The sequence below is a fragment of the Notolabrus celidotus genome, chromosome 13 (assembly GCF_009762535.1).
Source record: "Notolabrus celidotus isolate fNotCel1 chromosome 13, fNotCel1.pri, whole genome shotgun sequence".
NCBI lineage: Eukaryota > Metazoa > Chordata > Actinopteri > Labriformes > Labridae > Notolabrus > Notolabrus celidotus.
The window spans coordinates 24,126,865-24,667,577 of record NC_048284.1 but is presented as its reverse complement, the minus strand read 5'-3'; the positions used below and the strand labels follow the sequence as shown (position 1 = coordinate 24,667,577).

General features: G+C 40.3%; 11 protein-coding genes across 15 annotated transcripts; 5 read left to right on the top strand and 6 right to left on the bottom strand.

Moving 5' to 3' along the window:
* The first annotated feature begins 7,768 nt into the window (after positions 1 to 7,768).
* Positions 7,769 to 17,131, top strand: enpp5 (ectonucleotide pyrophosphatase/phosphodiesterase 5). The gene is made up of 4 exons (XM_034699998.1): positions 7,769 to 8,065; positions 9,893 to 10,780; positions 11,462 to 11,638; positions 13,660 to 17,131. The coding sequence occupies exons 2-4, from the start codon at positions 9,910 to 9,912 to the stop codon at positions 14,061 to 14,063; spliced, it is 1,452 nt and encodes a 483-aa protein (XP_034555889.1). The 5' UTR covers positions 7,769 to 8,065; positions 9,893 to 9,909; the 3' UTR covers positions 14,064 to 17,131.
* Positions 17,132 to 18,822: 1,691 nt separating this feature from the next.
* On the top strand, positions 18,823 to 32,879 carry clic5b (chloride intracellular channel 5b). The gene is made up of 6 exons (XM_034698936.1): positions 18,823 to 19,551; positions 28,017 to 28,126; positions 28,217 to 28,342; positions 28,831 to 28,937; positions 29,177 to 29,358; positions 31,437 to 32,879. Exons 1-6 carry the CDS (start codon positions 19,018 to 19,020, stop codon positions 31,599 to 31,601), a joined length of 1,224 nt encoding a protein of 407 aa, XP_034554827.1. The 5' UTR covers positions 18,823 to 19,017; the 3' UTR covers positions 31,602 to 32,879.
* An 8,317-nt stretch (positions 32,880 to 41,196) lies between these two features.
* On the bottom strand, positions 41,197 to 64,970 carry runx2b (RUNX family transcription factor 2b). 2 transcript variants are annotated; one of them, XM_034698928.1, is made up of 6 exons: positions 64,692 to 64,970; positions 63,031 to 63,187; positions 61,068 to 61,172; positions 50,407 to 50,574; positions 47,081 to 47,242; positions 41,197 to 44,482 (listed from the first exon to the last, which is right to left on the bottom strand). In XM_034698928.1, exons 1-6 carry the CDS (start codon positions 64,968 to 64,970, stop codon positions 44,004 to 44,006), a joined length of 1,350 nt encoding a protein of 449 aa, XP_034554819.1. In that variant the 3' UTR covers positions 41,197 to 44,003. The 2 variants fall into 2 exon arrangements, with proteins under 2 accessions (XP_034554819.1, XP_034554820.1); XM_034698929.1 differs by lacking the exon at positions 47,081 to 47,242.
* A 154,444-nt stretch (positions 64,971 to 219,414) lies between these two features.
* Positions 219,415 to 226,165, top strand: LOC117824368 (opsin-5-like). The gene is made up of 3 exons (XM_034699840.1): positions 219,415 to 219,703; positions 223,662 to 223,990; positions 225,127 to 226,165. Exons 1-3 carry the CDS (start codon positions 219,448 to 219,450, stop codon positions 225,469 to 225,471), a joined length of 930 nt encoding a protein of 309 aa, XP_034555731.1. The 5' UTR covers positions 219,415 to 219,447; the 3' UTR covers positions 225,472 to 226,165.
* A 9,817-nt stretch (positions 226,166 to 235,982) lies between these two features.
* mut (methylmalonyl CoA mutase) lies at positions 235,983 to 263,979 on the bottom strand. 2 transcript variants are annotated; one of them, XM_034699677.1, is made up of 13 exons: positions 263,923 to 263,979; positions 261,791 to 262,223; positions 260,806 to 261,173; positions 260,556 to 260,713; positions 250,459 to 250,630; positions 249,422 to 249,670; positions 249,218 to 249,329; positions 244,054 to 244,169; positions 240,281 to 240,396; positions 239,405 to 239,536; positions 239,149 to 239,296; positions 237,703 to 237,870; positions 235,985 to 236,604 (listed from the first exon to the last, which is right to left on the bottom strand). In XM_034699677.1, exons 2-13 carry the CDS (start codon positions 262,185 to 262,187, stop codon positions 236,476 to 236,478), a joined length of 2,265 nt encoding a protein of 754 aa, XP_034555568.1. In that variant the 5' UTR covers positions 262,188 to 262,223; positions 263,923 to 263,979; the 3' UTR covers positions 235,985 to 236,475. The 2 variants fall into 2 exon arrangements, with proteins under 2 accessions (XP_034555567.1, XP_034555568.1); XM_034699676.1 differs by lacking the exon at positions 263,923 to 263,979 and having other exon boundaries at positions 235,983 to 236,604; positions 261,791 to 262,187.
* Positions 263,980 to 264,946: 967 nt separating this feature from the next.
* On the bottom strand, positions 264,947 to 274,510 carry fkbp1b (FKBP prolyl isomerase 1B). Its single transcript, XM_034700246.1, has 4 exons — positions 274,131 to 274,510; positions 273,445 to 273,492; positions 266,143 to 266,255; positions 264,947 to 265,741 (listed from the first exon to the last, which is right to left on the bottom strand). Exons 1-4 carry the CDS (start codon positions 274,165 to 274,167, stop codon positions 265,613 to 265,615), a joined length of 327 nt encoding a protein of 108 aa, XP_034556137.1. The 5' UTR covers positions 274,168 to 274,510; the 3' UTR covers positions 264,947 to 265,612.
* Positions 274,511 to 275,697: 1,187 nt separating this feature from the next.
* wdcp (WD repeat and coiled coil containing) lies at positions 275,698 to 280,524 on the top strand. Its single transcript, XM_034699495.1, has 4 exons — positions 275,698 to 275,826; positions 276,626 to 278,562; positions 278,823 to 278,943; positions 279,667 to 280,524. The coding sequence occupies exons 2-4, from the start codon at positions 276,649 to 276,651 to the stop codon at positions 279,849 to 279,851; spliced, it is 2,220 nt and encodes a 739-aa protein (XP_034555386.1). The 5' UTR covers positions 275,698 to 275,826; positions 276,626 to 276,648; the 3' UTR covers positions 279,852 to 280,524.
* A 58-nt stretch (positions 280,525 to 280,582) lies between these two features.
* mfsd2b (major facilitator superfamily domain containing 2B) lies at positions 280,583 to 301,871 on the bottom strand. The gene is made up of 15 exons (XM_034699496.1): positions 301,663 to 301,871; positions 300,684 to 301,047; positions 296,251 to 296,376; positions 296,041 to 296,165; positions 292,708 to 292,831; positions 290,539 to 290,617; positions 290,200 to 290,381; positions 288,766 to 288,856; positions 287,638 to 287,759; positions 285,450 to 285,533; positions 285,031 to 285,114; positions 284,765 to 284,874; positions 283,213 to 283,356; positions 282,450 to 282,626; positions 280,583 to 280,948 (listed from the first exon to the last, which is right to left on the bottom strand). The coding sequence occupies exons 2-15, from the start codon at positions 301,026 to 301,028 to the stop codon at positions 280,900 to 280,902; spliced, it is 1,842 nt and encodes a 613-aa protein (XP_034555387.1). The 5' UTR covers positions 301,029 to 301,047; positions 301,663 to 301,871; the 3' UTR covers positions 280,583 to 280,899.
* Positions 301,872 to 304,810: 2,939 nt separating this feature from the next.
* Positions 304,811 to 310,437, bottom strand: ubxn2a (UBX domain protein 2A). Its single transcript, XM_034700064.1, has 7 exons — positions 310,303 to 310,437; positions 309,860 to 309,922; positions 309,370 to 309,472; positions 308,853 to 308,962; positions 307,029 to 307,166; positions 306,436 to 306,597; positions 304,811 to 305,743 (listed from the first exon to the last, which is right to left on the bottom strand). Exons 2-7 carry the CDS (start codon positions 309,901 to 309,903, stop codon positions 305,560 to 305,562), a joined length of 741 nt encoding a protein of 246 aa, XP_034555955.1. The 5' UTR covers positions 309,904 to 309,922; positions 310,303 to 310,437; the 3' UTR covers positions 304,811 to 305,559.
* Positions 310,438 to 313,096: 2,659 nt separating this feature from the next.
* Positions 313,097 to 380,006, top strand: atad2b (ATPase family AAA domain containing 2B). Of its 3 annotated transcripts, none has more exons than XM_034699329.1 (28): positions 313,097 to 313,515; positions 316,676 to 316,842; positions 317,176 to 317,207; positions 317,325 to 317,460; positions 317,971 to 318,070; positions 318,178 to 318,307; positions 318,502 to 318,651; positions 318,826 to 318,901; positions 319,058 to 319,159; positions 319,381 to 319,492; positions 319,602 to 319,717; positions 319,921 to 320,095; positions 320,333 to 320,421; positions 321,829 to 321,988; positions 324,220 to 324,310; positions 324,817 to 325,128; positions 325,721 to 325,871; positions 327,180 to 327,366; positions 327,507 to 327,692; positions 333,906 to 334,041; positions 335,234 to 335,427; positions 335,509 to 335,668; positions 338,269 to 338,391; positions 341,247 to 341,378; positions 358,219 to 358,944; positions 360,052 to 360,182; positions 373,204 to 373,332; positions 376,568 to 380,006. In XM_034699329.1, exons 1-28 carry the CDS (start codon positions 313,417 to 313,419, stop codon positions 376,607 to 376,609), a joined length of 4,344 nt encoding a protein of 1,447 aa, XP_034555220.1. In that variant the 5' UTR covers positions 313,097 to 313,416; the 3' UTR covers positions 376,610 to 380,006. The 3 variants fall into 3 exon arrangements, with proteins under 3 accessions (XP_034555220.1, XP_034555221.1, XP_034555219.1); XM_034699330.1 differs by having other exon boundaries at positions 313,291 to 313,515; positions 341,250 to 341,378; XM_034699328.1 differs by having other exon boundaries at positions 313,291 to 313,515; positions 338,269 to 338,403.
* Positions 380,007 to 380,184: 178 nt separating this feature from the next.
* Positions 380,185 to 519,984, bottom strand: LOC117824471 (kelch-like protein 29). The gene is made up of 15 exons (XM_034699956.1): positions 519,593 to 519,984; positions 511,588 to 511,656; positions 473,780 to 474,074; positions 448,270 to 448,417; positions 444,835 to 445,359; positions 428,112 to 428,250; positions 424,511 to 424,707; positions 422,602 to 422,714; positions 422,318 to 422,464; positions 414,254 to 414,452; positions 407,541 to 407,723; positions 405,810 to 405,990; positions 388,948 to 389,141; positions 382,919 to 383,063; positions 380,185 to 381,556 (listed from the first exon to the last, which is right to left on the bottom strand). Exons 3-15 carry the CDS (start codon positions 474,047 to 474,049, stop codon positions 381,373 to 381,375), a joined length of 2,625 nt encoding a protein of 874 aa, XP_034555847.1. The 5' UTR covers positions 474,050 to 474,074; positions 511,588 to 511,656; positions 519,593 to 519,984; the 3' UTR covers positions 380,185 to 381,372.
* Positions 519,985 to 540,713: the final 20,729 nt, after the last annotated feature.

The following is a 540,713-nucleotide window of genomic DNA, read 5'->3' as shown; positions in this document are numbered from 1 at the left end:
TATAGAGTTTGTTTCTCTTCTTTTTCTCAAGAGGATATGTCTCTGTCTTGGCCCATTTATGCCCAAATCTTAATGGTTTATGTACATAATCATGTGAATTGAGTTTCACATGAAAATGTTCTGCATTTATTTCCTCCAATTTCAGCTCCTGTTCGAGAAAATCTCATTTGAATAAACGGCACTTATATTGCATCTACCATTGTAGTAGGACAATTGAATTAGACTACAATAAATTAGAATATTATTCAAAGATATTTTTTTCCAACAGAGTTATCTCAATATAAAACACTTTTTATTTTATTGAAAAAAAGTGTGAGAACAAGATTACAACATTTTAGAAGAATGAACAAACTTCAACAAATTAATTTGTTTAATGGGTGACTATTGTACATCACATGAAATGTTGACTGACAACTGTCTCAATTAAAAACGTAAATTAAAGAAATAAAAAAATAATTAACAATACACTGCAGAAACAACCTTTCCTTACAGTATCCACAGTTAAGATTCCCAATGAGTGATACAGACAGCAGAATATGTTTTGTTAAAGAGCATCACTTGCACATGTATAGAACAAGACCAACAAAGATGTCATATGAGCTGGATAAGCTTTAAACAGACAATATGTAAGAGCTTCACAATGACTGAAGAGAGTAAGGAGTCAAATTGTTACTGATCTACCGGTTGGGTTAGATGCTTGATTCTGATTGGTCAATGGTTATTAACGTTCGCTAATATGAGAACGCCAGAGGCAAACGGATGACACATCATGTTAAATCAATCTGTAGAAAAGAGTTCTGGCACATCTTGCCTCTGCTTGTTGACATCATAGACCAGCCATTCTCACCCTGGGGTCCCGACCCCAATGGGGGTCGCGAGATGATTTCTGGGGGTCGCCAAATAATTTTCGAAAAATATATCTAATATTCTATTACAGAATTTCAGTCAGGGAGCTGTTCTAGTTGCGATGACAAGAGCATTGCATGGAGAGAAAATATGGTGGGGGGCCGGGGGGGGGGTCGCGGACACCAGTGCATGTTAAATTTGGGGTCGCGACTGAAAAAGGTTGAGAATCGCTGTCATAGACCATAAGGTGAGGTAACACAATTAGATTCCAGTAGCATCATATTTGTAAACAATGTTGCTAAAGGTTTGTCAACCACAGAGCTCAGAGAAGGAGAGCTGAATGAGGACAGTTCATGTAATCGACCCCAACAGGGACAAGAATACATCGCCATGGAACGCTAAATGCTGTGGAGTCACTGGTACTATAAAAAAACAAACTGTTTACATAAATCACTTTAAATTATAATCCTGTTTTTATTATAAGTTATTAGCCGAGTAATAAGCGGACAATGTATGGTTAGCAGGTAGTTATGGGAAATAAAATTATTTGCGAACAATACATTATCCCTTGCTTGTTACCCAGTGATTGTTAACTTTCACTAACATGGAGCAGCACCGAAGGCAAACTGATTACACATCATGTCAACTCAATCTCCAAGAGTTCTGCTTGTTGACATCATAGACCATAAGGTAAGGTAATATCGTTCATTTTTAATTCACATCAAACTATGTGGCTAAAATGTTAGTTTTGGTTAGCATGCTAATGCAGCAGGCTAAACAACATGGATATTTACCATAGACTGTATAAATAATGGACGTATTATCCGTCACCCATCTGTTGCTGAGCGCTGTTTTGAAGCCAGTCGGCGGCGGCAACCCTATTGGAATGCAGAACCTCAACCAGGCATAGTGTGACGTAAAGAGGCAGAGTTTGAGCCTCGTAGCCAACAGCTATGTGTTCCCATCTGGGAGTCAAGTCAGTCATGTCCTTGTTTGGGAAAAAACTTGTATCTTAATATCTTCTGAACCGTCACATTAGAAAAAAATTCACCCCCTGTACAGTGTGTGCCGATAGAGAAATTGACTACATAGAGCCAAGCCGTTTTTTGAACCAGGCTGTAAACATGTTTATTAATGCTGCAAAGATCGTCTTTTTGAATTGGTGTCTATGTGGTTTCTGCAGCCAGCCTCAAGCGGATGCTCAATGATTGCAGTTTATAACACTTACGCATGGGCTTTATAGTTTGAGACCAGAGGTTGCCGCTTGACATTTACATACAATCTTAGAAACGAGCGGAGCAGGTGAGAGCATCATTAAGTCGCCACAAAGAACTTAAATCGTGAGTGGGTGATGATGATCTCAGCATTGTTAAAAGTTGCGAAATTTGCCTCCTTAATTTGAAAGGTGTGTCAATCGCAGAGCTTGGAGAAAAAGAAGAACCGAATGAGGACAGATAATGATAAATCAGCCGTAATACGCAGATAATAATCCATATGATGGAACGCTAACTGCCATGGAATCACAGAGAATAATATATTTAAACTATATACATCAATTATTTTAAATATTAAACAATATTTAATCAAGGTTTTTTTTGCCAACGTGTTTATATTTTAAGTTAATAGCCAGGTAATAAGCAAGATAATGTATGGTTAGCAGGTAGTTATGGCAAATATAATTCCTTCAGAGTGGTGGAGACTTGTCTCACCCTGTCGGGATTCTATTCCCCATAACCACTGCTAACCATACATTATCCCCTACATAACAGCCCTTATGATGGTCATGGCATTTTAAAAACAGTTTTTGAAAGCACTATGCTGAAATATGTTACCACTCATTCTATGACTGTTTTTATCTCAAGTAAAGGAATCTCTTATCTTATGACAAAACTCCAAACTATCAATAGAGTCTTAATGTAATGCAGCAACTTAGAGTAATTAGCTTTATTGGTTATCTTTACTGATTACTCACTTCTTTTTGAATAAATAAATTGGTTGACTTCGTAAAAGGATTTCAAAAACCAAAATGGTAATCACACGGGAATGATTTTAAAGTAAATGTTGTCAATTACTCAAAAACATTATGTCAGAAAGAAAGAAAGCTATTATTTATTTTCCTATCCATTACCTATCCATTGTCCTTCAAATCACCAATACATTAATAGTTAGATGGACATTTTTGTTATTGGTGAAGGTCATTTTAAAGTGAAAATAATCAGGGTTTGTGTATATTTCTTATGATATTAGACACAATTATTCCACAATATTCTTATTTTTATTTCAAAGCTCTAAACACACATGTAGCTGTTTAAAAATGGAGGAACTTTGTGCAGGCTCTCAACAGAATTTGTGATAATCAGAGCATCCAGTGGTACAGACATTTTACCATCCAATCTAACAGTAAGGATCCAGTGGGTCTTTACTAAAATATAGACTTATTCTCCAGTGTTTCAGTGCACACGTCACAACAAACGTCACACCATTTTAAAAACACAAAGCCAAAAACATTCTACAAAGAAATCAACAAAAGCAGCCTGGACATTCTTGTGAAACATCACAATAGACACAAATGCACAGAGAGAGACGGAGAGCGACAAATCAGACAATAGACAGAGCTTTCCTGCCCAAACAAACAAAAGCCTCCATCACTACATGGATGTGAATACACAACTGTTCAACAAGTCAACCAGAACACACAGGAGCAGGTTAGCTTGACGGCTGCTCCACTGTGCCCACATGGATTTACACAGTCAGCTGAATGGAGGGAAAAACAATGAGGAACATGTACAGCACATACAGGCATAAAAAAAGACAGGAAAGGGAAAAAGGAGAGTTCAAACGCTCATTTCATCTTGACATTACTTGGGAATAGATTCACCATTACTTATTTGTTTTTTAAATTCTCGAAATACATAAAATTTACTTCATTATGAGAAAATAACGTAGTAAAATGACTCAATGTTGAATTTAGAAATAAAATATTCTGGTATTAGGTTCAAATCAGTACAGAGTTATGCTTCCAGTGAGGCTGTACTTTGAGTACAGTGATAGTTGGAGTTAAATGCTAACATTAAACATACAACTGTAATGCTTACATGCAAATGTTTAACAAGTTGCTATAATGATTATGTTCATCATCTTAGCTAAGCATGTTTGCATGTTTACATTGGTCAGTTAGCTCAGTGTATGTACTTATGTGAGAATTGAGCCTAAACTTGAGCCCTTTGATTGTTGTGGTGAAGAAGAGTATTTGTGAGTGATAATCTAAGTACAGTTTTGTAACCCTTCTTTCTTTCTTTCTTTCTTTCTTTCTTTCTTTCTTTCTTTCTTGCTTTCTTTCTTTCTTCTTTCTTTCTTTCTTTCTTTCTTTCTTTCTTTCTTTCTTTCTTTCTATTTTTTTTTATATTTGACTTAAAACCTTTAATGTCACCCTGCTGGTGTAGTAATTGAAAAGTAACAGTATCACATAAAGGAGTACAAGGTTTATTACTGAAGACCAATGATATCTGAACTAAGTTTTATTGCAAGCATGTTGATGTTTAAGGTTGCAGTGGCTCGACCGACCGAATGACCAGCTGGACATTATTGCCACATAAATAAATTGCTCACTAATTAAATATTCACACATGCAATATCAATGTGTATATAAAAAAACCAATGAATCCAGTAATGTTTAAAATACGTTTAACTTTTTAGAGTACTTGTGTGTTTTGGTATAATACAGTCCCTGACAAAAGTCTTGTCACTTATCCAAGTTGTAGGAACAACAAATAACAACTTTACTTGTAATTGATCAATTGGAATCAGAAATGGCTCATATGAAAGGCAAAGCAAACAAAATTATTTTTATTTTACCGAAATAAAGTTTTGATATCATTCATTGAGTTTTTTCATTTAATTAGGACAGAAAGGTCAGATTTTATTTGGACAAAAAGTCTTGTCGCATACTAAAATAATGTAGAAATTAAATTTTGTCTTTACTTTGAATACACAAACATTCTACCATAACATCAGAACATAAAGTCATGGTTAGGGATGCACTGATCCCATTTTTAAGGGTCCCGATACTGATATCAATACCTGGGCTTTGGTATCTGCGATACTAATACTAACTAATCCGATCCCGGTATTGATTTTGACAATCTCCATTCCTTAATGTGAGGAATCATGTTTTGGCAACTTCAGGCTTTTCTGACTTTGTCGGAACAATTCGATCCAATAACCTGTCCATTTCTGACATAAACTTCTTCCTTTGGGCTCCCATTATATTTTTCAGCGCGACTTCCATCCGTCGAAACATTAGCATTGCACATGTTGCAAGTTTCTGGCGGAGTTGTTAGCAAAAGAAGTATGACATGCACCTAAACTGCGGAGTCTCTGTAGTTATCTTCCAACATGCTCCACCAGGCAAAAATGCACAGACCGGCCGGCACTGATGACGTAGGAGACGCACATTGCTATGGTAAACACAGAAAAGCATAGAACTGAGATTAATGGATCTGCCGTATGGAATCGGCACTATATATCGGCAGCTTTGGGACTCACCGATATCCAATCTAGCTTTTTGAGTCCGATCTAGCCGATATCCGATACCAAGATCGGATCGGTGTATCCCTAGTCATGGTGCCTTGGAAAAAATAATTAATACCTTGTATGACTCCCATGAGCTTGGAGGACTGCATCCATATGTCTTGGCATTGACTCAAATAACTTATCAACAAAGTCCTCTGTAATGGCATTGAAAGCAGTCTTACAGGAATCCCAGAGTTCATCAATATTCTTAGGTTTCATCTTCCAAACCTCCTCCTTCATCTTACCCCTCAATAATGTTTATGTCTGGGGTTCATGTCAGCACCTTGACCTTCTTCGCTTTCAGGAACTTCAATGTGGAGGCTGAAGTATGAGAAGGAGCACCATCCTGCTGCAGAATTTGCCCTCTCTTGTGGTTTGAAATGTAATGGGCAGCAAGAATTTCTTGATATTTCAGGCTGTTGATGTTGCCATCCACTCTGCAGATCTCTCACACACCCCATACTGAATTTAGCCCCGAACCATAATTTTTTCCATTTTTCCAACCAAACTTGACTGTTTTCTGGGTGAATCCTAGGTCCATGCGGGTTCCAACGGGTCTTTTGCAGTATTTGCGGCGATCGGGATGCAGTTCAGTGGATGATTCATCAGAAAAATCAACCTTCTACCACTGTTTCCACTATATCCTTATGTGACAAGACTTTTGTCAAGCAATGTACAGTGGTGAGAGCAATGACATTCAATTTATGAAAAATTGATAAACTTGACATTTTGTGTAGAAAAAAAAAACTTGCAGTAAGATAAAGTGTCATTAACTCACTCTGGGGGCCCTCAGTGCAAGGGCTCTCCTCATTAATGATAGAACTTTTTATGAATCTTGGATAATGGTCAATTCAACTAGATTCCTGCAATGTAATGTTATCCAGTCTATCTGAAAATTTACCATAATGAATGCAGGATTTGTGGACACACTACTATAACCAAAAGAAGGGAGTATAATCCTGCTTTACAGCCAGAGAATGCATATAGATTTTCAGCGATTCAGAGCGTGTTATGCTAATTTATAGCTGATACATGTTGCTGTTTATCATACAGACATGATTACATGAAGAATAGAGAGGAGGAGATGAAATACACGGCCAATGTGTGGCCGACGTCCGGGATACTGGAAGTGTTGTAAATGAGGGAAAACACAATGCTGCCGAGCGGACCAATCACAGGGCTTGGGGTCCGCGTCGATTCTACAGGTAGTTACATTTATGAGGAGGTGCATATCCTGTGACATGATATATATATATATATATATATAGAGAGAGAGAGAGAGAGAGAGAGAGAGAGAGAGAGAGAGAGAGAGAGAGAGAGAGAGAGATGTTCATGTCTGAAGCTCCTGTGAAGAACTTTCTGTTTGTTTTGATTCTGGTGCACCCTGTGGACATAGTGATATCTCTAAAAGGGGTTCCTTTTTGTCTGCTAGCCATCCACAGGAAAAAGAAATGAAAATACAATTAGGATATTGTCAATCTTTATGCTAATGGGCTTGTTTGCTTATGTAGCTCATAAAGAGACATCCCTGTTACTTTCAGCCTGTTCCAGAAGAAGTTAAATAATCTTCACAGGAGCTTTAATCCTCTGTGTTTCACGTTTGAACCTCTGAGTAAATTAAAATGAGTTTGTTCATTTGAGAGTTTTTCTTTGAAGTTAAGTGACATGAAATTGTTATTCAAAGTCATATGCATCTTCAAATTTTACCACATTGTCGATCAGCAAATAAAATAACCCTACTGGCTGTAAGAGAGTTATGGTAGGCCTTTTCAGTTTCTATCACTCCCCATGGAAGGTGTCACATTCTCACACCCAAGGAAATATAATCTTGATTCCTGAATTTTCAAATATTAAAGAAAAACATGTGAACAAAAGCAAGCTAATGGCTCTCTCTTTCACCATCATTTTCACCATGCAGCGTCATTATTGAGACGACATCTTTGTTTTACAAAGAAAAGGCCCTGAATTATTTTGGAAAGGGCTGGACTGACACCTACTGGCCCCTGTGTGTTATTACTGTTGCAGCACGTCTTTTGCATATCAATTTTTAGAATTTTCAAAAAAATAGAAAATAAAATGTCGTTGACAGAATTAGGGCAACGGTGTCTTTGGATGTCACTATTTATAGTGCAGAGCATTATTTGATTATATATCGTATTTTGGAGCAGGTTTCTCTTGTCTTAAAACTCAAATGGAACATCCTCTTACATTTAAATTAATTATCAGACAATTTATTGTTTTTTTCTTTTTAAAGCTCAACATATAAGCTGACAGACACCAAGGTGTCTATCAATAAAAGTAGACTCCCTTCTCTCCCCCTCCTTCCACCTCTCCCTCCCACCCTCACCCTGCATTACGTCATGGGAGGACCGGTGCACTTGCACTGATCGCAGTGGATCTGTCTTGGTGGATTCTTAAGGTTTGCAGTGCTACACGAAGAGAAGCATGCACTCACAGAGAGCAGCGTGCAGCCTTTTGTCTTCAGATGGTCTGGTTTGGTTTCTCATCTGTCAGTAAACCCGACAGAAATAAAGTGAATCGCACAGAGCAGGGTGAAAGGCGGGACTTCCTTCGGACATAAACGGGTCCCGGCTGTTTATCTCTGCGTACAGCTTGAAGAAGAGCCAGTGCAGGATCAGATATCGAGGTGAGCTTGTTGACACTGTTTGATTTTGTGTTTCTTTTTCGCATTTGATTAATGTAATGTCAGTGTATACACTCATACAGCTTTGTGTCTTTGTTGTATTGTTGAGGGCAGAAGTGCGTGTTACAGCTGTTAGCTCTGCAGCTTCATGCTAATCTCTGTGTTTCATCTGTAATGTGTCAGACTGTTTATAGCAGGCTTTCATTCAGTATTTGAACTTGTGTGCCTCTAATAGATGCATTCCAGACAGCGTATCTACAGTCTACTTAATTTCCAATGACATCATTGATCACTTGACCTGCAATGTCTTTAGTGCTAATGCCTTGTTATATGACCAGAGACAGTTTTGTCCAAATAATATCAAGATCAGGGGACATGTCCTGTTATTGCTTGGAATTAGGGGTGTCTGATAAGACATCATGACAAGACAGGGTTTTTAAAAAGCAATATCCGATTTGATATTGTTATTGCAAAAATGTTATAATAAAACAGATTAATTGAATTACCACAGCAATAATAGGAAACGTAAAGCCAAACAACATGTCAACAGCCTTATTGAAACCTAAACACAGGCGTATGTTTTAAAGAAGTGGGACAAAGTTAACGTGACAGTGTCAGTCCAAGAAAAAAATCCATGTATTGAACAGCTATCACAATCTCTCCTATTCTCTAGACCTACAGTACTGACAATATTGTTTACACATTTTTCTTAACAGAGGTAAGTCTGTGCTTTGCTTGAGATTCATGTTTCTCCTGTCCCACAAATCCACTCCACTATTAGTTTCACTGTCTTCATTATTTGAGCAAAGAGTTTCTTAAGGTTTAGATGTCCCTTTGGATTATAACCCCTTCTCTTGTGAAAATCAATTTATATAATATAACTTTGAAGTAATGCATGCCTTGATCCTGATCCATACATATAGACAGAATATATTTTATGTTTACTTCTTACTAAAAAAAAAAGCTGCAGCTAATTTCTTTAATTATGTATAAACTTTGTGCTCTAAAACATTGATCAATAATCTAATTTACAAAATGTCTGAAAAATAAGCCATCACATTTTCCCACAGCCGGGGGTGACATCTAAATTTGCTTTTTTAAACCTACAAATTGTTCATTACCCAAAGCCATGTAATTAACAGTGTGATTAACCTTGAAAATAGAAAGATTTGAAAATTATTAATATTTTTGGGCATTTCCCCACAAAATGGGATTAGATGAGTTATTACTGCTCAAAATTAGAAGTCATTTTACACTGCTTATCAATTATTCAAATATTTGCCTCACCCAAATCCAAACCAGTGGTCATTCTTGCATGCAGTATAAAAATGACTATTAGTGCAATTTGATTCAGAAGCACTTGGCTTCTATATCAATATTTAACTTTCAACAATCCCAAATGAATATCATTGGCATAATGAGCGTTATGACAATTTGTGGTTGTTGGGTGTCTATTTTTAGCATTACTTTTTCAGCTGCATGCTTGGAAAATATGCTTGTAGGACAAAGAACTAGAAAACTGTCGCCACAGAGATAAGATACAGCTGAGCTGTCAGATCACAAGCTTGTGGGAAAAAGATTTATCAGACTATGCTGACAAAAGAATGAAGATGTCTTTGTATAACATGACAGATATTTTCTGACATTAAGTAGATGGAGTTATTTAGATAGATTTATGAGGAAAATAAGCAAGTTCTGGTTCTATACTGGTGATCTTCTGTCCAACAGCACAGTTTACGGATTGCTTTCTGATTTCCCTGAACTAGCAAACAGGCCTTAATTGCTCTGCCTCCCTGAGGTCTTCTAATGTGGTTTTTTGTGTGTTCTTAGGCTCTTATTTCTGCACAATGCTGCACCGCCTGCTGCGAGTAGGCTATAGCCCTCTTCTCTGCGTTTGGGTCCTGCTGCTCCCTCTGGTTTCCCTGAACGAACATGGCCATGAGAACCATAATGTGAGAGACCGCCCCAAGCTGCTTCTCGTCTCCTTTGATGGATTTCGCTGGGATTATATCGACCGGGTCCCGACGCCTAACTTCCACAAACTCATTGAGGAAGGGGTGAACGTGGATCAGGTGGAGAACGCGTACATCACCAAGACCTTCCCTAATCATTACAGCTTGGTGACGGGGCTGTACGCTGAGACGCATGGCATCGTGGCCAATGAGATGTACGACCCTGCTTTAAACCGCTCCTTCTCCATGGAGACGGACAGCATTTATGAATCACAGTGGTGGGAGGAAGCCGTGCCTCTCTGGGTGACCATCCAGAAAGCTGGAGGGCGGAGCGGGGCAGCAATGTGGCCAGGGTCTGATGTAAAGATCCATGGCATATTCCCAAACCAGTACCTCCATTATAACGCTTCAGTCTCCTTTGAAACCAGAGTGAAGCACATCATTGAGTGGTTTTCTGCGCCCAAAGGAGAAGCTGTGGATTTTGGGGTTCTGTACTGGGAGGAGCCGGATGAGAGCGGGCACAAACTGGGACCGCAGAGTCCCCAAATGGATGTTGTCATCTACGGGATCGATCAGAAGCTTGGATTCCTCATAGACGAGCTGACGAGGGCAGGGCTGTATGAGAAAATGAATCTGATAGTCACCAGTGATCACGGGATGGCGCAGCTTTCCCCTGATAACATCATAGAGCTGGATCAGTATGTGAGCAGAGACCTGTACACCTGGGTGGATAAGAGTCCAGTGGTGGGAATACTGCCCAAAGAAGGTATCACTGTAAAACATCTGTCACATTTCATGCTGTTAGTGTCTTAATAAGAGGAGAACAACTGCAGTTTGCTCTCTGAAGGATTGATTCAATTTTGTATCAGTAAAATTAAACTAAATACTAAATCAGTTCAGAAAAAAAACTTTACAAACTTGGCAAACTAATTTGGCATTGTTTATCCGCAGACTCTGAGATCATGTGGTTAGCCAGTTAAATGATTAGAAAATCAGTCACATCAGAGCATCTCTGATAATACAATATTATAATAGTCTTCTCATCTAACTCTTGACAAGAAAGCAAAACATTTCATCCTGAAGTTTATATGATAAATTGAATGTTTACATGATGAAATGTAAGAAAAAAATGTGTGTGGTCTGTACAGAGAAAGTCTGAAATAATCACAGGAAATCTCATCAAGTAAAGAATTTAAAAGTTTTGTAAAGTTTAATTTCATCATCACTCATTTGGATTATTGCTGTTCTCCAATTATGTATGTATATTTTAGATATATAGCGATTTAACCTAGTATCAAATACTTTTACTCAGTTTTTACTTCTGCTTTGACATTTCAGGATTTTCTATAAACAGTTTTAGTAAACTGTCTTATCTTCTCCCTTATCTTGAAATATAAACTTTGTATTAGTAAACATATGTTGTCATTCTTTGTCATTCGTCTTGAAGGAAAGCTTGAGGAAGTTTATGGAAAGCTTGAGGATGCAAACCCGAACATGGTTGTGTTCAAGAAGGAAAACATTCCCCAGCACTTCCACTATCAGCACAACATCAGGATCATGCCCATCATCATCGAGGCCAAAGAAGGCTGGACCGTGGTGCAGAACAGGAGCAGCCCCTTCATGAGTACGTATTCAAACCTCTTAACAAAGCTGTGTTGAGACAATATTCAGGTTGATGCTGCACACATGAAATAGGGTTTTTTTTTCAGATTCTTGCAACAGCCTTTTCTTTCTGCTCTATGAATAGCTTCACAGGAGATTTTTTCTTCCAGCCTTAATTAACAAAGAAAGCTAGATTTGTTTTCCCTTAGAGACAGCAGGAGTATGTGTGTGGGCTTCTCTTTCACTGCATACAAGTGCAGTTATTTTTTTCTAATCTTGCTCAAATCAGGAAGTTTTTTTGTTAATGCCACCGTTTTCGCCAAGAGGTCTCAATCTCACAAAAGGAGGAGTCTTCTTCACTGCAGTTGCATCTACTGATCGTACTGCTTACTTTCTCTTCTGCTGTAAAAGTCTTGTTAATCAGAAGAATGACTGGGTGGAGTGTGTGGCTGGAAGGAAAACCTGCTGACTCTCTGTCCTTCCTTCTACTTTTTACAATACTGAAGCGCATCAAACAGGCATAGATTGATGTGGATTAAACCATAGCTGTGCCAGTGGCATCTGCATTACAAGGAAGGCACTGATGTATATCAGTGTAGCTCTAGTCTTTATGAATCACATCAATGCTCACTTATTAATTATTACTATTAGTTTTTGAAGATAGAACCTGTACTTCCTGGTGCTTGAAGTTTATAATATTACAGATCAGAAATGTGAACATTAACTCTACCCCCTGTTTGGTTGTAATGTATGCAGTGTGTTAAAAAGTATACCTATAAGATCCATACACATTCATAGGCAGAATCTGTAAACCAGCCATCATTGAAAAAAAGAGCTGCACAAGAATACAATCATCTACACCAACATGTAAAGTTTGTAGGACCCATTCAGAAGCCCACCACGAGGTTCAGGTATTTCCCCAGCTTTCTGATGTAGGTATCTGCTCTTCCAAGTTGTACAAATAATACTTTTTCCAATGCTGATACTCTCCCCATTCTTGCACTGAAAGAACCCCCTTGGTCCTCCACCCACCTATAAGAATCTGCCTGCCCATCATAATACTAATTTAGACCCAACTTCTAGTGTGTGTATCCCCACATTAAAACCGATAGATCACCCAATAATCTAGGTCTGAATGGAATTTGGCTCTCTGAAACCTCACAGAGATTACCAGAAATTCTGGCCCAGAATTGTTGGACTTTGTCACAGGAACATTAAACATGGATTAAATGAACTTCCTCAGATTTGCATTACCAGCTATTTGACGTGTCTGTTAATCCTAATCTAAGCAAACTGGAGCAGTCATGTTAAAGAGATGCTGAATCTTGAATTGGATGAGGTGACCAGTGCATCCCTTGACACTGGTTTAGCATTCTTACATATTCTGTCCCACTTCTCATCATCCAATGTCTAGTTCAGATCTCTCTCTCTGTTTATAAATATGTAATCCCTTCTGATAATCTGTGGAATAGCACAAACCCTAAAGTAGAGGCATGTGACAGGTAACTGTGTTGCATGGCTGGCATGTCAGGAAAGAAACAAAATGTTAGAGCTGCTTGCAGTAAATAAAGACAAAAAAACTCAGCAGGGTGCGTTCAAAGTAGGATAAGTCGGATCTACTGCACCTGATTTGATAGAAGTTAAGCTCACTCATGCTGCTTTCACAGGAAGTACTAATTAACTGTATTGATTTGTCACAGCACAAAAAGCAAACCTTGTCAGTTCTACAGAAGTACAATAACACAGAGTCTTGGAGCAGTAGTCATACAGTCTAAGCTCTCATCAAGGCTCTTTCATTTTCAGTTTGCCTGTGCATCTCTGTGATTGATTTAGCAGTAACCAGTCTGTTTGGACAAACATTGATGGTAGTAAAATCATCTGACAGAGCAGCAGTGCCAGATTCCATAAATCTCCACACAAAATGTGCTGCCTGAGATTCATGGGAATAGGGAACTGGAAAGTCATATTTTAATAATGAAAGAATAATTAAAATCAAAGTGTTTAATCTCTTCATGCAAATATGTGTGTTTTCTTTTTCCACAGTGGGAAACCATGGCTATGACAACACTTTACGCAGCATGCAGCCAGTGTTTGTCGCCCGTGGGCCAGCCTTTCGCCAGAACTACATCAAGACCTCCATGCGCTCCGTCGACCTTTACCCTCTCATGTGCCAGATCCTGTCCATCAAGCCTCTCCCAAACAATGGCTCCCTCTTAAACGTTATAGACCTGCTCTCCCCAGACACGACTCCATCCACGCCCAGCACCCCTCCCAGGGTCACCGGGCACTCCTATGCCCCCGTCGTTGGTTCTCTCCTGGGTGTGGTGATGGTGCTGGGCTTTCTGGTGGTCTACATTAGACAAGTGACGCTCAAACAGCTGCCCTCGCTCAAACACAGACGCAGGGAGATGTCTCAGCCCTTACTGCAAGAGGACTTGCACCTGTAGCTGAAGAGGAAGAATGGAAGACATAAAAGAAGAGGAGATATTGCTCCCCAAGGTAGTCTGCTCTGCACAGAAGCATCCCCCGAACGCTTCCCTTATAACGACTTAATGCCAGTGTGATTCTCTTTTTATTAGACGGAGATCAAGGGAATTTAATCTAACCTCCTAATCATGTATAGAGGTGAGGTAAACCCTGTTTGCTTGTTTGTAAGGGAAATGTCAAGGGTTTGCTTCTGGTGCAGGCTTAATCAAGATAATAAACCTTTACATGGGCTTTATAGTGGCTTTGCTTTGATTGTCAATTCTGCCTACTATCATCTCGTCATCTTCATTGTCATTTAAGAGTTTAAAATAAGAGTGGAATTTCAACCTGTGAATCCAGGTCGGAAGCATCATCAGCCAACACCATGATAAGGTATCATAAAGGTGTCAGTACGCTTTGACAGGGGGAGAGAAACAGTACAAGTTGAAATGTGATAAATGCAAACACTTTAAGACAATCGTTACTTGATGGCATTCATAGTGTTGCACTTGTTATATTAAGGAAACAGAATTAGCTTGAGTAAGAAGCTCAGACTTTGCTTACTTTTCTCCCGTCTAAACATCTGACCTGTAGCTGAGCTGAGTGTACAAGATGTCAAATAGTCCACTTTGAAAGGTTACATACATTTTCAGACTAAGCCCAAGGGTGGGCTAGGTGACACAACAGTTGGTAGAGGACTGATTGACTCTTGATAGAGGATTTCAGTGCAGTGTGGGTAGACTACAATGATAGATTTTGGACATTTTTACTCAATATGCAGTTTTTTTGCTTGAATGTAATGTACACACTGGTGTACAAATGTGTCCCTCACTCCAAAGCATTGTTTTAGCTGCTGAGACCCAAACACTTTGTCTCCTTAACAATGGACAGAAAACAAGCAGAAAGAGGGTCACCAAAAAAAAAACTGTGTAAGTGAATCCAGTGACGGTAACGTTATGCTAAGTATAAGATCAGAAGTGACAGATCACCTAGCAGCCCCCTCACCAGACATGCTGTGCCCAGTACAAAAGTGAGGTTTGGAGATTGTTTATTTTATCCCCAATTCTGTATTAGAATGTTTTATGGATTTGGTCTATTTGTCTTAGAGAGTAGGTAACCTCTGCAGTGTCTTAGCTCACGTCAAAAACCCTGAACTGTGAAAAAAAGAACACTGAAAGAATCCTAATGTACAAACTTACAAAGACCTGAGCTACGTTAACTAGTGAAACTTTTGGTTTCTTTAGGCTCCCTTCATTCCAACTATACTCCTCATCTGGCAGAAATATCAAAATATTGTGACAAATTGGGCGGGAATCCCAGAGTGACTCAAAGTTTGATATGATTCGATATCATACCATGCCACACTTGATGCATTACCGATGATATCGGTTACATCACGATTCAGTCATTCTGAGATAACTGATTCAATTGCAAGACAATCACATATTGATACATCATGATATCTGATTGACTTTGAAATTAAGAAACTCTTCTTAAAGGTAGACTACAGGATAAAGATCATTAGCGCTACTTTAAGAAGTCATAAAGTCCAAATGGAAGGTATATTTGATTGGAGTGCTGTATTACTTATAATTAGAATATTGATACAACAATTGTATCCCCCAGATCAGGACTGATGCCTAGTCCTCCCTACCAACATATATTGTTATTAGTAATTCTAGAAAACCTATCATGATAATATTTGTGCCATATTGCCCAGCTCTACCCAATTCCCACCACCAACATCAGTTTAGTATAAATAGAAGAGGTCTCAGATGCCATTATCCATTTAAAAAGCAGTTCTTTTGAAGCATACTGACACCTTTATTACCCGACAGTAAATGGGCATTTTCAAATCTATGCAAAGAGATTTGTATGTCATAAGGTACAGAAGGAAAAGGCCTTGCCAGGTTTTTGACACTAATTGTTCTACTTGTAGTCTGAGCACTGAATCAGCTGCTCCTTTGAAATAAACTGTGATGAATCAGAAAAGTATTCAATAACCAAACAGTTCCAGGAGGTCAGCAGGAGTCAGCACTAATTTTGAATATTATACTTGGAAGCAAATGTTACTCCAGAGTCTCACTCCATGTGCCAGACTACTGCTCATACATGTAGGTCATTCCATGATTGCTCTTTAATAGTCAGTAACCATTTGCCTTTGAAATAACAGAGACATCTCTCTAATGTGTGCAGTCGTTTGTGTGTCAGTCTGTTTTTTTGTAGCATTTGTGTCTGGAGGACATTTTTCTGTATAGATGACCGTGTACTGCCCTCCTGTTCAAACATGGACTGTCATAACCATGGCCATTTGTTGTTGAAGTGTGAAGTGCAATTGCTATTGGTCAGTATTTCGTCTTAGGGATTTTTAAGGGTTTTGTTGTTGCTCGGTTGAGAAGACTATTTTGGCATGACTTGCGAGAACTGTTCCCCTGATTTGCACTATAGGATAGAAATGAAACAGAAGGAAGGGGCAGTCGTTCGATGCTTTGTAGGTCATGTTTAATTTGCACTTGTTGTTTGTAGTAGCTATTTGAAACATTAAAAAAAAGTGAGGTGTCTCTTGCCAAAAAGCTTTTTAACAAGTGTAGTAATAGAAAGTCAAGTAGAATCCAAATCTTCAATTAAGAACTCTAATATTTTTTCAGCATCATTTGAGAAGCAATTGGTTCTATTTCTGTCTTCTGCTTTTAGATGCACTGACTAATACCTGTGGCCCAAAAATGACAGACATCACTGTGATATATAGTTTTTACTAAATTTTAAATTCATAAATTGAAAGAATTTATATGGAAATTGTTAATTTTCTGATAATTGTTGTTTTATGAAAGAGGTGTCTGATAATTTTCCCCTGAATTTTTGAAAGATTAAAGAAATATATCAAGAATATATTTAAATAATTATGTGGAAATTATTTGAAAGAATGGATATTAGATCAGGTTTATCTCAGTGGATTATTAACTGGATTAGAATTATGGATATTTAATATGATTAACAAATTAACTATCTTTGCCATGTTGATGCAATTAAAGAGTCTTCTGAAACTAAAGAGATCTGTGTGAAAGAATGTGTTTTTTCTCTGTGTGTAATTTACTTGTGTGAGATGACTATAAGTGATGATGACACAACCTTCACATGTTTTCGTGCTTCTATTTGTTTTCAATTTAAGGAACACTGACAAACCCCTAAAAAGTGTCACGAACGAGGATTATAAAATTTTTGCATTTGGGGACTTCATGGATATCACTGGGCTCGAGATGGGGCTTAAACCTAATGTGGGTTTATAGGTTATCAGGTGCTACCAAATGCAAGGCCCACTGAAGTGTTAAAAAAATGTGATCTGTTCACACTCCTCTTAAAACCTTCGCCCATATACTGTATCTCCAAAAGGTGGATATAAAATAAAATAAAAGCAGATATAGTAATTATATTAGTATTCAAGCTGTTTTAGGGGCATCGGCGAAAAGGGGCACCAGCTATCTGCCATGGGGCACCAGCTATCTGCCATGGGGCACCAGCGCACGTAAAGATGTATATTATAAAAGCATCTCCAGCACAGTTTTGTAGACCATTTAATAATCTCTTCAGTTTTCTGTCTGTCCTTGGCAGTCTGGAAACATAAGGTAGTAGCACAGGTTTAACTGTAGCCTGGCAAAAATAAGAGCAGGCTGGTACGAATTTAAGTGGACAGGTAACCTGGAGATAACAGAATTGAAATATGTATTTAAGCCTCTGACAAGAGACATTAATAATAATGTCTGTCTGTTAAATAACTTGTTAGAAACTGCTCACATGAGCTCTAACTTAGAAACCTTACATAACAGCCAACATGATTAGATTACACTAGCGGACAAACTATCAAGTTTCAGCCCTCCAAAAGACTGCCAAAAGGTGAAGTTTTATCTACTACTAAGGTTATTCCACTTAGTATGTCTGAAAGTAGTATTTTCACAAATTGCACATGCAGCTTTGTGGCTGCTGATGGACTTACAATAATATCTTGTTACCAAATAATGTAGAAAAAAAGATAGGCTTTCTAAAATCGGATGTCCCTTTGGTATTTGAATCATAAATTACTACAGTAAAGATTTAGGTTTAGGTTTACAGGTAACCTTGCTAACTGTGTCAGGAACATGAAGTAGTGGATGTAGCAAATCTAACTAGTAGAATCAAGAATCAAGACATCTTTATTGCCAAGTAAGCTTGCACACAAGGAATTTGACGTGGTGAATGGAACACTGGTACTTAACAACAAGACAGTAAGGGCAAAACAAGACAGTAAGGACAATAAATATAGAAACCTAAAAACTAACTTTAAAAATTCTAAATAAAAATAAAAATGCCAACTGTACAAAGAAAGGTATATAAGTACTTTTACGATATAAATAAATGAATAAGCCTAAGCCAGAGTGCAAATTTAGTGGATGAATATAATAATAAAATGTGTTATAGAATAAATATTGCACGTGGTTGTTGAGATATTGCACTGGAAATCAAGGATTGATAGAAATGTAAAATGTAGCTATTTGGATGGTATTTTTTTAACAGGGGTAACAAACTTAAAGGAAAAATGAAGGTTAAGTTTGAATTGTGATTAAATATGTGAATTGTTTAAGCGTTTTTAAAGAAGTGGACTGAAATTTTCGTTAAAAATAAAATACAGAACATTAGTGTGTTTCTGTCCGCTTCACTCAGGATAATATCACTTTAACTGACGTCCCTCACTGTCAAACTGTCCTTGAAGGTCCATGTCTCAGTTTTTGCATAAATCACTTGTTAACTTGGAGGATCAAAGGTCTTTTATGAGTTATCGCTGGAATTTGCCCGGACGCTCAGACAGTCAGAGGCAGGCGGTCTGTGAGCTTCCACTTGGACCACTTCAAGGCTCCTTCACCTCTAACCCGGGTCTGTCCAAAAACACCTAAACCGTCCAACATGGAAAACTTGTATGAAACAGTGGAGGAGAGAAGTGTGCATGACTCCAGCAGTGATCGATCTGACAGCCCGGCCGGAGAGCACAAATATGAAAACACAGGTGAGGCCGTAGAGCCGCTTTACAGCGAGGTGGACGTGCACGCATCCGCGGGGCCAGAGCTCGGATCGCCGGACTACATGGAAATCAGGGAGGAGGACAAACACAGCAGCTCGTCCTCTTCCTCCAGTGAGGATGAAGAGGAGAAGGCCGAGGAAGTAGCAGAGGAAATCGAGGAAGTGAAAGCTGAGGTGGAGCCCGAGTCCGAGCCGGAGCCAGAACCAGTGGTGAAGGTAGAGGTGAACGGTGATGTGCACGACGGATCCAGGCGCTCCTCGTCTTCCTCATCATCCTCTTCCTCAGCCGGAGATCCATGTGATGACCCGCCGATTCAGACAGTGGAGGAAAGCTTGTCAACTCTGGAGAGTGTGACTTTGGATGAGAGCAGTGCTGCTCCGGCTGACCCCGGTCACCCTGAGATCTCTCTGTTTGTCAAGGTAAGAAGCATGAAGGCCTGAAAAAGGCCCAGACACTATATCTTACTCTGCAGAGTAAAGCATCAGTTTGCTTCAGCCTCATCTCATCAGCACTTTTTTTTTTTGTACTGACAGCAGATTAACTCAGCACTTGCCATAAGGCTCTACAGTCTCAATCCCTTATTTCCTTCCCTTCTCTTTTGTCTTGTTGTAATGGTTAGCTACTGAAGAAAACCAAACCCTTAACTTCAGATCACACATTGATATCACTCAGCAAGGTGTCAACCAATGAAGAAATGCCACATTTTGTGGATAGTCACTTGATTTCATTTATAAATCAGGACAATATCTGGAATATATTTAAGAAAAAGGTGAGCACAAATAATAAACACCATCCAAATATTTTGCACAACAAATCTGTGTCTGTGTGTGTATCTGAGCCCAAAACATGACTAATAACTACAAAAGGCGGCTCTGAAACAAAGATACGATGAGAACCATAAAAAGATAGTTAAAAGCATTGACAGAACTGGTACATGTGATTGTTGCAGTGGCTTTAATCTGGACGTGGTCCAAAGTAATAATTAACCTGTTTACTGTGCGGCCATAAAAACCAGGGGTGAACTCCATGCCTGAGCAAATCCGCCTGTGTTCTGCTGCTTGTCAGATAGGGCTGCTCTGTGAGGTGTGCTATCAGTACACACAGGGACACACTGCTGATTGGGCAACTGAGATTTAAAGTCTGACTATGCTCAGCAAAGGTTTTACAAAGGGGAATGATCGATTTGTTTTGGGCTGAATCTTAAAGTTTCTTTGCAGTGTATTGAAAAAGGTTGTTTTTTTAGATATAAAACAGAAAGATGCAATCCATCAAGTTGTTGTTTTAAGTTATTGCACAATAAAATGACCTTGAAGATTTATTCAAATGATACAAAATTCCTCCTGAAGTTAGGACAAGAACTGGGGCTGAAAAAAGATATAGCATGGGTCTTAAACTGTGCCAAAGGCTAGCAATATAGACAATACTACTTTGCTTTTTAGGCTGTCTTTACACCCAACAAACATATTAACTTTGTCATTAAAAGGACAAATGTGTGGCATTTGGGATTTTATATGAAATACTGACACATTTAAGCTCACGTGAGGAACTTTTGGTTTGACAAATTTAGTAATGCCGTCAAACAAAGTGGTATATCTGTTTTCTGAAGAAGAATCACACCCTGTGATCTTTGAACAGTAAAAGTATCCCTGGGAATCTGTTTCAGGGAAAATGTAAACAAAGGACCTTCTGGTCTGAGTGTTATAGATCACTTTGACACCAACCAGTTGACAATGATCAAAGCTTCAAAGATAACTGCATTCATTTGATAAATCATGTTCTTTGTGATCTCATTTGTTTTTGTATCTCATATGGAGGCATCAGTGTTGATCTCAGCCAGTTTGAAAACTCCTCACTGCAGGTTTAAAGTACCAAGGGACTCGTGTTTTACATATTGAGATATACTATCTTTATGTTGTTATATCAGAATTATGATAAACATGGACCATAGTTCACTAGTTCACCATCAAAGTGCTAACAATTTTCTGCCCAGCATATCACCCCACCCTGCATCCTATACTGCCTGTGGCTGGATTTCCCAACAGTTTAATCTTCAACGATCACCATAACCATAAACTGATCTGGGCTATAAAAGTAGGAAGGAGGGGAAGGGGATCATTGTTCAGTGCCTCTAAGCTGACGTGGCTCCTCCCCTGTGATAAAGCAGGGCACAGGCCTTTACTATCTCTGCTACTATCTTTAGGCATTTATCACATTATTATGATCTTATTTTAATCTTGGGCTGTTGGATAGAACACCACAGGATCATATTGAATGTAAAACTTACAAGATACTTTAATAGTTTCTTTTAAATTTTAGGGATCACAGTATCATGAGCGTGAGTCCCCCCTTCATCTTGGCTCCACGAGCTGTCTGTTACTGTTTGATGTTCTGATGAATCATTAGCTCAATAAGTCAGTCATTTGAACTTCTTTGTCTCAAGAGGACACCAAGGCCAGGTTTTAACCCTTAATGTTAACATGATCATAAAGCATCATTTCGAAATCCTTTGAAGAACAGCGATTTTGTGATGTAGGTTATTGCTGGTTTTACTGACAGTTCATGCAGCTAGCTGGTGGCTAGTTAGCTTAGCATAACACCAGAGAGAAAGGTTAACAGCCAGAACCCTGGCACTATTAGGTAACAAAATCCACCAATCACTATCTAATCACCTTATGTTGCCTTCGCTACATCTTTTTAACCTGCATGAAAAATGAGGTGCTAAAGCAATTTAAGCAAACTGGCTTCTGAAAAAACTTGATATTTAGTCAACGAAATCACACACACTGATTACACACATGGTGCATACATCTAATGACCCACTTAGACACATCATCAGTGACAGTACCAAGGGTCACGCATAAGGGGATTCAACTTCAGACCCCCTCACCGTGGCCTAAGACCACAGCTTGTCCCTCTTGAATCACAGCCAACCTGATGCTTCCTCTGCAGCCTCTAAAACTTTGCTGATCGCTAGTCTTTTGCGCACTATCCCCCATCTGTGGCACTTATATTACCCCTTTTGCTGCTCACTGGCCTCCTTTATTCCCTCCAGGGCACTGTGAGCTCCAGCATGACCAGTTGTTGATGATGTCTTTGGGGAATCTGAGTTGTTTCCCCAGGTCCACCATCATCTGCCAGTCATGTGCTGTTCCAGAGAGGCTGGCAGTCTGGGTATTCAGTCTCCTGCTCTAATAAATGCGATGTTGCGTCTTGTTGGTTGGAGATGTTTGACCTGATCGACGGTCCTTCAGATGGATTCAGTTACTACCTCCAGTACTTGGTCAAGATGCCAATGGTAGAAACCCCCCCCTGGTGCATTAGAACAGCTGCTGAGGATGTGTTCCAGTGTTCCTCTTCCTTGAAACAAAGGACTCTATAGGGTTTCAACCTTGTCCCAACAGAAGAGGTTCAATCAAAAAGAATCAGAACATCATATACCAACTGGATGAGGAACTTAGCGTGGAAGGAGTCAGCCTTTCAGAGGTCAGGCCCTGCATCTTCTGATTCATTGCTTGTTCCCATTTGGTCCATGTACCTTATGCTGCAGCCCCACCATTTGGCTTCCGTCTGGACCAGGTTCTGCCCTGTTTCAAGTCGTAATGCTTAGTTAGCTCAGCCAACTGGTTGCAGGCTATAGCTGTATCACAGTTTCCTAATTGCAGGGGTTTCTTAGATCTGCTGCTAGAAATGTAAAGATTGCAGTGTTGAATTTCAAGAAAATGTTGCGGTATTGGGTAAAAGCTGCCAAATTAGGTAGCTGAAAGTCTGTATAATTAGCTCTAAATCTGAAAAGACTCTCAGCTCAGCTCATGATCATCCATTGTTTCAGTATGTGGTGCTGTGAAGCCCTCTGAGACTGTACAGATAAAAACCTGAAATCATACATTTAGAAACTTTACAACATTCTTCCTCGCAAACACAGGGATAATGAACTTCCTATGTACAGGCTCAGTAATTGGTGCTGCATGTTGGTGTGTCAGCCAGGAGAGGGGGCTGCTCTATAAATAGAAACAGATTAGAAAATTAATTCTAGCTGCTCTATGTTACCCTTTCTCTGCTGTCATATGACTCGAGCATCTCATGCAAAAAACGATTCATTCTTGGTAGATAGAGTTCTATGCATATTTAAATGAACCAAATACTGAATGCCAATCAATTACTTCTGTGTGCACTTCAAAGTTTTTGCGGTTAGACCTGGTTTTATTTTTGTTGCCATATAGAAAAGTGAATGCAAACTCATGCCTTATAAATAAAGCCAAGTTTGAATAATTCAGGGATCATTTTCAGGTGTCCCCCTGGTGATCAAATATAACCTGACAGAGTCAAATATAGCATAAATACAGCAGCCAAAGCACCCAGAAATCCCATTTTTTTAAAAACTATTTGATATTTGGGATGACTCAAGAGCATTAGATATACTTTTTGACAGTTTGAGATGTATCTATAAATATATTTAACCTGATCTGAATCCTGGAAGCAAAGAGGAAAAGAGAAAAACAAGAGTATAATGAGGTTACAGGTTCAGGAGTGACGACGCAGTTAAGAGAGGAGGTGGTGGTAGAGATGTGTGTGAGAGGGGAGGGTGAGGGATGCGGCTCCACCCACTGCCATAGACTGACTGACACCTGTTTTCTACTTTGTGTCAGTGAGAGCTCACTCTGCTCTCCATCTGTGTCCAAATCAGAGCACAGGGCTGTCTGCCTGCCACCTGGACCGACTCTCAGCCTCACCTGCAGGACCCAGATAAGGGAGAAGAAAACCATTTTCAAGACCACAAGGTGGATTGAGGGACGAGAAACTAAACACAGCTTCTTAAGTTGATCAGTGTCAGCCGAGAGAGAAGATATCTAGTTCTTTTTACATCTTCTGTTAGAGGATGTAGACCTCCAGGGATACCTAAAGGACTGTAGATTTCAAAATAAAAGAATCAAGTTGACAGCCAGAGCCAGGCACCATGTCCACTAACGGTCCAGACAGAGACCCTGAAATTGAACTTTTTGTCAAGGTAAGACAGATACAGAGATATGGAGACAGTATTTTCTTTTTAAATTTAACTTTGGATGTAAGATAGAGACAGTACATCAAAGATATTTTTAGTGTAGCAGCAATGTGTGTTGTGGAAAGCTGATGTAACTTAATAGCAGAGGTAGAGTTACTGCAGCACTGGCACACTGTGCTCCATGTTGACCTGGGATTGTTGTGACAGTGACACTGAAGCTGCTTGTGGATGGTGGGAGGCAGCATTATCCAAACTCACAAATTAAAAGGCAGCTTTACTGTTAGATTGTATTCAGAAGTACTTTATGGGATAACCCTCTTTAATCACAGTCCATTGAATCAGTCTTTTATGTTTCCTTGTTGCATCTTTCTGTGCACGCATCAATAGATGCTCAAAAATATCACCCAGAAAATAACAAACCTGATCACAGTTTCAGTGTTAGTAGATACAGTAGTGTTGTTTTGTTATAATGCACTCAAAACCCTGTGGGAAATGTTAGAGGTACATGACTATACCTGAGGCAGGTAGGATGCAAGCAGGTGGAAGAGCTCATTGCTGATGTGCTGTTTAGATGCACTGACCCAATTAGCCGCTGTGGAGGCTGCTTTTAGCCATTCCATCTCCTTGGAAACCGGTCAGCTAGGTAACTGAAAGTTCACTGCCACGCGGTGTAGGTCATCACCCTTTTATAAGCCATACTTTATGCATCATTATCAGCTGCTTTAGGTTGTGACACTCATATAAAGCATAGATCATAATCTTTAGGTAAGTTAATGTTGTCCTTGTTAAACCAAACTCTCCCTTTTTGCTCTTTATGTGTAAATCAGAGTCTGATGCACAAGTACTCAAAGATGAGAGCATTTTTCTCTCATGCTGCCATCTAAGATGTGCAGGGACAGTGAACTATCCTTCATGGCTGAGGATCTTTTTATACCCTCAGTCCTTTAGAAACATTAGTTTATCAGTTTGTGTTATATATGAATATGCTGTGACCACCAGCTATTCAAGTTAATAGGCCCACTGTCTGCATCTACTGTGGCTTATTTAAATACTTAAACAGAGGATGAGTATCTCAATATTTAGAGAAACCCTCCATGTGTAGCAGACTTCAACATGATGCAGCCTTTGCAGAAACCTCATAGCTCTAGAGGTTGTTATCCTCAGATAAGTCCGAACGACTATATGAATGTCTGACAGAAATCCATACAAACATGGACCTTGGGCACACTGTGATGCTTGGTTACACCAAAGCATTGATAGATGGAGCATTTTTTGTCTTGACCAATAATCAAAACCTCCCCTGCCGGGATGATCTCATGTTAGTCCCTTTCTTTTGAGTCCTTCAGGCTTAAATGAGTGTATTAGTAGTGATCTCTGGAGAGATTTTCCTTTGAACATCTTTAACCAGCAGAATTGTACCCTCATTATTCATAGAAATGGATGAAAAGAATAATTGCATCATAGTTATACTCAAATTGTCTACACTGTAAAGAAGAAGCCAGCACAAAGGAAATGTTATTACTCCATAAAGTGCCTGAAATGATCCCCTTGAGCCTGGATATCTGATCTTTCACGTGAGCTAAAAGATTTAATGGCTAAATACTATATGTTACAGTGTAGTATTCATGTATGTGTTGGATCATATGAGGTAACATTGCCGTCAGTGGACCCCTCTCATCCTCACATCACTCAGCGGCTCGCTCCTTGTGCCCACAGGCTCGGCTGTGTGTGTGACAGCTTTTGTCCTCCATGTTCTAGATGTTGATTGGCTATTATTATCATCCTCTGTGTGTATTGTGTTACCGCCCCGCTGCTGAGCCCAGCCACAACAATGCACAGACTGAAGCATCACATGCACCCAGGCTGCATGAGAGCACCCGGCATCAATGGCTGGCTCAGCTACTTTTTAGACTGACAGCTCTGTTTTCTGGTCTTTGCTGGGAGCAGTGAACTGTGGGAAACGTGTGCTGAATGCAAAATATTTCACATTTTTGTGAAGTATCCTTTCGTGTGACTTGATCGCTGGTTCTGCATCCAATAATATAATTTCATCTTTTTGGTTTAATGTGTGCAACAATAATGGCAAAATTACAAGTCACTACAATCCTCTAATGCCTTAATCAAACATGTCAGAAACTGAACAAAATCTCTGCGGTCAAAGCTCAGCTGACCTTGAGGTCATTGCTCTTATTTCACTGTGTGTAGTGGGCCTCTATGTGACAGTGGGTCTGCAGGTCTGACCCCTTAACTCTGTGCCTTGCTGGTCAGTGAACCAGCTGATGGAATCCCTATCCATAATTCAGCTGGACCAGAGGCTCAGGTGTCACAGCTGATTCACTGCTGTGAGTCCATACATGCCGACACATGAGCTCACTACATGTGCAGAAGAGTACAGCAGAGAGGAAGTCAGTGTATCAGGTGTTTGCTGTCAGGATAGACTTGAAACTCTTAAGTGTTTTTGTTTGTGTTTGTGAATTATAATCTACATGTTTCTTAACTGGTACTTCAGCTTAAAGGGATGGCTCACTTTTAAAGTGTGATTGTGTGTGGTACTTGTCAATAGTAATTGTATTACCCACAGGGGATGCCGATCAGCTCGGCCCCTTTGTTGAGAAAATGGCAGGGGAGCCAGAACTGAAGCTGGGCTATTGACAGACAGGGGTCAACAGGGTCAACTCTGCAACATACATTTTGGGACCCCGTCTAAAATGAGATGGCACATCTCAAGGGGTTTATCCCAATAAAGACATTTCTTCTCACATAATTTAGCTAATTCCAAGAAACGCTGATGTACCATCAGAAAACCCATTCCTTTTTGCATTATTTGTTGACACATACGCACATACATATACTAAGCAAGACTTGTTTGGAACAAAGATATAACATTTCTTACCAACACAACATTTTCTCTTGTGTTTTAGTTTATCGAGGGTTAAGATCTCAGGTGTATTACACAAGGCTGGATTATCAATTTATCTGTAAAAAAAAAAGCTTTTTAAAATTGTTTGAATCTTGATTTTGTCTCAGTTTTTTTTTAGATGAAGATATTTTGGATTTATTTTCATTATTATTTTAGCTTTAAGGCTTTGCTGGATTTCTCTCTTAAGGAGTTTTGCTGTAGTTCAGGTTAAGTAATTTATAACCTTTCAAGATATGCTTTCAATGTAGCTCCACCAATACTGCTTATTTACATGCTATATTCCTTATCCACACATTATCTAGTCCACCCTTTGGGGTAATTTTGGTTAAACATGTTCCTTTTCATTGATTCACATAAGGGATTCAGGGTGACGTGTGTTTTTCATACTTTTTACATTTATACATGCTATAACTCTTCTCTGAACATCCTAACTAGTCAAATAAAAGTCAAATATGATAATTATAAGTTCAAAATATACTTAATTGTAAGTTGGAACTTTGCTGGTTTCACAGACAGACACCTTTATGACTATTCCCCTCTGCAATTCTGGATATAGAGCAGATTATATGCTGGGACCTCCCTCTTAAAAAGCAAACATGTGAGAGTGTTGTTGTGCACAGTGCTGCAGGATCAACCTGCAAAGAAATCTGAATAACCTGTAAAAAACATTAAAGACATCACATGCCTTATGCATTTGTGAAACTCTTTCGAGCTGCAACTGTCAAAATGTACTCAGTTGTTTGATATAACTATTTTGACGTTTAAACATGTGGTTGTATGCACATCAGAAAACAATGGAAACACTCATAAAGGTTACTGAAGCTTTCTGGATCCTTGAAAGAAACTCTTGTTCTGTCCAACCAATGTCATATATTTCCCAGTTAATCCATCTACTGCCATTATAATTTACTCTTTGTCACATTTCATCCCTCTAACTTGTTCTCTGACATTTTGTTTGCGTGCAGGCCGGCAACGATGGAGAAAGCATCGGTAACTGTCCCTTCTCTCAGCGTCTTTTCATGATCCTCTGGCTCAAAGGGGTCGTCTTTAACGTCACCACTGTTGACCTCAAAAGGTTAGAACACAGAAACACAAGCTTACGACAAACAGCTCATGCACTCCCTGGCATCCTCATGAATTATTGTTTTCTCTGTGACCTCTTTAGAAAACCAGCAGATCTGCACAATCTGGCTCCGGGAACACACCCACCTTTCCTCACCTTCAACGGAGATGTGAAGACCGATATCAACAAGATCGAGGAGTTTCTGGAGGATATGCTGTGTCCTCCAAAGTAAGAACATTGGGAGGTTTTGTGATGTACTTAAGGACTGGTGTTTACAGATTCTTATTGTTTACGATTGTTGTAACCCTTTTGAGAATGACACATTTTTTCACTTTTAATACTTGAGATCAAAAACCTGAACTCTATGTTATTCAGTGATAACAGACACCACTTTATAACATCAGGAAAATCTAGACAAGTTTATCATTTTCTCTATTTCACTCTCGAATGAACAAAAAAGTGTGGCCTGTGTTTGAGCAGTTGCAGAGAAAAATGTCAGATTAACTAAATCAGTCTTTTATTGCCTGCAAAGTTTTTTACATTATAAATGGACCTTAGTTTGAGGGAGCTTAAAGGGGCGAGCAGCCAACTCAGTGTGAGTGTGTAACATGTTTTCAGTCTAAGCCGAGCTCCAGTCCAGGTGTTAATGCTATCCAGATGCTTTTTTTCTCTGACTGCGTCTCCTGCCTCTGTCCCCCCCTCTCTCGTCTGCTCAGGTATCCCAAACTTGCCGCCAAGCATAGAGAGTCGAACACAGCTGGAAACGACATCTTCGCCAAGTTCTCAGCCTACATCAAGAACACCAAACCAGAGGCCAACGCCGGTGGGCTGCTCGTTTTATGCCGTTTACACACACAGACGCACACACCCTCACACACAAACAGAGCAAAAATGAAAAAGACATTATTCTGTTTCTCCACTAGGTAGTAGCAGAGTCCAGTGTTTGAGGCTTTTCTCTCACTCCTATGTATTGCTGTGCTGCCCCCTCGTGGGGTTATCAAGAAACAGGTCAAATGTCCCATTGGATAGGTAACATTTATCCATATGTCTGTGTGTGTTCAGTTCTGGAGAAAGGTTTGACCAAGGCTCTGAGCAAGCTGGATGACTACATGAACTCCCCTCTGACTGATGAGATCGATGCAGACAGCATGGAGGAGGAGAAGGGATCAAACCGACTCTTCCTAGATGGAAACCTGCTGACTCTTGCTGACTGCAACCTGCTGCCTAAACTGCACATAGTCAAGGTAAAGAAAGGGAGGTAGATGGAGGATGTATTCTTTGAACTTACTGTCTGTTAAGGCAACTTGGGTACAGCCTTACTTACCCATGTGAGTTTTATCTTGGAAATCAAGTACACATGAGTTAGGCTGTTTTAAATCAAATCTCGTACATACCATTTATCTATAAATAGCAATAATAAAAGATGGCGTGTCTTTTTTATACACTGATAACATGTTACCAGATGAGAACACGTAATAATTGTAACAAAAATTTTATTTGTAGAGCACTTTTCAAAAACCAAGATACAAAGTGCTTCACATGGGCAGTAAAAAAAAACAAAACAGGCATTACATAAAATCACACAAGCCAAGATAAAGAAATAAAACATTAAATACATACAATTCCCCTAAATGAACACTAAATGAATACAATTATTTTCAAATATATTTCTTGAAACAGTTAAAATCAAATAAAATAAAATGAAATTCAGATAAAATCAGGAAACGCTCTACGATAAAAGTATGTTCTCAGAAGAGATTTAAAAGAGCTCACTGACTCAGCAGACCTGATCTCCTCTAGCAGATCATTCCAGAGTGTCAGACCCCTCACTGCAAATGTCTTGTCCCCTTTAGTTTTCATTTTTGTATTTGGAATGCACAATAAACCCGTCCGAGGATGTCAATACACGCGTCGGCTCGTAAGGTACTTGTAGGTCTGCTATATAGTTAAGGTCCATGAAGAGCTTTAAAAGTAATCAGTACAATTGTAAAATCAATTCTAAAACTTACAGGGAGCCAGTGCAAAGATGCTAAAACCGGAGAGATATGGTCACATTTTTTGTTTCTGGTTAAAACCCTGGTAGCTGAGTCTTGTACAGTTTGGAGACGATGAAGGGATTTGTTGTGCAGGCAGCTAAAAGGACTGTTACAGTAGTCGAGGCGTGATGAGGTAAAAGCATGTAAAATCATCTCTGTGTGTTTAGTGTAGTGTATGTTTATGATGCTTACCTCAGATCTGAAAAGTATTTTTTTATCTTAAAGCAAAAGGCCTGCAGAAAACTAATCAAGGGTTGAAATGCTCCAAATGTTTTAAGTCTACTTAAAATAGAACTGGTATTAAATAATACACTTAACTCAAGTCTTGCACTTATTCTATGTTCATTCAAATCACTCTGCCACTGCTGTGGCAAAGCCATTATTATGGCCTAGGGTTGGCAATGTCAGTATGACCGCTTGAGGTTGGCTGAAAAACCCAAACACATACTGTTAGTGTCCATGTTAAATTGTCAAGTTTTACAGCAGAATTCAACATGTTTACATTTCGGGTCTCGATACCTCATTCCTTTATTTGTGACATTTGCAAAGGGGGGATGTTTTTTTTGCAGCTCATCTATTTTGATGTTAATGAGGCCAAGAGTTGTGCCTGATTAGACATAAATAGAGGTGAGGCTGATTTGGCTGACTGGTGGGGCTGTTGTAGCTGTTTGCCAAGTTGCTAGGCTATGATCTCAACTCCACCTCTTTGCCTGTTTCTACATTGGCCTAAAGTAAGTTGGAGTCAGCTTTTCCAACATGGCGACGGCTTTAAGGGCTTCATTATTCCTCTTCAAAAAGGCAACATCTAAAGTTTATGAAAAAACATCTGAGGTTAACTTCTCTTTCAGCCACTTGGCAAATGTTAGCATGCTAAAACACTTAATTTAAGTCATGAACATGGCACAGCTTGTTAGCAATGTAATTTTTTACATTGCAGGCAAACAGTAGCAACAGCATCCTCATAATGCTGCCAGTGGTGTTAGACTTTTGTTGTTTGAGTTAAATTCAATCAGCAGCTCTCAGCATTTATTTCATACAGTTCCTTATTACCACTCAGACACATACACAGCATTGAAAATAACAGTGAGGCTATTCACTTTTCCAGTTTTCACAGAGGGTTGAGGGAAATAAGGATTGGAAAACAGACAATGAAATCATTGAAGTGGCACCTACCAAAAAGTGAAAAACAGTAACAAGGCTTCTCTTGGTTGATAATAAAATGTCAGATGAATCAAGTTATTTTTCCTCACTTCAAGTTAAATGTGCTGATCTGTCTTCTTTTCTAGGTTGTTGCTAAGAAGTACCGCAGCTACGACATCCCCTCCCACTTGATGGGCGTGTGGCGGTATCTGAAGAACGCCTACACACGTGATGAATTCACAAACACCTGTGCGGCTGACACCGAGATCGAGAACGCCTACAAAGACGTGGCGAGGAGACTGGCCAAGTAACTCGCCAAGTGACCAGAGCTCAAACAAAATAAACTAGTAACACAACACAAAATACCATCTTATTTTTAGAATACATGTGGCTGTCCTTTTCAGCGTGTTTAGGGGCATTTCTTGAAGGAAAACTTAATTCACAGGCTTCAAACAGAGTCAACTTTTACTCAAACGTGATTGTGACTGTCTATATTTATTCCTCATAACACAAAGCTCTCTTTCATATGCTTTCCTCTGGTCCACACGACCAAACACTTCACTAGCCGCTGATGTCAGGGCGGGTTACTTTATTTATTCCTGAGCCCACAGAAGTCTAGTCTGCCTCCAGTGTTTATGAGCAAGCTTTGGCTCCAGTGGAGACACCTCAATTCATCTATGACTGATGATTTATGCTAATTGTTTGCTGAACATATGACTGTTAAAATCTGCAGATTCATTATGATTGTCATTCATTACTGTAGGTATTGCTGTAGTTTTTTTGTTCCCTGGAGCTTCTACATATCTTGAGATTCACTCCTGCTTCTGAAAGATTGATTTTTAAGAATGATTGATTTTTATAATAACTTTATAATGTTTTCTTGAGAGAACAAAACTCACCTGGCGAAGGCATTAATAGCTTGGAACAAAGCTTTTCTCTGATTTGTTTGCTTGCATAAATCTGTTTTAAATTGCAATATCTAAATCTGATATTAGATCTGCTTTTTGAATATAAAAAGCCTCAGCTATGTGCCTTTATTTTGAAGAGACATAAGTCCATGCCAATGCCACTGATGGATTCATTCTAAAAAATGTATTGCAGCCAGAGCCGAGCCATTTGTTCTGCCTCTAGCTATTAGTGTTCAGTCGAGGTATTGATTTTGTCTTGAGTTACATGATATTATGAATGGAGAGAGTATTTATTTAGCAGCCCCAATCAGGCCTGATTAGGTAGAGCCATTAGTGCTGCGATGAAAAGCGTCTTCCAGGCCAGGTCCACAATGGTCAGAAACCCTGCCCTCCAGCCCTTCATCAAAGAGACATTTCCTCCGCTCTGAGGAGTCCGTCAACATCCCCAGCCTAAAGTTCAAGTTCAAAAGTTTCATTGTCCGCGCAAGAGAGGAGGATGGAAATTTGTCTTGGGGCTTATCGTCTTTGGCGTGGTGTCAGCCTGCAACTTTAGCGAGACTTCCTTGCAGAACCATAAGGCTCTTGTGTGGTTTGGACAAACATGTGATATGAAATTGGAGCATGATGACTGAGAGCCTTGCTCATTGCAAAGCTCTACAAATAAAATAATATTTTCACAGATCGGCTTCTGCCTTTTCTTTTCTTTCCTTGCTAGGTGATCAATCAAAATCGATACTTTCGAGGTTGTCATGTTGAGGAGGCAATATCAATGACAGGAAAGGTGCTGGTGGAAGCTGGATCCTGAAAAGGGTTAAGTGTGGCTGACTGAGTTGATCAAATCCAGTGGTGCAGGTCTGTTTCTCCATCCATAACAGAAAAGGGGAGAGAGAAGGAGAGAGAGAGAGAGAGTGATGACCGTTGACAGGCTTAAATAGAGGCTTCCATGCCAGGGATCAAACGCCATCCCTCTTCTCCACTCTCTCATTAAGACGGAAAACCCGAGCGCCGCCATCCGATCTGTCTCCATTTTTCCTCAAAGGAGTCTAACTTGAAAGATCTGCGCCTGTCGGATTTACAATGGTGGGCGAGCGGTGTTTACTGAGACGCGGCCTTGCCAGAAACAACAGTCAAAGAAAATAAATGGAGCCTGCCGAGTGTTTCCACAGGAGTAAGGAAATATGGAGCGAGACTTGTGCCTTGCTGTTTGGTAATTAGTACCTAAACATCCCTGTCCTTGGATCCCATCGCTCACATCCAACATTTCTGCAGGCTGGATAATATACAGTGGAGCATTAACGTCAAACACGTCTAGTCACGGGGCCTGGCACGCCACATTAATCTGTTATTACGCTCCCAGTGGATCCACCAGTCGCTGGCCTTGGCTGGGCCACCATAGCATAGGGAGTCCATATAGGCTGACAGGGACTCGCACACGGCGCACTTTTATAGCCAGGTTCAGTAAACCTTTGCAGCTCGGGCATAAATTGTCTAAATTGAGACTTGCTCTGAGACATGAGCTGATTAAAACAAACTGGTGTGTTTGACGTGTGAGGACCCACCAGGAACAGACCTATGATCCAATTAAAGACCAGACCTATAGTCTAAGAAATACTACCAGAAAGACCTCAGTGCACTTCTAGCTGCTGCTTGCCTTACATATTGTACCCGTGAGACGGACACGTATGTTTCAGCCTGAGGTGAAACCCTGCACCATCCTGTCCTGTAATAGCAGCAGCAGTGTTGGGAAAACTACCCCAGTACATGTGAGCTACCAGTTATTTCACCATAGAAGAAGAACTATATACCATAGAGAAGAACTTTCTGTGGAAGAAATCTTGTTTAGTTGACTAATGCTGCATCTAATAGAGTTAAACTACTTTGAGGAGGGAAAAGAAAATAATTGACATATGATATGACGTCATGACAAAATATGATATGCAAAATTATTTCCAACCAGACATGATAATATGATATAACACAGCTTTTATTAATATATAATATTATATTATTAATAATATCTTCCACAAATTCCCTCATTTAGAATAAACTGTGGCCAAATATTTTTTACAAGCTAATAAACCAGTTTACTGAAATGCACTGTAGTGGTTCATCTGTTGTGATCCAAAATTGTTCTTTGAAAGTTAAAGCTCCAGTAAGGGAGTTTTGATATCAATGGATATCGTTAAGTTTAACTTTAAAAGGTGAAGTTTAATTTTAATATATATCCACTGTACTGGAGGTTTTTCCAGAATCCTACAACAGCATTAATCCCTGTGATAAAACATATTCCATCTGCCACGCACGCACGCACGCACGCACGCACGCACGCACGCACGCACGCACGCACGCACGCACGCACGCACGCACGCACGCACGCACGCACGCACGCACGCACGCTTTATAGTTTACTGTAAAGGACATTTGTTGTAAACAAAATACCTAAATTAAAAAGTATTTTCATTCAATATAAAACCATGCTTTCATTTTTTTTCAAGCCATTCCAAGGGGATCATATGGTAAGTATTTTCTTTAAAAGTTAAAGGAAGGACTGCAGCAAACAAAATAACCCGTAGCAAGTCAAGAGGAGTGGCCAGGGGTGGCATGGCCCCTCTAAAATGTGATTAGCCGCTTCAGGTGCCACCCACAAAATCTGTAACTATGGTTGGCTATTTGCCTGATCAGAGGCAGGACTTCTGTTAAAATTAACTATTTGGGCTGTATTGTAATACACTGACAACACAATTCTCAGCATGTATATGAAGCACATTTTCTCTTGTTGACATTTTAAATTGATATATTATACTTTACACTTCTATTTCACAAGACAGGTGTGTAGGAGAGGCATAAATAAAAGTGCTTTTTGACAGCAAGAACTTTCCCCAGGAACGAGGGACCTTTTGAGGAACTTTTTGCTTTTTGATAGTAGGATGGTCTTCATTTAATTAGGGGGTTGTTGATCTATCCCTTGAAAAATCCCTCCGAATCTTTCTAAGGGTTCAGGAACTTTAGGGGCAGGGAATGCATTTCTGAACATTTCTGACTGGTAAAGCAGCCACAGTGTTTATTTCACCTACTGTCCACAATAACGTACCCACAATTATGATTCACTTGATTTAATAACTCTTTAACGTTCGTCCTCTTTAAGCCTGGTAGTGCAAATGTGTCTCTGTTAGCTCCTGGTGTTACAGTTTGAAGAGTGACCCTATAACTGGAAACCCTCAGCTGAAAAAGTCAGTGGTTGTCAAGTTTACTACAGCTGTTGAAACACAGACGAAGCATGCATGTATCCTACTTTAGTTATTTATTAAATGTCCACATATACTCATCCAATATGTATGTTGTGATAATCTAAAGATGTTATTTAGGGAACCATCTTGCAAAAAGTTGCCAGTTAACAGGGCCGCTCTTTCAACCAGATCACTGGTTGATCTCTGCCATACATTTTTAAATTTTTCAAATCTGTCTTCTCACTTTAAAATGAGTATTTCAGGCATTTGGAATCTGCTTTGTCCCTAACACTTGTCTCATCCCAAGTGATTCAACAAATCCATTTGCAATTCCATAAAGCATGATCAAAACAGTACAAGTTGAATCTCCTCCATGCTAAAAGGCTAACTGTCTTACATGACAATGCTGGACTGTCTGTTCCCTTCTATTTCCTATATTTGTCGTATGGTCTCTTTCCAACTATCTTCTACTGGTCTGGTAGTGTGGTGCAATTACTTGTATTACTTCTTTACAATGTCACTGGCCTGATTGACATAATCTTAACAGGACGTCAGGCCACAGCAGAAACGCAGACAACACTGGGCAACAAGAACCATTTAGTTGGTGAAGAGAAGTTCCTGGAACCTAAAGTTCCTGGTATTTCTGGTTGAAAAGCACCTTAAGTGTCATACATATATGTCTTTAATATATATTGTATGTACTTTAAAATTGTGACTTTGGACTAACATCTTTTTGAGTCCTTAAAAAAATAAGCTTAGAAGATGTATATGTTGCCACTCTGCTGTTACTTTTCAAAAATTGATATGCAGGAATGTAACTGTGTGATAATGAAATGTTGTATTTAAAATTGATGTTTAGTTGAGACAGAATGGGTAAGTAGATGTAATTTATTCATGGGTGTGTGTGTGCCCATATTTAATGGCCCCCCTGAGTCAGTATCCGCGTTTAGCCACCCCAGTCAAGAAAGTCTGGACAAGCCCTGTTACTACACAGTTGAAGTGGATTGTTTTGTTTTACAAAGATGCCTTTTTCTTTTTATCAAAATTCTTCCTTTTTGAATCTCACAACATATGCCAGTACAAGTTATCTTCAAACACAGTTGTTCTTGGCTTCCTAATTATCTTCTATGCTGATGACATTGTCTTGTATTGTTGGATTAGCTTAAACTCTCAGAAGAATGGGCAGAATATTTTTCTCATTCAGATGCTAACAAAAGAGATTTACTAGTCGGGACAAACAGCTGTTAGTAGTTTTTTCTGTGTTTCTTTTAGGAACACAGATGCTGAGCTGTGTGACCTTAATGTAGCAAAACAGGTAAAAATTAGATTTAAGCTGTTTGACCTCTCTCTTCAGACTAAACTACAACTCCCTATACCTGATTTTTGTATTTCCTGATTTTGGGAAATGACTGACATATGACATTAACATCAACCCTCTTGAAGTTGAAGGCTGAGGTCCCTCAGGCCAAAGAAGGAAGTGTCCAATCAGTGCAGGGCTGACGTCGACAGAACCCATGTCATAACAGGAGATCATGTTCAAAAGCGAGACAGAGCTGTGGAAGACAAGTCCTCATCTCTTCCACTGTGAGACAGAGAGCATCCAACAGAGTATCAAGTTTTCAGCAGGTCCCCCCACCCTCCTCCGCTCGCCTGCCCTCAGATGCTTTGAGTGACTTGTGGTGGAGCTTGATGGGGATTATTGATCTGCCTGGCGCGCGCCTGCGGTTTCGGCGTAAGACTGACGACCTCACCAGAGAGAGCTCTTGGCACACACCGGCCCCTGTCTTAGATCAGGGCCGTGTGGAGGCCAGGACAAGCCTGTCGTGGCCTGAAAACGTGGACTGTTTGAGCTTGGAGCCAGGTGATCAAGACATTTCTCTGAGTATTTAAATAATCAGCCTCAAATTATGGCAGAAGATAACAATAAACATATCTGATTGGCCTCTTGGAGAGGAGTTGTAAAAATGAGTAGCCGTGTCTGCAGACAGCAGGGCCCGGGGGTATTTATGCTCTTGGTTAGCTTTTACTGGTTAGGGTTTCAGTTCCAGTTGTGGACCACATGAAATAATCCATGGCCACTGGAGAAGGATGTGGACACTGTGCTAATTATGTGAGATGATGATGTCAGGTAAAGATACTTTCTCCTGAGCCAGGGCTTTTTTTCCCCTCTAATGTCGTGTTCCAATGTATATAACCGCGCTGTGGCGACCACACTCGCTATACGACCACACTCACATCCACATGTCGGACATGTCTGGATCCTCAGCAGCCCTCACACATCCGCACTGTCAGCCGGCCGCTCACTTTATCATTCAGAGTTGTAAATCATCGCTTCGCCTGCAGGAAACACACAGCATTTTATTTTCCAGTCATAAACCATAAAACCTGCCTCTAACACGAGTTATGATCCTTGGAGACCAAGAGGATGAATGTCTAAAGCAGAACCAGACACGATGGCGGGCATCCTTCATCCCTCCCCCCACCTTTTTTTTTTTCTGCCTGGCATAGTGGATTTTCCAAAAAGCCCCAACATGATCCAAATGTCACCATGGTAGTCCGTCATTCAGCAGTGAACTGGAAATCTCTGACTGCTCTGAATTACCAGTCCATTAGTTCTCAATTAACACTTGCCTGATAAAGTTTTAACGGCCCTTCATCTGACAGGAAGAGCACATTGAGCTCCTTCATGCTCCGTTTCAGGCAGAGATGGGGCCTCTGCCCAAATTTTTGAAATTTTATTGCCTGGCTGGAACCTATGGAAAAAGGCTGTTTTGCATGAATATTTGGCACCGACTGGACGTTTATCCTGTCTTATGTTATGTACACTCAGTGTGCTGCAACAGCTTGCCACTTTTTGACAGCTGAGATGGTGTATAATTTAAAACACTGACATGAAGCGGGGACCATGGATGGACAAAGAGGCCTTTTGTTTGTGTATTTGGTTGCTGTCCATGGTCCTGACACTTTCATTTTCACTGTAATTTTCTCTTTAAAAAAAGTGTTGCAAGTATCAGGTTGCATAATCAGGACTGGCACATGTCATTAAATGTAGGCCTTTTATTTCATAAATGCACTTTCCTCTGAGTCCCCTTTAATGGTTTCAAGGAATCAAATGTTTCCAGAGCAGGCTGAAGATGCAGGCGAGCTTTAATCTAGTGATGAATGGACTCTGGTGCAGGATGTCAGGCTCTCTTACAACCAGCCATGTCTGTGAGGTTCTGGGTTGCTGTTGGCCTGCCAATTGATCATTTCTTTTATTACAGGTCAAAAGACAAATCATGGTTTACAATCCCCACTCTGTAAGGCCGAGGAACTTTTCAAATCTGACGATCATTTACAGAGAAAAGCTTTTGGAGTCCAGAGAGAGAAAACGTGGGGTGTTGGAACTTCACTAGGAGTAAGACTAACATAATAAGCGCTAGTTTGGCCACATCCAGTCTGACTGACTGCCTGCTTGCCTGCCTGCCTGCATGGAACACTGTATGGGTGGGCCCCTCACACTGGTCCCTATGGTTAAATAAAAAGCCACTAGAGTGCGCCAAAGTACACAGTTATTGTTGACTCGGTTTGAAATCCTCCTGGAGTCGAGAGGGGGGTTTGTTCAATTACAATCAGATCAAATTAAGATCAGTCCTGTGTGTTTTACATGGGTTATGGGCTGGACTCAAGGATGGTTTCCCTCTGAGATATTAAGACGGATGGACGCCATTGATCAAACTCAGATTACATCAGATTACAGAGGTTCAAGGAGGTCAGGGCTTCATGCTGATCTGACAGGCAAGGCCCACACTGGAGAGCCCCCTGCTCTGAGTTTATCTGGGGTCTAAATGAGAAATCAAGATGCAAAGGTCCCTGTTTGAGGGCAGACAACTTACACACACTCAACTCTGTTTGCAGAAATGGATGCACAGAGATTTACAGCTCTGAGTAGTATGAGACCCTTGAGGTACACTTCCCGCCTGAGCATTCCCACTGAAATGTTTGCAGAGGTCAAGTAAACATTCATATCATGCTGTCAGTTGTGTGTTTGTGAAAGTGTGTGTGCACAGACTTCTAAATAAAGTGGTTTTGTCTTTTCATAAACTGCTCTTTCAGTCTCTCTCTGTTGATTGCATAACATACAAGAGTGCTCTTCCTTGGGCTGCTGCTGCTTCTTAGAACCTGGTATAAAAATCAAAGGCACATCATTGCTGGCATCATGTTCAACCACCAGATTTGAACAGGGACAAAAACTCCATACCATCCCCTCTTTAAATGAGCCTGTCTCTCTCGTGCATGCAGGACATTATGCTAATTTTGCTGGGTGTCTGGGTCCCGTTTGAGTTCATTATTATAATTGCTAGACATGGCTGAGAATGTTGCGAATGTGAACCTGAAACCAGCAGGAGCTTTTTTTCCATGCAATCTATATTCAGGGAAATCCCGAGAACGTTCCCAATCTGAACCTTAAGAAAACACATGGGATGTTGAAGCTCGCCCTCTCTCCTCTCCTCTCCTCTCTCTCTGTGTTTCAGCATGTGTGTGCGCTCACTTAGATTGGCTCTATTATGTCTCGGAATAATGTAAAACAGCTTCTCCCCTGCTTCTCCATGTCTCTGTTCCTGTCTCCGTCTCTCTGGTTTCTCAGTGTACCTTTGAAATGAAGCCATGGCAGTGGCAGTGGCAGTAGTTCTCTGGCTGAGCGTCCGCCTTCGTCCCCGTCCAAAGACAATGTTGCTGCAGACGGAGCGGCAGACCAGAGATGACACCCTTAGATGTGCTTCCTACGCGCAAAAAACCCCACGGAGACCTGCTTGTTAACTGTTTTAGGACAACTTTAGAGAAGTGATGACACTTCTGAATATTTGTGGAGAATCAGTGAGTTGGAATGGTGGAAGTGGTGGAATTTATATTTACATGGAAATTCAGGAAAAAGTGATGGATGAGCTGTTGACTGATATATAATCCTTAAAAATCTAAAATCTTCTTGGAAAAGATCAAATAACCTACTTAAAGTCTTATCAGTCATTGAAAATATGAAACTGTGCATGGAAAAAGACAGTTTTTTAATTTTTTTTTTATCAAAGCCAGCACTCATTGTTAACTGTAGGCTTACACTTTCCATATTTACTTGTTTTGCTTGCATATTGAGCAATGATGGGTTTACCAAGAAGTTTTGATGTCACAACAAATTCCCTCCTTTACACTCAGCCTAAATTCGCCAGGGAACAAAAAAATGTCCCACGTCAAACACTTAATTGTTGAAGCTCTTGTGAGTAACTTTCGGATGGTGCCAATTTTGACTCCACCTGGAGGACAAAAATATTTTATTTCTGATCTCACACAGGTAATCTGTGTCTGGCAAAATATCTCACTCTACTTTTTTTCATAGTAAAATGTATCTATCAATGAGAATCTTTGCTGTGAAAATATGAAAAAAAGTCTGTTTCTGCAGTGTGCAGTTCATCTCATCATCTGACACCTACCCCCTGACAGCAGTTATACGCTTTAAAAATAAGAAGCTTATAGTGTTGCTGATGGTCATGTTTGCTGTGGTAACTCATTAAGAGGCATCAGAATTCATTTCAGTCTGTTTCATAACCAGTTAAAAAACCCTTATAGTAGCTTTAAAATAGTATTCAAATTGTATGTTCTGCACATTGAGGAACAAAAGCTAAACTTCTAAAGTGAAACAAAAAAAAATTGAATACACAACAAACATGACAAACTATGTTCCCTTTTTAAAGTAAAAAAAAAACAGTATTTCAGAAAGAGGAGATAGAGCATGAACATTAAGTTACAAAATTCCTATTTTATTCTTAAAATAGACAAATGTACAATCACAATGCCAATTTCACTCACTGTTGTCAGGTCTGTGTCCCTTTGAAAAAAAAACTTGTTTTTTATGAAACGTACCAGCAAAATCTAACAGAGGCTCCATTAGATTCAATTTCCTGACAAGTTTTTATGAGATAAAGAATAAAAATAGACATAAGAAGTAAACTTTACATGAGAGCAGGGTCAGGTACAGCTCTTGGGTATGATACATGTGGATCATTAAATAATAATAATACAAGGTTTTGGATGACAGCAACATTAAACAAAGCAAAGAAAAAAGGTTGAACCTCATGTTTTCTTGAGAAAAAAAAAGAAAAACACAACACAAACAAAAGCAAAGGAAGACAGGACGGGATGTCAGTGCTGCGCTGATGTGTAAACAGTTTTTAAACGACCATTTCCTGTTCGAAACTTGGAAAGAAAGAAAGACGCAGATTAAATTAAGTCCAACAGATGTGCATAGTTACTGTGGACACATTTAATAAATCTGTAATCGGAAGAAAGCTTTAAAATCATGATGATCTAAAAGGTTTTATTCGCTTTCTTTTGTTCCTCTGTAACAGCATGAAGACTTTCTGTGTGGGCTGAAGCAGTCGGGGAAATGTAGTGCGACATGTTCACTTCTACTAAGTGAGCTCAGAACATCCTCTGCAGAGACGGAGAGAGAGGCACTGCGTGCAAACCTTCAATGAAAGCCTGAAGTCTGATCCTTGGACAGGGCTGTGTTTTTCTCAGCTTTTTCAAATTGAGTTATTATATTACCTACATGCACTGAATATCATATTGTACCAAAAATGCTTTTTTCAAACAAATACCAACTGCCTTGTGAGATCAGATTCAACTGCAATGAAAATGGCTTGTTTGGCCAAGTGTTATCCATTCTGTATGTGTGTGCGGCTATATATGTGAGTGTGTGTGTGGGTGTGTGGGGGGGGGGTATATGTGTGTGTGTGCGCGGGTATATGTGTGTGTGTGTGTGACTTCAGTGGCGTTATATTGACGCTGAAGACCAAAACCACGAGCCCTGCTGGCAGCAAGCCGCAAGTGCTGCTAGAAATAAAACAAGAAATAAGTGCTTTATGAAACAAACATACACAAGTCTCCCATACTTTTTGGTTACCAGTTTTGCTGCCAGCAGCTGCATCCAATCACCTCGCTTTTTGCACTTTTTTTCCTTCCCCTCCAACACTTCTCACATCAAAATATCAGACCTCCCCGCCACACTGGTGCCACAGAGCCGTTTTAGACTGTAACACTGAAAAGAAGATGATACAAATCTATTTGGAAAAGCATGTCAACAAGAGCCAAAAATGGAAAATAAATAAAGGTCTGAAGGAATGTCACAGTCTGCTTTGTCTTTTACTGTGAGGCTTCCTTTCCAATCTCTGAGACTGAAAGAGAAAATGCAAACAAAAGTACCCGTGTGTGTCACACACAAAGACACACTTTTTCAAAGCTATCTTTTGCACATGATATGAAAGTTATAATAGACTTGGCATTTATTCCCTATAATCCAGACAGAACACTGAGAGAGACTGGGGATTTAAAAAAGACGCACTGATATGAAAAATCTGTGGATTTAAGATCATCCAGGGACTATTTCAGGCCTGAGGAGTACACGAGTTGTAAAATAACTGAACCCTTAAGTCTGACCTGCTGCTTTGGAGAGTGCTTAGAGCACAAATAGGCATGGCTACATCTTAATAATCTTTGGGCTGCGTGTCAGTTCATGAATAAACGTAGGTTAGCTTAATTTGAAAAAAAAACACACAACTGTATCTGTGTGCATGTCAGACGAGACAAACTGAAGAAAAAAAGCAGAATTTCCCCGACGGATAATTATTTTCCCCCAATGAAGCTCTCTTTCATGGTATGTTGCCAAGAGGCACAATACGAGTTATTGCTCAATAAATACCAAAGGTTTAATTCCCAGCCAAATGTGTGTCAACGCCTAGCGAGGATGTTGAGCTCTTAACGTGCGGAGCAGTTTAACTGAAAGTTACACCAGAAGAAACATGTTGCAATACTCTTTGGAAATTACATTTCATATTCAAAACCATTTCAATCTTTGGGTACAACAAAAAAATTAAACTTCTCACTCTCTTAAATTACCTATCAAAAAACAAAAACCATTTTAACTTATAGATGCATCAAAAATATTCAGATTACACTTCTTTGACTCAAGTTTCAAATACAATACATAATTTATGGCTTTATAAGTTAAAACTAAGAGAAACGCCTCGTTCTACTGAAACGTTTCACCCACAATATACAAGTTAAATTAATTGTTTCAAAGCAAATTTACTGTCCATACCACTTATAGTAACATATGTGTTACTCTCATCACTTGCTACTCAGTGCCTAACTTGCATCTTGATATTGTCGTAGTACAAAAACATGCTCTGCAAAAAGCCTTATGGAAATACAAACACGATACAAAAGAGGCAGTCTTTTACAAATATTGTTGAAGCATCCCTTAGCTTGTGGATTAAAATAAAATGAAATAATGTCTCATCCACATGAGCCTTGTAAAAGTGTCTCTCATTATTGCTGTGAGAATCGCTCCCTTTGTAGTGCCTTGGTCAAAACACATTCCAGGAAGACAAGTCTGTACGAGTCCAGCCTTTTTTTATCATCTCAACTTTAATTTCCAACAAAAGGTAGAGATAGCTGATGAGAGCTCAAAAATCCCCTTTTATTTATTGATAAAAGGTCTTGTGCTTTCAAACCATGACATCTAGTCTCCGCCCACATGTCGTCCTCAATATGGCCTCCAGACGGCTTCATCCATGCGGCCTCCGGGGTTGAGAACAGTCGGGGAGTTACTGTGACTCCCGTCGCCGTCCACTCCTCCCTCCGTCTGGCTGGGCAGGTTGGGGTTCACCAGGGATGTGCCCGTGGAGGCGCTAGTGCAAGGCGGGATCATCCGGGATGGCGAGCGGTCCCCGCCGGGAACCATTGAGAACTGGTACGAGCCGGATGAGGCACCGTAGTAGAGATAGGGCGTGCTGCTGGTCTGGAAGGGTCCACTCTGGCTCTGGGTGGAGCCCGGGTAAGGTGGGGGAAGGTAGGTGTGGTAGTGGGCACTGCCGAGCGACATGGCGGAGGTGACAGGCGGGGTGTAGGTAAAGGTGGCCGGGTAGTGCATGCGAGGGCTGGAGAAACGCGTCTCTGTGAGAGAGGAGAGGCCTGGGAACTGACGCTCAAACTGACCCGGGAATGGACTCAGGTCAGACGAACCTACGGACACAGACACATAAAAACATGAATTTCTTTCAAGTCCTCTGAAAATTGCACTTCGTCCCAACACTTGTTCTGATTCCAGGAAATGTGGTTTTATTTGGACTCTCAAACTCTTTAGCACTCGTTCTTGCTGAGTAATTGAATTAAACAAATACATCCCCTGAGAAATGAAACAGTAGTAAACTGAATTGTATGTAATCAAATGTTTCGAGCCAGATATGTGTGTTAGCTCATTAAGAACAGACTCTTGCTAACGGTTATTGTGGGCACAGGCATGGAGCGGCATTATTCTATAAATATTGTTATATCCATCAACTCCATTCAGAGCTGTTTTTCACTTTGGTTTTGATAAAGTTAACAAACACATCAGTGCAGTCCCACACAGCAATATGTTTACGCCTCTGCATATTTATGTTTCTGTGTGTGTGTGTGTGTGTGTTGGCACACATTCATGTGTATCTGTATAACTGTTTATGAATATGTGTGTGCATACGATGTGTGGGTGGGTGTATGTGTGTTAATACTGTATGCACATAAAAAAGCAGTTGGGATGAATCAGGAGCTGCACATGTGGAAACACTTTGAGCAGAAACAGTTTCCATGAGATCCATAATGAGGCAGGGCTGAGCTCTGATGTGGCTCCTCTCCTCGCCTCCCATCGGCTCCAGCGTGTGTGTGTACGTGTGTGTCCCGTGTGCGCGCGCGCCCCGGCAAGTGAGAGAGAGCGCCGAGAAGGAGCTGCTCCATCTCACCCTTCGTTCCTCTCTTCGCTTCATCCCTTAAAAAATACCCAAAAACCACTAACTGGCTGCGGCGAGCTTTGCGCTGGGCGCAGAGTTTAAGGAGAATAGGAGGTCCCCCCCCCCCTCCTGTCTCCTCTCAGTGGTTTAGTCCAGCCATGGCGCTCTTATCATAAATCACCAGGCGTCTTCCGTGTCACCATGTCTGCTGTGAAAGGACAGGGGGTGGCGGGGAAGAGGAGGGGGGGAACGCAGTGTTTATGTGCAGGGAGGAATTGCGAAGCCGGATTGTCGCTAGCGTCAGATAGCATATGCTGCCAATTAAGGCCTTTAAACTTCCTCTTTCCACAAGATCCGTTTGACTCTAATAGAAATAGTAGGTGATTGTCTCTGCTGTGGAGGAGCAGTGTGATCTCAGACATGACCAGCGCTGTTCAATAAACTCCTGACTCCTGCTTTTAACATTTGGACCTATTTTAGTTCTCAAAGGGGCCCTGTGATGATGAGCCAGGTCGAGCTTTATTAGTTTAAATGAAACCAGAGTGGAACTTTGTCTAAATATTTAGAGGGGTCCTACAAACTTTGGAGCATCACTTCAGAATTAGGTGTCTGACTTGACTGATGAACTTTTGCAGCAATTCTTAGCAACTGCAAAAGTTCATCACAACATTTCAACACATGAGCCAGTTTGTGTGAAGGTGTGAGTAAATGTTGGGGCGCAGGGATGGTGCCGAGTTTGCACTCCAGCATCCATATCAGCTTCTGCTTGTACTTGTCGGTATGTTCTGCGGCTGGATACTGTTACAGCGCAGCCTGGCGAGGTGTCAACATGATCTCCAGAGATCTGAGAGCCTTAGTCACATCACTTAGGAGGCATTAAATGCTCGAGGTGTGCATGTGGGTAAAGAACAGGGGGTGAGCACGTTTGGGCCTGTGTTTATGCTCGTGAGCGAGCTCGCACATGCACGTGTGTCACTTTGAGAACAAAGCCTAACGCTCGGGAGATGAAAGCTGAAGGGAAAGACCAAGCTAATCAAAGTTGACAAGGCAGCTGGCTGGATTTTAAACCCTTTCTAATGCAGAGTCACACGGCCCGCGACGAGTAATCACTCACCCTCGCTTGGGGCACACACACACGCACACACACACACACACACACACACACACACACACACACACACACACACACACACACACACACACAGACACACACACACACACACACACACACACAGACACCCACACACACACACATACACAGAGAGAGAAGGGTGCAGCACAGGCAAACAGAAGGGAGAAAAAAGCAGGTAGAGAAAAAAAACTCATGGCAGAGAGTCAAACAGGTGTACGGGGGAGAAACTTGTCTGGCGGCATGTTGGGAGTTTAAAGGAGCTTTCATATAGGGGAGGGGGAAACAGAGACAAATTGGAACACAGATGCTGCCGTTATGGCAAACAGACTGGCTAATGCAGTTACCCAGAATTCCTTGTGAGAGTGGCCTATCGCTATAAAGACACTTTATTTGTCAGTCACGAGCCTGTTATTATCCCTGGGCCTGTTATTACCCTTAGTCCTCTGGGATCAAAGGAAACAATTGTTTTTCCTACACTGTCATCCACGCCATCCAAACCGCTCCTCGAGGAAACAGTCGGACAACATGCCTCGTTCCTCACGTTCATGTGAGAGTGACTACTACTAGTGCTGCATTCTGGTAAATAATAACACGTTCAGCAGTCATTCTTTATGTTGCTCGGAGACTGAGTTTGTTTTGCGGAAGTCTATCTTTATCTCTCCCTTCCCGTCAATCGATTGCATAAGAAAATGTTCATCTGGATTAACTGAATAGTTGCTCTACCTGGCAATCGTCGAGGCACGTCACTGATGGCAGGCAGTCCCGTGCCTCGGCTGGAGGAGAGGGGGGTGGTGGAGTGGACTGAGGGGGACGCCATGGGACTCAGGTAGGACGGGTACGTCTGTTCATACGACCAGGGAGGAGAGGACTGGGACTGACGAGGGTCTGATGGGAAGAAAAGGAATCGAGGCAAGAAAGAGAGAAAGAAGAAAAACAGGCCAGAAAAACAAGGAAAGAGGAAAAACAGACAGGAAAATAAAGAAAAATTACAAAAGGCCCATCAGCTGCTTCAAATGACCCACTTTTTTTCCTTTTTTGTTTTTGCTAAAAAAGGCAGTAAGTTCACAAAAATATTCACAACAACTGTAGACATTATTAGTGTGTCTGTTTCTCTGTGTTTGTGTTTAGAGGTAAGTATCAGTTGGGCGCGTTATGCAACATCCTCCGTAATGACACATCTAATGTTTACCTTCGAAGAGAAGATCTTCCTGTTTGCCTTATAAAACATTGTGCTCACAGCTGAGGCACAGAGAGCCTTGCTGGCACACAACCAGGGTGTAAACACAACAGCACACAACCAGGAAAATAACTGCCGTACACACTTTAATGTGTGTGTGTGTCAGTTGTGACACTACTAGAGAGCCCGAAAGTTATTCAATGCTGCAATCTTAGCAACCAAATCATATTGTTTGGATTTTTTCTAATTATTGTGTACTGATTTAGAATCTCTCACATTATTTCCTATAATAGGAGGAGGCCTGCAGCAGCCAGAGTTTTAGTGAGAACATGCAGAGTTCTTGCATATTGAGTAATTCTGAAGTGTTTTGATAAAAGGATTAAAATAACTAGTTGAGAATCCAGCGGATAGACCTACACAGCTTAAAAATGGATAAAGGTTAAAACAGATAGCTTCAATTAAGAGTCAGTTACACGGATAAGAGAAGAACCAGGGAGCTAAATAAATGCTTAACAAACAAAAATGTTTAAAACTCCAGTGAGGAACTTTTGGTTTGTGTTGATTTTGGCGCCCCCTGTGAACAAAGCATCACATGTTATCTCTGTGCTGATCTTGTTCTGTTCATGTGAGAGTGCTGTTTTAACAGAGAATCTCATCCTGCTGTATTTCTATACTCAAATGTATTAATCCTAAAGAGTTATAGTCGTGGAAATTACAAAAGGCTGTTTCTTCTAAGCGCTGTGAATCACTTCTGACATGAAACACACAGCCTGAGTTTTTAGGCATTTAAAATGACTACACAGATATTATGGACCTTTTGCATCTCATAACAAGGCATATATATTTCTTTCACTGTGTTTCATAACCAGAAACCTCCTCACAGGAGCTTTAAGTAAGCTTAAAAGAATGGATGAACTGTTTGTGTAGAAAAGTAAATAATGCAACTGTTTGCTTAAAGTACCAAATATATGGTCAAAGTGGCTAAAACTAAATGATTAAAAAAGAATATATCTAACTATATTCTAAAGCAGCGGTTCTAAACCTGTGTGAGTTATGACCCAACAATAATATGGTAGGTGTTTTCGGCCCCATCACTGTGCCGTCGCAGCACAGCCAGTGTGTGAATAACATGGCAGTGCCAGCCAGAGTCATGCAGCGAACATTCAGCCAGTCTAAAACATCACTCAAAGTCCACAGGTAGAGGCACTGTAATGCTAACACTATTACCAAAAAATATAGATATTAAAAGTTATTTCATTTTAGAATGTCTTTTAACTGGCGACCCCCAGAAATGATCTTGTAATGCACCATTGCAGGTCAGGACCCCAAGGTTGACAATTCCTGTTTTATGGAGGAAAAGTTGAAACAGCTAGCTAAGAGTAATATTGGACAAACTGTCAGAGTAGCTAAAAGTGCTAATGGACACACAGTTGAAACAGTTAGCTTAAAGTAATGGAAAACACTTGACATAGTTAGAATGAAGGACAAATGGATAAACAGCTGACGTGGTTTGCTAAAATATGCCAATGATGATTCTTAGCCAAAAATAAAAACAGAACAACAGTCAAAGTAGTTAGCTAAAAAATAGATGAAGAGTAGGACTAGTTAGCTAAAAGTACTTTTGAACAAACAGTAATGGATTAACAGAAAATGCAGTTAGCCTTATGGACACTAATGAATCAAAGTACTAAATGATAAATGACTGTAATAGTTAGCTATAATATGCTTGTGGTAGAGTAATGAAAATCAAAAAGTAGAGTAGTATAAAGGGATGAAATAGTTATGTGTAGTGTTTGATTGTATAGTTTCTCCTATTTAAGTAGAGATTACAAACTTGACCAAATCAAACAGGTGACTGACATTTCAATAGTATAAAAACAATAAAGCTTGTTTTATGTTATCATTAGTGTTTAATGATTTATAGTTACAAACCATTTAACCCCAGATGGTGTACATAAGACTACTTGGGTGTTTCTTGACAGGGCTGTGTGGGTTTGTCTTGAATTCCTGTTCCAATCAAAGCTAACTTTTACATGAAGATAAAACCTCACCTAAAATGTTTTATACTTGAAAAGCAGTTCTCATATGTAACTAATCTTCAACCAAGTTCTCTCCCCTTGCTGCCTTACTGTTTAACCATCCCTCAAATGATGCAAAGCGAAACAGGACAAAGCCAAGCCATAGAGTAACTAAGAGCTAGATGACGGTCTGCTACGAGCCTCCAGAGGTGTGGGTGATCAGGTAGCAGCCATCCCGAGCCGTGAGAGATGGTGTTACCTTCTAAGGTGGAGATTGATAGAGTGACGGAGCAGAGAGAGGGACAGATGATCTCAGTGTTAATGTAATATACAGCACTGAGCGTTTCGTGGTCCTATCAGGATGTGCACATGGCTCCAGTTGGGGGTTTGATATTTCACCTCACATACTGTAAATGCTGCTTAGTTTGTGACTCAGGCTGCTGGCCTGTTCGATGATACCATTTAGGACCTAGTCCAGAAAAAATGTGGCACACTTCATCCATGCATGCCTTAACTACGCAATACGTTTTTTTTGGCAGTTAAAGAGTGCAGAAAAACACATATCCATGTTAAGTGCTCTATAATAATGAATTAGATGGTCTTATCTTTGAATGCAACAGGCGTTAAAACAGGATTTTTTAGACGAAACATAATATCTAAAAAATCTAAAGCCTGAAATTATTCTAGTTCTGGAAAATACAGACTTCATTGTTCAGCATCAGGTGATAAGCTATTGGTATAACCTTATAGTAAAGCCTTTGTCGGATGATGCATGATTTGTAAATCCTATTTGTTGGGTGTTTGCTTCCACTATTGTCTGAGTCTAATATAAAAGATGAGATTCTGGTGCTCACCTGTTATCTGTGTCTGTCCCTGCGGGTTGAAGGAGTTGGCTGCTGTGTTGAGATTCGGCCGGGGGCCTTGAGTGGGCACAGCCACCCTTACCCTCATCCTCTCAAGCTCACTGAGACGGTCTGAAAAAAGACCAGCTTTTGGAGGGTCTTCGAGTTTCTGTCGATGCCCTGAGGACACACGAAAACAGATTTTATTGGTAAGGAGTCGCAGCAATTATTAATGGCTTCCAGGCTGCATTCAACAGAATTTTATTTGATAATAATATTTAATGGTGCCGTGATGTTGCATGCAAACAATATTTTTGTCAGTCGCTGAATGAATCTCTAACTGTGCCCTTCCATATGATTGATCTTCTCCATTTGTTTGCTGTTCTCTTGGCGTACAGTTTGTCAGTTCTTCTTTATAATGGACATTTAATGACTCAGTTCCTCTGTATGCCATGCCTTTCTTGGTAAACACAGCATGTGCTCCAAAACAAAGAGGAGGTACGGAGGCTCTTGGGAATGGGATGCTACATCCTGCTAATTAGGAACGCCAATTATATCGAATCACCTGGCATGAGAGAGAGAGAGAGTTCAGACAGGGTGATTCTGAGACGGAGAAGTTGCTTGTATGTTTAGTTTTGACTTGAGGCTTCTTCCTCAGGTAAACACATGCTCTCACGCCATTGCCCAATTATCTCCACAGGAATCCAAACCTATGCCAAATATGTTATACCTGTTCTTTTCCTGCATTCCTCTACTTATAATGTTACACACTTAACAACTTAACATTCCCTGTTGTGTTCACATCACTTTTCCAGGCTTGTAACTCTCTAGTCTTCAACAGTGAACGCACATCAACTGTGAACACAAAAACCTGAAACCCATCACTTTCTCAGCAGTCCTATCTGCTCTGTACTGGGCACCACAAACAAACCAAGCCAGACACCCAGGTGTAGTGTACTGTAATTTGGCAAATGTGGGGTAGAAAGAAAGGCCTGTGCACGCACACACACACACAGTCTTTTTTTTTGCCACTGACACAGCTCTGTATCAGTGCGTCTGTCTGGTCTTGCACTGGTTCCCCTGTAAAGGCGGTAAAGTAAATATCAAACAGAGGAGAGTAGAAGCTCCTGCTGTGCTTGGCAGCACTCCAGTTGGCTCAGACAGAAACAGAGAGCTGCTTCAGAATCCTGCCCAACCTGCCTGCTGCCTGCGCTGCATGGGAACAAAGGCCTGGCACTACATGTATAGCACTCCATGGTTGTTACTGAGCAAAAGATAAGAGATCTTTTACATAATCATCTCTTGTGTGACTGCATCGTCATTAAAAAGACCAAAGAAAACTTCTTCACAGGGGGTCTTTGTGGACAAATAGTCAAACATGTGTTCTAAAGACCCATTTAATGAGCTCTAATGCAAATTTCCACATTCATCTACCTCTGCCGGTTTTATGACGCATACAAAGCATCAAATAAATGCAAGATGATGACAAAATACTCTAATTTTAAACAACTCAACCACTCTGTAGTATTTTTCCACTATTGCAAATATGAAAAAAGGACTCTTTAAACCATCTGACTCTTTCACAACAACTTAATTTATCTTTGAACAACTGTTTGGGGTTCAGCTATGCAATAATTCTAAATGAAAATTCAGCCAGTGACAGTCAGACGGACCATGATTTTTTATTACAGTGACGTTACTCGACTGGCATCAAGGAGTTTAAAATGATCAGACAATCTCATCATCCGCTTCTGTGCATAGTAGCTTTGGAACATAGCTAATATCGGCTACTTAGGAACCTAAGCCTATTGAAGTTTTTGGTTTTATAACATAATTCATGGCCGTATTTCATTAATAATATTGCTCCATCGTTCCTGAGGATAATTTGTGCCTCTCGCTGGCATTCCTCATCTCTCTGTGCAAGCTGTGCCCAGTCAATCATAGCGTTTCCATTTTCAACAGACCGAATTTCTATTCTAAAAAAGCCTCGGGACACAGTGCGGGCTTTGTGCACAGCCCGTCTCCTAGTGATGGGAATAAATAGCAATGGGAGACCGGGAGGGAGATGAGGGGAGACAGAGTGGGACAGACTCGAGGGGGGAGGAGGTGCGTGGAGAGGAAGAGACCCTGATGACCAGTAAATTAAGAGCTCTGGATGGGTCTGAACCAGTCAGGAGACTCAGGCTGTTTAAAGAGTGCTGAGTACAGAGAAGAGAAGATGGTGAAATAGTTAGTGAGGGTTTCAAATAACGCAAGTTTTTAGGAAGATCCAAAAATACAGATGAATGTATATACTGTGTATTTACGCATATATTTCAGGAGATAAAGACGCTTCTGATCTGCATGGCACCGCCACTGGTGGCTTAAATTTGTCCAGTATTTGAGCCTTATATAATGTCAAACACCTATGGATGCAACTCAGTTTACAGGAAGCCAATGTATTTTTCCTTGGACAGGGATGCAGCATTTCAACCACCACATAAAGGTCCAATTTACACTCCAAACAGCTAGACCTCAAGTCCATTAGTTTAGCCGGCTTTGACAGTAAATACAGTTTTTCATGAGTTAATTACACCTTTTAGAAGACAACTGTTGCCAAACACAAGACGTCTCAGCTGTTTTATCGGAACCCTAGCTGGGCGGAGGAATGAGCCGGGGGTATTTAAAGGAGCGGGAAAGGCGGATGATTTCACTGCCGTAGGGAAAGTCCCTGAGATTCCCATCATCCCTGTGAAAACAGCGGAGATTTTCGATAGCGCCTGCCACTTCCCTGCCCAGCCAGCGGCCGGAAACATGGACAGATTCAGACCAGATGTGAGCAACTTGCACACACACACGGAAACACACACAGAAACCGACACATGCATAAATGGACGTATGGAAGCACACGTCTGCACATGCAATCATGTACATTTGCACATATGCATCATGCATACACTGTTTCGGTTGCACATGCAGCACAACTTAACACATGCACACACACACACACGAAAAAAGATTAGTATGATTAGATAACGCCTCTATAGATAGTATCTCTAATCACGCAGTTGCACACTGATCCTAGAATAGTATTATTTCAGCCGTCCAAGAGACATAAGTCTGGATTCAACTTGCCCCTGCTGATCTGATAACAGTTAGTAAGAGCAAGTAGGCAAACAGAATATAAGTCCTCTGTAATTAATGGCAGCATTAGATTGGATCTGAGCCTGAGCACAGAGATCTTTGACGGATGGTGAGCTGTTCCCTCATATGTACAGGATGAAAATATTCCTGGACTACCCAAATCAAAGCTATGCACTGGTTAGAAGTTTGATCTTTTTCATGATAAGGGCAAGAATTGGATTTCAAAAACTGAGATAAAAGTAGTTAAAAGTTTAAAGGACTTCTACTTTGGAAATATCCTCATTTGCTGAAAGTTAGATGTGAACAAGATACCACTTTCCTGTCTGTATCCTAAATATGAAGCCACGGCTTAGCTTGGTACAAAGACTGGAAACAGATAGAAACAATTAGCCTAGCTCTAAAAGTTAGCCTTACAGGTTAAAAGATTTTGTTACGTTTGAACAAAGACAGGCAGGCTTCTTTTGTTTTCCAGTGTTCATGCTAATCTAAGCTAACATCTTCTGGCTTTAGCTTCAACATCACTGTACAGACTTGAGAGTGGAGTAGACTCTCATGTCTCAAAAATGTGATTTATTCCATCAAAGAACCTCCTCCCCTCACAAACACATCAAGTTACAGCTATCACTAAACACTCATCAGTTGGAAGTTCTCCTGCCTGCTGGCTGACTAAGTAACATGTGAGGAAAAAGTGCAGCGCCAGAAAATCCTGAATAAATGGGATAATTTATAAATTTGGTGTCACGTCATGCCCTTGAAGCCCTTCAGTCTGGTTTATGATCACTGGGTGAGATTGGATGAATGTATCTTTTGGGCTGATTCAGAAAACCCCCTCATGCTCGTGGAGCCTGGGTTGAATCAGCCAGTCTGTGTTTGTGAGTGTGTATGAGTGTGTCAGTCATCTCTGAGTGGAACGGCCAGTAAAGTCGATGAATGAATACACTGGGTCCATATTTCACTTTTTTATTTGGAGCCCTCACAGTGGCCATGTTGTTTTTGTGAGCGGTCAGAAACAATGAATTATTTCAGGTGGCAATCTGAAACTGGCAGAGCGTGGCCCGAGAGGAAAAGCGCTGAGTGGGTGACAGCCAGACGCCCGTCTACCATGGGGGTCTGGTGTAAATGCAAGAAGGAGGGAGGGAGGAGAGAAAGAGAAGAGGGGAGATAATAAAAACAGAATTGGGAAAAAAGGAGAGAAAAGAGGAAAAAGAGAGAAAAGGAGGAGGAGGTGTGGGAGATGAGGCGGCGAGCGAAGGAGAGAAGGAGACGGAGAGAAAAAAGGGGGAGCCAGGCTGTCGTGGAGGGCTGCCAGCCGTCTGTGTGGTCCATGCGTTCCAGCCTGGAGGAAGCAAGCCAGGCAAGGGAAGGGCACACACACACACACACACACACACACACACATACACGCTTACATATACACACACAGACATACACAATAATTCCCAATGGCGAAACATTTATTGAACACAAAAACACATTATATACACACTCGTGCCATATTGTACAAGGTTTAAAGAGCACAGAAACTCACACAAACACAAAGAGTTTGGCATGTGTGTGGTTTCCAGTCTGACTCCCTTTGCACCTCAACCCTCACACTGAAGTGTTTTGACCAGAAAATGGGAAAAATCTCTGGATGTTTTTTACAACAGTGCAGGGCCAACAAACTCACGACAGTCTCTCTTAATCTTAGTCTCTTCAAATAATTCCCACTCTGCCTCTCTTTTCTCTCGCTCCATTCTCTCTGTCTTGCTCTGTGTTCCTCCCTCCCGCTGAATGATTTTGTGTTTTGCGTTGTAAAGGACTTGGCCCCTCTTCAAGGAACTTCATAAGACATGCAACTGACTGACTGCCTCTGAAAAAGCCTACAGTCTTTTTTTTCTCATCTGCCCTCCCTCCTCCCTCTTTTCATTCCTCCTGATGTTTGGGTGAGTTTTATTTGTCCGGCTCCCATTGTTAAAAGCTACTCCGAATAAAAGACGACCGCAAAAAGGTGTGGGTGTGTATCTGTCTGTGGAAGAGAGGAGAGTTTTGAGTCTTCTGAATTCCTCTTTAATTATCTGGCATCTATTCAAGTTATATTCTTTCTTTGAAAATGATGCTTGATGCAAGCCTCAAAAGGCATGGTAATGTGGAAACATATCACTTTACATGATATAATGGACAATAAAAGCTGATCGAAATAATGCGGTACAATCTATGATGACAGGGATCACAGCATTTAGCACCGAGTATAAATTTTTGCTGTAAGAAACAAAGCCCAAGTCTTATAGCAGGTAATAATACCCTCCATATGCTTGTAACGGCATGTGTGTGTGATGACACAGTTTGGAAACCTCTTGATGTCATCATGACCAAATTATCAACAAAAGCACCTCACTAACTCATACTGTTTCAGCCCATCCCTGAAAATGTCAGACTATTATTAAGAGTTATAAAGGTAGCTTAGCAGCCACTTCAACACATTTGTTAGTTTAATGGTTGTTTATCTGAGATATTCATTATAGCCTAATTTACCCGTGGTGTGCCACAGGGTTCTGTCTTGGGTCCACTATTGTTTACTGTCAGCATGCTTCCTTTTGTAGAAATTATTTGAAATAATTATATTTAGTATTTAATTATTTGTAGATGACCCTTAGTGGTACATATGAATTACAAGGAGCATTTCCAGAGGGGTGGCCAGCGGTGGTGTGAGGCCCCCTTCCCAATCTAGTTGGCCTCCACTAGTGCAATCTCAAAATCCTAAACTCTGATTGGCTACTTGGCTTGTCACAGGTGGTGCATGATGCAACATTTGGTGTATAAGATGCAATATAAATATCTTTTTTTGTCATCTAAAAATAGGACCAATACGATGAGGATGGCACTTGAAAAAGCAATGTCAATGCACATAGAATGCTGATACGAGGCGGACAGGTCACTGATATCCCTGATTTTACAGTATATAATGAAATCAGCTTTCTGGGCTGCTAGCAGCTTCCGTTGCACCTAAATGATCACATTTCCTCTTGTTGCTCTTGGGACATTCAACCATACATCTTCTTTTGGTGTCCAAAAGGACTGAAGCTGAAGTTATATGTTGCCACACTGTTGTTTAACTTCCCAAAGGTAAAAGTATGATACATGAATGTGAGTAATCAAAGTAGATCTGATTAGAGATGAAAGAAGAGAAAGTTAAGTGCATCCACTAACTGCAAGAACTTCACGCCTCCTCTACATAATTCAACACCCTTGTATGGCCACCCAGTTGAAAGAGTCTGGACTCCCCTCTATCAGTTTCACCTGGCCACAAAGGCAACAAAGTTAGTTTTCTTAACTGCTTTAACAAGATTAAGCGCTAGATGTCCTAAAATTTCATGCTGCAAATTACAGACAAATCAGAGGTTATTCCATTCTGCTCTCACAACTTTATCCTGCTCATATTTTTCATCCATGGCAGTCTGTCAGTACATGTTAAACCTGTGGGTAGAAATCTGGGAGGTTTTGCTCTTGATACTAGAGTGAAAGCAGTTGAATAGTGCCGCTTTGTTTGTCTTAATTTAATATCAAGAATGAGATCTATCCAATTTTCCTCTGACCTGAACCGGAGAAAGTTATCCATTGCTTTTATTAAATCACATTTGGACTACTATTATTCACTTTATTGATGTCCAAGCCAAAGTCCCAACCTCTTCATGGGCAGTTGTCCCTGAATTATTGGCCTCCCTTTAACACTTCTCAATTTCTTTCACATTTGCTGGTTTTATTCACCAATAAGTTAGCTCTACCTTGAAATACATATGTTGACTCCTGGACCCCTGGGATCTGGACCACAGACTGAAGTCTTCCAACAACTCTACCCTGAGTCCAGGTTAGTATCTAGAGGGGCAAGGGGTTTTGCTGTAAGGCCTTTGTAACTTTAGAATTCCTTATCAAGAGAAACTTAAGTTTTCTACTTCTGAGTAGCTCAAGATTTTCTGCCTGCTTTAGTATCATCTCGTGTGATTTTACATTTTATTTCTTTTTTGTGTACGTTGGCTATATGAGATATCCACAAGAAACCTACTTTAATGTTTGCTATGCAAACCCTATCCTGGACACTATTGAAGCATTTACAGTGAATGTACACAGACGCATATCTCCAAGTATTATATGTGAGTATAAGCATGTGTGTTTCACAGGAGGAGTTTGGCTTGGCAGACAGGTCCCTCGAACCACTAATATTGTCTGCAGGCCTGTAAGTAACGAGGGCCTTTTCCCTACACTTGTTAACACCCTGACCAAAATCGAACCAAAACACGACCCTGTCCCTGAGCCCAGATACCCCAGACCCAGCAAACTTAAACACCAGAGAGCAGCGCCTGACCGCCAACCTCCACCACTGACACACAACACACACCCGTCACTAACACTTGGTTATGCACAATAACCACTGTAATATGCCACAGCAAGACACCGTTTGTGTGACGCCACAATGGTTTTTGTCACCTCCTATGTTTGTCTGTCATCAATTAAGTATAATGAGAACAGTGGGTTTGGATAGAAAGCCTTGTATATTGTGTTATTATGACTCGGCTATTATCACTCAGGAAGTTTGTCTCAGCTGGCCGCAGCCACCGTCAGGAGCAGCTGAAAGGAGACAGAACCACCTATAAAAGCATATTGGTTTAAACCGCCACTCCCTGTCTATTAGCTCGAAATGACATTTAATGAGGCCTATTAGCTCTGCTCCAAATCAGCACTGCTGCTACACCAGAGTAATGACACCAATAACACACACTCTGCACAAAACATGCCATGTGGGTGCACATTTGCAGACGCTAGAGGACAGGCATGTATTTAAAATCCTACATTAGCAAACAGACATGCACATGCCTGTATGCATGAACACACTTTGACACATACATGTGCACACACACTTGCTGAGTTGCTGGTACAGTGGCAAACCACAGAGTAACCAAGAGCTGTCAAGCGATTAAGTACAATGCGAGCCACAGAAACCAAGTTAGCCTCCCGCTAATAACACAGTGGCCAGAGGGACCTGACTAACCACTTACCATACCCACACATACACAGTGTAAACCTCTGAGTAAAATCATACCGCAGATCTTTAAAGTAGGCCCTACTGATATTCGTCACTCCAACCACGCAATTAATTAGCTGAAGCTCAGCACCACAGTTCAGAGATATGAGCTCTGCTTATTCATGGGTGGTCCAACCTTATCCCACTACTGATATTAGAAGAGGAACCGCTGGGGAAATCAAACTCCCGCAGGAAGACTCATATGGCTACCATAAGGCTCATCAAACACTCCAACACAAAATGTTCTTCCTGAGTGAGACACCACAAGCAGGCAAGTCATTAACAGGGAGCAAAAGCTGCCACAAACATCAAGAAAAAGTCTAAACAAATCTATAAAAGTAAGAAGAATGGTTGTTAATTTCAACTTCTCAGGCTTCGCAACTAGCTCATGTTGAAATCTAGTGTTATTGTCAGCCCTTTTTTTCCAATAACAACTCTCTTTTCAAAGACAGAGGCTACAGAGTGCCAGTGTATGTCAAGTTCAACACAGCTCACTGTTCTTTCTCCATGTGTCTCTGTGTGGACCCCTCCCAGTAGGGGCCCAGAGTACCACAGGCCCCCTAATTACCCACTCGTTTAACACAAAATAGAGCTGTAATGGCCCCCCCATGTGTCAATGAAGCGTTCACAGATAGAATCACAGCTTTGGAGACAGCCGAGGCCCTCAGCTCTGAGTCTCTCCATGCTGAAAAACCTGGAGGAGGGGAGGTATGGTTGAGAGGGCACATGTGTGTTTTGCCACCCTCCGACCTCAGCTTAATGACCCCTGAGAGGGAGACGTGTTCTGGCTGTAGTTTCTGGGTAAATTACACCGGCTGCAATTCTGACCACTTAACAGCAAAGTAAAGAAGTTCAGGGGTTACGTATGATGACATACTCTTTATTGCTTAAATTATTGTCCTGAGACTTGAGTTAGAACGTGCAGGATTTAACTCTAAAATATGTGTTTCTGACCACAAATTGGTCTGAGACAAAGAGCAGAATAACAAATGAAAGTGCCAGAATCCCTCACCTGATGTAAGGTGGTGTTTACTTTTTCTAGTCTATTGACTCAATCTCCCTTCACATACTTCCAGGAAGGCTTTCAGCTCTTTGACTGTGACTTTGTTGAGATCAAGCTGGGTCTTTTCTAAACAAAATTTTACCCTGACTCCCATCTGCTCACCACCGACTAACAGGACTTGTTTGAAAGTCATCTGACGGGGGACAGCAGATGCACAGGAAATGCTTTTGATCAAACAAAAAGGCTTGAGTGTGAGGAAAGGAAGAAGGGGGAAAAAGTATGTGTGATTGTGAGTACATGTGTGCATGACGACTAGCATGTGCCTTTGTTTCCTTGTGTGTGATGATGAACACTGGATGTCGACTTTCTGATCCCTCTTTTGGCACCCTGGCAGGTTTCCTACAACGGAGACTGATGCTGGTGCTAATCCTACTGTCTCCTGGCTCCGCTGTGTCTCCGAGCGTCCTGGTGCCATATGTGGCAGCGCAGGCGGCGAGTGGGTTGTTTGTGATGTGATATTGTTCATTGAGACGCCATGAGATGAGAATATGGTTTTTTTTATGAATAGGGAGGAGGGTTGGGGAAACAGCTGCATGCCAGACCAGTTGGCACTGATGGCTATAGTAAAGTTTTTTTTTCCTCCTCAGTTGTTTTTATATGGCCCATTAAAAGGAGCTGATGCTAGCATTCTGCTACCCAGTGTACCCTCTAAGGAATACTCTGCCTCACTTTTTATTTCCCTTCTTTCATTCAGACTGTCACAGGGGTGCTGAGATTCTTTCTGACAGGTCGACTTTGTATTTTATACAAAACCTGTTGATTGCTGATGAAACAATCAAACTTTTTGCCGGTAAACTTTTTGGGTCTAACTTAATACATTTTAATGCCTGGGCTTTTTTTAGCTGCCACTGACTGGCTGCACATTTAGCCACACCCACAGTTTTTTAAAGAGGCGCTCGACAAAGTTTTCAGTTTAATTAACCAATCACTAGGAGTATTTGTCTGCTTGTAAAAACGGTTCACAGTGTACTGATTGTGTTGTTATGGAGGAAACTTTATGAAGTATGACATGATGTCATCAGGGTTATCTAAAATTGGGCTTGAGACATCGAACTAAAGCTTAAAAACTGGAGGTACAGCTTGAGACAAAAGTTTGCTTTTTATGGGTTAGGTAGTGCTAGATGAAAGATTCCATTGTGTTGCATTCTGTGAATTGTAGGAGCTGGTGTTTTTGAGTCACTTCAGCATTAAAAGTGAGGATGTTTTATCCTTTTTTACTTTAATTTTAATCACGTTTGAACCATTTGTAAATCCCCCATATTTTTAAAGAACAGCCCGACAATAACTTTAGAATACAGAACTTTAAAGGCATGAAACAGCTGATTTGCCTCTTCAAATGCAAACTCATGCTATGAATATGTTGTGTGCTGCGTTGTGTGTGTCAGTGTGCTCCTGTACTGTGCTGTATGTGCGTGCCTTTGTACTCACTCCTGGGCTCACGTGGTCCGTCCACGGTGACCTTTATGGCTCGGTGGTAAGTGGCCACTTGTGGTGGGTTGGTGAATACTGTGATTGTCAGCGTGAAGCTCTTGCCTGTGGTGACATCAAACAACATCAAATGACACACCATCCTCACGGACAATGACATGCATTCATCGCTAAACCATCCTCAAGTCACAAGTGTGGTTGTGATCACATAATGGCCAATGCAAACTAGGATTAACGACAGACATGATTGCCTCTTTCAGTGGGTCTATTTAGGTTCTTTGGCAGAGCCTAAATGGAAGATTGACTGGAGGAGCCAGTGTCTCGTTATCCAGACTTTCTCCCCCGTCTAACGCAGTGTGAGTGGGCGAGAGGCATTTTAATAGTCACTTCCTTTCTCGATAATCCCCAGCAGTTGCTGCCTTGGGGTTTGTGTGTGTGCATGTGTGTGCGTGAGGAACACTATGAATCAGAGTGCAACAGCCAAGTCAGCAGCAGCGCTAAAGGCTGAGGTATGCAGATGCGTCGTGTAACCATGGCTACACAAAGGAAACAGGAAGGTGGGGGGCAGGTTTCTGCAGCAGCTGTCCATTCAGACGCAGACACCAACCCGTGCATGTCCTCTCTTCTAGTCACTCCAGCTCTGTGTAAACATGCCTTTCAAGGAAGCGATAAGATGATCAGGGGAGATAACAGATCCCAGATGCAACAGGTGTTCCACATACCTGATTTGAGGTGCATGCGGGTGAACCAGAGCTAGGGATCTGTGATAACACCCAGTGCGTCACCTCCCTGCTTCCCTGTTTCTAATTCGGGCTCACTGTCAAAGCAATCCTGTATACTACTATAACATTAACTCTAATGATGCTATCACAGGTGTCTGATTACTCTCTGAATCACCTGTCCCTTCCATCCTCTCTGTCATTGCATGCTGGCACTGTTTCAGCCTTGAACTATCAATCTTTGTCTATCTCAGAGGCTTCCCCTGTCTCTGTGTGCATGACTGTTAGCTATCTAACATCCTATCAGTTTGCTCTGCTTGTACTTATCTCTGTCACTACCCGGTGTTCATTTCAGACACAGTAGTCCGATCTCCTCAGGCTCCTATGTCACTTCCTGTGACTAGATTCTGTGTCACAGCAGAGGGCTGCATGCAAGATCTGTGTGACGACAAGCCTGGCCACCATACCTCTACTGCTCTTTTTTTAAATCTTCATCCTCACTGCTTCTGCTTCCTCCCTTTTTTATAACAGAGGGAAACTGAGAGGAAAAGTCACTGATGAATGTGCTGACAGCGCTTATCACCATCAACTTATGGCAGGCAACCGCTGTTCTGTGAGACTTGTAGAAAATAAAAATGTCAAAGGGAATATTTCCACTCAGTTCGTTGAGGGTGAGAGCACATCCATGGTGCCAAATCTCTAACCGTAAATAAGACGCCTTAGTGACAAGGCAGTTAATGATGCAAAGAGTCGCGCCTTGGCCATGCCAAATATTCTGGGAATGCTTTTTGACCCAATAGGAGGGCGCTTCTTCCTTGCTGCTTGACAGCCTGAGGATGTGTGCAGAGTGATCAGCAGCGAGGCTGCAGCACCACCCATCATGTAAATAAGCCTGAACTGAGCAGGGTCATGTCAGGTGAACGTTACGGAAAGGAAAGTAAAAATGACTTCAATCAACACTTGCTCACAGCTGTCTTTGTCTAAAGCCATGTTTGAAGGTCTGTACGATTTTTAAAAAGCTTTTCTGTCTCAGAACAAATAAATCAAGGACCCTCATTTTTAAGGTGCAACGCGACTTCATTCAGCCCTGAGGTTTGAGGAGATGATGTTGGGATTTGAGCTCAGAGTTAGAGATCATTATGTGGTTGCCATGAAGGGAGTGTGACCACTAATCCACACCACTGAACCTAATAGCTCCTGCTGAGCTGTACAGTGAACGCAGCTCTGAGTGTTTCAGGCCTCACCTCGACCACTGCGGCCCACGAAGCGCAGGTCGTTGAAGCGTGCCACTTGGTTCTTCATCACACCTGAGGCGTTCCGCAGCTCGGCCGAGTAGTTCTCATCGTTGCCCGCCATTACCGTGACGACTGTCCCATCCGGTATGTCTCCAAGGGCAACCACCTGTGGGGTACAAAGGGAAGAAATTCAGAAACTACATGAAACAAAACTCTTAGGGAACATAAATGGGACAAAGGTAAAAATAACTTCCATCTGTGAAATGCTGCAACATGTTTTCTTCCTCTGTTTACGATTAAATACATTATTATAGAAAAAAAAAAACAACAATTAAGGAATTCCTTTAGTTTAAAGCCAAAAGCTGGGTGACATCAATTCTTGAATAATTTCAAATTTTTCTGGAAAAATAATAAATGGAGCTTAAGTAAAAGGCTTGCTTAACATCACACCATCCTCCCTAAAATGCTGTTGACATATGGGTTTTAATTCAGTTTCACTTTGTCATTAGAAAAACAAAAGCAGCAGGGCCTTGTTATGTTATCATTTTGATCCCTGGATGACGATAAAAGAGCATGAGTAGGCCTACAGAGCTGCAATAATTACAGAGCCCTGGTAATAAGAACGGTTAAATAACACATATATTTTAAAATGTGTCACATTTGATTTGGAGCCAGAGCTTTAGCCGCAAATTTCCACTTTGGTGTTTCTTTGATCCATCCTTTGAATCAAATCTGTCAAGTAATTAATAGGGCCTTTCCTGTGAATTATCATGGGAGCAGAACAGTGTCAGGGCTTCAGAGACGTTCAGAGGCCTACAGTGTAATTAGTCTTTGCTTTTTTTTATTTTGCTTTTTTGATGTCTACAGATCTTTTTTCTTTCCTCTGTTTTCAGTAAAACTCCAAAATTGAAGACTAAATTAATTAAGCATAAGCATCAATCATTTAGGATAATAAGCCACAATATTTTGTAACATATATTTAACATGTGAGTTTTTCTTGTTTGTATAAATCCTCAACATATGTAATTAATTTCTGAATACGCAGAACTGTAAATAATAACCATGAAAAAAAAGCTGTTAGTGTAGAATTATTGTCTAAGTGGGAGGTCTCTTTAGATACCAGAGATAATTATTGTAATTTACAATGTTCAATAATTGTAAGTAAATAAAATGCAGTTTTTGTTTGTTTATAAAATGTGAAAAAAGCATTCATAAACACGTGACTCCGTATTAATCTGGTTTATATTTTCAGGCCCTTTCCTACATCACATCTTTGATGCTGCTCTATTGTAAAAAAGCTATTTTTTGTAATATTTTTGAAGTAACTTTAAAAACGCTTGAGGCTTTTTAAAGCAGGCACATTTCACAACAGATGTGATTATATTAAAAAGAAACCTAATATTCTCAGAAAACACGCTAAATCTAAGTGAGGATTAACAGAGGGACAAGAAGAAAAACACACAAAAAACACAAAAAACACAAACTCTCGGTATTTAAGAGTTTAAAATTAAAAAAATGGAAAAGGAGGGATCCCTCTATTTTAATAGAAGAATATACTCAGAGTAAAGCAGTCTACATTTGACTTAATTTGGTGGTTGTTTGTGTTACATGGGACACCGACTCACTCTGCGGTCTCTAACTCAGCAGCACATGACAGAGACGGCACTCACCTTAAAGGCGACGGGCAGCGTCTTGTTGCACCGCCAGTGGGAGGGCAGGACTGAGCACAAAAAGTTGGGGCTGTCGGTCCGGACCAGCTCGGCCGGGTGGTCGGCGATGATCTCGGCCATGCTGCGGTTTTCGTGGGGACGCAGTCTTGGCACCGCCGCCGCAGCGTCCGGCTGCCCGCCCGGAGAGCTCACATCGTTCATCTTCCCTGGGACCGGCTGGAGGCTGTTGGACGGCGGACTGAACCTCCGACTGGCGCTGGGATCTACGGGAATTCGCATCACAACAGCGTGGATTATCAGAAAAGGCACCAAAGTCTCTCCAGCTCCTCTCTTATGTCTTTCCTTCTCTCACTGAGAAACTCGCAGTGTGCGGCGCTGCTCGCTGAACCTCAGCTCGGCTGCCAACGGAAAATGGGACTTCGCGAGCGCACACCGCGTTTCAAAACCCTCTCCACTACAAACTTTAGTGGGCGCCTTCAAACGAAATAAAATATACTTCCCCGACAAGAAAAACAACCCTCAAAAAACTTGATGATGTTTTAAATGACAAGCTCTTTTTTCAAACTTCTCTGGCGGAGCGTCCATGCGCCATAACGCAGGCGTAGTTGCTCATGTGCAGATAAAAATAACATGAAATAAATGTCCGAGCGCGTAACAGGCTATACTATTACAAAAAAAGCAGGTCCAAAATTGAACAGCCGACCCAGATGCTCAAAAAAGTTTTTGTCTGTCTTCCTTTAGTGAGGAGTCAAAGCGCTGCTCCAGGTGCGTCATTGAAGTCTTTGTGCCAAACTGAAAGGCTTTCTGAAAGCCCGCAGGCTATGTACACACAAAAAAGTTTCAAAGTCAAAGGAATACGCTTTAACAATACTTAATAGAGCTATTTATAACCCAGAGACGCCTGAAAACTCTACACGTTTTCCGTATAGACTCTCGGTCGCCCCGCAGGTTTTGTGTTTAGGGTTAAAAAGGTTGATGAAGTCGGGGGAAAAAAATCATCACCGGTGAGATGAAGGAGGCGCAAAATAGATCCCGTTTTTGTAGCCGTAAATGTGGTTAGTGTTTGGAGGTCGGGGTTTCCCGTGCGCAGGCTTTTTGTGGTTTATATAGCTCGAGCGCCCAGCAATTATTGCGCTGATGCGACTCCAACACGTGGTGTCTGGAGTCAGATCCATTCCCTCTGCCATAATCTATCACGCCTGTATAGACGAGCGGACAGGTCTCCGTGTCAGGTCTGTACCTTCATGAAACACACATGGAGCTATGTTTAACGCCTCTCTCCTTGTCGTTACACTGAGTCTCCCACAGCCCGCTGTACATACCCACATAATACCGCTCCCCTGGACCCTCCACGCGCTCCTAACTCTGCCGGGGACGGTCATGTCCAGTCGGTAACTCCATCCGTCCGTCAGTCCGCGTTATGTTACAACTATGTCTTGACAATGTGCGCGTCTGAAGAGCGTTCAGAGAGCCGAGCCTGGGTGAGAAGTGAGCTACACTCCATAAGGTAAAGGAGTGAGTGAGTCACCGGAGAGCGGTGAGTCAGGTAGAGGTGCTGGAGTAGAGTTTCACTCGGTCGCAGGGGAGAGCTGTTGTGCAGGTGTACAGGTATTCTACTTTACACCGACTATAATTTATGTTCCACCGCACATGTGGCCGCTGCTTGTGCGCTGATGGCAGTTTTTATAACGCCAGTTATTTGAATTTATATTTTTAGTGCTTCATACAGCTTGTAAAACACTCACATGGCAACAGTTTAATTACTTGTATGAAACATAACAGCGCCAAAAGATGAGTCTCTCTGTTTTTGAAGATGCGTAATTCAAAACTTAATATGCATATCTCAAACAAACAGGAAAGCAACGGAAAACTGTGTTGAGGAATAAACTGTAATGCTTCCTCAGACTTCATCACATTTTAAATAAATGCTGCAGTTTATACTCCATTGAATGTCCTTGGTTACTATAATTACTTTGCAGAAAAAATACTTTTCAGCAAGAAGCTTGTGAGCTTACAAAATATAATGTCGTTCTTATGTTAAAGCAGCTTGACATTTTATAACGTGTCAAAAATGATGTTTCCTCCACCAAATAAAACAGACAAACAGAATTTACACAACAATGCATCAACAATAATTCTCCAATAACATGCAAAATAATTGTTGAACACTCACAGTCAGTGTTTGTAAGCCTTTGGTAGAAATTCTAAAAAATAATCAAGGCGTCCTTTTATTTAAAAAATGTAATATTGCATGGTGTATTTTCCCAGTGAGGGACCTTTCTTTAAAGGATCTGATTACATTTTACCCCATACACATTAAAAAGGAGACTATAGTATTGCAAATGACACACTTTCCAAAGAAATGCAAAAATAACAAACACAGAAATTCACACATTTTTAGCAAATCTAACATTTTCTCTCCACCGAGAATAACACCCTTTCACTGTGAGCTTAACCTTGTTCAAATAAAAAGGATTTAATGTATTCATTGAAGTCCTGACATGTTTAAAATATCTTGTTTTTGTGAAGGCTTCTGTGAATGCAAGCAGTGAGCAGGCCTGTATCGTCCTCCCCTCATGTGTCTACTGTAGAGGGCATCATCTACCCTCTGACAGACTCCATATCTCAGCCGGCTCTCATCACCCACCCTCCGCCCTCCGCCCTCCACCCCGATTACCCATCAGTCTCCCAATGAGTCTGTTTTTGAGTGCCACATCACACAGCAGCTACTCTGTGTTCCTTTTCCGTTGCTCCCAAACAGTCTTTTATTGGTGCTTGACTTAAAGACAAAGGCCTTTGATACTTCTGGCTTGTTTCTAAATAAAAAGGGACTACTGGGAGGCACAGCTGTCAGGTTATTTGGGTCCTGTCTGTTTTTATCGCAGCTTGTTTTGATGCCATAAACTTCGACATGGTGTTGTACTTTTTAACAAAAAGATTTCTGTGTTGAAAAAAAAGAATTTAAGCCCAAAAGTGACTTGAAATAACCTGACTTTGTGTGTTTCATAAGTATGACAGTACATGGGTGTGCACATGAGTGCATGTCTGTTAGCGCTGGTCTATATGAGTGTGTGAGGATGTGGGAGGGATATATATAAAGTCTAAAAGCACTGACACGCATCTGGCACCTCGTCATGTGGACGGGGAGGAGGAGAAAAAAAAGAGTGATTGAGTTACACTTCCCCTCTGTGTGCCCCAAACAGTAGAAATATGGTTCACATTGTCCAACATTCTCAAAGATCAACTAACAATTCATGGATGGATAAATGTGAATAGTAGTAATTAAATCTGTAATAGTGATAAACATGGCCTTGCAGGGACCGTGGAGCCGGTTATTCCAACAGAGTTAAGTTTCAGCTCCGATAATATCACTTTTTCACCGCTGAATACATTTGCTGTAATGTGGAAAACATCCTTAATGTTGTAGAGGAATTTAATTTAGGAAATGTTACGGCTGAAATAATAACAACCTCTGAGTCCATTTCAGTCCATCAATTTAATCAGGCTAATTAATTTAAACGCATATGTGTTCTACATTATTTTGAATGAAATTTGAGCTGGAATTTAATTTTGGGAACTATTTTTTTGTAGAACAGTCGTAAATTTTAGACTCTCTGCACTCGGTGGCTCATCAGAGGGAAAGGCAGGAAGAGTCTCATGATTCCCCCTGTCTGATTCAAGGCCTCAAAGCGCACCCCCTCAGCTCCTCACCCCTGTGTAGTCGTGACAAAAACCCCGACAACTCAGCTCATCAAAGAGTGTTTGTCCCATCTGACTCCGCTTTGCCTCCCCGCTGTACGTCCAGCATCTGTCTTCCAGCTCCCTACAGGATACGCCCGCATTCACTCAGTACGGCCTGCTGTCTGGCTCTCTGTCAGTCAGAGGTAGGGCAACCTCTGAGTTTAAAATCTATCGTTTGATGTCCCGGAGATGTGAAGGAGACACCAGAGAAGGCGTTAATGTGCCAGAATACACAGTTCAATCGAAAAATACCACTTCCCTGCTTGAGTGTCCTGGATTAAACCCCGTCTAAAATCAACCTTTGATTAAATGTGATCGCTGGAACTCTCATGCACTGTTGGACTTTTTGAAAACCTGACCTATCCGGCTCAGTATTAACAGATTTAATGTTGTGAAGTAATGAATGGAGCATAAAGCTGCTGGTTCAGTGTGGCGGCTGCTCGCCTGGTGCACAGCTGGATCGCCTCCCTCAGCTCTGGTATTATTCATCTACTGTGTTACACTGGCTTGGAGTCATTGCACAGTAGGAGAAGTCGCTAACAGTGAAGAACCACAGTATACCACAGTGAGCAGGATGTGCGCTTTATGATTTATGGTAATATTGTATTTCTGCCGCTCAGTTTCAATTATTTGTCTCCAATAAAAATTAAACTCAGCTGACATCTCTTTGACTAATTTTCCTGTCGAGATATCAAGCATGTAATAAAAGTTTCTGTTCCCAGTCCCACTTGGGACGACAAAGGCTGTGTGAACCACTAATATGTGCACACACACTCTACACAAAGTCTAACTTCCCTCGTCCTTATATAACTGTCAGCTTTATTACATCTTTCTTGACACGTAAGAACACACGTTTAGAAACCCATCTATCCGTACTATTAACACCTCATTAGGAAAGATTACAGGGGGTGTAAAAGTTAAGTGTTTATGCTAAAATGTGCAACAAAGTCAGGTGCAACAGTTTGCATTCACATGTTTACACTTCTTTTGAAGATGACCATGTATTTGACTCCTCCACAAAGAAAAATAATGAAAATAAAAGGGATATGCTGCTTTTTCTCCTTTGCAAAAAGCAAACACTCTCATCCTTCAAGAGGAAAAGTACAGCCACTTTAGACGCAGGATTAAGGCTACATTTCACAGTGCTGCATTTTTCAAGACGCTTAATTATAGCCTTCTAGAGGAGCACTGTGACGAGGCCCAGGCTGTTTCAACTCTAACGGGATGTTTCCATGTTTGGCAGACCACCAGCCGACCGGTCCTGCCAGCTAACCAATCAGCGAGCCCACCAGGCTAGGCAGCAAAGGAGCCAAAGATCCAGTCTACCAGCCAATCAACCAAGCCTACCAGGAGAGCAGAGAGAAGCCACAAAACTAGACTGACGGTCAGCTAGTTAGACTCGGGCTGGTAGCCGGCCAATATGGCACATAATTACTGAACAAGCTAGCCGACAGAGGAGGATGATGACGACAGGAGAAACTTTACTCCTTGTGACCTCATCCACGCAACCTCACATCCACGCACTGATCCTAGATCACAGCAAAGCCCTTAATGACTGTTTGTCACAGAGCCCGTGACATCACCGTGAACTGTTAGGAAGAGGACGGCACGTTTTGTGGTGTGTGTGCATATTACCCAACAACCGTTTTCACTGAGTGTAATCCAAGTTTGTATCAGTCTATAAGGTGAAGAGCCTTTATAGTTCAGTGTATATAGTTCTGCTCAAGAAACAGAGATGCAGAGTTTTCTTTCATATTTCACTCTGCTTTAAAAATGGCACAGAGCAGCATGGAAAGAGATGGAGACATGGAGGGGGCGGCTGCTCGATGCTTGTGGCAGGAGGGTAGTGAAGGAGGGAGGGAGGAGGGGAGGAGGGGGTATAAAGACAATTTCCTCTCTGCTCTTATTGCTCTGACTGTCTGCCGCCTACCGCCTTCATGGAGGTCCCTAATTGAGATCACTTGTACTTAAAAATAGGAACAAAAAAGGAACTTCTGTGGGCAGGGAGATGGAGAGGAGAAAATAAAGCAGTAATATGTGACGAAGGCTGCCATTAAAGAGACCCAATGATAGATCTGAGCCACGGGGGGAGCAGAGCTGAGAACTCTTTCTCTGTGAGCCAGAGAGCTTTCAGATGTTGACGTGTCACACACCACCTGCTGTCACAGCATGCGTAACAGTGTGTTTGTAGGTTTTCTGTTTGTGGCTCTTTGATGAGGTAGGGTGACAGTGCCCAGGGTTGATGCCAGAAAATGGGGGAGTTCAGTTTTTCCAAAGGCTAGTGTGTATGTTACAGTTTGTCTCTGCAGATCTGCAACAAAATATCGTTAACGCCATCAGGCGTTTTCTGGCTGCCCCTGTCTGTGCAGCTTTTGTGCCATTAGCTATGCTATTATTAGCCCTTCACTTTAATTCAGCCGTTCCACCCATCAAACCCTTCAGCGAGCCGTCTTTCCCAGACTCAGTCGCCCTGGAGTGTCCCTTAAGGCGTGCTGGTTTTCCCTTCAAACCATCTATCACTCAATCAGGTCCGATTGTGCTATTAATCACACAATGAGCCCCCCTCCTCTGAGACCAGTTTGAAGGATTTGCTTGAAGGAAACGCAGCGTATCCAGGAGTGGTACCGGACCGCGGCTGGGAACAGGAACCCTGTAAAGAGCGTTTTTCTTGGACCAAGACCTTCTGTAGGTGCTAAAGACAATACAGACACCCAGGCTAGGCCAACATTCCACTTTACACTTTTCCCTTCCTCTGTGTATTTCACCGGTCTACTTCCCCTCTGCAAACTAGCCGGCTAGTATCAAAATATTTATAGTACATCTGCAAGACATGCTGTTCTCATGTATCCGGGGCCGTTTAGCCCCTGTGTTCATTATGCGAGGTAAAACTAATACCAGATTTATAGGGGGAGATTTCTCTCTGTTCTCCCTGTATGTGTTGTAGGATTGAGGATGATTTATTTGAGGTGGAGGAGGAACGGGCGATACAGATAGAGTGACTGCCCGGCGAGAGGCAAAACAGCGGCCCAGACGAGCACTCGCAGGGGGGCTATCGGCTATCACTCGCCTGTTTCCACTGCTCCCGTTTGGAGACTGGAGGAAGGTAAGGCGGGATGGACAGTGGCTGGAGGGAGGGAGGGAGGGAGGGAAAGGAAGGAGACAGAAGGTAAGATTGTTTGCATGTATATGGCTAGAGGCAGGATGGAGGAAAGTCCAGGTGCATTAGGTCTAAATTGATATAAAGAAGTGTGGAAAAGAGCCAGATCGAGGGGGAAAGAGTCAGTTATGGATGCTCAATTGAACACAGACATAAACATAGACTCTGTGAACCCACACCTTGAAATGTACCATATATATATTTTTTGTCTTGGAGCATTAAAATATATCAAATATACTATTTGTTTCTCTTGGATACCTAAACGGACCTTGTATGATGAATTTCACTGACGGAAAATGAACCTTTATTGTAAACCTTCCAGATGAATCATGCCATTTCTTTGCCGTTACTTCTAGGGGGCAATCAGTGTCAAATCTGTCAGTCTGTCAGTCAGCATGCCCCAAACTGGCTCAACAGCCAATCAGATAAACAGGAAATAAAACAACAGTGGTGGGCAGGAACAGCGTGCAGCCGCAGCACTGGGCGTTCATGAAGCAGCAGGGCTCAACTTCCGAGGGTTTGGATCTCGCTTTCCTTTCTCTTTTTCCTGATCTCTTCCTGATCTCAGTCCAGCTCGGAGCTGCTCCAAAACCCTGAGTCTGAACTCTGCAACCTGGAGCCACACAAACTAGATCCAATTCCAAACCATCAAAACGGCCCCTACGAAGTCTTGGTTTGTGAAATTTCAAGGTCTTACTTGATGCGTCTGATGCTGTGTGTGCTGAATGAGTTAACAAACCAAGTGGAGAGTGTCACCGCTGATGCAGCACACTCAGATGGGCCTTTGCTGAGAACCTTAGCCTGTAATTAGACTGGGCCTATTAGGCTACTGGTCAGAGATGACTCACAACAAGGTGGGGGTGTAAAGGAGGATAAAAAAGGAGGTTGGAGGGAGTTCACTTTCAGAGCTTCAAGCCTTAGATGTCCTCAGACAAAATCAGTTCCAGCAATCTTTGGAAAACAGGGTTCAACGAAAGGAAACATGAACGTTTTGGGGAAAACATGATTTCCCGAAAGATAAATGCCTATTGTCTGATTGTGTGACCCATGACCCTGTATTTTCCACATTTTTACTCAGAACTTGCTGGTTTTTCCAGGATGGGGCGCTTTCATGTCATGTCTGCCCTGCCCCTCACTGAGCCTCGGATGTCGCCAGAGTTATAGCGCCTGAATGGAGTCCTGATCGGGGAGACTCCTCGACTGCTTGGTCCCACGGGTAACATCAGTTATGTTGTGAAACGCTGTCCTTCAAACACAATCTACTTTGTGGTGTTGCATGATAGCTAAGCTGAGAATTTGAACATCACGCACATATAAAATCTCTCTGGCAACGGGCTTGTTGGGATGTGGTCTCTAGCTGACAATTAAATCGCCCGCTCGGAATATACTGTCACCCTGGAAGCACGAGATTTACGGCGAATAATTTTGCGAGAACTGATCGCCTTAAATGTTTTAACTGGATTTAATGGCGTCATAGATCACTCTGGTATGTTCTTCGGTCCTCCAGAGACTGAAAAGTGTCCCCAGTAGTTGCAGAACTCATTTATTGACAATTAAAGAAGCTCTTAACAATCCAGCCTCTTCTTGCTAAAGTAGTGTATTCCACCACACTGGTGCTTCTTTAAGCAGTTTTCCTGCAAAATAAAACACTGTTTAAACCACACTTCCACAAAGCTCCCTGATCCATCTATCAGGCTGAGAAAGTCAGCCTCTACTGGTCCAGAAACCTTAAAGTCCTAATACGTTGTATACAGGGTTAAAGGCTGTAAACATTAAAGCTGTGTTTACATGGCCACAGATTCTTTTTCATCAGTAATTGCCTCACACTGTGAGCTTGATGATTGGGTAATATTTATGATCGGCCCTCAGGGTCTGCTTCCCTCTCAGCCTCTCTTGTGTCTATAAAATCTTTTACCCTTGGCTCAACTGCAGCGCAGACAAAGTCCCATTAGAACCTGATTGTGTATGTGCTTTTAAAGTGTGCCTCTATAGTGCCTTTAATGTGCACTGCTCATGTGTGCGTATGCATGTGATGTGGGTGTGTACGCACAGTGTGTATGTGTGTGTGTGTGTGTGTGTGTGTGTGTGTAGCAGTAAAGGGGCTGGCTCTGAGACTTTGGTTAACCGGGCTATAATTTGGAGGCCCATGAAGACTCCCAGCAGCCTCTCACTGTTTGTTTACCAGAGAGACCAACTCGACTGTTTCTGCTGCATCTGCAGGGTCCTGCAGGAAAAGGGCGTGTGTATCTGTCTGGCTGAGTGTGCATGTCTGTGTGTGTATGTGTGGGTGTAATCGTGTGTGTAATGCAGTATTTATGTGAAAGTGACATTTTTTAGAAATGCAAAGATAAAGTTGTGCGTGGGCATTGTAAAGACAATTTTGACGACACCTTTTCCTAAATGAACATATCTCCAGATTAAATTATTTTTATCAAGGAGCCTGAGCTTCCAATTAAACCAAAACACTCTGTCATTTCCTTATTATACTCACACACCTTCAGGCTGCAGTAAACCAAAGCTACAATGCACATACACAACCTCCTCTCTCCTGAAATGGTAGCTTTGTCATAAATAGGTCAACAGAAAGAGCCCAACTTCACACAGAAACACCCTCACATTAAAAAGTGTTTGTCAGCAGAAAATGACTGCTATTTTTGTTTGTGCCGAGAGTAATTCTCCTGAGACTAAACTGCTCGCTTTCTGTCCCAATTGGGCTTTCTTTTTCATTTTCACCAATCCTCCTCCCGAGCAGGAATGAAAAGAAAACAATGCAATTCAAACGAGCGGAGCCTCGCAGCCTGTCATTTAGCTGTAACTTTGAATTGTCTTTGCTCTGCGTGAGCTGTTTTCTTGCACACACACACAATCAGACAGAAATGTTGCAGCATCCTAAAATTCCGTCACGAGAGAGGAAGAAAGACAGAGAGGGAGAAGAACTTTCAAAATATCACTGTAATAAAATATTCCCGCTCCTTTGGGATCCTCCTTTGCTCATTCAGCACGAGGAGAAGTGAAGTGGAAAAGGCCTGTTATTGGTCGCTATCCAAAAGGAGAAAAGAGAGAGAGACCTATTTCCTTTGGGGAGAGACAGAAAATAGAATGAAGAGCGCAACAGTTGACGGAAAACTTTAAACTGCAACAACAAAATGAACTACAGACGACTGTAAGCGGGCAGCTGTCTGAGTGAGTGACAGGATTCAACTCTAGACTGAAAGTGTGCTCGGGCGAGGATCAGACAGTATGTATGTGTGCAGACTTTGATCACACAGAGCTGCGTGTCGCAGCAGTATGATTGGATTGACAATGTGTAAACTGGAACAGCGCAGAGATCGACAAAAAACACAGCAGCTACAAGTTCTCCAAAGATGCCAGCCTCAGTCACAGGAGAGAGCTTTGAAAACAACCTGAAATGTAATGTAGGGGATTTTGCAGTTTTGTAACAGTGCTGTACCAGCAGAAATGGCTTGAAACTTTCTTTTTTTTCACCGCTGGAGTTAGACAGACCTCTGAACATGAGACATAAAGTTGTTGGACAGAAAACCTAACTGGTAACTTTTTATTTCAACCCATTTTTAAGAAGTTTATTAACACTTATGGAACAATATAAAAGGTAGGTGTAGTTTGTAACATAGGAGGACATTTTTAAAGCCCAGTGAGGAATTTCTAACTGGTTATGAATCTGAATACAATTAAAGATGATGCCCCTTTATGACCTACCAAACCAAACAAGACTATCAACATAACGACTTACTTGTACTGTGCAGTTATTTGTGCTGTCTAAAGCTGTTGGCGGGGGTAGTGTACCAACTGAACACCACCAAAACTGCCTCCCCCCTCCGACATATTCCATGACAAAGATTTCTGATGAATGCTAAAATAAAGAAGGGGGAGTTTTTCTGTTTTTTTTTAAAACAAACAACTAATGTCACCCCTACAGGACTAAATCATTAGTGAAGAGATACTGCCTTGTCCACAGGGGGCGCCAAAATTAACACAACCTGAAAGTTCCTCACAGGAGCTTTACATTTTGTTTAGTGTGACTCTTTACTCAGAGATTGGAGAAGAGTACAAAACAGAGTTTTAATCATCTAAGACAAATATTTCTTTAATGAAATTTGTGTCAACAGGTTAACAATTCAGTTACTTATTACTGTTATTCATCATGTATTCATTTATCTTCCATCTACTCAAGTTAAGTAGTGCTTGAGCCTTTCTGAATTAAGATGCAAGTTGATCTGAATAACTAATATATCTCTACGACAACAGTGAAAACAGTGTGAACATCTGCCATCAAAATGCTGGTGAGCGCACCAGAAGAAAATTAATGATTATATAATATATTGTAATGGCAAATTAATATTGAATTATGAGTTCTTAAGAGTTCTAAGTAAAAAAAAGAACTTTTGGGCTCGACAGCATTCATTTGCAATACTTTTAAAGCCACATGTGGATAATTAACAGTTAATCTATGCCTTATTTAAACACTGTAATTATGTATGATTAAATATGATTACAGCTGCTTTGTCAATATTCATTAACCAACTATACAACATTTCATAGAAAGAGTTATCATTGGTAACAAATACATTAATATACACTTTAAATTTCCTGATACTTGCAACACACAGACGCTTAAAAAGGCAGTTATACTTCAATACAAGTGTTACCTCCAAAGCTTTAAGTTCTTGATCTCTGTTGTCTGCATTGTTGTTTCACTTCTTTCTTTCTTTCTTTTTTTTCTTTCTTTCTTTCCCTCCCTCTCTCTAAGCCACTTTACAAATGAGATCTCCTCCCTAGAGACTTGTCAATATCAAAGTTCAAAGACCAGCATCCCACTGCACACACCTACACACACTCCCCTGGCCCCTTTTGTGTCTCTGGGGCATATTTCATTTCAGTGTCCGTGCACCGACTTGAATATATCTCCATGCATACACGCACATGTTTCAGTGTGTGTGTGTGTGAATGTTTGTCACAGGTGGTGCTGGTGCTGATGACTCTGTTCTGATTGCTGTGGTGACCAAAGCATCGCCGCCTCGTCACATTTGTCATCGCCTTTTTCCTGGAAGCGTGGGTGGGAGGGGAAGGATGGAGGGAGGACATAAGGGGGAAGGAGGAGAGGGAAGGAAAGGGAAGAAGAGGAGGGTGGATGATGGTAAATGGCCACCCCCGCGGTGCCATATGGGAGGTGGTTTGAAAGAGTTAGTCTCCTACTGGATGCCTCAAGAGTGCAAGCTGATCCTACCTTTTGTGTCATATCTCTGACTCTGTATCACTCACTCTTTTCTCTTTTTCTCTCCTTTTAATGTTTCTCTCTTTCTCTGTAATTTCCTTACACTTTACCCCTCACTCTCACATAAAAGATCAAACTTGGACCCCCTTTCGTCCACACAGGCCCTCAGCTGTCAGACCACCATAAAAGGCCTGTGTGGGCGTTGCCGAGTGGGTGGGCACTTTGATTTTCAGGTGTATTTGATCTGCTGTGTTCACACCACGGCGCTGGCAGGGGGCCCGATGTGTGGGCAGGTAATTTGAGCAAATTAGGAGATGGGGCCTGTGTGTTATTAATGACACCCCATACCCTCCACTGCACGTCCATCTATTGTTCTCTCCACTGCGCACACCTTTCTTTTCTTCTGCTCCGAGTCCTCTGGTCCCATCTGCGCCTTCTGCTCGACACCCACACTCAGCCCCTCTAAAGGCACAGTGTAAGGAATGCACACACACACACACACACACACACACACACACACACACACACACACACACACACACACACACACATGCACATGACATGGGGGCGGCAGGAGAGGGGGGGTTGGTTCCAGGTGCCAGTTTGAGTGAGAGCATTAATCAAGCGGACAGATCTTCCTGTCACAGACACCTTTACACACTTATACACACACTGTACATGTATACCCTCTTTATTGTACTCTACCTGCACTAAAGCAACTAAAAACCTGACTGTGATTATTCTGTTTTCCATACAGAGCTCTTCTTTAAAATGACCAAATGTTTCTTGCAGTGTTTTTTAAAAGTTTGCTGAGTGACAAACGTACCATATATGACTGGTGAGAAAGTGAATGTCTGGAAACACGTTGTAACAGGGAGCACTTATCCCCTCAGAGAGCTCCTCTGAGCTGCTGCCAAGCTATTGATCACACTCACAGCACACTTTAACTCTTTAATGCACATTCACTCATCTTGTTGCACCTTCTCCTCATACTTTCTGCCCTTTTATGTTCACACTCAGGCGATTTACAGTTTGTGTTACCTCATATAAATAATCAGAATCGCCTTAAAAAATATGGCTAACACGTCCAACCCTTGCTGCTCTTTTCCTGACCTGCTGTTAAGTAGGTTTATGTATTCAGGAGTTTGGCCTGAGTCAGAGGGGATACCGCATTCCTTTAAGATTAAACTAACAAGGGGAAAAACCTGCCCTTTTCTTTAGGGTGGGGGCTGAACAGGTAAGGCCTTGTGTAGGTGCCGTGGCTGCGCTCTCACTCACGTCGTTACGGGTTGAACCCAAACATCCAGGAGCCTTGACACTCCATATTTCCCCCCTTGTAGAAACATGAAGAGACGCTGTATCGGAGGAAAGCAAGGGCTAAACAATGCTGTTCAGGTTTCTCGTGGATTGCTGCATCAGCTCTGTAGAAAGCCAACTTTGGACTTAAATAACGAAAAGGAAATACAAGTGAGTGATGGAGGAGAGGGAAGAGAGGACAGGAAAAGAGGGAAAGAGGTATATGAATCAGGGTTACAATACTGGTGTTCTGTTTCATTAGGGTGAACCGCTTCCAAGATAGACCAATTTTCTAAGTGTTAGGTAGTTACTTCCTCTCTGAGGGCTTATATCGGATAACGGTAATTCGCCCAGCATGATGCAACTCAAATGGATGAAGGGATCTTGTTAAGTGTGAAAACAGCACAGCACCGCATTAAAAGCTTCACCGGCCAACGCAACAGCATTAAGCTACCTGGTAATTATGGTGCGTTCAAGAATCAAAGATATGCGTACTGCGGCATGAGTGTGCAGCGCCGTCCAAAAAATACACACCAATTTGGCATGCGTGTAGAGTAAACACGGCAAAGATACGAGACAAATTTTGCATTGATTTATGAGGGGAGAGTGCAGGGATGTTAGTGCTCATAGTGTTAAACATACAAGATGATTGTTCTTGAGTCTATTATCAACACTGTAAGTAGGCAGAAACCTGGAGTAAGCACAGTCAATTGGCAGGTTGCCTTATCATAACAGTGTAATTAGCCCCCTAGCTACTAAATAAAGGGATAAAAGACGGGACAATACACACAGTGCCTTGTGAGTGTTTGCACTGAACTCTCCGTTTGTTGTTGCAGTCTCCGTGTTACAGGAGTGAACGTAATCTTGCACTGCAGTCCTTTTCTGCCATGTTTAGATAACTTCTAACTGCTACAACTGGATGGAGGAGAGGCAGAAATTGTACTGGAGTTGTTGAGAATGAGATAATGTCACATCACGGAGAAAAGGTAGCTCTGAAATCAGAATTTTTCTTGGTTTCTGATATAATGCTGTACTCATTTTCATTTATTGATTGATTCACTGGATTTTTTGGCATCAGTTTAGAAACTATGGCTAATAAAGTGCTCTATGACCCTGGAATAACTCTACAAATTCAAAGAAAACACAGACAACTTTCCCCTCATCTTTCACATTAGGGACCGAGTGGGAAAGACGTATTTCAGACCTTTGAAATCACAGGTTATAGTGTTCCCATGACACTCTCATTTGGACCGTAATAACTGCCTACAGCCTCTTTCAGGCCATAATCAACCAGCCATTCACTGTTAGTGCATAAGAATGAAAACACAGACCAATTAATCTCTCTTTAATTAAACAGTGATCACTTTAACACAGCGCCTCCAATGATTACCTCCAGGAATTATGTAGACTAATGTGAACCTCAAGCACTAATAAGTCCTAATAGCCAGCGTGGGGCAAAAGCACACATAACACCGCTTTACTCCATCAGTATGACCCTGCTGGGATTAAATAACATGTTTGCCTCAGAGGTACAATTAAGCATCGCTAAATAGAGTTCCTTTGAGCTGTGAGTTAAGGGGAAGAGTCTTCTCTGCACAGTAGCAGCCAGTGAAGCGCTCACATTTTCCCCCCCGGGCTTTTTCAAATTACCTATTGATGAGTGGGCTACACGTCTCTCCCTGGCCATGGGGGGGGAGGAGGGTGGGATGTCTGGTTCACTTTTAAGATGTCTCCAAGAAGGAGGCCTGTGGTTAGATCTAAGGCAACACTTATGCAACAGAAGCTGCCTTTCTCGAATACATATACGGTTTCCCCTGCAAATTATCAGAGATTTTCTTTTGGGGAAAGTTTTCCGCCCGGAGTCTTTAGATATTTACCCACGTTGCCCTGTTTGCTCTTTTGATCGTGTTGATTTAGATCAGTCCGTTTCAGCAATTTTTTTCCCTCTTTACTACCACTGAACGATAATTGCTCCCATGACTTAATTGTCTATATGTAATTAAGTTTGTAATAGAGAAAAGAGGCCTTTAAATGTTCCCCAGAGAGGCATGGTGGTTGAGTGGGTGCCACACATGTTGAGGATTACTCTACCCTCCCCATCTGATCTGCCAGTCTGAGGAGGAGTTATAAAAAAATGTATTTGAGGCAATTAAATGAAACTGCTTGATGTAAATGCCAAGACAAATTTTAATGAGACCCTTTTTTTCAATTTAGAATATGTGCCCACTCCCACAAGTCGGCTCAATTTATCACTGGGGATGAAACGCTCAGGCTAAATTAAAAATGTCCTTAAATACAAGCTGACGGACAGGATGGAGTAATGTGGCTTTCTAACTAACACAACAATATTTTGTAACTTGTGTTCACAGGGAAAACTGGCTGACGCCGGACAAAATGATCCAGGAGAAACATAGGAGCAGGAGAAGTTAGAGAAAAAATATAAAATCAACAGAAAGGAAAGACCAGAGCTGAATTTTTGTTCTCCGACCTGATTGAGGTTGTCAGGACTAGACAAATTATCTTTAAATCAAGTTTAATGGAAATAAAAGAATGTTTTAAAAGGTGAAATCTACATTTTCAACTGAATAAGAAACGTTGCCCTTATTCAGTTGAATGATTATTTTAAAGTAACCCAACATCAGTCAAACTCAACTCTCCCTTTGTGTCAGAGAAAAGAAAATGTTTACAAGCGTAATCCTAATTTTTGCCAGTTCTGATAATTTACAGTACACTACATTTATTTGTGTCAAATTTTAAATACAACAGAAATCACTGGTGGTCTTGCAAATTCTCATTGCGCTGTCAGGGGGACTTTTTGTGGTTGTACTGACAGATTTACAGCCCAGATAATCATTAACAGGAGCAACTTCAATGGGCGGCAGCACAATATCGAGCAAAAATACCTTTTAAGAGAATCTATCAGCGATTATCTTTTCTGTGAGTCACTCCACCTGAACATCTGTACACATCTGATCCTCTCTGCCTTTCCTCGTCTACTGCAGCATGCTTTCAATTTCCTGCAGAGCTGCTCCTCTTCTCTCGTCTCCCCTGCGCTGCGACCCCAGAGACACACCAAGAGGTCAGGGGTTAACGTGGTAATAGGTGGTGGTGATTGGTTGAGGACGCTCGCTCTCTCTCCAGCTTTCACAGCGCATTAGGAGCCACCCTGCTTCTGTGCGGAGCCGGAGCCCAGAACAGCTGTGTCTGACCACGGAGCGACTTCTTAAAAACATCTTTTAAACATTTGATTTGGACAGAGGAGTGCAGGCTATGGAGCGGAGCGAAGAGGAGGAGGAGGAGAGGGAGGAGGGGAGGCAGCTATTAAACTCAGTCTTTTTCTTATGTCGCATGGGAGAGGAATTGTTTGTTGAAATGATAAAATTCATCTGGTAAAACTAAAGATTATTTATATTGTAGATTAAATTAGTTTGTGTAAGGAATATGTCACAATACAATACAGCTAACCCAAAACAGAGGCCGCAAACTGGAGCATGAGAGTTGGCCTTCACAGGTAATTGAAAACCATAAAGTTGACTCTGCTACTGTTCACAGGTCTTATTTCCTAAAGATGCACTTTGGGATCCAAGCAGCAGTATGACACAATGACTGCACCAATAAAATGTTACAAACATACAGAGAAAAATGAATTTACATGTGTATTAGTGCGATTCTTAAGAGAACGAATAATAAAGGTGAAATAAATCCAATTTTATATCCAATATGTCTGCGTTAATTGATTGCGTAGTGTTCCTATTGTTATTTATTCCTCTTCAGATTACAAGTTCCTCTGATGGAAGTCGACATGGAGTCACTTCTTGTTCAGAGTGGATTTATGTCAGTCGATTAAAGGCTCCCTTGAGGCTGCAGAAATCAACGCTGATTAATTAATGACAGCAGCGCAACTGAACAATTTCAGGAAGCGATTACAGACCTTTCTTGGCAAACTAATCAATACTTCTTCCCTACGCACAATGTAGACACCCAACACACTCACAATCCGGTAATCCCCACATCTTGTTTCAATGCCCGACTGTAAACTCTCTTGTGCAGCGTCTGTTTACGTTTGTCAAAAATATCACCCATACTTTTGTTTTTGGTTCCGCAATGGCATCGCTTTGTAAATCTGAGGGTATGTTGCACAAACATGTCATCTCCCTCTTTCAGAAATATTTATAAACACCACGTCGAGTAAATACTGGATTCGCTAAATGCAGAGAGGGGTTTTTTAGTTTTTTTTGTGTTTGCACACCACAAAAAGCCTTGATGAGTGTTGGGTCTTTCCTCCACCTCAAAAAGCTTGGACATGGATAGCCAGGTCTTCGATGACCTCAGCTGATCCCCTCCACTCATCTGGACCCAAATCCTTCAATCCCATCCAAGAAACTTACCCCCTTTACCCAAACCTTCTTAATTCCCCAATCCAAAACCTCAACACCTGACCCCGAGTCCTCCCCATGACCCGATCCCCCAACCCAACTCCAGACACAACAGCACCAACAGAGCAGTACTCACCCCAGAAGAAGTTCTGTTGACATGGTGTCACTGTGCTGAAAAGGCTGTTAGATGCCATAGCTGCCTCTGGTCGCAGCAAGCCCCACTTTTGTTCCTCTGTGGTTTCCGTGACCCTTGACTCGTCCTAAACCAAGAGCGAGCAGCGTGTCATGAAGAAAAAAATGGAAAAAGCCATCCACAAGACATGCTTTTTACGTATCAACTATTCAGATGACCACAAGTAACAACCAGGTCTGGTTTTATAGAGAAAAAAATTGCAGAGGCAAATATCGCCTTTGCGGATAGATCAGATGGTGTCGGACTTGCTTGCTTGGCGAGTGTGGTTGGAACGTACTTACTCGCTTAGCGCCGTCCTGTGACTGGTGCTGGCCCGCGACGATTAACCATTTACACTCCGGGTCGCCCTCAAACACCAACCCCGAGCCGCACGTCTGTGGTTCTGTGGTTGTTTGGGAGGCGAGTAGAGCCCTCACACAACCCAAAAGGCACCAGCTTTAAAACTCGTCTCTTTCCTGCCCTCCATGTGCCGTCACTGGAGAAGCCTGGGTCACATGACCTCTGACGTCATCACGGCACAGCAGTCGAGTGGGACAGCCTACCGTTGTGGCTTTCTTCCCTCTCCTCTCCTCCTCTCTTTTTTCTCTCCTCTCTGGCTCCCCTCCTGCTGTCTCTCTCTCTCTCTCTCTCTCTCTCTCTCTCTCTCTCTTACGCGTGGTTCGGCAGCGTTTCCAGGCTCTCTGGGGGATCAGGCTCTGACTCTGTCATGAGTCAGGAGGGCTTCAGTGGGGGCAGCTTGTTCAACCGCCCATGCCTCCTCTCCTCAGCATATGGGGAGCAGCTCTCTCTCTGCTCTCCTCTCCCTCCCTCACTCTCTTTCTCTCTTCCTCTCTCTCTCTCTCTCTCTTCCTCTGCTCCTTCCCTAAACCCCTCTCACAGGCTGCTGTGCTGCTCCTGTCTGCCTCTGAGCAGGGAGAGCTGAGTTTGGTAAGATTTGAGGGTGTGAGTGAGGAGCGAAAGGCTGGCTGGCTGACTCGCGGTGTGAGACTGGGTGTGTAAGTGTGTGTGTGTGTTTGTCTGTGTTTGCATGTGCAGCAGAGAGAAAGAGAGAGACATAACGGCTGGGTGACTGTGTATGTGTGTGTGGAGAAAGCGGAGGTGGTGTGAAACTGCTTATTTACAGAGGAGTGTGCTGCTTCAGTGTCACTTCTGCAGACTGGAGTTTTTCTTCTCCTCTGCGAGTGTATTCCTCCCATTTCACACTCGCTGTGTCAAAATAAAACAGTATTCTTGTTAGTGTCAGAGTTATTACTAGAGATGTTGTAATGATGATTTATCCTTCCCAGTGCCAATGTTGACACACACAATTTAGTTTTGGTGGATACAGAGAGCCTTTTTGGGACTAGAGCAATTGAAAAATCACCCCAAAGTAAAGCACTGACTTTTGTCATTTTGCTAGCTTTGGTTAACACTACAACCTCTGCTAGCACTGCACTCTTGCTGTTTGCTATTGTCACGTTATACAGGACCTGAAATTAATGTTTTTTCTTAAGGTCTTATAAATTATACTGCTAAAGGATGACTCAAAGGTAAACCTTTTAAATAATTAAAGTGCGTACATTGTTGAGGCATTGTCCTATGGACCTTAACACAAACTTTTATTTGTTTCTGCATCCCTGACTTCATGACCACACTGTGACAATGCAGGCATTTTAATTGTTTTAAAAAGTAGCACCTCAGAGGTTTCTTGTGACGAATGACCACAAATATCCAAATATCCATTTTTGGCTCTAAAAAAGGTCAAACAATTCTCAAAACAACGTTTACACAATCACCTTTGAGGTTTAATTGGCTTCCATAGAAGCAACAAAGGGTGTTGATTCTTGTAAGAGGCAGTAAATTATGGTAACCTGTCTTCTCTGTGACAGAGATGCCTCACTAACAATTGGAGACGCATGCACAAAAAACAGAAACTCCCTGCAAGAATGACCTGGCAACGTGAAGAGCAGTGCAGTCAGCTCACGACAACCTAACGTGAATCATCACACATGCACAGATTCCCATACACGCACGCAGCACACGCCCTCACACATCACGGCTCGTCTTTGATCAGCCATCGGAGGTGTTTGTTTCAACAGATCAAAAACACAGACGGGTTGTTCGTACAGAAGACGGGGAATGTGTGGAATGAAGCGGGGAGTTCAGTCAGGTTGGAAAGTGTTTGAGTATCGTAGTCAGCTTGACACTGGCCACTGGGCAAGTATGACTAAGCAGCAGAGAGAATAGAAAGTGCCTCGGGTTGGCTTCTCATGATTAACTGCTACCAATCAAAACTACCTTTTAATCAGTTATACAACTCTCACTGATTAATTAACAGCTATATTTAAAGTGGGCGGTCGGTTTGAATTCAAACACATTCTCCTGCTGACATTTGGGTGTTTCAAACCCTGCAACTAGTTTTGTTTGTATATTCAATGACTTCATCTTCAACACAACAAAGCTGAAAATAATTTTGTTTCTGTAGCTTAAAGCATCAAACATGTCTACTCATTCTTAGAGGTAATCCACAGACATACTCTTTTTTTTTTTTTTTTTAGCTATTTTTCCAAAGAAATGACTGTACACACTGTGGTTTTAGGCAGACATCTCAGAGTATATTTCTTTGTTTGGGGAATTTTAATGATTTCATTTTGGGGATAGGACAGTAGAAAAGTAAAAAACTGTAAAGGAAGTAAGGTTTTCAAGGTTTTTCAAAACTTTATTTTTCACATGAAATTTTAGCAAAAGTGCCACAGCTCCTAAAAAACAAACATATAGCTTTATTTATAACTAAAGCAGCCGTTGGCGCAAGAGAGAGAAAGCAACAGTGGTCAAGTTACATAGAGAGAAAGTAAAGGGAGTGAGCACTGCTAATGACAACAAAGCAATAAAAAAGAAAATGAGATGTTTTTTACATTTATGTCAATGTTGGTGTCTGTTCAATGACTTTGTGTACTAGTACTGTTTGCAGAACCGAATGTAGAAATGAAAGATAACCAACTGTGGGAGCCCAGGAATTATCTGTGGTAACAAAACAGACATCATTGCAGTTTTTGCAATTTTTATTGGTATCTTAATGAAGTTTAAATTCTGGTTAGAGACAACTCTAGAAGAAAGAGTGGGGGATGACATGATTATTTGAACCCACATTATTTGCCTGTTGGGAGAAATGTGGCCTCTGCACAACTGGTGAGGGTTTTTTATAAAGTTAAACTTGCACACAAAAAATGTCAGCGATATATATATCAGAAAAATTAAATACCTCAGGAAAAAAAGAAGTAAGACAATATTTTCTTTTACAGTTAAATGCTCACCTGATACATTAAAAAGAGGCAGTAAAATGATTTTGGTGTATTGAGGGCAGGAATAAGGCATTGCTTAAAGAAGCATGTGCTCATAGAGTTCTTGTAATAACACAGTTTTTCTAGTGGAAAATTTAATGATGAAGCAACCAGTATGTCATTTTTACAGATTTGGTTTTTCGTCCCTGGACAAATCATATATAATTAATGCACAAATATTATGTCAATTTTTAAACTTCTTTTTGAGTAATTATATGATGCTAAACAATAACTACATCTGTCCTGATAATAAAACTAAATAATGCTATTGCTATTCTGCAATGACTATTCACCCTTTTAATGTATTTTAAATTTAAATTTGTTATTCATGGTTTATATAGAGAAAAAAAAGTGAATACAAATGTCAAACATGAAATACAAACAATCCCCAAATTCCACAGCACAACAGCATTTCCACAAGACTTTGCTACCTACCTTATTTTTGTGCAGCGAGACATTTTCCTTGGCTCGCTGCTTTGTAAATATTTGCTGTCTAAAACAAGAACATGCCTCTTGAGTTTCAGCGCATGTTACAGAATCCTTAGGGAGAGGCTATTCAGATGCTGCAAACACACCGAATATCACAGCACACATGAACTATTGCCGTTCATACTTTAATTTAATCATCCGTGTCTCAGATAAAGTTACCTCAACCTTTTCCATTATAGTCTTCCTTAATAATTGTTTGACTATTTGTTTTGTATCCACGATTGCAAAGACCGAATGAACATACAGATTAGTTTGGTACCTGATACTGAAGTGAAGCATAATATTTAAGGTCATGTATAAACATTTTGAAAGTTATTGCGAATGGAAGCCTTGCTGTCAGAAACATTAAACTTTAGGACAGAGTGCAGCACCGCAGTGTGTTCAGCTGAGATGCAGTAAATTACACACAGTTTGATGGGGATATAATTTGCACATCGTGACTGAATCTAAAATACTGAATGAAAAAATAAAGCACGGATGTCAAACCCCATGCATATGGCAGGAGACATAACTTCTTGGGTGGCACAGTATGTGATAAACAACCTTGATGGTGAAAATCTGAGTTATGATGATGTTGTAGTCTCGGATATCTCTGCGTGAATTGCAGAAGAAGAACTGGAGAGAGAAGAAATACACGAGATGCATGATTTTTTCCAAAGATATGGTCCCAGAGTTTAGTTGAAGCCGTCCAAATACTCTTTTACTTTCCCAGTTTTTGGTCAGGACAGCAACTCAACCACCTTAAGAAGACCAAACAAACCTTTTCTATCACTGGAACCTCAACCACAATCACTGCTTGAGGCTATAAATTATTCTGAAAATTTAATTTAACTCACCACAGATCTAGTCCAGAAAAAGATACAGCTATGCAAGATTTGAAATAGTTATTTTTACAGCTTGTAAACTGTTTTTTAAAAAGTTATGTACTTCATTTTTCTTGACCAGACTGGAAGGATGTAAGAAATTAAATCAAAGGTTAATATTTGCAACATTTGAAACAGTGCTGTGATTGATTAAAGACATTACTGTGTTTATATAAAAGCGATGCATGGAGTGCTTTATAACATGAAAAGGAATATTTGTACTGGAAGTACTGCCAGCTTAGACGGGTCTTCATTTTGCTGCACAGACAATTTTGTAATATATGTATTCCTTGCTGTCAAAAACATGCTTTTATATGAAGGTAATAATGTTTAACGCTGGAATATGATGTGGAATATAATATTTCATTCATTACTGCTTCTCCACCGGTGGCCGTACACTACACTTTGCACTGCTTGTGTGTGTGTGGAGCTGAAGAGCCTGGCCATAAGCTGAGCTCTGGCCAAGGTCTGCCCTGAGGACTGTGGTTCGATGGCCCACCCTGCCAGACACTTTCTCTCTCCTACCACACAGGACCACACACCTTCAAATGGACTTGCTTTGTTATCTCAAGCTCTCACAGAAACATAATAGAGGTATCATGTGTTAGAACATGCTTAAAGTTACACATGCTATTAACATGGTGTGTGTGCGTGTGTATGTGTGTGTGCTGCAGGATTCAGCAAGCTGTTTCCTTGCTTTGTCGCAGCACATGAACTTGGATGTGGGTGTTTTTTGGAAATGCATTTCTTGCAGAAAAAGCATTTCTGGAGATATTTTGGGCATAATGACACCTAAGATGAGTTAAAATTAACTCAGACTGAGGCTGTCTGTATTCGTCTCTCTGCGAAGGCTAAAAATGACGTGACATAATTAGCCCAGTGCAGACATTACACACGTGGAGGTATTACAGTATTAGAAAACGAAGGGCTTATTAATAGCCCTTTTGGCTCGTGTTGTGTACTCTTCCTGGCGAAGCATCAGAACGGCCCGGCCGGGGCAAACAGGCAGGTACAGTGATTCACTTTAACAGGCGACATCTGTAAAATGCCAAGGTAGTTTACACTGCGGCCGAGCCCGAATTAACGTGCTTTCATTGGAAACAAGCACCACTTGCAATCAGCTTCTGTTGGCGGCTGCAGCACTGGTGTGAACGTAAATATCTCCTTACAGTGCTGCTGAAGCAGGACGATGACCTGCGGCCGCAGAACCAAGCAAGAGTCATGGAGGGCTTTACTTCAACACGGTCCAAAACTCATGGAAGTGTTGAAACACAATCTACACCGCTAAATTGCCAAGAGGATGTTGATGTTCTATGTGAATTGTTTGGTGAAGCACGGTACGGTATAGTCTTAATGAAAAGTAGATATTTTTCTTTTGGAGTCCAGCGGTGGTATCTACATCTTCCAGTGACTTCAGGCTTCTTTCTTGTGGTGTCTGGACAGCTGTTTTTGGAGTCACAGCTTTGAGGGAAAATAATGTCAGCCTTTAAGTAATAAGGGGAAATGTTTAATATTGAATGGCGTGTGCACAACCTAAACACACATTAAAAATAGCTCTTGGAGTTGTGATTACATAAGATTGCAAAAAAAAAAAAACGGGATCATTGGTGAAGGCCGTGATGAGGAGGCTGTGGCTGACCACTGAGAGACTGAGCTGAGCCATGTCTTTTTTTTCCTCCATTCCTCATTTTAATCAAGCGGCCGGTCCAGGATAAACAGTGCCTACCTACACTGCAGTTCAAACAGCGAGGCCCGCAGAGACCCAAGCGATGATTTCTAAATGTTCACTGACAAGTTGGTTTAATTTGTGTGCTAAGTAGATGGAGGTGGACTTCTATATATCTTTCAAGCTTGGCGTGCATACCACTCTCCCGCTGTTTCTCCACCTCTGTGAAACTTTATGGCACTTCTATGCATTAAAAGCAGACTGGACGTCTACAAGTTCCTGCTGTCTGGTTTATGTATGCCATGCTGAGTTAAAGGTGAGGACAGGTCCCTGCCGCTGAGACTTTTAGTGGCTTCTTCATACTGAATGCTAGCTGACCCTGACTGAGGACCTTGTGAAGCTTCTGATTCTTCTTCTCTGGTTCTCTCTGCAGCATGTGTCTCATGAAGTTGGTACAGTATAGCTGCAGAGACTAGAAACCCTGTCATTGTGTGGTCAGTTGTCAACAGCTGAGAGATTTTACAATAGCAGCTAGGCCGAGGTCAAAGGAGTTCAAGCCACTCAACTGCTAAGTCAGCTTTATAATTACAATGCACTGATGATACAATTCCACTACGAGGTCACATGACGCCCCCAGTCACATGATGCCGTCACTCTACGCAAATGTCAATAACAGAAATGACAGTGTGCAGAGAGTGTGAGGAGGAATACGTTAACTCTGCGCTGGCCATGACTCAAATCTTCGGGTCACGACAGCCAATCACAACCTGAATGAGCTTACACATAAGCTGCCCATTATGTGTCTCAGAAACTCAGCTTTACTCTCTGCTGAGAACAAAGTCTGCCTGATAAAGGCTCGCTGGAGGGACAAGCCATTATGAGGAGGAGTTCGACACTGTGTCACTGACAATGGAGCAAACAAAAGGCTCTGTTGTCTCCTCCAGCCGGTGGGTTATTTTTTTCTTCTTCTGTGGGGCTTTTGTGATGGATAATTGCCCTCCTCACATGATTTCATAATGCTGTGACTCGTCTTTCAGTCGCTGTGTAACACAATAACAAGATAAAAAAAAAAGGAGAAGGGATCTAAATCTGAATTTTTGACATTGTTTAGAAGTGGCCGCTTTTCTTCGTTGTGGTGTATAATTTTAGAAAGATGTACGAGCAGGACGCTGACTTGAACCAGTCATGATACAGCCTGGAGCGCAGGCGGGCAGGCCAGCTCCAACAGTTCACTGGCTGTATTGTCTTAGGATAATTTTTGAAAGAGCTCACAGTATGGTTCCACAGTTTATGGATTTAAATCTTACTCCTGCCTGAATATCAAATTCAAATCAGACGGGAATACTCCAAATCAACCCAGACTTACAAAGACTACAAAAGTTACCACAGTGTTCACACTGCACATCTATATCACATCTGACATTTATGTCTAAATCACACTAATATTCTAACACCAAGATTACAATAAAGCTGCATTTATGAGCATCTTTAAGCCAATGTTTTTCACCTGAACCTCTTTAATGATTTTCTTTTTTGCTGACAGCACTTTACTACAGTTTGCAGAAAGAACAAGTCTAAATGAGAGTGTGTGTTGCTTTGACATGGGCTGGGTTAAAATTATTCTGAGCACAAAGGCGTCTGCACATGTACTAAATGTGCTCAGAAGTAACCCCCAGGGCATTGTCTGTTAGATGCTCAGCAGGTATGTAATCTTTTTTCTGAGTCAGCAGAGATCAATCCGGGACAAGCCAGACAAGGAATGTATTTACTCCTCCTGGAAAAAAACCCCATAAAAAAACACTTGCTGTAACTTCAAACAGAGGGCACAGATCACATTATAATCTATGCTGGAATTTGATTTTCCCAGCAGCATATTGGCACATAGGAATGCATACATTACAGTGTAGCTGAAGTAGCACAGCACTGACTTGTGAACACATTCTTTAAATGAACCAACATTCCAGCGAGTGCCATTAAGACAGACATGCAGATTAAATATGCAAGTAAAAAAAGTGAAGATTATAATGCTTGTGGGAGTAGTTTAAATGTGAAAGCTGGCAATTAATGAATCTGTTTAAACAGAAATGGATGTTATATGTAAAATGTGATTCAGGACAAGAAACCTTGGTTCACATGAAGTATTGTAGTTATTCAGATCAAGGGCTCATAAAAGCTTTGATTATGTTCTCCAATAAAAGTACCCAAGCGTCATTACAAGTAAATGTGACACAAAACGCTGACATATTCACAGTAAAAATGAACATTTAGTATCAAAAATAAAACTCTCACTGAGCAGAGATGGGCTTTGTGGTTGACATGTTATTTGATTTTTTATTACAGAATACATTCATGTTTGGTGGGTAGCAATTAACAGTTGTAGTTGGTGCAGATGAGGAATTTTTATTGCTCAATTTATCGTTGGATTTGTTAATACACCATATTTTAGCGGCAGACTACATTTTCATTTGAAATCTATCAAGTAATATTTTTTTTAATCAAATATGACATAAAAAGTACATATTTGCCTCTCAAATTTAACAAAATAAACGATTATGGTGGTGCAAAATTAAACAATCAAAGTACCTCCAGTCTTCAGTTGAGTACTGAGCTTGTATGAATGTACTCAGTTCAATAAGGTTTCATTTCTTTTCACCTTATCTTTGTCCAGGTACCCTCTATTTCTGCTATTTGTTACCTCATGTCAGCAAAAGAGTGACAGAAATGCTCAATAGAATACAAGTAATCTCCAGGTCATCACTTCAAAATTGCAGTATTCTTTCATTCAATGAAGAATCTATTTCATGGACCGCAGTGATTTGTGGGGGTTTTATATCACAAGGTACTCATAAAATTTGGTAATAAAATAATTATCCATCAAGGTGAATTAGCGTCATTTTGTTGGCTGTTCTGTACCTTAAACTAATAAACTCTAAAGAGGACATTTACAAGCGTATTTCCAATAACTAAACGTTAGAATTAAAAGATGAATCACATTCAGTAATATAATTGGTACACATGTTCAATGTGGAAAGTTGGACTTTTTTTTATGAATGAGGGTTTAGTGAAGAGTGCCATATGGCAGCAAAACATTTAATGCAGCAGGAAAAATCTTTCATGTCCTAATTTAGCAGAAAGACTTGAACGCAGCTGCAGTTGATGGTGACTTCCAGCAGCACGCCTCCCTTCACCAGGAGCACAGTCTTTTATTAATGAACAGAATTAGACATTCTTGTGCCCTTTTAATCCAAACAGTCAAGAACTGTGCCTAAAATTAAAAAGAGTACAGCTGTACTCAAGTAAAGTCTTCTTTTTTAACAGCATGCTCTTATAGCTGCCTCTCTGCAATGTTATTTTACAGATGGTGGTTTCTGGATGTGTATCTGTGAATTACAATGACTCCTTTTTTTACTCTCAAAACATTCCAGCAGCCTGCAAGATGAAATGCTGGAATCTGAGGCATGATGCTAATTTGAGGACTAGAAGGAGAATAAATCTATAAATCTGACTTAGTCTCTCGCCCCGGGGATATACAGCCACGATAATTACAGGTTAACTTTACAGACATGCAGACATCTCTCATCTGTATCACTAATAGTATAACCAGCAGGCTGCTTCGTGCTTACTCAACGTCTAGCATTAGGGGTGAGGAGAGGTAAACTGTAACAATGATATCTTTATAAAGTCGAAATCATTTGCCTCAAATTGTGTGTTGTTGTGACAAAGATTTACTGTAGTTTTGAGATCATTCTCTGTTTGATGTTACACTCGGAGTCATATTTAGAGTAAACTGTGAACTATCATTCATGAATTATTCTTAGATCAGAAATTTAAATAGCATTTGCAAAATAACAAAAACAGATGTTCAGTCTGTGCCATGGCATATGCTGGCAGCCAGAATTATAACATATTTGTGAGTGTACTTTGCATCCTTTGATTGTCCCATGCTAACAAACAAACAGGCATCCTCCTCCACTGGCTGCATGACTATCTAAAGAAGATCTAACACAAAGCATAATGGATGATCTGGGAGGACAGTGCTGCATCTGGTTGTAGTTAAATCCTTGTTTTTCTGTGTCCTTCAGACTTGGTGCCACAGGCCCAACAAGCTCAAGCAAGTAGAGTTCATATGGACACAAAACCAACATTTGGTGCCGTGAAGACTCCCCACTAAGGTCAGCTCCGGGACTCACCGGCCCAGGAGACAATAGATCAGGAACGAGGAGGACTGGATCTTTGGTGCAGGCCATGAAATGAACACTGAAGAGGCTCAAGATTTTAAATGGACCAACGGCGATGTGGGGAGCTTTATGGAGCTAGAATTGTAGAAACAAGGCAAAATGTAGGACTGCTCAGATTTACGCAGTTAAAAAATGTTTCTGTTTCCTGTTTCTCTTTTTATTTCTCCACGAAGTTTTGAATTTGCACAGCTCACTGTGTGGGCTGGATGAGGTCCACACTGGAGACAAATCAGAACAGGTGAGTCTCCCATTCGAACCAATAAAACCCTCATATTCCGTAAGACGTGACGAATTTCAATATGCAATACTAACATGCCCTTCCCTCTGGCGTCTGATCCACCCAGCGTTGGTCGGCCTCTCTGCCTCTGCATTCGCAGGAGTTCATCAGAGGCAGTTATATTGTTTTTGCATGGTCAGACTTTTCCGGGTATTTTTGCGGCCTCCTGTTTGCACACCTGGCGGAATTGTGAAAGTTTGTCTTGGGTCATGTGTGTTTACCCACCCCAGGGCCCCAGAGGTGACCCCATCACGCCACCGCCAGCGAGGCCAGCACTTGCGTGTGGCGATTTCCAAAGTGGCCAGGCTTGGAGGAGGGCCACACTGCCTGTGCTGCCTTTCAGCAGTTCTGGCCCCACTCTGGCTGCGCTTGGGGGAGGGAGGTGGAGTGGGGTGGGGGAAACTTATTGGCAGGGCCATGCAATGTTTTCAGAAGCACAGACTTCTGGCAGCATCGCTCGATATGATGGAGAAAAATGCCTGCTGCTAATGAAAGCCAGCAGTGTCTCTTGAATTGGACGACAACCCGAAAGGCATTATGTAACTGAGATACTGTAAACATTTCAAATTTGTCTCTCAACAAATTATCAGTGTTTATTTTTTCCACATTATATCTGATATTTTTGAAACAGCTTGTAATTGAAGGAACGACTCTGGATGTAGACTAGGTTTCTTTTGAAACCGAGGATATTTTGCCTGTAATTATGTTTTTATATCATTATCAAAAGGTCTAACAGATTTCATGAGGGCAAGTATGGGGCATAGTCATTGGGTGTCTAGATGCTGATACCTAATTTGTATCAATAAATAATCAAAATATTAAGATGGGCTTTTTGGCTTTAGGTTAATGTTCCATGTTATATTAAGGATGTGAAATTGGAATTCAATCACTGTGACAAATCAAGATCCGGCCTTATCACGTGCAAACGCTGTGTCTAATGAATGCTCCTCTTTCATTCGTGTTATGATATTGGTGTTCTTGGCCCAAGCTCAGCGCTGCACCTTCAGCGTGTATTAGTCAAATATTTATCTTGTTCAAAAATACACAGCTATATTGAGATGGGAATAGGGCAAGATGATTTAATGGGCACACCAGAGGGCCTACTTGGGTGCCAAAGTTTTGCAATATTGGTGGTCCTCTCTTGGAGATCAGACACCGGGAGGGTCGTTTAGGAGACCACGAGCCGCCATGATTCAAGACCCACTGAGGGGACATGAAAGTGTGCAGAAGATGGAAGGGTCCGGATGGCAATTACTGATCATCAAGGCAAATTTCAAAGGGTGACTAAATTGTCGAGAGTCTTGCATATGATAGATTTACAGTTTTTCCACTTGGTGTCTTCCCTTAAGAGTCGGGGCGGGGAGACAAGTTTTTATGTCTGCACAGACATCATCACTGCTCAATAAACTATGAGCTCTTCTTCACTGCAGGAGTTTTTTTGTAAGTGTGTGAAGTTAAAAACTTACATTAGAAATTTAAAAGCATTCCAGTCTGTCCAACTTACATATTTGCTGTTCTGTTTACTGACTGCCTCTCAAGCAAAGCACAGTATAACCATTTAATCCCACTGAAATAACAGAGAGGAGACTTTAAAGAGAAGATCTGTCTCGGTCTTTATTTGGAATTCTAAATCTTCCTCGCTTTGACTTTTCATGCTGCAGACCAGCATAGAAAATGTGATTTTCCAGTATATTTAATAAACCAACTCTCACTCAAAATAGATTGAAGAAACATTTCATCCTTCAAGCCGTTTCCTCTGGAAGATTCCAAGCTGTATTTGAGACCTGAAGAAGTTTCTAACTTACACATTACACTTCATATATCACTGTTAATGTCAAGTGTCATAAACTTTAAAATAACATTAGTCCTGTTGTATTTTCTCTGTGTCATGAAATTTGATGAAATGTTCTTAGGTGTCTTTGTGTTGCCGTCTGGATCACCAGACACACGATTTGATACTTCCAGAAGGTATTTCTAAAGTTACAGCATGAGGGGAATGAATCAACACAAAACTTCTGTTTTTCCACTTTGAAATACAGCAACACTGAATGACTATACGACTCTACGTATCAAAGCTTTTAAAGTACTTGTAAATTCCTTCTTTAAAGACAAGTTATCCATTTAATAGTAAAGCAGAGTTCATATTTGGTAAAGCATTGACAGAAACATCTTGGGACTCTGAAGTTTAAGCTTTTAAGCAAGAAAAATGCAGAAAACAAGACTAAGATTAAAATGTGTTAATACAAACTCAAGTTAAGAACACAGTGTGTTGTTTGAAGAAAAGAGGTGAAATGGGTCCTTTAATCATTTTCCTGTGAACTATTTCACCATCAAGATGGAAAAAAGAAATTCCTTTAGAACAATGCAGCTGTCAAATATTTCAAATTAATATTGAAATTACATGAAATGTGATATTTGGCCCTTCCTGGACGCTTCATTGTTAGTTGTCCCAATACAAATTCTTGAAATCCTGGCTGCATACGTCATCGATTATTTGTTTTCAGTACTGTCTTTCTATCTACTTTTCCTCTAGGTCTTGGTGTTTGCCTCAAGGGTCAGGTTGGGGAGACTCAATTATACTATGTCTTCACTCTTATCATCACTGTACAATTTAACCAAATGATTAGAAACTATTACAAGCACACTTTGATTAAATTAATCAAAGGTTTTAGCATGGGCAAATGAAAACCCATTAAAATATGGGCAGGATCCTGATCTGATGCAAAACCCAGAAAAAAAAAAAAAATTTAGCTCACAAAAAAAAGTTGAATATGAGATGCATTTGGAACAAGAGATCCCAGGTCTTTTGGCCCCCAGAACTACTTTCCCAGGAACTAAAAAGTTCCTGGCCCCCCATTGTTGTCTGCGTTTTCAACCGTGAGCTGAAGTCCTGGGTAGATTGTACAAATAAGCCAGTGACATATGGAGGGAAAAAAGGAAATTCACTACACCACTAGACCAGTAGAGGGCAATAAAACAAAGACGAATGCCAATAATCACAGATGACACCATAGAAGCAGACGGACAGACAGATATCATTATGAGCAACACAACATTTAGCCTGTTAGCATGGAAGAGACTCAGCTCGCGCTGTTTTAGATCGTGCCATATTTCATCACAGGTTTGCCTGTATAAAAATACGAGCAAACTTGATAGCGCGCGCAAAGCAGATGTACTAACCAGGTGCACCGAGGATTGCGTCTGTCAAATGAGCAAAATAGCACTTAGCATTTAGCGTGTTTGCCTTCATGAATATGCAGAATACATGTAGATCCTCAGAACGCGCAAAATACTGGGAGGAGGAGATGCAAATGTAATCATTTAACACAGGCAATGTGATTTATCAAACCTGAAGCAGATAGCGAGCAGTGTTTTTGCGTTTATATTTAACACGTTTGAAAGGCAGGTGCAAACTGGAACAGCATTACCCACACATGGCTGCGGTCACTGTAAAGCTCATCATAACATCGCTTTACAACATACCCTCAACAGAGGGGCTTACAAGCATTACTACATTTTTTAGTCAATCAAACAAAGAGAACAAAATAATAATAATAATAATAAAAATAATAAAACAACACAAATTCAAAGCAGTTCAGCACCACGAATAGCGGCCGCATCATTCTGGCACCCACTTTAACTTTTTCAATAATGAGAGCGCAGGAGGCCACTGTACAACAGATATAAAGTTCAGTAAAATTGGCACAGCGGCCCACATGTTCACATACAAACAAAAAATCAATATGAAGTACTCAGCCTACTCACCACTATTTGGACGAACCTTAAGCTCTGCGGACTTGTCCATGATGCGCTGTATGTCCATTTTCTTTGATCTGTCATTCTCAATAGATAACATGACATGTCCTCAAACATGTTCACAGTTCCATTTAAGTTGTTGAATCTTTGGGACAGTTGCTGGATGATGATATCAGGCATTAAAAACGTTCACCCGAAAGTTGCTCTCTGCGTCAGTGAGGCGACTGTCTTCGTCAAAGTGATGCCTAACTTTTGTGGCCCTGGCTGTTTCAAACTGTGATCGACTTCCCAGTTAAGTAGCTAGAGCAAGAGTGGCAGACTTAGCCTCATCAAATTGCTCTCTAAACTCCATCAAAACACTGATTGCGTTTTGGAGTAGAGTAGATGCGTTTATTTCATCGGCAGATCTTCTGTTTTTTCTCACATCATTCACTTTTTCACATGGCCTCCCAAATCGCGTTTCTAACGCTGAGATGTCTCTGCTGGAGTTCATCGATGTGTTTATTTCCCTCCTCCACAAAGCTCTCCAACTCCATGGCTTCAAACTTCATTTATCGCTTAAGGCCACTCTGTCCTCTCAAACTCTCCATGGTGACAGCCCATAGCACACGCAAAATCCTCATTAAAGGGCGGTCCACAACACTTTTGCACCTGTTATCATTTGCGCACGCAGTCTTAGTAGATCACCCGCAACACGCCCAGAAATAACACGTGCAAAATAATTATTTACACACGCAAATTAGCGCTTGTTATTTGGGATCTTAGTAGATCCGGCCCTTAACGTAGTTACATTCAACCTTGTTTGATGAAAACAGACTGGAGTGGCATTTGAAGGAAACAGGCAATGGAGAAAGTTATTAGTTTGGTCATCAATAGAATACAACTCCTGATGATCAAACATTACACCAAGTGAACTTATAAACTGGACCACTTTTGTTTCAATCCTTTGGAAAAAAAAAAAAAGAGATTTAGTGAAAGGTATATTATCTGGATACTCTAAATTACTTATTTTTTGTCCTGATAAGATCTGGATGAGCAGAGATGATCAGCAGACTGAAAAAAAACCCTGTATAACTTTGATGCTCCAAAGACATGGCATTGAAATAAGTAACCAAATTATTATTATCCAGGGACATTATCTGTGAGTAAGATCTCTGGCTGACTAAAAAGTACAGGGAAGCTTGTACAACTGTGTTTATATAGTTATAGACCTTTATGTTGCTGTTCTTTTGATGGCAAGATGAAACTATTTATTCCATGGTTTTCCAATGTCAAACTGATATATTTGATACACTGATATATTTTTGTTGTTAGGTTGTCATTGTCCTTATAATGCAATCTAACTCATAACCAAGCCAATGAAGTTGAGAATATTTCCTAGGATACTGGCAATGACAGTAATAAGTAGGGATGTTCTGAACCAACTAAATTCCCAGTCACTTAAAAATAAATACAAATTACTATTTACTCACAAGTCTGAAGGTGAGAGTCATTAACGATAGCTTAACTCTGACAAGTAGTGGTGGTTGTGCTAAACACAACATATGACCAGCATTTTGGGTTAACAAATCAAATCATTAATAATTTGTTAAACCGACTAGTAATTCTGCTGCCAACTAGCCAGGGTTACCACGTTTAATCGGCACACATCCCTAATAATAAGTATGTTTGATTTTCCTGCTGCATTTTAAATTACTGGGCCTGAATTTAACTGCACCCGTAGTGACAGCTCTGATTTTTCAGGATTGATTAGTTTGGAAGGGTAAAACTTAAACTTATATGTCGTAACCCCAGTTTAGACACCTGCTCCAAAAAAGCCACTATTGCTTCCTATATTAGGAAATGTGCTATTTAATTCTCTTTAATACATCTGCCCGTACCATGCTGTTGCTTGTGTATTTGGTCAAGAAAAGAATGCATACGCAACATTTTGATAATTCTCTGTAAAAGTTCCCAAAGGTTAAACAGCATGAATAAACCTGGGTGGCCATGATAAATGACATTTGACATTTAGAACTGCTTGCATTCATAACAGTCATTACATCAGTGTTCCCTAGTGGCTGCTCTTATTTTAATGGGCAGGATTATATGAAAGGCCGTAACGTTTATATTAAATCTGTTGCACCTAATTAGAGGGGACTGGTGGATGGAGGGGTCTGCATATTCACAGGCACAAACCAGCCTTATGGTTTCACAAATATTCTCTCCTCTAATGCAACCGCAATGCGCTTTTGTTGTTTCAGGTACAATATCATCACATCTCATTAATTTCAGCAAACCTCAAATTAAATAAAGGAATGCATGTCATATTATTCAAATGTAGAGTCAGATTAATCAAGTCATGTATCCTTTCTCAGATGCTTTAATTTTGCATAAAATGGTAAGACTCTGAGTAGCTTCAGTATTGTGGTAACAGAGGTAAGATAATTAACATTAACCTTTTTTTTTAAAGCTTAAAAGCCAAAGGGGATCTATCTGAAGCCCAGTGGGAACTACTGCTACTAAGACTTAAGCAGTAGTTATCTGCCTTGACCTTCTCTTATGACCAGGGCCAGGTTTCCCCAAAGCATCTCTGCATTACAGTCGCTGAGTTAAATTTCACCGTAAGCTAATGTGTCCACATGATGTCAGAGCAAAGTACTTTCAAGAGACTGCACAGGTCGCAGTGTCTTTCTACAGTTGGTGCAACGACATCAAACACAGCTGAATGGTTTACAGAGAAAATATACGAACCATAGCTATTGCTTTACAAAACACTTTTTCATCAGAGAGCAAAAACAGGCCTCAAGAGAGTCGGCTAAATTGTCCCACCCACTCATTTTCTCAGCTGGAGAGGACAGAAAGACGAACTATCACAGATGCTCTGTGTGTAATATAACTGCATGAATGTGCCTCTATGATATACAAGTGACTCATTCCTTTCTAACAAATGCCTTCATTTTAATTTCAATTTATTGTCATGACAGCTGTGAGATAAAGTATCACCAATGTAGATATCACCACGTGCAAGCCAGTATCAGAAGACACGATGACTACACACCTATTGAAGGCATGACTGAATCTCAGTGCTGCTGCCAAGGGAGGGAGATCCCCTGCTAAACAATATGATATCACTTAATCCGGCTCCTATTCCCCGAGCAGCCGAGCCCACATAGGTTTTCCACTCAGCAGTGATGACTGGGCTCTCTGCTGATGAAAGAGAGCAGGGGCCCATTAAACCTTCGACTCATCGGCTCATCTGAGTAATCTGGAACAGGCACAGAGAAGAGGGAGCGGGTGAAGGAGACAGAAAAATTATACAGCTAAACAACTGCAAAACAGTGGAGGGTTTTTACATTTTTCTGTCTGGTTACATTTTTAAAGATAGAAATAAAAATGTTTTCAAAGGAATTTAAATACTTAGAACAGTAAGCCACAAATCGCTAAATTGACTAAAACAAATTTGTTCAGTACAGTTTAAAGAACTGTCCCAGATTATGTTGGATTTATGTAATCTGTGTAAAACTGTGTCAGTCTCAAAGAAATCAGATTCAGCACAATCCTTCTCTCCAGCCTTAAATAATGGTACATGTTTTTGAAAATGTTATATTTTCTTTCAGTTATTAAAAGATAGGAAGGAGTCGGGTTCAGTACGTGTGTTTGTTTTACAGAATCTGACAGTCAAAAAAAAAGTGTTAGTTATAGATGGAGCTGTTCAGCTATTAAAAAGGAATCCAATAAACTATATGCTTTGTGATTAATTTATCAGAATTCATCACATGTATGTATGAGTGAGCCACAATGCAGGTAGACTTATTGCTTAGCCTTAACTCTACATTGTTAATACGAGGGATTTTCTTTCTATTGACTAATTTCCTATTGCAGGTAAAAGGTAGACAGCGGCGATTTGGTTTGGTTTGACTGTATAATACATGGCATTTCCTGTGTGATGTCCGCGGTTGCCACATTGGAAACTCTGACAACCTAACTTTTCGTCGACCTAGCATGACGCAAAGAGGGAGCAGAGGCAGACCATTAGCCTCCTAGCTAACAGCTACAGTGTGCCCGCCTGTCAGTGAAGTCAGTTTTGCTTCTAATTTACCATCCATCCATCCATCCATCCATCCATCCATCCATCCATTTTCTTCTGCTTATCCGGGGTTGGGTCGCGGAGGTAGCCGTCCATGCAAATTGAACCAGACATCCCTCTCCCCAGCAACACTTTCCAGCTCCTCTTGAATCCCGAGGCGATCCCAGAGCAGGTGGGATATATAATCCCTCCATCGAGTTCTGGGTCTTCCCCGGGGCCTTCTCCCAGTTGGACGTGCCGGGAACACCTCTAAAGGGAGGCGTCCGGGAGGCATCCTTATCAGATGCCCAAACCACCTCAGCTGACTCCTTTCGATGTGAAGGAGCAGCGGCTCTACTCAGAGCTCCCTCCGGATGTCTGAGCTTCTGACCCTATCTCGAAGGCTGAGCCCAGACACCCTTCTGAGGGAACTAATTTCAGCCGCTTGTAAGTGAGGGTTGGAATGCTTCTAATTTTACAAAATCATAATCTTAATATCTTCTCAACTACTGACTTATAGATCAGCTTTTATCTATGAGTGTATGTGGTTTCCAGTATTTTTGGAGCCAGCCTCAAGTGGGCACTCTAGGAACTGCAGTTTTTAGCACTTCCGCATCGGCTTCATTTCCCATGTTGGTGAAGCTAACGCCATCAGCTTGCAGGTTAACTTTCCCATGCCTGTGCTCATTGCCCTGGTAGAGATAACACATCCTACGTACAACTTGATCTTCATTTAGTAGAATTAAATACCGCCAAACCGTGCTGTGCTACAAGATGCTATCTGCCATCTGTTTGTTTACATCTGGGTTTGGTTGACTAAACATGCACATACCTAGGTACTTATAAATTCCACATTTCAGTTTTACTCTATTCTTCACCTTATGTAGTGAGGATTTTTGTTGATGATATCAATATAACTTAAAATAATGAGGTTCTGAATTACATAACTTTTGTTTATCCAGCTGCTATGGACAGTTGTATTTAATCAGTGACACGTGATGTAAGGGTATGATTAGTCTGCATTAATTTTTTAAGGCGTTACTATGTCTGTTTTTAATTAACTCAAATTAAGGCGTTGTTCTGACAGCTCTAGTTTTAGAGCAAGCAAACTCACAACAGCCTTCATGACATGGCAGAAGGTTTAACATGATATGTTTGAGTGAGAACAACACCAGCAGCTAACCAGCCTGACCTGACATTTGGGGATAAGTGTACATGCCGAAGAAAAACTGCTAACAGGCAAAATTATGTTAGTTGTGATGATTGATGATTGTTTGATTGCTCGCTTGACAAACTTAAGTGAGGGGAAAGAAGATAGTGTTTGAGAGTTGGATATGGTGGAGATTTAAGCTGGAAAAGCTAACGTTGGTTGTTGTTTGGACTCAGCAACTGCTAATAGAACAGGCTGTGACTTGGCCCAGTTTGGCATCTGCTCTGCTTGTGATAAAATGCTTTGATGTTGTTGCTTTACCTAAAATCTGAATGTCCAAAACCCCCCAAAAGCTGCATAGTCTAGTGATTTCTTCACTACCTATACAAGTTAGTATGTTGTACAAGTGGCTAAATGACAATTACAAGTTCTGACGGTCGAGAGGTAATCCATTACTCTGTTTTGACCGGTGAAAGATTTCTCATCCTAGCAGACCCCCAGACTTTGCACGATGTGGGATGACCACAAGATTTGTTACAAATTCACAGACGTATCAACAGCTATTTTCAGGTCTCATCTTATATCTGTTGCAGGAAGAATAGTTGTATAAGTGAGAAGTGAATCACAGTCACTGAAGAACAAATTTAATGTGTGAAAATAAAGTATTTGCAAAAACAAGTGAAGTTGGATTACATCTCATGAGCCAATTAACCTTGTGACTGAAGCAGATGACAACACATGTTGTTAAGTAAACAGAACAATCGCTGGTTTACGGGAACCAGTTAGCGTAAGAACCAGTTGGGCCGTATAAGTAGGGCGATATCAAAGCTCTTTGCAAGTTTCTCTACATACCTCTGGTTTGTGAGCGCCATCATACAAGGTCACTTATCATTTGTGTAAAGTGAGCTAATTATATGATGTTACTTATGTAGTATCTACCAAGATGCAACGTAGCCTAAAGTCAACTCTGTTACTTCCGCTGTCCACTGTAGTGAGCAATTCAGTCCTTGTCTTCTGTCTACCTTTCCCATCCAAAACCCTTCAACAGCCCCACAGCTTATACTGAGGAGTATATTAGTTGTAGTCAAGTTTCAGTTGCATTGTAAATTACTTTTCACACTTTTTACTGAATTCGATGGCCACGTCTTTTTACACTGCTTGTGAAATCACACATCTTTGCTGCTGCCTTGTATCAGCTTTATTAAAATTCCAAATGTGCAGCACAGAGCATCCACTGTGGCTCATTTAAAAGTTGAAAGACTTGTTTCAGGCTGCAATTTCTCCAACTTCCGGAGTATATAGGTCAGGGAAACCTGCCAAAAGGCTTCCTGCATATTGGGCACACGTGTTATGCCACACATCACTGACTGACATTTAATGTTTTCAACCTCTCCACTTCCACTCTCCTCATGCCTTCCCTCTTTTTTCTCTCTCTTGGCTCCTCTCACCTCTCTGTTCTGCTTCCCTCTACTCTATACTTTCCTCTCCTCGTCTCCTCCTCCCTTGGATAGTGATTGTGATGGAGAGGTTAATCCGGCCGGCATATGGTTGCCATCGGTGGCAGATCTCCCCATAATGGTGGATGGACAGTGCAGGCTAATCACGATCTTTGATCCTTCATGAAACCCTCAGCTCGCGTGGCTCTGATTTCCCCGCATCGCTGCCTCGCTGAAATGAGGAGGCCCTGCCGCTCTGGAAGTCATTTTGGGCTTATTACTTAAGCCTCAGCGTATCCCCATTGTCTTTGCAAGCATTGGAAATGACTGGAGGCTGTGCTTCTGTGCAGTCAGCGGTGTGGGTATTTCCTTTAACCGTGCAGCTTTGTTGGCCAACATTGTGCCTTCTCGCCCTCTTTCCACGGCAGCCAACTTTTGATGAGAGCTTTAATTTGATGTTGTTAGGGTTATATGGTTTCAACTTTGCCATTTCTTTGGCTTATAATAGTCAATTTTTTTCCCCATGCGAACTCACAGCCTGTTGGGCGACGTCCTAAAATGGCCTCCAGATTTATTGGTGAGTTTTTTTCCCAACCAGAGCCAAAGCAAGAACATTACTCAGCAGCAATTACTACAGCAGTTGACAGGGTTGCTGCTCACTCCAACCTACGCACATCCAAACATCAAGGTGTATAGTGATTGACTAATGCATTGCTTTTGAAAATTCACAATTACAGCTTATGGACTGGGGTTTTGTGACAGTGTCTTCTTGGCAGGGCTGAAACTGCACACCGGCAAGCTCAGGATTGTCACTAGGGCGATCAGGAACACCTCAATGGTAATTAGAGTAAGACTTAGGGAGGGCATCAGTCACATCCCTGCTCCACTGACTCATGACCCCCTTAGTAGAGCACACGCTTACACACTGAAACCACACAGACACACACCTCAGTGCCGCCTGCACACACGTGGAACCAGTCAGTGGACACTGAGCCCAGGCCGGTCTTAAGTAAAACGTAGAGGCTTTAAATGGATGATCTGTTTACAGGCAGAAGAAAGGCGGGATATCACGTTGCCAGATCTGGAACACATTGATGTTGATGCTACTCCCATTGTCAGATGAAACTGTGGATCTATTTGATATACAACAGATGATTCACAGGATATGTACGAGCACTCTGACAGGCTTGAAGCAGATTCAGATCTGTGAAATGAGTATAGGGTTGAATCTTCAGAGCCTGAATCCACACGCTCAGTCTTCTGATTCTGCTACAGTTTCTTTCAAGCCGGCACAGCTAATTGAAGGAGCAATTTTAAATTGTTACTCGTACTGATCTTGTTTCCTATTGTCTAGATCTTTGGTCATGTTGTTCTTGTTCTCGCATGTACGTCGGTTTTGATAAAAGCGTCTGCTAAATGACATTGTAACATTGTAAATCAACATTTAGACCATCAATTCTGCAACAAATAAAACCTCAGTAAAAATCCAATCCTGCATTGTTATTTTTTTTAAACAATGTGTAATTTTCCTTAAGATTAAATAAAAAAATCTGGTAGCTGTGGTCCAAGTCCCTGCTCTTTTTCATCCAACGTCCTCCCTGAAAGGCCAACATCAACTGGCAGATGATCACTTAAACCAGAGAATGGGAAACACAAGAGATGTATGAAGCTGCCAGCGTGCCTTCATGTGTCAGCTTTTCTAATTCAGCTTGGTTCAAGGCACACCTTTGTGTCTCTTTGTGAAGTAAATGGATATTCTCTTCAAGGAAACCCACGTGTGCTCACCAGGAACGTTCGGTGCGTGGTTGGACGACAGATCTTTGCAGACAGATCTCTGGTTTAGCTCTGCCGTCTCCCTCTGATTCTAGCCAAAGTTATGCCTATGAAAGATTGGAGTGTAAGAAAGTGATTAAGAGTAGAACAGCATGAATAGTTTAGGCTTGCCATATTCCTCCTGCTGGGTGGTAACCTAATGGCCAAATTAACATTAATTCAATTTTCTCTCTGTCTGTCTTTTCAGAGAGGCGCTTCATTAGAGCAGGGACATTCCTGATTTTTACAACATGAGAGTGGGAAAACAGCAGACTGCACAGCTAGAGAGGAAAACGTGAAAGTGCTACAGCGACACAGCAAAGTTTCCCAGGAAATGGGCGGCTGCTCTGTGACTCTTTGTCTTTTCTTTTTTTATCAAACAGAAGCTGCGTTTTATTTTAAAGAGCTGTTTGTGCACATTTTCAAAATGAGAAACGCAGACCATATCCTGTTATTGAAGGCCGGGGTGTCTTTATTGCCTGGTGAGGCAGCGGCACATGGCAGCGTCCTTCTCTGCATATCAGAGCAGCTTGGTGAAGGGGCAGCATGTTTAGTCATACATTAGGGCGAAGGACACTTAAGTGCTACCTGATGTTAGCGGGAGTGCATGTGGACACAGCAGGGTTTTTTAGGCGTGCCTCAGAAAGTATGCACAATAATTTTGCCATTTACTGCGGTCTTGTGATGGTGCACTGCCGCTGTTATATTGGTTTGGAATGTACCATTCTATTTCTGAGCGGGCCCATTCGGTGGGTTGTGGGCCACTACGTCCACTGGCCCACTCATGACTTTAACAACAAAGCCAGATGATTGGGTGTAAACCACCCCGGGGAAGCTGCCTTTTTGACGCAGGACATTTTTGAGGTGATTGTGTCAACATTTATGCACTGCAACATCCTTTATAAAGAAAAATGACTGACGGAGCGGACATTGAATTTCACCACAGTGTTTTCCCAAGCCCTATCCAACAAATTGCCCTGTTGGGATTTCCAAGGTTTCCAGTTCAATCCTTATAAAGCAAGAAGTGATTGATACAAATGTGATGAGGAAAAATATCTCTTTTCATCCTGACTGCAATCTGACCACAATTTGTTTTAAATCTCAGGAAAGAGCAATCCTTGTTCTTTGTCTGTGTCATTCATCTGCCTGAACGCAGCTTGTAATTACAGTTCAGAGCCGATGTGTTAAAATGGCAATATAGTTGGCAGTTTTTCACATAAGCTGTCAGAAGTTTAGATCTGAAATGAGGCAAAATAAGCAACATTTCTTTGCAGGGCCCTTGCCAATGGCCCGAACAAAATAACAACTCTTCATCCAGGCCAACTGCTGTGGCTCCCCGGTTTATTTTTGTGGACGGAGTTCATCGATGGAATTTCAGAATTAACTGACAGACTTGAAAATATTTATTGAAAGGGCACCATAGCAAAAAAGGACATCACAGGAAAAAAAATCAGAATCAAAAAGCATCCATCATCGCTGTTAGGGGAGTATAGGAGCTTGGTATAGCTGTCATATCATTTCCACTCATGCTAGATTAAATAAATCTCTGCACTCTGTAGACTGCAGCCCTCTGGCACTCTGTTGACTCTGTCTGACTGACCTCTTGTCAAACTGAGAATGAAAAAGTGTAATTATGATTCTCCACATGACTACGAGTAGTTGTTAATGAAAAAATGAAAACATAAAAGTAAACATTTTCATAGAAAACTGGAGCCTGATTAGTTTGAAAACACAAACACATCATTGATATTAAAGTTACTAGTTGCTGTAAGATTACTTTGCCTTTTAATTCTTTGCAGTTGGATGCTTGCATGAATATCGATCCATCATGCAGAGTTAGTAATAGTAGCTGCAGTAGTTGCACTGGTGGTATAGTTAAGCTTTAAACCTCAAAAACATTTCATATGTGAGCTGGCTTTGATTTGGAGCTTGAATGGGGAAATAATGGGAGGCAGACAAGCAGGGGAGTGCAGCCACACAAAGGCACAGTGCACTCTCTGAGGGGTCTGGCTGCTCGGCTGTCTCAGGGCTCCGGGCTGAAGTTCAGACTGAGGCTGAAGCTATGAGGTTGGGGTTTCACGGAAGACAGAGCTGCATGGGGATAAGTAATGAAAGGCCCTGGATGGATGAGGAGAGTCAGAAGCGTGTCATCCTCTCCTGCAGCCTGACCCTCACCCTCAGAGATTAGTTAATCACAGAGGAGTATCAGAGGAGCTTTGGGAGCGCAGGAGTGGGGGCTTGAGTATGTGGGAGGGTGAAGCAGTAGGTATAGACGGAGGTAGTGTGGGGACGTGAATGGGACAAGGGTAGGGTGGGGTAGCTTTGGGTTGTGGCAGCTACTTTGTAAACAGTGCTTCTAAAATTAGCATCTAGTCGTGACAGAATGAAAGAGTTTTCTTCTTTACACAACTGCTGCAAAGTAAATCCTCTATACAAAGTTAGAAACTGGTTAATAATTAAAAACTTAGCACCAGAATAACAGTATAATGAACTAGCTGTTGTTGAAATAGCATTTGTGAAGGCCCAAACAGAGGCTCTAATAAAGAAATAATAGAATATCTGCAGTATGTGCAGAGAGATGACGCAGCCTAATACAGCTGCAATAAAGTTAGAACGTCAGCTATGGCTGATTTATTTGAAGTCGAGGGGAAGTGTTTAATATGAGACACATGTTTTCAATAGATAGCAGAAGTTCTTGCCATGAACTGCGAGAAGATGTAAAACGGACTGAACAGGAACTGGTCAGTGATAAGTACATGATATAAGACAGACACAGAGGGATGCCATGTGAGATCATCCTGAAACTGATTTTTACTTTAAGTTCTAGAACAGTAAAATTCCACAGAAGAATCTGATTTGGTCCATTTCCCATATAGTATACTTTATCTCTCTTGGTTATATCAGCAGAGACAGACAGGTGCAAACAAATACACTCCACAATCTGCTCCAGGGCCTCTACTGTACACAAGCGTGGATGTCAAAATATACCAAGTCCCACACCAAATCTACTTATGCACTCTTTGTTCAACGTCTTGCACTAACACTGGGTGCCTGCGTTGCCAGAAAAATAAACACTATCACTCAAGAGTCAGACACGAATCCGAAATAGCGTCTGGCGCAGAGCAGCTGGGCGGCATACCAATGTGAAATTTAAACATTATGGAGACAAGATTTTGAATCCTATAGCAGATAAATCACACACGGTGAAGAGACAGACAAAAATACTGAATATTTGGGAAGAGTCTGTCTTATGTTAAACCAACTTCAGGTGTTTGTTGTTTTCCTAAAAATATGTTAATAATGATTTACTTTTAGACCAATGTTTTTACAATAATTCAAAGGTTTTTTTTTTTATCAGATTTTTGTCAACAACACCCTTAACAAAAACATGTATCTTATTGGTTTTTAGTTTAAACATTACTTAACCATGCTGATACAAATTCAGACATACAGGTATAGAAAATGAATCCTTTGTTAGCATACAAACATATCATGACTTCCTTATAGCCAGTTAGTGACGTTTAGAGACAAATCTATTTCTGTGTAAAATTAAAGCTGTCACCATCATTGATATTAAAGTAAACATTGCTGCAGGTATTGTTACTTTCAGTAATTACACTTAATTTGTAAATATAAATATCTGTGTCACCAAATCTCACGCTGTTAACTTTACGTCTTCTTGTTCATTCTAAATTTTGCAACCATCAGTCCTTTCTCCTATCAAAGTTATGAAGTCATTCAGGGGCTGAAATGCTGTTAGTTGTCAAAGCTCCTATGGAAAGTTTTACACTGGTTATAAAACAAACTGGAATTAATACTGATGCATCAAAGTGACCTACAAAAGCAAACAAGCCCATCATGGAAAAGTTTGAGTATTTCTGTGTTTAAATTTTTGATGACTAAAATCCATGACGGAGTAGGTTACAGCATAGCGCTGATACCGGCTTTATTTATATTTCAAAGCATAAATACTCAGTGAGTGATACATTATCCTGTTAAAAGAAAGGAGGATGAGACATTTGTCAGAAAAAACATTTTACACGTGTACAGGTCAAGATAAGGAAATAGGTACTGCTTTGTCCACAGGGGACGCCAAGCTCAACGCAAAGTGAAAGTTTGTGACCGGAGCTCTATGCTTAAAGTGATAAAGTTGAACCCAAACTGTAAATTTAGCAAACAATTGGGTGTATATTAAAAAAGAAATGACCTTATTTTTGGACAGCAGACAATTATCTTTTCTGAATTCCTCAAGATAAACAAGAAAAAGGAACATTTATGTTACATCCCCTCCTTTTCTTACTCATTCACGTTAGCTTACTTCCTTACAAGTGTTTACACGCAGGCAAGCACAGTTGACGACGTTTTTAATGCTGTATGAGGTCTTACTTATTGCGCAATTGAATGGCAAAAATCGTTACACCTGAGACATGATTGTCAGTATTGTTAGCTTTGTATTTTTGCTTCAATGCAGGCAGCTTCAACAACTTTTGTGGTTTGACACATTTTAATAGAAAGGTATTCATATATTTACTCATCTTCCACAACATTATTTTTTAGCCTTGTTGCCCCAAAATGTTAATTACTTCTATGATGTAGTTAAAATGAGTATTGTCTTATTTTAGTCTAATTTCCATAAACTTATAAAGGTGGGAAAACAGCATACAGAACTTTTTGGTCATTGCTTTCAGAGGGGGAAATTAACACGGCTCTTAAACCTTTATTTTTCCAACAAAAGTCAACCAAGCAAACACGCTCTTTTCAGCAACACCCGGCTTCACATTTATATAGTTACACACATTCACACCTGGTAGCTGCACAAATATCCATAGTCATCAACTACTGGCCACAAAGCAGCTCTGCTGGAGCGGACGAGGGTGAAATACCTTGTGGAAGGCAGCCTGACAGCTTGTCCAACGTTTCAACAACTTCCACAAGTCAGCTTCTCTAACCTTTAGTCTGCAGCTTACAGTTTAAATGTCCAGCTCTCTCTGTCTGCATGCAGCCCAGCTGCTGAATCAAGCATGTCTTTCCTACTGCCAGCGCTTTGTTATGGTGCTGAGGCTTTATTTCTCAGACTTTTAATGGATGTTTTTTTCGGCTTGTTTATAAGCGTGTGTGTGTATGTGTGTGTGTTTATTTTCTTTCCTCTTCCACAAGTTTTGAGAGGAGAATAAAAAAAGAAGGAAGGGAGTTACTTAGAGATCTGTGTGAAAGAGAGTGGGAGTCTTGAGATGAAAAGCTGACACGGAGTTTCCTCATTGTGCAGAAACGGCCCGTGAGTTTCGGAGGCGTTGTTGAGACTACAGAGAAACGCTTTCCTCGTTTTAGCTTCGGAGGATCTGACTGATCCCCGGCCAGTCTGCTCGCTTTCGAAAGACAGTTGTCTCTGTAGTTTCCTGATCCGGACCAAAGCTCTTTGTGACTAAACAAATGGAATAAATTACCCAACTGGAGTGAATTATAGATTTTCCCTCTAGAAGTCGCTGGCATTTATTACATTACAAATGCCTTTATGTTAGGAACAGAAATTAAATGGGGAAGTCGTAAAACTGAACTCCCAGACTCATGGCAACAGTCTCCATTATTCTGTGAAACAGAAACGCTCCAATGGAAGGGTCCAGCGATTATTCGTCTGTATATGTTTATATCATTCAAAGATCCCGGTTATTAGTTCAACCTGGTGACCCCTCAGACGCTTTGCTTTCTGTCAGAGACGACATTTCCTACAGTGTCAAATGGGCTCCAGGCGTAAGCCTTTGAGCTCTGCTGCTACATCTGCTCTACATATTCATCCCAGGGCCTCTTTAATTTTTACCCTGCGCCCACACTCGCCCGCACACACACAAAAAGGAAACACACATAGCTACACACATATGCACTGTAATGTGCACAGGAGAGAGCACAACTATAAACATGTTCTGTGATTAAAGAAATGAAAGAAATAAACAATTTATTTATTCTGTCAAGCTTGAAGAGGACCAAGATTTAGCAATCTTCCTTTCAAACAAGCAAGAAGGTCTTAATAAGCTGTGACTAGCTTAGTGTAGAGGAGCTAAAAATACAACTTTACTTTAAACATTCCTGACTGTGGAAAGTAGGATCAATGACCATAACTAAAACTATTGACTGATTAAAAGCTGAAGATGATGCAATGCAAACAGCAATATTTAGAAGCTTTTTTCAGTATAATTGCCAGAGAAAAATCAACATTGCCAAAATGTTCAACAAATCATCTTCTATTTTCTTTTGTTATATTTGTGATGTTCTACTTGATTTTTCGAGTGCTGCTTTAGATTAAAAACAGCTGATGAGATAAAAGGGTGAATTCTCTGCAATAACTTTTTGTGATCAGCAATGACACATATCAGTAACAGAGCCTCTGGTTGGTCAACAGATTCCAAACCAAGACACGTTGTTTAAACTTTGTTGACACAAATCAACAAGTTGGTTCTCTATTTCTGACATCCATCTAACTTTATGCTTCACATTTAATATTGTCGGCATGATTGCATTTGTTATGCTTCCAGATTGGCTATTGTTATATTTCATGTGACAATCCCTTGAGTGCGTGCTCGGCTGTCAACAGCTTTTTCCTACACGACAGGATTGCTGATTGAAAATATTAAACATGTTTAAGATTTACAATTTCAAATCAGGGAGGCCTTGGTCATCTTCAGAGCAGATCAGGTAAAGTGAAATCACCTTTAACAACCCCACGCCACAGGAAAATCTGACAAGATACATTTAAGAACCATCGGATAACTTGTCATTTTCCGACTTTTGCTAGAGTGATGAATCCCGTAGTATGTACCCCACTTGGACGTCTGACAACTTTAAACACAGAAACATGAATCCCTAGAAGACAGGAATGAATCTAATTTGTTTTCAAGAATATACTGTAAAAAGATGTCTCTAAAGAGACTTTGGAGTGGCACAGCTGTTTCCTCAGCAAAATTTAGTCCTTCACATCTAGTGCTACCAGAATTAGAACTCATGACATTGCAGACACAAAGGGATTATAATTTCTCATAACAAGGAAAGACACATTGTGCAGGACACCAAAGTGGCAGCGGGGGATCTAACAGAGCTGACTCAACATCAGTGTAAATGGAAAACTATCGAAGTTTTAGAATTTGTTATGTCTGCAGCCCAACAGCAGTTAACAGATCATTTGAAGAAGAAGAAGAAGAAGAAGAAGAAGGAGCAGAATAAGAATAAGAATAAGAAGAAGAAGAAGAAGAAGAAGAAGAAGAAGAGGAAGAAGAAGAAGAAGAAGAAGAAGTGAGCAGATAAAGAATAACAGGGCTTTGTGTCACTTTGGATGAGCATGCTGTTTTATTAGACGGGATCCTGAGTTTTTTCTTTGGTTCAGAGTGAAAAGCTGACATAATGAGAGGCCTTCTTCTTAGCTCATTGCAGGGGTAGAGGATTTTCTGGTGTAGCAAACATTTGAGTAATGACTTTCTAAACTCTGAAGAGTTGTGTATGGAGGGAAGGAATCTGTATGGAGGAATCCTCTGGAAGCTAACACTCACTTTATTTGTACTCAGTATGTACGACATGTAAACAGTGGAAGTATACATTCATAATATGTTCCCATAAATGAACATGCCATCCATGTCAGATGACACTGAACTGAGCTAAGGCAAAAGTTCAGCCAGATCATTCTGTCGGACTGGACGTCTCTGTGTTTATTTTTCCTGAGTCCTTTACATTGGAACTTCAAGCCAACATGGTGGACCTTAAAAAATTTAAGTGGGGTAGTTTTCCATTTCTTTAAAAGTATTGAGGCTATGTCTACACCAATACATTTCATTTTACAACTCCTAAATCTGTTCAAACACTTTTGACAACTTTCTAGACTGCACAGATTTCAGAGCCCCTTAAAACTCAGCCGTTTGTAAGATCCTCCAAGCATTAGTTGTAAAATATCTGGGAAGCAATGATGCTCACAGCAACTTTTGCACACTGGCTGGGTGTAACCAGTCAGGCAAGCCCTTCACAAATTCTCCACTTCCCAGTACTACAAATGTGGAGTTGATGGATGCATTCTCTGACAAACGTAAATCAAAAACAGCTGCAGCTTTCCAGTTTAAATTCAGTTTTAAATATAATTTTAAAATGAACAACAGACAACAGAACAGCAAGCCTATGTGTAAGTGGAAGCCTCAGCATATAATAATTAACTTGTATATTAAACCTACAAAACTCATGATGAGGAGTTTTCTCATTTGTAATATCAGATCAAAGTTTGGGTTTAAAATGATTGAAGCTCTGAGAACCACTAGTGAGTTCACACTGAAAAAATGAGCTTGGGAGTATAAATAATTTGAAGTTAGAATAAGGACACTTAAACCAGTAAAGTAAACTGGTTGTCATTTTGAATATCATCCACTATATCCAGTGCTTCCCTGAAATTGAACAGTACAGAGAAAAGACTTTCCCATGAACCCAGTAGCACAGGAAAATAATAACCGTTTTGCAAACCACACTAACCAATAGTCCTCTGCAGCTGAGTCTTCAAAACTTTATATCACACCCTCCTTTCAGCAATCCCATCACATCTGCAGGATTAGATTTAAATACATCTTGTAACTAAAAATCTCCCATATATTCCATTTCAATCAGTCATTCATGACAGACCAGGAGGATGCTCTAAGTTTAGTCTCTGTGCAACTGCTTCTTCACTTTTGGGCCAATGGTGTTTCTCAAGACTGCTTCTCATCCAGTGGTTCTGATGCACAATAGGCAAAAAAAATGACAGGATTTGGCTTTCAGTTATGTTTACAATGTAGAGGCTCTTTAAATGTTTGTAGTGGGATTGAAGTGGGTTTACCTCACACACAGATTTACAGATGTATCTTCCACAATGTAAGTAGACAGGAAATCTTATTTTGGTCAGGCTTCCCTTTTATCAGACGGACCAGAGACTCATTTATAATTATTAAAACTGAAATTACACATCTATGTCAAATTAGCCTCTAAGCACAGAGCACCTATTCACAGTTAGGAGAAACAGATAAACTGGCTCCAAAGATAAAATAAAAACCACCAATATCTATGAATATTGCCAATGATCACCCTGTTGGTAGTTATTAAACCTAAAGAGAGACAATTATGTAAAAACTCAAACAATTTTGAAATATTTTACATTGTTTTCATGCAGTCGCCAGTGGAAATTCAAGGATGTCACTCCTAGTTTGAGGAATCAGGTCAGGGACAGATCAGGGGTCAGGCCTACACGACAGGTAGGCCCTTTAAGAGCAGGAACAAATGAACCACGTTGGGAGACCAGTCCTTGGCCAACTAACCGTAGTAGACCCCAACGACAGGGTCCAAGGAGATGGTATAGCAGGGAACAAGGGGAGCAAAGATTCTGGGGAAATAAGGACGAAGAGTGATCTTATCAGAGCAGAGATGGGTCTGAGTAACATCAGTTAAAAGAGCTTATATTAAACTTTTAGTATAACCAAATAGCTTATGCAGCAAGCAAAATGATAATCATAGTAGTAAAGTTGTACGTTTTAGAGTAAGTTTTAAATCAAAACTGGTATTGCAAAGAAATAAGATTGAGACTTAGGGCCTGATCTACTAAGATCCCAAATAACGAGCGCTAATTTGCGTGTGCAAATAAGTATTCTGCACGTGCTATTTCTGGGCGTGTTGCGGGTGATCTTCTAAGACTGCGTGCGCAAATGATAACGAGTGCAAAAGCGGTGCGGACCGCCCTATTTTACGAGGATTTTGCGTGTGCTATCGGCTGTCACCATGGAGAGCTTGAGAGAACAGAATGGTCTAAAGCGATAAATGAAGTTTGAAGCCATGGAGTTGGAGGTCTTTGTGAAGGAGGGAAATAAACACATAGGTGAACTCCAGCAGAGACATCTCAGCGTTAGAAATGCAATTTGGGAGGCCATCTGTGAAAAGGTGAATGCTGTGAGAAAAAACAGAAGATCTGCCGATGAAATAAACGCATCTACTCTTCTCCAAAACACAATCAGTGTTTTGATGGAGTTTAGAGAGCGATTTGATGAGGCTTAGTCTGCCACTCTTGCTCTAGAAAAGTTAGGCGTCACTTGGATGAACACCATCGCCTCACTGACCCAGGGAGCATCTTTCGGGTGAACGTGTTTAATGCCTGATATCATCTTCCAGCAACTGTCCCAAAGATTCACCAGCTTAAATGGAACTGGGAACCTGTTTGAGTCAATTCACCCCAACACTCTGCGGCAAGCACGAGATGAGGAGTTATGGAGAGCTGCCTGGCGCAGCTCAGTGAGCAATCATTCTCCAAGTTAAAACTAACTAAGAACCCCTTGATGAGCATGATGGGACAGAATAGACTGAGTGGACATGTCATGTTATTTATTAAGAATGACAGATCAAAGAAAATGGACATACAGTGCTACGTGGACAAGTCCGCGGAGCTTAAGGCTCGTCCAAACAGTTGTGAGTAGGCCGAGTACTTCATATTGTTTTTTGTTTGTATGTGAACATGTGGGCTGTGCCAATTTGACTAAACTTTATAGCTGTTGATACAGTGACCTCATGTGCTCTCATTGTATGAAAAGGTTAAAGTGGGTGTCAGAATGATGCCGTTGCTATCCGTGGTGCATTTGTGTTGTTTTATTATTATTATTATCATTATTATTTTGTTCTCTTGGTTTGATTGACTAAAACATGTAGTAATGCTTGTAAGCCCCGCTGTTGCGGGCATATTGTAAAGCGATGTTATGATGAGCTTTACAGTGACCGCAGCCATGTGTGCGTAACGCTGTGCCAGTTTGCACCTGCCTTTCAAACGTGCTAAATATAGACGCAAAGACAGCACGCGCTATCTGCTTCAGGTTTGATAAATCACATTGCGTGTGCTAAATGATTACATTTGCATCTCCTCCTCCCAGTATTTTGCGCCTTCTGATGATCTACATGTATTCTGCATATTCATGAAGGCAAACACGCTAAATGGTTTGCGAGTGCTATTTGCTCATTTGAAAGACGATCCTCGGTGCTCCCGGTTAATACGTCAGCTTTGCGCGCACTATCAAGTTTGCACGTGTTTTTATACACGCAAACCTTTAGTAGATCGGGCCCTTAGTGAGTGAGAATAACAAAGTGCAGAGAGCGTTATGCAGGCCTGCCAGTCACTGTGCACCTGCAATAAGCCTTGCGTAGGTCTGCCCGTAAAAAGGCTCACCTGCAATAGTCTTACGCAAATCTGCCAGTAACCTGCTCACAACAAAAAGGGGAAGTTGGGACAAAAATTTCCTAACTGCCAGTAAGTGGTTAGGACAAGCAGTAGCAAAATAACGAAGTAGTCTAACGACCGTTGGAAGATAACAAAGGTCAGAATATTCATTCATATGCAGATGAAGGCCCACAGTTAGTGTGTGTGTAAGATGATGTAATACTTAGAATGAAAGAGCAGGCCAAAACTGAATTATTAACTGCAAAACTTGTAGGAAACGGTGATAGGATCAAATAAAGAGGAAACTTGAATATGTATAAAATGTGCCTATAAAAGATATAGGGACAAAGCAGAAATAGTTCAGATTCTGGGGCTGCTGTCTTCAAGTAAGATTGACAACCAATCGAGGACCACATCGGGGGATTCAATGCTCTCAAAAAAAGCTGCCCAACTCGCGCCAAGACACAACAGTTTTTTCGAGAGATAGATTTTTGCTTGAACATTTTTGAACTCTTTAAAATTGGACATTTTTGAGTTCTTCTGAGATGGAGTTGGGGAGGAATCGGAGAGACCCTGATCAACCATCCTGTTCAAATCCTTCCACAGCCGCCTTCTGACTCATTTTTCCTCCGGGTGTGGACAGGCTCATCAAAGACTCTTTTTACATTTTTATCCACCGGGTCTGCTTCGTTCCCCACACGTCCGCTCCGGCGGGCGGGCAAAGAGGGTGAGTGCTGATCCCATTCACGCACTACTCTGCTCAGCCAAAGTGAGTAGATTTTCTGCTTATCATTTTTAAAGGTGACATATCATGCAAAATCGACTTTTTAATAGTTCTCTACCTGAAATATGTTTCCCTGGCATGTCTACAGACCCCCTGAGAATGAAAAAAATCCATTCTGCCCCTTTTCTGATTTCTACACCTTTCTGTAAATGTGTGCTGAAACGAGTGGTTTCAGACTTCCGTGTTTTTGTTACGTCACAACAATATCCGGTGACATAGGTGACATATCACGCTTTTTTCATCAATATATATTCGTCCAAGAGGTCCCCAAAACATGTCTTTAAAGTTTATGCTCAAAAAAACACTTTGAAATCAGATTTTGGCATGCCTGAAAAGCCCTCTTCTTCAGCCCTCCTCAGAACGGTCTGTTTTCCCTCTGACCACGCCCCCTCAGGAAGTGGATGTGCCCTTGGCTCTCTGGCACGTTGATTTAATGTTTACATGTTAGCTGAATATACACGGCTGCCCACAGATAGCGTTACTTCAACCCTCTGAATCTTTTCCAGAATCTGATCCTGATGGAGAGGCGCCTGCAGCAGGACCCGTAGCTCCCGTACCTATGCCGAGGCCTACGCACGTAGCTGACGTGCACCTCCTCCAAAATGTAACTCCCCGTAGTGCCGACCCGGACATCGGCCGCACATCGGCCGTGTATTTCATCTCCTCCTCTCTATTCTTCATGTAATCATGTCTGTATGATAAACAGCAACATGTATCAGCTGTAGATTAACATAACACGCTCTGAATTGCTGTGGAAAAGTAAACAGAGATCGTAGCGGGACCGGAAGCAGGCGGCCGGCTATCAGAGAGACCGCACTGCCCTCAGGCATTTCAGCTGAGAATTGCTGCGCGACACGAACACACCGACGCACAAGTATGTGGTGCTCATGTCTGCGTCAGGCCCTGCTGCGTAGGGGAGACGCAGAAGTATAAATCAGCCTTAACCCTTCTTTTATTGTAAGGCCTACAAACTGTTCGGAAACATGACGCCTTATACTACCAAGGCTAATTGACCACACTTTAGGAACACACTGACTACATGACTGTGTCAGTGCAGCATCCTGTATCCCATGTCAATTTAACTGGACTCATTTAACAAACCTATGACTTGTTGATGTATACAAATGTTCACATCAGGGGATGTGTCCTTGAAATTTGCAATATTTAGAAAAAATAATTGAATATGATATCTTGTTGATGTTAGTTGTAGTTAGTTTTGTTTATCAAAACTATTAACAAAAGCTCTGATAATCTATTTAAAAATGAATCAACCATGTTCCTACCACAGCACCTTGTTGTGGGCATTTTAAGTTACTTTCTAAGAAAACTAGTAACTTACTCAAAAGAAAAAATATGACTGATTTGAACCCCTTACAACTCTAAGTTTGGGTCAAGGAAAAAACATCACTCTGTGTTACAAATTGCTCTAAGGGCATAATAAATAACACCTCCTTAACTCAAGCAATCAACTTTCACTGAAGTACACGTTTAACATCAGCATTGCTTGCCAAACATGTCCCTTCTTCTTCCTTGTCTCTACCAAGTCCTTTCTGTCCTCTTTGTCAATCTAGGCCCAGTTACACCCTATGTTCCCACTGAGTCATATTATTTCCATATTTATGTCGACAGCAGCCCCTCGCTTTGATCTCTCAGCTCATTCAGAGGCTGATCCTGTTATGGCTTGTTCCTGTAAATACTTTGAAGTGCTCCAGGATTAGAAGATTGTAGACTCAATGAAAAAACAAACAGCTCTTTACACAAAATCATTTATAAGGCCCCTTAAAACGTACCAAAAAAATCATTTGGTAACAGAAGATGGAAGTTTACTCTATAATTGCTGGTAATTGTCGGGCCACTGTTTATGAGTTCTGACAGTAAGATTCTGAGTGATTGCATTTAGAGTGTGTTTCCGCAAAACATAGCATTTAGCTTTGAAACCCGACGGCAGCTGGGGTTGGCACACTATAACCATCTTTCTGCTGACCATTTGTTCAACAAGGGTAGGTCTAGAATTTTAAGTGAACACTGAGCATGCACGCTCATTTGGGTTTGACAGTAACAAGATTGGACACATAAAAGTACATTCCATATACATACATAAATGACTCAAGATCCCCAGCTTTAGTCGTAGCGCTGTGAAGCTGAACTTCATGGGGCCTATGGTGTTTTAAAGCTACATTCAAAAACAAACATAACAATTACAACAACATCACAATTACAAGGCTAACAATATATATTTTTCTGCAATTATTGTGTTTAGCATTGGTCTGAGTTCAGCGCGTTAGCCTGCTGACATTTTCTAACTTGTTAAACCAAAGTACTGGACAACTGATGTCACCAGATAAAAAGCAGAGGCGATGACTGAAAATCTAGATTATGGTTCGACCCTGGGAAAAAATGAGTGTACCAAAAGATGTTTCATTGGTAGGATGAAAACTTCAAACTTGTCAGTGGAACAGGAAGAGACGCAAGGGGATCAGCAATTAGAATTTCTATTACATATCCCCTGAGGACTCTTAATATGTGAAAAAAATGAATGGCAATGTATTTAATGCTTATGAAGACAAAACTAAAACACAAAGAAAATCAAAGAACCTGCTGTTGAAGCTGGATGGATTGACTGTCATCTCAATTTACATATTCTACATGGAAATTTAAAATAATTTGAGGTTTGTGTATTCAGCATGGACTGTGTTCTGGTTTTAATATGTAATACATTTGTAGTTTGAGTATGGACCAATCAAATTACAGCTAGCTTTGGTGTGTGGAGAGCAAAAGAAGGCGGAAAGCACACAGCTGTAATGACATCCCAGCTCACAATCAGCAGTAATCAGATGTTGATTTATTCATCTCTATAAACAGATATCTAAATGAGAGTGCAGCTAACAAACTGTTCTAAATAAAAAAAATCAACTTGAGCAACAAATCTGCTTCACTTTGTGATAAAAAAGCCAATCAGCAGCTACATTTCCTGACTACCTGGCATGCAACAGAAATTATCAATCTGACCTCTTTTTACAAATAATCATTTGACATTTGTTTCCTTTTCCTGCTGAGGACAGACCTGACAAAGTTGCCATATTTATTTTCTACGAATCTTTATAGTGATGTAATTTCAGCAAACTTGAGACCTGTACATTTTTGGTAAAATACAAGACTATTGTTTTTTTTATTCAGGTTCATACTTGTTTAGTAAGCAAGAGAGAAGCGTCAAAGTCTCTACTGTTGAACTGAGACCTACTATAGTGCTTGAAACAGATGAACAGGTCTGGTATTGAAATGATAATGATCACTGAAACCAATAGGGCTTTCCTCTCAGGGTCATGAATGTACATACAAAATTAAATGGTCATCTACTCAAACTATAAAAAGAGATGTAACTTCAGATCGAAAATCAATAACTTTGCTGTGTCATATTGAGATGATGACTAGGATTGATATATCTTCTGGGGATCATGAATGCCTGTACAAAATTCCCATCTATTATAACAGTAGTTCAGATAGTTCGGCCTATACAGTTTGGCCTAAAGCAGTGGAGTAACTGATCAAATATCAGGCTTACAAAGCTATCCATAGAGCCATGCTGCAATAAACACACACACACGCACGCACACACACACACATACACACATACACACACACACACACACATGTTTACAAGGGGGTAGATCCTGAGAATTGTTTAACGAGATTCTGGCCAGTGGACATGAGTGAGCACAGGTGCTTTCAGATCCCCTGTGTCAGCCCTCTGAATCACCCAATTCTCTCAAAGAAAAAACGTAATTACACCCAACCACGCTCCTTCAGACTATGCTGAGAACAAAGACACCCAGGTCTTTTTAAAGTGACAAAAAGGCAAAAATAAAAATGGAGAGCTAAGTAAAAGAGGAATGTTTAGTGGCGGCTGCTCCACATCCCCTTGTACTTGTCAAGATATGTAAAGTGTTTCTTCTCTTCCTTCTTTTATGAACGCCTGTTAACTGTCGCGCAAGTCGTGACCGCAGCTGTTTCGTGACATTTATTTTCTTGTCGTTTTTTTCCCATCATTCTCTAATTGGCCTCTGTTTGCGTCCTCCTCTCATGTGGTCTCCCTACACTCAGCTTAAATGAATGTAAACTCAAGCTTGGTTGGAGAAGGAAAAAAACAAGTCTTGTATACGGTTTTCATTGGTGGCCGCATAAATGTTGTAGGTCACAGAAATTATTATCTTTAATTTTGAGGCTTCAAGTCTCTTGATTTTTGGTTGCTGCGTGTGGGTGACCTCATCCACTCCACATTGCACATTTCATCGCATATTTCCTGTCCTTTTGCCACTTGGTCTGTGGTCTATCACCCTTCATCGTGTGGTCTCCCTCTGACCAAATCACCGAGCTGTGTAAATTGCATATTGGGGCAGACAAAAGACAAGGGTATAACTTTGACTTCTGTATGCTGTGGCACAGTATCAAATGAATGGAGTACTTTTAACTAGTGTATCGGACGCACATGCTGCCTGAACCCGTTTCTTCTCAATGAAGGTCCTCCAATGTTTTGATACTTTCAAGTGTGTCATTTGGACATTTTTCAAAACACTCTATAATCTCTCTTGTTCCTGGATAACCTACAAATTATGTTTCTAGTTAAAAGGTCTTCATTCTTATTTACACCATTATTGTTGTATACACAACCCCAAATACACATATTATTGGTTTGTTCTAAACTTGTAAAACATAGAACACAGAAGTACTCTCCAAGCATTTCCCACAAAAGGCCACAGAAGCTAACCATTTTTACAAACATGTGAATGAGCCAACTAATGGATCATGTATAGGCCAGAGGTTGCACATAGGAAGTGTAACCAGCCAGCCTTATTGTGTTCTTTGGACATGTGTGACTTTACATTCCTCCTCACAACCCAAAGCTTGTAAAGATAGAATAACGACAAACACAGACAGCGACCGGAATAAAAACAAACCTCCTTAAAGCACACAAACACGCACACATGCACACTTATACACATTTACTGGAAGAGTGACAGAGCATTGCAACGGGAGAGAAAACACGGAGAGAAAAACAAGTGGGCAAAACCACTTGGGGAGAAAAACACCCTATATTATCAGGGGTGGAGATCTGCCACAAGCACATTCCTGATTCAATACTCACTTCATCCCGAGCTATTTCAATATTGGTAAATACTGTAGCGTATCCACAGGCTGGGGACGGTGCTGCACCCGGCAGACATAACACCTCACATGGCGAGACATAATACCGTGGTTATGATGTAAAACAGGAGTCAGTAGAAAAATTCTGATGACTGTTGAAGCTTTTAAATCATCACAATTATCTATCTACTTATCCAACATAGCTTCAGCTTATTTAAACAAAAAGATTACATCCACAGAGATCCATTTGACATCAAAGTTTGTGGCCTTTACTCGGCTCAGAATAATTTAAGATTTTGTTATTTTCTGTTTTCCTGCCAAGGGAGACTAAAAGATTGATACCAAACTTTGTTTAAAATTGAGTCTCAGGCTACAACCTGGAGCCTATGACCTTAGTTCACTATTTAAAGTTAAACCAGTATGTACTGCGTACTGCCTACTTACTTGTCCGTTAGCATGCTGTAAACAGCACTCTAATGTTGGTCCTCTCCGGGTCATATGACGTGACTGTGTATTTCCTGTCTGGGCTATAATGACTAAGCAAGCATGTCAGTTGGGTTTTAGGTAGAATTCAGCAACACTATACAAACATTAGTCACTTATAGAGCTATCGGGCTACTGTGCAAGTACTATATATGGTTTACAAGCTCTGCTATTGTATAGTTTAAAGACTTGCAATGTATTTTTGAGTATGACTAATGAGCTCCTTTCTCATACAAAATGATTCAGGCCAACATGTATCGGGGCATTTCCTGCATAAACAAAATTGAAGGCTTTGAGTTTGAAACATAAATACTCAGTGTGAAACTATGCTTAGTATGAACAGTAAGACAGTTTGTCGTTTTTCTGGGTTTTTTTTAATGCATGTCTTGATTTCATACAATCTGTTCATCTTTTAATGTCACAGATTATATGGTTTATACAAATACCTTGCTCAATAAGAACAGAAGAGGAGAACTCATTAAGACCATGGTAATTTTTCTGAAACATTGTTTCTTCACATGGTCGTATAATGGATGTATGTTATTTCTTTGCAGAAATTCAGCCGCACAGGTTTGGCCCAGAGAGTAAACTCGCACTGCATTGACAAGCTGAGGCTGAACCTTCCACACCATAGCAATACATCAGGACCATCAGCAAGACTTCAAAGCAAACCTTTGGAGTTTGCAAGCCTGGGTCTGTATGCACAACATGTTGCACCAGTGGTGTTCAGTGCAATCATAGCTTAATGCTAACATGAATTATTACGTGAGTGTGAGTAAAGCATTGCTAAAATGGAAGTGGTTGTACTACTGGTATGTTTGCATCAGAAAATGCCACATATTTACATCAAATAAAAAGCCACTTACTGCCACACGGCATCAACTCCCGCTGCTTACACAGCACCTTACTGAGAAGACAGTAGACACAGAGTTTTAATTTATCAATGTGTAGTTTGGATATTGATCTAGCTTACCTATGCCATCCATGGAGATTTACCTAATATTTCATCACTCCTAGTGGTCCTCTTAAGTTTTTAATTTAAGCCCTTGTAGTTCATATCAAATCTCCTGTAGCAGTTTTTTGAGAGCCCCTGGCCAAAAAGCACAATTGGCGTCAATGGTTTCATCCTTTCTTCGGTCTAATTATGCTAAGCTAAGCTAAGCTAAGCTAGCTGAAGCTAAGCTGAATGTGGCATATTCTCATGTTACAATAACTGATATCAAGGATATTAATGAAGTGTGCTTAAAACTTTTTAGTTGTAATGAGGCCACAGTGAAAATACTTTGCATTTAAACAGTTTTTTTTTTTTCTTAAATCATAGAGACCTTTTTTGGGAACATCCTTTGTAATTAAAAACAATGATTCTGAATTTTAAAAAGGAAACCTGGACAGGTTTTTCAAGACATACATATGCATAATAATCTCAGTAAAAGATTTCCCTGACATCTACCATAATCAAGTTATCTTGGTGGAGTCTAATGCAGGGGTTAGACTGCACGTTTTAAGCATGATTATAGCCTGATCAAGCGGAGGTAGGGTTTTGGGACCCATTGGCTCTGATGGTTCATTTCATCCTGTGTAGTGTGTCACAGTAAACAATAATCAAGATTACATCTGGGTAGATAACCTGACAGCCTTCAAACAGAAAGATGTTAGATTTTTCTCTCTGCCTTTTATGATGTGTTCTGTCATGTCAGTGAGGTTGACCAAAGAGAGCACAGAGCACTCTGTATTTGCAAAAGTCACAAGTATAAAAAAAACAAAATTCCAAACTGAAAGAAGAATGATAAGTTAGTGCTATGAGAAGGAACTATGAGCCAGAGGAGAGGTTTGTCAATTTCTGGCAACAACATCCCTGCCTTTATGATGTGTCGTGGACAGACAACCACAACAGATTAAAAAAAAGTGATTGACTGTCCCATGCATTTCTGGCTGTCATCTAGTCCAGCCCCTCCTCCTCCAATGTCATCACATCGGTCGCAATGATTGGTCAGGTACCATCGTGTAGTCTATACTGTCTGTCGGTCAAGTCTTGGCACGGGTCTCTGTGTGATCATCTAGCCAAACACAGTGTACCTCGTAACAGACCAAAACGATTGTGTAGTCTGACCTTGACATGAGTCTTTTAATCTTGATTCGTAATAATAATCTTTGAGTCCCATCTGTAGAGATATTAGAGATGTATTTATCATTTATCTTATCTGTCAACAAAAAAATAATACAAGCAAACATCCCATCATGTCAAACTAATTCTTATAACAGTTATTAATAGGATTTTACATTGATTACCTGCAGACAGATACAATAATCCAGAGACAGGGTGGTTCAGCCAGTTACTACACACTACGGTTAGGAGAAACAAAACACTCTTTGTAACCAATGTTGCTTTTTTAAAGTGTTGTGTTTTTGCAGTTTTCTAAGGCAATGCACGCAGCAATTTTGTCAGGCTGTAGTATGCAGCTTTGGAAGACTGCCTGGCCAAAATCAGCGCTTAAAACATTTTTTGATTACACTGAGAAAAAAACATTAAAGAGAAGCCAAGTCTTAACTTTTGTAGACAACAAGACAGAGCATCATTCAGTATGAGGAAAGAGGTGGGGTGTGTCGGCATGGGTTAATGGTGGCAGAGAAAGGGGGAGGAGGACATAAGAGACAGTGAGTGTAAAGGAAGGATGAATGAGGCAGAAAAAAAAGTCAGAGACTGAATCACTGAGCAGGTGAAAGGTCACAACCCTGACACGTGTAGTTACTTGAACCCTAAACTTTTAGCAGAGGTCACTGCTGGGAGGCTTGGAGGGGAAGCACTTTATTGTTTTGGGTTACGAGCTCCTCACCAGTGCTGTTAAGAGCTCCTAAATCACACAGACACACACACATACACACACACACACACACACACACACACACACACACACACACACACACACACATACATACACACACACACACACACACACACACACACACACACACACACTGTGGGTCATTCGGGGCTGCCTGAGCCAGATACTGGCTGGCCTGAGCAAATTTTTCCCCTGGTAAAGTCTTTATCCTCGACGCCTCGCCAGTCTATTCCTAGAGACTGCTGAAATGGAAAAGACGAGGTGGGTTTTATTTCAGACTTTTTTATGATGAGAACTAATGTATATGAAAAGACATCACCTCATAAACCAATAGGGATCTCTTGCTCATGCACCTACTTAAAACACTGAGCAGGAGGTTTCACTTGAAACATGAGAGCTGCAAAAAGCATTGAGATAATGACCCAACTTTAACATTGAGTGCAGAACATAAGTTTGTGTGATTATATTAGTAGAGTAGAGAAATGAGTAGAAGAATTAATGATAAGGCGAGCCCACTCTAGACAATGTTCGGGCAGATTTTGCATCCAATTTACACTACAATTACAAGAGTGCTCTCAACTGAACAGATTTTTAGGCCATTTCTGCGGTAATGTGAGGGGTTAGCAGACATATTATTATGTTACCCACAGGGGCATGTCCAGATTTCTTCAACTGGAGTGGCCCGGCTGAGGCACTGACTTGTACAGGGTAAGCCAGAGGTATGTGTACGCACAGACATACTTCAAAAGAAGATCTAAGAAAATGCAATACATGATATGCAAATAAAACTATGCAAGCCTGTTGCAACAGCATAGATATGAACGGAGGCTTTGAATAGCCAGTCATATCTTAGGATATTTGCATCACAGGGGTGTCCAATCAGATTCAGAGTCGGAGTAGAAGGTACCCTCAGCCACCCCTCCAGACACGCCAGAAATCAACAGGGTCTGCATTGCTTCTTATTGGTTTGTTGTTTCTCAAGCAAGAGCAACAACAACAGTTTTTATTTTCTGAAATCCTCTTTTTAATATCAGTTCCTGAAATCACCACCCTGAATCCAAGTTTTAATGATAATGATCTTAAAAGTATGTATATAAGATGCACTTGACAACCTGAGGTCTGAGATATTTTTCTCCAACTTTTAATTCCGAAAAAGTAAGTTGTGTTCTGTTTACCAGTGTACCAGTATAAAACACAGAGAGATGTACTGTTTTCTGTTGTGGTGTACTATTTTAACCAGAAGATGTGTTGGAAGAAGCAAGCGATCGCTTTAATGCGCAAAGCAAACAGGCTACATGACGTTGTAGATGAGTCTGTCAGTGACACTTTTTAACACTTTTCTCCCTCATTAACTTGTAATCATGTATTTAAAGAAAAATGTGGTATACTGCTAAGTAAAGAAACATTTATTGAGAGTTGGTTTGATTGAGAAGACTTTTCAATTTAAGACAAGAAGTGTCCACTGGAGGAAGGATGGCATGAGTCTCATATTCATGGGAAGTGAGTCTGTCTGTACCTCACAACCATCAAACTCCTAAAAATTGTGCTCTACTACTGTAGAGGCACTAGAAAGAGTTACATATCTACATAGACACTGCAGGGTACTGAACGAAATGGAAGTCTTCCCACAGGGATATGGTTGAAACCTTCTTCTCTTCAGGAGCCCTCCAAAAACACACTACAACTTATATATCAGTGAAATTCATAATTTTAGATTAAGGTTACAGTTTTTGGTCTTGTATTTTGTCTGAATCAACTGCTGTGTTAATATAAGTTAAATAGTGTAGACTAGTTAAAGCTGTCAATACCTCTATAGTATCTCATTAATAATCAGCTAAGGTTTGAAGAATCCTGTTGTATACCTCTAGGAAAAAGGTGATTCAGTAAAAAATAGAGCACAAATACTTTGATTAATGAAAAATAATTTGAGGGGGGTTTCTCAAGAAAACAAAATTAAACACTTTTATGTTGCAGCCTCTTAAATGTTGTTCTCTTTTTCATAATTATGTCATAATCCATTTAAATATTTATTTTAGAGTTTGGACTATTGCTTTGCAAAATATGCTATTTAAATGATCCAAGAAGTTAACTGAGAGATAAATGACCACATATACATTTTTTAAGTACTTGAACTTTATTAGCTGCATTCCAGTACAGTTTTCATGCACTTAACTAGCATTTGCACTGTATGATACTTTGCAGAGTCACATCCTTTAATTTCACTACTTTTAACATAATCTTCTGCCAGTGCTTCAGTAATTTAAAAAAAAAAATTTAAGTTATATATTTTTTTGCCTTTATTTGACAGGACAGCTGAAGAGAGACAGGAAATGTGGGGAGCAGAGAGCGGGGGAAGACATGCAGGAAATAACCGACCGGCCTGGAATCGAACGGGCGACGAGGACTGTAGCCTCTGTACGTGGGGCGCTTAGATTGCTAGGCCACCAGCACCCCACTTCAGTATTTAAATGCCCAATTTTGAATGCAGAACAATTGAAATAGGTGCTTTGCATTTAATATGAACAAGGAAACATATGAGATGAATTTGAAAGATAAATTTTACAGTTAACATTCAAATGTAGACTCTAAGCTCTTCCAAACAACCCACTAAGATAAACTTTGAAAGCATGCGTGACTAATATAAACCTCTGAAAGCCAGATTGAGGTGCATCTGACCATAATCTGGTCCTGAGCAGGAGGTGTTCCTCATTGAAATATTGTAAACTCTGGTAAGTGTCAGTGTGAGAGGTAGCAGAGAGGAGTGTGATGATGATAACCTCAAATGAATTCTCCTCTCTCCACCCTCCTCCACAGTTTATTAGTTTAGGCCAGAGGCCACTTGTAGCCTTGCAGAGTGGACGGTAATTGTGTGCGTGCTCCTTAAGCACCGACCGCAGCAATAATAGACTGAATTATACAATAAATTCCCTCCAGATGTGCTCCCTCCACTCCCACCCAGCCACTCCAATTTGACAGTTCGCACAGCCACAATCTGCGCAAGGAGGCCTCTGTCCACACACATACACACACTCACTCACCCATATACACGCTTACAAATGTACACACACACACGCGGTGGCTTAGTTGCAGTGTTTGCATTGTCAGATTGTTTCCATACTGGTGTTAGCTTGCTGCGTTTCCTCACTGCTGGTGTAATTACAGGTCGTATTAGCTGATAGTGTTTTGCTAACCTCCTAATAGATGTCCTCCTGCCTCGGAAACCTCACAGAGACTCCATTCAATAATAAGCAGCCTTTCAAACACCACACACATTACACACACACACACACAAAAACGCACGCACGCACGCACGCATGCACACACACACACACACACACACACACACACACGCACAAATACAGGCTGATGTTTGAAGGTAGACACATGTCCTACTTGCTCAAAGACAAAGATGCAGAGCTCACATTTTAATGATGTGGTGTTCCCTATAAATTATTTAAATCAGAATTGTAAATGTATCACATGGAGAAAATGCAGTGAAAGTGCATCCTGATAGAATCACAGAGCTACCCTACACAAGACTGTGCGTCTATTTCTGACTGACGGGGGAGGCAGCAGAAGAGGAGGATAAGGACAAGAGGAAGAAAGTAGAGGAAAAGAGTGGTCAGACTAATTATTATGTTCACTGCTGAAATGTGAGCCGTTTTTCTGGGGGGGTATTTCTTCCAAAATGTTTTCATTCCAGATTTTTGTGTACTTCAGCCTACCGTCATAGAAACAGGGGTTTCATATTTTCTTATGGCTAAATATTGCCCTGCTCTAAACCGGCGATGTGCTGATGCAGGAGGATGGTGAGAGAGAGGACCACCAGCTAGTTTGGCTGCTACACTCCATCTTCAAGCTTTGTGTGTCTGCTGTTGTCAAGGTCTCAGCTCTAGCTTGCACAGTGCCACCCAGTGTTCAACTGAGGGGGTTCATTACGGCAAAAAGATATGACTATTATTTACTTAAGATGATGCACATCACAATACTGTTAAAATTCTCAATTTGAAATATAAATCTGTCCTCTGTGTGAGTATAATAATATAGTGTTGGTTCAACATGAGTAATGTGGATGCAAATGCAAAGAACAAGCATTTCAATACTGGTGTAGTTTCGGAGGACTCAATTTAAACCCTTTTTTCACATAGTGCTGTGTAGCTGACTTTAGAAAACCTCATATTTTTATAATTATGCTTTTAGAGTGTTGATTTATAAAGTAATTAGAACCATATCTGCTGAATATAGTTAAGTAAAAAATTTAATTCTGCCCTCTAAAAGTAAGTGGAGTGGAAATATGCTGTATTCATTATATGGTAATTAACATACTCAAATAAAGTACAGTTACCACAAAATTGTAAAGCAGCACAGAACTTCAGTTTGAACAGTTAGTTTTCTCAGCCTGGAGAAATCCTCCAGGAGTTTTTTTTTAAGATGTCTTATTTTGATTTGCAAAGAAATGAGAGATGAGGGGTTCTCAGAGTGAAAATTAAAATTATTTTTAAAAAAGGAGCTGCAGCAAGGCAATATTTATAATGTTGATGATACAAAAGGTGCACGACCGAAAAAATTCCAATTGTTCTGTAACTGCCTGATTAGTTTAGAAGTTTAAATGTTACCATAAATGTTTTCCTCAGTTGTACTATAACATGGCCGAGACGCTGTGTGAGGATTTGCTGAGAAATAGAAAATGGAGATTTTTCTTCAGCAACACTTTCACTGAATCCAAACAGCCGAATAATGTGCTTAATGTTGTTCCAAATACAGATTAGAGCTTTGGGTAAGAATCCATGTCCTGGCTTTTAACTCTAGTACTTAATCACTGTATTTTTGATTACATAATGTTGGGATTCTACACTTGATATTGTTCATACAAAGCTGCAAAATGTTTTTTTTTTCAAGGATTTAATATGTGTTTCTGAAAGGATTGAATATGTTGCAAACCTGAATATCTATCTAATAAATAAAACTTGTATTACTAATGATAATAAAGATGTTGTCACTGAACAGTACAACTATGTTTCAGAGATTTTAGCTTTGTAACAGAGGTTACACTGTCATATGGTGATATTGTGTTTGCCAGGTGAGAGGCTGGCCCGACTAATCAGTAAAGGCAGAGTAATTTGCCTGCAGACATGTTCCAGAACACAACTCCCCGGTGCTTTGCTCAACCTGCCATCCCAGGTGGCTTCAATGCTTCAATGCCCCTTTTACCTGCTCCAAGCTGCACAGCCAGAAAAAAAAAGAATAATTAAAAAAAACACGTCATAACAGGAAACAGGAACAGGAAAGAGACTTGGCGGACTCTGCAGAGGCCAGGTGCAGAGTTTGGCTTGGCTCCCCCCCTCTCTGCTCTCTGGCTTCATGCAGGCGGGAGGGCGGCTGCTGGTAGCGGAGGCCTTTTCATCGCCAGGCTTCTTTATCAAACCCCTGGGTCTAGTTTGTTCTCCTGTTGCTGCTGCACGGTGGGTTGCCGTTATAAATCAGACTGCAGGAGATGCGGTGAGCTCCCTGATGGATCTCTACCTGACGAACTTTCACATGGAGGGTTGGTAGAAAAACACCAGCAACTTCTTTAATTTTTTCAATCATGAGAAGCTCCTAAAAGCAGCCCCACGAGCATGGTGATACAGTTTTCTTTCATTTCTGTTCCTCTTATCTTGCTTTTCTGTATTTTCCAACTTGCATTACTCAAGCATCCTTAATCATTTTAATGACAATACATAAGGAAAAAGCTGGTTTATGTATCCGCTATTTTAATTTATTTGACCCATCAGCTGAGGCACCCTCATTAGTGACTCCTTAGAAGACAGATCTTCTTCATCCTTTCCAAGCTTAGTTGGAAATTTACTGCTCCAGTTTGAGGTCTGTACAGCAAAGGGAACAAATTAATTTACAGTCATGCTGACCAGTTTAGAACATGATGACGTTTGGGGGAAAGAATTACTTTTAGCTTGCCCCTAAAAGCCACATGTAAAACAGGGTAAAAGAGATGAAATCAGATACTAAAATTGCAAATCCAAATATTGCCGACATCCAGAGCTCAGATATTTTCAGCATGCCTTGCTAAAGATGCATTCATTGAAAATCATAACTTTAAAATAACTGCGCAATTAATTTTCAGCATCTCCAGGAAGAGGGGCTTGTTTCTGTTTATTTTTGTTTGAGTGGTTGTCGACTAAGTTCGTCATTCGGAGCCCTTGTGGCCTCCTGGGTGGCCGTGGCTCGTGCCAAAGATGCCCCCGCCGTGTTTAATCTTTGACTTTTACTTGTTTGCTCTGTGAATGAATATGCAAGCTGGAAAGACTTATTAGTTCTAGTGTGTCCTCATTACAGGGGGCCGTTCATCCCTGCAGACTGTGGTTGGTCAGGCAGCCGCTCGTACAGACCAGAGTCCAGACATCGCCTGGCAACCCAACGTTTAGCGCGAGTCCTTCACTTCTCACCTCCTCACCTCACTTCACCTATCTGGCATCCATAGGCACACCCAAATTAGGCTCAAAGCCATGCTGGCATCACAGCAGTAAATGGATCCCAAAAATAGTTCAGGTTTACATCAATATTTTGAAGATCTAAAAGCTAAACTTTCAAAGAGCCACCCAAATAGGGAGGTGGTTATGATGCTTTTAAATATTGACTTTTTTTATTTGCACATTTGTTGATGCCTCTCATAACAGTTCTAGCCTCAGTGTGCTTGTTTGTGTATGCATATGTGTGTCAGTGTGTGTGTGCTTTATTCGTTCCTCTTCTGTAGCATCCACCCGGCCTCCAAGAGCTGGCCTCACCTCATCTGGCAGCCATTACCTGCACACATGCTCCTGTCTGAAGGTTGATCTGCCGGGTTAAACAAATCCAGGCAGCGCAGCGTGGCCCGCCAGGAATGAGCTCCATATATCAGCTGTGGAACAGCCAACATGACAGGGTTAGAGCCGGCTACTGTTGGCCGAGCACTATCAGTGATCTCCCAACACAGAGTTTGCTCGAAAACAATAAACTTACTTCTTTTCAGGTGCAGGAGTGGCGATCAAATAAAGAAAGATATGTGACCTCTGCTGAGGTTTTGCAGAAGGAAAAGGCTTCTTGGTTGTCTTCTGGAAAGATGTGACACGAATCATTTCTTATGTATGAAGTTCCAAACTAAACAGTAACAGGCATGTAGTCTCGGTAGTGAATGTGGAACCAGGTAATTATCTGCAGCAATATGCTTCATCCAGCGTTTTGGTGTGAGGCAAGGCATAAACGCACAACTGCCTCTCAGCGGGGATGGCACGGAATTGACAATTTGACCAAGTTTGTGGCGTCTGATTCAATTCTGATTCCAAATCAAGAGTGCTTGGGATTCCAGTTATGTTTATTACATTTCCTGTTTCTCACTTCATCACGTCTGAATTGAAACTGACAGGGTAATTATCATTTCATCCTAAATTGATCCCAATCCATGTGGGCTGGCTCCAAACATAGAGACACGAGAGGGGAAAAAGAGAGATGGAGGAGGGAAAAAAGAGAAGCATTTTGGGAGCATTTGGCGATGGTTCAGTCATCTGCGAGACGTATCGCTTGAAGGGTGGAGGGAGAGAAGCGAGGAAGGGAGAGAAATGGGAAGGGGAGACGTTTGCAGATTGCGTTGCGGGTGTTCCCTTGATGTCCCCCTGACAGGAACCAGATTGGGAGCCGCGCGGCGTCGGCGCTTTGGCTTTTTTATTCGTCTGGCTCCTCCGGGTTTTTCCTGGCCAGCGTAGGCCCGGTTCGGAGACGCTGTGGCCCACTCGTGGAGCCAGCCTGAAGTTTAAGTGAGAATAACAAATGCTAGAAAAAATAATAGGCCTACAAAAAGAAAAAGAGAGAAGCAGCACAATCCTGCTATTGTTCATGGTAGCTAGGCAGAAAGCAGTTGAGCCACGTCTTTGGGACATTTTACTGGCTCTAATAAAGAGTGTGTGGTCCCTGTTTTGGAGAGCTCTGCCAGACTGACAGATATGCTCTACAGTAGTATTGGATGGTTCCGTATCATGTATTTTGAGTTGTGTTGCTTGGCACGGCTCAGACGAAGACTGTCATTCATCATGCTTTTGCAAAGCCCAACCTCGGGGTCCGAGTTGCTTTTGATGGCATAGTGTGCAATACTGTGTGTTGAATAAGTAATTGTAAAGGCGCCTTTGGAAAGTGGCGTACAGGGAGATTTTACCTCTGCCTCTAGGAACTTGCACACAAATCCTCCATTTTGACGTGCATGGTTTAACTTAAAGAAATGGTGTATGAACAGAAAAATATTTATACACGTCAGCTAGAAATAAAGTTGCAGATTATTTACTGTAGACTTAGAGAACATGCTCTGAATCAAAGGTTTCATTGATCAAATGTTATATTTAGCTAAGCAGTAGGGGGTATGCAGCCTGACATTAAACATCATTGAGTGGTTATAAGGTTGCAGATTTATATCCGAGTCTGCATTGAGACAAAGTAGAAAGAAAAATCAAAAGAACTTTGAATTTGGATTCCTTTTTATGGACTAAAGCTTTAAATTCTTATATTAAATCAAATGGAAAAACAAAGCAAGTGATACAAGATTTTCTCCATTCTTCAGCTTGTTCGTGTTTAATATTATTCAGCGTTAATTCCTGGACTTGTAGCTCTCACACACACACACACCCATGTCCCCGGCTTTTACTGTGTGGGGTACAGAAACACAGTTCAGTCTGTGCTTAATCAGCTCTGTTTTTAAGTGTTCTCTGCTCGGTTTTCCAGCACAGCCCCTGCGAAAGAAAAACGTCTGGTCGTGGGTGGCTTCGCTGGGTCACTGAGCCCACAGAGTAGAGCATTTCATAAGAAAGAGCCCACTTAATTCTGAACCATACATGGCATTAGCTGATTTACATGTGGACAGCTATCATTTTGTGAGGGGTTTGACATTGATAAATGAGGTGTTTTACCTAATAGGTAATAAAAACAAATTACAGGTCTTAAGAGAAAGGATGTTCTTCATTTGGCTCTGTTTTCTGTCTCTTGGAGGGCAAGGGCCAGATTGTTTCCATATGATTGTAGCCTTAATTTGTTAAGACCATGGACAGAGATTAATAACAGCATTTTCTGATGACTGATCCATACTTCTCCTTGGGGTTATTTCAATATAAAAAATGGTAGGAAAAAGTGGACATTAAGGATAAATGAGTTTCTGTGGGCCTACCTAGAGAGTTCTTAGTTACTTAGCTACGTTGTATTAGTAGCAGAGTGTTGTTTTTTCTCACTCTGTTTCTCATTCTCTGTCTTTAAATAGCCTTTTACACTGTTTGTGCAAATTAAATTTTATTAATTACAGGAAACTAAAATTTATTATGGCCACTATAAAAACCTGAAATGAACACATAACTCGTATTTATATCCCCCTGGCTCTACACTGAGAGCAATAAAAATGTATCTGATTAGCATGGCACAAATAATAGCATGTTAAAAAAAAAACATGCGTTCACTGTACGCCTCTTAATTATAGAGGGTATGAATAACTCAGTGATTATGTGGCTGCTGCCTCTGTCCATGATTCATCAAATACCCTGAATCCAAATTAGTGAAACCATAAACAATCTACTTATGGTCAGTGGGGATTCACAGAGTTTTCACACAGGCTGATACACTGATGTACAATGTGAGATGACAAATGACAGTCCAGAGACGAGAACAAATCAGAGCTCTGACCCAAGGTTTTTTTTCCAAAGAGAAAATATTAGCCCAAACACTACTTAGTAGGTGAGAGTGTGTTATTCTTTACCGGTTTGAATCACTACTGGACTCTGCGGGTCCCACAGAGCTCGTATATAAGCTCTCTCAAGTTTCTCCAGCAAGGCGTGAAAAGGCTTCCCTTCTGGTGTAATGCAAGCTTGACAGAGGACAAGTCTGCCTCTATTCCCCCTCTCAGTGCTGTCAAATACAAGCTGAAGGGATGAGGCAGACACATCCAGGCCATAATTTTCCACAATGTAAATGATCCTTGCGTCGTGACAGTATGATTCCTTACCTGACTTCACATCTACAGGTGTAATTAAATGAGTACAATGCACTGTGGAAGTTTTACTTAAATAGAATAATTCAAATTTTATCTTTAATCAAAACTCCACACATGTACTGTAGGTATGATAACCACCATGTACAGCACATGTTTTCCATGCTGCAAAATGGGAAATCCATCTGTGCATGTTCTGTTTGAGAGGCTGGAGACATTGCTCTTTAACCTTGAAATGAGAGAGTTATGTTTTGTCACAATCCTGCAATCATCATACGGAGAAACAAAGACGATACTTTCCCTGTGAATTGAATTTTACCGTTCCGTCCTGCTTGTAAATGATGCAGGCGTATGTAATGACTGCGCAGTCAGACCAGGGTAATTTCAAGTGCCACATCCAATCAGCACTATCACCACAAAGCATCACAGCTTGGAGTGCAGTCACTCTCTCTGCAGGGCCCTCAGCTGAGGTGATACTCGACCGCTGAAACACTGTAAAAGTTACCGATACGCAGCGTAAAGAAAGAGTGAGGAGAGAGTAGGGGGTGAGAGGGGTCTTGGCTGGAGGGGCTGAGGGAGTCTTGGATCCTGTGGTAAGTGCCAGAGGGACACATTTTGCTGGAACACAGGGTGTGCTGAGTGATGGGAGAACGGCTACGGCAGTGTTTAGAAACACCAGTCGGCCAGTCTATTGCCTAGGAGCCTGGGTGTCTGCGCTGAGATCCCCCCCCCCCCTCCACCGCTCTAAGTAGGATGGTACATGCAGCCTCACTGCATACCGCTCCACACGCCGCTAAAATTAGCCCCCCTGGAACCAGATGGAATTCTAAACAGAATAAACTTTTCTTGACTTGATTATATTGAGCCTTTCCAAGCTCCAACATTAAAAAGAAAGAGAGAAGGCAAAGTACGAGGGGGAACCTTAGAAGCTAATTGCCGTGGGTCTGGCGTGCACATTGGGCATTGTGTTGAGTCGAGACGCTGCAGTAATGCCGGAGCCTTTCCTCAGGCCGTGTCTCCCAAAGGGGGAACTGTCACATCTTCCATGCGTTTGTGGTGGGCTTGCAGCTCCACACGGACTGCATGTGAAGCCGCTAATTAAAAGCAAGTGATCCGTAGCTGTCTGGCTCACCAGGCCGTGCTCATCCATGTGGCCCCTGTTGGCTCCCACACACCCCCTGGTCCCTCAAGGAGGCTCTTTGGGCTGCTCATGGAAGTGATTTTAAGGAAAAAAGCCATGAACCCCTTTTGAAGTCACAGTTACAATAAAACAATATATACATTTAATTCATTATGAAGGTGTTTAGAAAAACTAAACACCTCTTTGTAACCAGAACCTTGTCATAAATAATCAAAATAAAGGGAATAAGATTTGGTACCCAATAAAAGCTTATTCTCTCTTTGTTTTTCTTCAGCTCATGAGAATAATGATGTGCAAGGGTTTATCAGTCTTATCAAGAAAAGCAAACTCTGAATATAGATTGTTTTATTTTTTTACTTTTAGAAGTCGTTTCAGTCCTGGTTGATTTGGTCCCATGCAGAGTTACCTTGGAAATGCTAAGTATGGTATAACACTCTTTTGTATCAATGCAAACTAAGATCGAATTGTCTATATGTTTAAAAAGTAAACTAAGATCGAATTGTCTATGTTTAAAAAGTAAACTAAGATCGAATTGTCTATATGTTTAAAAAGTAAAATGCATAATAAGGAAGACATCAGTCAATGATGATTGAATCAGTCTGATTTCACACTGCACACATGGTGACAGTTTGTCCAAAGGATAACAAGTTAGAGTGTTTACTTTGCTTTGACAAGCCTGTTGCCCTCTGCTCTGTATCTAACAGTTCACTGTGGTGGTGCATTCTAGTTTCATTTATCTGCTAGAGATCTGCTGATAAAGAAATGACAATTATTTACAATAGTATAATTTTATTGCAGCATATTTCTAAGGATTGCAGGGGGTGTTTACCTTAAGACAGAAGACTTTAAATTTCTCTTACTGCTTCAAAATAAAATCTGCCCAATGTTTTAAAAGTAAAATGTTTTAATGTGAAGAGGCATGTGATTTGCACTGGCATGAACTTCTCTGAAAAAATACCCGATTATGATATAATCAGTTAATTCAAATTATACACGCTATACAGAATTGATGTAGTATTTCCTGTTATCTTGCAAGTGTGTGAATTTTAATACAGTGCAAAAACAGTGGATGCCACTAGCATTGAAGATCACCGTGAAGTCCACCTATCACAGGTGAGTAAGACTCCCTGCAAACTTCAGTGCATCTTTCCTCTTAACTCAAGAACTGAAATCTCTCTTCTTTTTGGTTTTTGAAGTGACTAGTGCATCTCTTACTTTACTACTATCTGACATCTTGCTTTCTTCTTCTGGTGTTTTGCAGCTGTCAGCATGCAGCGTGCCGTTGATTGTATCACATAGGTAAAGACGACCATATATTGCTGTATCAATATTTTGTCCCACCCTATCTAGCATCTCGCAAGCTCATGGGTCAGATGGTGGAAGGGATGGCCTTAGTGCCTACATCAGTGAATCAGGGATGTATCAGGCACTGGTTAGACAGCTCTGGGTTTCATCCCGGACTATGGGATGCCAGTGCGTTAAACTTTCCAGCAAGATGTCTGAAGTTGTGTTCTCTTTTGTTTCCCACAAATGGTCTAAATCCTGGAGTCAAAGGTGGCAGTTTTTCCCTGAGTGGCTACTTTATAAACTAATCTGACAGGACAGAGGACTGGTATAAAAACTGAGGTGGTCCCATGAAATAGCTCAACCAGCTAGCAGACTAGAAATGTTGATGCTACACTCTTTGTTGTTGAACCATAAAGTGCTTCATGGCACCGTCATGAACGTACAATAAGCTGGCATGAAAAAAAGAGGAGACCTTGAACACACAAAAAGCCCCAGTTGAATCTGGACCAATACAGTTATTACTTACTATTATTATACATCACAGCCATCTTGCCTATCTGTTACACATATATGAACACTGTGACACAGAACAAAACGAGCATGCAGACATCAGCAAGAGAAGGTGGTCTCCACTCATTTCCAATCAAATCCTGGAGCAGTTTGTTTACAGTGAGAACGCAATCAACCCGGCAAAAAACAGCTGCTTAACTCATCACATGAATAGCAGTAGGCTAGTAGTAACAGATGTAGTAATGTCAATAAGGCATTTGCCCTCCTCACTGATCCAAATCAACTCATGACACATTTTGTTGGTAGGTCAAGCTAACGCCCAGTGCGACCAGTATACATGGCAGTTGTTTACCTACACAATGCAAAAAGGAGATTGCGATGTTATGACTTAAGGAAAGCCCTGCGATAAACTTTGGCCTGCTTCAGCATGAACACACTGCGACCCAAGGGAAAAAATAGAAATAAAGATAATTTTATCATCAGAATCAGAACAAAGCAAACAAGCAATAGGTGTGAGAGCACCCTGACTGTAGCGACCCTTGCCTGCAGATGTGTGTTTGGAGACATTAATTACAGTTAAATCTAGGTTATATGACTGCCAATGGCTTCCAGGATTGCAATCACTGCTAATGCGTTCCACCCTTTTCAGTCTTCGGCTGCACTGTTTCCCTGCACATGGCCAATGTTGAACGCTAGTGGACAATTTTACTTATTCAACAGATAGAATTCAGATACCAAAATCCTGTACCATGCCAACAGATACTGCATTTTTATGCATAGTTAATTGTTTTGTACAGCTTGTATCATCAAAAACTAAAAATACATTAAAAAGAGAAATCCTTTGATGGTCAAAACGCTGTATTTTTCCGTACTTTCTGCACAGTTTTTTCCTTACAAATATTGTGAGCCCCAAACTTAAGGGATCTGTAAAAGAATAAATGTAACTAAGTCAGAAATATCCTTAAACATAACAAAGACTTGTAAACAACAGAACCTAAAAAGCTCTTAGAGTACAATACAAATTATTTAATGCAACAACTCATGGTTGGTAGACAAGACAGAATGGGACTACAAACACTGACTTTGATTTTCAAGATTTGTTTGTTTCCACAAAATGACAGCTAAACCTCAAGTCTTCTCTAAACCAAAGTCTCACAACAATCCAAACTCAGTCGAGTGGTTGGCCACCTACAGAACAGCAAAGATGAAGATGAGGGAAAACCCCCCTTTGTATCAAAGTCTATCTTCTGGTGACTCCCTGGCTCGTGTTTATCGAACGCTGATTTAAATGCTCCTTTTTATCATGCAGATTAGCATTGTTTAGCAATCAGTCAAACCAAGACTTCCCCATGTCCGTGCGAGTGTAAACACTTGTCTTCTCAAAACGGCTTCATTTGGATAAAGAAAGGACAGAAATGTCTGAGAATGTGATGGTATATTTTTCGTATTGTTTGCTAAAGCAGAAGCACATGATGCAATGGAGTGTTTATGGAGAAAGAAGCAGTAATTGCTGTATCAGTCATATATAAGCCATGACACATATGACCACCATGAATCGGCATTCTCTTTGAAATCTGCCCCATCCTAACATGGTTTTTCCACCAATTGCTAGCTTGAGTCTTTGCCACAAATTGTGCAAGATTCTCTTTCCCAATAACCTCAGTTTGCTTTGATTTCTTTAATCATCTTTGAATCAAACCAAATATCAAAGTTTGCGGCTGCTCAATATTGGGCCTTCTTTCTGCAGTCTGTGTGATTGAGGTAAGAAGCACAGCATTGCTGCAGTAGCCGAGGCTTAAGAATTTCCTCGACAGTAGGAAGGAAAACCTGTGGGAGAAGAGGGGGTGGGGGGTAGGGTGGAGGTAAGTGAAGGGAAGCACGAGGGAGCAACCCAGACTGTGACTTGGCTGGGGTCAGGTGTAAACATATGCACAGCTGGCAGACAGATGTGCTCAAATGAAAGCTAGTGACCATGTCTTTGGTTTCTTCCTCTCTGCTCACCTGACGTTCATCTAGCTCAGCAAGGAAAATAAAAAAAACATGCACATTTAAAGTTCTTTGTAGACATCCTTAAAACATACACAAGGGGTCTTGCAATGCAGACAGTATGAAAAATCTAAAAGAGGGGGGCAAAGAAATCAAAAGCTCTGGTTACTCTATAAGTGGTCTCTGCTCCTCTGTTACTCAGCTAGTCAAGTGAGTGTGTGGTCGATGAGAGAGAAAGTATAACATTTCCCATTTTCTTCTTTACTGGAGTGGTCTGAGAGACTCATGGAATGGGATTTCTCAGTGCACTGACGTCCATGAACGCACCATGATTACATTCCTTTTACCCATTGCCTGACTTTTTTTCTGTTTTATACAGTATGTGCCAGGCCTGAAAGCATGGACAATTTTGTGCATTTTTGTGGATTTTCTGAGACCCCTAATCAAACTTTCAAATGATCTCATGATGTAATGGACTGCAGAGATGCAAGCAACAACAAAACAAACTCTCCTCCACTGCAAGAGCAATAAGCTAAAGTTTACACCCAGGCGAAGAGTTTAAATATTTACGTACGTTAGTAAAACAGTCGGGGATTATCCTGTATTGTTGTAACACCGAGAAAAGACTCTCATACTTTCCATATTTTCTGCTGAATCCATGAGGCTGCAAACAAGAAGGGGGATCAGATTAAAATCTCTTTGTACATAAACTACCCATTGACTCACTGTCTTCCTGTCGGAAGGAGCAATTAGCTTCCTGAGACAAAGATCTCAGACATGTTAAATGGCTGAAAATAAATAAATGTGGGTATTGCCGTTAGACTTTAGGCCCTGTTTCAATTAGAGCAGAGGCCGTGCTCTTTGTCTCTCACTGAGCTGCTGGCTCCTCCAATCTTGGCTTCTATTGGGACTTTTTAATTGCTATGTTTTAGCTGAGAGGGAAACAGAGAGGGGAAATGTACTGTATTCATCTTGGCCTCCCACTTTGCTTCACTCATGAAAGCCTGGGGTGATTTGTCTCTTTAACGCAGAGCGCCGTACAGTGTAGTACAGTGCTGCCCAGACAATGCATTCATTCTTCCCATCACGAATGGAGATTTTCTTCCACGCATTTTTTTTCTCCTTTTTCAGAGGATTGATTTATGTGACATAATTTATTATGACCAGCAACTCGAGCTCCTTTAATTTCAGGAGGTAAAATGATCTGGAGATTTGCTAAAATCACAACACCTTCAATATAAAAGCTTTTGACAAAGTCTGCACATGATATTCATCATTAGATTAGTGGTTGGCATCTGTTAAGCCTTATATAACTGATAAAAGTAGTCTGTGGCTCTTATTTTAAGGATTGCATTCCTTTTCAAACATTCCACACAATCTGCTGAAGTTGGTTATACTTTCGTTGGAGCGTAAGATTTCAAACTCCTCAGCCTTTCCTTGCATTTTCCAATATCCAGCTGATGTCAGCCATGTCAACTATCAAATAAGTGGCGTCTGCTTCGAAAGACGACTGATGAACGATGGTAGCCAGATATGTGGGTGCGCTCACTAAACTTCTAGACATGTGGGTCATAGAGAGAGACCAGATACACACCTCCTGATCTCTCTGCCGTCAGATCAACACTTTCTGTCAGCATCTCTCACACTCTCTTTCTATACGGACTATTCTTTGTCCTCAGGCATCCCATCAATCATTCTTCTTCTGAGCTTTCTAACTCCAGATCTCTCTTTTCCTCTGCAGCACGCTGAGATGATAACGTTTAAAGGTCCCTTTGTCCCATTGGAGCCAGAGCATTATGAATTTCCTTCTCAGATGCGATAATATGATGACGGTTACTCCATTTCCAGGGATGCCGCAGTCCCCTTTTTTGTGTCTCTCAACACCCATAATAAGCAGCGTGTGCCTTTCCCGGGCGACGGTTATACCTTTCACCCTTCCCTCTCTCTGCGCGTTGCGTGATTACACACAGACAGATGGTTTGAGTTTGAGTCTTGCTGCCGCACGCTAATATCAGACATGTTTTGAATTTATCTCACATCTTAATGGACGACGGGGTAGACAAGCAGTTTGCAGATGCCTAACCATTCCTCTCACCCTCTGTTTATTACCTTATTTATTTGACTGGATTTTCGGAATGAGGGATATTGCCCCCTGTGAGAAAGAGACACGGAAAGTTAGAGGGGTAAGAGCTACACCATGAGTAGTCATGTATTTGAGTGTTAAGACTGCGGTCATAAGAGCTGTCACATTCGTGTCTGTCCGATAATAAACCTCATAACAGAGTGATACCAAAGCATCAAACCATCCTCCTCTTGGACGTCTTTGGCGTCTTTCAGCTGTACTGAAGTCTCTCTGTCCCTGGAAGATTGAGCACAATTTATCAGGCGTCCAAGCTAATTTCATGATAAATGTCTTTGATCGCCTCCAGGCTGATAATAAAGAACATCCTCACACATCCTCTTGACCTCAAAGGCCACAGGAACACGTTAGGATACTTGTGGTCATTTTTATTTTTATGTCAGACCTCTGCAGTAGTCAGAATATCACATTTCACTACAGTGGCCCACTCACTTACTGAAAGATATACTCTTTTTGTTGATCTTAAGCGGTTTGCTTACGCTTCATCAATTGGACGGTCGGTCAAGCGGCAGTTCTGGGAGGAGAGATGAGGGCGAGCGGCTCGGCAGAAGTGGCCGGCGGAACAAAGACTGGTTTATGGCGTGTGGCCATCAGACAGGCTACATCAACACTGTTCGTCAGAACCCGAGAATAGTGTGGATGGGCTGAGTCAGCCTTGCAGCAGCTACCCGCAGCAAGGGGAAGAGAGGGAGAGATGTGTGTGTACTGGTGAGCTGGCCAGATGCAAAGGGAACAGAGAGGAAGAAGGGGGAGAGAGAAAACAACCCAAGGTTCTTGTTAAAACGAGATTGTTAAGGATTCCTGCTGTGGGATTTACTTTTTTAACATTCACCGTTTGACTGCTAGACTCCACTCTTGACCTCGTAGCACACAAACACAAATGGGGAACTTTGCCACCATAACGGCCCTGTTTACTGGAAATGCTGCTCACCAGGGACAATAAAGACTTATGATGCATACAAGGCTCCTGCCGGCCTTTGCTGTTGTGGCCTAATGTAACTCTCATACCCACACATGCACATGTGTACTGTAGACACGAATAGAAAGAGAAAACATGCTCAACAAAATACATATGTGTCTTATAACTACATAAAGAGAGTGACTCACTTTTAGGTAAACCAAAGTTAAAGATGCAAAACTTAACTGTCCTTTAATGAAGGCAGGAGCAGAAATTTGTTTGAGTTCAAGGGCTCCATAAAAACCCAACTTAATCATTCAGGACCATTAGAGCAGCAGGGTGCAGGGTAAGAGGTTAACCTATTAACAGACAACCGTGCAAACACATAATTTATAGGGCCATTTAGAAGTGAAGAACAGTGTTGTCATCGACCTTACACTTAGGCATTGTGCGGCAGAGAGAAGCAAGCTGTTTATTTTCTGTATCACTTCACTATCATCTGCATATGGTGTGTGTGGTGTGTGTGTGTGTGTGTGTGTGTGTGTGTGTGTGTGTGTGTGTGTGTGTGTGTGTCAGTGAGTGTGCATGTGCATGTGCATTTTCATTTGGAAGTGATCTCTTGTGTTTTTCCTGTTGCAGAGCACAGAAGCGTGTGGTGTGGAAGCTCAAAGCTCTCGCCCACATCAAGAGAAACCATCCGGCCTTACAGCCACAAGCCCTCCCTCCCCCCACCTCTCTCTCAGGCGTAATAACAGAGCCATCAAATAGCCTTATTTATAATCTCTGAGCGGGCCAATTTTAAAGTGGTCAACTCCAGAGGTATAGGAATTGTTGAGAGCAATTTGCGGTTTTCAATCTTAAAGAGGCACCATCCCAGTGGCAAATGAAATAAAGTCAGCATCCTTTTTCATGTTCATTTGTCAATATGAGAGCTGGGTTCAATTAGATCTTTGGCTTTATTCTGATATCACTTCAACATGATTTATTTAAATTGGGCTTGGCACAAATTATTTTATTTGAATTTTGCTCCATGTTTGTGTAACGGAAATTCAAGCATTTACTATTATCCAAAATACAAGATTAGATTGCAACAGCCTGGTACCACATGCTCTGCCATTAATATGAGATGTATATCTTCAGTAGCAAGTACTGTGTGCAGTATTTGTTATCATTTATCTTGACTTTATTTAGGTTAATTTTTTCATTTTTATTTTCAGAGGTGAAAAAGGGAAATTAAATACAAGCAAACAGCATCTGGTTTAGCAACATATTGTGAGCAGAACCAGCAGCAGATCAGCATGCATGAATACATTTCATCTGGTCATTACTGTGCAGTAACCGAGCCAAACACTCCCGCCAGTTTCCAGCCTCCTGTCACTTGCAGCTATCTGACACTGATGAAAAATGCAGTGTGTTACGATCACCGCAACATTACCATTCTGTTTTCTCTATATGTTGAGATCAGATGACTCCCAAATGTTGATTTAGTATGATAAATGTAGTGCTGTGAAATATATAATTCACCCCTTTTTTTATGTTGCGATTTTCTTTCTAAGACGTTATACTCAATGTGTGACAAAGTTCAGTCTCTTCATACTTGTAACCTTTATTAATAAGAAACTATGGGGCTCTGGTGGCCTAGCGGTCTTAGCGCCCCTCATACAGAGGCTATAGTCCTCGTTGCAGAGGTCGCCTGTGCGACTCCCGGACGCGACTATTTCCTGCATGTCTTTCCCCGCCATCTACTCCCCATGTTTCCTGTCACTCTTCAGCTATCCTATCTAATAAAGGCAAAAGTCCAAAAAATATATAAAAAAATAAATAAAGAAACTACTACAATGCTTTTAATCTATAGATTTAAATTGCTCATATAATTGTTGTGATTCAACTCTCAAAGAGGCTAAGTAGTTTGTGTTAATCACCTAACTACACATTATCTTGGGATATAGTTAATGGAGTTATAAAAATAACTTAATTGAATTTGCAAGTGGGGCATAGAGAGAAAGTCACTTATTAGGAGTTATCGCCACTTAGTGAGCTTGAACCTTTTAGAAACACCAAGGTCTGAAGACAGTTAAGTCGCACTGTTGTAGATGCCTCAGCATAACACTTTGCAATGTCATTTCATCAAAGGCTAGACACGCACTAGACAACTTTAAGATCCTCACTGAGACCATGCACATAAGAACAGCTAACAAAATGTTTTAACATTACAGTCCTCTCAGAACACAGACAAGACTACTGCATAAGACCTCTGGACCACATTTTACTTCAAAAAGTGATAAAACACCTTCTAGCTGTCAATTAAACATGTATTGACAATGTTTGGGTTTGATGGGTTGGATTTTGATGGATGTATTCCTCTCCTATTCTAATGAAACTAATGAAATAGGCACATTTTAAGTACGAACAACAGAAAATTTGCCCCATTTAAATACAAAGACATCTACCAGAAGACTGTTCAAAGACAGTCTAAAAAGTTAATCATAATATAAATTCAACCTCTGAGAAGGCAAAAAGCTAATCAGTTTTCAAGGGGAGGCCCTGCCACCCCAGTCTATCCTTCTTGACACACCCCTGTCTGCAGTGCACCAGTGCAGTAAGAGGGGCCTGGGTAATCAGTGGATCCTAGTGCTGCATCCCTTAGCGTGATGTAAGATTTTAAAACTGATTCCAACAGTGTGCATGTTTTTGATTGCTGTGCTATAGTCCAGTTTTTGCCATTTAATTTCTCAAAATGAAGAATTTATTCTGATGTATCAATAGTACTTTGTTTCTCAATAATTGTTTATGATGACACAAAAACAGTTTATTCATTTAGAGTTGTAATTGGTTTGCAATAAATAGAGGCACATGTAAACGTTTCACAATCAGAATTTACTCGTAATTCACTCGTGGTGGTGGCTGCTGCTTCAAATCAAGCTAAGTCTTAATCAGTGGGAAACACTGTTTCAAATCAGCTTCTCTTCATTACAAAGCTATCACTGCAGATACAACAAGTTTTGACTTAATGCCACTAAACAAGAACAGAAAAAAGAAGTGGTCATCTGCAACAACACTAAACCTACATCTAAAAACTCCTATCCAAAACAGAAAGGAGCTGTAGATCTGGAGCCTGTGGCCCATTATTTGTCTTGACTCCACAAATGACTCTACTGCTGAATACTGGAACCATCTTATTAACATTGTTTACGAATGCTGAGTCCTTAAGAACACTGTATGTCTTTGACAAGGTGATATGCAGTGCCAGACCCATAGCTACTGACTCCAACCTCCTTTCATCTCTCCATCCTTTTCTTTCCTCTCTGGTCCTGAAGGGTTGTGCTCACGCATGCCACCATCATAATCAGCCATTCTGATATTCAAATGAGTACAGAAAAGCATTATTCACACATGTGCAGTTGATGGCCAGAATACATCAAGGGACAGCTGCATGGCATGGAAACGGCCTCTCCATTTAACTTTGTAAAAGTGGGGATTAAGATGTATACCAGTGAGGCATAAGGAAGAAATGTTGAAGAAAAGAGGCCAAGCAGAGGGAGCTGTGGAGTTGTTAAAACACCATCAAATTACTCCGCTGTCTGAGCAGGAAGGAAACCGGGCTTTATACACTGCTCAATAACTTCCTGTTAAACATCCGCAAATCACAAACTCACAAAAGAATTACAAAAAGAATATACGGGAGACCTAGTGTCACCTAAACAAAGTCTGTGTATTTATGTGACTTCACTTGTAGGAAGCTGACCACCACCAGGTCCTTCTGAGCATGTGTGAATGTGTGTATGTGTTTGTGCAAGATGGGATGTGTGTTACATATAGAGGAGGATGTTATCAACATAGCAGTGATGAGAGATGAATGGAGTCCCACGAGGTTGGCTTAAGCCCCTGCACATGTGCACAGCACTACCACCCACTAAAAATATGGCTCCTGGATACTTTTCCGACTCCTGGCTCTGTCCATAAATCAGTGGCCGGACAGCAGGGCCTGGACTTGGCAGAGTATCAGACAGGCCTCCAGTGACTTGGCCTGTCCGTCATCCTGCCACTGCCGCCTGGAGCTGCTTAATTAATGTGGCAATTGAAGGCAGCATATCATAATGAACACACAGCCCCCTCTATCTGAGCCTTCCTGGGCTTGTTATTTTTGGTCCCCGTTAAGGATACGTCCCTGTGTATGTTGGGATATTTATAGGTAATGGATCTATTAAAATGCATGAGTAGGAATTAAAAAACAAATACTTGTGAAGTTGCTCAAACGAGCCTGGAATGTTTGGAAAAGGGATTTTCAGTTTGATGTGTTTTCACAGCGTAGCTGTTGAATTTATCACTTTCACTTTTGTTGGTGTTTCTCCATCGCCTCATTTCATCATTAAGAACACACATGCCGCTTTCGCGCCACAGATTTTTCATTTTCACAAGGACACCTACCCGCTGCAGTATAAAATATGCTGAGAAGCTGACATAGAGTTTAGAAACCTGTCCAGCAGCCCCTAAAGAAAAAAGGCCCATCTTGACCGAACAGGTGATGACAGAGCGCTGCATGGAGCCTATTTTCCACCAGTGACTGTAGAAAATCCTACTTTTACGGGTGGTTTTAACTCCTAGAGCTGATTGCTCAGTCTTGACTAGAGGTGTTTCTCTTAGCAAAGGGGGGGAACTGTATCATTTGACAGCCTCAGGTAGAGGTTAATGCCCTTCCATTTGTAGCTCTTTTCTGTGTGTAATGCCACCTACCTAGGTTATAAAGACTTCATAAATCACGCACACAGATTCTCTGCATTTCTCAGGCTGGAGACAGGCTGATTTACGGCTACAGCTTCTAGCAGACTTCTCATCCTTTATCCTCCTTTATGCTCAAGTCTCCCCATGCTGTAGCAACTATTCCCTTAACTCTCTTTTATGCTCCCTTCTCTCCAGGTGTCTGGACTCTGACTTAGCACCACAGCTAGCCAACCAACACACATGCACTGAGGAAAAAGATCTACATCCAGGGAGGGCTAATACAATGTGACAACATTTATGGCTGACTGGGGGTAATGTGTCACATGCCAACTCCCTACGGTGGGATGTTTTTCGTTGAAATTTTTCAAAGCTGTCACAGAGCGGAGTTTAAAATTAACCTGAACTACAAACAAAAATATATCCAACCCAAAGGCCTCTGAGTGTGTGCTCTGTACAGGCTTCATATCTGGCTATTGCTCACACTTGCGGATATCCCACCATCCCAAACTACACATATTGATCACTTTCAGTTTACTCTTGGGCTGGCAAACCAGGCTTGTGAATGACTTAGTCCTTGTGTCCTCTAAATTATGACACATTGCATTTGATGGTGAGTTAGCTTGCATGCACATGATGCACTTTCCAGATCAGCATAAATAAATCAACAGACCGTACTTTAAGTCCTGCACTTTGAGAGCCACTAAGGAGGCTTTCACATGTAAACACCAGGAACCTGCTGAGATTATTAACTTGCTCCACATTTACACAAGCCCATGTACATACATAGATTTCTAGTACATTAACCAGTCACACTTTTAATCACACACTTAGTATGTTTTCTTTTCTCTGGCCATGTGCTATTTCTCAAGCACCGTAGTTCTGTTGTGCTGGGAAGACCTTCAGTGAGAAGGCTTTGAACCCCAATCCAATTTCTCTCAGCAAACTCAAAACCATAAGGAGAGGTTTTTTTAAGAAGTCTTTGTTTCGTTCATTGAAGAAAGGGAACAGTCTTTCTTGGATATGTTTGAACTGAAAATAGAGGATCCTTTGTTTTAAAAGACTTCCATTTGTTATGGCTTCACGTCTTCATTTCTGCAGTGGAGTGGGGTCAAAATTTAGTCTTGGTTAGATTTTGAATGTGCGTGCAATTGGCCTCTCTTTGTACATACGTGAGTCACTGAGGAAGCTATAGGCTTTTAAACCGCTTAGTCGTCGGTACTTAAGAAGAGAAGAGGGCAACCCCAATAATCTTGTTTGACATTCAGGAGCAGGGGCAGCAAGGCGATGGTGTCCCACAATGCAATTATAAAAACAAACAGCATGTGAGTGTCTGTTCACCACATTCTGGAGGAACCTATGTACACATGAATGCATACATACTATACATACTTACATAAACTCCTAACAGGCCTTGCGTGTGTCAAACTTTAACCCAGTCCACTTCACACACGTGTATTATGACAAGCACAACCTCTCTGTATCCTGATTTCTCCCACTTTCTCTCTGTTGTTCTTCCAAAGCGGGCTGAGGGGTTCTAATCCTGTTAAAACCTGTCAGGACTAATACAACAAGAGGTCAAACCACCACCGCTACCCTTCGACAACCAACCCCCAAGATTAGGGGTGTTGACACAGGAGAAGAGAGCGACTGTGTTTGACTCTTTAGTGGTTACTGTCAAACCATCATGAACCAGTCCTGACTATAGAGAGGGAGGGTATGAAGCACCAGGAAGGCCAGTTGTTCTTTATCAAGATGGCATTGTGTGGCAGCAGAGACTTCTTGTATTGCAACAATTAAATGAATCAATCATCTAAATACCATATTGACTCAAATAAAATACATTGGGTTTTTTTTTCCTAAAAACACATTTGTAAAAAGTGGGATTGTCTTATATTCAGGGTTTAGTTATTAAAGGTCAGTGTTACCGCAGTGAATGACAATTGTACCTTTCATGACTGAGGCCAGCTACCACTCACCAGCATGGAGTTGCACAAAAGTAGAAGAAATTAATAAAACAATTGAGACTTTTTTATGAAAACAATTATTAAAGCAGCAGAAATATTTCACAACTGTCACACAACTAAGAATTATGGAATCGCAGAGTGTAATGTCCGAAGATGACAAGCCTGAAAATATCTTAAAATGTTATTGAAAAACGAATCAAAGGTATACCCATTACCAGACCTGCCGCCCAGTAGAATGCATTTTATTTGCACGATTATGGAATTAAAATAGTGATACCACAAGTGCTTTATTTACACATGGAAACATTTTATTTCATTTAAATTTGACAACTGTATTTAAAGACATTTAAAGTGTTTTATCCTTACTGCTAATCAAAATTGTTTTCTCAACAAAAAGAAGATTTGGCATTCAAAGCTTCGAAGGTTTTTCTAAGACTTAGTCTTGAAAAGAGGGGGTCTTCTTATGACAAGGTTATCCTATCTTTGGGTCAATACAGAACTTATGTAGAGAAAATATATTTTGGGTTTGCAGAATATGAAAAGAACACGCCATGCGTGATGAAATTGTTCAACAACATTATCAACAGGCCAAGTAACTGCAGCATCTTACTTTTCTGGGTGCATCCTGGTTCTTTTACATATTTCAATTACAATCTCTTCTTAAAACCCATTTTTACAGACTAGCTTTTATTTGACTTTATCTTTCTAACCGCTTTTACTTCTATTTTATTATTAATATGAGTTTTTATCCAACTAATTAATTGTCTTAAGTTTTATTGGTTATTTTATTTTGTTATTTATTGTTTTAATTGATTGTTATTATTTTTCTTTTATTATTTTAATATTCCTAATTCATCCTTTGGACTTTTTCTGATTTTCCCGATATGATGTCTTCCTTTTACTCTGAAAATCTCTTTTATTGCCCTTTTAATGCTTTTATTTACTTCTCCATTTTTATTTATTTTCATTTATTTATTTATTTATTTTTATCTATTTACCCTGAAAAACCTCTCAACAATGATTTACTGCGCCATTGTCACACCTCTCCATACTGTTTAATTGACGTGTATTCCCTTTAACCTCTTGAGTTGCATTTTATTTTTCTCCTCCCTGTCTGTCAAATTGTTTACTCTGCTATTGAACTATGCTTTGTTTGTCAAGCACTTTGTAAACATTTGTTTTTAAAGGTGCTTTATAAATAAAATTGTTATTATTATTATTATTATTATTATTATTATCATTATTATTTAACATTTTGCACTATTTTTGCTTGCAATTGCTGTAAAATCTTTGAAAGTAAAACACACGATTCATGACACTTCTGTAGTGCCAGTCCCTGCAATATTTTGACTTTTTACAATAGGCAGGGGATGGAGGCTTGTCTAGATGTCATTAAAGTAGTTAGTTTAACCAACATAGATATCTAAGTTGATCTTAGCACATATGCTCCTTTATACAGAGATTCGTGAAAAGAAATTAACTGAATTTCCTTAAACTTTCTGGGTTCATTTAATTTTCCAAAACTTCTCCAGACTTGGAAATTACCAAACATGTCAGGAAAAAAATGTTCTCCCTAGAAACACCTGTGACATAATATCCATAAGTGAACAGTTCTGCTGTTGATTACAAAGTCAAATCACTTACACACTACTTGGGAGGCATGTGCAAACCTCTAAAATATCAGATAACTGTGTTTGCTAATCCACATATTTTTTGCATCAAACCAATACAAACTGCACACACTGACACACCATTAAACAAAACAAAGCTGATATCTGTCTTTTCTATCATATTGTCACCTCCACTAGTAGGACCAAATTATAGGAAAGGACAAGTTGTTATTGAATATAAAAGCTGTAGTACATTAGAGTCACACATGGATTCACACTGTGGATAAATGTGAACCATTTACCAAAGCAAAACTGACAATGGTTTTGAAGCATGACAAAATATATTGGTTTTAAATCATCCCCTAAAAAAAATCAGGATCCAACAAGCCATGACTATGAAATACAAACTTTCTGTCTGCAATGTACAACACCACCTACATCCACTATAATCATTAGGTCCATGTCATGGACCACAGCTTTTATACTGTACATAGGGGACTTAGAGGACTTTTTGGCTGGTCATGAAACAGACATACAACAAACATTTTTACTGATGGCTCTTTATCAGCAACAGGTGCAAACAAATCCATCAGCCAAAGGATAGATGATTAATATATTGTAATTATTGATGTCTGGCTTTAATCAAGATTAACCAAAAGTTCATCACAGGAGCTTTCATAGATTTTTCTTCAAATGCTCCTTTGATTTCAAAGCTCTATGGGCTAAACTTAATGACTCCCCACAGCACAATACTCTGCAAGTACAGAAACTTTTCAACTTTGATTTTGCACTTGCCTCTTTAGTGTTCTGCTTAGTGGTCAAGCTTCACCGCAGTGTGCAGCAGTGGCCTTGTTTGGCCTAACTTAACATACCTCATTATTAGATGAGGGATTCTCTTTATGACGGCTACTTCTAATGGCTCACTTTTTAGAGTGGCTGGACATATAATGCCTTCAACAGCACTATGCATGTGAGCTGTTGAACAGACCCTAACACACAATGTGAGTGTGTGTATGTGCGCTCAGCCATTATTAGATCTGCAGGACATAGTATGTTGACCCATGGGACTGAGGTTCACACCAACGCACACGCTACAACAGACAAACGCACTCTGTGGTTTCTCCTGCGGCCGCTCAGCTCATTCAGGCTTTGACCACCATCGGCAGACCCTCTCCCCCTTTCCTAGCTGGTTCCCCATCCCCAGGGATCACACAGCGTCACTGGGCACTCACATCCTCGACTGTGGGCAGACAGCCAGCATCTTGGGTTTGAGGCTGGGGGATGCATGAAGGGAAGAGGGAGAAATCTGAGAGGAGAGGAGAAAAAAGGGTGCATATGAAGAGGTAAAAGAAAGAGGAAAAAGGTGGAGTGGGGGTTAGTGGGGGTCACCTATCACATAGTTTATCATATACAAAAGTTCCAAGTGTGCCTGTCAGGCTGAGAGCTGAAGAGTAAACGTCTGTGTGCTGATGGAGATGAGGCGATGGTGACATAAGATACACTGCGGCCTTTGTATGAAAGTAAAGGAGGGGTTGGCCTATCTTTACAGTGATCTATCAATGTAAATCAAATATATTCAACATAAGTGAATGTCTGTCAAAAACACAAAAATACTGCGATGCGTATCTTTCCGCTCACAGCTCTATTCTAGCCACAATGAAATGTTCTTTTATTGTAGTGATTCAGCGTTGTCCACTATTGTTCTAGGCTCCCATCAAGGAAAAGAAAAGCTGTGTCATCATGGGGGAGGTAGTGAATGGGAGGATAAAGTAGGAAATCTGGCTTGTTCCCAGGCGTGCCCTCAAGGCCTCTTAATCCCTTTTTTTTCATCAGCACTTTTAGGGTGTGAGAAAAAGAAGAGACTGAGGAAGGGACACATTGAAGGAGGTAAAAGACAGCATTAAGGACAGTCTGTGATGATACTCTAGATGCTGCAACTAGTCTGCTTTCCCCAGCATCCTTCTCACATTTTCAGACCCTGTCAGCTGCACATAAACACAGTGAACCTGTGGAAAGTTTCACTCCTCTCTGGAGGGTCCCCTTCTCTCCTCGCTCCTGTCTATCTGGCCCTCAAAATTTCTTGTCTTGTTTTAGGAAAATTCCGCTGGTGGTAATGGTGTGCGCCCTTGCAGCCCTAAAGTCTACCATGTGACTGTAACTAAGGCACATTTCCAGTTTCAGTTTGTTTTAGGCAAACAGATCAGTCGCCACTTCATCCATCTAGTTTACCTTTATGTCTTGGAAGTGGACGTTCTACGACAAAGTCACATGGGCAAATAAGCTCTAAAAGTTGGCCACACCTCGGGCCAAGAACCCCCCACTCCCACCCTGACCCGTCACCTCCCTCAACTCATTTCCAAACATCATGTGACAAAGTGTTTGATATCAGGCTCAAGTCCAGGAGGGAATAAGAGATGGAGACATGGCGATATTTGCATAGGCTTGTTAAAAGTCACCAATTAGGAAAAAGGCCTCACACATGGAGGCTTTGGCAGTGCTATGGTGCGGTCTCAAATCAGGACAACATCGCCATCTACAGGAGAGCAGCAGGACTGAAACCAGAATGAAAAACTCCTAACAAATCGATATAAATGCTACAAACTACAAGTAATGATCCATTCTTCAAAATCTGCAGGCTCAAGTTGAGTTCCGGTGTGGCAGCATATCAAATAGTCTACCTATATGTCTAACCTCTAATCAAATCTAATCAAGCTTTCTTTGGATAGCACCGTTCATGCAAACTACCACACAGCCAAGTGCTTCTCATAGAACAAACAGAGAGAAAAGCCACTTAATAAAAGTACAAAATACGATTAGGGCCCCTGAATTTTTTTTTGGAGGCCAGGCAACCAAATTATATTTTTTGCTAGGCCTCCTAAGCTACAGGTGGCGCTCTGATTGAATCCTCCTTGTTCATGACTGCGGTAAGAGCTGGATGATGGCCTTGTTTGTTTAACCAACAGTGTTGACGCCCACCCACAGGTGCCAAAGGTATATTGAGTACCGTGCCAGCTGTTTGCAAGCCACAGAAGCCCCTGCACTGCTTGGCTTCACCCTGCCTGACTGCCTGATCTCACAGGAAGAGAGGAAGTGGTTGAGTTACCCAGCAGCAAATTTGAGGTTTTATAAAGGGAGAAGGCCGTAAAAAAAATATCCAAGTGCAGTTTCCTTAAACTCAGCAGCTAGCCAGGGTTAGGTACTTGGTCCCAATCAGTTATTCTGTCATTGCCATTGGTCAGTGTGTGAATCACTCCCAACAAACACTTTGAGATAAGGAACAGTGAACATAAATTGATGCCATATTTATTCATAGGATTAGGGGGTACTTCAATAGGGAGACGAGAGGCAGGCATTTCAATTTCACAGAGGCCAGATTGCCTTGTAAAGTCAGATTCATTACTCCATTAATCTGTTGCTACCTGTGTCCCACCAGGGAACCACCCACAGAGACCACAAATAGGCAACTCATGCCCACTATGAGACCAATAATCAAAAAAATGTGATCAGTCATCGCCCTGGCACTCATACACACAGTCTGACTGTGGGGGGAAATACCTTTTCATTTCTCCTGATAGCATAAAGCTGTGTTTAACTTGAGATTTGAAATCAGTTAGGCATGTCCTGCATTTGGATCTCATGAAAGCTTACCTTACCATGGTCCTGTCTTTGCCAAGAAGTAATGGGGAAGAGGGGGCACAGTGAAGAGAGCTGGCAGCTCAACCTGGCCCTGTTATTGCCTGTACAACGAAGCTCAGTTCACACTCAGCTGTGGCATATTTGGAAAACTTCAAGCAAAGCAGTGAGGAGGAAAAAAACACTTTTAAATCAGTTCCACTCTCCAGTAAATTACAACCCTGCATTTTTAATTTCCTCTCTCCATACAATGTTATTCATTGGCATCCAAGGCAAACATGGGCCCCTGCAGCCTGCATAGCTCTGCTGGACAAACTGTCCTCTCATGCAGTCGCTACCTGTCAGGAGCGGAGGGGCATGACTGAAAAATGCATTCCTTGATGTAGAGCTGAGAGGTGTGTGGGGTGGAAGGAAAACGGAAAAAGAACAAATAGAGGCTAAACCACTGAGTGTAGATTTAATCTACAAAAACGGTTACGAGCCCAGAATTTGGGCCTGTTTACATAGGTGGTTTTAGGTAGTCTCAATCTGATAACTGATAACAGTCATTGGGAATTATCGTAATTTGTTTGTCTAAATGAATGCTGTGGTCAAGTCGTGTGTGCAGCTTCTAAGAGGAACCAGAGGTGCAGCTCAATGAGACTCTAAATTTAAATGCAAGTCACACTATTTTGAAGACAAACTGCTGCCATGTCAAATTCTGAATCTGTGGACTTTGCATAGCAATATTTCATGGCAATAATATCACAATCACACGCTTAGGAGAGAATGTACATACCCAAACATGCTTTGTCCATGCCTGAGGAAACTGTCTAAGCTCCTTTAACCACAAGAAAGAAGCAGACTTGGCTGCTGAAATAACATTAAGAGCTTGCCACTATCATAGCAAAGCCTCATTTGTTAGCATTACATATCTAAATACCATCTGAAAACCATGGCTCATTCTGATTAACAAGGTCCTGTATCAGTGTAACATTTCACACAGCGCTATATCAACTATAGTGTGTAGGCCTCATTAATCTCTTAATTGCTCAAGATAACTTCCATTGTTGAGTTTAAATTCATGTTGCTCTGAGCAGTTATCTTACCAAGTCTTAAACAGGATTTAGTTTATCAAAGCTTAAGTGTAGCGACAGAAGATACTGCATTAGCACTGCGCAGGAACAATCTAATTTAAGGAAGGTCTCTCAGCGTCACAGTGTAGTAGTCTGCTTTTGTAATCAGGTCTGAGTACTGTACGAGTGTTTGACAGAGATGTCGAACAGGTCTCAAACACGAAAGAGGATATGAGATATCCTCTAGAACGCCAGACTGCCAAGACTTGCCAAGATTCTGCTAATTCAGCTGTTTTTGTGCCACACAAGGCGATAGGATAAGGCACCTGGCTTTTGCTTAGACAGGCCTCGCATGTCTCCGTAATCCAGAGAGACAGCGAGGGCAGGGCTTGAACTTCTCGTTAGATTTAGCCCAGAACACAACAACATAATCATGTCGTTACCCTTGGGCCATTCTGCCACATTGTTGTTGCGGGTGGGAGACACCGGATTTGATTTCAGCAGACTTAGCTGACCTCTGCTTCAGGGCCCACCAGAACAGGAGAACTACAGCAGGCCGTCCTCCGTGCTGGCTCTCAGCCTAGCCAAACATTTTAGCTCTCATAGACAAAAACAAAGCCGTTTCGCCTTTTTTCCCCTCCATTTCTCCCAGTTCTTAAATATTTTTTTATAAAGCATTGAAAGGACATGTTTCTACTAACTTTTTGGTCTTGCAATTTTGTGCTGCTGTTGCAAGATTCTGCCAAGATTCCCTCCACACACCCCCTCCGTCTTTCTGCTCCAATGTTGATTATTTTGCTTTTTGTCTTTTCTTTCCTCCTAAATGTGTTATTCATCCTGTTCAGTGTGTCTCCAGGCACACTTCAGAACTGGATATAAAATAAACAGAAGCGTTTTCACCCCAGTCGCTAGGCCTTGACTGCATGTACCTGTAACAATAAACAGCTGGGATTCTGGGCTTTGTTTATACTCATCTCTAGCCGTTTGAGGACAGAGGCACAACAGGAACTAAACTGTGTGTACGGATTTGCTAGGCAGACGCCTACTAGCAGTGCAGGGTTGGTGGATCCTACTAGACCATGATAGAGCGGAGGCTGCTGGCAGGTAGTGTGGACTTGTCTGGCAGAGCAGAGGTTTACCTTGGAGTGACACCAACCATCTGCATGCTATAAGGACTAAATTGCCAGCTTGATGTCCAGCAAGCGAAACAAAACTGTTCCACATACATTTGAGTGTGTGTGTGTGTGTGTGTGTGTGTGTGTGTGTGTGTGTGTGTGTGTGTGTGTGTGTGTGTGTGTGTGTGTGTGTGTGTGTGTGTGTGTGTGTGTGTGATTATACAACTGAACCAGACAGAGAAAAGAAATAAATACAAACACACAGCAGAGACTACAGAACTGGACAGAAGCCATCTCATTCTAAATAGTATATCAGTTTGTTGTGGTCAGTTTTCCATCTAACTTATTTTTTATAACAGCTCCTGTAATCATTATCTTTAAGCTGACAAATGATCAAGTTGCATCATGAAAGAATCACTCTTAATAATGAACCAGAAAATAAATATCAGACTTGACTTAAAGAGGCCTTTCAGCTCATTGTTTTGGTTTAACAGGCCAGCAACTTTCAAATTGAAACCTCTCAACATCATTACTGTCTGCATTACATTTATATGTTAAGTTGTAACTGACATTTAGATGTGGAAACTAATGAATGGAAAGACTTAAAGTTACTTATTAAATATGAAACAGTAGCTTTTTCTTTTCAAGTTATTTTTGAGTATTTTTGCCTTTATTGAGAGGACAGCTGGAGAGAGACGAGAAATGTTGGGAGTAAAGTGAGGAGGATGACATGCAGCAACGGGTCACAGCCGGAAGTTGGACCAGCGACCATGCCTTAAACCTTTATGCCAAACTTGTGCCCAGCAACAACATTTGATATAGTGTTTTAAAGAACTGATAGAGAGGAGACCTCATCAAATGTATCCATGATGAGACAAGTCTTGATGAACAGTAAATCCATAGCTGTCAAAATCTACTGTAACATTAAGTGTATGAGACAAACTTAACCTTAATACCTTTTTCCATCTAAAAAGTAGGCTGTACCAGTGTACCAGTGTGACTAACATTCTGTGTTGTGTAATACCTTTAGATGTTTTTGTCACCAACATCTCTCATGTGACGATTCTTGCCCTGAACTCAGGAACACAGACTCTGGAGCCCAGGTGGTCAGTTCCTATTGTCTTTTCTGTTGTTTCTGATTGCATTAGAAAAGCAGCTGGGTATGTAAAACAATTATTAATTCAAAAGTTCACTGTGGACATACATATAAAAAAGAAACACTGAAACACAGCTTTGAGCTGAAGAAGGAAGGCTACAGTAGGGTGACCTTGAGAATTGTGCAGTCGGTGCTATAAAGTGTCTAGCTGTAGCTAATTCGATAAATCTAGTTGGGATTATGGGTTGGCCCACACACCACCATCATGGTTTAGTCAGGTATGCAGTGAAAGTTTCATAAATAATCTTTCCCAGCGTCTCAAGACACAACACGCCGGACAGACGCCTTTTAATTCGGCTGACAAGAAAATTAAAAGCCGCCATTACCCTAAAGTCATCTAGAGGGAAACAAACTTTAACAGCTCAGACAATCACAGTATGAGTGTCGGTTGGCCAATCCCCAGCCGGCTCTGAGGCTCTGATTGGTTTTCCAGAAGGATGTGGGACTCACAAGTGTGGCAGCTGCTTAAAATAAAGTGACAATTTTTAATGGGGTTTCAAACCTCAGAGAGTCACTGCATCCTGCCAAGCTCCTCGTGATGGCACGCATCCAAACCCCGGTTTTATCGAACAGGACACGGAGGAGTGAGCGTGTTCTCCCAGCTAAGCGCCATTAGGAGGCCTGGATGCACTCAAGCGTTTTCTGGAGTTGCGTTTCACATCAGCAGGAGCTTTTTATATGTGCCTCATGTGCACATACGCCAACACACGTTTCTAAGGTAACTGCTCTCCTGACAATCAATGCCATCAAAAAGTCCTGTAAAGCTGACTCCAACCTAACAGGGTCAAGTCAATTTGTGAGGTCTTGGGAAAGCTGTTTTCATGATGATGATAAATATCCTAATTTAAAACATTCTTTGAAGGTTTCATATGTGACTAGAGTGTAATATGTGCTGTTTCCCTTCATTTCTTTTGACTGTCTCTGCTACAGCCAGTTCAGTCTTACTCTCTGTGATCAAGGGCAGCTGACAGAGGTGTTCAGTCACACACACTCACACACACACACATAGAGCGAGAGGGGGACTCAGAGACTAACAGGAAATGCAATTACTGTCTGTCTGGGCGCAGCATTTCTCTACAGTACGGCCAATTTCACAGCAATTTTAGTGAGTCAACAGGTCGTAAGTAATCATAATGAGCACCTTAATGTTTTCACACGGAGCAGAGCACCCCTTTGTGGTTTTATCCCCTGGCCATTTGATCCTTCTAATCATCCTCTAGCTTTTTAAACTGTACACAGAAGCTGTGGGCTCGTACAAGTCCCCAGAGGAGGCCCACAGCCTCTGTGTTTGTGGAATACTGTCGTTTAAACACTGTGTCAACAGGGATCAGGTTCCTCACATGGTTTCTCTTTTGCTTGAAAGGCTGGCAGCGTACAGTAGAAGTGGACGCTGTGCTGACAGTATGCTGTCAGGGCCTCAGGTAGTACGTAGCTATTTTACGCTGCAGGTCATTATGGCACTGTACTTTTAAGTTCTGTCTGACAGGTTAAGGTTGGACTTTTGTGGGGGAGGTTGCTGCAGATTACATAAAAAACAGCTTTAAAATATGGCTGCAGGGCAGATACTACACCTCTAAAGCGCTCTGTCCTGTCACTTGATCAAACAGACATTCAGAGAAGATGGAATAAGATCTGGGATCAAAGGCTTAAAGGATTTCTGAGACAATTGCAATGGAGCTGCTGCTTTGCAAAGGGTTAACCTAGAAACGCTGTGCAACTAGAGCCTTTTAAAAAAAGACCTGCAGCCAGGAAAACACACGCTGACTTATTTCTTTTAGCACCTACGCTATTTTTAGCCATGTCAGCTGCAGTCATTCAAAATTTAAGGCCTCTGATAGATGGACCCTAAAGCTTTGTTAATACTCTGATTTCTCCTTCTAGTGCCCCAAAGAGGATTGATTTCTTTTCTTTGTTTTTCTTTGTGAAATGTCTTAAAACAATTAAATTGATTTCCATGAAATCTTGAAAAGATATTAATGTCACACTATGTATGAAATATCATGTGTCCAGTGTAAGCAGCAGGTAAACTCCTTAATCTTTCTATTCTTTCTAATACTTTGTCAAAAAATAAAAAATAATAACCCAAATGCAAGACCAACGGAATTGGTCTGTCGGATGCAATTGATCATGCCGATTTTAGACTTAAAGTCCCAATAACTAACTGTGAAAATGTCCCTGTTTTCAACAGTCACAGGATAAACTTGTGTCAGCACTTTATTAGATTATCATGTTTTGTCACACTCCTCATTACCTAACCCAGCGTAAATATATTGTGCCTTGCATTAAACTTAATTACTTTTCATATCAGTCTAGTATTTGTTGTTGTCAAGTCTGTTGCCAGAGCATCAGTAATAGGCAAGGCTATGTCTGGTAACCTTGGGGGTCATGCCCATTACCTATGCTCAGTGGTGGACAAAGTACACAGCTTCATTACTTAAGTAAAAGTATACATACTCCAGGTCAAATATTACTCCAATACAAGTGAAAGTTGCTCTGTCAAATTATTACTGGAGTTAAAATACTGATGTACTTGCTTTTAAAAATGAAAATACAAGGTTTTAGACGTATTCAAAGTACTTCTAAAACGTTGTATTTTCACAATACATAAATGCAGTCAAGAATACATAGGAGTACATTCGGTTACATCATGTTTAGAAAGCACCTCTAAACTACACCATGGAATAAAAACAGCAACTAAGTTACTACAAGCACAGACAACTTAGTTTGAAATGTTCACCTGGAATGAAACAAATGTTACATAGCTCAACACGCTTTCTCAGGTTGGACAGTGAATTTTTGCATGTTTGGGCAGTGGGAAACAGGGAGAACATTTCAAACGATACGCGTCATTCTTCATTTCAAAAACCTCTAACACAGGCTGAAGGTATGGACATGGGTGCTCAGGTGGAGAATTGTAGCCATCATTACCACCTCTAAATGAACTGCCTGATCTGAGTGAAATTTGCTCTGTGTTTGCTCTACGTCCAACCATGGAGAAGCACAATATACAGGTATAACTAAACCACTGAGACAAACAGAACTACACAAACACATTTTACTGTCTAAGGGGTCAGATTTCAGAAAAGAGAAGGAAATTCATGAGCTGACTTCAAACCAAAAGTAGTGAGTAACTAGAGCACTGATAGAAATGTAGTGGAGTAAGAAGTACAATAATTGTCTTCTGAACGTAGTGGAGTAAAAGTAATAAGTATCCCCAAAAAATGATACTCAAGTAAAGTACAGACACTCAAAAAATGTACTTAAGTACAGTACTCAAGTAAATTTACTTTGTTACTGTCCACCACTGCTTATGCTCCAAAGTGACTAATTTCTAAGTTTTTTCAGTGGAAAAATCCACATGCCTGAGCTGGTTAAGCAATGCATGGGTTGAAAGTTACCCTAATTTAATCCGACACTGCCAACGTACAACTTTATCTCAATTTTTTAGATCACAATATTGCCAAAAAGTGCTGCACTACAACATGCCATCTGTCTTCTTCTGTCATTGTTTACATCAGGGTAATAGACCATTATAGCATTATGGCAGTAGCCATTAACTGGAGCTGCAGCCCCAGCTGGTGGCAGGTGGCTGTGATACAGCTTAGACACAACATACGAAGAGCATATCCGGCTTTATAATTCGTTAACCCAACTAGTGATTCTGCTGCGGACTTGGGTGACAGTGTTTAATTGTTCATTCAACAAACATCCCAAAATACTTTAGCTAGATTTATGACTTACCATAGCCTATTAGATCTATGGGGCTTAATGAGAGAAAATAAAAGATAGTTTTAGCCACTTGCATTCAGCAGAGACAAAGTAGAAGCAAGTATACAACTGCATTGAAGGAACACATACATGTTCACAGGCACATACATGTACACTGACACTGCACAAGCACTGGCTATGAGTCCAGGTTGTCTGTGCATACCTCCCGTCAGAGCCAAAATGATTAAACAAATAGCCCCTTTGTGCTCAGCAGCCTTGATTAGGCAGAGTTGTATGAACCCCTCTGAAAAGACGTACAGGAAAGTGCCTTTGGTGGTGCCAAAATTCACTTGCCCTGTTAAAACATTGCTGCTGTCAAAGTTGTTTTTACTTTCTCACATGGAAACAAAATTTATCATACCTCTCCTGAACATTCAGAGTTTTCTTTTTTTAAACAGAATGAGCATGATTATTTATGTGAAAAATAAACATTGAAACTTTATCTGCATTAGCGGTCACAGAATGCTGACACCAATAAATTTCAGCGGGAGGTTTTTTAAGGCACCACTATAGGAGTGGAAAAGGGACTGATGTGAGATCTTTGACATAAAACAAACCCACATATGTGATCTGAGAACTCATTCAGAGAGGAAAAGTATATTAAGATGTTTATAGTGATTATGAATATTTACTACTGAAATCACTACTAAACATCACTTTTAATATCATACGAAGATATGGCCAGTCTCATGAAACTATGAGTGAACAGATGAATCAGGTTTTGACAGCTCTCTTTGTCATTTCCATTAAACTGATTTGTCTGATTAAAAAAGTAGAGTGAAGCAAATTACCATTTAGGTCAATATTTGAATCACAAGTTCTAATCTTTATAATTTTGCAATGTCCTGATGTTAAGCTATACATGTTGTGCTGAGTGAGCAGGATTGATAGGATGAGCAACCCTGCCCTCTAGTGTTCATATTCTGACTAGCATTATTTTAGTCAGTATTTTTTCCTGGACACTGTGGTGAGGGTAACTGCTGATAAACTGTCCATCTTTTACCAATATACAGAGAGTTCAGCAGAAATATTTGCCTTCTCTTTAAGTTTACTTTGGGGCTTTTATGCATTTTGAGACTTGATGGTGGAAAGAGTAGGAGCCTTAGGACAGTGATGACATGCAATAAAGAGCTGTGGGTCAGCATTGAAATTTGTGGTAAAGGCTTTAACCCCTGAGCTAAACTGACACCCTGAGCAGACACAGTTTTGATGATCAGTCAAATGCAGTGTTTCATTTTGTTTTTCAAATCAAAAACCCAGATATTATCTGGAATCAGCTTCTCCAATCTGAATATCTGCTTGGTTTGCCCTTATTTTTGCTCATGTTGAACATCTTTGAGTTAAAACAAAATATGACTCATGTAAAGAGGTAAAAGATCTTAATGTTACCCTGGGATGAGGGACGCTTTTGGGTTTGAAATGATCAGAGACCAAACCAACAACAAAAGTTTTGGTTTATTTATTTGTTCATTTTTACAAAAAATCAAGACAAAATGTAAAAAGAACAGAATAATTTTCTCCAATCAGATCCAATCTTTGAATTCACTGTTACTCTATAACCTGCTTTAACCTTGCAGGTCATTGAGGCCTATATTTCTCTGTGTTGTGCAAAATTGAGAAAAAAATCTTATGCCATATTGTCTTATAGCTACTTTCAAAATGTCTAAATCGTTGCTTTTACCTAAAAAACAACAACTTAGAAACAGGAGATGAGTTTCAGTTTGCAGTTTTTCTCTTATACATTTCATCTGATGCTCGCTACGATGGGATTCTTGACACACTCAGCTCATGCCTTTCTTTAGCATATTGTGTCTCTTTAAGATGGCAGATCACTAAATTATGAATGATCCACCTTTAGAATTCTTTTCATATCACACTGCAACAACTACATACAACTTTTACTCTGCACACAGAGCTATTGAATACATTATGCTGAGGCCTCCTGAAGCAGCTGCATTATTGAAGTGAGGTTTCGTTTGAAAAGCAGTTTCTGCTGCACAAGGAACTTTAACAGAGATGATGGGGCTTTAACCGAGGGACTCCGACAATGAAACGCCAGCTTAAATGTATCATTCATAAGAAATACTTGTAATGAGAGATTTTTCTGCTCTGTCTGTCGTATTGCTTGCTGTTTTTTTCATGGTTACCTGCTGGAACAGAAGAAAAGGCTGCTCCTCATGGGGACTGCATTCCTCATGAATTCTGAGAAGTCTTTTTTCCATTAGAATATGCAGATATACAGTATATCAGTGTGTTTCATCAGCTCTGCTTTGAACACATGAGGGACTCTAGTACTTAAAAGAGGATCTCAGCAACTACAAAACACAGATGTATGCAAAGGTTTGGATATAAAACCTTCCCATTGAGAGTCTCACCTCTTGCATGTTGTTCCATATTTAGATTGTAAAGTAACCCTGGTGTCAACTCTGCTAAAGGGAAAAAAATCATGTAATTATTCAAGCCTCAACATCATAGTCATCAAATGTATTTTGAGGTCATTTACAGATTATTCCACTTCATCACACGCCGAATGATTACTCATTTCTGACTAAATTCTGCCTCTCATGATTTCTGGTGGACCTTGTTTCTGTCCATGTAGGAGCAGGCTATAGAGGCCAGAAAGAGGGCCCTAATTTGATCTTTCCAGTCTGAAAGCCTCTCTTAAAAGTTTGTTTCCTGTAGTGACAAGGCCCAAATGTAATCACCCTGTCCAAGCCCCCTGTGAGTATGTCTGGCATCCTTAGAGCTGCCCTGTTAGTCACAGTGTATCCAGGAAACCAAAGCAGTTAAGGGGCTCTTTTGGGGGTCCATGCCTTAACCTGGGCAATAGAGAGTTCAAAAAGCTGGATGACATGACAGCGTCCCAGAAGAAAAGCCAAATCTTTTTGATCTCTCCCTACTGACAGGTTGCAGTATGGGTCGCTGCATCAGCTGGCACTTCTTGAGGAGTCAGTTGAGTCATCCGGCTGTAGTCCAGCGACAGGTAAATAACCACAGTTCATAGTATATCAATAACCCTGTCACAGAAGAAGAGGGGGAAAGCACAGGAGGAGGGGATGCTAGTTTTGCTAGATTTCAATTTTGCTAGATAAGCTTAGAATAGCATTAAACTGACTAAAAAATATCGGACACAACATATGTCTACAGTGCTGAAAGGTTTGGAATCACAGATAGAAAGGGAGGACATATCACAGCCATATAGGTCTTCACAACGATTAGAAGTTGATAAACTAGTGAAGGAGAGGAGACCATTAAGAAAGCAGTATCAGGACTGCCAGACCATCTTTAGAGGAAGAGAAAGAAAAAGGAAAGAGTCAGAACAGTGTTTTACATGGATCCTTTAGAGTTTGATAGAGGATTGCTTAGCCAAGAAAATGAAGGTTAATTCAAAGTAAGAGGTACAGGATCATCTTTATCAGGCTCACTCAGATCCAGGGTAGGATAGAGGAATGGGCCCTTCTCATGACATGCCTCCATTAGGGGAGATAGAAAAAAGAGGGAGACCCATTGTGCTCAGGGATCACAACCTTTAGTCATACTCTGTCAGGCTGTAAGATTAGGTTGTCGCACGGTCAAGATTCATGACTCCATAATTAGGTTTTAATAAGCTTAGTGGCAGGAATTGAACATAGGAGATGACAGGAGGACTCTGAATGTCATCAGGGAAAGAGAGCAGCCGTTCAGTTTGTCCAGTAAGGAGACAGGTTTAAAGGAGATAGATTTTAAAGGACACCTGACACATGCTATTGATTTGCAGATGCCAATCAGATAGTGCTATGGTTGATCAATTCAGCGGAGAGTTTATAACATTGATCTGACAGTGCCCTGAGGGGACTCAATGGAGGTGGTTTAAGGAAGGAAAAATCTTTGATGAACAGAGCTGGCAGCAGAAACTGAACAGTGAGGATAAAGAGTAAGGGTTTCCATAGCACCATCAGATATCTCATTACTGGGAGGATTTGTGTGCAGATTGAGCAGAGTCGTGTGAATGAGAGGGTAGGGGGAGGTAGATAGACCAAGCGGCAAACTCCAGTCTCAAACGATGAAGCCAATGCGGAAGTGATATAAACTGCAATACATCGAAAATCCGCTTGAGGCTGGCTGCAGAAACACCGGAAACCACATAGATATGAATGGGAAAAAGACGATCTTTGCAGCATTAATAAACATGTTTACAGCCTGGTTCAAAAAACGGCTTGGCCCTACAACGCTAATCTCTCCAATGGCACACACTGTACGGGGGGTGAATTTTTTTCTAACATGACGGTTAAGAAGATATTAAGATTATGAGTTTTGCCCAAATAAGGACATGACTGACGTGACTCCCGGTCGGGAACACACAGCCATTGGCTAAGAGACTCACACTACGTCACACTCTGCCTAGTTGAGTTCCGCATTACCAATATGGCTGCTGCCGTCGATTTGCTTCAAAACAGCTCTCAGGAACAGATGGGTGACGTCACGGATACTACGTCCATATTTTTTACAGTCTATGAGATAGACACAGCCTAACCTGACTGGGGGGCTTCTAGCCCAAACAGGCTTCAGTCCCTGTTGTCCATCAATGTATACAGACAATGGTATCTGCACTTCTGAAACCTCTTAATGTTAGAACTATCAAAATAAAATGTCAATTTCTGTTAATTTCCACATAAGAAAAATTATTATAAAACACGGACTGATTGGACTCTCACCTTTTCCGTCAAAATCCTCCAAAACTCTTGTTAACACGGTTTGAAAACGTGACACAACTTTCCTTGGCTTTTATGTTTCACATAATCTTTGATCTTAATGAGGGGACTATCTCCCCTCGTGCTTCTTAATGAGGAAGGTCTTCAAACACTACTGTTCAGAGAAACACAAGTGTGCAGAGACTTTCTCAGGTACATCCCTTACTGCATTAATTGGGGTGCAACCTTTCCTTTAATCTAAGCTTCCATCTGTTGAAAACTATTGAGCAGGGTAAGTACGTGACTGTCTCATTTTATCCCTGTGCCTTTTTGAATCCCTTAGCTCTTTGGAGCTAGACTGAAACAGGTTTTTATGGTTCGACTACATTTGATGACTCATTCATAAAAAACGATGAATAAGCTATTGTGATTCATGAATCTAGTCTGTAGCTTCTTCATTGTGATGCACAGCACTAGATGGCAGTATCACAGCAGGGCCTGCTGCACTTGTATCTGAATACAGTACCCACATTTGTAGGTTTGATAATCAATCTCAATGAACTAAGTACAAATAGAGTGATAGATAGATTATGTGTCAGTGTGTCTACCACACAATGAGAAAAGATGTTACTTCTTTTTACAACAAGGAAAACCTGACAGCAAATGACAACAATCCATGGATTGATCACTGCATCTTTCCTGTGTTTTGAGATCACTGAGGATTGTCTAATGAATCATCTCGTCTTTGGGATAGGCCCGACAACATCATCCAATTGTGACAATGTATAGCAAGGAGGGCCGTAGTTACGAGCTTTAGTCATCCCTGTTATTGATCCCTCTTCTGATGACAAATGTGTGAAAAGAACAAACTTGAATGAAAGCAGCTTGACATTTTTCACCCCCCTAAACCTTGCTTCACATTCAATCTGACATCTTATTTGTTATTCCCTTTACTCTCTTCCAAGAACTTCAAAAAGTATTTCAAACTTCAGTATTTCTGAAATGTGAACCACATACTGAGAAATTTAAATTCTTCATTATCATAACACAAAGTAAGAAGGTAGTGCATTTTTTCTTTAATGTTTTATGAGTTGAACCTCACATGTGACATGTTGGGTCATATTTGATCTGCTGATCAATGGATAATCATCATGGTGTTAAATAAATGCATTGTCAGCAAATACCCATGTAGAGTCTCAGTGAAAAGAAAAAAGCACTGTTTAATTAAAGCGAGTAGGCGCCATGAAGATCAGCTGTGTCATGTATTTAAGATTGTATCGCTAGTTTTGCACAAACTTTGACACAGATATGGATCATACAGTGTTGATGTTTCATTATCTATGGCTGTTCTGTTTCAAACAGAGCTTCAACTTTTCTTCTCTCACTCTCAATGTGTCTGTGTTTATTTCACAAGTGTCTGGTGGATGCATGTGACAACGATCAGAAGCTTAAAGTAATCTTTTCCCACATTACACTACCTCTGTGAAACAAAACCTGCTATGAAATGATACAACTTTCATATTAAAGACTGTTCCACTCAGGCTTTATAAAAGCACTTTCAAAGCGTAATCTAAATACATTGTGTTTTGTTGTGCCTGTGCACAGTTAAATCACGGAAGCTCTGGGAGAGTAGAAAATTTGAATTATAAAAAACATATCTTTCTTTCCGATCTGAAAAATAATCACCATGATGAGATCTGATCCATGAGATTTGTGATGTGTTGCACTCCAGTAGATCAGTCGTTGAGGTGTTAACCAATCTTGTGTTTAGCTGGAAGATGATTTGTCAATTCACACTATCTCTCTAAACACAGGTTTGTAGCTCACGTTTCCATGCCTACAGCATTTTTCAAAGCTGTGGTTATTTAAGTTGCTGTCTACTCTTCCTGCTCTGTGTACGCTCACATTTCTAATCACGAGTGGGCATATTGCTTATGATTATATTCATAACCACGTTCAGAGCTGGTTTCGCAGCTAACAGACAGACTTGACTGACGTCATTAATGCTCAGTCATGACAGCTGATATTGTTATAATATAATGTTAACAGCATTCATGGTTAAATCATATTGCATGGAATTCCTGAAGAGCATGTTTCATTTCAGTGGAGATGTGTCACCCGAGCACAGCAGATGTCATGAATGTGCTTCAACTCAACTACTCATGTGATATAATTAATTAACACAGCTCTTATTGTTTCTCATGACATTGAAGCACCCTTGTTTGTGCTGCTCCATTGCAAAATTGTCCATCCATTTTGTAATGGTGGGTGAAAATAACATGGCACTCAAAATTATTCATTTATCAAAAATATCAAAAGGTTGTCTGCTTTTTGGACTGCTTTCATTTGTGGATCAAGCAGCATTAACCCTAAATACGTCTATTTGGATTCTAGGTTATGACATGTTGAAATGTGAACAAATATTCAAGGGGAGTGCTTAGTTAGGAAAAGTTCTGTAAAAGAAGTCAAGTTTCAAGCAAAAAAAACTCTGGTTGAGATTTAGAAAAAAACATGACAGGATGCTTGAAATTAGAAAATGAAACGATAGTAACATCACTCAGAAATATCATCAAGATACTTTGAACATCTTGGTTTACAACTATGTCTGACTGTCTATAAGCTTACCAAAAGTATTTTTCATTTCCTTATTTCCAAACATGGGCTCCACAGAGGTGCAGATGTGTAGTGGTCTGGCTGCCATTGTTGACTCATAGCTTGTAGGATCCTGATTTTGAATCCTCAGTCAGGCAGGGACCTTTCTGTGTGGAGTTGGCATGTTCTCCCTGCTCATGGGTGCGTTTCCTCAAGGAACTAAAGCTATCTCCTTAATTCAAAGACATACTTGAAAAGTTAATCAGAGACCAAATTTGCCAGTAGCCAGTCTTGTTGATCAAAGAAAAGCTGTTAATCATAAACTAAATGTAGTGAGTCACAGTCTTTTTGCAGGTAAACAGAATTTTTGCAAGATTGGGCCTTTATATAATGAAACTTCAGTGATGAGAAATGTAACTACGTTTCTGAAAAATGTGCCACACCACTCGAGAAAAAAAGAATGTGATTAGATTTGTGCAAAGCTTTAAAAACAGGGAGTGTCTCTCTAGCCAGTATGAAGAGCAGACATGCTTACAGCAATCAATATATTTTTTAATGTATCCCAGTTATTTGAGACAAAGTCAACTTAAAATCCCTATTCTTCAACAAGGTCTGCAACAAAAATGTACTGATCAACAAAAAACTGTTCTGGTTATTGATCATGTTCATTCTTTTGACACAAAGGCTTACATAAAAGCCCTTTGTGCATAAAGATGGTGCTCAATACATAGAGTACAGGTAAGGAGGACTCCATCCTGGCATGGAGATGGAAAAATATGTTAATGCCAGCCACACACATGCATTCAGTTTTGTTACACAAAGTGCATAAGGCCTGTGGTGTTGTTGAAGGAGTCATACTGTGATATTGATTTGAATGCTGTCAAGGCCTGCAGATGCCTTTATATGTGGCAGAGCAAAGCAGACACCCTCTGTCTGTCTTTGTGGCTCGGCTTTCTCTCTATTGTTGGTGTTACCTTGGCGTTTGCTATACTGACCACCCACCTGTTTATTTTTCTATCTGGTATGTCCTATCTGTCAAACTGCTTTTTTATTGTATGGAGCTGTGTATGGTATTCAAACCCTCCTCAGGATGTATACACATTTTGCATTTGTATTGAGTTCCTTAGTTAAATGCCACACATCATTGATTTGTGCACAGCAAACTAACTTGCACCAAAAAATCAGACATAACAAGCAAATGCAGGTATTAATGAGGGACTCTTAAAGCTCACAAGCTGGAGTCACTTGTCCTGCTGTAATGTGAGATTGGGTCCGACATACTGTATGATTTCATGATACTAATATTACTGTCTGTACCGAGCTGAAATTATTTATTAAAAGGGTATGGATCATATACTTAAGAGTGACTTATCCCTAAATAATTCATGACCAGTGATATATAGTGATATATTAGTCATGACCACCATGATCATCAGTTATTTACAGTCTATGGTCATGACACATGAAATATTGCAGAGGATCATTACTGAAGGAATGTTATATCACAGTTAGTTTATACATGTATAATAGAAGACCAAATGCTGGGTCCCTGCAGTATCAAGAAGACATTTTAGATTCTTGCATGTGACCTGTCTACTTGTAAGCGAGGAGTATGAAGTCTTTAAGAGCAACTAGAAAATGTTTTATTCATCAAACTGTTTGACAGTTGCAAACATCTACATGTTACTGCACGACTAAGCTGTCCTTATAGCCTGTTTTAGATTTCATGTTGAAGTCAGGACTGTTACTTTTCTGTTACACCTCGTCCCCTTTGTACAATGCATTAAGGTGTAATGGTGGAGGGATGTCATTCATCCACTTGTGCCCCTCATGCTTTTGCAATTTCATCACGCAGTGCAACATCACACACTATACGACAACAATATATAACACCATTACAGGGATCAAAGTGAAGGTTTGGGGTTAGGGCTAAGGTTATAGGTGGAGATGCAGGGTTTTGTTGCAGCATTGCGGTGGAGTCTGAATGTGAAAAGATCTCATGTCATGTTTAAGAGCTAGGAGGTCAGATTTCTTGAATTGTATTGAGGAAATACTCGATTCCTCAGGAGTCACACTTACCTGGAGCATCAGATAGGACAATCTTTTTTTGTTTGTTTTTGTTTAAACGCTATTTAAAGTAAATCTGCTACTCTCTCTATCACCAATAATCATTTTGTCGATTAGTTAATTGTGTGGCAGCAAAACTTTTTGCAATAGTTTTTTTTTAACTACATTTGAAACACATAGCTGCCAACTGCATTTGCACTGTTTGTTCATGTATGTGTTTCTCCATTCACTCGAAACATGACACAAGTATATCTTTTTAAAAGAGATACATCCAAAAGCATTACTTTCTCTCACATTATACCCACTCCACTCCATCACTAAGAGTTCACTGCTTTTAACACATCTGTTGGAGAACATTTGCTCAGATGAACAAATTGAACACTTAGTGGTGCAAAGAGAGAGAAATTCCTGGAAGTGCCAACAAACCTGGTCACTGATCATAACCCTGGACACTATGCTCTGTAAAAAGAAAATCCACTGTGAGGATCATACATTCCTTTGCTTTACACTATGAACGCTAATGAGCACTGCAAGTATCAAGAAGAAATGCATCTGTGATGATAAATAACACATGGTGTACATGGTCAGAGCAGTTACTCTCAGAACTATTGAAAGCATTTTTATACCTCACAGGATACAGTGTGAACTGTGATGCATTCACACATAAAGAGGTGCTAAGACCCTGTGGGTGAAAGTGGGAAAGGTGCAAGGTAAAAACATGCTGCAGGCTTTATCAACAAGAGTCAGGGGTTGAGTTATTCCTAATGAAAATGTGAAGGGGATGAGTGTTATGCTGTTTATGTGAAGTGGTCGAAAGTTGGTCCTCTGACTTCTAATTCAGAGTTGTAAATTCAGTGTGAGAAACTTAAAGTACAAGACTAAGAGACAAGTCATTCTACATCAACAACAACATATTCTGATCCTTCTTCAACCCTTTTTGCTTAAATATATACACAAATGTGTAGACACACTAGATACACCCTGATTGTTAACCACAGCTGTCACTTAGCACAATTTGGAGCAGAAAACGCACAAGTGTAGTCAAGCGTTCTGAGTTTGCCTAACTGTTTATAATCAGCAGATACTCCATGCTAAAAAAACGTGTCGAGATTGAGGGCCAAAAGAGCTGACTGAAGCATACCTAAAACACACTGAACAATATCTATGGATAGATAGTATATACTCTCCCTCAGCGCGCGCGCGCGTGTGTGTGTGTGTGTGTGTGTGTGTGTGTGTGTGTGTGTGTGTTTGTGTGTGTGTGTGTGTGTAGCAGTTAGGAGGAAAGCTACTGAGCTGCTCTGAATTGCTCTGCCTGTAAGGTTGAAAAGACAATATGGTTTCAAACCTATATATTTATACAGATGTTTGATGCTGCATTGCTCAAAAAAAATTATGAAACTAAACCTGAGAACCAATCATTATTATTAATATTTTTTAACTGGGAAAGATCCAGTGTCTATTTTTTCCTCTATGTGGACAAACATGGAGGATAAACACTACAGACGTGCGTTAAAATTCACTAAATGATTAAACGCATCACCCTCGCTAGTCAGCACGAGAATTACTAGTGGTTTAACAGGTTATTGATATTTTTATTGTTGCAGTCCCAAAATGCCACACAGGCAAAGTAAACAAACAGCAAAATAAACTGCACACCTGCAAGAAGGACTAAAGGCTGCTCCAGCAGTTAGCCACACTTTGCATCCCAATTTGACATTGTTCAGCGACAGACCCTGTGATCCCATGTTTAGTAGTTCAAACAAAATTGTGTTAATTGTGTGGCTGTTTTGCCTGGCAGTAATTTTAATTCCAACAAACTAAAAAATAAGTAAATTCCAAACATCCCAAATACATGTCCAAACTGACACCTGTCAGTAGTAATGGGAAGTTTACCACTATTATTTTTCTTTGCTGGATCATGTGAACTGTCATAGAAGTATTACACATCACCAATATTAATGTTCTTTATATGAACAATATGTGCTATCACTTTATTTTCTGATTGACTGTGTGTATGAGTTTCAAAACCCATTAATAACTGACAAGAAACAAGCAAGTGCTTGTTTCCTACCCTTCAAGGGAAATTCTTGGTTTGCTTGCCCTCTTTGCTGGAGGTCATAGGAGACCTGATTTTGGCTTCTAACCACATGTTTCAGTATGAGCTTACCATTAGGTGTATGCAATAGAGAGTTTGTTGGTTTTGGATGACCCATAACCCTTTAAAAACTGCATACATAAGCATTGTTGAAGTGGTCTAGTTTGAGCATGTATGTATGTGCAAGATATTAGAATTCCAACAAGCACATAAACTATCTTGAACGCCAGATGGCAAAAGACTTAAATGGAAGCTTTGTATCCCATTCGTTTTGGTTTTGAAAGCAACTTGAGGGCAGAAAGCCTTTCATTTCTTGGCATGCCTATGTTTATATCATGCTGTTTTAAAGGGAAGGAGGTACCCTAGGTTTGTTGTATTTGAGTTAAAATGTTGACTTTGACTTTGTGTGAGCAGTGATGCCCTCGGCAAGAAGGCCCAGGGCTTGTATCCCAGCTCAGGCTGGATCTTTGTGAGTGGGATACCTCTGGGTGCAGAAGTTTCCCCTCTGCTATAAAAGTATGTGAAGTTAATCCTCCTATTAGGATCATAGGCTATGGTTTTACTGCTTCGCACTTTTCAAAGGTACAGTTGGTTAAATGTTGAAAACTATTTCCTTATGCAGATTAAAAAAAGGCTGACCTTACTTGTCATGCACATTATAGGGTTGTATCAGTACACGGATATGAAAAAAAAATTGCTTCAATAATCACCAGTTAAATTCTAAGATTTAAAAGAAAAAAATATATATATTGAAGTTCACAAATAAAATTTTTAAATAATGTTTCGAGTGTTCCTTTTTGTGAGTGAATATGAATTTAATTGTTGTATTGAAGTGACTTTTACTTTGTTTTCATCCAAGACATACTATTTATAGGTATCTGTTTCCTGAAGTGTGGAGGGTAAGCTGGTTACACTGTGAGCAATAACTGCAGTAGTCGAAAAAAAAACCCGGCCACTGTCATATGTCATGGTGTGGCATCATATCAAGAGAAGCGAAATCAAAGGATCAGACAGCCCCACATCAAAACATACTCACTTTAAATGTTAAAGAACCTCAGTTGCTACAGAAATAGGTGGCTGTGATGATGAGGAATCACAGCTGCTTTAAGATTAACAATCAGAAACCTGCATACCATTACGATAATACATACAGGCATACAACAGCCTTTTTTCGTGTTCCACATCTAAGAATATCCTGAAATTGATGGAAATGAACTCAGTGAGAGATACATTACTGTCCTTCAGCTTCAGAGCTGCACACTTTTTGTAAACAATTAGCCAAGTTTATTACCTCCTTTGTTGAAGATACTATTTGTAAGGAACCAGTCACTAAAGGATGTAAGATAACTGTATTATTGTAACTGTGTACCTTCAGGTATGTGCTGTCATTTCACTTCCTCTGCTGCTGGAGTGGCTGAGGATGTATTTTCTGAATGGCACGTATATCACACATCTGTGCCCAGTAGGCTGTGCTGCCATGTCGTCTGGTGTTGTTGTGACAAAAACCACTCAAGGCTATTGTCAGGAGATCTGATAAAACAAAACAAGATATGCTGTCACTCATCAGATTGATGCATCCAAAACTTCCTAATGGCAGAGACATCAATAGAAAGATAAGAAAACCTGCAAAAAAATACTTCTGATGTGAACATTTATCATACTTCATGTTTGAAGTTAATGTGCAGGCCTATTATGCGAAAGTAAATGCTTAAATAACTTTCTGAGCTCTTTTCAGTGCACATATTTTGTTTGGAACAAGTCAAAGACATGATTGTCTATTGTGCCATTTGGAAGCCAATACATTATAATTTTGTCGATTTGATAACAACCTCTTGTGAAAATGTGATTGTTTACATTTATGAGCTACATAAAAAGTGTATTTACTCATATCAGACAATATATTTGTGTTATGCCTTCAACTGTAAAGGAAATTCATTTAATTTCCAACCATTTTTTAATATGCTCCTTGTTATGTTTCTCTTCAGATGCAATACCAACAGCAGCTTGATATTCAAAGGATCACCAAGAGCAATTCCATCTGCATTCATATACCAGAAAAAAAAGCTAAATTTAAACTTAAAATAAAAAAATAGCCAATGCAATGGCTTTCAAAACTTCTGCATAAATCGTATATGAATATCATTAAGACTGATGGAATTTGACCCACACATTGTATCAAAAGCCAACTAGCCTCATCATATTTAACACTCAGTATGCTTTTAGCTTGTCTGTGGATAGTGCAGTCAACTAGTACCGTTAGTATTTGTCAAGCTAACGTGAGCTAGCTAACTAATTACCTCATACCTGAAAACATAGCATTTTGTAGCAAGGACTCCACTCGCACCCACCTCTCTTGTTGACAATACCTGCAGCACATTACCAAGCTCTATACATATGGCAATATCCCCTCATGTGGACAATGAACCATTACAAGCCATACAAAGTTAGAAAAACAGTAGGTCAGACTCTTACAAAACTCTGATAAAATACTACTATTTCCTCTCTTGTGTAAGCAGGAATATTCAGCACTCAAAAAATTGGATTATTCCACCATACACCTGCAACTCATACTACTGATAAAATGACTGAATGCAAGGATGATACAGAGAAAAATTATATACTGAGAGAACAAGACAGAACTGAAAGCAAGGTATAGATACCGCTGTTGCATTCATCCTGGTAAAAAATTATGAGTATCGTCATCTTCTACTCAGTATGATGCAGTCACCATTGGCTAGATTTTATAACAATGCACATTTTGTGTATCTGTGTCTCATCTTCTATATCCAAAAGGGATGAAGAGGAACTGCTGTCGACATGGTATTTGAAACAATAATTACCACTATAACATGTTTATTTAAACTATACAATTACTTTTCATTCCTTTGAATACATTTCTCAATGTGTCTGTAAAATTCATGAACAGATGCTTTTTTAAGTGTTGCCTCTTTTGGTGAATGTTTGTATTACTTTTTGTAATCCTTTTAGATGTTTCATGTGTGTTTTCATACAAGTCATTTGCAGGTTATACTGAAACCTCACACAAGCACCTTTTTTTCCTCATGTTTTAGATTTTTTTGAGATTTCTGACTCTAAAGTTAGCAGGAGGTCAGAAAAATAACTCCAAACTAAAGCTAAAACTTAAGCCATGTGGCTGGTTAGCTTTCATGATGTTGTTATTGTTGTTGTTCCATTGGGGCACAAAAATATCAATCAATGTTAAGTTTTGGCTGGGGAGACTGTCCCAGTCAAAAATCAAAGGACTTGAAGTTGAAGTTCTAGTTTATAATCTCTCTCTTCTGTAGTTTAAAATTGTGCTGAATCATGTCCTATTCTTGATATTTTAAATTTGAGTTGATTGTCGAGACATTATAGAGTATGTTGGGTTAGGGGAGAGTGGAGTGACTTGAGCATTTGGGGAAATTGAGCCACCCCTTCTTTCTAGGGAACCATAGACAAAGTTGGTCATGTGATCACACCCCTCATAAGGGGCAAGTTGATCCTAGAGACAATTTGTTTTGAAGAGTTACAAACCGATTTTCAATTGATTTTTGAACTGAAGTGATTATTCCAGCGATGCACTACATCCTGTGTGTCAATTGTAGTTAGAGACTTAACAATCCCGCCCTTACCTAAAATATGCCTCAAGTAAATTCTGGCTCAAATCCTCCCACTCTCCCCTATAATAGTGCAATATTTTGTGACACTCCCAACAACACAAAACCAGTGTAGTAAAGGGAAATTAGTCAAAGCCAATATGTATTCAATATAGATGAATATTTGTTTAAAACAGTTTGCAAGTCTAGCTTTGCAAAATGCAGTCATTGTTATTCCATCACCATTCCATTGACACCTTAAAATCCTGCTTCTTGTGTGAAATAAGTGGCTCTTCTGTGCTGTTTTTTCCCTCTGTTACAAGGTAATTGAGTTTTGCTCTTGATATCAATCTGGGGACACAGAAGACAGCCGCTGCTTTCATGATTAATGTTCAGTTATAATCCAGCATAGTGTTGGTTCCCATACAAACATGAAAGCCTTTTTTTCTTCCTGCCTGAAGACATTGAAGCGTCTTTGCACGCTTGTGTTTCATAGGAGATCACTCACCACATGATTTGACCCGTCATACTGATATAATAAATGAAGCACAGCAAAAGAGTGGTTATTTGTACAGAGAGAAGAACTCATGCATTTAAGACAAAAAGTCATTCAGACTCAGAAGACATTTTCATACATGGAAGGAACTTACAGAATAGCATCTCAAAGATAAGATCATGCTTTGTCTGTTTCTGTTTTTTTCCTTGAGCCAGCTAGTTTCTTAACAGTTGCAACTTTGGTTTCCACTAACTTTTATCACAAATATCAAGGTTGTACATTTTTCTGTATCATTTAAAAAAAAAATCCCATTATCGACACAGGTGTCTCCAGGCTGTGTTGACTTGGGGTGACCTGTCTTATGCAGGGGTGGCACTGTCTCATATCTAGTTGAACTACTGACATAAGTGCAGTACTCACTAAATGAAATCCAGTTGTATAAGAAGAAATCCACAGGGATAAATTCAGGCACACATGCCAACTAGTTTTGTTCACATTTAGAACACTTCTCTATTCAACTCTCCACCACACTACTATATTTTGACAAAGATGTATGGATTAATTTGCTTGCATAAGTCAGCCTTCAAGCCTACGTGATGATAAAAGTGGTCCTGACCTTTCACTACATCTTGCTTCTACCAAGTCATGCAATGAAAAAGAATCCATGTGGCCAGAACCAGTCAGCATTATTTTAGTTGTTTCCTATTAGACATTTGTGTGATTAATGACTTTTTAAAATATAACTACAGCCTTTGCTTCGCCAGAGCACCTTGCTACTTTTCTCTTGCTATAGCTTCTCATAGTTTAAAACCATGCAATGCCAATCAAATTTAAAGGAGGCCCATGCCACACCTGGCCAAGCGTCAGACTGCTCGTTAGTAGAGAAGCTATGCAATGCAGTCTTCAATTTCAAGCTATTTGGATTTTCAAGAATAATACTTCGCACATGTATTGAAGTAAAGTACCCTGTCGAGGAGAGCCTGCACCTTACCACATTACATGTTATTTTGTCATATGTGGTGGGGTGTTACTTCCAAGATGCAACACAGGTGGTGGTAAGACAGGCGACTTTAAGAGAGAGGAAAATCTGTGAGGTGATGTTTTGATAAACAGAATGACGTAGGATAAAGAAACACAAAGCAGGTTGGGACTAGAAAGTGACCTTGACTCTATGACGTTAGTTTTTTACATCATGGGAGCATAAAGACAGCAGAGCACAATTGTTTTCTTTGCAAAAGCAGGAAGCAGTACATTCATTTCACAGTATTCATTTTTTGTGGGGTCAGAACCTCAGATATTTGAAGTAAAATATAAGACAGAAAAATGTCTTGATGAAAGATAATAAAGCCTGGGAGTATAATCAGCAAAACTGTTCTGCTCTACAAAAGAAAATGAAAGTCTTAAAAAAGAAGGAAGATCTCTCATAGGTTGTCATGAATAGGATTTTCAGTATGCATTCAGTAAAACAAACTGTGGTACAGAAAGCTTATTTGCCACATTGCAAACTTATGCATACGAATGATTTAATTAGCAATTACATCCTCAATTCCTCAGCTAGAAAGGAAACAGAATGGGTTTACTTTGTGAGATATGCAGCTGATGCAAACTGCAAATAACTGTATTTAACTGTATGCAGAATCTGGAGGAAAGAAATTTATGAAATACTCAAACATTGGAATATTCAGTGTAAGATAAAAGATAGAGCGGAAAATTGCATGAATAATTCATATATGACTTAACAATACAGTTGGTCTTTGAGAACTGAATACCACTGTATTTGGTAACCAAAGGCAATCTGTATGTGTATATGTGTGTACAATACAATGTGTGCCAATTAGCTGCTGTTTTCTTGCCCCAGTCCAGACCTTTGAAACAAGCTGCTCTATGTGTTGTTTGAAAATGTCCTTTCAAGCAATACAGTGAATGCCATGGGAACTTGATTATGGAATTAGTGTTTTGGTTGAAACTTTCACAATCATGAAGCTATTCTAAGAATTATCTAATTATTCCTCAGCTTCGCTTGACATCCATCCACCCATCACTCTATTCTTTTATATTGCTTATTCTAGACGCTTATCCTTCAGACATTAGATGAGATCTGGGGATCAACTGATCAAGCAATGTTAATTTATATTGCACAAATTCATAACAAATGTCACCTCAAGACCTTTTACAGAAAAAGCGAATCTGAACCACTCTTTTTTCTATTATCTACAATGACCCAACATCAATATAATACAAGGTTCTTTCTTATCCTATTGAAATCAATTAGCAAAACACTCTCCAGCATTTAACAGTGGCAAGGAAAAACTTCCTTTTAACAGGCTGAAACCTTGATAAGCAGACTCATGTTGAACAGCCAACTGCTGCAACTGTGTTTGGTCTCAGCAGATGGCTGTTGGACTTGCAAAAAGGCAGCAGAGGGGCGTGCATTAAGAACGGACTAGTGGTTACAGCCAATAATGATAGTAAAAGTATGTGTGCTATTGGCAGGTACAGGAGGGAAATGATAATAGACTGATCTTGATATTAATGTCAGTTCAATTCAGCAGGTTTAACACTAGCATTTACAATTATGATGATAACAATAGAGGTATGATAAAGGTGAGACTGGTATCCATAGTGACTGCAGATGTTAAACAGGTTCAGAGCAGTAGGTCTCCTGCAGCAAAGATCCAGAGAAACCGATGAAACAAGGTGGCTCAAGAACTCCCAGGATGACATATAAGTAACTTTTATGGGGCATGAAGATTTAAAGTTAGAAGAGAGAGAGAGAGATGGACAGGAGGACAATGTGCTAGTTCCCATGGCAGTCTAAGCCTAAAACAGCATAACCAAGAGCTGGTCCAAGCCTGAGCCAGCTCTTAGCATAAGCTTTATCAAAAAGGAAAGTTTTATGCACACTCTTAAAAGTAGAGAGGGTGTCTGCTTCCTGGACCCTTGATTGAGATGATTCCAAAAGGAGAATGGCCTGATAACTGAAGGCTCTACCTCCAACTTCAAGACTTCAAGTACCAAAAGCAGACCTTAATTTAGGAAAAACACTGCTCTGGTAGGGTTATAGGGCACCATCAACTATTTATGATAGGATGTGCCTGAACAGCTTTTTAAGGATTTTAAATTCTACTCTAGTTGTTATGAAGACAATGCAAAGTAATGGATGCAATGATTTTGTCCTGTAACCATACATCTGTTGGATTGGGCAATAATTAAGCTTGTGACATGTAGTCTGACTCCACAACATTAGGGCTGCCTGATAAACAAAAATTATAGTAATCCAACCCACAACAAGTTTGTCTGCATCATTCTGATAAAGAATGTGTCTTATCTTATCAACAATGCAGGTGAAAGAAGGCTGTCTTCCTGAGAGATGAAGGACATAAGCAGATCAAAAAAGACTCCCAGATTCCCCACAGTGGTGCTGGATGCCAGATACCACAGTTATATCATTAGAAAGCATCTCTCTCAGCAGCTATGTTTTAGGCCATGAACAATTACTTCCGTCTTTTCTCATTCAAGTAGCAAACAATTTCTGGCTATCCAGGTCTTTGTACCTTTAAGGCATGCTTCTAGTTTAGCTAGCTGATTGCTTTCCTCCGGCTACATTGATAAGCATAATTGAGTGTCATCTGCACAACAGTGAAAATTGATGGAGTGTTTTCTCATGCTACTATCAAGAGGATGCACATATAAATCGGTCTCCAATCAATCACAGGGGTAACAAAGAGACTGTCAAGGTAAATTCAAGACAATTTAGAGTCACCAGTTTGCCACACTTATCCGTTTTTTTTTATCATAAGAGGAAGTGGGAGTACCACAACAATTACTAGGCATGTACTAGGAAAAAACGACAACCTCTGTAAGAAGCTGCTGCTGGCTAAACAATAGATGTAGTATTAATGAAATGGTGCCATATCCAGCTTTTTATGTTGGTCTCTACGGATTGCTTGGGAAGAACTGAACTCTCTGCTCCAAAGAAATTATTTAAAGACTAGGCTATGTTAGAGCGAATTGAAACATGCAGAATTGACTTTACAGTTCTTCAATAAAGCAACCAAAGCTGATAGAAAATGATAAATGAACATGGGTTATAAAAAAAACCAAATCACCAAACATGCATGCAGATTCCTTAAGTCAAGGGTGTTGTAGGAGATACAATTCCATTTAAACTATCCAGGGACAAATAGCTGACATGCTTTTTCAGAGATTGCAAAGACAATTTGAAAAATGATTACATGTCAGCACAATGTTGCATGTTCTTTCAACTAAATGATCACAGGCTTACGTAAGAGTGAGATTTTATGAAGTGCAGGCTGAACCATAGAACACATCAATTTCTCTAATGACAAATATGAGCAGGAGCTATGTGATTAAATACCTGATAGATTTTCTATTTTTAGAACTGCATGCATTGTTAGCATTTTGCAACACAAGGTTAAAGAAAACCATGTCAAATGTGTGACATACATTGACAGCTTAATAAAGATAATATTCATACATTTATGTTACCCAATTTCATCTTGTTTGATGTCACACATGAACAAGACACATGACGTACCCCCATAGGAGTGGGACAGACTGCTGAAAAATGAGGCTTCAGCTATTTCCCACAAGCTGCACATCAGTTTTTGCCTGTCAGAACTTGCTTGATTTATGCTGCCTCAAATCATTTCAGGTGTGCATGAAGAATGCATCACAATTGTTTTGTAAAAAATAATAAGAGTCTCTTGTTTAAATTGAAGTGTAGCTCAACCCTTGCTATTTATTGATAGGATTTCGTAGGGTTTGTTTTCTAACTGTGAGTTTTAAAGAAATCAATCAACAAATGAATAGCTATAATTTTCTTTTTCACACAGAGTTGAATAAGAAGATTGCACGGTCCGCACGGTGAATATGAAGCAATTACTGGTTATACAAGACTCTAAACAGGGTGAATCTACGTTTCTAGCCAGGAAAAAAAAGCCACATCTATAAATCACATGAATTAACACATTTGAAATAAACACAAGGAGCATGTGCTTTAACTGACTGTGAAGATAAAGGGTTTAGAGCTCCTACTGTATTAACCCCGCCTTCTTCATGTTAACAGATAGAACATGGGGGCTGGGCACCTTTATGGTGCATGACAAGATGAATAATGAATAAACTAACTAACTAACTAACTAAACTGCATCAGTATGGTTAGCTAGGCTGCCAGAGAAAGCAGAAAAAAGAAGAGCATGTATGATAAATGGTCCCATTCTCCACATCCCACAAACACTCAACCGTAGTGCTCTATTTTGAGCTCTGCGGGGTCTGGAGTTAACCAGGCATGGTGTGAGAACCAACAAGTCAGTGATCCTTAGGGAGGAGAAAAACCCACAGCAACTTCAGTCAGTGGAATCACAACGATTGTTGAATTTACTGAAGGGAGAGGGGAGGCAGAAAAACAGAAGCAGCAGCTTTGGATAAGAGTACCGTAAGGAATCACACACCAGAGTTTACAGCACATTGGACCTGAAACAGAACACTTGAAGCAGCAAAACATGTGCATGCTCAGATAAATACTGGCTTTATATTTGTGAAAGGGTCAGAAAAAGGAAAGGTATTGCATATCATGCACAAGTAATGAGTGGGATAAAGTTAAGGAATGGAAAGACAAACTATTGTCAGGAATGGAAATGTTTTTAGGTATTAACATTTTCACAAGTGGCTTGTTGACTCTGACTGGGTCTTCGTTACTTTTACTACTTTAAGATACAGGTAAACAGATAGCCATCACTATGTTTAACAGCAGTGAACATACAGTTAAATACAAAGCAAGTGTCCATTCTGAATAAATGGACACCCAGCCGCAGAACAGTAACAGCAAATGTTCTCTGCAGGGATTGTTATATGATAAAGACACTCTGTATTTCCTCACTGTTTTTTCAGAGCAACTCTCTTATCTATCTTGAGAAATGCAATCCCTACTGAAAGCTCAGCTTGGCTGTAATAGACGTTGGCATTTCCCTCTGCCCATTGCTTCATCTTTCAACTACACCTGGATTGAAGGTGACATTTCTTGACTCAGCTACAGCTTGATGGAGCTCCACTGGCTCCCCGTAAAACAGCGCATCCATTTCAAGATCCTGCTCACCACGTACAAATCCCTCAATAACCTGGCCCCCCCATACCTCACTGACCTTCTCCAGTACCACCACCCCTCCCGCCGCCTCTGATCCTCTGACTCCACCTCAACCTCCTCACTCCCATCACTAAATCCAAGCACCGTACCTTGGGGGACCGGGCCTTTGCCATAGCCGCCCCCACCCTCTGGAACTCTCTCCCCCCACACATCCGTGCTTCTGACTCACTTCATTCATTTAAGAAACAGTTAAAAACTTACCTTTTCAAACAGGCATTCCCCTCACATTAATTTTTCCACCTCTTCCCTTGTCGTCTGCTTGTCTTATATGTCTAAATTTGTATTTATTTATTTATTGTCTCTCTTGTAAAGCGTCTTTGAGTTATTTAAAAGCGCTATATAAAACTTAGGTATTATTATTATATTATTATTATGGGCTTTATCCTAAGCGTGACCAGCATCATGACTGTGATAGGGATGGTCAGGTAACTGGCAACACAAGTTCTCCCAAGACAGATAGTGACTGTTCAGGTGAAAATTATACACCAGATAACCTTTAAATGAAAACCAAAGTTATTATTATTTTTTGAAATAATGTAAAAAATAAGCTGTTAATCAAGTCAAAGGTCACAGGGATTTACCCATTGTATTGAATAATGAAGAAAGCCTTTTAATTGTTCTACTATAAGTACTGGTAATTTTTTTTAATTTTAAAGTAAATTAGGGAAGGATTAAAACCAAGGGCTTTTGGGAAGGATCATGCCTCTTTTTATTCTCTCATTATCTTACTTACTGAGGGCTTCATTCCTCAGACAGTTGGATCAATAAGATCCCAAGCTAATTGCACATACAGCATGGTCTGTTGAATAATAGACAAACTGAGCCATTAGTGACTTTAATGGTACAGTATTTAGCGACATTTAGCCAAACAGACTTGGTAGAAACGGAATATAATATTCATAAGTATGTTTAAATTAGTGTTCAATCACCTTTATAATTTTATCTTTTTATGTTAACTAAGGATGAAAGTCTTATATCTACATATAGAATTGTTTTTTCCACATAGGCACCGCCATGTTTCTACAGTAGCACAGAATGGACAAACTAGTAAGTGCCATTTGCATTTTTTTTGTTTAGGGAGTTGCTGCCCAAACTTGAGAGAAGAAAAATAATAAGAAGAGCGGGGAGGTTGTTGTGTGTAAATTAATTAATAGTAAACATTTGACAAATGGAGGATTATACTTCACAGGCATCACAGGAGCTTTTTGTACGGTGTCTTCCCCCATGCCCTGAAAACAGCAGTAATTAAACCCCTCCTGAAGAAGAACAATCTAGATGCATCAGAAATGAACAACTATTGGCCGATATCAAACCTCCCTTTTTTAAGTAAAATTATTGAAAAAGCTGTTTTTCAACAATTATCTAATGATAAATGACTGTTTTGATGTCTTCCAATCAGGATTCCAATCACATCATGGCACAGAGACCACCCTTGTCAAGGTCCTCAATGATATTCATTTAAACACAGACAGTGGCAAAATTTCAGTTTTGGTATCACTTGATCTTAGTGCTGCTTTTGACACGGTTGACCACAAGATACTACTGGACAGACTTCAAAACTGTGTGGGACTCTCTGGTGCAGTACTAAATTGGCTTAAGTCCTATTTAAATGACCAAGACTATTTTGTGTCTAAAGGTAAATACACATCTGAATGGATAAAAATGGTGTGTGGAGTACCTCAGGGATCCATTCTGGGGCCTCTGCTAGGTCAGATAATAAGAAACAACAAAATAAATTAAAATAGCTATGCAGATTACACACACATTTACATCACCATATCACCAGGGGATTATAGTCCCATACAAACGCTGAGTAAATGCATTTAACAAATCAATGACTGGACGAGCCAGAACTTTCTTCAGTTAAACAAAGAAAAACTGAAATGATTGTTTTTGGAGCCAAGGAAGAAAGGTTAAAGGTTACTGCTCAGCTCCAATCTGCAATGATGAAATGTTCAAACTAAGCCAGAAACCTTGGTGTAGTCTTAGACTCAGACCTTAATTTCAGGGGCCACATTAATAGAATTACAAAGTCAGCCTACTATCATCTTAAGAATATATCAAGGATTAAAGGACTTATGTCTAAGCAGGATGCAGAAAAACTGGTCCATGCATCTATCTTTAGCAGACTCCACTACTGTAATGGTGTCTTTACAGGACTCCCTAAAAAGTCCATCAGACGACTGCAGCTCACACAGAATGCTGCTGCTCGAGTCCTAACAAGGACCAAAAAAGTAGATCACATCACTCCAGTTCTTAGATCCCTACACTGGCTTCCTGTCTGTCAGAGAATATAGACTTTAAAATCCTGCTGATGGTTTATAAAGCACTGAATGGTTTAGGCCGAAAATAAATTGCTGACCTGCTGCTACTTTATGAACCATCTCGACCTCTGAGGTCATCAGGTACTGGTCTGCTTTCAGTACTGAGAGTCAGAACGAAACATGGTGAAGCAGCGTTTAGTCATTATGCACCACATATCTGGAACACATCCCCTGAAAGCTGTAGGTCTGCTCCAACTCTCACCTCTTTTAAATCAAAGATTAAGACTTTTTTATTTGCCACTGCCTTCCTATCTTAGCTCATTTTAACTCACTTAAATGCAAATTTTTATTTTATTTTTAACATATTTCTAATTTTCTTTTTCTGTTTTATTATATTTGTCATTTTAATTGTGCTCTTTTATGCCTGTCTGAATGTTTCCAGTGCTTTTAATCTTTTAATGTAAAGCACATTGAGTTACCCTCGTGTATAAAATGCGCTATACAAATAAAGTTACCTTGCATTGCTTTTGAGGCCACCGCCACCTCTGGAATTTCCCCAACAGGAGGGGTGAGCATTTCAATCTAGAATCTGACCCACAAGATATTTCCAAATACTCCCTCCTACACACTGTACCTTTAACTTTGATACTTATTGTTCTTGCCAACGAAGTACTGACATTCTATGCATGGAGTTGTGATTTGTACTGGCAGGGAATACCTTCACTGTCAAAAAAAAGAAGCTGCAGGGAAGTTTTATTTTGTGTTGATTATGGCAGCCCTTCTGAACAAAGAAATATGACTCATCTCTTTGAAGACCCTTTCCTTTACATCATCTTGTTCTATTATGCGTTATACTCCAGCTTCTTATTAACAGACTCACAACTACTTTCTTTGATATACTTGAAAGGAAAGTGTAAACAAAGGCTCCTTTATCCTGCATGATGTAAATTGTTTTCTAATTATCTGTTGTAAGGATATCAAAATAACTTAATAGACATAGTCATCTTGCGATTGATGATCATATGGAGGCATCAGCATTACATTGTTACAGTGTCATTAACAGTGAAAAATTCCTGATGACAGGTTTGTTGGTTTTCATATCTGGTATCTTGTCATGTATTATTGCATAGAGACTGCAGAAGAGTCTCTCATAGAGTTGCGAACCAGGAGAATTGCTGAACAAAAAGTTAATCTTGTAGTCTGTTTGAGAGAATAGGAACTCATGCGGTCAGTTGGTTGCTCATAAGCTAGTTGAGCAACATGCCTAGCCTTTGAGTGTTGATACAGCCGGCCTTCTGTCTATTGCAATGGGAGATATACAAAAGTGTGAGAGGATTTATGACCAAATACACTAAGGCAGGTGCTTTCTACCAATCAGAAGTGTAAAGAGAATCGAGCTTCAAGTGAGACCTGAACCACATGACGGCAAAACAATGCGGACTTCCACCCATGTGCGTTGATTAGAGAAGAGGCGTTTCATAAGTTACGGATCTAACCCACACTAGCACTGAGATTTATACCATGTCTTACACTCCTCTCAAGGTGCTCTGGATGCTTTGAATATTTGATCAATGCATATGTTCATACTCTTGATTGAGGCACACTGCAACAAAAACAACACATAATCTCAAGTAAGCTTCACATTTACCATGTAAGGGATAATGTATTGTGAGCAGGTTGTTATAGCTCATCGGAACCTCAACAGGGTGAGCAGGATCCTGACGCAGAGGTGAGAAGTCTTGTCTCAATCTAACTTTGCTGTTATAATTCACATTAAACTGAACATTATCACTGATGGTGAAGACAAACGAGGTGAACAGGGCCGTGTGAAGCAGCACTGCACCTGACTGAGTTTGTTTGCCTTGTCGCTGTCAGAGTTGATGACATTTTCTTCTCCATTAATTAGTCCTTAAAGCTCCAGTGGGAATTTCTGTTTGCGTTGCTTTTGGCACCACCTGTGGTCAAATTTATACCTTTTCTCTCTTTGCTGATCTTATCCTGTACATGCATTAGTGATGTTTACTCATCCTGTCTTCTGTCAATAGTCTGTATCACCAACTGTGAATATTTGTTCAGGAAAAAGTAAAACGTGTTTTTCTCCAACATGCTGTAAATTGTCTCCTCACAGGACTTACAGGCGTACAAAGCTCTAAAATAGAGATAGTTTTGCTTATTGTTTTGTTTGCTTTCATAACAAGCTCAAAAAATCCTCAAAGGAACTTTAAACAGTGCACCAGTTTGGCCTAGCGGTTTGCACGCCCTATGTGCTGAGGTTGTGGACCTTGGCCTTCAGGCGCTCCTTTGTGCCCACCACCATCAGACAGTTAAACAGTAACGGAGGCCACAGACTGTCATCAAGCTCAGTTTTGTGCAGTTTTTGTGTCTAGAACCTCTCATACCTTTTTCTCTCTGTTTTTATCTATTGTTTTAGTTTAACCTCTGTAAGAAAACTCTTGGTCAAAGTAACTGGACTTCTTGTGGGAGATCGATATGATTATAATCAGTACAGAGTGTGAGAAATAACAGACAGTTCATATTGTGTATTGACCAATAAGAATCATGTATTTAACACACAGCCGTATAATAATGAACTATAAAGTTAAAGGTGACATATCATGTAAAATGAATGATTTTAATGGTTCTCTACCTGAAATATGTGTCCCTGGCATGTCTACAAACCCCCCGAGAAGGAAAAAAAATCCATTCTGCCCCTGTTTTGATTTCTCCACCTTTCTGTAAATGTGTGTGAAACGAGCCGTTTCAGACTTCCGTGTTTTTGTTACGTAACAAAAATATCTGGTCTGTCACGGAGTCAGAACTCGGAGCTTGTTCATCCCATAGAGTGTATAAAATAATACTGAATCCCCCTCCGTTTTTCATTACCTGCACAAATGTGTGCTAACAAGGAGCTTAGGAGGGAGGCATGCTAGTTGTAGGCTGTCTTAATAAACACAAAGGTCGGTTTTACTCCCCACGTCTGCAGATTTGAAGATCTAGTGGATGATTTTTATTTATCATGGATAAGTGCTAGCGCTAGTTAGCATAGCTACATAGCTACATGTCGTAGCTGTAGCTGTGTACCAAGACACACGTCTACATACTGACAAATAAAACAACAAGAAACACAGAATCTGTGACCAATCCTTCAGAAAGGTCCTGCTGCCTTTCTGGCAGGGGTCGGTTTTACTCCACACGTCTGCAGATTTGAAGATCTAATGGATGATTTTTATTTGTCATGGAAAAGTGCTAGCGCTAATTAGCATAGCCACATAGCTACATGTTCATAGCTGTAGCTGTAGCTGTGTACCAAGACACACGTCGACATACTGACAAATAAAACAACAAGAAACACTAAATCTGTGACCAATCCTTCATAAAAGGTCCTGCTGCCTTTCTGTTAGAGGTCGGTTTTACTCCCCACGTCTGCAGATTTGAAGATCTAGTGGATGATTTTTATTTATCATGGATAAGTGCTAGCGCTAGTTAGCATAGCCACATAGCTACATGTTCGTAGCTGTGTACCAAGACACACGTCGACATACTGATAAATAAAACAACAAGAAACACTAAATCTATGACCAATCCTTCAGAAAGGTCCTGCTACAGGCGCCTCTCCGTCAGGATCAGATTCTGGATCAGATTCAGAGGGTTGAAGTAACGCTATCTGTGAGCAGCCGTGTATATTCAGCCAACATGTAAACATAAGATCATCGTGCTGGACAGCCGAGGCACATCCACTTCCGGAGGGGGCGTGGTCAGAGGGAAAACAGAGTGTTCTGATGAGGGCTGAAGAAGAGGGAATTTTCAGGCATGCCAAAATCTGATTTCAAAGTGTTTTTTTGAGCATAAACTTTAAAGACATGTTTTGGGGACCTCTTAGACCAATATATATTGATGAAAAAAGCGTGATATGTCACCTTTAAGACACAACATAAAATATGTACAGGAAATTGTTTTGATGTTGCTCAGCAAAAGTCTAGTTTTAGTAAAGCTACAGAAATGTTAGTTGAGATATGAAATACTGATGATCAACTCTTAAAGCTGTTCACTTCTGCATGTGCCATTCTATATTGACTATCAGCATGTCTGCTTTAATCACAGTGGTCTAATATTTAATACCACAACATTCCCTCCAGTGTTATATTGCTTAAAACAACAGTCAGGAACTTTGTATCAGTCTCTTTAGACAAGGCTGTCCTTTTTATACTTTTTTGCATCTGTAGGTCATCTATAGGTTAAGTAGGCCAATCATTGTTAATTTTATAGCCTATAAAAAACTCCTCACAGTCCTTTGAGTGTGGAGCTCCTGCATCTTCACAGTATGCAATCCGTCCACTCTGGCATAATTTCTCATAAATACAAATAGTTTTGACAAACCACAGTTTTTCTATAATTTGTTTAGCTCTACATTGCGTAACCAATGGAAGAGCAAATTGGTTCAAACGTCTTCACAAATGCCACAGAGCCATGTGATTTATTGTGTTATTATCTTGTTTATGTTTTAAAATGTGTTTGTGTGCAGGTATAAAGTATCAGATTAGAGCTGTCATTATGAACATCCGGTGAGATGCAAGTTTGTGGGCCTCATTTCCTCTGGTAAGCTGGGGCAGCAATATGCTGGTGCCACTCAGACTCACCTTCTCTATCAACTACAAAAGCGATGCAGCAACTCTAAACCATTCCACTTTCATCATGACTCAGTTAGTGCTCTGCACAATTCTCCCCTGCTGGACCAACTTTCTCACCTGCTTCAGTGTTGTCTGGAAGCTGCAAAGACCCTAACAATCCATCCAGAGCAATGATTTTCAATGTGGAATCATTCCGGTTAAAGCATAAAGATGATCAATGCTGCATTGACTCCCACCTTTTTTCTCTTGCTGATTTGAATATTGTCATGAGGGAAGACATCTACATGCCTTCATTTGTGGCATGCAAATGTTGATTTATAAGTCTTACTGCCCTCACAGCACGCTCTGTTCTTCAAAGCTAGAAAAAGTTTGTATCGGGTTTGACCTTTTCATTTAATTGAATAGTTATTCCCTTTAAAGATTTTTTTTTTTGCTTCTGTTTGCAAAACTAATTTATAAAACTGATGATAACATGAACTAGTACACAGATAGTTAGATATGAATATGGGAGTAAATTATAACTAGAGCTGTCAAACGTTTTCTTTTTCATTGTGATTTATTGATGAATTTCAACAGATAGTCAGGAGTAATCGTCTTTTTAATCCCCTAGTAAACGTGTTAACGCTGACAGCCCTAGCATACACATCAAATTATAGCTCGGTAAACCACAATGACCTGTTCACATATGTCACAGTGGCAGATTTCTCTGCTGGAAATCGATGGGAAGGGTGTCATGGGGCTAGGCATGATTTTAAAGGGACACCACAGCTGTGTAATGTTAGAACAAATCCAAGAAAGGGATTGAAGCACCAGGGCATGACAACAATGACAGTTTCTACCTTGTTATCAATGTTGCCTGCTATTGGACTGAGTCACAGTTATAACAAATGAGTGGAAAGGATCTGGCAGGCAAGCAGAAAAGAGTATAAAGCAGCTTCACAAACAAAAGATCACACCAGTCCTGCATTAATTTCATGACATACACATTGTCACCCCTGCTCTGCCACACGTGCTGAATTTCCTGAGTATTTCTCGCTGTATTCACAAATCTGCTATGTATGTCGGTGCATATTCATGAGTGTGTGCATAAAAGCTGGTTAGAGAAGAGGGGCTTCTACATCAAAGGCAAACAGTTTGACATGACATACTAAAGATGGTATTACTTTTTACTGAGTCTTAAAATAAAATAAACAGGGGCTGCTGAAATGCAGGATAGAGCAATCTATGTATAAAACTAAGAAAACAATTACCTTGAAATAGTGATTCAAGATTGAAATTTAAGACAAGTTACTCTGTATTCAGATAAACTTAAACCAGGCTGCACTAAATGACACTGCAAATTGCAAATTGCAGGGAGGTTGATGAAGATCAGAGGAAAAAAGTTTCACTGATGTGCAGGTTGTGCTTGACAGGGCAGACAGGGTCAGTGGCAGGTCGCTTGTTTCACACCTCAGGAGTTTCTGGAAAAAGCACAGATTTGTTCGTGTAGACACTAATGCCCCACAGCTTCAGTTTGTGTCTGAGTGTGTGCATGTTTGTATACCAGTTTCCCCATTTTCACAAATTTTTCGCTCTTGTGTTGTTCTCCTAAGTCACGTTTCCTAACCCAATAGCTCAAATAAAAACGACACCTGTTTAATCTTGATGTTCCGTATCAGAGATTGGGACTTATTCATTCTGTCTGAGTGCTTCACAGTCCACCTTTTTATTAATACAATGAGCTGACCACTTCATTTAAGGACATGGAGGCTTTTTATCCATCTGTTTTACTCCAGACCAGTTTGAACTCTTCAGGCATTTAATGTACTCTTTCAGTTTGCTCTCAGCAGAGTATTTCACAGCCACCACACTGCTCCCTCAATTAAACAGTGTAAGAGCAGACAGAAAGTGATCACATTTAGCTTCAGAAAGCTAACCGGTGTAAGAGATTATACACAAACACATTAGTTATTTTTCATCATATATGAACATACTGCATATATCTACAAATCTGTCAGTGGGAAAGGAGCAGTGCATCGTGGTTAGGATGTAAGTCAAGTGTGTGATGTGAACATTTAGACCAATGAGACATTCCTGTGCTTCTATATCTTTTAATCACTTTAGTTTATTTGACTATAACATGTGAATATTGCTGATACAGAATATTCAAGGGACGGATTTATATCCTAAACTCAACCCACAGGGAATTCTGCACTGTTCAGAGAATCGATGGCAAGGCTGCCTCTTTTCTGCTGGCTAAGCATAACTCACTATTACTTGTCACCGACCCAAATTTTGATGTGACCTCTACAATCTAAATTCAAATTTCCTTGAGATTGCAATATTTTCTCTTAAGAAGATCTGGTCAGTTAGCATGGTAGCAAGTTAGTCCTTACTGAGCACCCAGCTGTGTCAAATACTCGATTCATAATGTTCAATAATTCAGAATAGCGAAAGCCAGCTTACACACATTCGAGAGCAGGAAGGAATCCACAAGTATAAAGTGTGTGATTTCACCTATTGACAATGTGGTAAAAACGTTAGTTTCTGATAGCATTGGTTAACAAAGTAGAAGATATTTTTAATATTTGTCCTAATTTATTTGGAGGGCACAAATCTTTGGATTCTTGCTGCCTGACCAGTCACTAAACATCAGGAAACAGAAAGGGATGTTAAAATGCACAAACAGCTTAGTGATAGAAACTTTGATCAAATTGAAGAAAACAGACACAATGCTAACACTAATAGAAACACAGAATGGGTGTTGGCAGTGTTACAGGACTGGTTGAGTGAGAAGAAAGGCCAACAAGCCATGCTAAAGTTTCAGGAGAAGGACCTTATAGAGGTTCTGCTGTTATTTTTGTATTTTTATTTCTGATTTGATTTTTGATTTTTTTTTAGGTGCATAAATAATTAAATACTCGGTGTCAAATAGATTTTTTTTGTTGGTAGACAGGTAATAAGCATTATAATGTATAGCGATCAGGTCAGAAGTGGACAAGACCCCTCCACTTTGTGTCGGGTCGTTTCTCATCCTGTGGGGTTTCTACTTTGCATAATCCATATTTCACAATATACATTATCCCTTACCTGTATTTTCAGTATGACAGATTATTCCACATCAGTACGAATGCTGCATAAAATCTCCGCAGCAGTACTTCGTTCTGATTGAAATTAGGCTTTATACCAAGCTGTTTTCAAGCCTTACAGTCAGTACTGCTTTGTTTCACGAGTACTTGAAATGACTAAAGGTGTAGCTTTACATTATGTTGATGGTAATCTTGTTTACTTTGTTTTTGAGAACTACTTAGAAAAGCAGATCAATATCACATGTGTAAGGTTAGCTTAGCAATCCCTTAAGTAATGAAAACATGGGCATATTCCTGCATTTTTACAGTTTTTACTCTTAGACTTTTGATCAGATCAACCAAAAGCAGTATATTATGAGAGATAAACCCTCCATAATCAACTCAATCTCATCCCCAAGTCATCAAAAATCAAAGATTCGTCACAGCCTTCGTCTGCACAGCACACACATACAAGGTAACCTCCAGTGCCTGCATCGGATTGAAACTAAGTCTATTCTAACCCATCTGTGGGAAAAATAACATAGGACTTCACCCAGGAGACCAGAGTTCATGTCCGGTGTGAAACCAAAATGCAGTGTTCAGACATTATTTAAACCCATCCTAGTATGTTTTCCTAACCTCAAACTTGTATGTTTGTTTGCCTTAACTGAACTAAACGCACTGTTATTGTTGGATAGAAGAAAATTAGCCCTTCCATTTGAACAGCAATCCAGCTGCCTGTTGAAGCTTTATATTTACCGAACAGCCAACAGTGTTATCAGTCTTCTTATCTAACTCTCAGCATGACACTAAATGAGTGTACTCTCATAAATGTTGAACCATAACTGGAAATGATTTCTCAATCCAGAAGAGTACTGTTGTTGTTACTGTTGTTGTTATTCCCCCTCCTCTTATTGATCCCTCTGGGCTCCAATACTGAAATAATTTCTTCCATATAACTGTATGTTTAATTCCTGTTTTTCCTCCCTGCTTGACTGTGCTCTTTCATCTGCACTTTTTCATTTCAGATGGCAGTGATGATTAGTTCCGGCTTCTTTGTTGCTTGGACCCCCTATGAGGGGAAGGGTATTTCACTCCGAGGAACAGCTCCATGACTACATTTGTCACTGTTACCTTACCGCTTTGCAGAGAGCTCCAATGCGTATAGCACTCTAAAATATTTAATATCTCCCAGCACAAGCCCCTGTACATCCACAGGTTGGGGTTTTGTTGTCCTTATCAGGCCAATTCACCTGCTGAAGGATATAAGGCAAACTGGTCAAAAGGACTGACAGCACCTTTTTTTGAGACTGAGACTAATGAAATCTTGTGTGGGTCCAATGGGAGCTCAAGGCAGTCAGTCTTAGAGTGGGGATAATGACTTTGACTTCACCCGGAAGTGACACAGATGGGAGCGCAAAAAAGAAGGAAGCAGGGGGAGAGTCTCTGCTTAAATACTTTCCCCCAGTTAAATGATTGGCAACCAGTGGCGCTCAATTACTGTAAGTGAAGCAGAACACTGCATAAAGAAATAAATATATTTCTATGCTGCTACAAAAGAAAAACAAATGCAGCCATGGCAACAATAGAAAGAAGCACAAAGTTAGATGGACGTCTGAGATAGAGAACCACTTGTTGATTTGTGGCAACAACACAAGTGTTTTTACAACATGTTGCAAAAAATATGCCACTTTCAAAGTGACCAGGGGAAGATTTGAACAGAAATTTCTACCGCAATCTACCAGATATCTAAGCAGCTGACGACTTTTGGCTTGACAACCATTCTGTCGTCTGCCATGTTTGTTTACTCTTCAGTCATGAACATAAGAACAAAATAGTGAAATGTGTCATTATTTGTCCTTATATGACGACAAACTGGGTTAAGATTTTACATCTTTTTTACTGTGCACCAGTATTAAGGGGATGAAATTTGAATTCTTCAAGGGTCAAAATTTACTTAAAGAGAGTTTGTTTTAATAGGTTGCACATTAGAACTACAAATACTTTACAACCAAATAAAAAAAACAGGAAAGTCTTTCAAATTTGATACAGTATTTAACATTTGTGTGTAGGAGATACAGCCAGATCTTGGTATATACAGGAAGTCAATTATGATACAGCACGGTACTTAATGAGCAGAACAAGTAAGCACATTGGATTGATGGGAGTAATTGCCTCTCACACTGAAGCTGTTTGATCCCTCCTCCATTAAAGCTCCCCTGCTCAATATTGCTCCATGCTCTCTTTAAAGTACTTCACACTGCAGAATAAATCTTTGTATTTCAATTTTAGATTGAACACTTGGTATAAATAAAACACAAGCTTTCCAAGTATGCCCACGGGCAACTTTAGCTCTAAACAAGCATGCCTCAAACTCAAGGTGTGAGCAGAACCAGGGTGAAAGCAAAGTGGGTGATAGGGTCACACTACAACTTTCTCATAAACGTGCCCTGCATGCACCAGCATATGCTTGTTGCTAGATCACGCTCTACAATGCTCACATGCTTAATTCATGAGAAATGTAATATGAAGTTATAGGCAGAAAAAACACCTGAGGTTCATAACAAATATAATTATGATCAATTAAAACATCTCTGTAAGTGGACACAAGCCGTGAAACATGAAGAAAAAAGCACACAACATATGTATTGGCTTTTTTATTGTGATTCCTACACATACACAGTCATGTCAACATGTTCAAGCCACTCCTGTCATTGTACACTTGTTTCTCTGTGACCCTTACCCATTTGTTGAGAAATGTAGGCTTTATGCAATTGATTTGCACTCCACTATGGTGCATGTAGAGAGCAGAGTAAATACCAATCAATCACCCTATCGGAGCCCACCCTAATTCCTCTCCTGTGTGGAATAGAAAAACCTTTCTGCCTGAATTAACCAAACCATCTTCCTCTCACTCTGCCAATCTTCAAGCTTCGTTGATTTAATCAAAAACACACCATTTCAGCAAGCTGTTCCCAAGCTGTAATTAGCACAATCATACAGAAAGAAAACATATATTAATACATTTTCATGCACTAGTGTGCATAACACAGAGTTGTGGATAAATTCACATGTTTGAATATTTTTAAAATGTGACCAAGCTTCTCTGTACTGTGTTGTTTATGTATGTTAGAATGATAGAAGTATGAAAAATTGTACAAGTGAAGGCATCGCATTCACTGAGGCTGCCATGGGAATAAGAAACTCTTGCTTCACTGAAAACACATATTAGGGGCCAGGGGAAGGTCATACTCAGACACAAACAATAATATTCAATTCAGCTACTGTTTTTTTCTGTCCCTCAGTTCTGTTCTTTAAAAGCAACACTTCGTATGTCATGTCACCCCCGTGGTGACGTCTGAGCTTGACATAAAAAAAAACTCCTGAGGATCAATTTTAATATGCAGCACTGAATGAAAATGTCTTAGCAATAGATAAGACTTGGAGAGAATCAATCAACTTTTAATGACTACATTGGATATTTATTAACAGCTAACAGGCGGTTAACTCAGAACCAAGATTAGAAACAGTGGGGGAACAGCCAGCACAATAAAAAACCACCTTACAACAAAAATGTATTATTTTCCCCTTTGGTTTGGTAAAGAAATTTTAAAAGGGAGTTAATTATACATTGGTGCACCTTTAATGCGTAAACAGGTGTTAATTCATATTTTGACAGAATATCAGGGAAAATGTCAGGAGATCCCAGATCATTATTTCTTGGTGTTACAACACCATGGTAAAAAGAAGTGCAAGCAAGATTTCCAGGTGATGTTCTGTCTTGTATTATTTGTCTTTCAAAGTAAAAGCCTCCCCTTCTACAAAAAAACAGTAAAACATAGATTTTCTATAACCTTAGTAAATGCCTTAGCAAATTTAGATAAAGTCATCGTTGCATTATGGCAGCTCCATGCAGTATAGAAAACTGTTTGTTGGTAAATGGGATGTGATAGTGTGGTGTGCCCTTTTGGTCATACCGCTGGGTTCTAAACACTAAGAACAAACAGTTAAGTAAGGGGGTTTCTCACATTTACAACATCTTGTATTGTGGGCCAGCTTGCTTTAAATCATGAGTGTCTTTCCTGTAACTATCAGACCTCTACTGTTACAAGCTGTCACATTAGAATTTAACAAGAAGTACTGAGAGAGCATGGGATTGTAAAACAAATTAAATCTCCTGTGAGGAACTTAAGGTTTGTGTTCACTTTGGCACCTCCAGTGACCTCAGTGGTACCGTTTATATTTGTATTAATCTTGTCCTGTACATGATTAAGTGGTGTTTTCCTATGACAAAGCTCAGCAAAAGAGTGATACTTAGCAAAAACATGTTTTACATTTTCTCAGCAGATAATCACAGTGAGTGGTGTCTTGCCACCGCACACTTTGCCTGACACCTACCCTGCAGCAGAAGTTACAAGCATTGAAAATAACTATAGATATTCATTACAGACATCAATATTAATTAAGCCTGTTTAACAGCCAGCTAAAATCTCCTCACATGAGGTTACATTTGTGAATTACTATATAATTTTCCACTGCATTCATGTCTTGCGTTCTTTGCCGAAGCGATGCTAATGTTTGCATGTAAACTTTTTTGTTGGAATCTTCATCATTGCCGTTTCTAAAAAGCTGTCTAAAAAAGTACAAAAAATGCAATTGCTTTGTTTTGTGCAGAAGAAGCGTCAAGTGATGCTCCTTTTAAAGCTCACAGAAACAGTAAACAGAGACAAGTGACAACCAATTTCTCAGAACTTGTTATCTGTAACCGGAGCAAAAGGTTTGTCAAGCGAGCAAACTCAAAAAAAGCCAGGGTTATACTAAACCTTGTTTAAAGTCATCTGGTTTGCATAAAAAGTCTGATATTAGTTGTAATCTTTTCCCCAACAGATAAAAGATGAAAACCAAGTGAGTGCAGAATTTCCCTTCCACATAAGCCCACTAATGATAGGACAAAAAGCCATGGGAATAAGAGGGACCCTCAGGAAGTTTTACGCTACAGTCAGGTTTCTTTATATTCAATGCCTCTGTATCTCATCAAACTACTTTCATTATAATACATATGGGCTATTTGCTTCCTCATTTCATCTCATTAAACATTAAAAGTGTTTTCTTCTGTGTACAGAAGAAAGCTTAATTGTTCACTTTTTAGTAAACCCATTTCTATCCTCTTTCAACTGCAATTATTTTTCTGTTTATTTAAGTTTCAAGGTTAATAAATTCAAACGGCAAACATACAATGACGTATTTATGACATCAGGATCTGCCCAAATGAATGTGATTAAGTACCACAAGGACAGTAATTCCACCTCATCTGGAGGTGTAGGCAGTGTTGATGTTGTTTTCATGCAGTTATGGTGAAGCTGGTGGGGCTCTGTTCACACACTAACACAAACTAACACACACACGTATCAACACACAGGGAAAGACGAACAGGAAGGCGGACTGCAGGCTAAATGTAAATGTAAAGGTTAAAGGTAAATGTAAAGGCCACATTGTGCCACAAGCACAATAACATTAAATCGATCTCATTCAGTGATCCAAACAGGATTCAATACTCTGACAGCCTTTTTTTCCCCCCTCTGGTTAGAGAATACAAATAAAACAAAAGCTAAGAATGCATCTTTTGCCATTCCACAGAGCTCGTGAGTCACCTGGTATCATTGATGAAAAATGGCAACATAAAAATGGTGAACTGGGTTGAGGATGAAGTATTTAATGAATGTGCTCCTACCAATTTGGCACCCGTTGCGTCAATCGAGAAATAATGTTAGTGGGACTTTATGTAATCAGGCATACAAGGACAAAACAAGACACAATAAAACCTATCCTAGAAGAAAATCCCCAACATAAATATGTCAGGCTAAGTAATTCAAATGAAACTATATGGCTGCTCTGTCTGATGTTCAGGCAACACTTGAATTCTTTGGATCTCACAAACCAAATTCCATTCACGCAGGCAAGGCAAATATTTCAGTATCGTAACAATGTAACCAAGATTATATGCAATTCCACAAAAAGGGCTAGCAAGTAACATAGAAACCTTTTCTCTAGCTGCTTCTAATTTCACAGAAAAAGACACTTGTTCTGACATATAATGCTATTGACCAACATTCACACTGACAAGACTCTCTCACTCTTATTAGCAGCAGTTTTGTAAGGACTGACAGCTTGTCATCACCTTTGAATAACTACAAATACCTTTTCAGTTCCAGAGGGCCACTGAAGGCCAATGCTGTACATATTATAAGACCTCTAGGATGTTGTGTGGAGACAACCTGCTGTTCACAGTGTGAGTCAAAACAAGACTTTCACAACAATAAATGACAATGAAAGCCTTAACACAAAGCAAACAAGGCCGGAAAGATGAGTCAGTTATATGAGTTCACATTTGTCCTGCTTGGTCCCTTTGTCTGTTCCAATTTTTATGAACCAGCTCAGCTATGCCAGAGCATGCACAACAAAGAAAGGAGCCGGGAAGTAGAAGAAGAGAAATATAAAATAAATAATAATTGCTTTGATTTCTAACATGGGAGAGAGAGCAAGAAAGAGTATAATTACTACAATCATTATCATCATTATGACTCCCCTCATATTAGAAACAAAATATTAATGACAGTAATCATTTGTGGAATTGTAACAACAACAGCAGAGAGTGTGTTGCCCAGCCCCCGCTAACCAGCCCAGAATTCACTGCCCGGTCAGTGAGTGCTCACTAATTTATTTGTATTTATTTATGTATTTTGTTTCTTTCATATGATTTTATTGGTTTTTCAAAGATTTGTCTTGCAAATATTCACTTTGAAATTGTCTTTTGCATTTGTGCAAGGTTCTCTATAGAGGGAGACAAAGCTTAATCCCTAAGATTAATAGCTCCCATACCTAGGGGGGGATGGTGTCATAAAGGGATGCAGGTCTTTTTTGGGGGGGAGTGGAGGGGGGGGAGGTTACAAATAAAAAAATAGGTTGGTCCTGCCGCTTTCGCTTATGTCTTCCAACCAAGAATAGCCAGAGGAGGACCTTGTATCTGTTTTTTGCAGCCAAGGTGGGAGCAGCACACAGCCCCGTCTGTTAATGTCCTGACTGAGTTCATCAATGTGTTGTATAGTAGTACTCTTGTGTTTATAACCACTTGATAGGAATGATATGTACGATATGATAATATACGTTTTTTTTGGTCTCCTTTGTAACTCTTTTCCTTGGCTTAAATGTCGTGTGAGCAAAGCTGTCTCCAGATGAAAAAGAAAAAAACTTCAACAACTAAACAGAGAGGAATATACCAATCATATCCACAAACAGCCCTTTCTTTACACATTGGCTGCATCATTGTTAAGTAACAACAGATCCCAAAACCCAGAGACTGTGGCAAACATCAGGCAAACTGAATGTTATTTAATATTATGATCTTATTTTGGCAAAAACACTTTTTGAATGATTCAAGTTTATATTCAGAGCTATGACATTTAGATTCTTAATGTAATATGAGAGGGGGAAGTCAGCGATGTTGACAGCTGTGATCTGGGAGCACAAAGCCTGATGGGTAGATCAACTATTTTCTGATTTTGCAACTCTGAGCACAGAATTGCTGCGGCAGATGACAAAGCCAGTTATTGGGCAACTCCTACATGAATAAACAATTGCATAGCTGTCTCATCTTCGTCAGATGAAGAAGAGGAAACATTTTTTAAGGGAAAAAGAAGCTGCTGGTATTTGGCTACTCCAGACCACAAGCTTTGAACTGTTGTTTTGCTTCACACTGAGCAGGGGACGCAGCTTTCAGTCTCCCCCATGTCTCTTTACCCTCTGCATCACACAGTTATATGCCCTTATTTGGAGCTCCCTTCAACTCTGTTGCTTTGTTATGATTTTACATGCTGGATGGAATGTTCTAAATGTATTGTAATCTTAAACTTGTAGACTCTATCATGCAGTCAAAACCATACTCTGAACACGGTTAACCTGGAGCTGCAAAGTCCTGCATGAATTTTCCACTTCAGTGTATTTCTATTTGCATCAAACAATTTGGCAAAAAAGTTGCCTGATTCAAATTCTTAGACATAGAGCATTTATCATGCATCTTGTACCCTTTCACCTCCTGAGTTTGAATCCAAGATTCAACTAATATATGACTCCCATTCACTCTCTTATCTTTGATAAGAGCTGCATACATTTCTCTAAAACATCCGTCAACAGTCTAGGGTCCTCTTCCTGGTCTTGTCACTGCCTTGGGTAGCAACCATAGACTGTATAAAATATGGACGTAGTATCCGTAACGTCACCCATTTGTTCCTGAGAGCTGTTTTGAAGCCAATCGACGGCGGCAGCCATATTGGAAACGCGGAACTCAACCAGGCAGAGTGTGACGTAGTTTGAGCCTCCAAGCAAACAGCTATGTGTTCCTGACCGGGAGTCACGTCAGTCATGTCCTTATTTGGGTAAAAACTCAGAATCTTAATATCTTCTGAACCGTCACGTTAGAAAAAAATTCACCCCCCGTACAGTGTGTGCTGATAGAGAGATTAGCTTCGTAGGGCCAAGCCGTTTTTTGAATCAGGCTGTAAACATGTTTATTAATGCTGCAAAGATCGTCTTTTTCCTATTCATGTCTATGTGGTTTCCAGTGTTTCTGCAGCCAGCCTCAAGCGGATTTTGATGTATTGCAGTTTATAACACTTCCGCATGGGCTCCATCATTTGAGACCGGAGGTTGCCGCTTGGTAGCAACACAAATAATTTCAGATTAAAAAAGAGATAAAGACTGCAACAATGTGAAAATAATGCACATGACTATGGAGCTATTATTGTTGCAAAACTATTTTTAACTGTGTTAAACAATCCATAAATGCATACAAAGATTCACAACAGTGTACATACATCCACAAATTTGAACACATATCTACAAATGTGAGAGTTGATACACAAAACGTGTACATAGATCTTTAAATGTGTATACTGATCCACAAATGCATACACATATCCACAAATAAATAAATAGTTCTTCAAAAATAGGAAAGATGTACAAATGTGTCCATGAATACGAAAACGTTTACACAGATCTATAAATGCATACATAGATCTGAACTGCAAATATTTAGACCATTTTGCAAGTGCATACTTAGTTATTAATGGCTAAAAAGTCTAAATGTTTTTACTCAATGTTTTTACTATTTACTTTTCCCCCTATTACTGTTAATAACATATCTTTGTGTGTTGTTAACTTGTTGGCACTACCGCAGCATTTTAGTTGTGGTATTACCAGTGGAATTTGCTTTATAACTGACTAAGCACTGTTTTGAGAATGGAACTACTGCGCTACAGACGTGGAGCTGGATTTCACTCGACACTCATCCCGGAGGAGCTATGGGGAGGCAGTCGCCACAGAAAGAAATCTGGTATCAAAGTCAGAGAGAGGATCGAACATTTTCCACCATTATGGGGAACATGAGGTCACCCGCAAACAAAATGGATTATCTGACGGCTTTAGTAAACAGCCAGAGCATCTACAAGGAGTGCAGTTTGCTGTGCTTCATGGAGATATGGCTCCATGGGAATATACAGTCTGTTTGAACTGGTCAGCTTCACACTGGTACGAGCAGATAGTCCAGTTGTTTTCTTTGTTTGGTAAACACCATGAAGGTGTTTACCAAACAGAAACATCACAATGGGCAACTCCCTGCAGCCCACCCCTCCCCCTCTCCCACTTTCACCTCCTGCCAGGTGCAAAAGCAGCTCTCCAGACTCAACATCAACAGAGCCAGTGGGCCAGACAACATCAGCCCCAGGGTCCTCTGGGTGTGTGCCGGTCAGCTTGCAGGTGTCTTTCAGCATCTCTTCAATCTCTCTTTAAGGTTGATGATAGTGCCCCAGCTGTGGAAGACTTCCTGCATCATACCAGTACCAGGAAAGGACGTCCCAGCGCTTTCAATGACGACACACCGGTGGTAATCGCGCCACATGACTTCTGAGAGGCTGGTTCTTCATCACCTGAGGACACAGCTGACTGCTTTCCTGGACCCACTGCAGTTTCCATATCGGCCACATGTTGGTGTGGAAATTGCCATCATCTTTCTGATCCACAAGTCTCTTTCACAGGTGGAGAAGTAGGGAAGCCCTGTGAGAGTCATGTTCTTTGACTTCGCCACTCCTTTCAACACCATTCAGCTCTGACAGTTTGTCAGAGTACCTATGAGGTGGGCTCAAGCAGCACCGGCGTACCCAAGGGGACTGTTCTGGCGCCATTCCTCTTCACCCTCTGCACCTCCTACTGCCGTTTCAACTCTGGTTCCTGCCACCTTCCAAAAAAGGCAACTCCTCCATCGTTGGATGCATCAGGGATAATGATGAAGAGGAGTACAGAGGACTGATGGAGAGCTTCACCACATGGTGCAACAACTATCGCCTGAACCTCAAAATGAGTAAGATCAAGGAGCTGGTTGTACCAGAGAAACAGGAGCCCCCCTGCCCCAGTCCTCATCCAGGGGGAGGAAGGACTCATACAAGTACCTTGGGGGTTCAAATCAATAAAAAAAACTGGACTGGTCCAACAACACTGATGACATCTACAGGGAAGGACAGCGCAGACTGCTTTCCTGAGGAGACTCAGATCCTTCAGTGTCTGCAGCAGCTTCATGAAGACCTTCTATCAGTCTGAGGTGGGCAGTGCACTGTTCTTTGCTGGGGTGTGCTGGGGGTGGGGGCTAGAATCGGTTAGTCTGGAGTCAGTGGCTGAGGGGAGTATGAAGGACAGAATTCAAGCCATCTTGGACAGCCCCTTTCAACCTCTTCATGATGAGCTGTGGTGGATTGGCAGCTCATTCGGCCAACACATCATCACACCCAGGTGCAATATTGAGCGCCTCAGGCACCCCTTTGTGCGCACTGCCACACTGCCATCAACAACAGTAGAAGCCTCAGGCTGTCTTCATACACACTCATTTCTACCTTTACCTCACACTTCACCTTTTACACACCATGACACTTTATCCTATAACTGTCACTTCAACCTGTCACTTCTTCATCACACGTCCAGACCACCCTGGATAATCTTAATTATTTATACCCTTGCGTAACAGCTGTATATGGGTTATTTCTCACTTTTAACTTCTCAGATAAAGAAGCTGCTCGAGCAGTATCATGCTGGGATTTTGCCATATATTACCTTTATGTTAATCTTTTCAACAGAAAAAACGACAATCAAAACGCTAGTCGCCTGAGATCACCTGTCAGAAATAAAACCATTTACCATCACCACAGGAGAGCCTTTTAAACTTTAACAATCTTGAATCATGTTGTGATGTTTTTTCACAATCCCCCACTCCTACACAGCAGTAAAATATCTGTGTTCTGTCCTGCACCTTGCCATTGACAACAGAGGTTATCTCTTTAAGGTGTACTGCACACAGCAGGTCAGAGTTTCCCCTATTCATTCTGAAGTGATGACTCAGAGACTCAATAGATAATATGTTGCCAAATGGAAAAAATCATTACAATTTGTACCAGAAACACCATTTCCCGTTTATTCCCTGGATGAAAGGCTGTTTATTTCCGATGGTGATGGAAATGTGATGATGACCTTCTGCACAAAGTGCTTATACTCATGGCTGAACAGAAAAACAGTTTCCCTGAAGCAGCCTAAGCCTTTGCTGTAACCCTCAGCTTCATGGATGCATGTGATTGGATGGTGACGTATTTTGTCTTGGGCATTGAAATGACTGGATGAGGTAAAGGTTTTCTGCCTTCCAGAAAAACAAAAAGTCTTTTCTTGCTGAATTTAATGCGGAAAAGTCTTTCCAACTGGATATTAGATAATGAACAGGCATGTAGCCATAATTTTTGACAAGGCTATCTAAGTCTCCCTAACCAACCTCCCCAAACAAACAATCTTTTTGAGTACTCAGAGTTTGTTTCATTTTTTTAGTTGTTTTTCCAAGACTGCTCCTAAAACAGTTTTGCTTGGGTGGCTTTATTAAACTTTTTGTTGGTCTAAAAGTGGTAGTGAAATGTGTAAATATTTTCATTATCTTACAAACTAAGATTTTAAGTTTTGATATGTGCCATCAGTATACAGTCAAAACTTCCAAAATTCTGTCAAGATGACCAGTTCTGTGTCTTTGAGCTTATTAACATTACCAATGAATCATAAAGGGGGAAAAAGTTGCACTGAATTAAAACAGAGTCCACGAGGAACTTTCCGTTTCATACATGCAAAATTGAATACACAATTGCCTGCACTGAGACTAAAAAACTATAAGGTCGCAGGAGCATAACAGCGTTTTATTGAGTCAAAGAAGTGATTGAAGAATGATGATTTTTAATTATTTATACACAGCCTACATTATTACTTTGAAAGTATTTTAATATGAAGGGAAAATAAAATGTTTCTTTTTCACTGACTGGTGATTAGGACAGTAGCACATCTCCTGTTCATGATGTAAATCTTCTGTTATAACTCCTGCATGCACTGAGGACCCCTATGCAATCACACGGCAGCATTGGATACGCTGTATAATAGCCCTGCCCTTGTACGCGATCACCCTGGCGACTCTGGCTTCAGGCTTCAGCAGAAGCAAAGGACATTGGCGCGCTGCGCTGTGCCCAGAGGACCTCTTGCGCCTTCCTCCCTACTTGAGGACAGATGGATCTGACACCGAAGCGCATCAGCTGTGGAACATTTTAACGAGATCCCTTTATCTCGGTTCTCTTTTTACCTTTTTCTTTCTGCTTCTGACCTCAGTACCAAATGGATATCTACACCTCCACTTTGTCACCAGCGCTGGACATCTGCGCAGGATGTTATCTGCTGGTTATAGGTGAGAATAAACCGCGCGTTAACGTCAGATTGTGATATAGACTAACTATTAATGTTTTTATCGTTTAACTGAAAATCCTCATGACTGGTAGAACTGCGATTGGAACCACAACAGATTACTTTTTGCGTAATCATTTACGCTCACCGTCGCTTTCATTGGTGCAGATTGGGTTATTTTACTCATTAAATTAAACTAATGGGCGCATCTAACTCTCTCAAACGTGTATTCAATGAGAAACTGGGAGAAACTTGCTGTCCAGTTTCAAACTTTAATACGGCACACTCAAACTCGAAAATGTTGATTTCACGGAGAGGTGACTCGCAGCTTTCATAAACATAATTTTCCCTCTAAGCACCTTACTCATGGGGAAAGCTAGTTGCAGGTTCCAGGGGTGCGAGTGCGCACAGAAACCTGTCAAGAAGCTCACACTATAATGCCCATGTTTCCCATGACATTTTACATGCTTTCTGCTTAAAGATGATATTTAGGTTTCTAGCTTGTAGATACTTTATGTCCATAAATCTTTAGAGGATGAGTGTGAGTTTCTGAAAAATCCTTTGAGTTGAAAGATTGAAAAAATAAAGTCGGAAAAAGAGTCGGTGAGTGTGAGGTATAGCCTACATGTGAGAGTTGAAATCCACCATAATGTATATGGCTTGTATAAACTCCTTTAAATGTTACATTTAAAAAATAAGTAAAGACCCATCATGTTTGTCAGACGTGGGGTTTATTCTCTCAGTGCACTTTAACAGCAGAGTCACAGTCTGCTCATCCCAGGCTGTGAGATATAGAACCTGTAATGCTGTATGTTTGTGTATCTCCATTCATGGCTTTATCAGACAATAAACCCATCCTTCATGTGTAGTACTACCATCCCTGCTGCTCAAATCTAATCACACCCCCTCCTCGACAGTGCTGCTCTCTTCTCACACAGCCAGAAGAAAGTGATCATAAATGGGTTCAGCGGGCAAGAGGACACACTGTTGTTATTTCACACACTATTAGTCTGGAACTTTTTCACAAGGCTGCACATCTACCAAGCAATCACAGGCAGATTTAAGGAGTGTAAAGAAAAGAGGATGATGTGTGTGGTCAAACACAGTGTGTCTGTGAGTGTGTGTGTGTGTGTGTGTGTGTGTGTGTGTGTGTGTGTGTGTGTGTTTGTGTGTGTGCAAGTGTGCAAGTGTGCCACCAAGCAAACAGACAGCTGGTGTTAGATCCGTCATGTGATACAAGTTCACCATGGTAAAGTGATTTGTTTCTGATAATGTAAACATCCAGTTCCAGTGTTTACATTCACTTCACATCTACAGTTTGTCGTTGCTAGTTTATCTGGTATCCACTAGGAGGAGTGTGTGGCTGATTCTATCTTTGCAATAGATTGCAGAAATCTGACTCTACAATCATCTGACTCAACACAGTTGTTAATTAAAACAGATTTTGAATTGATCATAGCTCCATCCTCCAAAATCTTTCTTCTTGTTTTATGGCAATATGACATCAGATCCAACTTAAATAGCAGGAAAGAGCAGTGTAGAGACAAACAAAACACAGAACAGATGTTTACATTACTATTTCATTTTTAGTGAAGTGAAATTAAGCCTATGTATCTAATTGTAAATATGTGAATAGATATTTAATAAGAGAAGCAAAGCTAACTTGTGAAAAGAGAAAATCAAAATTTGTTCTTGAGATTTTTTTCCTCCTATAAATGACTTTAAGGTAAAACAAATATTTTGTTTAACATTCACAATTTCTAATCGTGTGGAAGATTCCTGAGTCGTAATCTTTTTTTCACAAAAGATTGTCCCTTGTTTTGATTACCTCATTTTTATTAGAGGAGAGTGGATTACTGCTATATTGAAATGTTGCTGTAATTGAAAGTAGGGTTTTTAATTTTATCACATAATGCCCAACATATAGAATTAATATGACAGAAAACATCCACATGCTAAAAATCATATTGCAGTAACTTGTACTGTAATACCAGTTTATTCTCTTGTGATGAGCTTTTGAAGCACTTATCCGTGGCATTACAGGATAGTGAAAAAGATGGTGGGGGCTTACATTCATTGTGTATCTCATATCCTCTCAATTCCCTGCTGCACTCTTACAAGTAGTGACTGAAACAGAGTGGGATGTCAGTACATACATGACTGCAGCGATATAATGTTTGTAACTTCTCCGGTGCGTTGATAAAGTTATACGAAAATCAGATATAATTATGAAGGTTATAGGAACATACATTTTCACTGAGTCTAGAGTCTTTGGATATAAAAGTTTAAAAAAAACAGACCAGTAGCCACAATATATATAAGCTACAACAAGATGTTAAAACACTGTTACATGTATGACACTAGAGGAACTTGTTTAATTGTGTATTCAAATATGAACCTTAAGTCTTAGAGGTAGACTCCTCATGCGTTCAAAATTACACATCATCTGTATAACTATAATGACGTGAGAGAGCAGTTGGGCATCTGTGTATGATACACTTTCTCACCATGACTGTTACACATGTATGTTGCCTCAGCGATGTAATACTTCAGTTTCTAAAGAGGTATTATGACTCCAGAATATGGCAGTCACCATTATCAGAAATTATAACTGAACATAACTCTAATCAATCTAGGAACAGGGAGATGAGACAAGCCTTTACCCTCCTGGCTGAAAGCAATAATTGGTCACCTGTCAGTCAACCGAGCAACACCCTTAATTATGTCTAATTTAGCAAAACTCTTAACCTCAATAACTCATCATGGGATTTCCTTGAGTGGATACCCTCCACTTCAAGTTGACAACTGAGAAACTGACGTATTTTGCACATCCACACTGGCTTCCTTTTTCATCAATGAAGTCACTGCTTGGTTCTCACTCAAAACTTTTCAATTTTGGCAGCTTGATCTGTGGCCCTAAGATTCACTGTATGACAGCCTTGGTACTAACTGAGTGAAATATTAGTTTGTGCATGCCAAAAAGTCAAGCTGGGCTTTCTATTCAAACTGCTTTAGCCTGCTTACTCTTGCAGCTTCCACTGCAAACCGCTTTGCAAACCAGCTTTACCCCAGCACCTAGTTTTATTCTGTCTGATTTTATCAGTGTCATATGTATTGTCACTGATGCCGGCTCTGTTTTGTACTCTGAGGGTCTGTGCTGATGCTCTCCTGCCTTGAATTTCCATTTAAGCAAATTGAAGGGGGGGGGGGGGGGGGGGGGGGGGTGCTCTCCCCACTTCTGGCTTTGGCATTCCACATTGGCACATGGAAGGGCAGGGAGCTCCCTGAACAGAGCCATACTATCAAATATAACTATTGCATGCAAATAATTAAATCTCTTTGACAAGAGTTGTCCTGACTGAACTCTGATTGACCGTGAATAAATATTCAAAATCTGATTTGGATTTTAAAATAAAGCAGAAATGATTGTGATAGAAAAATAGAAAGGTCTTTAAAAAAGATTGCCTAATAAAACCATTCAGAATTTCTTAGCTTCCCAGACTGCAACAGTTACTTTTATTACATGCTTAACATGTAGTTGCAAATAGGGTTCTTTTAGCCACTAAAATATATGATTGTGTTTGAAAAAAAGATAATGGTTTGATTTGTAACGCACATTATTTTTAAACAAGCCTTAATTTGACCAATCTATGCAATGCTAATTATGTTATTTTAGTTACTTTAACCAAATCTTTTTTTTTAAATGGGGTGAGCACTATCTATGTTTTATCACATAAATGGCGCATGATTGGACCCATCAGGCGCCCAAAATATCCACAGGCTCTAGCAAACACATTACATTAGGTCACCTGACCTCAATATCACAACAAGCCAACATGCTAAGATTAGGCTTAGGCCATATTTGATGACCTGAGAGAGATAATGGGTGTGCAAATGACAAGCTGGGTTTAGCTTTTCGCTTAACTTGAAGGCTGAAATTCCCCTATAAAATATTGACCTTATTTCTCCATCATACCTGCGTCTGAAAATCCAACCACTGCAGGGCGAAATGTGGAATCATAGTATCCCCTCACAGCAAGCTCCTGCAGATTTAGAGAAAAACATAAATTACTGATAAATGCATTCATGAATAAATCTGGCCAAAATCCAGCCATGATCTGGCCCATGGTCAGGCTGAGCCAGGACAGAGAATAAGACTTTAAGTCACTCATTGAAATAAGGCATCATATGCATCAAATCTCCCATGGCACAAAGTTGCATAAATGTGCATTCACCTCGAAAAAAACATTGAGGGTCTTGCACATGAATGCACAATGCTCTCATGTGGGAGAGCATTGTTTTCGGTTTAGCTGTTAAGAAAAAGCTACATTATGCAAATCTGGAGATTTATTTTGCTCCTCTTAGAGTTTTTAACTGGCTTTAACTCAAGATCAAGATCATTTCTCACTTTAAATGTTCATCACTTGCATATTTGTATAGATAAATTCTAATTAAGAAGAGCCCTGTTCAGATACAGTGAAGGTTATGTACATAACAAGAATGCATTGAATATAAAACGCCACATGTAAACACTCTGTGAGGATTACCGTGAAGAGGGCTTCATTGTCTGTCTGTCTGCCTGCCTGCCTGCCTGCCTGTCTGTCTGTCTGTCTGTCTGTCTGTCTGTCTGTCTGTCTGTCTGTCTGTCTGTCTGTCTGTCTGTCTGCTTATCTATCTATCAAAAATGACTTCCATGTGGCTGACAAATCCTCTCCTAATACATGCTATATAACATTTAAAATACTCTTATATAAATGACAGACAACTGATCTGGGCAGTCATGACACCTCAACACTATGTAGCCAAAGCACCAGATGGTTAGATAATGTTCAATGACTCCTGTTTGTGGCTTACCACTGCTGGGTCTGCTGCTGTAGAGCAAAGCCAATCCTAGGATTTCAAAAAAGAACAGCACGCTTAAAGTAAATTGAGTGTTTACCTTTTCACCATATACACCACATACCCCATATACACCATATTCATCTTATTCATCTTATTCACTTAGCAGACACTTTTCTACAATGTTGCACTCTGGATGTGAAGCTTAAAGACTGTTACAGTGTTGTACTGTTATGTTCTAGTTTTGCTAATCCTAAACAAAGAGAAACTTACAAATAGTTGTCATTTAACCACTCTCAGGTGGATCAGCAACTGCAACATTTCAGAGATATTTCAAGCCATGTTTAAAGTTATAACAACCTATTTGCCCATGCAAATGTGATAGTAAATGTGTAAAATCTAAAGCTAATGGATATCAAACCTAGCTTACTATACTATTGGCTGGAAATCAGTTGGATGCTATTGTACAATGTTTGTACCTAACAGGTTATCACACATGCTGACTCACCTGAGAAACAGATAGTCTGGGACACTTATTCTGATTGAACAAGAGGCATTTCATGAGAAATGTGGAAAAAAATATAACTTAAACTTGTACCATGTGTATCAGTCCACCTGAACTAAAGGTTTTGAATACTGATAAGTGACGCTAGTTTAGATTATAAATGGAAACACGCAATGGAAAGTAAGTGGATTAGTTGGCAAAAGTCCAGTTTCAGTCAAATTGTGGATGTAGATGATTTGTAGAGGCCTCATTAATCATTTCAAACCCGGTTGAAGATTCTTTGACTGGTTTTGAATCAGATTGAACCAACAGTGATGCAAAATGACTTATAAAAATAAATAAGTGTCTACAACAAGATTGATAATTTCAAATTGTAAGTTCTAAATCAACACACAAAGTCCCTTATAGGAGCTTTAGGAAAACTAATAATCTGTTGTTGTTTAACTGCTGCATGAAGGCTGTTGTGTAGCAGAAAAGTCACTCTTGAGTACATGATGTTGTGGCATGCTGTGTGTAAATCATAGCTGTGAACAACAGTCCCTATTGTGTGTTTTTGCTTGGCAATGTTATATACCACTGTTCTGCTTTATTTGTATCAATTTACCTCACAGCTGCTGATCAAATGGTATTGCTTGATCAGCTGATCAAACTCCATGTCAAATTTCCTTTAGCTCTATGGTGTAAAAACCTTGACACCTGCAGCACAACATTATGACTTTGTCTGATATTCCTACCCTGGGTTTTGCATCAAAGGAGCACTGCTTCCATGTGATTATAGTAAATGCACTTTGTGTCAAACTGTTCATGTTTGTCTTACCCAAAACCTTATCATGCATATAATTAGTTTCCGCAAGACTCATTCTGTGTTGGCTCTTGGGATGCAGATGATGCAGCATTAATATTCATAATATTTTCTTGTAACTGTTACTAAAAGTAATCTTAATACATCTGCATCCCTGTACCTCTGTATTATTGTCCATACAGGTATCTAAGACTGACTAACAGACCTAAATAGACAGGGTCACTTTAGGTTTCCCCATTGATTTGTCTTGGTGTTGTGCAAAAATTGATTAGAACTGACTTGGCTGCACTTCCATTAAAAGAGATTATCAGCTTCCTGGAAATTGATTATGTGTCACTTGGATTTTTGTTCAAGCAGTCCCACTGCTGCTCTTGCTGGGCCGACAGGTGATCCAGAGAAAGCAGATAGCTGACAGGTTACAAACTAGAAGAAGTGCACAACGAGATTAGATTTTGCTGCATGAATGAGGGAGGACTTGCAGCTGTTACAAGCTACTGAGTGCTTTATGACAAACCAACTAAATAGCAGTGATCATATCCTTCCAAAACTGCTCTGAAGTGCTACACCTTCAAGAAAGGTATCGTAGATTGACTTCAGCAGATTGTCTCCATTTAGATCAGATTGGTCTCAATTTTTTCTTATTTTGACACTTAAAATAAGTGTGATCTTTTTCTTTGCCATACAACACACTGCACTGAAGATTGTCACTCTCAGTCCAGAAGCTGCTCTTTCAGAAGATATACAAAACTGTACTTACAGACTATGTCATTCTGAACAGGAGTGGATGTGCATTCATTGAATACACAGTTCTACCATGTGCTTTGAACCAGGAAGTACAAAGAGATTCAAATTAGCCTAACAAAGGTTTGAAATGGCAAGCCATGAGGCCCACTTAATGCAAAGCAATATGAGCTCCACCTGGTGGCTGCCAAATAAACTGAGGTTGTTTTCCCCAGACAGAAAGTTGTATGTCACATTAAATGCAGGGTACTCAAAAATGTATCACCAGTTTTATTGATTCACAACTAATACATATTTCAGACTCACAGTGATTATCTTAGTGCCAGAATTGAAGCCAAAACATTAAAAGCTCCCTCTGGTGACTGGTTGAAGTAAAGGTATTAAAGGCTCCTTTGTATCAAATGGGAAACAGGTCAGACTGGAAAATTAAAACAAATCTAATCAACACTGATTTATGTGCATGAGTTGACTTTAAGGAGTTCAGTTTTAATTAGTAATTTGGTGTTAAATAGGGGGTGTGAAGTCATGGTAGACAACTGGACCAGTGAAGGAGAAATGGAGTAGAGAAAACATAATGAACACTAACACAAGGGTCCACTTTCCGTAACCATGAGCATCTGCTTTGGATTGGAGAGATTTCCGCTTTTTTATCGCTAATTTTAAGTGTTTTAGTTAATTGAAGGGGCGTGATGTCAATCCCGTAGTTCTACCAGCCAGATTGCTTCTGTTTTGTTGGAAATGTCAGATAACTGTGGGCATTGGTTACTTTAGAAAAGGTCATCAAAAAATAAACTCTTTGTTGTTATGACCATGAGTCATATATTAAAGTTTCTGGTGTGCTGTATAGTTCTGTCTCCTCCCCTGGAGAGTATCTGTGTGGATGAAACTGAACTCCAGTGGTTCTACTCTGGTGGTCCGCTGGTTGGTTGCTTGATATTTTCCCCTTATTTTTTCTTATAGGGAAGATTAGGACTCATTTAGACAACTTTTGTTTATTTTTTGGCATTTTACTCATCTCCAAAGTTTATTAAAACTGCTACTTTACTCTGAGTTTACCTGTATTAGTGGATTTCTTGGGATTAGGAGGAGTGGAGTCACATATCACGTGGTTTCCCCTAGGCTGCAAACATAACAAAGTCCTATATTAAAAACCAGGTCCTAATTGAAAAATGTTACATAGCTAGAGAAATTTGCAGTCACCTTCTTGCTTTAATATGACCTGCAGGGAAAACCAGTGTCTTAGCAGATTGGTCACATATGGTGTCTCATCTCAAGTGGAGGTTTGAGTCCCCAGGCTCCATCCATTGCTGATGCTTGTGTGGAATGTGGTGTGAAAATATACATACAAATTCAAAGACATAACAAGTTCTTGAGTTCTTTTTCTTGAAATGGACTGACTATGTCCTGCTATACTGTATAAATTGACACTTTTCCTGGATGTAATGTGATATGAGGTCTCCAGAGGAATACATCTCTCTGTGTTGTCATTTGTTATGAATCTGCAGGCTCCCTATGTGAGGTATTGAGACACGGACGTACTTAAGATGTGAGAGCTAGAGTAGAAATTGTGTTGGTGATTGGCCAATATCCAGTTTGAAACAACTTCACAGAGTTGTTCTGATGGCTGATGAGATAATATGGCAAATGTTCTATGCTGATGCTTTCTCTTCTTCTCCTTCAGGTTTTCTTTCCTCTTCATATCCTACTTGTGTCGCCGCCGGGTTGATTAGAAGGTTATACTTAGAGACAGGTTCAGATGGGAGATGAGTTATGATCATGTATTAGACATGGCTTCTCTTCACGATCTTTTAAATATATCTCCTCCCAAATGGTCTAATTCATGGTCTGATTCATTTCGATTTTGGAGAAAATGTTTTGTCACTTTCTATATTGAAGTCAGGTGAAAAGATTATAAATTATTATCTGTCCATAGATTATGGAGCCATAAACCTCTTGTTACTTTCTGGCCAATCTTTTGTTCCTGCAAGTCAATTCCATCTGTCATAAAGCATTACCTTCATTGGTGCTTCTGGGTAAATTAACTTTCAGTTCCCTATATTCTCAAAAATATTTCCATCGGGTACAGTATTTGCTGTTGGCAACTGCATCCTGAATGGTCTCAGTGAAATGATCATTTCTCATTAGCATCTGAAAAAAACAAGCCTCCTTTATGTAGACTGCAAAGGAACAGATATAACTGTAACATGTCTTCATGCATATACTTAAAATTCCCTGAGCCCTCTTTTTTTCTTACTATAATCTCAGCTACCTAATTGGTCCTCTCTGTCTTGTTACAAACATGTCTGATCCACAATGGGTCTGCATCTTATTGTGCTGTAACATTTAACCTGAATTGGCCCTGAGATGACCAGAAAAGATGCTCATTAAATGCTGCCCAAAACAAAAGTATTGAAAGAATAACATGAGACTGATTTGAAAAAAAACCATTTAAATATATGGAGTGCACCACAGAATGAGATTTCTAATATTTTGAGTGGGGCTTTATTACTTGCCTACCACAGTTTTGGCCACACTTTACCCCATGTTGGCATGTTTCCATTGAAAGCACACTGGATATTTAATCCCAAGAGTTTTTTCTTCAGACAACTTGAAAGTCCCTCTAGCCAATTTTTTGTCTTTGTTTCCAGTAAAACAGACACAACTGTAAAAGGGTTCACAAGGGTTGTGTGTCAGGGTGTTGGCAGCTGGGTAAATGAGAAATGTATGGTGCCACCAGAGCCATGGATGAGAGAAAGAAAGAAAAGTATGGGCTGACTGCCTGACTAGATGTTAAATATACCTGGGAGACCTGCCAAGTATTCCCAGGTGTGATGAAACCCAGCCCACCAGTGACCAGCAGGGAGACAAACATAGAGACAGAAAAGGGGTAAACAAAGGGACAGGTCCTGCGTAAACAGGGGGCCCATTATAGTGTAAAATGGACTATCTATCTTCAGGATGTAATGAATGTCTACACTCTGCTTTTTTACGTACTCAAAGCAGTAACTACAAAAGGCAAAGAAATACTGTAGACGGCAATACTGCAAACTGTTATTTGAGGAAAAATATATATCATTATTTTTTTACCTTTTGAAGTGCTTGCAAATACATTTTTTATTACCTGGTTTAGCCAGTCTAGCTGCCCCCTCCTGAATCCACTCTGTATGCTAAGCTTAGCTACACCTGTTGTTGGTGGCAAAGAAGCAACCTCTGATGTTAAAAAAAGAAGCCAATGCAAAAGACTTCTTAATAACACATTCATTTTGGAGATTTAGAGTTTCTAGTTTTACAAGACTTGAATGATAGACAAACACCTTGTATCTGTTGGCCAGGACACCCACCTCAAGTCCACCCCTTCACCTCTTGATAGGTCAAGCCAAGGTTAGATTGAGTAAGCATTTCCAATATGGTGACCGTCGTCATTGGGCCTCAGAACTCTGCTTCATATTCATATGGATGAGGTCACTGAGACTACGTTCATGTTTTATACAGCCTATGGTGGTAACTCCACAATTACCTGACATTATAATAAGCAAATGTTTCACTGAATGTCAGCCCACTCAATTAAATAATTATCTTTATTTAGCTTATTTTAGGATGCTACCATGGAGTAATCGGTTACTAGCTAAACCTGTAACATCTGTTCGGGGGCTTTTCCTCCATAAAATGACTGCATTACTAAGTAGCTGTTCCTCCTTTTAGCTCCCAGGAAACCCCTATTAAGTGTTTGTTTTATACTCTCACTGGCTTTTACACACATTACCCCCAGGGCTGACCTGTTCCTAGTCACACCCCATGGTAATACTTGGTTAATGTGTACCCGCTCTGTATTTATCCTGTCTGCTAGCTCAGGAGAAGCACGTGCAACTGAATTTGGCTGATGCAATAAGTATCCATTAACATAAAATAGAGCTCTGGGGATGTTCTATTAAAGTCCAAACCATGTCCCTCCACTGCCCCTGGAATGTCAGCAGTCTGTCCCACAAGGGAGAAATAACTATGTTTATACAGTGCTGGGAAAAACAGGAACTCCCTTACATCCACTTAAGCCTGTAATATTGTTACAGACATTTCTAGACTTAGTGAATGCTCTGTTGTTTTATGTATGATAATTTGTCCCTTGATTTAGGTCTGTTTTGAGTACGCATTACACAATCTAATTAAAAAGACACTAAGAAAAAAGGTGTGCATTGTAAATCAAAAATTCTGTTAGCTTTAATGAATGGAGATTAAATATACTGAGGTCTATTAAGTCTTTGCGCCGCTGCTTAATTAATCTTTCTTTTTAAACCTGCATATTACAGTGCAATTTCCCACAAGGGATCAATACAGTACCGATCTATCTCTATATGCTAATTTTGTTTGGACTTTCATTGTGACAAAATGCTTTCAAGTGCCCTTCATGTAAATGTAATTCATTTTACATCAAAAATCATTAAAAACAAGGGCTGAACGTACGCTGGATGCATGAATCAAGAGCATCAGCTGCCTGAATATACTGAAGTGCTGTTTAAATCTGTATTTTAATTAGATTTTTGTGTGTATGCACTCTCCTCGAAGGCTGTTAAACACAACCCTTATATAGGTTTAAGTGAATCCACGACGCACACACATTTCCCTTAACATCTGGTTTACATCCAGTAGTGGACTTTAACTCTGTTGATGTAAGCATGCTAATTCTCACCATAATTACAGAACAGTTAAGGTGTCTCTATCTAAACTTTGTGTGACCACTCCAAGCAGTAAAAACTATATGTGTTATATAACTTTATGCGAGATACCTCAACACATCCCGGGTGTAATCAAAACATGGATTTATTTAAAAGCATCATTTGAGTGTGTGTCTTCAGATTTAATTTCCTTTAACCTCTTTGTCATTATCATGACAGTGGAACCTTATTCAGCTTTTATTCTTTTCTCTCCTTCTCTGTTACCTCCTCAGCTGTTCTCTCCATTGTTGGAAACCTGCTTGTCATCATAATGGCAGTCAAAAGGTCATCAAGGATGAAACCACCAGAGCTGCTGAGTGTGAATCTGGCAGTAACCGATTTGGGAGCAGCTATCACCATGTACCCTCTGGCTGTGGCCTCTGCCTGGAGCCACCGCTGGCTTGGAGGAGACACTACCTGTATATATTATGGCCTAGTGGGGTTCTTCTTTGGCATTGCCAGCATCATGAACCTGACTGTGATGGCCATCGTTCGGTTCGTTGTGTCTCTCAATCTGCAGTCTCCTAGTGAGTATCACTGAGCTCTGAAATCAGAAAGTATTTTCCTGGTATTTTAAGATTTATCCTCTGGAGAACATAAGCATGATGCAAATTTTATGCAGACACGTTTAAACCCTGTGAAACCTCATTTTCACATTTACCATGCACCACAAGGTGCCATCATTATTCCTGTGATAGCCCTTACTGTGGCAATGAGATGATTCAGCTTAAGTCATGAAACCTTTACAAGCTAAAACTTAATTTTTGCCTCACCAAACTTGATGCCTGGTGGTTAAACCAATCCATAAGTAGAATCAGTCATGGAGATTTTTTTTTCCTTAATCTCCCTTAAAGCTTTCCCGGAGCTGCAATTAAAAAATATATATATATAATAATTCAACTTTGCATGTGAGACGGCGATCTGAGGATTCTCTAAAACACCTCAAACATGTCATGGGTATGTCAACTGTTTGATTTCTGTTAATGCTTGAAGTAATGAATAATAATTATTATTATTATTATTATGATAATGGGTAATACAGTAGAAGAGTGGTTACTTTGAATGACAGATGGATGCTGCAAAATAAGGAGTAGTGAAATAAAATGATGGTCTGACTGCATGTGTGTTCAAAAGTTTAGGTGTCTCAACAACAAAGACACTGTCACCTCTAGTTTTCAGTCAAGCCCTTAGAACAGCCAACGGAGCACTATCAGATGACCTCAGACAGCATATTGGCTCAATGGGGGATAAAAGCTCAAAAATATATGGAGGGGCTTGTCCATGCTGTGCAGTGAATTTGCTTAAAAGTATCTTAAAATCAATACTAAAATCAACAGGTCACCAATGTAGGGATGCTGGAAGTGGGATGATGTGGGAGTATTTTTTCAGTTCTGGTTAAAAGCCGAGCTGCTACATTTTTAACTGTCTGAAGGTGGTGTATTGAATTTGGATTGAGACAGGTAAATAGTGAATTGCTGTAGTCAAGGCAGAAGGAAACAAAATTATTTTATTTCTGCAAGAAATATATAAAAGTTTGTAATGTTTGATGGGTCACTAGTAGCTCTGATGGAAAGAAAAAGTTAGATGTCATCTGCGTAAAAATGAAAATGCACATTATATGTACTGGTTATATTGCCAAGAGGAATCATGTAAATAGAAAATAGTCTTGGACCCAGAACTGCACCCTGGGGAACCTCATGGAGTCAGTTTGCCATTGATGACATTGAATTTGCTGTTCACCCCACAAAACTACTGTTGTGCAGATACAACATGAACCAATTTACAATCACATCAGTGATCCCTACCCACTACTTCAGTCTGTCAATGAGTAAATTATGGTGCACAGTATCAAACAGTGTTTGTGTTGGGTAGGGAACCAAAGCTAGATTAAAATGTTTCAAATTAATTATTTTCTGTTAAATGAGCTTGAATTTGTTGGATCACATTTTCTTTCTCATACCTTGGGTAAGAACACAAGTTTTATAATTGGTCTGTAATTTTCCAGGGTGGCAAGACTCATTGATTCAGGGACAGGTGCATTAGGAAGACAGATATTATGGATCTGCAATCTAATTTTCTCAACTTTGTCAACAAGGACTACTTTCAGTTGTTCACAGAGATCAGGTGATGAATTTAAGTTGTCATTGGAGGGGGTATCAGTAAAGGGGTTTAAACAAAAATGTGGTTTTGGGGGTGTTTTGAGTGATCAGACTGCCCAAAATGTCAATTTGTTCTTCAAAATGCCAAATGCCTCAGTTCAGCCATGTTGCCAGCCAGGTATTCTCATTAACTTCCTGTGCTCGGACATTTGACCTTTATCTTAGCAACAATGTGATATAAGTTTTGTGCGTGAGGTAAACTGATTGGTTTGAAAATGCAAAGATGTAAGAATTAACAGCATGGACAGCACTGGGCTATTGACTCTGCATCCCGAGAAGTGGTATCAGGTGGATGTAGCCAAGTAGAACAGTCCAATCATACAGAGATGAAAGGCCCACACTATGGTCAATGGCTGATGAAGATTCATATATGCTCACATTTCATCTTATGTGTTCAGAACTGCCTCTCAGAACACACAAAAATAGGCAGGCTTACCCAATATAAACAAACCAGATAGATAGCTAATGAACACACACATACATTATATAAATATCAGTATATTATATATATATATATATATATATATATATATATATATATATATATATATATATATATATATATATATATAATATACTGATATTTATATAATCATCATACCAGAACTAAAATGAGACCATCTAGAGCACAAATAGTCTACAAGCATTCATTAGCATAAGGGACAGCTCCTTCTCATGTAATATCTCAATTTCTAAAAATATCTTAGTGTAGGCTGCAAAATATAGCCTAGAGCTAATCTGTTTTTAAAAAATAATGAAAAAGCAGAAATAATAATAGGTTTTCTCTTTCAAACACTGTCATGCCCACTTTTGTGCTGTAATGAAATCCTATTTTGAGTAGATAGAAAACTAATCACATTTTACTGTAGATCAATTGGATCGATTTTTACATAAGGTAAGCTTGGGATATTAATAAGAACTTGATTTTTTGTCCCTTTAATAACGTATAACTCCTTGAAACAACTTTTTGAGTTCCTGGTTGTTTCCTTATGCATCCCATATAACAAATTTAACTGCCTGCTAGATACACCCCCACCACTTCTCAGTCAGTGAGAGAAAAGTAATCATGTTAGTCTTTGCTCAGCCAGTATTTGCATATACATGGAATTAAGTTTATGCAGATATGTACTGGCAATGTGTTTTCCTATATGCATGTATAGCATGTACAGAAATCTCATTCATTCAAATTTCATTTGAATTTCTGTTTAAAATTTACCCTCCCAGTTCTCAATTTATATTAGTGAAGGGCTTTGACGCTCAAATTACCCTTCAACATCTATTATCCAGAGAGAGATTAACAGTGAAGCTGGATTTTTTTTCTTCAAGCATTTTTTGCATTAACCTTGAATAAAATCAAAGAACATGCTTACACTGAACCACCATAAGGGACAACCTATTTGCAATATGATTATCCATGAAACCACTGTTGAATGTATACAGGCTTTATCGATGAATACTGATGCAACCCTCTTAATGTAACAGCCTACTCAAGACAAGCTCCTTGTCAACACTCCTTTCTGTGTAGGGGAAATTGCCGCCTCTTGCATGTAAGGGCACAAACTAAAACTACAAATTGATGGGGTCATGACTTCACTGTACACGCTTAGACCTTTGCGTTTAAATGACCAACATTTATGAATAAAAAGCTCCTGTTCTAGCTCGTTGTCTGTGTGCACCTAGCCTTGATTATGTACTGATATACCTTCTACCCAGTCAAATTTAAACTTAATACTCCCATGTTTTTATTTTGTTCATTTTTGCAATAACTCTGACCCTAATTTACCAAACCATCAGACATGGTGCTAAAGTGCTATCAATTACTTTCAGCCTGTTTACATTTTGGCACTCACTGTGGGCAAAGATGTACATTGTGTCACTTTGCTTATCTTTTTTTGCACATGGTAGTGTTTCCTAATGATAGTCTGCTGTCCTTTAGCAGTCAAATATGTCACTCATTGTTGCTATTTGATATTTAAAATGTAAAGACAGAATGTCTGTTCAATGTGCTGACAATCATCTGGTCCAAAAACCTACCCATTACAGTGGTTTCTGGTGTTAAATATAGAAATTGTCAGTCTTGTTGCTGATGGTCTTGTTTGCATATGTGGGTTATAAAGAGGCAGCAATGTCAATTTTGATTTATTTCACAACCAGTTAAAAACTCATCACAGGGTCGCTTAGGCATAACCTAAGTTTTCATCTAATCATGGCCTAGCACAGCAAGATTTGTTTATCTCTTATATACAGCCACAGTCACTTTGATCTTCATGCAAATAAAGAATATACTTTTGCATAAATAATCATGGCTTCATATTCTTTTCTGCAGGGGAGAAAATCACTTGGAGGACAGTGAAGGTGCTGTGCATGTGGATCTGGCTGTATGCTCTGATCTGGGCTATGTTTCCCATTATGGGCTGGGGACGGTACGGTCCCGAGCCCTTCGGCCTGTCCTGCTCTCTTGCCTGGGGACAAATGAAACACGAAGGATTCTCTTTCGTCATTTCTATGTTTACTTTGAACCTCGTCACTCCTTCTTTCATCATCATATGCTGCTACTTTGGCATCGCCATCAACCTCTTTTTCACCTACAAAAAGTCAATGAACAACAGCAACAGAATCCCAAATATCATCAAACTCCATCGGAGGCTGTTAGTCGTAAGTTATTCACTTTGATGAAAAAGCTTTGTTATCATATGTTTGTGAACTTCAGGAAAGATAAGACACAAATTTGTATTTGGGGGATTTTCATTGTGTTAAAAGTGGTGTATTATTTGTGTGTGTTAAGTACTTGACTCAGGTCTTCAGAAAGCACCATTTCATGGCAAAAGTGTGTGATATCAGACTAGCTTTGATGAACAGATCTATGCTTGGGATGCACTAATCCCAGACTCTACAGAACGTACTGTTATCACATCAAAGCACACAAAGAAGTCGTTTTAATCTGACGTTGGTTGTTTACTCTGGGAAAACCAAGGCAAGAGATAAAACCAGAGGAGCAAAAGAAAGAAAAGGTCAAAGACTGAAACGGTGGCAGACAGATCCACAGAACTGAAGATCATACACCTGATGTTTAATGGTACAAAGTATAGGATACCACAGTATATAAGGATTTGTAAATGGAAAAGAAAATGTCACAGATAGTAATCTTTCTACCACCAGTCTTCATAAATAAACTCATTAATATACATTACCTTTTAATATTAATACACTTAAGTGTTACATTTAAATATCTATTTGAGTTGGTTTATCGACAGCTATTTATTTGTCCATTACTTTTAGTCATCTGATTTAATGACTTTAACCTTTACCTTTACAAATCTTCTAAGTCATTATCTGTTACTTTGGCCATACATCCATATATTGATTAGGTGAAGCTAACCACTTAGGCCTTTCTCAAAGTCTCTTTAATGTTCACCTCACAAAGGGTTTAAATGTTACCAGTAAGTCAATGTGATGTAATCCACTTCAATCATATACTGTATGTCTTATTTTACAAATCTCTTAATTACAGGACAGTCTTTCTTCAGCTTCTTGGCATAAAATAAAAATAAAATAACCAGTAGAAAATGTCATGTAGCTTTAAAATACAAAAAAATCTTTGGCAATATGAAGTCTTGAGGATATTATAACAATGATAAGATTAAGGTGTTCAGGATATGAAAACGGCTATTGAATTTACTTTGCATACATCTGGGGCGTACATTTTGACATTCAGATGTAAAAGGTCATTCTCTGTGAAACCTGTCATGATTGGGGGTTTTTTCTCACTTTATTCTTCTTATCTTTCACAGATAGCTGTGCTGGTCAGCTTAGGCTTCATGGGCTGCTGGTCACCGTATGGCCTCGTGAGCTTATGGTCAATTTTTCGTGACAGCAGCACCATCCCCCCTGAAGTCAGTCTCCTGCCGTGCATGTTTGCAAAGAGCTCCACTGTATACAATCCTTTGATCTATTACTTCTTCAGCCACAGCTTCAAAAGGGAGGTGAAGCAGATATGCTTGCAGTGCATGGGATCAAATTCATGTCATGTCTCCAACAGCATCAATGACAACAGCATCTATATGGTTACTATGGACATGAAGCACAAAGCAGAAGTTTCGACGGCTCTGCAGAGATCGCTGAGTCAAAGCCAATGACTTTTCCTTTAAAGACTTTTTTGGACAAACTTGGGAATATCTATTTTACTCTTCAACAAAGACTTTGTTGTGTGCTGTGCTGTTAACTGCAGAAAAATGAGCGGCCTCATAATATGTTATTTCACAAACATTATCAGGGTAGATAGTGCTTCTATCACATGACAAGTGGAGTAACACTAGCCTCCTTTGTGTGTGGCACTACGAATCAGACAGTGTGTTTGCACAATATGTTTAATGCTGTGAAGGTTCAGCTAGCTAAGCTTAAGATTAGTGTTAACACTGTTCTAACAGGGTTAAATTCACTTAAAAATTGTGGCTCAGATGTGTGAAAGAGAGAAGGATTAACTGAAATCATGCATTTGTACACATTCTCCAAAGGTCGTACAGCAGAATATGACAAAATGTTTTTTTGAGCACAGACATAAAAAATGTTGTTTACTGAAATGCTTAAGGTTTAAGCTGTGATAGATAATTGTTTGTATGCCGGTTTTCTCTATTTTTGTGTCACCAAGCAGTGTTTAATGGACAAAGAAAAAAATCACTCACTCCTTCTGTTCAGGAGCACCATACCCATTTACTGAATGTGCTAAATATTTTATTTACAACATTGTTTCAAGCTGATTTTTCAGAAGTGCAAAAAGTTTACAAAAATGTAAAATAATGTCCAGGTCTAAAGTAAGAAGCTAGCCTTAAATTGACTCCTTGTTTTTTCCACTTTCGTTTTTGTATGAGATATTATTAGCTGGCTAGCTGGTTTACCCATTTCCAGGCAAAGTGCTACGCTAACTGGCAGCTAGTGGTAGTCTTAAATGTAATATTAGTGTGGGATAAATCCTGTTCAACAGCAAAGCAAATGTGCCTGTATCCCGTCAAAGTAAGTCAAACGTATTTCCTTTTTAGGTCCACGGATACATGAGTGAAAATGAACAAGGCAGTTTTCTGTGTGATGTTGGACACAGCTATTGACAAAAACAATCTCACCTCAAAGTCTGCTTAATCGTCTTTTCTGGAGTTTTCAAGGGAATCACACAGTCCTCATTAGCAGATTGATTTTTTTCAGAAAGCATGGACCATATAGGCAACATGCATTAGAAGTCCTATTCAAATTTTGAAATTTAAAGAATTTTTGACCATTTACAGTTGAATTACGACCTCAAAAAATCTGCTGGTCTGCAAACCTGCTAACAAGAGATAGGTCACGATTTGGTTGGAAGGTAATGGAAAGGAAGTGAATTCATTCTGTCAACAGTGATGGAGTTCTAAGAAACTGCTCTGTTATGCTTTGACGAAATTCAGTATTTATTACCGTATTTCCCTTTATTTGGAGTTTTAAGAGTGAGACAACAAACTTAAAACATATCCTTTATCTGCAACACTGTGAACTCTCATAACTATGAGAATTAAAGCTACACTATAAGTTATAAATGGCATGATGATCGGTTAATGTCCCTTTACACATATCTGATGAAAACAATGCTGTGATTGTGACGCTTGACTCAGGGTTTTAATTTATTTTCTCCCGTAAACCAGCCTTTTACCTTTTCATACGTTTACTTGTATTGAGCTTTGCTTGACTTTTGCTGTCATGTGTGGTTGTTTTTTTGTTAACTGCAGATTGTGATTACCCTCAACAGTGTTGAATTATGTCTTCAATTTGTGAATGTAGCGCTATGAACCGAAAGCATATTTGTGTGCACAATGGATTGGTCATGTTTGAGAATAAACACTGATTAAATACATTAAAGAAGCATTTCATGAATACACACTTTTATTTATGAACAACCACTATTGCAGAAAAGAACCGGCTATGGCTGTTTGTCATGTGGGATCATAAGAATAAGAATAAGACCAACAAATAAAACTAAAAACAATAACATCAGCTATAAATACAAAAGAACAACAAATAGGCATGACTAATATGTACAGGCTAAAATAATATGATAAAGTGCAGTGGTGAGTAGCAGAGGTAGTTTTTACATTATAAAAATAGTAGTTAAATAATACAAAAATAAGAATTATGGAATTCTGCTTGGAGACTTGTTGCATTGTATATTTACATGTATATTTACAGAGTATTTATATGACAGGTATGACACTGTTATGGTTTAGTGTTCATCAGAGTCTGGGGGAAGAAACTGTTCTTATGGCGGGTTGTTTTGGCGCACAGTGATCTGTAGCGCCTGCCAGAGGGGAGGAGTTTGAAGAATTTGTGTCCAGTGTGTGAGGGGTCAGCGGTAATGCTACCTGCCGGTTTCCTGGCCTGGGACAGGTACAAGTCCTGGATGGGGGGAAGGTTGACACCGATGATTCCAACCATGCACACCTGCAGCTGTCACCTTAAGGGTAAGAGAAGGAGATCCTTGAATTTTGTATCACATCTCTGATCACTTAAGTCTCTTTTCAAGACAGACAGAGATCAGGCAGTATGCAAAGTAGGGTGATGTTAATCAGTTAGAGCATAAATATTCAACGATTCAACCCCATTACTAGTGCCAGCATCTGTATTTGCATACATTCGACATTGTAGTTTCTGAAGGATACTGCATGAACACTGAAGATAAGAAGGACATATGTGGATTAAAATGCATTAAACAGTGTTCATATTGTTACATGAGAAGTGAGTATTTGGACAAGCTACACAACACCTTAGCCACCCAAAGCTCAATCTATTTCATCTGTCATCTAAAAAAAAAGGTATCATGATCATCATAATGAGGTTGAACATAAAAGCAGTCCATTTGTACACCTTGTAAGCCTTATCCCTCCTAAGTAGGCACCAACCCAGATTTTATTGTTAAATTTGTTTGAAATCCGAGTTAAATCATGTCTAAACATCCCAGACCTAATTTCAACCGGTTTAAACTAGCTCACATATATACTGTACATATAGTTATGAAATCAACATGTTAGAAAACATGGTTTTGTTTTACTTTGTAATTTGATTCTTTTTTTTTCAGGAGTGACAGGAGAACAGGAATTACTATGCATGGCATTTCTCCGAAGTACTCCAGTCCATGCAAAGTCACACTTCATCAGTATCTTATTGTTCTTCTGAAAACGTATGAGGAACTGAATGACCTGTTTAATATTAAAGACAAGGCTCAGTCTCAGTCTCTCAGTGTCGTTCAGATGCCCTTCCAGTGGATGTAATGTTAAGAAAAGTGGCTTCTTAGTAATTTCAGCTGATTATATATTTTGGTAGTTATTCAACTTTTGTGACTCCAGTGTAATGCTTTACAAAGTTTCTTACCTTTCAATTCTTAATCAGATAACATAAATCTGTCATTTTATTGTCTGTGTGTCACTTTTAAACTTTTCAATCTTACATTAGCTATGAGGAATACACTCTTTTTGAAGTATTACAGGTTTTGTGTTTTCCTTTTACACAATTACATTTCCACAACAAATTTTTGCACAAATATTCAGTGGAATGCAGGGAACAATATGATATGATAAAAATTTCCTGAGGGAGGACCCTCAGACCCCTGCTCCTGTTATTTCTGCCTGATATGTTAAAATTAACCCTACATTGTAGATTTGAAGAACTAATTCAATTCTGGAACCTTTCACCAGCTGTTATCTGGTCTGTGCAACTACCTAATGATTATAGAATGCTGGAGAGCGACAGACGGCTGAAGAGCTTACAAAATGGTCTTCTAATACTTGCAACCGGCAAATCTTTGTTGATTCTAACTTTTCTGTGCATACAGCAGAGAGGCAGCCTACAGCCTTTTTATATTTTTAATCCCTGCCCCTCAAACAGTCTGAATACACAACTGATAACGTGGCCTACATCAACAAGTCTTGATAATTACCATAAACCAGCCAGAGAATACATCAAAATAAATCCCTTAGCTTACACAACCCAAAGGAAACAAAGTTTAATAAACTACCAGTTGAATAAAACTTCCGACAGGAAGTCATGCACTCTGAGTTTTGGTCCAATCAGCTTATCCATGCTTCATCTATCCACTCTTGGACCTCTGGAACTCGTTGTGAACACACAAGTTCTCATACTTAAACATACATGTGTCCAACCTGGGGAATTTTGAGCTGCACTGAGCTCTTTAATACCCGTTTTATGAAAAACCAGAGGACAGAGAGGATTTATAAAAGTATCCAAACTGACTGTGAAAATTCACATTTTAAAAGATTTTATGCAGACATTTAATTCAGAAGTTCAAAATGCCAGAGACAAATATTTTTCTGATCTGATTGAGAAAAAAACACACAACTCAAGAACTCTGTTCTCTGTGTTGAACTATGTCACATAGGCTCCCACAACTGTTTTTAAAGACTTGCCACCTAAGAAATGTGAGGAATTTTAAAACGTTTTTAATAAGGTTTCCAGCATCAGAATGCATATTACCCCCATACCCAAGAAACAACTATCTCTTTTAAAAATGCAGCCTTCCTTGGGTCTTTGACTTAAATTGTTAACAAAATGAAGCCCTCCTCCTTTGCTCTTAATATCCTGCCAGTGAGATTTTTAAAAAAGGTAATTGGACATGACAGAACCTGACAGCTCAATGTAATTTCCTGTTTCTATTACTACTACTCAGCTGACAGCACACATTTCACACAGAGTTGGGAGGAATGGAAGAGGAGATGGAAATAATAAAGGAATATTTTGAGGATGCACGTCTAATGTAGCCTCGTATGGATGTAGCCTACATTTGACAACATCCTCAGGTTTCAGAGTCAGGTGTCAGACCTCAGGTGAAAAAGCATCATGTCTTCACTTTTTAAATGTTTTTTCACCTTGGAAGCAACATTTTTACTTTTTTCCTGTTTCGTTTTTGGCACACATTATCCAGATGGAAATGAAACACTTGTAGTTCAATCTGTGCTTTTGAAGTACAATTTCAAACTGAGGGAATGAAAACACCTACAAAAGAGAGCTCATTCAAGCAGCCCCGTAGTGTTGAAGACAGGCCTGCTACCTTTCATTTTTGGTTGAAATCCCACTAAGGGCTTCTAATGTGAGATGGAAATGATACACTTTCTTCACAATGTGCACAAGCTGTACTTTTATTCAACAATTGTGATGTGAAAAGACCTAAAGAGGCTAAATGTGTAAAGTTAGCCTGTGGTGTAGTGGACAGGGCTGCCACCTTTCAGTGCAAGGGTCCTGGGCTTGATTCCTTGCGGACTGGCCGTGGCAGATGGAAATCAAACACTTTCGGCACACTGGAGTTTGAACTCTGCTTTTGAAGTACAGTATCCAAAATGCGGAATGAAAAGACTTACAAAAGACAGCTCCTCCAAGTTTCCCTGTGGTGTTGAGGATAAACCTGCTTCCTTTTAATCTGATGGTTCTGGGTTCAAATCCAACTAGGGGCTTTCGATGTGAGATGGAGATGAAACACTTTCCTCACAATGTGGTTGTGCAGGGCCAACAAAATGGCAGGATGAAAACAACATAAAAAAGCATGCACTGCCAAGCAGCTCTGTGGTGTAGTGAACACGGCTGCTGTCTCAGTCTGTTAGTTCTGGGTTCAAGACCAGTGTAGGGCCAGTACAATGTTGAGGCAGGAGTATGGAAAGGAGGAGGAGGAAGGGACAGAAGAAGGATGAGGTAGACCAGGAGCAGGACCAAAGCAATGAAGAAAGCAAATCAATGAAAATTATCATAATAAGGCGAAAAGCAATGAGAAAAGTACAGTACAAGGTGATACAAAATAATCTGACTATGTGTAGTTTCATTACTCTGAAAAAATGTATTGATTAAAATGGAAAAAGTTAATTGATTACATGTAAATGTATTGGTGTGATGTGTTTTGTGATATGTTGTGTTTTGCCCTTCAGGGCCACCTGATGATACCCAGTTATACCAGTGTTTTAATCCCAATGATTTTAACCTTTAAACACACTGAACAACTGTGTCCAAGATTTAACATGCTGGATGTCACATATTTTCCTGCTGTTGAATCTTGACAAAACTGAGGTAATGACCATTGGCTCTGCCTCACCAGGAATAATGACACATTTTGACTCTGTCAGACAACATTGCTGCAAAGTGTAAAAATGTTGATGTCATCTTTGACGGGAACCTCAGTCTGAGAGGAGGACACTAGGACAGGAGGGGGATGATTTTGGTTCAATGTAACGGAGTTGTTATTTTGGTATTTGTATAGAGGATGGACCTCTGACATAGCCTATCAACTGCCAGAGTCTTGACGGTCTCCACTATAACCTAAATGTAAAGTTTAGGGTTATGTGAATAAGGTTTGTGCACTGAAAAAGAATGAAGGAGTTACTGTGAACACACACTTTATGTGATAAATGATGTTCAAAATTGTCAGCTTTAGTGAGAAATGACTGTGCCCACACAGCATCCACACAGTAATGACAGCCGAGGTCACATCTTGAAGCACATAACAGTATGTTTCACCTCCATCAGACCAGTGAATGGAGTCCACTGAAACAGAACAATATAAATCAGACACTCAGTTTTGAATTCCTGGGGAGGTTGGTCAAGGTTTGAATTTTTACATTACAGGGGAAAAATGTACCGCCTTACTTTGCTTTCAAGAGACTGCATTACTACTTCATACTAGTCTCTTTTTTCTCTGTTTCTACATTGTGAAGACTTTAAAGCAACTCACACCTCTGACACAAAATATTTACACAACTCTAAGTTAGCATAAAAAATCTTTACTTAAACAACAGACAAGCTTCCTCTGATTTTACAGGTTTTTGAAATATTGAGAAAAAGCTGGTTAACTTGTGTTGAACTAAAAAAACATACTTGTCATATCAATCAATCAATCAATCAATCTTTATTTGTATAGCGCCAAATCACAACAAATGTTATCTCAAGACGCTTTTACAAACATAGGAGGTCTAGACCACTCTATGTCAAATTATAAACAGAGACCCAGCTTCAAGACAGGGTAAGACTCAGTCTGACCCCACCTTAATCCACCATGAGCATTGCACATTGCAGTATTTAGCTAGTTACAGTGGTGAGGAAAAACTTCCTTTTAACAGGCAGAAACCTCAGGCAGAACCAGACTCATGTTAGACAGCCATCATGCCTCGACCGAGTTGGGTCTGGAAAGACAAATAGAGGGGAGTAAGAGAGAGGTGATAGTGATGAGACGAGTCGTAGAAGCTGTTGCCGCTGGAGTCCAGCATGTCCGTATCAGCTGGAGTCAAGATCGTCTGCAGCAGGAGGACGTCTACGGCAGCTCAGAGGAATCTACAAGACAATGGAGCTCAGGGACTCCAGAAAGGTCTATGGTTAGTAACTTTCACTGGGACAGGCAGAGTTAAAGTAAGTGATGGGGGGAAGGGGGTGAGCTAGGATTCCAGTGTGTCAGTGCGCCAGTTCCCCCGGCAGTCTAGGCCTATAGCAGCATAACAAAAGCTGGTCCAAGCCTGAGCCAGCTCTAACTATAGGCTTTATCAAAAAGGAACGTTTTAAGCCTACTCTTAAAAGTGGAGAGGGTGTCTGCCTCCCGGACCCTGACTGGTAGATGATTCCAAAGGAGAGGGGCCTGACTGAAGGTATAACTGAAGGTTCTACTTCCCATACTACTTTTAGAGATTTTAGGTACAACTAGCAAGCCTGCATGTTGGGAGCGTATAGTTCTAGAGGGGTAATAGGGCACTATAAGCTCTTTAAGATATGACGGTGCCTGATTTTTAAGGGCTTTGTAGGTTAAAAGAAGGATTTTAAATTATATTCTACATTTTATTGGGAGCCAGTGTAGAGAAGCTAGAGAGATGTGCTCTCTCTTCCTAGTTCTAGTCAATACTCGAGCTGCAGCGTTTTGAACTAGCTGAAGAGTCTTTGGAGACTTATTGGGGGAGCCTGATAAGAGGGAGTTACAGCAATCTAACCTGGAGGTAACAAATGCATGGACTAGTTTTTCTGCGTCGCTCTGAGATAGGATGTGTAATTTTAGAAATATTGCGCAAGTGAAAATAGGCTGACCTTGAGATTTGCTGAATTTGGGAGTTGAAGGATAAATCTTGATCAAATAGGACTCCTAGATTCCTAGCCGAGGTGCTGGATGCCAGACTAATGCTGTCTAAGGTACTTATATTATTAGAAGAAGTCTCTCTGAGGTGTTTGGGGCCAATAACAATCACTTCAGTTTTTTCTGAGTTTAGCAATAAGACATTTCTGTTCATCCAGGTCTTTATGTCTTTAAGACAAGCTACTAATTTAGATAACTGATTGGTTTCTTCTGGCTTCACTGATAAATATGATTGAGTGTCATCAGCATAACAATGAAAATGAATTGAGTGTTTCCTCATGATGTTACCTAGAGGAAGCATATATAAGGGGAAAATAATTAGTCCTAGCACTGATCCTTGTGGAACTCCCTTACTAACCCTGGTCTGCACTGAGGACTTTTCATTAACATGAACGGATTTAGATCGATCTGTTAGGTACGATTTAAACCAAGCTAAAGCAGTCCCTGTAATGCCAATTAGTTGCTCTAATCTCTGTAACAGGATTTGATGGTCAATCGTATCGAATGCAGCGCTAAGATCTAATAAAACAAGTACGGAGAGAAGACCACTGTCTGAGGCTATTAGTAGATCATGGGTTACTTTTAGCAGCGCAGTCTCTGTGCTATGGTGGGCTCTAAACCCCGGCTGAAAGTCCTCAAACAAACTGTTTCTCCTAAGAAAGTCCCAGAGCTGAACTGACACCACTTTCTCCAGGATTTTAGAGATAAAGGGGAGGTTAGATATCGGTCTATAGTTAGATAAGGTGCCTGAATCAAGAGTGGGCTTTTTAAGGAGAGGTTTAATTACAACTACTTTAAATGATTGAGGTACATAGCCTGTCAGTAAAGACATGTTAATCATACTAAGTAAAGAACTGCCAACTAGTGGAATTACTTATTTTAGTAGCTTAGTTGGGATTGGGTCTAAAAGACAGGTCGATGGTTTAGCCGCAGAAACTGTTGAAACTAGTTCAGGAAGGTCAATGGGTGAAAAACAGTCTAGGTATACAAGCAGCTCCAGCATGCTGCAGGGCCTTCCTATATTTATTAAGACTATCTTTCCAAAGTGAGCAGGTTTCCATTGTTTTATTGGAGCGCCATAATCTTTCTAGTTTTCTAGAGTTTTGTTTTAGTTCACGGGTTTGAGCATTATACCACGGAGCTAGCCTCTGTCGTCTAATAGTCTTCTGTTTAAGTGGAGCGCTTAGGTCTAGTGTAACCTGCCGAGAACCTGTAGTATCATCTACAAACTGATCTAGCTGAGAGGGACTGGAGCTAGTATACAAGCTTTGAGCTAAGGTTGGACAAAATACTGAGTTTAAAGCAGCAGGGATAGCCTCTTTGAACTAAGCTAAAGCACTATCAGACAAATTTCTGGTTATTACGTTTTTATTACCTTGAGTGGAACCTACCAGGTGGAAATCAAATGTTACTAAAAAGTGATCTGATAAAAGCGGATTTTGTGGGAAGACTAATAAGTCCTCAATTTCAAGGCCATAAGCCAGAACAAGATGGAGGGTGTGATTGAAACGGCGAGTAGGTTTGTTAACAACCTGTGAGAAGCCAATTGAGTCCAGCAGGGACATAAATGCAATGCTAAGGCTGTCATTATCAACATCTACATGAATATTAAAGTCACCTACAATGACTATTTTATCTGAGCTGAGGATTAATAAGATAAAACTCTGAAAATTCAGTTAAAAATTCAGAGTACGGGCCAGGAGGGTGGTAAAGTATAACGAATAAAACTGGTCGTACTGTTTTAGAAACTGGTTTGGGAAAGCTGAGAACGAGGCTTTCAAATTCAATAAATCACATTTAATTTTAATATTATTCTGTTCAGCTGCATTCGAGGTTCTAATTTTAATCAGATTGATGTAATTTACTCCTTTAATGTTTGGATTGTTTAACAAAAAGGGTCTCAGTCGGGGGACAGACAGTCTCTATATGATGTAAACAGTGGCTGGGAGACGGCCCCAAAGAAAGCACAGAGGAGCATGTAGGACTGCAGCTCTGCTTCCTGGTCTGCACTCTGAGTTGTCACTTTTCTAAACTAATAAAATCTGCCATGTTCCTCGTTAAACGGACGGCACCATCCGAAGTAGGATGAATGCCATGTCGGCTAATCAGACCAGGTTTGCCCCAAAAGGATCTCCAGTTATCAATGAAACCCACGCCGTTCTGTGGAAACCAACCCGACAGCCAGCGACTGAGTGATGAGGTGCGACTAAACAACCCATCACTGGACTGAGTAGGAAGGGGTCCACAGAAATATCACTAACTTGGGACAAAAGGCAAATGTTAATAACATGCAGCAATGTCATGAATTTAATGAAGAAGTTGGAAATATTGCTGTAGTTCATTGAATTGGTAGAATGTGGTTTTCATCAGGGGAAGATTACCTGTTCAGCTAATTTTGTGACAAAGGAGGGTTGCTGTGATATACCTTAAGAAAGCTATCTCAAGTCTATGTAGCTTGTTGTAAAACCTGTAGAAATTACCTATGAGAAAAGGTGACGCAGTTCAAATAATCTCAGACACAAGTCACATTTCCAAAGTCCTTTATTTAGATCAAACAGCTCTAAATCTGATTAGATTCACAAGTACAAAAATATTTTTCCAGCCATTTCATATATGGTGATCAGTGTTCTGCTCCATCTTCTTCGAGAAAAATCTTGAATTAAATATGATGATTGCAGACAAGAGATCAAGGCAAAAGAAGGCCACTCACAAGATCATCATATCACTCATCATGAAAGAGTTATTGAATCCCACGTGGTTTGCTTCTATGAGAGTTTCTGTCAATCTCAAAAACACAGATACTACTAACACCCTGCTAGATAACTGAAATACACACACATTACTCTAAAGTGTTAAATTAATTCCAAGCAGGATTGTGGTGCTGTGCTGTTTTCTTACATTATCTAATCTCTCTCTTATGTTAGCTTGACATATCCTCATTTTCTGAACAGAGATGTGAGCTCCCACAGATGGATTTGTAGATACAGAACAGATAGACAGAAGGTTGTGAGTATCTTTACATGGCCTGACGGATGTTTTCCAGGCTCTTCTCAATGCTGTCAATTACCTCCACTGCAGCTTGTGGGATCCTGGTTCCCGGGCCAAAGATGGCGCACACACCACTCTGGTACAAGAACTCATAATCCTGCATGCACAAAGAAATAAGACTCAGTTCATTTGATTGACAGCTATGAGAAATTAATCGTCTACTTCAATGAGACAGGGATGTGCACAGTTCCTTCGTGATCTTGCTGTTAATTCTGCATAAGCTGTAGCTGCTTTAAGTAGAAGTATCCTCTCAAGGCAAAGGTTGGGGCGGCTTGCAAAAGAAGTTTCACTTAAAAAACAAGAAGGATGCCAAGAAAAGAAACCTGATTGCAATCAAGACAATCTTATGGTGTGGTTGTGCTAATTATATGAATCAGAGGAATCCTCTTTGTGAAATTGGTTTAGTCTCCACATGAGCAGGATTACATTTTTTGCACTTATCTAAGTGCTTCTTATGTTAAGCTACACGTGAGGCTTTTATGGCTTCCAGGCACCTGCAGTCATGCTTGAGACACTGAGAGCAGTGAGAAAATGTATTTCTGTCTCTGTGGACCCATGGAGTATGAAACACTGCACTGTGTATTATCCACTGCCTCCCTTGTGACACTTCAGGCCTGTAACAGCATAAATGCCAGTCAGATACTTCTCGATATGATGCACGCTAATGTATGAGCTGCTTTTGCATTCATTTCTATATGGTCCTTTTACATTAAACCATTAGTGCTGTTAGTCAAGAAGCAGAGGCACAGGGAGAGGTAGAGTGTGGTAAATGTAGAAGAAAACCAGCAGATTTAAAAGTCTTTCCCAGACCTGAGAAAAGTCTAAATCCTCCTAGTGTGTTTTTTATTGAAAGAAAATGATTAAAACTGTGGGGAAAGCTGATGTTATTACTGACAATATTAATGCCAAACATTAAAGGTATGTTTCCCATCACAGATAAAAACAGACTTGACACGTGTTCCACAAACAAAGGTCAAGTCACACCAGTCTTTTACTGAAGAGACATGAAACCAGAAAATCTCTCACCTACACTTATCTCTCGAAAGTGAAACAAACAAGTATGGGAGGACTAGTTTCTGGCTAGATGGCTTTTTTTTCTACCACTACTGAATGTCATATAAAAACATCATGATGATAGGAAAAAAGGGAATAATTCTGAAGTCATGAAATGTGTCTCGTTAAAGACAAAGCTAACCTGTGGTGGTATGACGCCTCCGCAGATGACCAGGATGTCTGGTCTGTTGAGCTTCCGTAGCTCTTTGATGAGCTCTGGGACCAGGGTCTTGTGGCCTGCAGCAAGTGTGCTGACTCCAACACAGTGAACGTCAGCATCAACCGCCTGCTGGGCAACCTCCATGGGAGTCTGCTCACACAGAAGGGCAACACAGAAAAGAGAGTAAAAACAAAGATAAGGTGTGACAAGTCATAAATAAACCAACCAGTATCTACGCAGTTTAGTGCCGTCATCAGAAAGTAACAACAATTGTGTTGTTTGTCCTTAGCGACAAGTTTTTTCAATTATTATTTCCAATTAGTCCTGCTCACAGGTTTGCATGAACACTAATAAGAGATCCAACACGTCGTAATAATGTCTCACACTTTCCTAAGGCCCTGAGCACTGTGCTGTAAATGACAGCCCTTTGGCACAACACAGTCTTCAGAACAGATACTATTCTAGACATGAACATTGCGCCTTGCAGGTTATTTTTAATTTAACTGACGTAGTGCATCCAGTAGATGAGTATTTATACTCCATCCATTCTTCATGGGACAACTATATCTGATTTTCTTGATTCAAATAAAAATGCCACGAATGCAAAGTACAAGTCTGCATTGCACTTTTCTGACGGTCCCTTAATGCACCTGCAGTTACAGGCACTTTGGGCAGTAAGCTCACGGCACTCTTTGATGCCAAGGAGTTGATCAAAACTTACTAAATGTGTCTGATGTATCACCAAACTGGAATAAATCAAGCTCTAGACGCGGAGCTTTTTACGGTGAGAGCGGCAAAAACAGCAAATGCAAATATTAAACAGACGTCCCCCGGTTGTGTCTTTATCACTTATGCACACTGGGGGTAAAAATCCACAATGAAGAGGAGACTGGTTCACACAGCACACCTGCTGCAGGTAGAGACCAAGCTAACACTGCGCCCCTCAAATAATAACTCAGCCTGTCACAGGAATGCATAGCTTTCAGTTCTAAAGATTAGACGCACAGTGGGGAAAATATGAACTCTTCATGTCCGACAGTCCTACTTAAGTTTAATCTGAGTTTGTATTATTAGTGATGCACTTTAGCTTGTCGTAGTCTCGTTTTCGTCTTGCAAAACCGTGTGTATGTGAGCACGTGTTTGTGTGTCTGTGTGCGCATCGGGGCAGAACTCTGCCATGCGATACAGAGAGCAGATGAGCAGAATGACATCCCGTCATATAAATATGATAAATAACATAAGGATATTTAGTCTGTTTAATAAAAGAACAAGTTTAAGACCTGATCTATAAGAGAGATAATCCTGAATTACCTCTGCTGTGATCTGGTGCTATATGGAGAATAAAATTAACTGAAGTTCCAAGGTGGGCAGGTGCCTAGTCCCCCCAGTATAACGGTAGGGGAAACACTGCCATCTAACCCTACTGACCTGAAACAGTGGTCCAATATCCACATCAAACCCAAGGTCAGCAAACCCTGTGGCAATGACTTTGGCCCCCCTGTCATGACCATCTTGTCCCATCTTTGCCACCAGCAGTCGAGGGTTCCTTCCCTCATGGTTCTTAAATTCTGTCACTCTTTGATAAAAAACATAATGGTGAGGGAAACCTTATATCAGTCAACCAGTCAGGAAAACAATCTGAGAAAAACAAACATGAAGATGCTTCTTAGGGTTTACTTTCTACCTGTTGTGGGTCAAAGCGATCTCTTCGTGCTCCCCGAACTCACTGCGGTAAGCCCCACTGACCATCCTGGTGCTGGCTTTGTGTTCACCAAACACTTTCTTCATGGCATCAGTGATTTCACCAACAGAACATCTACAAGAATAAGAAAAGACAACATCCAACATCATGATTTTGATGCTCCAGAAAATCAATCATGGAAGAAGTAGATAAAACAAAAAAGAAAACTTTTTTTATTTTGATCTTTTTTCAAACAGTATAAAAGCCTGTGTACATATAATTGAGGCTCCCTAAGTTTAAAAAATATATAATGATTTATTTATTTATTGCTTAATCTATTCTGTAAAAAAGAAATCACTGGACCACTCAGAGTTGTCTGGTCAATGATTGTATTGTAATTGTGTGGGATTCTAATTAGTGAAAGTGAAATAAACAAGAGAAAATATCTTTTCCATTTCGTGTTCCCGTCTTTATTGCAGCATGCTTGTTTATCTGTAACATTTGTGGTTGTGCTTCGTTTCGGTCTGTGTCACATGGCAGAAAGATTCCTCAGTTCTATTTTAGACAGTATCCATAGCCACAGTGAGGGTCATGAAATAGCTTTGATCCTCAACCTGAAGTCTAACGTTTAAGACAGCTACGGATGTAGTTTTTCTGATGTGATAGATAACAAATAATAATGATGATAAGGGTACAAAAGATATATAGAAGTAATGCTTCACTTATGTTTGACTCATGCGTAGGAGTGTATAACCTGCAGTGACTGATGAAAACACTGCGTGAGGAACAGCAGCTTCAAACATTGAAACCTGTAGATAGTTTAATTCAAGTCTGGCAGATATAAGAATTTTAATAACAACTAGAGATTTGAGTTAGTACCTGGCTCGTGCTGCCTCCACAGCCAAAGCCAAAAGGTTGCCCTCTCTGGTTCTGGAACACTCCTCGATGGCTGCAAGGCACTTCTGCGCTTCCTCTGCATCACGACTCCCCCTCACCTACAACAGAGAAAAGATGCAACATACCATGAAATGAAGAGTTTGTATCTGCCCTGCAGACAAAATTTGCATTAAAATCAAATTCCTTACAGTGTATGTGTCGACTGATGATTTCATGTGATTTTTCATCCTAATTAGATGTTAATTTTCATTAGTGAACTGAACCATTAATAATTGATTAAAAATTGTAAAATCCCCCCTCTCTTTACCGAGAAGATCTACAGAGACAGAGGGAGATATTATCTGGTATTTCAGCCTTCATGTTAATTTGATGATTTTCATGCAATGTGACGTCTCTGGCTGACCGTAGACCTACTCTTATGACATTTGTAAAAGATTTAAATTGTGTGGTAAGTAGAAACGATACCACAGTGGTTTTCATGATTTTGATAGGGTATGTCAGTAACAATACAACCATACTAAGCTCACTTACTTGTGTAAAATATAGGAAAAGTTCAAATCAGGGCTGAATGAGTCTAAGCATGTGAGTGTGGTTTGATGGAAAGGGAAAACAAAAGCAAAAACAAGGTGCTCAGTGAGGACCAACCCCCTCCAGGCCAGCTCTCATCCCCCATCATACCCACAAGTAAAAGATGAGAACACAAGAGAGAACAGATAATGAGGCTTGGAGAGAGATTTTAGCTGTGATAACAAAGTCTCACAAAAAGACCCTTGTTCATTGGGTTATGTAAAGTAGTACACATTACTGATTATTTGTGGTATTACTGCAGTTCTAATTTTAATTATTTTGTCTTCCTTTAAAATCTCCTCATGTATAAACTGGTCAGTTTTGATCAGTTTGATTCTTGTTTCTTTTTCTTACTTTCTTTTAAGTGATCAGCAAATTAAAACAGCAGAGAGCTGTGGGAGTCTGTGTTGAATTTGCTGTTAAAATAAAAATATAAAACAAATTGCTGCTTTATATATGATAAACGCCACCACATTTTGTAATTCAAATATCCTGCATAAAGTGATAATGTTTATCAAAATAATGTGCAGTCATGGCATTTCAAGACGTAACATTTTCTGCAGATCAGCAAAGAGAGAGTAACATGAAAACAAATCCATAAATAATGATCTGCACCTGCACCAATCATGATGCGTCTTTTGTTAAAAGATTTCCATGGAGGATAAGCTTCCTCTGTCCTCCATCCTCATCTCCTTCAGGCACAATTAATAAATTTGAAGATCTTTCATCTTGGCTGAGGGGAATGTTTATTCGTCTGGCCTTCAGTAAGTGCAAGCTATTCCCTGTGCACCACACGTTTTCTTCCAGATCTATCTGCATCCCCCACTTATTAGCTCCCTTTAGGTGGCCTAACTTATGCTTGCTTAAAAACCCACCTCCTGTACTTTCCTCTGCCTCAGAAATAAATGAAATTTGATTTAAAAAACAGACCAAAAATAAGGTTATGGTGAAAATGTATTTTATATGACATAAATATATTTTCAATGAGCAGATATACCACCACCCCCACAGTTACACATTCAATGGGAAACGCTGTTTTGATGTCTAAGTGCAGGGAAAGCACAAGTGATTCTTTCACAGTTAATGGTCATTATACATCTGTTCCATTTGAGTGTGCTAATGAGCTCTACAATGAGCCAGAATCCTGGATAACACACCTGTATGAAATGCAACCATCGTTAATTAAGTTTATTAGATGCATCTGTGTCTAACACAGCCAAACAAATGCCAGATTTAATTCACTTTACAATGCCAGGAAATACTTTTTTTGTGGTTTCTGACTATTCCTACTAATTCTAAGGTTCACTTTGTATTGATCATATTTTGGGATAAAAGTCAGTAAAAAAAAAACCCATTTAAAATCCCATCACAAATGCTGTTAGATAAGGACATACTGAGGTATGGATTAGGAGCTGTGGTATACCTTAACCTGCATTATAATGAGCTACACAGCTCTCATCTCTGTCAAACAAACCTTAAGCCAACCCCCTCAAAAGCCCTGAGCACTGAGCCCTCGAGACCTTAGCTGATGTCTCCTGCATAATTTGAACAAAATGTTAACATTTCCAGGTTTTTTAATTAAAATGTTTAGCCTTGGAGGAATATGCTTAATGACGTCTGTGCTCATTCGAACACTGTCAAGCAACACAAAAGCAGAGTTCATAAGCTTATTCTCCAGTCAAATAATATGAAGAAACTGCTGATGTTATGTCCTGTCGTTCTTTAGTTATTTTCTGAATTAAAAAAACTCAAGATTATTTCATTGCAAAAATTATATTTGTCAAAATAGTAAAAAGAATAAACAATTACTTGTAAATAAATAGTGCCATTCATCTGACCTTTTTTGAAAATAGAGTACAGGATCCAAATATTGAGCTGACTGGTGATGTGCAGCAACTGTTCTAAAGCAAAATGCTCAACCTGCCCTGAAATGCATTCATCACTTGAAAGAAACAACTCTACTGTGAGTCCAAAGCAGAGACATAGGAGTCTTGAACTCTTTGTTGTTTTCTTCCCCTTCATGTCGCAGAGAGCTTCAAAGTTTTTTTCCAACTTGAAAAATGAACCCCTGGGGCAGACTTGCCCAATCCTGGCCTTGCATTGCTGTGTTTTTTTTTTTTCATTGTTCTGACAGCCACGCTCAAGATGTAATGACATTTCAAAGATGGATGACCTTCGCTCAGATTCAGTGAACCTAACATATTGACAGACAGGGGACTGCAGGAACAGGAAGCCTCTCCTCTCAGCTCACATATAGGATGTCTGATAGGTAAACGTGTCTGATGTGGCTACACAGCCAAACATGGAACCAATTATACTGATCAGCCATATTAAGAGGCTGTTTGGCAAGAACAGCTAGAAAAGAGTTACTAAATGACAACAGTGTGTATTGTTAAGCCCTTTTTTTTTCAGGTAACATCAAATGATGTAACTGTATACATTGTTGTAGCCTTTTGTTTGAATAAGAAGGCAATGAAAAAGAAAATATTTAAGTTATACTTGGTCAATCTGGTCATCAGGGTTTTAAATTGTATTAACAAAATACAGAAAAAGGTGCAGCTTCAAGAACTATTTCACACCATAAACGTGTAAATCAGTACCAGTAGCCACAGTGATATCATCCATTAGGAAAGATTGCGTCACTTTCTTGGTTTATTTTGGTCTCAGAAGTGATCATAATTGGATAACAGAGAAACTTTGCATAACTTCATCTCAGAATTGCAAATGAGAGCCTGAAATCATTGAAAACGTATCTTCTGATGGAATAAATGAAGTTAGAAGCAGGGTCTTTTGCATTAGGTTTATGGGGTTGGGCTGCAGAAGAATGGCTTAATATGGAACTATCATTAATATGTGTAGTTCACTGTCCCCTGTAAAAAGTTGGTGGTTAGAGCTAAAGCGAGGAGTGGACAAATGAAGCTAAGATTCGTAGATATGTTGTGTGAATGTTTGAGAATTATCCTCAAATTGATATGTGAGGACATTGGTTTAATATTTTAAATACTATGATAAAAATGTTAACTTGTGCTTTTTTAATTTAAAATTATTTTTTTAATGCAATGAAAACTAACACAAAGTCTTGAGATTTCTGCACACAGTTAACTGTTTATCAAGCATATAAAAATGGAAAACAGAAAACAGAAGTGTAACACTTAAGGAACTATAGAAACCAAATTCTCAGCACTAACCTTTTTCAGTTTTTCAATCTGTTTCTCACGAACAATGGTGTTATCAATCGCCAAAACCTCCACTGTCTCCTCTTTTTCCAGACGGTACTTGTTCACTCCGACAATGACCTCTGCTCCTATAAAAGGAGAAATTGTATACACTTACTAATACTGCAGCAAGAAAGTACAGCACAGGGGTAAACATATTGACAGAAACACAGAAAATCATCATCCAAGGGTGTCAATGTGAGCAGCCTATTCTAATGATGTTTTCAAGGAGCAGAACCTGGATGATCAAAACAAACATTCTCAGGGAGGCGTTTGGAGACACAAAACAAAATCCAGCAAGTATCCTGAAAGAAAACAGACTGAGGGAGGAGATTACAGGATCCAAACCATCTGGGTTTTGAACCATTATCAAGGAGTGGAAGACAGCTCGGAGCAGGAGAGACTGTGTTATCTCAACTAAGTTAACCCTGAGCCTGTAAAGATCAGATAACAGTAGCGAGCAACTTATTGAAAAACATGGAACCAGTGTCCCTGCTGACCTTATCTCAGTTCACCTCTTCTTCTCATTTAACGGGGGGACTTCTTATCTACATCTATTAAAAACACCAGAGTAACTGCCTTTTAAGTTATCCTCGATCAAAACTTGTGGCCTAAATAAGCTCTCTTTTTTGTTACATTATTCTCCCTAAAAGCAGACACAGGCATTTATTTTATTCTCCAAAGGTCATAAAATACAAACTCAAAGTTTGACCTAAGTGCAGGAATACTAATCCCATTTGAGAGCCTAACATGGTTAATCCTAATTCTGGGCCCATATGAAAAAGTCTGAGGTACAGACGTGCTAACAGGGTGAATAAGGAGGCCAATGAATATCAATGAGCAGGCATCAGAGGGATTATAAAGAAAAGCTAGTCTGCAAAGGTTCTGCCCTGCTCCACTGCAGCAACTTGGGGCATTATAGGATGAAGAGAAAGTCAATTTCCAAAGAAGGAGTCTTGATTTAACTCCAGGTTAATACCTTGCAGGCCGAAACCTTGATCTGGTGTGAGCTGCTTCAACCACTTGAGGCTGCCTCTCCATTCTAGCTTAGAACAGCAATCGTGAAAGGTAAACTTGTGCAGATGTTTCTCAGCTGATGAGGTCAACTTTTGCCTGAAAGCATCAGTATACAATAAGTCAATGTGGTTTAATGTGGTGTAAAGAAAAGGGCCATGAACAACCAGGGAAGACTGGGGCATGCCTAAGGCTGCAACTAATAACTATTCTGATAGTCTGTGATTGTTGAAACTATCACTCAACTAAGTTGATAATTAAATGCACAATAACCTAACGGCAACATTTAAATTGAACATCACTCATTTTTACTCAAAACCTGTCATTACATAACTTAAAGTCTGTCGTGCCTTCTCTTCTATTGCCTCTCTGTTACCGATGTGCACCCATGAGAAACAGGGTCCGCTTTACAAATTTGGCAGATGACCCTTCTTTTAGTGGGCTTGGGAGTAAAATGCTCCCTGACTTAAGAAGCTTTGGAACACAAAGGCCATCGCCATTTTACTATTTTTGTTGACATGTCGCTAGCTTGGCGTTAAATTCTTTGTTAGTAAGGATGCGGGATGGCTCACTGTTCAGCAGTTCAATTCTGGAAAACAAAGTTATGTCTCCTAACAACATGAAAACATATGATGTTATGATGTAACAGATGTACTATCGACAGTTTCATCTACAACTAACTTTTACATTGGCTTTTGTTGACCATGTCCACTCATTGTGTCACCACCTAATCGTGACTGATAAGAACCAATAAGGAAAGGATGTCAGTGTCTGCCTTGTCATGTCAGAAAATCTGTTTCCACAACAGTAGAAAAGGGTGTTATGTACCATAACATTGTTTAATATTGCAATATAAGGATATGGCTACATCAGAATGTTGTGAAAGAATGACCTTTATACCCATGCCTCCATCCAATAGGTAAAATATACGCATGCAAAGTGAGAAAGTATTGCTTGTTTACACTATTCTTTTGCTATTAATCTATTATGACTTTTACAATATTTATATCAAATGTTGATGTAGCAATAACAAGAAAAGTGTGATTTATTTTGCAGCCATAGTTTTTACCTCATGACACTTAAATTCAGTCACACAGATTTCAAATAAAAACGTTGCTGACTGCTTTCAAATGTTTCACGACCGTTTAACCTCCACAGTATGTTAAAGTCCTTCAGTGATTTCCTCTTTCATCTGATGAGGACTTGTGCTCTGATGTCTTCGTATATCACACTGAAGCCCAATCAGTGTCATGAAATATGCTCTGTCAACACATATATGACCTATTGACTTCTTTATTACTATTTTTCACTCTCCCCCTGCTCACCTCAACCCTCCCAACTAATCATTGTTATATATCTAACATAGTGCTCCTATCCAGAACAGACAGAACAAGAAGCCAGTTGTCTTGCATCGACACAGCAGATTGATCAATCATGATCCCTCGCCCCTCTAGCCAGTCAGATTATCCCCAGCCTGGGTTAATCCCAAGCAGCAGCCTCCAGTCTCAAAGTATGAAGCCAATGCAGAAGTGTTATAAACTGCAATTCATCGAGAATCCACTTGAGGCTGGCTGCAGAAACACCGGAAACCACATAGACACCAATTCAAAAAAGACAATCTTTGCAGCATTAATAAACATGTTTACAGCCTGGTTCAAAAAACAGCTTGGCTCTATGTAGCTAATCTCTCCATCAGCACACACTGTACGGGGGGTGATTTTTTTTCTAACGCAACGGTTCAGAAGATATTAAGATTACGAGTTTTTGCCTAAATAAGGACATGACTGACTTGACTCCCGGACGGGAACACATAGCTGTTGGCTAGGAGGCTCAAACTCTGCCTCTGATCTACATATCTATATTATTTTTCAATCAAATACACTTAACCAGTATTACAAAGGTATTTAAAAGCTCTTCTCAGCCTTTAGAATCCATAAACTGATAAATCCCATAACTTAATTTCCTGCCTAATGCCTCCATCTTGAAAAATGTGAGTTTATCATTAACTGTCAATTAATGGTCTCATCCTCAGCTTCAGAAATTGTCATTCAATATAACACAAAAGTAAATAAAAGTAACCTTTCGATCTGATTGCATTAGTGTGCCAGGATCTCACTTAGCATATCATTTAACTTTCATTAGCTCTAGTAATCATCAAGAAGTCATCAAGTAGCTTAAATCCACCACCTGTTCTCCTGACCTCATTCCAATTAATATGTTTCAATGTTTTTTTCTGTCTGGGAGATGATCTTCTGAATATTAAAATCGTTGTCTTTCAGGCTGATGCTTTACACATTTCCATACAGCTTGTTTATGTATTCTACCAGAAAGAGAAGAGAAGAGAAGAGAAGACACGATATAATTACTAAGATAAAGTAGAGTCATGTTTAAGGTAAAACACAGGACTTACATACACTGTGCACACTGTTTATTAATGAGTGGATTGGTCATTGCACTGAGAAATTGCACACAGTATGAACGATAATGATTAAGTGAGTGCTGCAGATTAAACACTACAAAAACAATTAAAACGCTGTAACTGGATGGATTAAGTGATGTGTTCATTAGTGGTGCAATGGATCCTCGTTGATCCATGATCCGTACGGATGCCTCTCCACGGTTCGGCACAGACGTGGTCCGCGGATTGGTTGATGAAAGAAAAAAAAGTTGCACGTGTTCACGTGATGACCACATGTTCAATCCACACACGCTACGCAATTTTTAACTTTCACTTTCGTTTATGGAGCAGTTCGCATATTGGCACTTTGCCAGCTGAAGGACCCTACAATGCACGAAAACGTTGTGTTCCTCTGCTCCTTCACTTGCCATGCCATGAAATGCAGTGAATGAGGCAGGACTGAGCCCACAGATAGGGTGCTTTGCACATGCAGTAAATTTTGAGTTGAATGTTGTTTTTATTTAATGGGCAAAAGTTTACAAGTGTTTTACAAAATAAATGGAGAACAAAGTTGTATTTGTCTTGTCTTCTTTCTTTTTCTCTTTTTTTTTTGATGATCCGAAAAATGATCCGATCCATGACTCAAAACCATGATCCGATCCGAACCGTGAGTTTTTTGATCCGTTGCACCCCTAGTGTTCATATTAAGATTGCCGACAAAGACACATTATGCAAATATATAAATATGTAGAAAATAGAAGTGAGCCAACAATTTGATTATAAGTTGTATAATTATCTCAGGAAGTCTAACCAGGCTCTTACATTCTACCATTTCATCCAAGGGAGAAGTTCCGGTGGCTGGTGTTGAGGCTTCCAGCAGTGTGACTGCCCCCTGGTGGCTGGCTGCAGTATAGGTCAAAAAATCTGTCTTTAAAAAAATCTGTCTTTAAAAAATAAATATATGTTGTACGAATGTTTCTCACATCCGTATGCTGTGGTGATATGTAGTTATTATTTGACTGTTTTGTGTCCAAGGCCTCTTTTTCCTGAAAAGTTTATTTTTCGTTAGTTATTAGAGTTTAAAAAACGGGGTTTTACTTCCGGGTTTCCTTTGATTCACAGCCGCCGTGGAGTGAAACTTCAAAGGACACACAGCGTCTTGTGACGCTACACTGTAGGGTGGACCTTGTTACAGTGGCTTCACAGGCTCTGGCTGCACAATGGCTGCGCCCAGGAGGGGAATTTTTCGGCTTCAGAACCGTACAACGGGAAGAAGCGGAGCAACACTGTCCATTTTTTTTTACAGTCACGGCACAGCACAAGAATCTCTCCTCTGTCTGCTTGTGAAATATTGAACGGATTATAATGACTGCTTGTTTGTTAGATCTTGAGTCTATTTTTCTACAAAGACCTGGGTGCAAAGTCAGTTTGCTTAGAAGTCAGCAGATGTTTTCCTCTCTGATTACCTTTTAGAAACTCCAAGTTTAAAACAGTCAAAGCTTTTCATTATCTTTCTTTGGACTGTTTGGGAAAGACAAGTAACAGAGCTATGCATCCAAGTCTTTAAATGTTGTCTCTGAAAGAGTTCACTTGATGTCCAAACAGGAACATCGATTGGACATTTTCACTTGAGATAATTGAGCACTTGCGGGGTGAATAGAAAGAAAGAAGCTTAAAGAATGACAGGCTTTAAAGGAAATAGCAAATCATTTAATTAGACAGTACCTGAATCAATGCGGGCCTGTCTACGGGCAGCACACTCCTCAATACGAAGTTTTGGTATTCCCTCTGCCACCGCTCTGGCCATGCCTCCCATCTCCTCAATCTCTTTAATAAACTACACAAAGGAAAATGCAGGTAGTAAAAGACTGAAAATATGGATTAAATCATTGTTTATCTTTAAATACAAAACCTTCAGCCATTGCTCACCTTCAAAGCTGTGTTGTAGACATCATCAGTGAGAGACTCCATCATGTGCGAGCCACCCCAGGGATCAGCCACTTTGGGGATGCCTGACTCTTCCTGGATGATGATCTGGGTGTTCCTGGCAATGCGGGCACTCTTCACCGTGGGCAAACCCAAGGCTTCATCAAAAGAGTTGGTGTGGAGTGACTGTGTCCCCCCAAAAACAGCTGCCATGCCTTCAATCACTGTACGGACCACATTGTTGTACGGATCCTGACAAGAGGGTTTAGAGAAGTTATTTGTGTGGAAGTGCTTTGATTTTCAAAAGGTGTGAAGGTGCTGTTTTGTGGGGATAACAGGATTTCATGAGATAGTCAGTGAGTCATAATTCTAATTATTTTATGAGGAAATGCTTCTGAAAATTATGTAGCAAAGCAACCTCTCTGCAGCAGTCCTATTCAAAAACCATAAAAAGACTGTTTTTGCACAACACTTGGATTTGAATTCATCATGTTTTTAATTTTTTTTTACATTCACCGTAACATTTGATGTCATTACTGAGAGTGTTTATTTTACAGCTCCATCTCTAATAATTTAGAGAGTTTAAAAAAAGAACAATATAAAATTTAGGCCGATAAAACCAACAAGGCATGATACAGTGTTATTAATAAATACAAATAAAATAAACAGGAGAGGATAAAGTGAAGTGAAGAGGTGTAATCAAAGTGAATATGGCAGTTTAAAAAGATGTGAGAAACTGAGGAGTTGTCAATGTTAAGTGAGAAATTGTTGAGCTTTGAAGTGGTGGATTTGGTTCCAATGAGGAGAACCTCGGTTTTATCACTGTTTATTTTGAGAAAGTTGAGGGTGGACCAGGATTTGATATCATTCAGACAGTCAGAGAGGGAAGAGGGTGGGAGGGAGGAGGTGGGTTTGGTTGACAGGTAGAGCTTGGTGTCATCCACATAGCAATAGAAAAATGATGTTGAATTTACGGAAGATATTGCCAAGAGGAAGAAGACACACATACTAAAGACTTCTAAACAACAACTCATACTGACCTGTTCAGTGAGGGACCAGCCTGAGGTCTGGCAGTGTGTACGGAGGAGGAGAGACTTGGCATTCTTAGGCTGGAAGTTTTCTTGAATGAGTGTTGCCCATAACTTCCTGGCTGCTCTCAGCTTGGCAATCTCCATGTAGAAATTCATCCCAATACCCCAGAAGAATGATAACCTGACAGCACACACAAAAAAAGTCAAATCAGAGAGACACAATCAGTTGCTGATATTAACTGAAAACTTGAACCAATAAAAAGAAACTGCAACTTGTAAAGGCACCACATAAATGAAATAGATCAACCACAATTTCCAAAAAACAGGATTAAAAATGTGTTTTTATGTCTCATTGTGTTTCAGATTTCAAACAACTACATCAAGTCAATGACTTTACCTTGGCAAGACTGTAAGCAAGCCAAGAACATCATCCCTGAGCCTTAACCAGAGCTAGGTTTCCAATTCTAGGTCCTGCTGACATAACATCACACAGGAGGAATGCAGTTTTGAGGCTGCTCTGGTAAGTTTAAGGCTTAAACACTGATGAGGAACAGCAATAATAATATTAGTAATAATCTTATTTATAGAGCATTTTTTATAAATCTGCATTACAAAGTACTTTACAATGCAGTGCAAAATCAGGAACATTTTAAGGGGATACTCCAGTTAGTGCATGAACATGTCTGCCTTTCCACATGGACTGAATTTAAAGTTTATATACAACACATTCAACAGCAGCTCATGCTAACTAATATGGGCTTCATTGGGAATGCAGATCTTGAGTATTCAAAGTCCAGATAATCTACCTGTCACAGCTGCCTGGGGGTAACTTTTGATGAGTTGCTCTGAAAAGGTTGGTGTAATTGGACTATATAAGCTTTTTCAGATACATGAGTATTGGTGTAAATGCAGCATACATGTACAAATATAAGTTAGAAGTGTTGGGTAGCAATGAAAGAAGTCTTTCTATAAAGTGAGTTTGCAACAGCAATGTCACAAAGCTCTGCCGTCACTACAACTGCTTCTATGATGAATCCTCTACAGTGTAATATTGGTGTCCTTTTGTGTGATTTTATATAGCATGTCATTACGGAAGCACTAGAGGCAGCAACACTGTTCACCCTGTGACATCTCTATTACTACCTCTGAACACCAGCTTGTCATCAGAACAACTCATCCATCATTACATCACATAACAGGGACATTTAAGTCCTGCCTTGAACAGACTGACATATTTGAATTGAAAATGTGCTGCTTAGTTCCTTCCTGCAAGGAAGCATTGCATACTCCATCAACAACCAGGTGAAGAACTTATTTACTTATCTTGGAGTTTAATATTTGGTTATGCTTATTTCTTCCACTTTGAGCGATTTATGCATCTGATTTATCGAGTGTGTTATTATTCTAGTAATTGTTTTCTTTCTTGGTGCTTTGATTAACATCAATAATTGCTCTCTTGGTTGAGGATGGTGCTCGTGTGAACACACATGAATGTGCATTACTCCACCTGATGTTGATGTTTGGGCTGTCTGACTTTGGGACTGGAGAGGATGTAATCCTTTTTCTTTTATATTCAACCTGTCAAAGTAAGATTAATTCTAGCTTTATGTATATTTTGTAGAGTTATTGTACATTTTAAAGACTACATTTAAGGTGTGATGTTTGGAATGTACAATATCTTGGATGTAGTTTTAACCTTGCATGTTGAAATGTGGTTTTAAACAGGAAGTATTTAAAGCTGTTAAATCCACAAAGCCTCAATGCCAGTTGGCTAGAGACGCCTTTTCTGAGAAAGTTTTTCTTTGTTTTGTTATTGTGCCATCTTTGAGCATTCTTTGATGATTGATTTTGTCTTCCAAATCTCCTAGAGCTGCTAGTTGACATCCTGTGTAACATGGTTATAAAATGTATGCCCTAATAGTACCATGATCACAACTCATATAAAAAGCAATTAGACCTTTATGGATGAAGACCCGGCCATCGTGCTGTCTCTTGGAGCCAAGAAGGCATTAGACAGGGTCGAGTGGTCGTATTTTTTGGTCGGATTAGGGTTCTGTACAATACTTCGACGACGTCGGCGGCGGTTTTGACTAATGGGCTAAGATCCGCCAACTTCCCCCTCCACTGCGGGAATAGGCAGGGTGACCCCCTCAGCCCCCTGCTCTTTGATATTGCTATTGAGCCACTGGCCCAAGCAGTAAGGCAAAACACTTTAATTTCTGGTATCTTCATTGGTAATAGGGAACACAAAATTAATTCATATGTGGATGACATTTTGATACATTTGTGGCAACCCAATACCTCTGTTCCACGCCTGATTAAGGTAATTTCGTCATTCAGCGTCTTTTCGGAATATAAAATTAACTTAGCAAAATCCGAGGCTATGCCGAGTTACTTAGGAGTGCATGTAACACCCACTTTTAGTGGAAGTCCAACTCCCCCCCCCCAGCACCCAAGGGCTGAAGAAAATAAGTGATTCACTATCCTTTCAGCAGGTGCAACAGCAATTTGGTCTATTTAACCAAAGGGGACATCTCCGATATTTACAAATTAGAGATTTCATAGTTAAAGGCACCACCTCAATGACTGAGAAGGCACGGTCTCTACAGATTAGTAAGAAGTGTATCACTGTTTTTTACAGAGCCCTGAACTCTAATTCTCCTATTACCTCACAAACCACCAAGCAGGCTTGGGAGAAAGATTTAGGCGTTGCTATAGATTACTGTATGTAACCATACCAAATCCATACAGTTCAGAATTGTACACTGCACGCACATATCACCTGCTGTCAAGAACAAAATGGATGCTAATATCTCCCCGCTCTGCTGGAAATACAATTCTGAGACTGGTTATAGATATTCACTGCCTTTGGTCATGTGTTAAGCTACAGAGGTATTGGTCTAGAACTGTGAATGAACTGACTGCTATCTTTGGTGTCCCAATATGAATAGACCCTATGTGCCTAATCCTTGGGCTCCCGGATGGTCAGATCACTGACCGTAAGCACAGGAGACTTTTCAATATATTGACTTCAGCTGCTAGAAAGAACATTTTACTTTTCTGGACTAAGAATGTTGCTCCAACAAAAAAATCATGGCACAACATTGTTATGGACTGCATTCCTAGTGAATACATCACATGCATGCTTGACTCCAAAATAGATGCTTTCTATAAGGTCTGGGACCCTTACTTGCAGCATATTGGGCCCAAAATGTCATCCTCCTTGCTTCGTGGATTTCCTACATTGGCCTAGCCTGTCTTTATCACTCTGTTTTAAGTGCTCATTACTGATCAAGCACCTTGTGGCCTGCTATGTTTGTATGCTCTGTATAGATGCTCATATGGATACTGCCTTGTCTCTCTGCAGGAGACTGAAAGGGGTGGGAGTTGGATGGGAATTGTGCCTACTGTCAGTTATTTTGATTTCGTAATTATTTTCTATTGTTGTTTTTTTTTTCCTCTGTCGTGTCTGAGCAGTTCTGTGTTGCATGTTTTGAAAAATGACAGGTTGTCAATGTGTCAGTTTAAAGAGAGCAGACCAAAATAATAATGATGCTGTCATTCAGTCAAGATAGAAAATATTAAGTGTGAACACTGAAATTTTTTAAATCAATCAAATCAAAGATGAAAGACTGCTTGAATCAAAGGATGACATATGCAGTCTTGTAAGATATTACAGTTATTACTCTTCTTGTTGTCCTTACAGCAGGTTCAGATAGCACACCGCTGTGGAAATAGAAAGTGCTAAAGGATGACACAAGACTCAAAAATGCAATCAAGTTCCACTTCCTCTACAGAGCCGAAAAAAAAAAAAAAAAAAAAAAAGTAGCTGTGAAAAGATAATAGTTTATGGTGCAAAGCCCTCCATTTCACACAGTTGAGTGACAGCTCTATATTGATAACAAGCGGACTCTGTGAGGGCGGTTTCTGATGTAATTATGGGTCAAAGGGTCAGGCCAAAGTGATTCCTCAGAATGGTCTTCAGATTGCATGCCCATGTCACTCTGCTATTATCAGTAAATGAAAGACTGTGAGGAAAAAATCAGCAAAAGAGCTCATGAGGAGCTGATGGAAATACAATGTGAGGAATAGGGGTCAGACAGAGTGGCAGTCAGGTCAAATTACGCAATTTGTAATCTACTGAAAATAATGTCTGGAGCATATTCTACGTCACAGGACTATCATGGAGACAATTGTTACACAATGGAACAACAATAACACATTTTAAAACACATGTCTTTTTAAACTTCACACTACATCCACTGTCTTAATCTATATAATAGTGAAGAATCTGCCATCAGTGGTGTTCCAGCTGTCTAATCATGTATCAGCAGGCCTGGGAGAAAGATAAAAAAAAACGAAGGTATGGAGAGCAAAAGCAGACAGAATGCCCTGGGTGCAAAACAAATAAATAAAGAGAGAGGACAAGAGAAAGAGAGAGAGTGCCCTACACGTCGCAAGAATGTTTCTCACATCCGTATGCTGTGGTGATATGTATTTATTATTTGACTGTTTTGTGTTCAAGGCCTCTTTTTTCTGAAAAGTTACTTTTTCGTTAGTTATCATAGGTTAAAAAACAGGGTTTTACTACCAGATTTACTTTGATTGACAGCTGCTGTAGAGAGAAACTCCGTAGGAACTCGGGACGGTAAGCTGTAGGGCGGAGCTCGTTACCGTGGAAACACAAATTCTCTACTGTGCAGACTGGCGTTCTGGAACGGGATATTTTGGCTTCAAAGCCTTTCAATGGGAAAAGGCGGAGAGATGCTGTCCATTATATTTACAGTCTATGGTTGTCACTGCAAAAAGTACACTGCAATCTGAAGGCGACAAATTTTAATGACTGGACAGAATTATTGGTGGGGGGGTTATTGGGTACCAAATATTGCTAGGGACATGTCCCTGCCATCCCTATCCAATTCTATGCCCTTGGGCACAGAGGTACTTTCAAGTGAAAAAGCAAGCCCCAGGGACCAGTCTTTGTTTTTCCTCCAGTAAATCAATGCTTTTTTTTTTATGTACATGTGGTTATCATCATTAACTGACAGGACAATAAGCCAATGTCTGAGTGTAACTCTGTTTGTAAGTTTAGACTGACAGATGTTCATACAGTATGTTCCTGCTTTGGAACGAGAGACTAACAGGTCAGACACAACTTCAGCATACCATAGTAGAAGTTTCACAGAAGACATCCAACACATACAAGTTTTTGAGAAATATTGAGTGAAGATTGAAAGAAGAGTCATATTACCCTAATGACACCATCCAGTGATAGTGTTAGTGCTAAGAGCAAAGTCACACCTTAGATGATGGTGTCATGGTTGACATCTTGCTAAAGTTCCAAACTATGCTCCCCCACCGAGATCATGACTTACTACAGATCCCACTTGCAGATCAATGGATCTGAAACAGAACCAAACTTTGAATCTTGGCTCCTGGCATTACTCCATAATTCATCCCTAATTTCCAGGTATCAATTGGATCAATCTTGTTTTATTTCACGTTTTAGCAAAGCAACTGTGGCAGTTAATGAAATATAAACTTTAAGATATTCGACAATTTCAAGAGAAGTATCTTAGTATTGTCTTTTGAAGGGGGTGGGTTAGGTCTACCAGACCCAGAATTATACTTTTAGGCCGCCCAACCAGACCCTTATGTTACTGGTTTAGCAAGGAAACATGTCCTGCGTGGACCCAAAAAGAAAGACATGTATCAAAGATACAAGACCTGTCTTACATTCACTATTGTTTCAAGACTTAAAATATTAAGACATTCACGGCTTATCACATTCTTAGCCACTCAGTGAAGGTATGGGAGGACGTAAATGAATATATGAAACTACCAATCTCCCTCTCACCAAAAACACTTCTCATGCTCAGCAGTACTTCACCATCGGCTCTAAAAGACCATGCCTTTACGATACGGGCACAGAATGGTATTGCAAGGTTCGAAGATTTATACCAAGGGATAGGGATGAGTACCGAATTCGGTACTTTTATAGGTACCGACCGAATTCCGTCGGTACTACTGAGTACCGATTCACGTAAAATCCATTGGTACCATGTTTCGGTACCTAAACACATCCTTGTGACTGTAAGGGAGTGGAAGAGTAGGCGATTTTCCATACTTTCGCCCTGTAATAAAGTTTGAGACTGGTCGGGTGGACGTCTCTGCTCTCTGCTCTCTGCATTTGCGCGGGAGCGCACCAAACGGAGCCTGAAGCTGACGGGCGCGCGCACTCACCGCGAGGCAGAGCTGCAGGAGAATTAAGTTGAAACAGACTCTCTCACTCAGACTACCTGCCCTGTTTATAACCGTTCCTGTGTGCGTGAATGCCCAACAAGTAAGTTGTGTGTCCTGTTATTATAAAGAGATGAAGAACTGAGTTTTTCCCGTCCGCAGGCGTTCAAGTGTGTTAACTGATAAACTCCTGAAAGAGCAATTAGACGCCACGAGCACGTGTCAGCTAATATATCTAATCACCTATATAATCCTGTTTCTGTTCATTTCATATTAAATGAAATAAATGTGTTAATTTAAAATAATTGAGATTTTATTATTAAACAAATTAACATTTTTTACCGCATAAACACACACAAAAGTTCTGAAAATTGGTACCGTTGAGTACCGGTACCGATTTCCAGGTACTGGGTATCGGTACCGTATCAGATCAAATGTTAAAGGTACCCATCCCTACCAAGGGAATACATCTGGGTCATTTGGGGTCTGCTGGATGGCCATCAAATTCCAGCCACACACTTCCGATTTTTACAAATACGACACTTCATACAGTTCAAATGGTGGTTCTTTGGATAAGCCGAAGTACACCCTACTTGAGTCCTTATTATTTAAGGACAATCTGAGTAAACATATATCACAAATATACAGTTTATTATTAGAATATTCAAAGACCAACACAACAGCACTAAAAGACAGATGGGAGAGGGACCTGGGGATCAATATCACAGATGAACAATGGAGCCAGATTAATGAGCAATCACATTAGTGCAGAGAAGTTGCATTAACACCAGATATAGGCTCTGCAACTACAAACTTATACACAGGGCATATTTTACACCTGAGAGACTGACTTACATTAAAACTGATGTGTCCCCTCTCTGCCCACAATGTGAACTGGAAATTGGCACTCTAATACATATGGTGTGGTCCTGCCCTAAGTTGAGACAGTGGTGGCTGGGAGTTGAGAATATTCATGGGAAAGCATTATTGCAGAATATTTCCTTGTCACCTGTGATCGTAGTGCTGGGGGATTGACTGACTTGAAGCTTCCCTCCCAAAGTTTAAAGGGTTTTGTGAGCTGCCAAGAAATGCATTAGGTCTAAGTGGATTAATGGAGACCCTCCAAACACTATTCATTGGATTAAAGAGGATAATTCATGTGCTCCTTTGGAGTAAATAACATATTCCAAGACCTGGGACCTATATAGAATCCAGTCAATACTATATTTAACTTGTAGATACTTGTACTTCATCTGTATTCAAATGTCAGCAAGGTGTAAGGGGAAGATATGTATGTGTAGGTCACATTGCAAATTGTAGGGGCAACTCTTTGTGTCATGGCATGGTTTTGTTCTATGTTTTGTTGTACTCTACTGTGTTTTGTATACTGGTATACATAAGAATACATATATAAGAATAAAGAAAAATCAATAAACAGAATTAAAAAAAAGACATTTACGTTCAAATTAATAGAAGCAGTGAGTTCAAAATATAAAAAATGAAGATAGAAGTCGCTTTCACTCCACTTTAAGTGTATCTGACAGGATCAAAGAGGGTGACATGATAAAAGTATGAATGTGTGAGAAACATTTTGTATGCTTTAATGGTGTTATGTGATGTGGTGGCTAAAACTAAGTGTGAACTAAATGTGTTGTAAGTGCTAAAGGTTCAGACTTGAAGTTTTCAGACTATTGCGAAAAAGTTTGACAGTAAAAGTAAAAGCCTCAGACTGCATTAATTCATGTTTCATCCTTAATACCTCATTCTTTATTCAAATATGAACGAATTTTCTTGATTAATCTAACAAATTAAAAGTATGGGAGATGATTCAAATATTATTGCATTATCAAAGTCAGTATCAAGCCCAATCTGAGATTAATAACCGTGTTAATGAAAACTGGTCACGTTCATATTCATATTCATAATTTGGTTTAAAGTGACAAATGATAGGGATCCTTTTGGGTTGCTATTATTAGTAACTGATAACATGCGCCTGATGGCCATTGCTAATAAAACATTTTTTTGTGTATTTTAAAACATCTAGTTTATGCACCCCTGAGGATAAGAAGGCCAAGATTTAGTGAACAGAAATGCATTTAAATCAATATTCTGTACTTTGCAATTCAGACTGAAATCACTGTCATTTCTCTTCTTCTCATTTTATAATGTGAACTGGAGCACTCCTGTGCATGATATAACATCTCTTTCGTTTTGAAGTTTTCATTAACACACCAAGATGTCAAACTAAGCATGTTCACTAACAACAGAAGTCCAGCTGCCTGTTGCACCAGCTCTGCGTAAGTTGTGTCCTAAGTTAGGGAGTATAGTCCACCCTAAACCAAACGTTAAAACTAATTAGTTTGTAACTAAAGTTGTGTCATTGTTTGGTTTTACCACAGAGACGTAAGATTCATCTTAAAGGGATATTTCCGTTTTTTTGAAGTGGGGTCATATGAGTCACAGTACACTATTGCTCCTCCTAGCCACAATGCGTGCCGGTGAGCTCTTCCCCTTTAATGAGAAAATCCCAGAGGAGCTATTCAGTTTGCCGTCAGAACCCCCCTTTGTTTTAGCACTACTTTCGGACGCACCTCGCAGACCGGTGATCTTCTGATGCATGAGCACGGATACATGCCGATCAGCTGTCCAGTAGTCATGGTCAAACTAATGTAACTGATGTTATTGATCAGACTGTCAATGTGTGTTAAGATCACACCGCACAGAGCAGGTTGGGATACATCTGCAAAAGAGCATCAACTCTGGATATTGTTGAAAAATGACCATTAGCTGGCTAAATCCTTGGTTGTCTATCTTGGAAAAGGTGTGTCATCAGGCGCTGGAAATTCAGTGATTTTAACCTTAATTGCTTAAAGCTCCTGTGAGCAACTTTCTGTTTGTGTTGACTTTGGCGCCCCCCTGTGGACTAAGTGATCTTGCTTATTTTGTCCTGTACATGTGTAAATTATGTTATCTCCTCCCGCTTTCAACCAACAGTCAACTATTTCACTCATTGCGAATATTTACTGCAGAAAAAGGGTTTTTCTTTGATGTGCTGTCATCACCTCATCTGACACCTACCCCCTCACAGCGATTTCAGGCTTAAAAATAACAAAACAGAAATGATCAATTCCTTTTCTAACAATCTTGTTTGCTTTTCTAGATCATAAAAAGCCATCACTGTTAATTTCAGTCCATTTCATGAGCACTTAAAAACTCCTCACAGGAGCTTTAAGGTGGAAAATCTTGTCAGGGACTTACCATTTTATTGTTGTTGATGCTAGCTGTGTTTTTTTCTATATATAAAGTTTGCTCATAAGTTTACATACCCGGGCAGAATTTGTGATTGTTTTGGCCATTTTTCAGAGAATATGAATGATAAGAGCAAATCTTTTTTTTTCACTCATGGTTAGTGGTTGGGTGAAGCCATTTATTGACAACAACTGTGTTTATATCATAATGACAACAGAAACCTAAATCCAAAATTCTGAGCACGACTGTATATTTCTTTGTTTTGACGACATCTTTCCTCAAACTTGCAGGCTTTTTTTTCTCAGAATACCTGTGGCACAGTTTTGGAAGTTATCTTCCTTTGAGGCAGTGATAAACATCCACATGGGTTCACCACTCTCATTAGCTTGGTGTGTCTCACTGAGGTTATGCTTTTTTCTTTTTCTCTACATGCAAGAGCAGATCACATACCGCCCCCTACTGTCAGAATGTGAAGGCTTGTTAATAACTAAATGAAATCAGCTTTTATTGGTTGCTTTTCATTCGATGAAACTGTTTAATCAGAATAGTGAATAATGATATAGGATTCCCTTTATTAGGCTAATAACATATCAGCCTGATATACAGTGCATCCTTACCTTGGGGCAAACTCATCAATGGTTAAGCCTGCTTTGAGGCCTGTGCGGCAGTACTCCAGGCCGTTAGCGATGGTGTAGGCTACTTCCAGGATGGCGTCGGCTCCAGCTTCCTGAAGATGGTAACCACTGATGGATATGGAGTTGAACTTGGGCATGTGCTGGAAACAAGGAGAGGGTATTGTAAATCTACCACATGTGCTACATGAATAGTTTGACAAAGAAAGCCTCATTATTAAAAAGTGTCACACACCTCGGAGGTGTAAGCGAAGATGTCTGCGATGGCGTGCATGGACGGTTCTGGTGGGAAAATGTAGGTGTTGCGAACCATAAACTCCTTCAAAATATCATTTTGAATCGTTCCTGTGAGTTTGGCTTTGGAAACGCCCTGCTCCTCTCCAGTCACGATAAACATCGCCAACACAGGGATCACAGCTCCGTTCATTGTCATTGAAACAGACATCTTCTCCAGTGGGATCCCATCAAAGAGCATCTTCATGTCTTCAACTGTGTCGATGGCGACCCCTGCCATGCCGACATCCCCATGGACTCTGGGGTTGTCTGAGTCATAGCCGCGATGGGTCGGGAGGTCGAAAGCCACAGAGAGACCCTGTTGTCCAGCTGAAATCAGAGAAAAGGAGAGAGTGAATGAGAGCCTGAAGAAGAAATGGAGATATAAAAGTCAGGAAGAAAAAAATGTGTTCAGGCTACCATGAACCCTGTCTAAAATACCACTTAATGAACAACTTTGAGGGAAGAAGACGAATTCTGTTTTCCCTTTCTATTATTTTACTGGAAGAGTTTGAGCTTTAATAACAGCTCAAAAGGACATAAGCAAAGTCATCTCTCTTGAGATGCCTGCACTGCTGCCAACCTCTTAAAGGTACACTCAACAGGTCTTATTCACTAAACACTCATGAGGAGAAATTTGTTCTTGAGCGCCCTTTTAGGATTCCAGCACAGCCTTTTCTAAATGAGTGTAATCATTGCATGTATCTGTTTCTACATCAAGTGTTGGCCCTACTAAATATAATAGATCAGGCTGTTTGTGTTTCACTTCAAACAGCACTACCTCCACCCTGTGTGATTTCTGTGAGCGCACAGGGCCCTGCAGTCTCACACATATATAAGGGGCAAAATGAAAGCTCTGTATATTTAAAAATAAAAGATGTATGTCTGGCCCCTTGTATGCTTTGATGACCAAAAAAAAGGAAGAATAGAAAAGTGAACTCATCAACCTTTAATGTTGTCCCTGTAGAACTTGTTGCTCTCCTCCACAGTACTAAAGCCAGCATATTGTCTGATAGTCCAGGGTCTGTTAGTGTACATGGTGGGATAGGGCCCTCTAGTGTAGGGAAACACTCCTGGCAGCTCATCTGGCCTTCCAGCCGAGTCTGCGTTAGTGTACACGGGCTTGATGTTGATCCCCTCAGGTGTGCGCCAGATCAGATCCTCTGGGTTTTTCCCTTTCAGCTGCTTCTTTGCCAGACTGGCCCACTCAGGATGCAGCTCAACCTGGTCCTGGGATGGTATGGAAGTGTGGATCAGAGAGCGATATGTGTGTGCTGAGGAGACAGAGGCTCTAGCCAGGCGCCGGACAGCCATGGCAGCACACGCCCTTTGTGCAGTCAGCATGATTACTGTCGTCTCAGTCAAACGGACATGGATTGCCTGAGGGGGAAGATAAGGAAAAATATGGTGTGATGAAAAGGACAGAAGCCCTGGACATGCACCCAAACATGTCGTTTACTCTGGTTGTTTTCTGGAGATCTTGACTTATTTTTCTGATTATCTTGGCACAATAATGCTGTTTTCCCCATTATTAGTTTATCTTGTTAACTTGAGATTTGAAAATAGCGTGTTTCTTTATGATAACTGGTACATCATCTGGCATTTTAGAAAACTAAAAAACGAGGTTGGTCACTGTGATTGTGGCCCGGACCACACCATGCACTGCTGTAATTGCTGAAGACGTACTGTATGTGAAGCCTGTTTATATGTGTTTGTTTTAATGACTTTGTAACACTGCATAACTCTGGAGATAAGAGTTATGGCCACCTGATGTTAAGTCAAGATCTTGAGGAAACAACTGAAATCAAGTTAAATATAGGATGTATGTTTTCTAAGGGCTTCAAATACAAACACATGCACTGATTGCACATTTGGTAGGAATAGGGTTGCCAACTGTCCCATATTAGCTGGGACATTCCGTATGTTGGGCTAAATTGGTTTGTTTCATACGGGACCTCAATTGACTATTAACCCTTGTAAATACAGCGGACTGCACTCTACAGATCCCAGATCAAATAAAACGACAGTGGCAGATCATGTGCCAAACACACTGCTTGTCATCCAATCACAGGGCCCCTCACGCACATCAGAGTTGTATACATTGAAATGCGCCATGTCTTGCAAAAAAAGAGTAGAGAGGATTTTCTCTCTGATGGCCATTAAATGGTCAGACTGAAGAAACAGATGCAGCACAGAGCTGATCAAAAATTCAAATATCTGTAAACTGAGACTTGTCATGTAAGGACTTCTCTCTGGCTGTGCAAAAGGACAAAAGACTGCTTGAATCAGTCAAGAGCAGCAAAAAGTATCCATGGAAAAAGTACATTTGGTGAGTCATACTCCTCTTTTGCCGGTTTTTTGATGTAAAGAGCCAAACTGTGGTTTCTTTGAGGTTTATTCATATGAGGTTACATAATGATACAGTAAGGATTAAAGGGAATATATGCATCATGCTGACACCACCATGGCACCGTGCACCTGTCCCTGATTTAGTAGTGAGAAAGTTGGCAACCCTATGTAGGAATGAAACAGCACATATGGACTAAATAGTAATGCATTATGCCATAAAATGTCACCTTAACAAGACAAAGACAGTGCGTCAACATTGCCCTTAAATGTGTCTGAGTGTAGGTGTGTGATTGGCATAGGCTGTATAATATTTAGCTCTGATTCAGAGCTGACAGTAGCCTTACTAGATCAGTCGCTCATTGTAACACGTAAACTTCACATGGCAGCTCCTTTAGGGGGCAACATCTGTACTCTAAAGTGTCGTAACATTTGGCTTTTACGACTTTCGCATTAACGCTGGGTTAGAGTGATGTAAGAGTAAAAGGCATGTCAAAATAAAAAATAAATGCACGAGTTGTAAATAAAGTAAACGTGATAGTTAATGTTGACACAGCTTTAAGTTAGCTGCAGTGTTGCTTAGTACATTAGCTTGTGTCTTATAACACTGCATATTTGATCTATAATCATTCATTCACGAAACTAAACAAGTGCATACTAGACTGAGACATCTTGTAAGCACGTAAATGTCATTAAAGCGCATATTGTAACATATTTTAGATGAATTTCTGACCTTGTCGTCTGTTTTGTTCTTTCAGGTGGACGAAAGGCGTGTGTTCGCCTGTCCAATGAAGTTTCATAACATTAGCATTCAGCCAATCATGAGCCAGCATAGAGGGATGACCTTTTACCTTTGACAGGGGAAGCACATGTGGGATTCAAGATATTTCATAGTGGTAGAGATCAGTAAATTGCGCTACTTTCCCCGCTTTTATTACCTTTTATTTAATATTACAAAATGTTTACATTGTTTATCCATTTATTTTATGTGATGGATGTTATTGGGCACTTTTTATACCTGCTATGCTGTTTAATTCAGGTGCATATGGATAATACGGACTCACTAAGCATAACATTGGGCATAGACTATACTGATATGTGCAGTGGCCCTGAAGTGAAAATCACAACAGCAATTCAGAAAACGCAATGCCAAATTAGAAAACAGTTTTTACTGATTTGCCGTAGTGTTTTCTGAATTGCCACAGTGTTTGCTGAATTTCTGTTGTGTTTTCTGATTTGTTGTCTTGTTTTCTGATTTGTCGTAGTGTTTGCTGAATTGCTGTTGTGTTTTCTGATTTGCTGTAGTGTTTTCTGAATTGCTGTTGTGATTTGCATTCCAGGGCCACCGTAGCTATACAATATTACATGGAACTTACCATGTGCTGTTACATGTTCAGCTTTGAGTGATCTGTTTGCATGGTATTTTTCTGTGGGTATGTGCAGCACTACCTTTCTCACAACTGCAGTTCTGTCAGCAAATGTAGTGTTTGATCATTTATATACAGTGTACTGTGTGCTAATGTCTTCTTTTTTCTTTGCCGCTGCTAGCACAAGACTTTTACCTTTCATGGCTCAAAGAAAGGTTAATATTTTACCATCATGATTAATTTAAAGTTTGCCACTAGGAGGTGATGTTGCTGTAGAGGGCACTGGTTAGCATGGTAGTAAGTTATGTGCTGTCACTGTCAGACACTGCAACTTTTTAAAATGATTTCTCTTTCAATAACCACTCACTCACACATAACACAGAACACTGGTCTCTCAACACAGTACATGCCATTTTTATTCAAGAGTTGGTCGATAAACGGTCGTAGTAGCAATGGCTCTTGTAGAGTTCTGTACAGTATTGGATTGGGTTAGATTGGATAGGGTACACTTGCTGTAGGCCTACATGTTTATGAGGGATATAAAATATACTAAACATAGCAACATCATTCAGAGCATTCAGCAGGACAAACCTTTATCAAAGTGGCAATGCAGACAGTGGTATATATATATATATATTTATAATGCCCGGTTAAGATATAGAGCAGAAGTTATGAACTTTCAACCTTTGAACCCTTCCTCTGTTGCTGAAGCTGTAAGGCAGTATATGTTTTGAATGCAACGTAATGAACGTCCTTTTAATAGATGATTGATTTCCCCATTGTTCAACAAAATGTACAACTTTAAACGAAATTAAACATAACAGCATCTCCGACTACCAGAAATGAAAGACTTTCTTGCATTATGTTTTTAAACAAGGTGGCAATAAAGCAGTATTTTGCATGATTAAACATTGAACTTTAGTAGACTGTATAAATCAAAGAAGAAGAAGAGCAGGTGGATGTTGGGAGGCAGCAGCAGAGTAAGGTCTCCCCTGGAAACAAGTCGTGGCGAACGCAGCCTCATTAAGCCTTAACCTTTGCATTTAACCCGAGGCATCACTCCAGCTTCAGGAGTTCCACATCGAATATCAGTGTAGCGTTGGGGGGGATGACTCCGGGGTGACCTGTCACTCCATACGCCAGGTCTGGTGTGCAGGTGATTTTTGCTCTCTGGCCCAGGCTCATCTGCAGATGATGACATTGCACAAGGATTAAAATGTGTGCTTCTGACTTTAAGAATCTTCTGAGTACAAAATCATCCCTTAAACATTTCAAAGGGTTTTAAATTGTAGCTTCTACAGGAGGAGCATTTGATGCAATGATGCAGCAAAAAAAACATTACAGATATCTAAGATAAGATAAGATAAGATAAGATAAGATAAGATACTCCTTTATTCTGACCATGAAATACAAGCTTACTTTGCTTCTACATTACTAGTTTCAAAATGTTACATTTTAGAAGCCTCCCTCTATAGCACACTCATCATTACTGTTCAAAATAATTACATGTAACTCTTTTACACAAAATAGACAACAATCAGAGTTATTACTATCCTGAAGCAATGTCTTTATTTCCACCCTCTCACCTGTGCTACTCCTTCATCCCAGCCCTTAATGACCTCTGACCGGCCGATCTTGAACTTGAAGGGCTTGTTCCTGTCTCGAGAGGAGTCAAACTTCTTCCCATTCTGCAGCATACCTGGCAAAGACAAAAAAAACATTTATATTAAGAAAGTGAAGCAGCACTTGGCTTAAAACTAACCTAACACATTATGGCTGTATAGTTAACAACTCTCATAAACTCTTTATCCTCATTTATCATGTGACACCAGATCAATGCACACCCTTTCTTCAGTGGCTCAAATCCCGACATGAGGCATTTTAAGATTAAAGGAATAAAGCAGAGCTGGCTCCTGTCTGAGGAACTTTTCTTGTGGGGCTTTCTTATCAGCTTCTTTGGGCCCGTTTCAATTACCCAGATGAACAAAGGGAATGTGAAGTGGGAAGCGTTGGCCTGGTTCAGTGGATTATTTTTGAAGTTAACTAGGCCATTGCTCGCCTGCATCTAGACCACAGGGAGAAATGGGTAACAAAGGCGGAGCGGTGCAGGACTGCGCTCCTTCAGGGCGCTGACCGAGCGTTCGGGCATGATGGGAACATTGGGGCCTTTTAGCTCCACTGAAGGAGTCAGACATGGGCTTCACTCCTTTGGAACTTTAAATAAGGCTTGCCTTTTATACAACTGAAAAGTTACACATTTGACTTTGTCTTCATAAATTACAGTTCATTTTTTGAGACAGATACATGATCTATGAAATACATTTATAACAAGTCGGGTCAAGGAAATTAATTTGGGAGCTACATTTAATCAAAACAAGGTGGTCCATTTTTGTTATCTTACCTATAAACAGTTTTTTTGTTGACTTTGCATCAGTCCCCTCCAGCATGAATGATTAGCTCTTATAATATAGGTAAAGTCTGGCAGTGAGTGCATCTGTGTCCACCCGCATTTTTGAGTTTGCACTCCGACACTCCTTTGATTTATCTTTTCTCTGTCGTAATTGAACAAGTGTAAATTCTTGGCATTTGAAGTTGTGTGCTAACTCAAGTTTACTGATGGGGTCTGGCTCATCTGGTCACATGGATGCTGGTACAGTATTGCTTCTCCCCTTACAAACCTCCTAAACTTAGTAGGTCCATCATTTCCAAGAATCACAACAGCCCCCAGATATCAACAGGCTTGGCTCGGACCTATTGCAGAGTCATCAAGTGCACTCACAGAGACATATACCACCTGCTGCAAGAGCACTGGAGTCGCCACTTTCTTGCATCAGCTGCATTAAAAGCAGGTTCAGTTTCTGGTAGTTTCTGGCAGCAGTGGCTGTAGCCTGCTAGGAAACACTGACTGGCAGAGTTCACAGGTGGGAATCCGTTGAGAGATCATATCCTGGGTGTAACAGTAGTGGGCCACACTGCTTGGTGTGGGTCTCTGTTTAGAGTCCACTGACGTAAAAGGAGGTATTAACACCTGATAACTTAACACTCTATTTGTAAACGCTCCACTGTGTTACACTAAAAGGAGCAGCGAACAACTCCAGCGGTATCTGAGGGGGTTCATTAAGTCTGCAGAGGGGTTAACAACAAGGACAAGGACTGTAGTACAAACGGGCAACAGGCCAAAACCAGTTGAGGAGGAAAATCTACAAAGGAGAAAGCACCACCTGCACTTGTTTCCTGTGGACAAATATATAAAACTGCATTGTTCTGAAGCAAGATACAGAAGAAAACACATAACAGAGTCCCAGCTGAGTGTAAAATAAATGTATGTGTAGTCTTATGTGCTGCATGTAACTCTCCCTGTAACACCAAGAGAAAGGGGTGCTTAAATATTTGCTCATAGCTGTAAAATCATGAAAGAAAGCTAAATAATCCCCTACTACTACTCCCTCATCCCCGTGATATCAGTGTTTCGTTATCACTCTTAAGCATGGGTGGAGTCTCTGCAAAAATACAGCAGGGCCCTAGTCACTTCCTGAGCCCGGCTCCCACACTTTCTCCTCCTGAGAGGTCTTCCACAAAGTGGAGCTCTGGCCGGGTCTGCAGGGAGCTGCTGCACACTGGGGTGGGGTTATTTTTACTCCGTTTACTGTATCCTGTCTCAGCCCCGTCTAGGACGACTGCCAGCACAACAACCCCCCCCTCTGCCCAACTAAGTGTGGATGAAATAAGATGCGTGTAAAGCTATCTGTCCGCGACTGACTTATGTGTGTTGCAGCATTTCACAGCTGCGAGCACGCTTGTCTCAATGGAAAGAATAAAATCTTGCTCATGCTTCATTAATATGCTGAGAGAGATGAAGTGATATATGGTGCAATATGTGATTGGGGGTGTTTTCAGCAAAGTCAATCGATAGCAGGTTTGTTGCTGGAGCACAGATTTGAAAATGTTGTCTTGAAGTTACTCTTAACTCTCTGAACTTTCATTTAGGTGACAAATAAAACTAAATTCTAAAATGAGATGTGAAGTGTCCGGGTTCAAAAGTCAGCCAGCATGGTTTGCTTTTTAAGCCTAACCCATGAAGACTCCTGGTGGTCATAACTCAACCAAACAGCAAAAGCTAACTCAACTCAAACAAAACTAACTCGAAGTTTTAGCTATTTTGTTCTTTATTTAAAACATGACACAAGTGCTTTTCTCCTGCTTTATTAACTCAGCTGTCTCAGCACTGAACACTTCCCACGGCATTCAATCACAACACTCTCACTTTGAATATGAGTTCAGTATCTCCTGACACACAAGCCCGTGTTCCAGTCTCTATTTCTGTGTCACACACGGAGGGTTGTTCAGCCTGCTCTTCAGCACGTTTCACCGTGAAGTGTGGAGCTCAAACATGGTAAGGAATGACGTCCACATTTAGGCATGACATCATATCCACCACGCCTGTTGCCCTCAAAGCTCATACGTCCTGACAGTGGAGACCATTGAAGCTGTTCATCATCACAGTGAGGGGGATGCTGGTTGGCTGATTGGTTTAAGAGTGCGCCTCAAATACAGAGGCTGTAGTCCTGTACTCTCAGTCATGAACCTTTGCTGCATGTCTGCCCCCACTCTCTTAGACACCCAGTGATTACACGATTAAAGGCTCATTCTGTCTAGGGTGATGAAGACCAAAGCGGAGACTGTGTAACAGAAAAAAAATGATGTACCTACCTACATGAATTATGACTCTATTTTATGAACCATTGGTATCCATATCAGGAGATGCTTTTGGGTGCTATAACCGTTTTAGGAGTTGGTCTGATCAGAAAACAATCTTGCTTACATTTAAAACAGGTGCTTAAGTGGGCGTGTCCACTGTGGCAATGCAGGAGATCAAATCTAGCTCCACTGCCATCCTAATAAGAGCCCAACCAATGTTCATCTATTAGCCGATATTATAGTCTATTAGGGCTAATCACAGATCTACTGATATGGGTTTGTTTTTTTCTGATATTAATCATAAGATTTTACTTTCTCAGAACACACGTTGCAGAAACAATGCTTTGTGTGACTTTGGTCAAACACAGCACTCCTACTCCATCACCTCCAAAACATTTGGCACTGATCAAATTTGAAGTCTGTGTATAAATATGTTCAGTTTTCTGTAATAAATGTCTTTTCTTTTTTTAGAAAGCAGCTTTCTGAGCAGCGTGAAAGACTTATTTCACTGAAAGTCCATGTGGAAACTGTCTATTTTCAGGCCATTTCAAGCTTTATGATATCAACTGCCAAATCAGTCTTAAGTACACTTTCCCCTCTTCAGTCTATATTGTGTCAGTCTCAAAACACACATCAGCCACAGACTAGAAAACCCATCTGAGGCCACACCACACCTGTCCACTCACTACTGCTCCGTAATGTACTGCTGATAGAGCCGCAGCGATGCTCAAACACTGTCAGTCAGGCATGACACAAACAAAAAAAGATGTGGGAAAACAGAGGGAGCACTTTTTTCTCTCATTAATATTGCCCTGCTAATTTTGCGCAGTCACAGCCATTACCTGCCTCACACAGCAACGACCCCTCTGCTAATTTAGGCAGCTGCAGCTCTCACCACAGTCAGAGGGGGGGTCACTCACATATCTGCAAGTCTGTGTGCTCTGTGGCATGTGTGTGTGTGTCTGCATGTTTAAAATCCCGCAAGAGAAAGTGAGGATCAAAAAGGCATAGCAGTGAGAGTGTGTGAGAACGAGGCCTCAGTGATGTTGAATACTGGAAACTGAGAGGTTTCAAATCCCCTTATGGATTGGGAAATCACTCTGCCTATAGCCTCACTGTTTATCTTTGCTCTGGAAAGGTAACACCAGCGCAGGGTGCAGCACAGGGTGCAGTGCAGGGTGTAGTCTGCAGCTCTGCACGCTAGCAGCTAGCTGTATGTCCTGAATCTACAGCAATACCTTCATTCCCAGTGCTTATAGTGAACTGGAACTATTCTGCGTTTCTGTATACATATTATTATTAATCCAAATTATATTATTTCATACGTATTTATATCTTATCTCATTCCTTCTTTCTATTAATATTTTGACTTTTTCATACTGTAACAACTGAATTTCCCCCGGGATAAATAAGTATTTCTGACCCTGATTACCTCTCTGACCAGCACTTTCTCTTTCAGGGATCTTGAAATTATCTTCTAATTTAAGCGTTTGAATAAAACTAATATTGATTCTGATGTGAGAAGTTAGCATGCAAACACACATCTTATTTAGTTTGGCATTCGTACTAAATTCTGGAAATACCCAACACACTGGCAGACTCCTAATTAACACGGGTTAACCAAAATGTAAAATTATTCCAATGTTTTTCTAGTTCCACTTTTTGTTTAATGACTCCATAAGTTACATAAAATAAGCAGGGTGGATGAAGTCAAAATAAAATAAAATGTGTGGCATGTTTAGATGTGCATGCATGCCAAACTGTGGGGTGCATGCTACATCTTACACTACAAATACAATTAAAGTTCTCTCATTTCTTCTAGGAAAACAGGTTATTTCATTAATCTCCTGGTTTCAGATCCTATTGTCTCTACCCTTTAACACTGATTCATCCTTTCCTGCTACTACTACTCAATTCTTATGTATTTCCCCAGCAGACACATATTTATAACTCTTTTTGTTCTCCATGGGCACGTGGGTCCTTGCTTTGGCCTAACTGCATTTTGAACCGGTGCCAAAATACCAGGAGCTTAATGGTAAATCCTGTGAGCCAAGAAGGAAAAGCAGAAAGGAGGGGATGACACAGGCCGATTCAGACAATGAGAAACATGAGACGGAGATTGTCCGGAGTGTTTTAAAAGTACAGTCTACACGTCATGGACAGGCTCTTGTGAGCTGTTGTGTTTGTAGTGTGTCATGTAATCATTTTATGATCAATTATAGTAGCATCAGAAAACTACAGTGGCCCTGAAGGACAAAACAAATTTACAAAAGATGAAGCACTTTAACAAAGTTGGAGACAAAGTTGCATTTTGGAAAACATTTTTACATTTTATAGAATAAAATTACATCAGCAAAACACTTTTACCAAGGCCAAAACAAATTTACATTTAAGAAAACAAATTCACAAAATATAAAGCACTTTTACAAAGTTGCAGACAAATTTACAAACGACGGAACACTTTTACCATTTCTGAAACATATTAACATTCCTCTGAATTCTGACACATGATGAAGGTTTTCCAGAGATATGACAGAGCTTTTACAGAGACATGATGCTTTCTCATCTGAGGTCTGACACCTCACTCTGAGACCTGAGGATGTCCTAATATGTAAACAATGTCGCCCTATTTGGTTTCTCTCCATCAAAACAAACTAAATGACCCCTCACTCGATCATTTCCGGATCACTTCTGGTATTTGGTACATTCCCTTTCAGTAAAAATGAAATGTTAATTTGTTTCAGAAATGGTAAAAGTGTTCCATCGTTTGTAAAATTGTCTTCAACTTTGTAAAAGTGTTTCCTCTTTTGTAAATTTGTTTCCTTAAATGTAAATTGGTTTTTGTTCTTGGTAAAAGTGTTTTGCTGATGTGATTTTGTTTCATAAAATTTAAGAATGTTTTCCAAAATGGAAATTTGTCTCCAACTTTGTAAAAGTGTTTCATCTTCTGTAAATTTGTTTTGTCCTTCAGGGCCACCGTAGCAAACAGGCATTAGTAATATGACTGTGACAGAAAAGCACAGAACAAGGCAGGAAAGCAACTATAAGTGTATCCAAAATATATATTAACCAGGATGGATGGAAGCTGGACACAAACAGGAAACAGAACAAGGACCTGTTTTGCCGATTTATGAACCACATAATGATTGGTGAATGTAGACAGAACAACCAGACAAAAGGAGAGACTGCAAAAACTCTCCCTCTGCACGACTGTCCCAGACCGGGATGTTCCATATCTTAATAGAGCAGCCTCACATGAGGAGATGAATCATTTCCAAATATAGCATAATTCATTATGTCTGTCGCTGATCTCTGCAAAGATCGGGCTCAAAGAGATATCTGTTTCATTGTTCCACTATCCTGAAAGTTCAGCACAATATTTCTATTTTTCATTCAGAGTCAGTCTTTGTTGTTGTGACTCTTATAATGTAATACTTACTAAACTGAACTCTAAAGGCGAGTTATTCAAGTCATGGAATACAATCATAAAGGGGAAACTCATGTATCTGCTGCAAGCAAGAACTGGCCGCAGACTTCTGCATGCATGCACACATGTGCATAACAATAACAATACCCAATCTCTTCGGTCAAACCTGTTTTCAGCCAAGCCTAAACCACATAGCCTGCAATAACTTTCATAGCCGTGTAATAACCCTGTTATACTCAGACAGTCAGATGACATGCGAATCAGGCTTTGTTTACTTTCTGTCTGACCTAGATGTCTGGACTGCCAACCCCGGGGGCAGCAAATAACCCAAATTTATTCCCCAAATATCTCAGTGTCTTTCTGCCCCGCATCAGAACTGCTCTATCTGACAGCAAACAAACAGGAAGGAGAAAAACAAAAAGCATGTGTGTGATTATGACACACGGGACAAGCTGAGTGAAGGTTGCAGCCTGTAAAGTGGCGCTGACACCATGAGACACCAATTTTCTCTTTAAAAAAACAATATCATGTTTTCTGGGTGGGGTGGCAGCTCCACCCTCATCTTTGAAACCATAAGTGACACACAGGTGCGTACATGTCTGGCTGAATGTGTGCACTGTGAGAGCTGGGCTGCAAACCGAGCCCTGCTGTGCACCAGAAATTGTCAGGGGAGAAAAACACAACACTCACATAGAGACAAATTTCCTCTCTCGACAAGGAGACAGGAAAGACAAGTCTGGTGTGCAGAGAAAGAGTCTGTTACCTATGTAATGAACAACACATGTCTGGCCCTTCTTTGGAAATGTTCTTCCTGTGAAGAGAAAGAGAAAACAACTGTTATTGTGTGTTTGGACACCTTGCAGGCTGTCAGGTTAATCTAGTGGATTAACAATTACTGGGTTCAGTCTGGAGAGGTGTTCTTGGCAAGAGTGTGGTATCTTTATTTTGCCTGCAGACATACTGAAGTGAGATATGTGTCTGTTAGTCTCATCCTCAAGTTGAAACTTAAGCCTGGGGGCTTCTTTATCCAGGGTGAGGGGCTATCTGATGCCTCTGGGTTAATTACGTTATCAGTGCGTTTGACAGAGAGGAAAAGCCTTGGGGAGCTCTGTAGGTCTACCCTCTTTGCATGCCAAATCTGTGTTACCTTGTGAGCAAATTCCTGTGAAATATAAAGACACTTAACCCATTTTGCAATATCAATATGTGAGGACATCTGGAAAGATCCACAGTAAACATGTAACAGACTCCTATTAATATCCCGATTATTGCTATAGGGTGCTATCTATCTAAGGAGTACATTGCTTAACCTCCTACATCACTGAATGTGGTATTTTACGCGAATTAGGCTAAAATGTGCCAAATGTTAAATGACATTCGGGGTAACTACCGAGCCCCCAACACAATCACCCCGCATCAAAGCACACACAGGCGGATAAATCAACTCACCATCACCGGGAGATACCGTCTGAACTTCCACGCCCATGGTTGTGCTTCTTGAATGCAGCCTATGAAGCCGTTTTGACAGCCAGTGTCTGAGGTTAAGTGGCTACAAGTCGGGCTGGATCAGGAGGAACCATGCATTCACAGACCACCACCGACCGACCCGCAGCTACAGCCAACCAACCCTGAGACAGCAAAGATATTCTCTGCTTTCTGGAGCGACAGCGTGGAGAGCTACAACTACACCCCCGACGTCGTCTTCAGCCTATAGTCTTATATCTGTTTTACACTATGGTTTTACACCGCGGATAGGCTGAAGCGATAAGCCATTTTCATAATACTATTATGACTTTACCTTATTTGATTTGTTAGATATATGAGTTAATTTCTCCTTTATTCAGTCATTTTAAATTGTTCAGTGGTTGGCAAAAAAGAAAATCGCAGCGCCCTCGTGCGGTAAGGTTGGAAAGAGCTAAATACTTTTATTTATTTATTATTTATTCATTTTTCTTCAAATATACAAAAAGCTTTTATTTTCAAATCAGCACTCTTCTAAATTGGTTTAGCAAACAAACATTTGTGCAAACATAGTTTTGAAAGACAGATGTATGGACAGCCATTCCTTGCCAAGTCAAATAAATAATTATGTAGCCTTATTTAACATTTTGAAACTTATTTCATGCTCATTTTAGCCAGGCAGTATGAAATAATGACTCATAATTTAAAACAAATATGGTGCTTTTGTCACAGATGAAAAAAGCAGTTTGTTGCAAACAAAATTTGAATATAAAAACGCCAACATTTATTTGCAGGGTGCACAACAAAAATATAAGTTTTAAACACATATTGACATTTTTCTACCAGGAAACCACATAGTCTTCAGTGAGCAAACAGGCACAAAACAAGAAAAACAACTCACAGTTAAATTTCAAGTCATCTGTTATCTCTGAACACAAACACATCTACTCGATTATTATTATTCTAACCATTAATATTTGCTTTAACATATCTTATTTAATTATTTATTAACTTCTTGTATTCATCTGATCTTGTTAACTCTGCCTTATTTTTAACTTTTCTTTCCACTCTTACTTATTTTATTAATTTTACTGTATTGATTTTATTTTATTTTTAAGTATTTTATTTATAAATACTATTTTTTTATTTATCATGTTTTAATTTTACCATTGCTGTTGTTTTCTGTCTCTATGTGAAGCACTTTAGGCTGCATGTTTTTATATATGAAAGGTGCTATATAAATAAAGTTGAGTTAAGCGGAGTGGAGTGGAGTGGAGTTGAGATGAGTACTCCACGTTTAAATTAAGTTATAAGTGGTAAGCCTATCCCCAGAAAGACATTGTATCTTGTAGTGCACTTCCACTAGTCGTTGGCTGATTTCCTCCAACAAAACAGTTTTGAGATTTAAACCTAAAACATGTTAGATCAGAGTTTCGACGCTACGAATGGCACATAACTGGCCACAGAGGTGTTGGGTAATCGTACAGTATCCCAACAGTTTTATAAGAGCTAAATATGATACCTAAACTTCATATCCCATAATGCACCACAGCGCTCTGTTTTGTTTCCGGGTCAAACATAAATGAACGTTCTGGGAAAATCTGGTAAAACGTGCGTTTCAAATGGGGAATTGTCTTTATCAGTGTTACTGAGAGGACAAACGGGATGCTTGTGTTTTAATAAGGTACGTGTACAGCTTCATTAATCATTTTAGGGATTTGTGTTCTCATTTTTGTGCTAGCTAGCACAGTATTAGTTAGATTGCCACTATTTACCCGGTAAATGACCCGGAAAACGGTGACTACATTTACAAGCTTGTTATTTTAACCTCCCTCTAATTTCACAGTTCATACTGCCTCTTTATACAGCTGCTTTATTCTGATGTAACTACGTATTAATGTAAATGTGCCCCACTTTTAAAGCTGTCATTTGCTGGTGACAATTCTAAATACAATTTAATTCATTTTCTATTTCAACTAAACCCTAATATCAAAGTGTTTTATTGGCACGAAAGCTGCAGAATCAACATTGCCAAGGAAATGACACAATCACAATAATCTGAACATTGATATACTTATGAATGACAATGACAAAAAAAATCTATTTTGGGTAAAGTCGCGACCTAATTGGCCCCCGATGTTCATGGCAGCCTCTGCAGATCTACAAGAGTTAATGGGGTTAGTGTGGAGACGCTCCTACCCTCCTGTATATAGTGCTGTTAATGCCCTGAGAGCCTAACAGGACCTGTGTGTCGTTAAGGTCATTCGGGCGTAAGAAGCTATAAGTGTTCGTCACAACTGCCTCAGCTCAGGCAGAGGGGATTAAGGCATGTACTTGGAAGCAGACACGACAGAGGGTTTTGCTCTTCTTAATCTGCATGGGTAGCACTAGCTACTCCTGTGCAGGACCCTTTCAGATCGGACACAGGTCTCCACGTAAATGTTTACTCTTTGAATAATTTAGTGTCTTTTTTCTCATTGAAGCATCTTCATACCTGCCAGCCAGGATGGATCTTGGTAAGGCAAAGCTGCTCCGGACAGGCCTCAACACTCTACACCAAGCCATCCACCCTGTGCATGGGATAGCGTGGACAGACGGCAAGCAGGTCTGCCTCACATCTCTCTACCTCCAGAATGGGGAGATCAAGTTCGGGGACACCAATGTTATCGGACAGTTTGAGCATGTCTTCGGGCTCTTCTGGGGCCCACTGTGCTGCTCAGACTCTCCTGCGTTACTGGCGGTTCAGCACAAGAAGCACGTTACAGTGTGGCAGCTGCAGCTCAGTGCCCTGGAGCAGAACAAGCTGCTGTGCACGCAGACCTGTGAGATGAGCGAGCCTTTCCCCCTTCTCTCCCAGGGCTGTGTTTGGCATCCGAAACTGGACATCCTGGCCGTGCTGACCAAGAGGGACACTTCTGTGCTGTTTTCTGTGCGGGTGGACAACAGGAGGACCAAAGCAGAAATCAAAAGTAGTGGACTGATCCACTGTGCATGCTGGACAAAGGATGGGACCCGACTGGTTGTGGCTATAGGCAGTGCTCTCCACTCTTACATCTGGAATGACATCCAGAAGAGTCTGGTGGCCTGCTCCTTCTGCCCTGTGTTTGATGTTGGAGGCTACATCTGTGCCATTGAGGCTACAGGGGAAGCTCAGGTAGCTGTGGCTACAGAGCTGCCTCTGGATAAACTCTGCGGGTTAAATGCGGGCATTGCCTTTGACCTACCCTCAGAGACTGAGTCCCACGGCGCACATGTTCCCATGTCAGAGGACGACAACGTCTTTTACTCAAGAAGAAGATCCTCTGAATCTGAGAGGTCTTACTTACCAAGCCCAGGCCCTCTGGATCTCACCCAACTCTTGGCGAGGCACCGGCGCTCTGACCCCAGTCCCCTCATTCACTTGCGTCGTCGGGATACTGTCACTGGCACAGGCCAGGACTCCTCACACCTCATCCTGGTCACATATGAGCGTAAAGTCACCACAACTCGTAAAGTCAGTATCCCTGGGATTTTGGTTCCAGACATTGTTGCATTTGACCCACGTGGTTCTACAGTTGCAGTGGCCTCCAACACCTGCAACATGGTGCTTGTGTACTGCATCACAGCCTCAGCAATGCCCAACATCCAGCAGATCTCTCTGCAGGCAAATGAGAGGCCCAAAGGGGTCTGCTTCCTTAATGACAAGTTACTGCTGTTGATGGTGGGTAGGCAGAAGTGCAATGATCCTGCCTTTCTTCCATCTTCTAACACGGATAAATACATTCTTCATCTCCTAGCCAAAGAGTTAATAAACAATGGAGAGACTCCCATCCCAACATCTCCTTCTCCTCACAATCACGAGTCGACGACTAATTTCATCCCGAGGATTAGGAGGCACTCCGAGAACTTGACAAAGGATGACAGGGAGCGTACAGGGATAAAGGATTTGGTGTTGCCTGGAGGGGGAGTCATTCGTTCGCCAGCAAACAGGCGCAGGCTGGTGGAGGAGGTGAGGAGCAGCGAGCCGAGCCCTGTCACCAGTTCTGTGGATTTCTCTGATCGAGTATCAGACAGAGCCACGTCCAGTGCCTCCTCCATCACGGTGGAGAACTTCGACATGGACCACGTCAACCGCATAAGCAGCTTGGCCTTAGCCGGCCAGGCCAGCAGAGACTCCAGCCGGGCTGCATCACCTCGTCTAGAGCCCTCAGAGAAGTTTCACTCTGATGCGACCTTACCCATGCCTGAAAAGACACCCCAAGTCCCCCCCAGAGACCGCGCTGTGGAGCAGCTCGCCCACAACATGGAGAGGCTTTTTAATCGCTTTGCAGACGTACAGCAATGCCTGACAGACATCAGGGATTACACACAGAATGGGAAGAAGGCCTCAAGCATCTATCCTAATGCCTCTGAACCCCCCTACATCAATGTGACGTGTCAGGTACAGTTTCACTCTTTCTTTCTGTGTATTCTTGCACCGAAAATAAAGAGCCTGAAGAACAGGAGAACCTCTTTCAATTTAATGCCACACAAATCTTTTTAATGAGGAGCTCAGACAACTTAATCTGCTGACACTTTCACTATAAGCATGGACAACTGAACTACCTGCATGCAGACCATGCTGGTTCAGACTTGATTTGATTTATTCCTGTTGTTAGCTTCTTTCCTTCATTGACTTTGTTCTTTTTGGTGCGTTTGCAGAAGCAGTTATCAGAAAATGTGTTCATCGATGAGCGGAGGCCGGTGCTGCTGTGTGATGGGAAGCTGTGTCTGCGTGCCCTCCAGGAACTCTTCAACCTAACCATTGTAGAGATGATGTATGGTAGGTTCAGCCGGTTACCTTCTGACCTTCTGACCTTCTAAAGAAACAAAAGTCTCTTCACCTTTAAGACTTTCAGTTTTGGTGTCATAAGTGTATCTAAACCTTTGAAATTGGTTTTGTCTTAGCTACAAAGAATCATGTAAGCTTCTTTAAACCCTCCACGCCTGTCAGACTAACCATAATGTGATAGAGAGCTTACAGGGTTAATAAATCAAAACCACTTCCAGGAAACTCCACGTAGGCGTCTTAAGGTTGAAAGGTCTCCCCCTGTAAGTATTTTCAGCGAGCTTGTGGGAGTCCCTGATGGGGATGACTGGAAGTCATCCAACACTGAAGGTTGTCCTGGTTAAACTCTCAGAAATGCTCTCTTTAAAGCGCCTTTAAACCTAAACCAGGATGTTTGATCTTATGAAGTGCATCATCATTTTCTAAACAATCCGACACACATGATTCTATCAGTGTTCTTCTGTTAACGTGTGTGACCTATAATTAGACATGATTAACAGCCTAGGTTAGATAACAGGGCTTTAAACAAAAGCAGCTTACTCATATTGACCATGTAGTGTTTTGTTGCTTTAGTGCAGACCATTCATCATAAACTGACACACAGAAGCATATAACAGCTTTTACAAGCCTGACAGGTCATAGGATAATACAATAATAATGACAGATGTAAATAAAAACATTCTGAGCGACTTGTTTGTTTGTTTGTTTATTTTCTAGGTCCTTTGTGGATCGTTCTTGTGGCAGATGCAGACGGCTATGTGCCGCTAACGTTCAAGCCCAAAGAAGAACTCACAGTGCGTAACGGAAAGAGGAAAACCAACATAAGAACTCCAGAGAGTTCCTGCCCACCCAGTCCAGCGCCGGGTCAAAACCCCAACACATCCATCGAGGCCTCCACATAGTGCTTCTTAACACCCAGCTCAGTTAGTGGACTCCTGCAGGGCAATCTGTGCTGCTTCAGTGTATTTGTCTGAATCCTAGAATGCGAGGTAAAGTGGATTTGGCCTGAACGTGTAGAGCAGCATCATCGCAGATCAAGAGATTTATTTTTGTAATGACCAAAAGTCATGTTTTCAAAAGGGCTATCCATCTATGTTGTGTTAGGCCGATACATATTGCTACTTTGTAATGAAGGCTCAACGGAAAGGTTGATGTTTTGTTGAAAAAATGCAGTTAAGTCCTTGCAGACTGATAATAGTGCCATGGCCTGCTAAAAGAAAACTTGGGGTGTGTTAATGTCCCCAGATAATGACATATGAAGTGAATGTTTTGGTCTTTATTAGTTGTAATCTGAAGAGTGTTGATGCTGTGCATGGAATTGAGATTTTGCCCAAGAGCACTTAGCGCGAATGGTCGACACACATAAGCATATCTAAAATGCTGATGAAAGCCCATTAGAGGCACTTTTTCTTCTGCAAGAATGTTAGAAAGTGTAGTAACACAACTGTCCACTAGAGGGGTGACACTCATTGTCATGCAGTGCTGTTCAGAGCTTTACCAAAGACCAAAAACGTGTGTTTGTGTGGAGCGACATCCCTTGGTAGCCTTTTTGAACATTAAAATTTCTGAAAATAATGTGCACTCCATTGTGTTTTTCTCATTTGACTTCAGAAAAAAACACTTCACATCTTTTCGGACCATCAACCAACCTCTACAACATTTATTTCATACCATCAGCCCTCAGGAATAATCATATCATCAATAAATAACAGTGTTGTAGAGCTTCACACAGCAAATAATACATAGTATACATTCATTTATATAAATTAGGTAATCTTATTGTATATTTATATGTCCAAGATGACTGTACAGTACATGTGAGAATAAAACAAAAATGTTTACATTAAAACAATTTAACTATTTATCAGTGTAATATACACTAATGAACAACTTTCCAGCTGTGTCGCTGGAACACGTGGCTTTGTGAGTTCACTCCAGTCAAGATCCAGGTCACACGTTACTCAAGTCCTCCATCGTTCTGGAGCTGATGCTCTGTTTCCTGTGGAGGGCATCAGCATCAATTACATATTACATCAACAGAAGTTTTGTAGAGAAATAAGTATATACTAGCGTAATGTAGCTGTTATAATGCTACATTTCAAAGAGTTTTTTTCTGTTACAGTTATACAAAAGCTTTGGCTTGAGACTGCATGCTAAACATACAGTTAATTCATATTAATGTATTAAATGTACAAAATACTGCGCTTCAAGCATAACTGTCCTCATGACACACTTTATGAAGTGACTTTTTGTGAAGTTTTATGTTTGATACTTTGGATAATTAGAAACTGAAGATCTGTTATATTAAAAAAAGGACCCCTATTTGTTATACACTACTTTTACACTATGAAGTTCCTACTTAAACTTAAAGTTGCTGTTGGTGGTCACGGAGTAAACATCTGTTCAGAGAGAGGGACTTTGAATGTCAACACTACCCCTCCCAACCAGATTTCCTCTTAGCCCGCCAACACAGATCGGCATGTGCGGTCATGATAGTGCCGGACTCATAACCAATTGGAGGATGTAGTAGGGGCCACCCCTTAACCAATCAGGAGATAGGATTGGAGATTAGCTATGATTGGTCCGTCATAACGGGAACGAGGGGAATAATAACATTACTTAATACAAAGGCATTGGAAGACTCAGAGATTTTGCGATAGTCTCAAATGACACCACCTACTGGAGATTACCGATGGGTATTATGACCTTTTCTCCAAACCCAGCAGAAAGTTTTTTACACCATTCCTAACAACATCAGCTTTAAGTAACTTATTTTAAAACCTCTTCCATCACTGATAAACAGTTTGTTAAACTGTTATTGCTTTGCTGGTATAAAAGCACAGCTGAGCATTCTGGCTTTTAATATTTTTTCCAGTCTTCAGATGTTACCGGGAGGGAAGTGATAGAAGATGAGCCCACACACTTGCTCAGTGCCACAAGAAGTTCAGTAAACCATGCTGTTTCAACCTGCTGGCCTTCATCAGGTGACAGCGCTATCACATGACAAAGGACTTGCAGGGTGGGGTTTAGTAAACTGATTGTGGTACTGCATAAAGTGTGCGAACTCCTCTTCCTTGCCTTGCTGACACTTTTTGTTTGCCTTGCCCCTGAGTGATGTGTGTAGAACTACCACTGTCTTTTCAAGGGAAGTGATTGAAACATTGCTCAAAGCATAACTAAGTGGACAATGGGGGAGTGTATGATTCCTATAATGCAGCTCAATGACATGCTTTATTAGACCTGTATTGCCTCTAATGTGCCCACTTCATTCAAACACATTTAAAATCGCATGCTTTCTGTTGAAATGTCTAATGGTCTCTAACTCTAGTCAAACGTTTGAAAAGGTCTCTTTTGAGTCCAAGGAAATAACTCTAATCTGTCTTCAAGGTCCCTTCTCCTCAGTATTTATGGGTGTGTGTTAACAGGCTGAGTAATGCTCACTGTAAAGACTGAATGGCTCACATTTTATTCTGAAATGATTTTTTATGATTTCCACTCACCTTAGCTCATCCAGGCAGACTTTATTCCTGAGCCGCACATCTTCGCTGATCGGGTAGAGGAGCAGGATCATTAACCCCGTAACAATGAAGGCCACCGGGGCAGCACCAATCAGAAGTTTCAAGGTGTACACCACAGGAGCAGGCTGCTTGCAGGCGCCGGTGTCGTACCCTGCAAATCTACACAAAACACACATGGACAGTTCCCATTTAAACGAAGTGTGATGATGCAAATGACCAGCCGGACACATTTTGACATTAAATCATCATGTAGGTTAAATACTTTTTTTTGTATGTATTGTATTGCATTTTGACACACTAAGTAAAAGTACCAAATGTCTGAGTTTGAAAATGAATGGTGCACGTATGATGGTAATTAACCACAATTTTACAGTTGCAGTTTTCCCTTGACATCACACACATGGTTTGAAGCTCAAATACTTTTATTATATAGTATATAATATAATACTTACAATGTTTATGTCAACTAACTTTGCCATTGAAACTGCGTTAGCTGCTGTCTGTATCTAGACTAATGTGTCATCAAATATGTTAGTCTGAACTTGCCCTTCATTCCACTGGATTCATGCTTTTTCAATTCTAAAATGTCTTTAAGTTTCCCTTTAAAGGAGAAGCTATGAAACAAGTTTTGTCTGTAGTCTTTTATATGTGACTAACATAACACAGAAGTTTGAATAGTTTCCCACCCTGTGCATGATATCAGAGGAAAATGGCAACCATGTGAATATATTAAATGCAGACTTACTCCAGGCAGAGTGTGGACACTCCCAGGGAGATGCCAGAAGCAAACTTTGTGAAAAACACATAGAAGGCGTAGAAGATGGCTTCATGACCCTTGGAGTAAGGGTTAGCCAGTCTGAAGTCATCCACCACATCTGGTAGCATTGACCTGAAATGCGCACACACACAGAGAGACAGAGAGACAGACAGACAGAGAGAGAGAGAGAGAGAGAGAGAGAGAGAGTTAGACACAAAACACTGTGCTGTTTTCCTGCAGGATTTGCAACAGAGCATATTGCCTTTGTCTTAATACTCATCATGACACAAAGACTTGATCAACTTTAAGCTGATGTGTGTAAGACCTCACTCACGCACTCACTGAAATCAGCTTATACAACCATTCAAAATGGTTGCTGCTAATAATGATGTGAGGCCTACTTTTAGTGCTCTGATAAATAGTGGCTTAGAGCTAATAACATGATTGGATGATGAGCAGAGGGTGGCACAGTAGACCACGGCCCACAGACAGGATAAACAGTCGCTTCCTTCCAAAATAAACATGCCCCCACAGGAGGCCCCTGTAATTTGGGGTTTGAAGGAGGGGACACGAGACGAGTGAGGAGACGGCAGCCATGGAAACATCTGGAAAACAAGCAGTTAGCGGAAGACTGCTTTATGTCTTGTGATGTATTAGATCTGTGATGGTGGAGTAGATTATACTACACACCGCCTGTAATTCATGAATATGACATCACTAATATGACCGTTACATGACCTGAAGTTAATGGACCAGGCATTCTAGGAACCAAGTCACCACTAACAGCATGTTGGTGCACTACTGTGGTTTAACTAATAACACTTTGCATTACAGCAAAGGGAAATAACACAAACAGCACAGCTCGTACAGATAACAAGACTGCAGCTGAATAAACAATATCACAGGCTTGATGTATTTCAATATTTCATAATATTTCAATTAGAGGGGGCTCTCCAAAAATAAACTTGGTAGCTCTCAGGAAGAAACTTCTGAGCAGTCCCAAACAGGGCTCACACAGACCAACCCTCAGATTCAATTCATAGCCCAAACAGCAACACAGAGTGCCCATTCTACCTAAGGTGTCTGTTTTGAACTGCTGGAGGAAGCTGGAGCACCGCAGAAGAGGAAGGAGAAGAGGTTCTTTATTCGTGATCTTATAATAGATGTTTCCACTTTTAGGGCTGATGATGGCCAGTACTCAAATATTTACACCATTTTCAAACCTGGTGTGGTGCTTTGAGTTCAAACACCAGCAAGTGTTGACCCTATGAGTAATGGAAGTTTTAGAATTTACCTTATGAATACGGATAAAATGATGGAAATGGATGAACACTGATGCAAAAAATCAATCAGCTTTCTTATGTAGATAAATCTGAGAATAATGTGCACAAAAATAAAATTTACCTTGAAATGTATTCCCTGTTTGACTCCAGTACTGACTCCAGCTAAATCTATTGAAATTGTTCATGTAAAATGTGACCATAAAAGAGTTTGTGATGATTCTTTCTCTTGAGTCTAAACTTGTGTTCTTGGGTCTTACCATGGCAGCAGGAGCGAGGCAGCCACACTGAGACCAGAGGAGACAGCCACAACGTAGGCCACCACAACATTGGGAATGAAGACCAGCATCATGGTGAAGGGCATGATCCACTAGAAAGACAGAGTCACAAATGAGTCCCTGTTTCTGACATTTAAATAACGATGATACTATTCTGATTCTGCCCACAAGATGGCACAAACATCAAAGTGTAACAGTCGGCATTTAGAGCTGCTCTGGAAAAACCAAAATAAAAACAGAACACTCACTGTGATGCCGCAAAAAGCTGCCGTCTTTTTCCCAAACCTCTGCAGAAACCATTGCCACAATGGGATGCTTATCACTGCAGACACCTGGGTAAATATGGGAAAAAGAAAATGTATGACGCATATGCACAGGAAAAGGTTTAGCAGTCAATTACATCTTGTAAGTCTGGAAATAAAACTGTTACAGGTACAATGTTGAAGTTTTATGTGTCATATGAGTTTTTTTCCAAATGTGCTGTGAATTCTTTCTTTATTTGAAATGAAAAAAAACAAAAACGTCTCTGTTGTGCTTCAAATAAAAGTCTAAGACGGTCACAGGAGGAAATCTGTCATAGCAATAATGTATGAAGTATCTTACCGACAGCTATATGTGTTGTGTTTGCATAATCTTCAGGTATATCAGTAATAAAAGCCATTCTCACCAGGATAGTCAGCACAATATTCTGGAAGTGATCCCTCAGGTCAGCAGCATAAGTGCAGAAGAGGACAAAGTTGCTCTGAACCAGCTGCAGAAATCAGAGATCAAACATTTAGAGAGTCAGCCTCGTCTTGTCTATTCAGCACGTCGCTCGGCACTCTGCTTGCTGTGCTGAGTGCCAAATGAAGTGACTGGAGAAGCTGCTGACGGCATTTCCCTGTAATTTATTCCCACTATGTCTTCACATGGATGCCAGCTGACACCTCCTCTGAGACGAAATGGTGAAAATACACAGAAATAGATCCTACAAAATGTTGGGATGCATGGAATCATTCAAAGAGCCTACACCGAAAGCGTCAAAAGTTAAACAGTGGCTAAGAAACAGACAGACAAACAGCAGTGATGTGCTGCACTGATATTAATCTCTGCAGAGACTCTAAACATGCTTAAAACCATAAGCTTTCAGTAAGTGCTTTTCTGCATTGATTAAATCAACATTGAGCTGCCATCACTGACAGGATCCAGGCACCATTTACTGTAACGCCTAGTGTCATGTACAGTTGGGCAAAAAAGTATTTAGTCAGCCACTGATTTTGCAAGTTCTCCCACTTAGAAAGATGAGAGATGTCTGTAATTTTCATCAGAGGTACACTTCAACTATGAGAGACAAAACGAGAAAAAAAATCCAGGAAATCACATTGTAGGATTTTTAAAGAATTTATTTGCAAATTATGGTGGAAAATAAGTATTTGGTCAATAACAAAAGTTCAACTCAATACTATGTAACATAACCTTTGTTGGCAATGTCAGAGGTCAAACATTTCCTGTAAGTCTTCACCAGATTTGCACACACTGTAGCTGGTATTTTGGCCCATTCCTCCATGCAGATCTCCTCTGGAGCAGTGATGTTTTGGGGCTGTCGCTGGGCAACACGGACTTTCAACTCCCTCCACAAATTTTCTATGGGGTTGAGGTCTGGAGACTGGCTAGGCCACTCCAGGACCTTGAAATGCTTTTTACGGAGACACTCCTTTGTTGCCCGAGCGGTGTGTTTGGGATCATTGTCATGCTGGAAGACCCAGCCACGTTCCATCTTCAATGCTCTCACTGATGGAAGGAGGTTTTGGCTTAAAATCTCACGATACATGGCCCGTTCATTCTTCCCTTAACACAGATCAGTCTTCCTGTCCCCTTTGCAGAAAAACAGCCCCAACGCATGAGGTTTCCACCCCCATGCTTCACAGTAGGTATGGTGTTCTTGGGATGCAACTCAGCATTCTTCTTCCTCCAAACACGACAAGTTGAGTTTTTACCAAAAAGTTCTATTTTGGTTTCATCTGACCACATGATATTCTCCCAATCCTCTTCTGGATCATCCATATGCTCTCTGGCAAACTTCAGACAGGCCTGGACATGTACTGGCTTAAGCAGGGGGACACACCTGGCGCTGCAGGATTTGAGTCCCTCTCGGCGTAGTGTGTTACTGATGGTAGTCTTTGTTACTTTGGTACCAGCTCTCTGCAGGTCATTCATCAGGTCCCTCCATGTAGTTCTGGGATTTTGCTCACCGTTCTCATGATCATTTTGACCCCACGGGATGAGATCTTGCGTGGGGCCCCAGATCGAGGGAGATTATCAATGGTCTTGTATGTCTTCCATTTTCTTACAATTGCTCCCCAAAGCTGATTTTTTTCACACCAACCAGCTTGTCTATTGTAGATTCACTCTTCCCAGCCTGGTACAGGTCCACATTTTTCTTACTGGTGTCCTTCGACAGCTCTTTGGTCTTGGCCATGGTTGAGTTTGGAGTCTGACTGAGGCTGTGGACAGGTGTCTTTTATATGGATAACGAGTTCAAACAGGTGCCATTAATACAGGTAACGAGTGGAGGACAGAAGAGCTTCTTAAAGAAGAAGTTACAGGTCTGTGAGAGCCAGAAATCTTGCTTATTTGTGGGTGACCAAATACTTATTTTCCACCATAATTTACAAATAAATTCTTTAAAAATCCTACAATGTGATTTCCTGGATTTTTTTTCTCATTTTGTCTCTCATAGTTGAAGTGTACCTCTGATGAAAATTACAGACCTCTCTCATCTTTCTAAGTAGGAGAACTTGCAAAATCAGTGGCTGACTAAATACTTTTTTGCCCCACTGTATGAGAAGTGCTTCGTAAATAAATTTCAAATTCACCTGAATGGCGACAGTGATGAAGAGGAATGCAGCGGTTAGAGTGAGGTAAGGCCCATGTCTCATCACCAGGAGGAAGCCCTGATAGAAGGGGATCTGCTTCTCTGTCCTCGGGGCATATGGATCTGAAATAGTTACATGTAGATTAAATATGAGTGTGCAGCATATCAAATAACATGCAGGAGGAAAAAGGCGATTGACTTGCTCCCTGGGAATCCTGGAACTGCCCCTGCATTGCAGTGGATGCTGCCTGTCGTTTAGAGTGTGATAAGCATGCTGCACAGACAGAACTGAACTGCAGATGTCAATTTCTTTTTTTAAAACTCAAGGAGAACAGCTGGGATTTCTCTCAAGACTGTGTTATTATCAATTTGGGACCTCAAAAAGCAGACATTTTCTACACATGTCAATTAGGTGTAGAATATTTAGAGCCTCTTTCTGTACAAGTATTGCATTTTACTGTGCCAACCTACTTGATAACATGCAACAAGGTCTCTAGTCACTGAAACCCTGCAGACAGTGCAGTTTTTTAGTATGCACCATTAGCTTAATGTGATGCCTGAAGGCTACTCATTACTTCTCTGATTTTAGAGGCTTGAACCCAAAATGTGTTCCTGAAGTGAGGAATTGTTCATTAGAGCTGCAACTTCTGCTCATCCTAAAGCTGATAGATGAGCTCTAAAGAAGAATTATGTGAAGTTCTGCTGCAAAAAGTCCTCCCGCAAGAGATATTTAATTTACAGTGTTTTTTAAAAAAGCAAGAAATACAACAAATTATTAAACTCAAAAGCTAAACCCAGTATTGTGGTTTATAATGATTTAAAGGGATACTTTAGTATTTATATTGTGCATCAGGGAAGTTTGGGGCTCAGAGACACATTTTGATGAAGGAATTGTCAAAATTGACATAGTTGTGTTTTTATACAAGAGTTGTGTCAAAGACTGTAAGTCTAAATATTAATCTAAGAATATATCGTTGACATCTATGGAACCACAGGGAACATTATACAACTGGTAGAAACACTGAGTGTTATTCTTTGATTAGTAAACTGTTTTAAGAATGAAATTAAAGGAGTGCTAATTCCAATTAAATCACCCAATTTTTGACAACTCTTCTTATTTCAGACTCACCCTCTCTCTCTTTGACTCCCAGGAACATCACCACGGTGCAGACCAGAAACACTCCTCCTATAACTCCAGCAGCTATCATGTACACCTCCTTCTGCAGAGAGAAAGAACAAACACGTAGCCTACGTCAATCCATCTCTGTCTTCTTACTCCGCCAGCACAATCCAGTCTATTCTGAGCCTTTCCTTAATCTTTAATTCATAATCTTCTCTAACGCCTAAAATATTGAAGTGCCTCATTTGTACATGCTATATGACCACTGTGGATACAAATGTCAAAGTATGTGCCTGCTTTTCCTCATCCTGTGGGTGTATTCATTCGTTAATTTCACCTTTTCCCATCATGAGCCATCAGAGCATGATTTGTTGTGACTTTCTGTGTTGTTTTCCACATCAGTTTAAATCACAAACCTAGCCATGCATATATCGCTGTGCAAATACAACCATAAACAGGAAGAAACCTCAAGCTAATCTGGGTCCCAAAATACAGCCATAACTGTTTAATGTCCTTCCTCAACAGGAACTGCTCTGGCTTAAACAACCTCTGTTTGTTTGCTATTTTTCCATGCGGCTCCGTCCAGTAGTCCATTATTATTTATGCACATCAAACACATCGTGTTTCCGAGGGCAGACCTTGTTTGGGCAGACAGTGTGCCACCCTCACCATTAACCACAGAGGAATTTAGTGGGTGGCTGCAGAGGGTTTGGGGTGGTGAGTGGGATGCCCGATAGGGTTCACCCAAAATCCATTGGAAAAGATGCATTTGAAGCGCAAATAGTTGTGGTGCAACCAAAATCCGACGTGGGACAGTTTGGACTTTGGCTTGTTTCATCTTCACAGAAAGTCCCATGATGGATTAGCAGCAGCCGCCGAGTTTATTCACAACTCTGCAAACTGAAATGTTGTGTCCTTAATCTTCCTTTTCCCTCGATTTCTGCTAAACTACATTCAGTCTGAACAAATATTTCCAACATATTGAAGCTGAGGTGTGTTCAAATGCTCTGAATAAGATGTAAGTAGCCCTAATGACTTTCAGACTGTGGACCCCTAAATGTGGGGCCACTGTTTGGAGACTGATGTAAGGGAGGAACCCCCTTTGTGGTCATGAGAGGGGAGCTGGCTCAGGATGTGGGGTTCAGATATCAAACAGTGGCGTCTCCCTTCAATCCCGTGGGTTACACCGGTTAAAACATGAAGCCATATTGGATGACGGAACATGTAGCAGCTCTAAAATATGGACCTAATTTGAAACAATCCACCTTTCATTCAGGGCTGCTTGTTTTCAGATATTTAGCAAAGGTCAACCCCCTTAAGCACACACTGTGGCTTTCGTTTAAGTGAGAACGCTGCTGCTGACAGTCCAAGTTATTTTCAAACTAACTTCCCCGGCCCACTTTGAGCACACCTGGGCTCCTCGCTTGGCACGGTGACACTTACCGAGTGTGACAGGTAGTCCTGGGAGCGCACTATTTTCTTGACGATCTCTGCCCCGCTGCTGTTGCCAAGGTAACCAGCGGACATGTTGTGAGTCGGGCAGTGCTTCAGAGTGTGAGCGCTGGCCACAATCTGTCCCTGGATGGCAGCACCCACAAGAGTCCCCATTACCTCCATTGTCATTCCTGGCATCATGTAAGCAAAGATTCAACTATCAGTGCAAGCACTTCAAAGCAGTTCACACATTCTCAGTCTGAACCATCGTGAAAAAGGTGAAAGGCACAGATTAATTCAGTGTTGGAGGCATGAATAAATTCTTTTTTGCATATTAAATCATCTTACGGTAGGCAGTGGCTGAGTCTCTCTCCTTCTGGTCTGTGCTCAGGAACATGGTGAGAGCAGAGTAAGGCACGTGGAAGCACTGCAATAGAGCAAAAAGACACAGATATGGCTCTCGTCCTCAATAAAAGCTGGCACAATAACAGTCATTCAAATGGGACAAGTCTTACAAGCTTTGAAAAATAAAATAATTTCAGAGCTTAGTTCTTCCTTTATTTCCAGCTCTGCCAGCAACAGACAAAAACAGCTTAGCAACCTCTGATGGGTTCAGCATGAAATTTTGTAAAGGCTTTACTGGTTCCATCATTGTGCATTTCAATGACTTTGACCATTCAGGATGATCTGTCTGCAGAATATTTTTTGTTTTCTAATCTTCAGCACATCCACAAAGAGAGCGAGTATTCTTCCATGGAGTCCACCATTTTGCCCCTTCTTATTTCTACAGTAGCCCCAAGTGGACAAACAGAACACTTGTTTTAAAAAGGGCTTCCGTTGCACTTTTCTGACCAAGGTCACCACCATAGGGTCTCCCAAGAGCTTGTAGCAGGAGGAGAGAATATTGTGTGTTATTGCAATCTGCAAGCGACACCATCCTGCACGCTGGGCCTTAAAATTCCATCCAGTGCAGTTAGCAGGACAAAATTTGAAATCTCAATTTGTCTAGTGCTTTATTTGATGATGACACTACCATCAGCCTTAATTCTCTTCACTTGTGACAAGCAAATGTTTGTATGCTTCCCTGTTAAACTTTAGCTCATTTGCACTGCCATTGCAAGCTTGCTAGAATACCTTACAACATTTGTCTCAACATGAGCAAGGTCTCATTGAGCTACATCAATGAAAAACTTCCAGGACTGATAACCTTACCATATGCCACAGCTTCTCTGTCTCTTAAATTAATTAGTACATATAAGTATGCTAACATGCAAGCTAACCCAACAGTATTCCTGTAAAACATTGGCTTGCATTGCAGTTGTGAGTAAATTAGAATTTTGCCAGCAGCTCCCTCAACTTAAGCACAGCCCCAAAGAGCTGCTTGCGTGACTGCATTTTCTCGTAAAGTCTATTTTCCATGAAACATTTCACCCAGAATCAAATGGGAACACCCTAGATATCTTTAGATGTCTTTTATCTACGTGTTCGCTTGTAATCACAAAATATACACTGTGTATATTTATCAAAAGCAATCTCTGCAGTTTCCATGTAGGCCAACCTCAGCTCTCTGTTTTCTCCTTCCTCACCCCCTCTCCCAGAGAATAGTCGAAGAAAACCGAGTCCTGCTTCACTTTGTAATTTACACAAGGGCTCAGTCAGCACTGCGGCCCAACAAGCATGCATAGCCATGATGAAAATAAACACGGCTGTGAAAGGAGGTTTTTTTTCAGCCTCTGGTTCTGTACAGCATGTCATTTACGGGGCCTTCACTGGATGCAAACATTTATAGAAATGATCCAGCTTAACTTTCCGCTACAGATGGACGTGAGAACTGATAAATTGGATGTAAACCGGTTATTAGTTGATTATATAAACAGTTTATATATATTGCATCCTAACCTCTGTTTACAGTCTGTGACCCTCTGAATGATAACAGCTGGCCTCTCCCATCTTACTTCACACAAACAAACATCCACAGACAATGAAGGGCAGGCTAAAAGTGGTAACCAGTATTTACCCAGCGAGAGGTTCCTGGCAGAACTGGCCATATACTTATCAAGTAGTTAGAATGACATGCCATTACAGCTTGCCGCAGTGTGGCCGCAGCGGTCTACAAGTTCTGCAGCACATGTTATATGGGTTACCCCAGAGCACAGCAGGACAGAGAGCGAGAGAGATGAATGGTCTGAACCATAATGACAATAGGCAACCCAAATAACTACACTTCCACTTTGAGCTGAAGTATCTAAGAGCTCTGGGCTCTCATCTTCTGCACATCTTACAAATCAAAGAATAAATCCATCCAGGAGCTGTCAGAGTCTGACATGACATGGCTTTCATCACCTGCACTTTGTTTTCTGCAATTTTTTGCTGCATTTCATATACATACCATGTAACTTGTCATTACTACTTGACATCTCTCCTGCACTGCTTGTGAAATCCTGCCAAGGTTTTTAGAGACAGGCCTTTCAGGTTTCTTAACATCAAATGTACCGCTGAGAGAGCATGCATACTCACGGTAATGAGGGTTTGGTAGAGGCAGTAGAAGCCTAGGTACCAGATGAATCTCCCACTGATGAATGGAGGAACAAACCAGAGGTAGAAGTAGGAAACCACCAGGAATGGAGTGCAGCCCACCATCCTAAAGAACAAAGACAAGGAAATTGTCAAATGAAAGTGCAAACTTGTGTTTTATGAAGAAAAACATGTTTAAAAAGACAGCAACTATACTTTATGCATGATATAATTAGTTTCTAGCAGTTATGGTGGTAATGTAAGCAACCTCTCTCAACCAGCATAATCATTTTAAGCTGGGGGATGGCAGGGATAGTGTTATGTAACTTTTTCACAGCAGTTCAGTGTTAAAATCAGGCCATATTTCTGACAGATTACAGTTAAGGCTTAGCTGACTGCTAAATGATAATGTTCCTGTGAGTATGATAGGAATTTGTCCTGGGAGGGATGGGCAAGTAGGGAAATACCACAATATTGCACATAGCATTTAGAGATCTGCGCACACACGCTGACACACACAAACACACACGCAGTTACATGCCTATGCAATACACACTCCAGCAAATGCAGCAGACAGCAGTTCTGCTGTGTTGTGCTTTTCTCAGAAATTGGAGTGATACAGTATGTGGGCCGTGTAAAATCATATGTAAACAACGTGTCATTATGGTTAAAGCTAACAGCTGTGTGTTTAAAAATGAGGCGGAAAAGGGTGGATTATGGATGATCAACGGTAGGATTTTTCTTCAAAATAACACTAAATCCTCCACCCTTGACTTCATTTCCCTCTGAGAGAATACAGAGTTTTTTTTCAGATGCTTGGACAGCTGTTATACCAGCACACCTACAGGTAGAAAAAGAAATCTACGGGTTTTTGTTGACTCAGACAAAACCTGCAAGGGCTCTGACCAGAGAAAGGTGGAGAAAGAGGTAGAGAAAGGTGGCCTTGAATGGTGATTTCTAGCATCGTCCAGCCCGCCCACCTCTCTCTCCTCCTGATTGTTTGTTTTAACAAAAGGCGCCTAACAACGCTGGTGCTGCAGTATTGACCGCCTGGTCATGGGAGCGATTGAAAGGGCTGTGGGGTCTGTGAATGGGACAGTTAGAATGTTCCTGCAAGATGACTGTGTGTTTAGGGAGAGGTCACACAAAGGCTAAAATGACACTGGCATATCTCTCACGCATCAGGCATGCATGAATGCATATTCACACCTGTCTTGATGATTTGCACAGCCTTAATTAAGCAGGAGCAGGTTGATAGGAGGGTGTCCAGTACATTTTTCCTCTGTCTGACTTATTCAGCATGTTAATTAGAGGATGTGCAGTGGAACAGAGAGGATTTAGAAGAGGTTGGGTGGGTGAGAGTCTTAGTAGTGCTCACTAACTGAAGAGGAGTAAGGACGTAAGTAAATCGAAGGTGGATGTCTTTATAAAAAAGCACTTTTACTTTGGTGCTTCTGCAAAACGTTTTTTCCTAATCCACACATTTATGATCCCTGTTGACATGTCTTTTATTTGTTCTTATTTTTGTTACTGTGTGTTTGTCTAGCTCTGTATTTGTTTGTTTGTCTCTCTCCCTCATACCCACTTCCTCAGCCAACCTGGTTGGATGGCGGTCTACCTATGATTCTGGTCCTGATTGTGGTTTCTGCAAGTTAAAAGAAAGTATTTCCTTCCCTCTGTTGCAAAGTGCTCACTCATGGTGGATTTATGCTGCGTCACTGTGAATAATGTAAAGAAAAATACGGTCTGGACCTGCTTTTTGCTATGCTCCAGGGTTATGTAAATGATACAGGTCTTACGAGCTTCTATGAGAAAAAAAAACTTCTTTCACTTGCCACTGGGCTTGTCTTTTACTACAATCGCAAAATAACAAACAAGGCAGCACCAGAGGGGGGGTGTGTGAGACAAATTACCCCATCCTAAAGATCTCAGGGCAGATATATAAATCACTTCATGGCTGGATGTGACACCCAGAGGAAGAAACAGACTTCCTGCTACATGATGGCAGAGGGGACTTTCCAAACACAGTCAAAGGGGTATTTCAGAACAAATACAGATGAAAGCACATTTAAAATACCAACATACACCACACAAATGAATCAGGCCTGAGAGAACACACACACACACCTACAGATTTGCATGTGTAATCAAAGCTGATTTAACATCCATCAGCATCTGTCTGCTATTGAGTGTCTGGCCACAGTGAACTTGGTCCCCCTCCAGCACCGTCAGCCTGTGTATAATCTATGGTTTTCAATGCAGTACACATTAAATACTGGATTTGTAATTACAGTAAGTGTCATGCTAGCTAGAGTGTTAAAAGAACCTTATACCAAAGCCTATACTCGCACGCAGAGACGCTTTTGAATTCATCTTTGATAACGGGAATATGTGGAGAAGGTGGTGAAAGCTTTACATAATCCACAATTAGAGAGCTACACATTAAAAAATCCCTCCTAGAGAGACTGAGCAAAGCCTGGTGCATGAGGAAAAATAAAACTGGATGATTCCCAAAGAGGTGTAGGGCTAATTGTGATTAAATGTCACCAAGCAGCACATCGGCAGATTGTTTATAAAAGAAAACCACTACAGTTTCTTGCCTATTATTGTCTGGCTACAAAAGACAACAAACAGCCTACGCCCTTGAATAAAGCAGCATGAAAAGCTCATCAGAGGGAGCATCAGGAACAGTGTAATTAAAGCACAATAGATATTTATTCAGCCAATCCTCAGGTGAGAGGAGCAAGTCTGAGAATAATTTCAAAACCATCCAAATCTAGGGCACACAGCCTGTTTTTGTTTCGTTTTTTGCATAAACATTTGTATGATGTAGCTGTCGTAATTATGTCTGAGAGAGTGGGAGCAAAGCAAGATAAGTTTCATAATCTGTCAACAAATTACAGTCCTTAGCCCAGCCTTGTCAACAGCAACACTTTCCCCTGTGCTAATGGGAAAGGAGATTCATTTCTGTCACAACTAACTTTAGATAAGTTGAATAAATAGAGATATTAATTCAATTTTTGCTAGTCAGTTAGATAACTTAACAACATGCCAATACCAGAATATAAATGTTACTGTAATTTGATTTGCATACTTACAATATGTCATCCTATTCTTGTCTTAAAGTTAAAATATTTGTGTGCAATCAGAGTATTGGAAGTTTGTGATAGCACTTTTGAGCCATAGATAAAGTAGAAAAGTAGAAATGCAAGAATAACAAGTAAAGGCGTAAAATAAAACATCCACAGGGATCCAAAACTAAAACACAGTGCTGTGTATGAGAGGTAACAATGATAGAGTGTTGAGTTTCCTTCATAGTTAGAGCGTGGAGCTCACCAGGGCATGAGTCTGCCTATCTTGGTCCATCTGCTCTTTGTAATGAAGAATCCAACAACAGGGTCCGTTACCGCTCCCCAGGCTTTACCAATGAACAGCACCATGGAAGCCTGGAAGGCATTAATCTGTGGAGCAAAGCAGGGACAAACGCGAGTTAATAACACATGCATGCAGAAAAAAGCACATATTTATTGTGCTCACACACATTACCTGAGCGATATCAAGCAGGTAGATTTGCAGGAAGAAGGCCGTTGCGCTGGCTGCCACCTCCTTAGGTGCGCCACCAATGGCGAAACACACCTTACTGCATAATGACAACTTCTGTCCCAACTCAGTCTGTGAGAACAGAGGGTGACAAGGGAGAGAAAATGTAATAAGATAACAGCGCCCTTACAGGTCGGAAAGCTAATGAAAAACTTAACTTTTCTGCAACTCCAAGTTTTCTAATAAAGAAATTAAACACACACTTTAAAGCTGATTAGTGTTCAAGTTTAAACCAACTATGATGCAATTGCAGCATGACCTTGGGAAAATAGTTAGCCAGTCACACAATCATGATGTAAATTACATACAATGTTAGTAATAGCTAATAGTTGTGGTGTGAAACAAGCAAATGAGGAGTATAGATAAAGGATGTGTCATTTTGTCAGCCATAATGTGATTCAGTCTAAATATTAAAAACTGTAGGAGATTGTTACACAATAAACAACTAAATGATATTGCGCAACAGATTAAGTGTGACTTTAAATTCTATTTCAACTTGAACCCGAGCAGAACAACTTGCTTTCTTTGTCTGTTTTCTCTTAGTTCTCAGGTTACTTTTTGTGTGTGTTAACTTTAACATTCCCACCTAAACTCTATACATCCTCCGAGACACACCAACAAAAACAAGGTGTGCCGCTGTAAAATAAATTAGGCCATGAGATCAGACTTATGACTCATAAATACTGAATCCTGTAGTCATTGGCAGACGGAATTCTTACACACTCTATTTCAGGTTCTCCGAAAATAACATTGCTTCATCTTCATTTTGCAACAATTCAATATAATTAAAAATTTTAATTTTAAGTCGTTGCTTAAGTGCTACTATGTCATACAACTATGCTCTGACGTTACTGGAGGGTGTGTCGTACATCTGTTTCCTCATGAATTTCACATAAATCGTCTCCCACTTGCAATCTTAGATCATCAATCCTGCTGTTTCTTTGTCTCCATAAATGACAGGTTCCTGTAGTAGATAAGAAAGATGTTCATGTATAAATCAAGTGCATGTGTGTGAGTGTGTGTGCCGATTAGAGGATCAGAGGCAGACCCCCTGTCGGCTGTTTGCATTGTGGTCTATGTGTGCAGACACTCAGGCACACAGAGGAGCCGGAGAAACCCACCGAGTCATCCACAGCTCTGTTTCCCCTCACTTATACTCTTCTTAAACCATCAGACATGTGACTCTGAAAGTGTGTGTGTTTGTATATATGTGTGTGTGCAGCAAGGGAGGCAAGCTTTCATCTTCACACATGAATAAGACAAGACACCACAGTCTAGGGAGCCCGATATTTACGACCGTCTCCTCGGAGGCTGTGCACACATACACATCAAACTTTGCCTGTTCCTCCCTACTGCATAACCTTTGGTGTCAGACACACACAAATACACACACACACACATAAAACAGTGTCAATCCAAATCCAGTGGCCCAGGCTTTGGCCCACAGCTGCTCCCGTCAGAGCTTCATGAAAGAAGGAAATCACCAAAGTAACCACAACCGCGACCGATACACTGTTATTATCAGGCTCACGTTTTCTCTTCCTCCAGATTTTTTTGCTCCTTCAAAAGATGGAGGGGGTTAGAGAACGACAATTACCAGGAGGGAGGTGTGTAATTATTCAATCCCAAGACAAGCGGGTCAGAGGTAAGTAAAGGCTGCGCGGCGGGTTCTGACTTCAAAACTCTCTCTTCTTCCACTCTCACTGCAATTACCCCTAATTGGAGAGAAAAAATTAAAGTCTTTGGTGTCTGGAGAATGCTGCTTAACTGATGATGTGCAAAAATACTCTGAACTCCCAGCTCCTTCTTCTCTTTCTCACTCTTATTTTTCCCTCCAAAATCTATCTTTCATTAGTGAGTTCTTATCTTCAAAGAGGATAAACAGGATATCCCTTCAACTGTTGTCTAGATTGCACAAACAACACCACACAGCTCAACACACAAACACATACTTACAGAAATAGGGAGAGTAAAGGGAGCATCTGTGAAGTTTAGACCGTCAACAAGCAAGGGACAAGGACAGATAAGACTAATCTCTAAAGTTAATGAATCTTTAACCGTCACAGGGAGGACAATTTAAAATGCCTGAACTGCACTGCAACCAATTTAAATCAGGATTGAGGATAATTGTGCTGCAAATAAACGAGGGAAACAAACTCCCTCTAGAGCCAGCTAAGCTATATTCTCCATGCAAATGGAGTGTTTGCATGCTAAAAGTTAAGCTGCTAAAATGGATCCATAAAGCAGTTTAAATGTTCATTCTGGGAAGGATTTTCTGACGATTCTTGGTAGCACCATTATATTTGTGACTCTAGTCACAGAAGTTTGACAACCACAGCTTTACGCCCTCAAGTCAGATTATGGATTATCCGTATGAAAGGAAAAGTTGATCATGTCAGTGATGGTAGGCAGCAAGCCATGAAAACCTGAGCTGTAGCCTATTGACACTGGATAAACTTGAGGGGAATCAATTCAAACTCTACAGATTACTGTTGTACTAACTTGACACCCATAAAGCCATTTATACATTCTCTTGAAATGATACTACTTTAGAAAATGTATGCTAATGTCAGAGGGACAAAGATCTGTACTTCAGGCTCTTCATGAGCAATTTTCTTTCGTTGTTCACTGACAATTGATCCAGCTTTCATTCACAAAGGGAAGAAATTCCAATATACTATTTTGTCTCCTTTTCGGTATTTACTAGAGTTTGAACCATATATCTGTTGGCTGATATCACCTATACAGATATCCACATAAATGTCTTCTGATACGCCCCATATGTTCTTTTAACATATGGCGTATCAGAAATAAATAAACATATAAAACACCAAACAATGCTTGGGGTTATTTAGTAATGGTATCATTGTTTAATTTGCTCTGCAGTGCGCTCTGATTTAATTTTCAATAACAGTCTCAGCGCTGTCTGCAGCATATGCTGCGCATTACATGCCAGTTTATCTTCATATATATACCCCAATATCATTATTTTACTGAAAACACAGAGCAGAAAAACAACACGTCAGTTGATTCTGAAATTGTTTCATCGTGCAATTGTACCAACACACTGATTACATTTTTAACTATGCCTTGTGCACTGTCTGCAGGAAGCATAACATCACGGATGATTGGGCATTGGGCCCCACTAGGGGTGATTGGAACTGTGTAATATAGTGAACCATTCTTTGATAAAGTTATTTGCTCCAGAAAGCAGCTTTTATAGTTACATATGATCAAAATAGGTTCAAAAGCTACACCAAAAATGATCTTTTTTTATTCATTAAAAAAATGAAGATACCGCCTAACATCATAGTAAACATTGTTTTTAGCCTCTACAATTTGTAGCAGTAGTATCCTCTAAAGCCCCATATCTGTTGGGACCTAATGCTTATTTGATGTGTTTTCTACAGAGAATTCATCGCGTTTTTCAAGTGTCCGTTCATCTCTTAAAACCAAGTACATAAGAAGTCATAATGAAACCAAACAACTGCATATTAGACAGATGAGACAGTTGCAGAACAGGTTAGATGGAATGATGTAATGCTGTTTATTGGGAACCCTGACCTAATGTTGCCTCACAGAAAGTGAGTGACTAACTGCAACAGTATCACAGTATGACTGTATGAAAACCTTGTCTGCTTAAAACAGTTTCTACATTATCAAAGCGGTACAACACTAAGTGAAGGTCTACTTCTCTGTCTATCATTTTCTTTGATTTACAGAGTCCACCGAATCATGAATTGCTGAAACACAGCTTCTCACACTTCTATTGATACACAAATACAAGCACAAGACGTTTGCTTACTTCACAGACCTATCGCCTTCTATTACTCAAATGACAATCACAAATGTAGGTCATCTAGGTAACACAAAGAAGACGGGAATGTAAACAGTGGCTTCTGTGGTTTCCAAAGCTAAAGTAATCATTCATTTCCACTGTCTCTCCTCCTAAAATGTATGTGGTGACAACAGTCTCCATCACCAATGTCCACTGATAGCGTTGTAAGAAAGCATCATCCTGCAGATCATCCCATCATCCTTTCACAAATGAAAACAATCAACTTCCAGTTATTGAACCTACTGTGAGGGGGATTACAGTTCAAAGGAAAACAATGTGGCTGATTAATCAGAAACAGATAAGCCACTAAAGAGATCACACTTTCCATCTTTTCTTATCTCCATCCAATCATGTGAAGTCACTCTCAGCCAAACTGAGCCGATACCAGATGAGATTTAGCATTTCATTCAGATTTAGTGCATGGGAATAATGCAAGTCTCCAAATAAAGGTTCAAGCTGTGTGATTTAAAAATAATATCATTACATCTGATGGCATCTTGTTGAAAAACTCAAAATAAACAGCAAAAACTGTTGAACTTACCTGCTGAGGGGTTTTGGGGAAGAGTGGTTCAGTGGGTTTGATAAGCTTCCCTGCAGATCCCTGCGCACCCTTCTCTCCCTTGGTCATGGCTGAGAGGCTGTGTGTGAGCCGGCAGCCGTACCTCTGTGCCTGTGAGTGTGATGGAGTGTTGAAGTGAGTGTGACTGTGACTCCTTGTGTGTGCGAGTGTGCGAGGAGCCTGCCACTGGGCGGTTGTATGTGTCAGAGGGTGAAACTGGCTGTGGCTCTGACTCCGAGTGTGTGCATGATGCTCTTGAGTGACAGCTCCAGGGGCCGGGAGCTCCTCCTGCTCCTCTGTGACAACTCTGCCGCTTTCTGCCGCCATTCACATGCTGGGCTGTGCTCTGGAATGAGGCCAGGAGGGGAAGGGCAAAGTCAGACAGGCAAAGAACATACATGTATTGGTTCAACACACACACACACACACACACACACACACACACACACACACACACACATACACACTCACATTCAGTGACAAGCATTTATGGGACAAACAAGCACAAAAATGCAAGCACAAAAACATGTGTAGGCTATCTGCACAGACAAAGACTATGGATGTATGCACAAAAACACACATAAAAGAGACAATGCAAAACAGCAGAGATGAATACAGATGCAACAAGAAGGCACACACAAACAAACACACACACTAACAGGTACAAAGGATACTGTATATGAATGCTCATATTCCTCAAGCAACATTAAAAAATATTAATTATATTGCCTCCTAAAAGTGTGCAATAATTTAATTCAGCATTATTTGCTGAATTCGCACAGCTGATGTGGCTACAAAGAGCAAACAGGCGCACAAAATACGTCGATGTCCCGTGCAGGAGTGCTCTGTTTGTCCTCATCTTAATATTACTGTAAAGTGCATCCATAAACAATCACTCTGCTCACCTGATGAGAACTGCAATGTTTAATCATAAATGCAGAAACACATATATTTATCTTACCCCGTGCAGATGAAAAGCAGCAGACGCTGTCAGCGGCGCAGTGGGTCCGTTTGGAAGTAAGTTTTGCTCAGTGCGGGGATCTGCCAGTCAGTCTGCCGGGCAGGATGAGAAGGAGACTGCGGAGGATGGAGAGGGTCTGCGCGTCTCCACTCTCAGTTGTTTTCAGTCTGCAGTGACGGAGCTGCGCCTTGCAGCGGCCGGGACGGTGTACAACACAAGCGCGTACACATGCACAAATGCACACACACTCATTCACTCGCACGCACGAATGCAAACAGAGTGCGTGCAGGTCAATCTAGGCTGTGTATGTCTGGGATGTGTGCATCTGTGAGGAGATTATAGCAGGCAATAGTTTGACGCCAGCAATGCGCTTTTATGATGAATTCCAATTCCAAAGGGAACATAAACATTGTGTTTATTCTTCATTATTTAATATGGCAGAAAGCGTAAAAAAACATTAATGTGATAAATAATTCAATATAAGCTCACTATAGTCCTTCCTCATCTGGTTTACGATAAGCATTGCATAGGCTACTATTTTTTTTCTGTTTTTTTTTTGGCAGCTTCTATTATTGGGTGACACAAAAAAGTGGCCTAATGACTAGGTAGGCAATACATTTGGTAACGGTGTCACCCTTGGACCGGTGGGTGCACCTAAGCCTATAGCCTATTTGTCATGAAATTGGCAGGTGGGATGTCTAACATTCAGTTTGCTTTCATTTAAGTCTTGAAGATTACTGCGCTGCTCTCAGGGTATGTGAAAAATGAATTTAACAAAGCCCTAAAGCATTCAGCAACATATTTCCCAGACGACATCACCATCATCGTGATCATTATCAATCAGCCTCATGATCAACCCTCCTCCTCATCATCATCTTGCACATTACTGCTTTTGTGTGTGTGTTGCTGTGTGTATATTGTCCAATTTAAAGGGATACTGCAGTGAGATTGTATTACACCTACATAAAGTCTTTACACAGACCTTTGAAAATATTTATCAAAATCAAAGCAGCAGGGGTTGATTGATTGTAAATGTTAGACTCAATATTTGGTTTAGCTCAAATTAAATATAAAGGAAAAAGAAAGCTGTATTGCTGAGCACTGAGCACTGAACTTTCCAAGCGTATAGCTACACTTTCAAATAAGCCAGCAGGCCAGCTTCAAAGTGCTGGCCTTTGATGAAACATGGGTTTTTAGAACTGAAGCTAATTGTACAATCTTTTTCACCTTTCACTTTTCTAACAAGTGGAAGGTATGGAAGTGTGGCTTAAACAATCTGTGTATTAACTGTTCTGTTAGTAGCTGGGCTTTTTCACCCTGAATAAAATCTTTATCCAATTAAATTATGTTATCCCCTGGACTATCATTCAATTTCAACAGAGATTAAATGTTGCAAGTACATAGTAAGCTATATGACCTTCAAAGGTATTGTGTTGGTTAGAATGTGTTAGTTACCAAAATGTCTAATGTTAGAATGCTAGCTACAGCAGTTAGCACTGGCAGCTAGTCCTGCCAGTAGTGGCCCAATCCCCACGCTTCCAAATCAAATATTTGATAATATATGCAGATCAATTTAACTGTTTTTATATTGTTAACCAAGTATTTTAATATTTTGCCTCGAAATACCTACTTTCTTGAGACAATGTGTAGGTGAAAGTTAAAATGTTAACTTTCAAGGCTAAGTTGACCCCAAAAACATCAGGGTTGTTTTGTATGGCTTTACTTTGTGTGTTCAAGTGGCTTTCAATGGAGCATTTATTATTTATTACTTAAAACTGCATCATATTACAAGGCTTGTCCGTCAAAATGTTATTGTGATTATCGTTTTGCTTCTTTTAGACCACGGCCAATAACATTAACATTTAAATACCTTTAAGTAGTTCTTCTAAGGCTCATATTTCAGCAGAAAGTAAGCTTTTAGTGCCTGGCTTGGGGAATGAGTTACCTCTGTGCCAAGTGTTACTTTAATAGGCCCTTTATCTTTGATGTATTCTTTCTATTTTTCTCCACTAAATCCTTTCATCCTTCGGTGGAAGATGTTTACTCTCCACGGTAAGCCTGTCCTCAGAGCATGACAACAAACATGTCATGGAGACCTTGGCAGATGAAGCCAGACCTCTTCATAAATTCCAAGCATGCAAACCCCTCTACCAAAACCACATTACTGACAATGAAAAAGGCACCATTGCTCCACAGGGTCAAGCATATGACCTGCATTAGAATGGGTATGTTTCCGATAAAGCGTGAAGAGGAATGTGCAAAATGAAAGGTTGGCTGCGGAGTGAGTAAAAGGGTCATTCTGAAAGGAAATGTGGGAGTTAAAGGGAAAGTAATTCCTTGCATGCTTAGCCTTATTAAATATGTAGCACAAAGGAAATGTGCCCTCTTTTACTCTTTAGCCAGTTCCCCCTCTAGCTGCCAAGCAAGTGATATACAGCTGCATGTCCATGTAAAAGTCCTCAGATGTGATGCATTGGCCTCTCAGAAAGGTTATTCTTTGTATTCAAAAGATTTGGGCTGCTGAGTTTCTTCCCCTGACCTTGACCGCTCCAAGGCTGTCATCTCCTCTTCCTCAGCCCTGAGAAAACACATCCCCTCTCCTGTTCTGCTCTCCTCTCCTTCCCATTGCTTTAAATATTGAAGATGGATAATGGTGTTCGCCTTCTTCCCAAGGCCAAGCCAAAAGCTTGTAGGAGAAGCAAACACACGCTCATGTAAAAGCATGTGTGTCCTTACATATCCCAAGAAACCACCTGATGTCTCTTTTTTGAACGAAACAAGACAGCAAGGATTCAACTTTACCTAACCCTGTTCCATGTGTCTTAGCAGGGACATTCTGAAGGCGTCATTGCTCCAATTCTGACGTCTTCGATGCCCCTAGTGTCTCCGGTTCCTTAATCTAAATCCCAAATAAATCTGTGGTGACAGCACAGATATGGGATTACAGTGGGAAATAAGGTGCTTCTTATTGTCAAGACATAAGTACCATGACATCATAACTAAGAACAAGTGGATTCCCCAATTATCAAATGTTGGCAGCTTCCACAATTGAGCAGTATTGATATGAATTTTAATTCTCAAAGAAAAGAAACACATTCACATTAGCTTGATCATATGACTTCACTTGAAATAATTGAAGTAAGCAGAATTTACAGGAGGATTTTTTTATTGTTCTTTGATCTGTGATATGTCTTGAAAAGATGCATTCAAATTAAATAATACATTCTGAATTAAGGCAAATGCTCACAAAATGTGCAAAGAAAGGCAAACAATGAACAGACCTTTACAGGTATGGCCAACATAAATAACAAGCAGCAGACTTTCCTTTTTTAAATAATAAAAACATGCCAAAAAACAAATTTTCACTTAAATAACTGTAAACATGGTGATGAAAACCCTTATTATGGTACTGTAAATAGTGCAGAACACTGGTAATAGTTTTTTGGGAAGACTATATATTTAGTTGGTGCTGGTGTGTGTGTATGAGGGATGGATAACATGCAGTAGATAACAGATGGACACATATTTTACCATCTGCAGGAACAAGAGAATTGGTTTTCCTTGACAAGTCTTGTCTGGAGTTTGGGGTTTTAGGGAGATGTGTTGGCAGGTAAATACTGTTCTTCAGAAAAGGAGACAAGGGAAGCACTGACAACAGCGCCTTAGTGGCAGCAGCTGCTATTGTAGAGATGTCACACCGACTCAATCAGACCGTAGAGAATACCACACAGAGATTAAAACTTAAAATGGAAATAAAAACCATCAAATGCAGTACGAACTGGAGAAGAAACAAAGGATTATTACGATTTAAAAGGCTTTCGACTGCAATCGGGGTCATTGTGAGGCGACATTGAGGGTTTAAGTGGTGTGGATGCATGAGTTACAGGGCCTTTTTAGTCAGGAGTGTCCAAATGGGGCCTGTGTGTTCAGAGGTCTTTGGACAATGACGGCGTTGGCCAAATCTGCCTCCTCAAGACTTAATTCTTTGTCGTTAAGCTCTCGGAAGGGAAGCGATGTCGTCAGAACGAAAGGTGGGCAGCTTCTCTGGGAGCGTGCAACGAAGTCTTGGACGTCATTGATCCTGGAGAAGAATTAAAGAAAGAATTATAATCTAAATACTATGACAGCAGATAAAAAAATATAATAAAGAAGGGCAGATTAAGAATTATTGTTGCTTCTTTTCAGTGGCAAAGCACAGCCCATCTAAATACTCTACTCTCTCCTGTGGCACATGATTTCTCTCTGGAGCACTACACTAGTAACATAATCTATTATTAATCAGCACCCAGCACATACAAGCTATCCTATGGCTGCTTACACACTAGCTGAAGGTTAGGGGGGTTCAGCCCTCTCTATCCTTTCTACAAACTCTGTTATATAAATGCTGCATCCAAGTTACGCAATCCCTCTCTGGGGATTTTATAGATCCACTCCATTGCTACATCTCAGATTATGTTTTCTGCAGCCCCATGCACTGAGGCAGGGGATATAACATGCACCATGCCTTCAGACTCCAGCAGACTAGAACAAAGCATTACGTAATTGTCAAACAAACCCCCTTCACCAGCTCCAGAGCTAGTACAAACAAAAATCTTTTTCATCATCCCTTGAACTACTTCTGTGCTGCGATACTTGAGATTATGGGATTCAAAAACAGCACAGCAGTGATAGAAAGTGTGAAGATGTTCCTTACACAGGCTAGTCATTCTGTCTTTAGATATCATTCAATGTTGTGTAAGGTTCTGTTTAGGACCTTTACACTTGGATACGCACCGATGGGATAGGTTAAACCTCTGCACCAGTCTCCTGCCGTCGGCCAACCAGATCTGCAGGGAGGTGACAGGAAGGGCGTGGTCTAGTGTTACCATGGGAATAGGAGGAGATTCTCCATCCTCGTGCACAGATGGTGACCTGGCCACAACTCTGGGTGCAACACTGGGAATGGACAGGAATAAATAATAAGATTAAAGCCACATGAGCATATGCAACTTGTATTATTCTCGCTTATCTCTGCAAAGAACCAAAATATTTGTTTGAGAATATTGCAGGAGAGTTTAACATTCATGGAGTGATGTTGTGAAGATGCTGAGGTTCCAGCTCATCAGGCAGACGGTCTGCCTGATCAGATGTGTTTGTTTGTTTTCTAATATCTGGATTTAGAGGGACACCTAGTGGCAAAGAGGAGTATTGTGTGTCATAGACTTTAAACAGACACTGCTGCAGAACAATTAGGCCAACTCAACTGGTACATAAAGGATGATCTGTGTTGTTGTTTTTTAATGTATATGCAAATTATTCTTTGTAAAAATGAACCTATTTTTCAACATAAAATCTTTAATATGGTCACAACAGTAACAGTCTCTCACCTGCCAAGTCGGTATCCTCTGCCGCTGAAGGGATGAAAGGCCTTCTTCCTGGGAACATAATTCTCCTCTGTTAGATCCTCCACGCTGATCTCCAGCTCCTCCTCCTCTGCTCTGCTCTCCCACTCTGCAGGGAGCTCCCTGGAACAAGTTAAAGATCAGGCTTAGAGGCTACAGTCAGATCAATCAGTATGAAAAATGAGCACTAAAGAACATTATGTTTCACACATCTTTTGTCACCTGGTTGGGGTCTATAGGTAGACAGATTAACTGCTCATTTTTGCCTTGGGACATATTGTCCCGCGATCGACCCAAGGACAGACATTAAGTTGCACTCCCATTACATATGGGTCACTGGTCATTCACCACCAAAACCTAACTCAGAATTTTTTTTTTTGTTCAAGATGACCTTCATCTAGCTTGGATACAATTTACTACATGGTCAGTTTTCAGGTCAGACTCTGTTTTTTGCATTTTACTTAAGGCAACAATTAAATGTATATGTACCTAAACAATGAAATACCAGTCTCATATAAATAAAGGAAGAAGGTGAAGAAATAAAGGTGGTGATATTGGACCTTTGCCAATATGCTCACATAAGCATACACACCTTGTATTTCCTCCATACATAACTCCACATCTTTGTGTATTCTTTTCAAATATAGACATTTAGAAATGTGGTAGCTGCCTGCTATAGTCATTAGTTTTAAATTGAAGACTTGGGCTAGGCCTGGGATCGAGCTGATAGATTGATTGTTGCCAATACATTTCCTGAGATGCCCTTGAGCAAGGCAACCCAAAACTGCCCAGGGCTCTCCTCTTAGTGCAAGCCCCCTCACTGCAGCTCTCCATCATTGGTTGTTCACAGGGTCCTGTTTGTGCATGTTTCAGTGTATTTCGGCCAGTGTGTGCTTAGCATTTTTCAACAGAGTAAAATTTGGAATTTCCCCTCCAGGATTAATAAAGTACGTCAAATTCTACCATTAGAAAAAAAGTATTGCGCATCCCTAGAAAGAAATGATAGGAAAAGTGTGATAGAGACAAGTGGATCTTAAGTTTTGAAATGATGTTTGTGGAATTACACTGCAGTTTGTCTTCGAATGGTATTAGATACGAGTAAATATGCATTGAACTGCATGGACTGGTCAGTAGATCAGTGAGTATAAAGCAATGCAATCAAAAAGAAGTTGGTTTATGTGTCTGCAAAGATATTTGTATTTTTTCTTTGTCTGACTCTATATTCCTTTCAAAGAAAATAGACAAAATAAGGAATCTTACAATCTGAAGATTTCAGCTTGTGTACTAGGGCACTGCTCTGTGCATGTTCATTATTGTATGTTTACAGAGGAGGAAACCTGGAGACCTTACTTCGTTACAGTGGTCTCATATGACTTAGTTTTTAAGTTTGAAATTCACTAGACCTGGTCGGTAGCAACAGAGGTTCACTATGATTTAAGAGTGTTCATTACAATCTTTTAATAACATCAGAAATAGTATCATTGAGTCACTGAAATAGGAAACAGTATTTTGTCATGGACAGAGTCAGATTTCTAATACAACCCAAAGCTGACAGAAAGATGTAGTGGTGAGTTATTAAACCACAAGTCATTTGGTTCGATTGCCTGGAGAATGTGTGTTGCAATATCTTTCAACACATAACATTATGAGAGAAACAGATAAGGTTGTTTCAGGCTTGAGGGAGATATCGAAGAAAGTAGAGATGTCTGAACCTGTTTGAGTAATTGTGAAGTAACTATTACCAACCCTACCCGAGGTGAAGATATTAAAATCCTCTTATTCTTTGCTTCTCATGACTATTGCACTCACCCCCTTTTGATAGCATCCAAGAAATCCTGATTCTCTGGTATGGTGTAGCTGCGAAACTCCTGGTCATTTACAGTGAAGCCATCCTTCCATAGCCTCACCACCATCTCCACCTGGAATCAAAGCCGCAAAATGAGCCCAGAACAGTCAATGGCACAATGATCAGTGATACAGAGGCCCTGCTAGCCACGTGTACACACAGTGTAACTGTCATATGATGTGCTTAACAATGTGAGCTCAAATGTACCACCCTGCTAACACAGTAAAAGATGATTCACATAGTACTTATTAATCCAAGACATATAAGTACATGTTTAATAGATTATATTAAAACCTGACTTTAAAATGATGCTTTATTTACTTCTTTATAAACTTGTATGCCATAAGTCAACAGCACAATGTAAATGACAGTTACAATTAAACACGTTAAGCAATCTTATAAGGTGTCTGTGGATAAATTCACATTTTAAGCATTTGCAGAGGTGTGTGCTTGAGAAAAGAGGGGTGATTTTGTTCTGACCTTTGATGCCCCTGAGGCATCGTAACAGATCTTCTCCACCTCATCGAGTAGGTCTTCTACCGAGAAACTACGCCGAATCGGCACCTCCTCTTCATTTTCTTCACTGGAAAACCAATAAGAAATAGACAACAGTTCCATGTGGCCATTATTTATGTTATTGAATTCAGCCTGTAGTGACCAAAACAATGAAATATTGACCTCTCAACCCTCAAGAGATTTGTTAACCAAGCACTGATAGGTTAGTCAACCCCAAAATGTAGCTCTTTGGTAGATTACTGTCATACCAATTTGCCTTCTAAATCTGGATGCTTTCTGCACCATACTAATAGATCATGTGGGTTGGTTGTGCTGCTGTTGTGCCTTTCAGTGAAAATGTTGATTCACAACCACAAGTTCATAGGGATTTGGATAACTCTGGAAAGCAGTTATTTCATGAAACTTAGGGGATTAAAAGAAAAAAAAAAAAAAAAAAAAACTTGTTTTGACTTACCAATTTTCATCTTGCTCCCCATCAACAGTGTCAAAATCTTTCATGACGGTTTGTGTTTTCCATCTGTGTGCATCACAAGCAAATGGAAAGATAAATCGTCAGACTATCATCTGGTATGGCTTTTTATTTCTAGGCAGCCTTTACCAAACGTAAACAGTAATATGCAAATGTACAATTACTGTTAGTGTCAGTGTTACACGACTGAAACGACCCAAAATTGGTCCAAACATGTTTTATCAAGCTGTTTAACCTTATCGATAAACAACCACACAGCCTAGAGCGTTATCTTTAATTATGTAAGTGGGCGTCAGAAAAAAGCATGGACGCTTACAGAGCCACCACAGAGGACCTGTGTATTAGTAATATGGATTATAAACACATATACACTCAACAGATGCACGCATGCATGCTCGTATTAAGGTTAAGGTCAAATGCTGATTTACCAGTCCGTGTTTGGTCGGATAATCCCGGGCCACACATCTGCAGCCACAAGTTTCGTGTAGCGTCTCTTCTGCTGAGCAATATCCGTGACGCAAGAGGAGGGTGCCGTAAATCTACTACTGCTGTCGTAAAACTGTACTGCTGAGCTCAGCAGAGCCATGTAATTGTATTGATGGTGATAATACAGTCTATGGTATTAGTTGACATTGAATGATAGTACTATCTATCTATCTATCTATCTATCTATCTATCTATCTATCTATCTATCTATCTATCTATCTATCTATCTATCTATCTATCTATCTATCTATCTATCATAATGATCATAATAATAATAATAATAATAATAATAATTTCTCTTTTTTTCAGGAGAAGCCAACATAGGCCATCACCTCTGACCTTGTGTAAGTCAGTGTATGTGTCAGTGTACACATTTTATCCTACTAATTTTCCTAAATAATTGAAATGTAAAGACATTACCTGCAGTCCAAGTGGTTAGTGGTAGGTATGCATCTATAGTGGAGTTATATAGTATAATGACAGCCTCTGATTTTTTTTCTCTGTTATATTTTACACTGAAAAAACAGTCCACTGCTTCCATAGGGAACTACATACTGTTTTTACAATAATAAATAACTGGCCTACACTACCCTCCCCTAAATTAACTCTTAGAAGTCTGAGGAATAATGGAGGAATATTTCATTGAACGTTGTCACGTTCAATGAGTTTAAATATGCATGAGAATTTTTTACACTCACAATCAGTAATTTGTTGTCCAAAAAGTCCCGTTTTAAGATTGTGTTCATCTTTTGAATATGTTCTCTTGAGCTCTTGATGGGGATGCAATACCTCCTACCAACCACTAGGAGAAGTAAATCTTACTCTAAATTTATAAATGATACATTAGACATTTAATAGATCGATGCATTACGCATGTACTAAGTATTGAGTGCATATTTGAATGAGTCAATTTATTTTTAATTCACAATGGACAAAAATCCTTCAATGCCTATTCAATTAAATTAAATATAACCATAATATCTAGCATGATTAGCAACTGTTTCCTTTAGGACTGTTATAATTATTCATATTTTATCTACAACATAAGATCCCAAATACAGCATTATTTCTTAAAGACATTTTATGTTGTCTAAAATAGATTCATTTAGCTTATTTATGCTTTGAAAAACAGACCTTGAACCTAAAATATGAAACAGATGGTTAGCACAGTTACACCTCAAGTCAAGCCAGAAACAGCATAGCAACACACATCCAGACACACGCAGGTTTTTGTTTCAGCAGTATTTCCCAAATTGGTTTCAAAATGGGGTTCTAAAAATGATCAAATTCTTTGCTCAGGTTATACATGTGTAAATTAATATATTTAAACTAGATTCTCTTCTTATTCAAAATACAACATTTTCGAGATCAGGAAAAGCACACTGGACAGAGCATTATTTCTCTGAATGGTCTTATTTGTTACAATGTTACAATGTCATTTAGCAGACGCTTTTATCCACAGCGACGTACATACGAGAACAAGAACAACACAAGCAAAGATCTAGAGGAAACAAGATCAGTACGGGTAACAAAGTGCTTCAAGTCAATTTGGGTGCAAAAGTAAATAAAGATTTTTTTTTGTGTGTATGGAGGAAGTTAGCCTACAAGAGTTAGTATAGCTGCATTTAACTTAAAATGTTAGCAAAGCAATACCCACGTTAAATACTTATTTCAAAATAGACAAGACTAACTAACATATGAACAGGAAATGGTTTTCAAAGTATCCCTGTATTGTTGATGCACTTTCATTGTATAGTAATGTGGCAAATTGAATTGCTGAAATTACACAAAGACTGTGTTTAATTGTGGTAGTAGTTTCTGAAAAAAAAAAAAAAAAGTGGTATAGGTTTATTGTATGAGGTGAATCATTGGTTCTGGCTTATGTGTAAATCGGATTCCACACTGGAAAGTAAGGGAAAAGAAAGTTTTTGTACAAGATTCAAAGCATTGTTATACCATGTTTCACGCCGGTACTTTTCTCTTCACCAAAAAAAAAAAAAAGGAATTGAAAAAAGACGACTGGAACACTGTATTCCTCAGAAGAGTACACTGTGTACTCAAGTCTATAAATATGATTTTTCCTGACTTAACTCCTTTAATATTGCTTCAGGGACTTGTGCTTCAGCAGTACTTAGTTGAGTCACCTTATTTCACTGTGTTGGAGTGTTTATTCCTAGAGTTAAATGCCACTATTCCTTCTGTAAAACCCCCTTTGTGAAAACCCACAGCAACACAACACAGTTTGTTCTAATAAGGATGTGGGTCTCCATTACATTTCTATAACACAGATTCAATAACTAGGTTACTGGTTCTTGGGTACTAGCTGTCCAGTTAGCAGAAATGATTGCACCTGCCAACCAGAGAGAGAGAGAGAGAGAGAGAGAGAGAGAGAGAGAGAGAGAGAGAGAGGGAGAGAGAGAGAGAGAGAGAGAGATAGATAGAGAGAGAGAAAGAGAGAGAGAGAGAGAGAGAGAGAGAGAGAGAGAGAGAGAGAGATAGAGAGAGAGAAAGAGAGAGAGAGAGAGAGAGAGAGAGAGAGAGAGAGAGAGAGAGAGAGAGAGAGAGAGAGAGAGAGAGAGAGAGAGAGAGAGAGAGAGAGAGAGAGAGAGAGAGAGAAGCCCACAATCCTGATACATACAGATATGATACTTTAGTTTTTACATTATTATTATCATTATTTTATCTTTTTGGATCAATTAATGATTATAATTATTTATCATTTTTATATATTGTTTTAAACTTTTTGATCTAACTGTAACTGTAGAAACAGAGAGGGGGAGAGAGAGAGAGACAGAAAGAGAGAAACAGAGAGGAGAGAGAAAGAGAGGGAGAGAGAAAGAAACAGAGAAGGAGAGAGAGAGAGAGAGGGAGAGAGAGGGAGAGAGAGAGAGAGAGAGAGAGAGAGAGAGAGAGAGAGAAGAGAGAGAGAGAGAGAGAGAGAGAGAGAGAGAGAGAGAGAGAGAGAGAGAGAAATGGCGCCTCGATGCTGCGCTCACTGAGGCAGTGTTTGGAGCCGGTCAGGGAGATTCAGTGAGGGCAGACACAAGAAACAAACCATGGTGAATACAAGAAAAAGCTCCCGGCAGGGCAGCGGGCCCTTCATCTCGTCTCGGACTCGGTCTTCGTCGAGAATCGAGCGAAACTCTGAAGAACATGTAAGCCGGTTTCCTTTCTTTGCCGGCGAGCTAGCTGGCTCTGCTAGTTGGCTAGGTAGCTGTAGCATTGGCCTCAAGGTGCTCAACATGATGTTTTATTCACCACCAAGTAACAACAGTGATGAACCTGACACCCTCTCAGTCACGCAGACACACAATTAAAGACTCTAATGCCACGATTCCCACGCGTACAGGTGGATTTTAACCCACTGTTCAGCTGTCATTTGGAGAGCTAGCGAGGTTGGCTAGCTCCAAGTTGAGTTCCCTTTGTGTTTGGTGATTTTACCCGGCTGACTTGTTTCACCATTGTGTCCATAAGCCAGCCTTCATATTAAAGACACATGGGAGTTTAACATGCTGCTGTTTGCACTACATTCTGTCTCCACTCTGGACGTGTTAGCCTCATTGATTTCTTCTTTGTGAAGAGATACAGCTTTATTGAAGCTAGCATTTGTAGGTTAAAGCTAGCTCGACAGCTAGTGGGGGGAAGGGAGACCGGGTTCAAAACACTTGGCTGGCTCAGGTCCCGTATTTAGCAAGTCTGAACTTGGTGAACTTTCTGGTTTGACTGCCCTAAGACCCCCGGACAGCCTGTTTGCGCAATTACTGTTTTAAACGGATTAAAACGACGATAGACATTTTTATTTTCGGCTATTATTAAGAAATCTGTGTTAAATTGTGAGCTGTAGTTGATCGACTGACCTACAAGTAGTCTGACAGCCTTTGTCTCAAAATGTAAACACTGGGATTATGCAAGGCAAGAGCTTCTGTCTTTCCGCACTAAGCACGGTTATTGTTGCATTTAACACGGACACAATGTATATTTCACTCATCATATGATTTAAAAACACTCATTCACACATCTTCATGTAAATGGACTCTTCAAAGAGGCTTCACACTTGGTTGATTTCAAGTGGTTGCTGGCCGATGTGCAGTCCTGTAGTTTCAAGCGAGGCTAGCTTAGAATATATGTGTCTCTGATTGAAAATACTGCAGCGTGAATAACCTTAAAGTCTGACAATTTAATCCTCCCCACACTTGTATTATGATTTCCAGACATATTAATAAATATAGACCCCCTCACAACCCAGAAGCAAACTGTTCAAACTTCACAACAGATCCCCTCACACCACAACAAATACTCCAAAGAGACTCTTTGCTCAAGGTGTCACTTTGATCAACTCATAGCTGAGTGTTTTGAACTGTTCATTTATAAGAAACCAAATCAGTATTGCATGTTAAGTTAAAAATAACCCACATTTATTTGTCAAATATTGTATTTAATTATTTCCTGTCCTTGTTTAAATTCACCCTCTTAACCATGTGTAATGTATCACTACATCAAAGCCACATCATATGTCCATACTGTCAATAATTACAACCATCTACATCAGGGGTGTCAAACATACAGCCCGCGGGCCAAAACCGGACCGCCAGAGGTTCCAATCCGACGACTTCCCAAAGTGAAAAAATGACAGAGAAGACATTAACTGCAAATTTTCAATAAAAGTAACTACTATATCAGATTTGTCCTCTCAGGGTCACATAAAATCATAGTGCTGATGGAGCGCAACTGAACGGCGCTCCAGGAGAATATTTGCAGTTTGCCTAACCCGATGGAAATTCATAGATTTTTTAGAGCACTTCAAGATCCAATCAACACTAAAGTTGTAACTTCACATATCGTGAGCATTCTTAACGTACATGTGCGTGCGTCATAGGTGCGCTCCGTAACTACTAGCACTAGCACTAGCACTACACACCTGCATACAACACTGTCCAGTAAGCAAACTGTTCATGCTGGAGCTGGGGGGTCCAAAATAGTCAACTTTACCTTGTTCATTATTGTAATCGATCTGTTCTTTTGCTGTAACCTGTGAGTTTGGTGTGTTTGCAGCAGCTTTCACTCCTTAAAGAATATACTATTCGGCTCCACTATATGAGACTCATCATGGCAAAATATACAGCTGTTTCTCTAAAATGAAAATTTTGAGTTGTCCTTCTCTATAGGTTAATATGTTATGATCTTACAGGTCCGGCCCATTTGAGATCAAATAGGGCTGTATGTGGCCCCTGAACTGAAATGAGTTTGACACCCCTGATCTACATAATAACAATCAGCGACCTGATCCACAACAATATTTACCTCTGTATCTTCCACCGTGCCCTGTTCTACCACCTGTTGCATCCTTGGTTTCTAGAAGTACTTAGTTGACCGTTTTTTAATGTCAATTCGTGTTTCTGTACATTGACAGAAGCGTTTCACTGGAGTCTAATCCCTTGTCTGTGCTGACATACTTGGCCAATAAAGCTGATTCTTATAACGCCTGTGGATTAAGGTGGGGTAAGACTGAGTCTTGAAGTTGGGTCTCGGATCATAATTTGACATAGATTACGGTCTAGACCTCCTATGTTTGTAAAAGCGTCTTGAGATAACGTTTGTTGTGATTTGGCGCTATACAAATAAAGATTGATTGATTGATGTACTCTCAATCTGTTCTTCTCAGTCAGCCGTGTTTAGAACTTGATGTCAAAAACTTTCTGCTTACATTCACACATGAATGAAACGAGGACAGATTTGAAGCTACACCTGTTAGGCTGCAACACTGCATTGGCCTGCTGTTGGTACATCATGCACTCTTCAGTCTGTCTGCATCTAGCTTTCTGTCTCACCAGTCAGACAAACCCCTCTGCAGGCATTGCAGACAGTTGCCTATGACAACAGTGAGATACACTGTCAGATCAGCAGGGAAGTGAAGCTGTGAAGGGCACAAGCATCAAGGGCATATGTCTGCTGCTTGATGCTCTGTTGTGATTCAGAAATACATTGAGGAGTTGGGGACAAGGTGTCTTGTCCCATCACAATAATCTATTCTGGTTTTGCCCCCTGAGGCTCTTGCTGTCGTGTGTCCTAGATGTGTTTTATGTTGTCATGGACTAGATTTTGTACTTTTGCAATTTGGTCATGCATTTGTAGTATTTGCATAATATTGTGGCTGTGTACAATGATTGAGGGGGTGATTTTATAAAATCCAAATATTTGTGTAAGGCTGTTGCAGTTTTATCATTCACACTTTTGGTTACTTGCTTGTTATGAGTTGTTATTTCGCTTCATTTTGCTCTCTGAAATTGTTGTAATGTTTGTTTGTTTGTTGAACAGAAGGAGCACAGTAGTGATGTGAGTAGTCCCAGCAGTCCGCGGTTGGCTCCCCCTTCCAAGCGGACACGCAGGCAGACCGCCTCAGAGCCCAGCTCCAGTGATACCTCTCCGTCCCCTCAGACTAAGGGCCAGAGGGTCAGCTGGGGCATCCCCACCTACCGCACCAGGTCAGCTGGCAGACTTTGTTTGACCCATCATGATTCTATGAATGCAAGAAAGATGGTGTATGATATTGTGATAGAACAGTTTATGACTTTGTTTCTGGCAGAAGTATACCCTGTTTTGAAGTACAGTTATCATTAAAGCCATCAGTTTATTTGTTTGTTTATTCTCTGTTGGAAGATTTAGTTAAAAGAAGCTAGAAAGTTGAATATCATTATGTACATGTTGTAACCAAACAGTGAAAAAGAGACACCTTAACTTGAGTACTCAAGCTGTATTTTGTTTATACCCTGTGCATGTAGAAATATGTATTTTTAAATCTACTGTTTTGTTTTTAGGTTGTCATCTCGCATAATGCAGAATGGGCACGGTAACTCATTTTTTTTCAACTTGTCTTTAAAAAAACAAACAAACAAACATATGTTCAGCATAAGTATTTGGATGACATGGTATAAAAATATTAACTAAGCTTTTGTTGATACTGCAGCCCATATGAATCAGAGCGGAGGGGGAGATCACTCCCACATGAACGGCCATGTGGAGCTGAAGAGGAGCTGCCGGGTGAAGAAGAGCCAATTTGAACACCTCAACCAGAGCCTGCTGTTTGACCAGCTGGTCAACAGGTAGCCAACCCTTGCAGCTTGAAACCTTTCATCACATCATATATTATGTGAAATAAGCAGAGTATTCTTAGCTTGCAACAAGCTAAGAATACTTTGAGAAATCAAGAAAGTACATTTTGATTTGGTTTATTCATTGTCCAGGCTGTCTTCCTTAAAAAAAACTCACTTACATGTATGCACCACACAATTTGATGCAAAAGTTTCAGGCACTAGTGCAGCTGTTTTAACCCCTGTTCCTTCAGCAAAAAGCAGCAAGGAAATTAGAGCTTCATGTCATCCACTCCTATTCTCCGGCTCCTGATGTGCAAAGCGTCAAATCAAGGATGCAAGCCAGCAGTTTGTCACAATAGATATTCTTTTTATTCACATCCCATTCTCATACATTTCCTCTCTCTCTTTTCAGCTGTCGTAACAATTAAAGGCAATGATGCCCAAACATATAACTTTAAAAAAAAAAGGGTCCGTAGACGTTCACATAACTGTCTGATACAAACTTGTGTGTGTTTGTAGCACTGCTGAGGCTGTCCTTCAAGAGATGGACAACATCAGCAGCATCAGGCAAAACCGTGAGGTGGAGCGACTTCGCATGTGGACAGGGGATACTGAGGAGGTAAGTGTTGCCTTCCTGTAAGTCACAACCAAGTAACAAGAGTAACAAGTACCGCTTAGCTATTCAATATGAATACTAGTGAAAGTGTAAAAGCCCTGTCTTCACAGGAAAACATGGACATGTATTCTCGGGTGAAGCGTAGGAAATCAATGCGTAGGAGTACTTTTAGTATGCCTGCGCACCATAAAGCCATGAGTAAAACTGAGCAGGAGGAGGACGAAGAAGAAGGGACGGAAGGTAAGTTTTTCTACGAATGTTTTTCTTCTAAATCAGCGGAGAGAAAGTAAATATTAAAACTAAAGGAACTGAAGTCACCAGATCATAACACATATAGCCAATAACTGAGTGTTTTTTTGGTGTGAATCATTGAAAAGCTTAGGCTTGGTTGAACTCCTATCTGACGATTGAAAAACACGCTAATGAATTTACAGATTCTCACGGGGAGGAAGAGGAGGAGGAAGCAGAAGATGACGATGAAGATGATGAAGGGGATGAAGTGGAAGAGGCAGGAGAGGAAAATGACAGGCCTTACAACTTGAGGCAGAGAAAGACTGTGCAGAGATATGAAGCACCACCTATTGGTAAATTTTGGAATTATTCTTTTATATTTACTCACTTTGTACTTTATAATAACATCGTCTTTGGCTGCTCAAAGAGCATTATTTACTGAATGATGAGCCACCACTTTAATCACATTTGGAACTGTTTTGAGAGCTTGGTGTATAAAAACAGTTTGGCTGTGTTTGCTTTCTCAGAGCCTGTGAACAGAAAACAGAGCAACCCCTCACTGTTTGACACCCATAGATCCCCTGCAAGAAGAAGCCATATAAGGTTGGTTGCAATTTGTGAGAAATCACACTCAGACCTAATGCTAAATGTGTTCCTTCAGTGACTAATAAACTCAGAGCTGTGGTTATAAAAAGGCTTTAGCCCTTCCATCAGCCTCTGCTGGATTTTCACTGAATGTTGATTGTCACACTTCTCCAGAGTGAAGAAACATGCCATTCACAGTAGTGACACCACCTCGTCTTCCGATGAGGAGCGGTTTGAGCGGAGAAAAAGCAAGAGTATGACCCGGGCCAGGAACAGGTGACAGCTTCTACTATCTTTCCTCAGCTGTTTGTCTACCTTTATTCCTCCTCTGTTTTATTTGATTGTAACTTTCAATTTTTTATGGAAGTATAAAAGAAAGCATATCTAGGACCACACACATCAGTACGAGGGCTGTCATAATAACTGTTGTGCTACCCTTAAGTGTTTGCACAATGCAGATGGATATCATAACTTACACAATCCAATTTTTTTTACAGATGTTTGCCCATGAATTTAACCGCAGAAGACCTGGCCAGTGGTGTGCTGCGTGATCGGGCAAAAGTAGGTGCCAGTCTGGCAGATGTGGATCCCATGAACCTTGACACCTCGGTAAGTAAAACACAAAAGAAAACAGGAAGCAGGAAGTGAAGAAAAGCTCTTAGTATGGAAACCTTTAGTGAAGTCTTCACTTTTCTGCATGATTGTGTTTTCTCAACAGGTGAAGTTCGACAGTATTGGTGGCCTCAGTAATCACATTCAGTCACTAAAGGAGATGGTTGTGTTCCCGCTGCTTTACCCTGAGATCTTTGAGAAATTCAAGATTCAACCTCCCAGGTGAGAAAAGCCAACATTAGCAGGTTAAGAGGGTGACTAAATTGGTTGAGTTTTGTAGTATTTATTGTATTTTCTATTTTAACAGATGTACCATCCACTTTCATGGTTTCTTTCTTATGTTAGTGTTAGTCCAATTACAGATGAATACATTTAAAATGTTCATCACGTAATCATCGCTACACCTCTTCTCCCGTCTCCTTCAGGGGGTGTTTGTTCTACGGCCCGCCAGGGACAGGAAAGACGCTGGTAGCTCGGGCACTTGCTAATGAGTGTAGCCACGGAGACAGGAAGGTTTCTTTCTTCATGAGGAAAGGAGCCGACTGTCTCAGCAAGTGGGTCGGTGAATCAGAACGTCAGCTCCGCCTGCTCTTTGACCAGGTGATGAACAGAGGCAGCACTTTGAGATGAAAGACAGTATTTGAATGATATCGTGGTGCACCATAGAACAATATTTTAGGGTTTCTGTGTATGGTTGATAGCTTTTATCGCTTGAATATTAATTTGTTGCTTAGCATTTTTTAAGTAAACGTATGTCTTGTATTTAGGTAAACCTAGTCATTTGAATATATATTCCAACAAGTGTGATGTTTTGGTTTTGTGTTTTCTTCGACTCAGGCTTACCTGATGAGGCCGTCCATTATTTTCTTTGATGAGATCGATGGTTTGGCTCCTGTTCGTTCCAGCAGGCAAGACCAAATACACAGGTGAGGCTAATGTGGTTTATTGAAGGGTAAACAACATAAAGGTGCATTTCGACCAAGAGTTCTGGGGTGTTTTAGCCCCCAGAACTACTTTCCCCGGAACTAAAAAGTTCCTGTGCCCCCATTGTTGTCTGCGTTTCAACCGCGAGCTGAAGTCCCAGGTAGATTTTGCAAATCAGGCCAGTGACATATGGAAATCAAAAATTATATTAAATAAAATTTGAAATCTTAATAAAAACTAAACTAGTATGCATTCCCAGGAACTCCCTCTGTGTTTCAACAACTGTAAACTCGACAAACACCGTTACGTTCAACTGAAAGTCCCAGGACCTTTGAAAAGTACTACCCCTCAAGCAAGGGCTTTTCAGGGGGGAGATTATATATCCATGAACTAAATTTAGACCCTGGTTCCTCCGGTCGAAACACATGTAGTTTAGGGGTAAAGTCCCTAGCTCCGGGGCAAAGTTCCTGCGGTCGAAAAATGCCTTAAGAAAACATTTTCCCCCTGATTCTTTTAGGGTGAAAACTCTCTCAACCCCTTCTTTGAAATACAAAAAATACGGGATGGAAACTAGCAAACAGAAACAGTGGAGGGGTTTCAGGAAGGACAGACATGCCTCAGATAAGAGCAGTGTAGACAAACAGAGAAATACAGTAGGAAGCACAAAGCATAGATGCCTGTTATTTGTGAACCAACCTTGACTTAAGTTGTTAGTGAGATAGATATAGATCATTCATATTAGGGACACTTCATAGTACTTTGTTTATTGGGCTTTGAGCAGCCATAACACTGGAGGCTGGAAATTGCTGCAATTGCATTTGTGATTTGGACCATTTCAATATAAACTGAAGGTGAGGAAATATCCTGTTATGCAAACACAGCTTGCAGTTGATCCTGGTGTGAATGGCTGCCGTCTAGATATTGGAATCTTTGTAACTGTGAAATGTGAGATTACAGTTTTGGACCAAATCTTATTCAAAAAAGGTTCTTATGCTTTATATCCTGTTCTCTCTGCCATGCTGTGTAAATACTTGCATGGAGCTCTAGTTTACACACAAATAAAATAGTCTATTTTCGCCCCACACTGTTCTGTTCATAAATTATAAGAACAGGTCTTTGTACTGTTTGCAGGAATGAGGTCTTGTTTATTTTGTCACGACTAAATCAGTAGTTGTATCATATTCATCAAACACTCCCCAAAATATTTTTGGTTCCTAATGTATATAAATACACCTACAGTATGTGCATGTATGTTATTCAATGTGTGTGGCTTCTACATTTAGATTGGATTTAGTTCTTATGAAGATATCTTGTAATAAAGCAGGATTGTCCTGAATGGTGTTTTCTGGTAAAAGATAATGTACAGCGGAATATTAAATTGAAATGTACATCATCTTCCCCCTGTCCAGTTCTATTGTGTCCACTCTGCTGGCTTTGATGGATGGCTTGGACAGTCGTGGGGAGATAGTGGTCATTGGTGCTACAAACAGACTTGACTCTATTGACCCAGCACTCAGGAGACCTGGACGCTTTGACCGGGAGTTTCTGTTTAACCTGCCAGACAAGACGGTGAGAAGCATCAATTTTGTATGCATCGGACAGCTGGTGATAAACACTAGCATCGCAAGGTCTGGTCTTCACTGCACATTGATTTTCTGTAGACGTTTATTTGAAGAGGAGACTTGACCTTTAATGCTTGAATGTACAAGATAGCATACATATATGTTTTTAACGATCTGGTTTTTGTTTTCATTATATTTTAAATAGGGACGTACATTTCAAGTATTTTCAGTGATCGATCTTTGGAAATGTTAACAATCAATTATTGAACATAATGTTTTCCACGTCAAAAACAAAGCCAAATACATTTTTTCCCCTGAATCAAAATTTCCTTCACGACACAATGTATGTTACTGATAGTATTGAACAGCTATGGATCGTATTGAGACGTTCAAAACGTTAAACAGGCTGAATATCAACATGTGGAGCAGGCTCATGATCTCAGCGGACATACAGTCAGGTAAAGTGAAGGCTCGGACTACAACAAGGGAACTGAACAGAGACATGTTTTAGACTCACAGTGCCCAGTTTTCTGTCTACTCGTTCTTATTGAGAAAAATAAGCATGTGAACACGGTCAGGTGTCAGCGGGGAGCGCAACCGGGTCATAATCAGTCCGGCGGCGGAGAAAAAAAGCGCTCCTGGAGACCTGTCACTCAGCCACAGCCCCCAGCTGAGCGTCTCAACGCAACACCTGTTGTCAGCTGATTCACATTGAAACATGCTTTAAACTTAAAACACCTCCCTGATAGCTGAACAAAATATAAGACCACATGATGTTTGTTCCATGTGATATACAATGGAAACAAAAAAATATGCTTGAGTACGTTCGATAGTCGATTAATTGTGAACATCCCTAATTTTAAATTTCTTTGGTCGAAGACATCTATTGAGCCATATCTTTAATCCATTCCCTCTTACTGGGTGTTTCTGTTTTCTTCCATGACTGTCCTAATAGCTGCTTTCTGAGCAGGATGCACATTTGAATAAATATAAATTCTGTCTTTCCCCACAGGACATTGAAAAAAGGACTGTCCCAGAATAGCATACATATCTTTACAGTTGCTTACATTTTATACCGAAGTCCAACATATACAAAAGAATCTGTGTCCTGCCCGACTGTGAAATAACAGAGTGCAGTATTCAGGGCGAAAAGCAATTACAGTATATGCAGTGCTGTACCCACATGCACACCCAGCTGGAGACACAATTCAATCCAGCAGTAATTTGTGTTTTACTCATAAGAGCCCAGCCAAGAAATTAGTTCATGCAGCCCTCTGGCTATTAAGTCTAATCAGCGTTCTTTTCCCTGGCTGTGGGATGTTTTTACCCACCATGCGAGTAGTAAAGCAGATGCTTGTAAGATTTCTGGAAAATTACACATTTCTTTTGGAAGAGTTATTGTTTTGCAGTATGATGACTTTGATATATTTAAGACTTGTCTTCTTTTCTGGTAAACACAAACAAATCTTACATGTTCTGAAAGTGTTAGTGCTTCAGGTAATCAGGTCAGTGTAGATAACTAATCTACCTATCTGTCCTGCTTAATGGGCTGCTGAGCATTGTTTGTCCACACAGGAAGATCACTGGTAATTAAGGTCTAATCTGCTGGCCTTTGCCAGTTGAGCTGAGCATACTACTACTTGTATTGAGCTCTGCTGGGACTGGAACCGGTTCTCTTCTGCAAATAAAATCATCACATCTAAGTTCAGCTTCCTCCTGGTATTGCCCTTGCTGGAAACCTAAATGAAATGTGTCCCAGTTGTGTCTGTAGGAATAGAAAAGAAAATAGTGATGAAAGATGATGCAACCTGTTGCCTTTGATTCATGACAAAGAGCACTTTGTTCTTAACGTCTGCTCAACAGAGCTGAGTCCCAGGGAGTCGATGCAATACATTAAGTGTTAGCAAGCACCTCAGATCAGGACACTCTTGCACTTGATTTCATTTTGATCTTTCAGTTGCTGTTGTCAGTTCTAGATAAAGTAAATGTGATTCACACATGCTGGGATGGTATTTATAGTCTGATCTTTGCTATCATTTTCATGCTTTGTGTTTTTTATTAAGTAATCTCATGCATCATACCATTTGACAGATGAAAACAGAACACAGTCACTGTGGCGGTTGGACCTGTTTAACATCTTTTTAGCCTACACATGACTTGTGCTCCGTTAACTGTTTACTCTGCTTCACTGGTTTTATTTTGTCTCTTTACCATTGTCCATCTCAAATCTCTATTTAGGCCAGAAAGCACATCCTTGAGATTCACACAAGGGACTGGAATCCCAAGTTGGCCGAGCCATTTGTCGAGGAACTTGCAGAAAAATGTGTCGGTAAGAGAAGTGTCTGTTTTCTGTTTTTTTTCAGAAGAGAAAATAATAAAAGATGCAGACATCAGTTTTAAAAGACAAACAAACATCAACAAACAGACAACAACAAACAAACCACAACTAGACACCAACTAGTGAAATACTTGACACACATGTGGTATGTTCTCAAAGCCCCCACATCCACACCATGCAACTGCAAGACCCAACACAACCATTCCAGGTACACAATTAATGTCTTTCACTCACTCATACCATCACTGAGTTTCCTCATCTACACCTACATGAAAGCATGAAAGAATTAAAAAATGTAAATAAACATGTTTGAATACTAGCTAATATTTGCTGTATTTGCTTTGTAAGTGTTAAGTAACATGAAACATGAAAAGCATAGTGAACACATTTCTGAGTAAACATGTTTTTGATTCTCCTAGCCTTGCGTTGGTTTTCATTAAGAGTATCTAAAATGACAACCAGACATATTAGTCTTATTGTTTCTTGCTTATTCACAGGCTACTGCGGTGCTGACATCAAAGCACTTTGCACAGAGGCAGCCTTGGTTGCGTTGCGCCGCCACTACCCCCAGATCTACGGCAGCAGTGTTAAACTGAAGCTGGATATCACCTCCATCGTCCTGGGGCCTGGCGACTTCAGCAAGGCTATGAGGACCATCGTCCCAGCCTCCCAGAGGGCCCTGGCTCCACCGGGCCGAGCCCTATCCCCCGCCCTCAGGCCCCTGTTGGCCAGCTCCTTCTCCTTGGTGCTGAAAGCTCTGCTCCGTGTCTTCCCCCATGCTCAGTGTGCTGACAGGGACAACACACATGGTAGGATTCTGAGACCATGGTGTTAAATGACTGTTGCTCATTTCTCCCTTGCCGCCTGTTTTGATTTTTAGTGTGTGTCCCCTGTTGGTATTTTGTAGTATTTGATCTTGTATCCCAAATCTTATTATCAAAGTGCTTTATACCACCCAACACTGAAAATACACTGTGGTTAAACATCCCCCCTGAGGAAGCAGAGGGGATAGCACAGAGATTGGCTAACAAATCATCCTGCCTGCACTTCAATAACTTCACTCCCACTGCAGTCAACAAATGAGAGTTTGCAGCAGATTAGCCCCAATGTAGCACTTGACCAGTGGGAAATGGCTTTCAAAGAGTTGTGCTTCTTCGCACCCAGTAATGGCATGAGTTCCAAGGGTGCTGTATCACTTAAAATGCCCATTACATCTCCCTCAATAAGGAAACTCTCCTTTTTATTCACACATTTTGGTGAAATGACTGAATTAATGTCAGTTAGAGGGCTGCTTAGAGAGTTAAACTTTGCAGAAACAAACTTTTAAGTGAATTTGACACCATGATGTTCAGTTACTCTCAGAACCTGGGGCTGTATTAAAAGTGTTTCTCTCTGTGCTAGGCGGTGACAATCAACTGCTTGAAGAGGACATGTACAGCGACAACGACAATGAGGAAGGCTCTTCTTCCATCTATGAAGTCCAGCCTACTGCATCCCCAAAGAGTCAGCCCTCCTCCTCTGCAACGCACAGACCCTTCCTCCATTTCTCTTTGTGAGTTCATAAAAGTTTTAAATGGATAATAAATGGCTCTGACTGTGTACTAACCTCACTAAAATCAAGGATCTCATTGAACATATCAGACAACGAGGGTGCATGCCCCTCAACTGGTCCTTTTATTCTGCGCTCTGTTCTCCTTCTCCTGCGCTGTGCACTTCTCTGTCTCCAAGCGGGTTCTCCGCATCCATCGCAGCCTGGATCCTGTCTTGTGTATGCTGTTTTATTCCCACATCCAAGTAATGAATTGTTACAAAGAGAGACTTAAAGAAAAAATCGCATCATAGCAATACAGAGCTCTACAGGATAAAATGTAGTGAGCCCTTCCCTGTTAACACACATGTTTCATTGGAGGAGGACATGTAAATAAAATTTAACAGCGTAACGACAGTTCTGAAATTTGAAGTACATTAGCTGCTTCATTAATAAAAAAAAGAAAGGAAAGCAGATGTGTGGATTTGAAGTTACTAAGAAATCTACCTCTTAACGAGTTTTTATTCTCCCCCGTTTCAAGTCTTACTTCCAAAATGCTTGAAAAGTAGAGACCATGTATTTCTTCAGTGGCATGTTGAATAGGAAAGAAAAAGAAAAGCTTTTAATGCAAGAGGATTGATAACTGTATTATGTTGCCAATAAACCACATTAGACTTGAATGCCTGTCTGCTCTGCTTTTGTCAGAGTGCTTTCAAAGCCAGGATTCATCTGCCAATCATACAATCTTAGAATCAAAAATAAATGGGCCTCAACAGAACCTAACATAATTCTCAAATTTTGAACACTTAACATATCAGAGAGTGATATAAGGGCAGAATGAGGGAGGAGACTTTTTCATAGACTGCAACAGAAGTGCAGAAAGACCCCTGAAAATGGCATTTCACTGCTCACTCAAAACCCTTTCTCCAGGCATATTGCCTTGTACTTAAATAAGACAAACACAAGTTAAAGCATCTACAATATAGACTGGAAGCTAGAGGTTTGCATAACTGAAACAATCTTCTGTGAACCTTTATTTAACCAATTAACTTGAAACTTTAAAGAGCTGCTTTTCCTCGACTGAAAAACACAAAAGTCTTAATAGTCGAGTTGCTCATATTCTCTTAATCTTGCTTAGGTTGAAAGGCCGACCACTGCTAGTTATATAAAAATGCATTATTAAAGTAAGTGCATGGTTTTAGCTTTTAGCATCAACCTAAGCAGATTGAAGCAGATAAACAAATCTGAGTGTCTGTTGTATCATTGACCGTATAACTGCCGGTAAGTGAGTCCACTGGGTTATGCTAACTTTGAACTCCCTTCTGCCTTTAGATCTGCCCTCCAACAGCCCACAGCATATCGGCCTCGTCTCCTGCTGGCTGGCGCCCCCGGCTCAGGACAGAGTTCCCATTTGGCCCCTGCCTTGCTGCACCACCTGGACAAGCTGCCAGTGCACCGCCTGGATTTACCCACCCTGTACTCCATCAGCGCTAAGACGCCGGAGGAGTCCTGTGCTCAGGTAACGCATGCACCGGAATAGCCACGTGAAAGCAGATCCTCACAAGGCTATTGGTTTGTCTGGTGAATAAAGTTGAGAGAGAGTAGGCCACATCGTTTTATTTGATCTTGACCGGCTTGTCCCTTTTATGTGACTTGTAGGTTTTCCGTGAGGCCCGCCGCAGCGTGCCCAGTGTGGTGTTTATGCCGCACGTCTCCGAGTGGTGGGAGACAGTGAGTGACACTGTGAAGAGCACCTTTTTCACCTTGCTGCAGGATGTGCCCTCCTTCAGCCCTGTCCTTATTCTCGCCACAGCTGAATCCCACTACTCACAGCTGTCAGATGAGGTAAGAACACAGAGTTCACACCTGATTTGACATTTCCAGGTTCAGCTGGAGGCCCGCCACGAGTTTCTTTCTGTGGATAAGTATCGCTGTGTATTTCATTATGTGAGAAACAAGAGTGTTAACCTTGTGTCTTTTTTTTGGTATTGGAGCTTTAAAGGGTTTATGTCCTTCTTTCATACTTAGAAAAAAGTGCAGACACATGCAGGGCTTCACAGTCAAAGTCACCAGCTCCCACAGAGTTTTTATCTGCTCTGGTTCCATCCCCCCTTTCCTGTCATTTATCCCACTAACCACCTTTTCTCCATGGGCGTCCCTTGCCTTAGTCCTTCATCCTTCTTTTTACTCTTATTCTCTTTCTGAAAGCCAAAGCAGAGCCACACCGCCTGCTGTGGGTTGGACAGTAAGGGAGCTTTTCAGGGGAAACAGAGAAAATTGGATGAGAAAAAAAGAATTTGAAAAGAAAATAAGGAGGTGGGTCCGCTCAATTCAGGCAACAGAAGTGCTTTAATTAGGTCCAGGGGTTGGCAGCCCCATGGCTTCACCCTGGGATGCACACAACATCAATATTCCTGTGCAGACAGTGCAGCTTTTTTCTCAGTGTGTGTGTGTGGCTGCTGTTTTGGCGAAGCCTTCACACTGGCCTCACTCCAGGGAAACAGACTCTTGGGAAGATTCTCTCTCTGTAGTGGTTTCATTAAGGCCGAAGCATTTGTGCTGTTTAAAGCATTGAGCTTTTATAGAAGCTATGCAGGTCTATTTGCCACTTTTCTTTTCTTATCTTTGTTGTCCTGCCATTGTTTCCCTTCTTTGTTTAAACATAAGTACCCTGCTTTCTTTGTCCTAAGGCTTTTTACATCCCTTAACTTCACCATGTTTGTTATTTCACATGCTGCATTCAGGGTTTAATAATGAAAATGGAAGTAATCACAACCAATGAGTTTTTCAAGCTAGAGTTGTCTTTATTACATATTGAGTTAGTAACCATGTAGGAATGGAAGATTACCTGCTTTTTTCGTTTTTATATTTGTTTGTTTGGGGGAAATAACATTTGCATTGGTCATTGAACAGAAAGTAATAAAACCTGGAAATTGGAGCACACCTGATGAGACTAATGGTGTGCTAAATTCAACATGAAGTCAGCATGACAATACCGAGACTGTCCTCAGGCCATGCTGCCTTTTGTCAGTGTGGTGTCTCATATTGTGGCATGTAGCAGGACTGTTTTGCAGTTGGGTTGCATCATTGCACTTGTTAATCAGTTTCTTTCTCAACTTTTTCACAAAAAGTTAATTTCTCCAGTTTTAAAGTGAAATTTGAAATCAAGTCATTAAGCCTGTGAGGCACACTGTGCCTCTGTTTTGTTCCTTCACTGGTTATGGTAATGCCTGGTATAAGCAGCAGACCAAAAGATTAACATTATTGCCTCAGCCCTGTGATAAACAGCTGACCAGTTGCTGCAATATTTACTCTGGAACAAATACTTAATACTTTAAGGACTTTTGTTCTTGGCATGCTCACTGCTGAAGATAAAATGAATACATATTCACAACCGTGCCAATCTTTAGTGCATCAGTTACTCTGTATATGAGTTTAAGAGTGATTCCTTCTGTGTCTACATCTGGACCCATTTAATGCTTAAGGTCATATTTTGCTTTTACAAGGTTCCTGTTAATGTGGGTAATTTCACATTTTAGTGACTCTGTTTGGGAGTAAATTGTTGTCACATGAGTAAAAAAATAAATATAGTATGAAACACGAGGATGCAAGGCGACTGGACAAACTCGTGAAAAGAGCTGGCACTGTGATTGGAACCAGGTTGGACTCACTAGGGCCTGTGGTGGAGAGATGCACACAGAAGAAGCTAGAGGCCATTCTAAATTACACAGATCATCCACTTCACAACTTCTTTGTGGACCAGAGAAACAGCGGCAGTGGACGGCTCATCTCTCTGCACTGCAGGACTGAGAGATACAGAAAATCATTCATCCCCATAGCCATTAGGCTTCATAACTCTCTAGCCAATGGAAGATGAGCTGACAAACACCTGAATTACTTGTTGTATGTGATTTTTATAATTGTATCTGCCAGACACCTGAATTTCCCTTCAGGTATTAATAGAGTACCTTCTATTCTATTCTATTCTATTCTATTCTATTCTATTCTATTCTATTCTATTCTATTCTAAACTATAGATATCTTAATTAATGAAGCCACCCTTTTAGCCTCGGCAGGATACAAGTGCATGCAAGTTGGTTTTCATTACCATACTGAGATGACCCTTAGCATGGAGAACAGAACACAGCTGTTGCATTGTCCAGAAATGATCACTATAGTTTAATTCAGAGGCTAATTCACCAAAAACTCAAAATATGGAGGATAGACAGAGAAACCACTCAACTACTGCTGCTTGTGATTTTCTATGAGGATGCAGATTTTGAGTGGAAGTCTTGAAGTGGAACCTTGAATAGTTTGTTCCACAGAAACGGTGCCCCAGGTGAGAGAGTGTTATTTGCTGAGTGAGTAAAATTTTGCACAGGCTGTTTACTTTTTTAAACTGTTTGTTCTTGTTTTGTAATTGGCCCCACTTGCTTGAATTGTTTGTTTTATCAAATAACATTGCCGATTGCTTGTCCCAAAGGATGCCCAGTAGCTCCCCTCAGCAAGGTTTGAGGAGTTTGGGTTTTAATTTTCAGGCATGACCATGCTGCAGTCTGTGGTGCTTTAAGTGATTTGGCGCTCTCTGAGAGTGTTGCTCTACTCTCTGGCACAGAGAACACAGTGACAGCTGCTGTTTCAGCTCCAAACCCCAACGGGGAACAGGCAGCATCCCTATCCAGCCAAAAACTGACACTGCAGGCTGGGGTCCAACTACACAGCCTCCCTCCCTTAACAGCCGTTCACTCTGCTGAGATTGAATTCATTCTTGCAGGGGGGACGAAAGGAAATTGCTAGAACATGTAGCAGCAAGAGTAAATTAGATTCAGTAAGTGACTGATAGCAACACTTTTTTTTGAGATGTGGGTTTTGAAGCATGTCAAGTGTAACGACAGGATTTAATGTAAATTCTTGCATTAAAACAGTTTTACCTAAAGAACTAGATTATTGGTGCCTGGATAATTTGGTTCCAGTGATGTGATACTGTAAAACTGGGCCAAGTAGGAGTGGGAATCACCACGTGACTCATGATATGATTCACAATACTTGGACCAAGATAACCAAAAATATCACAATATCTGATGACTGAATACTGAAGAATACTCAATAACCTTAAAACGGTAGAGTGCAGAATTCCTGTATTTTTTCACTGTGCTGTGGTTTGGCTTCACTGAGATCATAAAGATGAAACAATGTACGGTTCTAGTCTGTTTATTAAATTGTAAAATGTGTGTCAAAATTACACATTTCATCAAAAAGACCCAATAAAAGATACACATGTGAGTGCTTGAACAAGTACAACCAGCTTGTGTATGTAAGCCTATTTGGATTGTAAGCCTTGACTTTAAAACCTACATTAGTTTTAATGTGAGCCTGCAAGAGACTGTACCTGGAACTGAAACAGTTGTGTTCTCTGCAATGTCAGTCATGTTCCATATGAGCATCGCTGAAAGTCTCATGCATTTTTTAGGAAATTTTAGGACATTTCCCATTTGTTGTCATTTAAATAAATAATAAAAAATAAAAATAAATAAATAATGTGTGTATATATATATATATATATATATATATATGGGCTTTTTACACCTTTATTGATAGAGGGAGAGGGAAAGAAACCGCAGGCTGGACTCGACCCTGTGCTGCCCGCTACATGGGTGCGCAACTTAACCAGTTGGCCATGTCCGCACCCCCCATTCATTGTCATAAGATAAAGCTAAGATGATCATGCATGACTCTGTGGCATGCAAAGTCCACTCATTGCAGGTGAGTGGTTGGGATGACTACATATTGCACAGCATTGACATTTCATCCAACAAAAGCTCTGTCATGTGATGCATGTAGACCTTTTGTTTTTGGGTGATTTTGCTGAACAAGATTTAAGTATCCACGTTCAGCATAATTTTCAAAGATTTTAGGAAGGTTCTTTGTTAAGAAATAGCAGCTCAGATACAATGAGTGACAGAGGGCACAATGAACTCTCCAATCCAATCCAAATAGACTGGTGCCTTGGCGGAAATGATTGTAACCCCAAACTGAGTGGGGAAAAAAAGCAGAAGAGCTGAGGTGCTGATTTGCTGATGGCTTTCTTATTGTGGCTACAGTAGCAGGAGGGCAGGCAGCCTGTTGTTTGGTCTTCCCAACCAAATCCTTCATTCCCTTTTGGGGGGATCCTGAGACATTCCCAGGCTAGATCATGGGAGCCCTACAGCCTGCCCAATGGCTTCATCTCAGTTGGCCAAACCGAGCTGCTCATATCTGTGACGTCATTCTTGTGATCAAGACTTGGAGCTCATGATCATAGCTTAGCGTAGGGTTGTATCTTGGATACTAGTATAATGCAAGCCTTGCCATTGGCTAAGCTTCTCCTTCTTCAGCTTCACTGTTTACACTGCACCAGACAGCCTGTGAGTTTGAACTTCTCCTCTCAGCCTCAGTTGGTACCATCTGGTCTTCAGTTCGTATATTATTGTCCAAATGTCATTATCAGCATTTTCTGTGTTATCTATTCGTTAGAGATCCTTTGCAGCTCTTCTTGTGATCTTCTCCAAATTCTTGGAACACTAAGAAGATTTCCTCTGAAAGCTTTCCTATATTAAGAGTTATTTCCTCAAACTGTGTTTTACTACCATCTGCCCCTCTGCTAATTTGATGCCACAGAGGAGACTTTGTCCTCTGAAAATTCAGATAGATATGGTGTTATGGGGCAGAGTTAGGCAGTCTAACAGAAATGTCTTCAATTGTCTTTAAGTTGTTAGTTTCACCAGTTTAGTATTGATCTCACCAGCAGAGCAGGTGCCATATTTTAATTTTTAGTAGCTCTACTCAGCCAGATATGTCCAGTTTTCTTTGTACACTGCGCTCTCTACACTCCCTCCAACGTTATAACCAGCAAGCTTCAGCTGTTGGTGCCAACACTCTTGCAGCCTCTATTGTGATGAAAAATAGTAAAAATCATTACCTGCTTTGTGCTACATTCACTTTGTATCCAGCACCCCTACCGACTTCCTTGTTTAGCTCCATCCTTCGGTATCTTTCCCCTGCTCTAAGAAGAGAGGCTAAATCTACAGAGAGAGGATACGAAAGAACAGAACAGAGCAGAAGGCAATGCAGAGAGAGAGAGAACAAACATAGCAGGGGTAAGGAAGCGGATCGATGTGAAAGACAGATGGAAGGAGATATAAAGTGGAAAGTAGGTGCTTCGTCAGCAACAGAGCTTCCCATTGGGAGTGGCCTTGAGCTCCAATGTGGAAGTGGGATCTTTTAAGCCCTTTGCAGCACCATGGTATAGATGCTCAAAGGGTTTTAAGGAGACTTAAAAAGGCTTGTGTGTTTTTCTAAAAATACTTGATCATAAAAAATGAACAATTCTCCATACCAGCTTTTTCTGTAGATTAACAAGATGTACTCAATTGATAAAGAACAGATTATCTCAAAGTCCAGTTGTAAAAACAAATTGCTGTGTTTAAATCATATCAAACCCTGGAAGCCTGCACACCGGTTTGTAATACTCACATACTGTAAAGTTTTACAGCTCTGATAGTACTAGCGGTATGAATTTAACTCTGGTACCACAGCTTTTACGCCTTCATGATCTTCACTGCTGTTTTTATCTTTAGGAGGAGGTTCATTGTTAGACTTAACAATATATAATAATGGTGACTTCTTATTATTATATTCTTTTTCAACTATATATTTAATGTGTTTTATGTGGAAAGACAAATAGTAATGGTACAATTGATAAAATATGCATTAAACCAACATCATAATTCCTCCAAATAAATAAGTTAAAATGAGTAAAATAGAATAGAATAATACATGAATAATAAAATAAAGCAAAAATAATAATAATAGTAATGAAATAAAATAAATAAATACACAACACACAACTCGGCACCATTTTTCAGTTAATTGGCTTCGTAACGTCCAAGAAATTCAATTAAAAGTGACCATATTTCTTGAAATCTCCACCCTGTCCCCTGACAATATAAGTAAGTCGTTCCAATACAATGCATGATGGTGACTTCTTTTTAATCAACCCCTTGATTGTCTTTGATGCAGGTGAGAAGTATGTTCCAGAGGAGCTACGGGGAAGTAGTGACGCTGTGCCCTCCAGAAGAAGAGGACAGGAGGAACTTTTTCTCTGATCTGCTCCTGGTCCAAGCAGCCAGGGCTCCCCCTCGCCTCAGGAATACAGGTAATTTATGTTCTCACTTTGGCGTGCAGATGCAGAATGAGACAGTGGTGATTCATTTCTGCTGTTAGTCCTAGAGGGCAGTGTTGTCCACCTTTTGCTTTGTTTCCCCAAGCTCTGTGCTCTTTCTTTCCCACAGACCTTTTTTTGCATCCAGTGAAAGGAAGATAAGCAGATGTTGTATTTTTGTGTACAAACACTTCAGTGTGTGTATACCTAATGTACAGTTCAGAGGCAGTGAGACTCTGACCCTTAGATTGTGAAATAGTGTAGGCATTACAGATTGCATTGAGGTTGTTGCTGCACACACAACCCTATTATTGGTCTAGTAGTGTGAAGTCTGCATTTTCCTCAACACCTCTCTCGCATCAAATTCAGACCCCCTCACCCACAGATCAAACCTGCCTCTACCCCTTCAACTTTCATTGCCCTCTTCCTCAGTGCACCCCTTCTGTTCCAGTTCAATATGAGGGAACTGTCCATCCGAGCTTTTAAATGGAAATGGTGCACAGTGTTCATATGCAGCTTCCTCATTGATGCAAGGCAGGGGTCCCCCGCTTTACTCACCCTGTGCTCTTCAGGGGTCCCTGCCTGTGTAAGACAGCAGCCTGGCTTCCAGCTGAGAGGCCTGCTGAGAAGCAGGGAGAGGAATTGCAATGAGAGAGCCCAATCGCTATTAGACATAATTAGAATTAGGGTTTGGATTGCTAGGCGGCCTGGGGTGCGTTCAATCCATCCTAACAATGTCAGCAGTAGCCTTAGGCAAGGACTGATGCCTTGGGAGAGGAGGAGTGGGTATCTGCTTGCCTTTCTTCATTACTCTGTTAGTTTGTGGCTTTTCTCTGGTGGAGTTTAAAAAAGCCTTTTCAGGGAAAGGAGTGCTGTTGGATTGTATTCAGCTGCAAGACACTCAAAACATGTTTTCTTAGAGACAGTATTTTTAGGTCTGTCTGCGGTGATGTAAAGAAAAAACTGTCAAGGGTCAGAGATGAGTTTGTTGGGTTGTTCACTTCCAACCATTGTGCTGTTTGTGTGGTTTTGAGTTTGAAGTGATTTTAACCCTGAAGCCTTTGTGTTTCATTGCTCCGAGACAACACGCAGATTGTCAATAGATGGGAGATTGGTTGAAACTTCCAGTAAGCTGGTGTACTCCTGTGTTTTTGCTTCAAACTTTTTTTTCATTGTATCTTAACAGAGACGTGTAAAGAGGTACTACCAGTGGCAGAGGCTCCAGGCCCCAGGGTCCTGTCGACAGAGGAACAAAGTCGCTTAGCTGAACAAGAGGACAACACACTACGCGAGCTCAGGCTCTTTCTCAGGGATGTGACCAAGCGCCTGGCGACTGACAAACGATTCAACATCTTTAGCAAACCAGTTGACATTGAAGAGGTAAGGCTGACATCTCATTCTCAGTTTGACAAAGCTGGATTTGGACTTTTTGTGAAAGTGTACTTCACGTTTGTGTGACAGGTGTCAGACTATCTGGAGGTTATTCGGCAGCCTATGGACCTGTCGACTGTTATTACAAAGATTGACACCCACAAGTATCTGACAGCAAAGGACTTCCTGGTGGACATCGACCTCATCTGCAGTAATGCTTTAGAGTACAACCCTGACAAGGATCCTGGAGGTGAGGGGGAAATAACACATGCATGGTCATCACTTTACAAAGAACACTACATAGATACAGATGCAGTGGGTACAAGAAGATACATGTGTTACATTCAACAAGTTTGGACCGCATTTACAAAAAGACTGTCTGTCTCAAGAAGTAAATAGAGCAGTAATTCATAATAGCAGGCAGTTCTTGTTCTTAATAAAGCTAATCGCATCACAGAAAGTTATCTTTTTCATACAAATAATAAAATTAGCATTTATTGCTGCATGAACGAGTTAGTACAAAAGCTTTCCCAGGAAAATCTTCTCATATCCCTAGAGCCGCTTATGAAAATCTATGAATAACTTGTTGCATTTCTGTTCCCCAAATTAAAGGCTTCAGTCTTTGGAGGCAGTAATACGACAGTCCCTAGATAATAGGTTGATGTGGCTCATCTGAATAAGTGTGGGCATGTGTTTCTGTAGTCTTTCTGTATTTTTAATGTTGCATTCATTGTGTGAAAAAGTAATTAGATTTAAGTCATAATGTCAAAGAGGCTTCCAGACAGTAAATTCTCAGAACCACAAGATGGTTTTCTCAACGGGGAAATCCAAAAGAAACAAAAAACTATACCACCCACACTGAAAAATTGCATTTCCACAGTGTAATATATGCATCCTTGCAGAGAAAGGCGCTGCATTCGCATGAAAATGTAATTGTGTCCTGTTACAGTTTGAAAGAAATTCTTCCTTTACCATCTTGGCACTTTTTTCAAATGCAAATACAGGCCTGGAGAACACAAAGACACACATGTACACACAAATGAGACAAAGTGGCCTTTCATTTGCAACAGCATACAAATAATTTAATGAAGGTCAGGGAGAAAGTCCTTCTGTAAAGAAGTACTGTATATAGTTTATATTAATTAACAATGTATGATATGGAAAAAGAAGGAAAACAGGGAGAAGAGCTTGTTTCATAGAAGAAAAATGTTTTATATATCAGGACTAGCAAAGTCATTATGTTAATTGAGGGCATACAGAAGGCATTTCCCAGACCATTCAGTTTTTGTCTGCATTTCAATTCATTCTTCATGTGTTTTGCTGTTCCTGTTCCTGCACAAGAACATATCCGCCCCACACTAATAGGAAGCAATTTTCTGCTAGCCCAAATGAATAAATCATATCTCTGCCTATGCCGGCGAGGGCCTGGGTCATTTGTGGGAATGCAGGGTGTACAAATGATACACTAAAGGGTGAAAATGTAATTAGGCAGTTTAATAAAAAAGACTAACGAAGCCTCTAGCTCAATTTCCCAGCGCTAGGCCCAGGGAATATGGCCCAGACCTTGCACAATACTGCTGCTGGGGGAGCTCTATAGCAGCTCACAAAGTGCTGGGAAGAAAAACTCATTATCCCTCAGTGCTCTCTTTCTCCTTGCCCTTCATGCTATCTTTATCGCACCTTATGAGCAATTATGTTGGCTGGCTGCCTTGTCTTTTACCTCCTCACCTTGCTAAATAATTACTCTATGTTAAGAAGGTTGATATCTCAATGCACAACAATGAGGCGTAATGTCACAAATCTGTGTTGCTTGAGGGAAATGGCGAGAACAACCGTTTGAATATGAAAATGCATGAGACATAGTTGTATGTCAGTGCAGTCTTGTCTGTTCTTGATAGGGAGGTTGGGCAGGGCGCATTAGGGTGCTGATGAGCTCCCAGCGTCTTGGCAGGCCTTTGACAGCCTTTCTTCTGACAGACACTTAGACTTACTTAGACTTACTCTGTTGGTCTACAAGCACACAGAGACACACACAAATTGCCCCCATTGCAATTAGCGAGCCATCTTCCAATTAGACAAAGGAAGCTTGGCAGATTGTGACCCCTCTGCCACCTCCTGCCTGAACTGTTCTCCCCCTGCCTGCCATAATGAGAGGCTGCTTGTTTACTGTGGCTGTGCTCTCAGCCTGCCTCTTCAGTTCAGTCTTTATTTTCTCTCTGTGGATGCAGGAGCAGGGAAAAACAGGAGGATTTAATGATGCTGTGCAACATCCAAGTAGATAAAAGTATAAAGTTACAATAAAGCAAGAAGTGCGCCCTTAAGAGAGGATGAGTTTTCATTGAAAACATACCTCAGATTGAAAATACACGAACCTTTTGTTATTGCATGTATCCCTGTTATGTACTCAAAAGGGGATTAGTGCTGATATTTAGATTTTCATGTATGTCTTGAGGTTTTCCCCTTTAAAATTTCCCACCAAAGCCAGCTCTATCCTTTTGTTCAATCTGTGAGAAAATGCTGCAATCCCTTTTCTCACAGATACAGCATAGTGGGGAGGGCTTGCTGTCCTGTCTTTGTCTCACATACATGATAGGGTGTGGAGAACAGGCTTTGAACCTTAAACTACAAAAGCTGCAAGCATTACTGGCAGGAGCAAAGATAATGATGACTAGGAAATATTGTTGTCATATATATCTAAAATAAACGAAAAGCAAAGCCATTTGTTGAAACCCATTGCTGCAAAGGACTTCTGTTTTGAGCTTTCATTTGCAAACTTGACCACAGAAAACAAAATCTGTTGGTTCTTTTTTTAATATCAGAGTTATAATCCACTGTTTCCTTCTTTCTCAGACAAGGTGATCAGGCACAGAGCATGCAGTTTGAAGGACACAGCCCATGCTATATTTGCTTCCGAGCTGGACCCTGAGTTCAACCGCATGTGTGAAGACATCAAAGAGGCATGCAAGAAGAGGGGTAAGAGAAACAGTTGAGTAAATCAAATTGGTGAGATTGTTGTTCAGTTATTAAAAATGAACACAAAGGTGCTTTACTTTGTTTATTAAACTACCGTATCTGCACTTTGAAGAATGTAAGAGAGTACCTCATAACTCTTAAATATCTCTTTCACTATTACCTGTTTTTTTTAGACCTAGTTTTGCAAGATTAAAAACTCAGTTTACTGCAGTAATGGGAATATATTAAGGGATGATAATTTATAACATAGAGCTGAGGAATATCGATGAACTAAAAAGCATCATCTATGTATCTTTATCCAAAGTTCTTTTGGAAGAAAACTTCCCATCTAAAAAACAAGCCTGCATAGTTCCAGTCAGCTTTCTTAGCCTTAGCCTCCGTCTTTTTTGGAGAAGATCTTTGATATTTTATCTCAGAGAGCAGAACTTTGTGTTTGTGGAGAGAAATAAAGTACTCAATTGGGTCGCCCAGTAGTACTTCACACAGCAGTCAACTCTAATGTGAAGTATATGGTGCAGAAAGTAGAGATGCCTGAGGGTCCAGTGTTCCAGACAGTACCTTCTGTGTTAGCTGTCTGCCTGGTGCTCTGCATCTGTACACTCACCAAACAGCCCCGAGCAACACAGGGTGCATCTAGTGTAAATCTAGATGAGCTTAATACTCACAGTAACTAGTGTTGCAAAACTCTGGGAATTTTCAAACTTGGAAACTTTCCGTGTGAATTAACAGGAATTTATGGGAAATAACAGGAACAAACCAGGAATTTACTAAATTGAAGGTTGGCTCTTAATATGGAACTTAAATAAAATAATTGGGGAAAACATATTTTAGCATAATCCTGACTAAAACAACCAGATTTCATGCAAGTACAGTTGAATATCTATGCTATTCCTCAATCACATACACATAGCAAACTGCTTACTGCAGGGCTATTGAGACCACGCCCCCTACATGCACTCTTTATTTGCATGTTGGATGGGACATTTTTGGAGGGAGAGGGGCTCTTTTCATTTAACATTTATAATGGGACTTTGCTGGGATTGCATTTTTGTTCATTTTTGACTGGTTTTAGATCTTTTTTTAAGTTATATTTTTGGGCTTTTTTTGCCTATATTTGATAGGATAGCTGAAGAGAGAAAGGAAACATGGGGGGTTGAGAGTGGGGGAAGACATACAGGAAATGGTCGTGGCCGGGAGTCGAACAAGCGACATCTGCCAAGAGGACTATAGCCTCTGTATGTGGGGAGCTTAGACCGCTTGGCCACCAGAACCCCTGGTTTGTGTTCTTGAAAGGCCAGGAAATATACACCATCACCATGCCACCTGTTGATAAATATTCATCATGGTAGAAACATGGGCTGAAAATAACCAATACTACTGAGTGATGTTTCACTGTAGTCAAAGTATACAGTATTTTTGATAACTTTTGAATGGGTTGGGCCGGGGGGATGAGTAATATTTAATATAAATCTGTTTTAATTGGATGGATGTCTGCTTATAACAAAACAAATATTTATGCTTGGATATGATACCTTTCCATTAAATGACCCTTAATTCCCAGTTAATTCCCATAAATTCCAATTTGGAAAATTTCCAAAATTCCTCAGCTTAACTTCTCATGGAAATTTACCGGAAACTTTTCAGAAGTTTACCGGAAATTTTCCTCCCCTTTGCAACCCTAACAGTAACACATGTGAACAGTGTTTTCAAGTCATACACATTGACTTACACTGAACACAGTCTCTACACCAACAGGAGAGGAGTACGTTGGAAAATGTACGGTCACCATAAAATATACAATACCTAACTACAGAATCAGATAAACATCACCACTACTGAAGCTTGTCGTACTCATTGGAATACCATGACATCTTGTCCAGTTCTGCCCTTCATATTTTCTTATTCTCAGGCACCAGAAAACAACATTCTGCTACATCTATAAAAAATCCAAGTACATAGTTTTCCCCCCATGTCACACATTGTCCCCCTTCTTTTCTTCTGCACTGTCACGATGTGTTTGGCAAAATTTGATGCATATTTCAAAGCTCTTAAGTGTAGCGAGTGAATTGCACAGGAAGATTCCTTTTCCTCTTTGAATCATTATCTACAGTTTGCACAGCCCTACCCCCTGAGAGCTTATTGACTTCATGACTTAAGCCGCTGAGGTCTTCCTCCAGCAGGAAACTTATCAAAGAGGAAGCAGTTTTCAGAAGTCATTTTGTTGCTTTTGATTTCCTATTTTAGCAAACTGAAAGCACAGAATGTGAAATGAATATTGCAGAAGAAGAAGTCAACTGCCTAAAATGGGGAATACAGTGTTGTAAATATTTCATCTTTCAGTCAGGGTCCTGCTATGAAGCTATCAATTAGGCCAGCACAGCATGATATCCAATTACAGCAGAGTTAAAAAGCAGAAGAGTATCCGGGGGGATATTCTCCCCCGTGACTAGATGAAAGAGCCATGATCAGTTTTGACATCAAGTGATATTCAAGTTTTTTGGCAAGATTTGAAATGGTTCATTTTTAGGGCTTGCATGTCTCAGTGCTCCACCTCTGCTTTTCCTTCCAGTCACACATGAGATCTATGAAACTTAAAGCTGCTGTAAGTGATATAGTTACAGTTTGAGTCCCAATATTCACTTCATTCATTGGTCTGTCACCTTTCTCTGACGGATCAATTTTCATTTTTGTCTCAATATGTTTCTCCTCCTTTGCTCTTTATACACATCTGCACACACACTAGCCCTCTCTCATGTCAGGATTATATTTCAGGTGTTACTCAAACAAAATTATGCATATTATATATTCACACTGGGCTGTATGTGTTGTCAATAACTGATCCTTTCTGACCACAGCAGACCTTGAAACGCCAGCTCAGGCAACGCCAGCTCCAGCTGTGGTGACAAGGAAGCATTACTATTCTGTAGGAGAGGAACTGGCCAAGAGCAGCACTCAGGGCGAGGCCACTGAAAAACAGTGCACCCCCAGTGAGTATTCAAAACAGCTTTTACATTCCTTTTTTATTAACAGTGTAAAAGAACTACAGATCTTCTATCCCTTGACGATCAACCACCTTAGACACGGGAAAAGACTGGTTTGAGTTCTTGAAAGGACAGGAAATATACACCATCACCATGCCACCTGTTGATAAATATTCATCATGGTAGAAACATGGGCTGAGAATTACAAATACTGCTGAGTGATGTTTCACTGTAGTCATAGTATACTTTTACCTTCCTGTTTGACTCGAGCACAAACAAACATTGATTCGGTCTCTGTCTTGCATTGTTTCTCTCACATGGGACTTCCACCAGATCCGTTTCTGATCCGCTGCGGTCCGGCTCCGTGCTCTCTCGTCCGTCAACATCCACCGGTTGTGTTTTCGGAACGCAGCACGGAGCAGGACCGCCGGACATCTGGAGTCATGTGACCAAGGTTTTCCCGCGGTAATCACTGAATCAAGGATTCTCCTCCTCCTCTCCTCATCCATGTAGTCTTTATCAGCCTCTGAAAACCTCTGACCTGTTGACTCCAGGCCTGCCTCTGCTCTAAATTACATTTTTTGTCATAGTTAAGTTAAAACAATCTAACGACAACACAGTGTTTTATTCTGAAAATTAACCAGGTTTTTATTTTGTTTTGGTGCCTGACTTCCTGTCCCACTCCATCTGCTCTGTTGAGATTGATGCGTCGTTCTGCGGCATCCGGCAAAAATAGAAGTCTTGCGTATCTTATCCATTGCTTTCCGACCTGCCAGATCAGAGACGCATCTGGAACGAGTGGATCCAGTGGGGGTTAACACATCGACTAGAATAGAAACCTATCAGATCTGGTGATGGATCGGAGACGGACTGGACATGGATCTGGTGGAATTTAGTCTGTGATGCAGCAGTAAGCAGCTGTGTAGTAGCACAACAGTGAACCAGATGTAGGTGCCAGACACCTGCCTGCTCACACATACATTTCTCAGCAGTGGAGAAGCATTACACTGAGTGGTCTCATTATTGAGGCTGCTCTCTCCTAACTACTTAGAAACACCACCACACCACAGAGCAATTACAGGCCCACCTGTGGCAAACAGCAGGTGCCTGAGGGTGAAGAGAGGGCTGGGAATGGGCAGGGGGGCAGACTAATGAGGTTGTTACCTGAGCAAAAATGAGATAAGCAGGTTTAACATGTAATCTGTTAAATGCCCTCTCTCTTCCACCTGCACGTAAAAAGGGGAATGTGATGAGGTAAAGTGGGCGCCTGCAAAAGTCGTAATGAGATGTCAGAATTTAGGTAAGAAGTACAGAAGCGTGGAGGTAGGTTGCTTTGCTTTTGGAACAACATACCCTCTGACAGAAAAAATACCTTTTATTGCCAATCAGAGCTGATCACTTTTCTATGTGACACTGCTTTGTCTTACCGAAGGCAAAAATATGACAGATATTTCATTTACTTTATAATTGATATTCTTCTGTTGTTGCTTCAGTCCATGCTTTTTGATATTTTTGTAGTGCATACGTTCAACACTAGGTGGTGCTTGTCCCTCATGAGAGCATCCCTTATGGATCCCTGCTGTGAGAGTAAACCATGTCTTCTGACGGGGAGACGGTCCCCTCCTGAGAGCTCAGGGTCTCTGTTGGCCTCCATCTATACTATAAGACTCAGGGCATGTGTAAGACGTAAAGTCACTGTAGTTTATCTTGTCCTGCTAAGCTTGGAGAACATAGTTCTATAAGTAAGGAGGTAATGTTTACAGTTGATGGTTTAATCTGCCACACAATATTTTACCCCATGGTAAACTAATGGAGCTCTTACAGAAGACTTTATCATCAGACCTGTGTAGTAAACATTGTAAAGGTATGTATTAATCCCAACATCTATTTACAGTATCTTATAATCTAAACTCCATTAAAAGGGGATAATATCTTAGTTAATTTTAAATTTAGAGAGTCCTCCTTTTCTCTTTTAAGGAAGAGAGCACACACAGTAGTAGACCTGTATATGCTACTTTCAGCTCTACTTATCTACAAAACCAAATGTCACAGATGTGGACCACCAGTTCAGATACTCTTGTGAGAGTTGTTATCAGCCTCCACCAGAGACTTAATTAATTAGCCTGACTGAGGTGATTAATTTGTGACATCGACAGCCAGTTCTCACCTGGAGCACCTCAGCAAGGCAGCTATTAGGCTAATTGATCACAGAGTCAGTCGCTTCTGCAGATTATGATGCAACCCTACAATGAAGGTGCAGCACATCTCTGGTAGGAGAGACCAATTTTCTGTGACAGTACTAAAGAAATCAACTGCTCATGAAATTGCACCCACTGCAGCAAGGTTATTTTCAGGATGCCTGCTTTGCCTTTATGTCCCGTGTAAGGTCAGGACACAGGAAGGTTAAAGTTATCATAGATCATTATTACCTGCAGGGGGAAGCCTATATGAAGCTGTTTTGGTATCTGCAGTTTTATAGGGCCCTTATCTGGGACACCTCTCCCTCGCTCCTTCAATCCTGTCCCTCTTTTCTGTTTGCCCAGAGTTGAGAAACACCTGCGATTCTCAGATATAACCAAAAGTGGATGTGGGCAATGGGATGCAATATCAGGAAATGTGGCCAAAGGTGTGCAAAACGCTTTTCGAAAAAAAAAATTATGTTTCTGAATTAGGAGTGGCAAGATTGTTATTGGAGTGATTGTGTTATTGTTTCAATAAGCCAATATCTAGCTGGTCAGCGCAGCTTCACAGTCAACAAGAGGATGGAAGACGTAGACCTTGTTGCTGTTGATGCAAGAGAAAACAGGATGAAGGATGCGGTTTCCATTAGTCTGCATGAATGAAACTGTCAGTTTCTCTCCTTTCACTCTCTTATAGCCTTTCTCTCAACCCCTTTTCTCATCTCACCACTCCCCCCAAGGAGGAGCAGAAAACCAGAGGCCCATTACCTGGGCCACAGCTGTGGGTTCATGCAGAGGGCATCACTTTACAGATCTAGTTCATGTGAAGTGTCTTCCATTCATTCATAATGAATACTCTCCAGTTACTCTTATTTGCTCAATGAGAATCACTGACTTTATTTTAACCAGACTTTTTTATGTGTCAGTCAAGAACAATGCTGTAAATAGAATACATAACTAAATATGAATGTCTGATTATTCTCTTACTCTTCATTAATCTTAATCTAGGATTTGAGTAATGAGTAATTCTCAGAGTCGTCTTTTTTTATAGCTCACATCATTTTCCCCATTGACAAGATTGACCCTACTGTTGAATTGTTTGTGTGAGAATAGAATAGCGGTGCCGGTACTGCATAATGTGTCCTCCATTTGACTCAATTGTATGCCCAAGGCAACAACTACCAGGCAGCATTCATGTAGATGGGACACTGCTGTTTCCTACCTCCCCCATACAGCCTTGTATCTCGCATCAAAATAACACCAACAGACTGCTCCCCTCCCCATTGTCCATGTCAATTCATCACAAGATGGGAACTTTGAAGTCATAATAGACACTACAGCTTCCTTTCACCTCAGGCTGAAGTGCTTACCAAAAGGATGGCCTGGAATTTTGCCCATGCAAGACAAAAGGACATCAGGCACACCGTCTGACATGCTGTTGTTGTCACAGTGCAGGTGGAAATAGGTTGATAAAAAAAGCACTTTTTTGTTTGGTAAACACAAAGCACCATTGAAGACTTTGAATGAGGTGTATGTGGGATCATTGTTGGCACTGTGTTATCCAAAGGCAAAGGGGCAGTTGTGCCATAGTCAACAAAACTTGGTTAAGTTATTCAGGCAGTATTTTTGGTACACTCTGGTGCCAGAAAATGAGGGCATGCTCACTGCCACATCCTCCAACTCCTGAGCAATCTTAGGGAGCAGCTGTAGATTCCTTCTGCTCCAATAATTGGTCTGCCTATGTGCTTCACTCCATGGATAACCAGAGCTGATTCTTCTCTGAAAAATAAGTCATTTGAATTACAATGCACCAGGAGCAGGTGTACCTGCTTTTAAAAGGGATTGGGAAATGACACTGATTCATCCCCAACTCTGCTTTTCAGATTTTGGCCATTTGATTAACACAGGGTGTACACACTTTGAGATACACTTTTCCATGCAAGCTGCGTAAGAACTCCAAAGTAGTATTTATTTTACTTTCACCTGCTAAAAACCAGCAGTTAACACTGTTCACTTCTCAAGGTTTTTATTTTAAAAATGAAACCTTTCTGATTAAGGTTGCAAAGGGGTGGAACATTTCTGGTAAATTTCCATGGGAAGTTAAGTTGGGGAATTTTGGAAATATTCCAAATTGGAATTTATAGAAATGAATGGGAATTAACTGAGAATTTAATGGAAAGGTATCACATCCAAGCATAAATATTTGTTTTGTTATAAGCAGACATCCATCCAAAATAATACAATTAAAACAGATTTATTTGTAAGCAAAACTTTATCAAGTGTTAAATATTTTATTGAACAATCAATTCTTTCATTGAAGAACAAAAACAGGAATGTTGAGTTAAATATTACTCATCCCCCCGACCCAAGCCATTCAAAAATTAACAAAAATGTAATCCCAAAAAGTCCCATTCAAAATGTTAAATGAAAAGAGCCGCTCTCCCTCCAAAAGAGTCTCATTCAACATGCAAATAAAAAGTGCATGTAGTGGGCGTGGTCTCAATAGCCCTGCAGTAAGCAGTGTGCTATGTGCATGTGATTGAGGAATAGCATAGATATTCAACTGTACTTGCATGAAATCTGGTTGTTTTAGTCAGGATTATGCTAAAATATGTTTTCCCCAACTATATTTAAGTTCCCTATTAAGAGCCAACCTTCAATTTAGTAAATTCCTGGTTAATTCGCGTTTATTTCCATGGAAAGTTTCCAAGTTTGAAAATTCCCGGAATGTTGCAACCCTATTTCTGATACATTGAATTATGATATAAGTGTCATGTGGAGACACGGTGGCCAGTTTGTGTCTGTGTGAGCTGATCAGACCACTAGAGATAAATCATCTTGTTTTGTAGATACAATATTTCCTCAGCTTCCTGAGAGACAGAATTATTCATTTCCTGGGCAGTGACCATAAAACAAAGCATCTTGCCTGGAACTAAAAGTGCAATGTTATGATTTGTTATTAGACCTGGACACTGATTCCCCTCTAGCTACATCGCAGCTACCAGGCGTAAATGATCTTGAGTTGCACTCTGACAGCCTGTGGTGCTCGCTAATACATTCCTTACAAAGCATGCAAAGCCCTGAGCAAATGAGCACTGAGGCAGCAGAAAGCACTGCTTAAGTTGCCATTTTGTGGGCACAGATGCCTCTCGGATCATTGTGGTATCAAGCGTTAAATGAATGTAAAATCATCCATGATGCCTCTTGCATCTATTCATTATTTGAGGCTGCAGCTGAGCTGACATCAGTGTTGGTGTCTCTGGAGATCCATTCTGGGTATCCAAGTCGTTTTACCCACAACTGAGGTTTAGTGATGACACCTCTGCAGATTTTTTCAAGTTGTGTTTTATGTTCTGTGTGATGCATATAACATTTATATTATTGTATGTCATCATATCTGGCTGAAACAAATGAGCCTGGAGAGTTGCGCTGGAATGATGAAGCGTTACTGTTCATTGCCTCTGTGCATGCCAGATGACTGCAAGCTGTGCTGCCTAAGGATGTTAGAAAAGTGGAGTGATGTGGAGGCTTGTGTAAGCTATAGACAGACTCAACACTGACAATACCCAACTAAGATGTAAATGGTTGTTGTCCTCTAAGAAGCTAAGCTTAGTGTTGTAGATCATGCAAGGAGTAGGGCAGGAGTCTGCATGTATATTCCTTGAAATATGTAGGTGTTGTATTTTTCCTTTACCCTCATCATTATTATTGTATTATTGACCTCATGTCAGAGCTCTGTGAAGCTTAGCTGCCTTCATACAGTGTCTAAACCCTGAGAGAATTCACATCCATGAATTGATTGACTGGAGAGCCGGACCTCCAATAACACATTCACCAGTTTAAGATTGTTTGTTTCTGGGAAAATCTGTCCATCACAAATTACATTCAGAGGCTTCTGTGGGGGGATTGGATTTTCATTGAGGACTGACTGGCCTTTCATTCATGTTTATCTTATTCTCATGCTGTGCTTTCAATAATGAAGGATTTGTCTGTCTTGTCTTTTTTTCTACAAAAGTATAAAGTGGACAAACCTCTCAACAATTAGGCTATTCTTCAGAAAAACACAACACAATACAAGGCGTCCTGGGCTTTTCTTGTCATAGTATTTTATATTTTTCACTGTACTGTAGTCGATAAAGTATATTTCAGTAAACATCAGAGGCTAGTGTGCGCTGAGCAGACTAATGGGGTGCTTACTCTCTTTGTGTCTGTCGTTACAAGCTGTAATTGAGCAGAACAGTTGCACAAACATGATGCATGATTAGTTGAAATGACTTATGGATTTATAGTTGGATTCTAAATTATCTTCTGGACTTAATGCTCTACTCAAAGTGAATCTTTTATCCGTTTTCCTATCAAGATCCTACATTTTCCAAGGTGGCCAGCTCCTCAATTATGGTTTACATTACGATTGAATGCAGTGAGATTGCATCGCTGTTCATCTGCTTTAAAATATATGGCACTCAACACACTGGGATGTATCACAACAACCACTATTCTTTTCTCTGTTTTGATGTGGTTTTGTGTACTCCTTTACTTAGTTTGAGACATTTTTCTGTTACGTAGTCTGGGTTTTGGCCCTTTGGTTACGGCTGTAAGTATTACTGATACATCTTGTTTCCCAGAACAATAGAAATGCTATTCTCTACTGTTCTGTAGTTGTGATCAACTTTCCTAATATCAAACTCAACCACCCATGCACAAATCTCCAGGGACTCTTAGAGATATGTTTTCATTTAGCCAAGTCAAATCAGACCACTGTAAAACAGGAATGTGTGTGGACTAGGTTTTTTAATAACATGAAACTACTGATGGAGTTGCATTAATCTTGACTAATTGCTACACTACCAATAATACCAGACATGAGATGCTTTTTCTCTGGGTGTAGCTGGCCTTTTGGAATTACTCATTATGACATTTCATGAGAGTCGGCAGCAGTTACGCACCCTATTGGCTCCCTGGTCCCTACTTCAGATCTGTAAATAGTTCACTGTCATGATCAAACTGTCTCATTCGTAGCATATGAATTACTAATGAACCAATTTTTCAGGTGACGTGAATCATTTTGTGGGTCCTCACAGATTGAGTTCAGGACATCATCACATCCTCAGTGCACATGCATACACTGCAAAAAGGCAGCCTTCAAAAACAAGAAAAATATATACAAAAATGTGGGGTATATTACTTAAACTAAGCAAAAGTATCTGCCAACAGAACAAGAAAATTTGGCTTGTTAGGACTTTCCAAAACAAATAAAAATATCTAACCTCAATGAACCCAGAAATACCTTAAAATGAGTTTATTTTCACTAATAAAGAGTGCATTTTTCTTGATATAAATAAAAAAACATGAGACTTCTTTTCGCAATATGTTGAAAAATATTCTTAAATTAAGTAAATGCCATTATCTTTTTTCTTTTCTTTTTCATCGGGCATTTACACGTATTATTATTTGTAGAGGAAAGGACCATGGATAGTGTAGGAAAATGAGGGAATGACACGCGGGAAAGAGGCCACAGTCTGGATTTGAACCCGGGCCAACCACTTCATGGCCTCGCAACTTAACCATTAGCCTAAGTCTGCACCCTAGTGCCTTTGTCTTGACATAATGAAATGCACTAGGCATTACATTTCTTGAAACCAGCAAAGTTTTACTAAACTAATTTACTTTTCTTGATGGAAAGACAAAAGTTGAGAATATATTTCTCATTATGTAGGATCATTTTCAGCCTTGTAACTTGGAAGAACTTTTGTAATTATTTCTGTTTGAAACGGTTTGAAATGTTAAATGTTTAAATATTAAGTGTCAGTTTACAGTACTGTGCCAACTGTACTAATATATAGTAGTACATATTTTCTATTGTTTCATTGAAAATAAAACAGTGGATTACATTTGGCTGTAATTTGTTTTAATTGTGTGAAGAGATAAAATTGAGTCAAAGTCATGATTTCTTATCTCATGCTTGAAATATCTTGGTCATAAAATCTCTGTAACAAGCTGTAATATCTTGCTGAGATCATTCAGTATCAAAACAAGTGAAACACTCTAACATAAAAAGTGCTTAGTCAGAAAAACTATCTTATCAGGCATAAAATAAGCAAATTTCACCCCTATCTGAGATATTACATCTTACTTAGATTTCAGTTTTTGCAGTGTAGCTTGGCTGCGGTTTGCAGACAATCAAGTTGTGAAGCTGCATTTGTTTGTGATCCATGGGTTTAGCCACAGGTCAAGGTGTGGTGTCAGCTCATATGCATATGAATCCTATTGCTGCAGTGTTGTTACACAGCCTGACAGTGTTGTTATATAGCCTGATAGAGCCTACACACGATATGACATTTATTGACAACTTCTGTTCCTGTTTAACATCTAAACCAGAAATGCGTCCTTGAGCAGAAATGGATAAATAAAAAAGGGTCCTTTGAAAGGCAAGTTCAGCTTAAAAGCCCTGAGAGATGTTTCTCTTGACAAAACCAAATTTATTTGTATTTACTTGTGTAACTATGAAGTACGTCAAAGCTTGAATACCTCTTTTGAGTGATAAAAAAATGCAGTGCCTAAAGTACTTGTTGTAAAATGTGTCTGTTGTAAAGCACGTGGTCCACTGTTTTGTGTTGAACTGCTGAAAACAACAGGGGATTTTTATTTAACCTTGATAAAACCTGTTAATGGTTCATTCTTACTTATTTAGTAATATACTAAGTTTGACATCTTAAATAGACCACCAGTCAGCTGTCAGATGAGCAGATCAAAAGAAGGGAGCTACTCCAATTGTCGGCAGAAAAGAATAGCCTCAAATTTCAGCCAGTCAACAACCTGAACATTATTATTGCAACTGAATGTTAATGTGGGCCTTTTTGGTTCTGTTTTGATCACTGCCTGCAGGGTGGGAACAATCAATAATAACCCCCCGCGCCCCTCAGAGTCCACCTACTGCAACACGGGGCATTCTGAAATAGGATTAGCCTTTAGTCTAGACACTGTCTGGAAATGTTGTAATGGTATTGGAGGACCCACAATTCATCCAAACTAATATCTACATATTCATTAAAGAAGAATAGATATTTGCAATCACAGAAAAAAATGAATATATCCTTAAACTCACCCAGAAAAGTATCTATTCCTGTGAAAACTGTGTTTAATGTATTTATTTGTAACTCTTTCTGCAAGATCCTATTCTTTAACATGCCCATGGGGAATCAAATTTTGAACTGAAAGTCATTTACTTAATTTGTAAGTGTGAGTAACAATGGCAGTGACATCTAATGAGGGAGTAATTAAGCCAATATAATCCTATTTATTGATCTTGTTCAATTGTTACTAAAGGGGTTTATACCACAGTTATACACATTGTATATTTCAACAGGTATACGTAGGAAGGAATGAGGATTTTATATGGTTAGGTAGAACTAGTTCTCCATCACTGATCTCAAGGTCCAAAAGTTAAATACTGTGAACAAACTGGGGTTTATAGAAAGTGTTTCATTAAATAGCAGCTCGTAGGTGGCCTGCTCCTTGAAGAGGTGTATGCTCTATCAGTGTGAAAACTCATATGTCAGTCAAATGAGTCAACCCAACCACTGCACATCTCTGTACCTCGTTACCCCTGCCTTACAGCCTGTCTGAATGCATGTTTTGGCAGGGAGCAACAGACCTTTCCTCCAGAGGGCTTTCATATCCTGCTTTGGTGTGTATGAGTGAGCGCAGACTGACAACTTCAGCATTACTTGGAGCTGGTGCGTTGGGGCATATCTGTCTTCTAAGAAGGGAGCTCCACAGGCACTGCCATACCACCGGCTATTTACTGAGCAGCAGAGAGGAGAGGGACAGAAATAAATTGATGTGCTGACTGAATTATGCCTTCGGTTCCTCCTTCTTGTGAATTTATTTATTTATTCTACGTTTATATTTGGGCTTTTCTTCCTTTATTTAGAGATAGGACTGTGGATAGAGCAGGGAACTGGGAGAGAGTGGGCTGACATGGGGTGACAGGTTGGAATTGAACCCAGGCTCCCCGCTTCAATGACTATATCTTCCGTAAAACCACTCTGCCAAACCAGCGCACATGCCTTGTGACTTCTTTTCTCTGTGAACTTGCTGTCCAGTATTTGTATATCTTATTTCTTTTTTTTTTTTTTTTTATATTTTTGGGCTTTTTGCCTTTATTTAATAGGACAGCTGAAGAGAGACAGGAAATGTGGGGAGTGGAGAGGGGGGGAGGACATGCAGGAAATGGTCGCGGCCAGGAATCGAACCGGCGACCCCTGCGATGAGGACTGTAGCCTCTGTATGTGAGACGCGTAGACCGCTAGGCCACCAGCGCCCCTGTATGTCTTATTTCTGACCAAATAGTGAACCCATCCCTAGTGGTATTAATGTTGATATTGATCCCCTTGTCTGACTGTTTGCAACGTGTGTTTTCCAACATGCAGAACTGCTCCTTAAAACCAAGCAAGGTGGTGTAACTGTGCAGGTTTTAAGGTGATAAAGAGAGCTGAGGAAGGAAGCAACACAGCAATTAAAGTAACCCATCTCCTTCATGTCAAGGAGCAAGGATATGATCATTTATTGATCTGGGATTTTTATTAAGTGTAAAGTGTCACATTGTGTGACAAACGACTGCCTTCCTCTGTGACCCACGGACCCTGAAGCCCTTTGTCACCACGGCAGCCTTTCTGTCGTTCTCTGTGTGGCCATGTTGTATCCTGTCGCACACTTTGCAACATTTTTTTAAAATGTGTGACAGAATATTAATGGACAAATCAAAATGAAAAGCACCATATACAGATCTGAATTTATATAAAAACCCTTTCCAGTTCAAGTTAAGTCCTTGTTGAAAAAGTCTAGTCTGGGGGTGCTGGTAGCCTAGCGGTCCACATACATAGGCTACAGTCCTCGTCGCAGGGGTCGCCGGTTCGATTCCCAGCCGCAACCATTTGCTGCATGTGTTCAGCCACTCTCTACTCCCCACATTTCCTGTCTCTCTTCAGCTGTCCTATTGAATAAAGGCGAAAAAGACCAAAAATACAACTTAAAAAAAAGAGAGTCTAGTCTGGGCTTGATGTTGGGCTGAAAAATAGTTTCCATATATTGCCTCCTATATACAACACAGGCATGTATGTGGGACAGAGCAATGGCATAATGAAGAGAAATCATGAAATATACATGGCCATTATTATGCTATATGATTTTTTAAGAGGGATTTATTCATTTTGCTTGTCTTTGTTAAATGTCTAAGGGTGGGTATTCATTTTGTGTATTTCTAAAGAAACATTTTACATTATTTATTTTGTTTAAATAATCAGGAGCCATTTAATTAGAATTTGTTCAACAGTCATGGCCGAGTATATTCAGCCTTTGTGCTGAGTTAATTACAGATCAGCAGAATGACTCGGAGGAAGAGAGGCAGACATCGCAGAGAGAGGACGTGATGAGAAAGTATACTCTGGAGCAAATCCAGAGTTATGTCAGAATTACGATAGTTCTAACTAATAATGATTAATTATTATTAATTTTACCCTTTCAGTATTTATGTCTACAATGTTGAGTGTGATTAGTCTGATTATTGGATCGGTGAGGTCAAACAAAGTCTGAGCTTTCTCCTGGCACAAGAACAATGTGACTTTGACGTTTCATCAACAAGAAGTTGAGCTTTAAAGAAAATATGTTAGCCTGTGAGTTCAAACAGTCTGGACAAGAATTTCAGTTTTTCAGTCTGTTTGTTTAGGTTTTGTTTTGTTTTGTGACACAACTCTAAACTCTGGGCTCCTCGCCATCAGTAGCAGGTGATGAAGGCAAGGTGGATCAATACTTCATTAATGTTACAGGATTGAGTTCCCAACTGCAGTCGATTCCAATAAACCAGGGTGACAAAGAGCCGAGTTGGCTACATGGGTTGCGACTGTGACCGTGCACACAGCGGGTCTGCATCCAAGTAACTGCACCTTACTGTACTATACTATAATGGGGGGAGGACAGCAGAGTCTACTAGAGTCTAAAGGACCATAAGTAGGTTGAGATTAGGGCTTCTCCAGCATGTTACATACTTTGTCACTGTCACTTTGTCTGTTGGTAATTGCTTGTTTGCAGGATGAGTTTCCATTATTTATCTACATGTGTACCTTTTTAATTGAAATACAATAATATCTTTGCATTACAGAATAAGTGAGGCATAATGTCTTTTTTCCCTTTTCCTAAAGCACATATTAGTTTCCAATAGTACTTCTATTCTGGTTCTTCCCTTGAAACCACTTTATCCATAACCACATTGCATCTTTATGATTTTCTCATATCACCTGCTGTCTTATGTCGCATTTCCTTCTCACTCAAATCTGAACATCTCATATTTTCCTACTTAGAGTCTTATTGTAGGTCTGCACTCATATCTGCTTCAATTCTGAGCTGATATCTGCAGCCGCCATTCTGTGTCTTATGTGAATCTTAAACCATTTGTGCTCTGGTGCCACCAAAAAGAGCACAAAACATATGGTTAGGTATGAAACATGTGACCACACAAAAACGATATATAAATCTAAAGTAAACTTGTGTTTGCAGTTTGTACTGTTTCCCCAGCACGAACATTTTGCACCCAGTGTTGGTCCTTTAAATGAATTCATAGGAGATTTAGAGGGCAAGGAAGCTGTTCATTGCCATGGAAACACACGCACACACACACACACACACACACACACACACACACACACACACACACACACACACACACACACACACACACACACACACACACACACACACACACACACACACACACATACTTAGTGCTTACACATAACAACAGGGAGGTAAAGTGGTAAGTAAACAACTGGGCATCCGTCCTGGTTAGGGAGGGCTGTCTGTGTGAGTTTGGATTGATGAGGAAGCTTAGCTGACTCTCCAAACCATTACTCCTGCAAACATTGATTCATACTGAACAATTAATCTTAGCTTGGAAAGTAGATTCTTTTTAATTACACTTGAACTCTGATAAAAACACATACTGTAGATTCACACAACATAACCACTTTTAAATTAGACTGTGAAGAAAAACCTGGGCTCAGTTGAATCTGTTTTTGTTTTTGCCCCGGTTCATAAGAGCGGTGTTTGCTGCTTAAGTCAAAGGCCCATTTTTAAAAGTGGGCTGACATTGGCTTTACAGTTTCTAAATGGAAGCTTTATTTTCAGATGGCTTTGGCAGCGAGCCACACTGAGTTGGTTGCTGTTAAGTGCAGAGTGTATCTGGTCTGAGTGCTTCGGGAGGGCATCGGCTAATATGATGTCTTCATTTTGGCCTTTTTTTTAAAGTTTGGTCTCGGCCTATTCATTTTGGATAAAAACATTGGCACCAGTTGCCTGGCAACAAAACAAGAGGCCAGGAAGTTAATGGGTCCGACTTGGTTATGGTCATGTACATAACCTTCTGCAACACCGGGATTTGTTGCTATAGCACCTCTTTATTAATATTAGCCACTTTTGCATGCAGCCAGATGAGGCGTCTCTCTGCCTTCCTTTTTTAAAACTAATTGTAAACTATTCTTAAGTATTGAATATTCCTCCTTTATAAAACTTGTACGGGTCATCCGTCCAACATAAACCTTTTCATTGAATAGACGCAACAGACAGTAATTATAAGTCAGTAATGATGATAATATATCACTGTGCTCACATACTTTTAATAGGAATCCATCTGAGACGAAGCACATTTTATCTTTATGAGCTTGTGACTCTTGTGAGCCTGTCAGAGTAATTAATAGCTGGCACCATTATATTGCATAATGCTGCATAATGCTGTGGGCATGGGGTGTGTCAGCGTTTCCCTTGATTGCCCCAACATTAACTGAACCAAAATAAAAATGGATCAGGATTACACTGTCAGAACCTCAATCTCCAGAGGTGTACATTACCACAGTCATATTGGAAAAGCTCTCACACTTATCAAAGCTGTTTCTATATTTTATGCCAAGTTGCAGCCTAAATATTTAGCAAACTATTCCCTTTCTTTTGTCCCCTTCTCAGCATTGTGTGTGATTGTCTTTGTCTAGGTTGTGATCTGATGACCCAATGATAATAATCATTACATACAAAATGCTAAAGTTAAGACAGTTCTCAGATACAGCCAGTAATAAAACACATCATGGATTAACAAGACGTAGGTTGATAAACCAAATCCCAGTTTAAGTAGGTATCACACAGGTGCAGATAGCTAGTAACACCAAGCCAGAACCATATTTACGTAATGCCAATCTTGAGAGAGTATGCAGTAATTTAAATACAAGGTTTAGAGTCAAGGCAAGCAAGATGTTGGATGTGTTGATGTCCTGGCTGTGTTCATTGTAGTGTATTAGGTGTTTTCAGATAAAGTACTTTTTTGAAAATATCTCTTAGTTTGTAGATTGGACATTATAGTGTGTAACCACCACAGCAACCACTGCATATTCACATGTTTGTTACTGTTTTCTACATAGTTCATGCAGTATTAGCTGGCACCAAGTGATCTCTATGCCCCATGGTTGTCTGGTGTGCATCCCTGGCCACTAAAAGGGTCTCTTGCAAATACTAAATCTAAAGAGAGTCGTGAGCCCATTAACTTGACCTGGATTATTATTTTCCCCACTTTTCTTGTGTTTTAACAATAGACTGTATAAATAATGGACTTAGTATCCGTGACGTCACCCATCTGTTCCTGAGCGCTGTTTTGAAGCTGGCAGCCGGCTTGACGGCGGCACCCATATTGATAATGCAGAACTCAACGAGACATAGGGTGACGTAAAGAGGCAGGGTTTGAGCCTCCTAGCCAACAGCTATGTGTTCCTGTCAGGTCAGTCATGTCCTTATTTGGGCAAAAACTCGCAATCTTATTATCTGCTGAACAGTCACTTTAGAAAAAAATCCCCCCCCTACAGTGTGTGTGGATAGATGAATTAGCTCCGTAGAGCCAAGCCGTTTTTTGAACCAGGCTGTAAACATGTTTATTAATGCTGCAAAGATCGTCTTTTTTGAATTGGTGTCTATATGGTTTCTGGTGTTTCTGCATCCAGCCTCAAGCAGATTCTCGATGAATTGCAGTTTATAACACTTCCGCATTGGCTTCATAGATTAAGACCGGAGGTTGCCGCTTGTGTTTTAATGCAAGCAGTGTGAGATTTCAGTTAGTGTATTGTTTTTTTGCTGGTCCCTCTCTGTTGTGAAAAAGTAGTTTACATGAGGATTCTTTTTTACTCTCTCAAGTGTATTCCCAATGAACATCATTATATCTTATGCATTGGAGCAAACATGAGCCAAGGTTTTAAAATATTCAGAGCAGAGAGGAGGATTGTGCTGCAGATACAGATTGTACAGCTGAGACTTTCCGTGGTATTCAGGCAAAGGCTCTACTCAAAGCATAAAGGGAGTTAGCTGACATATTTTATTGATTCTGCATAAGATCTCACTCTGACAGTAGATTGCTATAGTGCCCCCTGATAGAATTCAAGCTGGAATACTTTTTAGATTAGACCATTTTGATATAATGTCCCTATCCATATCTAAGATGAATTCCACACTTAAAAACCCATGTGGGACTCTTTCAGGTCATTTTTCTTTTTCTTTTTCATTTGAAGTTAAGTTATTCTATGAAAGGAATAATTTTAGTATCCAGAAGTGCTCTGAAATAGTCAGTGTCAAAAGCTGTCTGTGACTCAACAGATGCTTTTCAAATGGGAAGGCAAGACCCTAAAGCTTCTTTTGGGCTCAGATGTGCTCACTGTCAGGTCATGGTAATGCCACTCATCGTCAGGTTCTGACAACAAACCTTGAGGAACCTTGGTTGGTTTTTCACCTTGTGTCTTCATTTCCACCCCGTCTTCCTGTCTCTGCTCCTCTCTCTGATTTGTGTTGCTCTTGTTTATATCTGGTGTCTGTTTGGGGAAAAGCAGTAAATAAAGGCAAATGCCTTGAAATTTCACAGCATTTCTCAACACTCGTTTTTCCTTCCACCTTAAAACTCTGAGCACCAAATATTGACTTTAGAGTTGAACATCTATGATGTAGCTGGGCTGCCAAATATGAAATCCTGGTCATTCCACTGCCTTTAAATCCTCTGGACACTCAAATAAATATAACCTTTCAAACTAAGTAATTTAGGGTCTGCCTACTAATACTGACGGTTAGTTTGAGTACAAGTTAAAAACAATTTTTTTTCCAAGTACCATAAATCCGTTTGATATTGGTGATAGGTAAGTGATATCAGCAATAGTTTAGTTAGTTGGGGTTGGATGTAGCCCAAATTTAACTCATTTTGTCTTTGAGAGTCATGGGAAGGATGTTAATGTTCTTTTTGGTCGTCAGGGAGTTTAATCCCTGAGTCTATCACCATTGGATTGAAAGCTTCAGTTAAAGATAGGCTAAACTTGGGGTGCTGGTGGCCTAGCGGTCTAAGCGCCCCACACACAGAGGCTACCGTCCTCGTCGCAGAGGTCGCCAGTTCGACTCCCAGCTGGTCGACCATTTGCTGCATGTCTTCCCCTACTCTCTACTCCCCACATGTCCTGTCTCTCTTCAGCTGTCCTGTCGATAAAGGCAAAAAGCCTCAAAATAATAATAATAAAAAAAAAGGCTAAACTTGAACATGCTTGTTGAATTCATTTCTCGTCCTCATATTCTACTCTCTGTCTTTCCTCTCTCCACTTCAGATCATATCAAACGGAAGTTTCGCCGTCGGCCATCTTGGGGGCGGGGCATAATTCGCAAGAAGAAGATCTATAAGAAAGGGACAGAAGAGGAAGAGGAGGACGAGCCTGAGCCAGAAGTGGAAGCCACTGGGCCCAGTGACTCGTGTTTGACGCAGGATGAGGAATCCTCCTGTGATACCACAGGTCCCCAGCCCAACGGCCACCACCCCCACCTTCCCTCCACGGAGGAGGAGAGCTCCAATGAGCCCCCTGTTACTGTTACTTCAGAAGCCAGTGAAGCTACAGAAGAGCCCGTCCTTATGGAAGAGAAGCCCACAGCCAAAGAGGCAGAGTGTGAGGAAACAGAGAAACACACCGAGCTGCAGAGTCCAGGAGATAGTTCTCAGCCTGAAGCAGAGGAGGATATTCAGCCCAAGCAGGCTGACATCCAGCCTTTGACTGAAACAACCAAGTCCTCAGATGCTGAGGCCCAGCCTAAGCACACAGATGATCTCCTGGAATCACACGTGGATTGTGTGAATGGGAACGATTCAATGGACAGCCTTGACTCACAGAGCCTCGATAAGAGCAGTGAAGCTGACAAAAGGACTCCTCAAAGCACGGCTGAGGACTGTCATAATCCAGATCAGGAAGAGCACAAAGACAGAAGTGAGAGCGTACCAACTCAGGAGCACCCTTCCGAGGATGGAGGGACAGAAAATCTTGAGGAAGACCAAGATCAAGAAGGTATGAAGCTGGATGCATCTTTAGTCACTCAGTTAAGAGCAGAGGTTTTTCTTTCTTCATATAAAACATTTGACCTTGGTGTGAAAGTAACCTTACATACTAAGTGCTGGATTCATGGTTCCTTTCAGTTTTGTCACTCATTAGTTTTGGGTCACAGGGTAAATAATGAGTACATCCATCACTGCAGCAGATATTATAACAAGCTATGAATGAGCTTGGTGTTTCGGTTGTTTTTGAATAGCTAGTGTTCTGAGTTTAAACTACATCTCAGGGGAGCAAGAAGAGACAGGTGCGAGTTCTCACCCACTCACTTTGGTCTCTTCATTTTACTTGCTAATCATTCGATCTTTGTACTTGATAAGCAATTAAGCATGTTAACAAAATGTACTCAAGTTTTAGACATCCAGTCAGTGCTTCGCCCACCTTTTAATTAAGAAGAGAATCCAGTGTTTGATTATCATCCAGCTCTTCTGATTTACAGTCTGTTGAGCTTTTAAAACAGAGTGCCTGAGTATTGGAACATCACTGATGCAGAATACAAAGAAGGTTTTTAATGGCAATTTAGAGAGTTTAAAGAAACTCCTGTAATGAGGTTCAGCTATTGTAGACACTCCTCAACCTTCTTATACTGACACTGAAATACTCTTCCATAAGGTTTGAGACAGAAATAAGCCAATACATTTGAAAGCTGAGGTAATGGTGCTAATGCAGTGTGGAGGAGCCATTAGAGGGTGATGACACAAACTGGAGCTCTGCAAAAAGCACACAAGTCAACTGCATTGTCCCCACCTTCATTACAACCTGAGCTGGGCCTTTTTGTTTTCATCAAAGCGCCTCTTCAGCACTGATATAAATGGACAGAAGAGGCCAGATGTGAAAATGTGTGCCCTCAGTCGCTTCAAATAGATGCTCTTCACATGCTGCAGAATCACATTAATGTGACTGTAGCAGTTATTTATTTATTTTCCGTGGTTCATGACAAAAACATAATTTTTAATTTACTCACCATTTCATACCAGGTTGTTAGTGATCGCTGTTGCACTGCTTTCTGTTTCAAAAACCATGATTAACTCTCTCCCATGAATGATCCATGTGTTTATTCATTAGGGGGTTCCAATGCCAGGAAACGCAGCAGGAGCCTGTCAGAGCAGCTGATGGGGTCTGCAGAGAGTTCAGAGGAGCAGCCGCAACCAGTCCCTCCCCGTCCTCCTGTGGTGGTCGACCACCAGCGACTTTCGGTAAGATTCCTCTGTGCCTCTGCTACATGCACATTCACTAACCTAAAACAAACGAATGACGCAGAGTTCTAACTTTATTAACACTCTGAAAGTTTCGTGGTTTGAACCCAAGTTGTCATTTGCTGTGTTCTTTCAGAGATGAATGCGTCAGATGCAGAATGAGTAGCCAGCAGCTAGGGATGTACACAATTAATCAATTACTCGAAACACGCATTTTGTTTTCAATTTTCCGTTACGTGGAACAAACATCATGTGGTCTCATATTACACTCATCTATCAGGGAGGTGTTTTAAGTTTAAAGCATGTTTTGATGTGAATCAGCTGTTAAAGGTGTTGCACACAGTGGAGACGCTCAGCTGGCGGCTGCGGCTGTGCGTCAGGTCTCCACGTGCGCTTTTTAAAGAGGATCAATATGCAACTGCTACCAACAACGACACAGACACAAAGGTTGACAACTTTAAACAGGACATTTCCCAACCTTTGGATTCAAAGCCAACAGACTGGTGGGAATTGCTGGTACGCTATGTTTGTAGACCAGCAACATCAGAGCCGTCTGGGCTTTTCTGCAGCTGGACTGATTATGACACGGTTGCACTCCCTGCTGACACCTGACCAACACACGATGATTTTTCAACGAAAGAACGAGTAAGCAGAAAAGTAGACACTGTGAGTCTGAAGTACTTTTCTGTTAGTATTATGAGCCTTCACTTTATAAGATTATGTCCATGGAGAAAAGTTTTATGAGCCTGATCGTTGATAATCAGTGTTAAACATGTTACCCGTGTTCAATACGGTCAGTTATATGCATTTTGTTGCTGTGGAAAATATAATTTATGGGGGGAAAACGTATTTGGCCTTGTTTTTGACATAGGAATAATCATGTTTTTTTATTGATTAATCGGTAATTGATCGTTAACATTTCCAAAAGTCGATCACGGAAAATACTTAAAATGTACATCCCTACTAGCGGCAAGACTAGAAGAGCTCCTTCTTTTCTCTTGATGACAAAGGTACTGCTGTTTCTGATAGAAGATTTCAAAACACATGTGCATCACAGTTTGTTGTGTGTGATTAGTACTGCAGACCTTATTTGCAGCTTGTCATACTGGTATGACTGATATGTGTGATCCCCCTGAAATGGTGTTTCTGAACACCGTCTGCTCAAATGTTGACATGTTTCATAATGCAGTATTGGTTGACATGTTCAACATTTTTGAATAGGAATGTATCTAGAAATCTACTCAGAGGCTTGAAGACACTTTGTGGCAGGGTGCCAGATTCACTGCTACTCAAACAGGTTGAAGGAGAGAAACCATGAAAGCCTCTCTATTGCTGAAACATTATTCAACCCAGCAAGATTTACCGTTTAAAACCCAGTCCATGCCCCATCATAATCTAGCTTGATACCACATCATGGTCATCATTTCGATTCAGACCATGAAGGATGTAACAGCTGTGAGAATTTGGCAGTGCACTGAATATGAATTGGTAATTTAAGAGGTACTGTGATGTGTATCAAAGCAAAGATCTGGTACAGGGAGATGACACATTATAGAGGGGAACACGGTTATATTAAGCGTTGATGTTTTTTTATGGTTGTAGCAGTGAGAGATGGTGTTTCTGTCACAACAAGAACACAGCCGCTGAAAATAATTACAGAAAGTAATCAGGCAAATTGAATTATGTACATATGAGACAGAAGACACTGAGGGACAGCGTAGCCAGGTATCAATTTATTTTAAGTCAAGTGCTAGGGCTAAAGAAGAAGGCAAGGTGTCAGTGGATACAAACAGCCTCACATCCACAGTAACTCAGAACATTTTCACATGTAAACTTATCTGTGGTTACAGAACCAGCTGTGGAAACCTGTCACAGATGTGTCACTGCCTGATAACATTTTGATTACAGACACATGGAGCGGTGATCTAGGCATGTTATCCTCTTGTTTTGTGTCATTTCAGTTCATAAAAGCTCTCATGTGCTGCATGCTACTCATCTCAGTGACACTATACGTTTGACATTATGCCTTTTCTTTGTCCTTTATCATTTCTATACCCTTTACAGATAGAACACGATAAAGCAGAATTGGTGTCTGGGTTTAATCTTGGCCTCAGAAGACAGCCCATACATTGAAAATGTTCATAAAATGGAGCTTTATATATGAAGGAAGCAGAAACTCAGCCATGGATGACCAGCTTTAAGCTTCATGTGTGCAGGGTGGAGCTGATGCTGTCACACTGTCCTCCTCAGATGGATAACTCTGACTCCTGAGTCTTATCTCGCCTTCCCATTCACACTTTAGTCATGTCACCTTTTCTCTCCCCTTTTCACTGTATAACTACACATGTGTATGTCTGCTATCTGAACATAGAGGAGGAACCCAATTACAGCAGCAGACCATGTTTGAATCTCACAATCAACAGGTGTTGTTTCTGCGATATTTAAAAGAAACAAGGTTATGACTCAAACATGAGCTTCTCTCCACCTCGCTTCACCCGCCAACTTGTCCCAGCATGTGTCCAAGTAACAGAGAACAAATGGAGCAGCTCCACTTTGCTTTGCACTGTCACACTGGAGTCCCAGCTAATACCAAAAGTATAAATTAGAGCCTCGGTTCAGTGGTCTCCCCTGACAGCACTTCACCGATCAGGTGGGGGGTGTTCGGTTCTAGAGTCCTTTCTGTGATGTAATTGATGTGAAAGAAGTATTCTTCTTAAAATAGCTTACTTCTTCCCTCCATGCTCCAAAGCAATCAAGCCATTATCTGGAGACTTTCACACATCCCCTGGACATGATAGGGACAGTGGGGTACGTGTCAAGTCTTCCTCAACCTGGCTCTATCTTTCAGAGTGATTGACAGGCCTTAAGTTGGCTTGATCTTATTGCCTCAGCTGGCTGCCCCTATAAACAGCAACACACAGAGCTAATCTGAAGGTTTATTTGTTAGAGATGGAAGAAGTAAAGTATCTTAAAAACTGTGGAAAAGGGTGATTATAAATCATTTCTTTCTCACCCTCAGATTGAGGATGAACAGTTTACAAATTGAATATCCAGTGAGCAGGATGAGAATCAGTGTCTTAACAGATATTTGCTGGCAAGGCAGAGACTGGCAGGCTGCCTGATGTGTATTTGGACCTGAAGTAAGCGGTGCTCTGCTCCATCAGTGGTATTCATTGATTGTAGAGGGCTCGTTATTTCTGATTTAAGTTGAAGGAAGAGGCTCTGAAATCTCTCTGAAATAAAATACCATCAGAGAGTGTTGTTTGTTCCCTGAACTTACACTCACAGCCTTTAGAGATGGTATTATTTCTGTATCCCTGTCTCGTCTTTGAGCCGTGGCACTTTACAAAACCAAATTCTGTTTTTTCCAGTTTGACGGAAGTGAAGTTTGATGCTGTCTGGATGGAAATTAATATCTCAGCATGAATAAATTGGTCCTGAGGCTTGTTTCTCTGACTACTCCAAATGTTTCATACAGTCAGCTGTTTGCTTTCATCAGTAATCAGACTCTTGTCCACAGATGGACTGGAAGAAGTGCTGCAGACGATTTTAGATGTGAACTGAGAAACAACATCAAATCTAGCTTCGCAAATTTTCCTCCATTTTTACAGAGAACACACAGATTGTCGCCTACTCAACTGTTTTCTGCAGCTGCTGCCCAAGGAGCTAGTCTCTGGCAGAGTATGAAGTCTTCTGGATTGATGTGAAGCTTATTACAGTATTTCAGGACTTCCTGTTTTAGAGAAACCCGTCAACAGAAATGGTCCCTTGCATTTTTTCCACCGTCCTTCACAACAGCAGGGGGCCCTCTGGCAAAGTGGCCATCATGCATGTGTTGAAAAGAGAACAGCTTAATAGTGGAGCTCAGAGTTTGATTGGCAGTAAAAGTAGTACATGAGGGGCAGCTTTTTATTTCCAGTTAATCTCAGTGATGGCTGTCAATGTGGCCATTTGCATGTGATGGCTCTCATGAAGCTGAGCCTGCACATGAGAGGTAGTCACTTACACAATGTCAACATACAGGAGTCTTTTTTTAATGTATATTCTGATGTACTTGCCCTTCTGCAGAACCTTTAGGGGAGTTATGAAACCCTTTTGTTGTGCTAACACCTCATGCATACCTGCCAACATTTGGGTTTCAAAATCTGGGAGGGTGGGGGGGGGGGGTTGACAGATTGCCTCAATCAAGTAGGTCAATAAAACTCATACATTAAAATCTGCCGTGCACACTCTGCTGAGAGTAGCCAGCGCTGCTTAAATTTGCTGGCTAACTTTGTTTTATTCTGTGGATTGCTGTCCTCTCCTGACATTGATTTTTCGCTTGCTTGCTTCTTTCTCCTACTTCCACTTCCTGCTTGCACAGAGTGCAGCCATGCATACACCTGTGAATCAAATTATGGACTGCCAGGTCGCGGGGTAAGAGGCGTTCCAGTTTTATGTAGTTGTGGAAAGTGTATCATAATTCATAGACTACCTGGCAACTTAGAACAAAAATACAAACCATATGTGTCCTAGCATATGGATTTTTTATAATAAGGTTGTAAGACACTAAAAATCACTGAGGTCGAAACCACAAATTGGGAGGGGGAGGGAGATGCCCTTGGAATCAGGAGAACCCCCAGGAAAAAGCTAATGAGGTTAGGATTAGGGTTAGGATTAGGGTTAGGGTTAGGTTAAGGGTTAGGGTTAGGGTTAGGGGTTAGGGTTAGGGTTGTGATTAGGGTTAGGGTTGGGATTAGAGTTAGGGTTAGGATTAGGGTAAGGGTTAGGGGTTAGGGTTGTGATTAGGGTTAGGGTTAGGGTGAGGGTGAGGGTTAGGGTTGTTATTAGGGTTAGGGTAAGGATGAGTGTTAGGATTAGGGTTATGATTAGGGTAAGGGTTGTGATTAGGGTTAGGATTAGGGTTATGATTAGGGTTAGGGTTAGGATAAGTGTTAGGATTGGGATAAGGGTTAGGGTTGTGATTAGGGTTAGGATTCGGGTTATGGTTAGGGTTATGATTATGGTTAGGGTTAGGGTTAGGGTTTTGGTTATGATTAGGGTTAGGGTTGTGGTTAGAGTTAGGATTAGGGTTAGTGTTAGGATTAGGGTTAGGGTTAGGGTTGTGATTAGGGTTAGGATTAGGGTTAGGGTTATTAGGGTTAGGGTTGGGATCAGAGTTAGGGTTCGGATTAGGGTTATGATTAGGGTAAGGGTTAGGATAAGTGTTAGGATTGGGATTAGGGTTAGAGTTGTGATTAGGGTTAGGGTTAGGATTAGGGTTAGGTTTAGGGTTATGATTACGGTTAGGGTTAGGGTTGTGATTAGGGTTAGGATTAGGGTTAGGGTTATGGTTAGGGTTAGGATTAGGGTTAAGGTTAGGGTTATGATTACGATTAGGGTTAGGGTTGTGATTAGGGTTGTGATTAGGGTTAGGTTTAGGGTTAGGATTAGGGTTAGGATTAGGGTTAAGGTTAGGGTTATGATTACGATTAGGGTTAGGGTTAGGGTTGTGATTAGGGTTAGGATTAGGGTTAGGGTTGTTATTAGGGTTAGGGTTGGGATTAGAGTTAGGGTTAGGGGTTAGGGTTAGGGTTGTGATTAGGGTTAGGGTTAGGATTAGGGTTAGGGTTTTGGTTAGGGTTAGGATTAGGGTTAGGATTAGGGTTAGGGTTTTGGTTAGGGTTAGGATTAGGGTTAGGGTTAGGGTTTTGGTTAGGGTTAGGATTAGGGTTAGGATTAGGGTTAGGATTATGGTTAGGGTTAGGATTAGGGTTAAGGTTAGGGTTATGATTACGATTAGGGTTAGGGTTAGGGTTATGGTTAGGGTTAGGATTAGGGTTAAGGTTAGGGTTATGATTACGATTAGGGTTAGGGTTAGGGTTGTGATTAGGGTTGTGATTAGGGTTAGGTTTAGGGTTAGGATTAGGGTTAGGATTAGGGTTAAGGTTAGGGTTATGATTACGATTAGGGTTAGGGTTGTGATTAGGGTTAGGATTAGGGTTAGGGTTGTTATTAGGGTTAGGGTTGGGATTAGAGTTAGGGTTAGGGGTTAGGGTTAGGGTTGTGATTAGGGTTAGGATTAGGGTTAAGGTTAGGGTTATGATTACGATTAGGGTTAGGGTTAGGGTTGTGATTAGGGTTAGGTTTAGGGTTAGGATTAGGGTTAGGATTAGGGTTAAGGTTAGGGTTATGATTACGATTAGGGTTAGGGTTGTGATTAGGGTTAGGATTAGGGTTAGGGTTGTTATTAGGGTTAGGGTTGGGATTAGAGTTAGGGTTAGGGGTTAGGGTTAGGGTTAGGGTTGTGATTAGGGTTAGGGTTAGGATTAGGGTTAGGGTTAGGGTTTTGGTTAGGGTTAGGATTAGGGTTAGGATTAGGGTTAGGGTTAGGGTTTTGGTTAGGGTTAGGATTAGGGTTAGGGTTAAGGTTTTGGTTAGGGTTAGGATTAGGGTTAGGATTAGGGTTAGGGTTAGGATTAGGGTTAGGGTTAGGGTTAGGGTTAGGGTTAGGGTTAGGGTTAGGGTTTTGGTTAGGATTAGGGTTAGGATTAGGGTTAGGGTTAGGATTAGGGTTAGAATTAGGGTTAGGGTTGTGGTTAGGATTAGGGTTAGGGTTAGGGTTAGGGTTTTGGTTAGGATTAGGGTTAGGTTTAGGGTTAAGGTTAGGGTTATGATTACGATTAGGGTTAGGGTTAGAACCAGAACTAAACTTAAGCAAACAGAACCAGAACCAAACTCAAGCAAACCCAACCAGAACAGAACCAGACCCGAACAAAAAAACGTACCAGAACCAAACCAGAACCCAACCAGAACCCAACCAGAACCCAACGAAAACCGAACCGTACCAGAACCGAACCAGAACCAGAACCAAACCTTACCAGAACCAAGCCAGAACCCAACCAGAACCGAACTCAAGCAAACAGAACCAGAACCAAACTTGAGCAAACCCAACCAGAACCGAACCCGACCCGAACCAGACCCGAACCAGACCCAAACCAGAACCGAACCGAACCAGAACCGAACCGAACCGTACCAGAACCGTACCAGAACAGAACCGTAGCAGAACCGAACCAGAACCGAACCAGAACCGAACCAGAACCGAACCAGAACCGAACCGTACCGTACCAGAACCGTACCAGAACAGAACCGTAGCAGAACCGAACCAGAACCGAACTCAAGCAAACAGAACCAGAACCAAACCCTACCAGAACCGAACCCGACCCGAACCAGACCCGAACTCAAGCAAACAGAACCAGAACCGAACTCAAGAAAACAGAACCAGAACCAACTCAAGCAAACAGAACCAGAACCAGAACCAGAACCAAACTAATGCAAACAGAACCAAACTGGAGCAAACATTATTAATGTCCTCAGGTTGGCATTGAGAAAAATCCGATGCCTCAGCTTGGATGGGCTGATCCGATTTCTCCTCTCAGTGAGTATTTGCCCGGTCTTCAAGAAGACTCTCTCTGAAGGAACAGATGTAGCCACAATACACAGCCTCACCTCCATCACCTGTATACTATATCCTCACATGTGATTGGCCACATGGCATTGAAAATGCTGACCAATCAAAACAAAGTTCTGCTGTGAGCAGAGCTGGGGCTGAACACTGTGAGAGCTAAATAGCGAAAGGGTAGAACTAGGAGCCGGCTCTCTCTCTGATGCGAGCCGGCTCTCAGAGCCGCAGCTGTTGATCATGACACATCACTAATCTGTTAATCTGTGTTACAATTATGAGGGGGCCTTGGACAATTTTCTCACCGTTAAGGGGTCCCTGGCTCCAAAAAGTTTGAGAACCCCTGCTCTAGCTAGTAGGAGTCCAAATCCCGCTAGTGAAAACAAACAGAACAAAAAGAGCGCAAAGCTGCACAGAAACTCCACGTTGTAGACATCGCTGATCATAATAGACATCGCCATGCAGGAAGACAGTTTACAAATTTTTAAATCTCTGAGAGATCTTCAAATACAGAGTGCGTCTTTACACCGGTGCGATTTTTTCAGAGTTTACGGTAACTCTAATAAAAAAACGTGACATTTGCTTTGTTTTATATCAACCACTTAGCAGGATGAATATCATGATTAAGCAGGTACATTTTGAGTTTGAGTTGAGTTGAGAAACATTTGTGGCCATTTTTGTCATTCAGTTCTATTTAGGTCATTAATGCACTGATCCTCTGACCATTATTATTATTTAATTATTTCAGTAAGGCAGCTTCCTGATTCCTTTGCCGGTTCTTTTGTTTTTTTTAGCTCATTTTATATTTTTTGAGAAAAGGTACAACATATAAGACTATTTAGGAACTACATTTAGACTGTCATCCCAGCTTGATCATCAATGAAAATGTTCTGGAAATGTCCTGGAAAATGATCTCTGGAAAAGAGTGGGAACCCTGGATAATGCATAACGGACAGTCTGAAATGCTTTAAGCTTGGTCAGCATGTATCACCGTTTATCAGCTTCCCCTTTCCAATACAGACTCTGTGTTTGCACTATAAAAGTAAAGGACATTGCATCAATTAACCTTTGTTTCTCTTGAGCTTTACAGTAGCTGGTTGATAAACCGTCCTTTCCTCAACCTTGACCGAACTTCAGTTTCTCTGTTTTTCACATATTGTCTCTGGTTTTGCCTTTGGTGCATTGTTTTGAATTCATCTCAGTTATTTTGGATTCTCAGGCTTGTGTTGAGGTGTCTTTATGTAAAGTCGTTCCGTCTGTCTCTGGCTTTATTACCCAGTGTTATTGGATCTCTGCTGTCTTGAAATATCAAAAGTCTTTCCTTCACCTTTCTTTATCAAAGATCTTTCTTTTCTCAGTTGTTTCGTTTTTTGAATAGATTCTTACTGGCAGTTACCCTTCTCTTTGACAGTGTGGCAGAACATTTACACACTGAAAAAAAAGAGTCTTTTCATTCAATCATATAAAAATGTTTGAAAGTCCATCACTTCCTGTCCCAGTCCTGAGGTTTCAGAAACGCTCTCTTGGTGTTCATCTCTATGTTCTAGTTGAAGTCAGGAGTTAATGTCATCTATTATCTGACATAGATGGAAGTTATTAGTGTGATTATGTTAGATGAGTTCGGTTTGGTCAGAATATGAAACTAAAGTACTTCTCTCGGTTTCATTAAGTAAGGTTGATGTAAACCATGCAGACAACCTTATAATGTAATATCAGAAAGCCCTGTCCTTCTGTACAATAATATATAATGCAGGGCGTAGCTTGTGAAATGTAATTAATATTAAAAAACCTCCCGATTTCATATTAAGGAGGAGTTGGAAATCCATCCCACTGCTAACAGGGAGACTGTTGGATTTAATATGCTGAGACCACCGTAACACGATTTCTCATGATTGTCCCTGACCCCTGTAATGCTCTCTATATTACTTTACCTGTGTGACTGAGTGCCCTGTTAGCCACACTACGTGTCACCGCAGCTTGATTTTCTTCCTTCAGCAAATCACCATCCACCCTGTGCCCTCACTAAAGGCGCTCATGCTATTCATTGTAACAGTCCGAGTCAGTTATTATTCATGCTGATGCTCGTGTTGAAGACAAGATAAAATTGCTTAGTTGAATGAGGAGGACAGGGGTGGATTATTCCTTTTAGAGAATGACATTGATTGTTTTAAAGCGTCCCTGGCGGCTGGGACTGCTGGACTCTAGATCCTTTCTTTTTTCTTCACTGCTCGGTAACTCATTTATCTTAGCCAGTACTCCCAGGATGTATTTTCAAACACAACACACAGCAATGGTCCTTTACTTTCTCCATTACTTCCAGTCTTCATGCATGATTCCCAGGATATTTGAATGTTAGTTTTTTGCATCATACTTTAAACTAAGGATGCACCTAAAATTCGGCCACCGAAAATGTTCGGTCCAAAATGGCCCAAAAATGCATTTTCGGTTTTCGGCCAAAAACACTTTTATAACCGAAACAACACGGCTGAAACAGAATGTTGTGATGACACAAGCCAAAACCGCGGCCAGTACACGGTTGTCTGGATAAGGGCAAACATGCATCCGTTCTTCCTTTAATTGCAGCACTAAAGCGTCTTCTAAACAAAGAGGTTGAGACGGACCACGGAGTGAAAACAATGAAAAGCACACTCTTAGAGTCTGTCAGCACACGTTTCACTGAGATCTATTCAGATCCTCTGCACTTCATCGCGACTGTACTTGATCCGTGTTATAAAGATCATTACTTGGATGTGGAAATAAAGCAGCGCGCATGAGAAATGATCCAGGTCGCGATGGATGCAGAGAACCAGCTTGGAGACGGAGAAGTGCACAGTGCAGGAGAAGAACAGAGCGCAGAAAAAAGGACTCTTCTCTCTGAACCAGATGAGGGGCATTCACCCTCGTTGTCTGATATGTTCAATGAGATCCTTGATTTTAGTGAGGTTAGTACACAGTCAGAGCCATAAATGCAATGGTAGGGGAGACCGGGGACAGTTGTAACATTTTTGACATTTCTGTCAATAACTTTTAACCCAGTGTGTTCAAACTACTATACATACTAGCTTCAAGTGTCTGCTAATAAATGGCATAGAAAATGCCTGTGCAACACAAAAAGAAAATGCATGGCCTACTACCCACTAATAATTGGCATAATCATTTCCCTCGGTGTTTCAGTTTTCAGTTTTCAGTTTTCAGTTTTCAGTTTTCGGTTTTCAGTTTTCGGCCTTGGTTTCCTCATTTGCGGTTCTCGGTTTCACCCAAGAATTTTCATTTTGATGCATCCCTACTTTTAACACAGGCTGATGCTAAATCAACCACACTGCAGCAACATTTTTTAAATATTTCATAGGTGCAGAACTAAACACTTAGTCACTGCCACGAGGTAATGGTACAACAGCACTTTGTGATTCCATAAGTTCCTTTTATTTTAAATACAGTGGGCGTAGTGGATGAGTTTACTGTGACATTTCACTAATGTTTTAAGTGCAACTTAACAACTGCTTCATGTGCAAAAATTATCTTTATGATCGGATCAATTTGGCTTGAATCTCCTCACACCGTTATCCCGGTTTGTTCCCCAGAGACACATTCATCTCATCTCATTCATCCCTTAGCTTTATCTGCAGTCTTACCAATCATGGGGACGGATAGAGAGGTGAGTAAATAAATATGGGGAGAGGAAGATGGAACAGGGAGTTTGGAGGTTAAGCGGTCCATGTCAGTAGCAGTCTGTAACACATGGGATTACTGCCCGTTGGTGTGCAGTGGGCTCATTCAATCACTGATTCCCATGTAAAACACACTCACACTATCTACCTCACGCTGCCACAGAACTCCTAAATGACAGAGGCTGGAAAGTAAACCTCTGCAATCAGTTGGCTCATCAAAGGAGGATCAATTTAAGAGGATGGTAGGAGAGGAATTACAGAAACAAGAGAAGCGAGGGACACATTAATCAGAGGGAAAGGAGGCGAAGACTGGGGTTGAAGAGGACTTAAAGACAGTTTCCATTAAACAGGGAGGGAGGAGATAGAAAAAGGAATGATGGTGCACTCTAAAGTAGTGACTTGCTGTTAAAGCTAGAGATAGAAAAAGTAGTGAAAAATACAAAGAAATGCAGCAGTACTTAGATAACAGGAAAGTCACTGCAGTGTCTTACAGAGTTTCACATCATTACACATACATATGAGATGGGCTCTTATGGTGCTCATTAAAGCTTTTATGTTGCCGTTGTGAAAACTGGCATCTCGCTGTGATGTGTTCTATTTGGCTTTCTTTTATGACTCCTCATGGCTGGTTTGAAACCGGTAAATTCCCTTCAGACCAGAGTTGTTGCACAAAAAGTATGAAAAGAATCCAATTTATGCTGATGCTCCTTTCAAAGCAACTTAAAGCACGTACTGAAGGAAACTATGATGAGCTTTATCACTTTGCATGATTTCTGAGTTATAAAAAAAATCTTTGGGTGTCTGAGCTTTTGTACGCACACTTTATTTGACAAGGGACCGATGGTGAGAAGATTGAAGGTGGAAGATTTTCTGCCTAGAGATATATAACAGGTGAACCCTCTCTTCCTGCCAGTCAAGTTCAAGAAAGTTTGAAAGCTCATCAAACTCGGTGTATTCTGTATGAAAAGCATCGGCTGGAAGGAAAGTTTGAAAACTTTTTTTCAGTCAGAGAATAAAATAAGTTTCCTCTTCGTTGACTGAATATAAAGTTCAGCTGTTTCCCCGATGAAATTACAAAACCTTGAAACATTTCATTAATTAAGTGAGTAACATTAGTTCATGGAGTGTTTTTCAGAGACTTAAGACACAGAGTGCTCTTCAAGAACATCACGCAACGGTACTTGAATAAAAACATTAAAGATGAGGTCGCCAGGCAAGCTACATAATCAGAAAAGTGAACATAATGGCAGCTGCTTTTTCAACTCATTGTATGGTCTTTCTGTTCTCATAACTTATAAAAACTTTGTTGCAAAGACAGACATATTAAGGACTGGTCATTTTTCTCCCATCTAAAATCAAGATCAGTATCTGTCTCAAATTTCATATCAGTCAAACTGATTTTCATTGTTTTTCTGAAATTGTTCATTGTTTTTGCTGTGACAGTCCATGCATTCAGATGAGTTATGTGTTTCTCTATACACGCGCGCACACCCACCCACGCACGCACGCACGTACGTACGTATGCACGCATGCACGTACGCACAGCCTTTGTCTTTGGTAAAATGTGAGAAACAGGTCAGGTAAATGAACCTTTGACTGTCCACAGTGTTTAATTAAAGTAGCGTTGAAAAGTAAACTTCCCTCTTATTATGGTTAGCTCTAATTAGCTGTCACCCTGATATTAATGGCTTTTGAATACAGCTGACCTCCAAACACTTCATCACCATGAACCAACATTAGCTGTTAGCTCGTGTGATCAGTTATTCAACACTGTGTGATTGTGTTTGGTTCATTATAGCTTCTCTAAACACTGATACATGGATATATATAAATGCATACTGTGTGTTCTTATAAGTAAATATGTTTTTCAGTACTTAATTTGTAATGATTTTAATTTATTCTCTATCCTCAGTGTCTTCTGGATACAGTGGTGAAGAAGAGTGAAGGCTACAGCGTGGAGCAGCTAGAGAGACTCTACTCTCTCCTCAGTCAGTGTATCTACCAGCACCGCAGAGAGTACGACAAAACCCAGCTACTGGAGGTCAGACATTTCTTTCCTAGCCCTTTTCAAATTCTGTCATTGTTTCATTGTTATAGCACTGGAGGTTTACAAAGTCCAATTTTAAAAATAAGAAGTTTGTATTGCAACACTGTGCGTGTATTCAGTGATCTTTCATTTAGTTTTAGTTTCTTTCTAAAACAAAACAGCAACACGTACAAGAGTACCTTTTGTAATCCTTCCTTCCATGAGTAAAGGTTTACAAAAAGCTCCTTTAATGAGGGACATTTTTTCTGTTTTCATTGGTTCGCTCTCTTAACAATGTCCCACACTAAAATAGCTGCAGTAAATTTTCCCAGAACCCCATGTGGTCATCTGTTGCATCTCCTGTAGATGTCAGTGCAGACAGCTGTCCAGTTCTGGCATTGTCCTGGTGTATTAGCCCAAACTGGCTGTCAGGATGTCAGAGAGAGGAAACAGTAGAGAAAGAGGGGGAGCAAACAGTCAGCCAGGTGGTGCTGCCTGTGGACAGGCTGGCTGGTGGATGGTGGAGAAAGGGAGGGGCTTGTGTCTGGGTTCATTTTATCCTCCCAGCCTAAATTGGTGTTTGCAGAGCAGAGATGTCAGCTTGTTGGCACGTGTTTTGTTTGCATGTGTTTCCAGCACACATCACACCCCCACAGCAGGTCATCTCCTTGTTCCTCAGAGAATGCAAAAACACGCACATCTATACACAAAAGCAGGGTTGATACCCTCAATATTGCACCCTCTTGCAGTGCCTGGTGTTTATACCCATGGGTTACAGACTAATAGGATGGAGTCTGTCCATGCCCAGTGTGTACATGCCTCTCTCCTCTCCTGGTCCTCCTCTGGGTTCAGCTCGTCTCTGTCTTAGAGAGGCTGACCTTTCATCAGAGAGAGTGGACTGCTCCCTGCTCCCTGTTAAAGCCAGAGGGACCTTCTCTGTGCTCTGTCCACAACATGCCAGCTCTGTTCACATCTTTAAATTGGCTTCATATTACCCCTGGGCTAATGGTAATTTTTTTTCTGTCCCCAGTAGAACTTCAAACTTTTATGGGAGCCTTTGACCTTTAACCTGGACTAAAACATTGCCAGGGCTTTACAGGCCACTGGTCGCATTAGCTAATAATAATACTGGATGGTTATATCTCAGCTGATTAGTGTGTTAGCTGCTGACTAGTGTGCCCAGCAGGTCAATTGTTGCCTTTGTTGGTCTCCACGTTGATTGAAAGCAGTGTCCATGGGAAAGATTTTCAGAAACATTGTGTTAAAGGGCAAACAAAAACAAAAATGTTTATGTTTTTCAGTGGCGTGGGGAACTTTAATTTAGACTCTGCACAAACAATTGTTCTCTTATAATCTTTCTCTCTAGAGGGACCCTTTGTTTCCCGAGAGGGCTTTAATAAAGTACACGAGACATGTTCATGGAAGTCAATAGACCAAAATAATAAAATCCATTTTGTGAAATTCTCATTTGTTGATTGCTCCTTGAGGAGGTAAGACTGATCTTCCATATTATACCCACTGAATGAATATTAATGTTGAGAAATAAAACCCTCTTGCTGCCTTCCACTCCTCCTGGAGAGAAGAAGAACTCTGCAGGTCAAACATTCTGTTGGTCAGATGGAGAAAGTTCAGGGTGTAGGTGCAGAAGATTTACTCCTGTGTTTTGGAGATTAATAGTTAAATGGCTTCAGGCAGATAGACTTGACATCAGAGGTGCAAAGCATCAAAGCAGTGAGGAGTTTATTTGCGTGTTGGCGTGTGGGTGCAGAGCGAGACATGGCAAACAGAAAGGTGTTAAAAGCATCGGTGTGTTGAAACACAGGCTGATGAGCTGAGGCTTTCAGGGATTTTTCCTCATGAGCAAGATTGTATTCAATTTGTATATTAGCTTTAATATTCATACCTTTTTACATCCAGAGTTTCAAGCTTGTTTAGCCTGGTGTTGAAAGCTCTGGGGCTTTGATAAAGTGATGTTTTAAATACAGAGAAGTTAAAATCACATGCACCAGAGCATCATTCCTGTTACCTTGTAAATGTATTCAGAATAAAATGAAAGTTTACTTTACGTTAGATTCAGATCATTTCAATAGTTTGATGTAAATATAACAAAGACTTAAACTGTTTTTCAGTTTCGTGGCATACTATTTTGAACAGTTCACACTTACATGCCTGGTGCTTGCTGAGGGGCCATTAACGATCATTATGGGACTGCAATGTCTAACTTTATCATAACATAGTGGAAAACATTAGTGGTGTTTCCTGTGTCAGATGACACATAAACATTGATGCATTTTGTAGTACACACTGTTCTGTTTTTTGGGAAGGATTTTAAACCCATGCATTGATTTCCACTACAGAGTCATGTCTGTTTAATGCTGTGCTGCTGTATGGGGGCTGAAGTATGATGATGATATTACTTTTGATGATGAAATCCCCAAATTCTTGGTGAATAGTTGAACTATTTGCTCACCCAGTCTCTCACAGAATGCTGAATCTCTTCCCATCTTTACCTCGGGCTCTCTAGAATACTCCTTTTACCCGATAATTTTAATAACCTGTCGCAAACTAACAGGGAGATGTTTCTCCTGGTGTGTTTTTTTCCATCATTGCACAATTTTTTTTTTGAGTTTTGTTGTCCCTGTCCCAACTTTTTTAGAATTTGTGCTGCCAGTACTAAATTAAAAAAATAGCTTTGTTTGTTTCATAAAAAAAAAGAAGCTTTCTTTTTCATAAAAAAAAATAGCTTTTTTTTTTTCATTAAAAAAAGCATTTATTTTTCATTAAAAAAATGTGTTCAGCTGCAATATATATATACATATATATATATATATGAGAACACACACAGTGTAACATCTTCAATTCATTAATCATGGTCTTTTTCGGGCGAACATCTGTCTGTTTTCCTCCGGCTTTATTCAGATTCAGTGCGAGTCAAACTCTGTTTTCATGCTGAGAAAAATCACCAGACTCCTTCCAGCACAGCCTCACTTCTGTGATCTATCACGGTGAAACTTGCTGGCTGTGGGAAAATTTCAAATTATATTGAAAACCAAGTGCACAGATGCTTTATACACACAATCAAGTTTGTGATTTTGCTTGAGACTTACTGTGTGTGTGTCTCTGTGTGTGTCTGTGTGTGTGTGTGTGTGTGTGTGTGTGTGTGTGTGTGTGTGTGTGTGTGTGTGTGTGTGTGTGTGTGTGTGTGTGTGTGTGTGTGTGTGTGTGTGTGTGTGTGTGTGTGTGTTTGCAGGAGATGGAGGAGAGAATCCAGCATTTTGATACATTCCTGTGAGATGGAGAGAAATCCTATCAGGTACATCCTGAACAGCCTGGGACCACAAAAACTGAGAGACTACGTGGAGGAGAGTGAAGGAACTTCTGAGTCCAGCCCTCAACAATATCAACACACAAACACACACACCCACAGCACCCTTCTTCTGCAGGGAGGGGACACGAGGACGAGGTTGAGGAGAGAGACATTAAATGGTGCTATCGTCTCAGGAACCTGGCCAGATCCAGACCCATTCTTCACAACCAAACTCCTGGAGGTGTGTTGGTCACACACATGCACACACACACACCAATGGTGATGCGCAACCCTGGTGCTACTCGGGTGCTATCCTAACTTTTTATCCATGCTGCTCTTGGGATTACTTCTTAACTCGGATGACTAGAAAAACCAACAGATCGGGTGATGTCATATTGCAACATGGCCGCTGCTCCTCTGAGCAGTCCTCTCATACCCTCAGACACATACACACATGCTCAGACACTTGGGTGTGCATGTAATACTACAAACACACTCGCTCAGATCCTCACCAGCAGAATTAATGCAGAGTGCCGCCAGGAGATGAGGACAGATAATGTTCTGAATCACTGAAGTACATCGCTGAGCTCGTCTCGCCCTCAAGTGGAAAGCTTCATCACAGGCCAGTCGTCACCTCACTATTATCCGGCTCATTTTTTCTGCCATCTTAGCTACCTGATTAATTCAATATCTGAGCCAGCGTCAAGGATACTCACCCAGAACAATAGTTTACAAAGTTTTACACCAACTGGTTGAGGTTAGCACAGCAGGACTTGAACCCATTATGTCCTCCTTATTGAAGCTGTTAGCCCCCTAAGTGTTCGGTGAGCGTTGCCTGCAGGTCACTCCACACAGACCACCTCTTGTGTTCAGTCTCAGCAGATTGTCATGTTCTTAATTGTTTGTGTTAGCTGACCCCCCCCCCCCCCCCCTCTCCTCACTACATGCTCAGTCTGAATATTCTCCCTCCTGTCAAGCTGTGCTGCCAGTTGATTTTTCCTACCGTACTGACGCTCCGATTGAGGAACTGGACACGGGACAAATTGGAGAGCGTCTGGAGTTTGCACTGCCTAGTGTGTGCCTTATTTCAAAACCTCATATGAAACTCTGAAATATGAAGCAGGAACTTTTTATTTACTTCTTGTGACAATAAACAGTCTCCAGTTATTGGTTCCAACCACTGAGGTCACAGTGGTTTTTTGAGCATTCAAATATATGAATGCCAATAGGTCGTTCATAAAAAACAACATATCTTTATGAAACATCTCAAACTTCGGCCAAACAAAATTTATACATCTGAGGAATGAAAGGATTTTTAGATGCTTCTTACCCTCTCTGGCTCCGACCAGATGCATCACAAGCACTTGTAATGTTGTTCTGATATTTACATGTATCCATGCTCGGTTAAACACAGAGCTGATGAGGAGATCCGTCTCATCCTGAGCAGAGAGCAGATCTGAGTAAAGGTGGACAACACCAGCTTGTCTTCAGTTTTTCATATGCAACAAAAGAAAAAAGAACGGGAGTCAAAGGATTTATTGTGCCAAGTGTTATCTCACTCCCTTAAAGGTGCTGACATAACGGTGCCTGTTCTGTTTCCACTCTGAACATGTTCTCTGATATGGTCATAAAAACGTATGTATTAAGTTGTGTATTTGATAAATATTTTTTACTTTTTATACAAAGCTTTGCTTGAGTTGAGATTGTTTTTGCATGGGTTTGTGAATCCATAATGAACAAGGCCATTCTAGGCAGTGCCCGTCACTAAGGTGTATAAAGCATTACATGATTGTTTTTTTATTTTCTCCTTTAAATGTGTGAACCGACTTGGTGGGTTTCTTTCACTTCATTCTTTTCTGACACCAGACAGGAGAAGCTGGATTCTCGTGTATTCTACATGTTGCTTTCTGACTGCAGTAAATCAAGTATTTACTGACGCTTTGCAAGGTTTTAATGGCATTTGCCAGATTTTGAGCAGGTTTAGACTGGAGAAGGCCCCCCCCCCTCCCTTTCTCTCCCTGCGATCTTGTCCAATCTTCAAACCTCTTGGTGCAACTCTGACCCCAGCTCACCTCTGCCTTTATTCTCAAATCTTTGGTGACTAAAGCAAAGACCATTTGCAAACTGGCAATGACAGGTTAGCACTTGGACTACTGCAGAGAGAAAAAAAACAACGCTACCTCAGCTTAATTTATTTCAATGCGTAAACTGTTTACTGGGTACAAAAACAGTATTTTTTTCCTCCCCCAGAAATACTGTTGCAACAACCACAGTACCAGCGAAGGTACCAGAGCAGTGCAACCACAGCTGCAGCAGTAATCCAAGAGTAGTTTATATCTCTCCGATCCTTCTGTATGTTTGCATATGAGCCAGATGATGATTGCAGAAATTCTAAGGATATTTCATGAACTGTATACGTTCTGCTTTATTTTCAGGTTAATTTCTACATTCAATGAGGAGATAATCCTAGACCTGCTCCTCTTTCATATTTCCAACCTTCACCGTTGACATTGTAGAGATCATTTTCTGCCTCCTCTCACATCCATCGCCTTTCCTCTTTTTCTTTTTCTGCAGATTTTCATCTCATGATTCTGATTATTTATTGTTCAATGTGTTTTTCATCTAATATTCAGCAAACTTTCTTTTTGTATTGTTTGAAAATTAACAAATGGAGAAGCATCACGCGTCCATTTTAACCGTTTTGCTGAATTGCGTAGCGTTTGTGTAGCACGTTTATTTGGTGTGTACGGGGGAATAAAGGGTTTACAGGTCTCTCAGGTTCAACACGCAACAACATGCCCTTTCCACTTTTCTATTTATTTCATTGTTCTGGTGTTTTCTTTGTTCCTGTGGTTACAGACTGTGGCATACTGGAAGAGACTGACATTAGGATGGATGTGATATTTAATGAAAACGCAGTCCGTCTGGTGCATCCCAGAAAGAGAAACAGGACCAGACTAACTCTCTTTTTAATGTTGTTCACTTTGTCTCCACTTTCTGCCAAAAGAATTATTTTTTATGAATAATAAACACTTATGGAATTAAAATGGGTAGTTAAATGTCATACATTGTGATCTTCCTTTCTTATTATGAATTGTAGCCAGTTTGGACTAACAACCAATTTTTGTCTGGTAGTTGAGACGACTTAGTCCAGTATGCAGAAGGAAAGGGTTTGTTCTCTCCTAAATTTCTTTGTTCTTCCCTTTCTCTCCATTTTATTTAGTCGAGACTGTCCATAGCTTTGTCTGTTTGTTTGTTTGTGTATTTAACACACCTGTTCACAATTGTTACTTTAGTGTAAGTTATATTTGAAATGAAACTTTTACTGTATTTCTCAAATAAACTGCTGTGATATACTTGAATAAAAGGTTCAAACTGTAAACATCATGTGGTGAATTTTCTCACTCTGAATAAGTCGTCCTTGAAATCACAGTGCTATTTAATAATCTGTTTCTTGGTACTCTAAAGCCGATATGTACTTTTCTCCCATGTTCTGAGCCAAGGACAAGTTGGTAGAGATAGATAACATCTGTCACAGAAATAACTTCACTGTAGCCTTGTTTTATTATTCTGTATACAAAAAAAGAAACAGTTTTATTGATCTGATATTTGTATTAGGTTTCAATAACAGCTCATAAATTATCTTTGAGTGCATACTGTATTTACAGACATACCCTTTTAAATCCAACCACTTTTTCGAAAAACATTTATACAGATTATCCTCTAGGTTTTAGAAAAACATCTATACAGAATTTCTTTCAGGTTGTAAAATATACATATTTCCTTCCTTTATTTACAGAATAAAAACTCAACTTGTTTCCGTTTGAAATAAAAACATTGATCGAAACGTGAAGATGGTTAAGGGAAACTGATGAAACACAGAAATCATGAATCAACAGATAAATGTAAGACAGTGATTATTGTGCTTTTTTCCAGATTGACTGAACTGTCTGTCTGTCTTTTGTCTATATGCCTCTGTCTCTCTCTCTCTATGAATTGCATTCTTTGGAAAGGGAAGGAAAAGTCTGATCCCTAACTGTCCAGACGATCTCTCAATCTGGCTTCAATCACACAGAAAATAATGATTTTCTTCTACCTGAGCCAGATTTTCCTCACATTTGGAAAGTCACCAAGTTTCAAAGGAACCTAGTTATACAGAGCTCGAATATGTGTTTTCAAATTATCTCATAAATCCACACTCAGTTTGCATTTTTCTCTTCCAAAGTGAAGAGAGAAGAGACTTAAATTCCCCTGACGAGGAGGAAAACAGTCCATTCCTTCTCTTGATTTCTCTGCTGTTAAGTGTTCTCATACAAAAAAAACAAAACTCTGCTCTCTGAGATGAACATGAAAGCTTCACGTGTTGAACATCATTCTGAAAAAGGGAGAAATCTCACCTTTAATTGACTTTCATTGAGCTTAACCACGGTGAAGAAATCTGGTTGTGGTGAGTTTACAGAAAAAAATGAAACAGTGAAGACTTCATTACAAAAAAAGGAGTTTACTGAGAGGGTCCCTGTGCCTGTCCCTGTAGATGATGGATGATCTACCACCATGACACGTACAGTCCTGGAGTTTAGGCAACGTCACCTGTCACAGCTGAGAAGTTGAACACGAATACATTCTGTAGAGTGGGACAGGAAACGGGTGGATGGATGCTGGCTGTAAGAGATCACAGACTGACCTCTGGCCCTAAGCTGCCTTCAAACTTTCAACCATAGCCCAGAGTGATCAGCTCCCAGTCACCCTCAGCCGCTCTGAATGTACTTCTTGATAACCACACAGCCGTGTCTGAAAAGCGGACAGGGCAGAGACTGCAGGGGCGTCCATGTGTTGGTGCAAGGGTCAAAGGTCTCCATGTTTCCGAGGGCAGGACCCTCACTGCTCACGATGCCTCCTGTGGCAAAAATCTTCCCATCTAGGATCACAGCACTGTATGGGCAGACAGGTTTTATATACAGTGAAATCAAGTACAAATGTTCTCATTTGATATGAAAAACAGGAGTTTGTCTGTGGAGAGGATTAAAACTTTGCCTGTAAGCTGATTGGAGCTTTGTTCTTCTTTTGGGGTTTATACGATCTGCATACACATGAGGTGCACGCTAAAACACATGCAGAAAGCCAGCTGGAACAAATTCACATCACTACTGGGCTGAGGAAGATTATTACATAAAGCCTAAATCTACTCAGAGAGAAAGCACAGCTGATGCAAAACGGAGAGAGTGCAGAACAAAGCCTGGAGCTGCTCTTCCTGATAAACAGAGGAGAGATGCAGGCCTGCAGAGAGCAGGAGGGAGAATATCAGCTCTCCTGCATGATGACTCTTCTAGCCTTCATCCTCACACACTGGAGATAGTGCTGTTTCTGAGTGTTTGTGTGTTTTCTCTTTTGGTTCTGTGCTGTGTTCACTGTCCTCCCTCCTCTCCTGCATCTCTTCCTCTGTGTCAGACTTAGTTAAATGTAGCAGAACAGCTGCCTGGTGTGTGCTGGTGCTGCTTATCAATAACTGACAGCATGATTTATGTCACACATAAGATCACTGTAATTTCTCCTGAAATGTGTTTGCTTCTTTCTTTCTCAGCTCCAGAAAATAAAATCCAAAGCAGACTCAGACCTTACATTTATTGTGTTCATTATTCAGCAGACTTCATATCTCAGTGGATCAGACTGAGTGAAGTAATGGGATGTGACCCCACTGCTCTTAAAATTCATTTATCTCTCTTTTTCAGCCATTATGTGTTCATGGATTTTGAAAAGCTAGAGGGGTTTGTTTTCTTTCAGAGCAAAAATCATACACTCCCCTGACTCTGTTCAAAGCAACAGAAAATTACAAATGACTTGTGAGTCAGTGTTGAGCCTAAAATGAGACATTAAATGTTTCAAAAAAAGATTGAGTGTCTTCTATTCCAGTGGATGTCTCCTCTCAGCATGACAGGCAGAGTTGTTTATCAATAAGCAATTTTCAAAATCAAGAATGAATTATCCATGCCCTAAAGCATGCCTTATGTTGTTTCCACCTCTTTTGAAATGAGCATCATGTTGCATTGAAGACCTAGTTGGAACTCTTTTGAAACTCAAAAGACAAGCAAAGCCATCATCCAACCGTGTTTTATACAACTGGATTTCTTTGTAGAACCACTGGATGTGCCCTCTGCTGTCTTCTTGAAGGAATGCAGGTTTGAGGCACTTGAGAATTCACTCTGGCTCTGAAACAGGCTGTATCCACTTCTGATACACAAATTATTTTATCCATAAAAACTACTGTGTGGCTTTTCAATGTTAATTCTCTCTCACCTGCAGAACTGTCGAGAGTGATTCATGTTGGGACCAGCCTTGATGTTGCCTTTGTCTGGGTCATAGATGGTGGTGGCTCGAGCGTAGGCTCCTCCCAGGATGAATATTAGACCACTTAGACTCACTGCAGGGGCACATTTGTTGTCTAAAAATATGAGAGGGAGATGAGAGAGGAAGGGGGGGGGGGTGAGAGGGGGGAAGAAGAAGGGGATATATTGTCAAAGGAAGCACAGAGCTATTGTTTGAATGTCATTCTCTCAGTATAATGGCATCATTCTTTTCTCTTTGTTCAGTTTCATTTTTCTTCTTGCATCTTTCAGGCCTGCAAAGATCATCATCTACAGTGTCCGTATCACTTTGCAGGTGTGCTATTCTCAAGATTGCTTTGTCAAAACAAGAAAAGGAAAAAGAAACAGAATGGATTGTGAAACAATGCAGTGTGGTGTTCATAAATTCATCTGGCTTTTGTGGGTTCTTCTCCACAGTATGTTTGGGCTCTGCAGCAATACAAGAGTTATCCAAATCAATAATCAGTCACAGTTGCAATATGCCCTCTGGAAGTCTCTAACAGACAAATACACACAGGTGAGATAGTGCATACTGTGCATTCTGTACAACTCAGTCTCATACTGTATGCAACACGTGAGGACAACAGAGGCATTCAAGCAGCAGCACCACTGTAAACTAGAGATGATGGGAAACCAAATGAAAAAGTAGTTTACGAGTAACCATACCATGAGAGGGCAAAGAAAGTGCTTTTCAAACTCGACATTATTTATGCTGCTTGTAAATTGATCAGCTGCAGTCTGCTCAGAGGAAAATGCTCAAACACTCTGCCATGAGGTGGTGTCCTCTGTGTTTGATGCAGAGTGGGTATCCTTCATTGGAGGTAGGAAGCAGGAGAAATCATGTTGCAAAAAGCTTGAAAAGCTTGACTCCAACATGTATACTGGATTAACAGATCACCTGTGGAGGTGAGGGTTGCTCCTGCTGCCCCACACACTGACACTCTGCATGAGCTGCACTGTTTTATGCTTCCAACCATGAATGCTCCGTAATAACAAACCTAGAGGCCTGATGCAACCAACTCAAAGAGAACACTAGGAACATAGACAGAAATAATGAGGCTGCATATTCATATGGCTGGGAACTCATCAGTTCACTTCATCACTTTCACAATTACACTTTATCACCTCACATTCCTCCTTTATAAATACTAAATGGTACAATGGTAAATTAACTGTACTTCTTGGAAACAGGGTTTTGCATACATCTGGTCTTTAGAGCAGCTCCGGTAGGCTGTACTTACTCCCAGCAATTTTTTGAGCTAACCTTAGTTTGCTAACTTGCACATAACAACAATGCTAACATGCTGATATTAAGCAGTTTTCATGCACCATGTTGGCATGTTGACCTTGTTATGATAGCATGACAACATGTTCATATCAGCACAGTACAGCTGAGGAGGATGTCGTACTTGGCTTTACAACCAAAAACAGAAACTCAACAAATAAAACACATTTGAATGATTATGTTCTAAAACTGCTATCCGTCTCACCACTATCCTCTCTCTCTTCCAGCATCTCCCCTATCCCTTATCCTAACCTCAACACGACCTCAGCAGATTGCTGTCTAACATGAGTCTGGTTCTGCTGGAGGTTTCTGCCTGTTAAAGGAAGTTTAACCTTGCCGCTGTAACTTGCTAAATGCTGCAAAGTGCTCTGCTCATGGTGAGTTATGATGAGATCAGACTGAGTCCTGTGTGTAAGATGGGACTGTATCTTATCCTGTCTTGATGTTGGGTCTTTGTTAATAATTTAACATAGAGTATGGTGTAGACCTGCCCTGTTTGTAAAGCATTGATTGATAAAAGAAAAAAACAAAAAGACAACGAAGGTCAGAGTGATGTGGGAGACCAAAAGAAAGACATTGCTGTTCATTCTGCTATCATAAGATGTAAGTAAACAATAATTAAAATCATATGTTATTTATGACTACATTGCAGTCATTTACCACTGAAAATCAAGCTGTGCCTCTGAGGGGTCAGCGTCAACTTCTTCCCATGGAAAACAAGATACTCTGGTCCTCCTCACATTCTACCTGACAAGTTTATTTTCTTCCTCTACTTTCTTTATCTCATTGATATGCTGCTGCTGCTGCTGCTGCTGCTGCCAGTCTCTCCCAGAACATATGTGAGTGTATTTCACTGGGAGCATATTTTGTGTTGGTCTTATAAACATAGAACATTCATTTCTCTACCTGCTCAGCACCTGAGGCAGAATAATAACAGGACGCTCTCAAAGAAAAAACCTTTTCCTCTTTTCTTCCCAAAGAAACTTTCACCACTGCTTTCTCTTGCTCTCTCTCTGACCTGCAGTAAGCAGCAGGTTTTAGTGCTGGATAAGTACCAGGCAGGTTTATCTCATTCTCAATTGGCAAGTACCGAAGGACTGCTCTAAACATTTCTCCACCGTGGTGTGTTTGCGCTCAGTCCCCTGGCCTTCAGCATGAAAATCAAACCGTTTCTGCTCTAACAACATGGCTATACAGAAAAGACAGCACAAGTAGTGCCAGCTGAAAACATTTGAATTCTGGAGAGGATTGCTATTTTTCAAGCCTCACATAGGGATTTGTCTGCAACTCTGAGGTTTGAATTCTCAACCAAAAATAGTCTGTATTGACCTCTGACCTAATCCTACATATATACTGTACAAAACTAAACTCTCCAAAAAACAAACAAGCAAGCTAATACATACATGAATAACTAAGGAAGAAAAGAAAGCAAATCAAGGTTGTAAAGCAGCTTCAGTTACAGAGGTACAGCTGTGTCTACAGGGCAACAGATATGGTAATGCAGGCTCTCACACTCCGATAAAACAGTTTCGTCACCAAGTCTGGGATCCCTCAGGCTGAGGTCAAGAACAGGTAGCTATGAAAACAAAATCACACACAGTGAGGAAACAATTTGTTGCTGCTGTCTAAGCAAACACCTTGTTGTTGCCTCACTGTCTTTCCTATCTGATCCTACATCAACACAGCACATATCTGATTCTATGAAACCTGCAAGGACAGTACACACACACACACACACACACACACACACACACACACACACACACACACTGAACTCTCCTCACACTGTTTACTGTTCTGATCCAGATAAGACCTCTCTGTCTGATAAAGAATCCTAAACAGCAATTATCATCGCATAGCTGTAAGAAAATGTGCAGTCAGCATCAACATGAACAAGACAATCTCCTCTGAAGGATAGGAGACGAGGTGCTGAGTGTCCTCTGATGCTACCTGTGTCCCTGCAGAGAGAACGAGGGAGCAGAAGGAAGGAGGACGAAGAAGCTTCAGTTGTTGATGACAGAAGCTGAGACAAGATTACATAAATGTAATTGGAGCAGCAAAAACTTTTTATTTAACATCCTTTTTATATGGTTCAGAATGAGAGTAGCATTGGAAAAGATGAAAAGAGAAGAAGAAAGGATGATGTGATTTAATTTAGTAAGATAGAGAACATTAACTATTAGGTATCTATGGAAGCACACAATCTTCCCCCTCCTATCCCCCACCTTCATAATGCTTATTTGGCCTGAGTGTATCTGTGTGACTTTGTTCAGAGAGATATCTCAGTCCACTTTTCATTACAGTTGTCTGTGTAAGTTACATTTAAAGGAAAGTAATAAGGCTGCATGTGAGGAGGCTCATTTACACCCCTATGTTTCAGTACGTATGCTGCTCAGCAGACAGATTTATTGAAGACAAAGAAAGATACAGATGAGCAGATCTGCATAGACATTACACATCTCAGTAGACCTGTTGAAGGGACTGTTTCTGGCAAAAGTAATGTTATTTTTCACTCTGCAAAAGATAGGAAGTCAGTCCTGATAAGTGTTTGTGAAACCCATTTGCAGTTGTGATGATCCATGCAGAGGGGGGGCGCACACACGGAAAGTCAGAGCAAACACACACAGCTGTATTTATGTCAGGGGATATGACAGAGCTAAGAGATGTAGAGAGGGGTAGAGGGAACTTAAGAGAGAGAGGAATCTAGCAAATCAGAGGGTTGATAGAGAAGCACTCCTCACCAACTCACTAAAATCATTGCCAGCACAATTTCACAAGAAGCTCTAAATCTGTCCATCATCTGTCGGCTTATTGGCTGTCATACGCAAGATCGTCACACACTGACGGATGAACATTTTTCAGTCTGTGCAGGTCATTAACACACACGCATACATGACAACCTCATTACATAATTCATATATATGTGTGTGTGTGGAAGTGTTTCCTCAGGTTAGGTATGTTGGATATGAGATCAGGGGATGCTGTGTGTGCCTGCAACTCTACATGTGTGTTTCTCACCAGACTTTTCTCTAATTCCTCCTCTGCCAGCGGCTCTGACAGCCCTTTAAACTGTTAAGCTTTCAGCACAAACAACACACATACACGTTACATAATCATAATTTTGCTCACAGTAGTGTTGCTCTGAAAAAGCTCTAATAACAGAGAGCAAGTTTTTTGGCAACAGAGCTGAGTGAAGCACCTCCATGCTGGAGCTTTAATGACATGAGATCAACTTCTTGTCAGGAAACATTAAAATTCAAACACGTTTTAGACCCAGAGTTTCTCTCTGATGCCTGCTGCTCTGAGTGTTGCCTCAAGCAACAAAATGCTAGAAAGAATATTTAAAATATTTGGATAAATATTTGCCCTGAGAATCCATCCTTTGCCAACATGTTAATTTGGGTCACCTCACATTTCTTATAGAATCTCTAATTGTGTGGAAAATGTATTGAAATAAAAACAAATATAATTTTTCTGTTGCAGCTTTTAAGAAATGCTTTGACAATTTATTACATAGCATGAGGTCTGTTTGTTAATGTGAGGCTGTAAAAGTCTCCTAAAAGTATGTCTGTTTTATAATCAGTATGAACAGTAAAATGTTAAAATGACTAATGACTTTAACTGGCTGTTTGGTGTTTGATTATTTCTGGACTGGGACCAGTCACTTCCTGGACTCTTCACTGGTAGTCTGCTAGTTGAGGAATAAAATGAATCAGTGTTTGTTTATGATAAATTTTCTTTCGTAAACCTTGTGACATGTTTATCATTAAAAGATACAATATGGGTAGGGGTGCGACAGAGCTCCCTCCGTTGTACATCAGGAAGTGACTTTGGTTAGTTTGCACTCAAGTTAATGGGATGATATAATTTGTTATTTAAAGAGCATCACAGGTGCTGTTTTTTTCTGGCCCTAATGTTAAATGTATGTTATATTCGAATAGCAATCATCCCTGTGCTGTGCTGCATCTTTAAAAGATGTAGTTTTGTGCAAAGATCTGCCTGTGGATAAATCTCTGTATAGGGAATACAGCTGTCAGTGTTTTAAACTGTGCAGAGTTGTACGCTGTGTTTTTGCTGCTAGCCTGGAGTAATGGCAGTTTAGTTTGAGTGTTTTTTCCGTGGTTGAGTTCCTCACAGGTCCCTGGTGGCTCTGGCTAGTATGTGGCTGCAGGTTTGTGAAATGAGAAACTGTAGAGTTTGACCCATAACATGTCAGAGGGTTTAGTACTTTCACGTCGAGATGGAGCAGATTAACAAGGTTGGAAAAGATCAACACTCTGTTGACTTTTTTCTTTGCCTGAAGTTAATTCTAAATGAAAAAAACATGTCCATGTTTGTAGATGGTTTTGCCCTTTTTAGGCTACATACAAGAAATAACTAGTTTTATGTCTTTTACAGAAAATGTTTGGGCAAACTTATCAAGTATTTAGCTAAAATTGACTGGCCCATTACTATGCCATAACTACACCAATGGACAAGAGTTCCCAGTGTATGAAGTGCAAAGAGAACAAACAGCATTGTCATCAATTCACCATGATACAGTGATCCACTGCTCAAGATTATATCTTGAACTCTGTTACATCCCTGAGGATGTAAACACTGCATGTTGTGTTGAAGAAAGAATGCGTGTGAGACACTGCCAAAGGGTTAGATTGTGAGTGTTGTTACTGATTTACCTATCATAGGTGATTCAATGAAGCTCCAGGTGTTACTCTGCGGTACGTAGGACTGGAGGACACCTGCAGAGCGGCTGGCCTCGTTCACACCTCCAAACACGTAGACCTTCCCTCCACACACTGTGGCTGCTGCTGAATGGACCGGTTTAGGAAGAGGAGAGACCGTCTCCCATTGGTTGGTGATTGTGTCGTACCTGAAGAGGAAAACAAGAATGTTTATATTGAATTAAGCACACTTTTAATTTTTGTTCAATTCAGCATAATTTAGAATTACAGAAGAAAAGTGTTACGTGACATGAGAGGGAATGGAGATCTCAGTTTAGAACTTTTATTTTTCATGGCCCTGCTTTTATAAAAGAAGTCCACAATGACGAATCTCAGATTTACTTATAAAACCTCAAATGATCAACTTCAACACTTAACTGTCAGTCATTTACATCCCCCCCACACACCAATAATATACTAAAACATTATTTTAAGTCCCCACTGTGCTGAATTCACTGTGAAATGCTGGTTTTGGCTGCAGGGCTGACAGATATAATTAGCAGAATGCCTGCAACAGCAGGGAGGATAAAAAAGGCCAACCATTACCCAAAATGACAGCAATTAAAGCAACTACACAGAGCAACATATGTTTGGAGCTACAAGCCATTAGTCTCTGGAGTTGGGCTGAGAGTCAGCGCTGAGCTTTGGTCCTTTCTCACTGAGCGTCTTTGGCAGAGACTTCAACCCTGAGCCAAAAACTCAGCAGACCCAGACTGGCTCAAACAGAGGCCTGACACACTGTGAACAAGACATGGATCTATGGACTGAATGCTTGTCAGAGTTTGATCATGCATACAATCATGTATATTCATTGACTCCTTGTTTGTGTTTGTTGTGGTTGTTTGTGTTTTTTCCTCCCCTGTGTGATGTGTTAGCAGTCTAATCCTGTGTCCGTGAACTGCTGACCAAAGCAGCCCTCCAACTGTTAAGATGCAAACTGATCCTGGATCTGTGATTAAAACACACATCTATTACAACTGAAGTATGCAGTAATGATCAAGGTTGTCTCTTTGTCATAAGAAAAACACCTTTACTTTCAAATCTGAAGCTGACGTCAACCAGAACAACAATCCAAACACATCGAACGCAAGAAAAAAGTCCAACACTGTCACTTCAGGAGGATTTCCTTTTAGGAGTGATCCTCTTTTTTTTCACATGATCTTCATTCTGTCTTTGCCCTCATTTTAGAGGGCACACAGTTGTCTGCTTTTTTCCTCCACCTCCACTTTTTATTTGATGTACTCGTCAATGAAAACAGATGTGCATAGGGTTTTTCTTCAGTATAAGGCTATTGCTCTTTTGAAACTCTGGTAGCATTTGAAGCTTAACTTGAATGTCACCTACAAAAACTGGTTGAATCGACCCCACTATGGGAAGCTGCAGGATAAAGTGTGAGAAGAGACAGATGGATTAGCCTTTGGGAACTTTTTCTTTGGGGGTCTGATGATGCTTTTGGATTCACCTGCTGAGGGGACAGGTTTAGATCCACATGCAGTCTGATGTCACAGAACACACCTCTGAAAAATACACTTAGGAGTGCCAATTAACTCTGTTTAAACAAACATGTGCATGAGGGTTGATTAACAGAGACCTGCTGAGGAAGAGGGACGAACACGTGTTTCAGTATCTGGATGTTGTGATTACCTCTCTAACACATCAGGCAGGTTCATAGATTTAAGGATCAGTCACTGCTGAGTGACGCTGATGAAGGGATCAACAAAAGGCCAACATGACGACTGAAAACAGCTGCTCATGATGAAAATAATAACTGACAGACAGCCTGGATTTAATATTTGTTAGAATTTATGTCATTTCTGTTTTTCTGGCTACTCTAACATTGATCAAATCCTCAAACAATGTTTCAAATGTACATATTTTTTGTACAGTGTTTAATTTTTGTTATAACTAAAAACAATGTTAAAGTTGCTCCAGCTATCTTTTTAATACACAATGTGTGAAATGACAGCATGTCAAGTCAGAGGTGTTGCTTGGATTTATGAACCCACAGAGATATCACCTGTGTCTTCAGTCTCCCTAAGCTTTTCATCACCCTTCAGCTCATTATTTTGATATCACAGCCTGAACCTGCAGTGTCTGGGTTCACTGTCCTCACTGACCTTGTTCCAAGATGCAGCTGTTTTTGTGAGACAAAAAAGTGCAATTGTGTACGGAGTGTGTGCATCCTGCCAAGTTCCAAACAGCAGGAAAACAAGGTTTGTGACGAAAGTGAACTTTTCATCTTTTTCTAACTAAGTCCTGGGTACTTCATAGCAGTGAGGCAGAAATACCTCAGTGAGTAATACTCATTATTTCAGTTTTATCAGATAATAGAGCTCATGTAAAGCCAATCTATATAAGTAAGAAGTGGATCATGAAAATAAGTTGTGATTCAATATAAACTCTGCACAGCTCTCATGCATCAAATGAATAAAGAACTCTGACAAAGATGAACACATGCAGGTCAGAAGAAACTCAGACTCACTTGATCTCAGAAGTCAAATATCTAACTGAATTAATTCGTAGTGTGATTCACCATCAAGCATTTAAAATCAAGCGTGACATCAGGCTTGACACTAAAGAGATTCCCAGAGTGGGTGTTTGTGGTTTGATTACATCTTCAAGGCAGTGGAGATAAGGAAAAAGAGAGGCAGAGAAAAGAAAACACTGTTCTTCCCAAAAACAAAGAAAACATCTCTGCTTTTCTTTCCTCCGAAGCTCTCTTTCTGACACTTGTAGGAGTTTTAGCCATCAACATGTTGTGCTATATCTTTTGCTCACACAAAGACTTACAAGTACACAAAGCCGTGTAATCCTCTGCAGCTCCTGACAGGACTCATTTCATCACAAGGGGACAAATCTTTTTTTTTTTTAAATGATGCTGCAGGGCTAGAGCAGAACAAACAATGTGGGATTGTGTTCTTTTATGTTGAAAGAGACAGAAAGACAGAGAAATAGGAAGAGTAGATGGATTATGAATGAAAGAAAGAGGCCAGACACTCGCCTAAATTTACCTCTGAATACATAATCTGGATAAAGGAAAACAAGTTAATGCTCCCAGCATGCACTGGGGCTGACATGTCAACAATCCAGAACTGTGACTTGAAGTCTGTCAGATTTTAAAGCGACCCACGCAGACAGATTGTGTTTGTGAAAAGAAACCAGCTAATGTTTCTCTGGCCTTTGTTAGAATGATTGCTTACACAATCTGCATACGAACCACAATGTTTAATGGCAACAGGTGAAGTTAGACAGCTACTGTGTAAATGTACTGTCACACCTGACATGTTTGTTTATGCTGACAGCAGATGGAATTCTCCACAACTGATTTCTTGTACTGCAAACAAAGAAGTAGATACACCTCAATAAAGGTACCCTACTTTTTCCCGTTGTTCTCAGGAGAGTGTACATTGATTCAAAACTTGAGTGTCTATTTACACTGTGATAAAGAATTTAGTCATTCAGTAAAAAAAATGTGACCATGGACTATATGAATGGACACAGCCTCTGGTTTCAAAAGTAAATTTTATTCAGAAGTACCCCAAACATGCTTTCTTTCTAATGACCAGCAGGGGACACGTGATGCCCCCTTTCAACCATTTAACAAAGCCCCTGTGCTCTTAACGAAACATTTTTGCATTGCTTTGTCAAAAATATAAAATGGATCAAGCAACAGTAGAGGTTTTGGACCCTACCGGCCCTAAACAGCCTGTCTCATCACTGTCAGTTGAAGTGTGGGTCTCTTTAAATGTAAGAGAGCCCCGCCCCGCTCTTCAGCTGGGTAAGGAGCTCATCTGCATTCAGAGAGACTTCCTTGCAGCTCCAACTCTTGTGAAAAAAACAATGGCAGTCTTCCAAAAGTTTGGTTCCAAATGTGCAGCTCAGAGGATGAGGGTGGAGATACCATATGAGGGGGTAAGTATGATTACTACTCTCCTTGTGCTGTTGGAGGGAGAGATGATTCTGAATGAACTGTCGGACTGTGCGTTTTCAGACAAAGGCCAACCAAGGACAAAGGACTGGGTGGCCTTTTTAAACATTTTGTGGGTCAATGAATACTCTGGATACCAAAGTTTATCTGCATCATATCTATATGCCACCTTTAAAGAAGTCGTATTATATGAAAACCATATGGAAAATGCTCATACATCTTTGATGGTTTTTTTTTACCTAAGAAAACATTTTACCAGAGAGTTTTTTGGTCTCAGTAATTTGTTTCAAGTCTTCTTCAATACAGCAGGATGTTCATTTTTTAAATGGTGGTCCAATAGCCATCATAGCCAACAGTGTTGTGTAAGAGTTTGTAGATGATGCAAATACAAGAAAAACCCCACTGAAAGAACATGTCTGTCCATGCAGGTTACTAACTACACTTACAGCACACAGTTCAACAAGGACAACAACACTGTAACCTTTACAACCTGTGTGTGTGTGTGTGTGTGTGTGTGTGTGTGTGTGTGTGTGTGTGTGTGTGTGTGTGTGCGTGTGTGTGTGTGTGCGTGTGTGTGAAAGGCAATGAAAGTTGGTTATGAAAAGTACACATTGGTTTTTTTTGCCTACAGAGGTAAGCTGATGCTGTAGATTCTGTTGAGCTGCAAGTCAAGCCCTCAAGTTACGAATCCATATAAATCTTTGCAACACCTCAGCTCTGTGTACTACTCAAATGAAGTCTATCTCATGCTCTACCTCAGGGGTGTCAAACATACAGCCTGCGGGCCAAAACCAGCCCGCCAGAGGTTCCAATCTGGCCCGTAGACAACCCCCCAAAGTGAAAAAATGACAGAGAAGACATTAACTGCAATTTTTCAATAAAAGTAACTACTATTTCAGATTTGTCCTCTCGGGGTCACATACGATCAATGTGCTGATGGAGCGCACCTGAACGGCACTCTGGGAGAATATTCGCATTTTTCATAACCAGATGGAAATTCATAGACTTTTTAGAGCACTTCAAGATCCAATCAACACTAAAGTTTTTGTATATGTAAACTTGTCACAGCAGGAGATGTGGATCCACCTTTTTGAAAAATTGAGCCACATGTCGTGAGCATGCTTACCATGCATACGTCATAGGTGCGCTCCGTCACTGCTAGCACTAGCACTAGCACTACACCCCTGCATACAACACTGTCCAGCAAGCACATTGTTCGTGCTGGAGCAGGGGGGTCTATAATAGTGAACTTTACCTTATCATTATTATAATCTATCTGTCCTTTTGCTGTAAACATTACACTCTGTGTCAGGTGACTTGAATAACCTGTGTGCTTGGTGTGTTCGCAGCAGGTTTCAGTGCTTAAAGAATATCATATCTGGCCCCTCTATGAGAATCTTCTTGGCAAAAAATACAACAGCTGATTCTCTAAAAAGATAGTTCATGAAATTTGAACATTTTCAGAATGTACTTTTTGCACTATAACAAAGGGAACATATTGGAGTTGTCCTTCTCTATTGGTTATTATGTTATGATTTTACAGGTCTGGCCCACTTGAGATCAAATTGGGGTGTATGTGGCCCCTGAACTGAAATGAGTTTGACACCCCTTCTCTACCTGCTGCACACCTTAAGGTGAATAACTGAAGCTGTGCACATGTGGGTGAGTTGGACTTCCTTGCAACTTGTTTGTTAGCATTTTATTTGGTTCTCATACAGCTGTTGGAACGAAGTGCAAGGCTGAGAGGTAGATACAAGTATGTGAGTGCATTAATCCCTCAAACCCTCTGTGTCCTGTCACAAGTAATGAGCTGAGAGGTTGTGATTTGGCGTGAGGGAAACCAGGCTATGTGATCATCTTCAGCCTGGAGGGGATTCTAAATAATAAACACATAAACAAAGACATCTTTTTCTTATGTAATCAGTTTTCATGTTAACCAAGAATGTTCATTAGCAGCCAAGTGAAGGAAATCCCAACAGCATTTCTAAAGACTCTCTACGCAGTCTTTGGAAGAGATAAATGCAGTGAAAGTTGTCTGCTGAATTGTATCCATTATTTATAAAGTCAACTTAGCTGCACATTTATACAATGTTTTTGGTCTCCTCTGATAAATAAAGCTGCAGATAGTGATGTTCATTTGAAATCATTTAACCATGACATTGTGATTGGATGCATACATTCTTGAATCTCATCCAAAATGAGAAAGGAGAAAATAATGGAGCAACAGTAAAACAGAGCAAAAGAAGAAAGCATTAAAGGAGGAGATAAGGAAAAGGAAAGGAAATTACAAACAGGAGACAAGAGAGATGACAGTATTTTTTCAACTAATTTAAATGTCCATCAAGTCAGGTGTGAGATGGAGAGTGAAATTCCATGTTGGAGGGGAGGAGTTGGAAGAGGAGTGACAGTCTATCTGAATCAGCTGCCATCTGTGTGTCAGAGCACATCACAGAAACTGTGAGGCCTGTACCACACCTATCACCATGCTGTCTGCTGGGCTCAAATACCCACACAAACACACATCTCTAAACAAACAACCACACAGCTGCAAATTTTGGTTACATTTGAACAGGGCCAAGACACATGAACATTCAAGGGGTGGTCATAATTAAAAATAAGCAAAAAAAGCAAAGTGAGCATGCATTTATTTAGGTTTAAAGAGGCCTCTGTGATTATAAAAACATGTTGTCTGAAACATATCTGCCATCTCCTCTTTAATTTTATTTAATTAATTCATTTTGTTTAATTTTTTCCAATACTTTACCTCACATTTTTTCCAGTGCTGCTCAAAAATGTGAATACAGCACATCATTTTCTGATAATCATGCAACTTGAAAATTAAGGCACAAGAAAGTTTTCCACCAGCACTAGCTATTTCTAAATCTTTGATTATGTTTACTATCAACATTTTTAGTAGCTCCCAGCTAGTTTCAGACTTACTGAGTTGGGTTGCACCTTTGAATTGAAAAGAAAAAAATAAGTCTTAGCCAGAAAAAGACTTAAGCCATGTTGAAATGTGTATTAGGTCACATGATTGGCACTTTCAAATCCAAATCAATCCCTGCGATAAAAAGGAAGTCAATATTACCTCACAAACTCACTGACAAGAGATATTTTATCCTGTAACTATTTGTGACTTAAAGCTGGTGTTGGTAGTCGAGATATAAACATCAGTTCGGAGAGAGATTTCGAATGTCAACTATAAGGGGTAGATTTCCTCTCACTCACCTCCCCCTCCCCTCCCTGCTCCCGTAACCCCACCCACAAAAATGTGTTATGTGTGTTCTATGAGGAAGTAGTGGCTTCCCAGCCAATCAGTGAGAAGTATTTTGGGGAGTAGCTCTGATTGGTCCATGATAACGGGAGAGAGGGGACTAATAACCTGCTTGATACAAAGGCATTGGAAAACGCAGAGATTTCGCCAATAAGTCAAATTATTTCACTTACAGATGAGTACTGATGGGTATTATGACCTTTTCTCCAAACCCATAAGAAAAAGGTACAGTTTTTTTTTACTCCATTCTTACCAACAGCAGTTTTAAATTTAGTCCATTTCAAATTATGTTAAAAAAAGAAGAAGAAAAAAACACTCTTTAGGTTTAGAAGTGATCATGCTGTTTGGGATTTAATGTCTGATTATGTGGCTAATGTTACTCCAGGAACTCTGCAAAATGTAAAACTTAAAAGTATACAGCATTTTTTGATATGATGGAATATTTTTTCTAATTCAAAATTGAAATGAGCCATACACTATGAACCTAACATATCACCATTTTCAGTTAACGTGGAAGTAAACATTTAGTTAAATTGAATCTCTACCTGACAAGAAGCTTGTTTAGCCTTTTTTTTAATTTATTTTTTATTTTATTTTGCTTTTCAAATTTAAGCACGTAGACAGAAAATAGACTTATACAAAGGACATAAAGGAAGAGTAGGAAGCCTACTGTATGAGAGGAGTTAATATTACAGACAGAATGCAGACAATAGGTAGTTCCAGAATAACGATTAGAATCAATAGAAAAAAAGGGTAATAATAAAATTAATAAAAAATAAATAAATAATAATAATAAAATAAAATAAAAAAAATAAAATAAAAAATTACAAAAACTGACGAGAGACAGAAATGAATCTTCAAGACATTCTCAATACATTTTTGTTATACAGTGGCACAGTCAATAATGTGAGATGGCAGGTTTTCCATGTAGTCCAGCTAAATTGTGTAATCTAACAGGATTCGATTCCGTGATGTTTAAATATCCTCATATAATTAGACTGCTTTGGCTCAACTTCATTTCAAACTTTTAAAATGACTGCCTCTGGATTATTTTAGTTTGTGAACTTTGTCTAATGTGTTCTTGTGTCACAGGTCATGGCCATGTTTTGGACATTATGGTGAGCATTTCTTTTTCGCTGTTTTAACTTGTTGAGTTTGTTTGAGAGGATCTGAACATGGAAAGGTATCCAGTATTTTGCAGACACAGCAGACTGATTCATTCTTTGACATCCTGTAAACCATCCTGGGACCCCTTAGGTTAATCTTGAAGCCATATTTAGAGCTATTGACCTCCAGCCTGGAAACCAATTATATAACCTTTGGAACACTTACACTTTCATGTAGCTGTAAATATCACTCATCCACGCATTACCCTCTGTGGCAGAGCCGGTTACTTGTTATTTGCTAATGATACACACACCTGGCAGCTTGTGTATGACATCTGGGGATCTGATGGAGCCTCGCCCTCAGTATGGATGGTCTCAGAGTGTAGAGGACAAGGTCAGCCAAAAGACTGAACACACACACACACACACACACACACACAGACCATCAGGCAACAGCAGCACATGGAAACACAGGTGGACTCAGACCTGCCAACTTTGTGTCACCTTCAGTTAATCCTTGTGAGACACAGAGCAACCCATCCACAGGCCAACAAATATATCCATAATTCATTTGAATGAACTTATTCAGAGCAGAAGTCTTTAAAGTTTCTTTAAAGTGTAAGAACACAATATCTTCATATTGCTATTTTTTGCATACAGACACACATATTCTGAGTACAGATAAACTGCAGAGATTCTGCACAACACTTATTGAATAAACTTGAAAAGGCTCCTTGAAAGCCTATTAAGAAGATAACTTAAAGAGTCATGGTTATAGCGTGTATGTGCTCTTTCAGTGTGTCTGAGTGTGTCTGAGTGTGAGTGTGTGTGTGTGTGTGTGTAGACAGATTTAATTGGATGGGAATGTTATGTAGGACAGGGGACATGAGTGCCGTCGCTGGTGTAGGTCATGCATCAATTACAGCTCTGTGCTCTTCAAGATGAGCCGAGAGATGCAAGTCTGAGACCTCACTTCATAACCAAAGTAAGTCACACGTGACAGCTCTGTGGAGTGAAGGGTGGAGAGAGAGGATGTTGGATATTGACACCCATATTACTGGGAAAGTAATGGCTACAGCCAAAGCTTGAGGTCCAACTGCTTATTTGTTACATTGTTGGTTTATTATTAGGGAGCAACAACTATGTTGATTCTCAAAATGGTAGAAGTCTCTCCTGTACACACTGACAAAGTAAAAGGGTTCATCCTTTGCAAGAAATGAGCCTCTGAGTCCACCAATATGTTAATATATTTGTTATGCTACACTGAAGAAGTGATTAGATCTGAATGCTAATGTCAGAATGCTAGCAGGATCAAAATGACAATATTAACATGCTAATGCTAATTAAACCCAATCTATACCACAGTCACAATCTATGATTAGTATGTTTGTATGTATGCAACATTTGTTAATTAGCACTGACAAATTGTTCATTTGAGACCAGAGGACAGACAGACACTTCCATCCTCAAGGGTATGCTGCTAGCATGTCTGTTAATCCTTTGAAATTGATTTATACAGAACATCCTGGCAGACATCCAGTGCATGTCTTAAGTATGCAGAGAGAGTCCTCAGTTAGATGGGTGCCTTCATTAGGCCAATTGGGAGATTATTTAAATTTTTCCTTTAAAAATAATAGAAATGCAAACTGTTGCATGCACACCAGATAGATATGTACCATGGATAAAACTAGCACTGCGTCTGCTCTTTGTGTTGATGGGAGCACCTTAAATTCAGCCAACACACTCAGGGCAAGTCTATATATAACAACAAACCCTCCAGTGTCGGTTTCTCCCTGTGTGTTAGTGTCTGGATAGTTGGATGGTTTGCCCAGACTGTGCTTTTTAAAGGTCAGTTGTTGCTTCTCCCTGTAGGGGCTTAGCAAACTAGCTGCCTACGATCTCTGCTGCATTGGTCTCATCCTTATAACTGGTGATTATCCAGAAATACACTGCTGCTGCTTGACTGACTGCATGAAAACCTGAATGGAAGCTAAATGTAAGAAAGAGTGAAGAGAGTACAAGGAAGAGACACGTTTTTAATGTGTTTGTGGCTATTCTGACCGAGTGATGGAAGTTGACAGAGGAAAAAGAGGATAGAAAAAAAAGCACAGAAACAGAGAGAAAGTAAGGAATTGACTTGCCTGTTGGTAGAGGCTGGGATTGTTAAAAAAAAAGGCCAGCCAATCATTGATAAATGGAGGAGAAGCACACACAACTCACACTCCTCATTACCTGCAGCCTCTCTCTGCCGACACTAATATCCTCAGGCACAGCTGCTGCTCAATCGTGTTTCCTTATAGCTGTCAGGCATGCACCGATTCACATGCACACACACGCACCTGCTCTTAGCGTCATCTACCTCCATGTCTCAGAGATCTCAGCATCCCATAAGAAGACAATAAAGAGGAGACACTGTCTTTGCCTTCCAGCCCACCATCATCTCCTGCCCACCAAATCAGCTCTGCGAGGAGACGAGGGGAGCATCAGGAGAGAGAGTGTGGAAGTGAAGAGATGGTGGTTAAAAGCAGGAGGAAGAGGAGGGGATGTATAGAGAGCTTTAAGACAGATGTGGTGATCTGCCTGATTTTGACTCACTCTGTTTAAGAGTGGCTTAGTGTTTCAGTGAGGATTAAAATCACTGAGAGATGAGCTTTTTTCACATATGTACTCCTGAAAAAGAGCTTTGCCACTGAAAATCAACAAAGATGTTTGTGCAAACATTTCCCTCACGGCGCAGTCTTCCTCGTCAGACAAGCGGGGCGGAAGCCACAGTGTAATATTTTAAACATGATGGCGAGCAAAGCAACATATTGATGACAGTTTTTGTACTTCTATCAATGCTGCATGTAAAATTTGCAGACATCGTGAAATTGAAAATGAAGCTTTCTTGAAATGAAAACGGGTGGACGGTGGAGGGTGGTGATGGCTGGTATTGGGTTTGGGGGCTTCACTGGTGACTTGACAGAGCAGCAGGGGGCAGGGCTGTTAGCTATTTAATCCTCAGGAGCAGGGATCAGCTCAGCAGGAGGGAAGCAGCTCAACAGGGGGGCTCTGGGAGCCTGTTGTACGTTGTTGACTACAGTGTCATGATAAGGCTGTCCCATCACCAATCCCCTCTGAACTAGCTCTCAGCTCTGTCTGACCCAGTACAAAGAAACAGATCTACACAGCTTCACGCATAGACATACACAACAGTCCATTATTACTGGATGTTGAAGGGGCCTTGAAGAAAGGACTGAGAGGGGCCTCACATGACTCTACTGGTTCCAGTGTGGCAGATTGTGGAGAGCTCACAGGTTGAAGTTGGGGCTGCTCTACCCTGTGAAGACCCCAAAATCTTCTTGGTTCACCCTCTGTTCTAAATATTTTGCTGTGGGGCCCAAAAATCTGAAGATAAAATTTTTGTTTGCCTGATTCTTTTTATAGTAGAGTCTCTTGTCATCATCACTTAGTAGACTATTTCATTGCTTCCAAAATGGGATGCTGTTTTGCAGGAAGTAAAACAAAGGACCTCCATCACTAATTTGTAGTGTTTCCTCGTGGGAGAGCAGCCTCCAAGCATGTAGAATGAGTGTTTACAATGCATTCTTATTAAGGCAATTACGTCCAAAGGTACGTGTCATTGTATGTGAGCCGAGGAAGTCGAATTGACCGTACCAGAGCTCCTTGCTTTCTGGTGTCCTGACAGCTTCTTTTTCGTCTGCAGGCAAAGAGTCAGTTCCCTGACAGAGTGTCCTTGGCTGTAATCTCCTCTTTCCATGACAATGATGTGGGGTTTGTCACACTCTTGGTGTCCCACAACATGCGCACCACCCACCGACATCCAGTACATGTGGATTTGTGTGTTCAGGGAGCAGCCTACGAAGGACTGTGTTCAGTACAAGGTGTGCTGAAAGATCCTGATGGAATCTCCATCTCACTCGCATCTTCTTTGTCATGGTTGAGTTGATGAATTTCCTACTGCGATTCAATGTTTGCACAAGGTCTTAGAGGCATTATGAGTGGTGTATTGCCTCGGACTTAAGCCACCGTTTTTGAAAAGGCCCATTGTGTAGTTATACCACTGCTTGATGGATGAAATAAAACTCAACAAACAGGCGTAGGATGGTTTTGTGAAGAAGAAAATACCCTTCATCAGGGCAAGGCTGACTACTCTAAAGGAGCTTTAAGAGCTATATGGAGATGGAAAGAAACAGAAATCAACTACAGATATTAGAGAATACAGCACACTGTGGTAAAAGCAGGGTTGTTACAGCAGTTGCCAGTTAATTGAGCATGAAAACAGCACATGGACAATGGAGCTTCCTCCATGTGTATTACTGCAGTCCAGAAGGTCATTTTTCTTTACAAAGCCATAAAAAGCCAGAGAACATGGTCCTTGCAAATGGCTCCTTTCTCCTCTAGACTTGTTAACCAACAGCTCAACATCCCTGCTGAGAAGAGCTAGGAGCTGTACTCATTGTCATGTTGCTAACAGTCTCCATGCAATATTAACTTGCAATAGAGCTTTGAGGACTCCCAAACCTGATTATAGTGCTCAATAAATAAAACAAAACCATCTGTGATTGACACATCATTAGACCCCCATGAATTATTCAATATCTGCAATCATATCAGCTTGCCAAAAGATCAACATGGAGAGGAGTGAGCAGGCCGAGGATACCTGATTACAAGTTTAAAGCCTCCTGGCTCCACTGCTCTCATCCCTACAAATCTGTCAGTCATTACTGAGAAGAACAGAGACAGGAATGAGCCCGCTCACTCCTCTGGGTGCTGATTTGGACCTCCAGCTGTTTCCAAAGAAAGGTTGCATCCAACTAGCATTGAGATGTCTCTGATTGAAGATATTACTGTAAATAGGGGTACATTTTACAGTTAGAAGCGTGAAACCCTCAGTGATATGGGTGCAGAGATGGAGGAGTGATGGAGGCAAATTAGGAGTCAGGGTGTTAGAGGGTAGAGAGCCCTGGCTAAAGATTGGTGATGTATACTGGCATAAAAATAAACACTAATGTGTGTACAGGGACCTACAGATGCATAGACACTGGAGAAACAAGAAATACAGGAGACACACAGAAATACAAAACATCCATGTGTGTAAACAATCTCTACATTGATCGCTCTATGAGCAGGCCCGATCAACTCTGGCTGTCAGAGCGTTTCGTGGTCATCCCCACCCTTCAGGAACCTAGCAGCCACCTACATCTCAAGAGGCAGTCAGTCATTCACACACTGACCAATGATTTCTGAATAGCATTATCTCTCTGTATCACAAACTGCTCAAGAGACCTGTGCAGCTCTTCCTCTTTGTGAGGAGGTAACAAAAAATGTTTGAGTAACAGCTTCCTGATCTCCTCTGGTCAAGGTTTAGTCCAGCTGTGGACTGGCTGCCTCCCTGCTAAAGTCTCAACTATCTTTAGAGTTTTGGTCCAACAGTGCTGAGCTGCAACAGAGCCAACTGAGTCTCACAGCAGAGACACTCCTGCTCCAAAATCAGCTGTTAATGGGGCTCATTTATCAAAGCAGTCAATGAAGAAATGTCTCCAGAAAAGAAGTGAAAGTGATCCTGATAATCAACAGTGATGGGATTTTATAGAAGAAACATACTTTATTAATCACCAGGGAGGAAATTCAATTTTTCCTCTTGTGTTATGTATTCATATTTTTTTTGGGTAATGCTACACACACAGTTTGGTGTATATACATATAATTTTATGCACAAACATGCGGTGGACATGTACATAGGGAGAGATGTCAGAGTGAGGATGCTGCCATCAACCAGCGCACCCCTGAGCAGTTGGGGGTTCGGTGCCTTGCTCAATGGCACCTCGGAAATGCCCAGGCAAGTGAAGCAGAACCTTTCCAGCCACCAGTCCACTTGCCAAAGATCCCATGTGGGGCCTCGAACCAGCGACCCACCGGTTGCCAAGCCAAGCCCCTATGGACTGAGCTACTGCCGCCCCAAAAATTTATGTTAGAATTTGAGAAATTATCCTTAGCAGTTCTCCGTTGTGAAAAAAATCAGGTCTTAAGATAAAAAGAGTTCTTCAAAGTGCAAGTAAGAGCTGAGTGTTAGAGGACAAACTGATGTTAATCTGTCAAGTAAAGGTACATTGTTGCTTCAGTTTCAGGAGTTAGTACTTTGCCATTTTTATTCAGTCTTTATGGTTACCATTAGTTTGATATTATGTTAGAGGTAGTCAGCTGTGTTCAGTTCACACAAAGCTTTTATAGTAAATTATGCAGAACTTCCCACATTAGTTTTGCTTCACAGACTCAACAAAGCGATGTTGGGTCTTGCTGGAGGCACACGGTCTAACATCCAATTATCTTCAGTAGGAGTGAGCAACTAAAATATTCCTAAGGTTATGAATTTGCTGTCTTATCCTGAACTTTGGGGTGAATTATTTTTCAAAAGATATTTGAAAAAAACAAAATCAGGCATCATCTAAAGGATATATTTATAACTTTTAAAGACCTTAGTGTGTCTTTCACAATAAAATCCGTCATCTTCTTCACAATGAATAAGGTGCATGCAGCTCACACTGCCTGTGTTTTCCAGCAGACTGATCTACAATTCATCAACAAAGTATCTGCTAAAGGCTTTAACAGTAAGTGATCGGATCTCGCATGAGAAAAAAGGAAGATTATGCAAATAAAACATTTTAAATGGAAATCTGAAAATAAAAAATGATGCATTTGTAATTGGTATCAAGAAGAATAAACACAAAAAATGTTAATAGGACACCTCAGCATGAAAAAATATAATTAGCATAAATCCTCTATTCTGTGCCCTCTCTAAAAACACATCATCTTAAATCTGTTTATACATTTAATTAAAGCACCAGGGGACAGACTCGATTCTGACTCTCAGCCCACAGAGCTGTTTTTGAACAAGATTAAATAAAAGGTTGAGTTGCTTAGAAACAAGCTCTTTGACTTCTTCCATGGAGAGACCTGTTAACTTTTAAAGGATCAAAACGCTGAATACAACCCCAAACTCTTGTTAAAATGGTTAGCTTTAGCCTGAGCACTGAGCATTTTCTTCATAAATATTGGGAGTTGAGCTATTCTGTTTGCTTTGTGGGCCATTACAACCTTTAATAGTGCTGCACAAGGGCTGCAATATCTAGCAGAGAAGGCTCTAGCAGTTCTTGCAAAGAGATTAAGTGTTACTGTTGTCGTTGTTGATAACTGAGTCCAGTTGCTGTGGGCCTCTGACTATCTCTATGATTGCATATAAAATGCACATGAAGGCACAAAGAGACAAACACACAAACATCCCACAGTGTTTCACTGTGGGATGTTTTCTTCAAAGCCCTGAATACCCATGATACTCGGCAGCTCTCAAATTAAGCTGCTCAGAGACAGAGGAATCAAATGTGTATCTATTACAGGGCAAATATTCCATCTATCCGTCATAACAACACTGTGTGGCAGCATTTTGGGGAAGTATCCAATTAGCAAGCTTTATTTGGAGGACTGTTTGTGCTCTGCGAAAAGCTGTGGATATCAGTTGAGCTGCTAGGTAAAAAGCGGCCTCCTCTAATATACTCAGTAATGTTATTTTGATTGCTTTGGTTCATCTCTGACGTGCAGGAGGAGGAAGCTTCGCTGCTTAAACTCACTCTTCAGCCCAGGTTAGAGCAGAAATAAGAAAGAGAAGCTGAGCCGAAAAACTTGGGTATGATCAGACTATTGAGTCTGAACAATGCTTATTTATGTTCTATGCCTCAAGAAGTTCACTGTACTCTATGAAGAAACAGTCTGACACACACACACACACACGCATGCACGCACGCATGCATGCTCTTAAACATAACAACAGGGAGGTAAAGTGGTAAGTAAACAACTAGGCTTCCGTCCTGGTTTGGGAGGGCTGTCTGTGTGAGTTTGGATTGGTGGGGAAGCTTAGCTGACTCTCCAAACCATTAGTCCTGCAAACATTGATTCATACTGAAGAATTACTAGTTTGGAAAGTAGATTTTTTTCAATACACATATAAAGTATATACATCAAAAAAATGTCGTCTGAATAGTCCACAAAGGATGACCTTCAAATGAAGTGTTGATGATGTGTCGATGCTGAAGTGCATGAAATCAGACACAGACGCCAGACTCTGCTCTCTGAAAGAAAATGCTCTCTCTTACAAACAAGTAAGAGGTGCTCTGTCTCTGCACAACAACTCCTACATCTGTGAGTGTTGAGTATGCTCTGGTTCAGATTCATTCCTCTTCATCTTTGTTCTCTCATAGAAAATGCTAACAACCTGTCAAATCGTACTTACAATAAGCTACACCACACCACCTGCATTTTGCTGGGCAATGTGGAAATATATCTGCTCTGAATGGATTGCTCAGCATGGACTTACTCTCTGCAGAATCCCACTCTCTGACATGGTTGTCAGATTCAGTTAGAGCTGTGCATCTTGCTGCATTCACCAGCTGGGAGCTGCTGGAGGTGTGTGTTGTTTGGAGACAGGCTGCTGTTGATGTTGTGTGACTCTCACCTCTCCACGTGGTCCAGGTTCCCTGATACTCCAAGTCCTCCGATGGTGTACAGCTTTCCGTCGTACACAAGGCTGTTGTGTTTGCAGCGAGCCACCGTCATTTGGGACACCAGACTCCAGTTATCAAGCAGAGACATGTAGCACCAAACGTCAGCCACCATCACACCGGCATCTGTGCCACCTGAAAGATAAAAGATGGGTTATGAAAAGTTTAGATAAAGGGTGATAATTGGAGGAATATTTGAAGGAGATTTACAGAGTAACTCTAGCTAAGGTTTGAATAGAGAACAATATTTACATGACTCTTCTTGGATAGTCTCAAGCTACAAGCACTTTAAGTTGCCATATTTACATTCCTGTCATCATACTGATAGCCAAACTTGATTGTTGGTTGATAAACAGTAACCCTTTCATGAGAGTGAATCTCCCAGGAAAACCCTAACTGTAGAGGATTTGCTAACTTTGACCAACATTACACATTTTGCTTTCTTTGCATGCTGTTTTCCAGGTCCTCTGACAACATCCTTAGTTGTGACAGCAGTTTCCGGCATTTAAAATAAGTATATAGGAATAATCACTGTTGTCTAATTTGAAAGTCATAAGGAGACATCAATTATAGTTTTAGACTGTTCTAAAACCAGCCAAAAACTTCTCACATGAACTTTAAAATCAATGTTCTGCTTCTCCCAAGGTAAAGGATTCATCACAGCTATGTTTTGAAAGAAGAGACAGAAGAAATCCATCACACTCACTTTGTTAACTTTAGAGTCGTACAGCTTATTAATTGATCTTTATTTATTTCATATCACTATATGACATCTCCCAAAACATACAGGAAGAGTAAAGTATATTTTTCTAATATAGAAAATGATTATTTAACTTTCTTTCTCCTGTTTAGTGAAATCCAAACACGCAAATATGCTTTTTTGTTCACAGGAATTTAAACATTTACTGAGGGATTATTCAAACTGTGGACTGATAGAGTTGTTTGTCCCTGTGCTGCAAGTTAACCAGTCTATCCACACAGTGTTTGATTCAGCTCTCTGTTAGCTGTGTAGTTTGACACCAGCAGTGACTCAGTGACCCTGCTCTCTCAGTCTGAGGAAGGTTACAGAGCTGAGTCTGTTGATTGGCTGTCTAGAACACCTCTGATTTCTCCTTTGGCTGTCTGACTCCCAGTGGACACATGCAGACCTGTTCCAACGCCCAAACACAAATTTACATTTATATGAAAGAGAGAGAGGACAGGTACATGCAGGACAAATCCTGCTGCATTTCTACGGTTCAATGTCAAGGTCTGAGCAGCGTGCAGGATTCTGGCACATATAGGCCATGGAGGGAGAAATTCAGTCGATCTCTGGAGAAACAACTTAAAGTTGTCTCATGGAGGGAGTCACAGAGTGCACAGTGTGTTGCTTTGGAACTAAATAAACTGAACAATGCAGTGACTGTAAAACCAGAGTGAGAAAAATGTCAAGTTCAGAAAAATGTTCCACACAAAGAAAACAGAAAAGATATTCTTTAAAGAACTCTTTAAAAGAAGGACATCAAAGTTATCTTCAGTGTCTACACATTTTCGGAGTAAGAGACGAGAAACCTCTGAAAATGTCAATCCTTTAAAAACTGTTTCAGTGCAGTTTGATAAATCGACACATTCACTGTACTCCTGCTCTGTGTCACTAAATGCTGTGACAGGAAAGCTACAATTGTCCTGTAATACATTCAGCTCACCTGACAGGTAGATGTTGTCTCCAGCTGAGATGACACTGAAGAAGTCTCGGTCGTAGAAGGGCAGGCTGGCCAGCGGGTACCACTTACTGTTCTGGGGGTTGAAACAGGTGACTGCTGTCAGGGAGCGCTGGTTCATCCCGATCGATTGACGCCCTCCCACCAGAACTATCACCTCTGCTACACCTACACGACAAAGGAGGAGGAGGAGGGGGGAGGAGGAAGATTGGTGTGGACAAAAGGAAGGGAACAGATGTGAGAAAGGAGACAATCAGGGGGAGACTGCCTCTTCCTGTAAGAGGCAAGATTAAATCAAAGCATCTCTCAGACAGTCACCAGACTGTAGTGGTTACTAAGAGGTTTAATGTTTTGAAGCATGTTGCTTCACATCCAAGATTTGGTATGCTTTCAAAAACTAGATGGAAATGTTTATGCATCTCATAATGGCATCCTTGTCTGACAAAACATCTTTTCAATTTCCAGAAATGAACCTTGATAGGCTGCATGAACATTGACCAACATAAGCATCCATGGGTCACAAGTCTGCGGTTTTCAAATTCAGACTGGACTTTGTGTTCTCTGAGTCAATAAACTTGTCTGGAAAATGCAAAATAAAATGCAAAATAAAAAAAAGTTTCCTTCTCACCAAAACGGCAAGTTTAACTACATCCAAGTGTCATTCACTTGGATGCAGCTTTCTCATTCTGTCTCCTCCCACATTATACAACACTAACACACTCATTTGTCCACACACACACTCACACACACACACGCACACACACACACACACACACACAGTGAAACACACACTGTCAGCGTATCAGAGACTCACAAAATCTTTAAGTGAGGCTCAAATTGTTTTCATGCGTTTGTGAGTTGTCTCATCTCATATAAACAAACATGTGGCAGACCACGTGTGATGAAGAATATACATGTTACTAAGACACATTCAACATGCTACTCCTCACCTGATCTGTGCTCTCAGACACGCATGCACAAATACAGAAACACACTCAACAGCTGGATAAAGACACCAGTGATCCAAAACCCACAAACAGGTTGGCAGACTTCCATGTGCATGTCTCAGGTCATCTCAGTCTTGAGCAGCAGGCTCCTGAGAGCAAACAAGATGACAAGCCGCTGGACAGAAATGAGCTGTGTGTTTGTAAGCAGCAGGCCGGCAGGAAGAAGGGAAGAGGGAGGGGGGATAAGCACTCCCATCGTAGAAACACCGACCAGACCTAGAGGGCAGCCTGAAGCAGCCAGCCCTTTTTCTTCAATGAAATTTTTATGTATGTGTTCCTCTGCAAAGGTTTAAAACCCTGTCTTGCAGTGAGTCAAATGTCTGCTTGAATCTGGAACAATGCCATAAAGGGTTAAAGATGAATCTATTCCCATCATGTAACCATTCATGGGATCAAACCCCAGGACTGCGAGCCTCAGACAGCCCTCAAGACCTCCAACTGACCTTGTAAATACAGCTTATAGATGTGACTTTAGTTTTATAGGACAGCCACAAATACAGAGAGAAAAACAAGCAGCAACATCCTTTGTCTTCTCTGCTTTGAACCTCCTACAAAACTTTCACACACATTAATTATACTGACTGTTCTGCTTTTGTTCTTCTTTATGAGTTTGCTGCAGTTATTGTTTGAGTTTGCACTTCTTTTCTTTTCTTTTCATCATCTGTATTTTTTTTTACTTTATAGTATCTTAAAAGTTGGTCTGTTTTCTATACTTCTTCTATCTTTTTAAAACTTGTATCATCTCTTCACACATTCTCATCTGCAGGAGGTTTCAGACTTGACTGGCTGTGGATTATGACAAAAAATCCCTAAAAAACTGAATTCTCCGGGACAGAAAGGTTTGTTTAAGAGCTGAATCTCAAATTGAAGTTGATGCTCACCCACAGAGCATAGCTTCCTGCTGTGACCTTGCTTTCCTTACTCTCCTATCTTACCCCGTGGCTACGACTCTTTCTCCTCTATCTCTCTCTCTCTCTCTCTTTCTTTTACTTACACTGAAATCCAAGGAGTTTTATGGATATGCTCTCCTCTTCATCTTCCCTCCTTCTCTTTCACCTCATGAACTTTTTTACTCATCTCTGTCAGCCTGTTGTGACCTTTCTGTAACCAGCTGTACTGTGTGGTAGGTACAGCCAAAAGGACATTGTGGAGTGGAGTTGGGTGAAGTTGCAGAGACACACTGTGACACATGGTATTTACTCTGCATGGTTGAATATAAGAGTTTGAGAGTCTCCTGAGAATGTCATGCATGTCTTCTCAGCATTAGATATCCCTGCAATGACCAGCTAAACAAATATTCTTGATCACACGTAGTCTAATTAAAGTATATATTGATTTGAATGTTTCAATACCTGGAGTAGTTCAATTGGAATAACATTTTTCTTTCATCTACTGTATGTTCATCCTTTCCTCCCATCTCTCTCTCTTTCTCCTCCTCTACAGCTCAGGCTGACAGCAGTCACCAGTAAAAAGGTCAAGCAGACTGAACCTTAATTTTGTCTGCAGCCTTGAAGACTTTCAGACCAGAGGTTATGTAATTTTGATTTACCACCTCCATGTTTGCTTAAGATTTCTCTGTTAAGCTGCAAGAATACCAAAAAGTCAGACTCCAATTCTGCGGTGAATAGCTGCATTAAACTTTTTCTCCTGTTCACTCGCTCTATTTTCTTTCCCCTTCCTTCAAATTCTCCTATTAGACTCCTGACATAAAATCGTAAAATGATCCACTGAAGGGAGCAGAGGGCAACCCAGTTCTGAAATGAAAGTACAAACAAAAAAACCTGCAGTACTTTAATTTCCTTTTCAAACTGTGACATCGTCCCCACCACAATTACCTTCCTTTGAGTTTATTTTCGAAAGCTGTGGAGCCAAGGAGAAAGATGACAGATGAATTAAGTTGTTTTATGATCTACTGTCAGTGATGAAGAAGAACATTCAAGGAAACATCAAAATAATGAGCAAGACAAAGTGCTAGTCAGCTCAGAGCCAGGTTTACATGGTGTAAATCTTGGTCTGCTTTTCTTGTGGCTGCTCTCTGAGGAGTTGCTAGCAAATGGAGGTGTGAATAAGTATGACTGTCACGCCTACTGGATTCAGACCTCACAGCCTGGTGTTATTGTCTCAGAACTGTGGATGCAAGCCAAGCTATTGTAAAGCTGTTGTATTGAAATCCCACTGCTGCAATGTGTAAAATGGCTGATAACGCAGAATATTTACATTAGAATCGATGAAGAGAACAGCTTAAATCCTGCTGAAAGACATGCAACAGTCTGAAAAAGTCTTTTTCTTGTGAGCTTTAAACAGAGTAATCTGGTATAAGGAAGGATCACACAGTTAAAATACTTGAGCAGAAAGAGTGAAGTGAACCTGCTGCATACTTAAACTCTTATCTGCTTTGCCCCTGATGCTTCTGGTGTGTGTGTGCTAGTGTAATTCTGAACTGTTTAGCCTTCAGACAAATTAAATGCTTGATAAAGGAAGATACAATGGACATACGCTGTTATCAACAGACACCTGTGATGATTCCCGCCTACCTGAAGGTTCACTAGTGCACCAGGAAAATAAAATAAAGAACCAAAACCAAAAAAAGCATGCATGAAATTAGAGCAACATGTAAAAGAGAAGGCCATATCACTTTCTGCTCACATAATTTCAGACAGAAACTCAACAAAAATTATTCAGCCCCTTTTTATGTAACACTCCAGAAAGCTCAAGAATGCAAAGTAGGTGCAGAGAGAGGCAGAGGAGACGTCTCGTTTCCAGTCAGCGAGGCGTCTCAAAAATAAACTTTATGGAGTTTGCTTCAGACTTTTATGACTTTTTCCTTGTTGTAAATCTGTGAGGAAAAGATCCAAGTCTCATAAATGTCCAGCATAGTTAAGGAGATATTTCTGTTTTGTACCAGTTTCACTCACACTGCACTGGAGCATTTTGGGGGAAACAATGTGATGATATGTAGGAACGTGTCAGAGCCACTGATATAAAAGTGAACACCTAATAAAAACTGGGCTATAAAGTAAGGAAATACATTAAATCAAAGCAGCACAGTAGAATTCTTTCAAAGAAAATCCTGAAGACAAGACGATTAAAGTTGCTGTGAAAACGTTCTGGCTGGTTTTATTTATCTGAAGAAGAAATAAATTCTTCAGAGCTTACAGCTGATTGAGAGGTTCTCATTGATGCCAGCTTGAGTGTTTTGAAAGCAAAAAAAGTTCACAGTTTTCCACATAATGAACACATTCTACATTGGCAAAATAATGTAACTGTAAATAGGTTTGTCAACAGAGATGTAGGGCAAGCAAAACGCCACCACATTTGTATTCAAAATAATATTCAGAGCTTCTCTTATCCATATTTTTATATTAATACCAGATACATTGAATATGTGAACAGTCTCTCTTGAAGTGAAGAGCTTACTTGGATATTTCACTGAATTATTTGCCACTGTAGAGCGTTTTAGCATATTTTAAATCGGTTGGTTTGGTTTTTATTTATTTATTTATTTTTGTAAAACTCACTCTCTTTCATCAGTTTCTAACCAAACCCAGACAGACATAATTTACAACTAGCTACCCAACATAATGGAGAATTCAGCTGCTTAAGTGACAAAAATTAGCTTCAGGGGACAAAATGAAGAGTAGAAGAAGCATCAAATTGCTCCATTTACTGGATGTGTAAATTAACCACAATTTGTAAAACCTTCACCATGTCTCAGAAGCTTCCAGATTGACTGCACTCAGCAGAAATGCTTCATGGATGGCAGTTTTACTTTTGTTGATAGACTTATCAACTGAGCTCAGGTGGTGCCTCACCAGCTTGCGCACATTAAAAAAAAAGACACACACAAACACACACACACACACACACACACACACACACACACACACACACACACACACACACTCACACACACACACACACACACACACACACACACACACACACACACACACACACACACACACACACACACACACACACACACATACTTAGTTGCTGCATGCACAAGAGGTTACATGCTCTTAGAACAAACCCAATCAAATGTCTACTCTTTAAATGTTATTTCTGATCCCTCTGGCTCCTGCTCCTTCTCCTTCTCTACGACCACATGCCGTTTCTCGTCCTCTGTGTGTCAAACATTCCCCAAAAAACTCTTAATCGTTCTACATCTTCATGGTGTTCTGCATGAACGTGCAAGTCCCCATGGCTACCCCACAATCCCAGTGACCATGCTCTGCTATGCAGAGCTCAACCTGTCCAGTGCAGCAGAATGCTGATCAAAACATGCATACACAGCTATCCCAACGAAAAATTCCACTAACTAAAGCCCAAGATTTAAAAACTACACGACCGGTATGATGCATTTGTGTTTATGCATTCAAGATGATCTGTATTTATCTGTACTCAGTGCATCATCGCAGCCTTCAGTTTGTCACACTTTTCTTGCTAAAACCAAACATCAACACTGATAAAATGCTTGCCCCAGAGATTGAGTCACAATAACAGTTTCTATTCAGAGTAGTTCAAAACTTGAAGGGGAGAACTTATTTCAGTTTTACTGGCTTATCAGTATAATGCATCATGAAGGTTTTCATCCCCGCAGTGTTTAGGCATTTATGTAATTCTGTCGTACAGGGCCATGAGCTGCTTTGAATGAATACACACTTCAGCCTGCATAATGAGGCTGTAGGATGCAGAAAATAGGCACAAATTAAGAACTGAAAATGGGCCATGACACAATATGCTCAAAGACTGAATCAGGGATGAGTAATGGGATGATGCTGGGTGCATGTAATGCAACAAATGTCTTTTCTCAAAAGACACGTGATTCTTTGTAAAACATTATTTTCCTGCTTTAAAAAATTTAAAATATTAATCAAATTAAAATCCCCTCATGTTTGCTGACTGGCTGGACCAAATGCCATTTGTTAGACAATTATGTGTATATCAAGCAGAGAATGATTTGTGCTAAATGGTAAGGTGTGCTGTTGTGAGGCTCATAATACCACGAAGACACTATAATTAGTTAGCCTAATTGGAAGGGGTGGAGTCCTGGATGACAAGAGGGAACAAAACTAATGGCCAGAGGCAATTTGAAGGGGCCATCCAACTCCACACAAAGGATTCTTTGATTTTTACAACATAAACAAACATGGTCTTCATTTGCATCAGGCAGACAATGACATGTTGCTTTGTGACTGTGCTGAGCTGGTGATAAACCTTGAAAGACTATGCTTCTGTGTACTGTAACAGAGTCTGAGTTCAGTAGCCCACAGAACTCCAGGAAGCTGTTATGGTTGGACTCTTTCAACTTTTAATGGTACCAGTGTTCAGGCTTGTCTTCAGCCATCATTGGTTTGTGGAAAGAAAAATAGTGGAATATATTATGGAGCTCTGAATCTATGATTTCCAGTTGTGGGTTAAAATCAATATGACTAAGTGAGAGGTCAGGTCTCCATGAGCGGCTCTGACCTCTGTGAGCTCTGTCAGCATGTTGCATTTAATAAGATTAGCGCATGTGTTTGAGCTGGGGAATGGGGGTGGACTTTAACTATGTGTTATTTCAAATTACATACTGTGTGTGTGTGTGTGTGTGTGTGTGTGTGTGTGTGCGTGCGTGCGTGCGTGCGTGCGTGCGTGCGTGCGTGCGTGCGTGCGTGCGTGCGTGCGTGCGTGCGTGTGCGTGAGTACCAGCAGATAGCCTCGGTCGAGTCCTGGGCGTCTGCATCTCCTGTCGGGCGTGAGGCAGCATGTGATAGCGTTTGGCCTCATTGACCAGATCCCGACACGCCTCTGATGATTTGATCAGCTCCTCATTATCCACCACGTTGAGGAGGTAGGATGGGTGGATGAAGGGAAGACGCACCACCGCCAGCAGCTCTGACAAACTCTGGCAAGACAGACAAAAGAGAAACAGATTAATCAGAGGTTAAAGGTTGCAGTAAATTAGTGTCCCTAAAACAACATAACAGGCAAAAGTAAAGGGACAAAAGCTAACACTAATAAAACAGAAGTAGCAGAGTGGAAAAAAAATGTCAGTGTAATCAAACAAGTTTATATATGAACAACATACAACAAATAGACGTTTACAAAGACTGATTATGTTTACTCCTAAACTCATGTCAATTGGTTAGCTGAACAGTAATTTGTTTTTTAAACTGTATGAAAAAAGAAGAGGAAAGCAGCTCTCATGTTTGATAAAGTCTGGGCTGTCAGAGTGAGGAAACATGATGGAAGTGAGACCATTAGATCAGTTACTGTCAGAGTCAGAACCTCAAAGCTTCATGTCAACACCCTACTTGTGTAAGATTTCTATTTCTAGATGTGGAGGATGAATTAATTGGCAATGGTGAGTAAATAATAGAAACATCTTCAGGTCATCGAGCTCAGCTCAGTTTTCACATATAACTCAAAACTGCTTCAGTGTAATTATTTCATTAAAAGTTATTAATTATTGTACGAGAATCCAAATAGTTATAGTTACATTTTTGCATTTGGAAATGCTGTGGAAGCTGAGAACAAGTCCAAGGCAACAGTGGTGTATTTCACAGTTTCCGCCCCCAGCTTCTGATTTTTCCTCTTTCCAAATTAATCTTTCCACACACAGCTGATGTGTTTCTGCAGCTGAATTAAGACCCAGTTCTGCTTCATCACAACTCATTCAAGCAGAGGAGCAGAGAAGATTTGAAGCAGGATGTTGAAATATCTTCAGCTTTAGAGGTGTAAGAGTCTTACAAGAAGCTCAACACAACTACAGCTTATGATTTGCATTTGAAGTGAAGGTTCATGCATAAAAATGAGTCACCGAAATGACCAGACAATCTTTACCCATCAAATAATACTTGTGTGCATGGTGGTTCAGACATGTATGCTTATACAGCATAGGTGTTCAGACACAGCAGTAGGACCCACTGTTTCCATGACGACCAAGTCTATAGCTTTGGCAGCCTAAAGTTTTTTTTTTTTGTGTGTGTGTGTGCGTGCGTGCGTGCATGCGTGTGTATTTCTTTGCCCCCATGTGAGTCAGCTTTTTTCTGACAGTAAAAGCTGTAAATGAGCCTGGCCGGAAACGACAAAGACCTGAGGTGGAGGACTGACCCCGCTGACCCTTCAGCTCAAAATAATGGGTCGTGCAGGAGGAGAGTAACATAACAAGAGACTCACAAAAACATTACTCAGAGAAGGCCATTCAATGAGCTACCACTGCTGAAGCATGTCCTTCTCCCACCTGAGGCCCTTTTACTACTGCATGTGTTCAACTGGTTTGAGACAGATGCCCTGAGACCAGAGAGGAGGAAATAAGAGAGCAGAGGAAGAGAGGATGGACAGAGAAGTGCCAAGATAAGTGAGGACCTCATGGGAAAAAATGAGGCTAACAGAGAAGATGAGAAAACTAAAAAGGAGGCAGACGATGCAAGAACTCCATGGCAGTCGGGGAAATCAACTGATGCAATTTCCTCTCTGTGAGCAATCGAAGCAAAACTCCAGTCCTGTACAGTAGATGTGGTGGTTTACATCCCTACTCCACCAACATGCTCATTTCACCCAACAGGTTAATAAACAAACAGTTCAATACACACAGAAACTCAGATGACCTCTATCAGCTACAAAGTAGAGTTAAAGCTGGCTTCTAAACATAGAGATATTCTTCAGGGCAGAGTCTCTGACTCAGTGAGAAACTTTTTTTTTCATTTAAAGTGCCTCTAAAGTGTGAGATTTCCCCCACTACTTACTGAGTCATGTCACACTCAAATACATGAGACTTAAGCTACAGGCTTACTGCTCTCACTTTTCTATTACAAGCTACTTCTCTCCAGCTCTGCAGCAACATCGCCTACTGTGGTGTGATGACACTGAATCATTAATGCCAGAAATCAGGAATAAATTGTAAAAGGACTTACTTGACACTTTATCCTGTTTAAGGACATTAAAATAATTGCATTTACTGCAATCTGAGGAGATATCAGCTCTGTTGCTGCATTTAATGATAATTTGGCACATAAGCTCATATATTAGCATCTGCAGGTCATACACAGCTGACTGTTTTGATCCTGTGAGTTAAATTAAAGTTGTATCTGGGCCAGTTTCAAATACACTTCAAAAAGCCAGCCTTCAAAAACAAGAAAAAATCTACAAAATTGGGGGTATATTACTTAAATTAAGCAAAATGATATGCCAACAGAACAAGAAAAATTGGCTTGTCAAGACTTTCCAAAACATGTAAAATATCTAACCTCAATGAACCCAGAAATACCTTAAAATGTGTGTATTTTCCACTGATAACAAGTGCATTTTTCTTGATAGAAATAAAAAAAATATGAGACTTCTTTTCTCAATATGTTGAAACATATTCTTAGATTAAGTACATGCTAATGTCATTATCTTTTTATTTTATTTTTGGGGGGCTTTTACACCTTTAGAGGAGAGGACAGTGGATAGTGTAGGAAAGTGGGAGAGAGTGGGGGAATGACATGCTGAACTGAAGTTAAGAATATATTTCTCATTATGTAGGATCATTGTCTACCTTGTAATTTCGAAGAACTTATCTGAATGTAATTATTTCTGTTTGAAACGGTTTGAAATGTTAAATGTTTAAATATTAAGTGTCAGTTTACAGTACTGTGCCAACTGTACTAATATATAGCAGTACATATTTTCCATTGTTTCATTGAAAATAAAACAGTGGATTACATCTGGCTGTCATTTGTTTTAATTGTGTGAAGAGACAATTGTGTCAAAGTCATGATTTCTTATTTCATGCTTGAAATAAGAAATTATTACTTTGAAAAAGCAGTTTTATACTTGTGAGTGTTGATAAAAAAGCTTTGTAACAGTTGATATTCTAGTTTCGAGCATGTATTACTCAATATGTAGGTCATAAAATCTCAATAACAAGCTGTAATATCTTGCTGAGATAATTTAGGTCCAAAACTCTCAAAACAAGTGAAACACTAACATAAAACTGCTAAGTGAGAAAAGCTATCTATCAAGCAAAAAATAAGCAAATTTCACCCTTATCTGAGGTATTCAATCTTACTTAGATTTCAGTTTTTACAGTGTAGTTGATGCTCTTAGTGACACAGCAGGAATACATGTGCTGAAAATATGTAAAGGATTGTGGAAATCTTGCTCCCATTGGAGTGGCAGATTTCTAAACAAAGTGATTGATCTTCTACCTCTATGGTTTTGCTGATTACATCAATTTCAACTCTAACTACTCTGGCCTCCTCTACGGTCTGTTGAGGTTGGTGGAGACTTTGCCATAAAGCAGAGAATGGGATGGATATCAATATCCTACAATAGAAAAAGAAAGCAGATTCATTTTAAGTCAGCAGGTCAAGAGCTTTGGCCATGATGGACAGACCAAGCAACATGAGTACCGTGCTCACGTGTTCTCAATAGCAGTTTTGTCTTGTAGCACAGTAAACCACTCCCAGATCGATCTTTATGCACACACACAGAGTACACTTTTCTCCACCTGTAGAAGGTTAACCAAGAAAAAAAGACCATCCTAATGCACCATCTGCAAATCTAAGCTCCACCTGAGCCCACATCTGTTGTAGATTCTTTTTGCTTGCCAAACATCTTTGAAATGGCAGTAAAACTACCTCTGTGAAACAACATCTGGTCTTTGCAAAAAAGGTAAGGAGTGCTACCACATAAAAGCCACTCAACACACTCAGGGTCTGATTCCCAAAAGGATTTTGTAGCTTTTGCGCCTACTAAACCTGTGCAAATAAGCCAAAAGACTGACTAATTCACAGAGCACACGCCAAATGGTTCAAAGCTCCCCACACTGCACTGCAGAGCAAATAGCATCTCTGTGGGCTAGTGTTGTTTGCATACATTTAAATAAACCATTATGTATTCATTTGGAGCAAAATATGCCTTTTTCTATGAAAACGTGCCTCATTGTGAAAAACACCTTACTCACAAACACCAGCGCCAAAAGCCACGCACAGTCAGAGTGTCATTTCCACCGTCTAATGAGAGCTGGTGATAATTGCGCTGGAGTATTTGTAAGCATCGTCATGCTCAAACAAGCGATTAAGACCAAAATCCCACCTTCCAAAAACAACCTCTAGAATCACACAGAGACACAAACACACACACTCAGGTGTACAGGGGATGTGAATGGGTTGAGCCTGGTGAAAGGCAGGGATAATGTGTCTAACAGGGAGCCTCTCAGATCTGTCAGAGGCAGCAAGGAAGACACAGGGAAGCCACCACCAGCTAACTCAGAAGATTTATGTCCACTGAGCAAATACTATTGTGCAGCCGTCAGTAAGGACTATCGCCTCTCATCATTATTTGTGTGTGTGTGTGTGTGTGTGTGTGTGTGTGTGTGTGTGTGTGTGTTTATGTGTCTACTCAGCAATCAAATGAATGTCACAGGAGTGGCTATTCCTATCTCCTTTGCTCCAAACAAAATTATGCATCTGCTTATAATTAAAAATACTAAAACACACACACACTGACTCACCAGGGTGAGTATAATAGAGTACACACCCATGTTTAGCCCACTCAGCTCAGCACAGCTCAGTGTTCTTGTGAGTGTGAGCAGTTTGATTCTTGAAAACACACCTTTTCTGCTAACATATAATTGATGAGTAAAAATACACTTCAATAGGGCTCTTCATTAGGGTTCATGTCAGCTGGAAGGATGGATGGGGGATAGCGGAGGGCAGACGCTCACTGCTGCCCTTAGCGTCTACTGACAGGTTCAATGTATTCTCTTCAGAGGCCCATTTCAGCCTGACTTCATTTGCATCTGCATCTAACATCTGCTCTTTAATTCAAAATGTATTTGTTCAAATGATTCTTGGTATCTTTTATCTTTCTATTTAATGTTTCCTTCATTTCCTTGCTTGTGTCATTTTCATGCAACCCCTGTATGTTTCCAAGGAAGCCCAGTGCAAATGAGACGTCTGACTTGCTCTGTTGTCTTTTTTCACAGCCGCTGCAGCCGAGTGACTGCTGTTCAACTGGCTGCATACATCAGGACTGCAGGTGCTCTGAGGCAACAAAGGACACAGATGAGGATGAAGGTCCAGAGTTCAGCAGCCTGCATCAGATCCAACCAGCTCTCTGACACACTGAGTCACAGCAGGACTGATTTATGAGGGATTTCCAGTCTTGGCATGCCACAAAGCCATGGCCAAAAAACATTTTTTTCTTCATCTTCAATAGTTTCAGTTCACTCTCCATTGATATTGACTGTAAAATAAAGCTTACCATCCCCCAAAAAATAAAATTAACCTTTAATAGAGGGAGAATGATTATTAATTTTTCCTGTTTTGAACATAGAGCTTAAAAAGAGAATGACTAAATAAAAAGTGATACTTGTGGTGAAAGGCGTAATTTTGTAGTGGTTAAAGAAATTAATCATAAAACTTGTTTTATATCCTCACACAGCCTTAAAGCGTTTCTGTCCTTTTGATCATTCTCTACTCTGATTACAAAATGATAACATCATCTGTTCCATTAAAAAAAAAATCACATCACAATATAACTATAGTCAATTGTATAATATCCAATGGATAATATCAAAACTTATACCTATAAAAGGCATATGGACCCAGCATCTAACAACAATAATGTGGCTTGAGACCTGCAAGTATCAGAGCAGGCTGTTGTTTCTGATGAGTGGACAGCAGGTCTTTACTAACAGCATGGCTGGCCTTCTCTAATCCTGAAAATACAACATTAAAGTTGTTTTTAGCTGTTACATTAGTCTGCCACTTTTCAAAGGGCTAATTCATCATCCTCTTTGTCAAGTTGGGTCACCTGGTGAGATAGGATCCTTTATAAAATCTGTTGAAGTGAGGACTGATGGATGTCATCAAATTAAAGACTGCTGGGTGAGAGGAAGGATTGGTCTCTATCTGTTAGCAACCTTACAGAAAACAAGACACACCATACCATTTTACAGTCTGTTGTTAAAGTAATTACAGGAGATAGTATCTTGAGACTGAGTGTTTGTATGGGTGTATTTCCCAGATTACCCGTTCTTCCCATGATTTAGGACAAATTCTCTGTGTTTATTAGGAATGACTAAAGCAAGGCGTAAGTAATATCTGGGCCATTTCTTGGTGCCGTTGGGTTTTAGAAACAGCATAGCAGAGATAAAAGTTGCATGTTATATACCCAGCACCTTCAATATGCAGCTTTCCACTCTCTAGCTCACAACTCACAGCACAGCACAGCACAGCACAGCACAGCACAGCACACACACACACACACACACACACACACACACACACACACACACACACACACACACACACACACACACACACACACACACACACACACACACACACACACAAACCTAAAGAGGCACATAGATGATTGCAAACATATCTGAAGGCTCAAAGTTTTTCCTCCTCCATGTCTGACTTTTCCAGCACTGCAGTGATATTCTTCCCTGACATGTCATTAAAAAGTTTCACAGGACAAGGAGGGGTGATTTCCTGTTGCTCTCTGACTCCACACGATGGAGGGGATGGAGGGTGGGAATGATTAGCTGATGCTGGATCATGCGTTTAAACTGAACCTTCAGGGTTACATGACCTCCTCCTGAGGCATGATGGGAACAGACTATGCTCTCTCTGCTCTCCCTCTCCTCTGGACTCTTTGCAGGCCTGCTAGGTTTGTTTCAAGGTCACACGCTGATGAAGATTTGAGCTTGACCGAGAGCTCAATCCCATCTCTACTGCCTGGATGTCACGGCTGTGCACAGAGGAACCATCCGCTGGACATCAGATTAGAACAGAGGGGCGCTTTTCCATTTCTTTTCTCGTTTCTCCCAATCACTGCTCGCATGGTTTGGTCCTGTTCTGCTTCTTTCTCTCGCTTAACTGTCTTTGCTTCAGTCCTTCTTCTCTTCCTCCCTCTTCAGAGACGGAATGACCTAGGTGTCTCGTCTCAGGAGCCTGTGCACTGGACTGTTAAGACAACCACAGAAAATGTCCCATTTCTTCTTTTTCGTTGTCATTTCAGTAAGTCACCTCTGCACCTCTCCATTAGAGTGTGAGATTGCTGGAGTCTGTCAGACTGAGCTGGACGGAGGTTTATAATGCAGACAACAGAAATTTCGTCCTCTTAAAACTGTGCATCTGCCTTGTTGTAAATGTGCTGAACCAGAGTCATTTTTTTTCTCTCAGTCATCCCACAAATTCAATTTTTTTGTCAGAAATCTAAGTAAAAAAACTTCTTCCATTCTTTTGATTCCTTACTTCATTCTCGACGAAACACTCTGTATGTCTGATGGATGTCACCACAGTCTCAAAATGCCACATATCATAGGATAACCACTGAATGTTTAATCCAAAAGGTGGCCCAAACATAGATGTCCAGCCTCATAAAAGTGTGAGCCAGTAAAGTAGTATTGATTATGGAGGTCTACAGTTAATGTGATGCAGCTGATATGAGGCAGTCCCCCCCCCCCCCCCCCCCCCCTCTGTTTGATGAGGAATCATTATTGAAAATGATCTGCTCTTCACTTTTTTTTACTTGATGATAATCTCCCCTTCTTTTTCAAACTTCTAAAACATATTCTAAAATCACTGAATTTAAATGATTGTTTTTGTGTCTACATCCATAAAAAAGTTCATGACCTCAGGTTATTTTATCTACTGTATGGTTATCTGCCAACTCAACTGATCGGGACTGTCTGATAGGACATTGTAATAGCACCTGGGTGGAGCAAAGACATACTTCACAAACACAGCTATCATCTCTCCCTGTTCTTACCTGTACTCTGGAGTCTGGGTCTTGTTTGATCCATTTGATGACCGTCTCGTAGACCAGCTCCTCAGCCTTGGTGTTCAGACTGTCGTTGGACAGGTAGGACACCAGATCTTCCTTGGACACACTCAGAATCTCTTCCTGTCCCGCCACCTGATGAGAAACAAAATAGTCAAAATCTCAATATGGCACATAACAAATCCATGTAATATGTAGTAATTAAGACAAAAAATTACATGATTTGCTCACAGTGAACAGATTGTTCCGATGGATAATAAATCTGTACCCACCTCAGGGAAGTTCTGCAGTGCAAAGGCTTTGGCCATGTTATGGAGCTCTATGCAACTCATGGCTTCAGCCATCGCCAGCACTCCCAGACAGTTAGCTGGAGTCAGCTGTTTCTCTGCAGTCAATAAACCAAAGACAGACAGAGAGAGGACAAATAGACAAAACAAGAGGGAGAAAGAAACACAGGAAGATTGATTAGGACGGAGGAAAAAACACCATTCAGACATTTTTATTAAAAGATCACTGATATATTAAGGCTAAAACAGACAGATAAGGCAGCTGCAGACTTACAGTGCCTATATCTGCATGACACAAAAAAGTATGACTCAAAACAGCTCTGAGGACAAACAAAAGGAGGAATCGATCGCTTTCAGCCCAGACAGGAGGTGTTGGATGTCAGGGAACGGGATTTGGGATTATCTGGGCCAAGAAGTCAAGTTGGATCTCAGAGTCTATTAAACACACACAAACACTCACAAAATAAAACGGCCCCATTAGGGAGAGAGAAGGAAAGTAGGGAAAGGCTTGCTACATTATGTGAGCTCTTGTAAGGATGCAGTGTCTAAGGTGCTGTGTCTTTATTTCCAGTTTTTTTTCAATACAAAAGACTATCCATCTCTAAAGAGGAAATGTTTTGGTTGTGTAGTTCTCACGCGTACACACCTACACCTACAGGCAAACACACAGATCGACTGAGTCAGCATCTGCAAAAAGAGCCCGATTATATACCAGCTATCAGACAGAAACAGTGTCAGTCCTATGCTCAGTGAAAACAGGTATCAGCCATTAAAATTCACCTCACATCTTTTTAATCACAACCAAACTAAAGCCAAAGCAAAGACATAAGGACACAAGAGTCAGCTCAAAAATGTTCCTCTGTTATGATGAACAGATGAAGAGTTATTTCAGAGTGAATGATTGCACACAGGGAACACTCTGTTTCACACTCTATTCATCAGTTTGCTAAATGGTACACAGACACGGTTATAGTTTGCTTTGTTACAAACGTGTGCCTATATTTGCCAAAACTTAAAGCATTTTAGCAGCTCACTTCGGTTAAATCAACGACTTATGATTTTTCTCAGGGAAACAAAAAGTGTTAATTTGTTTGACACTGAAGGTGTGTGAACTAAGGCAAAGAGGTCTTTGCTGTTCCTCCTCACTGTTTATCCAACACTTTATCAATTTTCCCTTTTCTCTAGGATACACACATGCACCTGTATTTTTCCCTCTCATATGAGCTGAAATGTCATGAATCACCAGTAATGAACTCTACAAATAACTCCCATGTGTCCACTGTCTTCTCATCAAAGTGACAAAAACAAATCAATGAAGTGGGCTGTGTGTTCTTTTTTCCTTTCCTTTCTTCACCGTTTTCCTGACGTTGACTTTTTTACTGACATGCACTTCCCTACTGTTGCCAACACAGAAAAAAATGTATTAAATGGAATGCAAAATATGACATTTGTCGCTATTTTTACCCCCAAAAAACTGGAACACGCATTTGCTCCTCGCCCACTGAGGCTTGAAAATGCCCCAACCACAGTCCCAACACCACTGTTGCTCTACTTTCCAGATTTTTTCTTAGAATAATTGTGTTTGGCTCTTTCTCTATCAAAGTTCAGGCCAGATAATTTCACATTTAAGTGACGATTGCTACCTGACCTTTTTATAAATCTGCACTCATATTTGGAGACAGGAAGGAAATTATTTTTGGTTCAAGACGTTCCGTTAGGTTGTGCATAGTGATCTAGAATGATACAACTGAGAATACACACGGCTGTAGAGGTGCATGTGGCAGAAAGGGCCATGCAGAAATAGTTGATGCACAATTGGCTATGTGAGCAAATAAAACCTTCACACCCTCACACACACACGCACACGCACACACACACACACAGCTGCTCATACCTAGGAATGAGACGCAGACTTTACAAAACGTGTTGAACTGGAACTTGTTGGCGGCCTCCAGCAGCGTCTTTGCGTTGGCTGAGTCGATGACCAGCGATCCTGTGTAGACAAACTCGAGCAGCAGCTCTAACACGTCGGCGCTGATGTTGCTCATGTTCAGCTCCAGGATCTCCCCTTTCCTCGTCTCTCCCAATGACCTGATCAACCAATCACAGCAGAGAGAGGACAGTTAGGGATGCATTGAGAGGGAAAGCAAAGAAACAAAAAAAAAAGGAGAGGGACAAAGATGTAACAATAAAACCCAAAACACACCTGGGTCAGAATGAGAGAGTGGAGAAAATAAGAGAATCATAAGAGAGAAGAACTTAAAGTGAAAAAGGGACAGAAACAGAACTTTGGCTAGTTTCAACTTGTCTATGGGAGGACATTTTAACTATGCTGCTGCATCTGAAACAAAACATCCTCTAAACAAAGATTACAAAAACAAACATTATTGCTTTGTTTCATTCTTTTCACATGTGATTTCATGTATGCATAGTTTCAGAGGTGGACATGCATACATGGCAGAGTACATATGAGAAATCAGACAGAAAACACAGAGAGAGACAGAACCGTTCAAACACTGACATTTGACAGGATGTAAAGGAAGCGTGTGTGTGTGTGTGTGTGTGTGTGTGTGTGTGTGTGTGTGTGTGTGTGTGTGTGTGTGTGTGTGTGTGTGTGTGTGTGTGTGTGTGTGTGTGTGCGTGCGTGCGTGCGTGCGTGCATGCGTGTGTGTGTGTCAAACCGTTTCCACCCTGACTGGCGTAGAGTAAGAGGTGCCAGTGAGTGTATGTATGCGTAAATTAAACAGAACATGATCCTTCATAATGCAAAGCCTGAGATGTGCAGGGGGGCAAAGGGGTCTCTTTCCAGAACTGTTGTTTGCACCGGATCAAATAGTAGAGATTAGTTCACATGCAGGAGGTAAGAGAGTTAAAGTACACCTCACCACTCGTGTTTAATGTCCCATGTGAAACAATAATCCACTCAAGCTTAGCAGAACGCTTGCTCACTCTGCTTTCTCTCTTTTCCTGCAGCTTTGGACATCAGTTTGGGAAGTATCCTCCATCAAGATAGATGAAGGCTATTTGCTTCTGTCACTCGATGTAGCACAAATATATACTGTGTGTGTATGTGTGTGTGTGAGTGTGTTTTGGATTAGAAGTCATGACAAACAGTCAGCATTTAGTAAGACAGACAGGAAAACACAACAAAACAAACAATGAGACAGGTGAAAGAAATGTTTGGCAGATGAAAGGGTGAAGGAGGAGGTTGAAGAAAGGGAGGCAGGGTGAGACGGTTCTTCCACAGGGAGCCAGCAGCCATCCTTCTGAGGGAAGAGTTGGGTTGGTCTGTGACTGTGACTTGGTCTTTTTTATTAAGAAATGATTCCCGACCCACCGTTGGAAAAAAATGTTTCAAAATCAAACCTAAACACAACTTTTGTCCTCGCTGCAATACTCATCAGCAGTCTGTAGTGTACGAACTGAGACATTAGTCGTCATTTCAAAGAAAAAGAAGGGGAGAAGGACATCCAAAAATAAAATGAAAGACAATAACATGTTTCTCTGGATGGACTTAGGCTGTAAAAACCAAGACAGTTACTCTTTTTCCTCCTGCAAAGCAAAAAGCCACAAAGCGTTATTGCCCTTCTACAAAAAAAAGGGGCAGGGGGGCAGACAGAAGAAAATGGGAGTGTTGTTGAAGTGATGGAGGAAGAAAAGAGTGGGGTATAAGAGAGCTTAAGCTAATAGAAGAGAATGCTCATCATCCTGCTCAATATGTGGAAAATGAACCAGTTGGAATGGCAGTTTGTCTCGACTGAGCACTTTCTAGGAAATCATTTTTTCCTGAGCTTCTGAAAGAAGGTGGATATCTATGTTGTGTCTAAATGCAGACTAGAGAGACAGAGGAGGAGCGGGAGGAGGGTGAGGGGGGAGAAAAAAGGATGGGGACACTCAGGCAAAGACATTTGTTTGTGGAAAATGCACCGATTATTCAAGAGGAAGTCTTAAAAAAAGAAGAGACTGTCAGAATGGGTGAGAGGAGGGGAGCTGTAACACACACACACACACACACACACACACACACACACACACACACACACACACACACACACACACACACACACACACACACACACACACACACACACACACACACACACACACACACACACTTTCTAAATCACCCTTCAAACTAAAAAAGCCAGTGTACAGGGTAAACATTAATTTGTTCTTACTAAAGACTATCTATTCTGTGAAAGTGCTCATCGTGCTGACAGAAGATAATTCAAATTTATAGCTGCACTGTCTGAACTATGAAATAAAACTAATAAGGGAATAAAACAGTAAGGTTCAAGGTTGGCGGTGAGTTCAGTTTGTGCCAGACACGCTAAATAAAAACAGGACAGGATGACAGGTGGAGACTTGAAAGCTCAAAACTATGTGTGAACACCCAGTCATCAAAATGAGAGAAAAAACTCAGCGCTGATATTTGATTTAAATAAGTCTTCATTAAAAAACTTAACTTGAAATTTTACTTTTTTTTTAGATCTGATAAAGGACAATTTTAAAATTGCTGTGGTGGCAAGGCAAAGACACAAACTCTACTGAGGCATTCAGGCTCAGCTAAACGACTATCACCATGTAAACTAAATAACACTCACACCATCTATCCCTCTCTCACACAAACACAACTTAAAATGGAAAACAGTCTTAGTTCAAGGTGACTTTCAAACAAAATAACACCTGAGTATTTTAAGTAAGGCTGAGAAAAACAGCATATCCTCTACAGAAAACATAACAAGTGAAAAGACAAATAACTGTGCTAGCTGACCTAACTCACTCATGATCAGGCATACACACACATTTAGAGACACTTAAAAGTGCTGTATATGAGATTCACAGACACTTGTATTCAGACACACATTCCAAAGAACAAAATAAGATGTAAAGAAGAAAAAATTTGGAGAATACTGGGAAACTTCAGAAATACTGATCCATCAAATACTTTTTTTTTGAAGGATGTTGTTTCCCCATGAAGGTTACAGTTCAGTGAGTGCTCTCAAATGTGTTTTTTTTTTCTCTGAAATGCCTTTTCATCATATTAATCCAGTTATTTTAAAACGTTAAAGGCTGTTTTGTAGCAAAAACTAAAGAATTATCATCATAAGCATTTAGTATCTTGGGAGAAAAGTGACTTTGGTGAATTACCACCCAGTGTAAAATGTTGGATTTTTTTGTTTTGGCTCTTTGGTGAGTTTAAAACATTCCCAGTCATGGAACATTTTCTCTGCTCATTAAAATGTATATGTGGTTAAATTGCTCTATATGGGAAGAAAATGTAATGAAAAGGTTCAACCTTGTTTCTCTGTTTTGAGATACATTCTTTTGAGTAGGAAGAGGAAGGAATGGCTGCTGGCCCTGTGCTAGGAACCAAAATTTTCACACACCTGCAAGAGAGAGAGAGGGGAAGGAAAAAAAAGATACACAAATGCGCCCTATGAAAAGAACAGACTGGATCAAGAGCTGGAGGGAGGAGGGAAGAGAAGGCAAACCTTTTCACCAGGTCCTTGAAATACAAGCTGCAGGAAGCTAGAACATTTTGGTGGACTTCAAACTCTTTGCCATCAACTATTATTTTCAGGTCTGTAAACTCTTTCGCTCTGCGCTGCTGGTTCAGCTCCTTCAACATCTCTGTAGAACAAGAAAAAGAAACACACAACGACACATTTAGGTTGAGACATTTTCAGTCTTCTGTACCAGCATGAGTCACAACAGCATGACAAGAAGAAACAAAAGAAAATGTTGAAAGTGTAGATTTTGTGACAGTATTGATGGATAGTCTCAAGAGGGGTTCATAATCTGATAGAAAAACAGTGTTGTGTGCAGATTTGATGAAACATATCTGCAAATGCAAAATAAGGCATGAATATTGATAAGTGTGTTGAACCTCACTGCAAAGCCACAGCTTTAATGGTGAGAGGCTGAATGAGGTTAAAAGTGTCTAAGAGAGATGTGGGCTGAAAACAGACTGTCGATGCATTATTCACATTCAAATCTAAATTTTTGTCTTCTCATAAGACTTCTCTTTTACGGAGAGTTGACCTTTACCCATCACTTGGTGAGAAAGCAAATTCAAATCCTCAAATCCAAACACCTGCTTCTCTTTCTCTCACTGGAAAATTACAACCTCGCCCATCCATGCCCTCCTCTGTCGTTAGAAGACAAATTCTAGTAAAAACATGAGGGAGAGAACAGTGTGCTGTTCAAGGCCGTGGTACACAATGGGTGGTACAATGGTGTGTAGCAGCTCCATGTCAGGCCTGGCCTTACAGTAGCGTTGGGTCGGAGGCTCTTGTTTCTCTGCGTCTTAATGAGGCACCATGAGGGGAAGCTGAGAGGGGAAATCAGCAGGAGACGAGCAACATGCTCAGCAGCCCTAGGCAGGATTATCACCAATAATATAGCTCTGTTAATCTATCGAGAACAGCACTAAAAGAAAACAATTAGAGATTCAAAAAGAGAGCTACAGACACAATAATGTGGATGATAATGGAGGGAGCCAGCTTCCATACTGTCGACTTTGAATTGACAGACTGCAGACTGCAGGGTAAAAATCTATTTGGCACAAAGCACTGTCTGTGTTAAAGGCACATACTCCCTGATAGAGGTAGATAAGAAAGAGATACGTGATCATTTAGATCAATAAGATGGTAAATCCTACCTTCCTCAGTACAAGACTTGTTTGGACATTACTTCAAGAATTATTTGCAAATCTAAACAGCTTCAAAGTGACTCATTTGTTGTTATGAGTATCAAGCAACGAGTGCATGTAGAGTATTTGTTTTACTCTAAAATCACAAGCCTGATCAGTTTCCCTGCAGTCAGTAGTTTGGCATTTGCGAGATCCATTGGTGCTAAAATAAAGATGGGTGTCATCATCCTAGAAGAGGTCTGAGGTGACACAAGACTCAGAGCAAAGATTAAATTTACCCAGAAAAACATCCTTTATTTTCAACTGCCCTGAAATATGCTCATTTAATGCATTCTTTCTCCTGACTGACACTGGGAGCTCTGTGTTGTTTGGCAGATCAAATTATACAGAATAAAGACACGTGACAAATATTGTTCTGTTCAAAGGCGCTCTTTGGCAAAAGCCTTTTCTCTGTGTAGTTTTTGCATTACAGAATGAGCTGGTTACTAAACATGCTGAATGCAGAATAGGAGAAAAACATAATAATAGATACAGTTTCTGACAACATGTCTGTTATATTAGAATGAGATGCACAGCAGCATGAGTTAGAGTGATCCGAACGTACACATGCTAACACAAAGCTTGGACTCCGCCTTGTCTTTCATCCATTTATTTTCTCTCTCCACCTTCCCCGCCACATCTGCGGCCTATCAGTCAGTCAGCTATCTGATAACTGTGCATGCATGGACTTATAATAGTAAATAGACAGTAAGTTTGAGTTTGCATTAGTGAATCTCCAGCAACTGATACGGCTCTCACCTCCAATCAGCCCATCAGCGTACCATCCGTTTACCCCGAGAATAGAGAAAGTGAGAGGAGGAGAAAGAGAACTCCCTCAGAGCCATGCACACACACCTCAATGCCTGACGGAAGATAATTATGCCCCCCCAGAACACCTCATCAACACCAGGGACCGTGAAACTGCACATGGCGTCCCCATTCTCAGCCTTTGCATGGAGTGTGTGAGGCCGAGTTCACCGGGACCACAGCGGCTTTGAAAACAGATGTCTCAATACCCTCATAGAAGAATCTCTTGAGGGGAGTCCACACAGATGAAGAAATAGTACAGGTACACAGAGTCCCATCAGGGAATAACGTAGAGCATTTCTGCAGAATATTATTGGGTACAAACAGTAATGCAACACGCTTGTGTAGTTTCGGCCCAAAAATCTGTTCATTGCAGTGGTCGAGGCCTGAGCTGGCTCTTCCTGATTGGTCGACACAGCACATGGCAAGAATGAAAACGGGGCCAATTCTGCTGGTTAGCCTAGTAACTCTGCTGTAAAACATCTGAGCACTGTGGCCAATGGGGTCCTCGGGTGTGGTTTCCAGTAACCTGTCAGAGTGCAGCATGCCTCCTTTGCTGTGGGAGGTAGTACATTCTCCCACTGACCTGTTATTTGCTGTTGCAGAAGGGCGAGGCAGCATACCATTGGTTGTTGAACTTGGAGCCATTTTGGGGTATGTATGTACTGAACATGAGCTTGTGTAACCCAGACATTTTGTTGATACACCAAACTATAAGTTTTAAAAAGTCTGACTGAGCTAAAGATGTACCCTACAATGCAGTGGGTAAAATCATAAAATAGATTGCGCGATATGCACAAATGTCTGGCAAAAAATCCATTGTCTGAGGCAGGGCTGACATTATGCATTTTTATACACCCCTAGTGTCCTGTCAAATGTCACCTCATATGAGCGATGTAAAGTTGCTGGTTTTTCGAAGACAAAATGTCCTAAATGTAATTTTAAATGTGAAGAAAATCAACTGTCAATACACAAAAAAGAAGGAGCAAAATAGAGAAACCATTTTAGAAGTCTTTCGGAGCAAATAGAAGAAGAGGAAAATTATATATTCATCCTTTATGGTTTTTCCCCTGTTGTTTATTAAGTCTAAATTGACTTTTAACTCAAATATTTTTTCATCAAAATGAGAATCATGTTATTATCATTGTGAGATTTTTTTTATGTAATGTTATCTCTTTTATTTAATTTAGTTTGTTTTTTTGTTACAATGTTTCGGTGTGATGTTTTTTTAAGATTGTAAAAAAAAAAACATTTTAAAAATGTATTTAGTAATTCTACGGAGTGATTGTTTTGTACGCCATTAATAGAAATACATTGGTTTTTAACCATAAAAAAAAAAAGACGATATGGTTCAAATGTAATGCTGACTATAACTCTTTCCGTGCCACATGATGAAAAAACATTGGTATTATGAATCAAATTAGATTTATCAATTGTATTTAAATGTAGAAATGCTGGTTCCAAATTTAATATACAACTCTTAATTTCTGATAACCAAATTAATGTTATGGTTAAGATAAATGTGATTTGTATCAGCTTGTTAATAAAGAATAATTGTACTAAAAGGTGTTCAAACTTATTATCAAATATCTCATCAGAATATGGAGGAGAAACATTCATTACACTATTATTATTGTTTGTAATTGTAATCGTGGAAAAAAAACAAACACAAACACAAATCCTAATTCATGTTTTACCTGTTTCCAATGATTCATTTATCTTATCTTTGAATTTCAATAGTGTGTTTCTAAATTTTGCAATTTGTGTAGCCGTTGTTTGTGTCATTAAAAAAAATAATGATTTAAATTATGGAAGATAATAATAAATCTAAATTATGTTAAATTCAATTGTTTTCCAATCCCTGTGATCACCTTCTTCGACTGTAAAATAAATAAAAGAAAGAAAACAATAAAGGAAAGGTACATTTTTTCATTTTGTAATATTCATTATCAATAAAAATTACTTTTCCGTCATTCAATGTTTTACATCCATTTTTCCATCAAAAACAAAAATAAAATGTTTTTCCCCCTGAGTTTATTTGAACTTATTGGGTCAAAATAAGCATACATTTGAAATGGATAAATAAATAAAAGTAAATTTACATTTTTTGTTTTCCATATTTTTATATTTCTTGTTTAGCAACAAAAATAATTCTATTGGGGTGCAGCTGGTCCCTTATACAGAGGCTGTAGTCATGTTGCAGGTGTCACTGGTTCAGCCCCTGGCCTTAACCATGCATGTCTCTCCCCACATTTCCTATCTCTCTTCAGCTGTCCTATCCAATAAAAAAATGTTTGAAGATTTTTTCTTCGTCTTAATCAGATTCCATTTCACTCACTGACCTTTACTTTAAATGTTAAAATTATTTGGCAATATTTGGGTGACATCTGGTACTATATTCAAAGGTAAATATATTAAAAACATGGTATTTTTTAATTAGTTGGGTATTGCTAAGATTTTACAGTTTTTTTTTTAAGGCTATATGTAATCTTTAAAACATCATCAAAGCATAAAAATTTTCAAATGGCAAAGGGTACGTCTAGCCAAATTTTGCCCTAATACAATATATATTTACAATAAGGTTAGTTTTCTACATTTTTAAATTAGTTTGAGGATCCCTGATATTTATGTTCACACAAAATCCCAAAAGAGGGTTAGATTACTCATTCAAATCACATCAAATTAATAAATTACTTATAAGCAGAAAAGGAGGACAGAGACATCTGTTTTGGAAGACAGAATTTTTCAAAACAATTATTATTATTTCATTTCAACCAAGTTTATCTTTAAACCTTTAGCAGTTCTATCACTGACAATATCAGGCCAAGTGACCATTTTCTATCTGCTGAAACAAAGAACCATTTCCAAAGTTAGAACTTACAGATCTGTGCATAACCACATCAAAAATCCAAAGTCTCTTTACAGGCACAGTTACTCTAAAAAGTGTGTGAACATACCTCTAACAATCAGAGCCTCATTCATTTCTGCAGACGTTTCTGAGTCTACTCCCAGAGAATCAGCTCATCCAGACATCAGAAGTCCTCCAGACTCCTCGAGTCTTTCGCTGCCCTGATTACAGTCAGTAAGGCAGCAGTGGCTCCGTACAGCCTTAAAGAATAGCCCATGATGAGAATGCTTCATATTCCCGTTGCTCCACTCTACTGGGCTGAGCTGCTCAAGGCTCAAAGCTGCTGTCAACCAGACTGGACCGAGTCGCCAGGGGAGGGAACAGGGGACGGAGGGAGAAGAACTTGTGCCCCTCTATAAGACAATGCTTTCTCAAGTCAGCATTAAAAAAAAAAGAACCTGGAGGAGCAGAGAGCACAGCTCTGCTCTGTCGTATCTGCACACTGTGAACTGAGGGTCAGATGTGAGCACCCACACACACACATGAGAACAAAGTAAAGGAAAATCCAAGAGCAGGCTCAGAGGAGGAAGAACACAAACAAACAGAGCCCAGGGAGAATCTGCTGGCCTTCTGTAACAGACAGGAGTGACAGGATGTCATGCAGCGCTAGCTTGTTCTGTTTTCATGTGGACTGAAAGAAAAGGAAGATTCTCTCTCTGGTTCTTGATGGTGCAGTGACCCCTTCATTAGCCAGGTAGGAGGGGCAGAAAGTGACAAGCGGTCACATTTCCTCAAACAGGCTTTAGTCAGAGGAGAATCCTGTAGGTAGCAAACAATAGCAAAGGTGTATCTCATGCTGCTTTCAGGTGCAGCAGAAAAAAAACATGTTACAGACTCTTTAAATGTGAAAAGTTGCCTTTAAAAGAAAGTATGAATATATTGTCTGCATAAAGGTTACAAGTTATGCTGGTAAGTGTTCAAAAGCCATTAAATTTGCATTTAGTGCTGCAGTTATGACATTAGAGCTGAAAAAATCTCCTCCATGGCTGATGCAGATATTCGACACTGCTGTATATTACTAGAAGGATTTTCTATAGCAGAGATATTGCTCCTAAAACTTATGACATTCAGAGAGGGGTGAGGTTTTTTTTTTTCAAATTATTTTTGGAAATAGTTGCCATAGAAACTCTGCATTGAGTCTAAACCTGTCAATGCTATTCATATTCTTCTGTGCTTCTATTAGCAGAAAAATTAAACACCATAGACAATTCTTAAAGATGATTTCAATGTGATCTATTCAAATCCTGCTGACAGTATAAATCTACCAAACTGCTTCCAACAACATAATTCAAGCATAATAATATAGTATATTAGGAGAAAGCAGTAAACGGAAAATGTTATCCAAAAAGAGATGAGAAACTGTTGATGCTATGTGTCATAAATGTCACATCCTACTGATCTGGGCATCACAGCAAATTAAAAACTTTTATGACATATTTACCCTCCTCACTCGTATGATTCATGGACTGAGGTGTAAACATTAACAAATTCAGACATCACCTTGAAGGCAGCTTCATGTTAATTTGTGAGATATGTATTCACTATGCATTTAAATGTATTCACAGATCAGTCTCTCAGTCTGACTTTGTCATTTCTGCCTTGAAAAATGGTTGAGAGACATGGTTTACTCCCTATACCTTGAATAAATTCAGTACACACTGTCCAACACTTGTCTTTTCCGGACCTTTTACAGAGAATAGTAACACAGAAAAACACCCATCTGACTGGTCTGGATTGTCTTGTAATGCATATGTTTTGAACCATATTAGATTTTGATACGCATATACTAGATCCTCTGCCTGTGCCCTCGACCTTGCACAGTCTTGGATTCTGTAAGCATCAACTGGACTGACATGGACACTTTTATTTATTTGAGGCTGCCTCTGGACTAGCAGTTTGTTGTTTCTGTCTTGTGACTGTTTTTTTTATTGTTACTGTGCTCATTTGTATTCGTCTTTTCTGAAATACTGTGCTGATAAAAATCTAAATTTTAAAATACTGCCCCACTGAAAAACTTTCTATGTTGTGTATCAGAGATCACTGCATTGATTGTTTCACCAATGACCATTTGCAACGGGGACCGACAGCCAATCACTCAGCAGCATAAAAAAGTACCACAATACAGAAGTGTGCCACTTTATCAAGCGGGTGCCACAATGACCATTTTGAATGAAACAGTTATTCTCCAAATCACTCCTGAATGTTGCTTTAAATTGATTCAGTAGCCAACAGATGTCTTCACACTTAAAAGAGACACCAGCCTAATATTTTCCTCTATCACTCTATTGGGCAAACTGCTACATAAATTAAAGCATTGAGGCTCCGCAAATAACTGAGTGCTCTTCCTAAACTGGCATTGGATTTAGATAAATGAGCTGATACCAGCAATGGCTAATCATCTTTTAATGAATCAGCACTAAAACTTCCAACAGATTGAGATTAAATGCTTTACTGTTGCAATTATTCTTGTATAAAAAAATGGTTAAAAATGTCTTTGGGAAGTTTGACTGAGGGAAATACAAACTTCTTTCTACATGGGAACTGTCTTGGTAACTGAAATAAAATGCTAAAGAATACAGGACTGCCTGCTCAAAGCCCCTTTTACTTTATAGCTGTGTGTGTGTGTGTGTGTGTGTGTGTGTGTGTGTGTGTGTGTGTGTGTGTGTGTGTGTGTGTGTGTGTGTGTGTGTGTAGGTGTGTGTGTGTGTGTGTATTTATTTATTTACTTATTGGGTCCCATCCATAGACTTTATAAAATATGGACGTAGTATCTGTGACGTCACCCATCTGTTTCTAAAGCGCTGTTTGAGGCCAATCGTCGGGGAATCCTTAAGCGGATTCTCGATGAACTGCAGCTTTTAACACTTCCGCATTGGACTTATATTTTTAGACCAGAGGTTGCCGCTTGGTCCCATCAAAGATTAGCAAATACTCTCTCATTAAGCAAAACATCACTGTTGAACTCAGCTCAGGGTGCAGTAATTAATTCACCCACAACAGATGAAACTGTCAGTGTGCAGAAACAGGTACAATGCACTGAGCACTGAGCACTGATGCAGAAAGACACACATGAAGCCATGCATATGCAGGAGAAAACTCACAAATGTAACCACAAACACACACATACACAACACTTTAGGCCTGACAATTTCATTTGAGAATAATCCTAAAAAGAACGTTCTGTTTGATAATAGCTGCTGGTATGTGTAGATAACATACTGAGTGTTTGGAGGAGTTTTATTTAGAACTGAGTGGGAGTGCAACACTTCTCTATTCCCTTGGTTGATTGAAATAGCTCAGTTACTATTCTATAGAAATGACTGCAGGGGCCAGAGCTCTGCTACATAATGAACCTCAGTGGTAAATAAGGTTAATAGAGTGAAATGAATCATCTGAACAACGGTTGTGTGTATAAATAAGAAGGTGATCTTTTAAAGAGTAAAAAAACATTTGTTGTTTTCATTTGTTCTTCAACTTGAACCCTGAAAGAACACTTCTGTCAGCTTTTGTTAGATCACATTAGCTGTCACTGTGAATGAGATCTGACCTTAAGCCACAACATCAGTTCAACAACAGATACCAGACATGCCTGTAAACTCACTCAAAGTTGACCCTCAACAGCAGGAAAACACACACATTGACACACACAGAAGATTCATGTCAAAAAGAGTTGTAATGCCAGCAATGCTGTGTGCAGTGGGAGATAAATGTCGCATCTCCCCTGAAGACAATGTGTGTTTACTGGGTAACTTTGTGAAAGTCACAGCAGCTCAAGTAGAAAGGTTAGTGGTGGGGTTAGCTTGAACAGGAGTCCTCTCAGCAGACTGCACACCTGAACTGAGCTCCTAAGCCTGAGGTGGAGTCAGGTGAGTATACTCTTTGTTTTTCATCACACTGCATTCACTCTTCTTTCTTCATCTGTTTTCCTGCTTTGCATCTATCTACTTATTTGTTGGACAATTGGACTGCCCAACAAATCCAGACGGTGTACAGTTTGTTCCAGTGCATGGTCCATGCACTTGTGCTCATAAATTTGTATTGTTTCAACCCTGTCAATATTTTTTTTAGAATACTTTTACAACCTTACCTTGATTAAAATCTGAAGAGCAACGGTTTGAGAGTGACAGAATTATTGTCAATGCCTTGTCCTGTGGTGCAAATTTGGGCAGCTATGTGAGATTTAGAAACTAATTGTTAGTTTAAGTCACATTTCAGTCCTTTTTGCCCCCTTTAGTTTTAGTCTAGTTTTAATCAACAAAAAAATCATAACATTTTAGTCTTTAGCATTTAAACATTTTTTTTTGTAAACATTTTTCATTTTTAAACTAACTAAATGAGCCAATTGCATATTGGTATAAGGTTGTAAGTGTTTAAACTGCAACGTTGTACTCATTTGACACTTTTGCTTGTGTAATATCTTAGTTGACTAATTTAGCCAAGCATATCCCACCGGTGTAATGCTGTAAGGAAAATGCTTAAGTGCACGGGGAAGAATGTTTCAAGTCAATCAAAAAGAAAACCCTGTCTCTGTGGCCACTGTGGCTACATTTTGATTCCCTGGCTTCAAATAAAACTGCTATGAACAATTAAGGGCTGTGTTACACTTTTACGAGTGCCACTAATATTTTAGTTCTGTAATTGTTTTATTAAAAGAGAACAAAACATAAATTTTATTATCAGTGATGTACTGTGTATTAGCTCATCATCATCTTGTCATCGTCATGGAAAAAAAGGTTGTTGACGAACATTCATCTGCATTATTCTTGTTAATGATTTGACACTGTTGTCCTGTTATTAGTACCTATTAGATTAGCCATTCAAAAGTTTACAGAGCGTAGAGGCAGATTATGAATGAGTTTGTTTACGTGGTACATGTGTCAGTATTAAAGGTTGTACAAGGTTGGTGGTCATTTCTATTTAAGGTAGGAACCTTTGTTGTGTGGTCAGGTGTTCCGCCCAGAAAGGTAAAAACAGTTTTTGACCGCTGAAGCAGCATGGTGCTGCTGGAGTTATGTGTGGCTGTTCGTTATTGAAATGTTGTGTATTGGACACTTTTGGAGCTCATCTCATCGAAAATAAACAGACCGAGAGTCCAACATGCAAATACAACTAAGACTTTTATTCATCAAGCACAGTAATTCTTAATGCATCAAATAGGTAATACAGGTGCCGCGCCTCAGCGGCTCAAAGTGTTGGCTTGGCCTCTACACAGAAAAAGTGACTATCTACTCAGATAAGTAGGAACATAGTTAACATCAGCAAGAAAATGCCACTGAACTTCTCCTGAATGTTTCTGTTGAGATGTTAGACCGTGTCTGCAGCTGTTTCAGATATTAAGTTCTCTCTTTGTTTTAAATATACTTCCAACGTCGAGCCTCCTTTCACTTTGACAGCAGACTACAAACAAATCAATCTGCTCCAACAAAAACCAAGGCCAGTGTACTCTTGATGGCCAGCTGTTCTAAACTGTGACCACTTCCTTGTATTTAATGCATGATACCACAGAGCTCTGAGCTCCACTTTTTTCAATTAATGTATTCTTTACTCTGGGAAATAGAAGACGACACTGACATGGCTATATTTAATAACAAAACAGTGGAGGTATGTCAATGCGTACATTTAGCAGAGTACTGTTCAACTTGTGTCATTTTGATCCTTGTCATAGACAACTTCATTTGTCCCATAGAGCCATTTGGTTTAGAAAAAAGAAGAAATGTAAAAAAAAAAAAAAAAAAGAAGAGAAAGAGCAGAGGCTTTAAGTGGGTATGGGTAGCAGGTGGATGTAAGCACAGCAGGGGGCTAGAGACGATGCTCAACATGAGAGATGGAGTGAAATAAATTGACAGAAAATTGCAGTGTGGAGGACAGGCAGCGAGGAGAGGATAGGTTGAGGAGATTATAGAGGAGGGAGGCGTGGACAAGGGTGCCTCCTCTAGCGTGGCAGGGAGCCCGGCGGCTCCTCAGCTGCACCGCGTCTATGATTATGCACATAGGAGCCGAGGCTGTCAGGCTCTCAGTCCTGCCTCTGTGATGCCACTGAGCTTCATCTTGAAAATCCTGGTGGTTAATGAAGCCAGCGCAGCATTCTGAGTGGGGGGAGATGAGGAATGATCAGTCTTAATGAGCTATCCACCGTCCCTATCAACAGTGGGGGGATATAATGTATGGGGCTCCTGGAGGGCCCCTCTCCGTTAAACTACGTTAACGAGGGAAAGGAGATAGAAAGATGAGCAGATTGATTTCCTTCACTTATGACATGCAGGTCTACGCTGCTGAACCCAAGTGTCCTCTCTGTTGTTTTGCTTCCTCCTGAGATCTGAAGCTGTGACTTTGAGCACTTCTCAGTGGAAGCTATTCTTTAAAGTTAGAGGAAAATGTCCAGCCCCATAAACCAGCCTGCTCTGTTAATAACAAGATGTTTTGAGGCAATATCAGCAATGAGTTGCTCCCATATGGATTCAAGTGTTAACCACAAGTACATGGCTGTGGTCTTGCAGGTTTACATTGAAGAGATTTACCTGCACAAAGTGAGTCCTCAATAATTGTATTACATTTTGACCTCATTAATAATTTACAGCATCCACAGCTCTTGTGAATTCAATTTATGTTCCAACGTAGCTACCGAGAATTCAAGAGAGAAAGGAGAAGAAAAAAAACTCTTGAAAATGAATGTATATTTAAGTTAAGCCTGTATGGGATTCAAAATAACCTGACTTCTGCTTCTGCTAATCCTGATGTGGATGGCTTTAAAATAACCACTCAGTCCAAAATGACAATGAGCCTCATTCACTAACAGTGCGTACGCACGAATACGTGCTTTAACTGTGCGTACGCACGTTTGGAGAACAAATCTGGGATTCATCAATATATTCTTACTTGAATTTGTTCTTACACTACAAACAAATTAAGAACTTCCTCAGACCATGCATACGCACAAATGATGATGACCAACATTCTCAGAAAATGTAAACACATACTCTTTTAACTACATGCATGACATATTTACACTACTTTCAGTAAAAGAAAAAAGCCAGATGACTGTCATATAGCCATCTGGCAAAAAAAAAGGCAGAAAACTCATCACATTTTCTATTTTAAAGGTTTTATTTCAAGGTTATCTACTATTTTTGTGGAATTTGTTTTCTTATAAAGGGTAAAATGTACTAATTTAGACAACTAAAAAAAAAAAAAAAAAATTCTGGAAGACACGTCCATGCCCACACACGTGCCGTAGTAGAGCGCACATTTTGGCTGCTAAAGGCTCGTTGGATGTGTTTGGACACAGATGATGGCAAGTTACTCTACGCCCCTGAGAAAGTGTTCAAGATAATTCTGGCGTGCTGTGTTCATTTAAATAAATGATTTACCATTAGGCGACGGTTGAATATCATCACTTTCACCCTCGTTTTGGGAACATATTCCTGATATGTAGGTGTCTCCAATAATCGCAGGCATCATTTAATACTGAGATGGTGGTTCTTGTCCTCCAATTTCCTTCCTTCTTTTCGGTGCGAATCTCAGGAGACACAGCATTAACAGCCTCAGTAAGAAACCAGGCTTCATTTTTTATTCCATGGTGACTCCTGCTGATATGCTTCGGAAAAATGTTGGTTTTCTTGCCTCAACCTCCACAACAATCACCTCTATTTCTGCAGAGGTGAAATTCAGCGTCTTGATGCACCGAACAGATGTCCTTATATGGATGAATAAGGGTGTGGTAGTATGCTGATTGCAGGCTGCGGGCATGCGCCTGTCAATTTAGAATGATTCTGATTCACTAATATACGCAAGGTGGTGAGAATAAAATTGGCTGGTACGCACGTGTCATCAATCTGACAGTGATTTTGCGTAAGCACTAATAAATGTGCAGAGTAGGAACATTTCTACGCTTATATTAGTGAATGAGGCCCATTGACTCTAATTGATTTACCATTTCTAATTCTGCTGGTGTTCAAAAGAGATGTCTAACCTCAATAAGTTAATCAGACACAGCATGAAAAGGAGGACCTGGGGTAGAGGTGGGTTGCTAAGTGGGAGTAGGATGAAGTTAAAATAGGATGCCCATTTTATCATTTGCCAATTGGATGCGTAGAATGTATTCGGTAGAGCTGTTAGCTGATATTGGCTTGCATTAGGATTAAGTGACTGGGCTTGACTGGTGGCCTGCCTGAACTAGCGCTATGTTCAATTTGTGCATGCTTGCTTCTTTGAGAGTGAGAATATATATATAGTTTAACAACATTAAACTGTGACAAAGTAAACTGATTCAATAAAATGGTGGATTGTGTCCTAAATTTGCATTTGATAAGATGTAATAAATATGAAGAAAAGAGGCACACATATCTTCTTTTACTAACACCACCAGTACACAGCTTCCCCTGGTAAACAGCCACTATCTTATTCTATTTTTCACCAATCATTTCCACATTAAGCGCTGCTTTCACAGCTACAATATGCAAAGACTAAATAGATAACTGGACATTAATTCCACTGAGCCAATATGCTCTCTCTAAAGTAAACAAAAATGTAAAAAATTATTAAAAATCTTATTAAAGCAACAGTTTTTCATAAGGCTGATAAGGCAGATGAAACGCTGAGAACAAAGGAAAGGAGAGTCAGCTCTGGATGTGAGGCTGTGATGTTCTCCTTGCAACAAACTAACGCACTGATCTTAACTCAGTGAGGCATCTTAATGCATCCAGCAGCAGCTCCAGTGCTGTGTGCTCCCTCATGACGGCTGATGTGAGCCGACCGGCAGATGTGGAGAAAGGAGGATGGTGGTGTTGCTGGATGTGTGAGACGGTTGATGTTCCTGTGTTCCTCTCTTACAATGTTCAGTTTGGTGTATGTGGTTGCTTTTTTTTTTTTTTTTTGCATTTTCATGTTTTGTCTGCCAGCGTGTCCATGTGTGTGAGAGAAAAGAACCATGCTTGTGAAGGCCAGTGAGGTGGAAGGAAACGTGAAAATGTTTGACATGAGAAGAGCGGTGAGAATGTGACACACGCTCGGTGCAGCAGCGGGTGGCTAAACAGATCTGTCTGTGACCTTAAACTCGGCTCAACTCTATAAAAATGTTCTGTGCCTCACCTTCATCTCTGCTTTAAAGCTTTAAGGAATAAACAAAAAACAACTTTTTCTGAGTCACAGTGTGCAGCTCGACCACAACACAGCTACTAATAGTTATCCCTGTTTTTGGTTCATGCTAAGCTGAGAAAACAAAATAAACAATCGTTTTAGCTTCTTTGAGAAAAAGCTGACACTTACAGAACAAAAATACATAGAACTGTCAAAACAACCACTTCCTTATAATACTGATGTGTTTATCAGTCATCAACTGCCTTTAAAAGGTGCAATAAGCTGGTCTGTCTCCTGACTGATATTCATCAAAACAGCTGTCGATTTTAGTGACTTGTATCAGCACACACTGACTCTGTGCTAAGCATCTCTCCTTGTTTCTTTGTCTCTCACACCTCTATGTCTGAATCTTTTGGTTTTTTTTGTTGTCCTTTCTTTTTTTTGTATAACAGTTTTATTCAAATATTCTTGTTGTCCTTTCTGAACATCAGTGCTACTCATCTTATATTACCACCTTTCACACAATACGCTGACATCAGTGATTGCTGCAGCTCGGGCTACAGATGTAAAGAGATAATTTAAGAGCTTAAAAGCTCGCCCAGATTCTGTTTCTTCAGCAAAAAGAAGAAACCAAAGGAGTGAGGAGTGGGATATGACAAAATCATCAACATTTCTCAGGTGTGGAGTTTGATTTGTTCACTTTGACAGGGAGATACGATTAAAATGCTCTGCTGATGATGAGGACGCAGGTAAGAAGATCACAGCCAGGTGATAGAAAAATCTCAGGAGGTGGTGGGGCTAAAACTGCCTTCAAGCTGCTTTCAGTGAATTTTCACACACACTCATATGGCAATTCTGCAGACTCACATAAACTGCAAACAGAAACGTAGACACTAACCTGAACAGACACACACACCCACACACACAGAGGCACACACATTTGTTGATGTGTCCACTGATGCAGAGTGAAGACAAATTGCTTCTTTTGAAGGCAAAGCCAAATCAAACACACAGTGTCATTTCTGTCACTGTGCTGTTTGGCTTTACGGCTACAAGCTGACATCTGACACAGCATCCAGAGTCACACCCACAAAGTTGGGTAAGCTTACAACTGCACACACATTTGTAAACGCAAGACCCAGCAGCTGCTGTGCATCTGGATTAAGGCAGAAGAGTTCTGTCTGCTTCTTCAAGATCAAGGTGTTTGCTGTCAAAAAGCCACAAAAACTCCTTTGCATATCAGCACTTTCTAGCATTGTATGTCATATATAAATATATTTTTCTTTTTACATAAGATACAGTATGTGGTTAGTTTCACCCCAAACAAATATATGAAATACAATTTGCCAGGGAGGATTTTTATTGCCAGGACATCAACTCTTTGTGTTTGTGGTTGGTTTTTTGTGAATGCTGTGACTTAATTTTCTACCCAGTTTTATGCCAGATGTGTGCAACCCATAATCTCTGCCCTGAGATCAAATATGCTGACCCTCTCTCATCCTCGCTCCAGCTTTTAAAGGGATAAACTGAACACCAAGCTGGAAGTGTTTTCTATGTCTTACAAAACGTAAGATTCATAGCTGCTGGTTTAGCTCAGTCAGTGGAGCAGGTGAGCCGGGGGCCTGTTTACAGTGTTTACTACAGTGTTCTCCTCTCTGTAAAAAGGTTCTCCATCAATATTGTAAGTCCAGAGAAACTTAAGCTTCTTAGGCCATTGAGTCAATGTATTCCGATATGTACATCTTTAATGGATGAGGACAGTCCACTCAACACAAAAGAAGCTCTCATTTGATTAGACTGGACCAAGCAGATGAGTCTGTTTAATTATCAATGTCCAATTTTTACCTGACATCTAATTTCAATGTACCACAGACAGCTCCCTCAATAGTTGCTTTTCTGCAATCTGCAGGTTCATTTGGAAACATTTTATTGATCAAAATGAGTCAGGAAAAAGAAATCAATCCGAACTAAATTAAAAGCTTCATTAAATGTGAAAATTGGTCAGGGAATTATGGACATGTGTTTCTTGCCCCCTGCATCATAAACTTTCAAGGTTAAACCAAACACCAATTTATAGCTTGCAGACTCAGAGATGTGTCGCAGCTCTGAAGCACCTTCACAAACACAGAGAGAGTCAACAAGGTTTCAAATAACTGAGTGGGAAAAGTGAGGGCAGGGGATAAAATCTCTCTTGCTTTGTGAGTTTTGATGCCAAGAACACTTTTTCAAACTCTTTTGGAGCTGATTCAGACAGAACAGTTGAGGTTCAAGTTTGAGATCAGAAAATGCCCCTCTTTCTAAAGAATACACCTCAGAGGAGCTATATCAGAGGTTTTTTTAGGTCCATCTGTGTTCTATGAGACCTTGGAGAAGGTTGTACTGGTTGTATTTTAACAGTCCCTTGCTTTAGTGTTTGCTGTCTAGTTTATGACTGCTGGCATCCAAAACTGTCCTGGTACACACAGAGAGAGGACAGGGGGCTTTATAATTAAATCCTGCATGGCTTCATATAAAGGGTAGTCACAAAAAATAGAAAACTTAAAGTGCATTGATATAATATCTGACAGCTTCCTGGTTGGAATCTCTTTAGAGCTCAGGTTCTTGTCTGAACAGATCTGCTTTGATTCAGCCTTTCATAGAGAGATGTAACAGGTTCCATATCTGGACGTAAGGAAGTCTAAACAAACAAAAAAAAAAAGCCCACCTGTGTAGAGTGAAGACTGTCTGTGCTTACCTTTAGGATGTCCTGGGTCGCTGAACTCGTACTTCCCCATTCCAACAGTTCGCAGCATTTGCAGTCCATTAGGATTATCCTGATTGGCTGCAGCTGAGGGCGGAGCCTGTGCTGCTGCTCCTTGTCCATTGGTCAGAGGTAAGGGAGGGGGCTGCATGAGGCCAGGATGAGAGGTCAAATGGCCATTACCAATCATGCTGTGAAGGTTTGGATGAACCACCTGGTTGGCTTGAACAGTGAGGGCGGACGTTGTCACAATGGGCTGGGCAGAGGGGTACGGAGACTGACTGGGCATGTTCATAACCATAGTGGGAGGCTGCTGGGTGGACTGTGGGGTCAGCTGAAAGTGGGCCGTCATGAGAGGATGCTGATTGGGAACCGATGTCTGGATGGATGGTGTTATTCCTATAATGGGCGACTGCGCTGTCACACTGTGACTGAAGGAGGGCCTCTGGGGGAGGGTGTAGGTGTGAGGCAGGAGGCTGGGCTGGCTCACCACTACTCCTGGTGCAACCCAGGTTGAACCTACAGAGAGAAAACAGAAGAGGAAAATTATGGATTTATTACGTGTATAAAACTGTTACACTTTTAAACCACCAAAGACAGAGGCAGACTTTTTAAAAGTTGAACAAATGCTTTTCTGAATGTGAAAGCATACATGCTGCACTTACAACTTTTATTGAGTAAAAGCCTGAGTTTATTCCAAGCAGCAATCCCTTATCTTAAAATAAGAAGCCAATGTAGAAGTGTTAAAAAAAACTTCAGTTCATTGAGTGTATGCTTGAGGCTGGCTGCAGAAACACTGGAAAGCACATCAACAGCCATTCAAAAAAGCTGATCTTTACAGCACGTTTAGGTCTGAATAGCTTATTCCTCAATCAGCACACACTGTATGGAGGGTGACTTTTTTACAATTTGTTATTTTTGAAGGTATTGAACCTACAAGTTTTGCCATGACTGGCAGCTGGGCACCCTGTAGCTATTAGCAAAGAGGCGAAAGGCCTACCTCAGCTCCACGTCTTTGAGTAAGCATTTTAATGTGGCAACCGTGGACAATAGGCTTCAAAACTCCGCTTCAGAAACAGATGGGTGACGTTACGAAGACTACGTCCATTTATTATACAGTTTATGATTTACTCAGACAATCTGAGTAACAATTTCTCTACCCTGGGGTGTTTGATGGTAAAGAAGAAGCCAAATTCGTCCTGAGCGCCACCTCCCCCCTCTACTCATCCTCTCTTACTCCATCATCTTTATCTCCCCCACCAGGGTCCAAGCTCCAAAAATAGCCCACCAGTCTGCCAAAGGGCCAAAGGCTGAATCACAGCATGGAAAAGCTAAAGAATGGAAAAAATGAGCTCTCATTATTCATGATACTCGCCATGTTCATATAATAGACTGAGCAGAGAAGGATGGAGAGACAGGGAGAGAAAAAAAAGACCGCTAGCAAGAAGAAAAGAGGATGTTAAAAGAGGAGCCATGAGGAGAGTTCTGCTCAGAATTCAATCATCATTGAGTTTATCTTCAACAACTCTGTGTTTAATTTCCCTTTTTGTGTTTGAAAGGTAAGAATCATTTTAATATTTAGAGTTTCATGCAACAATGTCAATGATAATGTATTAATATTAACGCATTGTAACAATCAGCCCTTTCTGTGTTTTTCAATTCTCAATTCTGAGGCACAAAAATATTCAGCCGAATAGTATAAAATATATCCACCATCCATCCAACATTGATCTACATGAATAGGCCTTTAATACAAAGATAACATTAAAATAAAGCTGCATAAATATCAAATGTATTCAACAGCTGTAAATTATTTCTCATACCTTTGAATTAAGATTTTTAAAAGTTTCACAATATCCTCAAAAACTTTATTTTTTTTCAGGGGTCGCCGCTGGCCCAGCGGTCTAAGTGCACGCCCAATATTGCGAGGATATAGTCCTCTTCGCAGCAGTTGTGAGTGCAACTCCCGACCTTGACCATTTACTGCATGAATTCCCCCACTCTCTGCTCCACACATGTCCTGTCTCTCTCCAGCTGTCCTATCAATGAAAGGCCCAAAATGCTCAAAAATATAACAAAAAAAAAATATATATATTTTTTCTCATTTATGTATTTCACAATCTGCTGAACCATGGCATCAAACAAAACTAATACATTTGCTGAAACACCCTTAAGTTCAAACTTAAGTTCTTCTTTAAAGCATTTTTTTAAACATATATAACAGTGAAGTTTCTGTTGAGAGAAAGTTTTTATAAAGCCTGGCTTTGTCTGAAGAGAACTTTCTGAAAACACAGCTCAGTGAAGTGTGGAAAATGTGAACTCTGAGCTGCACTGTGGGAACTGTGTTAGTGGAAAGAGGGGAAGTGAAGCCTTGCACACAATGATTCAACCTCTGGAACTTGTCAATTCAAAACCCTCAGTGTTCAGCACGAGACTGGCAGGGGGCCACAGCACTGCGAGACACAAGGAAACCCTTACACTCTATATTCTGCAATCACAGCTGCATCTTTCCATCTCAAGGAAGGGTTCCCCTGGTAGATGTCCAGATATCAATATATGAGTGAGATATCAAAGTAATGATCAGTAGTACAGCTGGTAATGTAGTAGCAGGATCTGAAAAAAATATTTTGCTGACAGTAACAGTGGCCTACAATCTGGATTAGTTGAAGTGGAATGTCCACTAGAACAAGCTTTGTGTCAGTGTGATTCTTGGATGAATCATGCTTGTGACGGGGAGGAGGCAGAGGCCAGCGGAGCAATGGAAGAAAATTAACTGCTGGAGGGCAGAGCCATTCTGGATGAGTTTATTATAATAAGAGTAAAAAACTACAACTCCTCAGAGTATGCTTCAAAGACGCCCTTTCTCTTTTTAAGAGGCATGAATAGAATACGGTCGACATCTAAATTAGACCTGGTGGAGATCATTTAGAGGACTTTCAGAGTTTTGCCACAAAAATAAAATATAGACTAAATCAGCATCACTTAGTGACAAAGTAACATGTACAAGGGCGATAAAAACCAAAGCAGAATAAAAAGTTAGGAGGAATAGTGAAGGTGGATTTGAACACTTAACTTTTTCTTTAAAAAACTTATTGAATTCAAACTGAAATGTCTATGATATTTGCAGATTTTTATAGAGAAAGTTGTTTGTGCCTTCATGATGTGGAGGAAAACATGGATGATTTTTGTATAACAGATCAGCCAAAATGTCTCATTAGCATAGGATAGTCATATGTGTCTGCAGTATAATATGTAAGGCTGCTTGCCTCAGGGTGTGTGTTGTGCTAACATTCACATGGTGTAGCTGTACTGATGACGTAAAACTCATGTCAGTTTAGAACTCACAACAGGAGGGATAAGTGGAGGTGTGAATGTGTCTGTCATACACGTGTGTGTATGCAAATGCTGTGTGTGTGTAAGACTGATTACCGCTGGGCTCGCCTTCTCGATGCTGCTTGGCAGGCGGCTCATCTGTATCCCAAGGTGTGAGCTGGTTAATGGGCGTCTGTCCCCACCTCACCCCTGGAGCCAGCAGCAGTCCTGGGCTCTGGTTGTCAACAGGAGACACACCTGAGACCTGCAGGACAAAAACAACAACAACGTGATTAGATAATCATATGATAGTACACGACAGTTCTCGAAAATCGTAATACAAGAAATAAACATTTTATACCACCTGACTGTTACATCCCATGTAGATCAGCTTGCAAGTTAAAAACACTGAACACATGATTTCATGGCTTGAGCTGAAGTCTAAGCTTATTAACAGTTCTTAGAGTGGATTGTGCATCTATAGTGGATTGTGGCATATGATTTGAAGCAACAGGGGACAAAATGACAACTTGCTCAATGGACACTTTAGTCCTTTGAGTAAACAGAAAGACCAAAAGATCTCCTTATACGAGATAACGATAAGTAACTGGCTGCAGCGGCATTGGTATGAAGCATAGACTGTATAAAATATGGACGTAGTATCTGTGACGTCAACCATCTGTTCCTGAGAGCTGTTTTGAAGCAAATCGACGGCAGCAGCCATATTGGTAATGCGGAACTCAACCAGGCAGAGTGTGACGTAGTGTGAGCCTCTTAGCCAATGGCTGTGTGTTCCCGACCGGGAGTCACGTCAGTCATGTCCTTATTTGGGCAAAACTCGTAATCCTAATATCTTCTGAACCATCACGTTAGAAAAAAATTCACTCCCCGTACAGTGTGTGCCATTAGAGAGATTAGCATTGTAGGGCCAAGCCGTTTTTTGAACCAGGCTGTAAACATGTTTATTAATGCTGCAAAGATCGTCTTTTTCCCATTCATAATTATGTAGTTTCCGGTGTTTCTGCAGCCAGCCTCAAGCGGATTCTCGATGTACTGCAGTTTATAGCACTTCCGCATTGGCTTCATCGTTTGAGACCGGAGTTTGCCGCTTGGTATGAAGTGAATGGTTTCTCCTGAGAATGTGTGTCTCCATTTTTTTTGTATAAATGTATCACATTTTTCAGCCAAGCTAGATATTAAAATTCTGAACATAAATATGGAAAAAAAAGAGTAAACCGAAGGAAGTCCTATAGAAAGGTGGACTGAATAGAAACATGTGATCTTAAAAGTGAAAATGAAAAGCTATATGACAATTTGTATACAGAGGTAAAGACAAACTAAACTCAATCTGGGTTTGCACCCATATCTCTGATAGTTTGTGTAAGTAAGAAGTGTCGTCAGGAAAGCCCTGGCTGGTATGAAAACAAGTTATACGTTTCTTCTGTAGAGCTGCCAGTTAACCTATTTTCCTTGTTACTATTTGTCTGCCCCCCCCTCACCCTTCCCATGCTCACTCACTACAACGCTGCCAAAGAGCTGGCCGATGAAAACAAAAATATGAGCTCAATTATGTGGAGATGGTTTGGGTTTTAAATTTCGGACGAGCAGCAGAGTAATGTGTTCTGTAAAGAATGTCAAAAACAGGTTGCAACAAAAAGTTCAAGCACCAGGAATCTCTTTCACCATTTACAACAATGCCACTAATGCAGTATAAAGAGTGTGCACAAAACTGTGTGCTGCAACCCAGAATGTGAAGCCTTCACAGCCTTCTGCACCAAATCAACCCACTTTGCAAGCAACATTTTCCAGTGCTATGCCTCATGAAACAAAAGTAAAAAGTGGGGCAATATTACCAGGGCAGTGGCCTGGCATACTGCATAAGACACGGATCCTGTTGCAACTGTGGAACAGGACAGATTTATAGAGATTCTGAAAAACACTGACTCAAGGTACCAGTTGCCTTGTTGCGGACAGTTTACCAGAGAAGTACACTGAAGTTACAGAGAGCCTGACCATACCGCCCGCAAAAGTGTCAGCTGGAAGCTCAGCCCAATGAAACTATTTTCTATAATAACCAACAACAGGAGTAATGTTGTTAAAGTGATGCAACTCAGACAGTCTATTTGAAATGTTTAGGCTAAATGGGGAATTATCATACAGTATACAGCTACCACTTCTGAAATTACAGTTATTTCAGCTGTCATGTATGGTTATTAAAAGAGCGTTCAGCTAAAAGATAATAGATATGACTTTTGGTATGTATATCCCAGTCCTAATTTGCACCCATATCTCCTCCAATAAATAGCGAAGACAAACAACTCAAGGCAAAGCAGCAAACAAAGTGACAGAATGAGAGAGTGAAGCTGGGTGGAGGAGGAGACAGGCTGTCAGGTGTTTTTGTCCAGCTACACCTGTCGACTTCTGACAAGAGAAAAGTGAAATGGTTTACTCAGAGAAAGGCCTCAGTGCTCAGTTCCTCCTGAGAGCCCTGGAGACTCTGAGAGGGAAAATTCAGACCGTTTTCAAGGTGAGGAGTTGTTTTCTACATCACTCCATATGTTTTAATGAGGGTTTATCCTCCTCTACTTTGTGAGCTTTACTGTATTCCTCTCCAGCCATGCTTCACCTTACCCTCTATTCAGATAACTCCTCATTAAGTCACAGCATTGACTCTCTTACTTTCTGTAGCACCTGCTGTATGATATTCCCTCATTAGAACTCCCACCAATTTGCAAAACAGAGAAAAACAAAGGACAAATCTCTTTTCTGAGAGCAATCCATCCTACACTATTATAAAAGGGACAAAACAACAAACAAAACAAGTTTCACAGTCAGCACCATCACACTGACAGCAGATCAGCCAGGCTCAGGGACAAACCTGACTTAGTGATAGATCAAAGTTAAATACGCACATACAGTACATGCACACTTTAATCATGAGCACATATGCACACACACCACATGCACAGCAGATGGAAATGCATGTGTGTGCGTGCACAAACACACACACACAGCAGTCAGGAGAAATCCGACAGGACGTTGATTAAGATAACCGACTTGCTGCAGGTATGCAGGAAGGTGTCGCCGGTTTGCATAAGCGCTTTCCTTGACTGCACATTATCACTGAGCAGCAGACGGTTTCCTCTGACTTGACAAAAATTCTACTAGAGAGGAGGAGAAAGACATAGAAATTAAATTTCTGTCTTTGTTGTAAAGCAGGCAGTGCTTCAAAATGATCATAAAGAACTTCCATGCATGTGGACCATAGATTGTCATTGTAATATACATTTCTGTAAATCACTGAAGAACTGTTACACACTGAACTTTGAGATCGACGTCTTTAAATGAGCAACTCTTTGCAAAATGGGGTTTATTCTAATTTCCCTGTCCTCTTCTCTTTTAATGATCATTTATTTAGTGCATGAAATATGTACAAGAAACATTAATAAGACTTACCAACCAAAATCTTTATTTTAACTTTGTTTTACACTGTGCTGTAAATTTGAAATAAAAGTAAACATCAGAGTTTCCATTTTTATCTGGTTTACACATGGGGCCTTTTTTGTAGAGTTTTCTGCAGCAGCAGCAGAGGGTCAAACCTTGCAATGTTTCTCTTTATGCACAAAAGGAAAATAGCAGACTGCAGGAGAGGAGGTTAACTGGTGTGTGTCTCACTCTGCTGTGATCAGATCTGTTTGTGAAGTTTTTATCCTTTAGGCTGATTTTTGGGGGTCTGGTGTATTGGGGCTGCCATTGCAGTTTAATTTATATGCATGCAAGAAACAAAAATCCACTTCACAATTAGTTTCTATCTCTGCAGAAATGCATCGACTAAAAGCTTGATTCTTATCGAATGCTTACAACAGCACTCACAGCAGCGCTGTGATTCCTATTTTGTTTGCAATTGTTGAACAATTTCACATTTTTTACACAACAAACAAATCATGAAAAAAAAATGGTGTTCGCAAACGAGAAAATGAAATCTAACTTTGATAGAACAGTTTCTTCTTCCCTTTATTCAAGCATGAACAGAGAGAGAGAATCTGGTTGAAATGTGGAGTGGCAATGGAAATAATGGCTTTCCCCTGGTAAAGAAACAGAAAAGATGACAGTGAAGTGAAAGATTGAGAGGCAGAGAAAGACAAACCCATCCATCACATTGCTTTGTATCATTGCCTCTGACAGATGTTTTTCAGGTTTATTTTTTTATGGAGAAAAACAATCTTTTCCTCATCCTGCTCTGACAAAAGCTCCAACCAAGTGTGGTCTGAAAACGAGTGCACAAAAGCGCTTCTTCTTTCTGAAATTATTCACTTACTGTATAGAGGTACCGCTTCTCCATGACAATGTGTTGACACCTAAATGTGAGGTGGATTTGTTCTGGACTTCCATCATTATGGTGCTGAATGCTGGAGCCGGACCATGCAGGCGGCCGTGTCTAATCTACCAGACTGGAATATAGCAGAGGATCGCACAGAGAAACAAAGAGACTACTGCGCCATTTAAGGCAGCCATCTTAAAGTGCAGTGGTGAACCAACATGACGAAAACCGTGATGCAACAGACGAGGAAGGTGAAAATTCAGCATGATGGCCGCATGCTAAAACATCAAGGTAATATTTCATTTTAAATCTGAACTCTCACATTGATGACATTTAAAATTAAAGCTGATATAAGCAATTTATTCTGGATTGTCTTCAATGTGGCTTTCATTAGGCATTAAAAAGAAAACGATGCATGATGTTTAAGACCTTATTGTAGGGATGCACCGAAAATTTGTCCACCAAAAATTTTGTCCCGAAAATGGCCCAAAAGTGCAATTTCAGTTGTCGGCCAAAATACTTTTTTCACCGAAACAACACGGCCGAAACAGAATGTTGTGTTGACGCAAGCAAAAAACGCAGCCAGCAGTATGCGCGTGTCTGGATAAGGGCCAACACGTCTGCATCCATTATTCCTTTAACTGCAGCACTAAAGCGTCTTCTAAGAGGTTGAGACGGACCATGGAGTGAAAACAATGAAAAGTACACTCTTAGTCTGTCAGCACACGTTTCACTGAGATGTATTTGGATCCTCTGTACTTCATCCCGACTGTACTTGATCCGTGTTATACAGATCATTACTTGGATGTTTGAATAAAGCAGCGTGCATGAGAAATGATCCAGGCCGCGATGGATGCGGAGAACCCGCTTGGAGACAGAGAAGCGCACAGCGCAGGAAGGAGAACTGAGCGCAGAAAAAAGGACTCGTCTCTCTGAACCAGATGAGGGGCATGCACCCTGGTTGTCTGATATGTTCAACGAGATCCTTGATTTTAGTGAGGTTAGTAAACAGTCATAGCATTAAATGCAATGGTAGGGGAGACCGGGGACAGTTGTAACATTTTTGACATTTCTGTCTATAACTTTGAGCTCCTTTAACCAAGTGTGTTCAATCTGCTATACAAACTAGCTGTTAAAGTGTCTGCTAATAAATGGCATAGAAAATGTCTGTGCAACACAAACAGAAAATGCATGGCCTAATCTCAAATCCAAGAAATGAAATGTTACAACTGTCCCCGGTCTCCCTACTAATAATTGGCATGATAATTTATTTTGGTGTTTCGGTTTTCGGCCTTGGTTTCCTCAATTTCGGTTTTCAGTTTCAGCCAAGAATTTTCATTTCGGTGCATCCCTACCTTATTGTGAATTTATTTCAACAAACAGTTAAATGAGAGTCAAAGAAAGGATTCAAACTCTCTCTGCTGATACAAGCAGGTTGGTAATTTTTTAAAAAGGTCCATACATATGTAAAAATACTTATATGTGAAGTATATTCACTGGGATTCAGTCTATTCCCCCCTTGCATCCTCTCCTGCCTTATTCTGAAAGAGATACAGCAGTTCTAAGCATCTGCTGTCTCCACAGTTACCATCTGCACAGAGGCAACATCGCAATGAAAAATGAACAACAACTGTTCTTGACTAACAGTTTGTTCACAATGAATTGAAAACTCAAAATAAGTGGAACTGGGTGCCAACATTTCCCTCAGACCTGACTCTGACAACAGAACAACAGACAAACATGAAGTGAACACTATACAAGAGCATCTGGTGGGTATGCTAAAGGCTACTGATACAATTCCAAGCCTCGTGCCAAATGACTGAAGGCAACGGACTTCACTTCAACTGAAGTTCTAGCTAAGAGGCTAAGACAGCTCAGTAGGCTCTTAGCTCACGGGCACACATTAAAAAGGGAGGTGTGACTGCAGAACTGGAAACCCGACATAATATCCCATGAGTGCTTATAGGTTACAGCCTCACCTTCCAAAACCTGCCACAGCCCCCCTTTGTTGCCTTCTTTTCTCTTGACAGAAAGTGTAAGTGTCTGTGTGCTACAACACTGTAAACATGTTTCATATGAGGGACTAAACAGCAGCAGAACAACCTCTTCAAGAGGAGGACTAGTACTTTGGTATGTGAGCTGTGGAGACATCTATATGTCATGATAACGCCTCCCAGAGGAGCGTGTCAGCAGCCATGTTGGCCTCCATTGGCTCCGGTCAAGACAGTGAGAGACAGAGGTCTCCAGCAGACCATGACCCTGCCTGATATGTGGTGAGTGTTTGGGGAACTAAATATCCTCTGCCTGTCACAGCAGCAGCCTCAAAGACCCAGAGACGACTGGATAGCTCTCGTCTGCGGCTGAAATTGAGGAAAATGGCAACATGTATGACCCTGTGTGTGTGTGAGCAGCAATAAATGAGCACTAACTGGGCAAACAGCCATTAAACGCTAAAGGATAAATTAAATTTATATAGATAATACAATATGAATGGAAACTGCATCTACTTTGCCAAGAGCACAGTGTGGGGAATTTTCTATTTTATTTAACAATGCATGAACTATGGAAGCAAATTACTGGAATGTTTTGGCAGAGAAAGAACCAGACGACCGTATGGCAGTAAAGGGGATTCGTTTTGCTGACATCGCAGTTAGCATCGCAGAAAAGCATGTACATTTCTGGAAGTGCAGTTATACACCTCAGTTAATTTTATATTTTGTCCTCTCCTCCTGTTTTCTGTTTGTCTGTCCATAACCTCACACATACACACACACACAAACAGGATGCAGATATGATGATTCAAACAAGCTTTTTATTGACTTTCAGTGGACACTGTGAAAAAATGCGCAACAGAGAGTCCTTAATAAGCAGTGACATTTAGAACAGAACAGTTAGACTATAGTCAACACCAATGCTAACACAGGTCTGATAATAATAATCCCAGGAATAGTCTAGTTTATTTCAAACCATATGGTATTAAAGAGTGAGGTAAGATATGACATTATGAGAACAATGGGCAGATTTATCAGCACCATTTAGATGAACTCTTGAAATGAATATGCCACCCTTCAGCAGAGTGCCTCTCACCTTTCACTGCTGCTCCTTAAAATAACAATAGGTGAGAAACAGAAGAACCTGCATTACAGGGCCGTCAGAGCCAAACTCCTCATGACTCCACTAAGGTTTATGATTACCAGTGTGCTCACAGGCCTCTTACTATCTGTTATTTGTCAGCCTGTACAATTTCCTGGTAAAAGGAATAAAAGTACATTATTAGTTGAAATTTGAGTCTCATAGGAAAGCCAAAGAGAGCTCATATTCTCGTTGCAGTTTATATTTTCTAAGTGACACTACTCAAGTACGGATATGGACGTATACCTGTTCCTTTATCAGATCAAGTGTGCACATGTAGCCGTGCACAAACAGCCACATGTGTAACTTCTGGCAGAGCTCCGACCCTTTGAGGTTTCAGTGCTGGAGCTCTGCTCCCCCAGGGTTTCATAGGAGACTGAAAGGCTGGTTTATCCCACAAGATGAAGAGGTCAGTGCAGCTCTTTGCTCCTGTGAGCACAGGGGGGAGTCCACAGAGCGCTCTGCTTGGGGTAAGATATATACCGAAGAGACACGCTGGGATCATTAGACACAGCAGACTCTTAAAGAAGTGAGAAATAACCATGAACTACACTGCAGCAGGTGGATAAACAGACCTTTGCCTGAATTGAGGGAGGTTTTTATCCTGTTTTGAGCTGCCTTTAAAACTGCCCCTGAATGAGCTCCTCTTGATTTGGTCTACAGTTGTTGGTTTTTCAAATGCTAATGCTGCTCTATACAGATGGCAAAGGCAATTTCAAGGTCCACATTCTGTGTCCAAAGTTACTTTTGACAAGAAAAAGGTTCTGAAATGTTGCTAATAACTCTAAGTTCATGTTTTAAAACAAATGACAATTAAGTTCAAAAAATGGAGACTACAAACTTCAGAATAAATATTGTCGTCATTTTGTTTCTTATAAAATGCCATTTAAAAAGAACGCTATAACAGATTCTAGTCCATTATCACTACTATAATAATAGCAAAGACAAATATTAATTTAGAGTGTTATTCATTTATGGATAATACTCCCATTTTCACAGAGCACTTAGAGACATGCTGTTGTGCCCGTGGCAGCAACACTTTAGATGAATGGGATGGTGTAAGCAACATATGACCAACTGCAACAATAAACAAGTTTGCCATCAGCAAAGACATAAAGACACCTTTATTGTTCACTGAGTCCTATTGCCCTCGCACAATCTGAACACTGGCTCCCTGTGCGCTTGTTGACAGCAGCTTGTAACCTGAAATAGCCTGCAATAATAATAATAATAATAATAATAATAATAATAATAATAATAATAATAATAATAATAATAATAATACATTTTATTTAAAGGCACCTTTCTCGGCACTCAAGGACACCGCAAAGATATATATATATATATACATACATGAATTTACATTAAAGGAAACAAAATCAAAGTCAAAATGAAAACATTATAAACTAACAAAGTGGTAAGAAAAAAATAGAAACAATAACAAAATGACAGTGCAATTGGAGTCAGACGGAGTGGGCGGTTTTGAACAGATAAGTTTTGAGTTGTGATTTGAAATGGGGGAAAGAATCTGTGTTTCTGAGTTGAGGTGGCAATGAGTTCCAGAGACGGGGAGCAGAGCGGCTGAATGCTCGGCTCCCCATAGTGGTGAGACGGGCGGAGGGGACAGACAGGTGTATGGAGGAAGAGGATCTAAGGGAGCGGGAGGGAGTGGGAACATGGAGGAGGTCGGACAGATATTGGGGGGCGAGGTTGTGGATGGTCTTGAATGTTAACAGGAGGACTTTGAACTGAATACGGAACTGAACAGGGAGCCAGTGGAGCTGTTGGAGGACAGGAGTGATGTGGTGGATAGAGGGCTGCAAGGTTGAGAAGGATTTTTCTTAGAATACGATTTTTGATTACCTTCAGAGCACTCACTTCAGTTTCTTGGAACTGTGAACCTGGGAATTAATTAACTAGAAGCTGGTTCATTTAAAAATGATTGATGAAATGAATGTTGTTATTTTTGTTTTGTGTGGTGTAAGCAAAATATTTTTTTTTACAATCAGTTGCAAGACAGACATGTGCAGTATAAAACTTAAAATTACAATGTAAAATAAATTAAGCTTAAAATTCCCTACATCTTTTACCACAAACTTTACAACACCGGATCCACTGCATGTCTTAATATGAATAACAACAATGAGAGAAATCGGTCCAACTTCTGTTTGTTAATTCAGTGCCTGGTGTTCACTGTAAAGTATGTAGAACAGAGATTGATAGTGACATGCTTGTCAAAGAATCTGCACATTTTAAGTACAAGAGCTTGACCAAACCCAGAGAGAGAGAGAGTTCCAAACACAAGAAATGCAGGGACAGGGTTCCCACTCTTTTCCAGAGATCATTTTCCAGGACATTTCCAGGACATTTTCATTGATGATCAAGCTGGTATGACAGTGTAAATTTAGTTCCTAATTTAGTTCCTAAATAGTCTAATATGTTGTACCTTTTCTCAAAAAATATAAAATGAGCTTAAAAAAAACAAAAGATCCTGCAAAGGAATCAGGAAGCTGCCTTACTTAAATAAATAAATAATAATAATGATCAGAGGATCAGTGCATTAATGACCTAAATAGAACTGAATGACAAAAATGGCCGCAAATGTTTCTTAACTCAACTCAGACTCAAAATATACCTGCTTAATCATGATATTCATCCTGCTAAGTGGTCGATATAAAACAAAGCAGATGTCATTTTTTTATTAGAGTTACCGTAAACTCTGAAAAAATCACACCGGTGTAAATACGGACTCTGTATTTGAAGATCTCTCAGAGATTTAAAAAATGTAAACTGTCTTCCTGCATGGCCATGTCTATTATGATCAGCGATGTCTACAACGTGGAGTTTCTGTGCAGCTGTGTCGCTCTTTTTGTTCTGTTTGTTTTCACTATTGGGATTTGGACTCCTACTAGCTAGAGCAGGGGTTCTCAAACTTTTTGGAGCCAGGGACCCCTTACAGGTGAGAAAATTGTCCAAGGCCCCCTCATAATTGTAACACAGATTAAGCACATTAGTGATGTGTCATGATCAAAAGCTGCGGCTCTGAGAGCCGATGCTTATAGTGAATCAGAAGAGCCGGCTCGCATCGAGAGAGAGCCAGCTCCCAGTTTTTTCCTTTTGCTGCTTAGCTCTCACAGAGCTCATCCCCAGCTCTGCTCACAGCAGAACTTTGTTTTGATTGGTCAGCATGGCGGCCATGCGGCCAATCACATGTGAGGATATAGGATTGAGGTGATGGAGGGGAGGCTGTGCATCGTATTCTTTCAGAGAGAGTCTTCTTGAAGACCGGGCAAATACTCACTGAGAGGAGAAATTGGATCAGCCCATCCAAACTGAGGCATCGGATTGTTCTCAATGCCAACCTGAGGACATTAATAATGTTTGCTCGAGTTTGGTTCTGGTTCGGTTCAGGTTTGGTTCTGGTTCTGTTTGCTTGAGTTTGGTTCTGGTACGTTTCTTTTCTGGTTCTTGTTCGATTCTGGTTCGGTTCTGGTTAGGTTCTGGTTAGGTTCTGGTTCGGTTCTGGTACGGTTCGGTTCTGGTTCGGTTCTGGTTAAGTTCTGGTTCGGTTCTGGTTCGGTTCTGGTACGGTTCGGTTGTGGTTCGGTTCTGGTTCAGTTCTGGTTCGGTTCTGGTTCGGTTCTGGTTGGGTTTAGTCAAGTTTGGTTCTGGCTCTGTTTGCTCGAGTTTGGTTCTGGTTCGTTCAGGTTTGGTTCTGGTTCTGGTTGTTTGCTTGAGTTTGGTTCTGATTCTGTTTGCTTGAGTTTGGTTCTGGTTCGGTTCTGGTAAGTTTCTTTTCTGGTTCTTGTTCGATTCTGGTTCGATTCTGGTTAGGTTCTGGTTCGGTTCTGGTACGGTTCGGTTCTGGTTCGGTTCTGGTTCGGTTCTGGTTCGGTTCTGGTGCGGTTCGGTTCTGGTTCGGTTCTGGTACGGTTCGGTTCTGGTTCGGTTCTGGTTCAGTTCTGGTTCGGTTCTGGTTCGGTTCTGGTTCGGTTCTGGTTCGGTTCTGGTTGGGTTTGCTCAAGTTTGGTTCTGGCTCTGTTTGCTCGAGTTTGGTTCTGGTTCGTTCAGGTTTGGTTCTGGTTCTGTTTGCTTGAGTTTGGTTCTGGTTCGGTTCTGGTACGTTTCTTTTCTGGTTCTTGTTCGGTTTTGGTTCGGTTCTGGTTCAGTTCTGGTTCGGCTCTGCTACGGTTCTGGTTCAGTTCTGGTTCGGTTCTGGTTCGGGTCTGGTTCGGTTCTGGTTGAGTTTGCTCAAGTTTGGTTCTGGCTCTGTTTGCTCGAGTTAGGTTCTGGTTCGGTTCAAGTTCAGTTCGGTTCTGGTTCTTGTTCGATTCTGGTTCTTGTTCGATTCTGGTTCGCTTCGGTTTTGGTTCGGTTCGGTTTTGGTTCCGGTTCTGGTACGGTTGTGGTTCAGTTCTGGTTCGGCTCTGCTACGGTTCTGGTTCAGTTCTGGTTCGGTTCTGGTTCGGGTCTGGTTCGGTTCTGGTTCGGTTCTGGTTGGGTTTGCTCAAGTTTGGTTCTGGCTCTGTTTGCTCGAGTTAGGTTCTGGTTCGGTTCAAGTTCGGTTCTTGTTCTTGTTCGATTCTGGTTCGGTTCGGTTTTGGTTCGGTTCTGGTACGGTTCGGTTCTGGTTCGGTTTTGGTTCGGTTTTGGTTCGGGTCTGGTTCTGTTCTGGTTGGGTTTGCTTGAGTTTGGTTCTGGTTCTGTTTGCTTATGTTTGGTTCTGGTTCTAACTCTAATCCTAATCCTAATCCTAACCCTAATCCTAACCCTAATCCTAACCCTAACCCTAATCCTAAACCTAACTCTAATGCCAACCCTAACCCTAATCACAACCCTAACCCTAACCCTAAACCTAACCCTAACTCTAATCCCAACCCTAACCCTAACCCTAATCACAACCCTAACCCTCACCCTAACCCTAAACCTAACCCTAACCATAACCCTAACCCTAATCCTAACCCTAACCCTAACCCTAATCCTAACCCTAACCCTAACCCTAATCCTAACCCTAATCCTAACCCTAATCCTAAACCTAACTCTAATCCCAACCCTTACCCTAACCCTAATCACAACCCTAACCCTAACCCTAACCCTAACCATAACCCTAACCATAACCCTAACCCTAATCCCAACCCTAACCCTAATCCTAACCCTAACTCTAATCCCAACCCTAACCCTAACCCTAACCCTAACCCTAAACCTAACCCTAATCACAACCCTAACCCTAACCCTAACCCTAATCCTAACCCTAACCCTAAACCTAACCCTAATCCTAACCCTAACTCTAATCCCAACCCTAACCCTAACCCTAATCACAACCCTAACCCTAACCCTAACCCTAATCCTAACCCTAACCCTAACCCTAATCCTAACCCTAACCCTAATCCTAACCCTAACCCTAATCCTAACCCTAACTCTAATCCCAACCCTAACCCTAATCACAACCCTAACCCTAACCCTAACCCTAAACCTAACCCTAACCCTAATCCTAACCCTAACCCTAACCCGAATCCTAACCCGAATCCTAACCCTAGGATCAGGGTAAGAATGGTTTTGTAACAGAATAAATGCACAAAATTGGTCAATTATAAGGCTTCTCATAAAAACCCTGTATGTAAAAGGGTTTTCAACTATTAGTTTTTGCAAAGTTAAGGTAAAATATACGGCTACAAAAGATCCTAAATTAAGAGTCGTTCAGGAGTCGAAAGAGCCGACTCTTCTTTGGGAGCCGAGTTAAAAGAGCCGGCTCTCTGAAAAGAGCCGAACTTCCCATCACTAAAGCACATGCTTACTACCATTTGCACTCTTAGTTTCCCTTGGAACTATTTGTATTGTAAAATGTATCAATGTAAATACTTCAGACCTGTACCATAGTGATAAACAGAAAACACTTCAATTTGAATCAAGTAAATACCACTTGTATACTTTAAAACAGAGGGTCATTTCATTCCTTGTGGACTCAACATGACAGCATTTATACTTTTCAAGTAATTGATCTTAAACGCTTTCAGAAAATTAACAGTAGCAAGACTCACATATCCCTTCGAGCCACCAAATGGTATTATAACAACGGTGTATGCTGTTTTGTAATGACACAGTATAATTTTATAATTTATTAGAAATGTATTCAAATTATTTCACAGACCCCCATGCTATGGTTCACGGACCGCCAGGGGTCCCAGGACCCCACTTTGAGAACAACTGAGCTAGAGTATTGTAATTGAGCTCTCAGCCTGCAGAGAAAGTTGTGAGGCACAGACCCCCGAGCTCTCTGCTGACTCCAATGGTCACTCTATAACTTAAATATAAGACTCTTTGAATCAAAAGAGCACTCTACAAGGTTAATGTACCATAAAACATGAACAATATACCCCCGTTTTCTGTGAATGCATGATTATGAAGTGAAGGAGAAAAGATGTGAAAAAAGTTGTGCAGTGTCGCTGTCTTTTCCAGCACAGCATGCACTCAACTTTCAATGAATGGGGATGTCTTTTGTTAATCGGGTCAGGTCGCACGCAGTCATGTTGGAATAATTTTCCAGAACTATATGTGATTTTCCAGGACATTTTACTTTTTCTCCTATTTTCCAGGTGTTTTCCAGTACTGGAAAACTGGTCAACTGTTTTCCAGGTTTTCCAGGTTTTCCAGGACGTGTGGGAACCCTGAGGGACAAGTGTGTGGCAAAAAATAATTCAGAATCAGGTGTGATTGTTTAAGCTTTCATTCTTCAGAATGTTGACAGCTGTTGCACTCAATTTGCAGGGCTGAAAGTGAAATATTACTGCCTGCCTTCACTGAATTGAAAACCCACGTTGTCGATTGATATATTGTACTTGTGGTGCTCCTTATTTTTCAGTGGGTGCTCCTAATTTTAGCTGATGCTTCTACATTTTTGAAGTTGAGAGCACCAGTGCTACCAAGTAAAAAAAAATAAATTTCAAACTCTGAGGCATAAATAGGTTGAGTGCAAGAGTCCAGGCCTCATAATAGAGATATAGTGTGCATGCAAAAGACCCTGCTTGTGAGAACAGTCACATTCTCAGAGTCATGCCCCAACATCCCTGAGTCATTAGGCTAATTTAAACGAGATCACTGAGCTGATGAAATATTCATATCCTTACAAAAACCTACGAGCAAAGAAAGCTATAACTAGAGTCCAGAACTGGGCCTGGGTGAGACATTTAGAGACCAAAAGTCACCAGCAGCAGAAATTTCACAACATCCTTGGTCACTGTCTAATAAACTTTAATACCAGCAATAACTGCAACAACAATGTGCTGTTGGTGGTGAACACAGCTCTCTATAACGCAACCATTAGGATGTTTAGGATGATCATTTAAAGAGATTTATTTTCTCTCTTTCAGTATTCTTTGTGAGCATTTCAAAGCAAGTAACTCACAACTGACTTTGAAAAAAGTAACACTATTTCATCATAAAGCAACTACAGTTTTCTGTTATTTGAACACATAAACATGGTCATTGGTAAAATGATCAAAGAGGGATGCTGCCTTTTTTGGGGTAGACACATTCCTTCCATTCTATTCATGAGTTTTACATTGTCTCCTTTGCAGAAAGTTAAAGCCGGGATGGTGAAAGATTACAAAAGGTGTCAGGTAGGAGGGAAACACACAAGTGAAGCCATGGTAGTGAGAGAAAAGGATGACAAAGACAGAGAGAGAGAGAGAGAGAGAGAGAGAGAGAGAGAGAGAGAGAGAGAGAGAGAGAGAGAGAGAGAGAGAGAGAGAGAGAGAGAGAGCTCATTATTATTCAGCAATTATTGTTTCACCTCTTCTGTGAGCCGCCTCAACGTTCTGAGAAGTGACAACAATCACTTGGATTAGAGAGAAATCCTGCTTCAGTGCTGATTTAGGATTATGACTGATTAAAATGCTGCTCCTTTTTAGGCTACAGTCTGATGGATCAGTCAAGGGTGATACAGCCAGATGTGACCAGGAATTAATCACATCCCACCTCTTTGTTTTCATCAAAGTGGGTCCTTCTTCCCCATATCTCCTCATTTTACAGGCTGAATAATAAGACCAAGGAAGAGCTCAGAAAACTGTCACAGCAGATGATCACTACAAGAGCTGGATAAATTATAAATTACTGGCATCTTTGTAAACTCTAGAACAGATAAAATAATCATGTTTGTGGGCAGGCAAACTTTAAATTATTCTTTCAATGAAAGGTTTTCTCCATTTTTGCACATTGTTGCAGGGTCCTCTTTGTTTGCCACAGCCGGGTGCAGCTCCACTGAAAATCTGGCGTATGGTAAAAAGCCTGTAAATGAGGTTCCTGGCCTTCCAGCTTGGTTATCTGTGATGATCTAAACAGCGTGTGCTGCTTGAAAAGACACATTCTCCGTCTGGCAAATCATTTACCATGTCTCATTTAGCAGGGAAATGTGCAGGTCACACACCAAGAGATTTCTGGTCACATCCTTGGCTAAATCAATACAAATTTAGGGAATTTGAATTAAAAAAAAAACATTACAATACTTCTCCTCCTCTTGTTCTCACCTAATAAATATTAATGTTTTCCCTTCCTTTGATTGAAATAGACTTTTTTTGCATGTTCTTTAAGCTGGAAAAGAGACGAACAAGAAAAAAATGGCGAGAAAAAAATAAAGATTGCACAACCAGATCTTAGAGGGGCTTATTTATTTAAAATCGATAACATTAGACAGGAAAGAAAGGTACATTGGACTGAAAAGCAACAATCTAAATGTATGTTACTGTCTGTTATATTATGTACCCTCACAATGTTTTTTCTTGACTGTGATATCCATTAGCAGATTATCACACCAGCCTGCAGACCACATCCTTACATTAAACAGATTTTAATGGTTGACTGCTCCTGTTATAGGCACATTTCCTGAAATTAAATGTTTCACCAATAAGTAATTTGAGTGAGGAGTGGACTCATGTTGGCTTCAAGAGAGGACATGTTCACAAATTGGTATAAGATTATTAAAAAAAAAAAAAAATCTAGTATAAAAATATTAAAATGCAAGTGTGTTACTGACCGTGCTGCTCACACTAGAAAATATTTACTGTGTCCTCAAATGTACCCCCCATCAAATATTATATTCGGAAATAGTCCCATTTCAATTTGATCATAAGACTTCCTTCCATTTAACATACAGCAAGTCATAAGGAAACGCTCAATGTGTGGTACTGAAATAAAAATCGTGACTCAGAAACCAGCTTCTTTTTCATGATGACAAAAACAGCTGGAGAGTTACCAACATACAAGATTGACAAGGACAGAAAGCTGCATTAGAGGGCAGAGACATGCTCTTCTTTACACAACATAGAAATGGGAGTCCAACTGGGCTGACATTTAGCCTACAGCTCCCAGTAACAGCACCAGTAATGGATCAAATGAACAGAGGATGCAATAATGGAATCAGGAGTAAAGGGTGGTATAGGAAGCTTACCGTATGATGATTACATTTGTGTCGAATCATGACACACACATTCCCCCTCTCTCTCTCTATATATATATATTTGATAAACAGGAACAGACAGCAGGTGTACCTGACCCCCGCAGTTGGAGACCTGCACAAAATCAGACCATTTCTACTGGAGCTGAGACCACAGAGCTCTCCTGACAGAGATCAGGACATTTCAACAAGACACCAACAACAGGAAGTGTTGTGTTCACTCCTAAAGATTCTAACATGAGTCAGGACATAATTTAAGAGAGAGTCAGCCCAGAAAGTAAAAAGCTCCACGCCAGTACTGAGCAATGATAAAGTCATTACTTGAACTGAACTGTATCACTCACTGGGAATCATTGCCATGTAAAGTGTCAAAAAAGGCTGTTTTGACAGCAAGCTGTAATTGACTGCAACTAACCCCAACACAGTTAAAGCTGTTAATCTTGAATTCATGCAAAGGCACAAAATCTCATTTGTGAAAAAATGTACAAATACACTACCTTTATGACAAAACAAAACTTCAGTTTTCTTTAGTTATTTATATTTTTGTTTATGGTTATTTACATATACATCTGGAGCACAATAAAATGAGACTACCTATGAAGTAATGAGCAGAGAGAATAAGGAGATAGAGATTAAAGTTGACTGAACATAAAAATTATGAAAAGCAATTATTAAAGCAGTATTCTAATTCATTGTGACTAAATAATTGTAAATGTTGAAGTACGGTTCAAGATAAAATGCTTACGTCATATTAAAGCAGATTATAATTTGAGGTGCCAAAGCAATCTGAAAATTTGTAAAGATTTGTTATTTGGAAAGAATTAACGTTTGCAACAAATTGCATGGCAATTAATTAAATAGTTTTTGAGATAAATCAGACTGAGCCAAAGTGTTGGACCAGCCAACAGACATGAGTGTTTCCAAAGACTGAGTATAAATTAACTTTTATCCTGCAGTTTTAAGAAGTTCAAGTTAAGTTTTCTTCTGTGGAGACAGAGAAACTTAAAATGGGGCCAGAGTATTTTCCGCAGATTGGCTCAGGGAGGAAAAGGAGCAGAAGTCATGTTGGCTAATGATTTTGTTAGAGTATTTTAATGAAGCCACTTTTAAACTTCAATTATTCAGTTTTCGGTGCATCCAACTGAAAACCTCACCAAGCCAAGCAAATAAAATTCAAAGCAAAAGCTGTTAGTGTCTATTTCAGTCAAAGTGAGTTAGAGCTCTTTTGTCGCCTTGTTCAAATACGAATGAAAGAGTAAATGTCACAATTAAACCAGGACTCAGGATTTAGCCTCAGGCAGCTTCTGAGGGCAATCGTCCAGAACTCCTCTTTTTGTAGGCAGAAGTCATTCACTCAAACATGGCTGAGAGACACAGCAGCCGAACAAAAAAACACACCTCTGTTTGTTTTGTTTCATGTAACTGCTGCTGAGAACTCCCACAGACCTGAATCTCAAGTGTGTGACAAAACTGAGAGAAGTGTCAGACACGCTGCAGAGAGATGTACTGTTTACCTGTGCATCTTAAACACTCCGCCTCATTGATATCTGATATTCAGCATGACACGACTGATGCTTTAAAAGCCTGCATTCACCATTACCTTTCATATAGAGTTAACCTCAAGGTGCCAGCTCTGTGAATGTCAACCTCTCCACATGTGGACCTTTTGAAATGTCACCACTCTTTCTTCTACTATTGTGGAACAGGACACACAAAGAGAGGAGGGGTGGAGCTGTGGAGGAAGAGGAAGGAGGCGGATGAGGCAGAGGAGTTCTTTTTTCCATCCGAGGAAATCCAAATGATGTTCTATCAGCTGGGCTCAGCAGGGGGCTCATTTCACACTTGAAGGGGAATCTGGGTACTAAATGTGGGTCTACAGAGCTGATCTGCTCAATTGATGATGTGTTGAATTACATCGATGGATGAATGGCAGCCTTTAACTAAAGAGCAATGACTTTTTCTTTTGGTTTGCTGAATTCCTCTTTACTGCTTGAAAAAGTTTTTATACACTGACAAAACATTAGTGCTGTGTGCCATCTTCATCTTTAACATCTGCACTTCTCTATTAAATAGGTGAAGAAGTAAAGAACTCTAAATCACAGGAGCACTAGTTTTAATTGGAAGTTTAACTGCTGATATAAAAATGGATTTCAGGGTTTGTGCCTGGAATCATTGTTCAGCTAAAATCCAGTCAAACCATCATTACATCATTTTTTTAGATATGAGGATGGCAAGCTCCTTTCAGCTTGGTGAAAGATGAGGATGAAAGTAGAAGACTTTAGTCCTATTTTACACTACAGTGAAGACCGTTCAATACCCACCTCACTCATCCACTGTTGTACGAAACCAATCTATATCCTCTGGGTGCAATGTCCAATTTGTCGGAATGTCTGGTTCAGCCCTCAGCTTTGGAAAGAAACCCTGGCATAGACTTTCTTTACCATGTATTAAAGCAGGGTGTGGAGATGGATTGGAAAAATAAACAGATTGTGAGCTGCCTTTTAAGTAATCCACACAGGGGGGTTTTAATGCATACACCCAAAGCACCATGTTACAGGCCAATAGAGTGTTAAATAAACTAGTGGTAAATCTGTGTGACTTTCCCCTTTAATAAGACCTCTCACCCCTGATGAGGAAGAGAAGTTGTGAGATGTTGTGGTGGCAGTGATGACAGGTGAAAGAAGCAAAACTAAGCCTGCAAAAGGCCTCAGGATCCAAAATAACCCCTTCACAAATAAGCGAGAGACCTTATGATTTTAGGTTTGTTGTCCAGCTGTGTGCTCTCTTTTATGTTAGCAGGAGATTTGCTGAGAGCATTTCCAGTCTTGGTGAGATGAGAGTGAGGAGTCAAACGTCATCTGTGATATGTCGCTGTCTTGCAGCAGCCGTCCTCGACATCGGGACATGCAGTTGCTGTAATCCCATATTACATCTCTGCCACACAACACCAAAGGATCAGCAATCCAATTTCACACAAGCTCGCTCAGAGGGAGGCCGCGCTGACGCAGGAATGAGGATCTGCACTCCAACAAAGAAAAGTAGTGTCTGGAAGGATGGAGGGAAAGATTGGCTGAAGAGATAAAAAACATTGATAGAAGTGTAATAAAGGTCACAGAGTGGCAAAGAGGTTTGAACTTTATTAAATTTACTTTATCATTAGAGTTGTTGATGAGAGAAGAAATAAGTTCAAGATTTCTCAACCAGACTTAGAGGGCAGAAACATACAGACATGAAGAGAAGAGGACACCTCAAAGATGAATCTCCACTTGGTAAACATGTTGTTTGTGTTGGGACATCCATCACTCTGGTTTTTGCTCTGTCAAACATCAGTAAGACAATGATCCATGTTTAGTACTGGGATAGCACACACACACACTTAATGCAGATCAAAACCAGGAAAGCAAGCCCCTCCTGAACCATGTTCTCTCCTGCCAGAGTTCTGAATACAGTCTTTTGTGAAGCCCACAGTAAGCTGCAAAATGCCTGATTGATTTGTCAACAAATTTATAATTTCCATTGTCCATCTATCTGATTTCAAATGGTGATAAGAACAAAAAAATGAAGCCTGACAATTCTTTTTATACAAAGTCTGCTCCTGAAAGTTTTAAAGTGCACGAGAAGTCCGTTAATCGAAGACAGACAGTCAGGGAAGCACTGCACTATAACTCTATAGTGCTATATAGACCAGCTCTAAGTGGAAAGCTTCAATTCCCCCCCACATGTTGCAGACATCCAGACCCCAACAAAACTGCTCCCATTGAACACACAATCACAGCTTCTTATAAACACTCAAGTTGACTGTTTCTTAATGACGCTGTTGTGGATGCCTGGCAGCAGAATGTGTCCACAAACAATTTGAGGAAAAATTACATTATAAAGAAATCTTGCATGTCTAATGGAAAGGAGGAATGTTTTAAAAAGTCAACCTGTCACACTGAAACTAGTTTTGAATGTTTTCAGTAGAAACTGCAGGTTGCACTTTGCCAAATGATCGAAAATGGTTTTCAAAGTGAGAAAAAAAAAGATACAAGTAGCAAAAAGGAGTGGATGTTTTAGTCGTGGCATATTTCAAACTTGAGGGCAGGTTTCTCAATAACCACAAGGTTAATCTTATCAAAAGTGATGCTTTAGACTGGGAGAACGAGACAAAGAAGTTTTACACGGCTTAGATTTCAATACACTGACACTGGCTAAAATATTCTCTGACACACACCACTTCACCACTTACAGAGAACAAAAATCTACAACAGACCTCTGACTCCAAGTATTTCAAGTTGCATAAATCTGTTCAAACACTGAAAGTCAGACAAAGAGAAACTTTAATCACAAATAAGCCTTAAGGTTGTACAGCAAGGTGGATAGATGATAAAGGAAAGCTATGGTGGGACATGGAGTCTGAAAGGTCGACTTATCAGACAAAAGCCTTCTGAGAGCAGGAATTTACAGCTATTTTCACTGTGAATTCAAATGACACACAGTGGAGTGTGATTGGAAAACAACACATTAGAGTAGTGTTTAATACATCATATGTGCAGTGTGACAACAGTGTGCAGATTCTTTACCTCTCTGCTCCTCAGGGAAGATAAAAGAAGCTTCTGCTGATAAGTTTTTAGGGTGATGTTTTGTGTGTGATTTCAGTTTAAGTTAAAATCCATGGGAATAGAAAAGTACAGGGAAAAATACAACATGCATCACCATTTATGAATTAGCAATAATATTTTTTTTTGTATAAATATTCTGAATAACAATCATGTAGGGGTGAGGGATACGGCCTAAAAATAAGCTTGATTTAAGATTTCATTTTACATAATGTTTGCAATAAAGTTTAAGCCGCCACCATATCCCTTTCTTGTCATATGCAATGTAATGGGAAAACAATTCTGATAATGTTGGCTGCCTATTAGCAAGAGTTTGTGGGCTGCAGCAGTCAAGGGTTAGCATTAACACTTGCAGCCATGTTGTTGTTGTTGTGAGTGTCTCTGTTGGAAGGAGGGAGGTGTGAACTGCAGGGAGCAATGGAGGAAGTCAAAGAGAACATCTAGTTTTTCACGTCCAGAGTCACAAATTCAAATGAATCAATAAATGCGTTTATTGCCCAGCCTAACAATCATGGATGAATCAACAATTTCAGTCTATCAGTAGGATGAAAAAAATAACATTTTGAGTTAAGAGATCTTTTTTTCCCCTCACAGTTTTGTTTTATACATTTTTTCCTGACAATGAAGCTGAATGAGTTTTCTTATAGACCTTTTTGACCTCCTACTGAGTATGTTTTAGAAATTGTCACATTTGTGTTGATGATATATTTATACTCTGCTAAAAATACTTTCATACCTGATATTATAAATGTTTGTTTTGTCAGGTAAACCACACTAAAGTCTCTGTGTGGTTGCAGCAAAAGAACAAAAAGAAAAAGAAAAGAAAGATTCCTTGTGTGTGTTTCTTTCTTTTCTTCTGATCAAGTCAGAGTGAGGCCATGACGCTGTGCTCTGGACATCATGTTGTTTTGGTCACAGTGTGGACTCTTCTACAATCCATCAGCAAGCTGACCTGGCTGAAATCAATGACAGAGTTTATTTCTAACAACATGAAACTAATGTGGTGGCTACAGACCGAAGGAGAAGCTGCTGCTCGAGTATGAACCGACGTTTGTGAGCAGACATTTCAACTGAGATATGAATGAGATGTAAACACAATGAATCAGAATGACTCTGATATACAGAATCAACATCATCTCTACAAGTACAATCCTGAGACAAACAACAGTCACTATTTTATGACTCTCCTCAGATCTAGATATAACTGTGGTCTTCTTTATTTTCAGCAACATCTCCTGTGTTTGTGTTCAATAAAGCACAGTAAAGAAATACAAACTCCAGCACTGCTCTTAGTAAATATCAGCAGAGGATGGATTAAAAATTTCATTTGAAGGATTAGACCATGCAGTGAGACGTCCATGTTTCAGTTTGCAGTCTGGGGGAAGAGACTTTCTGAGTGATACTGTTTATCAGAAAACTTCAGCTTTGTCCAATTTTAACCCATCAAATGCTCACCAACACCAAATGACAAGCCACAACAGTAATGAATAAAACTTCACCCAGAAGAGATGCAACACACACTCAGACACAAGAACATTATGACCACCATTAAATGATGGAGAGGGATTTCTATCAGACGACAGAAACCCCAAAGTAACGCCAAAACAACAACCAGACCAAGGGAAGGTAAATGATGAGGGCCTGTCAGCTTTCAAGAACAGACACAGCACAGAGCAGAGATACAGGGACCACAAAGACAGAAGAGTGAGAAAGGAAGTGAGGACCTCAGACAACTGATAAGACAGAAAGATTACCTTCACATTGCGTAGATCCTCGAGCACTGACTCTTACAGGCCTCTGTATCGTTAGCTTTTCTTGGTGTTATTAAATCAGAGCCTGAACTCTGTGTTTCTCCTCTTTTTGAAAGCTTCCTGCTCTATGTTACCTTCTCTTACTGAGGACTGTCAAAGCAAGACAAAGTAGATGGAGAAACCCTTATTGAAGAGAACAGCGTGGCACCTGTCCCACACTCAAAAACATCCTCACAAATACTCTACCATTCAACATTTGTGCCCTAATGTACGAGGCTATCTGCCTAATTACTTTGGCAGCCATTGAGTGATAACAATGACCACAGTGGGAGTTGGTGAGACTTTGTTGGGATGTGTGTAATTATTCAGACACACAAAAGGTGGGGTGACGCTATGCCAGAGCAGATTTACAGTATCTGTGGTCAGTGCATTCAGCAGGGTATCTAATGATGTTCACTCACAGGCTAAATCAGCAGAGCTTTGTTTACCTCTGATCTGAGAGTGCAGGCCCTACTGAGAGTGAGAAGGTACTGGGGAGAGAAAACAGCCCACATGGGTCTGCTGAAATTTAAATTAAAACAAAGATCTGATAGTGAGGGTGAGTGTTGAGATTGATAAACAGTATCCATGGAAACAAGGCCAGGGTAGAGGCTGAAATGTCTGATTTTTTTGGTGAAGGTTCCTCTCTTCACACACTGCTGACAGCCAGCTAGCTAGTGAATCCTCCAACAAGGGGGTGAGGAACACAAACTGTACAGCTCCTAATGTCACTGGTGAAACATTTCCAAGCTGAAGTTTGTAACACAAAGGCCTCACTCATGACATACATGTCATACGGGCATGTTGTGATATTTAAAGGCTATCAGAGGATGATGCAGAGGTCCTCCAGTCTTAAAGTTATTCACTGTTATTCAGTACTGAGTAGTCTTAGTGAGCAATAAGAACGTTAGCGCATGGGTGCAACATTAGCTAGGATGTTTCTATAATTCACAAAGCAATAATGAGTTAAGAGATGATGCTGTAGCATTAGTCCAAGCATTAATAGTACAAAGTTAAACATCACTTTCCAACACAGACTGGAAGATATAATAGGAAGGCCCCCCTCCAACTTAAAGTGCAATGCTACATAAAACCTTTTACTGTATCATGTAGTTATGAGGCTGTTGTGGGGCGCCATTGATCCAAGCGGTCTGAGGGCCCCATATACGGATGCTATAGTTCTCATCACAGCAGTTGCTGGTTTGACCCCAGACCTTGAACATTAGCTGTGTGTCTTCTCCACTTCTCTACTCTCCATGTTTCCTGTCTCTCTATAGCTGTCCTATCTGTAGTGGCTATTTGACTTAGTCAACTTAAAAAACTTAAATCTCAAATCAAAAACCGGCCACAGGGCATGGGGAGAGTGGATCTTACACGGTGTACACAAAAGTGTTAATGTCCAGCTAAGTAGTCTTTTGTTGGTTTATTGTACAACAAAAAGCTTCTCTCAAACAAAAGGTAGAGTCCCCGGTGTCTGCCCCTCCGATCTTGCGTGCCCATAGACGTCACCCGGTGCAAAACTATCAACCTATAAAAGTGAGAAATATACTAATACCCTTATGGCATCAAAGTTAAGTACCTTAAATTAAATAACAATAAATAAATCAATTGATTAAAGTAAAAATAATCAAATATACAAAACAATGTAAATAGCTCCAACACTAACAAATGCCTCACACAAATATAACTTTAAATGAGGATGTTGTGAGTTTTGTGGCTCTAAATTTGTATTTATGTCTTTTGAACAAACATTGATGTTGATGAAACAAAAGAGTATAATTATAATGCTGCATTTTGTTTGTTTGCTTGTTAAGAAAAGAATCACCTCTACCATCACTGACAGCAGCTCGCACCTGAGCCACTGTTAGAGGTCATTTACATAATGAAAGAAGAAAATGACCAAGGAGGGAGAGGCAGGACGACACTGCCATTTTGCACAGAGAGAAAATGAGGATGGAGGAAAATGGTTTGGCATGAATGAAGCATTGGACAAAGAAAGAGGAGAGAGAAAGAGAGAGAGAGGCAGGACTAGAGAGAAGGATTGTGGGGGGGTGTTAAAAAGCTGGGACAGTTGATCCATGAAGACAAGCTTGTCAGTGAGTTGGACAGAGCAGCAACATTTGAGAAAGTGAGAGAGGAGGAAGCTGTGAAGTCTCACCAGCATGGAGAAAGCTGGAGATTATGTCCAGTTGGGGAGCTCTCACAGATTCAAAAGTTGAAACAGGGAGAGACAAAGATGAGAAAGAAACTTGAGAAAACAGGAGGAAACAATGACAGGTTTCCATGACGACTCAGAGAGAAGCTCAGATTTCTGAATCTGATTGGATGAGGCTCTTACCTTGGCCAGGACAGGAGTCACTGATCCTGCTGCTGTGATGCCTCTCTTGACCGCTTTGTCGCTGCTCGATGTCGTCACAACGACTGACACCGGGTTGGGGAGGAGGGAGGGGATGACTGGGAGTGGGAGGAGCCCTGGACGATTGTTGCCATTTAGAACAGCAGAGGCACAGCTGTGATTGGCTCCTCCATTGTGGAGGCCAGAGGGACGGATGTCTCTCCGCTCCCAGGGTGCCCGGTAGTCCCTCTCAAAGCGGTGGTGGCGTGACATCACTTCAGGAGCAATGAGGGCGGGCCTGAAGAGCAAGAAAGAAGGTAAAGGTCAAGTTAAGTTTTATTTATTTATTTTTATAAGCGTGCTAATGACAGTTCAATACACAGAGACAAAGGCAGGGCTCAAAAAAGATGAGGCTGTGCGACAAAGAGCGAGCAGCCACATCAAGTAAAATAGGAAACACATTCAGTGGCAATCAGGTGTAGATGCTCACAGTCACTGCTTCCAATGCACCTGACTGACATGAGGTCCATTTGTTGTTTATTATTCCTTTTCTCTCAGCCATTAATGAGAGCTGTGACAGGAGGGAGAAAAATGAGCACTGCTGAAACGGTCTATAAAAACACCATCAGTGCCAAAACATAATGATCTAACCTGTCTCGAAGCATCTCCTCTCAACAAAGAGGTAAAAACAAAGACTGGGCTGACTGAGACACAAACAGGTACACACTCAGTGAAGTTCTCCTGAGGACAGTGCAGCTGTATCATGACCCTGCAGTCAAAACAAATTCATCTGGATAGATTAAAACTCCTGCAGCTACCCACACTACTGACTACTGCAGTGACTTTCATCCAGACGTGGTTTTTCTGACTCCCATAATGCCTCTTTTCAGGCTGCCAAAGAACACAGTTGTATGTTTCTACCTCTTTTGCTATGGTGTCGTTCTCCCGATCAGACATGTTTCCTGTTTTGTTGCTGTAGATCGTCCCTCCATGTTGAAGTTATGTGGGCGATCCTGGCTGAACTGTGAATAATTAGGGCCGTGATATTTAAATTATGATTGTTTTCAGCCGCCACATTTATCGAGACCCGATCATTCGTACGCTGGGATCGGTCAGATACGAATGTTTCATAAATCAAACATGTGTCCTGTCGATGAGATCTGCAACCGTTTTCACGCAAGATTGATAAATGAGGCCCATTGCGCCTACACAGCAATATGTTCCTTTCTGTAGAAGTCTGTTATAAAAGATGTGAAGTCTCTGGCTATTACCAAGAACTCTTACATGCTCAATTTTCTTCAGTTTATAAACAAACTGTATTTGTTCCCCACACCAGGGACATCAACTTTACAAACAGTGATGGGATTTACTGATATTTCTATCTTCTGAAGGAATTGTAGCACACTGTACTCCTCCTCACCAAAAGCATGTATTGCTTCTTGAGCCCTTGATAATAGATGAAATAAATAAATAAATAACAATCCCTTACCAGGTTCAGTCAGCTACGATGCAAAGCCCCAGGTCTGTGAGGAGAGTGACTGCAGAATCATGATAGGCCTGTATTCCTGCAGGGGCATGTCACTGCTTTATACCTCAAACAGAAACGCGTTTTTATAAATACAACATCTCTGTGTATAGCTCTGTGTGAGAGTTTTTAAAAAGGTAGAATTTAATACAAATGGATGTCTGTGTAGGCAGGTACTGTTTTGGTGGGAATTAATGAAAACAAACCGGTTTGAAACAACATGTATGTGAGAGTCACTGAGCAGCTGTTGGAAATTCAAGTTTCTTGACAAAAACTTGATGTAAGCAATACACAATGCAGCCTGTGGTTGGAGCACTGACCCCTCTATTCACCCACCCGAACACTCACTTTCTGTCTTTCTCTGATTTTTCTCCCCATCATTTTTTTCTTCAAGCACTGTATTCCCTTTGTCAACTTCATCTATTTCCCTCTCATACAGCCTCTGCTCTGTTCAAAATACAGCCAGCTGAACAACTAAAAGCTGTGGGCTGACATTCAGACAATTTCTGTCTTTCTCAGAACCAATAATCTCTCTCCCTCTCTGCTGTGACCCCTTTTAATAACTCCAGAGGACTGTAAAATAACTTGCTTTTTTAATCTCTGAAAAATGTTGGACACAGAGAGTAACAGGGTGCAAGTCCAACTGAACAATTGCAGAGTGAATGCCAGGTAAAATTCTCTTATCAGCCGAGCTACACCTCTACTGTGAAATAAAGGAAGACAGATTCCTTGACAGAAACACAGGAGGAGAAAAATGAGAACATTCTCTCCATAAGAGTCAGCTTTTGCATGAACTGCTCTGTGCAGTTTATTTCTATCAATGATTTTCAGAAGTGAAGTGGGTAAATCAGTGGACCCTGTAATACTGAGAGCAAATGTTTATTGTTAATAGTAGTTCATAAAAACAACATACCTTGTTGTTGTTCTGTTAGTTGTTGTATTTTTTAGTATTTTTTCTCTAGAAAGTCCCTCAAATCATGCTTTAGATTAGTACTCATTTACCTAAGGGCTATCTGCATAATCTTGGTACTAATATGTGCACAATCCTGTGAGTGAATTCCTGCCTACCTTGCACTATGCACGTCACTGTGCTGTGAAACTTGAGGCTTGGACTTGATCCCTGCAGAATGAGTCTCACTGAGACAAATCCCCCAACACTAAACTGCCCCAAGTAAACAGAAGGATACAGGAAACTAATTAAAATCTTAAATTCCCTTTCCAACTTCAATTTCTGCAACTACTCTCACTCTGTGGTATATGTGTGCATATATTGTTGTGTGAGCACATATCTACTTGAGTGAGAGTGCGGCTGTTTTTGTTTGTGAAAGGGTACAAGTAATGTTGCTCTGAGAGCAGCCTGTGGAAACAGACATCCAGCAAACCTGTGGACTCTGTCAGACTAGATAAACACTTAAATACATCACATCTGCAGTGACACTTTGCTCTGGCTCTGCTGCTCCAGGAAGAATGTGCCAATACAGATTTACCCATATTCTTTCACATTCAATGATCACAGTGTCAGCCCCAGACAGAACAATAGTGTTTCAGAGGAGAGATGATGACCTTTACTGTGAGGCATGCATATGACGCCAATCATTTTAAAAGCTTTTTCAACTGCATGACAGACTAATGGCATCATTTCAGAGAGAATCATGCTACAAAATATTAAAATCATCAATCCTTTGAAAGCTCAGACAAAAACAACGAAAATGAACAGCAGAGCCTGAAAGTGAAAGTGAAAGCAATCAAACTTAATGAGCTGACTGACTGACTGACTGGCATAGACTGTCAGTTATGTAATGAGATAAAAGCTACCGTCTCTGGGCACTTTTTCATTCTTGTTAAATAACAGCTGCTGATGCATCAGCATCTAAATTGCATTATGCAAACAATGTTCCAAATACATGTCTAAGATAGTGTGGGTGTGCAGATGCATAAGAAGAAATGCAGCTAGGGAGTAGAAGAAGAGTAATGAATTTGTGCTTCTGTGTGGTTTGTTGGACACCAATTCCTGCAATTAAAAAGGCCAATTTTAGCTGACGCCATCACGACCTCACTGCTATCACCATGCAGATGCCTGAATGTTCCAGTGTGAGCTGTAAGACTTCTGCTCCTGAAAAACATTCCAGTGATTAACAAAAAGTTCTGTGGGTGTGAAGAACACACCCTAAAGAGCAGCAGCTGTCACTCTGAGGCTGCACGCAGCATGTAGAGTGTGTGTCTGTGTGTGACAGAGCTGTGTTAGCAAAGCCATGTGGGAATTCACAGGGAGCCGCAGAAAGACGTGAGGAGAGAGGGAGTGTAACAGATGGACAGAATGTGGCCGAGATGAAGAGACAGCTAGCAAATGAGATAATGCGAACAGCAGTAGTGTGTGCCAAAGCACATGTGCATGTGGCTTGAAATAGAGAGAACAGAGTCATAAGGGGGATTTAGGGTGGTCTGAGGTGTGTTGTACCTCTCAGGAGGTGTTGCTTTGCTGGCACATTTTGCTCTCTATTTAAAACCCTCAGCTTTTTGAGTCATTACAGGTACTCCTCATGAAGAACAGCTCCATTTCCAATCTGTAATTTTACATCTTAAGACCCATTGACATGTAAGCTTTCATCACACTCAAACACACACAGACACACACAAACAGCCACATGTTACACCAAGGAGTCCATGCTAATCATCAATTTGTCCATCAGCAGGGTCTGGATTGTACAAACGAGGGGAAGGGAAAGCAGGTGTAATGTGATTTCATAGTGTCATGATCAAGCTGTGAGAGAGAGGCTCTGTGGGACACGACAGTTTACCAAAGACTCACACGTAAACACACACAAATGAAATTGCACACCAGTAAACGTGCTGGCAGTTCCTCAGGGACACCAGAGGTATCCATCCTTATATTTAAATAATGGAAGAGACTGATGTTACAGGAACAGCCCGGAGCAATGCAAACCAGAGTCTGAGGCTTTTTAAATTTCGCTCCTCAGCTGGAGTCTGTACAGACCAGGACCCAGCAGATGATGAAGACAGTCTGAGAGAATGAAGACAGAGATGGTGGATCTTTCAGGCCTATAAACACAATGACTCACTGTATACAGGTGGGCACACAAACACAACTGTGATCAATAGAGATATACTTTCACACTAAATTATTCATGTTTTCATGATGCACACTAAATACTTTCTTTATTTGGATAGTTTTTCTTCCTCCAGCATCGTAAGGATTGGATCCTCTTTTGGTAGAGTATTGATAAATGAAGCAAACTGATCTGCTAGAAAACAACCAGGGCTTTCAGAGTATTTTTAGCACTCTCTTCCTCATATAGATATGATAGAGGAGAGCCCAATTTTTGAGTTTTGCGTCTTTCCCCGGAGCTCAGGTAAAGTTTGTATGAGCGTGTAGAGGCAGGGTGTGTGGGTTGAGCAGAAGAAGAGAGAATACAAAAGTTCCATCCTCAGGACTAAGATGCCGAGACCTACCTGTTCATCTTTACACCAATGAGCCTTTTTGGACTGACTGCATTAAGCAAATCCAGTGGTTTGTGGGGAATTATCAGTTCAACACAGCTCATTGGTGGTCTGAATATCATCAAGGTACCCTGTGGAGTCACCAGCATGTTGTAAAACATGGGCGATCTAAAACACGAGTCCACCAGCTGAGACATCATTCACAGCTTAACGTAGAGCAGATTATCAGAGGCATACATGATTGCTCTGCTGAGAAAGCTACAGCAAAAGTGGGAGGCATTTAATACAGATAAGGCTGAACCAAAGTTAGGCCAGTACTCATTCTGAGCAAATCCAGGTAATCTGAATCCAGCTCCTCATCTCATCTAACTAAAGGAAATTCTAACAGGTAGAGGAGATGATTGAGAGAGATGGTCCTGTCTGCTTATGTTGGGGTTACCACATGATGCAATGGTTTCCAATCCCTTTTATTTACTGTAGCTTGAACTCACTGATACTGTTTTCACAATAGCGTGATGAAAATAACACGGACCAACTCAACTTCTGTCCAGATACCTCAGCATCCAACATGCCCTGAGGAGCAGGAATGACCACTGTGTTTTGAAGTCAGTATCTCCAGCATGATTAGCCTGAGGAACAAATACGAAATGGTACCTACATCACCAAACACTGCTGCTCAATTTATTAAAAACACAGACTAAAAAAAAAACATGATACAACTAAGACAGGACAGGAAGCAGGAGAAAGGCTAATGCACACACGTGTCTATGCATTCTTTTTCTATGAGGATGTTGGGGCAGCAGATTTGTAGGCGCCATCATGTTGCGAGTTCATGTTTGTGCAGAGAGTGTTTGTAAGTGTCTATTTGTGTTTTCTCTGTGGCCCATGGCAGCTGTCACCTTTTTTCTCCCTGCTGCATCCTTTTACAGATTTCTCTGTTCTCTAAACAAAAACAAACAGCATCAAATAAACAGCTCTAACTGCAGATGACATAATCACACAAACACACACACAAAGAGAGACACACACAGACAAACAAATACAAATACTAACAAACAAGGCAGTGTTTAAGAACAGCCCGACATATTCTATTGGCTGCTGTATCATTATAACTACTGAAACACTGCTGTGTTAATACAGGTGAGAACGAAGAGAGAAAGATCAGAAATTAGATAATTTGCAGTATTTTTCACATTTAAACCAGCTGTAATTATCAAGTCTGAACAGCCGCCAGCTTTTCAAGTGAGCTACAATACAGTCTATTACCTCTCTCTTCACATCTGTTCACTTATGTCACTGATCAGTGCAGACAGCGACAGTGAGAAGCTCAGCTTAGCTCGCTGCTTGTCATTGCAAGCAAAAGGGATGATATTAAGATAGCGTAATGATGTTTGCTAACCTCACACTGATCGTGCAGAGTGTGCTGGCCATCCTGGTATCAAGCAAAGCCAAAGAAACTTTTCGTTGTAATTCAGGAATGGAGAACACTGCTTAAACTACACTGTGTACAACATTTTTTTTCTGCACAACCTGAAGAAGAAGGCCTAAATGTCAGTGAGTAAGCAGCATAGTTGGTGAATAAGTCTGTCAAACATGTGGACTTGTTTTTCTTGTAGTGGAAGCCTTTGAGTGGATTGCAACCAAACAAAGTGTATTGCACATTGTTGTCAGTTTTGAGTCAATATTACAGTCTTTGGCTATGCCATGTAGCTTGCAGTGAGCAGTCGTTCTAACCATCGCATGTATTCGATATTGTGTGTTTGTGCTTGTGCGTGCTTGTGTGTGTGTGTGTGTGTGTGTGTGTGTGTGTGTGTGTGTGTGTGTGTGTGTGTGTGTGTGTGTGCAAGAGAGAGAAAGTGCTGCAGCCCTTGAGGCCAAAGCGCAAAACCTCCTATCTGAAAATTTTACATGTGCAGATTGGAGGTGTTGTGCCTCAACATATTCCCAGCAAACGTGATTGGAGGTTTTGGTCAGGTGACTTCTCTGTCACAATGAAGGGCGGGATTACCTTGGAGACGGACTGAAAATGCGCAGCCTTCCTTGTTCTCATCATTTAAAGTGAAATCTGCAAATCAGCAAATTATCCAGATAGGAGGTTTTGCATTTTAGCCATGCATGCACTTGCACGTGTCAATGTGCAGTACTGCCCCATTGAATGTGTCTGTGTAGACACTGTGTTCAATCACAGTTAAGGTCGGTGTGTAATATTTGTGGGTCAGGGCGGATCCGGATTTGACACAGGGATGATTGCAGGATGTAGGTTTGTAAAATTGGACCCCTGAAGGACTCTGGTGGGACACAAGACTGGAGCAAAAATAGAGTCTTAATAATCTTAATGGCTGCTGCTGAGATTACTGGGGGCAGTGAGCATCCATCTCTTTCGACACCACTACCCGCTACGAGTGCACGACCAAAGCCGGAGGAGAGATCAGGAGATACAGACATCAATAACAGAGACAGAGCAGAGATGAGAGAGTGAAAAAGAGAGCAGGAGACTTACATGAGAGCAAGAGATGGAACAGTGTGGAGGAGACAGAGGTTACAGAGACAGTGATTTAAAACAGAGAAGTTTGTGAACTGACGGCCCTTTACTATAAAAAGCTGCTGTGGCATGTGATTCTCTGACAAAAGAGATCATGACATTACTGCTGTTGCCATGGAGATGCCCTCGCAACTATGATTTTACTCTTCCGGTCATTACCACAAAGACGCTCCAGGGTTGGGTTGTATCATTACCCTCCCTGCACATCAACAAAGGCTCTACATTTAGGTCCATCCCTCCTGGTTAACTGTTTGAAAATAAAGAGGTTGATTCTGTGAGCACTCATGAGAGGCACCATCCAATACTGTATCACTGACAGAGGATTAAACAAAGAGCAAGATACCACCATCGTTTAAGTCTCCCTTTACCTGAGCAAAAACTTGATCTACAAGTTCCTCAAGTCATGCTTAGTGTTCTCTGATAGCTCAGTCCCTTACAGGTTGAAGATAGACCAGGGGATTCTTTAAAACATCAGCTTTATAGTGAGGAGATGCTGAACTCTAAATGAAAACAAAATTAATCAATTAGTCAACCAGCAATTTGAAAACAGAAAACTGATCTCAGGTGATGGACGGAGAGAAGAGAACACCACAGCATAATAACTCTGATGTATCAAGCACATGATTACACAAAAAATTCATTAAAATTGACTCTGTGAGTTCTTGTGTTTACTCTTTGATGGCCTTTAACTGAGCTTTTCTTTCCTCAATAAAATGTAGAAGATAATATGAAAGCATTCAGACTATTTTAGATTACAAAGATGTGTGTGCTTCACTTGATAAACAAAGCCGTTAATTGATTTGAGTCAAAATGGCACAAAACAAGGAAACCTCTAATAAATCAGAGACTGGTGTTTCTTTCCAACAGAGGCAATTAAATTAAAGCTAGAGCCAAACAGAGTTCAGATGAACTGCAGAGACGAATCCCAGACTCTGTCGGCTCCTATACATTCTATCACTCTTGGAGACTGAGTCAGGTGAGCTTTATTACAAAGTTTGATGCATCTTTTCATTACATTTCCTGCTACAGCACAGACTCGCTCTCTTACACCAAGACTGCACTTCATGCTTGTTCGGTCGTTTTTAATCATTTGAATCCTCAGCAATGATTATAAGATCCCAGCAGCCTGTATTCAGTGTTGATGTCCACCACCTACTAGACATCATAGCAACATTTTAACTGAATTGTGTAACTAAAAATCTGAAGAAAAAAAAATCAAATTAGTTGAGTATGTTATTTTCTTACCGTATGTTCATTTGTGAAGCACTTTAGGCTGCATGTTCTTATGTATAAAAGGTGCTATACACATTTATAGTTGAGTTGAGTTGAGAAATATCCCCAAATCAAGTACACACACATCCAGGACAGCTCCCTCATCTTGATTAAGTCTGGTCATTTGTTGAGTCCCCAGTTACCGCTGATGTCTGGTGCAGATCCAGACAGGGTTCAGGTCATCAATCCCCCAAAGTGATCTGACAGCATATTAATCTCTCCAAATCTCAACCTTTTCAAAAGGGCAGACACCTCTGTGACTTTGTTGCAGATGTTCAGAGCAATGTCATCTTGCCTCTCCAACACATGATTCTGTGACTCTCACTTTTTAAGACATGACCAGTGAAGGAGGGCCGGTGCATTTTCCTTTTTTTCTCATATCCTTCATTCTCTCTTATCTCATGTCTCTGGGAGCTTTCTCTAAAAGACATTCTCTGTCTCTGTCTGTCGTTTCATATCAGTATGAACACAGTGGATCTTTCAGAGCGCACAGTGAGTGGAGCTATAGCCCCGTCTGGCCCAGAGGAGCGGTTGACGCAGTATAGATTAATGACCCAGGATATGGCTGAAACAAGAGGAATGAACAAACATTCCTGAATGATCCATAAGAAAGGAGAAGAAGTGAATGATAGGGAGAATGACGTGAAGGCTAAATTGTTTGAAAGGTAGCCACTAGAAGAAGAAGTTGTGTCACAGTATAGCTCTTTTCTCCCGTCACACTGACTGAGTGATTTTTGACTGAATGGGTCAATGTGGATCCTCTAATGTGGATTTACAACTGTTCTCACAGCCAGGTTGGACGAAGGTTAGATGTATTCAAAAAAGAAAAATAACAAGGTGAAATACTTTCATGAAAAAGGAGGAAGTCCTTCATTTTTTAGGAAAGAAACTTTTTTCTATTTTTAGCTAATGTGTCAGAAATGTGAAATTCTAAATACTTGTGTATTAGCAGTGATGTAATGTGGAAGTGGTGGAGGTTTATTGGGCAGCATCAGATATACAAGAAACAAAGACAGATATTAGATGACACGGTGGGGAAAAAGACAAAGCCCAGAGAATAAAGAAAGGGAAAAATCTGTACACACACACACACACACATGCCATATAGCAAATCCTCTCTCCTACAACCCTGTTATTGTGTGTCCTTTCCCATGAGCTCTCAATACATCAAACCCTGCCCTCCTCAGAACAAGGATCCTCTATAATATAAGAATTTCATTACAGGAGTAAAAACTATCTCTCTGCTCTTCTGCTCACATCGATTTAGGTGATATTGAAGGCCGAGGAACTTTTCCACCTTGGCCTCATTAACCTGTCTCTGCCTGTCACCATCAAGAGCTCAGGATTACATAATGCAATGTTGACCTTGAATTGACTGTCTGACTGTTGCCTTTTATTGACCAGAATCAATCTCATCTTTTGAAGCTGTGTTTGAAACAGCTTGGTAAATGTCACTATAAGGAAAGTGGATTCTCTTGACTTGGGTTTCCATCCTGAGTTACAGTAAAGGGGGAATTCATAATAATAAGTACATTTCATTTATAAAGAGCTTTTAAAAGTACTCAAAGACACTTTACAAATCCTAAAACCACATATTAAAGACATAATTCAATAAAACAAGGATGAGAACATCATCAAGAGTCAAAGGTAGTTCTGAAATGGTGTTTTTTTAGCTGGGATTTGAAATAATAGTCAATGTGGTCACGGATATGTTCGGGGAGATGGTTTCAGAGTGAAGGTGCAGCAATGGTGAACGCTCTGTCGCCTCAGGTTCATCGATGGATAAATAAAGAGAAATGTTTGACATAAACTAAAGAGCCGGATGGGCCTATGATGAGACCCAGTGACATGTCATGTCAATGCATAACTGGGCAGCTTTAAAAGATTTTAATTAAAGCAAAAGAAACAGGCAGACTGCTCCTCCTCTTCAGACCTCTCATTCTTTTTCACAAATGACATGTGTTCAGATATCAGAAAAATCTGATGGTGAAAAGAAACAAACAGTATAGCACATGCAAAATAACAATTAATTTATGCTTGTAATTAGCTTGTGCTGCTAATTACAATTCAGCCCCTGTCCACTCCGCTAGTGAAATAGAAAACCGTGTGGCACAAACACAAAACTAAATCTGCATCCAGAGAGAGAAAAATGTGGATGATATTACCCGCACTCAGCAGCATCAGGGACAAAAAGCTGTGAAATGCAGAATTTGATATGTTGTGAGGGTCAGCCCTCAGTTCTTTGTGAGCAGGGGAGAGATGATGATCTAGAAATGGTGTGGATGGAGTTTGTATATGAACAGCAGGCAAACTAAAGGCTCTTCTGAATTTGTGTGTGGATGGACTGAGACCTGAGCTATGAAAACAGCAGCATAGTAAGACAGAGGCTGCAGGGCTTAATGATAAGGCTGCTCGAGGACAGATCTCTGAAACCTCTGAAGAAAGATTTGTAGAATTTGTAGGAGAGGACTAGGGGAAGAAAGTAATGGATTCAAAGACGGAGGAGTAGAAAAGTAGCGAGAGTATTATGGTGTGAGCTGGAGGGGTTCAGAGCGGAGCAATGACTTACAAGTATAGTAAAAGCAGGGCTGGCAGGGAAGTCAGTGGAACAAAAATGACAAACCACTCTATAGGAAGGACAAAAGGAAACATTTTTCTTCAGAGGACAGTGGAACACTTTATTAAGTTGTCCATCCAGTGGCTAAGTTACGCATCCCATGTGCATTGGCTACCTTCCTTAAAGCAATGAGCACTTTCAATGCAAACGCTAAATCACTTTGCCGCATGTCATTCCCCACTCTCTCTTCCCTGTTCCCTGCTTTATTCACTGTCCTGTCCTTTCAATAAAGGCATGGAAATGCCACAAAAATGTTTCCTCTAGAACACTCAAGTAGGGCAAAATGCTTCCTTTCGAAGGGAGTATTTCTCATACTCCCTCAGGCCTCTTCACTTAGATGAAGGTTGAACACCTCCTGGCATTTCTGGGAACATTTCCCCTCTGCCTCCCTACACTTCCACCTTGCAACCCCTGTCCCCCTCTTTCAGCACGGCCTTCCCCTCAGGCACAGTGCAGCTTACTGAGTGTGACACAGTGTACCAGCTGTATAATCCCAGCAAATCAAAACGCAGCCTGATACAGAGCCTAACAATTTCACCTACACCTTATCCACCTGCATTCCTGTGGTCCCCTCACTGTCTCCATCACAGAGAGCACCTGTTATTGTAACTCTTCATTCATTCATGGAGATGGGGTAGCATCGTAAGCAACTTTCACTCTGACACTAAGTCAGTTACCTCGTCAAAAGGAGGCTCCATTGCAAATATCTGTTGTTAGGAGGGTCAGACAGGAGGAAAATTAGCTGTGTTTGTTTGATTGTTGCTTGGATGTTTCTCTCTTACTTAAAAACACTAGTTCAGAGCTCATCATGCTTAAGGTATGGAAGCTTGAGATCTTGCCAGCCAGTGAGGTTAATAACATGTTTGCACAGTGTAAAAAAACAAGAGAGCTAGGCATGTGACTCACTGGGAGTCAATGGTTGTCTTTTTACAGGCTCATGTGTTTTGTGTGTGCACATGTGCAGGTTTGCATTATACACCTGAAATGCTGGGAGCATCAAGACACAGCAGCTCAAAGGGAATCTGCCAAAGAGATACAAGGTGACACAAACTAGGCACTCATGTATGTCAGCACCACAAAGGAAGAAGAAACTGTGCTCTCTTCAGCACAGAGGAGCATTTTCCAGGGGAAAAATGGGAGTATGTGAGTACTGTAGGTAATCCTGGAGGTAAGAGGAATCACAAAAGTGCCAAAACTTTAAAAATAATTAGGCCAACTTGTCAGAATAGAAATTTAACATTTCACATTCTTCAGCAGATCATCCAGCTTCATGAAATTAGTGGCATATTTGTGATATTGGTACACAGCCCTTAAACAAAATATTAAAATCAGATCAAACAAGCCGTTATGTTGATAGCTTTCAATTACACTCAGTGGGAGAACTGTCTGCAGGCAACCTTTGAGGAGGAGGAGGCTAAATTATGCAAATTTCTGTCAATTTATGGATCAGAGGCAGAGAATGAGCAGGCTGTTAGTCTCTCTAAGACCCACAAATGCTGCTGATACAGATGAAGCTGCAGTCTGATTTCATTATCACTGCTCTGAAAAAGAGTCAAGGGGTAAAGAGAAAGACAGAAATCTGAAGATGAAGACAAATGTACATGGAAACACAACCTCCATTCAGAGCTCTATCGTGTCTAAATATCAAATTAGCAGAATGAATGGAACAAGACAAATGTAGGCGCAGGGAGAAGAGTGAGAATGGAGGACAGGCAGACGAAAGGAAAGAAAGAGAGAGATATTAGTAAAGTAGCCATTGATGATGCAAACTAGAGATTGTCATTGGGTCTTAATCAGATGAGAAATGATGAAATGTTGTTAATTCCAGCAGCATTCTAGCATCTATTGTCTGCCTTTGAACAATCTTATCATGATCTTTGTACCTTTGACTCCTGCTGCTCCTGCTGCTACACCAGCAAACAAGCTGACAGCCCACTCACCAGGAAACTCTAAACTCTCTGTCTGCAGTCTATACTGCATTTGATTTTTGTTTCTTTAAAGTCTCATCTCCTACTGCTTTCTCTCTCTCTCTAAATGCACACACAGAAACACATTCATTCACAAACAGTGGAAGAAAACATGTAATGCTATAGAAGACTTTGTTGCTACACAGAAGCTTCTCTGAGGCAGAACCAGGAAATCAATTCTCTCTTTTTAAGCAAGCCACTGAAAGACCCCAAACATCAATCAAGTCAAACCATTACGATATATTATGTATTTTGCGTCTAGGCCATCTCCAACTATCACACAACATTACACACTGCTGCACAGACACTTATGTATGCATGCACACACCGGGGTCTGTTTCTGTCAGAACCACTGGCTAAAACTCTCAGTCAGCCGGCTCAGCTGGGGACAGCATTTTCCACTCACACAGCCCATCTAACTAAATGTGTGTTTACTGAATTTGAAGCAGCACACTGCACTGCTTCATCACCACAGCCTCAATCTTGGAACCTATAAGCAATGATAGTTTATCATCGCTTGACAACGATATTTGCCTCGAGAAATGGATGCCAATTCCTCGGTTATCTTGATGTAGCCAGCAATAAGCTTTTAAAAACTTTCAGTAATGAATTCCTTTTCTGTGTGGGGTTTATGCTGCCGCCAATTCTTCTTCCATTACATCCACCACACTAGACGTGATTGTATTGTCGTGTTTACTTAAGCTCATCATCCCTCTGGACATGAGCCTTTTTGTCCCTGCAGCGTTTACAAAATACATGTTTGCTCACCTGTCTGTCTGCAAGAAGAGAGAGAGACTGTGACTTCATCTGACATTAAAAGCCTGTGCCTGACTGTGTGTGAGTTTGAGTGACTCTACAAAGGTCTAGAGATTTTTAGCAATAATACTGTGTCAGCAGTGCTGCCGTTTCAGTCATCTGAGAAGATGGGTCAGGAAGGACCCAGAAACTCCTCCCTGATGACACAATTTTCTCACTGCACTCTCACTGACCTCACACAATGCCTCAAGGAAACGCACGCACACAACACAGAAAAGAGCAACACAAATATGAAAGCAAGCACACGCGAGGATCCGGTATTATGAACACACACTGCACATGCAAAGTCTGTATGGAAACACAAATGCAGGACACACACCCCAAGGCGATCAATAAGTGAACAACTGTAAGCTCATATTGCACATTGTTTGTATGCATGCACACAGTCTTCAGCCACTGCATCATGAAACCTGAAGCAGGTTTGGTGTGGTTGATTCACGGCGAGCATTAGTGTTCATTAAACTGGATGAAATGACCACAGCTGTGTTTGTGTTTGTTCAAACTTCATCCCGCTATATAACCAGGCCACTCACTAGCTTCTTTCTTCTTTGTCGCCCTCTTTAGAGCTCAACTCTCTTGTTTTTCTCACCTCTGTATTGATCTTTCACAAAGAAACTGAATGTATGCTTCTGCATTTCTTCTGTACAACAGCCTTGGAGATCATGGTTGGACTGTTTGCTCGACACTGGAAAATAAATCTGCTCTTGAAGGTATTGTCACTTTATTTCCTCCTTGTACTTAAAGACATGTCGGTAGAAACACATAGCAAAATGCTTTGTTTATTAAGTTTAAGAGACAGATTATTTCCTGATGATCATTTTACAGGACGTGGAACACATTTTTTCATCCCATCATTCAACAAAACCAGTCTTGATTGCTCAGCTAAAACACTTGGACAAGACTAGAGGGCAAGATTTATGCTTAATGGTTTTTATTTTTTGGTGCACAAGAGGCTGACTACAAAAGCCAAAGTCCTCTACAGCCTCTTGTTCAACCTTCAGCCTCAACCCTTTGACCCACATCTACCCTGCTCTGCTCTTCCCTCATTTTCTGTCTCTCTTCTCTCCTGTAAAATAAAGTTAAGAAACCCCTAAAAACATTTTATACATGTTTTTTGTCCACTGGCTCTCTGACTATTTTTCTGAAACTAAGTGTAACAATTAGGATCCTAACTTTGAAACAACACTGGGGTTAGCATGGAAACCTTTTTAGCAAACACTATTTTGTCCATTCTTCATGGTTTGGGTCTTGGGATTCTGTTTTTTGAACGGTCAAATAATAAGTATCCATCCAAGCAACATATCATGGTACACAGATTCTCCATATGGATAAAGAGAAAGCTTGTCACACTTGCTGCAAAGCTTTGACTTGAAATCTGTTCATCATGTTGGGGTTATAGAATGATCAACAACATAGTTTTCATCCCCATTCAGCTCTTTTTGGCTGAGGTAAAGCAGAGTGATAGGAGAATATTACGATTGAGTGCAGAGGTCATAAAAGGGCCTATTACACTTAACAAACAGTGGACAGGCTTAATTTGAACAAGCTCCTGGGAAAAGTAAGTGCAGCAATCACACTGTAACATAAATTTACAACTGAGATATACTTCACAGATTTGGACTATTAACTAAAGAAGGAAATTAAACAAGCAGTAAAGTTATCAGCCTCTACAGCTTTGAAATTGGATCTCTGAGTGCATAATGCAATGGCCAAAGCTGCGCAAAATAAATAGCATCAACTCACTGTCTCATTGTTTTTCTGCACTTAACCAAGAGGCTTTTTTTCAGATAACATGACCTCAGCTAAAAAGGTCACTCAGTCTCCCTGTGCAGTCTAATTACTATGTATTAAGCAGCCTGGCACCTCTTCATTTACATCCACCTCTGTTCTTTCCCCGTTATCATTTTTGCTCAGATAAAGATCACACTTGGTGTTCCAGGTGAGACTCTAAAATAGAAGCTTAGCTCAGGAGAGAATTTGTTATTGCGTCTGTTTCACCAATGCAGATGTCTTGTGTCCATGGACTATATTATCGAAGGTTAAAACAGCATGATGATGTTCAATTCAGCATTTTAGATATGTTTGGAGTTCATTAACTGATAGATCAATCAGCCAGTCCGACTGCTGACTGTGATATCACCACCATAATCAAAATAAGCTTTATCCGCATCATTAACTATTAAAGCAATAACTATTATTTCCAAACTGATGAGTCAGGTCAAAACATGATGAGGGTACAGTTGTGGTTTTCAGGTGGGGGTTGAGGGAGTTAGCTGGTTTAATAAAGAGCAAAATCACACAGAACATCACACAGCCCAGACATACTTTCAGGGTAATAATGCAACATTGAGGAAATTCAATCAGCGACACTGCCTGGACTTAGTGATTGATACTCATCTGACATGGAGGGGAGCCTTTAAGTAGCATTTTTTAACTGTGAATGAAATTACAGAATTTAGCACAGCCTGCAAAGGAAATCTAAACTGAGCCCAGAACTACAGTAAATATGTACACTGAACATTGAGAGACACTGGACCACTCAGTGGCCTCAACAGAGCTGAGAGCTGCATTTGAGAAAAACTCTGACACCACAGCAGAGGAGTGGACTTTTGAATAACACACTTAGATTTGCTTTGGTTAAGAAAACTCTGACGTTCAAAAGCAAAAAGATCCCTGAGGAAAAGCAGCCTGATTGGTAAAATGCACTGAGGGTGTTGACTAAACGCGCAAGTCTGATATCCTCGTGCGATTACACCTAATATTTATAAGCCTGGATTCTCATGGTAATCTCTCCAAATAACAGTGAAATATAATCACAGGCCCAAGAATTGACGTTACCTCTGAATACTGAACCCTATCAGCTTCTTGCAGCTGCCTGGTTCTCCATAGTATTCCTGGTAAACACTTATTTCCCCTGCAACACACTGACATTTAAAAAGCTGCACATCTTAGCATTGCTCTGCAAGCTCATTATTTTCCTCCACATTTTACAGGCATGAGCAAAAAATGTTAAAATGCTGGTAAATACTGCCATTTCTCTTCTATGTCTGTTGAGCTTCAAAGAGATTCTTGTGTTGATTAAAGCTGTTACAGCGACTTGTCTGTGGCTGGTAGTAAAGGAGAGGGGTTTTCTTGTGTACCACTCACACCAACATACTCACAGAAAAACAATGATGGAAGGTGGCCTATTGTGACCATTACTTTGCTGCGGTTTATGAATATCTCAGGAGATGAAAGAAATCATGAGGGAGCAGCAGATGGAAAAACTCCATCATGTCTCGAGGGTACAAACACTGATTCTCTCTGGCACTTTGGCCCTCTGAAGTACACAGGGCGTACACAGTCCCAGATACACACAGGATTTTCAATTTGCAATAACCCAAAATGTTCTACTCTACTGTCGGCCCTGCCCGAACGTAATTCTTTGTGACATAGTGGAGATTATTCTGTCCAAAATGCAATCAGCCAAAGCTGCCTCAAGTGCTGATGAATTACTGCAGCTTAGAGCAAGACAATGACTTGTCATTTTTGCAGCGAAGGCCTTTGTCAAGGGAAAAGACATTGAGGACCCAAAAAAGTCACAACACTACATCCTTCAAATGTGAGTGAATCCACATTTAAAATGTCAAGTCAACGACTCAGTCTGACTCATAAGAAAATGGACTATTCAGAGCAACAACAGAGAGAGTGTTTCGTGACCTGCCATTTCCCCTCAGAAAGAAAAGAACAGTCCCATATCAGGCTCCAGCAGTGAAGTGCTCATTCTCCCATGATGCAACTGTCAACACTCATGCTATCACGCAGGGTTCTAGGTTCTCTTACGGGGGCGAAAAAAAGAAAAACACACACTCTACACACTTGACCTAAAGTGGGTGTGTTTTCATGTCTCTGCTCTGGAAATGGTCATTAAATAGTCATAGGTCCTCGTGCTGTGCTGAGCCATGCAGGGTTGGCCAGCTTCAGTCTTAGTGTTCGTGTTATCCTCATCGCTGCATGGGTCAGCTAAAGTGCAAGGTTGCTCTTCGGTTACTGGACCAGTTTATCATCACCACATGCAACTTTGAGCAGACGCCACACTTTAATCTCACACAGAGACAAACAAACACGCACCTTCACCTCACTTTAACCCTAGCTGGGTTGGCTGGATGGGGTGAGCTCACATTACGGTCACTGTGTGCTTTGACTTGAGTGTATAGAAGGTGGTTCATTAAAAGTCAGCAAGAAAAGCACACACAAAGAAACTTGTATTTTCTTATCTCTCTTAATCACCTTCTCTTTTTCTGTCTCTATCCATCACTAGTGGGGCTTCAGGTGCTTGATGGCAGGCAACAACTGTGTCTGAGCATTATGCATTTGTCTGTCAGGGCAGAGGCAGCAGTTTGATGTAGACAGACAGACAGACATATGATCTGTTGTAAGCAGTGCTCCCCTTTTAGATGACCGATTCTGTTTTTAAGCATTAAATTCAAGATCAACAGAACCAGTTTTGTTTGAAAAATGATGTGGTTTGATTTGTGATCTATCCTCTATCTCTGACCAGAAACATGAAGAATTATTATGCAATTTTAATTGTCATAAATCTTGTTCTTAAAACTTCTCTTCTCCTCCCTTTAAAAAAAATGAGTAACAAAACACATCTGGCTCTATTTTCTGCAGTACAAAGCTGCCAAAAGCAGCTCTGTTTATGAGGAGGGTCTGTGATAAAGACCTGAGAGCAGCAGGAGAGATGAGGAGAGCTCAGAGCTCAGGGCAGAGGTGGCTCCTGGCCATCCATCTCTGGTTTCATGATTCAGAGGGTGCTGACAGGACCGGGTCCACCAGCGCAGGCCTCTGGACTATAACCATGGATACCCAGACAAACCTAGAGCTGTGACTCAAACTGTACCAGCTAGACAGAGTCACAGGAGACGAAGATACAGGATAGTAAGATACCAGATACCACTCCTATATGTGTGTGTCTTGATACTTCAGATAGTTCAGGGGGGAAATGCAGTTGAGAACAAATCTAGACATGATGACAATATCACACTGCCCTCTTGTGAACTTTGCAGCTGTCTTCACCTCCTCGACATTTTTACACAAGTGTGTTTGTTCTTTAGAGGCTAATAAAGATAGTGAGAAGGATGCAGTGCAAAGTGTTGGTGATGACTTTAGGTATCAGGAGAGGCAGCTATAAGCAAGACAATAAATGTAAGGCAATATTAATTTGAAAAAAGAAGGCCCTTTTTGTGTATTAAGGACATAGTGAAAAAACAGATCTTTTAAAAAGGAAATCATCTATTAATGTGGTATACAGGACAAATATATACAGTAGCTTCTCCAAGGTTTTCAAAGTGCACTCATAACAAGTCTTCTCGAGAAAGTTGAGAACAAGTAAAAATGTTGCCACATTGTTTAATTTATTGTTTGTTGACAGCAGAAGAAAAATAAATGCATTATTTAAATCTCTACATTGTCAAAGTCAGGCGAGGCTCTCTTTGTTCTACACCCTGACATTAATTTCTCTTTGGGGCAAAGAGTGTGATGTCTGAACATTTGACACACACTCCATGTAGATAAATGACTCCTGAGCGCTGGAGTTTGATCCAAATGAAGCAATGATGTAGCTCACTGGTCTGAGCCACAGTGAAGTAAAGGGTGTGTTAAGGTAAAATACGAGTCAAAGTGGTTGAATGTTATACTCCCTTCAGTGTGATAGTGGTAATGTAGGAAAAAGGAAAACAGAGATACAGGGAAGAGAGAGAGAGTCAAAGGCAGAGAGAGAGAGAGATGGGCAGAGACAGATACAGAGAGAGAGAAAGAGACAAAGAGTCTGCAGCCTTGAAAAATATGTTATCTAATGTGGCGACTGAAACTAGCAATTACGTCTATGTATGCATCTTTGTATTTATGGTCTTATTGTCCTCCTTTAATTCAAATCCAGTACTTGCTGGTATTTGTGTGTCTGCATGTGCTATAGTGTGATAGTAATAGAGCAACGTTTTAAGTGTGATAACAGTCTTAATGTTAAGGCTTTTCTCTATTCTCAGTGTGATGCCCTGGGGCGTCAGGCTGTGCAAAAATGGTCTGAGAGGTTTGTGAACATTTCCCCCTCACAAAAAGAGCAAATCAAAAATGTCTCAGTTGAGGGAGCACTTCTCCATATGAATGTGAGCTGACGATACAGTTACAGATGCCTACAGAAAAACAATCAGATATTTGAATACTTTCAATCTGGTTTCTGCTTCCAACATAGCACTGAGAGAGCTCCAGTCAAGGGCTCTGATGATTTATTGCTTGCAGCTGATTCTGGCATGTACTCTGTTCTAATTCTCCTTGGCCTCGGTTCAGCCTTTGAAAGTGGACCACAGTGTCTTCATCAGCCACCTGAAATACTCTGTTGGAATAAGTGACATGTCCTTCTTATTCACTGTTTACATGCTTCTCCATGGCCAATTCTGCATAGGTACTGTATAGACTTTCAGTAAAGCCTTTAATCAGCTGAGACAGTTGACCAAACCAAACCAAACCTGCCTAGAAAAAGTCCTCCATGAATTTAGTTATTCCAGACTGGGCTTTTTGATGCACTTTACTTGGGCATCAGCAAACCCAACATCCAAAGACTGCTGATCTTCACTGGCTGTGAAGTTTTTAGGATTGATCTTAAGATGTTACTGTTTGGTTTTGAAACCGATGTGTGCCTTTCTATAAATTATCTGCCTTGTTTTGACTCTTATTTGATTTGTTAATTGTTTTTATTTAATACTTTGCAACTGGTATTTGAGAAGTGAAAGAACAGATTGCTTAACAAGCAGTAAAATGCACAGAGGAGTTGAATATTCTTTAGATGACACTACAAACCTTTCCAATCCTCTGGTGGAGGGAGAGAGCACACGTACACAATCGGCTTATAAGCACGACATGCTGCTCTCTTTTGAGCTGCAAATGCAATCAGGCTCTATTGCTTTATTTTTTTCTTACTCATGATGGTTCTGTGTCTTCTCTGAAACAGTAATCATGGCAGGCTCGGATTTAGCTTTTAAAAAGGTAATCAGAACTGTACAGAGGTATGAGAGTGTAGAAAATATTGCTGTCTCCCTTTTCTCTCTGGTCTCTTTCGGACACGTCTCACCTGATTGCGTCTGGCTGATGAAATGTGAGTTTTCTAATCAAAGACTGATCAGTGAGGTAAAGGGTGAGAAAAGGGTGGACACCACAGACATTGTCCTCCAGGCTGAGAATAACCCTTTGTTATTTAGCCTTAAAAGTCCCAAATCATCTTGCAGCATCACTTTCAAGTCTAATCTGTTTGATCTATTTTTTTCTTTCAATGTATGTGCCCTTATCCCAGCTGTAATTCACCATGATTATTGGCATGCTTCTTTTTTAATATCATTTTTCTTTATCTCCACTTTTTACACTTGAAGGCTAAACTGTTTTATCCATGCATATTTATCTTAGACAAATCTTTTTCTGCATTTCGTGACAATCTTTAAAGATTTTCAAAGTTATATTTTGGGGGCTTTTTGCCATTATTGGATAGGACAGATGAAGAGAGACCGGATATATGGGTAGCAGAGCGTGGGGGAAAAACATGCAGCAAATGGTCAAGACTAGGAGTCGAACCTGCAAACCTGTGTACCTGCTAACCCGTGAACTTGCAACCACTGCAACGAGGACTATAGCCTCTGTATATGGGGCGCATACTTAGACCGCTAGCCCAACAGCGCCCCACAATCTTCAAGTATTGATGAGTTTAGACTGAGTGCAGCAAGAAAGTCTCTGAAGTGATGGACTTCCTGGAGGCGTAGCTGAGAAGAAAGTCCAAAATGAAGGAGCAGGGCAGAGGAGCAGAGGTTATTACTTTGATGAAAACTAAAAGAGATGAGAGGTTCACTGTGATGGATTACTGATTTTAAGCAAATCATTTCTGAGACTTTATTTCAAATCTGGAGTGAATGGATACAAAATGATTCCCAGAGGGAGGGAAATCCCCCACAAAACCCTCCATAAACTTCAACTGGTTCAAAACTCAGCCGTCCGTATCATCACACGCACCGCCTCCTTCCACCACATCACACCCATCCTGCAACAGCTCCACTGGCTCCCCATCACACACCGGATCAACTACAAAATACTTCTCCTCACCTTCAAATCCACACACAACCTCGCCCCTCCATATCTCTCTGACCTCCTCCATACTGCCACACCCGGAGCAGAGCCTTCAGCCGCTCTGCTCCCCAGCTCTGGAACTCTCTCCCACCTGACCTCTGCAACACTGACTCACTCCCACATTTTAAATCCAAACTCAAAACTCATCTGTTTAAACTGGCTTGCTCCATCTGACCACAACTCCTCTGTCCATTCACTTAAAACTTTTTAAATTGTGTTTTATTTACTGTTTGCTATTTAAACTCTGTTTGTTTTTAATGTTGTAAGGTGACCTTGAGTGCCAAGAAAGACGCCTATAAATAAAATGCATTATTATTATTATTAAATCAATCCAAAAACTGGAAGTGTGGGATGATTTGAACGAGTAAATGAGTGATTAGGAGTTAATGATGTAAAACATTTTCTCTTCATTCTGACCTGATCTGACAAAATCATGAAGGACTGTTGACAGTATGAGAATACTCTCTGCACACAGCCTTTACAGCCGCTGTTTGCTCTCGGGAGGGGCGAGATGAGAAGGCCGAGGTGAATACATTACTCTCAGTGAAAGTCACAAATGCCATTTCCAACTGCTGAATGTCACAGAGACTGATGGGGTGACTGCTAATGCTTGGGAGCACCATGACATCTACATTCCTGCTGTTAACATCCTGTATCCCTGCTTTTTAAATAACAGACCTAATCCCACTTACTATGAGCCAAATTAAAATCAACAAGCCAGAGAGACCGGTTATTGGTTGGTACAGACTTGCTTTTGGACCGATGTCTGGTGGAACGTTTGGGCATCAATGCCTGACTCCATGTGGTGCTACATTGACTTGATAAGAAGCTATGAAATCATTATTTTGCTTCAGAACAATCCCAGTGAAGGAGTTGTTCAGCGTTATTACTGCAAACAAACAAACTTTGTGAAATTAAAAAGCTTTTTCTGCAGTTTGTTCTTGCAGAGGTCACAGTCATCAGGGGAGTCAATGCTGATTATTTATCACATCTTTGTATATGAATGTTTTTTGCTAAAGGTCATTCTCCTGCAACAACACCTCTAGCACTGCCATCAATAACTACAGCTATCCATCATCCTTCACTCTTTATAGCTCTGGATTTAATGAGAAGAAACCAAAGCTACCTGTGAGACGAGAGTGCAAAAATGGAAGCTTTATTTTGTAGTAAATTAATCAGGAGATGATAAGGTTATAATTAGGAAGTATTTCAAACCTGAAAGAAAGAGCAAGCCCCAGATTAAACTCATCATTGTTTGTTTGGACTCAGGACTGATCTAATTGTTCCTCAAAGGAGGACAAATGCTCCTTTTCAATTAAAGACAGTTCTTATCTAATCTAAATAACCTGCTTAATTGGCTGAAGAACTCAGAGTAAGTGTTTAAATTACTCTGTTAACTCTTTATTTGTCAACTCCTCTGCCAAATGAGCCCTTGGAAGGGACATGTTTGGCGTACTGTGCTCTTCAATTCTCCAGATGGACATACCGTGAACTGTCACAGTGATGGAACTCTGTGTTGTCAGTGATATCCAACTAACTGCTCCAATTTGTTTTCAACACCTATGCATGTGGTTTCATAGAGGAACCTGTGGGGTCAATATGATGGAAGGCACGAGCAAGGGATTGTTGCATGTTGATGACTGTGTTATCATCTCGACTACCCTGAGTCCAGACAGTGATATCGCTGGGTGAGATGTGCAGTCATGCTTGCCATGTTAAAGTAATGTTTAATGTGTAATAGGGATGGGCAATGATTTTTGAATATTCGTTCACTTAGTAAAAATCGAATAATTACTGTGAATATCTTCTCATTTTAAAAGTAAAATTTTTCATTGTTTTTATCAATGCCTGGTTTTAATACGGTATTCCCACCAGACGGTGGCCATAGAGCATCTTAAAGCAGTTTGCTAACCGCGTAAAGTAACAGAAGAAGAAGAATGCTAACTACATTAAATAGCAAAAGAAGAAGACAACATGAGCAACAGTCGCTGCGTTTTTCTCAGTTTCTGAATCTTACACTACTACACGCGTATTTCCAGAGTCTGAGCATGGCTGTAAAATGTAAACACACCCGTCATGCCGCTTCACAGAATAATCGTCAAATGTTATCGGCAAATAATGCCAATGATTATCAAATAGTATTTTTCCCCCAACTTTATAGTGTTTGGATATTTACTTGTAGGGAGGAGTTTCCTCTTCCCAGTGTGTGGACTAACAGGCACACACAAACAAAGCCAATTCAGAAAAAAACACAATATATTGAAGCTGGTTATACAGCATTTCACAAGCGGGTGAATTGGACCATGATCTATGGATGCCGTATCAAATACTTCAATACTATCTTGAGAATTGTGGCATTCCTAGTAAACACAGACACACACATCTATACATCTGACCACCTATTAAATTCATGAAATTAAAGCAACTCCCCAGAGCTTGTGAAATAAGTGATGAGGCACAAAGACACACTAAACTCACTGCAGGAGTGAACATGAAGTCTACTGCTTGTGTGTGCGATGTATTCAGTTATTAACAGCACAAACAGTAAACCTCAGTGCAATGAGATTTCTTCCTCAGGGTCAATGTGAACCACATTTCTAATTAACACTGAGGCGAGACATTTCATATTGATTAATTTGTTTCCAGTGCATTATTCACAATACATGAACACTTTGTGTGTCTGTGTGTTTGTGTGTGTGTGAGTCAGTGTTGGAAGAATAAACAATCGATCAAAGTCAACACCTCACTTGGAATAATTACCAGAAGTGTTTTGGTAAAACAAGAGTCTCCTCTGAAAATGTCACATGCTGCAGAGATTCAGGGACTAAAGCAGAGATCACAGCTCTCTTATCTCCTCACGCTCTTCATGAAAGGTTAGACAAAAGGGTCTGAGTCTGAGTTCATGAAATAATTAAAGTCTGATGCGATTTTAAGATGAGAAAAGAAAGAGTTCAGCACCTTGCCCTGGAACGTGTGAGCCTCCTCAATCTTTCAGAGGAAATTGGGTTTGGGGCTGCAGAGCGTTTTCCCCACAGACACATCACAGACATCTCCACAGATCAGGGATCATCACACGCCTGTGCTCCTTCCAATGTTCAGCCCAAACCAGAAGAGAAACGTTACGGCATCAGACCTGGATCTGAGGTCAGGGGCAGTTTCTGTAAAGCGTTGCTCATATCACAAGAACACTGAACTTCTCTGGTGAACAATCCTTCATATACACGTCCAGCTGCTGACAGTGGTCCTTAATACTCTCCAGCAATGATTCATAGACATTAGTTAATCTGATCAGGGAGTACCTCGACACAGAGGTAATAAACTGGAAAGTGTCCGGTGGATTTCATATCTAATCTTAACCAAGAGGAAAATAAAGCAACAAAGCTGCAGGATGCAAGAACAGGCAAGTCTTAGGACTGTTCATGTCAGGACAAGCTCTAATGTGGTGGTGCTGATTAATGATGTGATAAACAAAATTCAGTGTACTGGAATCAATAATCAGCTCAAGCAGTTCAAAATCTTGGCAAACCATTTTCTCATTATGTGATCTTTAAAGACTGAGTGAATGATTTTTTTGCCCTTAACAAGGAATAAATGTCATTGCTTTTGATTTAACCTTCGGGTTAATCAGACAGAGACATATTATATATCCAACTCCTCTGCCTCATACTTCATAAAAACTGCCAGTGACACCTGAAACTAAACTAATTCTAATACTTGTTGTAGTAGTCGCAGCTAAAAAGAGATTATTGTGAGGGCTTCAGTAATGAGAGAAGCTGCTCGTCTTTGCACAATGTGATTCTTTCACTTATTCATCTCACAGAAGGAAGAAAAACTGTCTGACACAGACATGAAAATGACTCAATTGGTCCAATCATAAAATATGATTTAAGACTGATAACCCGACATGACCTTAAGGCTTCTGAAAAAGCTTTCTAAATACATCTTTCTCTTCTTTTGTTCTTTTGTTCTTTTGCATGTGACATTAAGATGTGGAAATTAAAAAAAAAATACCTCAATAATTTAGTAACTGAATCTTCAAGTAAAAAAAATCATTTAGGATCCGTGCAAAATATGTGAATCCATCTCGTGTTTGTAGTTGACAATGACAACAACATGTTTTAGATAATAGCACTTTTCGTACACGATTAGTGACCTGGCAACTTCTGATCATTTCTAATAATTGTTGAGGATATCCTTGTATTTAATCCCTTGCGAATTGATAATGTCTATGATTCGTAAGTAAAAATTCAAGAAATCTTGACACAGAGGTCCACTGATAATACTATTCCAGCCTGAATGTCCAATTGCAGTAATTTGGAGCAGTATTTTTTGTCTTAAGAAGGTCTCTGCTGCTTTTTCTGCCTCTTTTCAAAAGTCAAAATGATGGGAGGCTGCATTGGACTTTGTAAACAAAAGTTTTGACAGCACTTTGTGTGCAAACTCAGCTAGACCATTTTACTTAAATCCATGAAAAGATCCAGATGTGGAAGAGAGATTAGATGGACAACATACTTCCCAGCATTCAGTAAGGAACAAATCTCTATCTTTCAAAGGGGTTAATTGTCTCTAGTGCAAACAGGATGTGCAAATTACGGCAATAAAGTTGCATTGCTTTTAAAATTTTTGCTTGGCAAAAGCTACATCCCCCACGCAGACACTTTCACATCAATCTTTGCTCATAGAAAATAGAAGGGGGATGCTGGGGGCTTGACTCAATACATGACAAAATGTACACACTTTAAACAGAATGTGTCATGCAGCCCCTCTGCGCTCTCAATCAGAAATGTCAGTAAATTTGAGTAATTTTAAGACTTTGTTTATCCAGTGTGAATATAACGCACCAAACACTGATGTCAGGGGGGTAATTCACAGATTACCAGAGGTCCCCAGGTAATACTTATCCCATGCAAATGGAGCTTATGGTAATTAAACAGCATACAGACCATCAAACATTTCCACCTCTTTAGCCTAGCTGCCTACACACAAACAAACAAAAACAATCTGACTCACGTCATCTTCCTCAGATCAACCTGGTAATTAGAAAAGACACATGGAACATTTACAGCATCTCTGCAGCTAAATATAAACTGTGTGAGTCAACACAACCTGTCAGTCACGTGAAACATCTAACATCAAAATGAAACTTGTAATATTTCTCATTCCATAACAGAAGGACTGAACATTTCAAATCAGTGCTTTTCAGACCGGGGGCTGCACACCATCGACCAACCTCAAACTGACCATTACTGTGACCTATATGAAGCAGAAACCATCTCACCTCCAGTTGTGCAGTGATTTGTGCAGGGTTAGAGTTAAAATCGACCAAATTCACCATCCTAACCTTACTAAATGCAAAGTAGAACTGAGATAGATAAGAATTTCAAAAGTGTTGCCTGTTTGTTTTTCATAACCCAATCTATCTCATTAGTAACAAGGCTAGATTAGATTGAAGGTGACATCACAAGTCTGTGGATTAATTCTGGGATTAATTACCAACAATAATGATTCCAAAACAACAGGCCCCATGTTACCCAGAGGGTCTGCTTCTACTGCTTCACAAGATCCTCCAAAGCAAACAGTCTGGGTGTCAACTAGACTGTCACTCCTTACCATGAAGGGAACACTCATTTCCACTGTTAGGAATCTGTGACTGCAGCCAACAGACACAAAGATTACAGCCCACCAAAGGATGAAGATGTTGTACAAAACGTTCTGGTCCCACAGGAAGAAATCAGCACACTGATACATTCAGCTTCCTAAATCATGTCTACAACTGAAAGTGTGAATTGAATACATACGCATTATAAAGCTATAATTATACTTAATTTTGACAACACGACTCAAGTTACAACAGATGGACAGGTCATGAAACGGGTGTCGTATTGTGAAGGGCAGCAAGGCTTGCAAGAAAATATGACACTAATATTTTCTCCAGCTGCTCAACCTTTAGCTTATTGTTCCACTGAGCCTGTCAGAGGAATATGAGAGACCATGCCTAGACCAGAACCTGTGAAGCTCACCTTGACCCTCACATGCTCCATTAAACAGGAACAGAGGCAAAGTATAAGGTCCTGACAGCTCCTGGCTCAGAGCTCTGCTGTTGACACGTTTACTAGTCTCTTATCCCTCATCAGGGTTTTGGTACCTTGCTATAAGTGGCTGCATGTAGCCAAAAGAATAAAAGTACAGTGCATCAAGGCTGTAACCAAAATCATTTTAACTTTAAAAGACAACGGTCACAAAAAAGCTAGTTTAGCCTACAGATCTCTATTAGTAGTTAAGTTTTAGTTTGTTGTGTTTCAGTATGAAAATCTGAGGTTATCATTTCCTTGAGATATCATAAAAACAGTTTAAATTATGTGTAAAGCTGGAAGAGGTTTGCAGAAATAAAAGCTACCATGGATACATTTGAAAAAAGAAGCAACCTTGAACTTCAACAGACTAAATCACACTAAGAATATTGCCATTTTTCCTGAGGGAGAAAAAAAGTTCTGTGCTTCATATCCAACACTCACATAATCTTCTCCCACTCCCTACGAAACACAGACTCCACTGTGCCGCCTTAATTTAGCCAGCAGACAGTTTGCCAAATAAAGCTGTGAGGGAAAATGAAGTTTTCTTTAGATGTTTGGTTATGCAAAACTACTTCATGGTTCAAATCAAAATAGCTGAAGCATTGACTGATTGAAGACAGAGCACTAATGTGTGTTTGAAACAATAACCAGGATGTAAGTAGCTTCTCAGACTGTGAAATCATTTTCCTTATTTTATAAAAAGAAGTCTTAATGGGTTGGATCTGAAAAAAAGTTTTTACCCCTCATGTAACAACTTTAACTACTTTTCTTTTTATTGAAGTTTTATTTTAAAGGGGGAAGATAGGACAGAGGATTAAGCAGGAAACACAGAGTGAGACATGCAGTAAAGTGTCCGCCTCAAGGACTGTAACCTCTATGCATGGGGCACACGATTTAACTATATCGGCCAAACCAGCATCCCTGGTTTTATTTCAGATTACCAAACTACACCCATACACACTACACTAAAGCCTGATTTATACTTCAGCGTCAATTTGATGTTGAAGCATACGTCATAAGTCATGTAGCTCCCGTACCTATGCAGAACCATACGCACGTAGCTGACGCGCACCTCCTCCAAAATGTAACTACAAGTCGTATCAATGTGGACCGCAAGCCCTGTGATTGGTCCGCTCGGCGGCATTCTATAATCCACATTTGCAGCACTTCAGGGATCCCGGACATCGTTATTTCATCTCCTCCGATGTCTCCTCTCTATTCTTCCCTGTAATCATTTCTGTATGATTAACAGCAGCATGTATCAGCTGTAAATTAACATTATACGCTCTGAACCGCTGTGAAAAAGTAAACAGAAAATGTAACAGGGCTGGAAACAGACGACCCGACTATCAGAGAGACCACACTGCCTTCAAACGTTTCGGGGAGTATTGCTGCGCGTCATGGACACACCGACTCAGAAGTATGTAGTACTCATGTCCACGTCGACCACTGCTGCGTAGGGCCTTAAGTCTGCCTCAGGTGTGTCATTGGTCAAAAGGTCTACATACATTTATAACACAGCTCTTTGAAAAAGACAGCAAACTTAAAATAGATTCTTCACATCTACATTTGTGCTGCCAGTTTTTTGCCACTAAACATGCATTTTTTATTGCTTAGGTATAAAAAGGTTACTTGTTTGTTTGCAGCTTTAAATCTTCTCCACATATTCTGTAGCCACTGAGCTGTATGCACTCTAAAAAGATATTCGTCTACTGATTAAAAATAAAAACAAAACAGAAAAGGTGTAATCTGCCAAGGTTATTTATTTTAGTCTTCTCTGGTGCCAAGAAGCTCTAAAGTCTGACCCAAAGGTGCAAACAGCAGAAAGATAGGAGGAAGGAAAAGCAGATCCTGCATCACCTGAGGGAAATATAAAAGGTTAATTCTGCTGAGCCTATTTTCATCCCAGAACAGAGCAGGGTGCATAAATGATTATCTCCTGCCAGGAAACAAGAATGTTTGGGATTGGATTAATCCGACAACATGTCGTATCAGAACAAGAAGCAATGTATTTTTTCTCACAGTCATAATGTTGCTTTTATTTTAATTGAGATGAGCCTAAAAAAGAGAGGAGAAAGAAGGCCTGCAGTCAGAGGGGCCTTGCTGACCCAGATCCAAGCTGAGTGTGGATGATATTACCAAAGAAATTAAAGGAGACAGGCAGGGTCACACTGACAGAAGAGCAGTCTTTCTCTCACTCTCTCCTTGAATGATTATTGATTTTTACAACCAAAACAAGAGGTTCCTGTCAGCCCACAAGTGGCTCCATTGGTAAGAGATAGAAAAAATGTTTAAAAGGAGAGTGGTAAGAAGAAAGAGAAACATGTGGGTGTGATGTGAGGGACAGGGACAAAAGATCACAGACAGGTGACCTCATGAGAGGATGTCAAGTAATGCTTCACTTCAAAATACTTGTTTCTTTTAACAGATATTTAGATAGTTTTTCATGTTTTTGAATGCCACAGGTTGTGACATTGTCACTTAACACAAAACATGAGAGCTGCTGCGGGAAGAGGGATGAATCACAGCATCTGAAGCAGCACCTGTGAGACAGCTGCAGGATTTTCATCCACTGTTCTGACATTTTTGTTTCTGTTTTCATCAGCTCGTCTCTCCAAAGGTCGGTATGTATGGAGGAGGTCTTCTTTAGCTGACTCTCGAAAGACAACAACACCCACTCGTCTGAAACCTTGAGAACACTTAAGACAAAGCGCCTAGCCAGCTGCACGCTGTTGTTTTCCTGCTCACATTCACTTTGCTGTGCTGTCATTGATTCATCAACACAGATTTCTTCTTCAGTCTCAAAATCCACTTTAAAAGCAGCAGTTTCACTTTTACAGTTTCAGTTTATATGATCAGCCGGGATGATGTGAATTCTAATTATTTTACACAGCAGTGGGACTTCAAACTGACAGCTAGTTTACTTTTCCTTGATGACATATAAAGACTTTGAAAGAAGAAGTTGTCTGGGCAGAGTTGAAGGAAAACACATCTGGTGCAGGAATTCACATTTCACAAGCGTGGGTTAACCTCTGTGAAGCTCATATAGCAATACTCTGACATCTGCACTACGTGTGTCCCAGCTTTTAAAATGACACGAGAATTATTTTAATAGTTAAGCATGCAACAAATGCACAACCTGCAGATGAAGAAGTGAGATAACTGAGTGAGCGTCCTGACTGAATCATTCAGACCTGATAGAAACTGAAGAACTCACTGCTGTCAATAGCCCAGCTAAATGTAGAGCAAGAAATGACCATGTCCGTGATTATTCAGCTACTTAATGTCTGTATGAGCTCTCTCATTCAGCAATAATCATTCAAAGAAATGACAGCAGCCTCTTAAGTTCTATTCAAGTGGAAAGAAGCACTTTTGGTATTTTTCTGCTTAAAGAAGAAACTCTGTTACACTTAAGTGAAATGCTATAGAACAACCTGAGACACCCCTTATATACAGTATGTAAAGAAAAAGATGTGCCATAATGAGCTGCACTTATAGATGACATTAAAGATTTTATGAAAATGAAAGAGAAAGGTTTCTACATCAACATTTGGCAGATGGTACTCGCAAGTTATTCTCAGTACATTCTCTTGCTGAGCCACTGACTGCAGATGATAAGAAGGTACATCTAAGCTCTTTAATAAGTCCCTGTTGACATTTAAACCCCATCAGATCAGGGAAGTAATGAAGGTTAAAATGGAGTTTTCAGAGCAAGGATGGAAGCTGCTTCCGTTCAAATGTATCTTTGACACTGTGAGCAGCAACAGTCTGTCTGCTCAGTCTGCTGTCAAGATTTTCAGAGTGTTTTTTACTGAAGCGGGACAGGAGGCTGCTGCTCTGTGCAACAGCTCAACCAAAAAGGCAAAAGAACAGGAAGTCAGATTTCATGTCCATCAACAAGAGCGGCAAAGGGAAGGAGGAAGATTTTTTTCATCTGAATCTCCAATATTGCACTATCCTATGTGTAGGACATTTTTTGTAGTGCGCCTTGTCTGCATTATTGTAAATGTTAGAGTGAATCAACAGAATACATTATTGGTGTAAAAGGCAAGAAGGAAATGCTTTGTAATATAACATATAATAGAAGGAATAACTGACTCAGATCTTGTGGCACACACTTTATATCGTAGCACAACATGAGTGCTGCTTGAGACATTAACAAAAACAAAATCACTTATCTGCTGTAATCATCTTCTTTCAATAGTGTTTCAGATAAACCAAGCTTTCTTTCCGCTTTAATGTATTTTGATATCCAGACCACAAACATAAAAATCAATCTGGCATCACTTACATGGAGGCCGAGCAGCACGAGGGGACACTCGGGTGGAGATAATCTTAAATAAAACAGTTGACATGACAGACTCACTGTGAGCCCTGAAAAGTCTGCATGATATCAGGCTGCAGGACATCTTCACCAATGAGGAAACGACAGTAACAGAGGGCTCAGACAAACCATGGCTGACGGGGTTTCAGGATGAATAGATGGATGGATGGACAGCCGGTGATTTTGAGCACGTTTCAGCTTTCTCGTTGTGTTGTCACCACGTTTGACTCAGATTCTTTCACCTAAAAAGGGATTTAAAACTGGATTAAGGTTTGATAGATTTGGTGGCCGCTTTGGCTCAATTGTTGAGTCAGTGGTCTTGCAATCAAAAGGTAAGCAGTTCAATCCCAGCTCCCACATTCATGACAACATCTCTAAAACTGAACCCTGGATTGATTTAGAGTGGCAAAGCGAGCAGTGTGTGTAATGCATATAAATGGGATTAATTAATACTGATGGACACTTTACATAGCCCGCTCTTCATGCTGAGTTTCCCATGTTCCCGTAATCAGTAAGGTCTATTTACCATTTTTCAGTCTGTGGAAGTGATTTTTTCACAAAAATTTAAAAGAAATTCTCTAAGCTATACTCTCCTATGTTAGAAAGCCTAAGAATAAAGCAACTGTACTATATTTGAAATGTTGCTCATTAAAGCAAAAAAAAAGTGTTTAATCATTGTTGTCATTTCCTGATGACATCAGGAAATTCATGCAGGCAGAGTTTTTAGCTTTTAAACCAAAAATAATTTAAGTTTTATCCTTTGAGCTACAAATGATCTGACTTCAATGATTTTAAACACAGGAGCATCATCCCTGGCACACCTCTCTCCTCCTGAGTGAGAGCACTAAACATGTAGTAGTTTCTTTCTCCTTATGATGTGCTTACATTTCAGTCCCTGCGGACAATCATTCCTTTATTCAATTCTCTGTTGCCTTACCACAGCAGTGTGAAGCTTGGACACAAATGGTGTCATACTCTGAAACATTCAATCCCTTGCTGCAACCCAGCTGACTAACGAGGCCTCAACTACAATGCCTCCACAAATTCCTCACCCTCTCTGGTAACAAGGCTACCGATACACTCTGTCCAGAGAGGAGGCTAGTGATGAGCAAACTCTGCCCTCTGGTATCCAAGCCTGCATGCAAATTCCCCCCTAGCCCATGGCTCACTGCAGTCACCAGAGATCAAAGGGCAGGGTTCAGAGCAGCAGAGAGAAAGTGGCATAAATCCAGACAGTCCACAGACTTGAATGACTCAGCTTATTCTCCTCCAGTCATATTACCATAGGATCTGGTGCCACATACGCACAGAGCTGCTTTTGGCTGTTAAGTCTCTCCTCTCTCCACCAACTGCTCCAGCCTCCAGTGTGATGACTCTTGACATGTTTGCCAAACACTTACTTATACAGTTACTACCATCAGTAATCAATTATCTGAGCCTCACCCACTCAGCCCAAAGCCAGCTAATAGTCCCCAGTGGTAACATGAGTTACACAACTACATTTGATAACGTTTTACACCTCCACATGATTGATAAGGATGATGTGTATGATGAGATTTTTTTGTCGCTTTGGAAATGATGAGGTTAATTCAAAATTGGGAAAAAAAAACTGCTTCGTACCGCTTCGTCTTCAGCCCTACATGTCAACTCCTGTGTTTGATTGGCCTTGAAGCAGTCAGCGGCACTTTCTAATGATGTTTCCTCCTGATCCTTGCTTGTGTTGTTCTTACTATCAGATGTACTTTGAAAAAGATGTCCGCTAAAAGAATGTTGTAATAATGTAAAACAAAAAATTTAAAAATACACACTACCAAATGCAGGTCTGATAGTGCCAGCATGGTTTTTTTTAAACAGGTAGCCTCAATGGCCTGGATTACATGCCATGCTAAAACCCCAACCCTTTATGACTGTGTGTGTGTGTTAGAAAGTTATGCTCCTTTAACCACAGGTTGCTCTCCCATGTGGTGCCTTATGTCTTAATCACTGCAGGAGAGAACAGGAGACAATGCCTCACTTATTTAGGAGGTTATAACCAGATATGTGTTACAGACAGCGTTTATGTGCGTGAGTTTATGTTCCTCTTCTGTTAATATCAATGTGTGGATGAAATCCCTGTGTACCTCATTTAATTTCTGGGTACAAGCTTGACCTAAAGCACTCTGCTTTCTTCTCTCCCTTCTTCCTAAACACTTGATCACAAAGAGCAGCAAATACAATACCTGAAATGTAGCTTATGGAGGCTGGGTCAAAGGTCACATCATTAGTAACATCATTTTTCTGCTTTGCAAACAGCTTCAATTAGTCCTCCCCCTGATTTTCTATCTCTACAGATAAATACCTCACTGCAGTAGTCACATTTTGCTGTGAACCATTGTGGTTCCTTCCGACAGTTTTTATCTGATAATTATTGAAGATTAAGGGAAATTATCTTTCCGTCTTGTCTTTGTAGTTGTAGAACCATCCCGCTCTGTTTGTACTGTTCTAGAGAACACATGCTGAACATGGCTTCAGTCAAAGTATTGAGATCTGCTCAGTATGAATACAAATAACAACAAGGTGAAGAAAATGTGATGCCAATTCCAAAGTCATGTTAATGTTGGTAGAGAGAGCACAAACATGTTGTTGCTTTCTTCCTAATTAGGTGGGGCAGATTCCTCCAATGAGTTTTATTCAGCACCCCCCTCAGACAAAAACCACATCTAGAGCAGCAGGTCGGCTACCAGCTGATGGCACCTTTGTCTGAGAGGCCCTGCGTGCTACCAGGAGACGTGTTTTGCTCCTTACAGAACCTTGTCATCTTTCATTACCTGAGGAGGCTTTGAGAATGATTCCTAAAGACAGCGCCAGCTTTCAGTCTGAAGGCCAAATGTAAACAGCCCTCTGATGAGCAAACAAGGGTGCTCATCAGGAGGCAGGCTCAGCAGGGAGACCTCAGCAATCATTTGGAACTTCCAAATTTTCAACACCAAAAACATGTATTTACTTGTTTTCACATTCCACTGGGGATGATTTAGGAAACATTCAAAGTATACTAGAGTGGCTAAAACAAACTCTGGATCACTGACTCTCTTTAGTCCAAATACAAACAGCATTGGAAATTTAATCTGCAACAAATAACCACATTAAGGCTGCCTGAGAATGTGAGTCTGTTTCCTATTCTAAGCTGAATGTGCTGCAGTCTGTTTGAGGTGAGAGCAGTCATACCAACTAATGGAAAAACCCCAAACCACGTTGAGCTTTATGGGTACATAGAGACAGATGGTGAAACCTTTAGGCTGGAGGGTAAACACTAAAGATGCAAGATATTTCCAAAAAGATTTTAGATTAAGAAGGGTATCAAACTGAGAAATATCTACACCTTTCTCTGTATATGAACTAGATATCTAACATAATGTAGCTTTGGTGAAAATCAGTTGAAACTCTCCATAATGACTTTCTAATGATACACTGCAGCATTCTCAAGCCAAAATATTTAGTTTAAACCCAACAAACATGTTAGAAAGAAAAGATAAATTGTACTTTTGGATCATAACATATTTGAGGTTGGGTTGGGATTAGTTTTCCCACATCTATACTCAGAAAAATACCAAGTACCAAGTGTAGCTAAAACTCAAACAAATGCCAAAAGGGGTTATGACCACCAGAAGGAGACAACCAAAGTTGCTGTAAACAGCTTGCCTTAACTGAATCGAAAGAATGTATTAGTTACTGAAAACAATTAGAAAAACTTCTCCAAGTTGTAGAAATATTCTTATGGTAAGCAGCATTCATAAAGTATACTAACAAAGTGACAGAAGTATTTGCATAGACAGACCTGTCTTATAATTACTTTTAGTGGGTGTGAATGTTGTGCTGTGGGTTTGGAATTTTCTGTACTTGTAGGAATTCCTGATTCCTTAACAGCTGAGTTATTTAAAGTCTGATGCATGAAAATCTCATGCTCAAGTGACCCACATCAGCTTGTGTACTAGAATAATCTACCACAAAGTTCACAGGTAATCAAAAAAGTGATAGCAGTGGGGGAAAAAAATTGAGTGTGAGAGCTCTATTATTTTACTTCAACACATGATGCACCGCAGAATAACAAAATGCAGCCATGCAAACACACAAAAGCTACAGGACACCTTTTCCATGGTGACAGACAGCACTGCTCTGAAACTCTGATAGCTGGACAGAACAGAGACTACTACAGGTTTGGACAATGTAGGACACCTTATGAGCAACCTCACACACATCAACACATCACAGATGGATTTCACACCTACAGCTTCCCGTTGAACCACAGCAAGAAAAACACAATAATTAATGAGTCCTCTTCATCAGTGACTCTGCCCTGACCCAAGATGAGTACACAGACACAAAAACACAAGCACATAGTGCCCCCTCCCCCCGGGGCATCCTGTCACCTCACTCAGATCAAATGCAGCTTGTTCTCCTCTCAGTTGGTAACCCCATCATTTCAATTATATTTTACTCACAGTTAGTAAACCACTGGAGGGGTCTGTACATTCCTGGGGTCCTGTGCTCCATGTGTAATTCTACCTTTCACTGACCGGGGACGAGCTTTTACCCTCTAACGGTCCGACTCCCTGACAGAATTGTGAGATCTTTGTGGGAAGAGAAACTAATCCAGACGGAGCTCATTTTGTTGACACAGCAGAGAAGTCAAGTTGAATTAATGACATGATATATCAAATAATTAAGAACATCAACCCCCCACTAAATCAGGCCAACAACACAGAACATGTAGGCTACATACATTCAAAGAGAGCAGAGTTTTAAAGGATCAGGTACTGCGCATTAGGGTGGAAAAGTAGAATATGTCAGCTTATATCAGAGTTTTTTTTTTCTGGCATGATTTCTTACTATAATAACATTAATAAAAGAACAACCATTGAAATGCCAACTGTCCCCAATAGTGTTCACGCAAAAAATGAAATAATGAATCAGAAAACGACTGACTCGTATCTCATTGTGTTTTGTATCATGCTGTGTGGTTTGTCTGTGGCATAATAAAGATTTTATTGGGACATAGCATAATGAGATTTTCATGGCTTACAGTACCTTTGGTCTCTGGTGGATGGGGATGCTCATCACAGACAAATTAGATCCTCAGAGTATTGCTGTCTGCACCTGCAAGAAAGAAGAGCTGTGAATATGGCGAGGCCTGAAAGCTGATAATAAAATGAAAATGTCCATAAATCTGGTCTCAATAGTCTTGTGCTTGCCATCTGTTCATGACAGAAAAAAGGCATGCTCTCAACCAAAAAGCCTGAAAAACAAACAAACAGTAATTTATATAGGGAATCGGGATCTGTGTTAATAGATTTACTGGCATAATCCTTGGTCTGGAGAAGAGATAAATGGCTCCAGAGGGACTCAAACTTCCCTCCAATTGTCCTGAGAGGACATCACAGGTCGGCAGTGGATAACTTCACCTGAAGGCATATTGTTGAAGTTACGGAGGATCTCGGGGACTAACAGAGGATTCATTGCTGGGAGGAAATTAAAAAATAACTACATTCATATGTGAAGCTGAAAGTTCTGCTCTTTTTAAGATGAAGGCATGGACAGAAGTTTGCATTCAAATGACACATCAGAGGCCTTCATGGTTTTTGTTTAAAAAAAACAAAAAAAAAAACAGTAATCATGTGACTTGTGTTTATTGGCAGACTCTGGAAGACATCTCCATCAAAGCGTACATATAAATATTATCAAGGTTGACTTCCTCTTTCAGACATATGTCTAATGTTGAAATAATACTACGACAAAAGTCCTTGTTACTTCTTCTGCAGCTAACGGTCTGTCCGTTAAAATCCATGTTGACTTTTCCTTCACAATGAAAGCACATGGAAAAATTTTCTCTACACCTCACAAATCAACAAAATAAGAAACCAATCACACAACAGGTATATATTTTTTCTTTCTGGAGCAGCAGCTATGACCCAGAATGATTACAGCATTGGTATTCTTCAAAAAAGGAGTGATTTCCGCTTCTTCTTAGTTGGAAAACCTCAGACTATGCCGTCATCAGGATCACAAAGATTACTGATTTTTCCCTGACTACAGAGCCCACAGCTTGTTCTTGGGCGCTCTTCTGGTGTTCTCCAAAGTAATTCTGTGAAATGTAGGCAGTTCTCACTAGAGTAAATTTAGGGGGAAATTTGATCCACTGCCTTTTTCTCCTTTCAAACTGAATGTGTAACTGCATTAGAGGAATAACTAGCTTTGATTATGCAGGAGAGTAACATTCACAAACCTTATTCTGATACATATCTCTGTTTTTACAGTCTTCTCTGAAGACATGCTGCTGTAATTTATTTCCAACAGGGTGAGTAAAAAAGGTGTATTCTGTCCTTAAATAGAAGACTATTAACAGTGACAGTTTCTGGGATGGGCTGCAGAGCTCTGACATACTTCGGCGAAACAGACAGGAAACTGTTTGCAAAAAGTGAGATGTTGCTAAAGGCTCATTCATCGTTTTCTTTGCTGACCCTACTTCCTGGTCATATACATCAAGTCAGGCATACTGATTTAAAGATTGGATTTCAACAGTTTTTTTTAAATATGAAAATCAAAAGACATGGAAGACAATTGAAGACAGCAAAATAAAAAAGTCTGATATCAGTTGTAATTATTGTGCAGTAATGGAAACAGATACCTCACCAAGTCTTCTCCAGAGGAGACAGCAGCTCCTAGATATAATTGTGAGTCTTACCATAATCAGTTTATTGAGCGAGCCAAGCAAGCCTGCATTACCAGTTATTATGGTGAGATAGAACATAGTTTAGCTCTCTAGTGTGGACACCAAACCTGTAATGTGCCTCTTTTCTTGTTTTTCCCTTGAAATTGCACATAAGAAAAAAATTTCACTTTTCTATGAAATTAGAAAGGTTCTCCATCAACTCCATACAAGCAAAACCTTCATCACTGTTTTTTGCCTCTTATTAACTACCATCTTAAGAAGAGGCAGCTCATGATTTAATAGTCACAATGAAATTGGATTCAAAATGGCAAACTGCAGTTTATTGAGTGTCCGCTTGAGGCTGGCTGCACAAACACTGGAAACCACATACACACCCATTCAAAAAAGACGATCTTTGTAGCAGAAATAAACATGTTTTGGGGCGCTGGTGGCCTAGCGGTCTAAGCGCCCCACGTATAGAGGCTATAGTCCTCGTCGCAAAGGTGGCCGGTTCGATACCCGGCTGGTCGACCATTTACTTCATGTCTTCCCCCACTCTCTACTCCCCACATTTCCTGTCTCTCTTCAGCTGTCCTGTCCATTAAAGGCCAAATGCCCCCCCCCCCCCAAAAAAACATTTTAAAAAGAAATAAATAAACATGTTTACAGACTGGTTCCAAAGACGGCTTGTGTCTGAATAGCTAATTTCTCTATCCGCACACACTGTGGTGATTTTTTTTTTCCTAAAGCAACGGTTCAGTAGATATTAAGATTCTGAGTTTTGCCCATTTAAAGGACATGACTGACTTGACTGACAGGAGGAAACACTGTTGCCGAGGAGGCTCAAAGCCCACCCCTCACCTCACACTAGTTCGACAGAAGTTCAACGTTCCCAATATGGCTTCAAAACAGCACTAAGGAACAGGTTGGTGACGTCACGGATACTAGGTGCATTAATTATACAGTCTATGCTCATGACATACATAAAAAAGTTGTAGTACTGTGTTAATTAGTGTAAACTTGTCAAATGAAGACCAGTCATAAATCATCGATCTAATTAACGTGTGATTGAAGTAGCTAGTTAAGAGTGAAGTTAGATTTATCAATTTTAATGGCATTCCTTAATCAGAGTGCTCTGCAATCAGCAAAGACCAATTAGGACTTGAGCGATAGAGACCCCCCCCATAAATAATCAAGCATTGGCTGCTGTCCCATCAACACTATTCAATAAGATCTGCTAAAGACCATTTGAAGATCACAAAGGGTGAATAGTATAGGCTTAAAATTTAACTGCTGTAAGAAAAAGAAGCAAGGATTTAGTTCTCAGATTACAAAGGCTGAGTCTCCTTCTGTCAGCAAAACTGCCAAATGAAAGCCTTTTTTCCAAATGAATTCATATTCACAGAGAAAGAACTGATATCTTACAATGCTGAGGATTGGAAATGTCCACTCTGTATGGTTATAAAATCACAGTGAGTCCCACAGGCACAGAGCAATGACAAAGCTATCTTTACAACACCACCTTCAGCCGCGGTCTTATTAACATTATGGTCAGCTTTATCACAGCCAAACGTCCCCGTCTTTGAAAACAGGAACACACAAACTACGACACATAAAAGAATATGAGAGCACCAGCAGAAACATCGTCTTTCATGTGGGTCCACACAGGAGCTTAATCCTCTCTGATTCTCACTCTTCATCTCCCTGCTGCAGATATGACAGTCTGACCTTCAAGTACACTCCAGTGAACTGAGAAGATAGAAAGTGAGGTTAAGTAACTAGAGATGTATCTATGTGAAAGACGCAGGATGAATAACAGCCACTTCATTTTCAGAACCTCTCTCTAATGACAGTCATCCTTTTGTATTTAGGTGACTCACTGAGCACCAGTTTAAGTGACTGGGACAACCTACAATTTTTCATCATTCACCGTCTGTCAATAGCAACAGCTGGACCTCTCAAACAGACAGCAAGAGGACATTAAAGCAAATAAAAACTGCCTGCTTTCATTATTCGTTCCTGCCAGATGCTGTGCAGTAATTACTAAATACATTCACGATCTTGGTCATTGTGCTGCAGGTATTTCAAACAGGGACAATCTAATGTCAACATGAATGAATTAACACTGAAGAGCATGCATCATAGAATTAGGTGGCTGAGATAAGCCACATTTCATATACAGTAGTTGGAAGAATATGTGAAGGCTAAGACTAACACACTTTAAACATGATGCTATTACAGATGTACAGGGTGTTAGTATATTGTTCATGGTTAATATGCTTTGTTATCATGTGAATATAAATAAAACCAACATAAAAGGAAAATACTCCACCGAGCAGATGCAGAATTACATCTAGTACACTCTGCCTTTTTGTGGTGGAGCCTCTTAAACAACAGAAGCAAAGCTCAAATACTTTTTATTGTAGTCTTCAATGGTCGTGACAAGAAGCGAGGGGAAATGAGTTCAAGTGACTTCAGGGACTGCTGAAATTTGTTTTCTTCTTGAAGTAATCTGAAGTCTGGTTTGCCTCAAGCAGGCAGCGCTGGTTTGAGTCTAACATTTTTCCCTAAAATGTGTTCCTGCAGACCTTGTGTAAGCTGCACTTCTTCACTTAGCTGATTCAATTATTCAATTTCAAATGAATTGTTACATAATACAACCATGTCCTTCTAAGGGCCAGTGCACTCTGATAACACAAGATACATTCTGAGCATCCCAGACATACCAAGGATAGATTTTATGTTCATTATGGAAGATGTTTATTCCAAAGTAGAGATAACACTGTAAAATACACCTTATTAAAATGACTGAGGTTCATAAAAGAGACATCAGGGGAGCTGTTGCTGTCAGATAGCTGCCGAGCAGAATACTCCTGCAGCCAGGCTTAATGGGAGTCTGTATTTTGCTGCTTGTCCCATCCCGTCTCTTCTATTTCTGTCTGTATGAGTATGTTTCATAAAGTTGCCCAATAAGACAACTCCTATTTACGAAGTTTCACTAACAAAACAGATATCACATGGGGTGACTCGTGTGTTGGGAGGTTTGTTGTTAGCCAAATGTGTGGATGCAGAATCATCAGCACCGACCAGCTGCACAAAACTACTAAGACAACTTCTCAAGAAGGTCTTAATCTAACATGAGACATTGCTTCTGTATTGCTGCATTAACAGGAGGGACATACTACAGAATGTCTGTCTCTCTTATCTCTCTGATCACTTGCAAAGAAAATGTCAGACACAACTCCTAACACGTATGGGGGATGGAGAATGAGGAGACATCATCCCCTAGTTTATCAATCTCAGATGGTGATTGTATGTGGTTAAAGATCATGCAACAATGGTCTGCATACTTTGGCGGCCGATAATATACATGGACGGCCAATCTAAGTAACTGTGATGAATGTGGTTGTGTCTGTGGATATAGCTACAAGAAAAAAATTATATCTATGTCCATCTCCCATCCCTCTCTATCCTCAAAGTTCACTCACCACGGCACCGTATAGCTAACAGGCTTAACTTGTTCCCTGTGGAGCCACTCAGAACCCAGTGGCCTCACAGACTGCAGTGCAGGGGCCCCAAGACAAAGACCTGCAGGCCTGAGACCAAACCAAATCATCACCCATTGACCCCAAAGATATTTCTTTTCACAACTTTTTATTAATCCTAAAAACTAAAATTTGAAAGACAGCTTCCGGTTCACTCCTCCACAGAAAGTAGGAGGTTCAGAATTTAGGGCGTTCAGAGACCATTTGGGTCTGTGAACAAGAAGGCTTTTTAGAAAATGATACCCGCATCACAGGGATTTCAGAGACTGTGTTCAAGAGGGCAGCTGAAGAGACGGCCTTTCATAGTTCACTGATCTCTAAAGAGCTCAGGAAGCACTGTGTGTGCTCATGGCCTTTTGCTGTGTGTTCAGAAGAGTATTATGCTTTTAAATAACCTCTGATGATGAACATTCAGCAGCACATGCAAGGAGTGATATCACTGCCACCACAACCCAAAGCTAAAAGGCTGCCACAAGAATAGCAGATTAAAGATCTGCTCTGTTAGTAGAGATAAAAGTTTCTTCCTTAAAAGCTTGAACCACAAACAAATTCATCTTTAATGTCCTTGAAGGAGGCTGTCTAACCTTTCAGTACAGTGGAGTAACTATTTTTTCCTAAAATGAGGCTCAAGTGGATGGATGGAAGTAAAGAGCAACAACTATCTGTCAACAATCCAAACTTTAACTCACAAATTAAGCACAGACCGGTGTTCTTTAAAGTCCCTGGTGACAAGAAAAGATGACCCCAATCTAATTTGTCTTTTAAAAGTATTATTTTCTCTGAAGCCCTTTGAACTCTTTCATCATGTTCATTTCAAAGCTGCACACAGCCAAACAACTCAAAGCAGGTATATCATTTATTCAGCAGTTTTACTTTTCAGCCTGATGTATTTGATACTCAGATAAATATGGCGAAAATATCTTAAGAGCCACTGTTAAACAGTCCATCACCAGAGGCAAGAGTAGTGGATCGTAATTTAGAGAATAGTAATATTTTTCATCTCTGCTTTCTTTACCTTTATTTAAAATCCAGGGCTGTGTGTAAACACAAACCAATCAAATTGTTGGTGAGAGCTCTCTTTCTTTCTTGCTGCATTCAAACATGATAAACAGCTTTGAGCTACAGCGTTGTAAATTACAAACCATAACAAGAGTCATTTCTCTCATGGCTTTCATTAATCAGATAAATGCCTCAGGGTAATATCAAAATTAGTTCCTGTGGCAAAAGCGGCTTCTCAGACAGTATTTGATTATGAAAAATGATCCTTGTTTAGTTTACTGTGCAGAAGCTTCGGTTCTGACAAACTGGAGAAACCATAATAAGACAGAACACCTGCCCGACAATGAGGCTGGGTACTTCAGCTCACACATATAATTCACACCTCTGTATACTGCTGCTGTATACTCATCCACCTCCAATGAAGGCTCATTCTAAATATGCAGAGACGATTCTCCGTCAGATACAGCAGATGAGCCGAGAAGACCCCTGCTAAACGGCCCAGCTCTGAGGCAAATGCACTGTGTTACCTCATTGAGCACAGAGCCGCCTGCCTGTTCAGGGAGGACCAGGACTAAAGCCCTTAATCCCTCCTTGATTCACGATAGCCCAGGTTAGCCCTGCTAGGTTTTAAATGTCAGTGGGGAAGTTTGTCCCACTCTGACAGAACATGGTCGACCTGTTTAATATCTGGTACATCAGTTTAGGACAGGAACACAGCCTCTATTTCAAACATACGAATGGAGAGGCACAAAAACAGATCCATGCCAAGACCAGAGAGGACTGACAGGTGTGCTGTTTGGTGGGAGAGTTGATAATAAACTGTGCTAAATAGGGAGTAGAGATTAAATGTGTTAATACCATGTCTAGTACCAACCTCATTCTTTCATCATCACCTTCTCACTTGCCAGGAAATAACTGAAACATGGAGATGAGTGATTTGGAGAGAAACCTTGTCAGGGACGAGTGACAGCAGTAATAAATGGATGGATTCAGCAGTCAGCTGTGCCAGGAAAAGGCACAGTGTTCTTTACAACCAGAGATCTACTCCACATCCAAGGGAACAGCACTTCACTGTAACAACACATGGGACTAAGGAGGAGGCTTTGTTGTCTGGAGGATGACTGTGCACTACAAGTTATGTTCATCTGCAGATAATAATAGAATTCACAAAACGCACTGCAGAGTATGCACACAAAAGATAGACTAAGAAATAAATTGTCAGTTGTCCGGACTGAAAATTAAAAAGAAAGAAATCACGCGGTGCACTTGTCAATTAATGGAATAGTTTAAGGAAAGTTTGCAACCACATACACAGATGTGGTGATGAATTAACACTATCTGTTAATTGATTACGATTTTCTGACAATGTGGAGTATTTAAAACTGAGTCAAACAGAGAGTAGTTTTGATGATTTTAGTAGTCATTTGATCGCCATCTGTGTTGAACTCAATTAACACTATTATAAGACAGCCCCTTGGGATGCAGCATCACATTTTCAAGAGGGTCAACACACCTCCTTTGTGCCGACAACCACTTCACTAGCTCCCAAGCCCTTCTGTATCCGATGCAAGCTCTGAACGTGAAATAAGTTTTTCTCCCTCTCCATTAGCAGAGGCGCTTGTGCACGACCTGTGCGCTACACCGTTCGGCAAGCTGCGGTCCTCGGCTCGGCAAAGGGGTGGCAGTGAAACTGATTATCCGCCTCTAACTCATTCATTCATTCAACATAGGACAGGTGCCCGTGTACGGCCTAAACTCTCCTGCCCAAAACAAAGCAAAAATAAGCGGACATGAGAGTCAGCGTGGCGTTTGCTTTCACCCACAACGACGGAGCGCTTACCTTCCCGGCCGCTCGCCGCTCCTGTCCCCGGTGTTTGTCCCTGTTTTGCTGCGACACTGCTCATGAATAAGCGCTGTCTTTATCCCGAACAGACCGCTGTTGCACTTCACAGTACAGAGGACGATAGTGTGCGACGGAAACGCTTGTGTCCTGGTGGGTAAGTGTCCTGTCTGTGCAGAGTGCTGAACGTCATGCAGTAGAGCGCTCCAGACTTGGCAGACGCGTCTTGCTGTGCAGCAGCAACGGATCTGCAATGTGTGTGAATGCTGAAGTGTACTGGTACTCCGTTTGGCCACTTTACTCCCGATACCGCTCCTCCCCTTCCTATTTGATTGGTTCACATCAGCTCTACAGATCCTCTACCCGTCACTACGCGTAACTGCATGCACCTGCAAAACGTCTCACTCTTTGCAGCATCAGTACCGAGAGAACCGTGCTCTTCTTATGTCAGGGTTTGGGATCATTGCAGACCTGGGAGAAGGTTTTTAAGCTTCTTTGCAGCTCCATACTCCATACAATACATTTAGGCTATCTGTACGTGCATGGAAACGCTTAAATAGAACACAGCCTCGTCACTGGTTTTAAATTAGTCACCTCATTGGACAAGGATGAAACGCAACAGACCTCCCTGCGGGGCCCAAATAGGAAATATCGATGCTCGATTGATGAGGAAAATTATGAAACAATCGAGGAAGGAATTTCAAAAAGTAAAAAAAAAAACAACATACAGATCAGATGTGTTTGATTTTTATTTTATTTGATCTGAAAGTGTTTATTTCGAACATGTAAAAAAATACATAGGACTACAAATAATCAAAAAGACATATTCTATTTTAACAGTTGGAGAAAAATCTTCAAATCTGTAGTCGAACATATCCAATTCTAATTTACTTAACAGTTTCTTTATTAATTATTGTGTCTATTTCACATGCATTAACCCTCCGGTTATGTTTGTTTCTCTGAGACAGCAATAATGTTCCTGGGTCAATTTGACCCGGGGCATATTCAATTGTCCAAAAGCATCAGAACCCAAAAAAATCCCAATACACATTTTTTTAAATCGAATAAGTAACACCATTACTAAGCATTTAAATCAAGATTTGGTCTGTTGGTGTTCTTTAATTCTCAGATCATATTTCAATGAGGATAACTCTCCCGTTTTTCATTTAAATAATGTTAAACTCTTTTTGATGTACATTGGAAAGCCCTAAATATAATTACAATGGTTTTACATTACATCAATTTTTATTTATTTGATTTTACATTTTGAATTTTTTTTCTTTAAGAAGTGATATTGATAAATGAACACGACTCCTCTTCTGTCACATGCTGCCTAGATTTTTATGTTGCATTTAGCTGGTTTGGAAGGCATATATTGCCTAAAATAGACTTTAAAAAGGGACCTGAAACATGACAGGAGGGTTAAAGGTCTCTTGATGATCACTGTTATATGATGTGCAGAGGTCACCACTTACAAAAACTACACAACAAAGATGATTTTAGAGTTATACAAAGACATTCTATTGAGGTTTTGCACAATGAGTTAATTCCATACTTCTCTGCTAATTTTATCATTACCCTTTAACAAGTTCAGTGTTGGTGTTCATAAAAAAAACATAGCTTCATCTGAAGTCCTTCAGTCCATATTGTTGTCCTATAAGAGTAATACTTACAGCAGCCACAGATGACAGGAAACTAAACACATAAGACATTTATGGAGAATACATGACAAAAAAATTTTAAGGAACCCTGCAAGAAAATCTTCCATGATCGTTTTTTTCCACGCTGGCTTTACCGTCGCCTATACACAATTTAAAGCCATTATTGGCTGATCAATATGGTAAGTCATTCTGGATTGCTGCAATTAGAAAACAATGCCCCCCAAAAGCTATTATGAGTCCCGAGCTGTCGGTAGGAACAGCGGCAGAGAGGATAATTGGGTATTGACAAAAGAGTGTGGAAAGCAAAGACAGCAAGCAAGACCACTCTCCAGTTCCCTCTGTCATCTTGAGGCTCTCATTATGCTGTTTACTGACCAAATAATTGGGGCAGTGCTTTATAAAAACAAACATTTTAGGGGTAAAGTTTAAAATGTGATAAGCTTGCATAAAATGAAATCAATTGGACCCAATCTTTAATTGGGATGATGTTTCCTGATATTTTGAAATTAATCATGAGGTTTTACAGGATGTTGACTTTTAGGCGTGCGGAGCTAGATTTATTAAGTGGGGCATTTTGTCAAAGCAAGGGAGACTTACATGCTTCTTTGGATGTAAACTAATACTAAATGGCTTGTCGAGACCTAATGAATTGATTAATCATGGCCTCTGCAGCATTAGTTTTAGAGGACAGTGATCTACTACTACTTCAACACACCAATTAGACTCTGAATCATTTGAATCTAAACCTGATTAGGCTGCTTAATTATATTGCCAGGCCACTGTGGGTCAAAACTGGTTAGTGGAAGGCACCCAGACAGTTTTTGACTGTCAACCTTTGAATAAATGATAGTAAACGATGAAAAGTTTGAATTTATTTTGCTTTTTTTAGCCTCTTATATTTATTATTATCATCAAAAATTATTTTGAACAAAGACTGTGACATGTAGTTTTCAGAGGTGTTGAAAGCATCATGCAGGAAACAGCACAGTGATAACACAATGATGTTCATATACAGGACAATATCGGCAAAGAGAAACAAGGTTTGTCTGCTTTATGAAAATTGACACAAATAATTCTTCATATGTAGCTTGTTGAATATTCGCAGTATAAGGAGCCTCCGTCACACAGCATTTCCTGGGGTAGTGACATCCCCCTGACTGAGTCCCAGGCCTCTCTACCTCTCTCACACTCTGTTGCTCTGTGGGTTTTGTAACCAAGCGCCAGCCGAGGCCTCATGTCTGTGTGGAAGACAACAGAGGCCATCTGTTGTGTGTATTTTTTTTCTTTTGGTGCCCTGCCACAGAGCACTTTTGCCAGAACACCCAAGGGTACCAATGCACCATGCTGCACCTGGGGACCAGCTCACTGAAGCACCTTTATTTTCTACTGGCTCTGTTTGGGGACGCCTGTATTCTGCCAAAGCTCAGACACAAAAGCAGCAGTGTTTAAAAAGGGCTTTGTTGTAGAAGGAACATTACACAACTTCGCCATTAACCTTAATTGGAACACAGAAAAACTTTCAGCCCCGTGAGACAGTAACGTTGTTTCCCTTAATTATTAGAAAATAGAAAATTAAATACAATGGAAACTGACGTCAGGCTTGGTTTATTGAACTATTGAATAGTTTTATTTCTTCGAAGGAACTGATGAGTGTGTGAGGAGGAAATTATGACAGTTTTTCTGGCTTTGTGCTCTGACAGAATAATGCCAGACTATTTTCCATAAGCCTTATGGGTAAAATCTCAAATTCACATTTTGATGGGGAACTGCGTTTAGCTCCTAAGAAAATCTGTGGGCAACATGATGCTAACTTCCTACTGCTTTCTAAAGATGTTTTTTGTTGCCTTCTGAGGTTGAAGATCCATTGAAGATTCCTTAGTTTATATATCCCATAGTATTGATGTTAATATTAATACTCCCCATTCATCAGAGTGAAAGCCCACAGTATAGTCTCATCCTAGATCCATTACCCTGTACTCAAATTAACATTTGTAGAAATAAGATTGCAGGAATGTTTCTATGTCAGCAGAATTTGACAGGGCAGTCGTCGGTCACTGCATGTTTACAACCAGCAGCATAACCATGACTTGTTTCATTTAGGTTTAAAGGCTGGACCATAATGATTTACCCAATATCTCAGAACTTGATCTTTCATTCTTGTATGTATGAAAACTGTTTGTCTTTTGGACATAAAATTGAATAACACATTCAAAGTCAAAAAGATAAGACAAACAATATTGTAAAATGGTTTCCTCTTTAACTTAAAAAACTAAAGTCATGACTCAGTGTTACAATAAGCTGCAACACATCAATTATTTAACCCAAACAGAACAGTCTGATGTACTTTCAGTTTGTTTTCTTAGTCTTGAAAAAGTTTGTGAATGTCAACAGCTTTCAGCGTCAGCCTGACAGATTGTGGAAATGCACAGCTCTGACTGCAGAGTGTAAACATGAGATGAATCATTTCTGTCAACAGGCAAAACAAGCACGCAGGGCAGGAAATGTGTCTGTCTGCTAATCTGGTCTTTGGCTCAAACCAGTCTTTATATCTGTATTTCTAACCAGTGATGGCTTTTGGACCTAGACATTTATCAATATATATTCCTGGTCTCCTTTCAAACATGGAGTGAGTAATGCAGTTCACCTAAGTGTTTTCACATTGAGGTTGTTGCTGTCAGTCTGTCGATTCAGCAGAAGCTCTTCAATTAGTCAAAATCCCATTTGCACACTTTACAGGTACAAACAGCTGAAACATATTGATGTTCACAACAGCAGAAGTACATGGCTTGAATTCTCAATCTGCTGTCCTCAAATTGACAACTGTCATGTGAAGGTCAAAAATGTAGTTTGGTTAAAGATGGAGCGTTTTAAGTTTCTAACAAACAATCCTGTTGAATGCCTTCAGGTTATCAATGGCTTTGGCTTAAAAGTTTTCATTTATTCAGTTGCGATACAAAGTGTAATGAACTGGAGGCATGAGGCTTATAAAAAGGAAAATTCATTTGCAGGGTGGGTCAAATAGTGACGCTACACAGATGCATTAAAGGAGAATGTAGGATCCAGCTTTATTGGACCTTCACTGCATATCACAAACAACTATGTCTTTTTTTGCCTCATGCTGCTGTGACCTTGTGTTGTGATTTGTAGATCTTTAGTTCCCTTCCTAGCAGCCAGGAAGGTCTCAACCAGCTGTGCCTCTCTCCAGGTTCAATACGTAGTTATTGTATTATTATTATTGTATTATTATTATTATTGTATTATATTCAATACGTAGTTATTATAATACTTATTGAACCTCTCTCCAGGTTCAATAAGTAGTTTTCTTCAACAAATAAACTTGACAAATCAAGATTATTTGAAGGTGCAAATATTATTTAAGCCTGACAACCCTTTTACTATTCAAGCTACAGATTGAACTCAGATTCCTTATGCTGTTGTTTTCAGAACTTCTACATGGGCAGCATTTTTTAGGATCTGAGGTTGCTGCTTGGTTATCACATCAAATCAACATAAAATGATTATGTCAGAGAACTTTAGCCTATGTACACATGAAAACTGCTCAAACTGCTGTACCAATGGCTCCTTAACTCTATGTTTGGTTTGGACAGCAAACTACATCAGGCCATACCAATGTCAGGTTACGATGTCACTCCAACATCAGATTAGGAAATCCCCCAAACATCTGGTTATGACATCAAACCAGCTGATCTCCAGTTATGATGTTATCCCAATTTAATATCAAGACGTAACCCTAATATTAGACTTTGATCTCAAACATCATCATTACATTTAAATAATGAGTTGTTAGATGTGAAACCTATATGCTCACATCATATACATCACATTTTTTTTTCAAACTTTCCCATCTCTCTCTTCATGTCAGTCAGTCTAATTTTCCATTTAATCTTTTTTCTTTTATTCCTCTGTCATTAACATCTCATCTTCAAGCCTCTTTTCTTTCAGGCCTAGCTTATGTTCAGCTCACTCCCACATTTCTCCACAATTCTTCAATTTTTTTCTGTACACCCCCAACTTTTTTCAAGTTTAATTTCTTTTTTAATTAATCTAATTCTCTCCTCACATTAATTTCCTCTGTAAATCTTAAATCTCTGCTTTTACCCTTTTTATTCTGTTTTTCATCTTTTAATCTCTTCAGCTCCTCATTGTTCTTATCCCCTGTTCCTCAACTCATCACGTTTTTTGCGCTGTCTGATGGCTTTTATAGTTTTAGGTCTTAGCTATAATGATGAGCTGTTTAAAAGTCAAACTGAAGTTTTATATTAATCAGCGGTGTGTATGTGATTTCATTTCATATGTCCAGTGTCTCAGGCTATTAAGTTTCTTTTCCTACAGTTTTGGTGATGCTTCCTTTTACAATATAAGCTCTAGCAATGACTGACTCTCAATCAACTTCTTACTTTTTGCACCCTCTTTTCTGTATTATTTCTTCATACTTTAATACAGCTCTATAAAAACCTTTATGCCCTGTTACTGTCTGAACTTGAATCTATCTTAAGCTCATTTCGACTTGCTCTTTTACTTCTGTTTTAGCTTCATGGCTGTTCAGCTGGGCTGTCAGTCTTTTCCACAGCTTTCAACTGTTCATTTCTTATTTCTACATATTACATTAAAAAGCCAATAATAATAAGTACATAATATGTACATATTATTACTGGCTTTTTAATGTAATTTCCTCTTTAAGCATCCTCAGGCTGAAAAGCCTGCAGAGAACCAGATCATCAATGATGCTCCTATCCCTTCGGCTGATGATGATGAGGAGCCTCAGGTGACCAAGCTTCACAGGGAGGATGGAGAAGGTAAAATGGGTAATAATCCTTGCAGGATGGAAGGAGAGGAGCAGATAGAGACAGTGACAAAAACATATACTGCATTTAATACATTTAAAGTATCAAACAATTGAGGTTGTAACTGATTATTCAAGTAATTTAACCTGAAATAATTTGGCATTTTGAAAACAGATGGTTTGCTAAATTAAACAGAGTGGATTTCTCGGTTTATCCGCAAGACTCTACAGAAGGGGTTAACAAAAATATCAGTGTTTTTTCATCCCTCTATATAAAACAGTTAAGTACACTGACTTATTTACAATTATTCACTATAGAATGAAAAGTTTCTGTACACATGTCGACCCTGTTCACTCCAATCAGCTTTAAATGAATACAGCTGCTGTTTTGGATTGGTGTATTTCAGGCTCCATATGCAACTCACACTGGCTAATATTATCTGGATCATTTCATGCATCTTATGCAAATAGACTGAAGTATGCTTATACTGTTCATTTTTTGTGTTTAAAGCCAAACTTTGCTAGGACATCAAAGCTATCACCATGCTGATTTATCCATAATGACAAAACCTAAGCTTTAACAAGTAGTTATGTAAAAAGCCTTAATTACAAAATATTTCTGTCCTATATATTTTATACATAGTATTATTATTTTTATCAAGAATTCATAAGGATTACAGTTTAAATGCCTATGGTATTGTTCACTTGTGTTGCATCTGTTGTATGAACTGTTCATGACGATGCAGAGATGCTGAAACAATGATATTTGGGATTTTGATTAGCTGGTTTCCTTATACAAAAGACACATATTTTAACATTTTTGTTGCGTTTCAGTCTAAAATGATTAGAAACTTAAGGAAACTTTTAGCCATTCTGTATCTCTTTTAAAAAATAAAGTTGACTTGACTTTGTCCCTCACTCTTTTTGGTTTCTTCTTCCACTTTTCAATCCAAGCTGATAACTTATGTTCCTTTGTCAGAAGTTCAAACAAAGCAGCAATAGTCACAAAGAGTGATGACAGGCTAAGTTAACATGTCCCATCTGTAGGTGGATCACAGACTTTCTGTCTGACTCGGAGGCAGCATGTAAAGCTAGGTAAACATATTTTTGACTCAACGAAAGTCAACAATGGTTACTTCGAAGGCTGTCATTTTTCATTTCAGCTTTTACTCCCTGTATACTGAACGAACAGTCACCAGTCAAACAACTTTACGCTAAACACTGTGAAGACAAAGAAGATGGTTATGAATTTGGGGAAAATGTGCATCACAACTGCCCTCCTCTACTCTCTGTGAAAGTTATATAACACAACACTGTGACCTTGTTTGTGTAAATCTATTTGGCAATAAACCTTATTCTGATTCATACAAAATATCTTCCAACTTTCACAAAAATAATATGTTTTTATAATGTTACCAAAGAGCAAGCCTGCTGTTCTCTTTTTGGACGTCAAGTTCAAGAGACACTGACAACTTTTAGGAGAATGTATATCTTTAGTACCAATGAAGGCTCAAAACATTCCATTACTCTGGTAAATCAGACCTCAGGTGTCCATGAATAACTCCTTGGTAAATGGCTCTGTAATGACCCTTGTGTCTCAGTAAGTTATGGCAGAGAGCCAGAACCCTGAAATTAATGCAGCTTAGTTAAGTTCATACATCATTAATTTCATAATCAGGAGTAGTTATACTGTGGTGTTATAATACTGCATGCGTTAACACAGGTTTTTTCGAGTAAGCCTAATCAAGTGCTTGCTCAAGAGGATAAGGGCGGAGCTTAACAGGATAAATATGACATAACTGAAAATGAAGGCTAAAGCACCAATTAAAACAATTGAACTGTTTTACGCCCCAATAAGTGGTTGAGAGAGATGCCAATCAAACTGCTTCAAATTCCCACATAGTTTGAAAAGGAGAGCAAATCAGAAAATACTCTGTTGCTGGCAAAATGTTTCTCAGTGAACTGTGATGTGTGTAATGTTGAGGAGAATGTGAAACATGTGGTTATGGAGTGTTAAGAAATATGGTGTACAGAGGAGGAGATTACGTGATAGAGTATTTGGGCTGGAGCAGAGTTGGAGTTTGAAGGGAGAATGCCATAGGGCTTTTTTAGTTTATCTGAAAGAAACAGGTTTGTATCGTGTGATATGATTTATGAAGTTATTTATTTAATGTGTATATTTTGATTATTATTTATTATTTATTATTTATTATTATTATTATTATTATTATTATTATTATTATTATTACCATGATTATTACCATGATGATAATGATTATTATTATTATTATTATTATTATTATTTATTTCTATATTTATTTTTTTTATTATTTATTTTATTATTTATTTAATTATATATTTATTTATATATTTATTTATTTTTTAATACATTTTTTATTTTGTTCTTATTATTACTTAGTCGCTTAATTTGTGTTTATTGTTTGGTTATTTGTTTTCATGTTTGCATAATGTAGAATTTAAAGTACAACACCCTGAAGTAACACACGCCGGTGCAGTAGGTGGCGGTATGCAGCTTTTTAAGTTGGTTGTGATCCGCCAGTAAATGGAGAGAAGTAGAAGAAATCAGATAATTAAGTGAAAACACCTGTGCCGGTGTAACGCGGTTACTTTCAGAAGTGGGTTACGCAGGAGCGTTTCAACCATAAAATGATGGATTCTACTTTATGTGTTGAGGGAGACAATTCATAAGGTAAGCAAACATTGTCCAGCTGGGCAAATGTGGAAAGTTTTAAGAGGGATTATGATATGGAATGTGTTTTAAAGTAAAACTATGTAGGTAGAGGGCTTGGTTTTCTGGGGAAGCTGGGCTTGAGGTAGCCAAGCTGCTCAAATGCTAATAACAAATCCGCTAGGCCAAATGTGGTTACAGTTTATAAGCTTTAATATCAATTAGCCTTCTAGCTCTGTGAAATTCAATCTTTGTTTTTTGACTTGTCTGCATTACATTTGTCATTGTATACTTGTAGAGTGCTCAGAGATGCAACAAAGGGCATTGGTTTTAGGTGAATTAGATAAGCTATAGACAGAGCTGTTGATTTTCACAATAGCAGTCTAATCATGTGCTGATTTAATAACCAGGATGTAGAAGGTAATTGACAGAATTCTACTCTAGGGAAGGGTGTATATACAGCAGGGCTCTGGATGCTGCAGGACCAAGAAAAACAAAAATGCTGGGATGGCTGTATAGGTTAAATAATAAAGCTTTATTTCAAATAAGATTGATTTTGATTACTTAATGGCACATGTCGAGAACTGAAGTCACCAAGTCTAACCCCCAATTTATAAGGTCTGAAATCCCACAGTGTCCTTTAGTGATCATGGGACCCTCCATGACAATGACATTTTTATTCACACATGCTGAATTAACAGTAAATCTCTGCTAATGCATACAAGGTGCAAACATTGACTGTTGGAGGCACTGCTCTTGACTGCATGTGTTTCTGCACGGATGTACTCTGGTATTGTGACATACCCACATACATAACTGGTATTGTGACCAAGTAATGCTGGAGCAGGACAAATTTCCTCTCTGTTTGAAGTTGGCTTGGGGAGCCCCACTGCCTGAGAAACATCATGAGAAAAATAATTCCTTGTTACAGTGAGCCATTTAACATGCTGTTGCTGTTTGGCTCCAATTCAGTCTTGGCTAAAATGCCAAAGCTGCATAAATGGCGCACACAGATAGCTAATTATACTGCATGCATAGTCTCTTGATTTCCAAGCTTTGCTGAAGTTAGGAAGGGGGCAATTAAATCTTTACCATTTGTAAACAACCGCTGGTAGTCCATTAATATTTCTGATGTTGCACAGAAGGTACCTCAGTTTGCTCAGTCATTTAGATCCTGCCTCTCATTGATTATGGTGACTGTGAAGGTGTCCTGGCCTTGGTAATCAATGTTAAGGTGTCTGGCTTGAATGCAAACCTGCTTAAAGCATGCTTGATCTGTCATGAGTCAGTGGTTGTGTACAGCTTAGTGAACATGATGGAGTTCTCAGGTGAAGGAAAATTACGTCTTTTTTTTTTCTATCTTTCCTTTTTTTATGGGCTGGGTATTTTTGCCTTTTAAGATAGGACATCTGAAGAATGGGGGAATGCTTAGGCCACCAGTGCCCCAATTTCTAATGAAACAAGTTATTCAGTAAGATACTTGGAAACATGTACTATCTGGAAAACATGTATACTTGTGATTGCTTTCTTTTCTACTGAATACAATCTACAAAATATTTCAAACTATACCTCAATACTGAAAGATCAGAATCTTTCCTCTGCTTTAAGACTTTATCTTTTTTAACCTTGGGTTGTGCTGGCAGTGATATCTCTGCTGGAATATGCTGCTGAATAACCGTCAGATTTAAAAGGCATTAACGCAATTTTTGTGCATGTAACTGCAAACCATGAGCCCACACTGTGCTTCCTGAGCTCTTTAGAGATCTGTGAACTATGAAGGGGCGTCTTTTCAGCTGCCCTCTTGAACACAGTCTCTGAAGGACCTGTGATGCTGGTATCATTATTCTAAAAAGCCTTCAGTTCCCCTGTTAAGAGAGCCAAATGGTCTCTGAGTGCTGAGAGCTCTAAACCTTCTCTCTATCCTGCCTGTGAAGTCTTGAAATAGAAGCTGCTTTTTAAGCTGGCATTTAGCACACAACTCTTTTATTAACTTTGGAAACAAATTTCAATCATTTTGATTTTATTTGTCTCATAGTGAATCAAGACCATTTTAAGAATAACCTGCTGTCTCATTTCAGTTCTATTAAGGCAAAAACCAGACACAAATAACAACACTGAAGCACATAATCTATGCTTTTCATCATACTTTTCACATGCACACTGTTATTGTCAAGAGCTGTGCAACAGTTCATGTCCTTGTGCTTTAATAATTGTATATAGTATGTAGTGACTATTTATCTAAAACACTCAGTAAATAATCAACATTTTAAACTCAAAATTTAACTAAACATATCCAAAGGGGCACTGTTGCACCGCAGGGATGTGGTGTACGCAGGCAAAAGAAGTTCATTGTCTATGCAAAACTTCTGTGTTTCTTATGATTTATCCTCTTGAGGGCAAGCAAACAAAAGAACAAAGCAAATCATGGCTCCTGCTGCCTTCTCTTTTGGTGGTAAAAACCATAGGCCCACCCAGGTGCATGCTGGCCTTCATGCCCCCCTGCCTAAATAACCTTAGGTGCCAAACACCCTAACTAACAAAACAAACAAAATAACTAGTACATTTGCGAAAATCTAAATATACTAAACAAATGAGAAGCAAAATATGTCCTCAAAAAATTTTTATTAAATGAAATATAAAAAAGAAAAGGTTAGAAAAGTAAAAAATAAAACACTATTTATTATTAGCACTGCTTGAGCAGAGCTCAAATATGACGTGTTAAAATCATGGACTTAAAATTGATCTTAAAAATCACACAAGATAACAAAGGAATACACAGTACCAAGGTACAGTGCATAGATTACAGTGAATGATAAAACATGTTCATGTTTTTCAAGACAGACCCAGACCATAATATTGGTAAGACAGCATCTGAAGGTGATGTTGTAAAGATATATTCATCATCACTGTATGTGTGGGCCTCAGTGTGATTTTATAGCTTTCCAGAACAGTCATTTTTATTTCTCAGCATTTATAGAGATATCTATCAACTCTGCCTCTGTGAACTTGAATTACTTATGACGAAGGGCTTTTTGATATTCTGACATTTTATTTAAATTGTAGTAACACCAGTCACTGGGCATTTGACAATCTGAAAGTGTGTTGTCTAAAAATCTACCCTTAATTTACTATCGCAAAAGTTATATTTCAAGTCAATACATCAACCCTGATATTTATATTTCACTGTATTAATCTCCAGCAGCCCTTATAGAATGATGTCAGTGGGACAGCAGCCATGTTTGATGATTCATGGCAGGTCTCTGTCTCTCTGTTCCTAATTGGTATCTGCTGATTGATGAGCACTCAGATTAAGAAATGCCATAGAAATTGATGAATCATGCTTCCAGGTGTTTTTCACTCTTAGATAGCCTCTTCAATCGATCAGTAATTACATAGATGATGATTTATGGCCGGGTTTTATTTTGACAAGTTCATTAAGTCAACATGGTAGAACTTTTTCTCCGTGCATCCAGAGAGTATGAGATATTGACCTAGTGAGAAACTGCTTAGATTCCATTTCTCGCTATAGTGTCACACAGTTTCACTGCCCTACACTTGTCCTGAACCTGAAAGATGAATAATCATTTCAAATATGCGTCATTCACCACTACACTGTATTCATTAGTAACTTAGAAGTTTGGATCAGTTTGTCATTTTAGGCAGCCATCATAAGTGTTACTTTTAGAAACTAACTGCATTTCATATGGGATAATGAAAGAGTTAATGAGAGCATACGCAATATAAATCAGCAGAGAGAAGTCAGTGAGGTAGTTAGTGAATTTACTTCATTTCATGGCAAAGTAAGCATTTTACCTACAGGGTTTAACTGAGTTTTTACTGAAACACAAGACAAGATGCATTTCAGGTTTTGTTTAACATCACAGAGCCTTGTTCTAACTCACTATAATAACTGTTAATGCAGTTGTTGAATCTCTATTACTTTAAATCCTTATTTCATACAGCATATTTTTATGGCGAATAAGCTTATTTTATTCTAAGATATTCTCAGCGGTGCTTACTTTTGATCCTCTAACTTTTAATGAAATTAGACTCTGTAATATTCTGGCACAGTTACATAAGAACCCATATGTCATAACTTTGTTTTCAAATTCACACTGTGCAGCAGCAGACGCTTGTTAGCTCCATAAACTGATGGTGGAAATAATCAGTATATCAGGGAGCTGCTGTCTTTTATCGTCCTCTGGAGAGAGGTTTGTGAGAGGCGACTGTTCCCATTTTTGCACAATGTTAAAAAAATCAGATCTTCTTCAAGAGAATGAAGAAAATACTGCATTCACCATTTTTCATAATTGAAAGGGGAAAACTTTGTTCTTAAAACCAATAAGTCGGACGTGATGTATGTGACTAGGAAGTAGGGTAAGCAAAGCATGATGAGTGAGTGTTAAAAAACATCTCCCTCTTTGCAATGGTTCTGTCTGTTTCAGGGCATGTGGTTGAACTTTGCAGCTCATCCCAGAAACTTGTGTGATGGGATAAATACAGACATGCTATTATGTTATTACTGTGTTTATTAGAAGTTAGTAAGTTACATACACAGACCTTCTGTGATTTATATCTATATCGTTTGGCTGAGGGGGAAACCAGGGAGTGAGAGGTCAAGAAGATGACCATGGAGGGAGAGGTATTAAAAAGCTCTCTGGCTCGTCTTAACGATGAGATCATCTTATACTCTGAACAATACAATAAAGACCATGCTGAATCTTCACACTTGGTCAGTTGTGCAGACCTGGCCTTGCTTGTTGGATTACTCTGCCAGCTGACCGCTATGAAAAGCTCACTGAAGGCCTAATTAAAGCTCACAAAATTAAATCGTCGTTGTTTGTTTCATTTTCAGATTTCCGACACACTTTTCAATACCAACAGCCTTTTATTTTGAAGGAGACAATACACCCTTTTCATGCTCCCTTTTGAAAATGGGTTTGGCAGCAATAAATTCAGAAGAGATTGGAAAACCAGAAATATGCATCAGAATAACAAAGTGTGTGAATGTACCTGCCTAGCATGACCAAAGCCTTGGTGCAGTGGCACATTAAAAGGAATGGCCCCTTGAAACCCAAACCTTTTATTCAAAGGAAAGTGGATTTTAATTTCCCCTTTCTAACCTTCTTAATGTGTTTCTGTTTGACTCAGAATTTGCCTTTATTTACCAAAATAATTTGATTACCCACACCTGAGGGTACGTAAACATTCTGCGGACTTTGTTCAGGTAAAGAGGAGAGGTAGTAAACTTGATAATCTCAGTAAAGGCAGAGTTTGTGGGTTTCATACTGTCATGAGTTGATGTTTAAGTTTATTTTTTTCCTTGTGGTTCTTGCCTTGGTTCCTCTCCTTTTTTGTTCTGGTTTTAGTTATCCTTTGTCACCCTTGTGTGTTTAGTGATCCATGTCTCTCGTTGTATTTTCTTGTGTTTCTTAGTCTGGTCTCGTGTTTCAGGTTTTATTTTGTAGTTCTTGATCCCTGTGTTTCCAGTTTAGATTCACTTCCTGCCCTTGTGTGTTTCCCTGCATTTTTGATTACCCTCATTAGTTTCACCTGTGTTAATCACTCTGTGTATTTACCCCCTCTGTGTCCCCTGTCCTGTGTTGGATAATTGTTCGTTTCTTCTGTGCTCTGTTTGTTTCTCTGTCCCTGTGTTTCCCCAATGTTTCCTTTTGGATTTAGTTTTTGGACTTTTAAGTAAGTTTTGTTTATGCCCCTTTGTTCTTTTGTTAATTAAAACCTTATTATTTAAAATCTGCACTTGGGTCCTCCGTCAGTTTTTTCTTTACCATGACACTTACTGAGAAAAAGCAGAAAAAAAACACCCTTTAACGATGAACATTGCTGCAATGCATTCTTGGTGAGAGAATGACAGTTGCGCTTTTTTTGTAAACAAAAAGTTAACGTAGATTAAGATCAATCGCTGCTGTACAGGTTACATGCATTTTTGCCATGATAAATAAGAAGTTAAAAAAACAAACACCTTCAACCATCACAATAATTCATGATGTTCTTTTAAACTAAAGAGTTCAGTCTTGTTTTGACACGTTGATCTTTACTTCTGTGATGTAGTCATATCTCAGTCTTATGGATGAATTCTACCATGATCATTTTGGTTGTATGCTTTTGTATTGATTAAAACAAAATACCATTGTTCATCACTTCATCACAAGAAGAGACTCTTTTGTCTGACTGAGATGTGGTGACTTCCAAAGGCTGCTGCAGGCACATGACTGCTGTTTCTCTTTAAAAACATCAGTGCTGTTGTTGAGTTTGACAATTAGGGCTGTGAAGTGTCATCACAGTGCAAATTTTCTCCTTTGATTTCTTCTTAATGAAAACACTGCAGTTGTATGTGTATGTAGACATTTTTTTTTTTAATTTCCACTCAAGACATTTCTCAGGGACTGGTAATGAATGAATAGGAAGAGTCTTTTGGTATACTGTATGTACATGCTCTGTACTATTGTCCTCTTCAATGAGGGGTTGATGGACTGGATTATTTGATAAACAGTGTCATTAATTCTGCTCGACTTCCCTGTTGTGTTCACAAAAAGAGCTCTGTCTGACTTTGTTTTGCCTCCGGCAAAGATCTTACAATTATGTCCGTGAGTAAGACCAGGTCGGTCTCTGAGCAATTTCAGTGTTAGAGTCTGATCTTAGGTCAGTGAGAGGTAAAGTTACACTTGGAGCGAAGGATCTTAAGAATGTATGAGCCCCTCTAGTGGTTCACTCAGTGCTGATGGAATAAAATTGAATTAATGGAGTTGCCCACTGAGAGGACTGATTGGAACGACACACATTCTGTGTTTGATCCCTGAGTGAGGTGCCACAGATACATGAGTGGGGATGCGATGGGCTGTGTCTGCTTGTGTTTGCCTGCATTCAACTTTTCTCCTTGATTTTTTTCAAAACCATCAATTTATCACTAACTTGCACTTTCAAAAGGGTGTATTGAACATAAACTCTCCTTGGCTCAGACTTTTGTACATAGTTTTTTTTAGTACTAGTAGTATAGTATATAGTATAGTAAAGTACTTTTTTGTCCTCCGCAGTGCAACGCCATGAATGATTTTAAATTTGTTTGGCTCTTTCTCTATTCTCTTCAATCCCCATTTATGAAGTAAGTGTTGAACAAACTGTATCACATTTTGCAAGGAAAAGGACCGACTTTGATTTTAGATAACCTTAAAACTTTTTATTAAACTAAAAAAGTTAGTGACTCAGAGTCTGTTTAAGGAAGGCAGCATGGCATCCATCTGCTAAACTGGCCTCTAGCATGTAGGTTTGAACTCATCATCATCACCATCAACCTTAATTTAAGCATCAAATCCTAGAGGTTTCCCTCATTTACAAAGAAATTTCAGAATAACCTCAGTTATGCTTTTTAACAGCAGTGTAACGCCATAAAAGATCTGATGGACACTTAGTATGCACAGACCGATACATGTGCCATAATGAGTTGCTCTCTGCAGATGGCCATTAAGGCTTATGTTAACATTTGGAAGTTTTCCACAAACAAATTTGGCAGATGTATACTTGCAATTAAGTCAGAGTAGAGCAGATTTTTCTCCAGGCCCATTGACTGCAGATGAAATGAAGGTATGTCTGAGTTCATTGATGGAGTCCCTGTTGGGAAATTAATTTCAGCAGAATACTTTTAGTCCTTTATCACATACCAGGGAAGTAATGATCATTGACACCCTTGTTTGCACTGCACCCTGTGATTTACATTCTGCCCTGAAGACAGTAAGCTGGAGCTGTCTGCAGGAATCATTCTCAGGGCCTCCCCAGGTGATGATAGATGACAAGCTCCTGTTATTAGGAAAACACATCTCCTGGTAGCACGCAGAGCCTCTCAGACAATGGTGCCATCAGGTGGCAGCCGACCTGCTGCTCCAGATGTGGAGGGATGTCTGAGATCGGTGATGAATATAAGTCTAAAGGAAATTCTGTTGCACATAATGGGGATGTAAGCTCCATTCCTCCCTCTGTTTTGTTCTGAACTGGTTGTTTCTTGATTACGGGTGGGAATTGATACGATTTTATCAATGTTGATGCCATTGTCGATTCTGCTTATCCATCCAATTCCTTATCAATTCTCCTAACGATTCCTGAGTATTTTTTTGAGGGGGAAAAAAGTAGTTCTACAGTCTTCTGCACCAAAAGGAACCATTTTTTTTTCCAAAATGATGTCGACGTGACGTGCTGGGAAATAAATCGTTGAGAAGAATCGATAACATTTTAGGTGTACAATTCCGATGGAATTGATCAATTGGAACGGGTTTTAAGTCTTGGATTCCCACCCCTATTCTTGATGTCACAAGATAGAGGACAATGAAGTTACAGGATACATATTCACATGTTTGTCTGGAATGATTTTAATGGACAGATGATCTGGGTGTCACAATTTTAAAAAACTGATCTTTTAACTTGTGTGCATACAGAACTACAGCATATATGATATCACATGATTGGTCCTGACTTTAAGGCTCTGCTTGAAGGGAATTTCTCCCTTCAACAGGTTTAAATCATGCAGTAATATCCTTCTTGCTCTCTTTTAAAAGGTCAAACTTTCCTCCAATTGTGTCCAGTTTGGTTTTAGGTTTATCCTAATTAATGCTCTTTAAATCCATTGTCGTCTATTCAAACAGTCATCAAAAGCCATAATTGTTAACAAGATATGATACCACATAATTAGTAAAGTTGATTTATATTCATATTGGGGAAAAGGCGTAATTCTCATAATTACAGGTTGTGCTTGTCACACAATTTGCGTTTACCTAATGGACAGTCCTGCTGTGAGGAGACAAAGACTGTAAGTTTATAGTGCTGGCTCATGGCCTGTCATGATTAACCTCCCACTGTCACTCAGTTTTAACAGGTACAGCAGGAGTGGCTTTGAATTATGTTAAAAGGGTCTTTTTAAAAAGCCTGACTTTCATCCTGCCTCCATCATTAAGACAAGAGGGAGCCTCACCTCCTGACAAAGAGGCAGCAGTCTCAAAGGGCATACACCTGGACACAGTTCAGTGAAATACTGTAATTAGCTGCAGAGACAGAAAATGATGGGGGGAGTTCAGAGTAAAGTGATGTTCTAAGCAGGAAACTGATTTAGCTAATGACGTGACCTTTGACTGTGCCGCCATAAATGCATGTCCGATATTGTCTTTGCTGCTGAGAGCGATCAGGTCTGCAGGAGGGAGGTAAAGGAAAAAGCAGGAGCCAGGTCACGCTTTAACAAGCTTCCCCTGCTGTCTTTCATGACACTACCTGTGGCTCTTGCACCTAGCAAAGGCTTTGGTGATAAATGTAGACTTCTTTTTTTCTCTCTCATTATACTGTAATTCCATCCATTCATTGTTACCTTACCATAACAGAGACATAATCTGAACTTGCATGCATAATCATTGGCTTTAACAATTATCTAGATATATTTTTGTCTCAAATAGTGAGACACTGTGCGCCCTGCTGTGATTAAGACATAAGACACTGCAAGAGGGCTTCTTGTGATTAAAGGGGTATAAAAATATAATGCACACAATTATGTACGTTGGTTTTCACATTGCATCTTTTAGAAATGTTTCCCTTTTTTATTTCTCCCTTAAACCCCCATTTCAGTCAAATCAGAGTCGCACATGGTGACATAACATGATGAGAAAGCTGAAAAGTGCTCCACATCACCAGCTGTCTATCTGTCCATCTATTCATCCTGAAATCCTGTCAGCCATGGTTTGTCTTCTGCCTGATGTTACCGTCATTTCCTCTTTGGTGAAAAAGTCCTACAGCCTGATGATATCATGCAGACTTTTCAGGGCTCATACTGAGTCTGTCATGTCAACTGTTTTATTTAAAAATGGGTCCACCTTTAGTGTCCTCACTAGCTTTCATGTAAGTGATGCCATATTGATTTTTATCCTATGTGTCTGTGCTTTAGACATTAAGAGTTGTTATAACATAATGTAAAATAGCTTTGAGGGCTAATATTTACCATAAAACTTTTCTGTGTAAGACAATTTGTTTTCCCTTATCTGGATATAAAACAGCATGTTCCTCAAGAATGGATATAAAGCTTATTTCCTCTAGTGTATATTGTGTTACGTCACTCCTGACCTTTTTTTGTGACTTTTCATTTCTTAGTTTTTAAGGTTAACACACAGCACTTTTTATTTCACAACAGCATCCACAATGATGCAGGAGAGATGCACATATTACAATAGGGGTGGGAATCACTGGGTGACTCAAGACATGATACTTGGCCTATACTGCGATAATCCTATGTTGCAAAAGAATCATGTTACCATACATCCCAATATCTGATTAACCCTGCTTAAAAAAACAATTGCTTTTTTTGCTTTAATTTAGAGCAGTGGTAAACGTTGAGACATGTACTGTTTAAGATGTCAAATGGGAGCAAATTGTTGAACTTTAGTAGATAGGTTCTCAAACCTTTGCAGATATTTCAGCCAGCATGTCTCTTGATCCATCAGCTCACATGTCGCTCTAAAAACTAACCTTGCCATCAACCTGTAGCTCTATAAACTGAGTATGTGTCAATAATATCCTGAGAGGAAATAGAATTGCCTCCACTTCTTTTTGTAGAGACCGGTACCTGTCCTTGCAGCAGGAGATATAAAATAATTTTCATTTTACTGCAGGTAAAATGTCAGAAAAAAAGTATACCAAGTTCAACTTTTCTTTAAACGTAGTTTTCCTCTCACGTCCAGCCTCATGCTACTCATACCTTTCTTTCTTTCTTGTGACTCTTCTTTTTTTTAACAAGCTTGCGGGCTCAGGGAGACTTTTTTGTTTTGATTGTGAAAAAGCAATCAGAGGAGAGAGAGGAGAGACTGCTCTCCTGTCAGTGTGGCCCTGCCTCTCCTCTGCCTCCTGTAATTTCTTTGCTAATATCATCCACACTCAGCCTGGATCTGGGTCAGCAAGGCCCCTCTGCAGGAGCTGACTGCAGGCTGTCCTTCTCCATCATCTCTCTCCTCTCCTCCCTTTCATTTTTCCTTATTTCTCCTTTCAGCTCTTCTAAATTTGAATCTGCTGCAATAACTACCAATGAATACAAAGTAGAGAAATAAGAAATTAGTACCCCCAATGGTGCTGCCAATCAGGCGCCCTGCTATACAGTGGTCAGTAGGTTTCCACTCCAAGAAACAGCATACCACGTTTGACTGATCTGGATAGGGCCGAGTTGCAGCATTATTTGGAGCGAGCCCTAGTCCCGTCTCCAAAGTGAAGTCCAAGTTCCATATAACGGGGGATGTCCGACAGGCCACGAAGTGGCCGTCTCAGCAAGACAACACTCAAAGACCTTTTCCTCACCCTGTCAACACTTAAGAAACGTAGGCTGTCTTTGACAGATTTGCAAGATAATATGGCCAACTGCTTTCTACCCAGACAATTCAGATTAGGCTGCACACAGACAATCTTCAGTCTCACAGGGCTGCCAGGATTCCCACCATTAATACCCTTTACCGCCAGGCAGGGGCGTAGGTTTGATTTTTACATCAGTCGGGACACACCAAAGATTATTTTATAATCCTCTTTTTGTAGCTTCTTACTAAATCTGTATTATCTGAATTTCCTTTCCTTTCCTCCTCTCTTCATATAATTTGGACATAGACAGGTACTTTATTCACAGTGTCAAGTCACTGCACCTGACAACACGCTTCCTGTTAAAGCCATTTCAAAGTAAAGTTTTTTGGACTAGGTAACATGAGGGGACTTTTATTGTGAAATCTTTTTTTCAGAAATGAAATGTTAATCATTGAAGTAGCTTAACTTCGACTAGCGGTGGCCTTCAGGAGTTATATTATTTATATTTCTTCATCCTGCCTCAAGTCACAGCTTACAGCCATTGATCCTACAAGTTTGGACTTTAGAAAACCGAGTGTTAACACACTTTAAAGCAGGTAGAACTGTGGTAACAGATGAAAATACTTGCAGCGCGAGCTG

Excerpts from the sequence above, each read along its gene's own strand:
- enpp5 (XM_034699998.1), top strand. The coding sequence starts at position 9,910 with ATGCTGCACCGCCTGCTGCGAGTAGGCTATAGCCCTCTTCTCTGCGTT. Across the intron at positions 10,781-11,461 it reads GGGAATACTGCCCAAAGAAG|GAAAGCTTGAGGAAGTTTAT; the intron begins GTATCACTGTAA and ends TTCGTCTTGAAG. Across the intron at positions 11,639-13,659 it reads CAGGAGCAGCCCCTTCATGA|TGGGAAACCATGGCTATGAC; the intron begins GTACGTATTCAA and ends CTTTTTCCACAG.
- clic5b (XM_034698936.1), top strand. The coding sequence starts at position 19,018 with ATGGAAAACTTGTATGAAACAGTGGAGGAGAGAAGTGTGCATGACTCC. Across the intron at positions 28,127-28,216 it reads ACCACTGTTGACCTCAAAAG|AAAACCAGCAGATCTGCACA; the intron begins GTTAGAACACAG and ends TGACCTCTTTAG. Across the intron at positions 29,359-31,436 it reads CTAAACTGCACATAGTCAAG|GTTGTTGCTAAGAAGTACCG; the intron begins GTAAAGAAAGGG and ends CTTCTTTTCTAG.
- runx2b (XM_034698928.1), bottom strand. The coding sequence starts at position 64,970 with ATGCGAATTCCCGTAGATCCCAGCGCCAGTCGGAGGTTCAGTCCGCCG. Across the intron at positions 63,188-64,691 it reads CGCTGCCCGTCGCCTTTAAG|GTGGTTGCCCTTGGAGACAT; the intron begins GTGAGTGCCGTC and ends TGTACCCCACAG. Across the intron at positions 44,483-47,080 it reads CGTGCCTCGACGATTGCCAG|GTTCGTCTGACCTGAGTCCA; the intron begins GTAGAGCAACTA and ends CTGTGTCCGTAG.
- LOC117824368 (XM_034699840.1), top strand. The coding sequence starts at position 219,448 with ATGGCAGTCAAAAGGTCATCAAGGATGAAACCACCAGAGCTGCTGAGT. Across the intron at positions 219,704-223,661 it reads TCTCAATCTGCAGTCTCCTA|GGGAGAAAATCACTTGGAGG; the intron begins GTGAGTATCACT and ends TCTTTTCTGCAG. Across the intron at positions 223,991-225,126 it reads TCCATCGGAGGCTGTTAGTC|ATAGCTGTGCTGGTCAGCTT; the intron begins GTAAGTTATTCA and ends TATCTTTCACAG.
- mut (XM_034699677.1), bottom strand. The coding sequence starts at position 262,187 with ATGCTGACTGCACAAAGGGCGTGTGCTGCCATGGCTGTCCGGCGCCTG. Across the intron at positions 260,714-260,805 it reads TCTTCGCTTACACCTCCGAG|CACATGCCCAAGTTCAACTC; the intron begins GTGTGTGACACT and ends CCTTGTTTCCAG. Across the intron at positions 250,631-260,555 it reads ATTGATGAGTTTGCCCCAAG|GTTATCATTCTTCTGGGGTA; the intron begins GTAAGGATGCAC and ends GTGTGCTGTCAG.
- fkbp1b (XM_034700246.1), bottom strand. The coding sequence starts at position 274,167 with ATGGGCGTGGAAGTTCAGACGGTATCTCCCGGTGATG. Across the intron at positions 273,493-274,130 it reads GACGGTATCTCCCGGTGATG|GAAGAACATTTCCAAAGAAG; the intron begins GTGAGTTGATTT and ends TTCTCTTCACAG. Across the intron at positions 265,742-266,142 it reads GGGATGAAGGAGTAGCACAG|ATGAGCCTGGGCCAGAGAGC; the intron begins GTGAGAGGGTGG and ends CATCATCTGCAG.
- wdcp (XM_034699495.1), top strand. The coding sequence starts at position 276,649 with ATGGATCTTGGTAAGGCAAAGCTGCTCCGGACAGGCCTCAACACTCTA. Across the intron at positions 278,563-278,822 it reads ACATCAATGTGACGTGTCAG|AAGCAGTTATCAGAAAATGT; the intron begins GTACAGTTTCAC and ends GTGCGTTTGCAG. Across the intron at positions 278,944-279,666 it reads CATTGTAGAGATGATGTATG|GTCCTTTGTGGATCGTTCTT; the intron begins GTAGGTTCAGCC and ends TTTATTTTCTAG.
- mfsd2b (XM_034699496.1), bottom strand. The coding sequence starts at position 301,028 with ATGGCGGCAGAAAGCGGCAGAGTTGTCACAGAGGAGCAGGAGGAGCTC. Across the intron at positions 296,377-300,683 it reads TCCCCAAAACCCCTCAGCAG|ACTGAGTTGGGACAGAAGTT; the intron begins GTAAGTTCAACA and ends CTGTTCTCACAG. Across the intron at positions 290,382-290,538 it reads AGACTCAGCCACTGCCTACC|GAATGACAATGGAGGTAATG; the intron begins GTAAGATGATTT and ends ACATGATGCCAG.
- ubxn2a (XM_034700064.1), bottom strand. The coding sequence starts at position 309,903 with ATGAAAGATTTTGACACTGTTGATGGGGAGCAAGATGAAAATTG. Across the intron at positions 308,963-309,369 it reads ATGCCTCAGGGGCATCAAAG|GTGGAGATGGTGGTGAGGCT; the intron begins GTCAGAACAAAA and ends CTTTGATTCCAG. Across the intron at positions 305,744-306,435 it reads AGGTTTAACCTATCCCATCG|GATCAATGACGTCCAAGACT; the intron begins GTGCGTATCCAA and ends ATTCTTCTCCAG.
- atad2b (XM_034699328.1), top strand. The coding sequence starts at position 313,417 with ATGGTGAATACAAGAAAAAGCTCCCGGCAGGGCAGCGGGCCCTTCATC. Across the intron at positions 316,843-317,175 it reads ATCCCCACCTACCGCACCAG|GTTGTCATCTCGCATAATGC; the intron begins GTCAGCTGGCAG and ends TTTTGTTTTTAG. Across the intron at positions 325,872-327,179 it reads CCCTTCCTCCATTTCTCTTT|ATCTGCCCTCCAACAGCCCA; the intron begins GTGAGTTCATAA and ends TTCTGCCTTTAG.
- LOC117824471 (XM_034699956.1), bottom strand. The coding sequence starts at position 474,049 with ATGTCACGCCACCACCGCTTTGAGAGGGACTACCGGGCACCCTGGGAG. Across the intron at positions 428,251-444,834 it reads CGACCCAGGACATCCTAAAG|AGATGTTGAAGGAGCTGAAC; the intron begins GTAAGCACAGAC and ends CTTGTTCTACAG. Across the intron at positions 422,465-422,601 it reads CACTGCAGAACTTCCCTGAG|GTGGCGGGACAGGAAGAGAT; the intron begins GTGGGTACAGAT and ends GTTTCTCATCAG.